Consider the following 576,716-nt stretch of genomic DNA (forward strand, 5'->3'; position numbering starts at 1 on the left):
CCAAGCAGAAACTTATAAATGTCAACATTTTCAGCGCTACAGAAGAGAGAAGTAGCAAGTTCCATAAGCCACTCTAACCACTACATTTATGGTGGAACATATGCACTCCCCAAAACCCTACTCTACTGCCCTAGAGCTGCCACCTGCAGCCATAAGGGCTATTGGGGTTGTAGACAGGTGGGTATAATGGTTTTGGGGGGCTCACCATTTCCTATAAGGGAGTTCTGATTAGATGTTTATGTGGCACCCTTTTTGTGAAGTTCATAGCAGAGCCCACTGCTCTGTTGCCATGTCTGAGTGGCCAGTCCTTTACAAGATTGGCCCCTCCAACGTCCAAATGGTCTTGTTCTGGGTGTTTTGGACTTGGATGAAATTTTGGTTGAAAATGTGGTATAAAGATAGATATCCTGGCGGTCTGAGCATCTGGACGTTCAGATAGATGATTTTTGAAAAAAATAAAAATTCTAGGTATATGGCGAATTTACCTTTCGAAAATGGGCATTTTCCCAATGCTGACTTTGGGCATCTAGCACCATATATCCAGCTCAGACTTAGACAAATGTTTTGATTATGCTTCTCCACAGCAACAGAGTAACATGATCATATTTATCGAACTTGAAAAGAAAATGAGCAGCACACACAGAACACACCAGATACACAGCAATGGATCACAGACTTATAAAAAAAAAAATATATGAAAGCCAATACTGAACTGGAAGCTTCAAGAAGTCAGACTGCATGTACAGCAACACTGGAGATCGAGAAACAGAAATGCATTTCTGTTTGTACTAAGTAAAATACAGACATCAGAGATGGCGTTTCCCAAATCTGACGTTCCAAATAAAATATATTTTTCTACCTTTTTCTGGATATTTGCCAGACTAATATTTTTCCCCCCTAACTCTTTCCAGGGTCTGCTGTCCAGTTTCCATTCCATCTGTTCCTCTTCCACATTTGTCTCTTCATAGAAACAAATGGCCCATCCAGTCTGCCCATCCGCAGTAACCATTATCTCTTCCTCCCTCCCACGTGCCTATCTCAGGCTTTCTTGAATTCAGACACAGTCTTTGACTCTACCATTCATCTTTTCATTCTTATTTATTTCTTAATAAGAACATAAAAATAGCCTTTCTGGGTCAGACCAATGGTCCATCTAGCCCAGTATCCCATCTTCTTTTCTACCTCTGTTTATACAAAATTTAGTCACCTCCTCACATTCTAATTCTCTGCTTATTTTTCCTTGTTTATCAACTTTCCATGTCCTTTCTCCCTAGCCCATCCATTTCCTATCTCGCTCCTTCCTCACTCTTATTCTCTTCTGCCCTAGCTATCCTTATTACCTCATTTCAGCTCTCTGTACTTACTGTAATCCTAGTCTCATCTGCTTCCATCAGTCTCTCATCTTCTCACTTTCCCTCATTTTCTGTTGGTCATGCCCTCCAGTCATCTCTGTCCCTTTTGAACTACCTCCCCAGCATTATGCCTGTCTCCCTCTCATTTCCTTGCTACGCCCTCACTTTGACTTTCCTCATGGTTCCATATGCTCTGCATCTCCTCTCTTTCTCTTCCCTATCCTAGTCTATTATCTCCCTTCCCTTCTATCTCCATTGGCTAACAACCACCTTGCTAGCCCAGCCCACACCTTCCTGTCCCTTTACTCCAGCAATCCAGCATTTCTCCTGTCTCCCTCCCTCTAGTCCAAAATCAATCAGCCTCTCCTCACTTCCAGTGGTCCAACATCTCCCCCCTTTCTTCAATTCCCCTCTCCCTCTTTACATAGTCTGGTATCCCCTGATTTCCCCCATCCCTTCCTCCGCTGTCCATCATCTTCCTTTCCAGTTCCCCTCTACTGTGGCATAAGAACATAAGAATTGCCACCGCTGGATCAGACCAGTGGTCCATCGTGCCCAGCAGTCCGCTGATAGGGTGGCCCTCTGATCAAAGATCAGTGCCCTGAGACTAGCCCTATCTGAGCACGTTCCAGTTCAGCAGGATCTTGTCTAACTTTGTCTTGAATCCCTGGAGGGTGTTTTCCCCTATGACAGACTCCGGAAAAGCGTTCCAGTGGTGTAGTGGTTAGAGCTATGGCCTCAGCAGCCTGAGGTTGAGTGTTCAAACCTTGTGCTGCTCCTTGTGACCCTGAGCAAGTCACTTAATCCTTCTCTCCCCCTCCCCCCCCCCCCATTGCCCCAGGTACATTAGATAGATTGTGAGACCACCGGGACAGATGGGGAAAGTGCTTGAAGTACCTGTATGTAAATTGCTTTGAATGTGGTTGTAGAAACTACCAAAAGGCGGTATACAAGGCTGCCCCTTTCCTACTGTATGTACAATTGCTGTAGCTGGCCCTTGAGCTCATCTGTGACCGTAGCTAAGACACAAGACAGTGATGACCCTTGCTAGAGGTCGGCTGTGTCACCATTGTTCCACAACAGCAAGTCTACATCAGAGCGGGTAGGAATGCAGGCATAGAGTGAAAAGCCTGGCACTGTCTTGTCTCAAGCTGATTTTGCTGTAGGTAAGATCTAGGCCTGGCTGTAGCTCTTCTACTGCACGCACAGCAAAAATGGATGCTTTTGATTGCTGCAGGTTGAAGTACAAATAACCAAGTTCTACTATGAGCAGTACCTGTCATGCTATGTTCTCCCATCCCCACCCCCTGCTGATGTCCTGCATACTGTGTGCTGAGAACGAATGCTCTTCAACATGCATTCTAACAAACTCGTAGGCCTCTGAATTGGGAGGATGCAGCTAGACCAAAAGGCTTTGGAATCAAGGATGCCTGTAGATTTCTGAGTTGGTTCTCTTTTCAGGTGTGTCTTTGATCCAAAGAGCTATGTGCATGGAGGGAGATAGAAGGCTGGGCTGTCTGGAAGACGGAGAATGCCTAGGGCAGGGGTGTCCAATCTTTTGGCTTCCCTGGGCTGCATTGGCCAGAAAAAGATGTTTCTGGGGCCGCACAAACGCTGCAGGAAGACAGAGGAGGGAGCCGGCAAGATGATAAACACCCGGGGGCAGCAGAGGAAAACACTGCATCACCCTTGACCGGGGTCGCACAAAATACTTCACGGGGCCGCAGTTTGGATACCCCTGGCCTAGGGGTTGACAAGTAGAAATGGCTAAAAGGAATAAGTCAAGCAGAGTTGGGGAGTTTAGAACTGAAGGTGGGGTGGAGGTAAATAGTCATCAGGTGCCAGAGTATGGGGTTTTAGATTTTTCAACAGAGGCCTCGGTGAATGGGTTATTAGTTTTTTTGCTTCAAATAAAGGGCGGATCTATGGATAGGAATGTAAGAAATTTTCAGTATTGAACATTACATGATGCATCCCTAAAACTGAGATACCGCTAGTCAGTTTTGTGTTCCTTCACTTCCAACACAACTGAAACTGATATAAGTGGGAACTACTTTGCATTTCTAGTTATAATTTATAACCTACATTTCAGACTAGTCCTTGTGTGACTCAGACTTCAAAGTCACCAAATGTTCTCCATTTCCTTGAGACAGGTTCATCTATATTCAGCAGAAGATGGAGTTTAATGGTTGTCCCTAGTGAGAGCTAGGAAAGAGCTGGCTGCATTTGCATTGCTTAAACAATAGCTGGCTCTGTGCTCTCTAGAGGGAACAGTGTATAACCAGATCCTCATGCAAGTGTGGGAAGGATCCTGCTGATATGACTAAATGTGGACAAATGCAATGGGGAGATGATGTGGGGGTGTTAAAACCATCAAAGGAAAACAGGCTGCAGTGTTTTATGGGGTAGATATTCAGATGGTGACATCAAATGAAGACTCTGCAGTGAAAAAGCAAAAGCCTAATATTCAAGAATTTAAACCATAGTCCATTTTCTGAGGATGTGCATGTGGTCCTTCCCTAAGTGCTGGGGTAGTGGGAACTGTCAAGTGTAGGACAGAACTGAAGCTTCAGGTCATACTTATGTAGTAGCAGAGCTCATGGTTGGGTCTCCAAGATATCGCTCTGCTTTTGCTGTCTTCCTTTTTGGTTCTCAGACGTCCTGGGCAGATAAGCACAGCCCCCTTCCCACAATTCAGAGACTTGTTCTACCCAAAAATGTCAGATAAAAGTGTTGTATTTGTGCTTCATTTTTTAATCTGCTCTCCAAAGACAACATGCTAACATTCATTCACAGGAATTACAACGTCGCCTCTGAGATACGTCAAAAAAAACTATACAAAAGCAAAACAATAAGACAAGGTCACCCCAATGGAGGAGTTAAGAAGCAAGCAAAATTAAATACAGAAGGCCCAGTCTGCGTGTAATAGAGCACCCCTTAAGGAATGACACAAAATACGGAGGTCACAGTCTGCATGTCAGAGGGTTCCCCGCAAGAAATTAAATGTGATACAGATCTGAGATTTCTCCCTAAGAACCTGAGACATCTGGGTTGCAGCATGTTCGATTCAGCGGAAGCAACCATTTCACAGCTCTCAATGTCTAAAACATCACCAAAGGTAGCTCGGCAGCACAGCATGGATTAAATGTCAGCACATACTTCAACATGTATGGTTGCTTTTTCACAGATAAACCCGTAGGTACACACCAAATGTTCCCACAATCATTGGGGGGATTTAAGGGGATGAGCTCCCTTAATCCCTTCTGTAGAGCACCCAAACCTTGCCCCCTTTCCATACACATGTAAATCCTGGCTTCTAAAATGTGGTGTCAAGGCCTTCAGGTTCAGGTTCTAGAAAGAGGGACTTTCAAGCTATTTACACCCTAATTCTTTTAATTTGTGCATTCAATTGTACACAGAGTGCACAGAGCTGCATGTACTCGTAATTTAATTTACTAATCTGTTGTTGGTGTTAATTATCGGTTACAAGAGTAATTGCTACTAGTTGGTATTCTACAAATTGCACATGCAAAATCCAGCTGAAACTTAAGTTGTGCAATTCAGCCCTCCCCCCTCCTCTCTCCGAACAAGAGTGCCACTCCCCTCTCCCAGGCCTACTCTTTCATTGGTAGAGTACTGGCTAGTTAGTGGGGCAGGAGCAATCCCCAGTTGCTTCTGCCCATGCCAGCTCCTTGGTTAAAATGGCTGCTGGGACCTCCAGTAGCAGTTGTGACCTGTTCTGTTCCATAAGAATTGCCATAATGAATCAGACCGATGGTCCATCTAGCCCAGTCTCTTGCTTCCAACAGTGGCCAATCCAGCTCACAAGTACCTGACAGAAACCCAAATAGTAGCAAAATTCCATGCTACCAACCCAAGGCAAGCATTGGCTTTCCTTATATCTGTATCAATAGCAGACTATGGACATTTACCCAGGCACAGTAACTACTGTTACCACATCCTCTAACAATGAGCTCCAGAGCTTCTCTATTCACTGAGTAAAACAATTATTCCCTCCTATTTATTTTAAAAGTACTGTATCTCCACGTAATTTGATTGAGTATCCCCTACTCTCTGCACTTTTTGAAAGAGTACAAGATAAGTTAACTTATACCCAATTGTATACCACTCAGGATTTTGTAGGCCTCAATCTGTCTATTTTCCGATCTGAAGAGCCCTAACATCTTCAGCCTTCCTTATGTTGTTGCTAGATGTGTAGCTTTGGAACATATATGGGAGCATGATTGGATATTCTTTGGAATAAGGGATTGCAGGCCAACTCTCTCTGCTTCTGTCACTCAGTCTTTATCTAACTATTTGGACACCATATAAAATGTATAAATTGTCGAGGGGTGGGACTAATGATTGTTAGTCTTGTCATCTGGAGGTGAGTACTTTTACAGCCCGAAGGTCCATCAAGACCAGTAGCCTGCTTCCTAAAGTGGCTAACCCAGGTCCCAAGTACCTAGCTAGATCCCAAGAAGTAAAACAGTGTAAATCAATGTTCAGCAGTTTGGGATAAGAATTCCAAATATTTGTAAATTTAGGGTGTCACTTACTTATAAGTTTATAGTTTTGCAGTCTGTGGCTTTGCCCCAAATCTTACATAAATCTGAAGCAAAATTGTTTGATATATTAATGGGGTTACTAATACAACATATTTTAGCTGGTGGAATGTTGTTTGTTTAGTACGTAAGTAATGTATGAGGAAGTAACTGCTGTAAAAAAGTGTAACTGAATTAATTTTAAAAGGGTTTGGGAACTGACGGATTTGTATTGCTGATTTCCCATGCTGGAGTGCTAAGAGAGAGAAACCAATGACCAATGTAAACCATGAAGGCTTTCTGAAGGCAGAACCTGCTCAGTTTAAAGGCAACTGAATCCTCAGGTCTGTCTCAAAATATCTCTGCCAGCCTCGTGCCTTTTATTAGGATTTAGATCAAAATTGCACAAGCAGTGGTCAATCAACATGTCATCTGATACCACAATAAGGATTAAATATAAGATAAGTCCCTGAGGTTTTTTTCTCCACTATGGAGTTTGATGAGTAAGCTGGGGATCTGGCTTTCAGGATGTCATATAGGGTAGAAGGATATTGTTTGTTGATGCTGTTGATTATAATTCTAAAACTCAATAAAAAAAATTGAACAGAAAACAAGAGGAGTTCCATCCCCTTTATCATCTTGGTTGCTCTTCTTTTAACCTTTTCTAATTCCAGTATATATATTTTTTTTAGATTTGGCAACCACAACTGAATGCAATACTCAAGATAAGGCACACTGTGGAGCAATACAGAGGCATTATAATATTTTAGTAATTATTTACCATCCTAATTGGTAAACGAAAAGCATTCCAGCATTCCAGTCCCTCTGGTGCCTCCAAGAGATATTCCACCAGAAATCTTTTCCATTTAAAATTCCCAGCATGCAAAAATATAAAGTCTACCAGGCAAATCATCTTATCCGTCCAATATCAATTAGGAAAATGCTGGAACCAACTACCGCATACACTACGATCTTGTGACCACTATCTCAGGTTCAGAAAACTTTTTAAAGCATTTCTGTAGCAAGACAGGGAGACAACCCAGAAGTAACTGAATGGCAATTGTAAAAGCCCATTTCTAAACTGTCTAATGCAATTCCTGGGACATAATGATGAACCAAAGATGACCTACTTAAACTTGTAACTACTTATTTGTAGCTATGACCTAACTGTATAATCGACCTGTACCAGCAACCGTATTGAATGTCCGCATCAATCTGTCCATGGCAACTTCCTGGCTAACTCACCCAACTTCTTACTATTTTAAAGTCCTATTTCCCTTATGTTATTTTCCTTTATATGTTCCTTAACTTTTGAAAATAAATTGTAACTTCTCCCTTCTTTCCTCCCTATTCGTGTATTGTCTTTTTTGTAGTTTGTTATTTATTTATTATTGTATTACTTGTTATTTTTTAAATTTGTATTGTACATCGCTTAGGAAATTAAATAGGCGATTCATCAAGAATTAATAAAACTTGAAACTTAAACTTGAAACTTGTAATGTGATTTGACCTTGAACTGAATAGGTAACACAACATCCATTCCCTTGCCTAACAATTCCTGCCATCCTGGTGTTTTGTTGTGTTTTGTTTTGTTTTTTGGGGGGGGGTGTGCAAGATTTCAGCAAATTGTCCACAATGACACCTAGGTCTTTTTCTTGGGTGCTGACTCCTTGCAGTTGTTTCTTCAGAGCAAACTCTCCCTTGATGGAAAAAAAATATGATTTATACAAAATGCTGCCAACATGTCTGTGAGTATATTGGGATTAACTAACATGGCTACCACGCAATTCTTTAGGGTCCTTTTTACAAAGCCATGGGAGCGATGCTGCTGCGGCCCATCCAATTTGCATTCCTAGGGCATCGGTGCACGTACTGGTTTTGTAAATGGGGCTCTTATGAAGGGGGGTGGGAGAATTAGTGTAAGAAAGCAAGAGTATTTAGTGTTTCTATATATTTAAATAATGAGTGTTTTATCTACCTGGCTAAAGCCCACACCTTAGTTCCCCTTGAAGTCTGAAGAGGTTGTTTTCTGGATCTCTTATTGATTAAATCTTGCTGATTTAAGTGGTTACTCTATTGTTTTGTTTAATTTTTTTGTAGGGGGGAGGGGGAGTTGAGGTGTTATCGTCCTGTCATCCAGCCCCTCTGGGGCATGACATTAAATCACGCTCATGCAAGACGATAACCCACATTATACAGGTCATTAATCCCCCCTTGCCCCAGGTACATTAGATAGATTGTGAGCCCACTGGGAAAGACAGGGAAAAAGGCTTGAGTAACTCAATAAATTCATATAAACCGTTTTGAACTCCCCTGGGAGAACAGTAAAGAAAATTGAATAAATAAATCAGACCCAGACCCAGGAGGGCCAGGGCAACTCTCAAAGTCCCCCCAATATTTTCACAAGAGACTGGTGGTGTATATTCAGAATTCTGCCCTCTAGAAACGAGTACAATTCTCTTATTATGGAGCAGGATTGATGCCATCAGAGTCTGGCACAGGAGATTGAATGTGCCATCTCTGGGAGAGGGGAGGAAGGTGAGAGAGGCAGTCACGCTGAGAAGTCTATTTTGATCCCAGTTGTGGCTATAGTGCGATCTCCCCCTCCCGAGCTTGGGATTTGCAGGTGGAGCTTGCATTGAGCCTGGGATGAGCTTAGCATCCCATTCTCTGCATCTCAGGACAGCCAGACCCTGGAGCACCACTGGTAAGCACTGATTTTCTAGTTCATACTGGGTAAGTGGGGTGGCAGATGTGGCTCAGCTCTGTCAGTCTCTCGGTCTGGGGATGGGGAGAGGGCCCTTTCTTCTGGCTGTGTCTCTAGAGCTGCCTCAGTTACAGTCACTTAGGGCTGCCTTGGACTCGGCTGTCTCTTTGGCATCCACCATTTCCAGTAAACCAGATCCGCATAGGGAATGGATGCTGTTCACATTTCGGTGCTTCTCCATCATGAGTGATGTGATTCTCTCCTTTTCTGCTTGATTGCATTCTCCCAGGCAGCTTCTAGGAATGTGCGGGGTGGGTGTATGTGTGTGTAATTATTATCTTTGCTTCTCCTTCTCTCAGCAGGAAATGTCAGCTCATTCCCACTGAAATACTCCCATTAGCTTCCGTGGTGGGGGTGGGGGGGGGGGACCCACAAGATTTTGTGGTACAGGACTTAAACTGGATATTCATAACCTTTCATATACATATTAAAGAGAAACTACAAAATAGCCTCCAGTTAATTTTCACCATTAAATCTACAGATCCCTGTGTGTTAACCCCTTGTATTCCAGTGTGATTTTAAGGTATGATATACATTAAAACCATGGATAAATTTAACCTAATACTTGTATATCATACATTAAATCTAGGGTCCTCATAAGCTAGTGTTTCTATAGATCTCATATGCACTACTTTAGGAAAAACTCAAATTACTGGGTTTCAGCTGGTACTGAAAGGGCACTCTTTTGAGGAGGCTTCACTGCTAGGGTCCTGGCAGCCCCTGTGTTACAAAGGAACTTCTACATTTTGAGGTTAAGGGTGTTCAGTCATTTTGCTCTTTTGGGGCTAATGAAAGAAAAAAAGTGAAAAGAAGGTCATTGTGGTCTGACTGCCACAGGGGAAACTCAGAAGTCTGGGTTGAGTAGCAGGATTTGAACATTGATCCTTTTCCTCCATCTAGACAATGTCTTCTTCTGATGAAGATGCTCTAAGTGAAAGATCGTATCGGAGTGAGAGATCTTGCAGGAGTGAGAGGTCATGTTGGAGCGAGAGGTCCTATCAAAGTGAGAAGTCCTGCAGAAGGGAGCGCTCTGGGAGCCTGTCTCCTTGTCCTCGAGGAGACACCCTACCATGGAATCTACCTCTTCATGAGCAGAAGAAACGGAAAAGCCAGGATTCAGTGCTGGATCCTGCAGAGAGAGCTGTCGTCAGAGTAGCTGGTAAGGGTAGAGCATTGCAATGAATGTTATATGTCTCCTTTTACCTTTTCTGGGACACTCTCGGATCTCTTTCAAATATGAGATCCTGGGCTCTTTTCACTGTGTCTTGATGCTCCCATATTTTGCCTTCTCTCCTCAAAATATTTCTACTGCTTAAAAGCAAGAAACCTGTTAATATTAGGCATGATGTAAATATTAAAGATAACCTGAAGACAATTCATACCACTTTTACATCAAGGAATAGGTCAGAAGTCCTAGCAGAAACAGCAGGGGCATGGGATTTAACAAGCTTCTAATACTTTACTGCAGCTACATAATGTAATTTATCAGTTAGATAAATTGCTTATTAGCTAACCTTACAGGTGGGTGGGTGGGAAAAGGGCTTTAAGTGGAACTGGGACATTGCTTCTAAGACCACCTACAGAACCAAGCAAAGGATTCTTGCACTTTATTTAGGGGATGATGATCATTTCACGTTAATATGTGCTCAGAATTCTAGATTAAGAGTACATCTCCCTAGAGTTGCAATATATGATATTTTTAGATATGATAGAGAAATAAAAAAAAAAGATTCACATAGCCAACATGCAGAGGAAGGCAAAAGAAGCACCTTTGAGTTTGAGCTTGGCCCTGCACACCCTGCATCCTCCATTAATTTTGTTTCATTTGAAGAGAAAACAAATCCATTCTGTAAGACTTGATTTGTATATATTGGTTATTTATAGTGTATATTGGGGTTCATTTTCAAAAAACATAGATGTCCAAAGGACAGCATAAATCGGCACTTGGACATCTTACTAGTCAAACCATCCAAGTGGGCATTTTCAAAACTGATTTCTAGACATCTTTCTGGTAATTATGTCTCTAGTGCATCTAAATTTTAAGGGGAGGGGTGTGCTTTGGATGGGATTAGGGCAGACTTAGCACTTGGATATTTTACAGTGATAAACATTTTACAAAACATCCAGGGCACAATTTGCACCTTTTGGGCTAGACCTATTTTTACAATGAATATGAGCCAAAAAAGCACCCAGATGACCACTGACTCCAAATATTATCATGCACCTGTACCTATCTGTCTCTAAGACAGCTGCAGTCCTAGTAGAACTGTGAGCAGGTCTCTGAGTAGCCTGATGGGCAGTGCAGTGGACTGCAGAGAAGGGGACTCAGGCCATATGCCACCCTACCTTCAGTTTTTCATCTCTTCCCCTCATCCTAGCTACCATTTCTCATTACTCTTTTCTTCCTCAGCTTTTCAGTAACTTCCTCCTCCCCTGTGACCAGCATTCCTATCCTTCTGTTCAAAATCTCCCCCTCACACTCCTTCACATAGCATTTTCCTTCTGCTTTCTCTCTATCCCCCTCATGCCCATCAGTCCTATGATTCTCTCTCTTTCTAGCCCTTCCCTGTGTCTAAGATCTTCCCCCCTCTCTCGTTTCCCTGTGTCCTACATTTCTCTCTCTCTCTTCTCCTTTTTCCAGCATTTTCCCCATTTTCTCTGCTCATGTGTCCAGAATCTGCCCTCTTCTGTCTCTCCTTTTGTGTCCAACATTTGGCCTCTTGAGTCCAGCATCTCTATTCCTCAATTTTCACCTTCTGTGTTTAGCATCTTCACTCTTTCCTTGTGTCCAGCATATTCTGCCATTTTCCTATGCCCTTGTATCTGTTTCCCCTCCACCCAGTCCCATAGCCAGACCTGCAATGGGAAGGGGGGTGGGGTCCTGAGCCCAAAGTGGGCTCTAGCTCTATAATCATGTCCTGCCCTCCATGCCTCCCCTCCCGTAACCTCCAAATAAGAACATAAGAATAGCCTTACTGGGTCAGACCAATGGTCCATCAAGCCCAGTAGCCCATTCTCACAGTGGCCAATCCAAGTCCCTAGTACTTGACCAAAACCCAAGGAGTAGCAACATTCCATGCTACTGATACAGGGCAAGCAGTGGCTTCCCCCCTGTCTTTCTCAATAACAGACTATGGACTTTTCCTCCAGGAACTTGTCCAAACCTTTCTTAAAACCAGCTACGCTATCTGCTCTTACCACAACCTCTGGCAACACATTCCAGAGCTTAACTATTCTCTGAGTGAAAAAATATTTCCTCCTATTGGTTTTAAAAGTATTTCCCTGTAACTTCATCCCCTAGTCTTTGTCATTTTTGACGGAGTGAAAAATCGATCCACTTGTACCATTCTACTCCACTCAGGATTTTGTAGACTTCAGCTGGCAGAGATCTCCAAGCTCTGACATTAGAACAGTGGCTTGGCAGTTGGTGGAATTTTTCATGTGCTACCACAGTGCCATGTCCCCCCTCCTCATGCATGTGTAAAAACAAAGCATGTTTGGGGAGGCTGGCACAGGAGACCGTGGAACATCCCACCAATTTCCAGAGGATTTGGAGATCCCTGCAACCAATAGCAGCAGATGGTGACACAATTTTTGGGCATACAGCTTTATAGAATTAGGAGAGTGAAGGGTAATTTTATAACTGTGTCCATATGAAATATTAGCTGAAATCCTGCAGAAATTGCAAGTCAAGCAAACCAGCATACCTTGCCCCCTAAGATCTCTTTTTTTCTTACCTTGCTTCCTGCTCACCGTACATTTTACCCCTTATATTGTACCTGTTCCATGCTTACATATATTAATTGTATCTGTATCTGCTGATTATACCCATTCGCTGATTGTCCAGCCCTTCTTTATTGTAAACTGCCTCGAACTACTACGGCTTTGGCGGTATATCTAATATAATAAAATGGTAGGACGCGCATGCGCACTAAAAAAATCGTGTTCCCTGAGCTGTCGCGTTATTTTTAGTGCGCATGCGCGGGTTGTACGTCACCAATGTTCCTCCTCCACCATGCAACGCAAGCCATGTCCGCCGCCGGCCTCGAGCTACTGGGGGCCGGCGGCATGAGCCGCCCGGCCGGTGCTGAGGCCCCGCCTCCCGCTTTCGCCCTACACGGCGCCGCCAGACCTGGACCTACAAAATGCTGAGGCCCGTCTTCCGACCTACACGGCGCCGCCAGATCCGGCACCACAAAACGGCCCTCACATCCGCGAACATGCTTGCCATGGAAACAGAGGGGATCAGGAGCTAAACATCGATTTAAAAAAAACAAACAAACGACAGTGCACAACAACAGAGACACACAGACACTCACAGAAGGACAGGGGGCTAAAGAGATAGATTTAAAAAAATAACAAAACACTAAGGAGAAAGAGAGACACAGGTAAGGAATGCTGCTGGGCAGGGGGAGCAGGGAAGAGGGTCAGGGGGAGAAAAAAGGAGTGCTGCTGGACAGACAGAGCAGGGAAGAGGAACAGGGGAGCAGGGAAGAGGAACGGGGGAGCAGGTAAGAAGTGCTGCTGGACAGGGGGAGCAGGGAATAATGACTGCGGAGCAGGGAAGAAGCTGGACAGGGGGAGCAGGGAAGAGGGACAGGGGGAGCAGGTAAGGAGTGCTGCTGGACAGGGGTAGGTAAAAGGAAGGGAGAAGGCCTACTGCTGGACAGGTGGAACAGGCAAGGGGTGATGGTTGACAGCCGAGGAAAGAGAGAGACAGAAAGCAGTCAAGAGGAGAGAGAGAAAAAGAAATAAAGACACACACATCTATTCTAGCACCCGTTAATGTAACGGGCTTAAATACTAGTAAGAAATAAAATTATTATTATTATTAAGCACGGTTGCATGTAGGTTATAAAGTGCACATGACATCGTGCCCCAGAATACACTCACACTAAATCTGCTCTCAAGTATGCCCAGTTTTGCCAACATGCATCCTTCCACACATAGGGTCATTTTACTATGAGGGGAATTCTGCATAAAACACGGATGATGCACTCTAAGTAGATTTTCTATAAAGGCAGTGCTGCATGGAACCGTCTTTCTAGAATACTAGAGTAAGCCATACTTGAGGCGCTTCAGTTAGACATGGAAATGGAAGTATTCTATAACTCTGCACACTGAACTTTGGGAGACCTAAATAGAATTAACTTGACCAAATTACCCCCATGGAGGATAACTTGTGTAGTCTCCTAGATCAGAAAACCAAATGTTTAAACCTGTGCATTGGTGTCTGCTGTTGGTGTAGCATGCTATGCTATCTGCTGAGATCATGCTTTTTTCCTGATGCTGTCACAGGATCTTGTTACAGTCTTTCCATTTATTAGGACTCATTGAGAAGGTTCTTCAGTGGTTATTTGTTAATGGCATTCAGTTATTTTTCCCTGTCTCAGAGGATCTGGTCCCGGTTCAGGCTATACTTACTGAGTGTTTGTATGATTTTGGATGACTCAGATTAAATTGGCTTTAAACTTGTCTAACGCTGATCTTTTTATGAGTTATCTGTGTACTTGCTCTACTGGTGGAGCTTATTTTGGAGCCAGGTAAAGAATTTGGGACTTTGGTTAGATTAAGGGCAGTTAATGTGTGCCCCGGTGAAAGCAGTGTTGTCATTTGGGCTCTAAAAATCAGGGGTCTCAAAGTCCCTCCTTGAGGGCCGCAATCCAGTCAAGTTTTCCCCAACGAATATGCATGAGATCTATGTGCATGCACTGCTTTCAATGCATATTCATTGGGGAAATCCTGAAAACCCGACTGGATTGTGGCCCTCAAGGAGGGACTTTGAGATCCCTGCAAGTCTAAATGATAGGATGTTTCAAATGAAACTCGTTCAGGAGTTCTCCAAGCTTTGGCCCTTTCTCCTAGATTGTTTAATATCTACATGCATTCTTTATGCCAGATTATGCTGGACTGGGGGTTTCTTATTCAATTATTTTTCCTGTTAAGAACTCATGGGATGAATATCTACATTTTTAAAAATCTTGTCTCTCTACAGTTTAAAGACACATGTCTGCTAATAGCCCCCACCCCGCTCTTTTACAAAGCCACACTAGTGTTTTTTGCGCCGGCTGTGCTGGTAACAGCTCGGACGCTCATAGGAATTATATGAACATCAGAACTGTTACCGCGGTGGCCAGCGCTAAAAATGCTAGCGCAGCTTTGTAAAGAAGGGGGAGAATTAGGTTAAATATTGCAAAAACCCAAAGTTTGTTTTTGTCTGCTTAAAAAGATATCGATTATCCTCTGAATTTGATGACGTGATCCCAATTGTGAATGAAATAAAATATTTGGGGATCATAATGGATTCCCATGTAAAGAGTTTAGTGAAGAAAATCTTGTTTACATTGAAAGTTTAAAGGAGGCCGAGGGTTGTCACACTATTACATGCGTTATTGATGCATTTATTGGATTATTGTAATGTCCTTTTCTTAGTTCTACCTGGATATTTGTTGAAATCACTTCAACTGTCCCAGAATGCGGTTGTAAGAGAGAGATATCAGAAAGGGAGGTTGGAACATATTTCCCCTCTTTTACAGGGGCTATATTGGCTTCCAGTGAAGTGGAGATCACAGTTCAAGGTCTTGACTCTTATTTTCAGCCATTAGTTGCCTCACTGAAAGTCATGCATGTGACATCATTGAATTGTATCTGCAGATGCGGCCCCAACCTCTAGCAAAGCCAGAACCTTCCAAAACCCAGACAAACTGCCAGATTTTCAAAATCTATCCAGACACAGAGACAGTCCTCTAAAAAGAGGACATGTTCGGTAAATGTGAACATATGGTAAACCTAGCCTGCGTTATGACTAGAGACATGCTCTGCCCTGCCCCATTTCGCCCTACCAACGAGTTGCAGCTAGAACACCCCTGGAACCTGACAAGAGAGAGGAAGCCCCAGAAAGCACAAGGAAATACTGTCTTGGAAATTTTCCACGGTATGCCTGGATTGCTATTGTAAAATGTCTACTGTGAAGGGTAGTCCAAGCCAACCCCAGCACATGTCCCCTTCACATCTCTGTAAGATACTAATCCCACATTTAAGCATGAATAATACCTTGTTCCAAAACTGATACATCACTAAAATCATCCCCATCACCTATAGGTTTAATGCCTGAATATCATCACTTGGACATACAGGTTATGGGAGAAATTGCATGACATTTATTCTGTACATAACCCATGGTATATGAGGTGATCTCATAACGTAACTCACTTATACATAACCTGGTCTGGGTGGAGTGTATGTGGAACCACAGAGTACCCGGGTGATTTATAAAATACAGAAATCCATTTATAGCTGCTTCAAAGGTTCAGGAGGCTACAGAAGAGTGACAGCAAGGGGGGTGATGGACGGTTCTAGAGAGGGGGAACAGGAGGGTGAGACGGAGGGACTCAGTAGTGTGATGGGTTACAGGAAATTGATGGGGAGGAGAAAGAGGGTTTAGCAGAGTGGCATGGAGAGAGTTGTAGGATGGAGAACTGGGGATATAGTAGGGTGACTTTGGGGGTTCAGGAGAGTGAAAGGGAGGGTTGATGGAGATGGGTGCATGAGGATTTGGAGAAGGTATGCGGGAAGGTGATGGAGAGAATACACAGGAAGGAGGGGAGGAGATGGAAAAGATGGATTCAGGGCCGTGCAGAGCTAAAGCAGAGAATGAAGGGAAAGGAGCTCTGCCTGTTGCCATGGTTACACAGTTGCCATGGCAACAATTACTGCACATCTTCCTTCCCTCGCCAGCGCTTGGTTGCCATCCACACATGCCCCTCCTACCCCATGTGCTTTGTGTAAGCAGGAGTAGCCTCATGGTTAGAGCAGCAGGTTCAGACCTGAGAAGCCCAGGTAGTGAATAACATAGGGACAAGTGTGTCCCAGTCCCTGCTGCCTCCCCATGAGTTTTGTTGCTGTCCCTGCTCCAGTCCTGTAACCTCTGCCTTAACCGCACAAGATTTTAAAGTGTTTGAGGCTTGGGCAGATGAGGACGGAGCATGTAGGAATGGGGAGGGAAAGGAAAATAACTCGCGGGGACGGGACGGGAAAATTAGTTCCCACGGGGACAGGGAAAAATGTGTCCCTGTGTCATTCTCTAGCAGGGTTCAATTTTAGGTAAATTGCTTAACCCTCTACTGCCTCAGCTACAAATTTAGATGCTAAGCCCTTCAAGGATAGGAAAATACCTACTACAGCTTAACAACTCATCTACGGTTACAGATGGAAAAAAATAAGAATCTGCTCTTACTCCCTTTTGGGTGCTCAGTTCTGCTCCATGTACTTATGTTTGCCCTTGTTCCACACAGAATGTTTCCCATTCCTGGGAATTCTTTGCTGGGTGTCTTCCTGATGCTGCAGTTTCTCTATTCTCTGTCTCCCAGTTTCATTAAGGCATCTCTTGGGTTCTCTTCTTGTTTGTATCCCAGACACTGCAGTTCTTCCATTCGCCTCTGGCCATTAGGCAGGAATTTTAAGCTGGAACTGCACCTTGTGTGACCAACCCCCTTATATCCTCACCATACCCACTGCACTGTGGCCACCACAGGGAAAGCAAAGAACATAAGAGTTGCCATACTGGGACAGACCGAAGGTCCATCAAACCTAGTATCCTGTTTCCAACAGTGGCCAACCCGGGTCACATGACACTGGCAAAATCCCAAAGAGTAAGAGATTTTATGCTGCTTATCCTAGGAATAAGCAGTGAACTTTTCTTTTAGGAAATTAGCCAAGACTTTTGTTTTAAAACCCTGTTAAACTAACTGCTTTCACAACATTCTCTGGCAATGAATTCCAGAGTTTAATTACACTTTGAGTGAAAAAATATTTTCTCTGGTTTGTATTAAATCTATTATGTAGTAACTTAATCACATACCCCCTAATCCTACTATTTTTGGAAAGAGTAAACAAGCGTTTCACATCTACCCTTTTCACTCCACTCAGTATTTTATAGACCTCTATCATATCACCTTTGAGCCGTCTCTTCTCCAGGCTGAAGAACCCTAGCTGCTTTAGCCTTTCTGCATAGAGAAGTCGTCCTATCCCTTTTATAATTTTTGTCGCCCTTCTCTGTACCTTTTCTAATTCCGCTATATCTTTATAGAGGTGCAGCTATAAGATGGAGCGATACAAAAGCATTATAACATTTTCATCTTTGTTTTCCATTCCTTTCCTGATAATTCCTAATATTCTATTTGCTTTCTTAGCTGCGACTGCACAGTGAGCTGAGGGTTTCATCATATCCTCAATGATGATACCTAGATATTTTTCCTGGGCAGTGACTTCTAACCTTGCATCATTCCCACATGCATCACTTTGCACTTGCCATTTTGATGCTAAGGGAATGAGTTTTGCACCCTGTGTGGCTGCACTGATGCATAGCCCTTGGTATGGCCTTGTTGCCTGAAGCTTTTGTTTTGGAGGCTCCTATTCACTGCAGTTTCCCTTTTGACCACAGAGGATGCTCTTTCACTCTCCTCCAAGCAGTTCCTAGACACCTTAGTTCCTCATATGGCCACTAGGGGAACAATGTCTCCAAATACAGTAGGTTAATTTTATATATACTATGATAGTAATGAACCTCACTCAAGCCAGGGTGGGTATAGTATGATCTAAGCCTCTCTAATTTATAGCTAATGGTTACATCCTACAAATTATAACTTCCTTATGGAGTTTGCACAATGTAACACTAATAGGCAACTCATCAGCTGTGTTTGGGAAATTATTTTTAATTAAGCTTGTAGCACCCAATACAATTTTTTTTGTCCCAGGAGCTGCATTTCCTCTTATGGCCTCTGGAGAGGGAAGCGGAGACTTTAGGGTTACCAAATGGTTCCATGACGTTGTGGGAATCTGCCGGCAGTTTCTTTTGTGCCCACGGGGGTCTCCTAGTGCTGCATTTCTCTGACTCTGGGAATCTCCCTGTGCTGTAGTTCCTCCTGTGACCGTCAGGGTTTCCAAGTGTTGCAGTTCTCTCTCTCTCTCCAGGAATTTCCCTGTGCTGCAGTTCCTGCTGTGATCATGAGGGTCTCCAAGTGCTGTGTAGAGAATGACATGGGGATAGTTTACTGTGATAAACTGTGTTCACCTCAGTAAATTCAAAGTAATGGGGACATTTGCAACTGGTTTACCACAGGAATGGGGACAAGACCTTTCACTGCCCCGTGGAAGCGGTGAAAAGTCTTGTTCCTGTGGTAAAAAAATTGTGCTGGTGTCAGACTCGGCATCTTCTCCCCAGCTCCTCTTGGGCCTATATTACCTTCAGGAGCCAGCCATGCCATGATGAAGACAGAAGGAACCCAAGACCAATATGATTTGAAGAATAAAATTACCAGACAACAAAAGGTAGAAAAATAATTTATTTTATATTTTGTGATTAGAATATTTCAGATTTGAAATATGTATCCTGCTAGAGCTGGTATTAGATATAACTGGGAACCGCAAAGCCCAGGCAGTGCTTCTTTAGCTTCCAGCTGGCTTAGGGCTCTCTCTCTGACCAGGGGGCTGTTGCCCTAGTTGCTCTCCCATAACACTATTCCAGCCATGTGTGACTGAAGATTTCTGTTACCTTGATTTTTCTATGAAGCAGCATTCTGTAGTAATTAGGTTTGTTCAGTTTTCACAATAGTGGAGGGGATATTTGTGAAAGGGAGAGGAGACAGGGGTTTTGTTAATCCTTGCTCTGCATTATTTGTGTTTATAAAATGACAATTGTACAGAATAGTCTCTTTTTATATTTTAATAAAATAAGTTCAGTATAAAATCATAACTATTCGAGGCTTGTGCGGGTGGAATCTGACAGTTTGCAGGGCTGGGACAGAGACCAAGCTCACGGGGATGGGGCAGGGACAGGGACTGAGCTCATGGGGTCGGGGCAGGGACGGGCTCACGGGGACGGGGTGGGAACGGTGATAAATGTTTTCCCCATGTCATTCTCTAGTGCTGTGGTTCTTTCCTCCAGGAATCTCCCCGGGCTGAAGTTGCTCTGGTGCTCACGAAGGGTGTGTGTGTGTGTGTCTCCAAGTGCTGCATTTCTCTGTCTCTGGGAATCTACCTGTGCTGCAGTTCCTCCTGTGTCTACGGGGGTCTCTGCTGCAGTTCTCCGTCTCCTGGAATCTCCCTAGGTTGCAGTTCCTCTTGTGACCATAGGGGGTTTCCAAGTGCTTCAATTCTCTGTTTATGGGAAACTCCCTAGGCTGCAGTTCCTCCTGTGTCTACAGGGGTCTCAGCTGCAGTTCTCCATCTCCTGGAATCTCCCTATATTGCAGTTCCTCATGTGATCATGGGGGATCTCCAAGTGCTGCAGGGCTCTTGTTTCTGGGAATCTCCCTAGGCTGCAGTTCCTCTTGTGCCCACGGGGCTTTCCAAGTCTGAATTTCTCTGTCTCTGTAGTTCCTCCTATGATCATGAGGGTCTCCAAGTGTTGTGGTTCTTTCCTCTGGGAATCTCCCTGTGCTGCAGTTCCTCCTGTGTCTACGGGGGTCTCTGCTGCAGTTCTCCGTCTCCTGGAATCTCCCTAGGTTGCAGTTCCTCTTGTGACCATAGGGGGTTTCCAAGTGCTGCAGTTCTCTGTTTTTGGGAATTTCCCTAGGCTGCAGTTCCTCCTGTGTCTACAGAGGTCTCTGCTGCAGTTCTCCTTCTCCTGGAATTTCCCTATGTTGCAGTTCCTCCTGTGACCATAGGGGGTCTCCAAGTGCTTCAATTCTCTGTTTCTGGGAATCTCCCTAGGCTGCAGTTCCTCCTGTGTCTACAGGGGTCTCTGCTGCAGTTCTCCATCTCCTGGAATCTCCCTATATTGCAGTTCCTCATGTGATCATGGGGGATCTCCAAGTGCTGCAGGGCTCTTGTTTCTGGGAATCTCCCTAGGCTGCAGTTCCTCTTGTGCCCACGGGGGTTTCCAAGTGCTGAATTTCTCTGTCTCTGTAGTTCCTCCTATGATCATGAGGGTCTCCAAGTGTTGTGGTTCTTTCCTCTGGGAATCTTTCTGTGCTGAAGTTACTCCTGTGTCTACGGGGGTCTCTGCAGCAGTTCTCAATATCCTGGAATCTCCCTAGGTTGCAGTTCCTCCTGTGACCATTGGGGGTCTCCAAGTGCTGCAGTGCTCTGTTTCCAGGAATCTCCCTGTGCTGCAGTTCCTCCTGTGTCTACGGGGGTCTCTGCTGCAGTTTTCCATCTCCTGGAATCTCCCTAGGTTGCAGTTCCTCCTGTGACCATTGGGGGTCTCCAAGTGCTGCAGTTCTCCATCTCCTGGAATCTCCCTAAGTTGCAGTTCCTACTGTAACCATAGGGGGTCTCCAAGTGCTGCAGTTCTCTGTTTCTGTAGTTCCTCCTATGATCATGAGGGTCTCCAAGTGTTGTGGTTCTTTCCTTTGGGAATCTCCTTGTGCTGCAGTTCCTCCTGTGTTTACGAGGGTATCTGCTGCAGTTCTCCGTCTCCTGGAATCTTCCTAGGTTGCAGTTCCTCCTGTGACCATAGGGGGTCTCCAACTGCTGCAGTTCTCTGTTTCCGGGAATTTCCCTGTGCTGCAGTTCCTCCTGTGACTACGGGGGTCTCTGGTGCAGATCTCCGTCTCCTGGAATCTCCCTAGGTTGCAGTTCATGGAGGGTCTCCAAGTGTTGCAGTTCCTCCTGTGACCATGGGGGGTCTCCAAGTGCTGCAGTGCTCTGTTTACGGGAATATCCCTAGGCTGCAGTTCCTCTTGTGCCCACGGGGGTTTCCAAGTGCTGAATTTCTCTGTCTCTGTAGTTCCTCCTATGATCATGAGGGTCCCCAAGTGTTGTGGTTCTTTTCTTTGGGAATCTCCCTGTGCTGCAGTTCCTCCTGTGTCAACAGGGGTCTCTGCTGCAGTTCTCTGTCTCCTGGAATCTTCCTAGGTTACAGTTCCTCCTGTGACCATATGGGGTCTCCAAGTGCTACAGTTCTCTGTTTCTGGGAATTTCCCTGTACTGCAGTTCCTCCTGTGTCTACGGGGGTCTCTGCTGTAGTTCTCCGTCTCCTGGAATCTCCCTATGTTGCAGTTCCTCCTGTGACCATGGGGGGTTTCCAAGTGCTGCAGTTCTCTGGGAATCTCCATAGGCTGCAGTTCCTCTTGTGTCCACGGGGGTTTCCAAGTGCTGAATTTCTCTGTAGTTCCTCCTATGATCATGAGGGTCTCCAAGTGTTGTGGTTCTTTCCTCTGGGAATCTCCCTATGCTGCAGTTCCTCCTATGTCTACGGGGGTCTCTGCTGCAGTTCTCTGTCTCCTGGAATCTCCCTAGGTTGCAGTTCCTCTTGTGACCATAGGGGGTCTCCAAGTGCTGCAGTGCTCTGTTTCCAGGAAACTCCCTAGGCTGCAGTTCCTTTTGTGCCCACGGGGGTTTCCAAGTGCTGAATTTCTCTGTCTCTGCTGTTCCTCCTATGATCATAAGGGTCTCCAAGTGTTGTGGTTCTTTCCTCTGGAAATCTCCCTGTGCTGCAGTTCCTCCTGTGTCTACAGGGGTCTCGGTTGCAGTTCTCCGTCTCCTGGAATCTCCCTAGGTTGTAGTTCCTCTTGTGACCATAGGGGGTCTGCAAGTGCTGCAGTTCTCTGTTTTTGGGAATCTCCCTAGGTTGCAGTTCCTCCTGTGTCTACAGAGGTCTCTGCTGCAGTTCTCCTTCTCCTGGAATTTCCCTATGTTGCAGTTCCTCCTGTGACCATAGGGGGTCTCCAAGTGCTTCAGTTCTCTGTTTCCGGGAATCTCCCTAGGCTGCAGTTCTTCCTGTGTCTACAGGGGTCTCTGCTGCAGTTCTCCATCTCCTGGAATCTCCCTATATTGCAGTTACTCATATGATCATGGGGGGGTCTCCAAGTGCTGCAGGACTCTTGTTTCTGGGAATCTCCCTAGGCTGCAGTTCCTCTTGTGCCCACGGGGGTTTCCAAGTGCTGAATTTCTCTGTCTCTCTAGTTCCTCCTATGATCATGAGGGTCTCCAAGTGTTGTGGTTCTTTCCTCTGGGAATCTCCCTGTGCTGCAGTTCCTCCTGTGTCTACGGGGGTCTCTGCTGCAGTTCTCCGTCTCCTGGAATCTCCCTATGTTGCAGTTCCTCCTGTGACCATGGGGGGTTTCCAAGTGCTGCAGTTCTCTGGGAATCTCCATAGGCTGCAGTTCCTCTTGTGTCCACGGGGGTTTCCAAGTGCTGAATTTCTCTGTAGTTCCTCCTATGATCATGAGGGTCTCCAAGTGTTGTGGTTCTTTCCTCTGGGAATCTCCCTATGCTGCAGTTCCTCCTATGTCTACGGGGGTCTCTGCTGCAGTTCTCTGTCTCCTGGAATCTCCCTAGGTTGCAGTTCCTCTTGTGACCATAGGGGGTCTCCAAGTGCTGCAGTGCTCTGTTTCCAGGAAACTCCCTAGGCTGCAGTTCCTTTTGTGCCCACGGGGGTTTCCAAGTGCTGAATTTCTCTGTCTCTGCTGTTCCTCCTATGATCATAAGGGTCTCCAAGTGTTGTGGTTCTTTCCTCTGGAAATCTCCCTGTGCTGCAGTTCCTCCTGTGTCTACAGGGGTCTCGGTTGCAGTTCTCCGTCTCCTGGAATCTCCCTAGGTTGTAGTTCCTCTTGTGACCATAGGGGGTCTGCAAGTGCTGCAGTTCTCTGTTTTTGGGAATCTCCCTAGGTTGCAGTTCCTCCTGTGTCTACAGAGGTCTCTGCTGCAGTTCTCCTTCTCCTGGAATTTCCCTATGTTGCAGTTCCTCCTGTGACCATAGGGGGTCTCCAAGTGCTTCAGTTCTCTGTTTCCGGGAATCTCCCTAGGCTGCAGTTCTTCCTGTGTCTACAGGGGTCTCTGCTGCAGTTCTCCATCTCCTGGAATCTCCCTATATTGCAGTTACTCATATGATCATGGGGGGGTCTCCAAGTGCTGCAGGACTCTTGTTTCTGGGAATCTCCCTAGGCTGCAGTTCCTCTTGTGCCCACGGGGGTTTCCAAGTGCTGAATTTCTCTGTCTCTCTAGTTCCTCCTATGATCATGAGGGTCTCCAAGTGTTGTGGTTCTTTCCTCTGGGAATCTCCCTGTGCTGCAGTTCCTCCTGTGTCTACGGGGGTCTCTGCTGCAGTTCTCCGTCTCCTGGAATCTCCCTAGGTTGCAGTTCCTCTTGTGACCATAGGGGGTCTCCAAGTGCTGCAGTTCTCAGTTTCCGGGAATCTCACTAGGCTGCAGTTCCTCCTGTGTCTACGGGGGTCTGTGCTGCATTTCTCCATCTCCTGGAATCTCCCTAGGTTGCAGTTCCTACTGTAACCATGGGGGGTCTCCAAGTGCTGCAGTTCTCTGTCTCTGTAGTTCCTCCTATGATTAAGAGGGTCTCCTGGAATCTCCCTAGGTTGCAGTTCCTCTTGTGAACATAGGGGGGTCTCCAAGTGCTGCAGTTCTCTGTTTCCGGGAATATCCCTAGGCTGCAGTTCCTCCTGTGTCTACGGGGGTCTCTGCTGCAGTTCTCCATCTCCTGGAATCTCCCTATGTTGCAGATCCTCCTGTGACCATGGGGGGTCTCCAAGTGCTGCAGTTCTCTGTTTCCGGGAATATCCCTAGGCTGCAGTTCCTCTTGTGCCCACGGGGGTTTCCACTTGCTGAATTTCTCTGTCTCTGTAGTTCCTCCTATGATCATGAGAGTCTCCAATTGTTGTGGTTCTTTCCTTTGGGAATCTCCCTGTGCTGCAGTTCCTTCTGTGTCTACGGGGGTCTCTGCTGCAGTTCTCCGTCTCCTGGAATCTTCCTAGGTTGCAGTTCCTCCTGTGACCATAGGGGTCTCCAAGTGCTGCAGTTCTCTGTTTCCGGGAATTTCCCTGTGCTGCAGTTCCTCCTGTGTCTACGGGGGTCTCTGCTGCAGTTCTCCATCTCCTGGAATCTCCTTTGGTTGCAGTTCATGGGGGTCTCCAAGTGCTGCAGTTCTCTGTTTCTGGGAATCTCCCTAGGCTGCAGTTCCTCCTGTGTCTAAGGGGGTCTCTGCTGCAGTTCTCAATCTCCTGGAATCTCCCTATGTTGCAGTTCCTCCTGTGACCATGGGGGGTTTCCAAGTGCTGCAGTTCTCTGTTTCCGGGAATATACCTAGACTGCAGTTCCTCCTCTGTCTACAGGGGTCTCTACTGCAGTTCTCCATCTCCTGGAATCTACCTATATTGCAGTTCCTCATGTGATCATGGGGGGTCTCCAAGTGCTGCAGGGCTCTTGTTTCTGGGAATCTCCCTAGGCTGCAGTTCCTCTTGTGCCCATGGGGGTTTCCAAGTGCTGAATTTCTCTGTCTCTGTAGTTCCTCCTATGATCATGAGGGTCTCCAAGTGTTGTGGTTCTTTCCTCTGGGAATCTCCCTGTGCTGCAGTTTCTCCTGTGTCTACGGGGGTCTCTGCTGCAGTTCTCCGTCTCCTGGAATCTCACTAGGTTGCAGTTCCTCTTGTGACCATAGGGGGTCTCCATATGCTGCAGTTCTCTGTTTCCGGGAATCTCCCTAGGCTGCAGTTCCTCCTGTGTCTACAGGGGTCTCTGCTGCAGTTCTCCATCTCCTGGAATCTCCCTAGGTTGCAGTTCCTACTGTAACCATGGGGGGTCTCCAAGTGCTGCAGTTCTCTGTCTCTGTAGTTCCTCCTATGATCATGAGGGTCTCCAAGTGTTGTGGTTCTTTCCTCTGGGAATCTCCCTGTGCTGCAGTTTCTCCTGTGTCTACGGGGGTCTCTGCTGCAGTTCTCCGTCTCCTGGAATCTCCCTAGGTTGCAGTTCCTCTTGTGACCATAGGGGGTCTCCAAGTGCTGCAGTTCTCTCTTTCCGGGAATATCCCTAGGCTGCAGTTCCTCCTGTGTCTACGGGGGTCTCTGCTGCAGTTCTCCATCTCCTGGAATCTCCCTATGTTGCAGATCCTCCTGTGACCATGGGGGGGTCTCCAAGTGCTGCAGTTCTCTGTTTCCGAGAATATCCCTAGGCTGCAGTTCCTCCTGTGTCTACAGGGGTCTCTGCTTCAGTTCTCCATCTCCTGGAATCTCCCTATATTGCAGTTCCTCATGTGATCATGGGGGGGTCTCCAAGTGCTGCAGGGCTCTTGTTTCTGGGAATCTCCCTAGGCTGCAATTCCTCTTGTGCCTATGGAGGTTTCCAAGTGCTGAATTTATCTGTCTGTGTAGTTCCTTCTATGATCATGAGGGTCTCCAAGTGTTGTGGTTCTTTCCTCTGGGAATCTCCCTGTGCTGCAGTTCCTCCTGTGTCTATGGGGGTCTCTGCTGCAGTTCTCCGTCTCCTGGAATCTTCCTAGGTTACAGTTCCTCCTGTGACCATAGGGGGTCTCCAAGTGCTGCAGTTCTCTGTTTCCGGGAAATTCCCTGTGCTGCAGTTCCTCCTGTGTCTACGGGGGTCTCTGCTGCAGTTCTCCGTCTCCTGGAATTTCCCTAGGTTGTAGTTTCTCCTGTGACCATGGGGGGGGGGGTCTCCAAGTGCTGCAGTGCTCTGTTTCCGGGAATCTCCCTGTGCTGCAGTTCTTCCTGTGTCTACGGGAGTCTCTGATGCAGTTCTCCATCTCCTGGAATCTTCCTAGGTTGTAGTTCCTCTTGTGACCATAGGGGGTCTCCAAATGCTGCAGTTCTCTGTCTCTGTAGTTCCTTCTATGATCTTGAGGGTCTCCAAGTGTTGTGGTTCTTTCCTCTGGGAATCTCCCTGTGCTGCAGTTCCTCCTGTGTCTACGGGGTCTCTGCTGCAGTTCTCCTTCTCCTAGAATCTCCCTATGTTGCAGTTCCTCCTGTGACCATGGGGGGTTTCCAAGGGCTGCAGTTCTCTGGGAATCTCCCTAGGCTGCAGTTCCTCTTGTGCCCACGGGGGTTACCAGGTGCTGAATTTCTCTGTCTCTGCAGTTCCTCCTATGATCATGAGGGTCTCCAAGTGTTGTGGTTCTTTCCTCTGGGAATCTCCCTATGTTGCAGTTTCTCCTATGACCATGGTGGGGGTGGTCTCCAAGTGATGTAGTTCCTCCTGAGACCGCGAGGGGCGTCCAAAGTGTCCTGTTCTCATTCTCCAGGAATCTTCATGTGCTGCTGTTCCGCCGGGCGCCGCCCGGGGCTTCCGGGCGCTGTAGTTTCTCCGCTCTCCTCTGGCTCTGCAGAGGCGCTCTAGCCGCGTCTTAGTGGCGGGGCGTGTTTCTGGGAGGGCTCGGTCGCTCGTGCGCCGGTGGCAGGGAAGAGAGTGAGGCGGAAGCGGGAGCGAGGGCGCGAGAGACGGGCTCCGGGTGCGCCATGGCCGGCTACGTCCCGGGGCAGCTGCCGGCCAACCGCAGTCAAGAGAAGGAGTTCGCGCAGGCCTACGAGGACGTGCTCGAGCGCTACAAAGGTAGGACGGGCCCCGCGGGCGGGCCTGCCAGAGCCACCTTCCTAGGCGGGGGTTGGTGACTGTTGGCTGGGAGAGTGGCCGACCCAGGTCTAAGGAGGGAAACAGATTCTCTGCTGCTTCTCCTAGGAATTCCCCAAAGCGTCTGCACTTCTCTTTTAGGAAATGAGCCAAACCTTTTTAAAACCCTGCTGAGCTAACTGATTTCACAGAGTTCTATATGAAAAAAATGTTTAAAATCTTCTACTAAGTAGCTTCATCTTAGAATTTTTGGAAAGAGTGAACATCTACCCTTTCCACTCCACTCATTATTTTATAGACCTGTATCATATCACCCCTGAGCTTTCTCTTCTCCAAGCTGAAGAGCACTAGCTGCTTTAGCCTTTCTTCCAAGGGAACTCGTCCCATCCCTTTTATAATTTTTGTCACCCTTCTGTGTATCTTTTCTAATTACACAATATCTTTTTTGAGATATGGTGACCAGAGCTGCACACAGTATTCAAGGTGCGTCCATCCCATAGAGCGATTCCTTTCCTGATAATTCCTAGCATTCTGTTTGCTTTCTTAGCTGCCACCGTACATTGAGCTGAGGGTTTCATCGTATCCTCAACAATGACACCTAGATCCTTTTTCTGGGCAGTGACTCCTAACATAGATCCCAGCATCACATCGCTATAGTTTAGAGAATGACATGGTGACAAAATTCCCATCCCTGCTTATAACTGTGGGAAACCATCCCCATGTCATTCTTTAAGGAGAGAGGGAAGAATCACAGTATGAATGGGCCCAACCACTGACCCTCAGAAGGACTGAGGTTAGGATAGACACTAAAGAAGGACATGGGATGATTTCCTGCAATTATCTGTGGGGACGGGAATGGTGATGAATTCTGCTACTGTGTCTTTTTTTTGGAGTTCAGGTTCCTCTTTCCCACATGCATCACTTTGTACTTGCTCATATTAAATGTCATCTGACATTTTGATGCCCAGTCTCACAAGGTCCTCTATTTTTGGTTTTCGCAATCTTCTTCATCAACAAATTTAATTCTCACTAGTTATTCTCATCTCTACATTGTTGCCTCCTCCGCCGGGGATGTGGTTGTCCCATTGCTACTCCCCTCCTATCCCCAGTACATGGGGATGTGGTTGTCCCATCACAGTCTCACCCCATCTGTAGTGCTTGGGGATGTGGTTGTCCAATTACTCCCCCATTTGCAGTGCCTGGGGATGTGGTAGTCCTATGTTGCCCTCCCCTACCCCCGGGTTGTCCCATTGCTCCCTCCCCTCCTCCTTTTCTGGTACCTGGAGATGTGGGTTATACCACAGAAGTTGGCAGCAGGTACCTTTGTTTCTGCTACTTAGAGTGTGTGCAGAGGCTCCTGTTTCCTCTCTGGATCTTGATTTTCCTGTTGGATGTTTCATAGAGGCAGGGCAGTGTGTTCTAACAAATAGTAAGATTGAAGTTTTGATGGGGACAGCATAGTTCAGGGGCTTGGAACATGAGTGCGGTGACACTTTTGCTGACAGCCCCAAATGCTCTGGGAGGAGTTACTACCACTTATCATTTCTTTAGCACTACCAGACACTCACAGCACCGTACATTAAACACGCAAGAGACAGGAGTTCTGTTACTGTTAGATTGACGTTGGGACTTAATTGAATCTAATGGAAGCTGACAGTAGAGGCAATTTGTGAATGCTTCCAGTGCTCTTTTTCTCTATAAATAATTAAGTTTTTCTGTGCCGTGTAAACTTTCTGTTAACTGTTTACAGACAGCCTTTATTCAGTTTTGCAAGACTGGAACCAGGCACTGAAGGCTCACTGTACCTTTTGCTTTGTACCTTGCTTTGAATGTTGTTTTTTTAATCAAGTCTGTAATAAAATAAAATGTCAGTCATATCCCGACCCTGTCACCACTTTCTTCGCTTCTTCCTGCAGAACTCTCCTTTGCCTCTGCAAACAGAGGCAGAAATACATTAGAGCGGAGGCTTTAGAACACTCTCAATCAGGACTTGGCTGCTTATAATTTGAATTTATAGTTTATTAAAATACTTGCTATACTGCCTTTCTAATATAAGTCAAAGTGGTTTACAGACTAAAGTCAAAGAAATAGAAAAAAATGCCAATCATTTAATAAAAAGCATCTTTGCTCCAAAAGGAAAAAAGCCTTTGCTCTCTGCCTACATCTAAAACAGTGGTTCCCAACCCTGTCCTGGGGACCCCCAGCCAGTTGGGTTTTCAAGATATCCCTAATGAATATGCGTGAGAGAGATTTGTATACCTGTCACTTCCATTATATGCAAATCTCTCTCATGCATATTCATTAGAGATATCTTGAACACCCGACAGGATTGGGAACCATTGCTTTAAAGCACATGATTGAAATTCATGGGAGAGAAGGTGACTTAAGGTTCTCATTTCACTTTGTAGCTCTCTTTGCTCAGGGTCAGGCACTTTACGTTACTGTAAATGAATGTGTGTGTTCCCTTTTCTTTTCCAAAAATAAGATCACTGGTTGAAGGTGAAAGACTCGGAGTAATTTGTGGAAATATCTTTTCAAAGAAAGGCTGGTAGATGTTTGGAGTGGTCAGACGAGTTGTGCTCATCATTTCCTCTAACCAGTGGTCTCAAACTCAAAGCCTTTGCAGGGCCACATTTTGGATTTGAAGGTACTTGGAGGGCCTCAGAAAAAATAGTTAATGTCTTATTAAAGAAATGACCATTTTGCATGAGGTAAAACTCTTTATAGTTTATAAATCTTTCCTTTTGGTTAAGTCTTAATAATAATATTGTAATTTATAGCTAAAGAGCCATATTATCAAAAAACTGTTTTATTTTACTTTTGTGATTATGATAAACATACTGAGGGCCTCAAAATAGTACCTTTTGGGCCACAAGTTTGAGACAACTGAGTGGGAGTCTCCACTTATAGCTCTGCCAGTGGAGGGCACTGTTTCATTATTACATTTTCAATAGTGAGTAGAGAGACGAGCAATGCTGGACTTTAGGAAACTTGCTTGTCCCTAGTGATGGAAGATATAATAAAAAAGCAGCAATTCCTACTGGCAGCAATATTCACACTTGGGGAATAGTGGTTGTACGTATCCCAGGTATAAAGGATCTCTGAGGGAGATGATGGGATTGTAGAGGTAAGTAAGTGGTAGATGTGATAGGTCAGTGTTTACTACATCTTCGTGGGCAAACAAGCATGTGGTCTAGGCCCACATTTAACGCTGACTGTGATGCTACGACAGCCTGCATGGACCACTGTCACAAATCCCTATTTCAAAGCACATTTGGGATTGTGTCCCATGGCTTGAGATGTATAATGTGAGCCAATGCAAAGTGATGCATGTGAGAAAGTGTAACCTGAATTATAGCTACGTGATGTTGGGTTCTGTGTTAGGAAAAGGATCTAGGTGTTGTCATTGAAGATACAATGAAACCCTTAGTTCGGTGTGCGATGGCAAATGTTAGAAATGATCAGGAATGGAAGAGAAGAAAATGTTATAATGCCTTTGTATTGCTCTATGGTATGGCTGCACCTCAAATACTGTGTGCAGTTCTGGTTGCCATATCTCAAAAGAGAGAAGGGCAACGAAAATGATTAAAGGGATGGGACAACTTCCCTATGAGGAACGGCTAAAGATGACTCGAGGGTGATAGATTCGGTACAAACGTAAGGAAGTTCTTCTTCACCCAGAGAGTGGTAGAAAACTGGAACGCTCTTCCGGAGGCTGTTATAGGGGAAAACACCCTCCAGGGATTCAAGACAAAGTTAGACAAGTTCCTGCTGACCCGGAACATACTCAGGTAGAGCTAGTCTCAGTTAGGGCGCCGGTCTTTGACCAGAGGGCAGCCACGTGAGCGGACTGCTGGGCACGATGGACCACTGGTGTGACCCAGCAGCGGTAATTCTTATGTTCTTATATGACAGAAGTCTATAAAATACTTTGTGGAGCAGGTAGATGTGAGTTAATTGTTTACTCTCTCCAAAAATACTGGGACTAGGGGGAATGTCATGAAGCTACTAAGTAGTAGATTTAAAACAAACCAGATATAATATTTCTTGACTACAACGTGTAATTAAACTCTGGAATTTGTTGCCAGAGAATGTGGTAAAAGCAGTTAGTTTAGTAGGGTTTAAAAAAGGTATGGATAATTTCCTAAAAGAAAAGTCCATAAGCTATTATTAAGTTGGACTTGGGGAAATGTACTGCTTATTCCTAGGATAGGATAAAAAAAAACCCTATTTTACTCTTTGGGATCTTGCCAGGTATTTGTGACCTGGGTTGGCCACTGTTGGAAACAGGATACTGGGCTTGATGGACCTGTGGTCTGTCCTAGAATGGCAGCTCTTATATTCTTAAGTAGGTGGACGTATGGTAATTGTAAAGTTCCCCGGGATCCAGTTTGAAAAGTTGTGTATGAATGCAAGCTGCTCTTGTAAGAATGATGATAAGTTGGCATTGTGTAATAGAGAGAGATGCTGGGTCTTTGAGTAGAAGATTTCCCGAGTGTAAGGCAAATCCTTTTCAAGAGACACCTGAGGCACAAGGGATATGTTGGAGTACCTGCTTAGCTATCCTTTGCAGGGTTGCAGAAGTGAGGGTCAGTTTTTGGGCACTCGCCCTCATTTTATCTGTCACTCTTTGTCTGCAGCAGTGCAGTGAGTCACTTGACTGGGAATCCATCTTGCGTTTGTTTTGGCTGAGAATTTATTGGCTGATTGAGATCCACCCAACCTGGCTTCTGCTGCTTCTACAGGAAGATGAGGAGAGGCTGGGTTGGGAGTCTAAGCCTCTCTTGTTTCTACTTGTCTTGTTCTGGACTGCCCAGGGCTGGCATCGCACTCAGGTTTCAGGCGTCTCGCTGCTTTGGCCTGTGGCTATTTCTCTGAGCAGATATTCTACTTCTGGCAGAGTCTTGGGAGCTATTTCACCTTTTCTCATCTCGGATTTATCTCCCTCTCTCTCATTTGATCTCCCCTGCTACTGTTCGCCCTTCAGAGATGAGATCAGGGTAATTGTCTTCTAAGCTATAGGGATACAGAGTTATGCGTGTATTCTCCCCTGTAGAATATAGGGATCTCTGTGTGTAGGTGGCGGTGGGAATACTGAGGATATTACTTTGATGCTGCTTTGTTGGGGAGGAAGTGATAGGAGAGGACAGGTATTAACTGGGGGATGTTGGACAGGGCAAAGATGTGTATGGCTTGGGGGTGCCATAGGGCAGTGGTTTTCATTCCGGTCCTTAGGACACAGCTAACCAGACAGGTTTTCAGGATAGTGCTTCTGTTGTATGCAGATCTATCTCATGCATATTTATTGCGGATATCCTGAAAACCTGACTGGGTGATATGAACGCAGGGGTTTAGGGTAGAGTTCTCTGGGGAGGCGAGTGTGAAACCCTTAAACAGAAGGTGGAAGCTTCAGAACTAATGCACTGTGAACTGAAATTACTTGGAGTTGGTAGAACTTTGTATTGTAACACCATTACAAAGCTCATATAAAGCACTCGGAATTGAGTCCCCCAGTCATTAGTAGTGGGATAGAAGCTTTCGATAAACAATAATAATTCACATTAGCCTCTTTGATTTTTTTTTTAAAACTTCTTCCCAGCCAGCATAAACTGAGCCCTTCCTTATAGGCAGTCCCTGTATTATGAGCGTCTGACTTACATCAGACTCGTACTTACAAATGGGGGGTCCTGCTTCTCCCTTCGGTGTTCCAATGTGCCCCCCCCTCCCTCCCTCTCTCCATTCTGTGTCCCAAGTTTGTGCCTCCTTCCCATGGGTGTTTACTGTACCTTCTTCTGGCTGGCTCCCTCCTCCTCCTCCTTCCAACCGCATTCATTTGTTTTCAGAAAGCCATGGGCAGTGGCTCCTACATGAGGCCTGTGGCTGACCTGGAAGCCTTCCCTCTGACATCGGACACAGAATGGAGGGAGGGCGAATGAACTTGTGATATAGGATGGAAGAATGGAGGGAGTGAGGGAAAGATACTGAGGTGGGGAGGGAAGGGAGAATTATTGGGCATGGGTGATTCAGTGAGAGGGAAAGAGAGATGGTGCATATGGGGAAATGAAGAAAGAGGAGAATTATTGGGTATAGGGAGGAAGAGAAAATTATTGGACGTGGTGGTGGGAGAAGAATAAGGTGGAAGAGAGATGAGAGGGAGAAATGTTGGATGTGGTGGGACGGATGGAAAAGGATGCAAGAAGGGCTTCAAGGAGGTGGAGATGGTGGAAAAAGAAAGTTTTCCACTATCTGCTTAGAGGGAAGGCTTCCAGCGCGTAGGAAACTCTGTGACGAGAAACAAGATCTGAGTTGCATACCAATTTAATTTAAGAACGGTTTTCCAAATGGGGACCTGGGGACTGCCTGCATTTCTAAAGTTGTTCAGATAGTGCTGAGGAACTGGAGAGACCTCAGGGGCCCATTTACAGTCTTCATTGCTCTCTCTGTGAGTGCTGACTAGTTGTTATGGACATGACTGTACCTGTGTGTGATCATTGCTTTTGAACACACCCATCCGTCAGCAGAGTAGAGCTACCAGTCCTCACCCCACCTCTGGCTTTGGGAGACTCTCTGTTTGGTTTTCATTTGTTTTCTGGCTTAGAAATGTGAGCTACGGCCACGTTTCACTATGGCATGCCACCCTCTGGGTGTGAGAGACGGGATGGGGATGGCCAAGCATGTGTGGCAGCAGGGCAGATCTGCTGTTGGACCTTGTGTGGTCTCATTATCCTCTTATGTTTTGTCTCAATTCCCATCAAATCCCTAATCAGTACAGTCTTAAATGAAATAATATAAATGAACAATCGGCACATACAAACTTGAAGTGTTTTCAGCTTCTTCCTAAAGTCCATATAAGTTGAAATTAGACGAACGTTCAAAGGTAAAGAATTCCCGATATTAATTTCACCATAACCAAAAGACCTTTTTCATGGGCAGATTTAAATTTCACTCCCTTCATTGATGAAAAAGACAAAATATATTGTTCACTATTTTTGCCGCATAAAAGTTGAAACATAAAGTAAACCCCCTCAGCTGCATCACCGTTCAGAGTGAAAAACCAAACAGCAAAGCTTAAATGAAATATCGATCTCAACAGGAAGCCACTGAAGACTGAGGAACAGATCTTGCTTTGGTGTTTTGAATGGCGCAAATTTTCCTCTTAAGCTTCACTGTAAGAGCAGAATACAAAGAATTACAGTAATCCATCTGCGACGGAATGCCAGATTGGATTAATGTTCTGAAATGTTGTTAAAATAAATAAGAATGAGTTAAACAATTGATAGAAAGATCTTTTGACATGCTCAGTCCTTTAGAAATTGTATCTGTGTCCGGAGAGACTGCAGCCTGCTTTGGACCTCTCTCTGCTTCATCAATTAATCTTGAAAAAAGAATTTTTGCTCAAAACAACCCACTCGATCCCCTACTTCTTCTAAATAGTGGCTTCTGTTGTGAGTTTTATTAGCGTAAACTGCTTTGATGACATCACAGAATCTCTAATACAGGAAGACAAAGCTCTTCAGTGTTTTCACAAAGAGACAAACTCTGGTTCCTCTAAAACTGCTTCCGCTTTAATGGAACTGCAGTCCGTTTTAATGGACTGATTGAAATGTTTTAAAAAGTGCATCTATGCAGGGCCAAAAGTCCACTAAATATTATTACATGTTATATTTTCAAGTGCAATTCCACAAATTTAGCCATGACCATCAAATAACTAATGTTGACTCTATAGCCACTGACAATCTAACCCTTAAAACAGTGGGAATACAGTACTCCCGAAGTTTGCAGGGGTTCTGTTCCAGGAACACCTGCAAATTTCGAAAAACCATGAATGCGGTTTTGAGTCTGTAAAAAGGCAGGAGAAGGCAGCTAGAGTGCCGGCAGGTGCAGTAAATCATACCCGGTATGCTCTGGGGGAGGGGGGAGAGGAGGAGGAATTGGCTGTGCAGAAGGCTGATTGGCTGACTGAGGGAAGAGAAGGAGGAATCGGCTGTGCAGGAGGCTGATTGGATGACCGGGGAGGGGGGGGAGGGGAGAGAGGAGGAGGAATAGTCTGTGCAGAAGGCTGATTGGCTGACCTGGGGGGGGGGAGAGAGGAGGAGGAATAGTCTGTACAGAAGGCTGATTGGCTGACCTGGGGGGGGGGGAGAGAGGAGGAGGAATAGGCTGTGTAGAAGGCTGATTGGCTGACCGGGAGAAGGAGGAGGAATCGTCTGTGCAGAAGGCTGACCGGGGGAGAGGAGGAGGAATCGTCTGTGCAGAAGGCTGATTGGCTGACCTGGGGGGGGGGAGAGAGGAGGAGGAATTGGCTGTGCAGAAGGCTGATAGGCTGACTCATTCCCTGTATTTTCTGACCAGAAGAGGCAGTCAGAAAATACCGCAAATAACTGAGTCCGCAAATCACGAATTTGCAGAAGAACTGCATATAACTTGATAAACTCCTGTCGTCCATTCAATTAAGGGTTAGTTACTCTCCTGACAAAAGCAAAAATCGCTGGAAACTGTCTCTTCAGAGGTTCCTTTATTTCAAGTTCAGCATCGGTGGCGTGTTAGGCTTCCTTCACAAACTCTTTGGATTCAGGTCTGTGGTTAGCATTATGGGTATTCCAGTCTTGAAACTCTGGTTGCGTGGCGATGCTTTCCCGATGCTTGTTGGTAAAAAACCAGAGCTTGTCTCCAAATTTTCAATCAACACTTCTCTGTGTGCTTAATTTTCCTAAAAAAAAAGAAAATAATTGAGTAAATTATATCCTTAAACCAAATTATATAAATATATATACCTGACTCAATAGTTTAAAAAATTAGAAAGAAACTGTTTCTTTTATATAAAGAAGATTTTTTTAAAATATAAAGTGATATATGGTCAGAAATCACTTGCCATTCAATGACTATCGCTAAAGCACCATCTCAATCACTGCACACTGCCACAGTTCAAGCTTTCATTCATACTGTATGTACCATATATACTTGAATATAAACCGACCTAAATATAAACCAAGGCAACCTTCCCCCCCCCCCAAAAGGAGGGAAAAAAGTTGACTTGAATATGCAGCAGTTCGCCTATTGAAGAACCCAACCATTCGTGACTGTTGCTCCAGCTCTTTCTGCTGTGCACTGGTTATCCATCCAGAAACGTTGGCACCTTTAAAGCTCTCACACTAACTTTCAAATTCTTTAACAGAATGGTCGCATGCTACATGGCAAAAAAACTAGCAATCTATATCCCCCAACCGACCCGGTGAGTCTGACCTCGGTACCGGGAAAGATGGTAGAGGCGCTGATAAAGGACCGCATCATAGATCACCTTGACGGACACAATCTGATGAGGACCAGCCAGCACGGCTTCAGCAAAAGGAAGATGTTGCTTGACGAACTTGCTGCACTTTTTTGAGGGAGTTAACAGGCAGATAGACAAGGGTGACCCGGTCGACATTGTATATCTGGACTTTCAGAAGGCGTTTGACAAGGTCCCGCATGAATGACTACTTTGAAAAATTGCGAGCCATGGAATCGAGGGTGAAATACTCACATGGATTAAAAACTGGTTGGTGGATAGGAAACAGAGAGTGGGGGAAAATGGACGATACTCGGACTGGAAAAACATCACGAGTGGAGTGTCGCAGAGTTTGGTGCTTGGACCTGTGCTCTTCAACATATTTATAAATGACATGGAAATTGGTACGACGAGTGAGGTCATAAAATTTGTGGACGATACAAAGTTATTCAGAGTAGTGAAGACGCAGAAGAATTGTGAAGACCTGCAACGTGACATAAACACGCTCAAGAAATGGGCTGCGACATGGCAAATGAGCTTTAATGTGGATAAGTGTAAGGTGATGCATGTCGGCAACAAAAATCTTATACACGAATACAGGATGTCTGGTGCGGTACTCGGAGAGACCCCCCAGGAAAGAGACTTGGGAGTACTGGTTGAGACTTGGGAGTACTTGTTGATGAAGCCGTCCGCGCAATGTGTGGTGGCGGCGCAAAGGGCGAACAGAATGCTAGGAATGATTAAGAAGGGGATCACAAACAGATCGGAGAAGGTTATCATGCTGCTGTACTGGGCCATGATACGCCCTCACCTGGAATACTGCGTCCAGCACTGGTCGCCGTACATGAAGAAGGACACAGTACTATTCGAAAGGGTCCAGAGAAGGGTGACTAAAATGGTTAAGGGGCTGGAAGAGTTGCCATACAGTGAGAGATTACAGAAACTGGGTCTCTTCTCCCTCGAACAGAGGAGATTGAGAGGTGACATGATCGAAACATTCAAGGTACTGAAGGGGATAGACTTAGTAGATAAGGACAGGTTGTTCACCCTTTCCAAGGTAGGGAGAACGAGAGGGCACTCTCTAAAATTGAAAGGGGATAGATTCCGTATGAACGTAAGAAAATTCTGTTTCACCCAGAGAATGGTAGAAAACTGGAACACTCTTCCGGAGGCTGCTATAGGGGAAATCACCCTCTAGGGATTCAAGACAAAGTTAGACAAGTTCCTGCTGAACCAGAACGTACTCAGGTAAGGCTAGACTCAGTTAGGGCACTGGTCTTTGACCTAAGGGCCGCCGCGTGAGCGGACTGCTGGGCACGATGGACCACTGGTCTGACCCAGCAGCGGCAATTCTTATGTTCTCCGATCACAAGCCTCTTTACCTGACACTCTCAAAGACCCCCTAAGCCAGGGGTGTCCAATGTCGGTCCTCGAGGGCCGCAATCCAGTCGGGTTTTCAGGATTTCCCCAATGAATATGCATGAGATCTATTAGCATACAATGAAAGCAGTGCATGCAAATAGACCTCATGTATATTCATTGGGGAAATCCTGAAAATCCGACTGGACTGCGGCCCTCGAGGACCGACATTGGACACCCCTGCCCTAAGCTCTAATTCTACTCCAGCAAAATCATACAAGCTCACTATATGTGCTCTGCCACTTGACTTGCACGCACCCGATTCCAAACTACACAAGATCTCGTCTTCCCACTAAATGTACCTTCTCCAAGACTGCCTTAAAATTCTCCTTTGCACTAAATGTGTTTGCCCTATGCAACGAATGTATTGTATCTCTAGCTGCTATACTCATATTGCCTTATCAGTTGTTCTGTAAATTTGTAACTTTTTGCTACCCTTTCACTCTGTTTGTAAAATTGTAACCTCTTCTGGGAGGACGGGCTAGAAAATCGACCAAATTTCAGTTCAAGTGCAGTGCCCTGCCCTGTCCTACTAGGCTCCTCACTTCCTGCCAGTCTGTGACCCAGCCCCCCTCCCTCCCTAAGAATGTTTACCTCCCTCCCACCTCTCCGGCGTACAGTTGAAATCCCTGGTGGTCCAGCGGTGAACTGGAACAAGAGCGATCTTCCTTCGCTCCAGCCCCAAGGAGAACCGCTAGCTGAATGGCTGCCGCAAGTTCACGCTTTTGTGGCTCTCCTGCAGGCAGGAGCGAAGGGAGGGAGGTAAAAGTACTTCGGCTGGGACAGATGGGAGGGTTCCCTTCTGTCCCAGGCCACCACTAGACCTGTAGAGGCCTGTAACTGGTCTGGAAGGGAGGGGCAGATGGGCACTGACCCGAATATAAACTGAAACCCTCATTTTGGGCCATTTATATAATATATATGTGTAATGAGAAAAAAAACAATTTATTTCATGTTCTCCCAAAATCTGGGCAGGCAGTGAAGTCAGGTGCCAGGTAAATTATCTCGGCATAGCATTTGACATCAACCAAAATGTATTTCCTCAACCCTCATCCTCATCTTTAGTCTTCATATGCTGAGGAAAGTGAGATCGTACTTTCATCATTCTCACTTCGTCGTCCTTGTTCAATGATCCACCATCCTCTCTAGACTGGATTATTGCAACTCCATCTATTTAAACCTAACTAAAAAAAAAAACTCCATAGACTTCAGCTAATCCAGAACACCACGGCCAAGCTTATTTTCGCTAAAGGCAAGTTCGACCACGTCTCCCCATTCCTGTCCAAACTTCACTGGCTCCCAGTTCACTCCAGAGTCCTCTTTAAATGTGCCTGTTTAGCCCTCAAGATCCTACATGGCATCCTCCCTCCCGTTATCCCACTCTTCTGGAACTCCTCTAACCCTAATTCCACTAGATCCTCCCAAAAACTGAAACTATCATTCCCCTCTGCAAAAGGTATATCCCGCGTAGGAAAACTAGGAACATCCCTCCCCTTTAGAACCACAGAACTCTGGAATAACCTCACATACCCGCTCAGAGTTTCAAGTTCCCTCCAATCCTTCCGCAAACACCTGAAAACTTGGCTCTTTTCAAAAATCTAACACCTCCCGCTCTTTGGTTCCCTGTCCCTCTTTATCTTCCTAGCTCCTTTCCTATAACCCTTCATTGTAGCTCCTTTTCAACCTAACCCTGTAAACCGTGCTGAGCTCTACGCTTGTGGAGATGGCGCGGTATACAAACCTAAGGTTTAGTTTAGTTTATTTATTATGGCTTGTCTAATTGTGATCTCAGCCCTTTTCTTTGTTCAGATTGTAAGCCGCCCAGATGGCTCGTCTAAAAGACAGGATAAAAAGTTTGAAATAAACTTGAAACTTGATTTAAGAACAAGTAGATGTCACTAAATTAAAAAAACAAAACTGGCTTAATCTGAAAAGGAATCAAAGATATCTTATGAACTGTCTAAATGTATTTTCATGATGAACAAGTGGCTACATAAACATCATTTCTAATGGATTAGAAATGCCACTATTGGGTAAAATTATTAAATACTCATCTATATTTTTGAGGTTTTTTTAAAGTCTGTATTGGAAGTATATAATTTAGTGCCTTTTTGCTTAATTTTCCCGTCCTAAAGCTCCCAAATTTCAGTGTGAAGGCATCCTAATTTTTCCAAGGAACTTTGAAACATTTTCTCTCCCACTGGTTTTAGGGCTCATTTTACAAAGCCATGGTAGCGATTCCCCCACGGCAAATGCGGCAAATCCCATTCATTTCCTACAGGCTTCGATGCATTTGTGATGGGAGAATCGCAACTGCAGGTTGTAAAAGGGGCCCTTAGTTTGTTACTGCCAGGATTACTTTTCAGGACCGATCCATTGGTGTTTAGCTCCATCAGTTGCTGTAAATCCCAACTTGTTTAATATGGAAACCGTGTGACAGCCAAATGGAATGAAAATCATTTTGGCCATCTGTAATTATGAACATCCTTGGAGAAAGAATCTACCAGCTGTTTCTGCCCCCCCCCAAAAGCCATCTGTTGCTGTTGGGAGTCCCTTCTTGAGATCCACGGCCACCCCCACACTGATGATGATGTGTTAGCAAACACTAGACAAATAACATACGGTACCACACACAGGACCATTTTCTTAGTTATTGCTCCATTACTTTGGAATGCTTTACTCTCATATTTTCACCTAGAATCATCTCTTTACAAATTTCAGACTGAATTAAAAACATTTATATTCCTTGATACATTTGGGAGGGGCCTAAGGTGGCCCTGATTAGTTTAGGGCCTTAGGCTTCTCCCAGTGCATTCCATTTTGAAGAGGTTGTCCTATCAGCAGGAGGGTGGTATAGGGATGTCACGGTGTATGTGGGGTGACGGAAGGGGACTCTCTTTCGAGGGGGGCTGGGGTTATCGGTAGGTGGGAGGGAGGGAAAGAGAGAGATTGGAAATGGGGATCTCCTTGCTGGTTCAGCTGATCGCAGCAGGGAAATTCCCAATCAGCTGAGCTGGCAGCACTCCCCGAAGGTTTCGGAGAGTCCTGCCGGCTCAACTTATTGTGGATTCCCCTGCCGCGATCAGCTGACGGCAGGCCCTGGTGCAGTTCTCTAACAGGCATTATTGCATAATTAACATGCAATCGGTGGCCGCCGACGTTGGTACTGGTTAGACGCAGGGGTGTCAAAGTCCCTCCTCGAGGGCCGCAATCCATTCAGGTTTTCCCTAATGAATATGCATGGGATCTATTTGCATGCACTGCTTTCATTGTATGCTAATAGATCTCATACATATTCATTGAGGAAATCCTGAAAACTTGACTGGATTAGAGAATCCAGGGGCTAAAGTATACATACGTTGACATGTGTCCACAAACGTTTAAACGTCACATGCCTGAACATTAATATTGGTCGGCCAGGTAAGAAACATAAACATTTATTTTTGGCAAAGCCATCACAGAGCCTGGTATCCCTTATGGAGGGGAAACATCCAAGCATTAGGGAATTATTAAAGTGACCTCCCCTAATCCCTCCAACCTAGATGGTAGGTGTAAATCCTGGAGAGGCGTGTGCTCCCTTTCTGCCATGGACTAGGTCTATACATTGTGGAATTTTAGCTGTGTATATATATCCTGGCTCTGTAAAACGAGAGATTTCTATGAACTCAGCGCCATAATGGCTGTGTTGTCTCATGCAACCCTCAAGAATTCTTCTGCCAAGATTTGACTTTCCTTACACCGCATCCTCCCCACTTTTTTTGTAAACATTACTCCTCCTCATTTTAACTCTTTGCTCTAGGCAGGGTCCAAAGTAGCAAAGCTGAAAACAAGGACGTTCAGTTAAAAGCACAAGAGGACAGTAAAACCAACGTAGCTCTGTCGTCCTTTTAAAGAACCAAGGGGCTGAAACCGATTGACCGGCCCTCTTGAGCGGTGGTAATTAGGTTCAGTGTGAAGCTCAGAGGAAAAAGGAGCGGGAAAGGCCGGTCTTTATCGATGTCTTTCAAACATTAAACGTAAGTGGGCTTAAAGATTTTAAATGTGATTGGCTATGTGGTGGTCACAATAGCTACTATATGTTCTGAATAGCCTATCAAAGTTATCTAAGCATTTTCCCTATCTGTCCCGGTGGGCTCACAATCTATCTAATGTACCTGGGGCAAGTGACTTGCCCAGGGTCACAAGGAGCCTGGGCACAAAAGGGCATCCGCTCAAACTCAGGGGCGGGAAATTTCATGGCGACACCAGGAAATATTTCTTCACCGAGAGGGTGGTTGATCCTTGGAACGAGCTCCCGGTGCAGGTGATCGAGGCAAACAGCGTGCAAGAATTTAAGAGCAAATGGGATGCCCATGTGAGATCCCTTAGAGGGTTAAGCCAAGGGAACCTGTCACCAGGAGTGGGATCCCTAGGATAGTAGACTTGGGGGTGGATCAGTAGAGTGGGCAGACCTGATGGGCTATGGCCCTTATCTGCCATCATCTTCTATGTTTCTATAAACTCAGGGTGCTGAGGCTGTTGCTCTAACCACTAGGCCACTCCTTCCTACATGGTGATGTCCCTAATAGCTTCCCCAGATTTATTAGGTAGATCTGCAGATCAACGTAACTCTAATAATCTCTATAATAATAACCCCAATTCCAAAAAAATAGTAAAGAATCATCAGCACTGGTAACCAACTATAGACCAATAGCATCCATTCCATTCATCGTAAAAATCATGGAAGAATTGTACATTCCCAACTGATGGAATAGCTCGATTAGTTCTCTCTCTTGCATGAAACTCAATCTGGCTTTAGACCTTTGTTCAGTACTGAGACAGTAATTGCAGCTATCTTAGATAATTTGCGTCTCTTGTTCAGTAAGGGCCTTAATGCCCTGATCATGCAATTTGATATGAGCTCTGCCTTTGACCTAGTTGACCATGGGAAAATGCTACAATGCCTAGATGCAATTGGCATTAGGGAAGAAGTGTTGGACTGGTTTCGAGGCTTCTTATGTCCCGTATCTATCAAGTATGTTTCAATTACGATCTCTCCGATACCTGGAGCAATCCATCTGGTGTTCCGCAAGGATCACCACTTTCCCCATTGCTTTTCAATGTCTACATGTCCTCACTAGGTGCGCAGTTGACCCAGCTGGGGATAAAATTATTCAGTTATGCAGATGACTTTACGATCATCATTCCATTTATTAACTCTCTCTTGGAAATTACTCCCAAGGCATTAGAAGCACTAAATTTGATGGAGCAATGGATGACTGAATTCAAACTGAAACTTAATTCAGAAAAAAAAATTTTTTTTGTAGCTTCGCCACACCCGCTTGACACCAAAACACCGCTATGCATCAGTAACCTTAGTTATCCTATTCAGTCTACTATGAAGGCATTGGGTATAACACTAGAGCCAGTGCTTAACCATGAAGGACCAGGTAGACTCCTTAATCAGAAAGGGTTTTTCACTCTCTGGAAACTTCGATCAATTAGAGCATATTTTGATATGTCAGCATTTAGAATCCTGGTACAATCCCTCATACTGAGTCAACTTGATTTCTGTAACATCACCTATTTAGCAATTTCCCAAAAGAATAAGCGACGATTACAATGAATGCAAAATGTAGCGGTCAGACTGATGTTCGGGCTGAAGTAGTTTGATCATGTGACACCTTACTACCGATAGCTGCATTGGCTGCCGATGGAGGCCCGCATAAAGTTTAAGTTCGCCTGTTTCTGCTTTAAAGTACTATATGGACTAGCCCCTAAATACATAACTGACCTTTTCTCCTTCTCAGCCAACAAACATAAGAGAAGCTCACATTTGAACTTCGTTTCCCCTCCAGTTAGAGGATGTAAACTCAAAAGACACCATCAACACCTTTTCTCTCATCAGGCAGCATTATGGTGTAAAGATCTAGAACAATTGCTTACGCCTCCTACTTATGGGGAATTCAGGAAACGCCTAAAAACATATCTGTTCCTGAAATATCTAGGCAGCTGACCCGTACAACTCTTTCTCCTCAATAACTGATCCCTTGAGCTGTTAATCACTAGCTTCCACCCTGCGGTATATAAACTGTTGTTGTTATTATTATTATTATTAAAAGATATCAAATACAAGACATCTCATAGTAAATCTTTCAGCTACCAAATAGCAAAAGTGTGGAAGTCACTTCCCGTCAAAATTCGCACAACCAAAGTATCCAAGCGGTTTCGCAAAATCCTAAAAACAAATCCCTACCAGTTATCTAGAGAGACTAGGAATAATAATACAAGTCCCCCCGAACAAAGATAATGTTAATGGTCAGCTGCTGTCTTTGATATATTACCTCAGATTCTATGTATAATTTGATAACTTATTTAGCTTGTATACTATTTTTATTCAAATTTTCTTTACTGTTCTCCCAAGGGAGCTCAGAACAGTTTACATAAATTTATTCAGATATGCAAACATTTTTCTCTATCTAATATACCCAGGGCAATGGAGGGATTACGGTAAATGACTTGCCCAGGGTCACAGGGAGCAATGTGGATTTGAACCCTCAACCTCAGGGTGCCGAGGCTGGAGCTTTAACCACTGCACCACTCTAGAAATCAAAATGTAGCGAAAGTGAGCCAAGTCTAGGACAATCAAGCCATTGTGACATCACTGATGAGGTTGGCTCTTATTGGTGGAATGAGGCTTTATGACATCAGGGAAAGGGATTGAGACTTGAAGCGGTTTATATCCAGGTACTTCAAGCATTTCCCTCTCTGTCCCGGTGTCTAATGTACCTGGGGCAATGGGGGGATTAAGTGTGTGTGGGTTTGAACCCTCAACCTCAGGGTACTGAGGCTGTAGCTTTAACTAGAAAATAACATGGGGACAAATTATTCCCCGTCCCTATCCTATCCCTGCAATTTTTAAGAACATAAGCAATGCCTCTGCTGGGTCCGACCTGAGGTCCATCGTGCCCAGCAGCCCATTCACGCGGTGGCCCAACAGGTCCAGGACCTGTGCAGTAATCCTCTATCTATACCCTTCTGTTCCCTTTTCCAGCAGGAAATCCAATCCTTTCTTAAACCCCAGTACTGTACTCTGCCCTATTACGTCTTCTGGAAGCGCATCCTTGTTCCTGCCCCAGTCCTGTGCGCTCAGTCTTAACCGCACAAGCCTCAAACACTTAGGGCTCCTTTTACGAAGCCACGTTAGTGGTTTAACGTACATAATAGCGTGCGCTAATTTGCCGGCCGCGCTTGTCGCTACCGCCTCCTCTTCAGCATGCGCTAAAAAGGTGCGTGTGATAAAGATTCACCTACCTACCTTCAGATAACCTTCCCCCAAATTACCCACCTTAACACCTTCCAATTAAACAAATACCATAAATAGATTGTAACCTACCCTCTCTAACTGCATTCCATATGTATTTTTCATACAGTTCTTCACTGTCAGTTTAATTTCCATCCTATAAGTTCACATAGAATTTTTCTTTTTTCAACCATCTTTATTTTCTCTTCTTTATTAATTTCCAGGTACTTTAGTTAGATTGTGAGCCTTCGGGACAGTAAGGGAATTTTTTAAGTACCTTCTTACTTCTCATTTATAATCTTAATGTATATTTTCTTCAAACCGCTTAGAACCTAACGGATGTAGCGGTATATAAGAAATAAATTACATTACATTACATTACATTATGATTTTAAAGTGCTTGAAGCTTGTGCAGATGAGGATAGAGCTTGCAATAACAGGAAAATAATTTGCCGGGATGGAGAAAATTTGTCCCCGTGTCATTCTCTAGCACATCACAGTCAGGACAAGGTAAAGTGATGCAATCCTATTGGTAGGCAGTGTAGGGTTTCAGACTGAGTTACCTCTTAGGAAAAAGAGTTTGACAATTGATGGAAATCCTCTTGAAGAGAATGTTTGCTTCAGCATTGTGACTGCCCTTTTCTCTACTCTCTTTCTAAACTTTAAGAAGTATCATTTCCAGATCTATAGTAACTCATTCAGGCACATCACACTCCCTGCCCAAACCGCTTTTGCTATCAGTAGCCTACGGGGCTAAATTTAAAACTCTGTCCTTTCGAAGAGCATCAAAAGAAATTGCACGCCTTCTCAGGATACACCTGGCCCAAACACAGCCATCCACTCGCTCCGCATCTGTGCTAGCTTGGAACCCAGATCAGTTCCACATTCCCCTTTCAACTTCATGCATGATTGGCTCTCAGTTTAGCCCTCCCAGCTGTTCACAAGCACAACCTTGATCTGAACCTCTCAATGCACTTGTCCCTTGGCTGCCTGTTAAGATGTTTTTCTTGTATTGTACAAGTAACTTTAGCATCGTGTCTGCTTGTATCTAAGAGATGAATGTTCTTCCAGGCTGTATCCTGCTGATGGTTATTATTGTTCTACTGTGCTGTTTTAACGTGGATATTTGGGTTATTAGGATTCAGTTTTGCCATGTTGAAATTTACTTCATTGATTGTATTTTTGCTTATATTTTGTCATTTTACTATTGATATTGTTAACATTTTTGTAAGCAATATTGTTGAAAGGCTATTGGGTAAGATTTGCCTTCTTGAAGATGATATCAGAATCTGCAATAGAGCAGACACCATGAATAGTGTGAATAACATGAAGAAAGATCTAATGAAGCTTGAAGAATGGTCTGAAATTTGGCAGCCAAAATGTAATGCTAAGAAATGCAAGGTCATGCATTTGGGCTGCAAGAATTTGAGGGAACGATACAGTTTAGGGGGTGAAGAACTATGTGCACGACAGAAGAACGGGACTTGGGTGTGATTGTATGTGATGATCTTAAGGTGGCCAAACCGGTTGAAAATGTGACGGTGAATGCTAGGAAGAGATAGGAAAAAGGAGGTATTGATGCTGGTGAGACCTCATTTAGAATATGGTGTGCATGGTCTTCGTATGAGGACAGACTTAAAGATCTCAATATAGGGGAAAGGCAGGAGAGGGGAGATATGATGCAGACATTTAAATACCTATGTGGCATAAATGCATTTTTACAGAAAGGGTGGTAGATGTGTAGAATAGTCTCCTGGTAGAGACATAGACTTGTGTCTGAATTCAAGAAAGCCTGGGACAGGCACGTGGGATCTCTTGGAGAGAGCAGGAGATAGTGGATGCTGCAGTTGGGCCATTTGACCTTTATTCACTGTCAGGAATTTCTGTCCCAATAGGACAGGAATTTACCAATAGGAATTTACCAATAGATAGATGAAGACTAAGGCCCAGATTCTAGAAATGGCTCCCTACCAGCACCTAACCTAAGTTGAAAATGCCATTTAAAACAGAAAAAAAACTTTTAGAGCAAACATGTAGGCACTGGAATTATGCCTATGGAGGCGCTTTGACGCCTGATGCCACTGTAGGCGTGGCTGATGCTGGAAGTGGCATTAGGCCACCATAGATGCAGTTGACGTAAAAGGTAGGCGCCATCACATGATTGACACGCAAAGTGTCTGCTGGCCTGTACAGATTGCTCTCTTTTCAGGCAGCCAACACCAAGGCCTCTCCTCCTCGACTTGGTTTTCTGAACCTTTTCCCCCCTCCGTCCTCCATGTCTGCTCTGAGGATGCCAACACTTGAATCCCCTTCTCATGACTGTTTTGAATAATCTCGACAGTCACTGAGTTACATTGTCCTGCTTGCTGAGCTTCATGTTTTATCCTTGGTTGTAGGTCGTCCCAACTCTTTCTGCTCTGTGGCTATTTATCTTGGTGCCCTCTTGGATGCTCGATGCAATAGTATCCTTGCTTTTTCGTGTTAAAACCATCACTCTGTGCACTCCTTTAGCACTATAATTGTGGATTCTCTGAAACACAGATATGTTTTGTTACTGGTCTGTGCTGGTTAGGTTCTGCTCCTTACCATTCTCTGTGTTTATTCCATGCTTTTTTGGTTGCTCTCACCTCTTCCATTAGGGTTTACGTATTGCAGTATATACAGGCACCATCTATGGTAAGTATTTCGTACTGGGGCAGCGGACGTTTAGGTGACTTTCCCAGGATCACAGAGCTACAGTAGGAATTGAGCCTTGTTCCCTAACCATTAATTCCTGCTACTTGGATGTGAAAAAGATTTCCCCCATAGATGGGCATCGTTACCTGTAGTAGTTACCATGTGGCGATGTGTTTTGACTCATTGCAACAGTGGATTTCGTAGCGCTCATAGTACAGAGTTACCGATGACAGCTATGTTAGATGAATTGTATCGTGGCTTGGCGAGCATCAGGCCTAATTTTTTTTGATGTATCATATGCGTTTGATATGGTTGATTATCAGGTAATGTTATGTAGGTTGCAAGAATTGGAGGGTTGAAATCGTACCTCTCTGCTAGGAAATTTCAAGTTGTGGGGATTTGTAGAGTGTGTCTGAGAGCCTCAGGGGTCAACTCTTACAGGAACACGTGTAAATGACTGAAATCCTTTGCGGTGTCAGACTTTGTTTATGCTGATGCAATTCAGCTGGTATCGCCTTGTGCCTGAAGGTTCTCATTCGACTGCAGAAATTATTTGATTTGATAAATTCTGGATGTTTGAAAACCATTAGACACTGATTATTGAGAAAACAAAGTTGATGTGTGTTTCCTCAGGCTCATCTGAGTTCTTTCCAACGGAAGTGAAATTATCACAGAGTTTGGGAGTTAATTTGGAGTCTTGAGTTATCATTTCACAAGCTGGTCTGTTCGGTTATTAAGAGCTCGTGCTTTAAACTGCAGCGCTTTCACATACAGATTTTTGCAAGGTTCTTCAGAGCTCAGTTTTGAGTGGAATTGATTACTCTCGTATGATTTATGCAGGTCTGTATGTTTCATTCATACGATCTTTACAGGTAATACAGAATTCTGCTGTACGTTTGATCTTTGGACTTGACAAATATGAACATATTACTCCTTTTTACAGAAGATGCAATGGACAGTGCATAAATATTTGTATCAACAATCTTGTCATTATTTGAAGGACTATATTCAGTGGCAGTTCAGCTTGAAGGGAACAAGGAGCGGTGTGAATCGTTTTTCAAAAGGCTTCCAATATGACGGATTTAAACACGCTGTGAAGTCCTTCACCATTCTCACTGATCAAGCAATCTACCGTATTTTCACGCATATAACGCGTGCGTTATACGTGGTTTTTACAAACCGCGCATAACCTTGCGCGTTATACGCATGAGCGCGTTGTACAAAATTTTTTTTACATAGTTTCCCCCCCCCGACGCCCGATTCATCACCCGGAAGGAACGCTCGCACTCCCACCCCGAAGGACTGCTCGCACCCCCACCCGAAGGACCGCTCGCACCCCCACAGCCTCATCCCCTCTCCCATGGAGAATCTGTCTACCTTGTTTCCAGATGCCAGCCCAGCTGCTTCCTCTGCCGGCGGTCCTGCCCCTTCTCAGAGCCCTGTGCTGCGCTGCTTCCTCTTCAGGCAGTCCATCCCTTTCTCTGATGTCAGAGAAAGGGCGGGACCGCCGCAAGAGGAAGCAGCGCAGCAGAGCTCAGAGAAGGGGCGGGACCGCCGGCAGAGGAAACAGCTGGGCTCGCTGGCATCCGGAAACAAGGTAGACAGCTTCTCCATGGGGGGGGGGGGGGGGCTGTGTGGGTGCAAGTGGTCCTTCGGGGTGGGAGTGCGAGCGCTCCTTCGGGGTGGGGGTGCGAGCGGTCCTTCAGGGTGGGGGTGCGGGTGCGTGCAAGCGGTCCTTCGGGGTGGGGGTGCAAGCAGTCCTGCGGGGGGGTGAATCGGACGTCGGGGGGGCATCAGGCTTTCAGGGTAGGGACAGGACTTCAAAGGAGAGTCGGGGCGGGCGAAAAGAGATTCGGGGTCTCCAAAGGAGAGTCGGGGCGGGCGAAAGGAGAGTCAGGCAGCATGCGCGGTATACGGGTGTGCGCGGTATATAAAAATTTCTGTACATAAATTTGTGTTTTCCGCGCACTATACCCGTGTGCGCTTTTTACACGGGTGCGCATTATCTACGTGAAAATACTGTAATTCAGCTTCCCTCTACGGGTTCCTTGAGACAGGCTAACGGAACATGGTCCGCATCGGGACCCTTATACAACCTCAGGAGCTAAGTCATCATTTGTTTTTTTGCTTATCTTGAATCAGCCTAATAAGTACAAAAATTGATAAATAAGAACTTCACAAAAATTTTTTTGGAACACACCACTAACCTTTGTTTCATACACAATGATCGGACGGTGGGTCTGGCTAGAGAGATTTCGGTCTCTGGCAAGATTACACATTTCTGAGTGTATGTGAAACACTATTCATGAACAGTTTACTTTTTGGTTGAATAGTTTATTGTAATTTCCTCTTTTTAGAGATCATTTTGCTTTTGATATAGTCTTCTTTTGATCTCTTCACATTCAAAACACTAAATCGATTGTCCTTTTCCCTATATATATCTCTTTGACGGTGTTGATATATATTGGCCATTTCTAAAACTCTGGGACACCACTGAACCACACTGAGAGCCATTATCTCCAAATGGAGAAGATTGGAGAAGGATGATTCTTCCCAGGCGTGGCTCACCTGCCAAAATTACTCCAAAGACTCAGCAACAATTATCTGGAAGTCGCAAAAACTTCCTAGAAAAATATCCAAAGAACTGCAGGCCTCTTTAGCTTCAGCTAAGGTCAGTATTCATGACTCCATAATAAGAAAGACTGAGCAAAGATGGAATTCATGAGAGAATAGCAAGGTGGAAACCACTGCTATCCAAGAGTAACATCAACGATCATCTCACATGTGCAAAAACACACCTGGACGATCCCAAAGCATTTTGAGACAATGTTCTATAGATGGACAAGCCAAAAGTGGAACTCTTTGGACAACCCAGATCCCATTACTTCTGGCGTAAAGCACCTACAGCATTCCACAGTAAGGACATCACAGCAAAAGTCAAACATGGTGATGATGTGGTGAAGCTTTTGCTGTTATCACCTGGAAAACCAGGAATTCTTAAGGAAGATGTCTGGTAATCTCTCTGTGAGCTGAAGCATCATTGGGTTTTTCATGAAGACAATGATCCAAAACGCAAAGCAACTCTACATTTGCATGGCTGATGAGAAATAAAATGAAAGGTTTGATCTGGCCTAGTAAAAGTCCTGACTTGATGCCAATAGAAATGCTGCGGCAGCACCTAAAAAGAGCAATTCATACGTGAAAACCTATGAATGTATCTGAATTGAAGCTGTTTAGCAAAGGAGTGATGTGAAAGACTGAGATCAAATTTATAGGTTTAGAGCTCCAGGATCTTCAGTTTCAGCCAAAACCAAACCTGTCCCCTTGTCATTGGTGGGTAATGGACTCGGGAGCATCTCCATTGTTGAGACAGCCGTGGGAGGTCCCAGCAGTCATTTGGAGATTGGTTCCATTATCAAAATGGCTGCCAGGACCTCCTGCGGCAGTCTTGGCAGCCATTTCTCTTGAGCCAGGAATGAGCGGGGTTCATTCCTACTCTCAAAGAGGCCACTAGACCAGTGTTTCTGAACTCGGGTCTGGAGTCCCCCCTTGCCAGTCAGGTTTTCAGGATATCCACAATGAATATGCATAAACTTGATTTGCATATACTGCCTCCATTAAATGCAAATTTCTTTCATGCATATTCATTGTGGATATCCTGAAAACCTGGGGTACTCCAGGACTGATTTGAGAAACACTGCACTAGGTAGACCTGAGGAGGCCCTATGGGTGTTTGGGTGGGATGGGGGAGTGTGGAATGATCACGGGGGAAGGGAAAGGCATTTTTGGCCCAAAGCTGAACCTCCATTTTGGGCTAATTTTTGTGCAGAATCTGAAACCGAGATTAGGTCAGCCTCTAATTTGACTGCAATTATTGCTGCTAAAAGTGTGACATTTAAGAAGCAGTTAATTTTTCACGAGTGGTTTGAGTATGGGATGTTCCTTAAATAAATGAAGTAATAATTAAAACAACTGTGTTATGTGTTTACTCAGTTCCCTTTATCTATCAGAAAGCATTCAGGGTTATGTCTATGCAATAATCTCTAGCTGTTTGCTTTTTCTGCAGCAGAGATTCCCTCTGGCTCCTGGTCTTGTGCGATATCCCTGTCTCATCTCTAGGGCTTTTAGTGCAGACCCTGTTGTCTTTCTGTGTTGCCAGTGATCTGCATAGAGGCAGCATTGCATCTTTTTATTTTCAGTTGCTTACTGCTCTTCTGGGGTATTCCTCTGACATCAAGCATTGCCGTGAGCATGTGCATATTTCAACATAATGTTTGTGTATGGCTATGAGCCTGACGTTCACAAGCGTATGCATTTCTGGAGGTGGGAGAAGCACTGGGAAAGGAGGGGGAGTGTTTGCACCATTCCATAGTTAATCGGTACCAACTAGATGATGGGTGGAATCGGCTGTATAGAGAAATGCCAGGCTCTGCTTCCTTAGCTTTGTGTTATGGCCAAAGTTCACCTTTTGTGTCTTTGACCTTGCACAAAGCCTCCCTGTCCTAATTCAAATGAATCTCTTTTAGATGTTTCTGGTTTCTGCAAGGACCCATCGGCCTCAAAGACCTAATGGTCTTGCTGTGTTTCCTGGAGGCAGAGAGCTGCAGGTTGACTCTGAGGATAGCTTTTCCTTGCTCTGAGAGGGAGCCAGTATCCTGGGTGGCCGTTTTGATGATATTTTCAGGCTGGGCTGGAAGGTGCAGAGAGAGAGGTTGGAGGCTGAATGCAAAGAAGAGAAGATTAAAGCAGAAATGACAAAAAGTAAAAAAAAAAATATATTTTTTTGCTTTAGAATAAACTAGTATTGTAGCTGTATTGATAAACGTTTATTAGTAGAAAATTAAAATAAGGTAATCTTTATTGGACTGATTGTAAAACATTTTATACTGACTTTTGGAGATCAGAAACCCCTTCCTCAGAATACTGTACTGACCTGATGAAGAAGGCTTTGATCTCTGAAAGCTAATTGAAAAATGGAGTAGTCCAATAAAAATTTTATTTTCTTCTTTCTATTTATTAATTTGTAAATTGATGATTGTTATTTGTCAGGTTTTTCAAATTTGCATCTGCCACGAGGATCTTTATATTTTGCACAGTCACTGTTTCTGTGATGTTTCACTGTATGCAGAGTCTGGCTTCTTGGCGGATCAGTTTAACTTTTGTCTACATATTTCTATTTTTAATTTGTGATTACTTATTCCATACTGGGCGAGGATGTTCTGTGTTCTGTGTGTATGGAAAAGACATGGTTTCTCTTAGCATTGACTGTGCAGCATCAATCTGTATTAATCTGGCTTATTTAGCTTTACAATGGGTGTATTGATGTTCTAGTGTTCACTGTAGTGTTTAAGATGCTGCCTTTTTCTAGAGGAGGGGGTGTTAAAAATGATCGTTCCCAGGTGTCAAATGTACTAGGTACACTGCTGCTTCCGCCTTGTCTGCTGCCGTGATCCCTGGCCATGTAGCACACAGGAGTGGCCCAATGTGCTCCTGGGCCACTGCTCCTCCTCTTTCTGTGTTGGAGTGGTGTGTATGGGGAGGGGGGGGTCACTGATAAAAGGTGGATGAGGGATCTTTGTGCGTGCATCATGGCAGGGGAGGGGAGGGGGCTGGAGCAAGGTGGACGTGGTGATCTATGTTGTGGATGGATTGGGGCATGGAAAAGTAAGGTGGGGGTTTGCCTTGGGGATAATCAGAACAGGGGTCTTGCCGGGAGTTAGGGGGAGGATGGGAGATAAATATGATATTCACTTTGGAGAACAGGTAGAGAAAGCTAGGGAAGCTGGAACTTGAGGAGGTGCAGAAGCCAGCCCTTATAATGGGAGGATTGTTTACACAATAATTTTAAATGACATGTACAGAAATTTCAGGGTTTTTTGCACAGAATTCTCCCATCAGAGGGTATGGGCAAGGGTGGCCTGCCCTCTCTTGCATTTTTACTGTATTAAATTTGTTTCGTTCTTGTGGGTCCTGTCCTAGATGCAGAAGCTTTGACATTTCCTGGAAATGCACAGGGTGTTCTGGAGTGATAAGGTCTGAACTCAGTGGTTGTCTGCTCTAGAGAGGATGTTGTTGTGATCTGGGTCGCAGAACGTCGTGGATGGTTACTGACGTCAGATCTGCACAGATCGATCTGTGTTTTTAGCTGCTTCTAAGCATGTGTAAAAAAACTGCTGTGAAATGTGGAAGATCAGCCATTGTAAACATTCTTGGTTTTATGGGTCAGTCCTAAGTTGCACTTCAGGATTTGGAGCTATTGGAACCGAGTCTTTTTTGCCTCTTAATCCCGTGGCCTGATGTGCTTTTGTCATCCCTCTCCCTTCGGGTTTGTCCATGGGAGGACGAGGCACTGAGAGCAGCCCTGAGTGTTGGTGGGCTTTGGCGATAAATAGGATTTTATTGGAACTGGTAACTTGTGAATGTAATGCTAGTTTCTGAGTCTAATTCCTGACCAGTCTTGTAACCCATTCTGAGCTCTTCTGGGAGGACAGGTTCTAAAACCAAATAAACCAATCAGGTTTCAGGCTTATTTAAAAATTTAATATACCGCCTTATTAAAATTCAAAGCGGTTTTACATAATATAAAAAGAACTTAGGTTAAAAACAAATTACAAATAATGCTACAAACGCACTAACAAACATTAACTTACCAATACAGGATGGAGAAGGGCAGAAATACAATTTGTATAAAGAGAAAGAGGAGCACTGGGGAGAGCTGCTGTAACCACCCCACAGTTAAAGCAAAGAAGGATCTTTCAGAGAGCGGCAGTGTAAATAGAGGAACCCAAGAGTTGCTCCTCTGACTGCTTTGTGGTTGCTTCCAGCTTTCTCCAACGTGCCCTTCCAGACACCAGTCTGAGCATTGGCTCAGAATGGCTGAATTAACACTTTGCATTAACATGATTTGATGATATCGCTTGTCCCCTGTGGTGATTAAAGGAGCCATGAGATACCGTAGACCCCTGTATGGCCCTTTACTATGTTGAATGTATATAGGATTTCAAGTTCCTTCAGCCAGCATATGTAACCTTCACTGTCATAAGAACAGCCATACTGGGTCAGATCAATGGTCCGTCCAGCCCAGTAGCCAATCCAAGTCACTAGTACCTGGCAAAAAGCCAAATAGTAGCAGCATTCCATGCCACTGATCACTTTTTTCAGGCACTCCTGCTTTCTAAGGTTAAAATGGCTTAAGATGCCTCTGTGGGTCTTCATCAAGATGATGCTTCAACCTTCTTTTCCCAGCTAGTGAGGCTGAGAAAATCTGCTTAGCCCAGGTTACTGGAGAGCATGGGGTAGGATGAGGGACTTCTTGAGCATGGGGGCGGTGTATGGTTGGGGTGTCTCTTCTAGTGCTGGGATGAGTGGATTAGCCTCTCGCTTCTTTTTATCCTGCCGGTGGGAGCAGCCATTTTCTGAAGCACTATGTGCATTGACTCTGAGAAATACAATAAGATACAGACTGCATAAAGTTTGTCTAAAGCAAACATGTTCTTATTTCCATAGTGTCCCTCCAGACTGGCTCAGATGGGTATGTGCACCCCAACAAGCAGATGGAGACTGAGAAAAAACTAACCTGAGAATCCTGGCCATTTACCAGCTGTGCAGTCCCTGAGCCAGTCGGTTGTTCTTGGTCTCCAGCAGGTGGTAGACATATCTGTGCAGTCTTGGGAATTTTGGGGAATTGTCTATACCAACCACAACGTCCCTTTTTGTTCCAAATTTGCGCTGGACTGGGGTTGAGGCCCGAGGGGGTCTCTCTATCCCTGGGGGTGTCAAACCTGGGTATCCAGGTCCCTCCCCCCTTCCCCCACATCCCTTGGGGATCGTTCTTGGTGCCTCGACTATGCTTCTCTCTTACTAGTCAGATGGCCAGTCTAGAGAGCCTCTGATGGCGTTTGGACATTTTACTGGTGCTCTGTCACTTTGAATGATTGCCTTTGTAATGGTAAATGAGAATGATGGAGAGGGAAAGCTGAGACTGAATTCAAAGCAAGTATGACTATTCTGAGTTGAGTCACTTACACACCGTCTTCCAAAGGGACAGTCTTATTTAGTATCTATTGTCCCTTTTCTCTGAAGTGTAGAAGTGAGGCTCAACAGACTGGCACACCTGGGCTATGGGAATGGGGCAGCAGTCTCTGCTCTTGCCCCGATTGGCTGGCTTGAGCGACACTCATGAGGTGAGCAGGGAAGATGCCTCTGCTCTTGCCCTGATTGGCTGGCCTGAGTGACACTCATGAGGTGAGCAGGGAACCGATTGGCTGGCCTGGGTGACAGTCATGAGGCTAGCAGGGAAGTTGCCTCTACTTTCATCCTGATTGGCTGGCTTGATTGATGCTCACTTTTTCCTTGCTTATGAGGTGAGCAAGGTGCAGTGAGGGGATAACCTGATGAATCATGTGCTGAGTAGGGATGGAATGGGCTTCTTCTGGTACCTGGACTGGGGTGGGTCCTCCTTAGCTTTCTGTGCGCCTAAATGCACAGAGCTGGCATAGGAGGAGAATCCGTGCAGGTACCATCTGACACCTGCTGCTCAGAAGAGTCTCATTCCTGGGGTTCAATAACAGGGCTGCGAGTTCACATTCTCTCTAGTAACACTAGAGCAGAGGGGTTCGGGGTGAGTTCTGTCTGCTTTTCAGGATTTCTCCACTGAATATGCATGAGATCTATTTGCAGATAAACCTCATATTCCTTGTGGACTGCAGCGGATGTCATTCTGATGATCAGGTCTTATGGGTGGTTTACCCTTCCTGCCTGAGCTGCTCAGAGATTTGGAGGGCTGCTGGTCACACAGCTTGTCAGAGCATGCAAGGGTGTTGCTGAGATTCTTGCTGGAGTTGATTGACTCATGCTGTTGTTGTTTCTTTAGACTTGGAAGGTGGGATGATTTTATAAAGTATAGTTTTCACACGGGGTACATATATCCTTTTATGCGATCTGTTCCTGGTGCATTTGGAAGGAGCTAGGGTGGAACTGCCATAGGGAGGAAACTAAGCATATACAGTAAGTCTGCTATTCGCTGATACGTGGCAGACATTTTCCCTACGGCTGGGGTGGAGCAAGAATGGGGATGATGTGGTATTGTGTAGTGACAATGTTCAGCTGCTCGTTGGATAACTTAAGTATTTGCTTTTAGGCTTGCTAACAAGTGAATGTTCTGGGATCGGTAACGTGGAAAGTTGCTACTCTGGCTTTCTTGTGACCTGGATTGGAAACAGGAAACTGGTCTAGATGGACCATTGGTCTGACCCAGCACGGCTATTCTTATGTTCTTGAGGCAAACTGTTTAATAGGCTCTCAGAGTGGTCCCTATTTATTTATTTATTCATTTTTTATTTCTATAAGTTTTTATTATAAAAAAAGGGAAATCTACAATCAAAGTACATAATTTCATCATACATAAATCCTTTTTTAAGCCCACAAATCTGGGGGGCAGGATACTAATACAACAAGAAAAAGTAAAGAAAAGATAAAGGAAAGATTCTCAGTTCACCTAGAACAAGAAAAGTAAAAGAAAAATTCTCAACTCGATCTTCGCGAACCTTATATCAATCCTTACTTATAGGGATACATTCCTCCTCAAAAATCTTAGGGATGAAACAATACAGAAAAGAAAAAAAATAAATATTATTTTTGCTCACATGCAACTAAAAATTGTTGCAGTTGAGTGGGATCCCTATTTATTTTTTAAATAAAGGCTTACATGTACTTATGTCGTCTTTAGAAAAATACCCAAAGTAAAAATTATTCTTACTTCCTCAGTTGCTCGTTTCACTTAAGGACTGTCATTTTTAGAACAGCCTAGCTTGAAGAATGAACCTAGAGAATGACAAGGGGACAAATTTTTCCCCGTCCCTACAGGAACTCAATTTTCTCGCCCTGTCCCTGTCCTGTAAGCTCTGTCTTAACCACATAAGCCTCGGACGCTTATGATTTTAAAGTGTTTTAGGCTTGCGCAGATGAGGATGGAGCTTGCAGAAATGGGGCAGGGATGGGATGGGAAAATGAGTTCCTTGCAGGGACGGGGAAAAATTTGTCCCCATGTCATTCTCTAAATGAACCAACAAATCCTGTTCTCCATAGCAATCCTTACATTTTTTCAGTGTTTGTACATTTAAAAACATCAATTTGAGCTACTCGCTGACGTTTTTGGAATTGGTTTGGAGGTGTCGGCAGCTGTCGTGCTGTTCTGTAGAGAGGCATTGCTAGGCACTGGACAGACAGGAACCCAACTGAGGTGCTTCTGTGTGATTATACTGCACCATCTACTGGTTGCGAGTGGTACTACAGGGCTGCAGAGCACAGACACACACATACTGTTTCTTTATTCGGATTTATGCGAAGAATATGGTGAACGGAGGCAGTAGACCTTTACAGCAGTAAAAATGTTCAAATAGCAACTTCCAGTGCCATACTTTGTCAATAGAATATACAGTATAGTAAACATTTTAATAGACAGCATGTTCTCAGTCCTGCTTCAGTATGTGCAGTCGGAGTTAGTCTTTGTGCATGTCAGACTATCTAGTTGCTTTTTCCATTAAAGACTTGGTTATTTGCATTCTTTGAGAAGTTGCTTCTGTTTTAAAATTGGGGTACTGTATGAAAAGTTAATATTGTTTAATGTGAAAAAAGCCCCAAATCTGTCCTGTTTGGAACTAGCTAATGGTGAGTTACAGCAGGTATTTCCCTGTTTCTGGAGGAATTATATCTGTTTGTATCAGGGGTATGGAAACTCAGCTTCCTCAAGTCAGCCCCAGCCTGTTCTAAGCATGCCCATGTCAGATGGCTGTGATGGAAGAGTGGCGATCACAGAAACATGGTTCACGGAGAGCCACGACTGGGCAAGACAGGGTAGGAAGAAAAGGAGAGGAAATGGTCACACACTTGCAGGATCTGTAGGGTAAGGTGTGATATCCCATATGAAGAACGTCTAGGTAAGTTGCAGCTTTACTCTCTCAAGGAACGCAGAGAGAGGGGTGACATGATAGAGACGTTCAAATACGTTACTGGTCGTATTGAGGTGGAAGAAGACATCTTTTTCCTTACAGCCCTACGGCGACGAGAGCATCCGCTAAAAATCAGGGGCGGGAGATTTCATAGTGACACTAGGAAGTACTTCTTACCGAAAGGGTGGTTGACCGTTGAAACGATCTTCCACTTCAAGTAGTTGAAGTCAGTAACGTGACTGACTTTAAAAACAAATGGGATCAACATGTGGGGTCACTTCACAGAAGAACTTAGGGGGGGGGGTTATTTGAGTGGGCAGACTTGTTGGGCCAAAGGCCCTTTTCTACCGTCTTATTCTATGTTTCTATATACAGGCCTTCTTCACAGACAGAAGAAGTGGATAGAGATTTAATCACGGATATTCAAAATATAGCTGTAAAAAGGGAATAGGGGATTTTAACATGCCAAATGTTGATTGGGGTCTTCTAAAAGTAGGGAGATCCTGGATTCTCTACAAGGAGAACTGTTCCAGCAGTTGGTAAAGGAACCCACGCGGAATGGGGTCATACTGGACTTAGTGCTTACAAACGGGGATACAGTGGGTGATCAGGGTGTTTTAAAATATGAATCAAAACCAAAACAAGAATAGCACTGTGGAATCAATGTCCTTGATATAAAAGTTATTTCTTTAGCACTCTCCAGACCAGTAGAGGTTAACTTTACGAATGGGTATATATCTAATCATGACCAGCAGGTGGAGACTGAAAACAAAACTTTGGGACAGTATATCCTAGCCCCTCCTCTCTATTTCCCTCAGTCTTCTTTCAGTCTCCAGCAGGTGTTGAGTGATCTGTACCCATCTCCCTTGGTAGGGCTGTTGGAATTTGTTTAGGGGGTTTTTTGTCCCTGTTTTTAGCCGAACGGAGCTTGGGCGGACTCTGTTTGGGGGTTCGTCCGACCTCGGGGGTGTCAAACCCGGCGGGTCACGAGCGGGGTCCCTCCCCCCACTTCCTCCACCTCCCCACATTTTTTTAGAGGAGCCTCAGCAGTAAGCCTTGCCCCCTAAATCAAGCAAGGCATATTGCTTTGAGAGCCTGTGGAGTCTGTTCTGTAAAAAAAAATAAAAAAATCCTGAGGTAGTGCTGGTCTGGAGGGTTGTATCCCTTTAAGAAAACTGTATTTTACTGTATTTTTTCAACTAACCGGCACTTTTTTGCAGCTAGGTCGCGTATGGAGCAATGAGCACTTCTAAAGGGAAAAAGTGCTCATTGTGCTCCAGACGCGAGGCACTCGCGGCCGGCCTGTGCAAGCGGTGTTCAGGCCGGTGCGGTGGAGGAGCTCCGTCGGCAGCGGCTGCAGGCGCCCAGAGCTCCCCGCCGATGGTGCCTCGCGAGTCGGCAGGGAACGGTGGGGAAGCCCGGTCTTCTCCGTCCGCCCACGGAGGGATTCCCCGAACCGCCGACGGTCGGGTTTTAGAGGATTCCCTCTCAGCTGATTTTTTGACAGCTGATGCCGGCTTGCCTGCTTTAGCGGCTGAGACTATTCAGGTTTCTCAGCCGCTTCAGGCTATGGAGGGAGCTTTTTTGGCGGGAAAACCGCCATCTTCTCTGTCTGGCCCCTCCATTTTGTCTTCCACCTCAGGTGACCTTCCCCCTGTTTTGACTATGCAGGGGCAAGGTTCTGCTGGGTCCCCTGCTGTGGCAGGGAGTCCCTTGGGACCCTCGGGGGGTTTTTCTCCTGAATTTTTCTTTTCTTTATGCAGAGCCTATTTTCAGGCGGCTGGGGGTCCCGGTTGCGCCCAGGGGGTTTCGGGGGGTGGGGTTTCCTCCGCGCTCCCTGCGGCTTTGCCTCTCTCGTCTGACGTGACGTCCCCTCCGCCGCCTCCCTTGTCCAAGCGTCCGCGGGTGTCGTGGGACGAGACTTTGTGGTCGGAGGAACGTGTCGGTCTGGAGGAGGACTTGGACCCTTCGGAGGAATTCCAGGACTCTCTGGAGGGGACGGAAGCTGGCGGCGGGTTGTCGGATTTCCCGTTCTCCAGTGACGAGGCGTCCGTGGTGCGCCTTTTTCAGAAAGATGAGCTGCCTGACCTTATTCAGCAGGTTTCTGCGGTTTTGCGTTTTGAGGACGCGCCGCCGGAGACTCCGCGTGTGGGGGACCCCCTGTTACGGGGGATCCGTTCCGTTTCCCGCTCTTTTCCTATGCATCAGGATATTATTCTGGAGCAGTGGAAAACGCCGGAGACGCCGTTTCGGCTGGCGCGCAGCATGGCTCGCCTGTATCCCATTCCTGAAGGGGATCGGGCTACGTTAGCTTCGCCAGTCGTGGATGCGGTGGTCTCGGCAATTTCCAAGCGGCATACCGTGCCTGTTGAGGGCGGTTCTGCCTTGCGGGACTCTGAGGAGCGCAAATTGGAGAACATTCTTAAGCAAAATTTTCAGGTTTCTGCTTTTGGGGTCCAGGCGGCTATTTGTGGGGGACTGGTCGCTCGCGCCGTGTTTCGGTGGGCTGAGCGTGTCTTGGATCGAGAGTCTGACGACTGGTCTCTGGTGGATCAGGAGGTAGCGAAGATTGAGATGGCGGCCTCATTCCTCTCAGATGCTCTATATGACTTGGTGCGGATCTCGGCTAAGTCTATGGCTTTTGGCGTGGCCGCAAGGCGTGTGTTGTGGCTGCACGCTTGGGCGGCGGATGCTGCGTCCAAAGCTAAGCTTACTAAATTTCCCTTTCGGGGGTCGTTTTTGTTTGGAGAGGACTTGGATAAGTTGATTCAGACTCTGTCGGACTCGAAGGTTCCCCGTCTGCCGGAGGACCGTGCCCGCCCGGCGTCTCGGGGGGGTGCGGCCCGGGGGCGTTTGCGGGAATTTCGCAAGTATCGCCCTGGGCGTGGGGCTGCTTCTTTCCAGTCTCCGGGATTTTCCCGGGGTCGGTTCTTCCAGCGCATGCAGCCCTTTCGGGGGGCCCGTCGGGGGGCAGGGAATCCCTCCGCCGGTTCCCCCGCTTCCCGTCCTGCACAATGACGCCTTGCCGGCGCCCCCTTTGGTTCCAGTGGGGCCCGGCTGCGCGATTTTTTCCCCAAATGGGCAGAGGTCACGTCCGATCAGTGGGTCCTGGAGGTGGTGCGGGACGGTTATGCCCTGGAGTTCGCCCGCTCTCTGCCGGATTTTTTCCTCGCTTCTCCATGTCAGACTCCGGGGAAGACGCAGGCTTTTCGCCAGACCCTTCAGCGCTTGCTAGATCTCAGGGCAGTTGTTCCGGTGCCCCCTCCGGAGTGGGGCACGGGCAGGTACTCCATTTACTTTGTGGTGCCCAAGAAGGAGGGGACTTTTTGGCCCATCCTCGATTTGAAAGGGGTCAACAGGGCTCTCAAGATTCCCTCTTTCCGTATGGAAACTCTGCGGTCGGTCATTCTGGCGGTTCAGCCAGGGGAGTTTCTCACTTCTCTCGATCTGACGGAGGCCTACTTGCATGTTCCCATTCGGGCATCTCATCAGCGTTTCCTGCGCTTTGCGATCTTGGGTCGGCACTATCAGTTCTGTGCGCTTCCCTTTGGGCTGGCCACGGCTCCTCGGACGTTCACCAAGGTGATGGTGGTCGTCGCGGCAGCCTTGCGGTCGGAGGGCATCCTGGTACACCCCTACCTGGACGACTGGTTAATTCGGGCAAAGTCGTTGCAGGAAAGCTCCCGGGTTACTGCTCGGGTGGTGGAGTTTCTCCGGTCGCTGGGCTGGGTGGTCAACCTTTCCAAGAGTCGGTTGGTCCCGGCTCAGCGTCTGGAGTACCTAGGGGTGCTGTTCGACACCTCCTTGGGGAAGGTCTTCCTCCCAGAGGGCCGGGTGAGCAAATTGCAATCTCAGATTCGCCTGCTTTTGGCGTCCCGGTGTCCTCGGGCGCGAGATTTCCTCCAGGTCTTGGGGTCGATGGCGGCGTCCCTGGACGTGGTGAGGTGGGCGCGGGCCCACATGCGTCCTCTCCAGTATGCTCTGCTCCGGAGGTGGTCTCCCCAGAGGCACGGGATGGATGTTCCGGTTCCCCTGCGAGGCTTGGCGCGCTGCAGTCTGCGTTGGTGGCTCCAGACCCCTCACCTAGTTCAGGGGGTGGGTCTGGATCTCCCGCAGTGGACGGTGCTCCTGACGGATGCGAGTCTCCTGGGTTGGGGGGCTCAGTGTTTGGGTCACTCAGCTCAGGGCACCTGGTCCGCAGAGGAGGCCGCCTGGTCGATCAACGTGTTGGAGACCAGAGCGGTCCGTCTGGCACTGTTGGCTTTCCACTCCCTGTTGCTGGGCAAGTCGGTCAGAGTGCTGTCGGACAATGCCACGGCGGTGGCTTATGTCAATCGTCAGGGGGGCACCAAGAGCACTCAGGTGGCGCAGGAGGCGGCTCTGCTCATGGTTTGGGCGGAGTCCCATCTGCTGGACCTCTCGGCCTCTCATATAGCCGGAGTAGAAAATGTTCAGGCAGACTTCCTCAGTCGTCACTTCCTAGATCCAGGAGAGTGGTGTCTCGGCGCCGAGGCGTTTCAGTTGATAGTGCAGGCTTGGGGGCAGCCTCTGATGGACCTGATGGCCACGGGTGGCAATGCCAAAGTGCCCCGCTTCTTCAGTCGTCGCAGGGACGGTCTGGCCGAGGGTTTGGATGCTCTGGTCCAGCAGTGGCCAACGGAGGGGCTGTTGTATGTGTTCCCTCCTTGGCCGCTGGTGGGCAGAGTACTTCTTCGCATTGTTCACCATCCGGGTTTGGTGGTGCTGGTGGCGCCGGATTGGCCTCGCCGTCCGTGGTATGCGGATCTGGTGAGGCACCTGGTGACGGATCCTCTTCCTCTGCCTCTCTCGGACGACCTTCTGATGCAGGGTCCCATTCCCATGTTCGACCCGTCTCCCTTCTGTCTTACGGCGTGGCTCTTGAAAGGGGTCGCCTTAGCAAGAAGGGATATTCAGACAAGGTGATCTCTACACTGTTGGGGTCCCGGAGGCTTTCTACCTCTCGGGCTTATGTGCGGGTTTGGCGTCTATTTGAGGAATGGTGTCGGGCGCGGGGAGTGACCTCTTTTCGCGCTTCTCTGCCTATCATTCTAGAGTTCTTGCAGGATGGCCTGGATAGAGGCCTGGCTTGGTCTTCTCTCCGGGTTCACCTTGCGGCCCTGTCGGCCTTTCGAGGGTTGGTGTCAGGTCAGCGTTTATCGGCTCTTCCTGATGTGATTCGGTTTTTGCGGGCGGCCAAGTTGCTTAGGCCTCCCCTACGGCCCTCGGTTCCCTCTTGGGATCTTAATCTGGTTCTCTCTGTTTTGGTGCGTCCGCCTTTTGAGCCCTTGGACGACTGTTCTTTGAAGGACCTTACTTTGAAGGCGGTCTTTTTGGTGGCCATTACGTCTGCTAGGCGTGTTTCTGAGCTACAGGCTTTCTCTTGTAGGGCTCCCTTCTTGGAGTTTTCTAGGGAGCGGGTCGTCTTGCGGCCTGTTCCTTCCTTTCTGCCGAAGGTTGTTTCTCCTTTTCATGTCAATCAATCGGTGGTTCTCCCGGTCTTAGGTGGTCGGGAGGGCTCTTCTGAGCAACGGCAGCTGCGCAAGTTGGATGTCGGTCGGGTCCTTCACTTTTATGTGCAGCGGACCCAGGAATTCCGGAAGTCCGATCATCTCTTTGTCCTCCTGGCGGGTCCTCGTCGGGGAGCTGGCGCTTCTAAGGCGTCGATTGCGCGCTGGATCAAGGAGACGATTGCTTCCGCTTATCTTCTGAAACAGCAGCCGGTTCCGGAGTTTCTCAAGGCTCATTCCACTCGGGGTCAGGCGGCTTCTTGGGCTGAGTCGTCGCTCGTGCCTCCAGTGGATATTTGTAAGGCTGCGGTTTGGTCCTCCTTGCATTCCTTTGTTCGTCATTATCGGGTCGATGTGCAGGCGCGTCGGGACGCGGTGTTCGGTGAGCGTGTACTGGTATCGGCCCTTCGGGGGTCCCGCCCGTGAGAGGGACTGCTTTGGTACGTCCCATTCGTAAAGTTAACCTCTACTGGTCTGGAGAGTGCTAAAGAAGGAGAAATTAGGTTCTTACCTGCTAATTTACTTTCTTTTAGCTTCTCCAGACCAGTAGAGGTCCCCACCCTGTCTGTTGTTGTTGTTGTTGGGGCTGTTGCGCGGGCAGTTTTTGGTTTTTGCTGCGGGTTCTAGTGTTTTTCTAGGGCCGGGGAGAATTGAAGAACAGCGGCTGTGGCTCGGCTGGCTTAGCTGGCGAGCTGTGGGGACATTCTTCCTTCGGGAATTTCTCCTCTGCATTTTCCAACAGCATTTTTGGGTATGTTATTTGTTACTCCTTTCGGAGTATTGTGTTTTCTCTCTGTTTTTTGTCCAGTTCTTGGTTCTGCTTGGCTATTCGGCAGACTGAGGGAAATAGAGAGGAGGGGCTAGGATATACTGTCCCAAAGTTTTGTTTTCAGTCTCCACCTGCTGGTCATGATTAGATATATACCCATTCGTAAAGTTAACCTCTACTGGTCTGGAGAAGCTAAAAGAAAGTAAATTAGCAGGTAAGAACCTAATTTCTCCTTATTAGAACAAAACTGTTAAAAGCTTATCCATGAAACCAATACAACAGTGAAGCACAGATTTAATATGACGCGGAGCCGACACGGTCTAGGTTTTGGCAATTACTGCCTTGCTCGGGGGTCCTGTGAAAATTTGTGTATGTATGTAAATATTCATGATATGCAATTGTTTTAAGAAGACTAGTGAAAGTGAAAATTGAATGAACTGAAAGTGAAGAAGTGTTAATATAAGTATAAATATTGTATATGAAGAGTGAGACAGTAATTTACCCTTATGGAAACATAGTGAAGGTGTAGAGCAGGGGTGTCCAGCCTGCGGCCCCGTGAAGTATTTTGTGCGGCCTGGCCTCTGCTGCCCCCGGGGTGTTTACCATCTTGTCGGCTCCCTCCTCTGTCTTGCTGCAGCGTTTGTGCGGCCCCAGAAACATTTTTTCGGCCAGTGCGGCCCAGGGAAGCCAAAAGGTTGGACACCCCTGGTGTAGAGGAAACAGCAGAGTGCAAAGCAATGATTTAATAACCCATTTTTGGCAAATGGTGGGCCAGTTTGGGTTCCGCCTTGTGGTTGGATTGGTGCTTGCTAAATGCCCCCTTGCCAGGCTCTACAGCTTCAGAACAAAAGCTGGCTGCCTACGTCTGGAGGCAGCGATTGCTCCTGGATTCTTTGCTCCTCCACAATAAACTGCAAATGGGAGAGAAAGATAAATGCACTGCTCTGGTTTTGTTGAGGTTCATTTATGGGTGTCGTATTGATATATGCTCGGACTTTTGCTTCTCAGGATGGGGAGAGGGTTTTGGGGGGTATTTTGTTACCGAAGTATATGGTTCTTAGATGTAATTTTCCAATATGCTTTTTGTGAGAAGTTTGATGTACTATATGCTTTCTTTTTTGTATTTTGGTTCTGTTGTGCCTCAAAACAAAAATAAAGAATTAACCCCCCCCCCATAATAAACGTCTTCATAAATAAGATATATGTGAAAACTAAAGAATAATATGATAAAGTAACTTAATCCCACTTGATAATGTTAAAAATGTCTTAAACAAAATGTGTGTAAAAGCCATTAGAATAATGCCAAGAACATAAGAGCTCGAAGAGGAACTGAGAGACATATACACTTCTCCCTCCGTATTGGCGGGGGTTAGGTGTATAAGTTTTTGGCCGTCTCTGAATCACCCCCACCTCCCACCTGCGTTTTCGGACCTTACCTGGTGGTCTAGCGGTGATACGGGGCAGGAGCGATCTTCCTATGCTCCTGCCCTGTGCAAAGCCATCATCAATATGGCTGCCATGAGTTCCGGTTGTAATCTAGTGGTCGGGACAGGAGGGATCCCTCCCGCCTCTTGTCCTAGCCCGATTCTAATTATTTTTATCTCCTCCCCGCCTCCCACACATACCATAAAGTATCCCAGGTTGTCCTGCCCTGAACAGCTGAGTGGCAGGAGGCTGCTTCATGTGTGAGTTGCTCTGACAGCTGTCAGTCAGATGGGAGAGACGGGGATTACGATGAACTTTGGCATGAATCATTTGCATGCAAACTTTTTAGTGCATCAATATCTCTTTTTGAATTGGCCCCAAATCAGATTGGAGCAGACCCACACGGTCTTTCCGATCCTCTTTGGAGATACTGTATATGCTCTTGCCATTTTGTTTCAGGTAGCCTAGTGGTTAAAACGCTAAGCCGAAGCCAGGGTTTAAATCCTGTTGCTGCTCTGCTGTTCATACTTGTGATCTGGAGAAGTCACTTAACTCTACAATGCTCAGGCTGTAAGTCCTCCAGGGAGAGGGACATAACCTATGGGAACTGAATGAACTACTGCTGAAAAAGGCATGAGCCAAATGCAAACAAAAGTCTTGGTTTATATCCAGATATATACGGTACTCATACAATTAATATTTTGGTGGTGAGACTAGCATAAGAGACTAGTTATTTACGTTTTGTGTTGCCCACTGTAAGTATGATCAGTTCTGCTTTTATTTTACCAGATCATTTTCACATTTTGTAAAAAAAAATAAAATATATAAACTAAACTCAATAGGTATATGGTTAAAGCTATAGTCTCGGCACCCTGAGGTTGTGGGTTCAAACCCACATTGCTCCTTTGTGACTCTGGGCAAGTCACCTAATCCCCCCTTAGATCAGTGGTCTTAAACTTGTAGCCCAGGGGCCACATGCGGCCCGCCAGATACTATTTTAAAGCCCTCGGTATGTTACCATTCTTCTGGAACCTCAAGCAAACGCGTTCCTGCATCTTTCTGCAAGTTACACTGCTTTCAGTTGCGTATAGCTGAAATGATCAGAAGCAATTAAGGAAAGATTTATAAACTATAATGAGTTTTACCTCATGTAAAGTTGTCATTTCGTTAATAAGACATTAACTATTTTTTTCTGCGGCCCTCCAAGTACCTACAAATCCAAAATGTGGCCCTACAACGGGTTTAAGTTTGAGACCGCTGCGTTAGATAGATTGACAGAGAAAAATGCTTTAGAATCTGAATAAATTCATGTGAACCGTTCTAAGTTCCCCTGGGAGAATGGCATAGAAAATTGAATGCCTCTGGTAACCTGAGCTGAGATTGTGATGTCATAATATCTCATCAGTGATGTCACTACATTTTGACTTCTAGAGTGATGTAGTGGTTAAACACCCTGAAGTTGGGGATTCAAACCCACACTGCTCCTTGTGACCCTGAGCAAGTCACTTAATCCCTCCATTGCCCCAAGTACCAAAGGGACAGACAGGGAGAAATGCTTAAGTACTTGAAGAAATTCATGTAAATCGCTCTGAGCTCCCCTGGGAGAATGGGATAGAAAATTGAATGAATGAATAGATACAACTGTGTATGCTTAAAATGTATTCCAGGATATCTGAACTCCAGAAGGCATTGACATGCCATTATCTCCCTTTCTCATATCTCTCTGTCCACATTAAATCAAATTTATTAAAAATTTGATATACCACCTTATCATTTATTTCAAGGTGGTTATACATTTTAAAATAGGGTAAAACCAGATAATACAATTTAACATAACTTTAACAAAATCAAGTCATATCCAACTACATGTAAATTTGAATTTGTGTACAAGCTCCCCGCAACCCAACAATTAGTTCTATCAGTCTTTCTTTTCCTTCAGGTTTCCAACAAATACCCAACATAACATATTGTGACCTTCAGGGCTATGGAGAATGGCAAAGAAATTATTTTCCTGCCCTCCAGGGAGGTTCCACTTTTGACTTAAAAGTCACATGATTTCTGCCCCAGGTTGTTATGGCTTTATCCCTCTTCTTGTCTGGAGCATTGTCTCGGAGGCTCTGTGGGTTGTCGTGTGGCTGAAGGCACTGTTTCACTTCGTCGTAGAACCAGGGTGGACTGGAAACTGCTCTTGTTCTGCTATGTGTTCCAGTCACTGTGCTGAAAGCTGTGATAAAGGAAGAGAGTGTGAGGAACTAGCTGCAGCCTGTTATTGCTTATCTCGGGAACTAGGAGCAACTGAAAATAACTGGCCAGGCTCCGTTTCCAAAAATGGAAAGAAAACTGAAAGGAAAAGGCCAATCCAGGTCACAAGTACCAGGCAGAAGCCCAAAGAGCAGCCGGATTCCTGGGATAAGCAGTGAATTTCCCCATGTCTATCTTAATAGCAGATTTCAGACTTTTCCTCCAGGAACTTGTCCAAATCTCTTTTTAAACCCAGATACACTAACTGCTGTTACCACATCCTCTGGCAACAACTTCCAGAGTTTAACTATTTGTTGAGTGAAAAAAATACTTTCTCCTATTTTTTTTTAAGGTATTGCCTTTAGTATCCTTTAGTCTTTGTACTTCTTGAAAAGGGTAAACAATCAATTCGTGTTTATCATTCTGTTCTACTCAGGATTTTGTAGCTGTGATGTTGGACCTCATAGCTCCTACCCAGCTTAAGATACAACACACTTAGCATATGGTGGGCTCAGGGGAGCATCAGGCTTCGTCCTTAGCCCTTGATGGCTCTGCCAGTGCTACAGATTGAAGACCCCAGATTTTTTAGACTAGGACAGAATGCTTGCAAAAGGCCCTGCCAGGCCTTGCATGGTCCAGCTCTGCAAGCAGCAGGCAAGGAACCTGGAGAAGGAGTTCTTGACAGGGGCACAAAGATGATGAATAGATTGTATCCTCTCCATCAAGAAGATTTGGACTGGTTCCTCTGTTTTCCCAAGATTTTGCCTTGGTGACAGTGGTGACCAAGAAACCATCAATCTGATGGAAAGAGGTCTGACGCTGAAGGAATCACAGGACTGTAAAATAATCCTGCTTAAGCAGTCATTTAGTTCTTCAGCGTAAAGGATCCAGGCTGCGGTTTGTGGTGGCTACATGGTTCATGCCTTACTTTGTTGGATCCAACCCAGTTGCTGGAATCCCCTGAGATGGCCTTCCTGGCTGATGTCTTCTATAACTTGGTTTGGTTCAGATGAACTCTATTAATGACCTTGAGGGAGGGAATAGTGATCCCCTCTGGAAGTCACATTTCAACACTGATACCTTGCGTTCTGTGATCTCATTGTTAAGCCACGGATCTATCCAAAGTGACTTCCACAGCCACAGTGTTTGGCCTTGTGACATTTCCTAGGACCTTCTCTAAGGTTGTGGTCGTGGTAGCAGCATGTCTTAGGGATAGGATAAGAATTTACCTGAACTTGGACAGTCAGTAGATTTAGACTTGTGGGCAGAGTGGTTATCCTGCTGGAGAACCTTGGGTTGTATCATAAACTATGCCATGAGCTTGGTCTTTTCAGTATCTTGGTGTTGAACTGTACTCCTATGTGGGTATGGCCTTTATAACCCAAGAGACAATAGTTTAGCTACAGGCCCAATGGTTGATGTTTACATTTGGTGGGACCTGAGAGCCTGGGATTATTTTCTCTTCCTGAGATTCATGAAGATTACATTGGAGGTAGTTCCTTGGGCATGGGTGTGTTATGTGGTCTGTTTAGTGTATTCCTGCAGTACTAGTTTTAATGACCCTAGTAAAGGATTTTTTTTTTTTTTTTTTTTGAGGGGGGGAAAGCTTCTTATGTAGTATTTCACTTGACACTTTAGCACTGGCATACTTGCATGTTCTAGGCATCATTTGACAATCTGGATTAGTCTAGCAGGTAAAAACAAATTTCACCATTGGCCTATACTAAGAAGAGGCAAGAAAAGCCTGTGACTTTGATTCTCTCTCCACTGTCTTTCTGTTGCTTTCTCTCTGCCCTTCTTTTGTTCTTTCCCTCCCATTCTGCCTTATTTGCACAGTAGCGCTGAGATGGGTTAGCAGCAACCTCAGGAGAAAGGAATTTGCTCCTGTGGCAGTACTGAACTTTGGAGATTCAAGAGACTGGCCTTACTTTAGAAATGCCAGTGTTTGACTTGCCGGTCTTGACGCCTCTGTTTATTATACTGGGACATGTTCTTGGTGTCGGTGGGATTTGGTTTTTCAGGCTACAGGCTCGAGATAGGAAAGGTAAGACTACGATTTCCTGCAGCCTTCAAGGTCTGTCTCCCTGATATCCCTGCCATGCCACCCTGGCAAAGGAGTATAAGGAGAGTGTGGCATAGTGGTTAGGGCTATGGCCTCAGCACCCTGAGGTTATGGGTCAAAGCTCACACTGCTCCTTCTGACCCTGGGCAAGTCACTTAAATCCTTTGTTGCTCCAAGTACGTTAGATAGATTGTGAGCCCATGGGACAGACAGGGAAAATGCTTGATGTGGGTTGTAAAACTCTACAAAAAGGCGATATACAAGTCCCAATCCTCCTTTTCATGCTTCAGGGTTGCTTTAACTAGCAGCCATTGAGGCCTTATGTGAAGTTTCCTAGAGTAAATGCCTCAGCCTTTCTCCTGGGAGGTATTACCCTTTCAGCTGCTCTGAGCCCTGAACGAGGAAAAATGGTACTTTGGCTTGTTGATAAATTTCAGACAGAAGGGAAAAAGAACTACATTTTCTAGGTAAATATTCTGCTGCTCCTCCCCGCCCCACATAAACACCTCCTATGAGCTGGATCAGATGTGCTCTGGAATGGTGAATGTAGAAATGAGAAGAGCGAGGCTGGCTGAGTGGCAGTGAGGGTCTGACGAGGAGTCTGAAGGATAACCTGACCTTGTGCTGATATTATTAGAAGCAGTAAGAGGGATTCAACATGCTCTGCTGTGATAGAGGATTATAGCAGCAGGTGCATTTGGATTTTAATAAGGAGCCAGTGGAAATATGCAAGAGAAGCCCTGGAAACAGGATGAAAAGAAAAAGGAGCTACCTGGCTGCTTTAGCTCACGGGAGTCGAGAGCGAGGGCCCGTGTAACTGCCGGATTTTGCCTGCGTACTCTGCCCAGCAGCTGTTATTGAGTGGAGCTGCCTGTCCCGCTTGGAACAGCTGCTGCTTCTTCAGGGCAGGGTGGGGGTGGTCCCCTGAGGGGAGCTTTGTGTTTTGGAAGAACAGGAGGGTGGTTCTTACATGCTGCAAACTGCTTCAAAAGCTGAAAAGGTTTTGGTTTGGAAAAGCTGAGTGAAGTTGCCTCAGAAATCTGCTGAAGCTCTTGTGTGTGACTGTGTCAGAAGGAAGCCACAACTGAGTTCCAGTGAAAGGCTGTAAACTGCTGCTTTTCCTTTCACCGGAAACTAAGCTGATGCCACCACATTATCGTACCAAAGAGATAGGGCAGGTAGTGCAGACAAGTCATGTGTCGTCCCAAAGAGGAACTTCCTGCTAGGATGTGGGCAGAACACATGTATACTGGCAGGCAAGAGACGGTGTGGTAGTGATCACGAGTATCGCTCACCTGTGGCTTGCTGGTGCTATGGAGCCTGTAACACTGCCATTAAGAGAGAGACAGGAAGCCGGGGACCTGTGCTGCACTTGCCGAGAAGACTGCCATCTCTGGGCCCACCTGGCATGTCACATGTGCTGCATGGGTTTGTATTCAGCTGCCTTCCTAGCTAATGAATCAGAGCTGACTTTAGTGCCTGTCTCTTCTTCAGTGTTTCTCTCTCCAACTACCCCTCCCTGTAACCGTAGCTTTGTACAGAGATTTTCTTGCTGGCTCTATGTCAGGGGTCTCAAAGTCCCTCCTTGAGGGCCGCAATCCAGTTGGGTTTTCAGGATTTCCCCAATGAATATGCATGAGATCTATGTGCATGCACTGCTTTCAATGCATATTCATTGGAGAAATCCTGTAAACCCGACTGGATTGCAGCCCTCAAGGAGGTACTTTGAGATCCCTGCTCTATGACATCCTCTTTGGTCACACACAGTAGAACGAGCCAGTGAAGTTCCTGGCTCAGTTAGTGGGATTCTGTGTGTTGGGGAGTCATCGTGAGACTTGGTGCTTCTGGATTTCTCTCAATATAAAGTTGCTGTTTAACTTTAGCAATAATCCTTTCGTTGAAGCCCTGCATTTAACTCATTGGGATGAGGCATAAGGCCTTTCTGTTGGAGAGCGCTGAGCAGGTATGGATAGATAGAGAGAATGAGCCCATTTCATTTGTACATATGGTTGAAGGGGGAGAGAGACTGTATGAAACATCAGCCACGAACTTCCTGCTCTTTAGGAATAGTTCTTGATCATTGGGTGCATCACCAGCTGTCATTCACACCTGCATGGAGACCTCCCCTACACAGTAGACCCTCCCTCTCACTGTGAACCTTCCATAAGGTCTAAATCCAGCAATCCTTAACATTGAACCCTGTGCAATGTGTTTCAGTACTGGTTGTTAATGTACAGTAACTAAGTGTATTCACATCTTCTTACAAGTTACCTTTGAGACTCACCCCTCCTCCCAGAATACCTCTTTTCTATGCCGGGAGCGTATGCTTTTATTTTCATGTGGCTAAATACCTACTTAGTTAGCCAGACATATGGGTTGTGTTTCCCAACTAGCAGATGGAGGCAAAGAAACACTGACATTTAGTGACATCGTTGTTAAGAACATAAGAATTGCTGCTGCTGGGTCAGACCAGTGGTCCATCATGCCCAGCAGTCAGCTCATGCGGCGGCCCCCAGGTCAAAGACTAAATGAGTCCAGCCTCACCTGCGTACGTTCCAGTTTAGCAGGAACTTGTCCAACTTTGTCTTGAATCCCTGGAAGGTGTTTTCCCCTATAACAGACTCCGGAGGAGCGTTCCAGTTTTCTACCACTCTCTGGGTGAAGAACTTCCTTACGTTTGTACGGAATCTGTCCCCTTTAAACTTTAGAGAGTGCTCTCTCTTTCTCCCTACCTTGGAGACGGTGAACAATCTGTCTTTATCTGCTAAGTCTATTCCCTTCAGTATTTTGAATGTTTCGATCATGTCCCCTCTCATGTCTCCTCTTTTCAAGGGAGAAGAGGCCCAGTTTCTCCAATCTCTCACTGTATGACAGATTGGCTATTAGTTGAAGCAGTTCATCTATAGTCCCTTTCAGTTCCTTGATGGTGTAAGACTTGGTATAGTGCTGTATCTAGCGAAGGTGGTGACTCCACTTGACATTGTAAGGCAGCAATGTGGTTGACCCAATACTTGGTGAAGGCTGTCCTTGAGGGAGCAGTACCTTCCAACTGGGATGATGGAGCTTCTAGTAGGAACAGAGAAGGTTAGGAATGGTCAGGAAAGAAATGGAAAACAAAGATGAGAATGTATCGCTCTGTGGTGCAGCTGCACCTTGAATACCATGTGCAATTCTGAGATACGAATATAGCGGAATTAGCAAAGGTACAGAGAAGGGCGACTTCCCTATGAGGAAAAGCTAAAGTGGCCGGAGATAGGATAGTCTATAAAATACCGAGTGTAGTGAAAAGGGGAGATGTGAATCACTTGTTTACTCTTTCCAAAAATACTAGGACGATGCATCTACTAAGTAGTAGATTTAAAACAAACCAGAGAAAATATTTCTTCATTCAACATGTAATTAAACTCTGGAATTTAGTTCTGGAGAATGTGGTGAAAAAGCAGTTAGCAGGGTTAAAAAAAGGTTTGGATAACTTCCTAAAAGAAAAGTCCATAAGCCATTATTAAGATGGACTTGGGGAAGCAGCATAAAATCTGTTTTACTCTTTGGGATCTTGCCAGGGACTTGGACCTGGGTTGGCCACTGTTGGGTTTGATAGACGTTTGGTTTGTCCCAGTATGGCAACTCTTATGTTCATATGTCTGGCCTGGTCTAGCAGGAGTATAAGGAAGGTGAAAATTGTTTTTCTTGCTAATTTCCTTTCTTTTAGTCCTCCTAGACTAGTCCAGGCCCCTCGCTGGAAGACTTCTAGGTTGGGACCTTTTGACCTTAGGAGATTTCTGACTCTCTTAGAGGATGATGTGGAATCTGTAATTTTCAAGATCAGTGCCAGGGTAATGTTTCTGTTTCAATTCTTACCTGTTAGGCATTTTCTGTTGTGTGCTTAAGACAGATGCAGTATAATGAGCTTTGACAAGAGTATACCGGCTAGGTACAGCCTTACACCAATCCTTACAGTAGCAATGATGTCATTGTCTGTGCTCTCTGCCTCCATCTGCTGGTTGATGGAGCATAAACCACATGTCTGGACTGATCTAGCAGGAAATTAACATGCTAAGAACAAATTTTACTTTAACTAGATATGGCTGTCTTAGGGTGGTCAAGTTAAAAGGCATTTAAATATTTGGAAATTTACCCCACAAAACTTTCTGGTGAGTAGTGACAGAAGTGGAATTTATTTTGCACACTGTTGATTGATTGTAAACATTAGCAACATTAACTTAATGTAATATAGATTTTCAGTCTCTTGTAGTACTTTCTTGCTGGTGGCCCCTGGAGTCCTCTGGATCAGTTCTCGTTGTCTTTTTTTGTTTTTTTTTCTTCTGCTACTTTGCCTCTCTACCCAGACTCAGGACAGAAAGGGGAAAGTAGATGGGGGGGAAGAGCTACATATTTGAAAGACGAGGCATTTTTTTAATAGACGAAATGCTCCCAACCTTGAGGATAACCCCCAAAGAAGTTTTAAAGTGAGCTGTGGGGTGGATGTCATGTCATTGACACACACTGGTCAGCAGTGTCGTGACCATGCATGGGAAGATATTTGATGGCTCATTCGAAACCAAAATGGCCCCAGCTTAATAATTAATGAAGACCGCTGCTATATATTAACTTAATTTCTCTGCATACTGATATTGGAAGTCCAGGCTTTGTGGACTGCTTGGTGGTAGTGAGAATTAGGAATTCAAAGGCAAGACAATCTCTCAATTTGTCATTGTGCTTTTTCTAACAGATGAGCGGGACAGAGTCCAAAAGAAGACTTTTACCAAATGGATTAATAAGCATCTCATCAAGGTGAGCATTCATTTTTAGTGTCAGACTCGTTGAGAATACTTTTGGACAGCACTGGTCACTTGTGTAGCGGGAGAGACGGTGGGAGTAACCAATTTTGGCAGAAATGTACATCGTTAAGATAGTCATTTTGGGGGGCTGACTGTGCTGTCGCCTTGCATTTGTTCTTCTGTATTATTTGCCTTTGTGCTTCAGGGACTAATTACATGTGTATCATAGGTTTTCCACCTCACTTAACAATATGCTTCCCAAATCCAGAGTCCCTGCTCTCCTGCTTCCCATCCCCGGTTTTCTCTTCTTACTTGGGGCCACTCTGTCCCTCTAGTTCACTCCCCAAATCCTATTTGCTCACTCTCTCAATAGCTGAGTTTCTGCTCTCGCCCAGGTATTTTTCTCCCCATCCCTGAAACTCACTCCACCAAATCCTTCTTTCTCCCTTCCTGCTTCCTATCGAAATGTCATTTCTCCTGCTTCCCATTAGAGGCCTGTAACTTTCCTTTCTTTTCCCCCCTACCTTTATTGCTTTCTTCTCTTTTTCTCAGGAAAGGCCTCCTACATCTGTGAAGTTCATGTCACTGGTGTCTCTTTCCTTTTTTTTTTATACATGAGCATGCTCCAAATTTGCGGGCTGGTCTGACTCCGCTGCTGATCTTGTTCATTGTAACATTAGCATCGGAGCCAGGCCTGCTCGCTACTACTACTATTAATTATTTCTATATTTCACGAGTTTGAACATGCTCATATATGGCAAAAAGAGGAAATGAAACATAGAAACTTGATAGCAGATAAAGGCCAAATGGCTCATCCCCAGTAACCATCATCTCTTCCTCTCTGTAGAGATCCCATGTGCCTATCCCATGCCATAGAATCATGATGGCAGATAAAGGCCAAATGGCCCATCCGCAGTAACCATTATCTCTTCCTGTCTCTAAGAGGAGTGGCATGGTCCTCCAATGCTTTAAAGGAAACCTTGCTTCCATATCTTTCTATTTCCTGGATTAGATCTATGGAGTAAGGTGATGGTGGTGGGTTTGCTCTTTTGTTTCCCCCCTCCCCTGCATTTTATCCTCCATCTCCTTCCTTCTAGTGTAGAGCTCTGTGTTGAAAATTGTTTTTCTGTCCTCAGGTGCGAAAACACATCAATGACTTGTATGAAGATTTACGGGATGGACATAACCTGATTTCCCTGCTGGAGGTTCTGTCTGGTATCAGATTGGTGAGTTTACAGATGGTTAGTGGGTTTTGAGGGCAAATGCAAACATCATCAGGAGTTGTCTTGTCCTCCTCCTTTTCTCATCTTTGCTCTACAGCTCTTCCACTCTGTTTTCTTGCCTGTCCTTGTATATAGATCCTGCTCCTATTTCCTCCTGAGGCTTTTCTTGCAAGGCCCTGTTCCTTTTTTTCCTCTCCCCTTGGTTTTCTCTTGATGCTTTTACTTCTTGTACACAGTCCCTGTTTCCTTCCCATTAGCCTTCCTTGACCTTCATTCCTGTGCTTTTGTTTTGCCCTTTTCCTTGTCCATATCTTCCCCATCACATAATTTCTTAGTCTCACTGCTTCATTGATATGACTCATAGAAACAGCTGATCAGTTAAACAAACTCCTACTTTAAAGAGTATAATTCAAAACGCTTTGAACAGCAGAATGTGAAAAAGGCACAAAGTTGTGAAGACTTTTGTAATATCTTGCTCAAGGTCACAAGGGAGTGTTGGAGGGAGAAGCAAATTCTGAATCCTGGTTTCTAAGTTGAAATCTCAATCAAAGCAGCTCTTTATTGTACAAGATGGACTGTGTTTCGGCAGACTAAACAATAGATATAAACAAATCATACAAAAATATATCGCTAATGAGCTTAGATAAAATACATGATAAATAATGTGTAATTATAAATGAGTTAATGACACATGAAGAACATAATTGAGAGCATATGCAAGTAATATGCAAATATGCTAAGAGATTTAGTTCATTTGGACATGCACTTGCTGATAAAATGTATAATCTTGATTTTTCCTCTGATTGCAATGCTATATGCCATTTTGTGCCCTTATAAATTAATTTATGTAGGCAAAACAAGAAGGATGCTGAAAACCGTCATCATGGAGCACCAGAGGCATCCAATCTTCACCTTTTAGTTACCCATTGGATACAGGCAGATCTTTGTTTTTTTTTGTGCTTTTTCAATTGACCCTCAGATGGAGAGGAGGTAACTTAGCTCTGTGCTGAACTCAGTCCAGGAGTGTGAGTGGTGAGACAAACATCCTCTCTTCACTGAGGCATTCTTGTCTGTTCTTTGTTTGTCTCACAGCCTCGAGAGAAGGGCAGGATGCGCTTTCACCGACTACAAAATGTCCAAATTGGTCTGGACTTCTTGAAGCAGCGGCAGGTAGGGGGGTGAATTGTGCAGATACTTTCTCCTCTCCCCAAGTTTCATTCCAGTTATTTTCTGGTGGGATGTCAGCCTCATCCTGCTTATGAAGACTTTCATTGTTTAGGTCAACTGGGGCACCACCACCCACCGGTGGGCTCTGAGAAGTCTAAGGGGGGCATTTTGTGTCCAAGTCATGTTGGGGGGTGTTGAGGATCATCCGCCCCCCCCTTGAGCAATTGGCAAATCCAGTGGCCACTGATGGCACCACTGCCCAGGCAGAAACTGGAAGTGCATCAGAGGAGAAGCTTTAGGGCAGTCGCATGGGACTTGGTGAGAGCGTTGCCACGTCCTCAGAAAGAGAAAACTATGAAGAGCGGCCGTGAAGGTGAGGGGAAGGGAGGAAGAGGGGGGAAGAGTAACAGACGCTGAAAGGAAGTATGTACAATATAGTTTACCCAAAGGGGGCACTATTGAATCATTCACTGGAAAAGTGGGCTCGGTTTAGGCAAAAGTGATTTTTTTCCAGATGTTATGATATACAGGTCTTTCTATTCCACCTTTACCTAATTAGTTCAACCAACTTGTCCAGGAATTACAAAATTGCTTTGTGCAGGTTTCTGGGTCTTGCTGCATCTTGTTGGATAGAAACTGACATTTCGGCCATCATGCTGTGGCTTTCTTCAGGTCCTCAAACCCAATTGGTTGGATGAGGTAAATGAGGCAGGAAAGTCCGTTGGTCACCAATTTGTTTAAAGATATTCTTCCCTTGAAGACACAGCATGATGGCTGAAACGTCAGTTCTATCTGACAAGATGCAGCGAGACCTGGACATTGAGAAGAATTACAAAATTGAAACATAAGACTTGTATTACAATAATTAAATCCAGCTAAAATCAATCATGAGAACAAAAAAGGGAGGAAACTTGGTGTCATGGGACCTGGGACTGAAGATAATAACTGCCGGGGCTGAGGGTGATTCTCACGGGTGCCAGAAGTGGGCACAACTGCTGATAATGTAGGGCTTGGAAGACAGCTACCAACTTTTTTTTTGTCCTTTGTGTCTGTTTCAGGTGAAGTTGGTCAACATTCGGAATGATGACATTACAGATGGGAATCCAAAGTTAACTTTGGGCCTAATATGGACCATTATCCTTCATTTCCAGGTAAAAACGTAGGTTTACTTTGAGGAATTGCTAAGCTTGCTGGCATGCAATCATTGAAAATGTGACGTGTTGGGCCAGCCTAAGAGCAGACATCTAGATTTGATTCCTAGGTGGCCAGAGCTTGGGCTGCATTCAAAGCCCTAGAACAGGGGTAGGGAACTCTGGTCCTCGAGAGCTGTATTCCAGTTGGGTTTTCAGGATTTCCCCAATGAATATGCATTGAAAGCAGTGCATGCACATAGATCTCACGCATATTCATTGAGGAAATCCTGAAAACCCGACTGGAATATGGCTCTCGAGGACCGGAGTTCCCTACCCCCGCCCTAGAGGAAAAGGGTGTCCCTAACACGAAAGTGATAATTTGAAGTGGAAATGAAGAAAATTGTGAGATGGCTCTTTGCTGTGAAACGCAAGCATCAGGATCGCTAGACCTTTACATGAAAAAGTTAATGAACACCACTGTTGGGCGTGCGGGGAAGCGGCATTTAAAGGATCAGACCTGATGGATTGAGGGGATTATTACCCATTTTTTCTCTGCTTCCTCCCCTTTTTTATCTAGGACGTTCGGTCCTAGTTTTGGGGAGTCTGGCATTTGCCAGGGGTTCTACAGATTGATTTTTGAAATGACTAATTTGATTTTGCATATTCAGAATGAGGTTATGTATAGAACTTAGTATGAGTTTTCCATGGCAAGAATTATTGTCTGTGGGATTATTATTTTACTTATACTATTACTGATGTTGTTCATTGTAGTGGGCATTTATGGTTTTTAGGGTATGGAAGAGTGACGCTGGTATAAAAGGACTAAGTTGCCTTCTGTGGGGGGGAGACCTTACTTCTTCTCATTGGCTGCCCAGATCTTGGGTATGTCGGGGTCATATAGACAGCAGGGGGGGAGGGAGGGGGGGAGGGGGGAGGGGTAGGGGGGGTCATTTGAGGAATGATAGTTCTCTTGTCCTAGGCTCGTGGAATGTCAATGGATTAAATAACCCTGGAAAGCGTAGTATAGTTTTTCGTGAACTGCATCGGCTGAAGTGGGATGGATATATGTTTACTGCAAGAAACTCACTTAAGACCGAGGGACGAGCGGTTATTGCACACTCAACATTATGACCAAGTGTGGACTCATAGGGCTCGAGGCACACAGAGGGTGGGGGGTTTAGCTGTTTTGGTTCGTAAGGGGATAGGGCTGGAGGTGGATGAGGTATTCAAAGATAGGGAGGGACGCTGTTTAGCTATACGGGGTAAGATCCAGGATAAAGTGACTACTATTATTAATATATATGGGCCTAACACTGATCAATCTCATTATTATTCTGGTCTCACAGATGACTTGACTGCTTTCGCAAAGGGAGCAATTTTTTGTGGAGGGGATTTTAATGTGTGCCCAGATCTATCTTTAGATCACTCCAGGGGGGGACGAGTGGTTCTCCGACGTCACAGTAAGGCCTTGATTAGGTTTATGCATCTATTGGGATTGGTGGATTGTTGGAGATTGCTACATGGTACTCAGAGGACTTATTCTCATTTCTCTAATGCTACCCAGACTTACACGAGAATAGATGGTATTTGGGTACATAGAAATCTTTGGGGCGGGATTCAAGAGGCGGAGCTTGGTAACATTCAGATCTCCGATCACGCTCCTGTCTGGGTGGTATGCCAGGGACTTAGGATACAATCAGGTAACAGATTTTGGCGTTTAAATGAATCACTTTTAGGGGACCCTATTATATTGCAAGAAGTGAAGGATTCTATTGTAGACTATCTATATATAAATGACAATGGGGAAGTAAGTGATGGGATACTTTGGGATGCGCTGAAAGCTGTTATTCGGGGTATTTTTGTTAAATGGGGGGCCCGTAAAAAACGGGACAAAGCTAAGCGCTCTTTGGGATTGCGGGAGCAATTGGTGGATTTAGAAAAACAACATCAATTTGATCCTAGGCCTAGGGTATATGAGGCCTTGAGTAAAGTACGATTGGAATTACACCAACTACAACTTGAGGATTTAGCTTTTAGAAAGACACAATTGAAACAGGCTATGTTCGAGAATGGAAATCGGTCTAGTGCTATGCTAGCCCGCTATTTGCGGGCTCGAAGGATGTCTGCTACTATTCAGAGTATTCGTGGACCTGATGGAGTTAAGTATAGGACTGATAAGGATATTCATAACCAGTTTGCTACATTTTTTGCAGAGTTATATCGTGGGGACAACTTGAGTGAGGGTTCTCAGATTGCAGATTTTTTAGACATGGTCCCTTTGCCAAGGCTGTCGGATTTGGAACAAGAGGGGTTGGATCTTCCCATAACGGAGGGGGAGGTGTCTGGGGTCATACGGGGTTTAAAAGGGGGGAAATCTCCGGGGTTAGATGGGTTACCGAATGTGTTTTATAAGACCTTTAGGGAGCAGATTGTTTCCCTGTTGGTGCGGGTTGGTAATGGAGTGCGAGACGGGGGCTCTTTGTCATCTACTATGGGAGAAGCAGGGATCACAGTATTGTTGAAACCGGGACGGGACCCGGAGCAGTGTGGAGCATATCGTCCCATCTCATTATTAAATGTTGATGCTAAAATTTTGGCGAAGGTGTTGGCATTGAGATTGGGACGAGTGTTACCGGGACTTGTCCATGTTGATCAGGCTGGATTTATCCAGAAGCGTCAAGTGGGAGATAATATACGTAGAACTTTACACTTGATCTGGGAGGCACAGACATAGTAAAATGGTCTTATTATCCATAGACGCTGAAAAGGCCTTTGATCAGGTCAATTGGAAATTTTTATGGGCAGTAATGGAACGGATGGGAATAGGGGGAATGTATGAAAAATGGATAAGGAATTTTTATTTGACACCGAGGGCTTGTATTAAAATTAATGGGCTTTATACAGACTTCTTCTCTATTACAAGAGGGACCCGACAGGGTTGTCCACTCTCCCCTTTACTGTTTGCTTTGTATTTAGAACCTTTGGCTTGTTATATTCGGGATTTGGGGGCAGTTCGGGGAATTCATATAGGAGGTCGGGAACATAAATTGGCGCTATTTGCAGATGATATTCTTTTTTATGTGACGGACCCGGAGGCTACTCTTACTGAGTTGTTGGAGGTATTTGGGAAATTTAGAGGTCTGTCTGGCTTTACGATCAACATGGACAAGTCCGAATTCTTGAATATTTCTTTAGAGGAGGGGGAGGCGCAGAGGTTGGCGGACACCTTTCCGGTGAGGCGAGTACTGGGGCATCTTAGGTATCTTGGTATTTTGATTCCATCTGATTTATCATGTCTTTATGATCTCAATTATTCTAGGATAGTGCGTTTAGTGCGGAGAGATTTGCAAGCCTGGAAGGGTTTGTGGTTGTCCTGGTGGGGGCGTATAGCTGTTGTCAAAATGAATATCTTACCCCGTCTGTTATTTTTATTCCAAACGCTTCCCATAGCGGTGCCTAGGGGACTTTTGAAGCTATTGCATAAGGAATTTCGATATTTTATTTGGCAAGGGAAACATCCCAGGTTGAGTCAACAAGTACTTTGGTCTGCTAGGGAAGATGGGGGACGGGCAGTGCCCAATCTGCACTGGTATTACGAGGCTGCACAACTCCGTTTTATTTTGGATTGGAAGATTGCGGTGTTTAAACCTGGGGTTCAAATAGAACAAAGCTATGTTCCACATTGTACACTGAATAATTGGCTGTGGATCTCTTTCTCGTTGTCAGAGCGATTGCAGGGGCAAAGGAACCCGTTCTTTTGTCATTTAGTACAGATGTGGGGTTCTTTATGTCATAGGGAAAAGAGTGGTAGGGAAGTTTCCACGCTTGCTCCTATTAAGGGGGAACCGCGGTTTACTGCAGGTTTGGAAAGGGGGGCGTTTCGGAAATGGGAATCTATGGGGATTCTTACATTTCGAGATGTACTTATTGGGGGATGCTTACCTACTTTTGATGCATTGGTGACTAAGAAGCCTGGGTTAAGAGGCGAATTTTTTGCATACATGCAATTGAGACATTTTATGATCTCGGAAAGTTGGGATACAGGGAATCCCCAGGGGACTGAATCTTTGGAAAACTTATGGCTTTTGTTGAGTAAAGTACCGAGACCGATTTCCATTCTCTATAAGTTCTTGCGTGGTAGGGAGGTGATTTCCTTTCCTTTTAAACAACAGTGGGAACGGGACCTTCGGCTGCATTTCTCTGCGGATGATTGGTCCCGTATTTGTATAGAGGTACAGAAAGCATCTCATTGTATATTGGTCTAAGAAAATGCTTATAAAATCTTAACACGCTGGTATTTCACACCTGCACGGTTACATATTATGTACCCTCAGGTTTCAGACTCTTGCTGGAGATGTGGTAAGGCCCTGGATCTTTTATGCATATTTGGTGGGACTGTGGGGTGATTCAGAAATTTTGGGTTGCTGTTACACGATTTTTGACATTGTGGATCCAGGATCCATTGCAACTTTCACCTCAAGTTTGTCTGTTAGGGTTACATAATGTTTGGGATGTTCCTTGGCAGACAAAACTGGTCAGAATGGGGTTGGCAGCGGCCAAATGTTTAATAGCATTATATTGGAAGAAGCTAGCTGCTCCACCAGAAGAGGAATGGTTAGAGAAATTGCGAAAACTTGCACAGATGGAATGTATAGCTGCTAAGCATTATGGTTATTATGACTTCCAAAGGCGGACTTGGGACAAAATATTTCAGTGCATTTAATTATTTCCTCATGTGGGGTGGGAGGGTGGGATAGAGGGGGAGGAGAGGTGTGGTTAATTGGAAGTCTTTTTGAAGGAACAACGAAAGGACTTCCTCATGGTGTTTAATTTGTTGGGGGTTATTATTGACTATATTGGTTTACTTTATGTTGGGTGGCGGGATTGAGATATACTTATGTTGGGGGTTTTCCTTTTTTTTTTTTTTTTTATATGCTTTGTTGAATGATTGTAATATCACGGATTGGTTTACAAATGGTGACTGTATTGTTTATATTCATTATAAAATTCTAATAAAAATTGATTAAAACAAAAAAAAGAAAAAGTTAATGAACAGGTTTAGGGGTACCGCTGGGGAATGTAGTGCCTGACACCTGAGCTTCAGGCCATTTTAAGGGAGTGTTGGGAAGGCTGTTATTCTTAACCCAGGCCTGGGAGGGGAGAGGGACACCAGCCAGTCCACAATCCAGGACATCCCCATGAATATGCATAAAATGGATTAGAATGTAGGGAAATCGGTTTATTCATTACGCAGGATCAAATCTTGTGTATATTCATTGTGGATATCCTGAAAACCTGACAGACTGGGGAGGGGTTGTCGTGCCCTGCTTGGGTTTTGGGATGAGCAGCGTTCTTTATTTGCTCTTTGTTAGGAAGGGACAGGTGTTTGCTGTTCACTTGCATTGCTATTAATTACTGATGCATTTATAACTGCGATCTTGTTTATACATGATTGGCCAAACAGTAGAATTGGGTTAAATCGTTTTCTTAATCTTTCCTGAACATAAGCATTTCATTGGGCAATGTGCTTTTCTGATTTATACGGAACCCATCTTTGATTACAGGTTCATAGAAAGAAAGAACCTAAAAACACATCAACACCACTTGCCCTCCTGGTCCTCCCTCTTTTTCTTTGGTGTGTGTTTTGCTTTTGTGTGAGATTGTAGAAGTTTGCAAAGTGTGCAGCCCCAGTTTTACCTTTCTGGATTACTAAATCACATTTGCTTTTCTGCTTGAGAGAGCTTTTTGTTATACATGCCTTTTGGAGGGCCTTTCAGAACTGCTGGCCTAAAATTTGAACCAGAGACATAACTACAAAATGTGCTTTACTATTATTAATAATTGTATTGCAGACTTTATATACTGTTGTTCACTGGGTATCAAGGTTATTTACAAAATTCATATAGACATTATTCAAATAAGCAACCAAAGAATAGTGCAAATAAATAGCAAAGGAAGACAAGGGAGCTTTGGGCATGGGCTTAGACCACAGTCCTCCCCGTAAAACATTGTATCTTAAGACCAGCTTTGAATCTGTTAAACAAGGTTTCCAAGCATAGGTCTAGTGGAATCATATTCCTAAAGTAAGGAGCCAGTGCCGAGAGGGAGGAGGTAAAGTGCGAGATGGAGCCCAGGATGCAGGAATCTATGGACAACGATCAGCACTTCAAACTTGAACTCGGTACACTAGAGGCAGCCCATGAAACTTGGAGTTATGTGCTCATATGTAGCTGCTTTGTTTAAAATGAGGCTGAGTTAAGCCATTGTAGTGTGAAACAGATTCGTCAGAGTCCTGTATTATCCTTTCGTAAGTGCTTGAAGGCTTATTTTCAGGAAGCCTTTGATAATGTTTAGGGGAGATATTTTGTGTTTTTTTTTTTTTAGTTATTACTCTTTTAGATTTATAAGAGAATGTTTTGGAATGTTTATTTGTTATTTATATATGTTGGTTGTAACCTGCATCGATTCTGAGATATGCAGGATATAAATATTTTTAAATAAATAGTCTTATAAGGGACAGATAAAGAGACCAGATGAGTCTTAAGGTCCTTCCGAATTACTTCGGATATGGTGCTGCAGACACGCTTGATTTCTGCCTTTCCCTACTGCTTAGATGGATGGGCGAGTGCTTGCTTTCTCTTCTCTCGCCCATTTGCATACATACAGTCTCCTGGAAAATCCCTGAGCCATTATGAGCGAGACCCATAGCAGTGTTGTCAGAGGCCTATTTCGGTTTGAACTGGAAGCAGGCGGAAGATATTGGAGGGAAACTCTTGTGGTGATGTATTGTCAAAGGAACAAGAAAAGAGAAACCAAATGCTGGCCCAAGTTGCATTTCTTGTCTGGGAAGAGGCTACAGCACAATTCTGATTTTTTATGTTAGAAGGCTTTTGATTTTCTATATTTTTTACAGGTCAACATAACATGCATTTCTACATAGGAATTGCCCTATTAGGCCATTATCTTCGTTCTCTTGTTCTCTCACTTTAATAACTAAATTGGACTATTGCAACATCATGTATTTAGGTTGCTCACGTGCAAACCTCAAGAAGCTGTCAAACTATTATGTTAGGTCTGTAATTATGATCACGTTACTCCACTACCACAACTCCATCACTGGCTCCCTTTATCTCACATTCAAAGCTCATAGGAGAGGCCTTCTGGACTACCTATAAACTCTTACTAGCCCTTACACTCTTCTTTGGCTCTTCTGTTCCATTAATGACCACCTCGATTCCACTAGACATCGTGCTTTTTACTTTGCTGCCCCTTTCCTTTGGAACTCTCTTCTTCATATCTGGAGTGAATTATCTTTCAACACTTGTAAAGCTGCTTTAAAAACTTGGCTCTGGGTTCAATTTAAGCTTGTTTAGGCTAAACTGTCGCAGTTTTTCCTATTTTCCTGCCCTCTTCTGTCCCCATTTCCTAGCCCTCTTTGACAGTGTCCTACTCTCCTTTATCTGTCAGGAATGGTTGTGGTCTGTCCTATCATTAGAAACAGAGAAACATTATGGCAGATAAAGGCCAAATGGCCCATCTAGTCTACCCATCCACAGCATCCACTATCTCCTCCTCTCCTTAAGAGATCCCACATGCCTCTCCCATGCTTTCTTGAATTCAGACACAGCCTTTGTCTCCACCACCTCATACATCTACCACCCTTTCTATAAAACAGTATTTCCTTAGATTACTTTTGAGCCTATCGCCTCTTAACTTCATTTATGTCCTCTCATTCTGGAAACTTCATCCTATATCCTCTCATTCCGGATCTTCCTTTCAAATGAAAGAGACTCTCCTCGTGTGTATTTACACCACGTAGGTATTTAAACTTCTCTATCATATCTCCCCTTTCCCGCCTTTCCTCCAAGTATACAGATTGAGATTTTTAAGACTGTCCCCATATGCCTTATGATGAAGACCATGTACCATTTTAGTAGCCTTCCTCTGGACCGACTTCATCTTTCCATCCTTTTTATATCTTTTTGAAGATGTGGTCTCCAGAATTGTACACAATATTCTAAATGAGGTCTCACCAAAGTCTTATTCAGGGGCATCAATACCTCCTTTTTCCTACTGGCCATTCCCCTCCCTATGCACCCTAGCATCCTTCTAGCTTTCGCTGTCACCTTTTCAACCTGTTTGACCACCTTAAGATCATCTTATACAATCACACCCATGTCCTGTTTTTCTGTCATGCATATAAGTTCTTCATCCCCTAAACTGTACTATTCCCTTGGGTTTTTCAGCATTTCTTAGCATTAAATGTAGCTGCCAAATTTCAGACCATTCATCAAGCTTTGCTAGGTCCTTCCTCATGTCATTCACACCACCAATGGTGTCTACTCTATTGCAGACTTTGGTAATATCCGCAAAGAGGCAAATCTTACCTGACAGCCCTTCAGCAATATCGCTCATAAAAATGTTAAAAAGAACAGGCCCAAGAACTGAACCTTGAGGCACACCACTGGTAACCTCCCTTTCCTCAGAGAGATCTCCTTTGACCATTACCCTCTCTACTTCCACTCAACCAGTTCTTGATCCAGTCCATCACTTTGAGGCCCTTACTGAGGGCACTCAGTTTATTTATTAGGCATCTGTGTGGAACACTCAAAGGCTTTGCTAAAATCTTAAGTACACCACATCTAGTGCACTCCCTCTAAAATTTCTTATACCGCCCAATCAACCTTCTAGGCGGTGTACAAATTCATAAAAACATAAAACATACTTTAGCTAAAATACAAGTTTAAGCTGACATTGTGTCACCAAACTGTAACAATAACTTTCGAAGACTTTTAAAAACAAAGACAAACAGGAACAAAAGGTAAAAAGGCAAGAACTACAATAATCAAAGTAAAAGAGAACAATTGAGGGAAAAACAATAGGAGGGGCTGCTATAAATAATGTTGAACTCAATTGCCCTTAAAAGGACAGTTAGGTCTCGAAGGCATCAAGAAAGAGAAATGTCTTTAGCTTTGTCTTAAAATTATTAAGAATTGATTCTTCGCCTAAGTAATTTGGGATACTATTCCAAAGAGAGGGGGCAGTAACAGAGAAGATAGTTGACCTCATTGCATTTATAGACTTCAATGACGGAATAGAGAAAAGGTTATTGGCTGTCGATCTTAGGGTCTTAGAAGGATTGTAAGGGGTCACCCAGTCTAATAAATGGATCAGATTTGTCTGACAAGACCTGTCTCTAGTGAATCCAGGTTGTAATCCACTGGATTCCACAAACATCACAATTCTTTGTTATAAAAGCGTTCCCATTAATTTACTTACCACATAGGTCAGTCAGTTCCCTACGTTTTTCTTACTTCCACTTTTGTGGAGAGGGACCACATCTGTCCTTGTCCAGTCATCTGTCTGGTTCCACTCCCAACTCTAAAGAAGCATCGAAAAGGTCAGCCAGTGGAGCAGCCAGAACTTCCCTAAATTCCTTCAGATGTAGTATTATAGTTCTTTTCAATTGACCCGCTAGTTTGATAATTTTAATTCACCGAGATCTATGTGTTAGCCCTGTGTGGTATAGCAAGTTTCAATAAACCTTAAATTATGTTCTCTCCAGCAATAGTTAGTCGAGGTCGCAGGTAGCCAGGTTAGTTTGTCTCCTCATATGGGCAATTCTTTGCTGAAATGAAGGACAATTCTTAGGTCATTTCATAGAACATAAGAACATAAGAAATGTCCGCACCAGATCAGACCGTGGGTCCATCTAGTCCGGTGGTCCGCACCCGCGGAGGCTCAGCTAGGTGTTCCCCATTGAGGACCTTGGTCACTCGTATCGCTCAATGTGTCTTGCAAGAAGATGTGCGTCCAACTTGCCCTTAAATCCTAGAATGGTAGTTATCCCAGGACAAGCAGGCATGATATTCTCACATGTGGGTGACGTCATCTACGGAGCCCCAGCGCGGACAGCTTTTCAAGCAAACTTGATTGAAGTTTCAAGTTTGCACACTGCACCACGCATGTGCTAGCCTTCTTGCCCACTAGAGGGCGCATCCCCACCTCGTGGTCCTCAGTTCAATTTCATCCGCGGAGCCAGAAGCCCTGTGGAAAAAATTGTGCTCTTGTGCCTTCTGTCGCCGCGGCTGTGTAGGGTATTTCGCGCGGTCGCTGCGTTTTTTTGTCTTGTTAATTCTTTCTTTCCTTTCTTTTCAAAAAAAAAAAAAAAAAAAACTTTCGATTTCGTCGCTACCGGGGGCTCCCGGTAGCCGTGGCCGAGGAACCTCGCTTGTTCCCGGTCTCTCTTGGACCCATGTCCCGGCCCGTAACGGGCTTTAAAAAGTGCGGGCGCTGTGAACGGCTTCTATCGATTACTGATCCGCACAGGTGCTGTTTGAGGTGCTTGGGGCCCCAACACCCGACAGCGTCCTGCGAGAAGTGTGCCACCTTCCAGAAGCGGGCACTCAAACGCCGCAAAGCCCGCATGGCAGAACTTTTCTCTGTCGAGTCCCCTCCCGGGAAGGCCTCGAGTTCGGCCTTGGCTTCGGCCCCGGCCTTGACCTCGGCCTCGACATCGGCCTCGACCTCAGCTTCGGGACCATCGGCTTCGCCTCGGGCCTCGTTGCCATCGAAGCAGCTGGCCTCATCCAAGGCCTCGGGTAAGTCTCCACTTCCCTCCTCAGCTCCAGGATCGTCCAAAAAGCCATCCTCGGGCTCTTCGGCGGGAGGGTCCACCTCTGTTAAACCCAAGATGCCCACGTCCGCCGCCCCGAGGGAATACTCGAGACCGAGGTCGCCCTCTGAGGAGCAGCGGCAGGTCTTGCCACAGGGAATGTCAATCCCGGTGTTCCAAGACTTGCTCCGGGCGTTAATCGCCTCGGAGCTCACCGGGGCCATTGAACATCTGCAGCAGGCTTCGGCCTCGGCTGCTTCGGCCTCGGTGGCCCCGCAGTTGGCGACCTCGGCCTCGGGTACCGGGGCTTCGGCTCCCGAGGCGCCCACGGCCTCGACCTCGGCAGTACCCTCGGACCCGGCTTCGCGGGGTCCGCCGGAGCGTAGCGTGCGCCCAAAAGACAAGGTGCGCCGGGTGCGGAGGATCTCGTCTTCGTCCTCGGAGTCCTCGCGGGGTTCATCGCCCTCGGGCAGGTCTCGGGCGAGGCGCCGTCCGAGGAAGGCCAAGCGGTCTCGGGCCTTGCCTCGGCGGCGCGGTCGCTCGTCGCCGGCCGGGGCCGATGCCTTGCAGGTGAGGGACCTGCGGGTGGATAATCCCATCTTATTCCGGTCTCCGGCCAGGGAGAGCTCCCGGGCCTCCTCGCCGGGGCCGAAGGGTCGGGCTTCGGTGCCTCGGACCCCGGGGGGATCCCCGAGGGGTTCCTTTAGACGCGCCCGGTCTCCGACTCCGTCGAGGTCGCAGGACTGTGCCTCGTTGGGGTCGGGGTCAGGTAGGGAGCCCAGATACTCTCACGAGGCCTCTCCCTTCGGCTCCGCCGGGAAGTCTCGGTCTCCCTCTCCTCCTGCTAAACCTTCCTCTTTTACGAGGTTCGTGCAGGATATGGCGGCGGCTTTGGGTGTAGACTTGTCTGAAGGGTCCACTTACACCAAGGAGTTTTTAGAGGAGCAGGATCTTCCTGCCCCCCCTCGGGAATCCCCGCGCCTTCCGATTAACAAGGTCCTCTGTCAGACCTTCCTGAGGAATCTTGAGGCTCCCTTGACGGTCGCTGTGGTCCCCTCCAAAATGGAGTCGAAGTATCGCACCCTCCCCATCAAGGGGTTCGAGAAGGGCCAACTTTCTCACAATTCGCTCCTAGTGGAATCGGCGGTTAAGAAATCGCAGCCCTCCAGGGTCTCGGCTGCGGTCCCGCCGAGTAGGGAGGGCCGGACCTTAGACAAATTCGGGCGTCGTCTCTATGCGAACTCTCTCATGGCAACGAGGGTCCTGAACTACGCCTTTTCGTACTCGTCATTCCTCCGTACGATGGTGAAGGACCTCCCCTCTTTTCGTGAGGTGATACCAGAGTCGCATAGGGACAGGTTTGCCACCTTTAGCTCTAATCTGGCCCAGTTGCGCCTATATTTGTTCCACGCAGTTTACGATGCGTTTGAACTTGCTTCGAGGGTATCGGCCTGTGCGGTGGCCATGCGCCGACTGGCGTGGCTGCGTACCCTCGAAATGGATTCAAATTTGCAGGAGCGCCTGGCAAACTTGCCTTGCGTTGGGGCGGAATTGTTCGACGACTCTTTGGATGCGGCGACCAAGCGGCTTTCCGAACAGGAGCGCTCCCTGGCCTCTCTGGTACGCCCGAAGCCTAAGGGCCCTACACAGCGGCCCTTCCGGCAGCCCCCGAGGAGGTATCCTCAGAAGTCGACGCCGGCCTTCTCAAGACCGCCACCACGGCGACCGCCCCAGCAGAGTAGGGGTGGCCCCTCTAAGCCCGTCGCGCAGGGGGCGGCCAAAGCCGCGCCGTCCTTTTGACGGGGTGGGCGGTTGGGGGCGGGCCCCCACCGCGATACCGCGCCCTCCCCTTCCTATCGGGGGTCGGCTAACGGCCTTTGCCGAGGCCTGGTCGGCGATTACGTCAGACGCATGGGTGCTCCGGACTATCTCAGAGGGCTATTCGCTCAACTTCTCCAGTCAACCTCCAGACTTGCCACCCGGGGCGTGTCCGCCCAATCGGACCCAGTTGGCCCTTCTCCAGGCAGAAGCCAGGGCCTTGTTGAGCCTCCGGGCGGTCGAGGTGGTACCTCGCGATCAGATGGGCCGGGGGTTTTACTCCCGCTACTTTTTGGTCCCAAAAAAGACCGGGGACTTGCGCCCCATTTTGGACCTCCGGAAGCTCAACAAGTTTCTGGTCCAGGAGAAGTTCCGTATGTTATCGCTTCCGGTTCTCTATCCGCTATTGGAGGAGGGGGATTGGATGTGCTCCCTGGACTTGAAGGAAGCATACACCCATGTTCCGGTGCATCCCGCTTGCCGCAGGTTCTTGCGGTTTCAGGTGGGGGATTTGCACCTGCAGTATCGGGTTCTTCCCTTCGGTCTGGCGTCGTCCCCTCGGGTGTTCATCAAGTGTATGGTGGTGGTTGCGGCGGCCCTGCGCTCGCGGGGTCTTCAGGTTTTTCCCTACCTGGACGATTGGCTGATCAAGGCCCCGTCCAGGGAGGGGGTTATCTTAGCGACTCAACAGACTATCAGTCTTCTGCAAGACTTGGGGTTCGAAGTGAACTTTCCCAAGTCTCAATTGTGCCCGGCGCAGTCTCTACAGTTTATTGGAGCCGTGCTGGACACGGTTCGCCTCCGCGCTTTTCTCCCCCCTCTTCGGCGAGAGGCCCTGCTTCGTTGGTGCAGCCACTGTCAGGGGCAATCGGAGGTGTCTGCCCAGCGCATGATGGTTTTGCTGGGTCACATGGCGTCGACGGTTCACGTCACGCCTTTCGCTCGCTTGCACCTGAGACTTGCGCAGTGGACTCTGGCGTCGCAGTGGCGGCAGGATCGCGATCCGGTGTCTTCCCGGATTTCAGTGACTCCTTGTTTACGTCAATCGCTCCGTTGGTGGACCGACTCTTCCAATCTGTCCGGGGGTTTGCTGTTTCTCGTTCCACCTCACAGCAAGGTCCTGACCACGGACTCCTCCGAGTATGCGTGGGGAGCCCATCTCGACGGCCTGCGGACGCAGGGTCTGTGGTCGGCCGCGGACCGTCGATGTCACATCAACGTGCTGGAGCTTCGCGCCATTTTTCTGGCAGCGCGAGCTTTTGTCCACCTGCTGCACGACCGGGTGGTGCTCGTGCGGACCGACAACCAAGTGGCGATGTACTATGTCAACAAGCAAGGGGGTACGGGCTCTTGGCCTCTGTGTCAGGAGTCTCTTCGCCTTTGGGAATGGGCGATCTCCCAGAACATATTCCTGCGGGCAGTTTACATTCAGGGAGAGCAGAACCGGCTGGCAGACAAACTCAGTCGTCTTCTCCAGCCGCACGAGTGGTCTCTGAACTTCCGAGTCCTACGCGAGGTCTTCGACCGTTGGGGAACTCCTCAGGTGGATCTGTTTGCTTCCCCGGAGACTCACAAACTGCCTCTTTATTGTTCTCGGATGTACTCCCGGGACCGTCTCGAGGCGGATGCCTTCCTTCTCGACTGGGAGGGGAAGTTCCTTTATGCGTTCCCGCCGTTTCCTCTGATTTTGAGAACGCTGGTTCATCTCAAAGCGACCGGAGCCTCAATGATTCTCATTGCGCCTCGTTGGCCCAGGCAGCACTGGTTCTCCCTGCTTCTTCAACTCAGTGCCAGGGAACCTCTGCTTCTGCCGGTGTTTCCCTCTCTGCTGTCTCAGAGTCGGGGTTCGCTGTTACATCCCAATCTTCAGTCTTTACATCTGACTGCTTGGTTTCTCTCCCCCTGACTTCGATTCCGGTGTCTAGGGCCGTGAGGGAGATATTGGAGGCCTCGCGTAAGGTCTCGACTCGGCTTTGTTATGCCCAGAAGTGGACCAGGTTTACGTCCTGGTGTTCTTTGAATCGTCTGGAACCGAGTTCGGTCCCTGTGTCTTCGGTTCTGGATTATCTATTGCATTTATCTGAGTCTGGCCTGAAGACGACTTCTATTCGGGTACATCTCAGTGCCATTGCCGCATTCCATCGGCATCTTGAGGGTCGTTCTCTCTCTCTTCATCCTCTGGTGACTCGTTTCATGAAGGGTTTAGTGAATGTCCATCCTCCTCTGAAACCTCCTCCGGTGGTGTGGGATCTTAATGTGGTCTTGGCTCAGCTGATGAAGCCTCCCTTTGAGCCCATCGACAAGTCGCATCTTAAGTTTCTCACTTGGAAAGTAGTCTTTTTGATTGCGCTCACGTCTGCTCGTCGGATTAGTGAACTACAGTCCTTGGTGGCGGATCCTCCTTTCACGGTGTTTCATCATGATAAGGTGGTTCTTCGCACCCATCCGAAATTTTTACCTAAAGTTGTGTCTGATTTCCACCTCAATCAGTCTATTGTCCTTCCTGTGTTTTTTCCGAAGCCCCATTCTCATCCTGGTGAGGCGGCGCTTCATACGCTTGACTGTAAGAGGGCGTTGGCTTTTTATCTTCAACGCTCCAAGTCTTATCGGAAGGTTCCTCAATTATTTTTGTCCTTTGATCCTAATCGTTTAGGACACCCGGTTTCGAAGCGCACCTTGTCAAACTGGTTAGCTGCTTGTATTTCCTTTTGCTACGCTCAGGCTGGTCTCCCGCTTTCGGGTCGAGTTACGGGTCATAAAGTCCGAGCGATGGCAGCTTCCGTGGCTTTCCTCCGATCCACACCTATGGAGGACATTTGTAAAGCTGCCACTTGGTCTTCGGTTCATACGTTCACCTCCCATTACTGTCTGGACACTTTGTCCAGAAGTGACGGCCGGTTTGGCCAGTCGGTGTTACGTAACCTGTTTTCATAATTTGCCATCCTCCCACCTACCCTTTTTTGGTTGGCTTGGAGGTCACCCACATGTGAGAATATCATGCCTGCTTGTCCTGGGATAAAGCACAGTTACTTACCGTAACAGGTGTTATCCAGGGACAGCAGGCATATATTCTCACAACCCGCCCACCTCCCCGGGGATGGCTTTCTTTGCTATGATATGGAACTGAGGACCACGAGGTGGGGATGCGCCCTCTAGTGGGCAAGAAGGCTAGCACATGCGTGGTGCAGTGTGCAAACTTGAAACTTCAATCAAGTTTGCTTGAAAAGTTGTCCGCGCTGGGGCTCCGTAGATGACGTCACCCACATGTGAGAATATATGCCTGCTGTCCCTGGATAACACCTGTTACGGTAAGTAACTGTGCTTTTCCGCCACAACCTCTTCCGGGAGTGTGTTCCAGGCGTCCACCACTCGCTGTGTGAAACAGTATTTTCTGACATTTGTCCGGGTCCTTTCTCCCTTCAGTTTCAGTCCATGACCTCTTGTCCTAGTCACATTTGACAACGTGAATAATGTTGTATCTTGCTCTATTTTGTCAATTTCTTTTAGTATTTCAAAAGTCTCTATCTGATCCCCGCGCATTCTTCTCTTCACGAGGGTGAACAATCCCAGTTTTCTGAGGCGTTCATTGTAGCTCAAGTTCTCCATATTTTTAACTAGCTTCGTCGCTCTCCTCTGCACCCTCTCCAGTATTGCTATATCCTTCTTTAAGTAGGGAGACCAGTGCTGGACACAGTATTCCAAGTGTGGTCTGAACATTGCTCTATAGAGCGGCATTATGACATCCTCTGATCTACTCATGATTCCCTTCTTTATCATGCCCAACATCCTGTTTGCCTTCTTAGCCACCGCTGCGCATTGAGCCGACGGTTTCAGGGTCCTGTCTATTAGTATCCCCAGGTCCTTTTCTTGCTCACACTTTTCCAATTTTACACCTAACATTTTATATTCGTGCTCCTTGTTTTTTCTGCCCAGGTGCATCACTTTGCATTTCTTTATATTAAACTTCATCTGCCAGTTTTCTGCCCATAGTTTCGGTGTTTGGAATATGATATTATATAGCCTGACTTACCAGAAAGGGCTGATTGGAATTGAGGAGCGTGGCAGGTGGTGATGAAATAGGTGTGAGGACAAGGATTTAAAAGGGTTCACGTGACGGCAGTTTTATAAATGTTGAAAACGTTTTAAGGATATGCTTGCAACATTAAATTGATAACATTATAAGACAGAGAGCTGTCAATTTGTTTTCTTGTACTTCTGCTCCTCTTTTCGGGAGGTGTTCTCCCACCATGCAGTATGGCAGTCAGTGATGGCAAATACCAGACTAAGCCGGAAGTGGCACTTGTACATTCTCCAGTTGACTCAGCTGCTGGAATAGGGCATGAATTGGGCTATTGCCCGTTTTTTCTTCATTCTGGGGGTGAGAAATGCTCTTATTACTCAGAGGGGCATCACTGGGGCGGTATCCTGTAATTGACCACCCAGTCTGCAATACAGTGTAAATGACTGGATGTTGAATACATTGCTTTTTTTTTTTTTTTTTTCCTGTGTGACAAATTTCCAGTGGCACTTCCAAATGAAAGGAGGAGTATGATGCTGGCCTTGATTGGTATTAACAATCTACGATTCAGTGCCTGGCAGTCCAGCTTGCATCATATCACATCCCCCCCCACACACACACACTTATAATGCTGTACTGTCCTCCTATCCTGTACATAAACCCTCTCCCCTCCATTATTATTTGAGTCATGTCCTCACTTCTAGACTCGGGACCATCTCCCGGTATCTGTCCAACCAATCTAAATGATGTCAAAGTAGGATTCCCAGCTTAGGCAACTTGTCTATTATTGTAATGTTTTTTATCCCAATAAACCTGATGGTGATAAAATCTAGCAAATAAGAACATAAGAATTGCCACTGCTGAGTCAGACCAGTGATCCATCGTGCCCAGCAGTCTGCTTACGCGGCGGCCCTTAGGTCAAGGACCAGTGCCCTGGGTCTAGCCTCACCTGCGTACGTTCCAGTTCAGCAGAAACTTGTCTAACTTTGCCTTGAATCCCTGGAGGGTGTTTTCCCCTATAACAGCCTCCGGAAGAGCGTTCCAGTTTTCTACCACTCTCTGGGTGAAGAAGAACTTCCTTACGTTTGTATGGAATCTATCCCATTTTAACTTTAGAGAGTGCCCTCTTGTTCTCTCTACCTTGGAGAGGGTGAACAACCTGTCTTTGTCTACTAAGTCTACTCCCTTCATTATCTTGAATGTTACGATCATGTCCCCTCTCAGTCTCCTCTTTTCAAGGGAGAAGAGGCCCAGTTTCTCTAATCTCTCACTGTACGGCAACTCCTCCAGCCCCTTAACCATTTTAGTCGCTCTTCTCTGGACCCTTTCAAGTAGTACCGTGTCCTCCTTCAGGTACAGTGACCAGTGCTGGACGTAGTATTCCAGGTGAGGGCATACCATAGCCCGGTACAGCAACATGATAACCTTCTCCGATCTGTTTGTGATCCCCTTCTTAATCATTCCTAGCATTCTGTTCGCCCTTTTCGCCGCCACCGCACATTGCACAGACGGCTTCATTGACTTGTTGACTAGTACTCCCAAGTCTCTTTCCTGGGGAGTCTTTCCAAGTACCACCCCGGACATCACAGAACTCTGGAACAACCTTACCTCCCCGCTCAGAAATTCAAACTCCCTCAAACTCTGCCGCAAACACCTGAAAACTTGGCTCTTTTCAAAAATCTAACACCTCCCGATCTCTGGTACCTTGACCCCTCTCTACCCTCTTAGTTCCTTTCCTATTACTCTTCTTTTCTGGAATTCCTTTCTATCCTAATTCTATAAACCGTGCTGAGCTCTACGCTTGCGGAGATGGCGCGGTATACAAACCTAAGGTTTAGTTTAGTTTAGTTTATCTTGTATTCGCGTGTGAGATTTTTGTTACGACATGCATCACCTTACACTTATCCACGTTGAACCTCATTTGCCATGTTGCTGCCCATTTCTCGAGCGTGTTTATGTCACGCTGCAGATGTTCGCAATCTGCCTGCGTCTTCACTACTTTGAATAACTTTGTATCGTCTGCAAATTTAATCACCTCACTCTTCGTACCAATTTCCAGATCGTTTATGAATATGTTGAAGAGCACGGGTCCAAGCACCGAGCCCTGCGGCACCCCACTGGTGACGCTTTTCCAGTCCGAATATTGTCCATTTACCCCCACCCTCTGTTTCCTATCCACCAGCCAGTTTTTAATCCACGTGAGTATTTCACTCTCTATTCTACGTCTCTTTTTACTTCCTGCACTGAGACCTTCTCCATGCCCTCTCATAGTAACACAGTTGCCAGACCTGCAGGACTGCTTAGACCTGTGAGCCTCCTTGTGAGGGGTAAATAGACCTACAGTGAGCTTCGTTCACGCCTCCTTCCCCTCCCATACACGGGCAGCGTGCTTCGTACACGCCTCCTTCTCCTCCCATATTTGGGCAGCGCACTTCGTACACGCCTCCTCCTCCTCCCATACTTGGGCAGTGCGCTTCGTACACACCATCTCCTCCTCCCATACTTGGGTAGCGCGCTTTGTTCACGCCTCCTTCTCCTCCCATACTCGGGCAGCGCGCTTCGTACACGCCTTCTCCTCCTCCCATACTCGGGCAGCGCGCTTCGTACACTCCTCCTCCCATACTCGGGGAGCACGCTTCATACACACCTTCTCCTCCTCCCATACTCAGGCAGCACGTTTCGTTCATGCCTCCTTCCTTTCACACTGGCTTTGCTCCCCTTCTTTTGGGACCTCAGTAGCACTTTTTTCCTCCCCTTCCACTCTCCTCTAAAACTCTGATCAGAAGCTTCCTTTAATGTTCAAAGCTACCTTAAAGCTCATGACTGGATGTTGGCTTCCCTTTCACTTAATGCTTGGCCAAAGCCTTTAATGCTGACTTTATACTACCTCCTATCTTAGGAATATCATTGATCACCTTCCTTCAGTCTTTTTCTCTTCTTATGATTTTAGTTTGTTGTAAACCGCTTGGCCATTTTTATTGGTTGCAGGTATATCAAATACGTTGAAATGTGAAATTTCCTATAGAGGGTGCCAAAAGGCTCTGGGCAGGTTACAAAATGTACATAGCTGGAATCTGACAGAGACGTTTTCCAATAGAAATGATGGTAAACGGGAGACTAGGACAGAGATTGACTGACCACATGAGCCTTTTGCAGGAGCTGAAAAGTGCGAAATAGCCCCCAAGCTCTGGAATTTACTCCCAGAGGGGCTCCGTCTAACTCGAGACCGTGAAAGCCTTGAATACATGCCTTGAGGTTGGCCTTTCGTCTTTAGTAAAGCCTTAGGACCATCTCGGTTGTTTGAATGTTCTAATGTGTTTCACTGGTTTGATTCTGTATCTCTGTTTGAATTTCGGCTTCTTTTTGATGCTGTTTCATGGTCGTTTGATGTTTGCTCATTTTACTATTGTTATGCGGTTAACAAAATGTATGTTAAGCTTTACCTGCCGTAGACCACTTTAGGGGAATCTTTTTGGTTCAATCAGTAACACATGTCGATATTCTCTCTAAGGCTTTATTTTTCAGGCTTGATAAGTGTCTGTAGGGTAAAACTGTGTGCAGTGCTTGTGGAGGAGCTCGTTCTCCGTCCATGCTCGCTCTTGCTCTCCCATTAGCTTAAGAAGATGCTGCTTATTTCCAGAAAAAAGCTTCAGCCAATCCCGACTCACTCTCTCTGCTTTGAGGTCAAGTGATTTCTGTTCTGCAGTGAAATGCTTTGAATTCTCTGCTTGTTGCAGCTTCCAGTTAGCAAGATAGAAGATGGCTGAGTCATGCTTGCTTGTCAGGGAACGGAGAGACAGAAATTGTGAATAATGCACATTTTCCAGGGTGCATCTAATCAGCCGGAAGTCTGCTACTATTTTCCAGCTGCCCTGCTGAAAAGGAGATATGGGCCACTCTTTGGGGTGTGTTAAAGAAGCAAAGGATTCAGCTGAGCATGCAAAATCTCCTCTGTCCCTGAAGCACAGGGGCTGTCTGAAACGGAAACGAAAAGAGAAGAAGAAAAACATGCCGGAGGCAGTCCCAAATGATGGAATGGACAATGCAAAGGATATTGAAGCATTTAAGAAATTCAAAGCAGGACTAATGCAGGATGAAGCATGGGAAGATCATGTCAGCGAGACCACCTGGAGTCCCTTTGCTGAGGCTGAGCTGCAGGCCCCAGCCCTTATCCCAGTGCATGGAGAAACATTACAAGCAGACCTCATTCAAGCCTTCCGTCACCCTCCTCAGGGTGTCGAGCAGCAGACCCGAGCCCTGTTCTCAGTACAGGAAGAAGCATTGGAAATGGACATTGCTCAGAGCTCTTTGCATCCCTGTTGTGGTGCTGAACAGCAGACGCAAGCCCTGAGAGAGAGGGAGGATGACGACCTTGCTCATACTGCCTTGCTTCCTCCTTGTGTTGCTGAGCTGCAGTCCAGGGGTCGGGGCCTCCTTGTGCGAGTGACGGGGAAAGTCCATGGGGAGCTGCAGAAAGCTCAGGTGCTAGAAGAGGGGATGACTGTCACCGTGCACATTCTGGATAACCCAGTCAAACGAGAGTACTGGAGAGCTCTAAGTGGAGTGGCGGACTGCAGAATGGAGAATGTTTCTTCTCTCAGGGCTATGATGCAGCCTGTGCAGAAAGATTTCCAGATTACTCGGGATACAAATCTAGGACTTGGGGATCAGTGGGTGGAAGAACCTGAAGGTAGTTTGAAGGCCATGTGGACAAGTTCCTGGTTTGTTAGTGCTGGAATGGAGGAGCTGTCGATTCTCTCACCACTGGTGGAAGAACAGGATGGCTATGACTTTAAAGAGACACCATCGGATCCCAGCCAGCATGCTCTGCAGTCAGGAGCCTCATCTGCCAGCATAAAGCAGTCCCCTGGCTACAGGAAGCGGTTGGGTCAGAAAAGCTCCTGTGACGAGGGGAAGGCTGCCCTAGGAATGGTCAGTACTGGGTTCATTTCATCTTTTCCTTGGACTAACTTAGCTCTCATGTATTCTCCTCTTCTTTTTCTAGCATAGTTAAATGAGGTTTGAGAATAGTTCGTAGTCATTTAACTCATAGGCTGCCTCTTGTGCCATTATAGTTCAGTGACACTAATTGTTTATATTTGAAGGACCCGAGAGGGTCTTTTTGTGCTTGCTCCAAAACATTTCATTATCCTAATTTCAAAAGCACTCCATTGTTTAAGTTCCCTGATTATAATTGTTAAATAAATGATCTTCCTTTGACAGATGTTCACCTGTCATTCTGTGTTATTTCCAGAAGTTATCAGGACAGAGACAAACTACACTACATTCAGAAAAACCTGAAAACTCACCTCTTTGACAATTAACAGTCTTCTGGGTCCCCTCTCTTATTTTCTCCATACCCCCTAGCCCAGTGTTCTTCAACCACCGGTCCATGGACCAGTGCCGGTCCACAGAAATTTCCTGCCAGTCCACAGGGCCAGCATGTGCATCATGCCCAAAACAGTGTTCTTGAACCGTCGGTCCACGGTGCGATCGATGCGGCGTTATCTTTGAGCCAGCTCCCTCTTCCTAACTGATTCAGTGCACAAAGCCACGGGCAGTGGCTCCTACGGGCATCCTGCACCTGAACCGGAAACCTTCTCTCTGACGTTGCAATGTCAGAGGGAAGGCTTCCAGATGAGGCACGGGAGGTGCAAGGTGCAATTAGTACTATTATGGGGGTGGGGTCTGGGGTGGAGATTAGGTAGAGATGGGCGGGGTCTGGCCCACGACTTAGCCCAGTTTCTTCAACCACCGGTCCACAGAATAATTCTTTTATTTCTGCCGGTCCATAGGTGTAAGAAGGTTGAAAAACACTGCCCTAGCCTATTACTTTCCCCCTTCCTCCTTGATCTGTCGCCTTGAGCCTGCGATACACAAATGGAAGATTAGATTAGATAGATAAAATAGATTCTTGCCCACTCTAGGGGCAAATAAACTTTATTCTTACATTCAGTGAAGTATATCAAAAGTGAACTAGAAATACATCTGATTTCACAATTTTTCAAATAAGGGAACTCGGCCAAGAATTCATTTTCCCTGCCTGAAAAGCAAACATCCATTTTACAGATGGATACATAACATGTTATTGTTTCAAGTATTCCTAGTAGAATTATATAGTTTAAACTGCGAGGATAGATAATTGGGAGCTAAGCCAAACAATGCCTTAAAACAAATGCAACCAATGCAGCCATTGATAGAAAGGATTTAAATGGTCAAACTTTTTAAGCCCAAAAATCAAACGAACCGCCGTATTTTGTATTAAACGCAATCTATAGCAAATCTTTTTATGAGACTCTAAATATATTATATTACAGTAGTCAAGAATCGATAGAATACAAGCCTGAACTAATAGTCTAAACGATGTTAAGTCAAAATATTTTTTGATTGTTCGTAGTTTCCAAAGGATTGCGAAGCAATTTTTAATCAATAAATCAGTTTGGTCTTCTAAAGTTAGATGTCGATCTAATGTTACACCTAGAAATTTAATGGAGGTGGCAAGAGGAAAGGAAAGAGGAAGCAAGTGTCATGTCATAGTGTTTACTCATGACTACAATTACACTGTTTGCACTTTGATCAGTTCAAGAAAAAGAAAATGATCCAGGTGTCATCATTGATGAAAGGGTTAAAACTCCAGAATGAATTTTCATTAGAGGGATTTACATGCACTGGAGGCAGTGCATGCAAATGTCTCTCATGAAAATTCATTGTGGCTATCCTGAAAACCTGACTGGCTGGGGAGCCTCCAGGACAAGGTTTGGGTATTAAGATAGGAAGAAGAGATGGATTTTCCTGGGACAAGCAGCTTTTCTCTGTTGGGATCCTGCCTGGCTAATGTGACCTGGATTGGCTACATTTGGAAATGGGATACTGGGCTTGATGGACGTTCAATCTGTCTTAGTATGGTGAGGCTTATGTAAAACTGCTTCACACTTTTTGAAATGTACATGGAGAGATTTAAAACTAACAATATAATTTTACATATGATGGAGCAGCGATTGCCCAGAGCCATCTCATTGGAGAAATGTAAACCTTCATCCACCTACCCGCAGGGACATTTTGATGTTGCCATTAGAAATATACTTTGTAGGATTCTAATTTTCTAAAAGAATACAATAAAAATAAATTAGGGACCCTATTTTAAAATTACAACTTTTTATGCAGCAAAATCCTTTTGAGGCTAAAAAAGGTGGTTAATATACGCTGAGGTTGAGAAACTTGACTACTTTAGGCTTCTATCCATTGTATCCCTCTCATCAGTGAATTGTTTCAACCAGAAGAAAACTAATGTCTATATTAGAGAATGACACGGTGACAAAATTCATCACCGTTCCCGTCCCCGCAGATAACCACGGGAAATAATCCCATTTCATTTTTTAGTGTCTATTTCAGCCTCAGTCCTTCTACACCACCATTCTTCAAAGCAAAGCTTGAGGGTCAGTGGTTGTGGCCATTCGTACTCTGATTCTTCCCTCTCTCCTTAAAGAATGACATGAAGATTGTTTACCGCGGTTATCCGCGGGGATGGGAACGGTGATGAATTTTGTCACCGTGTCATTCTCTAGTCTAGATCAACCTTTTCTTCACTCCCCCCCCCCTGTCTGATTGTGATTTGCTAAATAATGTCTTCTTTCTTTGTTTCCCATGGCAGATTTCTGATATCTATGTGGGTGGAGAATCGGGGGACATGTCAGCCAAGGAAAAATTGCTCCTGTGGACTCAGAAAGTGACAGCAGGTTACACTGGAATCAAGTGTACAAACTTCAGCTCCTGCTGGAGTGACGGGAAAATGTTCAATGCCATTATTCACAGATACAGGTATCGAACACAAGTATAGGGGGTCTATGCTGTTAATGCCATGATTCATAAATGCAGGTATAGAACAGAAGTCTATGATGTTAGTTTTTCTAAGGGACACTGCATGCTTTTAATATTGCTTTTCCTTTTTTGTCTTTTTCCTCTCCTGCTTCAGGCCTGATTTAGTAGATATGGAAAAGGTAAACATTCAAAGTAACCAGGAAAATCTGGAACAGGCTTTTGAGATTGCAGAGAGACTTGGAGTCACTCGGTTGCTGGATTCAGAAGGTGAGAAGGGTTTTGAGTGGTTCAGACAGGCGTGTGTAGGCTGCAGAGAAAAGATACTGTTATAGTGACGAGCAGTGTAAAAACACCTCAGTAGCGTTGGCTTGAGCACAGGCTGTGGGACCCCTGTATAAATCCCTTTGGCTGTGAGGATCTGTGGGGGTGGAGTCCTCAGTCGGCGTAAATCCGACCGGCAGTTTGAAGATCTTCAGTAATGGACTGTTTCTTACAAGGATTTGAGGCAGAATGTCCTCCCCATACAGACAGGCACCAGCAAAGCACAGAGAGTACAGCCCATTATTCCCTATGAGGAAAATAGGGGGGGGGGAGATAGGGTGTCTGAAAAAGTTAATTTTAAGGATTTCTGGGGGCAAAACTAGTGTCCTCCCTCCTCCAAAATCCCTTTCCATTAATTTTTTGACCTTCAGGGGATCTCCCACATGCCGTTTTTGGCGTGAATTTGCTGGCGGTGGCCATCTTGGATTTTATACAGTCTTTTTTCTAAAGCCTCCATCTGCCTCAAAACCCTTCAATTTGGCTCAAAATCACCTGGGATGGACTCCTCAGGCTGTTCTGCCCCATATCATGCTAGTTTTGCATTGGATAGTTGGCTGAGGAGTGTCTGTTTTCTGCGTACCATGGGGCATACAAGGGAGGATTGGGAGCCTTGGGCTTTGCTTCCTCTGAGTCTTCTAGAACAGGGGAACTACAGAGGCTCTGAGTGGTAGGGAGAAAATCCCTCCCGGAGTCCTCAAACAGTGAAGGCGTGAAATGCAAGTTCATGGAAGCTGCAGAACCCAAGAAAAGCCAACCTGAGGTCATACTGGGATCTTTGGGGCCACCTGTGCAAGGATTTACCCCAGAGTTTGTGAATCTCCTGTGGAAAGCTTATTTGTCGGGTTTGAAGGAGGTCTCCCCATAGCGGAGAATGCTGGCTCCCAGCCTAATTGAGGAGGATTGGAGGTCAGACTCCATGTCTTTATTGTCCCAGGGCTCAGCTGCTTTCCTGGAGGATTCCAGTTCCCTGTGAGGGACCGGGAGTCAAGAGATGTTAGTTGCCCTGAACCAGGGAGATGATACATTGGTGCAGCAGCTTTTCAAGTCAGCTACCATACCACATGTTATTACAGATGTGCTCAGGGCGTTAAAGTTGGAGCTCCAGCAGCTATCCACTTCACAGTGTACAATCATGAGTGGCTCAGATGCTCAGACCATCTTTTTTCCCTGCGCATCAAGATATCACTTTGCTGGTCACTGAGCAGTGGGAAACTCTGGAAGGTGGCAAAAACGATGTCCAAACTTTACCCTATGATTCCGGAGTTTCAGCAGTTGTTTAGTCGTCTGAAGGTGGACTCCACGGTGGCAGAAGAGACTAAACATACCTCCCTCCCTAGCGAGGGGGTAGTGATGATAAAAGATGCACAAGATCGCAAAGTGGATGTTGCTCTTAAGAGGCAATCTGAAGTGCTAGTTGAGGATTAAAGCTAAAGCTGTAGCTTCGATTTTGGCATGTGCCTGCCACACCAGGCTAAGGCTGAGTCCTACTGTGGAGGAGGACTTCTGTCACCAGCTGGTGCTGGAGTTGATGCATAATGTGGCAGATGCTCTTTGCCATCATCAAAGTTCTGAGTAAGGTTTCGGCGTATGCTTTTGTGGCCTACAGGATACTCTGGATCAGGCAATGGGCATGCAATTTAGCTTCCAAATTCACTCTGAACAGACTGCCCTTCAAAGGACAAATTCTATTTGGTAAAGGCTTAGACAGTCATATGGCCAGTGTGGTGGATCGCTGCTCTAAATCTCTGCCAAACAGTAGATCTCGCCAACCTTTTTGGGGAGGCAGAGGCAATTTTCATTCCTCATGACATTCCTCTGCTCAGAGATCTTATGATGGATCCAGACAGAGATTTAACAACTCCAGATGCTAGCAACCCTTGGGGTCTTGCATGGGCACAGCCATGCCTCCGCACATTAGTGAGAAACTGTTACTGAAGTTGTGCCACTCACGAGCAGATTGGAGAAGGTTATCATGCCGCTGTACCGGGCCAATGTACGCCCCCACCTGGAATACTGCGTCCAGCACTGGTCACCGTACATGAAGAAGGACACGGTACTGCTCGAAAGGATCCAGAGAAGAGTGACTAAAATGGTTAAGGGGCTGGAGAAGTTGCCGTACAGTGAGAGATTAGAGAAACTGGGCCTCTTCTCCCTTGAAAACATTCAAGATAATGAAAGGAATAGACTTAGTAGATAGAGACAGGTTGTTCACCCTCTCCAAGGTAGAGAGAACGAGAGGATATTCTCTAAAGCTAAAAGGGGATAGATTCCGTACAAACGTAAGGAAGTTCTTCTTCACCCAGAGAGTGGTAGAAAACTGGAACGCTCTTCCGGAGGCTGTTATAGGGGAAAACACCCTCCAGGGATTCAAGATAAAGTTAGACAATTTCCTGCTGAACCAGAACGTATGCAGGTAAAGCTAGTCTCAGTTAGGGCACTGGTCTTTGACCTAAGGACCGCCGCGTGAACGGACTGCTGGGCACAAATGGACCACTGGTCTGACCCAGCAGCGGCAATTCTTCTGTTCTTATGTACTGAAGGTTGTGTCAGCCTTCCACATCTTCAAATCACATTGGTCTCAGGCTTTGGTTTTGAGTTCCTTCTGTCTTCATTGTGGCATGGCTGGCTCCTGAAGGTAAAATAGGCCCAAGAAGAGCTGGGGAGGAGATGCCGAGCCTGACAGGGGCACAATTTCTTTTACCACAGGAGCAAGACTTTTCACCGTTTCCATGGTGCGGTAAAAGGTCTTGTCCCCATTCCTGCGGTAAACCAGTTGCAAATGTCTCCATTCCTGTGGATTTACTGCGGTGACAACGGTTTACCGCGGTAAACGGTCCCCGTGTAGTTCTCAGTATAACAGATGAATTTTCTCATTAAACATCTTCAGGGTTCTTCAACATTTTACCTGTGACAAACTTAAAACAGCAAAAGTAAGACGCCTGAACATCAGTTAACCATGCACCAATTATCTTCAATTAATATTTCTTTGTTAGTTCCGTTCATTTTACATCATGGATCATATGGTGGACTTGAGAGATTATACAATATTTGGTTCCTATGTAAATTTATGAGATTCTTTGCTTTCTTTGTTGTAATCACTTTCTGTACAAGATTCATCTTGATTTGTTAATTTGAAATTTATAAATAAATAATAATAAAAAAACCCCCCAAAAAACAGCAAAAGTATTTCTGGTTTTGGTGATAAGTGATGACAGTAACTCAGTTATCGTTACCATACAATGTTTTGCTGAAAGAGTTCATAAATTACTTCAACTCTGTTGTGCATTTGTATGCAGTTGAAATGTACAAACAAATGAACATGGTAAAGATTTCCATGAACTAGTAAAGAACATAGAAACCGCTTTGAGCTTAAAATATTGTCAGAGTTTTCCCCAGTGTCTCTTAATAGGGTGTTAGGAATTTAAGGCATATATTCAGAGACCTGGTTATTGTTTTTGTGTATTATTACTGCTTAGATGGGGACGTCTTTTTGTTTATTGTTTTGATGTATGATTGAAATAGTCATTGTGGTTCATATGAAAGCTTTAGATTTGAGACGTCCAGGTTGGGACCTACTCAATTCCAGATGCAGAGTGTTTTGTAAAGTGTGGTTATGTCTGTTCATAGCCTGCCCACATTTCAAACATATGTACAGGGGATGCCAAAGTTCAGAGGCTACCATTTTTATTATTTTCAGTTTAGATGTGAAAATAAACATTGAGGAATTAAGGCAAATTTACTCCTAACTGAACCCAGCAGCAGCAGGGACCTTTTGCTCCATGAACTTTTATTTCCATTGTGAAATGGTGATTACATATGCAGATGATTTGTCCTGTCTGAACCACACTGCCTTCCCCCTTCCCCCCCAAAATGTCAATGGTGTGAATGTCCAAGGGTAAACCTTGAGAGATCTACTTCGTTTAGAAGATCATTGAAAACTCACTTATTTGATAAATTTGTTTAAATTTTTAGTGATTGATTATTCTTCGCTATGTTATTGTTTTTTCTTGCTAAGTGTCGATGTTCTTGATGTAAACTGCTCTGAACTGTAAGGTATAGTGAGATATCAATAAAGCTATTATTATTATACTAGTGTTTAAGCCCGTTACATTAACGGGTTCTAGTAAAGCCTCCTTCCCTCACATGTCCCCTATTTTCAGCCCCAGCTCCAAACCCATTTTTACCCCCCCAGCCCCCTTTTCTCACCAGCAGCATATCCCTCCCCACTCCACTTCCCTGTGCAGTAACAGCAGCATTTCCCCCCCTCCAACCTACTTCTCTGTGCAGTAGCACCTCTTCCGTGCTCCCCCTGTCCCTCTTCCCTGCTCCCCCTGTCCAGCAGCATCTCTTCCCTGCTCCCCTAGTCCAGCAGCACCTCTTCCCTGCTCCCCCTCACTGCCTTCCAGACTTTGTCCCACCCCCACCCTCTAAAGCCAGCTTGCCTGCATGCCATCCCCCTGTGCAGTAGAACTCTCTGTTCCCCCCCCCCGCCAGCAGCAGCAGCACCTCTTCCCTGCTCCCCGGTCCCTCTTTCCTGCTCCCCCTATCCAGAAGCACCTCTTTCCTGCTCCCCTGACCATCTTCCTTTCTCCCTCAGTCCAGCAGCACCTCTTCCCTGCGCCCCTGGTCCAGCAGCACCTCTTCCCTGCTCCCTGGTCCCTCTTTCCTGCTCCTCCTATCCAGCAGAACCTCTTTTCTGCTCCCCTGGTCCCTCTTCCCTGCTCCCCAGGTCCAGCAGCACCTCTTCCCTGCTCCCCTCACTGCCTTCCATACTTTGTCCCTCCCGCACCCTCTGAAGCCAACCTGCCTTCCAGCCATTCCCCTGTGCAGTAGAACCCTCTCCCCCCCGCCACTATCGCCGCCGTGCAGCCGACCCCACTGACCCTCCCACCGTGAGACGACCGTCAAGCCTACTGTCTCAAGCAGTGGCCGCATCACACTAAAGACGCTGCTTTGCGGCCTTCCCATGCTCTGATTTCCTCTGCTGGCGTCTCTGATGATGTCATCAGAGACGCGGCAGAGGAAATCAGAGCATGGGAAGGCCGCAAAGCAGCGTCTTTAGTGTGATGCGGCTGCTACTGGAGCCGGGAGGTTTGTGCATCTCGCGGTGGGAGGGTCAATGGGGTTTTGTGTGTGCCGGGAAAGGGTGCACGGGGGTAGGGGGCGACGACAGTGGCGAACTTACAGTGAAGGAGGGAGTGAGGGAGTAGAAGCGTGCACTCTTGCTGGGGGGCCCTACAGCTCACGGAAAATGGAACACGCAGGTAAGAGTACGCATGCGCGCTTAGGGTTTTATTATATTAGATAATTATTATTAAATAGCAGCTTCCTGATGTCTTTGTGTGTTCCATATACACTAGTAAATGTTGCTATTTCTATGTTTCTAAAATAGCCATTGTGTTTGATTTTCATAAACTGAACAATAAAACCCCCAAGTAGTCCCTTTCGCACAAACTGAATCGCGGTAGCATCTTTGATCTCAGAACTTTATCCAACTACTAGAAGCTACTGTCATCAGTGAAATTGTTGCATCTGTTCCTAAATGTTCATAGCAAATTTGATAAACTTTACCTCTGACTCTCTCAAATGAAGGGATAGTTATCCAAAAGTTGAATGAAAGGCTTAGTATCAAATACAGGCAGTCCCTGGGTTAAGAAGGAGTTCCATTTTTCTAAACCATTCTTAAGTTGAATTTGTATGTAACTTGGATCCTGTACCGTAAACAGTCTATAAAAACATTAGAGAAACAGTCTTCAAAATAAAATACTGTAGTTCAAATAGAAAGAAAAGAGAGGAGGTTTACATTTTCATTCTTCATCCATCCCATTGTTCCCTCTCCACCACCACATCGACATTTCTCCTTCTCATCTCTCTCTTCTCCATGCATCTCTACCTCGTTTTTTTCCCACCACCATGTCCAATATTTCTTTCTCCCTCCGCCCAACAATTCTCCTCTTTCTTCTTTTCCCCATGTGCAACATCTCCCTTTCCCTCTCACTCAGACACCCATGCCCAACAATTCTCCCTTTCTATTCCTCTTTTTCCCTCATCCCCTTCATTTTTCTATCCTATGTCCCAAGTTCATGCTCCCTCCCTCCCTCCATTCTGTGTCCCAGGTTTATGTTCCCTCCCTCCTTTCTTCTTTCCTTCCATCTTTTGTCCGGAGTTTGTGCTCCCTCCCTTCCTTCTGTGTCCCAGTGCTACCCTGCTTCTCCCTTCCTGTGTCAACGCACCTCCCTTCCTGTCCCAATGCAACCCTCGTCCTTCCCTCTGTTCTGCGTCTCAAATTCGTGCCTCCCTCCCTCTCTCCCTCTTTATCTGTTGATGTTTACCACCGCTGGCCAGCTGCATCCTCCCAGCCACACTTCTCTTCGCCAAGCTGCACCCGTGTTTCCCACACGCGGCCTGCGGCTGACCCAGAAGCCTTCTCTCTGATGTCAGTGGTAAGGATTTCAGGTCAGCCGCGTGCAGGAGTTGCTGCTTATGGCTTTGTGAAGAGAAGTGCAGCTGGGAGGAGGCAGCCAACCAGTGGAGGTAAGCACCTGTGAGAGGGAGGGAGGCATGAATTTGGGATGCAGAACGGAGTGAAGGACGACTAGGGGCATGTTGAGACACAGAAGGGAGGAGGAAGAGGGGATGTGTTGGCCCAGGAAGTGAGAGGCAGGATCCCAGTTCGTAAGTTGGACGTTCTTTACCTGGGGACTCCCTGTAATAAACTAAAACAAAATTGCCATACTATCTTCCCTCCCATCTTTCAGACACTCCTTTATCTACTTTTCTGGATTAGACGTTTAATTTCTGGCTGATTCACCATTTAGATTAAATAGTTGTTGCTTTTGGTTGCCTTCCAGTTCCCTTCTGGTCCTTTCCCATCATGCAAACCTCTGACTTGTGTTTTGTTTGCCTTGGTTAGACTGTCCATTTGGTGTATCTTTATAGTTCTATGATAATTCAAGGAAAACAAAAAAAAATATTTGGTATTCATACAGAAGGAGGTAGCACCTAAGCAGGCAGGGTATCAAATGTGAAAGGTCACAGCAAGTGGCCAGGCACAAGGTAGCAGTCATCATTTTGGATTTCTTCAATTGTAGCAAGGCTTTGGTACCCAAAGGTTAAACAGTGGGCAACTTGGATCAGTGACCGAGTACGGTCTGGAGCCAGCTGAACATTCTCTTACTGATTTCGGGTGCGTTTTTCTGTCTTTCCAGATGTGGATGTTCCATCACCTGACGAAAAGTCTGTCATCACTTACGTGTCTTCTATTTATGACGCCTTCCCCAAAGTGCCTGAGGGATCAGATGGGATCAGTGCTATAGTAAGCAATTCCTTCCAAGGTGTTACATTGTGTTCCAGCTTTATTTCTCCGTTTACTGTGCAATGTGCAGCTTATGTCTGTTATAACCCGGTGCAGTTTGGAGTTGAGAGCTTCATCTCTGCACTTTAACCTTATTCCTCTTCGTTGTCTTTGCTCTCCGCTATCCCCTCCTCCCCCTTGACTGTTGCTTTCTCATGCAACTTGCAGCTCAGAGAAAGGGATGCTAGGCTCTTTAAATCCTTCCGTCAGAGCATCGTTACAGAAATGTTGCCATCTGATGACACCAGAGATGGTGCTGCAGCTTTACTTCGGCTAACTATTCTGTGGTTGGACTTAGTCTCGTGAGGCTCGGCTGCCTGGTTACTGTATTTGAGACCGGGTCTCCCATGCAGAAATATGTGGTCATGGAATTGGTTTTTCTCTTCTTTAGGAAGTAGATTCCAGGTGGCTTGAATATCGGAACAGAGTGGATGCCTTCATTGAATGGATCAGACAACACATAATGCTTATGTCGGATAGGTCCTTCCCACAGAACCCTATGGAGCTGAAGGTACCTCTTGGAGAAAGACAGAAGGTTTTTGAATACTTGTAAGATTTTATACTGATGTGGATGTGTCTTATTTCAGGCTGTGTATAATCGATATGTGCATTTTAAAGAAATGGAAATACCTGCAAAAGAAGAAGAAAAAAGACAGATTGTCAACTTATATAAATTATTGGAGGTAAGATTTTTTTAAGCCCTAGTGTTACAGGATGTAGCTTTTTTTAAGAGTTTGAGCAATAGGTTTCAGTGTGCTGAAGTATTTCTCAAGTTGGATGGCTATGTCTACAACATTTAAATAAATCATGAATATTCAGCATTTCTGTCTGGGTAGCAATTGGCATGAAATATCCAGAGTATGTAGGATGCATCATCGCCACTATCTGAATAGCTGTCCGAATAACGTTTGAAGGGTGTTTTTGCTCTTCTGATGGTGTCTGGATAAGGGCCTGGTCTGCCCTCATACTCTCCTGCTCAGATACTTGGCTTTGAATGTGACCGCAGCGAAAGCTTTCCATGTCCAGATTCATCTGCTCCTCCATTACTTGCTCTCAGGGTTTGAATGAAATGCTGTAGTAGCTGTGTTAATGCACAGGTGGGGTATCTTGTCACATCCATAATATCTATGCTAAGCTCATTCAATTCCTAATGTTTATTGTAACCCTATGAACGTCTCATTGTAACACTGTGAATGTTAAACTGTAATCTGTTCTAAGCTCTGTGGGGAGGATGGGATATAAATCCAAACAAAGATTTTGTTTTGTTTTATTTCTATATATTACCTTATCTGGGCTTAACATTTGTGTCTCCTCTTCTGAAGGACAGAGAGGCAGGGGTGGGGCTAGGAAAGCACGAAGTAGTCTTTCTTTATATCACAGAAGGAGAGAGAGGGCGTGAGAAGTAAGGGAAGCAGTCCCTTTTCAGTTGTAGGATAGCAGGAGTTCAGGGGAGGAGAGAGAGGGAATGAGAAGGGAGGAAAGGATAAGAGAGGGAATGAGGAGAGAGAGGGAATGAGAAGGAGAAGGGAGGGAAGGAGAAGAGAGGGAATGAGAAGGGAGGGAAGGAGAAGAGAGGGAAGGAGAAGGAGAGAAGGAATGAGAAGGGAGGGAAGGAGAAGAAAGGGAATGAGAAGGAGAGGGAGGGAAGGAGAAGAGAGGGAATGAGAAAGAGAGAGAGGGAATGAGAAGTGAGGCAGCCGCTTTTCAGTTGTGGGATAGCAGGAGTTCAGGGGAGGAGAGAGAGGAAATGAGAAGGGAGGGAAGGAGAAGAGAGGAAATGAGAAGGAGAGGGAGGGAAGGAGAAGAGAGGGAATGAGAAGGGAGGCAGCCGCTTTTCAGTTGTGGGAGTTCACGGGAGGAGAGAGAGGGAATGAGAAGGGAGGCAGCCCCTTTTCAGTTGTGGGATAGCAGGAGTTCAGGGGACGAGGTGGATTTGAAGGAGAGAGCTCCTCACAACAGGTTTTGACACTGTATGCAGAGTTCGTCACCAGACCTGTGATGAAGAAGACTAGATTAGTGAAGGATTCTTCTGCTGTGCTCTTCCAGGTGTGGATAGAATTTGGGCGAATTCAGCTGCCTCAGGGTTACCATCCAAATGACATGGAGGAGGCATGGGGGAAGCTAATTCTTGAAATGCTTGAATGTGAGAAGGGACTGAGACCAGCAGTGGAAAGGTGAGTGAACGGTAAAGAAGTGAGCAGAACCCTTGTCTCTTTCCATGTTGCTTTAGCTGTCTTAACTCTATCGGGACAGTGTACTTGATAAGTGCCAGCTCCACCCAGGCTGCTTCTGGACTGCATTGGCACTACTTGGATAATGCCAGGATAGTCAGTGGTATTAGCTGGGTGTGGATCTCGTTAGTGTGGTTTATTTGGGTAAGATCAAGCAAAGAATCCAACAGAATTGTAGTGAAATATCGAGTTGAAGAACAAACACAAAAACTGCAGTGATGGTGTACAGAACGCCAAGTCTTTAACACAAAATCATAAAACAGTTTGTATCCAAAAGGACTGATAAGACCGGACCCGACACTGTCCGTGTTTCGAAAAAACACTCCTTCCTCAGGGGTCTAGAGTGTTTCAATGCAAGATAACCTGAAGGATAACAACTGGAATCAGCAGTGAGAGCTCCTACGTGGTGCAGGGCACTGAGGAAGGAGAGTTTCTTCGAAACACGGATCATGCCGGGTCTGATCTTTTGGATACAAACTGTTTTATGATTGTATATTAACCTTTTCCTATCGTGTGTCCCGAATGACGGGACATTCCAAAAATGTTGTCATCGTATGTCCCATACTAATAAAGAGCCAGGAACACAAAATATTTGAATTTACAGACTTATGACTTATTTACATTATGTTTACAATAGCCGTAAATGATAACGGTGAATAATACAAAACTTTGCTAAAATAATTACGATTGGAACCAGTGTAACGTAAAATTTATTACGATAGGAAAAGGTTAAAGACTTGGCATCCTGTACACCATCACTGCAGTTTTTGGTTTTATTTGGGTAAGGACCATTCTTATTCAGTATTGCCCCTTAAGCTTGTACCTGAGGCAGTGGGAGCTTAAGTGACTTGCCCAGGGCCACAAGGTGTGTTGGTAGGGTTTGAATTCTGACCTTCTCGTTTTCAGCCTGCAAGAGGCCTTTGCGTGGGCGCAGATAACTCGTTCTGATTGACTCACAAGTAGTCGGTCACCCTAGAAGGTCAGATACGGATAGTGACTTGTGAGATGCCTAGTTCGGGGTGGCAGCCAGCATGCCTGCAAAATGTGACTATTGGTGAGAACTACCAGCATTTAAAAACCTTGCTGTCTGGCTCTTATTGGCATGTCTGATTTCATCAATGGAAATGGGGAGGGGGAAGAGGAAGGGGAGGCAAGGAAGGGTTAAAGTTTGAGAAACGCAGAAAGCAGAGCTAAAAAGAAAAGCATTGAGGTTATTACAAATTAGTATGATGCTACAGAGGAATATGTTTCAAGCTTATCTGATTTGTGTCCTCATCACAGGTTGGAACTTTTGCTGCAGATTGCCAACAAAATTCAAAATGGAGTTCTGAGCTGTGAAGAGAAATTGACTCTGGCAAGGAACATGCTGCAGGCTGTGAGTCTTAACTCTCTTTCTCGGGGCAAAATGGCTTAAGAGAGCGGAGCCATCAAGGATTTAGCAAAGGAAGGCTGTGGTGCTTGATGAGAGAGTAAAATCCCTCATGAGAGACTGCACAGGGGTAGGAGACAGAATTAAAAAACAGGAAATTAATGCTCATTTTTCTTAGTACTGTAGGGGGTCAATGTTCAAAGCAGTTTAGCAGGCCAAGTACGGCTGTGCGAAGCGATCTGCCGATATCGAGTGGCTCTCGCCACAGGCCACTAAAGCAGGTGGTGCTTGCAGTTAAGCTGCCATATTGAATCGCATAGACGTCGGTCCTAGCTGCATGCAGTATCGCTTAGGCCGCATACGCCTGGATCTTCAGTGCCAGCATCCAGATGTGCGATTTGTACTGGTGCTGCTACGATTTAACTTTGTGGCACCGGCCTGTAGAAGGTTGAACTGAAGAGATTGACTTAAAATTTAGGAAGCTTCTGAAATCCTTGGCTTTTTATGAAACATTTTAAATATAATGTCTAGATGTTGGTTTGATTTTGTACAGTAAATTGTTGTTTATCTATGTATGTGTATGATCTGAAAAAGGTTAATGAATGAGAAAATCAAATTTGCAGATGACACAGAAAATGCTAAAAACACAACTATTTGTAGATGCATTTCTTTGAGCAATTGACCTTATGTAAAGATTGAATCTGTCTGTTTTTGTTCTGATTTTTATGAATGTAACTTTTTGTAAACCGTTTTGGACAAAAATGGTATAGAAATTTTAAAAATAAATAAATAACTATTCAAATTTATTAAAATATGAGTAGACTATGAAGAAGTAAAGAAGGAATATAGAAACATAGAAAATGACAGCAGAGAAGGGCCACGGCCCATCTAGTCTGCCCACACTAATGGCCCACCCCCTAACTACCTCCATGAAGAGATCCCACATGCCAATCCCATCTTTTCTTAAAATCTGGCACGCTGCTGGCCTCAATTACCTGTTGTGGAAGATTATTCCAGTGGTCAATCACCCTTTCGGTGAAGAAATATTTTCTGGTGTCGCCATGAAATTTCCCACCCCTGATTTTCAACGGATGCCCTCTTGTTGCCGTGGGTCCTTTAAGGAAAAAGAGATCCTCTTCCACCTCGATACGACCTGTGACATATTTGAACGTCTCGATCGTGTCTCCCTTCTCTCTGCGTTCCTCGAGTGAGTACAGCTGCAATTTACCCAGTCGTTCCTCATACGGGAGATCCTTGAGTCCTGAGACCATCCTGGTGGCCATTCGCTGAACCGACTCAACTCTCCGCACATCTTTTTGATAATGAGGCCTCCAGAATTGTACACAGTATTCCAGTTGGGGTCTCACCATGGATCTGTACAACGGCATTATGACCTGGGGACATCATCTGGTTGTCATCCCCACCATATTAGTACTGTTCCCAACCCACATTTAAAAGATCTTGAAATTAAATCAAAATTTAAAATGCACCCTAGAACTTGTTAAAATTTTACACAAAACAATAGGTCTAACTTAGTTAAATATGCAGAGAAAGCAAATTAATTATTAACAAGAACTGTGAGAAAACGATCACTTCAAACTATGTAATAAGAACATAAGAATAGCCTGACTGGGTCAGACCAATGGTCCATTAAGCCCAGTATCCCATTCCCACGGTGGCCAATCCATGTCACTAATACCTGGCCAGAACCCAAGAAGTAGCAACATTCCATGCTACTGACACAGGGCAAGCAGTGGCTTCCCCCCTGTCTTTCTCAATAACAGACTATGGATTTTTCCTCCAGGAACTTGTCCAAACCTTTCTTAAAACCAGCTACCCTATCCGTTTTTACCACAACCTTTGGCAACGTGTTCCAGAGCTTAACTATTCTCTTGAGTGAAAAAATATTTCCTCCTATTGGTTTTAAAAGCATTTCCCTATAACTTCATTGAGTGTCGCCTAGTCTTTGTAATTTTTGATGTAGTGAAAAATCAATCCACTTGTACCCGTTCTACTCCACTCAGGATTTTGTAGACTTCAATTCTATCTCCCCTCAGCCGTCTTTTTTCCAAGCTGAAGAGTTCTAACCTTTTAGTCTTTCCTCATACGAGAGGAGTTCCATTCCCTTTATCATCTTGGTCGCTTTTCTTTGAACCTTTTTCTAGTGCTGCTATATATTTTTTGAGATAAGGAGACCAGAATTGAACGCAATACTCCAGATGAGGTCGCACCATGGAGTGATAGGGGCATTATAACATTTGTAGTCTTGTTACCCATCCCTTTTTTAATCATTCCTAGCATCTTGTTTGCATTTTTGGCCGCTGCCACACATTGGGCAGAAGGTTTCATCATATTGTCTACGATGACACCCAGATCCTTTTGTAGTGGGGGGGGGGGGAGAATATATACCTGTTGTCTTTGAAGTATCTTTGCTGTGTCTTTGGTAATGAATTTGGTTCCTATGCTGTGGGCACAGCCTATTAGGGAACTGATCTCGTTGAGGTCTTCCTTTTTTTTTTTTCATAATCTTTATTCATTTTTACATCTTACAACAAGTATATCAATAAATTGACAATCAAAATTTTGAATTTCTTTCATATTTAACAGTAATATATAAGATTTAACCCCTTCCCTCCCACCCTTACCATCATTGAGGTCTTCCTGTTATGTTCAAGTTCTTCTGTTCTGCCTTTACCTATTTAGTTCAAGGACAGATTACAAAATAAGAAGCCAGGCCAACTTGCCTAGGAATTAAAATAAGCAGATCAACCCATCAAGTACTAGGTATTAATCCATAATTAATTCAATGTCTTGAATTTGTTTTGAACCGATGGGGGATGAGGGGGCGGTGAGGCTCCAGCAGCCCACTGGGAGGGGGCAGGGATTGGGGTGGTCTGAAGTGGGGTATGTTAGGGTAGGGATGGGGGAGCTGAGTGTCTATTACTAGGTTAGTATATCAAAAGCCACTGTTGTAAAATCAATCAAATCATATATTGTGGTTGTCTTAATGGAATTCGCATTAAGGACTAACCATGCTTTTTTATATTAAACCACCCTCTTAGGGTATATTTATCATTAACTGTGTATGGACCATCAGACAGCTATCCAGTACAAAACTGCCGAATGCTTTTGCTCTTCGTCGGTCCAACCTTTAATAGTGTTTATGTCATTTTATTTTATTTTTTACTCAATTATTTTTTTTTTAAATTGTCTTATGTGTATATAACCACAAAATATCACTTAGCTTATAGTGATTTTGTCTTGTCTTCACTAGGTTAGCCATCAGACTCAGCTCCCGGTGTTTCTGTTGGACTCAGTTTTCCACTTTCTAATTTTCAGCACCCCGTCTCTGGGTTTCTTTTCCAGTTGTTGCCCTGGTCTTTTAATAGTCACAGATAGAGAATGACACAGGGACAAATTTTTCCCCGTCCCTGCAGGAACTCTTTTTCCTATCCTGTCCCGGCTAGTTCTTTTCCTGTCCCTGTCCCATTCCTGCAAGCTCCATCCTCATCTGCACAAGCCTCAAACACTTTAAAATCATAAGTGTTCAAGGCATTGATTGAGACATTTAAGTACATCACGGGACGGGTAGAGGTGGAAGATGATATCTTTCTTCTCAGGGGACCCTCGACCACAAGAGGACATCCGCTCAAGCTCAGGGGAGGGAAGTTTCGTGGAGACACCAGGAAATACTTCTTCACGGAGAGAGTGATTGAGCATTGGAACGAGCTTCCAGTGCAGGTGGTCGAGGCACGCAGCATCTCAGACTTCAAGAACAAATGGGATACCTATGTGGGATCCCTACGAGGTCATGCCAAGGGATAGGGTCACTAGGACTGAATGAGCGGGTCAGTAGAGTGACAGTATAATTACAATTATTCTTTAGGGGGTCAGTAGACTTAAGAGGGTGGGTAAATAGTGTGGGCAGACTTGATGGGCTATGGCCCTTATCTGCCGTCATCTTTCTATGTTTCTATGTTTCTAAGGCTTGTGTGGTTAGGGCAGAGCTTATAGGAATGGGACAAGGATAGCAACAAAACTCGCAGGAACGGGAAAATTGAGTTCCTGTGGAGATGGGGAAAAATTTGTCCCTGTATCATTCTCTAGTCACAGATTTCACTTATGAGTATTGTTTGATAAAACCCTGTGACATCTGAAATACACTGTTTGGGGAGGGTAAGGGGTTGAGAAGGGGAATATACTGAGGTTTTGGTTTGTACAGTCAGAAAATGAAACTGAGACTTTGTATTGTATTTTGTAAGTTTAGTGTGTTTTTTAATAAAAACAGATTTAACATAATTCAATGTCCTGAAACAAGAAGAATTAAAAAAAAATTCTAAACCTAAAATAATGTCTGCAAGAACGTAATTTAAAAGGAAGCCGATTTTACACAAAATCAGCAAAATATATTATACTCCAGCAATCAGTTCCCTATTTCTCACAGCCTGGATGTTGAGCGAGTTAATCTATCTGAAAGCTTCCTGATTCTTCTGGCTTCTGAAAGTTCCAAAATTTATTCATCATGAAATAAGGATTAGTTTTTAATTATGTAGCATAAAGCTGTAAGTCTTGATGGGTGGAGTCCACAATGATCCTTTTGTACGTGCTTATATAACAACTGAAGAAGGGAATATCTTTCTTGCAGAAACAATTGATAAATCAGGAAATGCACATAAAGCAAAATACTTACAGGAAGTAGCAACAAAAGCTATAATGTGAACAAAAATTCAAATGACTTGTACATAATTTAGTCACAAACAAAGCTGCAACTGTGTGCAAGATGAGAAGAAATTTATAAGAGAATGAAGAGAATACCAAGCTAATAACATATGATTGTAGTGCTGCTTTGCTGCATCTCCTAGCCAAAGGCTTCAGTGTCCCAGAAATAGGACTAATGTCATTGAAATTGTTAAATACTTCATTTTGCAGCAGATGTTAGATGGAACTCTGTAGTGGACGTTTTGAGCAGTAGATCTGATGACATCTGGTTATAAATATTAAGATTATACCAGCAAGATTGAATCTGTAGAAAAACATGATTTAAATCAAATCTTTCTGACTAGTGATTTAAATCGCCTCCATCTTGCTTAAAAAGGATGAAGAATAAAACCGATACTGTGTTATGCTTCTATATAGATCTGTGGTATGTAGTTTTGGTTGACCCATATAAAAAAAAGATAAAAAGAACTACAGTAGAAAAGGATGGAATTGCATCTTTTTTTGTGTAAAATATTTTACTATTTTTTCCAAGCTTTTCAAAAAAAATTTTAACTTTTGGCCTCAAGGAACATATTTTTTTTTCTGAATGTGTTCGTTTTTCCAGGCCTTCACATCTCTATTTGGGAAACAGCATTTTAGACATAGATCAATAGATGTCTATTCCTTGTTGTAGGATGTAAGTGATGCAGAGTCTGGCCAGCTCGTGCAGCATGAATCTCATGTGGCGATGTACCTTTCTGAGTGTGATGGGATCATTCGACAGCTGCAAGTGGATCTTCAAATACTTCAGGATGAAAACTATTACCAAGTGGAGGAGCTGGCCTTTAGGTAAGGGGGTATGTGACACAAATTATGGCAGCATGTCTTTATGACATGTTAGGATGCTGCATGCCTGGGAGAATGATGGTGAGAAGGTAGCTGACGTGTTACCATATAGCTGTTGAGAACCTGTGATACAAGGACTCAAGAGGCTGCAAGGGAGTAGGACCAGGGGTGGGCAACCTCATGCACATTCATTGGGGAAATCCTGAAAGGTTGTGGCCCTCAAGGACTGAGGTTACCTACCCCTGGAGTAGACTGAGGGGCAACAATTTCCCTGATGTTGCTAAAACTGGTGCCATACCTGGCCAAATTGATAGCGAGAGCAAAGCCTTTCCGAGACTAATATGAAATGTTAGAAGTCCTCATGGAAACAGAGGCTACTACATGGCCAGGCTTATCTAGCAGCAGGTTTGTTGGAAATGCAAGCGCTTATTTAGACAAATTTCTTTCTCCTTTTGGAATAATATTTGCAGTTAGATGCTCAGTGAATTTCAGTTTTGGCACCGAATCTGGCCCCAAATTCTTTTTTCTGCTCAGTTAAAGGTTTTTTTTCATTTTGGGCCATTCTTCTGGTTTCATCTGAAAGTGACCCATGTGTTTTGATGAAAGTCGAAAATTTGGCTTTGTCTCTGTTTGTCGCCTCCCACCCAGGCCTATCTTACAATCCCTGGTGGTCTAGAGGTGTAGCTGGGGCAAGGTGCAACCCCCAATTCCTCCTGCCTATTCTAGCTCTACTCTCAAAATGGCTGCCTAGATCACCAAGGATTGTAGTCTTTTTTTTTTTTTTGGGTGGGGGGGTGGCTACTCTTGAATTCCTTTTTTTTCCACTATGACTGCAAGCAGGGCTGTGGAGTTGGTACACCAAACCTTTGACTCCAACTCTGACATCTGCTGATATTAAGCTTTACATTTATTGTTCTGGATCTAAAATACGGGTAAATATAACTTTAGATCCAGGACCAAAGATATGTGTATGTATATATATATATATATATAAGTATAAAATGATAAATTTACCAGATATTATAAAGTGTTTTTTCTTTTGATGCTGGAGTCAGTACATTTTTACCATCACCGATTCCTCCCAAAATTGTTTCCTGATGATCTTAGTTTATTTTGATACAGACTTTTAGATGGAATTTAAGTGTGTAAATTCAGAAAGATAAACTCAGTTTAGCCTCTCTATAGTGTCAGCTGTGACTGAGTGTGGCACAAAGTGAGCCACTGTAAAAGCACTATGGCTTTTAGTTTTTCATTAGCTGCAGTCCATGTGTGTGGAGGGTATTTTGCTTGCAGGTAAAATCTGGCCTTTCATTATTTAAATACAGTAATTATGATCTAGCTTGGACACTGTGAGTTTAGCAGAGGGATGCATCACTGGTTGACATTTACTCAATCGAACTAGAGTTTTTGGTTCTGCTGAAAATGAAAAAAAAGTCATTTTGGTCTGCTATTTGCAGTATATAAAAGTTTTTGAAGAAAGTAAAACTAGCATTCTACATGAGGGACATGCGGGAGACACTGATAAAGGCTGCTATTTAGATCAAACTAGAAGCTGAGTTTTTTCTAATCGCTATTATACCTAACAGAAATGCAGATGCTTTATAACCAAGTTTGGCAGACCACACAGAGGCCCTAGGATGGCAGATGTTTGAGCAGTGGCCATGCTACATTTGCTGGATATTGAGACTTTTTCAAAGCTTTGCGGTTAAACTTCAGAGAGAACAAAATGGGCATTTTGTGTGCTCTTCTGCCGAGTGCAAGTGGGAGCACAAAGGAGGAGAAGGAGAGAGATCTCGCACTCTGCGACTAGCAGTGTGGACAGAATAACTGGGCAGACTGGATTGGCCGGTTGGTCCCTTTCATCTACTGTGTGTTAGGGATAATGTCGTATAACTCTTTAAGATCGGAAGATAAATCTTTACTGGTAGTTCCTTCATTAAAAATTATATATTCTAGGAGAGATATGATCTTTTCTGTTACAGCCCCTCAAATTTGGAACTCACTTCCACTTAATATAAGAGAAGAAAAATTACTGAGCAAGTTTAAAAGTCTCCTAAAGAGTTGGTTATTTAAGGACGCTTTTTAATGGATTTATTCTAAGTTACAATAGACTAGGAAGACGATCTAGTATAATCAAGCAGGTTTTTGTTCCCCAACCTTTTGTGTCTTGAGATCTTCCTTTTTTTCAGAATTGTATTTAAGCCAACTGTTGTTGGTCCCGATTTCCCTAAATGTATTATTATAACCAGTATTAATTGTTATGTTTGTGTGTTTTTATTTTAACCTAATGCTTAATTTATGTAAATCGCATTGGATTTGGAGTATGCGAATAAATCAAAGAATTTAAATAACTTCAAACTTGATATTAAGATATGGATGTAGGAGGACATGTGTATGAAAGTTACAATTGGTGTCCAAGAAGAGACATCCATTGTGGCTTGAATTTGATCCATAAGTATCTTTATTTCTTTGTCTTCATCTCAGGATCATGCAGCTTCAGGATGACCTGGTCGCTTTGAGACTGGATTGTATAGATCTCAGTAAAAAAGGGCAATTTACGACATCCCCACTATTACAGCCTACAATGCAGATAATTGCAGAACCTGGCAACAGAATGCTGCAAACTCCAACCGCATCCTGGTTCCGGAAGCCCATGACCCGAGCGGAGCTGGTTGCAATCTCCTCTTCTGAGGATGAGGGTAGCCTGCGATTTGTATATGAGCTGTTAGCTTGGGTGGAAGAAATGCAGGTGAGTGGAACTGTGCAGTGCAGGGAAGAGAATGATTATTTAGGGGAGTTGGACTTTCTAATGATTTCTTCTACCGAAGTAAGTGCTGAGGGTGTTGATGGTGTTTCAGATGAAGATGGAAAAAGCTGAATGGGGAAGCGATTTGCCAGGTGTGCAGTCTCAGCTTGAGAAACAACATCTGATTCACAACAGTGTGGAAGAGCTGGGGTCAAGTCTGCAGGAGGCCCGGATTTATGAGGTATATGGGAACGGGGGGGAGGGCAGTGGTGGAGCAAGATAGAATAGCAGTCCATGTTATACTTTAAATAAATAAATAAATAATGTTTCAAATGCCCATAAGAACATAAGCATTGCCGTACTGCGACAGACCGAAGGTCCATCAAGCCTAGTATCCTGTTTTCAGCAGTGGCCAACTCAGGTCCCAAGTACTAGGCAGGAACCCAAAGAGTAGCAACTTTCCAGAGCTGAGACTGTGAAGTACCTATATTACTTATAATTTTAATGCACCCTATTGTCTATTTTCTGTAAACCGCTTAGAATCCTAACGGAGTTTAGCGGTATATAAGAAATAAATTACATTACATTACATTACTGTGATAAACTAACACAGCAAGAATCATCTCAATCCCCAATAGCAGCCCGCTCCACTCCATAATACCACGAGAAATGTCCAGATAGCTCCTTATGTAATCCGCCTTGAATAGAAATCACTAATGTAATGTAATATCATAATGCCTCATTCCACTGTTGCCTAAGAGCCAAACTTATCAGTGATGTCACAATGGCTTGACTGTCCTACAATTGGCTCACATAAGAGCATAAGAATTGCCATACTGGGACAGACCGAAGGTCCATCAAGCCCAGTATCCTGTTTCCAACAGTTCCCAAGTACCTGTTAGAAACCCAAAGAGTAGCAACATTCCAGAGCTGAGATTGTGATGTCATAATGCCTCATTCCACCAATGCCTAAGAGCCAAACTCCTCAGTGATGTCACAATGGCTTAACTGTTCTATAATTGGCTCACATAAGAATTGCAGTACTGGGACAGAAGATCCATCAAACCCAGAATCCTATTTCCAACAGTGGACCTGGCAAGATCCCAAAGAGTAAAACAGATTTAGTCAGAGTAGCATCATACCACTGTGGGTGATGACCCAATACTGAGGGTACGATACAAGGATAGTAGATACAGCAGTGCCGTGGAGTTATTGTGGGTAGACTGTGTGATGGCATGGCACCATAGGATGTTAGGTAGGATACCACGGGAAAGCAGCAGGTGGTGTACCAGGAAGGCAGTGAATGTTTCAGGCATCCTGTTGGTGGTGTCTAACTAGCTTTCATAGTTATGTTTTTGAAGTCAAGTTCATACTTTTTTTCATTTCTTTCTTGCTAGGTGAAAATGTCTCCAAATTTCCGCACTAGCTACTCTGAAACTCTCAACAAACTTCAGTCTCAGTACTGCAAACTGGTGGTGAGTAGTTTTCCAAGCAGGGTTACTATGGGGCTGATATTTAAAAGCCACAGATTGATTCAAAAGAAGTGGCTACATTTATCCAGGTGTTCAATAAAATATACCAGACTTGAACGGAGTTTAGTCAGGAAGCATCAAATATTGTGGAATGCTCTGGTCCCTTTTTAATCCAATTGAATTTGGGCACGTAACAGTTTCACCTACACAGATAAATGGCAATGACTTAGCCAGGTAAATCTTTTGCATTTTGACAGGTACATGTCTCGGATTAAGAGTGGCCAGTTTGGGGCAAAATTTGGTCATAGGTTTGGTTTCATTTGTCCGCTATTGGTGAGGCCTCACTTGGAATATTGTGTGGTTTTGAAGGCTGTATCTCGCTAAGGGACAAATGGAAGGCAGGGATCTGCGAAGCTATGACCAGCAAGCCACCAAATAAGGTAGAAGTGGAAGCTTTAATGCATATTAAAAACAAAGCCCAATGTGTCCACATTTTGCCTAAAAGGCTGCATTAGTGGCAGCTAAAGGGGGAAAGCACAAACCATAGCATAAAATAGCAAATTGCTGGCTGGCACTTGCTCATAAGGATTCTAGAGGACTTGAATTGATGTTGCAGGATGGGACAAACCCAAGATGCACGGATCCCTATTTAGAAACCTTAGGACATAGAAGGGCGTAAACCTATTTCAACATATTCATAGGGGATCTGACTCAAGGGCTTCAAGGTAAAATAACACTATTCGCCGATGACGCCAAACTATGTAATATAGTAAGTGAATGCAGTTTACAGAATTATATGGCGCAGGACCTGCTTACATTGGAAAGTTGGTCCTCAACCTGGCAGCTAGGCTTCAATGCTAAGAAATGTAAGGTCATGCACCTCGGAAGCGGAAATCCATGCAGGACGTACTTCTTGAACGGAGAAACTTTAACTAGGACTTCAGCAGAACGAGATTTAGGAGTAATCATCAGTGCAGACATGAAAACTGCCAATCAAGTGGAGAAGGCTTCATCTAAGACAAGGCAGATATTGGGTTGTATCAATAGAAGTTTCGTCAGCTGAAAGCCTGAAGTCATAATGCCGTTGTACAGGGCCATGGTGAGACCTCATCTGGAGTACTGTGTGCAATTCTGGAGGCCACATTACAGTAAAGATGTGTGCAGAATTGAATCGGTTCAGCGGACGGCCACCAGGATGATCTCGGGGCTCAAGGGTCTCTTGTACGAAGAGAGACTGAACAAATTGCAGCTCTACACTCTCGAGGAACGTAGAGAGAGGGGAGACATGATCGAAACATTTAAGTATCTCACGGGACGTATCGAAGTGGAAGATGATATTTTCTTTCTCAAGGGACCCTCGGCCACAAGAGGGCACCCGCTCAAACTCAGGAGCGGAAAATTTCATGGCGACACCAGAAAGTATTTCTTCACAGAGAGAGTGGTTGATCATTGGAACAAGCTTCCAGCACAGGTGATCGAGGCAGACAGCATGCCAGACTTTAAGAATAAATGGGATACCCATGTGGGATCCCTACGAGGGTCAAGATAAGGAAATTGGGTCATTAGGGCATAGACAGGGGGTGGGTAAGCAGAGTGGGCAGACTTGATGGGCTGTATCCCTTTTCTGCCGTCATCTTCTATGTTTCTATGTTTCTAAACTGCCTGGATCAACAGAAGCAGCTCTGTTGTTGACATATACCATATATATCACCATCATATTAATGAAATCAGCTGTCTGAGGGAGTGGTCAGATGCCTTATTAAGCAGCAGAAGTGGCACCCGTGTTCAGATAGACCTAGTGAGAGTATTTCTTATCTCACATGCAGGAAACATCGAGCTTCCGTCTGAGGCACCTGCTGAGTCTTCATGACTTTGTGTCTCCTGCCACAGCAGAGCTAATCTGGTTAAATGAGAAGGAAGAGGAGGAGCTGGCTTACGACTGGAGTGATAACAATCCAAACATGTCTGTCAAAAGAAAATATTTCACCGTGAGTATGTGGTGGCCCCCCAGCGCTACCCCCCTCCCCTCCCCCGCATCAAGTGCCCAATGGGACTTAGATGGCTTTTCTTTCTCACTTTGTTTCCCAGGAACTAACCCTGGAACTAGAGCAGAAGGAGGATACAATTCAGAGCTTGCAAGAAAAGGCCGAGCTGCTGTCTCTGCAAAATCACCCAGCCAAACAGACTGTGGAGGTAAGGGCACCGCTTTGGTGGGATCCATGCTGCTGTTCCGCCTTTTTAATGTTGCCAGATGGCACATTGAGAAATTGGGCATCTGGCGGGTTGTCCCTCTCTCCGAGGCTGTTTCATACTCTCATTTTGGCCCTTCTCTGATCTACAGGCTTACAGTGCTGCCATGCAGTCCCAGTGGCATTGGATCAAGCAGCTGTGTCTATGTGTAGAGCAACATTTGAAGGAGAATTCTGCCTATTTTCAGGTGAAAAATTATGTTCCCTCCTCTTCTGCTTCTGTGTTCTGTTGTCTTGATTCCACGTCCTCTTCCGCGGTTCCTTCTCAAGACACATACCTTGCTCGCTGTTCCCTAGTCCTTGTAGTGATGCCACTCACTCGCTGTTGCAGCCAGGGCTGAGTTTGTCTGAGACAGAATAAGCAACTGATTTGATTTCTTGCTCAGCTCTGTTTCATTTTGCATATTTTCCCACAGTTCTTAAGTGATGTACATGAATCAGAGACATATTTGCGAAATCTCCAGGACTCCATCAAGAGGAAATACGTATGCGACAAGAAGAGCAGTGTGGCACAGCTGGAGGACCTTCTCCAGGATTCCATGGTGAGTCCCAGAACTGGGACTTTTCCCTAAAAGGATCTGTTGTGTTAGTGAAATTCTGACTTGGTTTGGTATGGGGATTTGTGTATTCTTGGATCAGCTCATTGGATAACTCTATGTTGTCTTTTCCTTGTGCTTTGCTTCATTTTTAGAAATCTTCAGATAGATTAGGGATGTAAATAATGCATGAGAGGGAAGAGTAAGGAATAGCATTCCAGAAAGGATGATTGATATATGGCATGTGATTTTCTGGGTTTGTTTTTTTTTTTTACCTACTGCAATACTCTTGGAAACATTTTACTGATTGGTCATCTTCATTTCCTCTTAGGATGAGAAGGAGCAGCTTATCCAGTGCAAAAGTTCACTTGCAAGTCTTGTTGGCAGGTCAAAGACTCTTATCCAGCTGAAACCAAGAACTGCGGACTGTGTCCTGAACAGCACTCTGCCTATCAAAGCTCTATGTGATTATCGTCAGATAGAGGTATCGTTTTAGTCAAAGCTTATTCCGCAGTGTTTAAAGAAATGGAGCGGTGAGGAGAGCGTCTGAATGAGAAGCCTGGATCTGAAGTGTTCAGAATGATGCTCCTGTTACTGAGATTTTCTAGATTATAAGGTTAATTTCCCCTTTCTGATAGATCACCGTCTGTAAGAACGATGAATGTGTACTGGAGGATAATTCCCAAAGGACAAAGTGGAAGGTGATCAGTCCATCAGGAAATGAGGCCATGATACCATCTGTCTGCTTTATTATCCCGCCACCTGACAAGGAAGCAATAGACATGGCCAACAGGTATCTGCTTGGACCCTGCAGGTGTGGTCCTTGGGGTTCCACCTGAACCCAGTGTAGTGATACTGTAAAACCTCACAGATGTACTGAGTTAGTCCATTAGAACCCAACCGTGTCCTGGGGGACCACCAGGCCAGTCCTAATGAATATGCATGAGAGAAATCTGCCAGGCATGCAAATCTGCTCCATGCATATTCATTAGGACTGGGGTGAACCACTGCATTAGAAGGTATGACTTGGTTTGTTCCACAGCGCCACCCTGTAGTCTTTCAATTACTCTCTTCACACCTGTTCTTAGGGTCGAGCAATTGTACCAGAAGGTGATGTCTCTGTGGCACCAGCTCCATGTCAACACTAAGAGCCTCATTTCTTGGAACTATTTGCAGAAGGATATCCAAATGGTGCAAGAGTGGACCATGGAAAAGGTACAAAATATCTGCCTTAAAAACCAGAAGAAACATTAACCCCCCATCCTGAGCAGAAGCTTGGAACTTGTCTAGCTTCTGTGATATACAAATTGGTGTCACATGGTGGAGGAGCAGCGTGGCTTCTGTATAGTTCTCTAATCTGTTGGAGGTCTCTGAAGGTGTCAGCAAACAGGTGGCTAAACAATTGATTTTTCAAAACATTTTTGAGAAGCAGAGTCTCTTAAAGAAAACTGGTTTGGAATCAGAGGAGCATTCTTTTCATGCCAGTTTTAGAGGTGGACAAAGTAAACAGTTGCTTTATGCTGGGTCCAGGACTTCTCCATATGTTGTTTAGGAAAAAGAGAGAAAACTCCTTAACAGATGCATGTTATGCCCATTGGGGACTGATGAGGTCTACTTGTCCTTCTCTTTTGAATAAATAAATAAATAAGCTTGGCTTAAACAGGAACTTAAAGAAGCTGTGCCAGGATGTTCTGCACATGTGAAATAAAAACATTTGGTCTGATGTACAAAAGGAATTATTTAGCTGACACTATGAAAATTTGCTGTACTGAATTTATACAAAAATCAAAGTGGATCACAAAAAATAACATACCAAAATGAGACTGTTTAATAGAAGCATAGAAACACGATGGCAGATAAGGGCCAAATGCCCCATCTAGTCTGCCCTTCTTCTCTCTAAGAGATCCCACAGTCTCTGTTTCCACCACCTCTTCCGGGAGACTGTTCCACGCTTCTACCACCCTTTCCATAAAAAAGTATTTCCTCAGATTACTCCAGAGCCAATCACCTCTTAACTTCATCCTATGCCCTCTCATTGCAGAGTTTCCTTTAAAATTAAAGAGACTCGACTCATGCGCATTTACACCATGTAGGTATTTAAACGTCTCTATCATATCTCCCCTCTCCTGCCTTTCCTCCAAAGTATACAGATTGAGATCTTTAAGTCTGTCCCCATACGCCTTATGAAGAAGACCATATACCATTTTAGTAACCTTCCTCTGGACCGACTCCATCCCTTTTATATCTTTTTGAAGGTGCGGCCTCCAGAATTCTACACAATATTCTAAATGAGGTCTCAGAGTCTTATACAGGGGCATCAATACCTCCTTTTTCCTACTGGCCATACCTCTCCCTATGTCACCTAGCATCCTTCTAGCTTTCACCGTCACCTTTTCAACCTGTTTGGCCATCTTAAGGTCATAAAAATGATGAGAGAGAGAAATAATGTCTTTTCAAACGAAATTATTCACTCATCAGTTTCTTCTTCAATCTTCTTGTAATTATTCAAATTGATTTGCTATTTATCTTCTTCAAACCATTCATGCTAACAACTAAAACTATTTTCACATTACAATTGAAATTGATGTTGAACTTAAACAGGTGATAAAGAAACCTCAAGTGCTCGCAGCAGTTTGTTTTTTAGAACTGGTCTAATTGCCTAATGCATGCTATCACCGGTTTCAGCAATCTCCCTGTAAACTAACAGTACTTCTAGTTAACTTTCTTTTATATAGATGTTGAAAGTATGTAGCTTATATAAGCGTTAGTCATTCCTTATTCCAAATGAAGTGACTACAAATCTAATATCACGAATGGGATGACAATCACAGGCTCTATGGAGCGTCTCCGTTTCATTAAAAACTGAGCTTCATCAGGAGATGTACAAATGGATAGTATATTGATCCACCCTACAAAAAGAAAAGAACATTTCTTATTACAAAAAGAGCCTTAAGATCATCACATACAATCACACCCAAGTCCCGCTCTTCTGTCGTGCACATAAGTTCTTCACCCCCTAAACTGTACCACTCCCTCAGGTTTTTGCAGCCCAAATGCATGACCTTGCATTTCTTAGCATTAAATTTTAGCTGTCAAATTTCAGACCATTCTTCAAGCTGCCAGAACTAGGGAAAACAAAAACTAGGATTTAAATTCTTTTTTTTAAAATATTTTATAAAGTTAGTTCTTTAGCATCCCTCCAGACCGGCATAGACGATGGGTTTACACTCCTCTACCAGCAGGTGGAGACTGAGAACACACTGAATTCTATCAAGAGTACAAGTGGACTGTGCAGTCGCTCTTAGACTCAGTCTGTTCTCAGCCTCCAGCAGGTGGAGGTGGTAAGCCTGTGCAGTCCTTAGCTGTTGGAGGGGTGAGGAGATGACCTTTTTCTGGCCCTGTTCTTGTCCGGACAGAGGTTGGGTTCATTTGTCCTTGGGCAGCCAAGCCCCTCCCCCGTCCCCCTCCATGTTAGTGGTGCCTCAGCTGTACACCTTGCCTGAGGGCACTGACTACAGCTTAGAGAGCCAGTGGGGGCTGTTCCTTTAATTAAAAAAACAGAAAAGAAAAGCAGGCCGAGCCATTCACAGTGTTGGTGCCGGTCTGAAGGGAAGATTTTCATTCATATTCATAAAGTTAGTTTCTAATTGTAGTGACTTGGGTAGTGCATTACAAAAGGTGGGCGCAGTGTAGACAAAGGCCAATCATGGGTAATCAGTTGAGAAGATAAATGTGGGAATTGTCACCTGCTTCTGATCTTGCAGGTGCATGAATGAGTAAGAAATCAGTCAATTTCAGAGAGAGAATGGCAGGCCCCTAAAGAAAGTCCTGTGACAAAGAGCAAGAGCTTTGAATGCGGCGAAACTGAGAGCCAGCGGCGTACCTAGAGTATGTGACTCCCCCCGGCCCATCTTTTTTTGATACCCCTTCCCCAGCCCTTGGTACGCTAATAAACAGGACACCCCAGTGGGTATAATATGCAATGGTTTTAAAACAGGAGTGGGCTTTTTATGTTTTTGTTATTTTTTAAAATGCAAGCGTTTGGGAATAATGCACTCGGATCATAGGGAAAAAATAATTGCCTATATTAGATACAACTCCTACTAAGACACCAACAGCACTTTCCAGAAGGCAATCAGAATCGTACAAAATAGTAAAGAAAAACGAACTAGCATACTCCAGATGTTATTTTCGCCAATTAACTTTCACTACAATTCTTTAACATATTATTTAATGCATGCAACTACTAGACCAAAATAAAGCCCCTGCTCCCTTAGGTGTCCTTAAAGGGGGACGACGACGAAGGAAATAGGAACACGTCTGAACCAGGCTATTAGAAAGTATAGATGTGTCCCGTCATTTGCACGCTGGACAAAAACGCGCCTCTGTTATGGTACCGAAAGTTCTATGTGCCTCAAAGCACCTTATGGCACCTTACAGCGCCAAACGGAGATTGTCCTCTACCGGGACCCATACTACCCCCTAGCGGTGACAGCGTGAGATCTCAAGCCAAAGCGCGACTGACACTTAAATGACTGCCGGACGCTCACCATCTTGGCCGCCTCTGCCCAGTTCTTGCCTTTCTTCCTGCACTGTCTGTCCCTCATGTTGGAGCCTGCGGGCGGTAAAGTGACGCGGCAGCGGAGAGCGAGGCGGACCTCATGCCCTCCCTCTCCTTACTTCCCGCTTTCTTCGCTCAGTGACAGCGCCAGGAGCAGTGTGAGAGATCTCCTCTGCCACATTCTGCTACTCTTATAAGCCCCCTTGGATGCATCCCGCCTTAATCGGAAGCGGAAGTTGCAAGTCAAAGCAGCAGTTGGCTTGTAGGAGGTGACGTCTTGAGTGGATGTGTGTGCGCAGAAAAGTGTAGTAAGTGGATTAAGACTTCTCTGGAAGTCGCGGGAGATTCAAATAAAATTATATTTTTAGTTTGCTTTCATATTAACGTGGACCCAGCCGGCTGTGCACCCCTCTAGGGCATGCCCTGCCCTTGGTACGCCACTGCTGAGAGCCACTAAATATCCTTACAGACTGCCCTGGCACCATCTGGGTAGTGCTGGGCAGAGCTGCAAGTTATCTGGACAGTGATAGTTGTCCAGATATATCTGCATGAAAGTTAGGATAAGAAAAAGCTGTGGCAGTTCAGTCCGCTTTATTTGGATATTCTTGGCCGCATGCTGTCTGGATAGTGATGCTGGATATCTGTGTTTTATTTAACCACTTTGCTGGCTGTGTCTGCTAAAGGGAGCTCGGCAGGCCACCAAGCTGCACCACCAGTTTCCAAAATCGCAGAAAAGACCCACATACGATGGGGTGTTAAAAGATTTACAGTGGCTCTTCTGATAAACTTTCAGAGACTTGTGTACAAAACCTTGCAGGATTTCTTTCATGACTGTTGTCTGTCAGTAAGTTGTGGCTGGAGTGTAGAGATGGTGTGAAAGACTTACCGTTTTCTGCCCTAGCTCAGGTCTTTGGCCCTTGGGGAGCACCTTCAGATCATGAAGAATCTCCAGTCTCACTATGACGACTTCCTGGAGGACAGCTGTGACTCCCAGTTCTTTTCAGTAGCAGATCGCTTACGCCTGGAGGAGGAAGTGGATTCCTGCAAAGAACACTACCGACAGCTGCTGGATTCCATAAAGAATGGTAAATTGCTGAAGCGTACTAGAGTGTGTAGAGGAAAAGCCACGGCAGGATTAACTCTCTTGATCCCTAGGCAGATTCGTATGTTGCCTACCCCCATCCTCCTCTCAAATATAAAAACATCTTAAAGCTGCCACAGATGGGGGGCCTCACATGCAGAGGGTAAGCAGCAGAAAAAGAGCTGTTTATCAGCTGCTCCTCTTGTCAGGGGCTGGGAGAGAATAGACAGACCTCTGTGAGATTCCCTCAACCCCCCTGCCTCCTTTGGGCCAGCAGTTAAGAACATAAGATTTGCTGCTGCTGGGTCAGACCAGTGTTCCTTTGTGCCCAGCAATCCGCTCACGCGGTGGCCCTTTGGTCAAAGACCAGTGCCCTATTTGAGTCTAGCCTTACTTGCATATGTTCTGTTCCAATAGGAACTTATCCAACCTTGTCTTGAATCCCTGAAGAGTGCTTTCCCCTATAACAGCCTCTGGAAGAGCGTTCCAGATTTCTACCACTCTCTGGGAGAAGAGTTGTCAAAGCAAAAATCAGCCTTGGAGGCATTGAAGGAAACACCTGAAAGGGCTCCTCCTAAACGTTTGGGCCTTAGGCCTTAAACCTGGCCCTGGGTAAAGCCTCTCCTAGCAAATGGTTGGGGGGATATTTATTTAAAATTCTTTTATATTTTCTGCTTGTTTCTATAGAAACTATTGAAGCTGTGCACAGTAAAACATGGTCTCAGTCACAATAGGAGCTAAAACCTAATGTATAACAAAACCCCAATTACTCCCACCCCCAAAAGGCCCTGTGGTGGGTGAAGGAGTTCACTGCCCACCCTCTAAGTTCATTGCTCATCCTCCCAATAGGCCCTGTGGTTGGGAAAGGATTTCACTACTTCCTTTTCCCATACAGAGTCTGTAGTTGAGAATGGGTTAATTGCCCCCTCCCCCTTCCCCCCACTGGTCCTGTGGTTGGGGGATGGGGTTCATTCATCCCCCCCATCCTGTGGTTGGAGTTCATTCTCCTCACCTGGTCCTGTGGTTGGAGGATGGGGTTCATTTCCCCCCCACCTAGTCCTATGGTTGGGATGGTGTTCGATGCCCTCTTCCATCCATAGTCCAATGGTTGGAGATAGGATTCATTGCTCTTTCCCCTTCTCCCCACTGGTCTTGTGGTTGGGGAAGGGGTTCATCCCTCCCCCCCGATCCTGTGGTTGGGGTTCATTCCCCCCCCACCTAGTCCTGTGGTTGGGATGGTGTTCAATGCCCTCTCCCATCCATAGTCCAATGGTTGGAGATAGGATTCATTGCTCTTTCCCCTTCTCCCCACTGGTCTTGTGGTTGGGGTAGGGGTTCATCCCTCCCCCCCGATCCTGTGGTTGGAGGATGGGATTCATTCCCCCCCCTCCACCTAGTCCTATGGTTGGGATGGTGTTCAATGCCCTCTCCCATCCATAGTCCTATGGTTGGAGATAGGATTCATTGCCCTTTCCCCTTCTCCCCACTGGTCTTGTGGTTGGGGAAGGGGTTCATCCCTTCCCCCTATCCTGTGGTTGGAGGACGGGGTTAATTCCCCCCCCCACCTAGTCCTATGGTTGGGATGGTGTTCAATGCCCTCTCCCATCCATAGTCCTATGGTTGGAGATAGGATTCACTGGGTTCACTGTCCCCTTAAAATTTCCAGGTATAATTTTCTTTTGTGTGTGTTATAGAAGACAAAGATGAGTCACTGGCCAGGACCTATATATCCGAGCTTCGGAATGTCCGTCTACAGCTGGAGGAGTGTGAAGCGAAGCTAGCAAGGAGAATACAATTCCTGGACAGCACAGGGAGCGATGTGATAGAAAGGAATACTGTGTGTCTAACAGAACAGGAGGTGAGCGTGTGGAAAGATGTATGCTGGAGCACTGCCTTGCGTCTCCATGAGGTTTTTCCCTGTCGCTGCTCTGCCTTAACTGCACAAGCTTCAAATACTTATGATTTTCAAGTGTTTGGGGCATGTGTAGATGAGGATGGGGCAGGGACAGGAAAAGAACTTGTGGGGATGGGACGGGAAAATGAGTTCCCATGGGGACAGGGACAAATTTGTCCTCGTGCCATTCTCTACTCTGACTCACTCAGGGGGGAACTTGCTGTTCTTAGGCTTCCCAGTATATATGATGAACTGAGAACTTTGTCTCCTCTCTATTCTCTGTCCTCGTCTCACGTTCTTTTCTGTCATGTAACATACTATTATGCTATACTTTGATTGTCTATTGCTTATTTTGATTTATTTTTGCTGGATTCCTTCAGAAAGGTGGTAAATAAATTCAAATGAGTAAAAAAATGTGTTGCACTGGTCGCTGTCCTGCTTCCTGTTTTCCGTCTCTTGTTTTCTCTCCTTGCCTGTCTGTGTATTTCAATGCTGCTGTTTTTCTGCTTCTGTTCAGAAGATGCAAGAAGAGCTGAAGAAGGTGAAGTTAGATCTGACCCAGATTTCTGATAGATGCAACCATTTCTTGCTCAAGTTTGCCCCTGGTCCTAGTGTGTCAAATCTGCGATCTGAACTCCAGCTTCTGGTGCAGAAAATGGATAACATGTATGGACTCTCCTCTCTTTACCTGGACAAGTGAGTGGCTTAGACTGGGAGATCCCTTTTTGGGGTGGGGTGCCTTGATGCTCTTTCTGGTACGGTGCAGAGGTTAGTGTCTTGGTGCTGTATGTATGTATACAATAGGCCCCTAGTGGCTCAGATAACAAGAAAACATTCGATATAGATTGAATTACACTTAATCAAGCAGATATAACAATACAGTGAGATCTTAAAAAGGCAAAGCAATTTGAAATCTCCAGAACAGTCATTATGAAAGGACTTCCCCTTCTTCCTAACAGTTTTGTGGTAGTGCCTTTCTTACTTAAGTGCAAGTAAATCCTTTACATTCTGAGAGAACAGTACAGCATCACACATAATTGAGAATAGGCTGAGACCTCAACATTTATGCATAAAGAATGCTACTATTTTATGAAAAGTTTCAAGTTCCCCAGACAGCGGTCAAATATTCTTACAACCAATATCGGACCAATGGGGACCTGCCAACCCCCTCTCAAAGACATAAAGTCAGGACTCTGCCAGTTTCTCCCACTGCTGCTCTTTATCATTTGCTGGAGATGTGGTTAGTGCAGTGAGCTGAGATCCAGGGAAGCGGATTCGATTCTCACTGCAGCTTCTTGCGACTCTGAGCAAGTCACTTAACTCTCCTTTCCCCAGGTACAAAATAAGCACAGAGAGGCAGTATTTGAAATGCCATCCCCTTTCATCTTTCCTTGCTGCAGTGTTAAATCTGAAAAGACAGGCCATGGTGATTTGCAAACAAAAACAACAGACAGAAAGCTGATAGTCTGAGCATTCAAAGCAAACTCCTCAGGTCCATCGTCCAAAAGCCTACAGAATATGCAGTCTCAGGTAGCATCCCAGCTTAGCCTGCACGAGTACAAACACATGACTGAGCATTTAATAGAGATCCAACTCCCAAAATGCACTCTTCCCTTCTAGCCGCAGGAGGGCTTGGTATTTCTAGCCTTATAAGCAAGCAGCAAGACCTTAAAGTGATCTTGCATTAGCAGAGGGCTTATATGATCATTTTTCTGAACTTTGCACATCAAACAAATAGCGGCATTGTGACATGCCTGAAGATGCTTCAGGTTTGATTTAGTAACTCCTGCATAAATAATAGCCCAGTAATCAATTCTTAAGCACAATGCTGGCATTGTCATCTAGAAGCAGGGACATTAGATCATCTTTTATTCTATTGTCCATTCATATTAACATTTTGGAAATCAATTTGGCCCCAAATAAATAGGATGTTAGAAAATCCAGTAGCCTTGACATATGATACAATTCTATTTGGTACTACAATGAGAGCCCATAGTCAAATCTCATCAAATAACAACAAACTTTTATTTATAATGACTGGAATAGCAATACAGCAAATTACACATAATTGGAAAAATTGGGACAGATTGAACTATAATTTCTGGTGGAACTCAGTTTGCCATATATATAAGATGGAACATGCATTTGCAACACAAAAAGGATATATGAATAAGTTCAAGAAGATTTGGGGACCATTAACAGAATATTGCAATATTTGAATTTCATTTTCCCATGATAAGAAAATAGTATAAAGAAGGAGGGGGGGAGGGGTTAAGGGGAGGGAATTATTCTCTTTATCATACATTATAAATAAAATATTATAATAGATGATATTCTTACATGAAAATAACGTAATAAAGGGAGGGGGAAAAGGTTCATATTTAAATAATAATTGATAAAATCATTACAATATATATATTGTATAACTTTATAAGAAAAATAATTACAATTATATGATATATAAAACCATAAGAAAAATAAGACAAGAAATGTTATATATAAAATATATTATAAAAATATCAAGTGTATTGTTAAGATAATTGTAAGAAAATTTATGACACTTGTTGTTAAATGGAAAAAAAAATTCAATAAAAAACTTAAACTAAAAAAAAAAATTCTTAAGCACAATAAGATTAGCTCACCTGGAGCTCACAGAAACCTAGTATGTTTTCTGAGCCTGCATTAACAGCTTGAAGACAATCATGATAGTCATGTTTGTGCTGGAGAAGGCACAGGGTCTAAGTGTGTTATGTAGGAGGATTCTCTTAGGAATGTCTCATAGGATTTTCCTCTTGTGCAGTTGTTGCAGTGACATAAAAAGAGAGGTTTTAAGCAATAAATGCCTTTTCTCTCCTTATCTGACAGATTAAAGACGGTGGATGTCCTTGTGCGTGGCATACAAGAAGCGGAAGCCCTGGTTAAAGGGTATGAGGTGAAGCTGTGTCAGGAAGATGTTGTACCTTTCAATCTCACAGCTATTTATTCTCAGAGTGCGCTCTTACAAGTGGGTGAACTTCCTTGGTCTTCTCTGGTTTCTAGGGTTAGGCTCAGTGCTCTCCTTATGCCGAGTCCTTCATGACACTCTGCCCCCAGCTCTCCCCTATACTATGTCCCAAAACTATCCTTTTCTTTCTTCTCTTGTATCCCCCGCTCTGTGCCTGGTTCCTGTCATCATTATTCTACTCCTGTCATCTACCTATTTAGTGTTAGCTGGAGAAATGTGTGTTTCCTTAGCGTCCCTCCAGACCGGCACAGACAGATGGGTTTATGCTCCTCTGTCAGCAGGTGGAGACTGAGAACACACTGAATTCTAACAGTACAAGTGGGCTGTGTTGCCCCTCATCGACTCAGTCTGTTCTCAGTCTTAGGCAGGTGGAGTGGTGAGCAATCCTGTTCTGTTTTTATGATCCTTCCATGCTCAGTGCCTGGTTCCTGTCATCATTATTCTACTCCTGTCATCTACCTATTTAGTGTTAGCTGGAGAAATGTGTGTTTCCTTAGCGTCCCTCCAGACCGGCACAGACAGATGGGTTTATGCTCCTCTGTCAGCAGGTGGAGACTGAGAACACACTGAATTCTAACAGTACAAGTGGGCTGTGTTGCCCCTCATCGACTCAGTCTGTTCTCAGTCTCAGGCAGGTGGAGTGGTGAGCAATCCTGTTCTGTTTTTATGATCCTTCCATGCTCAGTGCCTGGTTCCTGTCCTCATTATTCTACTCCTGTCATCCACCTATTTAGTGTTAGCTGGAGAAATGTGTGTTTCCTTAGCGTCCCTCCAGACCGGCACAGACAGATGGGTTTATGCTCCTCTGCCAGCAGGTGGAGACTGAGAACACACTGAATTCTAACAGTACAAGTGGGCTGTGTTGCCCCTCATCGACTCAGTCTGTTCTCAGTCTTAGGCAGGTGGAGTGGTGAGCAATCCTGTTCTGTTTTTATGATCCTTCCATGCTCAGTGCCTGGTTCCTGTCCTCATTATTCTACTCCTGTCATCCACCTATTTAGTGTTAGCTGGAGAAATGTGTGTTTCCTTAGCGTCCCTCCAGACCGGCACAGACAGATGGGTTTATGCTCCTCTGCCAGCAGGTGGAGACTGAGAACACACTGAATTCTAAGAGTACAAGTGGGCTGTGTTGCCCCTCATCGAATCAGTCTGTTCTCAGTCTTAGGCAGGTGGAGTGGGGAGCCTGTGCTATCCTGTTCTGTTTTTATGATCCTTCCATGCTCAGTGCCTAGTTCCTGTCCTCATTATTCTACTCCTGTCACTTACCTATTTAATGTCAACAGGAGAAATGTGTGTTTAGCTGCTTCTGGGAATTGGGCATTTCAAATCCTGCAGTATTAGGGTTACCCGACGTCTGAGAAAACCCGGACATGTCCTCTTATTTATTTAATTCAATTTGTTTTCTATCCCATTGTCCCCAAAGAGCTCAGAACAGGTTACAGGTTAAACATACATAATTTGAGTACAAAATTACGATACAAGTTTTATCCTAACTTAGCACATACTAGTGCTCTAATATGAATATACTGTACATAATATATGGTTTACTGGTTACAGTTTGCCATAGTTATCCTAATTTGACACACATGGACAGTTTATAGGTTAGATTTGTCATAGATATAGTGCAAGATATTTTGACTGCTGAGCATCCGGATGGATTTTCAAAACCTGGCAGTTTGTCCAGGTTTTGTAGGCCCCAAGCTCAGGGCTGCTGGAGGACTCCAAGCATACGTGGATGCGATGACATCACAAATATGCACGTCATTGCATCATATCCACGCAAGCTTGGAGACCCTCCAGATGTGGCCCGGTCTCGGGGGGGGGGGGGGGGAGAAGAGATAAGGCTTGTGTGGGGGCAGAGATGAGGGTGGAAAAGGGCACAGGGCCATGTGTCCTCTTTTTCTATCTGGTAACCCTGTGTAGTATGAACCATACTGGTGCCAGCAGGTCTGGTGGCAAGAGATATGTGAGGCATCCACTCAGAATTGGGGAGGACCAATGAAAGGAGGGGGGGGGGGGTGCTGGGATGGAGGATTAGCAGATCAGGAGTGAAGGGGCAGGTAGGGAGAGGGTCAATAACCTTGAGTAGGTTTCCTGTTTTAAAAGTGCCTTTTTTCTCTCCATCTCACAGCAGTGGCTGTGTCAGGTGAAGGAGAAGAATGCCTTATTTTTAACCTTGGATGAGGATGTTTCCAGAGCAACAGGTGCTGGAGAACCTAGTCAGGAGCACAATGCCAATTTGCAGCGTTGCAAGGAGAAGGCATCTCAGTTGCAAGAACGCTGGCAGCGCATTCAAAGTCAGGCTGAGACACGGTGAGAGAGTTATACGAAATTCAGTTCTGTTGTATATGAGGAAATGAACGACCCAGTGAAGGAGCAAAGATGGAAGAAGTAACCCTTCATCATAAATAGGAGATTAAAAGTAAAAAAAAAAAATCAACCAATCAATAAGAACCCAGTACATTAATCAACAGAGACATCAGATAGAATTTGTAATTAAGTTCCATAAGTTAACTTAAAAAAATTGCACCTAACATGTAAATCAGAGAGCATACACCTGAGTGGACAGAAGAGATGGAGACTGTCCGAAGCTGTATTTTATGATGACTGAATTGACTGACTTGCCTTTCAGCCACGGTGACCTGGAGGATATTCATGGCCTGCTGAAACACTACCGTGAGTGTCATACAGAGCTGATCACATGGATTGAACAAACCAGCTTAGAGCAGGAAATGATGAAACCTGGGCAGGCGGAGGACAGCAGGGAGCTGTCTGCACAGCTCAGTCAGCAAACAGTAAGACAACGTAGGATGTGATTGCTAAGTGAGGGGCCAGGTTTCAGTTGTGGGGAATAGTGAGTGTGCATGCTGAGTATTTACAGGTCGCCTATTTATGACAGCCATGTAAAATGCATAGCTTTAGTCTGCAGGGGAGGGAATGAACATGATTGTGAAGGTGGGGATGGGGGCAGGAATTCATGTGTCTTTGAGTTGGTGAGAGGTGGCATTTGTCTGTCCGAGTGCACACATTTGAGAGCCGGTGTCTTAGACTTTCTGGGGCTGAAGGTGGACCCTTCCCTCAAGATTGTTCCTAGGTCTTTCCCATCTTAGCCACTTTCATCTTGGATTTGCTTTATCTGTCACTCCTCGGTCCTAGGATGTCTTCCACATCACCGAGGCATACCTCGACTCACACTGGCTCCCAATTCAAGCAAGAATACTATTTAAATTCTACTGTCTACTATTTAAATTCATAAATGGTGACAGCCCAGCCTACTTGAACAACCGCCTAACCCAAACCACCACAACCAGACACAGGAGAACCCAGACACCATTCACATATCCTCCAATCAGAGACATCAAACGGAAAAAAACTGTACGATGGCCTTCTAGCCACACAGGCAGCAAAACTAAACCACCAACTCTCCAATCTACTAATTGCGACCCCAGACTACAAAGGAAATTATAATAGTTTCAAAAAGATTTGGGGGCCATTGATTACATATTCTAATGATTAGACACCTTGGACACCTTTTTATTACATAGGACTATATTTAATGTGGGGATGGGGAGACATGTTATGTGATTTAATGGGTTTATTCCTGATGAATGGGATGGGTGGGGGAGGGGTCTTTTTTTATATGCATTTGACAATAATTGTTAGAATGTCAAGTGATTTGTACGAATTATCTGATTGAATTTTGTACACTTGTTGCAAGAGTTAAAACTGAATAAAGAATTAAAAAAAAAACAAACCAAAAAACTTTCAGAAAAGAAATAAAACCCCTGCTATTCAAGAAATCCATGAAGACTAACTAACACCGTATGAAACATTTCAATCCTCTGAAGCAACCCACTCTACTCTGGACATGTCCAGAAATCCTCTTTTGTAATCTGCCTTGAACCGCAAGGTAATGGCGGAATAAAAATCACTAATGTAATGTATTTCATTCTTTTTGGGCCCCTTCACCATCTTCTAGTGTTTACTGCCACCACCCACCCCAAATGATGTCTTCGGATGGTGGCTGGAGTAACAACCAGAAACAAGTAGAGAAAAAAGTCAGTGGGGGCTTCTGAGCTGACTTGTACCCACCGGCTCTGTGGCATGATTCTCATTCTTAAGTATAAGAGAGCACGTGGTGGAGGGGGGGTCAGGTGTACCACTCATGCTTTCACTTACTGCCGTGGCCTCGGGGCAGGGGTTGAATCTAAATACATCCCTGTCAGTTATGCTTCAAGTTGGACCTCAAATGATTGCTCTACTTGTTCCTGTGTGTTGGAACAGAGTAGGAAAAGGGGCCAGTGCTTATGCATAGGGAGAAAGCGGAGGGTTGCTCTGAACATGCCAGAGAGTTGCTTGTATTGTGATAGAACAGACCATGTTGCTGCTGACTTCAGGAAATCCATCATGTTTCTTCCTTAAGGCGTTGGTGGCCGAAATTGAGAAGAATCAAGCTAAGTTGGATGAGTGTCAGAAGTTTTCCCAGAATTATTCGTCCTCCGTGAAGGTAAGGGAACCAAATCAGTGCAAATAGCAGACTGGTAAGGAGAATGGTGAAAAGGGAGAGATTTTCAAACCCTGCAGAACTTACTCTCTTTGTAGATGTCAAGGGAGCCCACCTCAGAATTCCCCTCAGTGCTCAAAGAACATATGGTAAAAATTAAAGACCACCTCCCTTGCTCTCTTTGTCACATAAAAGACGGTGAATATTTTTGGCTGAGGAGGGGCAAATTCTTTGGAAATTACCCACTGAATGACTTAATAGATGCCACAAGATCTAGCTAACACCACTGCGTCACACGTGACTTCTTGGACTTGGTCCGAGACTTCCTTTAGGGAGGGTATTCAAATAACTAGTTCCAGAAAGTATGAAAAGAGAAGGATGTTATTGAGGCATATTCCTCCTCATTGTCTCGCTATTGTATACCTTCTAGATTGTAAGGCTCAAGGATCGAGACCTACCTACACTGTCTGAAATATGGCTTATCTGGAGCCTGGGTTTGGTAGGGTGTGCAGTGAAAGCACAAAATAAACTGACAACATAGAAATAGTTCTGGAGGCCATGCGTTCTGGAAAATGTTCAGTATTAAATACTAAAAAGACATTTTGGAAACACGGAGAGAGGATGATAAATCAATGAATTGCCATAACACCTGGGCACAAATAGGTCATTCCTGCAGAGAAAAAAAAAAAAGACAGATGAGGAAGTAATAGTAACTGAAAACAAGCACCATTACATTTCTAGGGAGAGGAATTCTCTGCAAGCTGTTGGAAAAATTGTTCCCTTAAGTTTACCAGTATACTTTCTACTGTTCAACGGCTCCCCCTTCTGCTTCTATTCCTTTCTCTCCTCTCTTCTACCTTCCAAAGTATTTAGATCAATGCTGTCTTGTTAAAATGTTTATTTTATTTTTATTTTTCCTCTAACTCTACTTTTCACTTCTCTATTACCCTCCAGGTACTTTAGTTAGATTGTGAGCCTTCGGGACAGTAAGGGAATTTTTCAAGTACCTTTCTTATTTCTAATCTTAATGTATATTTTCTGTAAACTGCTTAGAACCTAACGGATGTAGCGGTATATAAGAAATAAATTACATTACATTACATTACATTACATACTTTTTGTGTTTTAGTCTTTATTCACTTGTATTTGTTTACATATGTTGTAACCTACCTAGTAGGGTTGTCCAGAAAAACCTAAAGCTGGGAAAACTGTGCAAATTGAAGTTTTTCTCAGGAATTTGATTGTGTTAAAAAAAAAATTTAAAATATATTTTCTTATCAAAATCCATCCTGGGGTCCCTCAGAGCCATTGATTACATAAAGCTCTGTATTTCTTAAAATTTGCTATTCTTTAGCAACTCTCCAGACCAGTATAGGTATCTTACAAGTGGGTATATATCTCATCATGACCAACAGGTGGAGACTGAAACAAAACTGTGGAATAGGTGCCTTTCACTATTCCTATCATAGAAACATAGAAATAGACGGCAGATAAGGGCCACAGCCCATCTAGTCTGCCCACCCCAATGACCCTCCCCTACCTTTCTCTGTGAATAGATCCCACGTGTCTATCCCATTTGGCCTTAAAATCAGGCACGCTGCTGGCCTCAATAACCTGAAGTGGAAGACTATTCCAGCGATCAACCACCCTTTCAGTGAAAAAGAATTTCCTGGTGTCCCCGTGCAGTTTTCCGCCCCTGATTTTCCACGCATGCCCCCTTGTTGCCGCGGGACCCTTGAAAAAGAAGATATCTACTTCCACCTCGATGCGGCCCGTGAGATACTTGAATGTCTCGATCATGTCACCCCTCTCTCTGCGTTCCTCGAGTGAGTACAGCTGCAACTTATCCAGCCGTTCCTCGTATGGGAGATCCTTGAGTCCCGAGACCATCCGGGTGGCCATTCTCTGGACCGACTCCAGTCTCGGCACATCCTTACGGTAATGCGGCCTCCAGAATTGCACACAGTATTCCAGGTGGGGCCTCACCATGGATCTATACAATGACATAATGACTTCAGGCTTACGGCTGACGAAACTCCTGCGTATGCAACCTATGATTTGCCTTGCCTTGGATGAAGCTTGCTCCACTTGATTGGCAGTCTTCATGTTCTCACTGACGATCACCCCTAAGTCTCGTTCTGCTTCAGTTCTTGTTAGGATCTCGCCATTAAGAGTGTAAGTCTTGCATCGCCATTAAGAGTGTAAGTCTTGCATGGATTTTGGCTGCCCAGGTGCATGACTTTGCATTTTTTGGCATTGAAGCTGAGTTGCCAGGACCTAGACCAGTGGTCCAGTAGGAGTAGGTCGTGCATCATGTTGTCGGACATTGAATTTATGTCTGTTGTGCTTTTGCCCACTACATTGCTTAGTTTGGCGTCATCGGCGAATAATGTTATTTTACCTCGCAGCCCTTCTGCCAAGTCTCTTATAAAGATGTTGAATAGGATCGGGCCCAGGACCGAGCCCTGCGACACTCCACTGATTACCTCTGTCATTTCGGAGGGGGTGCCGTTCACCACTACCCTCTGAAGCCTACCTCCAAGCCAGTTCCCAACCCATTTCGTCAATGTGTCGCCCAATCCTATAGAACTCATCTTGTTCAGCAACCTGCGGTGTGGTACGCTATCGAATGCTTTACTGAAGTCCAGGTATACGATGTCCAGGGACTCCCCAACATCCAGCTTCCTCGTCACCCAGTCAAAGAAGCTGATCAGGTTGGATTGGCAGGATCTCCCCTTAGTAAATCCATGTTGACTGGGATCCCATAGATTCTCCTCGTTCAGGATCGTATCCAATTGGCGTTTGATTAGAGTTTCCATTAGTTTGCACACTATTGATGTGAGACTCACCGGTCTGTAGTTTGCTGTCTCCATCTTGGAGCCTTTCTTGTGGAGTGGAATGACGTTAGCCGTCTTCCAGTCCAACGGGATGTTACCCGTACTAAGGGAGAGATTGAAGAGCGCGGATAGCGGTTCCGCCAAGACATCACACAACTCCCTGAGCATCCTGAGGTGTAGATTGTCAGGCCCCATTGCCTTGTTAACCTTAAGCTTTGACAGCTCGCAGTAGACACCGCTGGGTGTAAACTCAAAATTACTAAACGGGTCATCTGCGTCAACCCTTGTTTGTAGCTGAGGGCCGAGTCTTGGCGCCTCGCGGGTGAAGACTGAGCAGAAGTATTAATTTAACAGTTGGGCTTTTTTCGAGTCCGCTTCTACATAGTCTCCGTCTGGTTTCCTAAGATGTACTATCCTGCCTGAGTTCTTATTTCTGTCACTAATATCCCTGAAGAAGGATTTATCTCCTTTCTGGATGTTCTTCGCTAGAGACTCCTCCATGTGGAATTTGGCCTCCCTAACTGCTGTTTTGACTGCTTTTGACTTGGCCAGATAGACTTCCCTAGAGTCCTGTTTCCCTGATTGTTTGTAAGAGATGAATGCTTTTTTCTTCTCCTTGATGAGGTCCGAAATCTCCGCAGAGAACCACTGTGGCTTATTGTTCCTTCGCCGTTTACTTACTGATTTAACATAGCGGTTTGTTGCTTCTTGTATGGTGGCTTTCAAAGTCGACCACATTTCTTCCACGTTATCGGTTTCTGCTTGGCTTTGTAGCACCTGGTGAACAAAGTCTCCCATTTCTTTGAAGTTTGTGTCCTTGAATTTGAGGACCTTGGTCAGTATGGTAGGTTTAGTGAAACCTTTCCTGAGATTGAACCATACTATGTTGTGGTCATTGGAGGCCAATGTGTCGCCCACCGAGACCTCTGTGACACTTTCTCCATTGGAAAGTATCAGGTCCAGTTGCCTGAGTCTTGCTCCCTTCATAGAGTTTAATAGCCTCCTGCTGCTGCCGGAAGCAGAGGAAAGCGTGTCCCAATCCACATCAGGCATGTTGAAGTCACCTAACAATACTGTGTCCCCACGCAAGGTGATATTCTCTATATCTCCGATTAATTCCATATCTAGGTCATCCTGTTGTCTTGGGGGTCTGTATATTACGCCAAGATACAGGCATTTGTCTGGCCAAATTTACCCAAAGGGATTCCCCAGTGTAGTGGACATCTGTGATTCTGGTGACCTTAATGTCATCTTTAGTATATAATGCTACACCTCCTCCCATTTTGCCCTTCCTGTCCCGGCAAAGCAAGTTGTAACCCGGTATGACCATGTCCCACCCGTGGGAGTCCATGAGCCAGGTCTCAGATATCACCACCACATCCAGGTCGGCATTCCTCATTTCTGTTTCTAATTCCAGGATCTTGTTTCCCAGACTGTGAGCGTTTACGTACATAGCCCTCCATGTTGTATGTTTGTTACGTCTCAGTGGGGATGTTCCCGCTTGAGCTACTTGGACACCTTTAGCATTATTCGCATGTTTTGTACTTTCCCTAGACCCAGAGTTACAACGTGCACCTATCCCGGACTCCCCAGACTCAGAACTACAGTGTGTTCCTATCCCAGACTCGGAAATGTGTGTACCCTGTGGGGATATTCCCGCTTGGGCTACTTGAACTCCTTTAGTACAATTTGCAATGTGTGTTCTCTCGCTGGACCCAGAATTACAATGTGTACTCCCCCTAGACCCAGAATTACAATGTGTACTCCCCTTAGACCCAGAATTACAATGTGTACTCCCCTTAGACCCAGAATTACAATGTGACCCAGAATTATAATGTGAGCCAACCCCAGACTCGAAAGTGTATATACTCTCCCCTGACCCAGATCGGTGTTTACTTACCTTAGTCTCAAAAAAGTATTGGCAGCTTAGCTCGCCAGGTAGGTTGTTTGTGCCCGTACCTTCCCCCAACTTACCTAGTTGTCAGTCTTCTTTCAGTCTCAGCAGGTGTGAGGAGCTGTACCCATCTCCCTTGGTAGGGCTGTTGGAATTTGTTTAGGGATCCTGGTCCCCGTTTTTGTGCCGGATTGAGCTTGAGTGGGCCCTGTTTGTGGGTCCGTCCAACCTTGAGGGTGTCAAATCTGGCGGGTCTCGTGCTGGGTTCTTCCCCCTCCCAACGTTTTTTTTAGAGATGCCTCAACAGTAAGCTTTGAGAGCCAGTGGAGACTGTTCTGTAAAAAAAAAAAAAATTCCTCAGGTAGTGCTGGTCTGAAGGGTTGCTTTTCCTTTAAATTTGCTATATTTTACTGTATTTTTCAACTAACCGGTACTTTTTCTTCTAGCTAGGTCACTTAGGGAGCAATTGAGCACTTCTCAGGGGAAGAGTTTCTCAATTTGGTCCAGACACGAGGCACTCGCGGCCGGCCTGAAAACAGCTGTTTGGGCCAGTGCGGTGGTGAAGCCTTGTCGGCAGTGGCTGCAGGCGTCCAGGGCTCCCCACTGCTAGTGCCTCGCGAGTCAGCAGGGCGAAGTGTGGAAGCCCGGTCTTCCCCTACCACCCACAGAGGGATTTCCTCTCAGCTGTTTCTTTAACAGCTGATGCCGGCTTGCCTGCTTTAGCGGTTGGAGCCGCTACAGGCTCTGGTGGGATTTTTTTTGGTGGGAACTTCACCATTTTTACAGGCAGGCCCCTCCATTTTATCTGCATCCTCAGGTGACCTTCCCCCTGTATTGGAAACACAGGGGGAGGTTACTGCTTGGTCCCCTGCTGTGGCAAGGTGTCCCATGGGACCTCTGGGGTTTTTTCCCCCCTGTTTTAATTTTTGCTTTCTGTAAAGCCTATTTTCAGGTGGATAGATGTCTCGCATGTGCCCATGGGGTTTCGGGGGGGGGTCCTCCATTCCCCCTGTGACTTTGCCTCCCTCTATGCCTTTGGCATCCCCTCTTCCTCTTCCCTCATCCAAGCGCCCGAGGGTGGCTTGGGATGAGGATTTGTGGTTGAAGGAACATTTCGGCCTGGCTGAGGACCTGGACCATTTTGAGGAATTCCAGGATCCTCTCAAAGGGATGGCGGCGGGGTGTTGGGTTTCCCGCTTTCTGGTGAAGAGGCATCCGTGGTGTGCCTTTTTCATAGGGATAAGCTGCCAGACCTGATTCAGCAGGTCTCCTCGGTGCTGCGTTTTGAAGAGCCGCCATCGGAGACCCCGCATGTGGGGGACCCTCTTTATAGGGGGATCTGTGTTCGGTTAGCGTGCGCCATGGCTCGTTTGTATCCCATCCCAGAGGGGGATAGGGATACCTTGAAGTCGCCAGTGGTGGTCGTGGTTGTCTCAGCACATGCTAAGCGGCATACCGTGCCTGTTGAGGGCGGTTCTGCCTTATGGGATAAGTTAGAGCGAATTTTGATGTCTCGACCTTGGGGGTCCAGGCAGCTATTTGTGGGGGGCTGGTGGCTTGCGCTGTTTTTCGTGTCCTGGATTGTGAGTCTTATGACTGGTCCTTGGTGGATCAGGAGGTAGCAAATATTGAGATGGCTGCCTCGTTCTTCTCGGATGCCCTTTATGACTTGGTGCGGACGTCTGCCAAGTCTATGGCTTTTGGAGTGGCTGCACATCGTACCTTAAAGCTGTAAGTATTGGAATTACATTGGTCAACTGTTGTTCAAATAAATTTTCAGAAGAAAGAAGTTATTTTCTGCTCAAGCACATGGGAAAAACTTCAATTTGCACAGTTTTTCTAAGGTCAGGATTTTCTGGACAACCTTACTGCCTAGGTGGTTTTTTTTTTTCTTGATATAGTGGGCAATGCAGCCATATTTGGATAGATATTCAGCCACAGCCAGTGTTATTCCTGGATATTTAGTGCCAGGCTGTGTCCAGACAGTGACATTGAATATCTGGATTTATCTCTTATGTGGTTCAGCACTTAACTGCTAATGATGCCGCCTCATGATAGGACTGACTGTTTGGGGTCTGATATGGCTGCTAAATGCTGAAGATTGTCACTTGGAGTGGAGGGGAGGAGTGGCCTAGTGGTTAGAGCAGCTGCCTCCTCACCCTGAGGTTCTGAGCCCAATTTCCTCCGCAGCTCCTCATGATGTCATTGCCCCAGGTACAAAATAAGTACCTGTCTAAAATGTGGAAACTCCTTTGTATGCACACAGAAAAAGCAGTATACAAGTCCCACCACAGAAGTGCCAACTCTGCCTCTAGGTTGCCCACAAACTAGCCGGCTTTCAGTTTTAGTGGCCTGTGGTGATATTCAGTGGCAGTATCCAGTTAAGCAGTTAGCTTCTCGCACATGATATAACCAGCCATTTCTTTATTTTTTATTTAAAAAATTATATCTAGATAGGCTTTTGGCTAAATGTCTTTGCTTTAAGATTAATATTCTGTGATGACTGGATTATTGAGCCCCTTTCTTCTTGCAGGATTATGAATTACAGCTAATGACGTACAGAGCTTTTGTGGATTCACAAGAGAAATCCCCCATTAAACGCCGACGAATGCTATCCTCCTCTGATGCCATCACACAAGAGGTGAGTATGAGAAGAGAGAGCTCTACTCCTACCGACCTCACCCACCTCCCTCACTTGCTCTTAACGATGGGATCATGACATATAGGGGGTCTAATAATGGAGTTTTTTCCTCTTAAATATGGGTTTACATAAAAGGAGGTTATTACCTTATGGTGTTTACATGTTAGACATGCAGAAAACAGTACTTGAATGTGTATATTGCATATACTGTATGTCTAAATCTAGATTTTAGAAAGCTGGGATATGGCAAGGGGGCTGTGTTTTGTATGGGAATAGGGGAGGATGAAGGGTACAGAATGCCACAATTCATCTATATTGTAATTTATGTAAACTGTCATCTCTGCTCTGTCTGGATTATTATGGATGTACTTTGTAACCCGTTCTGGGCTCCTTTGAGAGGACGGGCTAAAAATTGAATAAATAAATAAATTTACACCTGCTCCCAGGGACTTCTAGGTTTCAGAAATGTGTTTGTTTTGTGGAGGGGAGGTTGGGGTGGTCACATCAAGGTTCAAGGTTTATTAATATTTGATGTATCGCTGAATCTGTTTACAAAGCGATGTACACAAGTAAAAAAGAGATAAAATTATAGAGATACAAATTAAAATTCACTAACATCCAATTTAAGACAAGACAAACTTGAAATGGGGAGGGAAGAAGGGCAAAGATTACATCTGTTATATCTAGAAAAACATATATGGAAAAAAACATAAGGAAACGGGGGTAGATAAAAAATAAAAAAATAAAAATTTTTAATATTGAATATTAAAAGCATCTTTAAAAAGGTGAGTTTTTAAAGATTTTTTAAAAGAAAGAAGATCTTTTCCATTTGTAATATGTTGTGGTAAAGAGTTTCACCATTGTGGGCCCATAACAGAAAACATGTCAGCTCTTCTTGTTCCTATTGTTTTAAGGGAAGGTATAGCTAGTAAGTTTTGAAAGGATGATCTGAGTGAGCGTACGGGATTCCTCAGGTTGATCCCATTGATGTTTTAGACATTTAGGATTATAAACTGGTTCTCCTACCACATGTAACCTGCTAATACACATCCATTCCTTGATACCAGCCAATCTTGAGCTATCCTGACCTGGCGATTTTTTGTCCTTCTAAAACCCACCTCTATATATAAGTGACTGTCTCTCGGAAAAGGTGACTAAAGTAGTGGATCCAAAACGTTGAGCTTAGCTGTCTTTTTTTTTCTCCTCATGCCATAATAGTCCATAAAAGTCTGAAAAAGTTACATGTTTGGCAGTTGGCTTGGTTTTGATGTGTATGTAATGTAATGTAATTTACTCACATCTAGGCTCCACGACCTCGGTATCAAAGACACAGCCCTCCAATGGATCACCTCCTTCCTTCACCAAAGGACCCAAACTGTCCTACTAGGGACACATAAATCCAACCCTAAGCCTATCAAATATGGCGTTCCTCAAGGCGCCCTTCTATCCCCCCTCCTATTCAACCTCTACATCAAACCCGTCATCGATATAGCCCAAAAATATAAAATCAAAATCCACTCTTATGCAGATGACATCCAGCTGCTCCTCCCCTTAGGCGAAAACCGGCCATCCCAAATTGCTAATCTCGAACTCTGCCTCACTGACATGAAAACTTGGATGTCAAACAACAAGCTTCAACTTAACGCCTCCAAAACCGAACTCCTATGGATCAGAAACAAAAACACCAAATACCTACGACCTACACTAACATGGGATTCCACTCTACTAACGGCAGCAGATCAAGTTCGCAGCCTGGGAGTAACCCTAGACGGACACCTATCCCTATCTAACCACATATCCCAAGTGGTCTCCACCTCCTTCTACTACCTTCGCCAACTGAAAAAGATCAAACCCTACATCTCCACACCAGACCTCGCCCAACTCCTATACGCATATGTCCTCTCCAGACTGGATTATTGTAACTCCCTATTTAATGGACTAACCAAAAATAATATCAAACGCCTCCAACGGGTCCAAAATGCAGCCATCCGCCTCCTACACAACCTCAACTACCGCGATTCCATCTCCCCGGCACTCCATGCTGAACACTGGCTCCCGATTAGCCAACGCTGCACTTTCAAAGCCCTGGCAATTGCTCACAAGAGAATCTACTCCACCACCCCCTCCTACATAAAATCCAAGCTTCCCATCTACAACCCCACTCGCACCCTCCGCTCAAAGTCAGAGATACGCCTATGCACCCCCCCCCCCCCCGGAAGATCCCTGCTCACAGAAACTGCCCACAAACGATCCTACAGCCACTTCATTCCACACCTCTGGAACCAACTCCCCCCCCAACTTAGACAACAGAACTCATTATTAACATTCCGTAAATCGGTAAAGACCCTCCTCTTCAACTAAAGATCTCCTCTGTCTTCTCCCCCCCTTAGGCCCCACCCTCCACTCTCCTATCACCTTCCCGAACTTCCAGTATGACCCTCTCTTCTCTATCCACTAACAAATTGCACCTAAACGCTTATAACTTTCCTTAAACTAAACTACTGTATTTCCCCCTTCTCTCTTTCTGCATACTCTCCCTGTATTTAATTCTCTCCAAAAACTATAAATCCAATCCCTAAACCTGTTGTACTACTTATATGTCTAGTTACTCCCCACTGTGTATGTTCATTTGTAAATCTAAATAAATAAAATAAATAAAATAAAATTATATACCGCTACATCCGTTAGGTTCTAAGCGGTTTACAGAAAATATACATTAAGATTAGAAATAAGAAAGGTACTTGAAAAATTCCCTTACTGTCCCGAAGGCTCACAATCTAACTAAAGTACCTGGAGGGTAATAGAGAAGTGAAAAGTAGAGTTAGAGGAAAAATAAAAATAAAATAAACATTTTAACAAGACAGCATTGATCTAAATACTTTGGAAGGTAGAAGAGAGGAGAGAAAGGAATAGATGCAGAAGGGGGAACCGTTGAACAGTAGAATTCTGGAGAAATTTAAATGATAGAAATAGAAATATGTGTAGGGAGATTTTCTACCTTCAGGTTTAGAGATGACAGATTGGGTTCTAGAGCCAGAAATAATAATAATAACAACTTTATTTTTATATACCGCAATACCACAAACAGTTCAGAGCGGTTTACAGAGGAAGAGACAGCGATATTACAAAAAACTTTTGAAATTACATTAGCATGTTAAGATTAATCAAATTTATCTGGAAGTGTTTAAAAAAATATATCAAGGTAGAAATGGAGTTTGAGAAATTTATCAAAGAGATAAGTTTTGATTGACTTCTCTTTGATAATGTTCCTAGCCAGTCCATTTTTTAAGGACGTGTGCTGCTTCCATTGTATTGGTGGATATCAGGAAAGCCCAACCGGCTTGGTTTGCCCTGAGGATTGGGCTGAGAACTACTTCAATATGTGAATATAGGTTTTTTCATCCATAAGGCAAAAGAAGATAAAATAAGTGAACCTCAAACATGCGACACTGTAGCTCTTTTGCCCTTCTCGCGAAGACCCAGTTCATTTCATTCTTACCCAGCAGAGGGTAGGATTTGTTTGTTTGTTTGCCCCCCCCCCCTCTTTGCTGAATGTTCTCAGTGGTATTTTTGACCTTTTTAAACCTTGTAATTTGCTTTAGTTTATGAACCTGCGGACTCGCTACACTGCACTGGTGACTCTGACTACCCAACATGTGAAGTATATCAGCGATGCTCTCTGGCGGCTGGAGGAAGAGGAGGTACCATTTTTCATAGTTACAAAATCCTAAAGCAAAGTTGAAGGTGGTCCAGCTTTCAAAAGGCCCTGAAATGTTAACACATTTATACAAATCTTTTAGGTTTCTTAGTCTTTTGGCAGAGTACGTTTACAATTAACAGAGAAGAATTCTGTCATTTACCTCTCAAATAAGTTGGTGTAGATTGTACGAGTAAAAAGTCACATTACACGAATCTTTTGAGCTTCGTATGAGACATGGTTGTATTTTTAGTGAATTTGCCTGCAAAGGGGTCCATCCAGTCTTGCTGGGGTGTGATTTTTCCACTGGGTAGCTTAGCATAGAAACTCCCCTAACACCAGCTCCTCCCTTGCCTTTTATCTGAACCTTCAACCTATTTCCTACCACTGCTCTCTGCCAGCCCTAAGTATGTCTAGAATCTGTTAATCCATTTCAGATCTTGTAATTTGTTTGGTGATAACAGTGCTCCTGGATGGATGCATTGTTGTACAGGGTACTTGAGGCAGTGGGAAATAGCAAGTCAGTAAGGCCAAAGGGGTGTTAGTGACAGAAATGGAGTTCTCAGCCCAGTGATGGAATGGCTAGGCCACTTTCTCTCACCTTATTAACACTAAATCTGACATCCACGTCCTCTTCAATAGGTTATTGCCAAGTTTCTAATAAATCACCCAGCTACCACCGCTTGTGAAGCCATTTTCCAAAAGGTTTAGCTTATTGAATTTTAGATTTTAATCATGATCAACCTTGGTGGGTTATTCCCGTGTGGACCTGAGACTCTTGTGCATCCATGCCACTATTACATATAGGCTACCCCTAGGCTATGCCCAAGCTAAAATCTTTTACTGATACAAATGTGCAAGTGATTGATCTGGCCTTGTAATTAAAACAGTAGGTTGCAAACCACCTAAACCACAATTTGAATCCTGCTTCCACTGACATTCATTGTGACCCTCAGGTATCCGTTTAAATAATTTAGAATATGTCCCATTAGAGTAGGAGGAAAGGGATTGGGGCTTGTTGTGTACCTTTACAACCACACTCAAAGCAGTTTACATCCAGGTACTTCTGTCCTGGTGAGCTCACAATCTATCTAATGTACCTAACATCCCTGACTTGAAAAATTGTTGTACACTGCCTTGAGCTAAAAACGAAATGATGGTCTAAAAATACAGAAATGTATTCTAAAACTATATGTTGTAGCCTTGAGAGTGCCCAAACCCCTCAACGTGACATCCCACCTGTGCTTGTACTAGGTCCAACTCGACCAGAACCTGCCATTGAATTTCAACGGGTTCTAGTTAGTATCTTGTCCTAGCTAATAAGTAGAAACTGTGATACTGAATGAGCAACAGGAAAAGAAGGGCTGGCTTACGAAGTGAAGAGAGGCATTCCCCTCTGCTCCTCTGGATCTGCTTTCCAGGCCATTGTTTCTAATCATGTAGAGCCTGCTAACCTAGAACCCATTTCCAAGAAGCATTAAAGATTCAAATGATAGACCGAGCATTTTGAAATTTGAGGGGTCACTGACTGCAACTGTAGGCAAATTCCTTTACAAGGTCCCTGGTGTTTGTAGTGTGCCACAGGACCCCACTGTCTATGTAAAGCCACAATCAATCCGATTTTGGCACTGAGATGTTCTGATTCCAATGTGCAAGCATTTTGTGGGTTTTAGTAATTCCCTCATTTCATTCCAGAAAGTTGTGGAGGAGGAGAAGCAGGAGCATGTAGAGAAGGTGAAGAAGCTGCTGGGTTGGGCTTTGGGTTTAGCAGGGGACCTTCCACCCCTGACTAAAGAGCGGCAGGATCTCAAGGACTGCATCTCGGAGCAGCAGGTAAGATGGAGCTGTTCCCTCTCACAAAGGAACCTTAAATTATTCCAGTGAAGGTGGTTCAGCAGAGATAAAACAAGTTCATCTGTGATCTGGACTTCATGAGGCAAAGTCTGTCCCGCTTCTGCCGTTTTATGCGTTGTTTTTATCTTGTGTGCTAATAATGCAAAGTGCCTGGAGTGAAACAGAGCAGATAGTTTATACAGCCTTTGTTAGGGTTTAGAAAAAACACTGGGAACAGGGCCAGCTTAAGGGGCGTAGCAGTCAGATGCTTGCTCAGGGCGCTGAAGCTTTACCTCACTGGCCTGTCCCTCCGTAGCAGTGGGAGAATTCTCCTTTGCTCTCGCCGCTGTTGTTGATTTTGCTCATGGATTTTGGAGCTAAACTACTAAATATGTAAAACGTCCCTCCGTCTTTCCCTCATTGCCAACACAATCCAAGTGAATTGAGGAATAGAACCTGAAGTTTAACAGGAGTGTTTTCTCTAATCAACACATGTAAAGATGATTTGTCCTCTTCTGTCAATAGGATCTTCCAATTCCCGTTCTCTCTCCCAGTGCAACATACATTTATGTTTCGTAAGATCATCCCCCCCTCAAATATCTATACAAAATAAATTATACTGTGCCACCCACAGGCCCTGAAACTTTTCAGTCTCATCTAAGTTCTCTTGACACCCATTCCTGGGACTTTACGTAAAGTTGTACTTGCAGCAGGGGAAAAAGTCTCTTTAACTCATCAAAAGCAATCAATTTACCATCTTCTAAAAGGCACTTTTGATCTGGAATAGCCACTATAGGAAACCGGGTACTTTGCCAGTATGAGCAGGAACACACCTAAAGAGAAGAACGGATATTTGTCATATTTTTTTAGCAGGATTTATAGAGCAGGGAGTGGCTTCTACCCAGATTTTCAGTAGCACTTGCCCAGCTAGTGCTTCTGAAAATCCAATCAGACCACTTTGGCACTCTCCAGCAGTGGTCCTGGAGTAGAGTCTGGGTGGAACTGAGAGTTATCTGCTTAGCTGAAATATTCAGCCTGCCAACTAGGTAACTAGGTGAGTGGAGTTTGAGTGGAACCACCACAGCAAAAAGGCTGCCCTAATTTTATCGCCAGTGTCTGGGTGTGGCCCAAGACAGCCAATGTTTAAAGTTAACCACCACAGACCTGGTCATTTTAGTACATGACAGACGTAACCGTTTTTGCCTGGACTAGCGGTAGTTGGTCTAATGTTGAAAGGAAAATGCCACTGAAAAACTGCCAAGACAAAGAAGAACCAGTCTGCAATACTTCCGCCAGCCCATCCTTGTCCTGCTCACACTGCTTTTCGTCCTGGAAGAATCAAAGGAATTTTTCTGCAAAATTCCCTTGAAAATCACCCAGACAGAGTTAAAATAGAAAGATAGCTCCTAGGAGATACAGTGCTGTTGTCTTTTGCTTGCAGTTATTTTTCTTTGTGTTATTTGTTGCCTAAAGAGTCTGGTCTTTATTCTGCCAATGCCCCACCACTTCCTTGCTTGCTGACCTGTTCCAGTTATTCTTTGCATGGTTTTTTTCTTGATCTTGCAGGCCCTCGGTGAAGAACTTGGTGTCATGAAGGAGCAAGTGTCAGATGCCATCAGGACTGCCCAGATATTTCTGGCCAAACATGGTCACAAGTAAGTAACCAAAGTGTGGTATACCAGGATTATTTTTCCCTGGTGCTGCTGGACATGAGCACAGGAAGAGCTTCTTGGGCTCTGTGAACGTTTTTGATTGCCTGTGTTTGGATGAGAAAAGTTCAGCTTCCTGATTGTTCTCCCTTTCCTGAATCAACCTGGGTTTTTTTTATTTTTAATTTGAAATTATCTGCACTTAGCCTTGTTGTTGTTATAGAAAGGTTCTTTATCATATTTATAAATAAATATTGAGTTAAACTAGTAGCTCTCTGTGGTAATCTAGGGGACCGCATCCAAATGCCAGATTTTGGCTTGGAATCCACCGTGCTACTGCTATTCCCACCATCTCCTTAGCGGACAGGCCGCGATCCATTCTCCTCTCCTTTGGCCCAGCCCCCAGATTTCTCCTCCATAAGATGTCAGTAATTTATTTGCAAACCTAGGGAAAGGCAGACAGAGATGCCAAACATAGTTGTTTTCTGTCTGTCATCTAGACTCTCAGCAGAGGAACGGGAGCAAATAAGACAGGAAGTGGACCTCCTGGAAGACACTTATCGCCAGCTGTGCAGTGGGTCTGAAAAACAGCTGCAGCAGCTCCAAAACCAACTGGCCAAGGAGACAGAGCAAAAGGTACCTCTGAGACCAGCAGGATTTTGATAGTGACAGGGATGGAAGTGTGGAAAATGTGTCTGTACTCTTTGTTCACATCTCAGGATCTTCTTGGTATCGGCAGTCCTCACACACTGGTGAAGGTTGATGGCAGTTTGTCAGGTACTTGTGAACAACTGGAAGTATCTTGTCCTGTTGACAGGATAAAACAGTAAATATTTCTCTACAGATGACCTATTTTGAGTCCTCTCTTCTCAGAGTTGCAGTTTTTTGCCATCTGGGAACCAGACTCAGTAATTGCTGGATATCCATCAGTTCCTTTGTTTCTTAAAATGAAGACCAGAACATCCTTCAGCTTGTAAAGGGTAGCTTTTAAGGTTTGGGCCATTCTTGCTATCAGAAGGTGGGGAAGCCTCTGCTTGCCCTGGATCGGAAGCATGGAATGTTGCTACTCTTTGGGTTTTGGCCAGGTACTAGTGACCTGGATTGGCTACCATGAGAATGGGCTACTGGGCTTGATGGACCATTGGTCTGACCCTGTAAGGCTATTCTTATGTTCTGACTGACAAAGCTGCACCACTGGCACTCCAGATGTTTCTATCTGTTTCATATTCATTTCAGTCTTGAGGTAAAAGGATCAATAGATGATGGTAGAAAAAAAAGACCATCTAGTCAGTCCAACCTGCCAATCTATATATTGTCAAAGAGTTGTGCCCACTGTATAAGCATGAGGGGTGCAGGACAGCCCTCCTTATTCAAATCATTTTTTTCCTCTTCCTCTTTTGTTCTATACCATCCAGAATAAATTCCAGATTTGATCCGGTACCCAGGCTCTGTCTCCATCTCCATTTCATGTATTATCCCAAGCTTAGTAATGGAACAGCTGCCTGAACCAGAGATTGCTGCCTGTAGGTCTTGGTGGCCACTGCCAACCTCCCAGTAGCTGGCCTGACCATCCTAACCAGTGTCAGTAGGTCCTGTTTCCTGCAACTACCCAATTACCAGTTCTGTTCAGTCTACAATGCTCTTTGCACGTCTTTCATAATGAAGCATCAGTGATTTCTGGTACTGGTGGACCCTAATTATACTAATGAGAACATGAAGCCTCTGCTTATCTGCTAAGGATCAGTGGCTTAGAACCAAGGTTCCTAAATAAGCTGTTGATTTGTTAAGTAGCTAAGTTGGGTGCTTGTTACTGAAAATTTGCACCAGACGCTCAGCTTACTTCCCACCCCCCCTGGACTTTAAACACATCGATGTTTGTTAGGTGCCTAAAGCTGTGTCTGCTTTTCTTTGTGTGCACACGTGCATCTGGTTTTTCTTCTTCTCCATAAAAGCATTTGGTGCTTGAGTTGGCATTGAGCACGATGTGTCCTGTCACATCATATACAGATTAACTGGCATCCTTGCTTACAAATGTAACTAACCCTCCTGAGTTTAAATTTCAACAAAAGCAGAGCAAACAGCAGGAGGATGGGCCTCTGTGTGTGGCTTGTAGTTTTGCAAAGCTTCCACTGTGTGTGTGTTTGTAACTGCTGAAGGTGCCATCTACACCTCTGGTAAGTAAGAAGCATTTTGTTCTTCACTCTCTTCCTTCTGCTGGATCCAGGTGAGGGTGACTTTTTCATTTCTTTCTCTCTGAAGTTCCAGAACTTGCATGAGTCTTGAATCTCATGTGGACAGGAGCTGGAGCAGTGACCTGCTCTTTCTTTCAATCCATTGCATGGCTAATAGACTGTTCTAGAGCAACCCCTTTTTGAAGATGTCCCTAATGTGATTCCATTCTTCTCAGAGTGCAGAAAATTTAACTTAAGCTACTGGACATGCAAACCGGCCTCCCCCCCCTTTTTATTTTTTAAATTGAGTGGACATCACTTTGCACGCTGCTTTTCAGTTATGGTTTTTCTCATGCTATGCTTCCTATTCTGTGGTGATTATTTGTTGTCGACTGCTTGGCAATGCGATCTGAACCACAAATATCAAATGTATGACTTGCATGTGTCAACACCTTTCTCTTGGTTTCTTTTGTTCTCAGATAGGAAGCCTTCATTCTGTCCTGGTACTCCATTGAAAGCTGCATTTCTTCCACACTGGAATTTGATTCTCTTTCCTGATTTTTGCATGCCTTGATATAACAATGACCTCCTTTTTTCTGTCACTTTCTTATGTTCTCTGTTTCTGATTGGCATTCTTTTCTTTTCTTTTTTTAGGGCACTGAGATCATTGCAGGAATCCTGGATCTAGGCACCATGGAAATCTTTCCCATTTTTAGAGCCATGCAAAATGGCCTCATGGACCAGGACACTGGCCTTGTGCTTCTGGAAGCTCAGCTTGCAACATCTGGTCTAATTCTTCCAGAGACAAAAGAAATGCTCTGCCTGGAGGAAGCCCTGGCACGGAATTTTATTGACCACAGGACATTCCAGCTGCTTCAGAGCCTGCAACATGCCCTTCAACTAATAGACCAAACAAACTTTGAAAACAAGCAGCTACTGCCAGTTGTTGCAGCAATAGAGGAAAAAAAGATCAACGAAGATTTGGGGTTGAAGATTTTAGAAGCTAATTTTGCAATGGGAGGGTTTAGTGGTTTGGAGGAGGCCTTTGAAGAGGGTTTGATTACAGTCCACCTGCGTTCTAAGCTAGAGTATCATCGACAGTCCTTGAAGCTGATTGATCCAAACACAGCAGAAAGAATCAACCTGTCAGACCTGATGCAAAAGTGCATCACACACCAGGAGACCGGTTTAAGATTGCTGCCAGTCAAGCAACGCACTGGTGATCTTGTGTGCCTGAGGTCAGGAAGGAAAGTCAGCATTTTCCGAGCATTCCGGGAAGGACTAATAGACAGACAAGTTACAGTGAGGCTGCTAGAATCCCAGTTGGTTGCTGGTGGCATAGTGGACCACAGAACAGGACACAGACTAACACTGGATAAGGCAGTGAAGCAGAACTTAATTGACCAGGATTTAGCATGTGCCATCTTCAAGCGACAACTTCGGGCAGGTGGAATTGTAGATCCTGTCACAGGACAAAGACTTGCCCTCGATGAAGCAGTAACAAAAGATTTAATATCATCAAGAATTGCAGTGGTGATCCTTGAATCCCTTCAGTCATTTGTAGGCCTTCTGTGGCCTGAGTCTGGTGAGATTCTCACTTTGACTGATGCTTTACAGGAAGATATTCTCTCTACTGAACTAGCTTATGAAATTGTTAGGAACAGGCACAGTTTCAAGGGACTTTATATTCCAGAGACCTTGGAGGTCTGGTCGTATAAGAAAGCAGTACAGCAGGGCATCCTGACTACAGATGTTGCTAAAAAGTTAGAGTCGACCTTCATACCAGATGTGGTACTCTGTACGAAGCGAGTAGATTCTCCATCCAGAAGTATACTAGCTTTGGCCTCTACTGCTAGTCAACCTCCACAGGAAAAGCACAAAACCCAAGAAGTACAAAGTGAAGACGATGCTGAAATATTATTTCATCTAATGACCCAGAGCTATATCAACATCCACAATGGACACAGGCTGTTGCTTGTGGACAGAAAATTGCTTCACGTCTCTCAGTCTTTTTTTGAAACATATGGATGTGAATCAAATGAAAGTAATGCTGGTGATGATAACAATCAAATAGGACAGAAAATTCTGAAGGAAACAAATAACAAAGAAAGTTCTATGGTTCTGAGAGCCGTAGTGGATGAGCGTTTGGATCCATATCAGTTTTTTTATACACCTTTAACAAAGGATAACGAGGAAGCTGTATCAGAGGCTAGTTTGTTAGATCTGAGAACACCACCATTAAGAAAGGAGAAAGCGGAAAAAATTCAGGAAACAAAAAACACAGGAATAGAAATTTACAAGACTGAACCCTTTCAGGACCAAAATGATACTGAACCCGTGCTTCAGCAAAGAGTTGTAAGTCTTAACGAGAATGAAGAAGAAATCAGTTCATTCAAAGATGAATCAAATAGCTTTCCTAGTGGCGTTAATGTAGAGGTGAAAGTATTGGAGGCACAGTTGGCGCTGGCAGATGGTGAATGCTCTGTTGAATATTCAACGAACGAAGATTGGAGCTTAAGGGCAAGCCATGGTGAAGCTGAAAGAAAAGAGATGGAAGAAGAGCAAATTGTATCTGAGAGTATGATGAAAGACGTTGTGAAACCCAAAGATAACATGATAGCCAAACAGAAGAAAAATAGGAATAGTCCAGAATCTGTAGTACAGTCAGATGATTTCAAAAGGGTAAGCAGCAGGAATAATGATAGGCTAGAAGAGAGATCAATGCAATTATCAGAAACTCTACTAGGAAAGAACAGAGAACCGGAGGAAATCAAGAATGGGAGAACTGGACCTTTAGAACTTCATGAACTTAAACTCGAGATGCTGGAAGAAGAAAACACTTTAAAGATGCTTTTAGCTCAGCTTCAGGATGGTGGCATCATTTCGGATCGCACTGATAGGAAGATGCTTCTTAATGAAGCAGTGTCCTGTGGTGTTGTGCCAAGCCATACGGCAGTAAAACTTTTGGGAAAATTGTCCATGTTCAGTGGCTTCTTTGATCCTCATACCTGTGAGTCTTTAAGCATTGAAGAAGCTATTGATGAAGGCCTGATGGATGAGAAGCTTATGCAGAAAGTGCTTTCACCTGAAAAAGCTATTTGTGGTGTTATCAACCTGTATAATAACATGATCTACTCTGTCAAAGAGGCGGCAGACGTTGGCCTTCTGGACAACGAAACTGTCATGAGAATTTTAGAGGGGCAAGTTGTCACAGGAGGAATAATAGACCTGAAACGTAGCAAGAGAATTTCAGTCACTTTAGCTTCAAACCTTGGTTTAGTGGACAAATGTGGTCAAGAAAACCTTAAAAAGCTAGAGAGAGCTTGTAAGGGGAAAGACACTGAAATTGAAACAAGGCAGAAGCTTATTAGCTTACAGATGGAGATAAGTGGAATTATAAATCCGAAAACTAAAGAACCTTTGACTGTTGTTCAGGCAATACAAAAAGGATTTCTCAGTAAAGAAGAGGCCATTCTTCTCTTAAGTGAGCAGATAGCAAATGGAGGGATTATCCATCACTTATCAGGAATGAGGCTTTCGGTGACTGATGCCCTGCAATATGGATTAATTAATCAGGACTTATCTCAGGAACTCTTGGAGGTTGAAAGGGTGTGTAGACAGCAGCATCTTCATCTGGACCTAGAAGAACTGGTATCCGCACCCCTAGTAGTATCATCAGGATTAAAGGTTCAAGGACTCCAGACACTGAGTGGAAGCATTATAGATTCTGCTTCTGGCAAAGAAATAGCTTTATCTCAAGCTGTCAGGGAAGATTTGCAGTCAGAGACAACTGCAAACCTGACATCAGAAATGAAACAGAGAATTGTAGATCCAGAGAACTGTATAATTGTCTCTTATTCAGAGTTTCTAAAGAAGTGCAAAATTGATATTGAATCTGGTCAGAGATATTTAGCAATTACTCCCCTCAAAGAACTGAAAGAGAAACCTTCTGGTAATGTCCTTACTGTGGCCCAAGCAATCGAGTTTGGGAAAGTAGACCCCATACCAGCTTTAAGGTTGCTTCAGGCCCAGGCAGACGCTGGTGGAATTATAGATGCTGCTAATGGTGAAAGACTGTCGTTGATGTTGGCTTTGAAAAAGGGGCTGGTGGATGAAGAAACGGTCAGAATTATTGCAGCAAACCAGATATGGACGGGAGGAATTTATGACCCATCCAGTGGTATCCGAATCTCTCTCCCTGACGCTATTAAAAAAGATTTAATTAGCCAAAATGTTGCTGCTTTCCTTGAAGCAGATGTAAGAGACTCTTCCTACTGCACTAATGTAGAACGAGATCTTACTAAGGATGTCTTGCAGAATGGGGCTTCGATTACTAAAGAGCTGATCACTTTTTTAGCTGCTGATCACAGTGGTGAATACAAAATCACTGATAATGTTACCTGTGGTTCAAAAGAAGAGAGAGAGAAAAAGCACAAAGAGATGGAGAAAGCTGTAGGCACTGAGGTTTTCAAGGACATGCCTGCAGAAAAAGTCTCGGAGGCAAAAGAACTGCCCCAGCAAACAGTGAAGCCGCCTTCAGAAAACGCCTCGGAGACAAAAGAACTGCCCCAGCAAACAGTGAAGCCGCCTTCAGAAAAAGCTTCGGAGGCAAAAGAATTGCCCCAGCAAACAGTGAAGCCGCCTTCAGAAAAAACCTCGAAGGCAAAAGAACTGCCCCAGCAAACACAGAAGCTGCCTTCAGAAAAAGCGTCAGAGACAAAAGAATTGCCCCAGCAAACAGTGAAGCCGCCTTCAGAAAAAGCCTCAGAGGCAAAAGAACTGCCCCAGCAAACACAGAAGCTGCCTTCAGAAAAAGCCTCAGAGACAAAAGAATTGCCCCAACAATCACAGAAGCCGCCTGCAGAAAAAGCTTGGGAGGCCAAAGAATTACCCCAGCAAATAGTGAAGCCGCTTTCAGAAAAAGCCTTGGAGGCCAAAGAATTGCCCCAGCAAACAGTGAAGCCGCCTTCTGAAAAAGCCTCGAAGGCAAAAGAACTGCCCCAGCAATCACAGAAGCTGCCTTCAGAAAAAGCCTCAGAGACAAAAGAATTGCCCCAGCAAACAGTGAAGCCGCCTTCAGAAAAAGCCTCAGAAGCAAAAGAATTGCCCCAGCAAACAGTGAAGCCGCCTTCAGAAAAAGCCTCAGAAGCAAAAGAACTGCCCCAGCAATCACAGAAGCTGCCTTCAGAAAAAGCCTCAGAGACAAAAGAATTGCCCCAGCAAACAGTGAAGCCGCCTTCAGAAAAAGCCTCAGAAGCAAAAAAATTGCCCCAGCAAACAGTGAAAACGCCTGCAGAAAAAGCCTCGGAGGCAAAAGAACTGCCCCAGCAAACAGTGAAAACGCCTGCAGAAAAAGCCTCGGAGGCAAAAGAACTGCCCCAGCAAACAGTGAAGCCGCCTGCAGAAAAAGCTTCGGAGGCAAAAGAATTGCCCCAGCAAACAGTGAAGCCGCCTTCAGAAAAAGCCTCGGAGGCAAAAGAACTGCCTCAGCAAACACAGAAGCTGCCTTCAGAAAAAGCCTCAGAGACAAAAGAATTACCCCAGCAAACAGTGAAGCCGCCTTCAGAAAAAGCCTTGAAGGCAAAAGAACTGCCTCAGCAAACACAGAAGCTGCCTTCAGAAAAAGCCTCAGAGACAAAAGAATTGCCCCAGCAAACAGTGAAGCCGCCTTCAGAAAAAGCCTTGGAGGCAAAAGAATTGCCCCAGCAAACAGTGAAGCCGCCTTCAGAAAAAGCCTCGGAGGCAAAAGAATTGCCCCAGCAAACAGTGAAGCCGCCTTCAGAAAAAGCCTCGGAGGCAAAAGAACTGCCCCAGCAAACACAGAAGCTGCCTTCAGAAAAAGCCTCAGAGACAAAAGAATTGCCCCAGCAAACAGTGAAGCCGTCTTCAGAAAAAGCCTCAGAGGCAAAAGAACTGCCCCAGCAAACACAGAAGCTGCCTTCAGAAAAAGCCTCAGAGACAAAAGAATTGCCCCAGCAAACAGTGAAGCTGCCTTCAGAAAAAGCCTCGGAAGCAAAAGAACTGCCCCAGCAAACACAGAAGCTGCCTTCAGAAAAAGCCTCAGAGACAAAAGAATTGCCCCAGCAAACAGTGAAGCTGTCTTCAGAAAAAGTCTCAGAGGCAAAAGAACTGCCCCAGCAAACACAGAAGCTGCCTTCAGAAAAAGCCTCAGAGACAAAAGAATTGCCCCAGCAAACAGTGAAGCTGCCTTCAGAAAAAGCCTCGGAAGCAAAAGAACTGCCCCAACAATCACAGAAGCCGCCTGCAGAAAAAGCTTGGGAGGCCAAAGAATTACCCCAGCAAACAGTGAAGCCGCTTTCAGAAAAAGCCTTGGAGGCCAAAGAATTGCCCCAGCAAACAGTGAAGCCGCCTTCAGAAAAAGCCTTGAAGGCAAAAGAACTGCCTCAGCAAACACAGAAGCTGCCTTCAGAAAAAGCCTCAGAGACAAAAGAATTGCCCCAGCAAACAGTGAAGCCGCCTTCAGAAAAAGCCTCAGAAGCAAAAGAATTGACCCAGCAAACAGTGAAAACGCCTGCAGAAAAAGCCTCGAAGGCAAAAGAACTGCCCCAGCAAACAGTGAAGCCGCCTGCAGAAAAAGCTTTGGAGGCCAAAGAATTGCCCCAGCAAACAGTGAAGCCGCCTGCAGAAAAAACATTGGAGGCCAAAGAATTGTCCCAGGAAACAGTGAAGCCGCCTTCAGAAAAAGCCTCGGAGGCCAAAGAATTGCCCCAGCAAACAGTGAAGCCGCCTGTAGAAAAACCTTTGGAGGCCAAAGAATTGCCCCAGCAAACAGTGAAGCCGCCTGTAGAAAAACCTTTGGAGACCAAAGAATTGCCCCAGCAAACAATGAAAGAATTGCACCAGCAAACAGTGAAGCCGCCTTCAGAAAAAGCTTTGGCGGCCAAAGAATTGTCCCAGGAAACAGTGAAGCCGCCTGCAGAAAAAACATTGGAGGCCAAAGAATTGCCCCAGCAAACAGTGAAAGAATTGCACCAGCAAACAGTGAAGCCGCCTTCAGAAAAAGCCTCGAAGGCAAAAGAACTGCCCCAGCAAACAGTGAAGCTGCCTGCGGAAAAAGCTTTGGTGGCCAAAGAATTGCTCCAGCAAACAATGAAAGAATTGCCCCAGGAAACAGTGAATCAGCCTGCAGAAAAAGCCTTGGAGGCCAAAGAATTGCCCCAGCAAACAGTGAAGCCGCCTTCAGAAAAAGCCTTGGAGGCAAAAGAATTGCCCCAGCAAACAGTGAAGCCGCCTGCAGAAAAAGCCTCGAAGGCAAAAGAACTGCCCCAGAAAACAGTGAAGCTGCCTTCAGAAAAAGCCTCGGAGGCCAAAGAATTGCCCCAGCAAACAGTGAAGCCGCCTTCAGAAAAAACCTCGAAGGCAAAAGAATTGCCCCAGCAAACAGTGAAGCTGCCTTCAGAAAAAGCCTCGAAGGCAAAAGAACTGCCCCAGCAAACAGTGAAAGAATTGCACCAGCAAACAGTGAAGCCGCCTTCAGAAAAAGCCTCGAAGGCAAAAGAACTGTCCCAGCAAACAGTGAAGCTGCCTTCAGAAAAAGCCTTGGAGGCCAAAGAATTGTCCCAGCAAACAGTGAAGCTGCCTTCAGAAAAAGCTTTGGTGGCCAAAGAATTGTTCCAGCAAACAGTGAAGCTGCCTGCAGAAAAAGCTTTGGAGGCCAAAGAATTGCCCCAACAAACAGTGAAGCCGCCTTCAGAAAAAGCCTTGGAGGCAAAAGAATTGCCCCAGCAAACAGTGAAGCCGCCTGCAGAAAAAGCCTCGAAGGCAAAAGAACTGCCCCAGAAAACAGTGAAGCTGCCTTCAGAAAAAGCCTTGGAGGCCAAAGAATTGCCCCAGCAAACAGTGAAGCTGCCTGCAGAAAAAGCTTTGGAGGCCAAAGAATTGCCCCAGCAAACAGTGAAACCGCCTTCAGAAAAAGCTTTGGAAGCCAAAGAATTGCCCCAGGAAACAGTGAATCAGCCTGCAGAAAAAGCCTTGGAGGCCAAAGAATTGCCCCAGCAAACAGTGAAGCCGCCTTCAGAAAAAGTTTTGGAGGCCAAAGAATTGCCCCAGCAAACAGTGAAGCCGCCTGCAGAAAAAACATTGGAGGCCAAAGAATTGCCACAGCAAACAGTGAAGTCGCCTGCAGAAAAAGCCTTGGAGGCCAAAGAATTGCCCCAGCAAACAGTGAAGCCGCCTGCAGAAAAAGCTTTGGAGGCAAAAGAACTGCCCCAGCCTGTTGAAAAGCTGCCATGTGCAAAGAGAGCCTCAGAGGCAAAAGAGGTGCCCCAGCGACCAGATGAGCTGCCTGCCAGAGATGAGCAACAACTACAAGAGACGGGGAATGGTTGGACAGTAGACAAGGTTTTTCTTAGCCTTGATTCTAAAGAAAGCTTTGTGAAGATCAGGGAAGAGTTAATACCTAATGAGAATGATAGAAACTTTTTTGGTGGTTTTCTGAGAGATAGTTATGAACAGGTTCCTGAAAAAGAGGAAAGTGACTTGTCCGTCCCAAGCGTTGAGCAAGAAATTTCCATAACTCCTGCAACAGAGGAAGAGAGATGTCCGAGTACCTTGAAGAAGGAGGTAATAGTGGGATCTCTCTCTCTCTTTAAAATAGTTTAATTAACAAGCTTTGCATTTAGAAATACTAACCTGCACGAGAATAATATGGCTTAGACTAGATCCAACTAGACACTTCAAGGAAGAGGGGAGGATGACAAAAGTACTTGATAGACGGGATATGAGGCCTATTGCCCAGTCATCAGCTGAGGCCATTTTCATTTGTGGAGCAGTCAGGGTTACAAACAATACCAGAGAAAGACAAGGAAATAATAATTAGGTTAAGCACTGGCAGGGTCATTGTTCAGTTGAATTTCACAGGCAACATAAGTGAGTTACAAGCAGCGCACTGCATATTGAATCTAGCCAACCATTTCCACAGAAGGGATGAGAGGAGATGGGTAGAAAAGAATATTTCTTGGTCAGCAGAGTCAAGTCAATTGCATAGACAGACAGTCCTGGAGAGTCAATATCAAGCTGTACAATACAGCGCTAAAAAAAGCAAGAAAGAACTTCTATGGTGGCAAAATCTCCAGATCCAACAATCAAGAGTAGTACACTATTCAACATCTGGCGCTCCCTAACCTCCAAAAGAGATCCCACCGTGCTCCCCTCCTCTCCCTCAGCTGATGTTCTAGCAAAATTCTTCAACGAGATGCTCCTTCCCTCCTTCAGTCTCCTACAACTCCCTGGTGCCCACCGATTCCATTCCCACCCTAACGGTCTCCAACCCTTTCCCAACTGACAGATCCTGGACTACCTTTGAGTGCGTATCTGAATCCCTGGTCCTCAATCTCTGCCTCAAACTGAAATCCTGTAACTGTTCCTTGGACTCATTCCCCGCCTACCTATACGAGAATATTCCCGCACAGGCCATCTCTTCTATCAGCAATCTCATAAACTCCGCCCTTCAGTCGGGCCTTTTCTCCCCAGAAATGGGTCATATTGCCTTGACCCCACTACTGAAAAAATCCGACCTTGACCCTTCCATACCATCCAGCTATCACCCAATTGCAAATATCCCTCTCCTAACCAAGAGACTAGAGTCCATCATTTCTACCCAACTCTCATCATACTTAGAGAGATTCTCTATTCTTCTACCCTATCAATATGGCTTTCTTCCTAACTTCAGCACCGAATCCCTACTGTCCTCCCTGATCTCAAAAGTTCAACAACTTCACTCTCGAAACAAGTTCGCCGTCCTCCTACAATTTGATCTTTCTGCTGCTTTCGACGTTGTCCACCATGATATTCTTGTTTACCAACTCTCTGAGATAAGCATCAACTCCACAGTTCTAGACTGGTTCTCTAAATTCCTCCGCTCTCGTTCTTACTTTGTCAACATGAATGGCATCTCATCCTCCCCCTGGAAACCGAATTGTGGAGTCCCGCAAGGCTCTCCCCTATCCTTTTTAACATCTATATGTCCTCCCTAAAACTCCTCCACCTATCCCCCCTTGAAACAATTTACACGTATGCCGACGGCATTCTCGTCCTCCTCGAGACCGATTCGAACCTCATCAACCACCAACATATCCTCTTGTATAATGAACCTACAATCCTGGGCCCACACTGTGCAAATTAAACTGAATGAGTCCAAAACAAGACTTCTTTGGCTCGGCCCAAAACTAGACCAACTACCCACCTCCATCCCACTACCCTCTGGCGCCTCTCTGCAGCTTGAGTTCTCGAGCAATGTCTTGGGCGTCATCATTGATTCCACATTGTCCTTCAATGACCTCCTCCAATCCTTGATAAAAAAATGCTTTTTCAGCCTTCACATGCTGAGGAAAGTCAGATCCTGCTTCCATCAAAAACATTTTACCCTCCTAGTCCAATCCATCATCCTTTCCAGAATGGACTATTACAACTCTATCTACTTAAGTCTAACTAAGAAAAACCTCCACAGACTTCAGCGGATTCAGAATGCCGCGGCCAAGCTCATCTTCGCTAAAAGTAAATTTGATCGTGTCTCCCCGCTCCTGTCCAAGCTTCACTGGCTTCCGATAATCACCAGGGTCCACTATAAATGCGCCTGTTTAGCTTTCAAAATCCTACACGGTATCCTCCCTCCCTTTATCCCTCTTTCTTGGAATTCCTCAAACCCTAATACCACCAGACTCTCCCACAAATTAAAACTATCCTTCCCCTCGCTAAAAGGCATTTCCCATACAGGAAAGCTAGGGACCTCCCTCCCCTTCAAAATCACTGAGCTCTGGAACAACCTTACCTCCCCTCTTCGGAACTTGAGCTCTCTCCAAGTTTTCCGCAAACATCTGAAAACCTGGCTTTTCTCAAAAATGTAAGCCTCTTTCCAACTTTGGTATCAAAAATCTCTTATATCTGGCATCCCAAGTCCTCTAAATATTCTTCACACTTTTACCTCTACCCTTTGTTGTAGTTCCTTCCTATTTAATCTACTGTAAAAAGCGCCGAGCTCTATGAACGTGGAGATGATGTGGTATACAAACCTAAGGATTAGATTAGATTAGATATTACGATATCTATGTTCTGCTGTGCCACATTAAATAAAAAGGAAGTCAATGTTCCATACCTAGGATAAATTCAGATATCACCTCCTTCGAACCCATGGGCCTCATTGCACAACCTTCTCCCTTCCTTATCACTTTTTCAAAATCCTACCACCCTCATTTTTATCTTGCTAATTAACAGCTTAGCAAAGCCTGCCGATAGCCATGAAATGTGTTTGCTTTTATATTTATTTATCCGGATTTGTTAACTGCAGGGTTAAAATGCAAGGTACTGAAAGTCAGCTTTTTCCCTGCTAGAAGGAATGATAATGGAGTTATGTTTAGGCACTCACTTTTGCTTCATTAGAACCATGTAATTCGATTTCAATATTCTTTAGCACTCTCCAGACCAGTAGAGGTTAATCTTTACGAATAGGTATATATCCAATCATGACCAGCAGGTGGAGACTGAAAACAAAACTGTGGGACAGTATATAATATACTCTATTTACATCAGTCTTCTTTCAGTCTCCAGCAGGTGTTGAGTGATTTGTACCCATCTCCCTTGGTAGGGCTGTTGGAATTTGTTTAGGGGGTTTCTAGTCCCTGTTTTTGGCCGGACAGAGCTTGGGCGGGCCCTGTTTGGGGGTCCGTCCGACCTCGGGGGTGTCAAACCCGGCGGGTCTCGAGCGGGGTCCCTCCCCCCACTTCCTCCACCTCCCCACATTTTTCTAGAGGAGCCTCAGCAGTAAGCCTTGCCCCCTAAATCAAGCAAGGCATATTGCTTCGAGAGCCTGTGGAGTCTGTTCTGTAAAAAAAAAAAAAATCCTGAGGTAGTGCTGGCCTGGAGGGTTGTTTCCCTTTAAGAAAACTGTATTTTACTGTATTTTTTCATCTAACCGGCACTTTTTTATAGCTAGGTCGCGTATGGAGCAATTGTGCCCTTCTCCGGGGGAGTGGGACACAATTAGGTCCAGCCGCGAGGCACTCGCGGCCGGACTGAAATAGGTAGTTTGGCCCGGTGAGGTGGTGGAGCTCCGTCGGCAGCGGCTGCAGGCGCCCAGAGCTCCCCGCCGATGGTGCCTCGCGAGTCGGCTGGGAGCAGTGGGGAAGCCCGGTCTTCCTCAACCGCCCACGGAGGGATTCCCCGAAGGATTCCCTCTCAGCTGATTTTTTTTGACAGCTGATGCCGACTTGCCTGTTTTAGCTGCTGGGACTGTTCAGCCTTCTCAGCCGCAACAGGCCACGGAGGGAGCATTTTTGGCGGGAACTTCGCCATTTTCTCTGTCTGGCCCCTCCATTTTGTCTGCAACCTCAGGTGACCTTCCCCCTGTATTGCAAACACAGGGGCAGGTTTCAGCAGGAACCCCTGCTGGGGCAGGGAGTCCCTGGGGACCCCCAGGGGGTTTTTGTCCCCAATTTAATTTCTTTCTTTGTGCAGGCAATTGGGGGTCCCACGTACACCTGGGGGGTTTCGGGGGTGGTTTCCCTCCGCGCCCCCTATGGCTTTGCCTCCCTCTTTTCGTTTGGCGTCCCCTCTTCCTCCTCCCTCATCCAAGCGCCCGCGGGGGGGCTTGGATTGCGAATTGTTGGTCGGAGGAGCGTGTTGGCATGGTTGAGGACCTGGCTGCTTTGGCGGGCTTCCAGGATCCTCTAGAGGGGACGCCCGCTGGCAGCGGGGCAGCGGGTTTCCCGTCTTCCAGAGCAGATGCGTCCGTGGTGCGCTTTTTATTCAGAGGAATAAGCTTTTAGACCTGATGTAGCAGGTCTCCTTGGTGCTGCATTTTTGAAGTTGCACCACCGGAGACCCCGCGTATGGGGGCCCCTCTGCTTCAGGGGGTCTGTCCTGTTTCCCGCTCTTTTCCTGTGCGTCAGGATTTTCGGGATTTTGTGTTGGCGCAGTGGCCTACGGGCGCCGTTTCGTTTGGTGTGCGCCTTGGCTCATGGGTATCATAGAGCTACCTTAATTTCGCCAATGGGGGACGCGGTGGTCTCGGCACTTCCTAAGCGGCATACCGTGCCTGTTATGGACGGTTCTGCTCTTAGGGTCTCTGAGGAGCGTACGTTAGAGACACTTCTTAAGTATAATTTTGATGTCTCTGCCTTGGGGGTCCAGGCGGCTATTTGTGTGGGGCTGGTGGCTCGCACCGTGTTTCGGTGGTCTGAGCATGTCCTGGATCGTGAGTCTGATGACTGGTCCTTAGTGGATCAGGAGGTGGTGAAGTTTGAGATGACTGCCTCGTTCCTCTCGGTTGTTCTTTGTGACTTGGTGCTGCTAAGTCTGGGACTTTTGGTGGCCGCACGCTGTACCTTGTGGCTTCGCGCTTGGTCGGCGGTTGCCGCGTCCAAAACTGAACTTCCCAAAATTTCCCTTTCGGGGGTTGTTTTTTGTTTAGAGAGGACTTAGTTCTGGTGGTTCAGACTCTGACGGACTCTGAGGTGCCCTGTCTGCCTGAGGACCGTGCTCGCCTGGCATCTCGGGTTGGCATTGCCCGGAGGCGTCTGCGGGAATTTCGCAAGTTTCGCCTGGAGCATGGGACTGCTTCTTTCCAGGCTTCCGATTTTTCCCCGGGGTCGTTTGGCTTAGCACATGCAGTCTTTTCAGGGGGCCCGTCGGGGGGCTGGGAGTTCCCCCCCGGTTCCCCTGCTGCCCGTCCTGCACGATGTCTCTTTGCCGGCCCCCCCTTTGGTTCCCGTGGGTGCCCGGCTTCGCAACTTGTTTCCCAAGTGGGCCAAGATCACGTCCGATCAGTGGGTCCTGGTGGTGGTGCGGGACGGTTATGTACTTGAATTTTGCCTGCTCTCTGCCGGATCATATCTAGCCTCTCCATGTCAGGTGGCATGGGAGACGCTAGCCTTTCACCAGTCCTTCAGCGCTTGCTAGATCTCAAAGCAGTTGTCCAGTGTCCCCTCAGGACTGCGGTATCGGCTGGTACGCCATTTCTTTTATGGGACCCTAAAGGGAGGGGACCTTTCGGCCCATCCTTGGTTTAAACTGAGGTCAACAGGACTCTCAGAATTCTCTTTTATTCGCATGGACACACTGCAGTCTGTCCTTCTGGTGGTTCAGCCGGGGGAGTTCCTGACTTCTCTCGCTCTGGCGGAGGCCTACTTGCCTGTTTCCATTCGGGCCTCTCCTCAGCTCTTTCTTTGCTTTGCGATATTGGGTCTGCACTATCAGTTCTGTGTGCTTCCTTTGGACCTGGCCACGACTCCCCGGACGTTCGCCAAGTTGATGGTGGTCGTCACGGCGGCATTGCAGTCAGAGGGCATTCTGGTGCACCCTTTCTGGGATGACTGGTTGTTTCGGGCGAAGTCGTTGCAGGAGAGCGCCCGAGTTACGGCTCGGGTGGTTGAGTTTCTCCGGTCACTGGGCTGGGTGGTCAACCTTTCCAAGAGTCGGTTGGTCCCCGCTCAGCATCTGGAGTACTTTGGGGTTCTGTTCGACACCTTCTTGGGGAAGGTCTTCCTTCCAGAAGCCCGGGTAAGAAAATTGCAATCTCAGATTCGCCTTCTTTTGGCGTCCTGATGTCCTCGGGTGCAGGATTTCCTCCAAGTCTTGGGGTCGATGGCAGCGTTCCTGGATGCTGTGAGGTGGGCGCGGGCCCACATGTGTCTCTTCAGTATGCTCTGCTCCGTAGATGGTCACCCCAGAGGCTCAGTTTGGAGGTCCCTGTCCCTCTGCGAGGCTTGGCGCGCTGCAGTCTTCTTTGGTGGCTCCAGACCTCTCATCTGGTCCAGAGGATGAGTCTGGGTCTATCGCAGTGGACGGTGCTTCTCACGGATGCCAGTCTCCTCGGTTGGGGGGGCTCAGTGTCTAGGTCACTCAGCTCAGGGCACCTGGTCCATGGAGGAGGCGTCCTGGTCGATCAACGTGTTGGAGACCAGAGCCGTCCCTCTGGCGCTGTTAGCCTTCCACTCCCTCTTGATGGGCAAGTCGGTCAGAGTCCTGTCTGACAATGCCACAGCGGTGGCTTATGTCAATCGTTGAGGCACCAAGAGTGCTCAGGTGGCGGAGGAGGCGGCTCGGCTCATGCTTTGGGGCGGAGTCACGCCTTCTGGACCTCTCGGCCTCTCACATGGCTGGGGTGGAGAATGTTCAGGCAAACTTCCTCAGTCACATCTTAGATCCCAGAGAGTGGTGTCTCAGCCCCGTGGCTTTTCAGTTGATAATGCGGGCTTGGGGGTCAGTCCCTGATGGACCTGATGGCCACGAGTGGCAATGCCGAGGTGTTCCGCTTCTTCAGTCGTCTCAGGGATGGACTGGCAGTGGGTCTGGATGCTCTGGTTCAACCATGGCCAACAGAGGGGCTGTTGTGCATGTTCCCTCCGTGGCCATTAGTGGGCAGAGTTCTTCTCCGCATTGTTCGCCATCCGGGTCTGGTGGTTCTGGTGGCTCCAGATTGGCCTCGGCATCCGTGATACGCAGATCTGGTGACACTCTGGTGGCAGATCCTCTTCCTCTGCCTCCCTTGGACGACCTTCTGACGCAGGGTCCCATTCCCATGTTCGACCCGTCTCCCTTCTGTCTTACGGCTTGGCTTTTGAAAGGGGTCGCCTTGGTAAGAAGGGGTATTCAGATAGGGTGATTTCTACACTCTTGGGGTCCAGGAGGCTTTCTACCTCTCAGGCTTCTGTGTGGATTTGGCACTTCTTTGAGGGGTGGTGCCAGGTGCGGGGAGTGGTCTCTCTTCGCGTTTCTGTGCCTAACATCCTAGGGTTCTTGCAAGATGGCCTGGATAGAGGCCTGGCTTCGGCTTCTCTCCGGGTTCAGCTTGTGGCCTTGTCAGCCTTTCGGGGGTTTGTGACGGGTCAGCGTTTGACAGTCATTCCTGATGTGATTCGCTTTTTGCGGGCGGCCAAGGTGCTCGGGCCTCCCGTGCGGTCCTCTTTTCCCTCTTGGAATCTCAGTCTGGTTCTCTCTATTCTGATGCACCCGCCCTTCGAACCGTTGAGTGGCTGCTCTTTGAAGGACCTTACTCAGAAGAAGGTCTTTTTGGTGGACATTTCTTCCGCTAGGCGTATTTCTGAGCTACAGGTTTTCTCTTGTAGGGCTCCCTTGGAGTTTTCTAGGGAGCAGGTTGTCTTGAGGCCTGTTCCTTCCTTTTCTGCCGAAAGTAGTTTTTCCTTTTCATGTCAATCAATCTGTGGTCCTCCTGGTCTTGGGTAGTTGGGAGGGCTCTTCTGAGCAAAGACAGCTGAGCAAGTTGGATATTGGTCGGGTCCTTCGCTCTTATGTGCAACGGACCCAGGAGATCAGGAAATAAAATCATCTCTTTGTCCTTCTGACTGGTCCTCTTAGGGGGGCTGGCGCTTCTAGGGCTACTATTGCATGCTAGATCAAGGAGACTATTGCTTCCGCTTCTCTTCTGGGGCAGCAGCCCGTTCCGGAGTTTCTCAAAGCTCATTCTACTCGGGGTCAGGCGGCTTCTTGGGCTGAGTCGTCGCTCGTGCCTCCAGTGGACATTTGTAAGGCTGCGGTTTGGTCTTCCTTGTATTCCTTTGTCAGACTCTTTCGGGTAGATGTTCTGGCGCGTCAGGATGCGGTGTTCGGTGTGTGTGTTCTGGTGTCAGCCCTTCGGGGGTCCCGCCCGTGTGAGGGACTGCTTTGGTACGTCCCATTCGTAAAGATTAACCTCTATTGGTCTGGAGAGTGCTAAAGAAGGAGAAATTAGGTTCTTACCTGCTAATTTACTTTCTTTTAGCTTCTCCAGACCAGTAGAGGTTCCCACCCTGTCTGTTGTTGTTGTTGTTGGGGCTGTTTCGCGGGCAGTTTTTGTTTTTTGCTGCGGGTTCTAGTATTTTTCTAGGGCCGGGGAGAATTAAAGAACAGCGGCTGTGGCTCGGCTGGCTTAGCTGGCGAGCTGTGGGGACATTTTCCTTCTGGTATTTCTCCTCTGCATTTTCCAACAGCATTTGGGTATGTTATTTGTTACTCCTGTTCGGAGTATTGTTTTCTTTCTGTTTTCCAGTTCTTAGTTCTGCTTGGCTATTCGGCAGACTGATGTAAATAGAGAAGGGAGTATATTATATACTGTCCCACAGTTTTGTTTTCAGTCTCCACCTGCTGGTCATGATTGGATATATACCCATTCATAAAGATTAACCTCTACTGGTCTGGAGAAGCTAAAAGAAAGTAAATTAGCAGGTAAGAACCTAATTTCTCCTTTTCTCCACTGTAGGTTCTGGATATGGCCGTAAATGGAATACCTGTCCCTTGCAATCTGCAGCTGGCCTCCTGTGTTCTGACCAGCCAACCTTCAGAAGTTTCTAGTGAATTATTGCAGTCTTTGGAAAAAGATGGCAACTCTGTGACCAGTCTCTCAAGCTCCGTGGTCCAAACCCTGTCCCATACCACAACGGTGAAAATCAGAACTTAGCTTGTAAGCTGCTGTTAACTTTCCAGTGTTTTCAAACAGCTGGTTAATTTTACCGTTTGCTTTTTTCAAGGCTAAAGGTCTGGAGACCCGGTTGGAAAGCCAGCTAACATGGGTATGTGACACTGTTCACCATCTGGATAACTTAAACTTCACTAACAGCCATTTGCAACACTACAAGGTACAGCTCCTAAGAAGGCTTCTTTTCAGTTTGTGTTCATATTGATATCTTTTAATCCCTACAGATTTGATTCATTTTATCCTTTGAGCACCTTTATAAATCCATCTGATATTAATCTATTTGTGGAATGCAGAGAAGTTGAGTTCATGCTGTTGATAAAATCCAAACAAGAAAGTGCACAAAATATCGTGTCTGTGAACAAAACTTAACTTGAGTTAGCCACCATTTTCTTCGCATAAAGTTCCTCAGAATGCCACACAATTTTAACGTATGGTAGCTGTCCTCATAGGAACCTTTGTATTATGCGATTTTTCATTCAATATATTATTTTATGGTTTTCTTTTTAAGTTATAAAGTGCTTGTGCTTAATACTATAATAGTAGCAAATGTAGCTTTTACTTAACTTTTTCTTAATAAACTGGGTCTGGCTCAATCCCCACCGACGCGTTTCATTATTTCATCAGGGTCGGGGAAGGAGAACCCTGTGAAGAGCAAAACATTGTATTAGCTTAAAATTTAAGAACCCAGCACTATTAAAAATTTAAAAACGCCACAAAGCTTACCAGAGCAGTATACTATCTTAGCTAAATGCTAAATCCATGATTTGTGAGCCGGAAGTGAAAACACGCCGGCAGAATGGGAGCTAATAATCAAAACTCCTGGGTCATGTGACTCAAAACTGGCCAATACACATCGCCCCCACAGCTCTTTAACTTGTATACCACAGAAGTCAAATGGCAAAGTCATATGCTCGCTGTAAGCCAATCACTAGTTAGATTTAAGCCATGGGGATACATGGTGTTAAGCTTAAACATCCATCGCAATTCCTTAATGTTTAAATTGTGTTCATAATGTGTCCGTCATTGGTCCTTAATGAAACACAAAATCACTGATTTAAAATGGCGTATTATTGACACGGTTCATGTTGGGTGGGAGGGAGGAAATTATGAACACAAGTAATGCAATACCAAGTAATGCAATAAAAACCTTCAGCACATACAGTGACAAATGTAAATCCACTAACACCCATTAACAAACCATGCCCATAATTTCCTAAAATTGTCCAAGAAGCACAGGAACCACCCACCCCAAATATCCTGCAGCTAACATATATTCAAAGAAATCATTGCACCTCTAACTTGCAGCAAAAAAAAAAAATCCCCCAAGTTCTTTAGCTTCCTTACCAGATCAATGCAGACCCGATGGATTTGTGCCCGTCAACCACCAGATGGAGACAGAGAACAAACATGTAAGCCCTGCCCTATAAGGGCTGTGCAACTTCAGATCTTGAAAAATACAGCTCCTGGGCTAGTTGAAGAACTGGGACCTGGCTGAACAAGGGCTGCTTTTTCATTAAAATTAAAATTGTGACTGGCATTAAGGGAAATAATCAGAAATCTGAGTTTTCTCTCCCCCCACCCCCACCCCCTACACTCTCTTCTTTTAGGGAGATTTTATTTCCTTCTGTGCAAATGAAAAAAAAATACATTTGAGAGAGAGTAAGAGTACAGATTTGTATATTCTGGCTGGGTGACTTTCTTGGGGTCTTTGGGGGAGAGGGGTGCTCCGATAACTCAGCTGCACCTGAAGCTGCCGTGAGTTCCCTCTGTAGTCTTGTGAGCATGGGGCAGGAGCATAGGAAGATCACTTCTGCCCTGCTTCACTGCTAGACCACTAGTTAAGGTGTAAAGAGGTCCGGGAGGCAGGGGTGAGTCACAGTTTAGAAACTCACGAATAATCAAAGTCGCAAGTCCTAAACCTGCAAATTTGGAGGGAGAAGTACTGTAGTTATTGTTTGTATTCTGATGACATATTTCAATTGTTTTATAGTTCTGTTAAATGTTTATATTTCTGATACTGTTAATGTTGGTCATCTTACTTGGATTTAATTTTCTGATGTTTATACTGTGAACAAAATCTCATCATAAAGGTGGTTAATACATCCATAAGAACATAAGAATTGCCGCTGCTGGGTCAGACCAGTGGTCCATCATGCCCAGTAGCCAGCTCCTGCGGTGGCCCTTAGGTCAAAGACCAGTTCCCTAACTGAGACTAGCCTTACCTGTGTGCATTCCGGTTCAGCAGGAAGTTGTCTAACTTTGTCTTGAATCCCTGGAGGGTGTTTTCGCCTACGACAGACTCCGGAAGAGCGTTCCAGTGTTCCACCACTCTCTGGGTGAAGAAGAACTTCCTTACGTTTGTACGGAATCTATTCCAATAAACAAATAGTTCTCCCCCCCATTCTTCCCAGAGTAGTTGGAATTTTCGTGCAAGTCGGGTAGTCACTGTGCTTTCCTAACGTGTTTAGATATCAACAGAATTTTTTTGGCATTCTTTAGAAATAGCAAATGAGTTGCATAAATCTGACTGCTGTTGGGCTCTTCATTGGTACCTGGAATGGAAGGGTAGCCTAAGAACCAGAGGAGCTAGGTTTGATTCCCACTGCAGCTTCCTGTGATCCAGGGAAAGTCCCAGGTACAAAACCTTCGATGTGAGCCAGCTAGGGACAGAAAAGTACCTGTATGTTGATATGTAAACCACTTTGGGCTAGATTCACTAAGCAAACCGATCGTGTACCGATCAGTTTGCGACCCGATTTCCCTCTGACCCAATTCTGGTTCCGATCTGTGCATGCAAAGTTGGCAGGGATGTAATTCACCAAACAAATTTGGGACACCGACTGGGCTGGCCGGTTAAGAGAAGAAGCGACTGCTGGGGACCAGTCGCATATGTCTCTGCTGACTCTCCTGCTCCATTGCCGCCCTGCACTCTGCCCCGATCTTCCAGCCATGCTCTCTTCCCCGAGCTCTGCCTCAGCCAAATCATCATCGCACTAACCCTTTCTACATGCATGTACATTTAATATATGGAGGGTCAGCGTTTAGTGGTTTGGGATGAGATTTAAAAAAAGGTTTTCTTTCTACTCTCCAAAGCACTTGCCCACCCCATATTGAGTCATCTACCCTGTTGCCCCGATCTTCCAGCCCTGCTTTCTGGCCCAATGTCCTCTCTGCTCCGAGTTCTGGATCTCTGCCGCTTTCCCTGCAGTGCAAGCCCGTGGGTTTAAAGCGGGGCTGCATGCCACAGTGCAACCCCACTTTAAACCCACGGGCTTGCACTGTAGGGAAGACGGCAGAGATCCAAAGCTTAGGGCAGAGAGCAGGGCATGACAGGCTGACAGGAGGCTTCATTGTTGACAGGAAAGCTTTTGGACAGAAAACAAATCAAAGAGCACCGAGCTGCAGAAGGGCAACAAGCCAGTGTCGCAAAAGGGAAGAGGCTGCTGCCGCCGGGGATAGCCCTTCCTGGTAGAGCAGGAGAGTTGGGGCCCGAAAAAAAGCCCCCAGACACAAAATGCATGCGCAGACCATCTGCAGGGAAAGCAGATGGTCTGTGCATGCATCAGGATCACACACTAGCGATCCGTATCGGCGGATGGGGACGTTCCTCTGATCGCCCCCATTAGAATATTACTGGTTGAAGAATCCATCGGACCGGCCCGGATCGGTCACGATTGGGCAGGTTAGTGAATCTAGCCCTTTGATTGTAGCACAGAGAAGCAGTACACTGAATCTCTTTCCCTTTCCTGAAGGTAACCGTTACACGTTGGCTGAAGGAAAGGCCTGCTTTGGCATATCTTTTGAAAGGTCAATAGTTTCTCAAGTTCTCAGGGTTCATTTAGCCAGAAGACTGGTGGTTCCTTGGGCCAAATCACAATCCATCCCCCAGAAGAAATTTGTCGAGCCCCTTCCTAATCTTTCTTGCGTTCCTTTGCAAGGTTTACAGACTTGATACGAAAACAAGGGACCATCTATGTTCAGATGTAGAGTCTTTGCTGCAGCAGTTTCTTCCTCCTCCTGATGTAAGGATTGCTTTGCTAGATTCAATTCATTTTGGACTGGTCTGGTTAGGATGAAATGGAAGGAAAAATTTGGTCTTTCCTGCTAATTTTCTTTCCTTGAGTCCAAACAGACCAGTTCAGACACCTTTCCTGTAGCTGGTATGTCTAGTACTGTCTTTACCCAGGATTTCCTGCAGAGAGGATCTGGGAGAAGTAGGTGATAACTGCTTGATTAGAAGGACAAAAGGTTGTGACTCTGAGGTGTAGGTGTTTTAGTCCATTTAAGGTAATCAAAGTTCATCACAATAGAAATCTTCAGGATGGCCCTTTTGTTCCAAATTCATCTTCTGCCAAACAGCTGTGCCTGCAGATTTTGATGTTGGAATGCAATCTGTGTTTTTGGACTGATGAAAAAAAATCTCTGTCCTGTGTTCTCAGATAAGTAAAAATGTTCGGTTAGTGGTTAACATGGAACTTGAAGTAAAAAAATTTCTCTCTATTTTTATACACGGAAATTGATCCAGTTTTTGAAGGTTTGGGAGATTTCTGCACAAGTAGAGGGCAGGTGATTGAAATTATATGATGAGGTTTGGATTGATAAGCAATTAATTTTAACAAATGTCCAATATATTTTAAACACACATATACATGGCTTTGTAATCTAATTCATTTTGGTTCATTCTCTAATAAATATTTATTTATTGGGATTCATTAACCAACTTTATGTACAGCAAGTAGAAGGCAACAAAAAACTTACAATTTTGTTAACAGTAGTAAAAAGACCACATATGTGGCCTTCTGAAGAAGCCAGAGAAGATTCAGCAGAGGGACCAGGGTTAGTTGGGGCTTAAAGATTTGGCAATGGAAAATTTGGATGCACCAATTGTTGTTTTGGGAAGGTTATGGCACTTCTGGCTCATCTTTGGAGTTTGGTCCTCACCCAAGTCAATTTGTAGTCTTGTTGCCTTGGTCTTTCATTCTGGACTGAGAATCCACCACATTCACTAGAGGTTTGTGGGGGGGGGGGACGGGGATAGGTGGGCTAGGGAAAACACAGGGGTAATGCGTCTTCCTCATATTTATTCATCTAATATACGGAACTTGATAAGGGCTTCTTTATGTTGGGGGGGGGCACATTGTGATTTTCAAGGCCCATAAGAACACAGGTATCTGGACTATTCTGATCTATACTATACATATGGTCTCTATGGTGAGGAGAGGAGGGGAAAGGCAAATGGGGATATCTTGTAACTTTATAAAATGAGGATTTATGCTTGTTATTAATCTATGTTAGAGTTGGATGCATTGATAATCACAATTGTTTAGTTTGCTTTATCATCAATAAAAAATGTTTTACCTAAAGAAAACGTCTCCTCTTGGGTTGGAGAACAAGAGATCACGTCCAGTAAAGTTGCTTTTGTGTTCTGGTGCATTTCCAGTAGATGGTATGAAACTGTTCTTTATTATCTCTCTACCTTTGCTTAGACCAGGGGTAGGCAATTCGGATCCTTGAGAGCCAGAGCCAGGTCAGGTTTTCAGGATATCCACAATAAATATGCATGAGATAGATTTGCATCTCAAGGAGGCAGTTCATGCAAATCCATCTCATATAGATTCATTCTGGATATCCTGAACCCTGACCTGGTTCCGGCTCTCGAGGACCGGAATTGCCTACCCCTGGCTTAGACTAATTTAACATGTTTAACTTGCCTCGGCAGGTTATGTTGGGTCAGACAGATGCTCTGTGGCGTAACCCTTCCTTTTTATTTTTTCCTTCAGGAGCTTGTACTTCTGACCGACAAGCAGCTGCATCTCAATGCTCTAGCCTCTGATATTTATTTCTTCGTTTCTGAAAATGGCCAGGATTTGACCCCACAACTGAGTCAACAGCTGTTGGGGCTTCTGAGCAAGCTGGAGAGGTCTTTTGGAGAACTGGCGGAGAGACTGGCCCCACAGGTGAAGGTCAACCAACAGCAGTGCGTGTTTCTACTGAAATGTGCTGATCTAGTGGATCCTTTTAAGTTATCTGCACCTGAGAAGTTTGTTTTCCTTTTTATTAAAGAAGGCAGAATAGTGGGAAGTGTCTGAAACCGTGCCAGGTTTTGCTTCTGGGTGTAGGAAGTTAGTGGGCTTATGAAAGGTCTTGTGGGAAAGGCATCAGGGCCACACTCCTCATCTAGTATCAAAATCTACTTCCAGAAGATTATCTGTTGTGATTTGTCAAAGGAAATTAATGTCCTACATCACATGCAGTCCTTCTAGAACACTAGATCTAAAGAACATTGGACCAGGATGCACACCACAGGGTCCCTTCCTTCCCCCTCCAAAAGATCTGCATGCCTGTTGGAGGCCCTGTCTACTAAAGAACAGTGGACCAGGCGAGCCCCACCGAAGGGCCCCACCTATGGATCAAGTGGATAATCAGGTAAATGCAAATTACTGACTCCTACTCCTGACCAATCTTCAACAGCTCCTATAAGCTTTACAGACTAAAGCTCCTACCACTCTTCATATTCTTCCTAGGCCTCTTAAGCTTAGCAGACATTAAATCCACTCAAACTACCCACAAATCCTTTCCCATATGACACCTGACAGATCACAGCTTCTGTTCACAAATACTCCCCCCCACAAGCAACTCTGCATCCTGTGAACTATATCCGGGTACAGAGAAAAAGAAACCCAGACCTACTCGTATTAGAATCTGCTCTAACCTAAGGTATGTTCAAACTACTTACCACCAAGAGAAAGAAAGTAATACCATGCCAGAGCCTTGTGCGTACATCAATGCAAGATCAGTAGCCAACAAACTACTCCTATTAATTGACTTGATTATTACCAACGACTTATGCCTTGCCTTCTTCTCTGAAACCTGGCTTAAAGACTCCACTTGTCCGGAATTGTCCCACCAGGATATAGTATCATACCATACACAAAGACTAGGAAAGCGAGGGAGTGGACTAGCTCTGATTTATAAGAGTTTCCTCAAAATTACCCTAATGGACGCCTCATCCCTATGGCATCTTGAATACATGACATGCAAACTAGAAGATAAATCTGATGTATGCTTTAGCAGCATTTGCATTCTCTTGGTCTATCATCCTCTCGGACTTAGGTCTAGTGACACAGCAAACCTGCAAGAAATGATATTGAATCTCAGTTGCCAATACACAAGACTAATTAATTGTCTTAGGTGACATAAACAAACCACTAGAATCTCATGATAACATTAATGTCTCCAAATGTAAAAAATTCCTTGAAGACAGCCAGCTAAATCTAAAGCCATCAGGCCCTACACATGAAAAAGGACACATTCCCCTCCACCTCATCTCAGATACTAATTGGTCTCCAGTTCCTTGGTCTGACCACTCCCTGTTGTCTTGCCACCTCTCCCTATATATGGGTTGTACTTCCACTAAGACTCCTTCAAAAATAACCTGGATTGGAGGTAAGATCAGTTCTGATCAATGTTGAAAACAAATTTTTGAAATGCTACCTACTGCCTCAAATAACCCCACTATGATGTTTGCCAAGTGGAATAATACAAGTGATCACACACTGGATTCAGTAACCTCTTTACGCTGCCTCAACACAAAACCTAAAACTTCCAAAACTTCCCCCTGGTACACTGAACAACTAAAAACAGAACAAATAAACAGTAACTCTCCTGAACATGAAACGGCCTGGAGAACAGCAATCAACAGATACAACAAATTCAATATTGGTGAAGCAAAGAAAGCCCAACAACTGTAATATTAAAAATCTCCTTCGCACCGTGACTGTTCCCCAGAACTAGGACTCTTTGAATGCAGCTCACAACCAAACTGACTTCTTCTGAAACAAGATAAAAGCTGTACAAAAAAGGTTGAGAGAACCATCATTACTCATCACCCCCGAGAGTAGCTGACACCTGCACTGCTGATCAGATCTGGAGCACCTTTTTGCCCCTCACTGCATCTGACACAACCAAACTCTTAAAAACCCTATTCACTTGCAGTAACATCATAGGCTGATGTCCCACCCGCCTGTTAGCAGCTGCCCCAAACCACATCATTGCTTGGATCACTTTCCTTCTGAACAACCGATTGCATCTTGGACGTTTAGCACCCCAGAAGAGTCAGATCGCCCTCACTCCCATTCCCAAGTTCCAGAACACAGACCTTTCAATTCCTTCAACCCATTGCTGGCATCCCAATACTCACTAAATTTCTAGAAGTATATGTGTGCAATCAGCTATCTACCTATTTTGATAAACACTCCTGCCTTCCGACACAGTTCGGCTTCTGACCACAGCACAGTACTGAATTACTTCTGCTAACCTTGATCACCAAGATTAGATAAGCCTTAATCATGGGACATCAAGCTGTCTAGTTCCTATTTGACATCTCTGCTGCGTCATCACTTACTCGTAACCAAACTCAGCAAAGTAGGTATCAAGGGCAATGTATACAGTTGGTTCAAAAGCTTCTTGCAAAACAGGAAAGGTGAGGTTTTCTCTAGAATTCCCCAGGGTTTCCCACTCTCCCCAATACTCTACAACCTATTCACGAGTTCCCTGGGCAACATTCATTTCAACAGCGACGAATGTCTGCTATCAAATGCTGATAACAGTCTACTTCTTATCCCAATCAAATGCAACTCCGATAATACCCCTCAGAATATCTAAAGGTCTAGATGAGATACACACAAGGGCTGTGCTCAGCAAATTTGAGCTACATGCTGAAAAAACTAAAGTATTATGGTTCTTCAGACAACCCCCACATCTGTCATCCTAACCTTCAAAATCCTTGGAGTCATACTGGATACCACCCTCTTTTTTGAGCCTCAGAGCTTGAGACAATTAAGGCTAATCAAACCGTTCGGCCATGACCATTACTTCGCCATACTGGGACAAATGCTACTGGACTACTGCAACTCCCTTTATGCAGGGATAAACACCGCCCTCATCCACAAACTACAGCTGTAAGACTAATATGCAAACTGAGAAATTTGCATATAATGGAGGCATTGTATGCAAATCAAGTTGATGCATATTCATTGTGGATATCTTGACAACCTGACTGGTAAGGGGGGACTCCAGGACCGAGTTGAGAAACATTGGAATATATGATAGAAACCTTTAGGTGTGTTGTTAGAGAAAGGCGACAAGGGCTCATAATAAAAAGTTGGAGGAAAAGAGGAAATATAATTTCACTCCAGAACCTGGAAATGATCTCAGCTAAGGTGGCCTCAACCAGGTCATAGTGGAATGGCTATAAAAGTAGTGGTAGAGGCAAAAGGGAGCGGTGATGTTTAGCTCAGGGAACAGAAAAAGAAAAGTGTGGCCTTGAAGTTTGGGAGACGTAGCAGAGGCTCTATCGGTTATGTTCATGTATTATTTCTTAATAACACGATTTACCAGTAACCTGCTGTGTGTCCCCATGTCTAACCTGTTTCTGTTTGCTTTGCTGTTTTCAGATTGTGTTCACCCATCCTAACCTGGAAGATTTCGCTTTGCAGTGGAAGAGCTCTTTTGAGTATCACTTTGAAAATGTGCTAGGTTGGGGTTTGGGCTTTGTTTCAGAAGAAGCACTTTGTAAGCTGAGATGCCAGTGTACTGATTTGTGTATTGCGAGGACATTTTCAATGACATCCTGCTCAACTGCTAGGAGAGATGCAAATACTGAGAATGGGGACAGCCACCGAGAGCTGGGTTTGGTCCGAAACAATTGTTCTTCCTGAAGTTTCTTGTAAATATGATAAAATTCTAAAGTTAATTGAAAAAAACAAATCCTTTTTATTATTCATGGGCTGAATATAGCTGAGATGCAGGAGTTAAAATGCCCAAAGTGTGTTCAAAACCTGTGTTTGCATCCTGAAGGGGTAAAGGAAATGAGACGCAGTTGCAGCCAGCCAGGCCTCCATTTGCTCCAGTCTCTGCTAGTCCCGGAGGTGAATAAAAGCCTCTGGAGGTCAAAAGCAGCAGCAGCAGCAGCAAGAAATTTCTATTTAAAAAAGCCAAAACACCACCAGCTAGTTTGGTATCCCTTTATTAACAGCAGCTCAAACTCCATCCACTTCTAGGCTATTTGAGGTAACAGCACAAAGCTTGCAAAAGAAAATGAAGCCCTCGGAACGTACAGGACCAATCTCTGAAAAGCAGCATGTCAGGCACTACAACACATCTGCAGATAGGCTGCTATATAACTGGGGCAATTCGAAACGTGACCCCAAATGCCTCTCAGTGAGCGCTGGGTGTCCAGATACCAACATAAGCCAGTATTGGCACACCTGTAGTGAAACCAGCCAGGCAGTATTCTGCAAGTTACGCATTTAAGCCTGCCTATGGCTATGCTCCTTGGCATTTATGTGTTATGTCACAGAATGCTCTCACAGGATAGTGCTTAAGTGCCCTTCTGATACATGCACAGGTAAATGTGCACTTATGCACACAAGAGCATGCACCTAAAGAATTGCCCCTCGTATGCTAACAGGAATCTGTCATCTGTCACACACACAACACCAACAGAATAAGTGACTACAATTAGAAAGGAAATTGCTTGTAAACACGAGACTCCAGACATTAATCTAATCTAAACCTTAAATTTATATACCGTGTTATCTCCTGAAATCAGTTTACATAAGAGTTCAGGATACAAGGAATCAGTTAACAAAAATTAAACATAAGAATTAATAAAAAGGAGAAGAAACTATAAACACTCCTTAACACTGTTACCCAAAAACTGTTGAAATAACATCGTTTTCATCAATTTACGAAAGATTTGATGAGATAAGAGTTCTAATATAGCAAGGGATATTCCAAATCATTGTAAACATATATGAAGAAGACCTGGTGATATTGCCAACAAACTTTATTCCTTTCAATGAAGGAAAAGAAAGTTTATACTTCTGAGAATTTAAGAACATAAGAATTGCCATACTGGGAGAGACCGAAGGTCCATCAAGCCCAGTATCCCGTTTCCAACAGTGGCCAACCAGGTCCCAAGGAGCCATAGTGAGAATTGAACCCAGTCTTCCAGATTCTTAGCCCATTGCACTAACCTTTCGCTTACTCTTCTGAGCACTTGATCCTGCTACTCTGCCTCAACTCAGTGCCATTCAAATGCTCTCCCTGCCCTCCACTCTTCCATTTGCCATAGTGTCTCATAGCTGTTTCCTCCATCTGCTGGAGCACTCTGACCACTGCCTTTCATCCACATGGCACAGAGGCTGAAGAAAGACCTTTCTTGTAGGCCCCATGACCATAACCATAAATGTCTGCATGTCCTTTCAGGCCCGGAAGCGCTGAAAGCTGAGGGCGGCTGCTGGGGCCTCTATATCACTTCCCTCATCCGGAGCAGCTGGAAGGAAGAAGTCCCTGAGACATGAGGAGGGGAGGGGAAAGGGGGGAGCTCGAGCTCCCCAGCTACTCACTGGAAGCCGCGGGCTGCTCATTGACATCGGGCAAAGGCCGCTTCAGTCACGGGCCCAGGGGAGCTGTGCTGCCGCCTCAAGACCAGAGAGAGGAGAGCAGCGGGAGTTTGGTTGTTAGTGAAGTTTAAAAGAGCAGCGGCATTTGGTTCGGCTGGTTTCTTGTTCTAATCAATATCCAACAGTGTCCCTTGGTCAGATTTGGGACTATTCCTTGGTTTTCTCCTTGTGAGTGTGGAGTTCAGCCTAGTTGATTTCTGCTTGGCTATTTGTAAAGACTGATTGTAAGAGGGATTGCACAGCCCACTTGTACTGTGTCAGTCTCCACCTGCTGGCAGAAGAGCGTAAACCATCAGTTTCTGTGCCAGTCTGGAGGGAGTAAAAGAAAATTAGCAGGTAAAGACCTAATTTCTCCTTTGTTTGTACCCTGAAAAATCTCCTATAGGCTGGAAAAATAAGCCTCTAAATTTATAGTTTATAAACAACTAAGAATAGAGGCCTAAATATGAGCTGTACATTTCCCAAAGCTAATATTAAAAAAGACTTTCACAAAAGCAGAGACAGGAATACATATATAATCTAGGGGAAAGGGTCAAATACATAATCTGACTAGAGACCGTGGTGATCAGGACCCGAAAACTGGCATATTCCTTTCTGTATTTTTCCTCCTTTATTGCAAATTGTCTGGCTGAGAGAGAGATTTTTTTGTAAATTTAAGATGAGAACTTTGCAAATTGCATTCTGGAATTGAGGGGGTGAACCCTGATCTGCATGACTCTACTCTCCGGGCTGTTCCCATTCAGTTTGAAAATAACTTTGCTGCTTTGCATGTTAGCAGTGTAACTGTTCCCATTGCAACGTGCTGATTTCTCTTTGCTTCTGTTTGTTCCTAATCAGACTTTGCAAGAGCAGCAGGCTGCTTGTAGACAGAAACTGGAGGACTTGAGTGATTGGCTGAGCCATGCTGAGAGATCTGTGGGAGAACATGAAGCAGTGGGTAGTAAAGGTGAACTCGCCACTCTGCAGCAGAGTCAGAACAGCATTAAGGTGAGTCCTGGATTTAAATGATGCTTTCCGGTCCTGCTCTGATGGAAAAGCTCCATGAATTCTTTAATACCTTACAGGGCCTTCAGCAGGAACTTCAGTCTCAGGCTGCTTCCTCTGCTGACACCATTAAAGCGCTGGAGGAGTTTCTGGAAGAGAATTGTGCCAAGATGAATCCAAGTGAGATGGCAGTCCTGCAGGAGAGACTGCAGCTGGTGAAAGAACAGTACCAGACTTTGCAGCAAAGAACTGAGACTGCCCAGAAAGAACTGGAAAGCGCAGTGAGCGCTGCCGTGCAGCAAGAAACCGAGAAGGTGAAAATACTGCTGATGGGGGACAATTGTAGCCTCTGCCTTGAATATTTGATAAATTAAAATATTCCCACTTTATTTCTTCTGCCCCTCCACACCCACGCTCCATTCATTCCAGTCCCATCCCCCATCTACATTGTGTCATCTAATCCCCGAGCCTTCTCAGAAAGTGTTGCCACATTTGGCTATATACTAACCACCCTGGTTTGCTGTTAGCCGTGCACATCTCATGAATTGTTTCCAAACTATCGGATACTTTTTCCATTCCAGCACTTTAATGTCTCCCAGCAACAGCAGTCCATCCTTTCATTCCACCTCAGTTCCTTCAAGACCTGTGTCCGTAGTTCTCTTATCTTGGGGCATTTCACTAATGACTGTAGTAGACTTCCTTTCGACATAGTAACATAGTAGATGACGGCAGATAAAGACCCGAATGGTCCATCTAGTCTGCCCAACCTGATTTAATCTAAAAATTTGTTGTTTGTTTTTTCTTCTTCTTAGCTATTTCTGGGCAAGATTCCAAAGCTCTGCCCGGTACTGTTCTTAACTTCCAACTACTAAAGTCTGTTCCCCAGACTCCTATGAGCTATGAAAGTATCCAAAATTGTGCCTTTTGGGATGTTGCATTAGTCAAGTATAGGTGTTTATAACAAAAGACTTGTTCCATTTCTTCAAAGCTAATGGTTTGCACCATATCGTGCACCTGTTCTCCCCCACCCCCCAACACTGCCTATATATTTGACCTCTTTGGTTTTTCTCCACAATTTTTCACCTTTCCAGTTTAAATTCCTTTCCTGTCCTTTTTCTCTTAGATCCATATGACAGTGTCTGACGTGTGGTGGAAAATGTGAATTTGGGATCTTCATTTCATGTTCCATTTCCGGAACAGATAAGAATCATCTCTCTTCTCCCTCAGCACTCAGGAGCTGCCTTCCCAACTCCCAGTACAGTCTTTGAAATTATAATAGAGACCTCTCCATTCCCACCAAACCTTGTTTGTCCCTCTTCTCCCTGTGGTGGTGGCATACGGAGCAAATTCATGAAGAAAGTGGGACATAAAATCCATCCAAAAGAACTTAAACCACATGAAAGCTGCTCTGTATTAACTTTTGATATCATGTTAACTGCTTCCCTATAAACTCGCTTTTCATTAGGTCTGCCCAATAGTCACACTCCATAAATTTATGATTAAATTGAAAATTACTGGGTCATAGGCCATAGAAGTCTGCCTGGTTCTGTCCTTAGGTTCCAACTATTTCTTTATTCAGTTTTCTATACCATTCTCCAACCTCAGGATGCTGAGGCTGTAGAATCATAATGTAGTAAAAGTGAGCCAAGTATAGGACAATGAAGCCATTGTGACATCACTGATGAGGTTGGCTCTTATTGGTGGAAGGAGGCATTATGATGCCACAATACCAGCTCTGGTTCTCAGAGGCTGAAACTTTTCACACTATTCATTCAATTTTCTATACCGTTCTCCAAGGGGAGCTCGGAACGATTTACATGAATTTATTCAGGTACTCAAGCATTTTTTCCTGTCTGTCCTGGTGGGCTCACAATCTGTCTAATGTACCTGGGGCAATGGGGGGATTAAGTGACTTGCCCAGGAGTGTGGGCTTGAACCACTGCGCCACACTCTCCTCCACTGGAATTACTGTCGAAGCTCGGTATTTAAGGTTCCAACTACTGGAGTTGCCATTGACGCTGTCTCCAGCCTATCCGAGCCATCTGATCATTTGCGGAATACAGACTGTGTTCTAAATTACTGGAGTTCCCGTCAAAGCCCTTCCCAGCCCATTCTAAACCAAATTGCCATATGCGGGGCACAGACTGTGCAAGTCTGCCTAGTACTGGCCCTAGTTCTTCAGTTTCTAATTAGAGATCCTCTATGTTCATGGCACACTTTTTTGCATTCCATCACCATTTTCATCTCCCAACACTCTCAAGAGGGCAGTCCAGACATCAACCACTCACTCTGTGATAAAAGAATTTCCTAACATTATTCATAGTAACATAGTAGATTACAGCAGATAAAGACCCGAATGGTCCATCCAGTCTGCCCAACCTGATTCAATTTAAATTTTTTTTAAATTTTTTTCTTCTTAGCTATTTCTGGGCAAGAATCCAAAGCTTTACCCGGTACTGTGCTTGGGTTCCAACTGCCGAAATCTCTGTTAAGACTTACTCCAGCCCATCTACACCCTCCCAGCCATTGAAGCCCTCCCCAGCCCATCCTCCACCAAACGGCCATATACAGACACAGACCGTGCAAGTCTGCCCAGTACTGGCCTAGTTCAATATTTAATCTTATTTTCTGATTGAGATCCTTTGTGTTCATCCCATGCTTCTTTGAACTCAGTCACAGTTTTACTCTCCACCACCTCTCTCGGGAGCGCATTCCAGGCATCCACCACCCTCTCCGTAAAATAGAATTTCCTAACATTGCCTTTGAATCTACCACCCCTCAACCTCAAATTATGTCCTTTGGTTTTACTATTTTCCTTTCTCTGAAAAAGATTTTGTTCTACGTTAATGCCCTTCAAGTATTTGAACGTCTGAATCATATCTCCCCAGTCTCTCCTTTCCTCTAGGGTATACATATTCAAGGCTTCCAGTCTCTCCTCATACGTCTTCTGGTGCAAGCCTCCTATCATTTTCGTCGCCCTCCTCTGGACCGCCTCAAGTCTTCTTACGTCTTTCGCCAGATATGGTCTCCAAAACTGAACACAATACTCCAAGTGGGGCCTCACCAATGACCTGTACAGGGGCATCAACACCTTCTTCCTTCTACTGACTACGCCTCTCTTTATACAGCCCAGCATCCTTCTGGCAGCAGCCACTGCCTTGTCACACTGTTTTTTCACCTTTAGATCTTCGGACACTATCACCTCAAGGTTCCTCTCCCCGTCCGTGCATATCAGCTTCTCTCCTCCCAGCATATATGGTTCCTTCCTATTATTAATCCCCAAATGCATTACTCTGCATTTCTTTGCATTGAATTTTAGTTGCCAGGCATTAGACCAGGGGTGTCAAAGTCCCTCCTCGAGGGCTGCAGTCCAGTCAGGTTTTCAGGATTTCCCCAATGGATATGCATGAGACCTATTAGCATACAATGAAAGCAGTGCATGCAAATAGATGTCATGCATATTCATTGGGGAAATCCTGAAAACCCGACTGGATTGTGGCCCTCGAGGAGGGACTTTGACACCCCTGCATTAGACCATTCCTCTAACTTTTGCAGATCCTTTTTCATATTTTCCACTCCCTCTTCGGTGTCTACTCTGTTACAAATCTTGGTATCATCTGCAAAAAGGCACACTTTTCCTTCTAACCCTTCAGCAATGTCACTCACAAACTTATTGAACAGGATTGACCCCAGCACTGATCCCTGAGGGACTCCACTACTCACCTTTCCTTCCTTCGAGCGACTTCCATTAACCACCACCCTCTGGCGTCTGTCCGACAGCCAGTTTCTGACCCAGTTCACCACTTTGGGTCCTAACTTCAGCCCTTCAAGTTTGTTCAACAGCCTCCTATGAGGAACTGTATCAAAGGCTTTGCTGAAATCCAAGTAAATTACATCTAGCATATGTCCTCGATCCAGCTCTCTGGTCACCCAATCAAAAAATTAAATCAGGTTCGTTTGGCACGATTTACCTTTTGTAAAGCCATGTTGCCTCGGATCCTGTAACCTAAGTCTTCCTCCCTGCCCTCTAGTTTTACCATTTTCCCTTCTCTGGAAAAGATTTGGTTCTAGATCTATACCATTCAAATATCTAAAAATCTGTATCATATCACCCCTATCCCTCCTCTTCTCTAGAGTGTACACATTCAGGTCACCCAGTGTCTTCTCATACATCTTTTGGTGCAAACCCCCTTCCATTTTTGTTGCCTTCCTCCAGACCACTTCAAGTCTTCTTATATCCTTAGCCAGAAACTAAACACAATACTCCAAGTGGAGGTTCACCAACACTTTGGTGGAAGTTTAATGGAGACTTCAGCCTTTGATTTGAGGAAGGGTAATTGCAAATTCTGGCCTTCTGTAGTGTGCATTTGGTTCCTGCTGTTTTCTCCACCAGCAGGGCTTCATTTTGACTTGTCCCTGAGACGAGAGAGCTGATGAATGCTGAGGCTGTATGTGTTAGCTATGAAGCTGAATCTCCATGTTCACTTGTTAACATTAATATTCAGGTGAAAGCTGCCGAGCAGCTGGATCTAAACAAGAGGAAGATCGAGCTTCTCTTGGACTGGGTGACATCACTAGATCCGGTGACCCATATACAAGAAGTGGACCTGAGCCAGCCGTTACCCAGTGATGCTGCAGCGCTGCAACTGAGTGAGCAGTATGAAAGGCTGAAGGTAAGAACAGAATTCAAAAAGGTGTGAGAGAAATGGCATGAAGAGGGGGAAAAAGTATATATAACTTTCACACTTTAAAGAAAAATTAAAAGGAAAAAAAAGGCCTCGATGGGGGGTAGACTACACCAGGTGCCATTTACAACCCTAAACACAAAGAAGGAGCCTTCGTGGAATCACAGGTTAAACTCTGGCTGCTTTGCTGTGTGAAATGTTCCAAAGGGGGGAATTCATCAATGGCCACTAAATGCTAAAGACACCATTATATTCCTATGGGCATCTTTAGCGTGTAGCATATGCTAATGTGGTGGCAACGGTTGATGAATTCCTCCCTAAATAGTGTATAGCTCTATAGTATCCTGCCCGGCAAGGTTTACATTGCTTTCCTCAGCAGGAAATCTCAATTTGATTTCCACCTCTGCCAGCTGATCATGGCAGCAGGAGTTTGGTGTATAGGATTTGGGGGGAAACGGGTTTGGTGCAGAAGTAACTGTGGATAATAGATTTTTAGATGCTGAATTTATTGTGGGGGCTAAGGACTTTTTTTTTTAAACTGGAAGCCTGCATATATTGCTTTTATTGCAAGTTGCCTTAGGCAGTTGACAAATAAATGCATTTTATTTTCTCTCTTACATTTTGGTGCAAGCTTAGCAGTCTTGCTTTTGCAGTCAAACCCCATTGTCCAGCATTTGCAAAGTACTGCAGAGACTATATTTTGTCTAAAATCAGTGCAATAGGAGAGGAAGCCTGAGGGGTTACCAGAACCAGAGCAGTGAGTCAAGTCCTTGATACTTACTGTATTACAGTATAACTCTCAGAGCAAGCAAAAGTATGGATGAGGAGCAGGCGATGGGTGTGAGCTTCTTTTCTCTTTCTCATGCAGGCCCGTCGTGAGGAGCTTCTCTCCCAGCAACAAGACTGCATTCTTGCCACCCAGGCAGCACAGGCTTTCCTGGACAGAGAGGGTCTCGGCCTTGTCCCTGATGAAAGGCAGCAGTTGCAGAACAAGGTGCTGGAGCTGAAGAAGCATTATGCAGCATCCCTGCTGCAATCGGAAGCACAGCTGACGTGGGTGCAGTCTTTAAGGGATGAGCTACAGAAATTCCTGCACGATTATGGGGACTTTGAAGTCTGGCTGCAGCAGTCTGAGAAGAAGCTGGGAGACCTGCTTCAGGAGGATGGTCGGCCAGAAGCTCTGCAGCCTTTACTCTGCCGACAAGCAAGCTTCTCAGAGGATGTGATATCTCACAAAGGGGACCTACGCTATATTACAAAATCAGCCCAGAAAGTTGTGGACATGGAAGAGAGGGCTAAAGAGGAAGAACAACCAGCTTTTCAGTCTTCAGCAGCTGTGCGTCTAGTGAAAGACAAACTGGAAGAGGCAGCCAGAAGATACACAGCTCTCCACTCTGAGGTGAATTTATTCTTCCTTCATTATTGATGTTGACATTATGTATATGTAGAAACCAGAGAAAATGTGTTCAACCATTAGAGAGAAAAGGACTGGAACAGACTGAAAGCTGGATATGGCTTGGTATGCATTAGAGAATGACACAGGGACAATTATGATTTTAAAATGTTTGAGGCTTGTGCAGATGAGGAGGGAGCTTGCAGGAATGGGGTGGGGACAGGGAAAAATTTGTCCCTGTGTCATTCTCTAGTATGCGTTAAATTTGGTGGAAACAAAGATCAGGTTGGAAAACCAGCTGAAGTAAGGGGGATATCGGGGCTTATGTGTACTGAAGGCTTGTTTTCCTTAGAAGAAAAAGAATTGAAGGGCCTTTATTGAAGCGGGCTGGCACTTTGAAATGTGTGTTTGTGAGTATTGTGAATTTTATGCTGTATGTAGCCATCATATATATTTTATAATTATGTATCTTTCAAGGCTATTTGCATGAACGCTATTCTTCAATGCATTATAATATCCAAGTGCTTCACAGCTCTTTTGATCCCAAGAGCAGCAAACGAGGGTGTATGGTCTCGCCACCTGCACAGGCAAGAAGTTTCTAGGTGGAAACTAGGCAGGCCAGTTTTGGAGGGAAAACACTCAGTGGATCTTGTGATGCGGTTAGTTTAGGGCAATGGTTTTCAGGATTTGAGAGATTTGCCTGCACTGCTCCACCGCTTCAGGACCAGGTTTAGGGAAATGCAGCTACAGGCATTTAAGGCACTCTTTATCCCGCCCTGCATTACCAGCTGTATTGCGGTGAAAGTCTGTCTTCATCTTGCTCATCCTTTTGTGTAATGTGAGCAGGTTTTGTGACACATTCCTTGTTTGATGTTTTCTTTTCTAGTGCTCCAAGCTAGGATCCTATCTGCAAACTCTTCTGCATCGATATGAGCAGTTCCAGGACGGGGCGTGTGCTCTCCAGACAAGGCTTCAGGAGACTGGGGAAGCCCTAGAGAAGCTCCTGTCTGAAGCTGTTGGCTCCGAAGCTACAGTCCTTCAGAAGCAGCTGATGTGTGCCAAGGTGTGTGGCAGGACCAGAAAAATGAACTACTTAATAACTTCATCTGTTGTTGAGGGTCATTCCATTTGGCCATGCGGATACACTTAGAATAAAGCAGAATTACAATGAAAGAGCACTGAGCCAGTTAAGAGGTTGCTGACCCCCCCACCACAAGATTGGGCCAAATGAAGGCGCTAGAAGAGTCTTTTAATTGCCTTAAAACTTAGGTGCTAGGTCGTACATCAGATAACAGAATCCAGAAGTGCAGGAACCAGATTCTGACAGCAATCCTAGGCCCAAGCTGGCCTTGAGCCCTGTCCAGATGAGCAGCAGCTGGAGCCGTGATACTTCCTGGCTTGACATGTGGTCTGGAGAGGGGAAAAGAGGACTGGAGGGTTTCTGATTTGAAGGCATTTGTCTTCAGGTTCTATATCGAATGGATCCTGTTTAAAGATGTTTTTGAGTTGAAATGTTTGGCATGGTTTCTTAGGTCGCTGCCGACAGTCCTGGAAGAGTAAGTGGAATTGATAGAGCAGGAGCTGGGAGGAGTAACAGCAACCGTACTCGTCGCTCAGCTGCTTTCTCTATTGTCCCTATGCGTTGACATAGCTGCGTACTGAACTTTTCTCCCAGGCCCTTGAATGGGCTTAGCTGCTAGTAGTGTTGGGCTCTTTTTTCCTTTGCTATTTTTCTTGTAATTCCTTTTCATCTTCAAATTTTAACTGACACAAAGAGTTTTATTAGTGCGCATTTTACAGCTTGCCTGGATACGATGACTTCTTTAGCACTCTCCAGACCAGTAGAGGTTAACTTTACGATTGGGTATATATCTAATCATGACCAGCAGGTGGAGACTGAAAACAAAACTTTGGGACAGTATATCCTAGCCCCTCCTCTCTATTTCCCTCAGTCTTCTTTCAGTCTCCAGCAGGTGTTGAGTGATCTGTACCCATCTCCCTTGGTAGGGCTGTTGGAATTTGTTTAGAGGTTTATTGTCCCTGTTTTTAGCCGGACGGAGCTTGGACGGACTCTGTTTGGGGGTTCGTCCGACCTCGGGGGTGTCAAACCCGGCGGGTCACGAGCGGGGTCCCTCCCCCCACTTCCTCCACCTCCCCATATTTTTTTAGAGGAGCCTCAGCAGTAAGCCTTGCCCCCTAAATCAAGCAAGGCATATTGCTTCGAGAGCCTGTGGAGTCTGTTCTGTAAAAAAAAAAAAAAAAAAAAAAAAAATCCTGAGGTAGTGCTGGTCTGGAGGGTTGTATCCCTTTAAGAAAACTGTATTTTACTGTATTTTTTCAACTAACCGGCACTTTTTTACAGCTAGGTCGCGTATGGAGCAATGAGCACTTCTAAAGGGAAAAAGTGCTCATTGTGCTCCAGACGCGAGGCACTCGCGGCCGGCCTGTGCAAGCGGTGTTCAGGCCGGTGCGGTGGAGGAGCTCCGTCGGCAGCGGCTGCAGGCGCCCAGAGCTCCCCGCCGATGGTGCCTCGCGAGTCGGCAGGGAACGGTGGAGAAGCCCGGTCTTCTCCGTCCGCCCACGGAGGGATTCCCCGAGCCGCCGACGGTCGGGTTTTAGAGGATTCCCTCTCAGCTGATATTTTGACAGCTGATGCCGGCTTGCCTGTTTTAGCGGCTGAGACTATTCAGGTCTCTCAGCCGCTTCAGGCTGTGGAGGGAGCTGTTTTGGCGGGAAAGACGCCATCTTCTCTGTCTGGCCCCTCCATTTTGTCTTCCACCTCAGGTGACCTTCCCCCTGTTTTGTCTAAGCAGGGGCAGGTTTCTGCTGGGTCCCCTGCTGTGGCAGGGAGTCCCTTGGGACCCTCGGGGGGTTTTTCCCCTGATTTTTTCTTTTCATTATGCAAAGCCTATTTTCAGGCGGCTGGGGGTCCCGGTTGCGCCCAGGGGGTCTCGGGGGGTGGGGTTTCCTCCGCGCTCCCTGCGGCTTTGCCTCTCTCGTCTGACGTGACGTCCCCTCCGCCGCCTCTCTTGTCCAAGCGTCCGCGGGTGTCGTGGGACGAGGATTTGTGGTCGGAGGAACGTGTCGGTATGGAGGAGGACCTGGACCCTTCTGAGGAATTCCAGGACCCTCTGGAGGGGACGGAAGCTGGCGGCGGGTTGTCGGGTTTCCCGTTCTCCAGTGACGAGGCGTCCGTGGTGCGCCTTTTTCAGAGAGATGAGCTGCCTGACCTTATTCAACAGGTTTCTTCGGCTTTGCGTTTTGAGGACGCGCCGCCGGAGACTCCGCGTGTGGGGGACCCTCTGTTACGAGGGATCCGTTCCGTTTCCCGCTCTTTTCCTATGCATCAGGATATTCGGGATATTATTCTTGAGCAGTGGAAAACGCCGGAGACGCCGTTTCGGCTGGCGCGCAGCATGGCTCGCCTGTATCCCATTCCTGAAGGGGATCGGGCTACGTTAGCTTCGCCAGTCGTGGATGCGGTGGTCTCGGCTATTTCCAAGCGGCATACCGTGCCTGTTGAGGGCGGTTCTGCCTTGCGGGACTCTGAGGAGCGCAAATTGGAGACCATCCTTAAGCAAAATTTTCAAGTCTCTGCTTTTGGGGTCCAGGCGGCTATTTGTGGGGGACTGGTCGCTCGCGCCGTGTTTCGGTGGGCGGAGCGGGTCTTGGATCGAGAGTCTGACGACTGGTCTCTGGTGGATCAGGAGGTAGCAAAGATTGAGATGGCTGCCTCATTCCTCTCGGATGCTCTGTATGACTTGGTGCGGATCTCGGCTAAGTCCATGGCTTTTGGCGTGGCCGCAAGGCGTGTGTTGTGGCTGCGCGCTTGGGCGGCGGATGCTGCGTCCAAAGCTAAGCTTACTAAATTTCCCTTTCGGGGGTCGTTTTTATTTGGAGAGGACTTGGATAAGTTAATTCAGACTCTGTCGGACTCGAAAGTTCCCCGTTTGCCGGAGGACCGTGCCCGCCCGGCGTCTCGGGGGGGTGCGGCCCGGGGGCGTTTGCGGGAATTTCGCAAGTATCGCCCTGGGCGTGGGGCTGCTTCTTTCCAGTCTCCGGGGTTTTCCCGGGGTCGGTTCTTCCAGCGCATGCAGCCCTTTCGGGGGGCCCGTCGGGGGGCAGGGAACCCCTCCGCCGGTTCCCCCGCTTCCCGTCCTGCACAATGACGCCTTGCCGGCGCCCCCCTTGGTTCCGGTGGGGGCCCGGCTGCGCGACTTTTTTCCCAAATGGGCCGAGATCACGTCCGATCAGTGGGTCCTGGAGGTGGTGCGGGACGGTTATGCCCTGGAGTTCGCCCGCTCTCTGCCGGATTTTTTCCTCGCTTCTCCGTGTCAGACTCCGGGGAAGAAGCAGGCTTTTCGCCAGACCCTTCAGCGCTTGCTAGATCTCAGGGCAGTAGTTCCGGTGCCCCCCCCGGAGTGGGGCACGGGCAGGTACTCCATTTACTTTGTGGTGCCCAAGAAGGAGGGGACTTTTCGGCCCATCCTCGATTTGAAAGGGGTCAACAGGGCTCTCAAGGTTCCCTCTTTCCGTATGGAAACGCTGCGGTCGGTCATTCTGGCGGTTCAGCCGGGGGAGTTTCTCACTTCTCTCGATCTGACGGAGGCCTACTTGCATGTTCCTATTCGGACCTCTCATCAGCGTTTCCTGCGCTTTGCGATCTTGGGTCGGCACTATCAGTTCTGTGCGCTTCCCTTTGGGCTGGCCACGGCTCCCCGGACGTTCACCAAGGTGATGGTGGTCGTCGCGGCAGCCTTGCGGTCGGAGGGCATTCTGGTACACCCCTACCTGGACGACTGGTTAATTCGGGCCAAGTCGTTGCAGGAAAGCTACCGGGTTACGGCTCGGGTGGTGGAGTTTCTCCGGTCGCTGGGCTGGGTGGTCAACCTTTCCAAGAGTCGGTTGGTTCCGGCTCAGCGTCTGGAGTACCTCGGGGTGCTGTTCGACACCTCCTTGGGGAAGGTCTTCCTCCCAGAGGCCCGGGTGAGCAAATTGCAGTCTCAGATTCGCCTGCTTTTGGCGTCCCGGTGTCCTCGGGCGCGAGATTTCCTCCAGGTCCTGGGGTCGATGGCGGCGTCCCTGGACGTGGTGAGGTGGGCGCGGGCCCACATGCGTCCTCTTCAGTATGCTCTGCTCCGGAGGTGGTCTCCCCAGAGGCACGGGATGGATGTTCCGGTTCCCCTGCGAGGCTTGGCGCGCTGCAGTCTGCGTTGGTGGCTCCGGACCCCTCACCTAGTTCAGGGGGTGGGTCTGGATCTTCCGCAGTGGACGGTGCTCCTTACGGATGCGAGTCTCCTGGGTTGGGGGGCCCAGTGTCTGGGTCACTCTGCTCAGGGAACCTGGTCCACGGAGGAGGCCTCCTGGTCGATCAACGTGTTGGAGACCAGGGCGGTCCGGCTGGCGCTGTTGGCTTTCCACTCCCTTTTGTTGGGCAAGTCGGTCAGAGTCCTGTCGGACAATGCCACGGCGGTGGCTTATGTCAATCGTCAGGGGGGCACCAAGAGCACTCTGGTGGCGCAGGAGGCGGCTCGGCTCATGGTTTGGGCGGAGTCGCATCTTCTGGACCTCTCGGCCTCTCACATTGCCGGGGTAGAAAACGTTCAGGCGGACTTCCTCAGTCGTCACTTCTTGGATCCGGGAGAGTGGTGTCTCGGCGCCGAGGCGTTTCAGTTGCTAGTGCGTGCTTGGGGGCAGCCCCTGATGGATCTGATGGCTACAAGTGGCAACGCCAAAGTACCCCGCTTCTTCAGTCGTCGCAGGGACGGTCTGGCCGAGGGTCTGGATGCTCTGGTCCAACCGTGGCCAACGGAGGGGCTGTTGTATGTGTTCCCTCCTTGGCCATTAGTAGGCAGAGTACTGCTTCGCATTGTTCGCCATCCGGGGCTGGTGGTCTTGGTGGCTCCGGATTGGCCTCGTCGTCCGTGGTATGCGGATCTGGTGAGGCATCTGGTGGCGGATCCTCTTCCTCTGCCTCTCGAGTGCGATCTTCTGACGCAGGGTCCCATTCCCATGTTCGACCCGTCTCCCTTTTGTCTTACGGCTTGGCTCTTGAAAGGGGCCGCCTGAGTAAGAAGGGATATTCCGACAAGGTGATCTCTACACTTTTGGGGTCCCGGAGGCTTTCTACCTCTCGGGCTTATGTACGGGTTTGGTGTCTTTTTGAGGAATGGTGCCGAGCGCGGGGAGTGGTCTCCTTTCGCGCTTCTCTGCCTAACATTCTAGAGTTTTTGCAGGATGGCCTGGATAGGGGCCTGGCCTGGTCTTCTCTTCGGGTTCATCTGGCGGCCCTGTCGGCTTTTCGGGGGCTGGTGACAGGTCAGCGTTTGTCAGCCATTCCTGATGTGATTCGCTTTCTTAGGGCGGCCAAGTTGCTCAGGCCTCCCATAAGGCCCTCGATTCCCTCTTGGGATCTCAATCTGGTTCTCTCTGTTCTAGTGCGCCCTCCTTTCGAGCCGTTGGATGGCTGTTCGTTGAAGGACCTTACGCTGAAGTCGGTCTTTTTGGTGGCCATTACTTCCGCTAGACGGGTGTCGGAGCTACAGGCTTTCTCTTGTAGGGCTCCCTTCCTGGAGTTTTCAAAGGAGCGGGTTGTTTTGCGGCCTGTTCCTTCCTTTCTGCCGAAGGTAGTTTCTCCTTTTCATGTCAATCAATCGGTGGTCCTCCCGGTCTTGGGTAGTCGGGAGGGTTCTTCTGAGCAACGACAGCTGCGCAAGTTGGATGTCGGTCGGGTCCTCCATGCTTATGTGCAGCGGACCCGGGATTTTCGGAGCTCCGATCATCTCTTTGTGCTTCTGGCGGGTCCTCGTCGGGGGGCTGGCGCTTCTAAGGCTACTATTGCGCGCTGGATCAAGGAGACGATCGCTTCCGCTTATCTTCTGAGTCAGAAGCCGGTTCCGGAGTTTCTCAAGGCTCATTCCACTAGGGGTCAGGCGGCTTCTTGGGCTGAGTCGTCGCTCGTGCCTCCGGTGGATATTTGTAAGGCTGCGGTTTGGTCCTCCTTGCATTCATTTGTTCGGCATTATCGGGTAGATGTTCAGGCGCGTCGGGACGCGGTGTTCGGTGAGCGTGTTCTGGTATCGGCCCTTCGGGGGTCCCGCCCGTGAGAGGGACTGCTTTGGTACGTCCCAATCGTAAAGTTAACCTCTACTGGTCTGGAGAGTGCTAAAGAAGGAGAAATTAGGTTCTTACCTGCTAATTTACTTTCTTTTAGCTTCTCCAGACCAGTAGAGGTCCCCACCCTGTCTGTTGTTGTTGTTGTTGGGGCTGTTGCGCGGGCAGTTTTTGGTTTTTGCTGCGGGTTCTAGTATTTTTCTAGGGCCGGGGAGAATTGAAGAACAGCGGCTGTGGCTCGGCTGGCTTAGCTGGCGAGCTGTGGGGACCTTCTTCCTTCGGGAATTTCTCCTCTGCATTTTCCAACAGCATTTTTTGGGTATGTTATTTGTTACTCCTTTCGGAGTATTGTTTTTTCTCTCTGTTGTTTCCAGTTCTTGGTTCTGCTTGGCTATTCGGCAGACTGAGGGAAATAGAGAGGAGGGGCTAGGATATACTGTCCCAAAGTTTTGTTTTCAGTCTCCACCTGCTGGTCATGATTAGATATATACCCAATCGTAAAGTTAACCTCTACTGGTCTGGAGAAGCTAAAAGAAAGTAAATTAGCAGGTAAGAACCTAATTTCTCCTTCTTTACGTCGTATGTCTTGCAGTTCCTCCTGACTCTGTAACTTTCCTAACACTAATCTTTCTTTATCTGTGGAATAGAATCTGCAAGGAGACTTAACTGATGATCAGATAAAGGTAGAAAAAGTGCAAAAGATGGCCCAAGTCCTGCTGGAGACCGAGGGAGACCCAGTCCTAGATGGCAAAGTTATACAGGAAGCCACAGGTAACTCAGCCCAGGCAAATTTCCCCCACACTTTCACTGGCATTTAGCAGAGGAGCTTTCCCTTGACTGTCTGTTTTCTGATTGGGCAGTATATCAAAGATTAGATCAACTTAAATGAATTGGAAAAAGGAGATGCAGGCAACTGGGTCAGTTCAGAAATAATGGAACCAAAGTTCCAATTCAACAAGTATTTTTTTATATTCTTTATAACTTACAACAAGTGCATCATTTTAACTTGGATTCAACACTTGATATTCTGCAATAATCAAATTAATAAAGTTTATCCCCCTCCCTCCCACCCTTATCTTTACACATACAAAACACGTATACCATATATTGAATTCTTTCCTACCAATCCAACTATTAACGAAAGACCAAAAAACTACCCCCTCCTCCACTCTTACATTAGTGCTATTATTTTTAATCTATATCTCTTTATTAAAGAGTACAACATAAAAACTGCAGAGGTATCTCAGATGACATATCAAAGCCAACAGTCTTTTGCTTATAATACAGCCGTTCTTCCCATTCTCCCCTTCAGCACCCCATTTTTCATCCCCCCGTCCCCCCTTACATTATAGGATGCAAATATATATAGCCCAGTATAATATGTATGGAAACCTTGTCCCTCACCCTCGCTTCCCTAAACACCGTTGTGTACATCAATTCAACAAGTATTTGATATTGTAAATAAACTAATGAAGCTGTGTATAGCAAACATATATTATCAATGGTGTTTTTACATCCCTCCAAGAAAGTTTTATGTTGAATTGTACTTGGGTGAATCTCTTCATAAAAGCAGTTAGTAATCATACTGAGTGGTGAATTTGGAAGCATGGAATAAAAATGTCTTCATAGGCAGGGCCTAAGCAGCCTTAGAAACCCTGAAATGAAACTGTGCTTTATTTTTAATCTTTAACTACAAAAATACTTATCCCATTTTAAATCTGTTGTAAGAATCTGAAAGAGAGGATTGACCATCTGTATCCTGAGACTGTGTAATTGGAAGTCTCATGTGGTCCATGTTGCATCGTGCAGGCATCATCGGAAGGGTTACAGCAAAAGGTCGCTTGCCATAGAAGTGGTAAAAAATCTTTCTGAAGCCCATCTAGTCCAACCATATTAAAGACCAGACCATAATACCTTGTTATCCTTTCTTGCATCTCCTCATCTCAAAACAGCATGCCCAAACAATAGAGACTTTGAAAGCCAAAGGGAAGCCTCAGTGAAGTCTTTGGTCAGCAGCAGCCATATTCCCATCAAGGAGAAGGATTACACTACAGAATGTAGCATTGTGAGGGAGCTGTTGATATTTAAAGTAATGTTCGGGATTTCTTATCTCATGAGTCTGTGACTGCCAGTATGTGAAGAGCAGAAGCCAGGTCTGAGATTGCATGGGGGGGTGGAGGGGGGAGCTCTAGGCTTTCTGTCAATGGCCATAGAAATTTGAGGTTGATATTTTGTGTTCTAGTCACAGCAAAGCTTGGTCTAAAAGTTTTTGTCCTCTCCTAGACTCCATCCTGAGCCAGTTTCAGAATCTCTCGAGCCAACTCTCTGAACATTTGCATCTACTTGAGAAGTCAGTTACTGAGTCTCAGAGTGTCCAGGAGACCCTTGAAGATTTTCTACAGTGGATTGTGGGGACGGAAAAGAACCTGGAAGAACACAAACTGGACTGTGTCTCATCCACTTGTATTCAAGCATCATTTGCAGGGAACAGGGTAAGAAAAACCTTAATGAAATGAAGGATGACTTTTTTTTCCCTTCCTGCTTATCTTTGCTCTGTGACACTTGAGTGTTGCTATTAAACGTTATCCATTACCATGGATGACTCCCAGAAGTACCCACATCAAAAGTACCAACCCTGAAAGTTGTCCCTAGGTGGCATTGTTCAGAAGATAGTGTTCCTCCACACTTGTATGTCTCCCTCTGGAGGTGCTTTGAGATACTGCAATTTTTATTGGTGGTGACAATTTTTCTTTCATTCTTTTTAATATTAGAAACTGAAACAAGATATTGTCAGCCGGAAAAGTAGCTTGGATGCTACTCGGGAGATGGTGAATAAATTCCTGGAGACAGCAGATGGTGCTGCAGCTGATGTCCCCCAGATGAAGCTGGCTGAATTAACAGTGCGCTTTTGTAAAGTGTGTGAGAGGCAGCAGGAGCAAGAAGCAGCCCTGAAAGAGCTTCTTCCGAAAGCAGAGCAGTATGAGCGATTGCTGGAGTCACTTCAGGAGTTTATGAACAGTAAAATGCCTTTGTTGGCATCTGGAAGCCAACCTGACCAAGATATTGTTCAGGTCTCTCAGCAGATCAAGGTAAGTGCAGTAGAACAAGGTCTTAGGGCAGGAAAAAATAACTGGAATGTAAAACCATAGCTTGCACTTTATGATCCTACATCTCTGCCTTTGTACATGTGACTGAACACTTATAGCTTTCTAGAGCAGAGAAGAGCAGGCAACACTGTTACTCTTCCCTTCTCCCAGGAAATGGGAGTAATAATCAGCACACCGGGGAAAGGAGCACTCGGCTGCTGGTACTGAAGGGATCAGAGGAGGGAGGAAGGTCCATGGTGCCAAGCCAGTTTCAGCTCTAGAGGTTCAATTTAGCACCTCACCTTGTTGGGGTTCCTGCTGTGAGCTCAGGGATGGAGCGTGTCGGGGCATTGGCAGAATTTGCCCCTCTCAGTGGGATGGGAGTAAATTTGTATTCTATGCCAAAGATCATTGGTTGGGGCAACCTACTCCATTTCCATTGTAAGGAAGCAACGCTTGGCAGCATGGAGTCAGGCCAACCTGAACCACCATCTGTCTGCCCCAAAGAGTCCTTAGGTCTTACAGTGTGTAGGGGGGGGGAGGGGGTTAGATCTCCAGTGTAGAGAATGACACAGGGACCCATTGCTAACCTACCTTTCATTTCCAAACTTACGGAAAAAATCATTTCTGAATTTCTTGAAAAACCAAATGCTTTACACCCGAACCAAACAGGATTTCGCTCCAACTACTCAACAGAACTATCCCTACTAGGTCTCACTACCTCTTTCTTTTGTTATCACGATCATGGAAAATCAGTTCTACTCATCTCCCTTGATTTATCGGCAGCCTTTGACACAATCGACCATGACTTATTCCTCAGTCGTCTTAAAGACAGCGGAATAACTGATTCAGCTCTCCTCTGGTTCTCTTCTTACTTTGCTGATAGGAACTTCCAAGTTCACTCTAAAGGAACCTTCTCTGCCCCAGTCTTCCAAGCCTATAGCGTACCACAAGGTTCAATCCTCTCCCCTCTATTATTCAACATTTTCCTTGCCCCTCTTCTGACATTAGCACAATCTATTAGATTCATTCCATTTGCTTATGCTGGTGACGTTCAACTCCTTCACCAACTCAACCCGGCCAATACCAATGATATCCAAGAAATCAATCTCAAACTCGACAAAATCAGCTCTTGGCTCCGAATTAACAGACTATCATTAAACGTAGCTAAATCACGAGGGATTCTCTTCCCCTACAAAAATAAAGACACTTTAACTGGACAAACATCTATTGATACAATTTCTTTCCAAATAGAACCCAAATTAAAATTACTAGAAGTTATTCGTAATAAAGATCTTACTTATCATGATCAAATAAGCTCCGTGACTAAAAATTGCTTCTACAAACTTTGTCTAATTCTCTCCATAACTTCTGTTCTTGAACCCTCTTCAATCCAAATTCTAATTCACTCTCGGTTCATAGACAGTGCAGCACAAGACGTCAGCGCGCTGACAATCCAGCGCTGACAATTCGGTGCAAGAAGCGCGCGAGGGAAAAAAATAATTTTTAAAGAGCTCCGACGGGGAGGTTTGGGGTGGCAACCCCCCACTTTATTGGTTAGTGTTCGTGCTGCTGTTGGAGGGGGGTTCGGGGGTTGGAAACCTCCATTATAGCGAAAACGGAACTTTTTCTGATTTTTTTTGGGAAAAGTTTCGTTTTCTCTATAATGTGGGGGGGGGTTTCACCCCCCACCCCCCCTGCAACGGCAGCGGGAACACTAACCAATAAAGTGGGGGGTTGCCACCCCAAAACCCCAATCGGAGCTCTTTAAAAATTATTTTTTCTCCCGCGCACTTCTGTCTTCCGCCGAATTGTCGGCGCTGGTTTGTCGGTGCGTCTGGCGCGCAATTATCCCGTCACCTTCACTCTAATCATTTCACACATAGACTACTGCAACTCTCTTTACCATGGTATAACTCAAAAAGAAATACGTAGATTACAACTAATCCAAAACACCGCAATCAAACTCATTTTCAAGGCCAAAAAATATGATCATTTTTATTTAATGATTGGATTTCTGTTGAAGAATTGTTGGGTGGGGGGAAAGGGTTATAATTTCTACTTTAATGGATTATATGTATAAGAATGTCAAGTGCTGTATATTTTATTAGTAATGTAATGTTTTTTGTTTTTTTTTTTATTATTTATTTATCAAATTTTTACATCATTATCATTTATACAGATAACAACTTAGGAAGGAAATCACAATAAAAATAAAAACCTAACTAATATTTAAACATTCCACTAGCTCCTCAAGTCCACATAATTGGGAGAAAATATCCAATATTTAAACAGAAACAATTCTTGATATAATCCCTGATCAAAGATCAACATTAATGGTGCATCAATACTTTAAACTCCAAATATTAAATCAGTGATGTCTAACTAACTTCATTAAGTTGTAAAAATTGTTCTAACTGATTCGAATCCCAATATACATATTCAGTATCCTTAAATTTTATTAAGCACTTACAAGGAAATTTTAGATCTACCCTATTGATAACATGTGCAAGAGAAATAGATAAATCTTTAATAATGAAGGCTTATTTTCGGAATAAGCAAGAAAAATTCTGCGGAGATAATGTAATGATTTTTCCAGATGTGGCCCAAGCCACGCAATTGAGGAGAAAAGCTTTAATGTAATGTTTTAATATTAATCACTTGTTTGTCAGTTTTAAAATGAATAAAGAATTTAAAAAAAAAAAAGTTTATTATTATTTGCTGAAATTTGGCTCTTTGATCTCATCGATGTTCCAAATAAAATTGTATCATACGATAGGGCAACATGATTCTCTAATAAAGAATTAATTTGGGACCAAATTAACTTCCAAAAGGCATTAATACAAGGACAAAAAAAAATTAAATGACCTAAAGTCCCTGCATCCAGATTACAGTGCCAACATCCATTAGATTTAGAGCTATCTAACTTTTGTAAATGAACTGGGGTCCAAAAAGCCCTATGTAACAGAAAGAACCAAGTTTGTCTCATAGATGCCGACACTGTACATCTTATTCTCCAAGACCAAATTCATGGCCATTGAGATGCAGAAATTTGATGCTTGATCTCAATGCTCCAAATGTCCCTAAGACCAGTTTTTTGTTTTTTATTCAAATAACCATATATCAATTTATACCACTGAGCGGATTGATGTCCCAAGAAATCCGCCTGAAAGCATAGGAATTCCAAACTATACTGATTATTAAGATCTTTCCACTCAGGGAACCCCTTCTGAATAGCTTGCTTCAGTTGCAACCATTTAAAACTTTGTGACTTATTTAAACCATATTTATGTTGCAACTGTAAAAAACTAAGCAGTGTACCATTTGAAATAACATCATTCAAAGTTCGTATACCTGCAATGATCCAATGCTTCCAGATGATTTGAAATCCGCCAATTTTAATCTTGAAGTTTAGCCAAATGGATTGATTTAATGATTTAGAAATTGAAATAGGTGATAAATTATTAATTTATCGTAAGGTTTTCCAGGTATCAATCAAAATTCTATTATCTTTATATTTCCTAGGCATTTTTATACTAAGAAGATGAACAAGATGTAAAGGAAACAGGAGTTGCCATTCTAAATACAACCAATCTGGGACATTTTCCATGAGCTCTGGGAGGACCCAATACATACCCTGACATAACATATAGGCTTGATGATACCTATAAAAATTTGGAAAATTTACCCCCCTTCCACAATTGTCTTTTGTAAAGATACTAAAGCAATTCTAGGCCTTTTACCCAACCAAACATTTAACTTTTTATAAAAGGACCCCTGAAAAAAAACTGGTATCATACTCATTTGATAACAAATCAATATCATCATTTTAATAGCTTGAACTCTCCCCCACCAAGATAAATGTAAAGGATTCCATTGCTCACACATTTCTGTTATTTTCCTTAATAAAAGTTTTTCATTCTCCTTCACTGTGTCCTCAATAGTACTTTTAATAATGATGCCTAAGTATTTTAGTCCATCTTCTTTCCAAACAAATGTGAATGAATCAAATAATCCTTTGGTACAATGGACATTAAGCGGAAGGACTTCAGACTTACTCCAATTAATCTTATATCCTGAAAACTTTCCAAATTTCTCTATCAATTCAAGTAAGCATGGAATGGTAGTCGCTGGGTTTCTCAAATAAAGCAGTATATCATCCGCATAAGCAGAGAGTTTATATTCCCAATTCAAATATGAAATACCCTGTATCCCCTTGGCCTGGTTAATGGCTATCAACAAGGGTTCCAAAACGACATCAAAAAGCAAAGGAGACAAAGGACAACCCTGTCTAACCTCCCTTCGCAAGTTAAAATGATCTGATAGATTATTATTAATATATAATCTTGCACCAGGAGAGCTATACAGCATCTGAATCATTTGAATAAAACCAGAGCCCATACCAAGCCATGCTAGTGCCTGATACATAAAAGTCCATTCTACTCTATCAAAGGCTTTTTCTGCATCCAAAGAAACTAAGAATGCCGGATCATTTATGTTTTTTGTTAAATTTAAAGTATGAAAAGCCAGTCTAGTATTATTAGAAGAATGTCTTCTTGCAACAAATCCTGTTTGGTGAGTGTCGATAATAAAAGGGAGAGCTTTAGCCAATCTTAAAGCCAATACTTTAGCTAAAAGTTTTCCATCCACATTTATTAACGAAATAGGCCTGTATTTTGAAACCAAAATGGGATCTTTGTTTGGCTTTGGTAAAACAATAATTAATGAATCTGCCATAGTACCTGTAATGCAACCTTTAGTCAGTTGATATTGATACAAATTTAACAAATAAGGTAACAGGGTAATTTGAAATGATTTATAGAACTCTACAGTAAAACCATCACCACCTGGAGCGGATCCAACTCTAAGAGATCTCAATGCTGTTTCTAACTCTTTTAGAGATATAGGTTCTTCTAAACTTCCTTTTATATGTTCAGGAATCTTTGGTCCATTAATTAAGTTCAAAAATTCTAATCCATCCTTTTCTCTATCTCCATAAGACACAGAAGAATACAGGTCATTGTAAAAAGTAAGAAATTGTTTTAAAATCTGCTCAGTTTTATTGTGTGATTTTCCTTGCTTATCTTTTATTATAATAATTTTTGTTTTCCTTTTCTTTGCTTTAAGATAATTTGCCAGTAATCTTCCCGCCTTATTTGAGTTACCATAATATTGAGTTTGTTGAGAAAACAAATCGTTCCTTACAAATTTAGAGGATAACTCATTATATTTGGCTTTTGCTTTTAATAAAACTTGTAAGGTATTCCATTCCCACCTGTTAACTAACTTATTTTCCAGTAGTTTAATTTCTTTCTCCAAATCACAAAATTGTTTCTTAAGTTGTTTTCTAATATAAGCTGAATATGAAATAATATTACCTCTCATGGTTGCTTTAAACGCATCCCATAGCACTTCCATATTAATATCATCCGAGGTATTAATTTGAAAAAATTCAATCATTTTTGATTTAAAATCTTCAATGAAATTTGAATCTGCAATCAAAGTATTATCAAATCTCCAAACAGGTTTAGAACAATCTTTTTCCTCAGAATTTAACTCAATCCATACACCACCATGATCAGATAAAAGGATAGGATCTATGATGGCTTTGTTACATTCTGAGCTATTTTATTAGAAACAAAAATATAATCAATTCTTGAAAAGGAATTATGAACCTGTGAACAAAAAGAAAATTCCCGATCATTAAAATGAAGAATCCACCATATATCTATTAAATCATAAGATTTTACCAAATTATTTAACCCTAATGATTTCATAATTTTGCTTGAATTTTTATCCATAATTGGATCCATTACAGCATTGAAATCTCCAGCCACCACCAAATTAGAGGCAGCCAGTGGGAGTAATACTTCTTGTAAATTCTTAAAAAAACTCCATTTGTCTCATATTTGGAGCATAAACATTAAACAAGTCCAGATAGTATTTCCCATGCTCATTTTAACATGTACCCACCTACCTAAGGGGTCCGAAGCCATCATTTGAAAATCAGCTGTACATTTCCTATTAACTAAAATGGCAACCCCAGCTTTTTTCCCAATTGCTGGAGCAAAAAATTTTTTAGAAACCCAACCCCCTTCCAATTTTTTAGATTCTATTATTGACAGATGCGTCTCTTGAATAAAATATACATCAGCATTTTGCTTTTTAAGGAAAGTTAACATTTTCTTCTTTCTAATTTGGTGATTAAGGCCATTGACGTTTAAGGAAAAAAACTTAATCTCCATCTAAAATCCCATGTATAAAACCAACAATAATATATACACTTATGCAAATTGAAATGACCAGACACTAGCACCCACAAAAATTCCAAAAAACAAATAAAGTTGATATAATTCCCCTAATCATACAAGACCTTCTTACCCCTAGTTAAAGAAAACCCACAACCCACCCATACCTTCCCTTAAAATGGATAAACTTGAAACACGCATATGATATGTAACCACAACACCCCCCCAGGCAATATATAATCAAATCCCTCTTCTTATAAAAATAATATTATGATAATAATTGATTAATATCATAAACATCAATAAAACAATACATATACCCCATATATTAAAATGACCATACATCATAAACTAAAAGAAAGAATTCATATAAATGCATATCAAATATACAGAATTAATCAAATTATTAATTCATAAAATTAATCTCCTATACTCTGAAATTCGTGTAGAATATTTCCATTTGATCAACTTACAATTAAGTTCATCTATTAAAAACACAATATTTTGAACAATTCATATTTTGAAATTCCATACAACTTACATAAGAGCCCTTATAGAATTAACATATACCATTCCCAACCATAATATATCAATTAAAATCCCCCATTGTTAATTCATCCTATATAATAAAAGGCTAACTCGCGCATGCGCACTCCTATTTGTGTGCTTCCATGATCTGTAGTTCCGTGGCCGCATGAGTGCGCATGCGTGAGTCCCCAGCCTTCTTCCCAGCCTACCTTGGCTGTCAGCAGCGGCGGCTCATCTCCTGTGGGGACTGATGTGTCCTGTGTCTGTCCGTGGCCGCGGCTTGAGGCGTATGCGCCACTTAGGTGCATCGGGCGACAGGAGCGGCACTGGCGGCGGATGGCGGGAGGAGGGCTCATGGTCCTGCCGCCGCTGCCGCTCCTGTTCACAGCACGTCGCCGACTCCCCCCTTCTCGCAACACCCGCTACCGCTCCTGTTCACAGCGGCCTGCTGAGGTTCGTGGCCGGCTGTAACGAACCTCGCAGGCCGCTCTCCACATGGTAGCACGTTCCCTCTGACGCGATCGCGTCCAGAAAGTTTTCCGCTAATCCAATGATTTTCACATTCTTCCTCCGTCCACGATTTTCATAATTCTCCAGCTGCTTTTGGAGGTCTGTGATGATTTTATTATCAGCCTTGAACTGAGCAGCCGTTAATTCCAACTGCTCTACTTTATGCTCTAAAACAGCCACACGCTGATTGGCAACCTCCATCTGCCTGTTTGTGTTTATAACTTCCTCTTTGACTTCTTGAATACAATCTGCATTCTTTTGTAGCATTTGTTGTATATTTTTAAGTTCAGCCATCACTTCTTTTTTATCCAGTTCCTCATCATCTGGAAGTGGGGCTTTTGACGGCGTCACATGATCGTGCATGACACGCTTCGCTGTGCCGGACACCACAAAAGCCGCATCAATTTTTGACTGCCGCGTACTGGCCATTTTCCTATCGTAGATTATCCTCACTCGAAACCAAAAATAGGGCGAAAAGGTATTTATAATCTTAAAACTGCTGCCTGGGAAAGCAGAGCAACGCGATCACAATTCCATATTGTGCGTGCTCCAAGCCACGCCCCCCAACTTTTTAATTTTTAACATTGTAAACCGCCCAGATACTTGTGATGGTCGGTATATCAAGCCGTGAATAAACTAGAAACTTGATTTTTCCCCATCTCTGTGGGAACTCAGTTTCCCATCTTGTCCCGTCGAGTTCTTTTCCTGACCCTGCCCATTCCTGCAAGCTCCGTCCTCATCTGCAGAAGCCTCAAACACTTTCAAATCATAAGTATTTGAGGCTTGTATGGGTAAGGAAGAGTTTACAGGAATGGGGCATGGACAAGGATAGCGCCAAAACTTGCGGGGACGGGACAAGGAAAAATTTGTCCCCTGTCATTCTATACTCCAGAGCAGAGAGTCTTTCCCTTTTCCATCCTCAATGTAGAAGACTAGATGATAATGGTTGATTTTTCTCTACAGACTCTGAATGCAGAGATGGCAGAGCAGGAGAAGGCTATGACTGTCTTAGAGAAGCTGGTCACGGAGTTCAGATGTTGCCCTCTTCAGATTGGCTCCTTGCAACACCTGGAGAAAGTCCAAAGTCTAAAGAATGACTTCTTGCGTTTCCAGGAAGCAGCAAGGAAGAGGTAAAGTAAAAAGATAAGACCAAAGCCTCACTGCTGAGAGTAAGAAAGGCTCCGAAATAACAGAATCCCTCTTCCTGCCTTGTAAACAAGGCCTCTCAAACAGCACAAGGATTGCAATATAAAACTCTTACCATTTACTTAGTCCCTTTTGCAAAGAAGTTTGATTCTAATAATTCAGAGCACTCCATACAACTCCTTTGAAAAGCAACCTAGCTGCCAATCCTAGTACGTAGTTTGTATGGCAGTTGGTAGAAGAAAAGGAGAGACCCGAAGAATGGCTGAGGCCCAGAGAAATAATTCCAGTTTCAGGATCACAGAGCAACAAGTGGAAGAGCATTGAAGAAATTCACTTCTCTACCTCTTTGTCAGAAGGAGTGCCAGAAGTGCTCAAATGTTTCCATGCACCATTTGTGATTCCTCAGACCATCTGTTCAGTTATGAAAGTATAGCCCAGCAGCCCATTGGCTGACGGGGTGGACTGTAAAGTTGTATAGCTCCCACATGTTTTTAGGAGACATTAAGTTGGGGAGACAATATGCAGTTTTCAAAAGGTGCACATTGTACTCTGGTGCTTAATCTGAGCTCATACTTTCCCTTTCAAGTCTGCATAAAAATATCTGTCTGGTTTGTCACAATCACGGGCCTGGTGGAGAGAAGAAAATGTTAGAAACTTCCACTCCAGAACGAAGGAAAACACGGGAAACAATTTTTCACATATTTAGATTGAGTAACATTTTCCAATTTTTCTTAGCCCAGAATAAGCAGCCAAGCTCCCTTTGCATTTTGTGTCCATTTCACCTGGTACGCTGCACTTAAGGAACCCAGCGGTCATTGCATGGAGCTGGATTTCACTTTCTTTAGTAAAGTCAATTCGCTATCACTTATGTAAATCTGAAAAATGTATTTATATGAAGTGCATCCCTTTATCTGTTGCTTTCATGTGATAGGAAGCATTTATAAATGTTGAAAGTCAGATGTATTGACTGATTTAAACATTTTGTGTTTACAGAGAAGCCGAGATCTCGTCTTGCCAGGAAGGCTTGACTGACTTTCGGAAGTTGGTTGGATTGATGAGGAAGTGGTTGAAGGAGAAGGAAGGTTCTGTGCCCTCCATGGACGCCTGCTTGAGAATCCAGGAATTGACTACAAGAATGCAGTGCCTCAAGGTGGGAAGAGCCTCTTGGACATAATGGCAAGGAGTCTGCACTAGATACATCCTGGAAATTTCTGGGGTTATGCAAGTGCATCGTTTTCCAGATTAATGAGCCCAAGTCATTATCATGCAGTGTATGCATAATTGGAGGAGTAGCAGCAGAACCCAAGAGGAGAAGGTGATCTGATGCTATGTGGACGGCTAGCAGGCAGATGTGATTTGGCATTGGATGACTGCCAGTCAGTCTGCTACATGGTATATGGAGGAGGAAGCAGCCAAATGCACCCAAGAGCCAGCATTTGGGACTTGCCTGCTCCCGTTGCTGTCCACAATAGGCCTTAGAGGGGAGAGGTTTTAAAAAAAAAAAAATTATATCTCAACTCTTGTGAAAACCCATGGAGAAACCAGCTAGGACAATACAATATAATACATTTCTTATAGCAAAATGATGGCAGATAAAGGCCAATGGCCCATCCAGTCTGCCCTTCCTCTCTCTAAGAGATCCCACGTGCCTATCTCAGGCTTTCTTGAATTTAGACACAGTCTCTGTCTCCACCACCTCTACTGGGAGACTCTTCCACGCATCTACCACCCTTTCTGTAAAAAAGTATTTCCTTAGATTACTCCTGAGCCTATCACCTCTTAACTTCATCCTATGCCCTCTCATTCCAGAGCTTCCTTTCAAATGAAAGAGACTCAATTCAGGTTCATTTACACCACATAGGTATTTAAACATCTGTATTGTATCTCCCTTTTCCCGCCTTTCCTCCAAAGTATACATATTATATAAGTCTGTCCCCATACGCCTTATGAAGTCGACCATATACCATTTTAGTAGCCTTTCTCTGGACCGACTCCATTCTTTTTATATCTTTTTGAAGGTGTGGCCTCCAAAATTGTACACAATATTCTAAATGAGGTCTCACCAATGTCTTATACAATACCTCCTTTTTCCTATTGGCCATTTCCCTTCATAAGAACATAAGAAATGCCTCTGCTGGGTCAGACCCGAGGTCCATCGTGCCCAGCAGTCCGCTCACGCGGCGGCCCAACAGGTCCAGGACCTGTGCAGTAATCTTCTATCTATACCCCTCTATCCCCATTTCCAATAGGAATTTGTCCAATCCTTTCTTGAACCCCAGTACCGTACTCTGCCTTATAACGTCCTCTGGAAGCGCATTCCAGGTGTCCACCACACGTTGGGTAAAGAAGAACTTCCTAGCATTTGTTTTGAATCTGTCCCCTTTCAACTTTTCCGAATGCCCTCTTGTTCTCTTATTTTTCGAAAGTTCGAAGAATCTGTCCCTCTCTACTCTCTCTATGCCCTTCATGATCTTGTAAGTCTCTATCATATCCCCTCTAAGTCTCCTCTTCTCCAGGGAAAAGAGACCCAGCTTCTCCAATCTCTCAGAATATGACAGGTTTTCCATACCTATTATCAGACGTGTTGCTCTCCTTTGAACCCTCTCGACTAATGCCATATCTTTCTTAAGATACGGCGACCAATATTGGACGCAGTACTCCAAATGCGGGCGCACCATCGCCCGATACAACGGCAGGATAACTTCTTTCGTTCTGGCTGTAATACCCTTTTTGATTATACCAAGCATTCTATTCGCTCTCTTAGCGGCCGCTGCACACTGTACCGACGGCTTCATTGTCATGTCCACCATTACCCCCAAGTCCCTTTCCTGGGTACTCTTATTCAATAACATCCCTCCCATTGTATAGTTGTACCTCGAGTTTCTGCTCCCCACATGTAATACTTTACATTTTTCAATGTTGAACTTCATCTGCCATTTCGCCGCCCATTCTTCTAATTTGTTCAAGTCCCTTTGCAACTTTTCGCAGTCCTCTGTAGTCCGAGCTCCATTAAATAGTTTGGTGTCGTCCGCAAATTTTATTATCTCGCACTTCGTTCCTGTTTCTAGATCATTTATGAAGATATTAAATAGCAGCGGCCCGAGCACCGAGCCCTGCGGGACACCACTCGTGACCCTCCTCCAGTCGGAGTAGTGACCCTTCACTCCTACCCTTTGTTTTCTACCCTCCAACCAGTTTCTGATCCATCTATGTACGTCTCCTTCCACCCCATGGTTCTTCAGTTTCCGGAGTAGACGTTCATGGGGCACCTTGTCAAAGGCTTTTTGGAAATCTAGATATATGATGTCTATGGGGTCTCCTTTGTCCATCCGTTTGTTGATCCCTTCGAAGAAGTGCAATAAGTTCGTTAGGCACGATCTTCCCTTGCAGAAACCATGCTGGCTGGTTATCAGAAGTTCATTTTTTTCAAAATGTTGATCGATGTTTTCTTTTATCAGTGCTTCTGCCATTTTCCCTGGAACCGAAGTCAGGCTCACCGGCCTGTAGTTTCCCGGGTCACCTCTTGATCCCTTTTTAAAGATGGGCGTAACGTTGGCTATCTTCCAATCTTCCGGGATCTCGCCTGTTTTCAGGGATAAGTTGCAAATTTGCTGCAGTAGTTCCGCTATCTCCTCCTTTAATTCCTTCAGAACCCTTGGATGTATGCCATCCGGACCCGGGGATTTGTCAGTTTTTAGTTTTTCTATCTGCCTACGAACGTCCTCAAGGCTCACTTCTATGGATATTAATTTTTCTGCCTGACTTCCGTTGAAGAATTGCTCAGGTTCCGGTATGTTGGACGTGTTTTCGTTTGTAAATACAGACGAGAAGAACATGTTAAGCCTTTCTGCCACTACCTTCTCCTCCTTCACCACTCCCTTCCTGTCTCCGTCGTCCAGCGGTCCCACTTCCTCTCTAGCCGGCTGCTTCCCTTTAACATATCTGAAGAATGGTTTGAAATTTCTTGCTTCCCTGGCTAGCCTCTCTTCATACTCTCTTTTGGCTTTCCGAACCTCACGGTGACATTCTTTTTGATGCTTCTTGTGCTCTTTCCAGCTCCCCTCAGTTTTGTCCTTTTTCCATTTCTTGAATGATTTTTTCTTATTGCCTATCGCTTCCTTCACTGTTTTGGTTATCCACGCCGGGTCTTTTGTTCGATTCTTTTTACACCCCTTCCTGAATCTGGGGATATACAGATTTTGCGCCTCGCTCACCCTAGCATCCTTCTAGCTTTCGCTGTCACCTTTTCAACCTGTTTGGCCATCTTAAGATCATCACATACAATCACATCCAAGTCCTGCTCTTCTGTCATGCACATAAGTTCTTCACCCCCTAATCTGTACAGTTCCTTTGGGCTTTTGCAGTCCAAATGCATGGCCTTGCATTTTTTAGCATTAAATTTATTTCAGACCATTCTACAAGCTACTACTACTATTTATTATTTCTAAAGCGCTAAAAGGCATACACAGCGCTTCACTAGGTCTTTCTCAATGTTATTCACACCATCCGGGATGTCTACTCTATTGCAGATTTTGGTATCATCCGCAAAGAGGCAAATCTTACCTGACAACCCTTCAGCAATATTGCTTATAAAAATATTAAAAAGAACAGGCCCAAGAACAGAACCTTGAGGCACACCACTGGTAACATCCCTTTCCTCAGAGCGATCTCCATTGACGACTACCCTCCACCTGTTCCTGACTCAGTTCATCACTTTGGGGCCCATCCCGAGGGCACTCAGTTTATTTATTAGATGTCTGTGTCAAAGACTTTGCTAAAATTTAGATACACCACATCTAGCACACTCCCTCTATCCAATACTCTGGTCACCCAATCAATGAAATTGATCAGATTTGTCTGACAAGACTTACCTCTAGTGAATCCATGTTGTCTTTGGGCCCGTAATCCACCGGATTCCAGAAACTTCACCATTCTTTAGCACTCTCCAGACCAGTAGAGGTTAATCTTTACGAATGGGTATATATCCAATCATGACCAGCAGGTGAAGACTGAAAACAAAACTGTGGGACAGTATACAATATACTCCTTTCTCTATTTACATCAGTCTTCTTTCAGTCTCCAGCAGGTGTTGAGTGATCTGTACCCATCTCCCTTGGTAGGGCTGTTGGAATTTGTTTAGGGGGTTTCTAGTCCCTGTTTTTGGCCGGACAGAGCTTGGGCGGGCCCTGTTTGGGGGTCCGTCCGACCTCGGGGGTGTCAAACCCGGCGGGTGTCGAGCGGGGTCCCTCCCCCCACTTCCTCCACCTCCCCACATTTTTTTAGAGGAGCCTCAGCAGTAAGCCTTGCCCCCTAAATCAAGCAAGGCATATTGCTTCGAGAGCCTGTGGAGTCTGTTCTGTAAAAAAAAAAAAAATCCTGAGGTAGTGCTGGTCTGGAGGGTTGTTTCCCTTTAAGAAAACTGTATTTTACTGTATTTTTTCATCTAACCGGCACTTTTTTATAGCTAGGTCGTGTATGGAGCAATTGTGCCCTTCTCCGGGGGAGTGGGACACAATTAGGTCCAGCCACGAGGCACTCGCGGCTGGACTGAAATCGGTAGTTTGGCCCGGTGAGGTGGTGGAGCTCCGTCGGCAGCGGCTGCAGGCGCCCAGAGCTCCCCACCGATGGTGCCTCGCGAGTCGGCTGGGAGCAGTGGGGAAGCCCGGTCTTCCCCAACCGCCCACGGAGGGATTCCCCGAAGGATTCCCTCTCAGCTGATTTTTTTTGACAGCTGATGCCGACTTGCCTGTTTTAGCGGCTGGGACTGTTCAGCCTTCTCAGCCGCAACAGGCCACGGAGGGAGCATTTTTAGCGGGAACTTCGCCATTTTCTCTGTCTGGCCCCTCCATTTTGTCTGCAACCTCAGGTGACCTTCCCCCTGTATTGCAAACACAGGGGCAGGTTTCAGCAGGAACCCCTGCTGGGGCAGGGAGTCCCTGGGGACCCCCAGGGGTTTTTTGTCCCCAATTTAATTTCTTTCTTTGTGCAGGCAATTGGGGGTCCCACGTGCACCTGGGGGGTTTCGGGGGTGGTTTCCCTCCGCGCTCCCTCTTTTCATTTGGCGTCCCCTCTTCCTCCTCCCTCATCCAAGCGCCCGCGGGGGGGCTTCGATTGCGAATTGTTGGTCGGAGGAGCGTGTTGGCATGGTTGAGGACCTGGCTGCTTTGGCGGGCTTCCAGGATCCTCTAGAGGGGACGCCGGCTGGCAGCGGGGCGGCGGGTTTCCCGTCTTCCAGAGCAGATGCGTCCGTGGTGCGCTTTTTATTCAGAGAGATGAGCTTTTAGACCTGATGTAGCAGGTCTCCTTGGTGCTGCATTTTTGAAGTTGCGCCACCGGAGACCCCGCGTATGGGGGCCCCTCTGCTTCAGGGGGTCTGTCCTGTTTCCCGCTCTTTTCCTGTGCGTTTGGATTTTCTGGATTTTGTGTTGGCGCAGTGGCCTACGGGCGCCGTTTCGTTTGGTGTGCGCCTTGGCTCATGGGTATCCCATCCCGGAGGGGGATAGGGCTACCTTAATTTCGCCAATGGGGGACGCGGTGGTCTCGGCACTTCCTAAGCGGCATACCGTGCATGTTATGGGCGGTTCTGCTCTTAGGGTCTCTGAGGAGCATACGTTAGAGACACTTCTTAAGTATAATTTTGATGTCTCTGCCTTGGGGGTCCAGGCGGCTATTTGTGTGGGGCTGGTGGCTCGCACCGTGTTTCGGTGGTCTGAGCATGTCCTGGATCGTGAGTCTGATGACTGGTCCTTAGTGGATCAGGAGGTGGTGAAGTTTGAGATGACTGCCTCGTTCCTCTCGGTTGTTCTTTGTGACTTGGTGCTGCTAAGTCTGGGACTTTTGGTGGCCGCACGCTGTACCTTGTGGCTTCGCGCTTGGTCGGCGGTTGCCGCGTCCAAAACTGAACTTCCCAAAATCTCAGTTTGGAGGTCCCTGTCCCTCTGCGAGGCTTGGCGCGCTGCAGTCTTCTTTAGTGGCTCCAGACCTCTCATCTGGTCCAGAGGATGAGTCTGGATCTATCGCAGTGGACGGTGCTTCTCACGGATGCCAGTCTCCTCGGTTGGGGGGGCTCAGTGTCTAGGTCACTCAGCTCAGGGTACCTGGTCCATGGAGGAGGCGTCCTGGTCGATCAACATGTTGGAGACCAGAGCCGTCCCTCTGGCGCTGTTAGCCTTCCGCTCCCTCTTGATGGGCAAGTCGGTCAGAGTTTGGTCTGACAATGCCACAGCGGTGGCTTATGTCAATCGTTGAGGCACCAAGAGCGCTCAGGTGGCGGAGGAGGCGGCTCGGCTCATGCTTTGGGGCGGAGTCATGCCTTCTGGACCTCTCGGCCTCTCACATGGCCGGGGTGGAGAATGTTCAGGCGAACTTCCTCAGTCACATCTTAGATCACAGAGAGTGTCTTCAACGGCTTCATAGGCAGCTGACCCGATTCCTCTGGCAAGGCAAGAAGTCTCAGATATCGATCTCTTATCTGTTCGGCTCGGGAAGGATCAGTGGTGTGGGACTCCCGGATATCGGCCTCTATAATCTGGCTTGCTTGCTGCGATTTTTGGGAGACTGGTGCTTACGGAGTGATGACTATCTTTTTCGGGACTTTGAAAATGCTCTTTTCTCTCCTTGGCACTTGTTTTCGTTGTCTCAGTTGCCTGTTCGCCTCTTGCCCCCCGCGTTCCGATCTAGTTTCATCCTTCGGTCGTGGCGTTTTTCTTGGAAGGCATTGGTCGGGTTGCTGGGAGGGGACCATCAAGTTTCGGATCAGTTGTCTATACGGGGGAATCCGCAGTTTCTGCCTGGCTGTGATAACTCGGTCTTTGTGCGATGGACTGGAGATGGTTTTCTTCTTCTTGAGCATTTATTGGATGAGGAGGGGGCGATAAGACCTTGGGGAGATTTTCCTATGCTTCATTCCTTGGGTGTGGGAGGTCTGTTTGCGTATCGGCAAATTCATCATTATGTGAGGTCCTTGGCGCGCCCGGGCTTACGGTTTCGATTGGGTAACCAATTTCGTCTATTTTTTGCCCAATTTTATGCTTGTGGCTTGACGGTGTCTGCGTTGCATGGGGCTTTGCGGCGGCTTACTCCTCAGAAGTCTTATACGGCTTTAGAGTGCCGCTGGGGTAGAGATCTGGGCATACCTGGTGAGTCCTTGAACTTTCCTTCCCTTATTGGTCGTATCTCTTCTATTTCTATTAGTGCAGAACTGAGGGAATGCCAATTTTGAGTGGTTTATCGAGCGTATTTTTCCCAAGAACAGGTCCACAAGGTTGGGGGCATTTCTTCTCCAATCTGCCCTAAGTGTACACTGGGGTGCAACTCCTTTTTTCATGCATTTTGGGGATGCCCTCGAGTGAAAGTCTTTTGGAGAGCCGTACTCAGCTTCTTGGAGCGGCTTGTTGGTCACGCTATTCCGATGTCTCCGGTAGGCTTGCTTTTGGATAGATATGAATCTTTGCGAGTGCCTGCTCGGAGACATCGGTTGCTGATCCGGAAAGGTGCTGTTATAGGAAAGAAGGTCATTCTTAGCGTTTGGACGCAAGACATAGCGCCTGCTTACTGGGCTTGGAGGAATCGTTTTCATAATTTGATGCTCTTGGAGCAGCGCCATGCTCAATTATCTGTCAGGCGGTCGAAGATTTTCCTGCAGACCTGGGACCCCTACATTTCCTCGCTTTCCCTTAGGGCCAGAAGTCTGGTCTTAAACTCATTCCGTTGCTGATACCTTATGCTCTCAGCTGTTTTCCCCGGGTTGGTGGGTGGATGTTTGGGTGAGTGTGAATGGTGGGTATGAGTGGTTGGAAGTATGTGGAGTTCGGTGGGTAGGGGGGGATTACATTTTGTGGGTGGGAGGATGGGATTTGGTTATTTTGTTTGATATGTGCTGAGCGGCATAAGCAAACAGCTTGCTCAGCATACTCCTTTCTTGCTGGGGTTTTTGGGTATGGATTGGGTCTCATGGTGTGGGTTTGGGATGGGGTGGGGGTTTGAGCTTTGGAGTGGGTGGGGATTGGGGGGATTCTTTGGTTGGGGTGAAAATGTGTTTGATGGTACGTTTGGTGTTCGCGACCTTGTTGTATTGTCGTGCAGTATTGTGTATTTACTGATGGTGTGCCAATAAAACATGATTTATACTAGATCACAGAGAGTGGTGTCTCAGCCCTGTGGCTCTTCAGTTGATAATGCAGGCTTGGGGTCAGTCCCTGATGGACCTGACGGCCACGAGTGGCAATGCCAAGGTGTTCCGCTTCTTCAGTCGTCGCAGGGATGGACTGGCCGAGGGTCTGGATGCTCTGGTTCAACCATGGCCAACAGAGGGGCTGTTGTGCATGTTCCCTCCGTGGCCATTAGTGGGCAGAGTTCTTCTCCGCATTGTTCGCCATCCGGGTCTGGTGGTTCTGGTGGCTCCAGATTGGCCTCGGCATCCGTGATACGCAGATCTGGTGACACTCTGGTGGCGGATCCTCTTCCTCTGCCTCCCTTGGACGACCTTCTGACGCAGGGTCCCATTCCCATGTTCGACCCGTCTCCCTTCTGTCTTACGGCTTGGCTTTTGAAAGGGGTCGCCTTGGTAAGAAGGGGTATTCAGATAGGGTGATTTCTACACTCTTGGGGTCCTGGAGGCTTTCTACCTCTCAGGCTTCTGTGTGGATTTGGCACTTCTTTGAGGGGTGGTGCCAGTTGCGGGGAGTGGTCTCTCTTCGCGTTTCTGTGCCTAACATCCTAGAGTTCTTGCAAGATGTCCTGGATAGAGGCCTGGCTTCGGCTTCTCTCCGGGTTCAGCTTGTGGCCTTGTCAGCCTTTCGGGGGTTTGTGACGGGGGTTTGACAGTCATTCCTGATGTGATTCGCTCTTTGTGGGCGGCCAAGGTGCTCAGGCCTCCCGTGCGGTCCTCTTTTCCCTCTTGGAATCTCAGTCTGGTTCTCTCTATTCTGATGCACCCGCCCTTCGAACCGTTGGGCGGCTGCTCTTTGAAGGACCTTACTCTGAAGACGGTCTTTTTGGTGGACATTTCTTCCGCTAGGCGTGTTTCTGAGCTACAGGTTTTCTCTTGTAGGGCTCCCTTGGAGTTTTCTAGGGAGCAGGTTGTCTTGAGGCTTGTTCCTTCCTTTTCTGCCGAAAGTAGTTTTTCCTTTTCATGTCAATCAATCTGTGGTCCTCCCAGTCTTGGGTAGTTGGGAGGGCTCTTCTGAGCAAAGACAGCTGAGCAAGTTGGATGTTGGTCGGGTCCTTCGCTCTTATGTGCAACGGACCCAGGAGATCAGGAAATAAAATCATCTCTTTGTCCTTCTGACTGGTCCTCTTAGGGGGGCTGGCGCTTCTAGGGCTACTATTGCATGCTAGATCAAGGAGACTATTGCTTCCGCTTCTCTTCTGGGGCAGCAGCCCGTTCCGGAGTTTCTCAAAGCTCATTCTACTCGGTGGTCAGGCGGCTTCTTGTGCTGAGTCGTCGCTCGTGCCTCCAGTGGACATTTGTAAGGCTGTGGTTTGGTCTTCCTTGTATTCCTTTGTCAGACTCTTTCGGGTAGATGTTCTGGCGCGTCAGGACGTTCGGTGTGTGTGTTCTGGTGTCAGCCCTTCGGGGGTCCCCCCGTGTGAGGGACTGCTTTGGTACATCCCATTCGTAAAGATTAACCTCTACTGGTCTGGAGAGTGCTAAAGAAGGAGAAATTAGGTTCTTACCTGCTAATTTACTTTCTTTTAGCTTCTCCAGACCAGTAGAGGTCCACACCCTGTCTGTTGTTGTTGTTGTTGGGGCTGTTTCGCGGGCAGTTTTTGTTTTTTGCTGCGGGTTCTAGTATTTTTCTAGGACCGGGGAGAATTAAAGAACAGCGGCTGTGGCTCGGCTGGCTTAGCTGGCGAGCTGTGGGGACATTTTCCTTCTGGTATTTCTCCTCTGCATTTTCCAACAGCATTTGGGTATGTTATTTGTTATTCCTGTTCGGAGTATTGTTTTCTTTCTGTTTTCCAGTTCTTAGTTCTGCTTGGCTATTCGGCAGACTGATGTAAATAGAGAAGGGAGTATATTATATACTGTCCCACAGTTTTGTTTTCAGTCTCCACCTGCTGGTCATGATTGGATATATACCCATTCGTAAAGATTAACCTCTACTGGTCTGGAGAAGCTAAAAGAAAGTAAATTAGCAGGTAAGAACCTAATTTCTCCTTCTCTATGTTTCCGTTAATTTGCTTACCACAGAAGTCAGAATTCCTTCCACTTTTGTGTAGAGGGACCACATCCGCCCTTCTCCAGTCCTCTGGTTCATTGCCGATTACAACAGTCAGTTACTGGGAAAGTTTGATATAGATAACTCAAAAGATAAGACTGAATTAGATTTCCAAAGCTTTAGAAAATAAAAGTTTTAAATTTCTTCTGAAAAGACATATAGTGCGATTCAAATGTAATGCCCTAAGGGAGCAGAGTCCAAATTCTAGCAGCCTGATATGAAAATGAGGAGAACAAATCTTTTATATTTTAATATTATTTATAGTTGGAAAGTGAAAACTGAGTTCTGTGTAATGTTCTCCTTGAAAGGCAGAAAGTCAGTAATGAAAATATATATGTGTATGATAGGGTTAATCCATATGCAATTTTGAATATCATAGTACATAATTTAAAGATTATTCAGCCCCCAAAGGCAACCAACATAACATGTTACCCAGTCAAATCTGCAAGCACAGCAAAGCCGTATTTTGTAAGGTTTGCAGTCTTTTTTTTTTTCCCCCCATCAGCCCACCAGCATACATTAAAGGACAGAAGCTTGAATAGAAATAAGTAGAGATGATCGATGGGGAAGGAGAAGGCCAATACTTTGTAAATGACTCCAGCTGTCATGCTGTTTGCTTTGTCACAGGCTCTCCTGGAAGAATGGGAAGGTAAAGGTGCCCAGGTGGAGCTGATCACACACACAGGGACGGAGCTGGAGAATCTGATTATGGAAGTTACTGCAGTGGATGCCCAGTCCATGACAGGTGAAGTATACCCCACTGCTCCTGGCATGATAGAAACCTGTGTTCAGCTAAGTCTCCAATTAGCCATTCTGGTCGGTTGCCCTATCTTTCAAAAAACAAACAAATAAACCCCCCCAATATCGTACAGTTAGAAAAGGTTCAAAGAAGGATAACAAAAATGATAAATGGGAATAGTAATAGACGAGGAGGCAGTAGCAAACAAATCGGAGAAAATTATTTTTTACTGTTCATTTTTCAAACGTTTTTTTTTTTTTTTTTTATAAATAAAGACATACAGAAAGCTATCTTGAAAATTCCCCCACCCCTCCCCTAGTACCCAAATCCAGGTAGAACTAGGGGATATAAAATGCTGCAAGGAGGAAGTCGGAAAGTGTCCGTGCATGGTGGATGCCTGGAATTGTCACCTGGTGGAAAGAGAGCTCAAATGACATCAATACGGAATGGAAAAGGAGCCTAATGGTAGCGCAAGGAAGCCTGGGTCAGATCCCACTGCCGTACCTTGTGAGAAGTCACTTGGCCTTCCAATTCACCTTGAGCTACTGAGAAAGGCCTGAGCTAAATCCAAATGCTTTTTAGGCATGGGGGTGTAAATTGCTTGGGGCTGTGGTAACAAAATGATGCAGATAACATCCTGTTAGGTTTTCCCAATCCTGAAAAAAGCTGTAACCTGCTGGATGCCTGGTCCCCCCATTCCACCTATGCCCTCCTACCGGTCCTTGGGTATTATTTTTGATTCTGACTTTTCTTTTCAGGATCAAATATTCTACCTCTAATGCAGCTTGGCTTTTAACTCTTCATAAAATTCATTCACTTCATAGCCCTTTCTCTATTTCTGTTAATTGTATTTTATAGCAAATGTGTCTAAATAGCAAACCTACAGCTGTTGTGTTACTGAGGGTTTGATGGACCTTTTTTAGTCTGATGCAGCTTGGCACTCTGATAGGAGAGAGAGCGTCTTGGGTTAACAGTCTCCTCTGGAGACCCTGATTGGAGGTAGGGAGAGCGAAAGAATTGGTCTGTCCCTATCCTGGCACATGAGAGAGAGTCTGGGAATATTGGAATTTCATAGGAGACAGAAGCAGTGTGTGCTGTGGGCCTGTTTCTGATCTGCTGTTCTCTCTTGTTTGTTTCTCATTGTAGGAAGCTCTGCAAGCAGCGTAAATGGATACCATGCATGCAAAGGTGAGAGCACTGTGTGCCTAGTCGCATGCACAGCTTTTAGGATGTTGCTGCATTAAAATCTGCTAGTATTTGCATACTGTTTGCCCTAAAAGCAACGAGCATTTATGTAGTAAGTGTGAAAAAGGTGAATGTTGCAAACTGTCCAACAGCGTGTTGGGAAAGAAGCCTGCACAGCTTGCTCAAGTCTTTGAGAAGTATTGCTACTAAGGCCAAATGAGACTGGAAGCAAATCAACTAGCTGAAGCCCTGATGCATGGACTTGCTTCCTGGAGATTTGATCGTCTCTATGGACAACCAGGGGGTGAAATTATATAACTGAGCGCCATGTGCACACAGATGCCAGTAAGGAATACTGGCGTAAACCTAAAGATGCAAACATAGTGTTAGGCACACTCAGGACAGACGTAAGTAAGTTCTATGATCTGCGTTCAGCTGTAAATTGGAGACATCATTGCCCTTCCCATGCTGAGGCCACAGGTATGTCCTCAACCTTATTTCTGGAATGGCTCTATTTGTCAATTATCTTGGCACGATGATAGAATTGCTGCACAGTGTGATGTCATGCGATGACACCATGGACTGCTTAGCTCTCCTGGATTTTATTCATTCAGTTCTCTCAAAAGATCCCAGAACAGGTTACAATCCCCATCCATAGTCTGTGTTGACTCTTCTTTCTACAGATTCATGATATGCTAAATCCATTCAGATCTTAAGGTCATATCAAAAAGCTTCAGAAGAGCTCAGAAGGCCTTTCACGTTTTATTAAGTCTTGATATTCCTAAGTGGTTTGTATAATACAATTATCAAAATTGAAAACAGAAATTAAAGATGCGGACAAAGCTTTTGATCGGGTGCCTTGGGCGATCTTGTTTAGGGTACTCACCAGGTTTGGGTTGGTCCCCGGTTGTTAAATTGGATTAAGGTACTCTGCGGGACTGTTGGGTTGTGTAAAAGTTAACAGTAGTTATTCAGCCCCCTTTCCACTCTTTCAAGGGACGCAGCAGGGCTGTCCCCTTTCCCCCATTCTGTTTGCATTGGCTATTGAGCCGTTAGAGGATTCGTGAGGCTAATTCTGGGGGTAGGGGACCAGGCCTACAAACTTAGCTTGTTTGCGGATGATCTACTCTTTACTTTGACGGAGGCCTCCCTGCCAAGAGTGGTTGCCAACTTGGAGCACTTTGGGAGGTTATCTGGATTCCATATTAATATGACCAAATCTGAAATGTTGAACGTGACAGTGCTTTCTGAGAGTGTGGAGCGTCTGAGGGCCTCCTATCCTTTTCGTTGGGTTCGTTCCACTCTGCACTATCTGGGTGCTTATTTTGGACTCCCAGGGACGTCTTTGTTTGATCTCAATTATCTGCCATCTTCAGGAGGGTTCAAAGAGATCTGTCTCGCTGGAGGGGTATGCTTTTTTCTTGGTTGGGGAAAATTGCAGTAGTCAAAATAATGGTTTTACCCCACTTCCTGTTTCTTTTTCAAGCTTTGCCCAATTTTTTGTTCGGGCTCAGCGCTCCCTTTGGAAATTTATTGGGGGGGATTCCTTCCCTAGGGTTAATAGACACACTTTATATCTTAGTGTAACTGAAGGGGGGGTTAGCAGTGTCCAATTTGCTTAACATAATAACATAGTATATGATGGCAGATAAAGACCCAAATGGTCCATCCAGTCTGCCCAACCTGATTCAATTTAAATTTTTAAATTTTTTCTTCTAAGCTATTTCTGGGCAAGAATCCAAAGCTTTACCCTGTACTGTGCTTGGGTTCCAACTACTGAAATCTCTGTTAAGACTTACTCCATCCCATCTACACCCTCCCAGCCATTGAAGCCCTCCCCAGCCCATCCTCCACCAAACGGCCATATACAGACACAGACCGTGCAAGTCTGCCCAGTACTGGCCTTAGTTCAATATTTAATATTATTTTCTGATTCTAAATCCTCTGTGTTCATCCCACGCTTCTTTGAACTCAGTCACAGTTTTACTCTCCACCACCTCTCTCGGGAGCGCATTCCAGGCATCCACTACCCTCTCCGTAAAGTAGAATTTCCTAACATTGCCTTTGAATCTACCACCCCTCAACCTCAAATTATGTCCTCTGGTTTTACCATTTTCCTTTCTCTGAAAAAGATTTTGTTCTATGTTAATACCCTTCAAGTATTTGAACGTCTGAATCATATCTCCCCTGTCTCTCCTTTCCTCTAGGGTATATATATTCAGGGCTTCCAGTCTCTCCTCATATGTCTTCTGGCGCAAGCCTCCTATCATTTTCGTCGCCCTCCTCTGGACCGCCTCAAGTCTTCTTACGTCCTTCGCCAGATACGGTCTCCAAAACTGAACACAATACTCCAAGTGGGGCCTTACCAATGACCTGTACAGGGGCATCAACACCTTCTTCCTTCTACTAACTACGCCTCTCTTTATACAGCCCAGCATCCTTCTGGCAGCAGCCACTGCCTTGTCACACTGTTTTTTCACCTTTAGATCTTCGGACACTATCACCCCAAGGTCCCTCTCCCCGTCCGTGCATATCAGCTTCTCTCTTCCCAGCATATACGGTTCCTTCCTATTATTAATCCCCAAATGCATTACTCTGCATTTCTTTGCATTAAATTTTAGTTGCCAGGCATTAGACCATTCCTCTAACTTTTGCAGATCCTTTTTCATACTATCAGGGGGCCCAATTGCAAGCTTTGCTGGAGTGACAGACACAGAATTGTAAGCCCTGGGTCATTATAGAACAGAAGGGCCTGGGACCGGATGCGTCGTTGCATCGTCCATGGGCATTGTCTTTTGGCAGTAGTACAAGTGGGCTGTGCAGTCCGTTCTCATTCTGCAGCAGGTGGAGCTGGTAAGCCTGTGCAGACTTTCCTCTGGTTAGTTAGGGCCTGTTGGATCTGATTAGAGGCCTTTTAATTGTCCCTTTTTTGCACTCTGGACAGGACTTGGGGGATCCTTTCGGGGTGCCACACTCGAGTGGTTGAATCCCTCCCCCCATTTCCCCCACCTCCCCAAATTTTTTTCCTTAGAGGTTCCTCAGCTGTACGCCTTGCTACAGTTCAGGCAAAGACTACAGCTTTGAGACCCTGTGGGGTTTTTTGTCCATTAAAGGTTTTACTTCGTTAAAAAAAAAAAAAAAAAGTCCCGAGGCAGCCGGTCTGGAAGGAAGCTGTAAATTAGCTTTAATTGCTTTCTTTTTCTAACCGGCGGTTTTTTTCTTTGGTCTTTTGCATGTTCAAAATGAGCACTTTTAAAAAGCAGAAAAAGTGTGCTTTGTGTGCGCGCTGAGCTGTGGATGCGGCCGGCTACTGGGCTTGATGGACCATTGGTCTGACCCAGTAAGGTTATTCTTATGTTCTTATGAAGTGCTCGGGCCACTTTGAGGGAGAATCCTCGTTGGCTTTGGGTGCCAGCGTGCAGGGTTCCACTTCACGCATGCACCGCTCATTGGCTGTGGGTGATTGGGAAGCCCAGGCTTCCTCTACCACTCACACAGGGATTTCTCCAGCCGCCAAAGGTCAGGGAAACAAGTTTTCTCTTACTGCTTAAAGTGATGGGAATTCCCTTATCACTACTGTGATAGCTGCCTGCAGTTCTGATTTATTGGCTGGGTCTGTTCAGGCCTCTTTGCCGTTACAGGCCTCGGGAGACTGTTTTTTGGTGGGCCTTTCTTTGGTTTTTGCGGGAAATTCCCCCATTTTGCCTGTGGCCTCAGGTTACCTTCCTCCTGTTTTGGAAAGACAGAAGCAGGTCCCAAGTATTTCTTCTTAGAAACATAGAAAATGACGGCAGAAAAGGGCCGACGGCCCAAGTCTGCCCACTCAAGAGCCCTCCCTCCTTCGGGAATTCATCTTTTAAGCATTCCTCTGGAGCGACCCCACCTGTCTGTCCCATCATCCCTTGAAGTTGAGCGTGGTTCTGGCCTCGATTACCTGACGTGGAAGACCATTCCATCGATCAATTACCCTTTCGGTGAAGAAGTACTTCCTGGTGTCCCCATGAAATCTTCCCCCCCTGAGTTTTAGCGGATGCCCTCTTGTCGCCGTGGGACAAAAGATTTCTTCCTCCACATCAATACGGCCCGTGATGTATGTGAATGTTTCTATCATGTCCCCCCTTTCCCTGCGCTCTTCGAGAGAATATAAGCGCAGCCTGCTCAAACGTTCTTCATATGGGAGATTTTTTAGTCCCGAGACCATCCTAGTGGCCATTCGCTGAATCGACTTCATTCTCTTCACATCCTTTTGATGCCTCCAAAACTGAACACAGTACTCCAGTCTTACGACTGATAAAGCTCCTTCTGATGCAGCCCAGCATTTGTCTAGCATTTGCTGTTGCTTTCTCCACCTGATTCACAGCTTTCATATCTTCCCAGATGATTATTCCCAAGTCCCGTTCTGCTACAGTTCTGGTTAGGTATTCACCATTCAGGATGTATGTCCTGCATGGATTTCTGCTACCAAGGTGCATAACCTTGGTAGCATTTTGGCATTAAAATTCAGTTGCCAAGTACTGGACCATTGTTCTAGTAAAAGTAGGTCCTGCTCCATAGCGCCGGGCATGATTACGTTATCAGGTTCTGCTGCGCTGCCTACAATGTTGCATAGTTTAGCGTCATCGGCGAAAAATGTAATTTTACCTCGATGTCCCTGAGGCAGATCCCTTACAAAGATATTGAATAGTATTGGGCCCAAGACCGAGCCCTGTGGCACTCCACTGGACACTTCCAATGTTTTTGAGGGAATACCGTTTACCATTACCCTTTGGAGTCTACCGCTAAGCCAGTCTTCTACCCATGCAGTCAGTGTTTCTCCTAGGCCCATCGCGATCATCTTGTTCAGTAACCTACGGTGTAGGACACTATCAAAAGCCTTACTGAAGTCTAAATACTCCTGCAGGGAGTACTTTTTTGCTTCCCAGGGGTTTTGCCCCTGATTTTGTTTTAGCCATGTACAAGGCTTGCCCACAGGTGGCTGGAGGTCCTGCTTCTTCCTCGGGGATCCCCGGTTCTTCTTGGTTGTCTGTGCCTTCCATGCCTGCCCCTGTTCGGTCTTCTGTGGTGTCTGCCCCGTCCAGTCTCCCCCACCTTTGTCCAAGCGGCTGCGGGTTTCTTGGGATGAGAATTTTTTCCTGACTAACCTGGTTTCACCTGATGAGGACTTGGATCTTTGGGTAGACCCCGAGATTCTCTCGGGGGAACAGATCAGCATTTTGAAGGTTTTTGTTAACAATGTTTTCTTTAGCACTCTCCAGACCAATAGAGGTTAATCTTTACAAATGGGTATATATCCAATCATGACCAGCAGGTGGCGATTGAAAACAAAACTGCGGGACAGTATATAATATACTCCCTTCTCTATCTACATCAGCCTTCTTTCAGTCTCCAGCAGGTGTTGAGTGAGCTGTACCCATCTCCCTTGGTAGGGCTGTTGAAATTTGCTTGGGGTTTTATTTCTAGTCCCTGTTTTTGGCCGGATAGAGCTTGGGTGAGTCCTGTTTGGAGGTCCTTCCGACCTCAGGGGTGTCAAACCCGGCAGGTCTCGAGCGGGGTCCCTCCCCCCAATTCCTCCGCCTCCCCACATTTTTTTAGAGGAGTCTCAGTGATCCGGACAACTACTTTATCTTCTTCATATGAGAGTGGAGTTGGTGTGTTTATAGTTCACAGTTCTTTAGTTCTTAGTTCCTGCTTGGACTGTTTGTCAGACTGATTGTAGATGGGACTGCACAGCCCTCTTGTATTACTACCTAAAGTCAATATGTTCTCAGTCTCCACCTGCTGGCATAGGAGCATAAGAACATAATTTCTCCTTTACGAATCTCCTTTAAAGTCTTGTGGAAGGTGGCTGAGGTGTTTGTGAACAGTCCTTGACTTAAGATTACTCTGCTGCTCTTACTGTCCTTAGATTTGACCGAGATACAGTGTGATGTGTCTGATGTAAGGCAGAGGTATGAGGACCTTGGCAAGGTATTGCAAGACCGTAAAGAGCAGATGTCCATTTTGCTGGAGAGGATGCAAGAAGTTCAACAGGAGACAGCTGTGTTGCTGAAATGGCTGGAATCAAAGGAAGAAGCACTCTCTGTACTAGACGTGACCCCCATCAGAGCAGAAGCTGTGAGAACTCAAGCAGAGAAGAACAAGGTAATGTGTCTGGGTCCCAAGGAGGGACTCTAAAGAGACCCATCATGCACTAGAACATTGTTTGTGGCACCATCGTGTAGACTGTGGCAGTAACCAGACCCTTGTGGGTGACTGGCACTTTTGTGATTTGGGAATAAGCTTTCTTTTCTTTTGCATCTAAACTTATTTTTTATTTTTAATGTATTGGAGGGTGGGGGGTTAAGAATTATTTCATCTTTATTAACAGATCAGAACATTAATAAAGCATGGTTGGAGAACAGTTGATGACCAGAGATGGCAATTCAGTTGTTTCTTTACTCCTGAGACATCTCCAATAAATGTGTTAAAAAAAGCAACCCCCCAAACCTTGTACAGCATTCTGTATCAGCTGGAAAATTACATACTAGTTCTAGAAATGATAAAGATTGGTTTTGCTTGATGCAGGTAGGCCTAGTTAAAGAAAAGCAATTAAAGTTGTATCAGAGTTCCTTCCACTTTTTAGAACTTGAAGCTTTTCTTTTTTATACAGGCTTTCTTGGGTGAACTTAAAGAAACCTCTGAGACGGTTCATAAAATAAAGGACGCATTAGTGAACTTAATTCAAAATCACCCCAATTCCCCAGAGGTTGAGAAATGGAAGGAGATGCTGCAGGATCTTGGTAAGTCACCTTGGAGCTTCGGGGAACAGGTAACACCGAAAAGTTCAGAGCTCTAAAGAATAAATTAAGAATCATCATGTTTTCTGGCTATTTAAATACAAACATTGATCATTTTGTTTGTAAAGTGCTTTGATGGATCTTTTGACCTTTTGAGTTTAAAGAACAGAAATGGGCTGAATTATTCCCAGTTCTGGGTGGGGGTTCTTTTCATGTCTGAGACACTTATAGCCAGGGCTGGGAATTGGGACAGGGTGCCTTCATGCATTCACAGCTTTCTGGGGGGGGGGGGGTTCCCTCTAATGTTGCATTCCCAACTCATATAATCGCTTTACTGCAGCAGAAGTCCTTGGCTTCGGTTTGAGAAATCTGGGCAGGTGGTACTTGGTAGCTGCTTCCAGTGGGATCTGTTTTCAAATGGGTCCTGCCTGTTCACACGGGAAGTATATCTGAGGTTTCAAAATTAAAAACCTGTGTGTATTTTTCCTTTACTAAAATAGACCTGCCCCTTTTTGTCATAGATAACAGCATGGGGGCATGTTTCAGCAGCACTTTCTAAATCTAAAAGTTGGAAAATTTACTGCTGGCTCTTTGCTAAAGACGGGCCTGTATTAGATCTCCAGAGGATCAGCGTGAGAGGATGTGTATTAGGTCCCAGGGAATGGAACAAGCTTCCCCTATACATTCATGGACAGCAAAGCCTGCAGAATTTTAAATGATTAGTTGAAGTATGGAGCCTGATGTTTAATTTGCAAGGTTGTGCGATGCTGGTCGCCTAATTCATTTTGTTTGTATTTTCAATATGGGTTGTGATGTTTGTTGTGATGACCCGCCTTGGGAAAGTGTACGGGTACAGAATGAAGAGTACGAATTAGCCAAACAGAGGGGAATACCAGCATAAAGTGTTTTCAAAGCCAGCGTCAGGACAAAATGTAATTGGTAGGCAGTGCTGTTCTTTCAACAGGGGAGTTGCATGGTCAGAGAGCAACATTGGATTTCTTAAAAGCTAGTGACGAGAGAATAGAAAATAACCCTACCTTTATAATAATAATAATATAATAACAGTTTATATACCGCAGTACCGTGAAGTTCTATGCGGTTTACAGTAATTAAAAAGTTACAGATTGAGTAATTAAAAAGTTACAGATTGAGTAATTAAAAAAGTTACAGATTGAGTAGTGCTAGTGGAGGTCAGATTTAGCCGTCAGTTATTGTGGGGAAAGATTGTTCAGTGTAGCTGCCTAAGTACTTTAGGAACAAATATGTTTTTAGGTTTCTCCTAAATTCCCCCTAAGTATTCGCAAGCATGAATAATTGTTTCAGATCTTTACCCCATAACGCCGCTTGGTAAGAGAAGAGATGTTGATGATTTTTTTAAAATTTACATCCTTTAACCAGTGGGGAAACCAAATTCAAGTTTGAGCTTCTCTTAAGACGATTGATTGGGCTAGGCCAGAAAGTACCTTAAAGCAGAAACATCCAAATTTGAATTTCACCCGAGCCTCCATCGGCAACCAATGCAGGAGTTACATGGTCGAACTTCTTCAGACCCCAAATCATCCTGATCGCCTTCCCTTCACACACGGAATAGACATGGATTCCACCCTGCTAACGGTGTCGTGCAGAATGTTGCTTTTGTTTCCCTCTTTAACATTCAGTGCAACCCCCCTCTCCAATTTAATCTGATCTTATCATTGCGATATAATGTGTATCATGGTAACACAGTGTCCCATTGATTGTCCTCCTCCTTGTTTAGCAACTGAGAACTGCCACTTGGAAATTGGTTTTATAAACCTGGTTTTTTAGGCCTGGGGGTGCAGTTGCAGACTATGCACATGTATAAATTACGCCAGTGCACACGTTTAGCGCAAGAGCATTTGGCAGTACTGTATTAACTTATTTTAACTTCATAAAGTAGAAGCATTTTTTATACTTTCCATGTGGATGCCCTGTTATAAAATTAGCCCCTGCCTATGCAAATGTCTCACCCAAACATCAGGCACTTTTTAAATGGACAAAGTTTGTCATCTTAAATGAGCTGATTTTATCTCTAAAGTGCCAAAAATTTAGGGCTGCACATTTGCCACCTGATGGTAAAAAAAAAAAGAAGCTCCCTTTGAATATTGGATTCCATATGTATAGGTTTACGGAATCAAGTGAAGAATAATATAGAGAACTAGGAAAAGCCATCTGCCCATTTAGATTTAAACAAAAACATGGAGAAAAGAAACCTCAGAAAGAGACAGCCCTTATTATCCCAGGACAAGCAGGCAGCATATTCTTGACTGATGGGTGACGGCTCCGACGGAGCCCCGGTACGAACAATTTTAGAGTGATTGCACTCTAAGAACTTGGAAAGTTCTAGTAGGCCGCACCGCGCACGCGCGAGTGCCTTCCCGCCCGACAAAGGCGCGCGGTCCCCAGTTTCTTAGTTTCCGCGGAGCTAAGAAGACGCGTTTCTTTCAACGGCTGTTGAAGACTTTTTTGGTATCGCCTTCCCGCTCGCGTAAACCCTTAAGGAAATATTGTTTCCTTCATTTTCTTTTCTTTTCTTTAAAAAAAAAAAAACTTAGGGTTTTTTTTTTTTTCCAATTCTTTCAGTTTCGCCCCGGCGGGGCCTGTTGCCACCATCGAGGCCTCGGCCTTCGATTTGGCAGAAGCAGTTTTTACCTTCATGCCCCCTCAACCCGGGTTTAAGAAGTGCCAGCGGTGTGCACGACCAATTTCACTCACTGACCCGCACAACTGGTGTCTACAGTGTCTTGGTCCTAACCATCAAGCGTCTACCTGCACCCGCTGTGCGACTTTAAAAAAGAGAACTCTGAAAAACCGGCAGATCCAACAGCGGTTATTGTTTGGTGCCGAGATGTCTGATTCTGCGGCACCGGCACCGACATCGGCCCCGTCTCAGTCGGCACTCACCTCGTCGACACCGCGCGATACCGCGTCGGCGTCGCATCCCTCAGGTAAGCCGGCTAAGAAGCCTTCCCCGTTGGAGCGTCCTCCGGTCTCAGTAGCAGCGAGCCCAGTCCTGCCGACCTCGAGGCGCCCATGGAAGCGCTCCGCCCCAATAGAGGTGAGCCCCTCGACCTCGGGTTCCTCATCCTCGGGGCGTAGAGCAGCACCGCAGGTACCGCAAAAGAAAAAGGCGGTACCGGTGCCTTCGCTGGACGAGCGGATTGCCGCTGTCCTGCAGGTGCAGCTTAAGGAACAGTTGCAACAACTCCTTCCTGCACTTTTGACACCGAGCCTTCCGGTCCCGGTCCGGTCTGAGCCACCGGTACCGACAGTGGAGCAGCCCCTTCTATCGGCACCGGTACATTCTGCTTCCTCGCACCGGAACCGAGAGCTCAACACCAGTCTGTTCAGACTTCGGCACCGATGCAGCCCTTAACGTCTCCCGGTACTGTGTCTATGAGGTCAGGTAAGTCGGCACGCAAATCCCGACACCTGGAACCCTCCACATCGGAATCTCGAGACCGCAGTTTTCAGGTTAGGGATCCTGATCTGTGGGGTGACTCGGAGGACCCTCTTCTCTCTGAAGGGGAATGTTCATCTGGTGATGAGGATCCTTCTGCTTTAGACCCATCCTCTAAACCAGATGTAACCTCTTTCTCATCTTTTTTGAAAGAGATGTGTGACTCTCTCTCTATTCCCTTGGAGGCTGAGTCAAAGAAATCCAAAGCTTTTCTTGATGCACTGGATTTTGACCAACCTCCAAGGGAATATCTCAAATTACCTCTCCATGACATCTTGAGAGAGACTTTTTACAAGAATTTAGAGACACCTTTGACCATCCCAGGAGCCCCCCGCAAGTTAGACTCCTTATATAAAGTCATCCCGATTCCTAGGTTTGACAAACCACAGCTCCCACATGAGTCTCTATTAGTGGAATCCACTCTAAAGAAATCCACGGGAGCTAGTGTATACGCCTCAGTCCCTCCTGGCAGAGAAGGTAAAGCCATGGACAAATTTGGCAAGAGGTTGTACCAGAATGCGATGTTGGCCAACAGGTCAGGGAATTACGCTTTCCACTTCTCATTCTATCTCAAGCATCTCATACAAAATCTGACTGCTTTTGAGAAGTACCTCCCTGACCGTAAAAGATCTGCCTTTCGCCAAACTTCTTCATCGCTCTTACAACTTCGTAAGTTCATGGTCAGGTCGATCTATGACACCTTTGAGCTAACCTCTCGGGCCACGGCTATGTCGGTGGCCATGCGCCGACTGGCATGGCTCAGAGTTTCAGAACTTGATGTCAATCATCAGGATCGACTGGCTAATGCACCTTGCCTGGGGGATGAGCTGTTTGGAGAATCCATGGACTCCACTACCCAAAAGCTCTCAGCTCATGAAACTAGGTGGGATACTCTCCTCAAAACAAAAAAGAAGACCCCACCTACCAGGCCTTTTCGTCAGCAATCGGCCTACCAATGTCGATTTGTGGCTCGTCCTTTGCCACCGGCACCTCAACAACCCAGGCGTCAGAGGCAACAACAGAGACAAAACACTAGACCAGCACAGCAGCAACAACAAGTGAAGCCTCCTCCTCCACAAAAATCTTCACAACCCTTTTGACTTGGTTCTCCAGGACATAGCCAGTATCCCTCCATCTGCCCATCTTCCACTGCCTATAGGAGGACGCCTTATTCATTTCATAAGCCGTTGGGAAACCATCACCTCGGATCAGTGGGTCCTCAACATCATCCGCCACGGCTACTCTCTCAACTTTCAGACTCTTCCTGCCCAAGGTCTACCAAAAGAGTCTGCTTTGAACACTCCTCAGTCTTCCCTCCTTCTTCAAGAGGTTCAATCCCTCCTCCTTCTGAACGCCATAGAGGAAGTTCCTCTAGATCAAAAGGGGCAAGGATTCTACTCCCGTTATTTTCTAGTCCCCAAAAAAACAGGAGATCTCAGACCCATCCTAGATCTTCGCGATCTCAACAAGTGCTTGGTCAAAGAGAAATTCAGAATGCTTTCTCTGGCCACTCTTTACCCTCTTCTCAATCAAGGCGACTGGCTATGTTCCCTCGATCTCAAAGAAGCATACACTCACATACCGGTCAATCTGGCCTCCAGGCAGTACCTACGCTTCATGATCAATCGTTGTCATTACCAATACAAGGTGCTACCCTTCGGTCTTGCCTCCTCTCCAAGAGTGTTTACCAAATGTCTGATTGTGGTGGCTGCCTTTCTACGTTCCCACCACCTTCAGGTGTTTCCTTACCTGGACGATTGGTTGATAAAGGCCAATTCATCTCAGACAGTACTTCAGGCCACCACCCAGACCATCCTGTTTCTTCAATTTCTGGGGTTCGAGATCAATCTACCCAAATCTCATCTCATCCCCACTCAGAGACTTCAATTCATTGGAGCGGTCTTGGACACAGTCCTCATGAGAGCGTTCCTGCCATCCAACCGTCTTCAAACGCTTCAATCTCTATGTCAGCAGGTGCTTCCACAACGTTCCATCTCTGCCAAGCAAATGATGATACTCTTGGGTCACATGGCCTCCACAGTTCATGTCACACCCTTCGCACGTCTTCACCTGCGCACTCCTCAATGGACCCTAGCTACCCAGTGGTCCCAAGCGATGGATCCTTGCTCACGTCACATATCTGTGACATCATCTCTTCGTCAGTCTCTACAATGGTGGTTGATATCCTCAAATCTCTCCAGAGGTCTTCTCTTCCATCTACCTCCTCATCAACTTATCATCACCACCGACCCCTCCCCTGGGGAGCTCACTTGAACGAGTTCCAAACTCAAGGACTTTGGACAGCTCAGGAAATGAAGCATCACATCAATTTCCTGGAACTCAGAGCGATGTTTTATGCCCTCAAGGCTTTCCAACATCTTCTCTTTCCTCAAGTTCTCCTGCTGTGCACAGACAATCAAGTTGCAATGTACTACATCAACAAGCAGGGTGGGACAGGCTCTCGCCTCTTGTGCCAGGAAGCCCAGAAGATCTGGGCTTGGGCCATAGATCACCATCTATTCCTGAAAGCTACCTACATTCAGGGAGAACAGAATTTCTTAGCGGACAAGCTCAGCAGAATTCTCCAGCCTCACGAGTGGGCACTCGATCCTTTCACTCTACAGTCCATCTTCGCTCAATGGGGCACTCCTCAGATAGACCTCTTTGCAGCTCCTCACAATCACCAGCTGCCCCTATTCTGCTCCAGACTCTACTCTCCTCACCGTCTGGCAGCGGATGCATTTCTCCTCGATTGGTCCAATCTGTTCCTGTACGCTTTCCCTCCTCTGCCTCTCATGTTAAGAACCTTGTTCAAGCTCAAGAGGGAACGAGCCACCATGATTCTGATTGCTCCAAGGTGGCCCAGGCAACATTGGTTCTCCCTTCTACTTCAACTCAGTTCCAGGGAACCCTTTCTTCTTCCACTGTTTCCTTCTCTGCTTACACAGCATCAGGAGACCCTTCTACATCCCAACCTCCAGTCTCTGCACCTGACATTTTGGTATCTCTCGGGCTGACTTCTCATGATACTCTTTTGTCTCAGCCCGTTCGTTCCATTCTGGATGCCTCCAGGAAACCGGCCACTCTGCAATGTTACCATCAGAAGTGGACACGATTTTCTTCCTGGTGTCTTCTTCATCATCTTGATCCCACTTCCCTGACAGTGGAGACATTGTTGGATTATCTGCTTTCTTTGTCTGACTCTGGCCTTAAGTCTACTTCCATCAGAGTCCACCTCAGTGCTATTGCTGCTTTTCATGAGCCGGTTCATGGAAAACTTCTCTCAGCTCATCCCTTGGTGTCCAGGTTCATGCGGGGTCTTTTCAATGTGAAACCACTTCTTAAAGCCCCTCCTGTAATCTGGGATCTCAATGTGGTTCTTTCCGCCTTAATGAAGCCTCCATTTGAACCTTTGGCTACCACTCCTTTCAAGTTTCTCACTTGGAAAGTACTTTTCCTTATTGCTCTTACCTCTGCCAGGAGGGTCAGTGAGCTACATGCACTAGTTGCAGATCCACCTTTTACGGTCTTTCATCATGACAAGGTGGTTCTGCGTACACATCCAAAGTTTCTCCCTAAGGTTGTCTCTGAATTCCATCTCAACCAATCCATTGTTCTGCCTGTCTTCTTTCCGAAACCTCACTCTCATTCTGGTGAACAGGCTCTGCATACTTTGGACTGTAAGCGGGCTCTAGCTTACTATTTAGAGCGTACTAAACCCCACAGATCAACTCCCCAACTCTTTCTGTCCTTTGATCCAAATAAATTGGAACGTCCTGTTTCTAAACGTACGTTGTCTAATTGGCTTGCAGCGTGCATTTCATTCTGTTTTGCTCAGACCGGACTGACACTGGAAGGTTCTGTCACGGCCCATAGAGTTCGAGCTATGGCAGCATCTGTAGCTTTCCTCCGTTCCACTCCTATTGAGGAAATCTGCAAGGCTGCTACTTGGTCCTCAGTTCATACTTTTACATCTCACTATTGTCTGGATGCTTTCTCCAGACGGGATGGACACTTCGGCCAATCTGTTTTGCAAAATTTGTTTTCCTAATGGCCAACCTTCCCTCCATCCCTCTTTTTGTTAGCTTGGAGGTCACCCATCAGTCAAGAATATGCTGCCTGCTTGTTCTGGGATAAAGCACAGTTACTTACCGTAACAGGTGTTATCCAGGGACAGCAGGCAGATATTCTTGCGTCCCACCCACCTCCCCGGGTTGGCTTCTTAGCTGGCTTATCCTAACTGGGGACCGTGCGCCTCTGTCGGGCGGGAAGGCACTCGCGCGTGCGCGGTGCGGCCTACTAGAACTTTCCAAGTTCTTAGAGTGCAATCACTCTAAAATTGTCCGTACCGGGACTCCGTCGGTGCCGTCACCCATCAGTCAAGAATATCTGCCTGCTGTCCCTGGATAACACCTGTTACGGTAAGTAACTGTGCTTTCTCAGTTCAAAAGAGTCCTGCAAAGAGGCTTTAAACAGTCATCAGTCTCTAAAAAAACCTTACAAATTCACAATGAAAAAGAAAAAATGAGCAGCAATGTACTTATCTTCGTAGTTGTAGACGAGGATCAACAAAAAATTAAATTGGAGAGTCCCTATGTCGAGAATCATGACACTTAGTTTCAGCAGTTATAGCAACCAAGCGGCTCTGTTTCGCTATCATGCTATTTTAAGAGCAAGGCGCATCACACTTAACTATCTCCAATATGAAAACACCCAAAAAAATCCCAGCATGAACTCACCAAAAAGTGAAATAATCCCAAGAAGACCGCTGCAAAAAATGGCATGATGTCATCAAGTTTAATTAATTTTAATATACCGACCATTGGCGTGCACCTGGCCTGTTTAAAATGCTAAAAATGAAAGGTTAAAATACATTTTTGTAGGGGAGGAAATGTGAACATTAAATAGACAAATTACAAATACGAACATGCACTTGAGGGTAAAGGAGGAGGGGAAGTTAATAATTACATCATTAAAAACAAATTAATTAAAGGGAAGGGGGAGGATAAAACACCAGGAATGGGGATCACTGCTTAAAAGCGGTTCATGTTTATTTTGCAGGTTGTTGGAAAGGAACTATTTAGACGCTATGGTATGCTATGGAGGGAATCCCCAGTATAAAATACAAAAATAAAACAAAATATATCCACAGAAAAAGCAGCTGAAAATATTCCAAATAGCAATCTACTGTCATTTAAACATCCAACATCCACCTTCTCTCATAGTGATCAGAAATATTAATCTATTCCTTACTTCTCCTTTTTCTATTAGATCAGAGGTGGGACAGAGCCAACCAAGCGACAGCAGAGCGCCAGCAGAGGCTGGAAGAATCCGCGAATCAGCTGGAAATCTTTCAGACAGCCGAGGCCCAGCTGCGTCCCTGGCTAATGGAGAAAGAATTAATGATGAGCGTTCTTGGGCCCCTTTCCATTGACCCAAATATGCTGAATGCACAGAAACAACAGGTTCAGGTGAGATGTTGGGAAGCTTGTAGCCGTATCTTCCTTATGCTGGGATGTTCACACTGGTCTTAGGACAGGAAAAGAAATGTGGCTTTGGAGAAAGGAGTAAGATGGTAAATTGCTTTCCTGTAGACCTTGGTCACAGTGGCTGTTTTCAGCTGTTGGCAGTCCAAGGGTTGTCATGGTGGTACTTTGTAGATTCTGTTCACTGCACCCAACACACCAGCTAGTGAAGCCTGCAAATGAAGCGGTTGCTGATGAGGGGAACATCTAGAAGAAACATATTCTATTATGGTTTTTTATGTTCAGAGGAATTATTTTGTGCAAACATGTTGACACTCTTTCTGTTGCAGTTTATGTTAAAGGAATTTGAAACACGTAAACAGCAGCATGAACAGCTAATCCAGGCAGCTCAGGGTATTCTCGCTAGTCCAGGAAACATTCCTCTGTCCAGCGGCCATGTGGAGGAAAAGCTCAGAGGAGTCCGTGAGAAATGGGAAGAGCTAACCACAAAGCTGGACTCTCGCTCTATCCACATTGATCAAGCAATCATCAAGAGCCTGAAGTACCAACAGGTTCTCCAAGACTTGTCAGAAAAGATCAAGGCTACAGGACAGAAGCTGGGTGGCCAATCTGCCATCAGTACACAGCCAGAAGCAGTGAAGCAGCAGCTCCAGGAGACCAGTGAGATTCGGTCAGACCTGGAAGAGCTTGAACAGGCAGTTACTGAAGCCCAGGTTCTGTGTGATGACTTGGCCAACCTTATTGGCGAGCAGTATCTAAAGGATGAGCTCAAGAAACGTCTGGAAACCGTGGCCCTTCCTCTGAAAGGGCTGAAAGACTTAGCAGGTTTGTTTGGGATCTGGTTTTTCCCTTTTTAAAAAAAACTTTTCAGTGTTTTAAAAATGTGCTTAGGGAGTGGTTCAGCCAAGCAGTTTTTATACAAATGCTTTGATCTCTTCCAGACCTGGAGAAAGGGTGGGGTTTAGGCCTGGCACATTTGTCTAGCCATGGGTGAGGTAATGATCAAAAAAGCCCTAGAAAAATGCATTCATAAACATGACTTTACTTCCTCCTCCTTCATGGACAAGCCGGATGAGTCAGCCACACACCAGTGGTATCATCCAGTGGCACCATGAGTGGATTAGCTCTCCCCAACATCACAGTGTCCGTCCCTTTCCCTTCTCTCCTCCTGTTCTTCCCTTTTATTTAGTCTGATTTTCTCCAGGCTAAAGTTCTCTATTGTTTTTTCCTCTCATGGATGTAACCCCCTACCAGCTCACACAGTGGCCTTACAACCCTACCATGAAGCCAGGGGTAAACCTTGCCTCCTTGACCCTCTTTTTTCCCTTCCGATTTGTGCACTGAGGTCCAGCCTTTGCATTCCTTGCTCATGAGATTCAATACTATTCCTCCCTCCAATCTGACATGGGGGAAGCCGCTTCTTGTCCTGGGATGTTGTTACTATTTGGGTTTCAGCCAGGTACTTGTGACCTGGATTGGCCATTGTTGGAAGCAGGAAATTGGGCTAGATGGACAATTAGTCGGACAAAGTATAGATATTCGTATGTACCTGAATGTACACCACTTTGATAGCTTTGAGGCTTGCAGATGGTCTGTAAGAAATTAAATGAAATTGAAAGTTCCATTCTTGAGTTCGGCTCTGGAGGAAGGAGGGTTAATGCTGTAGTATTAGAGGGCCAACAACAAAGTATTCCTTTTAGCCCTTTGGTTAATTTCAGGAGTTAATCAGATAAGTCATCAGTCTTCAAATTTTAGTCTCACTGACCAGTTACCATTTTTAGCCAGAAATCTGTGTCTTTCCAAAATGTAAGTACAGAAAATCAGAAAGGCTGAGGAGTGTGCTGGGGCTTATGTGGTGCTGTTACTCTGCGCTATTGGGTGAAATAACCGCTGGTTATCTTTAGCGTATTAAAGTCGGCAGTGCCAACTTAACCAAATATATCTTTAAAGTTTGCACTTAAGTTATTCATGGCCCCTTTTACAAAGCTGCGGTAAATGCACCGAAGCCCATTCAATTCCTGTGGGCTTTGGTGCATTTACTGCGTCAGCATCACTACCATGGCTTTGTGAAAGGGGCCCTCAATTAATTCCAACCAGATTTGGCACTGCTGTGTCTTGACCTCTGTTATACCAGTTTTCTTAAGATGCTCCAAGGCTAAGGGGGATAAAGAAAACCATATCTCTAATTGATAAAATGCAGCAGAGCATTATCACAGGGTGTTTGAGAGATCAGGAATCAAATACTTGTGATCAATAATTTGAGCTCCACTGCTGTCATTTTCAGGTGACCATATGCATCGACTTCAGACTGCCCTCGCCAGTTCGCAGCAGTTCCAGCAGATGTTTGATGAGTTGAGGACATGGCTGAACAATAAGCGCAGCCAGCAGGCCCAGAGCTGCCCAGTCTCTGCCAAGCTGGAAAGACTGCAGTCCCAGATTCAGAAACAAGAAGAATTCCAAAAGAACTTAAACCAGCATAGCGGCTCCTATGAAATGATTGTGGCTGAGGGGGAATCTCTGCTTCTCTGTGTGCAGCCTGGAGAGGAAAGGAGCACCTTACAGAACCAGCTACTTACTCTGAGGGCTCATTGGGAAGAACTTGTCAAACAAGCAACAGATAGACATTCCAGACTGAAGGACTGCTTGCAAAAGGCTCAAAAGTATAAGCAGCATGTTGAAGATCTTCTCCCCTGGGTTGAAAACTGTAAAGTGAGAGTGGCAGAGTTAAAAGTCAGCTTTGATCCAGTGCAGCTGGAAGCTGCTTTTCTGAAGGCAAAGGCTCTGCAAAATGATGTTGAGAAACGTGGCTTTCTTGTGGAGAAGATGAACAGTGCTGCAGATACCTTGGCAGAGGTGTCTGAAACTGATGATTGTGAAATTAGAGAGGAGAAAGCTAGACTCAACCAGGATGTGGATGCCATTGTGAAAGAGTTGCATATTAAGGTGGGGTCCATTGAAGAATTGTCCCAAAAGCTGAAGGAGTTCAGGGAAAGTCTTCAGAACATTGAGAAGAAGCTGGAAGGAACCCAGCACCAGCTGGAGATCTTTGAAGCTCTGGGCTCTCAAGCCTGTAGCAACAAGAATTTGGAGAAAATGCGAGCTCAGCAGGAAGTGCTCAGTGAGCTTGAACCACAGATAGTTTATATAAAGGACTTGATTCATGGCTTGGTTGAAGATGCTCCAGATGGTTCGGACTCTTCCCAGCTATTGAATCAGGCAGAGGCTGCCCAGCGGGAATATGGATTGTTAAAGCAAAGAGTTAATGAAGTCTGTTCAGTCATGGAGACCAAGCTTCATGGCATTAGTCACTTCCATAATCATGTTCGGGAGATATTTTCTCAGCTTGTTGACCTTGATGATGAGCTTGATAGCATGTCTGCCATTGGTAGAGACCCTGATAGCCTTCATTCTCAAATTGAAGACATTCAGCATTTCATGGTCAAACTTCAAAAGTTAACATCAGATTCTAAATCTTCAGAAGCAGAATGTAGGCATTTTCTGGAAAAAGAAGGCAGCCTGGACCTCCTTGGACTGAAACGAGAATTGGAGACATTGAATAAACAATGCAGCAAACTGACCGAGAGGGGTAGGAATCGGCAAGAAATGCTGGAGATCAACCTGGCACGAGTCAAAGATTTTTATAGTAAACTGAAAGAACTGAAGCAGCTGTTAACTTCTCTGGGGGAGGCAAAGCAACTGAGAGGACTTGTAGGAACTGAAGTGGATGCCGTCAATCAACAGCTCATTGATTTTAAGGTAAGATCTTTCTCAGTCCTTAACTGTTAAATTTTCCAAGCATTGTTTTCTGAACTACTTTCTTAGGTGTAGAGTGGTGGGGGCATGAGGGTGACAGCTTTCCTCCTCCCAATTTTCCAGGTGCTTGAACTGTTTCGACTGCCCTCATCTCCACTGCTAACATGGTCTCCCAGGTCCTCCCTACCAAACCCCCCCAAAAACAAAACAAAACACAGAAACAGAGATGCTGCACCTATGATTTTCTGTATCATACTACAAAAAAAATATAACATTTAACTAGAAAAATACCTGAGAGCCATCAGACTTCATAAGAATATAAGAGTTACCGTACTGCGACAGACCGAAGGTCCATCGAGCCCACTATCCTGTTTCCAACAGTGGCCAACCCAGGTCATAAGTCCCTGGCAAGATCCCAAGGAGTAAAACAGATTTTATGCTACTTATCCTAGGAATGAGCACTGGATTTTCCCAAGTCCATCTTAATAATGGCTTATGAACTTTTTTTCACCACATTCTCTGGCAATGAATTCCAGAGTAATTACACTGAATGAAGAAATATTTTCTCTGGTATGTTTTAAATCTACTACTTAGTAGCTTCATTGCGTTTGCCCTAGTTCTAGTATTTTTAGGGAGAGTAAGCCAGCGATTCACATCTATCCTTTCCACTCATAAGAACATAAGAATAGCCTTACTGGGTCAGACCAATGGTCAGTCAAGCCCAGTAGCCCGTTCTCACGGTGGCCAATCCAGATCACAAGTACCTGGCCAAAACCCAAGGAGTAGCAATCTTCCATGCTACTGATCCAGGGAAAGCAGTGACTTCCTTCATGTCTTTCTCAATAACAGACTATGGATTTTTCCTCCAGAAAATTGTCCAAACCTTTCTTAAAACCAGCTACGCTTTTCGCTCTTACCACAACCTCTGGCAATGTGTTCCAGAGCTTAACTATTCTCTGAGTGAAAAAATATTTCCTCCTATTGGTTTTAAAAGTATTTCCCTGTAACTTCATTGAGTGTCCCCCAGTCTTTGTAATTTTTGATGGAGTGAAAAATCGATCAACTTGTACCCGTTCTACTTCACTCAGGATTTTGTAGACTTCAATCATATCTCCCCTTAGCCATCTCTTTTCCAAGCTGAAGAGCCCTAACTGTTTTAGTCTTTCCTCATATGAGAGAAGTTCCATCCCCTTTACCATCTTGGTCGCTCTTCTTTGAACCTTTTCTAACGCCACTATATCTTTCTTGAGATAAGGAGACCAGAATTGAACGTAATACTCCAAATGAGGTCACACCATGGAACGATAGAGGGGCATTATGACATTCTTAGTCTTGTTTAACCATCCCTTTTTAAATAATTCCTAGCGTCCTGTTTGCTTTTTTGGCCACCACTGCACATTGGGCGGAAGGTTTGATCGTATTGTCTACAGTGATACCCAGATCCTTTTCTTGGGCGCTAACCCCCAAGGTGGACCTTAGCATCCGGTAACTGTGATTCGGGTTATTCTTCCTAATGTGCATCACATTTCATTGGTCCACATTAAATTTCATCTGCCATTTGGATGCCCAGTCGTCCAATTTCCTAAGGTCCGCCTACAATTTTTCACAATCTGCATGCGTTTTAACAACTTTGAACAGTTTAGTGTCATCTGCAGATTTAATCACCTAAGAACATAAGAAATAAGAATTGCCACTGCTGAGTCAGACCAGTGGTCCATCATGCCCAGTGGTCCATCATGCCCAGCAGTCCACTCATGCGGCGGCCCTCTGGTCTAAGACAGCACCCTAACTGAGAATAGCCCTACCAGCGCACGTTCTTGTTCAGCAGAAACTTGTCTAACTTTGTCTTGAATCCTTGGAGGGTGTTTTCCCCTATAACAGCCTCTTGAGGAGCGTTCCAGCTTTCTACCACTCTCTGGGTGAAGAAGAACTTCCTTACGTTTGTACGGAATCTATCCCCTTTCAACTTTAGAGAGTGCCCTCTTGTTCTCCCTACCTTGGAGAGGGTGAACAACCTGTCCTTATCTACTAAGACTATTCCCTTCAGTACCTTGAATGTTTCGATCATGTCCCCTCTCAATCTTCTCTGTTCGAGGGAGAAGAGGCCCAGTTTCTCTAATCTTTCACTATACGGCAGCTCCTCCAGCCCCTTAACCATCTTAGTCGCTCTTCTCTGGACCTTTCGAGTAGAACCATGTCCTTCTTCATGTACGGTGACCAGTGCTGGACGTAGTACTCCAGGTAAGGGCGTACCATGGCCCGGTACAGCGGCAAGATAACCTTCTCTGATCTGTTCGTGATCCCCTTCTTTATCATTCCTAGCATTCTGTTTGCCCTTTTTGCTGCCGCCGCACATTGTGTGGACGGCTTCATCGACTTGTCGATCAGAAGTCCCTTTCCTGGGAGGTCTCTCCAAGTACCACCCCGGACATCCTGTATTCGTGCATGAGATTTTTGTTACCAACATGCATCACTTTACACTTATCCACGTTGAACTTCATCTGCCATGTCGATGCCCATTCCTCGAGCTTGATTATGTCACGTTGCAGATCTTCGCAATCCCCCTGCGTCTTTACTACTCTGAATAACTTCGTATCAACCGCAAATTTAATCACCTCGCTCGTCGTACCTATGTCCAGATCATTTATAAAGATGCTAAAGAGCACGAGTCCAAGCACTGAGCCCTGCGGCACCCCACTGGTGACGCTCTTCCAGTCCGAGTATTGTCCATTTACCCCCACTCTCTGTTTCCTATGCTCCAGCCAGTTTTTAATCCACGTGAGTATTTCACCCTCAATTCCATGGCTTGCAATTTTCCGAAGTAGTCGTTCATGCGGAACCTTGTCGAACGCCTTCTGAAAATCCAAATATACAATGTCGACCGGATTGCCCTTGTCTATCTGTCTGTTTACTCCCTCAAAGAAGTGCAGCAAGTTCATCAAACTCGATCTGCCTTTGCTAAAACCGTGCTGACTGGTCCTCATCAGCCCGTGTCCGTCAAGGTGATCAATGATGCTGTCCTTTATCAGTGACTCTACCATCTTTCCCGGTACCGAGGTTAGACTCACCGGTCTGTAGTTCCCCGGATTTCCCCTCGAACTTTTCTTGAAGATCGGTGTAACATTCGCCACCTTCCAGTCTTCCGGAATCTTTTCCGATTTGATCGACAGATTGGCTATTCGTTGAAGCAGTTCAGCTATGGTCCCTTTCAGTTCCTTGATGACCCTCGGATGAATGCCATCCGGTCCTGGGGATTTATCGCTCTTAAGCCTATCAATCTGCCTACATACCTCCTCTAGACTGACCATCAATCCTGTCAGCTTTCCATCTTTGTTTCCAGCATATAGCCTGATGGGTTCCGGTATGCTGTGTTTATCTTCTTCGGTAAATACAGATGCAAAAAATGTGTTCAGTTTGTCAGCGATTGCTTTGTCCTCCTTTAGTGCTCCCTTTATTCCATGGTCATCCAACGGTCCCACCACTTCCTTTGCAGGTCATTTCACCTTAATATATCGAAAGAACGGCTTGAAGTTCTTCGCCTCCTTGGCTATTTTTTCCTCGTAGTCTCTTTTGGCCCCTTTTACCGCCTTATGGCACCTGCGTTGATGTTGTTTGTGCTTGTTCCAGTTTTCATCCATTTTTGACCTTTTCCATTCCTTAAATGAAGTTTTCTTGTCTCTGATCGCGTCCTTCATCTCTACAGTGAGCCACGCTGGTTCTTTGTTCTTTTTCCTCTTGGATCCCTTGTTGATATACGGTATATATAGATTTTGCACCTCGATGACTGTGTCTTTAAAAAGAGACCAAGCTTGCTCTAGCGTTTTTACAGTGCTTATCCTCTTCTTAATCTTCTTCCCTACCATGAGTCTCATCCCTTCGTAATTCCCTTTTCGGAAGTTCAGTGCCGTGGCTGTCGTTTTGGACCGATGTTTCTCCCCTGCGTCCCCTGCGTCGGATCATATTGTGATCGCTGTTTCCCAGCGTCCCTTCTACTTCTACATCTTGTGCTGGTCCTCGCAGGCCATTTAGAATTAAGTCCAGAATTGCATTTCCTCTAGTATTTTCCTTGACAAGTTGTTCCAGGAAGCAATTGCCTACAGCAGCCAAGAACTTGGTGTCTCTAATGCAGCCGGAGGTGCCTAGGTTCCAGTCTATTCCCGGATAGTTGAAGTCACCCATGATAACTGTGTTGCTTCCCTTGCAGTTGCGTTTAATCTCGTCTGTCATTTATCCATCAATTTCTTTGGACTGCCCTGGGGGTCGGTAGTAGATGCCGATCTTTGTTTCCAGGCCATTTGTTCCTGGAATTTTGACCCATAGAGACTCTAACTTATCCGTCAGTTGTGGCGTGTTCTCTCTAGCAGATTCAATTTCCTCTTTGACGTATATGGCAATGCCCCCACCTTTTTGAGCCACTCTGTCTCTGCGGTATAGTTTGTATCCCGGTAGCACAGTGTCCCAGACGTTTTCCTCAGTCCACCATGTTTCCGTGATGCCTATGATGTCAACGTTATCTTTTTGTGCTATGGCTTCTAATTCACCCATCTTATTTGTAAGGCTCCTTGCGTTTGTGTACATACACTTGAGTTTTCCTTTCTTGCATTTCCTTCTCTCTTGTGTCCTTTTCGATCTCTCTTGCCTGTAATCCGTTGATTCTTTCCCTCTATCTTCTTGCACGGTATCCTCTCGGTATACCGGTTCCTGAACCGTCGGCTTTCCCCTTCTTCCTAGTTTAAAAACTTGTCCACTTCTCTCTTGATGTTGCTTGCAAATAGCCTCGTTCCGTCTCTGCTGAGGTGGAGTCCATCCTTCCTGTAGAGCTTGCTCTTCCCCCAGAACGTTGTCCAGTTGCGCATGAAACGAAATCCTTCTTCCTCACACCAGTGCCGCATCCACGCGTTGACTGCTTGCAGCTCCATCTGCCTCTTCTCATCTGCCCTGGGTACCAGCAGGATCTCCGAGAATGCTATCCTCTGCGTTCTGGTCTTCAGCTTCCTTCCTAGCATCCGGAACTGGTCCTTCAGTACTTCCCTGTTGTAGTTCCTATTGCTCACGTTGTTCATCCCCACATGGATCACCACCGCTGTATCTTCTTCTTCCACACTGTTGAGGATCCTATCGATGCGGCTCACTATGTCTTCTATCTTGGCTCCCGGTAGGCAGGTCACCAGCCGATAAAGTCTTCCTCCCGCTATATGGCTGTCAACTTGTCTGATGATGGAGTCGCCCACGACGATTGCTGTCCTCTCTATCTTCTCCTGATTCTCCAGCCTCAGGTCCGTGTCCCTTGTGTATGTTGTTCCAATTTCAAGATCGTTTATAAATAAGTTAAATAGCACCGGTCCCAGTACAGATCCCTACGGCACTCCACTGTTTATTCTCCTCCATTGAGAAAAATTACCATTTAACCCTACCCTATGTTTTCTATCCGATAACCAATTCCTAATCCACATTTGAACTTTGCCACCTATCCCATGACACTTCAATTTTCTCTGGAGCGTATCATGAGGAACTTTATCAAAAACTTTCTGAAAATCTAGATACACAATATCAACTGGCTCACCTTTATCCACATGTGTATTCACACCTTCAAAGAAGTCAAGCAAATTGGTGAGGCAAGATCTCCCTCAGTTGAAACCATGCTGACTCTATCTCGATAAATCATGTTTGTCTACGTGTTCCACAATTTTATTTTTTATAATAGTTTCTACCATTTTGCCTGGCACCGAAATGAGGCTTACCGGTCTGTAATTTCCCGGATCTCCCCTGGAGTCCTTTTTAAAAATTGGTGTAATATTGGCCACCCTCCAATCTTTAGGTACTACAGACGATTTTAGTGACAGGTTACAGATCACTAACAGCAGGTCGGCAATTTCATGTTTTAGTTCTTTTAGTACCATGGGATGTATACCATCTGGTCCTGGTAATTTATTACTTTTTAACTTGTTGATTTGGCTCAGTTCATCTTCCAGATTCACCGAGATTTCTTTCAGTTCCTCCGCATCATCACCCTTGAAAACCATTTCTGGTTCAGGTAGATCTCTTACATCTTCTTTCGTAAAGACCGAAGCAAAGAATTAATTAAGTCTTTCCACTATGGCCTTATCCTCCCTGAGCACCCCTTTTACTCCTTGATCATCCAACAATTCCACAAATTCCCTCGCAGGTTTTCTGCTTCTGATGTACATTAAAAAATTGCTATGAGTTTTTGCCTCTTTTGCAAGTTTCTCTTCATATTTTTTCTTAGCTGTCTTTATCAATGCTTTGCATCTAACTTGCCAGTGCTTGTGTTTGTTCTTATTTTCTTCATTCGGATCCTTTTTCCATTCTTTAAAGGATGTTTTTTTGGCTCTAATAGCCTCTTTCACTTCACCTTTTAACTACGCCGGCTCTCGTGGAATATATCTGGTCTGGGCTTCCACGACGGTATTTTTAAATAATATCCACGCCTGGTTTACAGTCCTAACCTTTGCAACTGATCCTTTTAGCTTCTTTTTAACCATTTTCCTCATTTTATCATAGTCACCCTTTCGAAAATTAAACACCCCTACAGTAGATTTCTTTTGCGATGTTGCTCCTGGTATCAGCTGAAATTTGATCACATTATGATCACTGTTTCCCAGTGGACCCAACACAGTTAACTCCTGTACTATGTCTTGCATTCCACTAAGGATCAAATCTAAAATAGCACCCCCTCTCGGTTCCCAGACCGGTTGCTCCAAGAAACAGTCATTTATGATATCTAGGAATTTTACCTCCCTAGCACTCCCTGATGTAACATTTAACCAGTCAATGTTGGAGTAATTGAAATCACCCATTATTATAGTGTTGCCCATTTCTCCAGCTTTCCTAATCTCTGAAAACATTTCTTCATCTGTCCGCTCATTTTGTCCTATTTATAGCAAATATATAAATATAAAAAAGGGAGACAAAAATTTTGAAAAAATATAATTAAGAGACTGAAAGAAGGTATGAACTGCTATGTGGAGAGTGATGAGGACAAAGCAAATGTGATAAATACTTCTGTTCGGTGTTCACAAAAGAAAAACATGGAGAAGGACCGCGATTGGTTAGGAAAGTTATACCTAAGAATAGAGTGGATATCACACTGTTCATGGAAGAAAGTGTTTATGAACAACTTGAAAAACTGAAGGTGGATAAAGCTATGGGACTGGATGGGATCCATTCCAGGATATTGAGGGAGCTCCGAGAGGTTCTGGCAGGCCCTCTTAAAGATTTGTTCAAATCTTTAGAGACGGGAGAGGTTCTGCGGGACTGGAGAAAAGCAGATGTGGTCCCTGGTCACAAAAGTGGTTACAGAGATGAAGCGGAAACTACAGGCTGGTAAGCCTCACTTCAGTTATTGGAAACATTGCTGAAGGAAAGGATAGTGAAATTCTTAGAATCTAATGGATTTACTAAAGGTAAATCGTGCCAAACGATTTTGGCTGGGTGACCAGGAAATTGGATTAAGGACGTGCGCTCGATGTAATTTACTTAGATTTCAGCAAAGCCTTTGATACGGTTCCTCATAGGAAGCTCTTAAATTTCATGGGCTGAAGTTAGGGCCCAAAGTGGTGAACTGGATTAGAAGCTGGTTGACGGACAGACGCCAGAGGGGGGTGATTAATGGAATTCGCTCGGAGGAGGGAAAGGTGAATAGTGGAGTGCCTCAGGGATCGGTGCTGGGACCGATTATTTTCTTGTGAGTGACATTGCCGAAGGGTTAGAAGATAAGATTAATCTATTTGTGGATGATACCGAGATTTGTAACAGAGTGGACACCCCGGAGGGAGTGGAAAACATGAAAAAGGATCTGCAAAAGTTAGAAGAATGGTCTAACGTCTGGCAACTAAAAATCCAATGTGAAGAAGTACAGAGTGATGCATTTGGGGGGGTAGAAATCCGTGGGAACCATATGTGCTGGGAGGTGAGAGGCTGATAAGCACTGACCTTGGGGTGATTGTGTCTTGAGGATCTAAAGGCATCTAAACAGTGTGATAAGGCGGTGGCTTTAGCAAGAAGGATGCTAGACTGTATAGAAAGAGGAATTACAAGTAGAAGAAGGGAGGTGTTGGTGCCCTTATATAGGTCATTGGTGAGGCCACACTTGGAGTATTGTGTTCAGTTTTGGAGGCCATATCTGACGAAGGATCTAAAAAGACTTGTGGTCCAGAGGAAGGCGACGAAAATGGTAAGGGGTTTGAACAAAAAAGTATGAGAAGACTGGAAAACCTAAATATGTATAGAGTACTTTGAAGGAGAGGAGGGACAGGTGAGATATGATACAGACATTTAAATAGTTGCAAGGTATTAATATAGAACCAAATCTTTTCCAGAGAAGAGAAAATGGTAAAACTAGAGGGCATAATTTGAGTTTTGCAGGGAGGAAGACACAGGAGCAAATGTAAGAAAATTATTTTTCATTGAGAGGGTGGTAGATGCCTGGAATGACCTCCCAAGGGAAGTGGTGGAGAGGAAAACTGTAATGGAATTAAAAAAAGCGTGGGATAAACATAGAGGATCTCTAATTAGAAAACAAAGGAAGTAAATTAAAGAACTAAAGCTGGTACTGGACAGACTTGCATGGTCTGTGTCCCATATGTGGTGATTTGGTGTAGGATGGGCTGGGGAGGCCATGAATGGGACCTCCATTAATTTGGAACATGAGGATGTTACTGGCCAGACTTTATGGTAGATATCCTACAAACAGGATGGTTGGATAGGCTGGAGTGAGCTTGGACGGCTACTTCAGCATTTGGAACCTAGGACAATACCAGGTGGACTTTACAGTCTTTGACCCAGAAATATCAAAGAAAAGACAAGTTAATTTAATTATATATTTTTAATGGGTATAACTAATGGGCAGATTGGACCATTTAGGTCTTTATCTGCCATCATTTACTATGTTACCGTGTACAAGCCAGTTATTCTTTTAACCCCTTACTATGTGCACAACTCCTCCCTACCCAGCCACCCAATTATCCAAACCCTTTCCAACTTCCTCACAGGAAAAAAAAAATTACTTATTCCTTATACCTACTCCCCAGCCCATAAAAATTCCCTGGTAGCTGAGGGGGCCTTGGATTCATGTTTCAAATTTATTTAAATTTTGATATACCGCTCATCAAACGTCTGAGCGGTTTACAAAAAAATAAGTAACTAGATTAAAAATTCAAATTCTGTACAAGGATATCCACAGGGACAATCAACAAGATACATAATGAATAAGGGAAAGAATATAAAGCTAAACACAGAAGGGGGGGGGGTAAAAAATTTTTAATAAAATAATCCAAGCTTTGACAGATTTAGGTTTCAAGTTTCAAGTTTATTAATTCGTTTGATTAATCGCTTAATCATGGTTCTAAGCAATGAACAATTTAAAATACATACAAAGAGGGACAATACAGTACAATACAATACAAACTTAAAACAATACAATAAGGTTAAAAATTAACTCATCATATTCATAACATGAGGTATAAAAAGGGGTATTGAAATACAATTTAATATAGGAAAGCAGAACAAAAAAGGAAAGGTACATGAGGGTACAAAAAATAAAAGCATATTAATAGGATAAACTCAATCAACGACCTGGGTATTAAGAAATTAAATATCAAAGGCATCTTTAAAAAGGAATGTTTTTAAATTACTTTTGAATCTTCCCAGGTCCTGCTCCTTTCGTAAATAGATTGGAAGAGCGTTCCAGGTCTGTGGTGCGGTTACTGAGAAAATAAATTGGCGTCTAGTGTTTATAATTTTAAGTGAGGGGATAGTTAATAAATTTTGTTCGTTTGATCTTAAAGATCTGACAGGATTATATGGAATTAAGTATTTATATATGAATGCTGGTGTTTTATAGAGAAGAGATTTAAAGGTAAGCAAAGGTTAAAACAATGTTGCTCTTATCATTGTGGAAAAAAAATCCTGTAAAATTGCAAAGGAGTCCTCTATTTCTTACATATCGTACGCATCTTTGAACAGGAAGATTTTAAGATTAGATTTAAACATATCCAAAGAAGATTCATGACAAAGATGAGAAGGGAAGGCATTCCATAAAGAAGGAGCTGTAACTGAAAAGAGAGATTTACGAGTAGTGTCATAAATAATATGATGAACCGAAGGAACAGTAAGAAGGTTTTGATAGCTAGAACGCAATGCTCTTGAGAAATTCTATGGAAGTAGTAGTCTTTCTATGAATGCTGGAGAATGTTCTTGTCTAGTCTTGAAGGTAAGAAGTAAAATTGTATATGTCAGTCGGTGGGTGTTCAGAAACCAGCAAGCGTCAGTAAGAAGGGGGGTGACATGATCAAATTTTTGTTGCCTTTGATAGGAGTTTTAACAGCGGTGTTTTGTATTATTTCTAATCTTTGAAGCTCGTTTTGGCAAACTCCCTAATACAGAGAGTTGCAGTAATCAAAACGGTATAATGGCCTCCTGGCCACACAAGCAGCGAGATTAGACCGCCAACTCTCTACTTTGCTGATAACGACCCCTGACTACAGAACATTTAGAAAATAAATAAAAACCATACTATTTAAAAAATCCCTGATACCCAACAATTGAAACCAACCTAACACCTCCCCACTCTCTAAAACAACCTAATGCCACAAGAACCACCTCATCTCTATGAACCAAGTTGACTACTCCCTAGCTATTCAATAATTCCTCTGGAAATGGCCAGATAGATCCTTTTTGTAATCCACCTTGAACTGCAAGGTAACGGCGGAATAGAAATCACTAATGTAATGTAATGTAATATTGAGAGATGAAGGTTCTAAAAGAGCTGAAATTAAACATATCATTTGAAATTTACAGAAACATTTTTGAAGAACGGTACTTATTTGATGGTGAAAAGTTAATATGCTATCCCAAGTTACACTTAGTAATTTGATAGTAGAAACCATTTGAACTGGAGTAGACCAAATGCAAATAGGGGCTATTAAATCTTTCTGTAATGCCTGGTAGACTGGTATAATCCTTACGAATGGGTTAAATACCTCACTGCTACCAGCAGGTGGAGACTGCGAACAAACTTGTATATCAGGATAGCTTCTCCTCTTGCAATCCAGCAATCGGCTCCCCTCTGTTCCATATTGGGATCTGAATCTGGTTCTTTCTGTTCTAGTACGTCCACGTTTTGAATCGTTGGGCGACTGCTCTTTGAAGGACCTTACTCTTAAAGCGGTCTTCTTGGTGGCCATTACTTCAGCTAGACGTGTTTCTGACCTGCAGGCTTTCTCTTGTAGGGCTCCCTTCGTGGAGTTTTCTAGGGAGCGGGTTGTCTTGAAGCCTGTTCCTTCTTTTCTGCCAAAGGTAGTTTCTCCTTTTCATGTCAATCAGGCTGTGGTTCTCCCGGTGTTGGGAAGCCGGGAGGGCTCTTCCGAGCAGAGACAGTTGTGCAAGTTGGATGTCAGTCGGGCCCTTCGCTCTTATGTGCAGAGGACCCAGGAGATCAGGAAATTAGATCATCTGTTTGTCCTTCTCACGGGTCCTCATAAGGGGAATGGCGCTTGTAAGGCTACTATTGCACGCTGGATTAAGGAGACTATTGCTTCCACTTATCTTCTGAAGAAAAAGTCTGTTCTAGAGTTTCTCAAGGCTCATTCCACTCGGAGTCAGGCAGTTTCTTAGGCTGATTCTTCTCTTGTGCCTCCAGTAGATATTTGCAAGGCTGCAGTTCGATCTTCTATGCATTCTTTTGTCAGACACTACCGTGTGGATGTTCAAGCGCATTGGGATGCGGTATTCGGTGAACATGTTCTGGTGTCGGGCCTTCGGGGGTCCCACCCTTGATGGATACTGCTTTGGTACGTCCCATTCGTAAGAACTATATCAGTCTACCAGGTGCTACAGAAGGTGAAATTAGGTTCTTACCTGCTAATTTCCTTTCTGTTAGCCTGTAGACTGGTATAGTCCCCCACTCTGTCTGTCTTTGTGCGGTGATTGCGGGTTTTTGTTTTGCTAGCGTGCAGATTTTGTTTTTTCTGCGGGTTCTAGAATTTTTCTAAGGCCGGGGAGAATTAAGAACAGCGGCTATGGCTCAGCTGGCTTAGCTGGTGAGCGGTGGGGATATTTTCTATACCAGGGTTTAGTTCTATACATGTTCCAACAGTTGTTTACCAGTGTTTGTTGTTTTCACACTCCTGTTCGGAGTGTGTTTTACTGTTTTCAGTTGAAGTCTTTCCTAAGTTCTGCTTGGCTATTCAGCAGACTGGATTGCAAGGGAGGAAGTTATCCTGATATACAAGTTTGTTCTCAGTCTCCACCTGCTGGTAGCAGTGAGGTATATAATCCATTCGTAAGGACTATACCAGTCTACAGGCTAACAGAAAGAAAATTAGCAGGTAAGAACCTAATTTCTCCTTATCATTGCTTGGAATGTGAGAGCTTTTGTTTTGGTTATATTTAAAAAGAACTTGTTTTCATTTAATCAGTGAGTGATTTGTTCTAATTTTTGATTAATTTCTTGAATTTCAAGAGTATTTTGAGAGTTTAGGGGGTATAGGAGTTGTATATCATCTGCATATGCAAAGACTCTGAAACCTATTTATTGTGTTAATATAACTGTGTAAGGAAAAGATTAAATAAAATTGGGGCTAGAATAGAACCTTGAGGTACTCCAAACTTGATATAGATTTATCTAATGCTACTTGATCACATTGATCAGAGAAGTAAGCAATAAACCAGAACCAGTCCAGAACCGTTCCAGAAATCCCTATAGTTTTCAGCCTATAAAGTAAGAGGGCATGGTCAGTTGTATCAAAGGCTGCTTTTATATCAAGAGAGATTAATCTAACAGATTTCCTGTGATCCAAATAGTATAGAATATAAGTAGTAAGACCTACTAATGAAAGTTCTGTAGAATGATTAGGTCTAAAACCTGTTTGATTTGGATGAAATACATTAGTTTTTTCAAAGAAATCTGATAATTGCATAAATACAACTTTTTCCTTAAGATTTGCTAGAAATGGAAGATTGGCTATTGGCCAGTAACTTAAACATTCATTTGAAGGGGAATTTGGGTTCTTCAGTTTAGGACAAATAGAAGCGAATTTCCAAATTTTCAGCGTTATTCCTGTGGTTAAACTGTTGGTAATCAGGCTCTGAATGTATGGTCCAAATATGGTAAGATGTCGTTTAAGAATTATCGAAGGAATCCCATCTTGTGAAGCATTGGTCATTTTCATTGTCTGAGTAGTACGTTGAATGTCTGGTATTGTAGGGGTAGGCTACTAAAAGGCAGGGGTGTACGTTTGTTGGGAGAATTGAACATATGAAGGTTAGGTGTTTGAATAAATGTATTCCGTGTTGTTGAATTTTATCTTCAAAATAAGAGGCCAATTCTTGTGCTGATGGTGTAGAAACATTATCTAATTGTGGGTTTTCCCAATTCACCCCCACTGTCTGGTTTAGTTCATCCTTGGAAAGCCTCATTGCTAGTGGTCCAGGCTCCCCTTCACCTGGTCCCATACCAGTAATGTTTACTTGGTTTAGGGAGCAGTTTCAATTTCAGCGTTTTGCATACCCATGGCACTATCCTTCGATTCAGTGTTTTACTGCTCATTGTCCATGCTAAAAAATCTTACTGCATTAAAACTGTAGTGTCTGTTTCTGGGATGGTGCCTGATCCTGGAAGAGGGGGTTATATATGTGGAGTTATCGGAATGGACTCTGGTTCTGGTCAGGGCTGTGTACATGTGTTTGCGCATCATTACAGGAGTGGTGGCCCTGTATGTGTGTGTCCATGTCATTGCAGGAGCAATGGCTTGATGTATGTGCATTGTTGCAGGATCGGTGACTCTGGGTGCGCGCGCCCCTCTTTGCTGGAGCAGTGGCTTGATGTATGTGTAGTTCTTAGAAGACTATAATGGGACTGTCCTGGCATTCATTGTGTTCTTATCACCAAGCTTGCTTCCCAGCCGTTTGGTATTTTTACCCCTGACATGATATACAAGGAATGTGTTCGACTTCTTACAGTTTTCCAGCCCTGGGCAGCTGGGATTCATATTGGGAAAGTTCAACATTTTCCCCTCATTGAACGCTTTCCAAACTTAACTGAGAATGTATCAACAGCTGGTGTTCTCAGCATTAGTAATATGTTTCTAGCTGTTGAGTCCATCTTCGTTGTGCCATATCCTCCTCCAACCAAACCCAAAGTATTTAAAACTGCTAGAAAATATTTATTTAATTTTAGCATTTATATACCACTTATAGCCTAAGTGGTGTGCATTCAGATACTCAAGCATTTTTCCCTATCTGTCCTGGCAGGCTCATACTCTTATCTAAATGAAAAAGGTGGAGTGGTTACTTCTGGAGGTCAGAATGTTTGAGGCATTGCTGCAGCCAGTCTGTCCTCTGGAAATGCAGCTTTCAAATAGATGATCAGTAGTAAGGGAATATCTTTGGCTTTGGGACAGAGCTCAGGGCAGCTCATTCATAAATAGTCCAGGTTTAGACACTGAGGCATTTTAAAAGCTACATTATGACACACATAAAGGGGGGGTAAGAAAAATTAATTTATACATAGTATGTTATAATATATTATACAAAATGTAACGTATGAATAAAAGGTAATAAAAGGGTGGGGGGAGGGAAATGGGACAAAATTTGTTTAGATTATATTGTATTAGATATAAAAAAGTTATTGAATATTTATCAATTGTATTCTAATATGTTATATACTTTTTATAAAAATTTGAAAATTAAAATATTATATTAAAGTAATGAAAGGGAGGGGGGAGGGTGAGGGGGAAAATCAAATTTAGATATATAATGTATTAGATATAAAAGTGATAATATGCATTTATCAATTGTATTTTATTATTATGTACACTTTATGTAAAATTAGAAAATAAAAAATAATGGAAAAAAAAAAAAAAAAAAGCTACATACTGTATGTTCAGGGCCACTGCATTGAAAGCACACATAATGCTGATACTGGTTGTATGTGTAATGGCAAAATGTCGCTATCTGTGTAGGGATTGTAGAAGGATATGAGGAACTGGCCAACATTAGGTCTATTGCTTCCCTCCTAGTTGGCTGGGGAGGCTGAGGGGAGGAGTCAGGTCCTCATTAACTTTTGCTTCTCTCCTAGTTGGCTGGGGAGGCTGAGAGGGAGGAGTCAGGTCCTCATTAACTTCTGCTTCCCTCCTAGTTGGTGGGGGAGGCTGATTGGAGGAGTCAGGTCCTTATTAACTTCTTCTCTCCTAGTTGGCTGGGGAGGCTGAGGGGAGGAGTCAAGTCCTCATTAACTTCTGCTTCTCTCCTAGTTGGCTGGGGAGGCTGAGAGGGAGGAGTCAGGACCTCATTAACTTCTGCTTCCCTCCTAGTTGGCTGGGGAGGCTGAAGGGAGGTGTCAGGTCCTCATTAACTTCTGCTTCCTTCCTAGTTGGCTGGAGAGGAGTCAGGTCCTCATTAACTTCTGCTTCTCTCCTAGTTGGCTGGGGAGGCTGAGAGGGAGGAGTCAGGTCCTCGTTAACTTCTGCTTCCCTCCTAGTTGGCTGGGGAGGCTGAGGGGAAGAGTCAAGTCCTCATTATCTCCTTCTCTCCTAGTTGGCTGAGGAGGCTGAGGGGAGGAGTCAGGTCTTCATTAACTTCTGCTTCTCTCCTAGTTGGCTGGGGAGGCTGAGTGGAGGAGTCAAGTCCTCATTAACTTCTGCTTCTCTCCTAGTTGGCTGGGGGGCTGAGAGGGAGGAGTCAGGACCTCATTAACTTCTGCTTCCCTCCTAGTTGGCTGGGGAGGCTGAGGGGAGGAGTCAGGTCCTCATTAACTTCTGCTTCTCTCCTAGTTGGCTGGGGAGGCTGAGAGGGAGGAGTCAGGTCCTCATTAATTTCTGCTTCCCTCCTAGTTGGCTGGGGAGGAGTCAGGTCATCATTAACTTCTGCTTCTCTCCTAGTTGGCTGGGGAGGCTGAGGGGAGGAGTCAGGTCCTCATTAACTTCTGCTTCTCTCCTAGTTGGCTGAGGGGAGGAGTCAGGTCCTCATTAACTTCTGCTTTTCTCCTAGTTGGCTGGGGAGGAGTCAGGTCCTCATTAACTTCTGCTTCTCTCCTAGTTGGCTGGGGAGGCTGAGGGGAGGAGTCAGGTCCTCATTAACTTCTGCTTCTCTCCTAGTTGGCTGGGGAGGCTGAGGGGAGGAGTCAGGTCCTCATTAACTTCTGCTTCTCTTCTAGTTGGCTGGGGAGGCTGAGAGGGAGGAGTCAGGACCTCATTAACTTCTGCTTCCCTCCTAGTTGGCGGGGGAGGCTGAAGGGAGGTGTCAGGTCCTCATTAACTTCTGCTTCCTTCCTAGTTGGCTGGAGAGGAGTCAGGTCCTCATTAACTTCTGCTTCTCTCCTAGTTGGCTGGGGAGGCTGAGAGGGAGGAGTCAGGTCCTCGTTAACTTCTGCTTCCCTCCTAGTTGGCTGGGGAGGCTGAGGGGAAGAGTCAAGTCCTCATTATCTCCTTCTCTCCTAGTTGGCTGAGGAGGCTGAGGGGAGGAGTCAGGTCTTCATTAACTTCTGCTTCTCTCCTAGTTGGCTGGGGAGGCTGAGTGGAGGAGTCAAGTCCTCATTAACTTCTGCTTCTCTCCTAGTTGGCTGGGGGGCTGAGAGGGAGGAGTCAGGACCTCATTAACTTCTGCTTCCCTCCTAGTTGGCTGGGGAGGCTGAGGGGAGGAGTCAGGTCCTCATTAACTTCTGCTTCTCTCCTAGTTGGCTGGGGAGGCTGAGAGGGAGGAGTCAGGTCCTCATTAATTTCTGCTTCCCTCCTAGTTGGCTGGGGAGGAGTCAGGTCATCATTAACTTCTGCTTCTCTCCTAGTTGGCTGGGGAGGCTGAGGGGAGGAGTCAGGTCCTCATTAACTTCTGCTTCTCTCCTAGTTGGCTGAGGGGAGGAGTCAGGTCCTCATTAACTTCTGCTTTTCTCCTAGTTGGCTGGGGAGGAGTCAGGTCCTCATTAACTTCTGCTTCTCTCCTAGTTGGCTGGGGAGGCTGAGGGGAGGAGTCAGGTCCTCATTAACTTCTGCTTCTCTCCTAGTTGGCTGGGGAGGCTGAGGGGAGGAGTCAGGTCCTCATTAACTTCTGCTTCTCTTCTAGTTGGCTGGGGAGGCTGAGAGGGAGGAGTCAGGACCTCATTAACTTCTGCTTCCCTCCTAGTTGGCGGGGGAAGCTGAGGGGAGGAGTCAGGTCCTCATTAACTTTTGCTTCTCTCCTAGTTGGCTGGGGAGGCTGAGAGGGAGGAGTCAGGTCCTCATTAACTTCTGCTTCCCTCCTAGTTGGCTGGGGAGGCCGAGGGGAGGAGTCAGGTCCTCATTAACTTCTGCTTCCCTCCTAGTTGGCTGGGGAGGATTCAGGTCCTCATTAACTTCTGCTTCTCTCCCAGTTAGCTGGGGAGGCTGAGAGGGAGGAGTCAGGCCCTCATTAACTTCTGCTTCCCTCCTAGTTGGCTGGGGAGGCTGAGGGGTAGGAGTCAGGTCCTCATTAAGTGTTACCTTTTGGCTGCATCTAGAGCCCAATGAGACAGATCCCTACAAGGAGCCTCGGAACAATCAGCATAATTAGCAATTGTGTTAGGGGGAGGGTGAAGTCTATAAAACAGCAAAAAAATAATAAAGAGCCCCTGTTTAGGTGCAGATATGTGCTTTTGTAAAATGTCTTGGGCACACTGCTATATGCAGAAGTTTTACACTACAAGAGAGTTCTGCTGCTGCTTTCCCTTTGTTGCATATGCTGCGCTCTGCATCCTATCTACTAGCCGGGAAATCATCTGGCATTTTTTGGCTATGATGAACATGGTTCTAGTAGCAGCTGGGAGTTCGTATTCTGCAGTGGCTACCATGGTCTGGATGCTTGAGATACATTAAATGCCCATTTAGTCCCACGCACAGTGAAGGACACAAAGGTTCTCTGTTGCAAAGCTGAATCTGCCTGTGTGAAGTTTTGTATCTTCGGCTAATCTGGTCTTTGTTTCAGCTCTGTGGCTGCTGCTGTTCTACATCTTCATTTCCCATTAATTAAAAGCTGAATTACAGTAGGCTTTAGAGCTTAATTTCAAATACCTGGCACAGAAAAGGAGACTGAAGTGATCAAGCACGGGAAGATTATCCCAAACCTTAGATCACCTCAGGTACTAAAGAGGTTAGAGTAGAGAAGACTGCAAAGACAAACGTAGTCTTAGCTGGATTTGACTGTATAAGAGAAGGGGTTAACTCCGTGACACCCAACTCTTTGGAGGAACCATGATATTAGAACCATTGCCAAAGCATTACACTTCCTGCTTTATAAAGATTTAGTAATAATACTATTCTCTATGGCCTAGGCTGCATAACCTGCTTTGAGCCAGAGCTGCAGTTCTTAAGCCGGGGAAGGATTCTAGTCTTTGCAGTGACCGGTGATGACCCTCAACCACGGGTCACACAATAGGGCTCCATCTAGATCAGTAGGTCTACAAAATACTGAGTGGGGCGGAACAGGTAGATATGGATCGCTTCTGTAAACTTTTCCAAAATACTAGGACTAGGAAGCGTGCAATGAAACAACTAAGTAGTCAATTTAAAACACACTGGAGAAAATATTTCTTCACTCAATGTGTAAACTTTGGAATTTGTTGTCAGAGAATGTGGAGAGAAAGCAGTCGGCTTAGCAGGGTTTAAAAAAGGGTTGGATCATTTCGTAAAAGGAAACGTCCATAAGCCATTATTAAGATGGACTTGGGGAAATCCACTGCATATTCCTAGGGTAAGCAGCATGAAATCTGTTTTACTCCTTGTGACCTGGGTTGCTGTTATTGGAAACAGGATACTGGACTTGATGGACCTTTGGTCTGTCCAAACATTATGGCATATTCTTATATTCTCATCTACCCAAGATCTTTGAGTGCCGCTTCTGCAGCATCCCCAACCCTTTGGCTCGAGGAGCAGATGAAATGGCCCGAGGGATTAAGCCTGGGTCTCTCTATGAGTTAGTACACCAGGTTAGTTCCATTCATAAAGTGTATTAAGTTGGTCACCTTGGAGGAGAGGACATTTTCAATGTGAGCTACCATTAAGTCACGTTATTTTACTTTTAACCCCAGTTATTAGTAAGTAACTTGGTCTCATTGCATAAAATGGGACCTCTGCTAAAATAGTTTACAGTTTTGTCATGGTGGTTTACAAACAATCTGTAAAAGCAGGAAAGATAATCATATGAGAATTACAAAGAATGTATGACCCTATTCTCGTGGACTGTATATAAGGGGTAAGAATCATTTTGCCTCAATTGGATCCAAAAGAGACCTTTTCTGAACTCCTGATACTCCCATAAGTAAAAGAATTGGGAGTGAATTCCCGAGTGAAGGACCCACCATGCTAAAAAGATGAATCATTCTAAAAGAGGGAATCACAATGTTAGTGCTAAAATAAGGCATCTTAAGGTAGCCCTATGTTGAAGTCTTTTGCTATAATAGAGGACTCCAAACGATGAATTATATTGCTCTCGTGCTGACATAGACGAAAGAGGATTCTGAGGAGAACCGGCCTTTATTTTATTCAGTAGATCTTTACTGCATTTACCAGTGAGAATCAACGTGATTTGCAAACAAAAATGTTATGTGCAATCTTATATCCCGCCGGATCCTCTTTTAGAGTTTTAGGTTGGTTACAAGCAGCATATTGCTACATAGAACTCTGTATAGCCTTAAGTTATCATATTGTGCATAGAGTCTGAGGTAATGTATCAAAGATAGCAGCTGACCAATAGAAAGAGCAATAAGAAGTCATATGAAAAGAGACCGATCAATGGGAAGAAGGAAGAGGTGCAGAGTTCAGGGATCAGAACCAAACTTAACACTCCCAAACTACTGATTGAAGTAGGCTTGTAAACCTGCTTTAAATGTGAGAAAGAATACAAGCAGAAGCTGATTTTCATTTGCAAGCAACCTTCCGGTTCTGAAGACAAACTACCTGGCAGTACAAAGCAAGATCAGTATCAAGTGGAAATCAACCACCGCTAACCTTGGACCCAGTAGGACTCATTCTAAGCTAGTGCTTGTAGGTGAGTCATGCTGAGATGCACCAGAGAGGAGAGAGGACTCAGCCTGGTGAGGTGATAAAAAACATTCCTTAGTGTTCTGTAGTCATTAACTGGTGCCAGATGTCGATTAAAAGAGAGTATGCAAAGCTTTCCTCTTAAACAACTCTTCCGTATTGTCAGCAGCTGGGAAGAAACCAAAACCTTTATGGTCGCCATCTCAGAAGCTGTGTCAAGTGTTGCTACTGGCACTACTCCAGAAGTGCTGGAAGACATGGATAAACAGCTAAAATTCAAGCATGGCTGATCTCTCGTTTTCACAGAAGCAGTTTGAAACTCTTCAAGACCTGTGGCTGCCCTGGGACTCCAAGTAGATTTTGTTCTGAATTTCAAATTCAGTGAGAAGTGGTGTGATTGGTTTGGAAATTTTACTATACTTTTACTGAATACATTAGAAATGATACACCAAGAATAACGTGGTTAAAGCTGAAGGAACAAAACAGAAATACAAGTACTGTATTCTGTTGGTTCTTAGAAGAAGGAAATTGTGTTATATAAGAATAGTCTTGAAAGCAAAAATGATTTTTGGGGCAGCAGGTGTTTAGCCATGACTCTTAAGTGGATCACAAGTTACATTCATGAGCTCACTTGGGGATCTTGAGTTCAAGAAAGAGGAACTATTAACCTGTGCAAACAACAGTTTCCTACTCATTTATCTAGATCTATCATCCACAAAAGCCCCAGAAAAAAATTCTGAACGGAATAAACAAAATCAGCCTATGGTTCTGCACAACCCAACAAACAGTTCCAAACTACTCAAAGTACAAATGTCCAACTTATTGAAGTGAAATGGTGTGGTGGCCGTGTTAGTCCACTTTCCAAGGTAATATAAGAACTGCCATCACCGGATCAGACCTATGGTCCATCGTGTCCGGTTACCTGCACACGCGGAGGCCCAGTCAGGTGCACACCTGATGTAGTTTTAGTCACCCGTATCCCTCTATGCCTCTCGTAAGGAGATGTGCATCTAATTTGCTTTTGAATCCTAGAACGGTGGATTCAGTAATAACCTCCTCTGGGAGAGCATTCCAGGTGTCCACCACTTGCTGCGTGAAGCAGAACTTCCTGACATTTGTCCTGGTCTTGTCCCCCCTCAGCTTCAGTCCATGTCCTCTTGTCCATGTCATACTTGACAAGGTAAATATGGAAATAGTCGTATCTTTGTTTATTGGACTAACTCAATGCATTTTATGATAAGCTTTCAAAGGTAACCTTTCTAAAGATCAGAAAATCTGATATAATCTTTATATTACCAACTTACTGAAGAAAACCTTCTACAGTATGAAGCGACTACGATTGATTAGACCACTTTTTTTGAACGCCACTTTGACAACTGCAACTCATGATATGCTGGGATAAATACAATACAAATACTGTATACCAGTTACAACTCAGGCTGATTTTCAGGCTCAAAAAATTTGACATTATCAAATACTTTCATGATGTCACTGGTTGTCAATAACCTCCCAAATTTCATTTAAAACTTCCTGCATTCTATACCATGAACTTTACTTCTCTTTGCCTAGAATAGCCAATAGCTCACTAATGATACTCCCTTCTCCTAGGGCAGTGGTAGACAAACTCATTAGTCAAAAGAGCTAAAGATCAGCAGTACAACAATTAAGATTTCTTTTGAGAGCCAAATTTATTTTCAAGAACCATGTTTTTAGGAGTCGGTTTAAACTAGCTACTAACATTAAATAAAACCAGATATCATAATAATAATAATCTTATTTATTGACAAAAAAATCTTTTGCTACCTTTTGTCATTTCTGCTTTAATCATCTTGTCTTCACTCACTTCTTTCTAGCCAGCATCTGTCTTCTCTCTGTCTTCCATGCAGCATTAGCCCCTTCCATGTCTGCCCCTGCCATCCACTGTCTGCGCTCTCCCTGTTCCATATGGCATCTTCCTTATTTCTATGCTCCTTCCCCATAAACTGTCTATCTTGTGTCCCTTCTCTCCTTTGTACATGATTCATTTCAGCTCTGCCACCTCTCCATTTTTCTCCGTCACCACCCCCTCCCCTATGCTCTGACATCTCTCTTTTCTCCTTCCTTCCCACCCCACGGTCTGGCATCTGTCTCTTTCCCTTCCCTTATTCCCTGGAATCTCTCTCCTTTCATCTCTCCCTCCCCATCCATGCTCTGACATCTCCTCCTTCCTTTTCCCTCCTTCCCTCCATGTCTTGGCATATCTTCCTCTCTCTCTTCCCCCATGCCCTGGCATCTCTTCCTCCCTCCCTTTCTTCCCTCCATGCCCTGGCATCTCTTCCTCCCTCTCTTCCCTCCATGACCTGACATCCCTCCCTCCCTGTCTTCCCTTCATTCCCTGGCATCTCTTCCTCCCTCTCTTCCCTCCATGCCCTGGCATCTCTTCCTCCCTCCCTCTCTTCCCTCCATGCCCTGGCATCTCTTCCCTCCATGCTCTGGCATCTCTTCCTCTCTCCCTCTCTTCCCTTCATGCTCTGGCATCTCTTCCTCCCTCCCTTCATCTCTTCGCTCCATGTCTTGGCATCTCTTCCTCCCTCTCTTCCCTCCATGCCCTAGCATCTCTTCCTCCCCCTCCCTCTCTTCCCTCCATGCCCTGGCATCTCTTCCTCCCTCCCTCCATGCCCTGGCATCTCTTCCTCTCTCCCTCTCTTCCCTCCATGTCCTGGCATCTCCTTTCATTCCTTCCTTTCCCTCCAGTTGGATGCAGCAATTCTCTCCCCCTCTGCTCCCTTTCCTCCTTGTATCACCCCATCCCTGGTTGGCAGTGCAGCCCCTAAGCGAGTGCTCCAAAGCCTGGCATCATGAACTTCTTCAGGCAGCAGCAGCATTCACAATTTGCTGCTGTTGCTGGTTTCGGGCCTTCTAATCTGTTGGATCCTGCCGTCATGGAAACAGGAAGTAGGCAGGACTCAGCAGAGAGGAAGGCCTGAAGCTGCAGCAGCATTCACAATTTGCTGCTGTTGCTGGTTTCGGGCCTTCTTATTGTGTTGGATCCTGCCGTCATGGAAACAGGAAGTAGGCAGGACTCAGCAGAGAGGAAGGCCCGAAGCCGGCAACAGCAGCTAATTGAAAACGCTGTTGCTGCCCAAAGAAGTTAAAGATGCCAGGCTGTGGAGCACCCAGGGAAGACCGCTTCTCTCCCTGTAGCCGGGGCCCCTTTGAAAAGGAACATTTAGCTCACCCTACCATGCAAACCCCACCGACCCACCCCAAGACGACCGACAAACCTCCCTCCAGCATTCATCGGCAGCCGCAGCACTCTAAACAGGCTGCTTTGCAGTTCACAGCCTTCTGCAAGTGATTCCCTCTGCCGTGTCACTGATGATGTCATCAGTGACACAGCAGAGGGAATCACCAGCAGAAGGCTGCGAACCGTGAAGCTAAAGAAATTTGATCACGTGACACCTTACTACCGGCAGCTGCACTGGCTACCGATGGAAGCACGCGTAAAGTTTAAGTTCGCCTGCTTCTGCTTTAAAATATTATACGGACTTGCCCCTAAATACATAACTGACCTTTTCTCCTTCTCAGCCAACAGACACAAGAGAAGCTCACATTCAAACTTCGTGTCTCTCCACAGTTAGAGGATATAAACTGAAAAAACACCATGATCACCTTCTCTCACATCAGGCAGCATTATGGGGTAAAGATCTAGAACAATTGCTTTCGCCCACTACTTATGAGGAATTCAGGAAGCGCCTAAAAACACATCTGTTCCTGAAGTATCTAGACAGCTGACCCGTACATCTCTTTCTCCTCAATAACGGTTCCCTTGACCTATCAACCACTTGCTTTCACCTCTTTTAAATTCAATCAATTTTTACCTTCTTTTATTCTTTTATAAACCGCATAGAACTTCACGGTACTGCGGTATATAAACTGTTATTATTATTACCTTTTCTCTTCTTCCCCATAATAATGGGTAATAATAATTTTATTTTTTATATACCGCCATACCCGGCAGTATATGCAGTCGAAAGGAAAATCGCTCAAGGCTCACAGCGTGCAGTCCGCCATCTTGCTCCACTCCCAGGAAAAAGTTTTCTATAAAATCTGCCAATTGCAATAGGTCTCTCTCTACATCTTAACTCAGGCTATGATTGTTCCCCACTTAGATTACTGCACTGAGTCAATGTGATTTCATTAAAAACCTTCAAGTACTTCAGAACACTGTGGAAAGGCTGATATTTGTACAAATATGAAAGGGTTTGACTAAATAACATAGTAACATAGTAGATGACGGCAGATAAAGACCCGAATGGTCCATCCAGTCTGCCCAACCTGATTCAATTTAAATTTATTTTTTTTTTTTCTTAGCTATTTCTGGGCGAGAATCCAAAACTTTACCCGGTACTATGCTTGGGTTCCAACTGCCGAAATCTCTGTTAAGACTTACGGTACTCCAGCCCATCTACACCCTCCCAGCCATTTGAAGCCCTCCCCTGCCCATCCTCCACCAAATGGCCATACACAGACACAGACCGTACAAGTCTGCCCAGTAACTGGCCTAGTTCAATATTTAATTTTATTTTCTGATTCTAAATCTTCTGTGTTCATCCCACGCTTCTTTGAACTCAGTCACAGTTTTACTCTCCACCACCTCTCTCGGGAGCGCATTCCAGGCATCCACCATCCTCTCCGTAAAGTAGAATTTCCTAACATTACCCCTGAATCTACCACCCCTCAACCTCAAATTATGTCCTCTGGTTTTACCATTTTCCTTTCTCTGGAAAAGATTTTGTTCTACGTTAATACCCTTTAAGTATTTGAACGTCTGAATCATATCTCCCCTGTCTCTCCTTTCCTCTAGGGTATACATATTCAGGGCTTCCAGTCTCTCCTCATACGTCTTCTGGCGCAAGCCTCCTATCATTTTCGTCGCCCTCCTCTGGACCGCCTCAAGTCTTCTTACGTCTTTCGCCAGATAAATTGTCTTCAAACTGGCCTGCCTTTTTACAGATGCTCTAGGGCAGGATTTCCCCTTGCCAGTCAGGTTTTCAGGATATCCACAATGAATATGCATGAAGTAAATTTGCATATAATGGAGGCAGTGTATGCAAAGCAAGTTTATGCATATTCATTGTGGATATCCTGAGAACCTGACTGGCAAGGGCGGACTCCAGGACCGAGCTGAGCAAGAAACACTGTTCTGTGAGGGACTGCATCTGAGTATCTGATAAATTTAAGTAGAGCTCTCTGGTCTAAAGATATGCCACTGCTTCATTTTACATTTGTGGCCAGTTTATCTGCATGCGCACTTCAGTCTTTGTGGCTCTGTGCCGCCGTGCTCCCGCATGCGCTGTACACCGCCAAGCATCAGCAGTTGGCCACTGGGGTTGATATGCTACGGGCTGTAGGGGGGCGTGCATGCAGAGAGGAGGGGAGAGAGAGTTTCTGCTCTTCCGGTCTGGCTGCTGCGTTACTTGCACCGACATGGAAGATGAGACGAAAAAAGGTAAAAAGCGGCGGTTTCTCCATCGGGGCACACAGACAGTGTGTGGGAACATGACCGCGGCTCTTCAGCGTTGTGAAGGAGCAGGAGGTAAAAGGAAGGAGAGCTGCGATCGGACATCTTGCCTGAGAGAGACAGGGGGAGGTAAAAGTAAGGGAGAGGGGCTATTGCTGGACAGGGGGAGCAGGGAAGGGGTGCTGCTGGACATCTAAGTCTACACATCTATTCTAGCAACCGTTAATGTAACGAGCTTAAAAACTAGTGTTATAATAAGTTCTTGTTTTATATATCTGGAGTAATCTACCACATGCAATTGGGATACAGGTGCCTATCTTTTATTTTGTCAGTATTATAAACATGCCTGTGTGGCAAATATTTAGGATCCAGAGTTTGCTGGCTTTATTTTGTAATCTGTCCTGAAGAACCCTTTTTAGGATTTGGCAGTCTATAAATCAGATTAGATTAGAAAGAGGGGCAATTTAACTTGCAACGGAGGTTCTTCATGACATGGTCCCTGCTCAACAGAGCTTATATTCTATTCAAGAAAGACAAGCAGGATAAATCAAGCATTAAGGAATGATTAAAACAGATATGGGTAATGACTGGGTGAATAGGAGATAAAGATAAGACCTGTGTAATCCATCCATTCTGCCCAACAGTCACACTCATTCTCAAGCCAACAAACCAGTCATTATTCCATTTACTTGCTAAGTTTCAGTATAAGATGTCCGCCCTCAATGTGGTATATAATACCTATAATTGCCCTTGATCCATTTTGCCACTTATGGGACGAAGACCATAGAAGTCTATCCGGTATTAGTTACACTGCCTCACCCTGCCCCGTGGCTGGAGTTGTTCTTTATTATCCAAATTTTGTAGTTCCTCCCCGTCTCCTCTCGTTCCAGTTAGTCATTGTCTATTTGTTTGGGGGGTTTTTTGTCCTAGGTTTAGTTCTTTTCCCCTTTTTGACATTGTTTTTGTGGTATTTATAAGTTTTGTAAAAACTGATTTGAATACTGATAAGGGGGTATATCAGATTTTAATAAACTTGATAAACTTAAATTCCAGCCTCTTCCCTCCAATCCATCAGCCTCAAAAAGGTGGTTTTTTGGCCTAGATTTGAGATAGAACTTGATATATCAACTCTGGAAGTCTGGTGTCAGCAGTTCAGGAGAAGGGTGCAGAGAAGACTTTTACCCAGTGAATGGACTTCCTGTGGAGGAGTGTAGGGAGAGGTACTGAGGAGCTGGTGGGGTGTGACGTAAGCACAAAGCAGGATCTTTAGTTGCAGGAGACCATATGTAAAGTCAAAGATCCGGAATAGAGAATGACACGGGGAGCGATCCCCGCAGGTAGCTGCGGCGTGGCTGCGGGTTATGGAGACTCCAAAGCCAAATCGCCGCAGACACGGGGATAAAAGTTTTCACCGCCCGCAAAAACGGTGAAAAGATTTGTCCCCGCAGGCCAATGTACCCCCTTATAGGAACCGCTATTTACCTGTGTTTCACCGTGTTCGTGACCGGGTGTTTGATGTCTCCGCCATGTTGTCTGTCTCCTCCAACTCTCGATCCAACTTGCACGTTGCCGCATTGACTCCGCCCCCCAATATACTGGCTCCTCATTTGTCAGATCAACCCTTCCTGCCAATAGAACCCGCCCCCCCCCCCCGACGATCACCGGCAGGAAGGTGCTCAGCCCTTCATGCCGACAGAACCAGCCCTCCCCAACGATCGCGGCAGGAGGGTACCCATCCCCTTCTGCCTACCCCAACAGCCCCCCCCGACGATCGCAGCAGGAGGATATCCAACCCCTCCTGCCAGCTCCCCAACAGCCCCCCTATGATCACTGGTAGGAGGGTGCCCAACCCCTCCTGCCGGCCTCCCCAACGGCCCCCTATATCGCCAATAGGAGGGTGCCCAACCCCTCCTGCCGGACCCTCCCCCAACAAACCCCGCCATCCCGAAACACCACCCTTAGTCTTACTTTCCAAGTTGGACCAGACAGCTCCTCGCTCGTCTGGCCAGCAGGCCTGCCTCCGTCCAAATGAGGCGTGCCCGCCCCTCCCCTCCCCTGCCTAACCCACAGGATCCTAGGGCCTGATTGGCCCAAGCACCTAAGGCCCCTCCTATAGCGGGAGTGGCTTTAGGTGCCTAGACCAATCAGGCCCTAGGATCCTGTGGGTTGGGCAGGGTAGGGGCGGGCCCGCCTCATTTGGACGGAGGCAAGCCTGCTGGCCATACGTGTGAGGAGCCGTCCGGTCCAACTTGGAAAGTAAGACTAAGGGGGTTCCGGGGTGGGAGGGTTCGTTGGGGGGGGGTCCAGCAGGAGGGGTTGGGTACCCTCCTGCCGGCGATCTTAGGGGAGGCCATTGGGAGGACCGGCAGGAGGGGTTGGGTACCCTTCTGCTGCGATTGTCGGGAGGGCCGTTGGGGGGGGCCGTTGGGTGCCCTCCTGCCGTGATCACTGGGGGGAGGGGAGACTTGCAGCCGTAGCCGCGGTCACTATGCTAATCACGGCAGGGAGATCTTTGCCGCGATTAGGTACAGCGGCCGCGTCTACTTACCATGTAGGCTAACATTGTAAGCATTAAAAGTACATGTCGTGTTTGTTTTTGTATAGTTATTAACTAATATTTAACTAAGTTTTAAAGAATGTTTCCTTTATACGTAAATAAAGAAAAGTATTTAAAATCGTACCCGTTTGAGGCTTTTATGTATGCAGCGGTGGCGGTGACGGGGCGGTGAATGGGGTTGCAGTGGCGGTGACGGGGCGGTGAATGGGGTGGCAGTGGCGGTGACAGGGCGGTGAAGGGAATGGCGGTGACAGGGCAGTGCAGAGGATGGTGAGACGGGGACGGGGCGGTGACGGGGACCAATTTTTTCACCGTGTCATTCTCTAATCCGGAACATTCTGTTGAGTTAATAAGAATATTAGCCTGGCCCAGCATGGCTTAGCTTAAGCCCATTGAGTTCAGTGTCCCTTAGTGGCCAGTCTAGAGTAAATCACAAAGAGCAGAGCTGATCCTTATTGTGCACACCTAGGGATAAGTGGAGGCTTCCCCAAATCTACCTGGCTAATAATAATTATGGACAAGAAGAATAAAAACAGCCCCTTCTGGGCAATGTCACCATGTTGGCACTAGATTAGGTTTGCTTTCCTGGGCTTTGCCCCTACTCGGCCTGTTTCATATGCTTTACTTTCCTCTGAATTTAATAACAACAAATGGCTTTATTGGCTCAACATTGCCTTAATAACAAGTGTAACTGTTATGCAGACTGGTTGGACCATTCAGGTCTTTATCTGGCTGCCATTTACTAAGTTAATATCTGAGGCCTCTCGATAATGTGCAAATAGTGGATCCATTCTTTATTGCACACTGGGAGATGGGGAGAGTGAGAAAGGTTCAAGCTAGTTGGGGGGTGGAGAGGGTTTGACAGAGGGATAGAGAACCAGATCTGTTTGGGAGATGGGGAGAATGAGAATGAGAAAATGGAAAGGGGGTTCAAGTTAATTGGAGAGAGGGAGTTTGATAGAGCTATGGGTATCTGGTTGTGGGGTGGAGGGATAGAGAACTAAATGTTTGGGAGATGGGGTAATGAGAAAAGGGAAGGGAGTTCAAGTTAGTTGGGGGAGAGGAGGGGTTTTGATAGAGCTATGGGTATCTGGTTGTGGGGTGGAGGGATAGAGATAAATGTTTGGGAGATGGGGGAATGAGATAAAGGAAGGGAGTTCAAGTTAGTTGGGGGAGAGGAGGGGTTTTGATAGAGCTATGGGTATCTGATTGTGGGATGGAGGGATAGAGAACTGGATGTTTTGGAGATGGGGAGAGTGAGAAAGGGAAAGGGGTTTCACAGAAGGATAGAGAGCTGGATCTGTTTGGGAGAGGGGGATAGTGAAAAAAAGAAAGGTGGTTCAAGTTAGTTGGGGATAGGAGAGGGTTTGACAGAGGGATAGAGAATCGGATCTGTTTGGGAGATGAGGAAAGTAAGAAAGTGAAGGGGGGTTCTAGCTATTTTTTGGGGGGGAGGGTGGCATAGAGTACTGGATCTGTTTGGAACATGGGGAGAATGAGAAAATGGAAAGGGGGTTCAAGTTAGTTGGGGAGAGGAGGGGCTTTGATAGAGCTGTGGCTATCTGGTTGTGGGGTGGAGGGATAGAGAGTTGGAGGGCGAGTGAGAAAGGGAAGGGGAGGTTCAAGCTATTTGAGGGGAGAGGAGGGGGTGGCATAGAGAACTGGTTCTGTTTGGGAGAGGGGGGGTTGGAGTGAGAAAGGAAAGGGGGGTCAAGTTAGTTGGGGAGAGGAGGCGCTTTGATAGAGCTGTGGCTGTCTGGTTGTGGGGTGGAGGGATAGAGAGTTGGAGGGCGAGTGAGAAAGGGAAGGGGAGGTTCAAGCTATTTGAGGGGAGAGGAGGGGGGTGGGATAGAGAACTGGATCTGTTTGGGAGATGGGGTGGAGTGAGAAAGGGAAGGGGGTTCAAGCTATTTGAGGGGAGAGGAGGGGGTTGACAGAATGGGGGGTGGCATAGACAACTGGATCTGTTTTGGAGATGGGGTGGAGTGAGAAAGGGAAGGGGGTTCAAGCTATTTGAGGGGAGAGGAGGGGGTTGACAGAATGGGGGGTGGCATAGACAACTGGATCTGTTTTGGAGATGGGGTGGAGTGAGAAAGGGAAGAGGGTTCAAGCTATTTGAGGGGAGAGGAGGGGGGGTGGCATTGAGAACTGGATCTGTTTGGGAGATGGGGGTGGAGTGAGAAAGGGAAGAGGGTTCAAGCTATTTGAGGGGAGAGGAGGGGGTGGCATTGAGAATTGGATCTGTTTGGGAGATGGGGGTGGAGTGAGAAACGGAAGGGGATTCAAGCTATTTGAGGGGAGAGGAGGGTGTTGACAGCATGGGGGGTGGCATAGGCAACTGGACCTGTTTGGGAGAGTGAGAAAGGGAAGGGGGTTCAAGTTAGTTGGGGAGAGGAGGGGCTTTGATAGAGCTGTGGCTATCTGGTTGTGGGGTGGAGGGATAGAGAGTTGGAGGGCGAGTGAAGAAGGGGAGGCTCAAGCTAGTTAGGGAGGGACTAGAATTTCCTCAAGAGCGGTTGAAAAGAGCTAAAGCCAGCCTTGAAACGCCTTGCGGCGGCGGCGGCGGCGGCGGCGGGGGGGGGGGGGGGGCGTTGCTTTGTTCCCGCCGGTCGGGGATTCCCTCGCGCCGCCTCTTTGTCCTGCCTGGGACTGGGCGCGAGCGGCCCCGGCTCGCGCGTGCCTTGACAGGAGGGGGTGCTCGCGCTCTCGGAACAAAGAGCGGGCTGAGGTGCAGGATGAGCGGCGTCTTCTGCAATGGAGAGGAGCGGAGGAAGCCCTTTGCCGAGAGCAAACAATGCCTTTCTGTGTTCGGCACAGGAAGTTGCAGCGCTCTGCCCTGAGCAAGCAACTTCCTGCGCTGGAAGCGAGCGGCGTATCCGCTGACAAGTTCATTTCAAGTGAAAACAGCCGAGTTGCAGGAGCATGGACTGGGCTGCCCAGAGGGAGCCATGCAGGAAGAGCGAGGGCCCAACTGGCCTGTGGATTGCAGATTCCCTGCAGCCTGAAAGCATGCCTTTTTTCTCCCAGAGACCAGAAGCCTTTTGTGGACCTGGGGCTTCTTTCTAGCCTTGAGCAGGGACATCATGGGTAAGCCACTCAGCAGGCCTGATTGTTTACGGCAGAATCCCTCTTGTGTGGGGAAAGGTGATGATGAGGATGGCTACATAGAGGACTGTTATGTTCCTCAGAGGTCAATATATGACACTATGAGAATAAATGAACAAATTGATCAGGGCTCAAAACTGTCCAAAAGTCCCATCGAAAGGACCGAAGGGAACACGTTATCCAGCAACGGAACCTTTGAGTCCAAAGTTCCGGAAAGCAAAAAGCTGGATGAACGTGTCATATTTGATGCACTGAAACTCAGTAGTGATGCCCCCAAGTCTGCACCAGCCCCTCCCAAAAGGAAACCAAACTTGGAACGAAAGGAGAATATTAATAGAAGATCCTGGAAATTGTTCATGCCTCCAAATTTCCCAGAATTTGCAGAAAGGATTGGAGTCTCTCTAAATGAGATTTCAGAAGCTGGCGTTTCGAATTCATTGTTACAAGAAAAAGGGGAATTAGGTCATCTGCTAGCAGATGAGAGCAGTGCTCACTCATTTCATGGGGAGGCACCAGCAGAACCTTGGACTTTCAAACAGGACTCAAAATCTTTTCACATTCTAGAAATCCAGGAGGGAGCTAAGATGATCCATGAAGATATGGGGGATGAGTGTGATCCTTTGTTAGAATATGAAAACATACCACATGTTAATAATCCAAGTTTTACACAGCACCAGATACCCTCAAATGCAACATGGCCAGGAGCACTGAGGGATGTAATTAAGGGAAACCACCGTGAAACAACTGAAGGATCTTTGGAAGACAGCACAGTTGAGACCGTAGACTTATCACCATGTTTAAGTGAGGTGCTGCTGGATGCAAGCAGAGAGATTCTCATCCCTAACCTGAGAGAAAAAACAGAGTCTGAGTTAAAGTTTGAGGAGGATGAGAGAAGGATAATGATGGAGGCTGAGCAGGTGTGGGAGGCAGAGATGATGTCAGTTAGGACAGATGAGCAGAGGGATAGTTGCTTGTCTGGCATCTCTGAAAGAAAGGAACTGACTGGCACAGAAGTGGCAGATAAAGCAGAGCATCCTTCTCCTTTTCTAGATATGTCTTACCATCTTGGGAAGCTTCAGACATCAAACAGCGAAGACCACCTGGAAAACACTGGATTCCACAGGACAAGCACAGGTTTTGGTGCACAGGAAATACAGCTTCCTTATGGTAATAACACGGACCTCATGCCCAATTCAGAGCAGCTTCATGGCTTTAAAGATAAAGAGCGGGATTCAGACACAGATTCTGATCACATGTTTCTGGAGTTAGAAAAACAGTGTTTAACAGAAGATAGACAAGAAGCTGAACCAGAGGTGCAAGCTTTTCAGTTGGATTCAAAAGAGGTTCAGCTCCAGAAAGAGACTCGGAAATCCTTGTCAGTCGGCGACTTACTAAACTTCAGTACAGACTGTGAAAAGGGGGCAGCTCCTGCAGGAGTAACTGGATCTGATACTGCAGATCTCAGCTGTCTTCAGCAGGGGAGTCCCATGAAATCTATATTGAGAGACCTAGAACATTTTGAAGAAGAATTGTCTTCCAGCTGTAATGTCCTGATGGACATCGTAGTGCAGCAACAACTTTGTTTAACAGTTCAACCCGATTGCGCAGAAGAAAAAGAGAAAGAAGTGCAGGTGACAGAACGATCTGATTCCAGTGAGTCTGATTCTGGTGAGTCCAAAGTAAGCATCAGTGATGTTTTGCTGTCACTTGAAGACTGCAGTACAACACAGCATTCGTGTGTCCTCACAAATCCCAAAGGACAAGATGTTCTGCAAAAGATAGAAAGTCCTTCTAAACACAGACACTTCTCTAAGATGACAACTGATCTATTGTCTCAAATTGATGAATTGTCAAAAGCAGAATTTTCCGAGTTAGTTGAGTTTGGTTCTGCAGATTTGAATTTCCAAAAAGACCAAGTAATGAAAAACCAAAGGGATGATCCTGGAGCTCTCTTGCACTGCAGTCACTTCCCTGACCTGCTTCTTGTGAGCAGTATGGAAATAATGCAGAGTGGGGGGAATTGGAAAGTAAAAGAGAGAGGATCTCCATGTCCTTCTTTTCCTGCAGATGAAGAGAACCAGAGTGATAGTCTAAAGAATGTAAACATTGCTAGTACTGTCTGTGACCCAGAATCTAATAGTGCCACAGAAGGAAATGGATGTGTCTTTATTGTAGCAGACGATTTCTTAGAAGCAGGTGATTTGGATATTCTGTTTGAAATAACAAACTGGAAAATTGGAGGATCAGTTTGTGAAAATGAAAAGACCGATCGTCTGCTTCTGGAGAAGGAAGCACCTTTCTATAAGACAGGAGAGTCTCCCCCTAAGTCAGAGGGTCGCTTTGTACTGCTCAGCACCAAAAGTGATGCAGATGTGCTTCCTGCCCTTGAGGATACTGCTGCAGAAAGCCTGCCTTCCATAATCACAAAACTTCCTTGCACGCTACATGCTCCGTCTATGAACTGTCTGGTAGAAGAGTCTTCCGATGGCGTGATCAGTAGACAAGAGCCAGCAAGATCAAGCATGAGTGGAAGTGTAGTTACTGCTTTAACTTTAAGCCAAGAAGTTCTGTCTACCTCTGAAAGTTCTCCTGAAGAATCACATTACATAGAAAGGGCAACTGATGCAAAAGAGCCCTACCACTCTCTGTTTGTCACAGCACATCCCATCACCAAGGTCCCTGTTACAGAAGATCCTCTGACCACAGAAAAGTCATTTAGTAAAACAAAAGAGGATCTAGAAGCCGTGGACAACACACAGGAGGCAGCCAGCGTGACTTTAACATCTTATGTAGTACCCAGTGCAGACCCACCACCTGCTACTGACTTGTCACCATTTGCAATGCCTCCTGCCATTCCTAATGTAGGCTGGGTACCTGACACGTGTTGGCTTTCCACCCTACCACCTTTGTTAGTGTTTGACAGAGACTGTCCTGCCCCCAAAACATCCAGTGCTGAGGAGCCTTTTGCCAGTGTACATGGATTATTAGTTCCAGATCTTGAGGTATTTCTTACACTTTTTGCTTTGTGGGTCTAACAACCAGGAGACATTGCTCTGCTACTTTGTCACTTTACATCGGACTTTATAAAAGTATCTAAACATCTGTGTATTTCCAATTTCTGAATGGCCTTTGTTTTCATTCACTTTACATGAGAGACATGAAAATGTGGTATTAAAGTTCTTGAACATGATGGAATCTAGCTGCTGGTTAGGACGTGGTCTGTTCACCCGGCAGTTAATTCTAGATACCGTTGAGTGTGTGTGATCATAGCCCTTTGAGTAGAAAGATTGGCTCGTTAAAAGCAAAACTGAGCAAAATTCAGTCAGCTTGAAAAAATGTAACAAAAGGTGGTAATACAGTGTAAACTATGCTTCTTCCATTAACATCAGAAGTTCATTTTTAGCTTTGCCTATTTTCTAAAGAACTTCGTTTTGCATGTCGTCTTTGTTCTTTAGTGTAAGAGTACTAAATCTGGATTTTAATCCAGGTTCTGGGAAGGAGGGCAGGAGAGACTGCTGTAGACTGTTTTATCCTTTGGATGGATACTGAATCAGTGACGTGAAGAGTCCTGTGGCGAAGAAATGATGGTCTTCCTTGGGTCTCTGAGGGAAGGGCCAAGTACACGCATGTTAGTCAGTTATAATTCCAAAGATAGTTTCACAGACCCTCTTTCTCAGAGACAAGGATCAGTTGCTTATAATACTTTGTGTAAGTTTAAATCCCCTAATATGTTCTGCTTAGAACTGTTGTCGGTTCAGCCTGGTATCTCAGGTAGCAACTGTTGTCCACTATCCTGCTTGAAGGTACCTGGGTTCATCCCTGGATCATCAGGTTGGAGATGTGGTAGGGGCAGCAAAAAGGTTTCCTTTTCCATATAGCCCAGGGAGAGAGGCTTTGCTTAAGGGCGACACCTAGTGAGCACATTACAGATCACTAAAAGAGGCTTCTTGCATGGCCCCCAGTTGTCACTGTGAGGACCAGACTAAGTTTGTTTGGGGTACCGGGGGGGGGGGGGGAATGTTCAGGTATTTGCACATTATAAGTCAACTAAAGGAAACTACCAGGTCCAAACTCTCAACCTCTCTCTCCCCCCCCCCCTACAAGTGTTGCCACCTTTTTCATTCTTCTCCACAAGTATAGTTTGTAGTGTGCTGGGTGAAATTGTCGATAAAGTATTGTAATGCTCATTGAACCTAGTAATTTGATTAATCAGTAACGGTCAATACAGTCTGCCATGTGGTAGCAACAATGTTGGGGCATGATTTTGGGGGAAGGTTGGCCCTGTGAGTTAATTACACCCTCTTTCATTACAGAACACATTCTGTGCTATTCTTGAGAGGGCTGTAAATAGTACCTGGCTCTTGGATACCAGAATGAGTTGCATGGCTTAGGAAAGCCAAGATCAAGGTGAAAATCCTTAGTCAAGCAATATCAAATGCACGAGTGAGAAAGGAATTCTCAACTGAGAGGCCGTAGTAGGAAGATTGAATGAGGCAAAATAAGGCATGACATTAGAAAATATAGTGTGTACATGGAGTAGCTTCCTTGGCAAGGGAGTGAGGGAGAAGGATGAGAGCAAAAAAGCTGGGTTAATCACAAAGGATCCTTAGAAGGAAATGCAGGGAAAAGCCAGAGATTAACTTGTCTATGGCAACGTGCCAGGCAGTAGATTGAACAAAGAAGGCTAGGTGAGCCTTTGAATCTTTCTCTCTATCTTTTTTTAAAATACATATTTCTGGCAGAGGAAACACCTGAATTCTACAGAAGAGGACTTTGTCTGGAATTATTTATAAAACTGCAGATTTCATGGATGGTAATGGGGAGAAAAATCCATCCATGAGTTTCATGGGATGGTTTGTAAAGCATCCTGCCATCTTTTACTATGGTTATATCAGTCTTGTCTGTGTATTCTCCAGTGTGTCTTGCTGGCCTAATACTTTGGATTAGAATGTAAGAAATTCAGGGCTAAGATTTGAACACTTTCTGATGTCCAGTATCCCCATCACATGCTGAAGGTCAGGTCTCTGGCCCTTGAATTGGCTGTTTGCATGATAATTTTTGTATCTTCTGTCTTTTTTGTGTTCAATACATCAGTCAGAGATAGACCTTTTTAGACTTTGGGTTTTGCTTTTTTTAAACTGTAAATTCTGGCATATGTTTACTCAACGTTTTTAGTAAAAGTGAGAGAGTTACCATAGGATAGTAATGTTGTGGGTTTCGGCTCCTAGAGTAGCGTTAATGTTTACAAATGTTTTCATGGGATTGTTAGCTCAGAGCCTGCCCAGCCTAACAGGAAATCGAGGAGAGGCTGGAACAGGGACCGCTGTTGACCTGCTCTCCCTAGTTACAGCTCTCTAGATGGGAAATATGAAGGTGTGTGCGTTGACAGAAATATTTTGTCTGGAGCTCCACAGAGCTCTTTCTCTTGTTCAAGTGTTTCCTCTTTAGAGCACATTCTTGCTGAGTGGATTCTCTTGCTTTTCCATCCTGCTTCCTTTACTTTACCATTTGGCCAGCTAGAATGAGTATGGGCTTGTTTTTAGCTAATTGAGACCTAGAGATTTGTGCTGTAGTTCTCTGACTCTCTGTCCTGGAGATAGGATCTAGCTAGGTACTTGGGACCTGGGTTGGCCACTGTTGGAAACAGGATGCTGGGCTTAATGGACCTTCAGTCTGTCCCAGTACGGCAATTCTTATGTTCTTACGTGACAGAGTTTGGAAAGAGTTCAGACTTAAACAGGTTACGGATTACTAGTAAAAGACTATCGGTCGTTTAAAACTATCAACCAGAAGACTGAAAACAAAACAACCTGTGTGCTGAAACCTTCTGCCCGATGTGTGGCAGTGGCCAAAACTGAACAAGATGCTAGGAATTATTGGGAAAAAGATGGTAAATAAGACTAAGAATATTATAATGTCTCTGTATCACTCCATGGTGCGACCTCACCTTGAGTTTTGCATTCAGTTCTGGTTGCCTTATCTCAATAAAGATATAGAGGAATTAGAAAAGGTTCAAAGAAGAGCAACCAAGATGATAAAGGGGCTAGAGCTCCTCTCATATGATGAAAGACTAAAGAGGTTAGGGCTCTTCAGTTTGGAAAAGAAACAGCTGAGAGGAGATACGATTGAAGTCTACAAAATTCTGAGTAGTGTATCGATTTTTACTCCATCAAAAATTACAAAGACGAGGGGACACTCTGTCCTGGATACAAACTCCTAATATAGAACTTGGTATCATAATTTGTAGACTGGGAAAATGTCAATTACTTGCATTTGGCCATATGAAATTTCATCTTCTATTCAAATGCCAGATCCCCCCCAGTTTTTAAGGTCCTCCTCTAGTTCTTCACAATAATAATAATATAACAGTTTATATACCGCAGGACTGTGAAGTTCTATGCGGTTTACAATAATTAGAAGATGCTACAAGTTGAGTGGATTTAACAAAGTTAGAAACTAGGGATCAGTTATTGTGGGATGAGGTTAGTTGCCTAAGCACTTTAGGAACAGATATGTTTTTAGGCATTTCTTAAATTCCCCATATGTAGTAGATGTAAGCAATTGTTCTAGATCTTTACCCCATAATGCTGCCTGCCTCTATTGATCTAATAATTTTGTGTCCATAATAAATTTGATCATATTATGTGTTTCCTTTTCCATATCATTTATAAATATGTTTAAAAAAAACAGACCAGGTGAAGGTAATATCACTTGATCTCTTGGCCACTTTTGATCTTATTGCATATGACCTATTTTAACTGGGCAGGCCACATATTGACATGATTGCGTCCCTTCTCTGTGACTGTTCATTTATGGTCTCCGCATACCATTTTGTTCCCGCTGCTCTTCATTATAGTTCTAAGCCCATTAGCTACATTGGTTCAGTCTTTAGGTATCAGCACGTACTTTCTGTGCTGATGACATCTTTTTACTGTATTATTCAGATCAATTTATTCCCAATTTCACTCTGCTTCAGGCCTGTCTAGACCAGATTTCTTCCTGGCCTCAAAACAATTGACTTTTACTAAATATTTCTAAAATGGTTGTCATGGCTGACCAGCTGACTCGCAGTCATCTCTTGCCCCTTAATTAGGTTCTATCATTCAACTGTAGACCAGCAACTACAGTTAGATCTTCATATTTCCATCAGTAGTCAAGGCCCTTTTCAGTGTTGAACTGTTCAACAATTTTTGGATAAACATATCACCAGACAGTCCTTTTTGCCTGTGCCACATTCCACCTGGATTATTTAGGTCCCTTTTTATCAAGTCGTGTAAGGATGTTTTTTTTTTAAATCACAGATAGCTGTGGTAAAAGCTCCAATGCTCATAGAATTCCTATGAGTGTCGAAACCCCTTAAGCAGTTTGATAAAAGGAAGCCTTAATGTAGGTTTTCATAGTTCTCTCTTAAGTCTGCAACCATCCCAAAAATGTAGCAATTAGAGTTCTGCTTCAGGCTCTATCAGTACAACTGAAGGAGTGGCGTAGTGGTTAGAGCACCAGCTTCAGCACCTTAGATTGTGGGTTCAAATCCTATGCTGCTCCATGTGCCCCAGGTACATTAGATAGATTGTGATCCCTCCGGAACAGATAGGGAAAATGCTTGAGTACCTGATTAAAAACTGCTTAGGTGGTATATAAATACCTTACATAAATAAATAAACTGTCTTTCCAGGTTGATTTTCCTGCTTAAGCATCATATGCTTAAACTAAACTAAACCTTCAGTTTGTATACCGCATCATCTCAACAATCGTAGAGCTCGGCACGGTTTATAGGAATTGGTATAGAGAAGGAATTCCAATGAGGGTTACAGGACTTAGTATAGAGAATGTTTAGAGGGACTTAGTATAACAAAGAGGAGGAAGTATTACATTTTTGAGAATAGCCAAGTTTTCAGTTGTTTTTGGAAAAGTTGGAGGGCGCCCAGATTCCGAAGTGAGGTAAAAAAGTTATTCCAGAGCTCTGTAATTCTGAAGGAGAGGGATGTCCCTAGTTTTCCTGCATTGGATATGCCTTTTAATAATAATAATAATAATAATAACAGTTTATATACCGCAGGACTGTGAAGTTCTATGCGGTTTACAATGATTAGAAAGATGCTACAGATTGAGTGGAACTTACATAGTTGGAGATTAGTGGCTAATAGTTTAAGATATCAGTTGTGATGGGAGAGATTGTGCCGATCAGCTACCTAGGTACTTCAAGAACAAGTATGTTTTTAGGTGTTTCCTAAATTCACCATAGTTATTTGCGTGCGTAATTAGTTTTTCCAGGTCTTTGCCCCATAATGCTGCTTGATAAGAGAGAAGATGTTGATGGTGTCTTTTAAATTTACATCCTCTAACCGGCGGGGAGATGAACTTCAGGTGTGCGCTTCTCTTATGTCTGTTGGTTGAGAAGGTGAAGAGGTCAGTTATAGAGATGTCCATTCCTCAAGTGGATTCCACCTGCCAATCCGCACTTTCATTCCTGGCCTCAAAATTGTAGATGGTTATCAGATGATCTTAAGGTGGCCAAACAGGTAGAAAAGTCATTGAGAAAAGGCAGAAGGATGCTTGGCTGCCTAGGGAGAGGAATGGCTAGCAGGAAAAAGATGATAATGTCTCTATATAAGTCGGTCTCTGCTTTAGGTCCTAAAACCATGTCTTTGACCTCGTTTTTCTCAACTTGAGCATAGGGTGAGCACATAGCTCTATTTTATTTGTTTCGTCAGCTTTCTTTTTCATTAGCACCCTGTTCTTGCCTCATTTTGTCCTTTACAATCTACTATGGTGCTCTTTACATTAACCGAGAAGTTAAATTGTAACTTTCTTTAATGTGATCCACAAAAGGTGGTATAGCTAATGCCTTTGTTCATTGAGAGAAAGCTCTACTGCATTTTCCATCTTTTAACCAGTTAGCAAGCCACAATAAAACATAGACTCCTATCCCACAATTCTTTAATTTCCTTAGGAATCTCTCATGAAGGACTTTCTGAACCTCAAGATATACCTGTTCTCTGAGTTTCCACAGCTGCTATTGTGGTTGTTGCAGGTTTCAGGGTCTCGCTACGTCTTGTCAGGTAGAACCAACATTTCAGCCATCATGCTGTGGCTTTCTCCAGGGTATGCTGTCAGGTCTGCAGTTTGTCTTTATATAGTAGGTCCTCAAACCCGATTGGTTGGGGCTTGAGGTGAATGATGGCGGGAAAGTCTGTTGGTCACAAATTTGAATTTTGGTGGGAAAATCAGTTCACAAGATGCAGCTAGATCCAGAAACCTGCAGCAAGCATGATGCCAACTGTGGAAGCCCTGAGAGAACATACAGCTTCACAGTGAGAACATCTTTAAACTCTCCAGAGACTTTTCCATTCTATGGGAAAAAGATGCGTGGAACGGCTTCCTAGAGAGGTGGTAGAGACAAGACTGTGTCTGAATTAAAGAAAGCATGGGATAGGCATGTGGGATCTCTTAGAAAGAGGAAGAGATCATGGTTACTGACGATGGGCAGATTGGATGGGCCATTTGGCCTTTATCTGCCATCATATTTCTATGTTTCTACCTTAATGGCAAATTAATAAAGCAAGGCTTCTGTTAAATCTATTCTCTCTAACCCATTAATCCATGCCTATCTATACATCAGGCTCACTGGTTATGGTTTCCTGGTCCCTGGAGCTGTTTTTATATATTGGCCACCCTCCAATCCCTGGGTAGCACAGCTGATTTTAATGATAGGTTACAGATTTTTACTAACAAGGCTGTAATTTCATTTCTGAGTTCTTGTAGAATTTAAGTACATAGAAACATGACGGCAGATAAAGGCCAAATGGCCCCTCCAGTCTGCCCACCCGCAGAATCCACTGTCTCCTCCGCTCCCTAAGAGATCCCATGTGTCTGTCCCACGCTTTCTTCAATTCAGACACAGTCTTTGTCTCCACCACCTCTACCCGAAGACTATTTTACACATCTACCACCCTTTCTGTAAAAAAAAAAAAAAGTATTTCCTTAGATTACGTCTGAGCCTATCACTCTTAACTTCATCCTATGCTAGTCTTTATTTTGTTGGTTTGCTATATTATTATTCTTTGAATATTACATATTCTCTGAATTACTACCATCAAAGACTTATCAATGTGGGTATCTCCTAAACATACTTTTAAAAGTCCCAAGCAGAGAATTCATTTACCCTCTTTTCACAAAACAGTAGCACGGTTTTTAACGCTGGCCGTGGCAGTAACAACTCCAACGCTCATAGGAATTCTATGAGTGTCAGAGCTGTTACTGCTGCGGCCAGTTCTAAAAACTGCGCTATGGTTTTATAAAAGGTAGGTGTTAGTTTTTCTGCTATTGGGTTATCCTTCCTGAGGGTCATTTTTATGCCTTGGTCATCTAGTGGTCTAATTGACCATGTGAAGTCTTACAGACTTCCTGCTTCTAATGGAAAGCCTATTTTGCAGGATTTTCGTGGTTAAGCGGAAATAATATATTTAATGGTGAAAAACAGCACTTCTGGATTTACTCGTATCTTAAATAGCTAAACCCAGAGAGACTGAATGGTTTTAGTGGCTTAGGAGTTTCTTAGCCACTCTAGCTGAGTTTCTAGTTGTGGATCTTTCTGATTTCACATGCAACTTCCTTTAAATTAGCCCCCTGGGGGGGGGGGGGAGAGGGGTGCTGAAAAGTTCTCATCCCATTCTAAAAGGGAAAGGAGTGGAGCCGTGAAACTTACAAGTTATTCCACATATTCATCTCTAAGTTCAACACACTTGGCATATCATGTCTGAAGTTTTTATAACCCTTCCAAAAACCACTGTGATGTCTGGTCACTGAAATACTGCAACGCTGCTGCAATCAACTCCAAATCACTCAAAAATTGTTGCCCTTTCAAACTCTCTTTAAGGATTGGAAAACTAAAATAGGCATATGGAGCAAGATCTGGTGAGTAGGGTTGATGGTCTATGCATTGAAACCCCAAATGTGTCAAGACATCCATCATTTTTCCAGCCTCATGACCAGGTGCATTGTCTTGCAGAAAGAGAACTCCTGTCTGCAGCTTCCCTCTCCTTTTTTCTTTCAGTGCCTCCTTTAATTGGCACAACAAGTTCCAGTAGTATTCTGCATTAACTGTTTGGCCCCTTGGAAGATAGTCAGTCATTACAACACCGTCCTGATCCCAAAACACAGTGACCATGATTTTTCCTGATGACTTTTGGATCTTGAATTTCCTTGGCCGTGGAGAACCTGAATGCCGCCATTGCATGGACTGTTGCTTCATCTCAGGATCATGGTGGTGTAACCATGTTTCATCAACAGTAACTAGTCGTTCCAAAATGTTGGCACTAGCTCCGTGAAAATGTTGCAGAATCAACTGGAAGTGTCCACTTGACGTGATTAGACACTTGACATTCCCTAGATCAGTGATTCCCAACCCTGTCCTGGAGGAACACCAGGCCAATCGGGTTTTCAGGCTAGCCCTAATGAATATGCATGAGAGAGATTTGCATATGATGGAAGTGATAGGCATGCAAATTTGCTTCATGCATATTCATTAGGGCTAGCCTGAAAACCCAATTGGCCTGGTGTTCCTCCAGGACAGGGTTGGGAACCACTGCCCTAGATATCAGTAGTATCTCAGCAGTTGTTTTGGCCTATCTGCCAAAATCAGGTAATAGACATGGTCAACAATTTCAGGAGTTGACACCATTTGAGGTATCTCAAAATCTCCATGCTGTGGATTATGAGGGGCATTTGTCACTCAGTGTTTGCATCATACATTCATGGATTCATGAGTTTTCTTCTGCAGCAATAGGAACTTCATGATAGCTCGGAGTTCCACATTTGAAAATTCCACACTTTTCGTTGACATGGTTCAGTCAACCATCTGAAACAATGTGAAAACATAGCATTCCGATTCTGCAAATTAGCACTTAAAATAACACTCTTTTTTGCTATAATGGCAAAATAATGGTCAGAATGTAGGAAGTTGGTTGGGCTGAGATCTTTTCAGCACCCCCTCATATTTTCTAACTTCTTTTAATCTGTCTTTTCTGTTTATGTTCACCTTTGCTTGTACCCTCTGCTGTCAATTTCAGATGTTTTGTTGTGTATTGTTTTGAGCTGTATTTCTTCCTCAGAGCGGGTCCAACTATGGCAGATTGCTTCCTCGATTGTAGTTTATCCCCCAGGTTCCAGAGCCAGTGCGGATTTCAGGAGTGGCAGGGATTGACTTATGTTGCTTTGAGGGAGAGTGTGGCGAAGATGTGGATGGTTGAAGAGTGGATTTAGAAAAAGAGAGGCTTCTTGGGGAAGGGGAAGTCTGAGGCGGGAGGGGCTTTTTTTATTCACTTGATGGATCAGCTTTGGGTATATTTTTGAGCCGTGCAGAAGGACTTGTCAGTTTGAGCTTCAAATTAATATTTTTAACTTTATAAATGTTGGTAGAAATTGACCGAGTTCTTAACTAAGATACTTATTACATTGGTATAAATTGTTATTCCAAGCATAGGAAAGGGATCTAGTGGATGGCTTTGTTTATCCTAGTTTTAGTGTGTTCATGAACGGACTTACCTGACACTGACTAAGCAATGGATCTTGCAAAGGCTAATGTTTTATTTTTGGCATTTTGAAGGTGTTTCAGAAGGAACAAGTGGAGCCACTTCAGCTGAAGCTGCAACATGTGAGTGGGCTTGGACAGGGACTGATCCAAAGTGCAGAGAAAAATTGTGATGTTCATGGACTCGAACACGAGACAGAGGAGCTTAATACCTGGTGGAACACACTTAATAAAAAGGTAAGAGCTGCAAAAGGAGATGATGCAGTATGAGCTAGGACAAGCTGTCAAGTCTCTGCTTCTATAGTGAGAGAGTTGGTTTGTTCAGGAAGACGTGATATCAGGGGAGGGCACTAGATAGAAAAACGGGTCTTTTAATCTAAAGGCAAGGACTGGACTGATGCCACGATAAGTGGTGGTTAGCTTTGGATCTGTTTTTTGGACCAGGATGGATGCTGATGTGGGGACTTTGCCCATACAGTTCCATCTCTAAAATGGGCTGCCAGTAGAGTTTTCAGGATATCCAAAATGAGTCTAATTTAATCTGAATTTCTGTACCACACTTATCCAATAAAGGTGATATACAAGTGAGGAGGCCCATACTTAATATGAAGAATTGCATTTGCATAAAATTGCTTAATATGTCTTACGAGAGTACATAGGGGAGAGGTTCTGTGGCATTGATATGCTTGAATACAGTGTACAAGGTTAGGGAAATGTGATGTCAGTGAACTTGGTTTGCAGGGGATTAGGAGCTGCTGTCATTCCTCCTTGGTATGTACATTTCTCACATGCATATTCATTGTGGATATCCTGAAATCCTGACTAGCTGAGTGTTTCCAGTTAAGCACTAATTACAAGGTACAAAAGACAGGCAGAAAAATGTTGGCGATCTAGGTCCCCTCTGATTCTAAGAAAAAGGCTGAAAATCTAACCTTTGTCATGGAATGGCTGATCCCTTTCTCTTCTCGTCCCTGAGATATCCTTCTCCTCTCCTCCCTCACATTGATAATCAGATTCTTACTCACAAAATTGCAAAAGAACATCATATGTTAGACAGATGCAAATAATTACATTAATTCTTGTGCAAAATAATTTGAATGTATGTAAACATGCCATAGAATTACATCAGAACCATGTGAGTAGGTTATCTGAGTACTACTCTGAATACACCCCTTTCAGCTTGGATTCAGGTTCTTGAGAGTAAAAAGCATAGAGGCAGGAGAAAAGGAAAGCTAGCGTTTTTCATGGAAAGGACAGAATTCCAAATTCTTGCCCTTCAGTGCTGCTACCTCACATTTCCTCATTTATCTTGAAGGTTGCAGAACGAGTAGCACAGCTGCAGGAAGCTCTGCTGCATTGTGGCAAATTCCAGGACGCCTTGGAGCCCTTGCTCAGCTGGCTGACAGACACCGAGGAGCTCATCGCCAGCCAGAAGCCTCCATCTGCTGAGTACAAAGTGGTGAAGGCGCAAATCCAGGAGCAAAAGGTAAGCTTGAGCAACGCAAAGAGAAACTAATGTGTCTGTTAAGAATACAAGCTTAGATGGTGGTGGTTCTTCTCCTCGCTGACAGCACCAGGATACCCATTCCTAGCCAGGGCCAGACACATTTTCACACTAGTGCAGTGCTTTGTATGCCAAGCTCCCAAAGACTAAGTCATCTTAACTGTATATTCAGGTTTGACTAGAGGACAGAAAAAAAGAAATCTCAGGTCAGGATTCAGCCAGTGATTTCTGCCCTGACGCTCCTTTCCTTCCTCCGCAGTGCGAAAAAGTAAAAATCAAAACAAAAGTAGTAAAAAAAAGTTTTCTTTAGCTCTTACAGGTACAGAGGGCCAGCACATGCGCAGACTATCTACAGATGGTCTTTACATGCATCGGGATCGCTAGAGAGCGATCCGTGCGGTCATTTAGAGGCGTGATTCCGATTGCCCTCATTTGCATGAGGTCGATTCGTGACTCAGCCTCCCGGCCACGGATCGGATTCGATCCATGGCCTTAGTGAATCTAGCCCTTAGACTACAGAACCCACAAGGAGTGGTACAGTATAGGGGACAAAATACTTACTTGCATGAAAGAGGAAGTAGACTTGGGTGTGATCATACACAATGATCTTAAGATGGCCAGACAAGTAGAAAAGTTTGTGGCAAAGGCCAGAAAGATGCTTGACTGCATAGGAAGAGGAATGACCCGTAAGAAAAAGGAGGTATTGATGCCCCTGTAGAAGACCCTGGTGAGACCTCATTTAGAATATTGTGACCAGTTCTGGAGATCGCACCTTCAAAATGATATAAAAAGGATGGAGTTGGTCCAGAGGAAGGCTACTAAAATGGTGCGTGGTCTTCATCATAAGGCGTATGGGGACAGACTTAAAGATCTCAATCTGTATATTTTGGAAGAAAGATGGGAGAGGGAAGATATGATAGATGTTTAATTACCTATGTGGCGTAAATGCGCATGGGTCGAGTCTTTTTCAATTGAAAGGAAGCTCTGGAATGAGAGGGTATAGGATGAAGGTGATTAGAGACAGAATCAGGAGTAACCTGAGTTAATACTTCTTCACAAAAAGAGTGATGAATTTGTGGAACAGTGGAGGTGGTGGAGATGAAGACTATATCTGAATTCAAGAAACCTAGTGCATAGGATCTATTTATTGATTTTTTTTAAATTCTTTATTCATTTTAAAACTGACAAACAAGTGATTAATATTAAAACATTACATTACTAATATAATATACAGCACTTGACATTCTTATACATATAATCCATTAAAGTAGAAACTATAACCCTTTCCCCCCCACCCAACAACTCCCCAACAGAAATCCAATCATCAAACAAAAACACCAATCATCCAATTTCCCCCCCTCCCCTCAACAAAACACATGCATCCATCAGATGGGGGGAGCAATTGTTGTGCAGAAGGGTAGTTATAACGGCTTTGTAGAGATCTGGGGGTCATTGGAGAATTATTGTGGTGAGTAGGCATTGATTTCCTTTCTATTTATTGATTTTAAAAATTTGTATACCGTTTAAACCTAAACGTTTACATATCGTTACATTCATAATTCAATAAAACAAATGAAATCAAACAAACATGAACATATAATCTTAAGGGAGAGAGGTTGCATAGATGGGCAGGCTTTATCTGCCTTCATTCATCCATGTTTCTGTGCTGGGTTTTATTTTAAAAGGTTATGTTTTCTACTTGAAATGAAAACAGTTGTGCTTCAAATGCTTCTTCACACTTCTCTGTGCGCATTTGTGACCAAAGCAGAGATCAGCTTTTAAGAGTCAGACTTCCTTTGTTGAAAGGAAAAGAGAGAATCCTGTTTCAAGCGTGCTTTGCAATAAGATACTAATTGGTCTTGATCTTAATGCTGACAACTGTTGGTTTCCAAACATATTAGAAATTTGGTGGCAGATTCCATTTAGCTAACTTTTTCTTCTTCTTTTCAATATTTCTGTGAAAGCTGCTTCAGCGTCTCCTGGATGACCGCAAGCCCACAGTAGAAATGATTCAGACAGAAGGCAAGCGAATAGCAGAGTCGGCTGAACCTACTGACAAAGAGAAAATCCTTGGACAGCTGGAAAACCTTGGAAAGAGATGGAAAGGATTACTGAACAAAGCAGCAGCGAGGTAACAGTCACTCCTCAGGACACAGGGAAAGTGCAGTCATGGCAGAATTGTGAGGTGCCGGGAAATGACGTGTTTCTTTCTCCTCTTTTGGAGTTACAGTGCACTAAGTAGAAAAGCTTTCCCTCAACAGTTAGTCACTTCTGAGCTTTGATGGAAGAATGTTATGCAAAAGATGTGGTAAGAACGGATAGCGTAGCTGGTTTTAAGAAAGGTTTGGACAAGTTCCTGGAGGAAAAGTCCATAGTCTGCTTGCCCTGTATCGGTAGCATGGAATATTGCTACACCTTGGGTTTTGGCCAGGTACTGGTGACCTGGATTGGCCACCGTCAGAACGGACTACAGGGCTTGATGGGCCATTGGTCCAGTAAGGCTATTCTTATGTTCTTAAATTATAACATTTATTTTGAGTATCAATTTCATCCTTCAGGCTCCAAGTTAACAGTCAACAGATAAGAACAGGAAAGCATTTTGTTGCATTTTCCTTCTTTTTCTTCCTTTATTTATTATTTAATCTTTTTGCAGGATAAATGTCCCATGCACATACTAGCAAGACACCTCTGAGAAATCCCAAAGAAATGGCTCTGTTGAATATGGCGCTATAGCCTTGTCTAAGGAGGTGTATCTTAACTTGGCAACTGGGACCATTAGGCACTTGACATTCTTTGATGTTCAAACCTGTCCATGCATAATCATGATAACTAAAGTCTGGTACTTAATTAGAAACTGTTCTCTCTGTCTCCACCTGTTGATAGATGGACACAAGTCTCCAACTTTCTGGAATGGTCCATTAAGGATGCTAAGGAAAGTTTGTTTAAGCACAATTTAGCTACTGATACCATTGCTGAAGAGAAACGGCTCTTCTACATCTGCATCTATGATCCTCATTATGTTTAAACCACACATGCTGGCACTTTGATGCAAATCTGATGGTCTCAAGAACTGAAACTACCAGATTTACATTAGACCACTAACACTACATGGCATAAAAGCCGCAGGTCAGGAAGAGCTTGCTGGCTTTCTCAGGTGGGAAGAGAGAAAACTGGGCGAAGGTATTACCCCTCCCCATCTGACTTTGTTTTGGGCTGTATCTGCTACTCCCCACAAACCATATCACTCCGTGCCGTTCTTTATGACTGTACCTGCCATCCCTCTATATCTTTGTTTTGAGTTGTATCTGTCACTCTCGGCATTCCACTCTCTCTCTAAATTTATTTAATATTCAACAAAGGTCAGAGTGGTTTACTAACAGTAATTTAAAAGAAAAGAACTCCGAGTTAAAATAGGAAAGACTGATACTATCAGAGACCACTCCATCCCATATCGGTGCATTTTTTAAATTCCGTCCATCATTGCTTTTGTCTTCTCCATGCATCTGCCATGCTCTCAAAAAACATTTCCTCCAGCTTCATTTCATGCCCTCTAGTTTGACATCTTCATCTCTTTGAAAAGATGTTTTACTTAATATCTTTCAAGTATTTAAACATGTGTATCATACCTCCTTTGCCTGCAGGGTTTATGTATTCAGATTTTCTTGTTTCGTCTCAGACATCTTCCGATGCAATCCCACGCCATTTTGGTCACCTCTGAAGTGCTTCAAGTTTGTTTTTTTTTCCAATCCTTCGTGACATATGGCCTCCGAATCTGAATGCAATACTCCAAGTGATTTGTACAGGATCATTAACACTACCTTATGACCCTGGCTGTTGCAACTGCCTTGTTACTTTTTGGTCACTTTGAGATCTCAGTCTCTCTCCTCCTATAGCTTGCAGTTCTTCTCTTTACACACTGAACTACCAAGCAGTATTTCACTTCTAATGTTGTCCACTTTTTCTGTGTTGCAGATCTTTGTGTTGTCTTCAAAAAGGCACGTGCAAAGATGTTGAACAGAGCTGGTCTGAGGATCAACCCTCGAGACACTTCATTGCCCCCCATCTTTCTCCGTCATCTGTCCATCAACCAGTTTTATATCCAGTTGGCCACTTTGGGACTCATCCTCTGGTTGACCATTTATTCATAATAATAATAATAATGTTATTCTTTTATACCTCCATAACCAAATGTTCTAGGCGGTTTACAGTAAAAAGAGCTGGACAATCAGCGAAATATAATAATACAATAAAAATGCAGATGTTAAAATACAGTTTCAATGTAAAACTCTCATTAGGTAAGTGGTCTTAATTAATTTCCAAAAAGAGCAATAAGATAACATAGCTTGTTGAATACATTTACCTAGCCAGGATTGCTGTCTACCAGCTTGAAACGCTAGGGTCCTATCTAAGAAGGTCTTATAACCTTGAACCGCAAGGTAGTGGCGGAATAGAAATCTCTAATGTAATGTAATGTAATTTACACCTATTAATTTTTGGATAAGCAAATAAGTAAAAATTTCTAGTTTCCCTTGATGGTCTGTATAACACAAAATGAGAAAAGAGGTAAGCTGGAGACAATCTCGATATCAACTTAGTATAAATCATGTTTTATTGGTGCACAATCAGTAAATACACAATACAGCACAACAGTACAACAAGGTCGAGATCACCAAACGTACAACCAAACAATTCCCCCCCCCCCAAAGAATCCCCCCAACCCCCCCCACTCCCAATCACAGACTCCCACCGCAACCCCAACCCCAACCCCCACCCTGAAGCCCTACCCATAACCCAAAACCAGCAAGAAAGAAAAGAGAATGCTGAGCAAGCTGTGTTCTTATGCCGCTCAGCACGTAGTAAACAAGACAACCGAACCCCTACCACCCACCCACAGAATTGAGTCTCATCCTACTCAACTAACTCCACACACACCCATCCATTCATACCCTCCAGTCACACTCACCCAAACAACCCACCAACCATCCCGGGGAAACAGCTGAGAGCACATGGTATCATCAGCGAAACGAGTTTAAGACCAGACTTCTGGCCCTAGGGGACGATATCAGCTTAAAGTAGATACAGGAAAATTTGAATAATACTCTTGCCTCCAAAGGCAGCCAATGAAGTAAACAATAATATGGACTAATATGGTCATTCTTTTTTTAAACCAAAAATCAGTCAGTTAGCCATATTCTGAATTATCCTTAATTTCCTTAGTATTTTTTGGGCACTCCTAAATAGATGATGTTACAATAGTGTAAAGTACATAAAATTAATGCCTGCACCAATAGTCTGAACGATAAAGGGTCAAAATATTTTTTTATAGTTCTTAGTTTCCACAGTGCAAAAAAGCATTTTTTTTTACCACTGAGTTAGTATGTTCTGCTAATGTTAAATACTGGTCTAATATGATTCCTGTGGGAAACTGCATCAAAGGCTTTGCTAAAATCCATGTTGCTTTGCATCTTCAACCCACTGGATTGTAAAATGTTTACTATCTCCATTACTTTTCCTCCATCGAGGTAAGGCTTACTGGCCTGTAGCTTCCCACAAAAGCGTGACCCGTACTTCAGGGGCAGTTGTCAGGGGTCATATGTTAATTAGTCATGTCAAGAAAGAAATCTCAAGCTATATGTTTGTTATGGGGAGTGGGGGGAGAGTGGGTTTCTGGCTTTGGCTAGCATTGTATGGTATTTTGTAGCCATCTTGTTTATTTCTTTTCCCATAGAATGGGAGAGCAGTGCATCAGGCCCTAAAGGAGCTGTTCTCAGTCTTTTTGGGGGGTAATATGAGAAGCTTCTTGATGACTAGCTTCTAAGGGCCTGATATTGACAAGATTTATGCTTCTAAATTGGCCTCTGAGTGCTCACATTTGTATTCAAAATTTCACCAAAATAGCTCCTAAGTGTAAGACCATTAAAAATGGGCAAATGAAACTAGAGCTTTGTACTAGTGTTCAGTACTAGGTCCATAGAAATTAGGCTCATAAATAGCAGGCCTAAACTTATACGTATAACTTTTAAGCTCCAATTCAAAAAAGTACCACTTTGGAAGAGCTGATGAAAGAAAAAGCCTCAAGTCTCTTGGTTGAGTTGCTTATGCTGTACCACCTCCACCCACATCATCAGCAAAAATCTTTCGTCGGTAGTGACTTAATGCCATGTTAGTTGTGTTATTAGGACTTTAGATTCTTAGCAACTTTAACTGTGGGTCCTTGATTTTGCCTTGCCAACGTTTCACGGCTATAGAGCCACTTCCTCAGGGCTTATGGACTCCCAACATTCGTCATACAGCTCTCTAGTGTATCTTTTAACAATTTTGAGTGAATTCAACTCACTGTTCAGTTGTCCTGCGATCTCTACAGTGTCCTACGGCAACTGTGGCGTCTCAGCTATTTATGTGCGATTCTAACCAATCCTTCCCTGCCACGTCAATGCAAAGGGAAGTCATGGACTCGTTTCATTGGATGTCCAACTCAGGGCAATTCTGAATTTTGATCTGTTTGGGCTTTAAGAAGAAATGATTAGTAAAAATACCACCACTCTATACAGGATTTCAAACCCTCTGGAATTACTGTTCCCAGTTCATAAATCCATTGCTGTTCTCTCTGCTGCAGGCACAAACGTCTGTTGCCTCCAGAAATATTTTCTTTAATGTGATCTAATACACAATGCTTCAGCTGAAAAAAATCATGTTTGTGTTCCAGACAGTGTTGTACCATTGTGCGTACTTTTTCTATTAAGGGCGCTTCTGTGTTCCTTAAGGCGGAATCTCAGTTGCCTAGAAGTTTATTCGATATATAATTTCAAGCAGGAGCATATAATACAATACACCAGAAATTCTGATTCACATGTTGTATGTCTGAGAGGATATCTCTTTTGATTGGCTGAGTTAACAAATTCTGAGAGTGACAACATAATTGCACAATTTTTACTTTTAAGCTCCTAAATTGAGATGAATTTTCAGTTAAAAATAGGTCACACACTGAGAAGCCTAAAACTAGGTGCTCATCTGTTTGTTTGGTTTTTTTGAATATTAGGCCCTACGATTTTAGGCTGGCTTCTAGTTTCAAAGGAAATTTGTCAAGGCTGGGTTTAAAGAAGAAAGAGACTTTTCTTTTCTCATTTTGAGAGTGTGTAATAGTGTATTATATTTTTAGAGTGATGGTTGACTAAATTGAAATACCTGTTTAGGCCTGGTTTTATTGTTTTGGTTATTGCATGATTGTTACCCAACCTCCTTGCCCCGTCTAGTCCCATCTGCTGCATGAATCAATAAGGCTCAGCCTCTCCTTATCTCTGATGGCATTTTAACCATTTTCTTATATGGCAGTCGGATTGGCTAATTACTTTGTACTTTGCTGTGAGAACTCTGCTGGTGGAGTGAATCACAAATGCTCGTTATAGATAAACTAGTCTTTAAGCTGGTTACATTAACGAGTGCTAGAATAGATGTGTCTGCCTGTCTTTCTTTCTCTCTGTTTCCTCGGCTGTCCACCACCACCCCTTGCCTGCTCCCCCTGTCCAGCAGTAGGCCTTCTCCCCTCCTTTTACCTCCCACCCTGTCCAGAGCACCTCTTCCCTACTCCCTCTGTCCACCAGTAGGCTTTCTCCTTCCTTCCAGGTTCACCTCTTCCCTGCTCCCCCTGTCCAGTAGTAGGCCTTCTCCCTTCCTTCAGGGTTCACCTCTTCCCTGCTCCCCCTTTCCCCACTGCCACAGACTCAATGACTTCCAGGTCCATCGGGTCCCGATTAACCACCGGATCCTTTGCACTGGTGCAAACGCCAATGCACACCACACAGGCGGAAGAGCGCTCAGGGCCAAACCGCCACCGCCGCTGAAATCGCCCCACGTGCCTGAAATAGAATTCGGCTGTCAGGGAACACACCGTCCTAAGTGTGCATGCAAACTTAGGGTTTTATTATAGAGGATATAGAAGCGTAACCAGAGGTTGACAGGATAGTCAGTGGTCAGAGGTTATTTCGTCCTGAGGTATATAGAAAATCATTGTTTAGAATTGTTGGTAGTCAATGGAAGTCCACACTTCATTTAGTTTCAAGCAGTTTGCTTAACACTGTTTTATTTACACACGGATATGGCACTTCTTTATGAATGGGGTCTACAATTGTAAAACATTGATATTCACAACATATGTTATGCTGGTAGTTTGATTTATTGTGGTGGCTATACCTAGGTCTGCTAACCTGCTAAAAACTCTGGATTAAGCGGGATGTTTATTTAAAATTATTTGTAGCCTGCCCATCTACAAGTCTAGGCGGGGACCAATGTAAACATACAAAATCAGCAAATAACAAACAATAGAATACAATAGAAGTGCACAGGAAAAGAAATCATAAAATACATCTTCAAAAAGACGGTTCAAAGCTGGTACCAACCACAGCCTAACTCATTGGCCTACATAGCTGGTGGCAAAAGCATGTGCAAATAATACAGTTTTTACCTCTTTTCTAAATTGACAAAGCATGGTCAGTTGACGCATAGAAACTGACAGGGCATGCCACCGAACCCACAAGTTTTATAGCAACATAGGAAATGATGGCAGACAAAACCCATCCCAGGGCCTACGAGGGTGTGTTTTGTTTTTTAGAAAGGCAGTCCTGAGAGGCTTGTTAAAATGGTGCATGTCAGATGAGATGCAACAATCTCAATAAAACATTTGTACCTGAGAGGAGAGGAGATGCTCGAGATCGGATCTTATATCGTGCACTTGTATTTCAGAAAGGGTAGACTCGGCAGTAGCACAAGGAAGTATTTGCATGGAAGAGCCTCCCATTAGGAGGTAACAACATTCAAGAAAAAGTCAGGTGTCTGGTATTTGAATTGGTGGGATGTAAAAAAACCAACAACTTGTACAAAGCAGATTTAATTTTTCTCTTTCTGGCCTAGGCAAAAACAGCTGGAAGACATTCTGGTTCTGGCGAAAGAATTCCATGAAACAACAGAACCCATTTCCGAGTGGCTAACGAGCACAGAGAAGAAACTGGCAAATTCAGAGCCTATTGGTACCCAGACTGTCAAAATTCAGCAGCAGATCGTACACCACAAGGTAGGACCAGCGTGGGTCAGGGTGACGGCCTCCACTTTCAGGTTCAAACGGGTGGCTCGTAACAGCTGCCATTTCTTTCCTTTCACATTTTCATTTTGAGATTGTTTTGCTTTATTTCATTTACGTTTCTTCATTTCATTTCAGTTTTTCCATTCATTTGCCATTTGTTTCACCCTGGACTTTCAGGCCCTCCAAGAGGACATCTTGAGCCATGCAGCTGGGGTGGAGCAGATGGTCAGGATTGGGCAGAAACTCACTTCCTTGGTTGACCGCAGCATGCTGACAGAGAAGCTAGACTCTGTGCAGGCATGGTACAGCGAGATGCAAGATCGGTGCTGCCGAAAGGCAGTCCTGCTTGAGCTGGCCTTGTCCAATGCCCGCCTGTTTGGGGAGGAGGAGATGGAGCTGCTGAACTGGCTGGCTGAGTTAGAGGACAAGCTCCGATTTGTGTCTGTCAAGGATTACAATCGGGAGGTCTTGCAGAGAGAGCTTGCTGACCAACTGGTATTGACATTTTCCATTGTTTTAAGTTTTTTCTTTTCATTCTTCACTTTTCTTGTCTCAGTTTTAATGAACATAGTTAGAATCAGAAAAGGCTGTAAGCTAGATGTTGGACACAAGTTAAAAGCATCCCTGGGCAATAACAATTCCTCACCTCTTCTGGGAGTTGTCCTACCATTAGGAAAAAGATGAGGATGGTGAGGTTGTAATAGGTTGCAGGACTCATCAGTAGTTCATTCAAGTTAACGTTTGCTACAGGTAAGTGACCGGGATGTTTGTCTTCTGGTCTGTTCTTTTAAAGTGCTGCTGGGTTGTCGTCAGAATGCTGGTGACGGGGTAAAGGCCGACCAGCTGCCCGTCTCCATGGGAGCAAGACAGAGGTTTAGGTCGTAAGCTCTTTCTTCTTCTTTGTGAGTCTGTGCAGCTCTGCGTGCCTCTGGTAGCGCTATAGAAATAATGAATAGCAGTAGTAGTATGGTGCTTGTACGAAGAAAGCATCTTGAGCGCTGGCACTGTGGATGCCATTCTCTAGTTCTGGAGTTAGTAGAAACTGCTGTAGTTCTTCCAAACCAGCCCGTTTACAGATTTCAGCTTTTGCAGAGCTTAGCGACTGCACAAATGAGCTTTTCATCTGGAGCTGGAAACTAGTGAGCAGATTCCAAGCTTTGAATTCTTAAGGACTATTCAGATTGAATTCTCTGACAAATAAACATGGAAAATCTACTCATTTATACTTTTGTCAGGGTGACCATTGGGCATTTTTATCCAGTGAGTCTGGGGCAGACTGCACAAATAAACATATGTATTTTAAAAAAAAGTTCCTGCAGATGCCAGCAGGCATCCCATCCACCCCCCCAACAGTTTGATGGAATTTATGAAAACTTCATCCAGGGAGTGTTTCTCTCATATATTGGTAGCTCATGATGTGAGTTGCTCTGCATAGTAGTGAAAGTTTATCACAAGTGGATTGCTTTGTCACATGATCTCTTCTGTTATACATAGTAGTGAAAGTGTCAAGCCATCACACTCTTATTCAGAGTTTTGAAACAAAGTTGTACACCAGGAACTTTAAACAGCTCCACTGTTGGTTTGTTCGTGTTTGCAGTTGTGGAGATTTTTCTCCCTGTTTTGCTTGCCAGGCTGCAGTGGAGGCCAAGCCCTATCGGCAGAGGACGGAAAAGAGATTGCAGCCACTGTGGTAAAGATTGGTAGAACTGCTGGTGGGAACCCATCCCCCACTGCCAGAAAAATTGAGCAAGGCCACAGTGGCGGCAATTAGGAAACGATGTTCCCACGTGCAAGCTCCACTGATCTTGCCACAGCTGTGGCCTTGATCAATTTTTCTGCCAGCAGAGACCCTGCAGGAAAAGTAAGCAAAAGGTATAGGTTAAGAGGAAGAAGGGAGGTAAAGAGAGAGAATATAGGGTGTGAGGCTATAGGAAAAAGAGAAGGGGCTGAAGGAGAGAGGGAATATGGGGGTGGGGAGGAGTTCAAGAAAGTGGGGTGTTGGGGTACATGGGGGAAGAATCACGCCCTCTCCGCCCCACCTATTCGACAATAACCTTCTCACCTTTCAACCTCCACCTTGATTGCTTTCCAATAAAGGAGAGTCCTCCAGAATCCTTAACAACTTACTGTTGAGGACTTGCTGGCACTAGGAGGCAACGTGGGCACCAGTGAAGAACAGAATTTGCTGGTGGGGTCCCTCCCATTGTTCCCCACAGGAAATCCTTCATAGAGGAGCTCTGCAGCCCCTGCTACCCATGAATAAATTTTCAAATGGAAGAAAGAGGAAACACCCCATTTTCTCATTTTTCAACTTGCTGTATACTTGCATGATTTCACTGGAGCTCCTTTCCCAAGATTGTCCAATTACTCCTTTCAGGGATACCTAAAAACACAGAGTCTCAAGGGATATGTAATCAAGAGCATGATTTTGTTTGACATGATTAGTTTGGGTTATTTTTTATCTGTTGCTAAAAAAAACCCTACTAATCATTGTTTTAAAAGAAACAGTAACACAGTAGGTATTCATGGCTTCTTCATTAGCATCTCAAAGATCCCAAGTTCTTTTGACGTTTCAACGGAGATTTAAGACTATCAACCTGAGCCCTAAGTTTCCACACATTACTTATTCCTCAGATATTTACTCAAGACTTTAAATACTCCTAAAATTTTGGAAACCAGTCATTGGGATGGCTGTACTCCTCTTCTTTTTAAAAGCTATGTTGAACCTTGTGCTTTCTTAATGTCTCTCTCTTGACTGTTAAGGCGGGCACTCGGGCTTGAATCTGTCTGATCTTCTTCTCCTCTATTCAAGCTAGAAGCCCTAAGTATTAGGTTGCTCTGACATAATAGAGAGAAGGGACAAGCAGTGCCATGAAAATTTCTGTCCTGTCCATGGAAGACTATCCAGGATGAGATAGGAACCTGATTCAAGAGGAAAAATGGTGGCAGCAGACAAGTGCTAAAAGTTTGTTTTGTCTCTGCTGATTTGGATAGATTCAAGACCCAGTTCCCAAGAATTGTGCTGTTCTTGTACCTGTATCCTCTTTGTTCAGCTTTTAGCAGTCATTTAATATGAAGGCCTGTGATGTCTTTTCAGGCCTTGAATGAGGAGATTGTGGATAGAAAGAAGAATGTGGAGCAAGCCATTAGAAATGGACAAGCACTTCTAAAACAAACTACAGGTCAGTAGAGATTGAAATCAGCTGTAAGTTCTGAACTGCTCAAGGTGATTCCTTTGCAACTTTGGAATAGATGGGGGGGGGTTGAATTTCTATTAATAATATATATGAATGATAAGATATTATATTCATGTGGTATATTTTTTGTTGTATATGGAAGTGGAAGGGGTGGGGGTTATATCTTTTTGTTGTATGATATGGTAGATTTTCAAGTGATATTGTATTCTAATTGTTTGATATTTACTGTACACTTGTGAATTATAAAATGAATAAAGAATAAAAAAAAAAAGAAGATTAAATAATTAAACTGGTTTATTAAAAGAATATATTTGACAATTACAAAGGAAAATTATTATTTATTTTTTTCCAATTCTTTAAACATAAGAAACGCTTTCACCAAATCAGACCTTTGGTCCATCTAGTCCGGTGTCCCGCACACGCGGAGGCCAAGCCAGGTGTTCCCTGATGAAGACCTTGTTTACCCGTATCCCTCAATGTGATTTGCAAGAAGGTGTGCATCCAACTTGCCCTTGAAACCCAGAATGGTGGTTTCCGTCACAACCTCCTCCGGGAGAGCATTCCAAGCGTCCACCACTTGCTGTGTGAAACAGAACTTCCTGGTATTTGTCCTGGGCCTGTTGCCTCTCAATTTCAGTCCATGACCTCTTGTCCGATTCACATTTGACAATGTGAATAACGATGTTTCTTGCTCTATTTTGTAGAATCTGTTTAATATTTTAAAAGTCTCTATCATATCTCCTCGCAGTCTTCTCTTCTCAAGGGTGAACAAGCCCAGTTTTCTGAGGCATTCTTTGTACCTCAAATTTTTCATACCTTTTACTAGCTTCGTGGCTCGCCTCTGCACCCTCTCCAGCAGGGTCACATCCTTCTTTAGGTAGGGAGACCAGTGTTGGACACAGTACTCCAGGTGTGGTCTGACCATTGCTCTGTAAAGTGGCATTATGACGTCCACCGATCTACTCGTGATTCCCTTCTTTATCATGCCCAACATCCTGTTTGCCTTCTTTGCTGCCACTGCGCATTGCGCTGACGGCTTCAGGGTCCTGTCAATCAGTACCCCCAAGTCCCTTTCTTGTTCGCTCTTGCCCAATGTCACACCTAACATTTTATATTCATGTTCCTTGTTTTTCCTGCCCAGGTGCATCACTTTGCATTTTTCTATATTAAACTTCATCTGCCACTTTTCCGCACATTTCTCTAGCTGGTTCAAATATCTTTGGAGTTCTTCACTGTCCATTAGTGACCCAACTGTCCGACTTAGTTTCGTGTCATCTGCAAACTTGATTATATTACTTGTTGTTTCCTCTTCCAGGTCATTTATGAAGATATTGAATAAAATGAGCCCAAGAACCGAGCCCTGGGGCACACCGCTTGTCACCTTTTTCCAGTCCGAGAACTTCCCATTTATGCCTACCCTCTTGCAATCTGTTCTCCAGCCATCTGCCTATCCATCTTAGTATTTCCCCCTCTATTCCATGGCTTTCTAGTTTCCTCATAAGCCTTGCATGTGGGACCTTATCGAATGATTTCTGAAAGTCCAAGTATATTATGTCCACCGGGTCTCCGCTATCAATTTGTTTGTTCACCTTTTCAAAAAATTGAAGCAAGTTCGTCAGACATGACTTCCCCTTCCTGAAGCCGTGTTGACTGGCTCTCATCAGATTGTGATTATCCAGATGTTGCACTACCATCTTCCCAGGAACCGACGTAAGACTCACAGGTCTATAGTTGCCTGGTTCTCCTCTCGATCCTTTTTTGAAGATTGGGATGACATTTGCTATCTTCCAGTCGTCTGGTATTTGGCCGGTTCTAATTGACAAATTAGCTAGGGATTATAATAGCTCTCCTATTTCTACCTTAAGTTCCTTTAGCACTCTTGGGTGAATTCCATCTGGTTCAGGGGACTTGTCACTTTTTAGTTTGTCGATCTGATAGTATATCATATCCAAGTCTACATTCACTGTGGTGAGGCTATCCTCATCTTCTCCCTTGAATACTTTCCTTGCTTCGGGCAGTGATGCAGTGTCCTCCTTGGTAAAGACAGATGCGAAGAATGAATTTAGCCTATCAGCAATCTGTTTGTCGTCCTTAATGCACCCTTTTCTTCCTTGGTCATCGAGAGCACACTTCCTCCTTAGCTGGGTTTTTCCCTTTTATGTATCTAAAAAAGGGTTTGAAGTTTTTGGCTTCTTGCGCTATCTTTTCCTCATATACCTTTTTGGCGTCTCTTACCGCCTTGTGACACTTCTTCTGGTCGACCTTGTGACTGTTCTAGACCTCCGTTTGTTCGCGTTTCCATTTTTTGAATGAGTTCCTCTTTTCCCTTACCGCATCCTTCACCCCTTTAGTTAACCAAGCTGGTTCTCCTTTGTTCTTATTTTTCCTTCCTTTGGATATCCGCGGAATGTAGAGATTCTGCACTTCGGTGACGGTATTTTTTAGTAAGGACCATGCATGATCGACCGTTTTGATTTCGGCTGTCCTTTTCTTGAGCCATTTTTTAACCATGATTCTCATGCTGTCATAATTGCCTTTTCTGAAGTTAAAGGTTGTGGTTTTATTCATTTTTAATATACTTACAATAAGTGTAACAGAATTTATAGCATTTTAAACAGATACAACACTTAATATTCCGTTAAAACTCTATCAGAATTTATCATCCATCCCCCCTACTTAATTACATTCTTTAAATTCAAGAAAAACCTATCATAAACCTTATTCCTATATATTTTATTTAATGTTCAAATCAAAAAACCCTTCCCTCCCTTCCCCCATCTTGGCTGTGCATTTTTAAGGGGAAAAGAAATATTCAATCATTACAATATTTTGTTAATGGTTCCCAAATCTGAAATTTCCTAAAAATCCCCTTCTGTACAGCTATTGTCGTTTCCATTTTATAAATGTGACATAACGAGTTCCACCAAAAACTAAAAAAAAAAGACTTTTTCTAAAGTCTCTGGGCCTACAGGTTTATTTTTAAAGAGAAACTTCCAACAGCACATCTCATAGAGAAATGTGGCTCCAGAGTACCCAGGGGGAAGTACGCAGAGAATGCACAATGTGTCGATGGGTGGTATATCAAATATGAAATAAATAAAAAAAATTGTATCTCTTTACTTACATATGGTGAAACTATATGGTGATAGTATATCAAACTATATGGGTAGTATATCAAATATATCAATATCACCCTATAAAGATACTATGCTATAGGGTGATATTTGATATACTACCCATCGACACAGCTAAAAAACTATATGGTGAAAATTGTATCTGTTCACTTACATATGATGAAGTTTTTGTTAGAAATGCATGTATATGAAATATTTCTTCGCGGAAAGGGTGGTAGAAAAGTGGAACGGTCTCCTAGTGGAGGTGGTGGAGACTGAGACTGTATCTGAATTCCAGAAAGCATGAGACAAGCACAGAAGATTTCTGAAGGAGATTAGTAGTTGGTGAGGATGGACAGACTGGGTAGTCCGTAATGTCCTTAACTCTGCCTTTTTCCATGTTTCTATGTACAAAGGATCTCTGAGGGGAGAGGAAGGGATCGTAGAGATTAGTAGGTGGTGTGGATGGACAGACTGGGTAGTCCGTAATGTCCTTAACTCTGCCTTTTCCCATGTTTTCTAAGTAGAAAGGATCTCTGAGGGGAGAGGAAGGGATCGTAGAGATTAGTAGTTGGTGTGGATGGACAGACTGGGTAGTCCTTAATGTCCTGAACTCTGCCTTTTTCCATGTTTTCTATGTACAAAGGATGTCTGAGGGGAGAGGTAGGGATCGTAGAGATTAGTAGTTGGTGTGAATGGACAGACTGAGTAGTCCGTAATGTCCTTAACTATGCCTTTTTCCATGTTTCTATGTAGAAAGGATCTCTTAGGGGAGAGAAAGGGATCATGGAGATTAGTAGTTGGTGTGGATGGACAGACTGGGTAGTCCGTAATGTCCTTACTCTGCCTTTTTCCATGTTTCTATGTACAAAGGATCTCTGAGGGGAGAAGAAGGGATCGTAGAGATTAGTAGTTGGTGTGGATGGACAGACTGAGTAGTCCGTAATGTCCTTAACTATGCCTTTTTCCATGTTTCTATGTAGAAAGGATCTCTTAGGGGAGAAGAAGGGATCGTAGAGATTAGTAGTTGGTGTGGATGGACAGACTGGGTAGGCCATAATGTCCTTAACTCTGCCTTTTTCCATGTTTCTATGTACAAAGGATCTCTGAGGGGAGAGGAAGGGATCTTAGAGATTAGTAGTTGGTGTGAATGGACAAACTGGGTAGTCTGTAATGTCCTTAACTCTGCCTTTTTCCATGTTTCTATGTACAAAGGATCTCTGAGGGGAGAAGAAGGGATCGTAGAGATTAGTAGTTGGTGTGGATGGACAGACTGGGTAGTCCGTAATGTCCTTAACTCTGCCTTTTTCCATGTTTCTATGTACAAAGGATCTCTGAGGGGAGAAGAAGGGATCGTAGAGATTAGTAGTTGGTGTGGATGGACAGACTGGGTAGGCCATAATGTCCTTAACTCTGCCTTTTTCCATGTTTCTATGTACAAAGGATCTCTGAGGGGAGAGGAAGGGATCTTAGAGATTAGTAGTTGGTGTGAATGGACAAACTGGGTAGTCTGTAATGTCCTTAACTCTGCCTTTTTCCATGTTTCTATGTACAAAGGATCTCTGAGGGGAGAGGAAGGGATCGTAGAGATTAGTAGGTGGTGTGGATGGACAGACTGGGTAGTCCTTAATGTCCTGAACTCTGCCTTTTTCCATGTTTTCTATGTACAAAGGATCTCTGAGGGGAGAGGAAAGGATCGTAGAGATTAGTAGTTGGTGTGGATGGACAGACTGGATAGTCCGTAATGTCCTTAACTCTGCCTTTTCCCATGTTTTCTTTGTAGAAAGGATCTCTGAGGGGAGAGGAAGGGATCGTAGAGATTAGTACTTGGTGTGGATGGACAGACTGGGTAGTCCATAATGTCCTGAACTCTGCCTTTTTCCATGTTTCTATGTACAAAGGATCTCTGAGGGGAGAGGAAGGGATCGTAGAGATCAGTAGTTGGTGTGGATGGACAGACTGGGTAGTCCATAATGTCCTGAACTCTGCCTTTTTCCATGTTTTCTATGTAGAAAGGATCTCTTAGGGGAGAGGAAGGGATCATAGAGATTAGTAGTTGGTGTGGATGGACAGACTGGGTAGTCCGTAATGTCCTTAACTCTGCCTTTTTCCATGTTTCTATGTACAAAGGATCTCTGAGGGGAGAGGAAGGGATCGTAGAGATTAGTAGTTGGTGTGGATAGACAGACCGGATAGGCCGTATGATCTTTATCTGTGTCATTTTCTTTTTCTGTATTTCAACAAAGCATAAATGAGAGAAAGCTGTTGTAAGATCTCTGGTTGACAAGGTTGAACATTGCACTTTCTGTTCTTACTTTATTATGCCCTTGCAATTAGTTTGAAATTTGTCTTATTGATTCTTAAAAGTTATCAATAATTTCTTCTGATTGTGTGACACAGTATTGTAGAATGCAGAGGTTCCCAAATTCTAGTTGTGTGCACCTCTCATCTAACACGGTCTACCCCCCTCCCTTGTCATTGGAAGGCTTTTATGTTTCACTTATGTATGTGTCAACATTTGCTCATTTCTGATCTGATGAAAGTGCTAATAAAAAATATATTGTTAGTCCAGAAAAAAAAAGGTATCATTTTCTTTTCTATTTATTACCTTTTCCAAGATGAAGAGACTTCTCTCTTTTGTCTTTTCTCATATTCCCTTTATTGACAGCATTGGTGATCAGAGATGCTTGTGTAGAAAATAATTCAATTTTTCTCTAGTTTCATTGGTTTGTTGTGTATGTTGAACCCTGGTTAAAGAATAGACCTCAGCTCACATGCGAGGGAATAATCCGGAATTGTGTACTGACTGATGCAATCAACCTTATTCAGCATTGTTTCTTTGAAAAATGAAATGTCCTGTAATTTGGTAAGATCATAAAGAAGAAATGGCAGCACCATTTTCTCAGGGTCATCCTTAATTGAACATGTGCTCATGGGAGTGTAGAAGGGTAGGACACTTTTGGTAACACAGTGCATCTTATCGCCTTAGGTGAGGAGGTGTTGTTAATCCAGGAAAAATTGGATGGTATCAAGACTCGATATTCAGAAATTACCTCTATCAGTTTGAAGGCTCTAAGGATGTTGGAACAAGCTCAGCAGTTGGCCACTAAGTTCCAGTCAGCACACGAGGAGCTGCTCACGTGGCTAGATAAAGTTGAAGAAGAACTGACGTCCAGTGGACGACAGTCTCCCACTGGAGAAGAAATGGCCAAGTTCCAGCAGAGGCAGAAGGTGAGTATCGAGCCAAGTGAAGAAGAGGGTGTTAGGGATTAGCAGATATAAATGGTGTGGAAAAGCATATTGACCAAGTTGCGTGTAATATGATGAGACCGATTCACTGGTATACCAGTTACGCAAGAGAGAAATTAGTTGTCCAGGATTGTGCAATACTGCAGAGACATGCTTCATTAGATCGTGCCTCTTCAAAAGCAAAATTGCCCTATTTTTAAATGATGCCTAGTGCAGGACAGAACTTGGTCCCTGTTCATTTATTTATTTGATTTTTGTTAGCCGTACAGCTGCTGTCAATTGCTATATAGATACCACAAAAGCACATTTTCATCATAACATCATATAACCTTTTATTAATCACTGGTCTTCGTAGCCAAATATAATACAGTACTCCCCCGAAATCCCCGCGAATTTAAAAAAAAGTGAACTGTCAAAAGGCTGGAGAGGCAGGAGAGGGCAGCTGGAGTACCGGCGGGTGAAGAAAATCACTCGCGGTCTACTCCGTCCGCCTCTTCCTGTAGTAAAGTCACACACAGCTCCTGATTGATGTAGCCCAACTTTACTACAGGAAGAGGCGGTCGGAGCAGACCACGAATGACCACGATTTATGAAACACACATTCGCAGGGGAACACTGTACTCCATTTTTCAAATAGGGTTCACTCCATTTTAAGATCCAATAACACTCCCTGGTTTCATTCCATTCCAGGTTTATTCACATCTTCTTTAGCATGTTGTCTAAGCAGCTTATATGTTGTAGTATGAGAAAAGAGAGGAGAAACAGGGGGAAATGGGGGTTTGAGCTACAATATCTGATAGGAAACAAGGAGGGGGGAATGTGTAAATCAGGCTCGCAGTTGTCCCTACAGCAAAACTGGAATTAGCTAATAGGCATCAGAAAAAAGAAAGGTCTTAATATCTGATTTAAATTGCTGGAGGAAGGTGATGGGGCAGCTTGTTTAGAGGTATCATAAGAGCACACGAAAGGAAGATTTTGCTGCAAGGATCTAAATGATCTGGGGGGAAAGTAGGAAGTCAGGTATTGAGAAAGAAATAGGGATGGATTTACTGGAAGTTGCATTGCATATTTTCTGCAGGAGCTGAAGAAGGAGGTCATGGAGTATAGACTTGTTCTAGACACTGTGAACGAGGTCAGCAGCGCCCTCCTTGCTCTAGTACCTTGGCGAGCCCGTGAAGGACTGGATAAGCTCGTATTAGATGCTAACGAACGGTACAGATTGGCCAGGGACACCATTGAGCATCGAGTGCACCAGATAGATGCTGCTATCCAAAGGTCCCAACAGGTAAGAAAGTTAGGTAACTATGGAAGGAGGGAGGTTTGGGTAATTTTATTAATTGATTTTATTTTTGGTGAACTGTGCAGTTACTCAAATTAGACACAACGTATGCAAATGTTTCTTCTATTTCTTAAAATTAATATACTGCAATGACCTGTCCTGGCAGCATGCGTGCATTTGATACGACAGCCCCCACTCTCTCAGTTGTGGACAAGCCCACATAGACTACTATTGCCTACCCACTCACGTACCTCATCCACCATCAGACGTACAAACACACAGTCAAACATGCAGTCAGTATGGCACTGAGGAACGTCTGGGGTCTTTGAGGTCTGGGGGGCTCATAAGCTTTACCTCTGAGGTTTTGTAGGCTGTGGATATTGTGAGGTTTGGTCACCACTGCGTTTCTTGGGAATAGGGTTTGGAGGGGGGATTTTTCGAAAAGATAATATGCTGATGTGATGTTGTTTCTTGTGCTTTCTGTGTATAAGCTTAAAATAAATATTACCAAAAAAACCCCATATAGTCAAACACATACTATTAATCATTTCTATAGCGCTGAACACATTTTATGCATTTATCTGACCCTGCTGTTTTTGTACATGTGGCAGTGGAGGGTTAAATGACTTTCCCAGGGTCACAAGGAGCTGCAGTGGAAGTTGGATCCAGTTCCCTAGGATCAAAGTCCGCTGCGTTGACTATTAGGCTCCTCCTCCTCCTCTACTCGCATCACAGATACTCCCTTATTCACACTTGCACGTGCTGAGCCAGCCTAATGTCCACTCATGCATCTTATCCACATCCATTGCCAAAATGTATGTGTACTTGAATCTCCCACTCTTTGTCATGCTTCTGTTCCTCTTAGAATCTATTGTCGGAGTTCAAAATGATTTTACAATTGTTTTTTAAGGAGAAATTTGACCTTAGGATGTCATGTATGATAATTACTTAGCGATGGAAAATCATATCCTGAATGTTGTTAGAGTGCGTTCCTGCAGATGAAAATACTCTCTAGGGTGAAGCCAATGTTATCAGTGTAGACTTCCAGGTAGTAATTCAAAGCCTTGTCATTACTAAACTGGATTTCTGTAATGCATTATTTTAGGGTGTAACAAAATCAAAGATGCATGCTTTACAAGTTTTATTATTTCGAAACAGGGACGAAGTGCGAAATAATAAAATTTGCAGACGACACTAAACTATTTAGTGGAGCTCGGACTAAAGAGGACTGCGAAGAATTGCAAAGGGAATTGAACAAACTAGGGGAATGGGCGACGAGATGGCAGATGAAGTTCAACGTTGAGAAATTTAAAGTATTACTGTGGGAAACAGAAACCCAAGGTACAACTATACGATGGGAGGGATATTATTAAATGAGGGTACCCAAGAAAGGGACTTGGGGGTAATGGTGGCACAGTGCGCAGCAGCCGCTAAGAAAGCAAACAGAATGCTAGGCATAATCAAGAAGGGTATTACAACCAGAACGAAAGAAGTTATCCTGCCATTGTATCGGGCGATGGTGCGTCCGCTTCTGGAGTACTGCGTCCAATATTGGTCACCGTACCTTAAAAAGGATATGGCGATACTCGAGAGGGTTCAGAGGAGAGCGACACGTTTGATAAATAATTTACTTGGACTTCCAAAAAGCGTTTGACAAGGTTCCGCACGCAAGGCTTATGAGTAAACTATTAAGTCATGGAATAGGAGGAGAAGTGCACGGATGGATTGGAAATTGGTTAGAGAACAGAATGCAGAGGGTAACCATAAATGGGAAATTCTCGGAATGAGAAAAGGTGACCAGCGGCATGCCCCAGGGCTCGGTTCTTGGTCCCATTTTGTTCAATATTTTTATAAATGACCTGGAAGAGGAAACAACTTGTAATATAATCAAGTTTGCGGATGATACAAAACTATGTCGGGCGGTTGGCTCTCAAAGGGACTGTGAGGATCTTCAGAAAGATCTAAATCAGCTGGAAACATGGGCGATAAAGTGGCAGATGAGTTTTAACATAGACAAATGCAAGGTGATGCATCTGGGAAAGAAAAACAAAGAACATGAATACAAGATGTCGGGGGTGACATTAGCCAAATGCGAACAAGAAAGGGATTTGGGGGTGCTGATAGACAGAACCCTAAAACCATCGGCGGCGAAGAAAGCAAATAGGATGTTAGGCATGATTAAGAGGGATCACGAGTAGGTCGGAAGATGTTATAATGCCACTTTACAGAACAATGGTCAGACCACACTTAGAATACTGTGTCCAACACTGGTCTCCATACCTTAAGAAGGATAAAATTCTGTTGGAGAGGGTACAGAGGCGAGCCACGAAACTAGTCAAAGGCATGGAGAATTTAAACTACATGGAACGCCTCGGAAAACTGGGAATGTTCACCCTCGAAAAGAGAAGACTGCGTGGGGATCTAATAGAGACTTAAAATATTAAAGGGATTTGATCAAATTGACCAGGAAGCAGCATTACTGACATTTTCAGATGTGACGCGGACAAGAGGTCATAGCCTAAAACTGAATGGCAGCAGGTTCAGGACAAATGTCAGGAAGTTCTGTTTCACACAAAGAGTGGTGGGCGCTTGGAATGCTCTCCCGGAGGAGGTGGTGGCAGAAAATACTGTGCTGGGTTTCAAACGCATGTTAGATGCACACCTTCTTGCAGATCATATTGAGGGATACGGGAAAACCGGGTCTCCAAAAAGGAGCACCTAAATGGGCCTCCGCGTGTGCGGATCGCCGGACTAGATGGACCTTGGTCTGATCCGGTGAAGGCGTTTCTTATGTTCTTATAAAGGGGATGGAAAACCTTTCATACGCTGAGAGATTGGAGAAACTGGGTCTATTTTCCCTGGAGAAGAGAAGACTTAGAGGGGATATGATAGAGACTTACAAGATCATGAAGGGCATAGAGAGAGTAGAGAGGGACAGATTCTTCAAACTTTCAGAAAATAAAAAAACAAGAGGGCATTCAGAAAAGTTGAAAGGGGACAGATTCAAAACGAATGCTAAGAAGTTCTTCTTTACCCAACGTGTGGTGGACACATGGAATGCGCTTCCAGAGAGCGTAATAGGGCAGAGTACGGTACTGGGGTTCAAGAAAGAATTGGACAATTTCCTGCTGGAAAAGGGGATAGAGGGGTATAGATAGAGGATTACTGCACAGGTCCTGGACCTGTTGGGCCGCCGCGTGAGCGGACTGCGGTATCTCCAGTGCTGAAGCAATTACATTGGTTGCCCATGGAGTACAAAATTTTGACCGTAATACGGGGAAGCAGCAAAGTATTTGGTTGAGGCACTGAGAAGATAGAAGCCAAAATGCAAACTATGCTTACAAGCGCCAATGAGACAAACTCATGATGTGCACTATGAAAAGAGCTGGATGGCAGTGAATCTTGGTCTATGGAATGCAGTGAAGAGTTTATTGAGGTGGTTCTTTCATAAGGGCTCAAAGTTAATCTGGAGCACTGATATTTTATATGATTTTCAATTGTGCGGAGATGTTGGAATTTGTACATTTTGAAGAATGTCTTTTTACATTATGTATGTGAACTTGTAATCCGCATAAGTTGATGGGTGGACTATAAATGTTTTAAATAAATAAATTAAATAATTTCCTTTCCTTGAAACCTACCAAACCACTCCACAGTCCCACCCTGTCTTGTCTGTAATGAAATGATCGAGTAGTTGTTAGTAGGTTCGGCTGCGGCGTTTCTTTGTTTGGAAGGTGACAGGAGTACAGTATTCTATATCGGGCAGGGCTTTCAAGTACTGTATTGTGGTCTCTGGCTCCATCTGTTGGTAAAGAGGCCTAATTGATGCATCAGGACCGGACTGGTAGGATTCCTTGAAAGTAGATTAGCAGATAGGACCAAATTTATCCTTATTTTAATAAATAATACATTCTGTATCTTCTACCAGAACAGGAAACGGCATGCCATGTAACAAAGTAATAAGCAAAAAACAAAAGGAATTGACCCCAAAATATCCACAAAAAAGAAAATCCAGAGAAAACAAAAAAAACTCTGTGGAGTGACGATGTTCCCAAATGGACTTTATTTGAAAGTATCAAAGTTCCAAAGGTACACTAAAATCATCCTTTGGAACTTTGATACTTTCAAATAAAGTTCACATGTAACAAAGTAATACCATAAATTAAATTCCGTTTTAAATAACCCACAGAACACGTGGTAAGCAATATTCTCCTCCAACCAAGTAACAAAATATGGATTGGTGGAGAAAAAGACCTCAGTCATTTTTTCCTGTCTAAACACTTTACTCTTTTCATGTCCGATCCGACATATAATCATTGGTCAAAAAACTTCATGCTCCAATTAAAATTCAGACCCACTATATCAATGTACATACCATATCATATAATTTCTTATATCCTGCAAATTTCATCATGGATTCATTGTGGTTTACAATTAGCTTAAAAGAACAAACAATGAGAAAATTCCCATCAGTTTCTGGAACCAAGTGGGTAGAGTTACACGGTAAGAGGTTTGTCTTTAAGGTTTTCCTAAAGTTATAATAAGGGAGCTGATGTACATTTGAAGGTTTGCTATTCCAGACCTTGTGGCCCTGGAATTCGAAGGTGGACTAAAAAAGTTTCTTTCGTTGGACTTGTTGGGGAGAGAGGCGTTTTGTTGCTCTTGAGTGTTGAAAAAAGGATGAAACCTTAATATATAAGAACATGAGATTTCTCCATAAATTGCCTTATAGACCACATCCACAACTTACTTCAGGATTGCCACTTACGAGTGAGATTCATGCAGCTGGTAACCCAGTTGAGCCTAAGTGGAAGCCTGGTCCCCGAATCGGACTTGCACACCTGAGGGGATACCTGGAGGAGTCCAGGTCCTTTCCCTACACTCTGCTTGGACAGTCCCTGGGTTGATAAGTTGGCCCAGAAGACAGAAGAGGGGAAAAAGATTTCTCAGGGCATGTTTATAAAATCATTTTAAAGAAGGATCTGACCAGCTGCCAAGACTATCTGTGCCAGGAATGGTACGCCAGAATCTTAAGTTGCCAGCTGGGAGCAGCTTGGGGTGGGGTGAGATTTACCTGCAGCAGGTAAATCTCAGAATGAGATGATTCAGCTCAGGACGTTTTATCACATCTGTGCTGAAACAGCCCCTCTGAATCGTCCCATGGGGCACTATGGGAGAAAGATCCATCACAATTACTATCCTGCCTCCACATAATGTTCCCTTTTTGAGGTTGTAATGAAGTAATGGTGCAGAAGAGGTTTGGATAGCGAATCTGTGAACTGACAGCCATTCCATGAAAACCTCAAACTTTCCAAGTGGTGAGGTTCCTTTTCTGCTCCATGTCTGAGGCACGGAATGCTGTGTTATAGCAGGGGTTTCTGTGGATTTGGCAGAGACATGCAGGAAGAGGAGGAGCTGTAGTTTGGGGATGGGAGTGGGGGGCATCTTCCCCCCCTACTGGAGACGATTGAGGCCCTGCAGCTTTCCTTACCCAGCACTCCACCCTCCAATTCTGCGACAATTCATCGCGGCTGATTCAGCGTCTTAGACCTGATAAATCAGTCCTTCCTAGCCGGTGGTGGGGAGCCGTGGTCAGAGAGAGGTTGCTTGGGCTGAGAGCAAAGGCGGAGCATTTGGCAGTAAAGCAGGCAGCTGCTGTGGCTGTGAGCTGGATGGGGGATTTTTCTTGTGTACCTGCATCCTAATTCCTTTACTCCATGTCTTTTCCCTTTTCACTAGTATGAGCAAACAACTGAAGCAGAATTAGCCTGGGTTGCCGAGACAAAACGGAAACTGCTGGCCCTGGGTCCCATTCGACTAGAGCAGGACAAGACTACAGCCCAGCTGCAGGTGCAAAAGGTACGTAGAAGAGAAGGCATTTATGGAAGCAGTCTGAGGGAAAGGGTTTATTTCACCAGTAATACAGAACAGGGAAATGACTGAGCACCTTCCAGCATTTTCAGGGTTTTTTGAATCCTTTGGGCTCAGTTTGTTCCCACTCCTAGTCTCTCAGTTTCCTTTCCAGCTATCAGGCCCAGGCTCAGTCCCACAGTTTCCTCTTTCTTCTCTTCCCCCAAGGGTTTCACATCTCTCGTTCCTTCTTCCACACATAGCCTAAGTTCTTCCTCTCCCTAGGTTTTTTCTAAGTCTCCTCCTGAACCTTATTGCTTTCCCAGTCCTGACTAGAGAATGACACGGGGAAAAAATCTGTCCCCGTCACTGCACCGTCCCCGGCCCACCATCCTTTGCACCGCCCCGTCACTTCCGTTCCCTTCACCGCCCCGTCACCGCCACTGCCAACCCATTCACCGCCCCGTCACCGTCCCCGTCTAGCACCCATCTTCTTCCCTCCGCTCCCCCATAGTCTGGCATCTGTCTTCTTCCCTTCCAGCGTATTCTCCCCACTCTGCCTTCCACATTTCCTTTCAGGGTCTGTTCCTCTCTACCCTCTTTCAATGTCTGTTCTATTCCTTTCCACCACCACCCTTCCCTCCCTCCTTTACCATCTGTTCCTTTCTACCACCCTTCTTTCATATCTTCTATCAGTCCCCCCACCATCACTAGCAGTCTCTCTTCTCCCTTACCATGAGCAAATAGAACTTCTGAAAATTGTATTGCTGAGGCATTATTTCTAGTACGCTTTTTTTTCCAGATGGATAATGACATCAATTTTATAATTCTTACTGTCTGCTCTGATTTCATTCACAATTTGGTTTGTGTTTTGTACCTGAGGATTCCATGAGGCATTTAACCTTTTCCTGTCTCTTCTGTGATTTCAAGTTGATTCCTTCAATAATGGAGTCTCAAGGCAGTAGCAGTTTTCTATTTTGGGCTCTTTTGACATTGTTTAAGGGATTTCTTGTACATTTGGTGCTGGTCTTCTTTGATGAGGTCACTTCAGAATCTATTTCCAAGGAAGAGAAACTTTTTCCCTTTCACCCCCTCCTTCCTTGTGTGAGCCGGAACACGCGGTCCCCGCAAGCAAGTAATTTTATATTATTTTCATTCTATTCATTCATAGAAATTAAAGTCTAGATAATGCCAGTCACATAACAAAACATGATTTTACAAAAATAATTCCCTGCACAGTCAAGCCTGCAAGGATTACTAGATGTCTTTCAGCAGCTCCCCTCCCTCCCTCCCCCTTACCTTTGTGGCCAAGTCAAAATGATCTACCAACAATAAAATTTTAAAAACACAAAGCACGCTGTATGCAGAGAAAATGTTAATTATCATTTATATTCCGCGGGTTTTCAAAGAGGTCAAGGCAGATGATTTTATGCAATGTCACCTCAGTAACAACTATACAAAAATAGACAAATATTCCCCCTCCCTTTTTACTAAACTGCGATAGCGGTTTTTAGCGCAGGGAGCTGCGCTGAATGCCCCACGCTGCTCTCGATGCTCATAGGCTCCCTGCGCTAAAAACCGCTATTGCGTTTTAGTAAAAGGGGGCCATAGTGCAAAATATAGACAGCAGATATAAATTCTCAAAACGGACACATTTTGATCACTAAGTTGAAAATAAAATCATTTTTCCTACCTTTTTGTCTGGTGATTTCATGAGTCTCTGGTCCTTCTTCTGATCCTTCTTCTTTCTTCTCCTGCCCCCCCCCCTCTTTCTTTCTCTTTCCCCCTGGCTCCCCTCTTTATTTCTACCTTTCTTTCTCTCTCCCCCTGGCCCTCCTCTTTCTTTCTGCCTTTCTTTCTCTCTCCCTCTGGCCCCCCTCTTTATTTCTGCCTTTCTTTCTTTCTTCCCCTGGCCTCCCTCTTTATTTCTCTCTCTCCCCCTGGCCCTCCTCTTTCTTTCTCTCCCTCTTGACCCCCTCTTTATTTCTGCCTTTCTTTTTCTCTCCCCTTGGTCCCCCTCTTTCTTTCTGCCTTTCTTTCTCTCTCCCCCTGACCCCTCTTTATTTCTGCCTTTCTTTCTCTCTCCCCCTGGCCCCCCTCTTTATTTTTTTCCTTTCTTTCTCTCTCCCCCTAGCCCCCACAAAGCCATCGTGCCAATTTCTCCACTTCCACGATTCTTTCCCTACCCTCACCCCCAAGCCAGCAGCCGATTTCTCCCTGCTCCTTCCCCGATGTCCTGAACTTCATCGGGCAGCAGCAGCATTCACAATTCACTGCTGTTGCCCGCTTCAGGCCTTCCTCTCTGTCGGGTCTTGTCTTCATGAAAACAGGAAGTAGGCAGAACCCGGCAGAGAACAAGGCCTGAAGCCGGCAACAGCAGCGAATTGTAAACGCTGCTGCTGCCCGAAGAAGGTAATGGAGCACCGAGGCAGACCGCTTCTCCCCCTCCCAGCCGAATCCCCGCTGACCCTCCTATCTCCCCCGTGAACCTTTCCGACCCTCCAAGCGAGAGCAGCAAACCTCCTTCGCGGCTTTCTCCTCCCTCTGCTGCGTCACTGATGACATCATCAGTGATGCGGCAGAGGGAGGAGAAAGCCTACACTACTGGAGGGAGGCTTGCTGCTTTCGCTGGGAGGGTCAGAAAGGTTCACTTGGGGGGGGAGAGATAGGAGGGTCAGCGGGGGTTCGGCTGGGAGAGGGGAGAAGCGGTCTGCCTCGGTGCTCCAAGGCCTGGCGCCATTACCTTTTTCGCCCCTCCCCCCCCCCCCCCCCCCCCCTTGGTACGCTACTGCTCTCCTTAGTTTGCCAGTTTTCTTTTTCGGCGACCGGAACGCTTTCAAAGAGCCGCGCACGCGCGGCTGCTCAAAGTTCAATCTTCTGCTCTGCTGCAACTTCCTGTTTCCGGTTGGGTCAGAGCAGAAGATTGAATACTGAGCAGCCGCGCGTGCGCGGCTCTTTTGAAAGCGTTCCGGTCGCCGAAAAAGAAAGCTGGCAAACTAAGGTGAGGTGGAGAGAGGAAGATGGTTAAACGATCGAGCCGGTGGGCGGGTGGGGGCTGCGGGGACCGCACGATCCTTTATGCCTCACTGCGGTGACAAGACCATTCACCGCTCCACGGGGCGGTGATGGCCTTGTCCCCGTCCCCGCAGAGGCTGCTAATTTTCATTCCCCGTTTTTGGCGGGTTACCCGCGGGTAAACCGCCACCGTGTCATTCTCTAGTCCTGACCACCATCCATCGCAATATTCTACCCTCTCCCTCCCAGACTCAGTCTTCCTCCTCATCTCTTTAATAGATGATGCACCTTGCTTTCTTCCTTCTCCCGAAGGGGTTTATTTCCCCTTTCAGCCACCAGACTTGAACCCACCAGATTCTCTCTCCATTCTGGCCTGGAGTGGTGCATTCTCCTGGTCCAGAAGAAGTCACAACTGCACCCATACTCCGCTCACAGCTAAGCTTTTCCTTCCACTCCATTATGGACCATCTTCACCCTTTGCCTCACATTTCAATACTCAGTTGCAGCAGTAATTTTTGATTTGGGCCTACATAAGCCCAGTGCTGCGGCTTCCTTCTTAGGGTCTTATGTAGATCATAGCTGCATTTCTCTTTCTTAGTCTGTCTTAAATGTAAAAGTTCTGCGTCAGAGGAGGGTTCAGTGCTATATAATTGCACAGCATTCTCCCAGGATTATTTCTCTAATGTCTAGGATGATTTGATGATTTGAATTCTCTGATAGCCCTGGCAGACTAAATAGGCCACACGGTCAAGTTCTGTTCTCTTAAAATATGTCACTGTTCTCCTGGCATTTAAGATGGAGGCACAGAGACATTATTTCTTTTGATTTACTGACTTCCTTTTTGCAGAAATTTATGCAAAGTAGCTTAGAGCAAGTATAACGGGACGTAAGCATTTGGCAACATGAACATCATAGTAGACCATCAGCACAGCAAGGCAAGCTTGGAAATATTTAAATTAAATCCTAGGATTCCCTGTCAGCAGAGTGTAGTAAAATACAGGATAAAATATTTATACAGTAGACCGTTCATATGGCCTAAATCTTGTGTAGATAGGGCCATATGGTCTTTAGATGCCCTCATTGTTCTGGGTATAATGGCGCACGTTTGTACAGCACAGTGAAACACGTGGAGGCTGAATCTTGGGATGTAGAGAGGCATTTCAGAAGAAAGCAACTAGAAGACATACAGGAGTGAAATGATACCGATGGTATTAATGCAGAAAGGAAAATGAAGGCCTCTAGTCTGCCTGCTATCCTTTCTTCTCCCTTACTTGTCTCAAGCTTTCTTGAATTCAGAGACACTTTTTTCTTTCCACCAGGAGCCATTCCACACATTCTCCACCCCTTCTGTGAAAAAGTCATTTCTGAGGTTAATTCTGAATCTATCCCTCCTGTATTTATGCCACGTAGGTATTTAAACATCTCCCACCTTTCCTCCAAAGTATACATATTTGAGATCTTTAAGTCGGTCCCCATACACTTTATAACAGAGTCCACGCACCATTTTAGTAGCCTTCCTCTGGACTAACTCCATCCTTTTTATATCTTTTGAAGGTGCAGCCTCCAGAACTGTACACAATATTCTAAATGAGGTCTCACCAGTGTCTTATAGAGGGGCATCAATATCTCCTTTTTCCTATTGGCTATACCTCTCTCTATGTAACTTAGCATCCTTCTAGCTTTCACCGTTGCCTTTTCAACCTATTTGGCCACCTTAGGTTCATCACATACTATCACCCCAAAGTCCCGCTCTTCTGTCATGCACATTAGTTCTTCACCCCTTAAACTGTACCGTTTCCTCAGGTTTTTGCAGCCCAAATGCATAACCTTGCATTTCTTAGCATTAAATTTTCGCTGCCAAATTTCAGACCATTCTTCAAGCTTCACTAGGTCTTTCTTCATGTTGTTCACACCAACAAGAGTGTCTACTCTATTGCAGATTTTGATATCATCTGCAAAGAGGCAAATCTTACCTGAGAGCCCTTCAGGAATATCACTTATAAAAATGTAAAAAAATAAAAAACAGGCCCAAAAACAGAATCTTGAGGCACATTACTGGTAACATCCCTTTCCTCAGAGTCATCTCCATTGATCACTATCATCTGTCGCCTTCCACTCGACCAGTTCTTGACCCAGCCCATCACTTTTGGATCCGTCCTGAGGGCACACAGTTTATTTATTAGACATCAAAGGTTTATCTAAATACACCACGTTTAGCACACTCCCTCTAACCAATTCTCTGGTCACCCAGTCAAAGAAATTGATCAGATTTGTCTGACAAGACCTACCTCTAGTGAATCCATGTTGCCTCCTGTCCTGTAATTCACCATTCTCTGTTTTAAAAGCCTACCACAGAAGTCAGACTTTCTGGCCTGTAATTTCCTACTTCTTCCTTACTTCCACTTTTGTGGAGTGGGACCACATCCGCCCTTCTCCAGTCCTCCAGTACCACTCCCGACTCTAGAGAAGCATTGAAAAGGTCAGCCAGTGAAGCTGCCAGAACTTCCCTAACTTCCTTCCGTCCCCTCAGATGTATGCCATCTGGCCCCATTGCTTTGACATCTTAGTTTAGCTAGCTTCTCACAAACACAGTCCTCTGACAATCGTTCAGGTTCTACCACACCTCCATTCCGATTTGCATTTGTCTTCTGTGGTCCTGCCCTCAGTGCTTCAGCTGTTAATCAATTCATCCTTATCAGTTTCTATATATGCCTCCCCTTCACCTTTTGAGTCTTACAGTGTCATGTAGGAACATGATATAAAGCTGCAAAGAGGTAACTCAGGAGCAGTTTCAGGAAATAATGTTTCATGGAAAACTTGGTGATTGCCCGAAAGAGAGGTGGAGACAAAAATGCTGATGGAAGCCTAAAGACATGGGATATGCATAGAAGATCTTTAAATGATAAATGGATGGAAATGAATCATTGAGTGCTTCAGCTCAAATGAGCACCTTTGCTTTTGATAGGTTACTGTTTAAAAGAGACATTTCCAGCATTAACCAGCCTTGTTAATCTTCCTACAGGCTTTTTCCATAGATATTATTCGACACAAAGATTGCATAGATGAGCTCCATGAGATTCAGGAAGAGATCCTTGGAACATGTGGACAAGAGCAAAAAGCCATCCTCCAGGTAAAGCTTGAGAGCAGAGATTCCCACCCTCATTGCTGGGAAGGTGCTACTAATTCACTTCCGATCTTATAAATTGTTTGTGTCAAAATGCGAGAGAATTGGCTGTATTTGTTTCCTGAATCAAACATTGCATCTTCCTGCACCATTGTATTTTAAAGAACATTCTTTAGCACTCTCCAGACCAGTAGAGGTTAATCTTTACAAATGGGTATATATCCAATCATGACCAGCAGGCGGAGACTGAAAACAAAACTATGGGACAGTATATAATATACTCCCTTCTCTATTTACCTCAGTCTTCTTTCAGTCTCCAGCAGGTGTTGAGTGATCTGTACCCATCTCCCTTGATAGGGCTGTTGGAATTTGTTTAGGGGTTTCTAGTCCCTGTTTTTGGCCGGACAGAGCTTGGGCGGGCCCTGTTTGGGGGTCCGTCCGACCTCGGGGGTGTCAAACCCGGCGGGTCTCGAGCGGGGTCCCTCCCCCCACTTCTTCACCTCCCCACATTTTTTTTAGAGGAGCCTCAGAAGTAAGCCTTGCCCCCTAAATCAAGCAAGGCATATTGCTTCGAGAGCCTGTGGAGTCTGTTCTGAAAAAAAAAAAAAATCCTGAGGTAGTGCCGGTCTGCAGGGTTGCTTCCCTGTCAGTTTACTGTATTTTACTGTATTTTTTCATCTAACCGGCACTTTGTTTCTAGCTAGGTCGCGTATGGAGCCATTGTGCCCTTCTCCGGGGGAGTGGGACACAATTTGGTCCAGCCACGAGTCACTCGCGGCCGGCCTGAACTCGGCGGTTTGGGCCGGTGAGGTGGTGGAGCTCTGTCGGCAGCGGCTGCAGGCGCCCAGAGCTCCCCGCCAATGGTGCCTCGCAAGTCGGCTGGGAGCAGTGGGGAAGCCCGGTCTTCCCCAACCGCCCACGGAGGGATTCCCCGAAGGATTCCCTCTCAGTTGATTTTTTGACAGCTGATGCCGACTTGCCTGTTTTAGCGGCTGGGACTGTTCAGGCTTCTCAGCCGCTACAGGCTATGGAGGGAGCATTTTTGGCGGGAAAGTCACAATTTTCACAGTCTGGCCCCTCCATTTTGTCTACAACCTCAGGTGACCTTCCCCCTGTATTGGAAAAACAGGGGCAGGTTTCTGCTGGGTCCCCTGCTGTGGCAGGGAGTCCCTTGGGACCCCCGGGGGGATTTTTCACCCGATTTCTTTTTTTTCTTTCTGCAGAGCCTATTTTCAGGCGGCTGGGGGTCCCAGATGCGCCCAGGGGGTTTCGGGGAGTGGGGTTTCATCCTCTCGAAGGGACAGCCGCTGGCGGCGGGTTGTCGGGTTTCCCGTCCTCCGGCGAAGAGGCGTCCGTGGTGCGCCTTTTTCAGAGGGATGAACTACCGGACCTGATTCAACAGGTTTCTTCGGTGTTGCGTTTTGAGGATGCGCCGCCGGAGACTCCGCGTATGGGGGACCCTCTGCTTAGGGGGATCCGTACCGTTTCCAACTCTTTTCCTATGCATCAGGATATTTGGGATATTGTGCTGGAACAGTGGAAAACGCCAGAGGCGCCGTTTCATTTGGCATGCGTCATGGCTCATTTGTATCCCATCCCAGAGGGGGATCGGGCTACTTTAACGTCACCAGTCGTAGACGCGGTGGTCTCGGCGATTTCTAAGCGGCATACTGTGCCTTTTGAGGACGGTTCTGCCTTGAGGGACTCTGAGGAGCGCAAGTTGGAGAACATTCTTTAGCAAACTTTTCAGGTCTCTGCCTTTGGGATCCAGGCGGCTATTTGTGGGGGGCTGGTGGCTCGCGCCGTGTTTCGGTGGGCTGAGCGTGTCCTGGATCGGGAGTCTGAGGATTGGTCTTTGGTGGATCAAGAGGTGGCGAAAATTGAGATGGCTGCCTCGTTCCTCTCGGATGCTCTTTATGACTTGGTGCGGATGTCGGCTAAGTCTATGGCCTTTGACGTGGCCACGCGGTGTTTTTTGTGGCTTCGCGCTTGGTCGGCGGATGCTGCGTCCAAAGCTAAGCTTACTAAATTTCCCTTCCAGGGGTCTTTTTTGTTTGGAGAGGACTTAGATAAGTTGCTTCAGACTCTGACGGACTCAAAGGTGCCCCGTCTGCCTGAGGACCGTGCTTACCCGGCGTCTCGGGGTGGGCCTGCCCAGGGGCGTTTGTGAGAGTTCGCTAGTATCGCCCGTGGCGTGGTGCTGCTTCTTTCCCAGCTCCGGGGTTTTCCCGGGGTCGGTTTTTCCAGCGCATGCAGCCCTGTCGGGGGGCAGGGAATCCCTCCGCCGGTTCCCCCGCTTCCTGTCCTGCACAATGACTCCTTGCCGGCTACGCGATTTTTTTTCCCAAATGGGCCAAGATCAGGTCCTATCAGTGGGTCCTGGAGGTGGTGCGGGACGGTTATGCCCTGGAGTTTGCCCGCTCTCTGCCGTATCTTTTCCTAGCCTCTCCATGTCAGGCACCTTGGATGACGCAGGCTTTTCGCCAGACCCTTCAGCGCTTGCTAGATCTCAAGGCAGTTTTTCCAGTGCCCCCTCTGGAGTGGGGCACCAGCAGGTACTCAATTTACTTTGTGGTGACCAAGAAGGAGGGGACTTTTCGGCCCATCCTGGATTTGCAGGGGGTCAACAGGGCTCTCCAGATTCCCTCTTTTCGCATGGAAGCTCTGCGGTCGGTCATTCTGGCGGTTCAGCCGGGGGAGTTTCTCACTTCTCTTGATCTGACGGAGGCCTACTTGCATGTTCCCATTCGGGCCTCTCATCAGCACTTCCTTCGCTTTTGCGATTTTGGGTCGGCACTATCAGTTCTGTGCGCTTTCCTTTTGGTATGGCCACGGCTTCCCGTGGTATGGCCACGGTTCACCAAGGTGATGGTGGTCATCACGGCGGCCTTGCAGTCGGAGGACATTCTGGTGCACTCCTACCTGGACGACTGGTTGATTCGGACAAAGTCGTTGCAGGAGAGCTCCCGGGTTATGGCTCGGGTGATGGAGTTTCTCCGATCGCTGGGCTGGGTGGTCAACCTTTCCAAGAGTTGGTCCCGGCTCAGCGTCTGGAGTACCTTGGGGTTCTGTTCGACACCTCCTTGGGGAAGGTCTTCCTTCCAGAGGCCCGGGTAAGCAAATTGCAATCTCAGTTTCGCCTTCTTTTATCGTCCCGATGTTCTCGGGCGCGGGATTTTCCTCCAAGTCTTGGGGTCGATGGCGGCGTCCCTGGACGTAGTGAGGTGGGCACGGGCCCACATGCGTCCTCTTCGATATGCTCTGCTCCGGAGGTCACCCCAGAGGCACGGTTTGGATGTTCCTGTCCCCCTGCGAGGCTTGGCACGCTGCAGTCTTCATTGGTGGCTCCAGACCCCTCACCTGGTTCAGGGGGTGGGTCTGGATCTCCCGCAGTGGACGGTGCTCCTTACGGATGCAGGTCTCCTCGGTTAGGGGGCTCAGTGTCTGGGCCACTCAGCTCAGGGCACCTGGTCCACGGAGGAGGCCTCCTGGTCGATCAACGTGTTGGAGACCAAAGCGGTCCGTCTGGCGCTGTAAGCTTTCTGCTCCCTATTGTTGGGCAAGTCGGTCAGAGTCCTGTCGGACAATGCCACGGCGGTGGCTTATGTCAATCGTCAGGGGGGCACCAAGCGCACTCAGGTGGCGCAGGAGGCGGCTCGGCTCCTGTTTTGGGCGGAGTCCTATCTTCTGGACCTCTCGGCCTCTCACATAGCCGGGGTAGAAAATGTTCAGGCGGACTTCCTCAGTCATCACTTCTTGGATCCAGGAGAGTGGTGTCTCAGCTCCGTGGCTTTTCAGTTGATAGTGCAGGCTTGGGGGCAGCCCCTGATGGACTTGATGGCCACGAGTGGCAACGCCTAAGTGTCCCGCTTCTTCAGTCGTCGCAGGGACAGTCTGGCCGAGGGTCTGGATGCTCTGGTCCAATCATGGCCAATGGAGGGGCTGTTGTGCGTGTTCCCTCCTTGGCCATTAGTTGGCAGAGTACTTCTTTGCATTGTTCACCATCCGGGTCTGGTGGTTCTGGTGGCTCCGGATTGGCCTCGACGTCCATGGTACGCGGATCTGGTGAGGCATCTGGTGGCGGATCCTCTTCCTCTGCCTCTCTTGGACGATCTTCTGACACAGGGTCCCATTCAGGGTCGACCCGTCTCCCTTCTGTCTTACAGCTTGGCTCTTGAAAGGGGTCGCCTTAGTAAGAATGGGTATTCAGATAAGGTGATCTCTATGCTCTTGGGGTCCCGGAGGCTTCTACCTCTCGGGCTTATGTGCGGATTTGGCATCTCTTTGAGGGGTGATGCCGGGCGCGCGGAGTGGTCTCTTTTCGCGCTTTCCTGCCTACCATTCTAGAGTTCTTGCAGGATGGCCTGGATAGAGGCCTGGCTTGGTCTTCTCTCCGGATTCAGCTTGCAGCCCTGTCGGCTTTTCGAGGATTAGTGACAGGTCAGCGCTTGTCAGCCATTCTTGATGTGATTCGCTTTTTGCGGGCTGCCAAGTTGCTCAGGCCTCCTGTACGGCCCTCTATTCCCTCTTGGGATCTCAATCTGGTTCTCTCTGTTTTGGAGCGCCCGCCTTTCGAGCCGTTGGGCGGCTGCTCTTTGAAGGTCCTTACTCTGAAGGCGGTCTTTTTGGTGGCCATTACTTCCGCTCGGCGTATTTCTGAGCTACAGGCTTTCTCTTGTAAGGCTCCCTTCTTGGAGTTTTCTAGGGAGCGGGTTGTCTTGAGACCTGTTCCTTCCTTTCTGCCGAAAGTAGTTTCTCCTTTTCATGTCAATCAATCTGTGGTCCTCCCGGTCTTGGGTAGTCGGGAGGGCTCTTCTGAGCAACAGCAGCTGCGCGAGTTGGATGTCGGTCGGGTCCTTCGCTCTTATGTGCAGCGGACCCAGTAAGTCTGGAAATCCGATCATCTCTTTCTCCTTCTGGCGGGTCCTCGTCGGGGGGCTGGTGCTTCTAAGGCTACTATTGCGCGCTGGATCAAGGAGACGATTGCTTCCGCTTATCTTCTGAGACAGAAGCCCGTTCCGGAGTTTCTCAAGGCTCATTCCACTCGGGGTCAGGCAGCTTCTTGGGCTGAGTCGTCGCTCGTGCCTCCAGTGGATATTTGTACGGCTGCGGTTTGGTCTTCCTTGCATTCCTTTGTTAGACATTATCGGGTAGATGTTCAGGCGCGTCGGGACGCAGTGTTCGGTGAGCGTGTTCTGGTATCAGCCCTGCGGGGGTCTGCGTGAGAGGGACTGCTTTGGTACGTCCCATTTGTAAAGATTAACCTCTACTGGTCTGGAGAGTGCTAAAGAAGGAGAAATTAGGTTCTTACCTGCTAATTTACTTTCTTTTAGCTTCTCCAGACCAGTAGAGGTCCCTACCCTGTCTGTTGTTGTTGTTGGGGCTGTTTTGCGGGCAGTTTTTGTTTTTTGTTTTTGTTTCGGGTTTTAGTATTTTTCTAGGGCCGGGGAGAATTAAAGAACAGCGGCTGTGGCTTAGCTGGAGAGCTGTGGGGACATTTTCCTTCTGGTATTTCTCCTCTGTATTTTCCAACAGCATTTGGGTATGTTAGTTGTTACTACTGTTCGGAGTATTGTTTTCTTTCTGTTTTCCAGTTCTTGGTTCTGCTTGGCTATTCGGCAGACTGAGGTAAATAGAGAAGGGTGTATATTATATACTGTCCCACAGTTTTGTTTTCAGTCTCCACCTGCTGGTCATGATTGGATATATACCCATTTGTAAAGATTAACCTCTACTGGTCTGGAGAAGCTAAAAGAAAGTAAATTAGCAGGTAAGAACCTAATTTCTCCTTAAGATCCGAGCTTAAAAACCGAAAACGCACTGAGCTAGGACACAGGTGCAGCTATGGAATCATTTACATGGTCTGTTACGACAGTTCCTTTCAGGTCTTCCTAAAATCGACACATCTTTGTAATCATATTTTTATTGTAAAGCGAGTTGAGCCCTAGATCTTTAGATTAGATTAGAAGACTCGGCTCTTTGCAAAGGCATTTATATTGCCTGTTTAGCAAGGTAGAAGAACCAGCTCAGGACTTGGATGTTGGCTTATACAGCTTGATTGTGAGTTTTTAAATAACTTTTTTAAATAACAATCTCTAGATCTCATAGCAGACTCCCCAGTACTCTCTTTCCCCTCTAGAGCCCCCCCCCCCCCTGTTTGCCGAGCGTCAGTTTAGGTCAGAGAGGGTGTTCACTGTCATTTTCCTATCCAGATTTCATTTCTCCTTCTGTTTTCACTCAGGATAAAGTTGCTTCACTTGCACAACAGTATCATGCAGTGAGTCAGCTGAATTCAGAGCGTTACACACAATTAGAGCGTGCACAGGTTCTTGTGAATCAGTTCTGGGAGACGCATGAGGAGCTGAGGCCATGGATTGAGGAAACACAAGTGGCCGTTGCCCAGCTTCCTCCCCCTGGTGTAGATGATGAGCTGTTGAAACAGCAGCAGGAAGAGTTAAGGGTAAGAAGACGGAGCAGAAACTGAACTAAAATGCATTTGCAGGGCTATTGGCTTCATCAAAAGTACCTAAAATCTCCAATTACTTGCATTTCCAGCAACTGAGAGAGTCCATTGCCGAACACAAACCTCATATAGACAAGTTAATGAAGATTGGACCCCAGCTGCAGGACCTGAACCCTGAGGAAGGAGAAATAGTGCAAGAAAAATATGGGATCGCAATGTCTAAATACAGCCAAATTAAAGCAGAGGTGCACCAGCGGGCAGTGGTATTGGATGAAGCTATTACGCAGGCTGCTCAGGTGGGTCTCAGATTGCTCTGCATTCTTCACCCATAAGCTCTCTGCCCCTTTTCATTTGTTATGTTAATCCGTTCAGGGTCGGATGGACAGTTTAGTTTGACACGGACATTCAAAAGAGTTGCTAGTACAGTTCGGTTGTCAAGTCCCAGGAGTTGCATTAGACAGTTTAGGAATGGGCTTTTACAATTGCCATTCGTTACTTCGGGGAAGGCTCCCTGTCTTGGTAGAGAACTGCTTTTAAAAGTTTTCTGAACCTCAGATACTGGTCGCAAGATCTTGGTGTAAGTGGTAGATGGTTCCAGCATTTTGCTAATTGATGTTGGATAGATAAGGTGATTGGCCTGATAGACTTTATATTGTTGCATGCTGGGAATTTTAAGTAGTCCAGGGTGGTAGAGAGAGAGAGAGACCTGCAGATGGTGCCTCTCTGAGGTGGGGTCCTCATTTTGAACCTTAGCAGTTTTGTTGACATTCACCCAGTCACACCTGTCATGTTACAAAGAGAAGCCAGAAGTGTTCTCACTTGGCCATGAAGCAAAATCCACGTTGAGATTAGGGATTATTTTTCTGGAGTTTTATTTTTGCATGTTGGGTCATGTTCACACTAACGACGTTTTTCCTCCCTCTTTCCACCTCATCTCCCTCACTTTGGATTGTGATGTTGTTTGGTGTCTGTACCACTTCTTACCTCCATCATCACATTTCACTGTTGTGCTGACCTCACTCTCCATTACAGAACATAGAGGTAAGCGTCGCGTGACCGTGTCGGCTTTTCATTTCCTTCCAGGCGCTTGTACATCTCATAACTTTCATTGCCCTTATGTTGTATGTGTTTTTTTTCTTTATCATGTACTGTAGATTCATAGGCATTTATAAAAATAAAAAAAAAGGCCACCCCATATGCAGGTAACGAGCTGCTGTTTATGTACCTACTTTAGACATTTGTGCAGGCCAGAGAGTTTGTAGACCATAAGCACATTAATTCCCTGGTGTAACTTTCAAGTCAAGAGTACGCACAGCTCATAAAATCACGTCTCTCAGAGTTACTGAGTGGAACCAGATCCATTAAATGAATTTGAAAACTCTGAGAAAGCAAAGCTGCCTTTCTCTTTTTCTACAACTATTTCTCATTTTTTTACTTTATGGGTTACCAGTCACCATTGCTGTTATTTTCTGGGATTTCTAAAGTTGAGTGCATGGCTTTCAGTACTTCTAGTTCTGTGAAACAGATAACTGTTATATTCCTCCTTCATCCGTATCACCTTCATTCTTCCTTGACTGCTGTGCTAATTTCTCCAGATGTCTTTGCTTAAGCATTGAGGCCCCTGATCCTAGAAGGCCTCCAGCTTACCTGTATGCATGCTTGCTCCCTCTCTTCACTACTCTTCTCACTTTCAGGTGACTTCTTGTCCAGGTTCTGAATAGTGAACTTTATTTTTTCAGTTTCACGACAAGATTGAGCCAATGCTAGAGACCCTGGAAACCCTTGCGTCTCGCTTGCACATGCCTCTGCTGATCCCAGCTGAAGTTGATAAAATAAAAGAGAGTATTGGTGAAAACAAGAATGCCCTGCTGGAGCTTGAGAAACTGCTTCCATCCTTTGAGGCCTTGAAACGTCGTGGAGTAGAGTTGATTGGCAGATCAGAGGGAGCTGACAAGGATCCTGCTGCTAAAGGTGCAATTTCTTACCTTGTAGACATACAAAGCCACAGAAGTGGCATAGCTAATGTTGGCACTGCTGTTCCTTATCACTTTTCTCTCACTGTAGCTCTGCCCTCCACCCATTTAAGATTCTGCTGCTCTCTTTTTCCTGAAGCAGCATTCCTTGAGTGCTTAGAAAACAGTCATTGTCTGCAGATTGCTGTGTTACTAGATTATTTGTTCTTTTATTTTTTCCCTCAGCAATCCAAGATAAGTTGGATCAGATGGTATATTTCTGGGAAGACATCAGAGCTCAAGTGAATGAGCGTGAAATGAAACTGCTTGATGTGCTGGAGCTGGCAGAGAAGTTCTGGTGTGACTTGGCTGCCCTGCTGACCACCATTAGAGACACGCAAGACATTGTCCATGACCTAGAGAGCCCAGGCATCGACCCTTCCATTATCAAGCAGCAGATAGAGGCAGCAGAGGTAATGAGCCCTGCATCTCATCACCAAAAGCTGTGTGTTTTTGCTTGTCTACATAACCATAGACAGTGGTAGGGGACGGGCCACAGGTATCATAGACCCACCAACACAGCATTAGCAATTAGGGAGCTTGGAAGCAGGGCTGTTTGGCCCTTCCAACCAAAAAAGACACTCTACTGCTGCCATGTACATAACAAATATGTTTAATATTACAATTTGAAATGACACAAAAAGGGGTTGAATTAAAAGTGCCAGCCATCAAGACTTCAGCTGCATTCATAAATTCTCTGAATCGGTCTGAAATGAAAACATTGGCAGTAAAAACCTTGTTTTCCTTTTTTTAAAGTGACGTGCTCCTACTAGAATAAAATCAGCTGAGCAGCATCCAGGAAATAGAAAGATCAGTAGATCAACAGTGTTAACGCTTTTGAACGTTTCTTTGTTGTAAATGTGGGCAATGTGAGGGCCACTGGGCTGAACCCCACGCAGGTGGTGTGTTGCTGCATCGAAAGCTTGAACACTGGCAGGTCGAAATGTAGAGGAAGCGTGAAAATGTAAAAAGTAAAATGTGTTATCCCAGGACAAGCAGGCAGGTATTCTCACTAGTGGGTGATGTCATCCGACAGAGCCCCGATACGGACATCTTGCAAGCATGTCTTGCTTGAAGAAACTCAGAAGTTTCGAGATGCCCGCAACGCGCATGCGCCAGTGCCTTCCCGCCCGATGTACCGGGCGTGTCTCCTCAGTTCTTTTCTTTCCGCGGAGCTGAGAAGTTTCACTTCATTCTGCGCTGACTGAATTTCAGTAAATTTGCCTTCTTTGTACTGCGTTTTTTGTTTATTTGATTTATTTCAATTTTACTTTATATTTTCTTAAAAAAAAAAAGTTAAAATTATTTCTTCCGGCGGTTCGGCCGGGCCGGCCTCGTGGCTTAGGCCTAGCGCCTTCGACCTTGCGGCGACGATTTTCCGGCCTATTTCCCGGCCAATCACCGGTTTTAAAAAGTGCAGCAAGTGCCAGCGTGCGATTTCGTTGACGGACCCGCATCGACGCTGTCTTCAGTGTCTTGGTCCAGAACACGTTCCGAAATCGTGCCGGCCTTGTTCCACGCTTACTGCGCGCTCGTTTAAACGGCGCTGCTTGCTCTGAGAGTCGATGTTTAAGATGGAGACTGCCAAGGAGCCGTCTGCTTCAACTTCTGCTGATGTTTCGCCGGTCCGTTCGAAACCTGCATCGACGACTCCTGCATCTGTCATTGTGAAGCCGGCATCGTTCACACCGACTTCAGCCTCGAGTTCGACACCGGTGCCTGTCCCCGTCTCCTCGGCTCAGGTACCGCCTTCCACTGTCCCTCCGGTGGTCATCAAAGTGCCTAAAGCTAGCAAGCAGAAGCACTTGGCCACAAAGGAGCGCGAAGACCGTGCTGGAGGACCCCCTTTCGGTGCGGATCCCTCCATATCGGCTTCGCTGCGATCCCTGCTGGAAGCTCAGTTTGTCGAGCTTATGCAGTCTATGGGACCCCGGCTTATCGCCTCCATTCAGGGTGACCTCCCGGTCCCGGTCCCGGGGGGCGGACCGCCCCCTCCCCCTCCTCCTCGTCGTTCGATCTCACTGCTCGACGAGGAGGATCGACGGAGGGCGGCGGGAGCCTCGAGGCGGGCTTCCTTTAGTGATATGCCGCCTTTGGAGCCCATCAAGCCTCCTCGACATCAGAGTACTATGTCAGCCCCTGATAATCGGAGTCCTGGGCATACCGCATCGCAGGAAGAGTTCTTCCGCACTCCATACCAGACCTGGGTGGCACTGCGTGAGTCCGCATCCTTGCCACCTCTGTGATCCACTGCATCTAGTCCCATCCATTCCTTGGAGGCTTCGGGGGATCGTGCGATGCATAGAAGATCTCGTTCCCCATCCCGTCACCAGGAGGGGCATCGATCTCGACACTCATCTCGACACTCCTCACGTCATTCGGAGGTGTCCCCGCAAAAGAAGATACAGCGTATGGGATACTCCTCGTCGGATTTATCCCCGCCTGAGGTACCGGAGTATGAGGACCCATCTACCTCCTATTCTCCTTGCCGCTCCCAGCTCTCTCTGGACCCGGAGGCTTCCACTTCTTCTAGTCCGTCTCGCCGGCCGGCGCTGGCGGACCAACTGTCCTTTTCCTCCTTCCTCCGACAAATGGCGGATGACTTGGATGTAACTTTGGACACTGGTTCTCGATATTCTAAGGAGTATCTGGACACCATGCATTTGCCTCACCCTCCGGCGGAGACGCTCCGGCTTCCTCTGCATAAACTGCTTGACCAGACTTTCATGCGTTGTTTTGAGACACCATATTCCATCCCTGCAGTTCCCAGTAAGTTGGATGCTCGATACCGCATCGTCCACCACAAAGGGTTTGAGGGGGCACAACTATCTCATCAGTCCCTTCTGGTCGAGTCCTCCCTCAAACGATCTCATCCCTCCCAGGTTTACGCCTCAGTACCACCAGGCCGAGAAGGGAGGACGATGGATAAATTTGGTAGACGTATCTACCAGAACTCTATGATGGCGACTCGAGTGCTCAATTACAATTTCTTCTTCTCTTCATATTTGGACTTCTTCTTGCCGGTGCTCCGCAAGTTCATCCCTTTTATCGATGCTCAGGCTCGATATGAGTTTGAAGAGGTGGTGGCGACCCTTTCCCAGTTACGCCTACAGCTGATACAATCCTCCTACGATGCCTTCGAGCTCTCGGCACGTGCTGCGGCCTGTTCGGTAGCCATGCGTCGCCTGGCATGGCTTCGTACGATTGATATGGATCCGAACCTCCAAGACAGACTTGCAAATGTGCCTTGTGCGGGGGCGGATCTGTTCGATGAGTCTATTGAGACTGTTACTAAGAAGCTTTCGGATCATGAGAAGTCCTTCCAGTCTATCCTACGGCCTAAGCCCAAGCCTCAACAGTCTCGTCCCTCTAGACCGCCTCTGATTTACCAGCGGCGTTATCAGCCGAGGCAGACTCCTCCTGCGAGGCAACCTGCGAAGAGACAGCCTCCCCAGAAGCCTCAGCAGAAGCCTCAGATGCCGGCTGCACCCAAGGCTACTCAGCCTTTTTGACTCTCTTCCAGGGAGCATAACCGACCTCGTTCTGTCTCCCCCCGTTTTTCCCATTGGGGGTCGTCTCCATCATTTTTTCATCGATGGGAGACAATCACCACGGACCTTTGGGTCCTTACCATCGTAAGAGAGGGATACTCTCTTCATTTCCAACGGGTCCCCCCGGACCACCCGCCAAGAGAGTATCCTTCCAACTTGACGCAGACCGCTCTTCTCCTCCAGGAGGCTCAGGCTCTGCTTCAGCTTCGGGCCGTCGAGCCGGTTCCATTAGATCAGCAAAACCGGGGGTTTTACTCCCGGTACTTCCTGGTCCCGAAGAAGACGGGCGATCTGCGTCCCATTTTGGACCTTCGAGTCCTCAACAAGTTTTTGGTCAAGGAGCGGTTCCGTATGCTGACCCTTGCTTCTCTCTATCCCCTCCTCGAGCAGAACGATTGGTTATGCTCTCTGGACCTCAAGGAGGCCTACACTCACATCCCTATTCATCCGGCCTCCCGCAAGTTCCTCAGATTTCGGGTGGGACATCTGCATCTGCAGTATCGAGTGCTTCCATTCGGCCTTTCCTCGTCTCCCAGAGTCTTCACGAAGTGTCTGGTGGTGGTGGCCGCTGCACTCCGGAACATGGGTCTCCAGGTGTTTCCATACCTCGACGACTGGCTCATCAAGGCACCGTCAGCTCCAGAGGTCATTTCGGCGACCTTGACTACAATTTGTTTCCTGCAGAGTTTGGGCTTCGAGATCAACTTTCCCAAGTCACATCTTCAGCCCACCCAGTCTCTCCCCTTTATCGGGGCTGTCCTGGATACCATTCAACTTCGAGCATTCCTTCCTCCTCAACGCATGGATGCTCTCCTTCTACTCTGCCAGTCGGTGTCTTCTCGCCAATCCATCTCAGCGAGACACATGATGGTCCTCTTGGGCCACATGACATCTACAGTTCATGTGACGCCTTTTGCCAGACTACATCTCAGAATTCCTCAATGGACCCTGGCATCTCAGTGGACTCAGATGTCCGACCCGTTGTCCCGTCACATTGTAGTCACTCCTGCTGTACGGCAGTCTCTTCTCTGGTGGATGACCTCTTCGAATCTATCCAGAGGTTTGCTGTTTCACTCTCCTCCCCACCAGAAAGTTCTCATGACCGATTCATCGAACTATGCATGGGGGGCTCATCTGGATGGTCTTCGCACTCAGGGGTTCTGGACCAGTGCGGGACGACTCCATCAAATCAATCTTCTGGAGCTCAGAGCCATCTTCAATGCTCTCCAAGCTTTTCAGCATCTGCTTCACGACATGGTGGTCCTTATTCGCACAGACAATCAGGTCGCCATGTATTATGTCAACAAACAAGGGGGCACGGGCTCGGCCCCTCTTTGCCAGGAAGCTCTTCGAGTCTGGGATTGGGCGGTTCGCCACAACACCTTCCTCAAAGATGTCTACATTCAGGGGAAAGACAACATCTTGGCAGACAAATTGAGTCGTCTTCTCCAGCCTCACGAATGGACGCTCCACTCCGACCCCCTTCATCAGATCTTTGCTCAGTGGGGAAAGCCTCAGATAGACCTCTTTGCAGCTCCCCACAACTTCAAACTGCCTCAGTTTTGCTCCAGGATCTACACTCCTCATCGCCTCGAGGCAGACGCCTTTCTACTGGATTGGGGGAATCGCTTCCTATATGCGTTTCCTCCATTTCCTCTCATTCAAAAGACTCTGGTCAAGTTGAGATCAGACCATGCCACCATGATTCTGATTGCTCCTCGGTGGCCCAGACAACCTTGGTACTCCCTTCTACTTCAACTGAACAGCAGGGAGCCAGTGCTTCTTCCAGTGTTTCCTTCACTACTTACTCAACATCAAGGTTCACTACTTCATCCCAACCTGCAGTCCCTCCACCTGACAGCTTGGTTCCTTTCAACATAACTCCTCACCAGTTCTCTCAAGGAGTGAGGGAGGTCTTGGAGGCTTCCAGGAAGCCTGCTACTCGACAATGCTATTCCCAAAAATGGACTAGATTTTCTTCCTGGTGTCTTTCCAATGCCACGGAACCTCAGCGAGCTTCCCTATCTTCTGTATTGGACTATCTTCTACACCTATCTCAGTCTGGTCTCAAGTCTACCTCTATACGAGTCCACCTGAGTGCTATTGCGGCTTTCCATCAGCCTCTACAGGGGAAACCTTTGTCTGCTCATCCTGTGGTTTCCAGATTTATGAAAGGTCTTTTTCATGTCAACCCTCCTATCAAACCTCCTCCTGTGGTTTGGGATCTCAATGTTGTCCTGTCTCATCTCATGAAGCCTCCGTTTGAACCTCTCAACAAGGCTCCACTTAAGTATCTCACATGGAAGGTGGTTTTTCTGGTGGCCCTCACGTCTGCTCGCCGGGTCAGTGAGCTTCAGGCCCTAGTGGCGGATCCACCGTTCACTGTATTCCATCATGACAAGGTGGTTCTTCGTACTCATCCAAAATTCTTGCCTAAAGTGGTCTCTGAATTTCACATCAACCAATCCATCGTGCTTCCAGTGTTCTTTCCAAAGCCTCATTCTCACCCTGGAGAATCTGCTTTACACACTCTGGACTGTAAACGTGCTTTAGCTTTCTACTTGGATCGCACAAAGCCACACAGAACTGCTCCTCAACTTTTCGTCTCCTTTGATCCAAACAAGTTGGGACGACCTGTATCGAAGCGCACCATCTCCAACTGGATGGCGGCTTGTATCTCTTCCTGCTATGCCCAGGCTGGATTATCCCTTCCCTGTAAGGTCACAGCCCATAAGGTCAGAGCAATGGCAGCCTCTGTTGCCTTCCTCAGATCGACACCGATTGAGGAGATTTGTAAGGCTGCCACTTGGTCCTCGGTTCATACATTCACCTCTCATTATTGTCTGGATACTTTCTCCAGACGGGATGGACAGTTTGGCCAAACAGTGTTACAAAATTTGTTCTCTTAAGTTGCCAACTCTCCCACCATCCCATTGGGGTTAGCTTGGAGGTCACCCACTAGTGAGAATACCTGCCTGCTTGTCCTGGGATAAAGCAATGTTACTTACCGTAACAGTTGTTATCCAGGGACAGCAGGCAGCTATTCTCACGTCCCACCCACCTCCCCTGGGTTGGCTTCTCAGGCTAGCTACCTGAACTGAGGAGACACGCCCGGTACATCGGGCGGGAAGGCACTGGCGCATGCGCGGTGTGGGCATCTCGAAACTTCTGAGTTTCTTCAAGCAAGACATGCTTGCAAGATGTCCGTATCGGGGCTCTGTCGGATGACATCACCCACTAGTGAGAATAGCTGCCTGCTGTCCCTGGATAACAACTGTTACGGTAAGTAACATTGCTTTAGGAGAGGAAGCAATCGGATACAACACACGTCTAGTTTGGTATTTTGAAGAATCCAGCTAGCACAACAACTTATTGGCAAGTAAAATATGAAGACACTGAGACAGCCTATCTTGTGTGCTGTTGAACCAGCTTAATGTCCAAATTTGCTTTGCTGAAGAATTAAAACCTGTTAGATGTGTGCAACGGAGTTAACTTTCTTCAAAATGACACAAAAATGCAAAGAATAACACCTGTAGCTGATGTGTCATTGATCCTGTATATGTTTCCTTGTAACCCGTTTTGGGCTCCTGGGGAGGAAAGGACATCAGAGATAGAGAATGACACGGGGAAAAAATCTGTCCCCATCCCCGGCCCACCATCCTCTGCACCGCCCCGTCACCGTCACTGCCATCCCTTTCACCGCCCCATCACCGCCACTGCCATCCCATTCACCACCCCGTCACCATTCCCGCTGCATCCATATAAGCCTTAGTACTGTAATATTTAGCTTATTCCTTTCTTATAAATCAAAGTTCCTGCTGCTGAACTAGAGAAAGAGATGTTCAGCTGGCAGGCTTTGTTTATAAATTTTTATCAACACAACTAATATACTACTTTATCCTAAAGCAAAAAATAAATAAATAAATATAATTTTTTTTCCTAACTTTGTTGTCTGGTTTCTGCTTTCCACATCTTCTCATTCAATTCCTTCCATCCACTGTGTGTCTTCTCTCTGCGTCTTCCATTTGCTGTTACTGTGCCTCTCCCTTCACCCTCCCCCCCCAATTGGTTTAGCACCCATCTTCTTCCCTCTGCTCCCCCATAGTCTGGCTTCTGTCTTCTTCCCACTCTGTCTTCCACATTTCCCTTCAGGGTCTGTTCCTCTCCACCCTCCTTCAATGTCTGTCCTATTCCTTTCCATCATCACCCTTCCCTCCCTCCCACCATCTGTTCCTTTCTACCACCCTTCAGCTCCTCTCGCGTGGCCTATCTATCTACCTTCCTCCCTCTTATTTTCATGGCACGTTACAATGTAATTTGTGCAAGCCACTGGAGCCTGCGAGCTCGGTCCCTGTCCCATCCCCACAAACCATCTCGCTTCTGTGCTCCTATTTTCCCCATTTCTAATATCTCCCCTATGTATCTGCCATTGCCCCCCCCCGTGTCCATATACCATCCCCATGGCATGTCCCCTTTATGTCTCTGTCCCTATGCCCCATGCACATAATTTCCCCTCTTTCTGTTACCTTCTTTAGCACTCTCCAGACCAGTAGAGGTTAATCTTTACGAATGGGTATATATCCAATCATGACCAGCAGATGGAGACTGAAAACAAAACTGTGGGACAGTATATAATATACTCCCTTCTCTATTTACATCAGTCTTCTTTCAGTCTCCAGCAGGTGTTGATGTGATCTGTACCCATCTCCCTTGGTAGGGCTGTTGGAATTTGTTTAGGGGGTTTATAGTCCCTGTTTTTGGCCGGACGGAGCTTGGGCGGGCCCTGTTTGGGGGTCTGTCCGACCTCGGGGGTGTCAAACCCGGCGGGTCTCGAGCGGGGTCCCTCCCCCCACTTCCTCCACCTCCCCACATTTTTTTAGAGGAGCCTCAGTAGTAAGCCTTGCCCCCTAAATCAAGCAAGGCATATTGCTTCGAGAGCCTGTGGAGTCTGTTCTGTAAAAAAAAAAAAAAAATCCTGAGGTAGTGCCGGTCTGCAGGGTTGCTTCCCTGTCAGTTTACTGTATTTTACTGTATTTTTTCATCTAACCGGCACTTTGTTTCTAGCTAGGTCGCATATGGAGCCATTGTGCCCTTCTCCGGGGGAGTGGGACACAATTTGGTCCAGCCACGAGGCACTCGCGGCCGGCCTGAACTCGGCGGTTTGGGCCGGTGAGGTGGTGGAGCTCCGTCGGCAGCGGCTGCAGGCGCCCAGAGCTCCCCGCCGATGGTGCCTCGCGAGTCGGCTGGGAGCAGTGGGGGAAGCCTGGTCTTCCCCAACCGCCCACGGAGGGATTCCCCGAAGGATTCCCTCTCAGCTGATTTTTTGACAGCTGATGCCGACTTGCCTGTTTTAGCGGCTGGGACTGTTCAGGCTTCTCAGCCGCTACAGGCCATGGAGGGAGCATTTTTGGCGGGAACTTCGCCATTTTCTTTGTCTAGCCCCTCCATTTTGTCTGCAACCTCAGGTGACCTTCCCCCTGTATTGCAAACACAGGGGCAGGTTTCAGCAAGGACCCCTGCTGGGGCAGGGAGTCCCTGGGGACCCCCAGGGGGTTTTTTGCCCCCAATTTAATTTCTTTCTTTGTGCAGATAATTGGGGGTCCCACGTGCACCTGGGGGGTTTCGGGGGTGGTTTCCCTCCGCGCCCCCTATGGCTTTGCCTCCCTCTTTTCGTTTGGCGTCCCCTCTTCCTCCTCCCTCATCTAAGCGCCCGCGGGGGGGCTTGGATTACAAATTGGTGGTCGGAGGAGCGTGTTGGCATGATTGAGGACCTGGCCGCTTTGGTGGGCTTCCAGGATCCTCTAGAGGGGACGCCCGCTGGCAGTGGGGCGGTGGGTTTCCCGTCTTCCAGAGCAGATGCGTCCGTGGTGCGCTTTTTATTCAGAGGGATGAGTTTTTAGACCTGATGTAGCAGGTCTCCTTGGTGCTGCATTTTTGAAGTTGCACCACCGGAGACCCCCGCGTATGGGGCCCCTCTGCTTCAGGGGGTCTGTCCTGTTTCCCGCTCTTTTCCTGTGCGTCTGGATTTTCGGGATTTTGTGCTGGCGCAGTGGCCTACGGGCGCCGTTTCATTTGGTGTGCGCCTTGGCTCATGGGTATCCCATCCCGGAGGGGGATAGGGCTACCTTAATTTCGCCAATGGGGGACGCGGTGGTCTCGGCACTTCCTAAGCGGCATACCGTGCCTGTTATGGACAGTTCTGCTCTTAGGGTCTCTGAGGAGCGTATGTTAGAGACACTGCTAAGTATAATTTTGATGTCTCTGCCTTGGGGGTCCAGGCGGCTATTTGTGTGGGGCTGGTGGCTCGCACCGTGTTTCGGTGGTCTGAGTGTGTCCTGGATCATGAGTCTGATGACTGGTCCTTAGTGGATCAGGAGGTGGTGAAGATTGAGATGACTGCCTCGTTCCTCTCGGTTGTTCTTTGTGACTTGGTGCAGCTAAGTCTGGGACTTTTGGTGGCCGCACGCTGTACCTTGTGGCTTCGTGCTTGGTCGGCAGTTGCCGCGTCCAGAACTGAACTTCCCAAAATTTCCCTTTCGAGGGTTGTTTTTGTTTGGAGAGGACTTAGATCCGGTGGTTCAGACTCTGATGGACTCTGAGGTGCCCCGTCTGCCTGAGGACCGTGCCCGCCCGGCGTCTCGGGTTGGCATTGCCCAGGGGCGTCTGCGGGAATTTCGCAAGTTTCGCCTGGGGCATGGGACTGCTTCTTTCCAGGCTTCCGGTTTTTCCCCAGGGTCGGTTGGCTTAGCGCATGCAGTCCTTTCAGGGGGCCCATCGGGGGGCTGGGAGTTCCCCCCCGGTTCCCCTGCTGCCCGTCCTGCGCGATGGCTCTTTGCCAGTGCCCGGCTTCGCAACTTGTTTCCCAAGTGGGCCGAGATCACGTACGATCAGTGGGTCCTGGTGGTGGTGCGGGACGGTTATGTACTTGAATTTTGCCCGCTCTCTGCCGGATCATATCTAGCCTCTCCATATCAGGTGGCATGGGAGACACTAGCCTTTCGCCAGACCCTTCAGCGCTTGCTAGATCTCAAAGCAGTTGTCCAGTGTCCCCTCAGGAGTGCGGTATCGGCTGGTACGCCATTTCCTTTGTGGGGCCCTAAAGGGAGGGAGACCTTTCGGCCCATCCTTGGTTTAACCTGAGGTCAACAGGACTCTCAGAATTCCCTTTTATTCATATGGACACACTGCAGTCTGTCCTTCTGGCGGTTCAGCCGGGAGTGTTCCTGACTTCTCTCGCTCTGGCGGAGGCCTACTTGCCTGTTTCCATTCGGGCCTCTCCTCAGCTCTTTCTTTGCTTTGCGATGTTGGGTCTGCACTATCAGTTCTGTGTGCTTCCCTTGGGCCTGGCCACGACTCCCCGGACGTTCACCAAGTTGATGGTGGTCGTCACGGCGGCATTGCAGTCGGAGGGCATTCTGGTGCACCCCTACTGGGATGACTGGTTGTTTCGGGCGAAGTCGTTGCAGGAGAGTGCCCGAGTTACGGCTCGGGTGGTTGAGTTTCTCCGGTCACTGGGCTGGGTGGTCAACCTTTCCAAGAGTCGGTTGGTCCCCGCTCAGCATCTGGAGTACCTTGGGGTTCTATTCGACACCTCCTTGGGGAAGGTCTTCCTTCCAGAGGCCCGGGTAAGCAAATTGCAATCTCAGATTTGCCTTCTTTTGGCGTCCCGGTGTCCTCGGGCGCAGGCTTTCCTCCCAAGTCTTGGGGTCGATGGCAGCGTTCCTGGATGTTGTGAAGTGGGCGCGGGCCCACATGTGTCTCTTAAGTATGCTCTGCTCCGTAGGTGATCACCCCAGAGGCACAGTTTGGAGGTCCCTGTCCCTCTGCGAGGCTTGGCGCTCTGCAGTCTTCTTTGGTGGCTCCAGACCTCTCATCTGGTCCAGAGGATGAGTCTGGGTCTATCGCAGTGGACGGTGCTTCTCACGGATGCCAGTCTCCTCGGTTGGGGGGGCTCAGTGTCTAGGTCACTCAGCTCAGGGCACCTGGTCCATGGAGGAGGCGTCCTGGTCGATCAACGTGTTGGAGACCAGAGCCGTCCCTCTGGCGCTGTTAGCCTTCCACTCCCTCTTGATGGGCAAGTCGGTCAGAGTCCTGTCTGACAATGCCACAGCGGTGGCTTATGTCAATCGTTGAGGCACCAAGAGCGCTCAGGTGGCGGAGGAGGCGGCTCGGCTCATGCTTTGGGGCGGAGTCACGCCTTCTGGACCTCTCGGCCTCTCACATGGCTGGGGTGGAGAATGTTCAGGCAAACTTCCTCAGTCACATCTTAGATCCCAGAGAGTGGTGTCTCAGCCCCGTGGCTTTTCAGTTGATAATGCGGGCTTGGGGGTCAGTCCCTGATGGACCTGATGGCCACGAGTGGCAATGCCGAGGTGTTCCGCTTCTTCAGTCGTCTCAGGGATGGACTGGCAGTGGGTCTGGATGCTCTGGTTCAACCATGGCCAACAGAGGGGCTGTTGTGCATGTTCCCTCCGTGGCCATTAGTGGGCAGAGTTCTTCTCCGCATTGTTCGCCATCCGGGTCTGGTGGTTCTGGTGGCTCCAGATTGGCCTTGACATCCGTGATACGCAGATTTGGTGACACTCTGGTGGCGGATCCTCTTCCTCTGCCTCCCTTGGACGACCTTCTGACGCAGGGTCCCATTCCCATGTTCGACCCGTCTCCCTTCTGTCTTACGGCTTGGCTTTTGAAAGGGGTCGCCTTGGTAAGAAGGGGTATTCAGATAGGGTGATTTCTACACTTTTGTGGTCCTGAAGGCTTTCTACCTCTCAGGCTTCTGTGTGGATTTGGCACTTCTTTGAGGGGTGGTGCCAGGAGCGGGGAGTGATCTCTCTTCGCGTTTCTGTGCCTAACATCCTAGAGTTCTTGCAAGATGGCCTGGATAGAGGCCTGGCTTCGGCTTCTCTCCGGGTTCAGCTTGTGGCCTTGTCAGCCTTTCGGGGGTTTGTGACAGGTCAGCGTTTGACAACCATTCCTGATGTGATTCGCTTTTTGCGGGCGGCCAAGGTGCTCAGGCCTCCCGTGCGGTCCTCTGTTCCCTCTTGGAATCTCAGTCTGGTTCTCTCTATTCTGATGCACCCGCCCTTTGAACCGTTGGGCGGCTGCTCTTTGAAGGACCTTACTCTGAAGACGGTCTTTTTGGTGGACATTTCTTCCGCTAGGCGTGTTTCTGAGCTACAGGTTTTCTCTTGTAGGGCTCCCTTCTTGGAGTTTTCTAGGGAGCAGGTTGTCTTGAGGCCTGTTCCTTCCTTTTCTGCCGAAAGTAGTTTTTCCTTTTCATGTCAATCAATCTGTGGTCCTCCTGGTCTTGGGTAGTTGGGAGGGCTCTTCTGAGCAAAGACAGCTGCGCAAGTTGGATGTTGGTCGGGTCCTTCGCTCTTATGTGCAGTGGACCCAGGAGATCAGGAAATAAAATCATCTCTTTGTCCTTCTGACTGGTCCTCTTAGGGGGGCTGGCGCTTCTAAGGCTACTATTGCATGCTAGATCAAGAAGACTATTGCTTCCGCTTCTCTTCTGGGGTAGCAGCCCATTCCGGAGTTTCTCAAAGCTCATTCTACTCGGGGTCAGGCGGCTTCTTGGGCTGAGTCGTCGCTCGTGCCTCCAGTGGACATTTGTAAGGCTGCGGTTTTGGTCTTCCTTGTATTCCTTTGTCAGACCCTTTCGGGTAGATGTTCTGGCGCGTCAGGACGCGGTGTTCGGAGTGTGTGTTCTGGTGTCAGCCCTTTGGGGGTCCCGCCCGTGTGATGGACTGCTTTGGTACGTCCCATTCGTAAAGATTAACCTCTACTGGTCTGGAGAGTGCTAAAGAAGGAGAAATTAGGTTCTTACCTGCTAATTTACTTTCTTTTAGCTTCTCCAGACCAGTAGAGTTCCTTACCCTGTCTGTTGTTGTTGTTGTTGGGGCTGTTTTGCGGGCAGTTTTTGGTTTTTTGCTGCGGGTTCTAGTATTTTTCTAGGGCCGGGGAGAATTAAAGAACAGCGGCTGTGGCTCGGCTGGCTTAGCTGGCGAGCTGTGGGGACATTTTCCTTCTGGTATTTCTCCTCTGCATTTTCCAACAGCATTTGGGTATGTTATTTGTTACTCCTGTTCGGAGTATTGTTTTCTTTCTGTTTTCCAGTTCTTAGTTCTGCTTGGCTATTCGGCAGACTGATGTAAATAGAGAAGGGAGTATATTATATACTGTCCCACAGTTTTGTTTTCAGTCTCCACCTGCTGGTCATGATTGGATATATACCCATTCGTAAAGATTAACCTCTACTGGTCTGGAGAAGCTAAAGAAAGTAAATTAGCAGGTAAGAACCTAATTTCTCCTTCCTGTGTCCAGATTTCCCCTATCTTCCTCTTCCATACCAGTGTGTCTCTTCTTTTCAACCCCATCTAGCTTTTTTCCCTCTTTCTTCCCCTCCTCCCCCCCCTCTCCCCCCCCTTCTAGCATCTGGCTCACCTGCCTGTCCTTCCCTTTCTTTCCTGCTGTGGGTTTTTCTTTCCGTCTTCATCCCCTTGGCCCAGAATCCTTTTCCCTTTCACTCCCTCCTTCCAGTTTAAGCCGGGAACATGGGCGATCGCACGGTCCCCGTAGCCCCCACCCGCCTGCCCAATCGATCCTAGTGTTTAGCCAGTTCTCTCCCTTCTCCTCACCTTAGTTGCAGGCTTTCTTTTTTGGCGACCTGCATGCTTTCCCAAAGAGCCGCGCACGCGCGGCTGCTCAGTGTTCCATCTTCTGCTCTGCTGCAACTTCCTGTTTCCGGTTGCGTCAGAGCAAAAGATCGAAACTGAGCAGCAGCGGGTGCGCAGATCTTTGATAGCGTGCGGGTCGCTGAAAAAGAAAACCTACAAACTAAGGTGAGGAGAAGGGAGAGAGCTGGCTAATCACTAGGATCGATTGGGCAGGTGGGTGTAGGCTGCGGGGACCACGCGATCCTTCATGCCTCACTGCGGGGACAAGACCATTCACCGTTCCACGGGGCGGTGAATGGCCTTGTCTCTGCAGCGACTGCTAGTTTTCGTTCCCCGTTTTGGTGGGTTACCTGCGGCTAAACGCGGTGGCCGTGGGTAAACCGCCACCGTGTCATTCTCTAATCAGGAACCCATCATCACGCTTCAAAGACAATGTTCCAGAGCCCTTTACTCTCATAAACAGTACTCAAACCCCATTTTATAATCTTAAAACTTGCAACCAGTGCTTATGCTTTGTCACTCTCTTTGCTTTGTTTGCATCATTTTGAATACATATTTTGAGATGAAGTTCGGAGGTTTTAATTGGTTCCCAGTTTTTGATATTCACTGGAGTTAATCAAAAGGGGAAAGCTGGATGATGCTGTCAATCAATGCTGCCATATTTTCATGATTCATCTTATATCCTCGGGTAGGAAGCAAAGGATAAATGGCTTGTTAAACCCAGTTTTTATCAGATTGTGTTACATAAGAACATTAGTCTGACCCAGTATTATTATTCTTAAGGCCCATTTAGCCCAGTATCCTGCGGCCAAGCCAGGTCACAAGTACTTGACAGAATCCCAAGTAGCTGCAAGATTCCATGCGACTGACCCCAAGGATAAGCTGTGGCTTTCCCCAGGTCTCCAGGAAATTAGCCCAACCCTTTTTAAACCCATTTATGCTAACTGCTTTTACCACATCCTCTAGCAGCAAGCTCCAGAGTAGAGAGTTGCGCAGGGACAGAAATCCCACCTGTCCCCACCAGAATTCCACCCATCCCCGCCTGTTCCCACCAGAATCTCCTCCATCCCCGTGAGGAATCCCCTCATAAATATTACCTGTCCCCATAAAAAGCAGCAATTATTTATGACAGTTTTGATTTTAGTTTTAATTGAGTTTTACAGAAAATTCAAAACAAAGTCAGACATCTGCCTGAACAGGCATAAAACCAATACCCCTTCTCCCTCCCTCTCCCCAGGCGGGTGGGGTTGGCATATCAACAAAATGCTATCCCAAAGAAGTAGATTGAAGGCAGAAAGAAGATGACCGATGCAGCAATTCTTTTCCCTCTCCGCTCTTTTTTTTTTTTTTTTTTACGTTACATATTTAATGTTTGTGCCTGCTGGGCTGAAGCAAGTTTCCAAGTTTATTTAAAATTTTATTAAATCCTATCTTGAATTCTAAGCGATTTACAATAATAAAAATGAAATACAATATTTAAAATAATAGACGTATACAAACAGAATACAAAGACATGACATACAGTTTAATGCAGTGTAGTCTGGCTCCGGAGCTGCACAGTTATGCTGCCCAATCTCTCCCGCGCTCCTCTGCACAACCGCAGTGAGTGGTGGCAGGCTTGAGCCAACGAGATTCTTGAGGGGAGGTCTCACGCCAAGGCTCACTACTGGGAGAGCTCTGCACATCCACCAGTCGGGGAGGACTTCTACAAAGAAGTGCTCATGATTGGCCATCAAGCTCCAACTCTGTCTCCCTGAATGGTGGATGTACAGAGCTCTCCCATGTGAGTGGCAATCAGCATCAGGTGCGCTGAGGGATCGAAGCAGCTTAGAGGGAACATTGGAACAAAGGTAGGCTGGCATTTCCATGGGAATCCCGGAGAACTAGTGTCCATCCCCGCACGGTTCCCGTAATCCCCATTATCGTGCAGACCTCTCTCTACTCCAGAGCTTAACTATGCATTGAGTGAAAAATGATTTTCTCCTGTTCTAAAAATATTACTGTGTAGCTTCATTATATAGTCCCTGGTGTTTTTGCTTTTTGAAAGACTAAACAATCAATTTGTGTTTACCTGTTGCACTCCACTAAGGATTTTGTAGAGCTCTATAATATTAGCATCGCCTTTACTAGAAAAGATCACTGATCCATCGAGCCCAGATCCAGGTTACAAGTACCTGACAAGTTCCCAAAAGAGTGAAACAAATTTTATGCTGCTTATCCCAATAATAAACAATGAATTTTCCCAAGTCCATCTTATAATGGCTTATAGACTTGTCCAAACTTTTTTTAAACCCTGCTAAACTAACTGCTTTTACATTACATTACGGATTTCTATTCCGCCTATACCTTGCAGTTCAAGGCGGATTACAAAAGATTTGACTGGACATTTCCAGTGATGATCACATTACAGAGGATTTTACTGGACATTTTCCAGTGAGGATACAATTTTTTTTTTTTTTTTTTCTAGGGGATCTTACGGGTTGGATAGTAAACTGACAGTGCCTAGCTGTGTGTATTAGCAAATGGAATACAGTTAGAGTAGGCAAGATTACAATCTTTTTTAGGGGTCTGTTTACTTGAAGGGTGATTAGGTGTGATATTTGGGGGAGGATTATCTGGTGGTAGATGAATTCAGTGGAGGTAGGTGAATTATCTGGAGGTAGGTGAACTTAGCTGGAGGTAGGTGAAGTGGGTTTAAGGTTTTTGGATGAATTTTTTAAAAAGCAGGGTTTTGATTTCTTTACGGAATGTTTTGAAGTCGTCCGATGTTGTCAGCAGGTTGGAGATGGAATGGTTGAGTTTTGCTGCTTGTGTTGCCAGAAGGTTGTCAAACATTTTCTTGCGTTGTGTGCCTTTGAGTGGAGGGAAGGCAAAAGGATTCGGGGTTCTTCTGTGTCTTGTGGTGGAGATCTGGTTTAAGCGGTTGTTTAGGTAGGATGGGGAAGAGCCTTGTACTGCTTTGAATAATAGGCAGTGGAATTTGAATTGAATTCGTGCTTGTATGGGTAGCCTGTGGGAGTCTAAGAAGGCGGTTGTTATGTGATCATATTTTCTAAGTGAGTAGATCAGTCTGAGGGCAGTGTTTTGTATGGTCTGGAGTTGCTTTATCATAATGGCTGGACAAGGAAGATATAGGGAGTTGCAATAGTCCAGCAGACCTAAGACTAGGGATTGTACGACTAGTCTGAATTGTGTTTGGTTGAAGAATTTTCTGATTTTGCGTAGGTTTCTCTTGGTTAGGAAAGCTTTCTGGGTCGTCTTGTTGATTTGGAACTGCATTGTGCAACATCTGTCTATGGTAACTCCTAGTAGTTTTAGTTCGGGTTGTATTGGGTATTTGGTATTTTTGATTATCAGTTCTGTGATGGTAGGAGATTTGGCTTTTTCGAGCAGGAGGAATTTTTTTTTTTCTGAGTTTAGTTTTAGTTTGTGATCCATCATCCATTTTTCTACTGTAGGGTTGTTTCCAGCTTTGCGGTGGTGGTGGGCTCTGATGGGTCAAAGGGGAGGAGTATGGTGATGTCGTCTGCGTAGCTAAAGGATGTGACATTTAGGTTATCTAAGGTGGCTCCTAGGGAGGAGATAAAGAGGTTGAAGAGTGTAGGTGAGAGAGGTGATCCTTGTGGAACTCCGCAGGGATTTGCCCATGGCTCTGATTTGATATCATTGTAATTTACCCTATAGGTTCTTGATTTGAGGAACCCTTGAAACCAATTCTAAACTTTGCCTGAGATCCCTATGGCGTCGAGTATCTGTAGTAATATGGTGTGGTCAACTAGGTCAAATGCTGCAGAGAGGTCAAGTTGTATTAGTATCATCTTTTTTCCTTTACTGACGTGTTGCCGGGCTGTATCTAGAAGAGAGACTAGTAGTGTTTCTGTACTATGGTTAGTTCGAAATCCTGATTGTGAGGGGTGGAGTAGGTTATGTTTTTCCAGGTAGTTTGTGAGGTATTGTGTGACTAGGCCTTCTATTATTTTGACGTATATTGGAATTGAAGCGATAGGTCTGTAGTTGGAGGGGCTATCTATTGGGCCTTTGTGATCTTTCATGATTGGGGTGATTAAGATCTCTCCTAGGTCCTATGGGAATTGGCCTTCTGTTAGTGTGGTTTGAATCCATAACATAAAGTTGGTTTTGAATGTGGTGGAGGCGTTTGATAACAGGTAGGTGGGGCAATTATTTAGTTCGCTAGAGGCATGGCTGTATTTATTGTAGAGTCGGTTCATATCCGACCAAAGTAGGATTGGGAAGTTGGACCAGCTTCTGTCTGCTACGATGGCTTCACCTGTTGTTGGGTTTGTTGTTATCTTTTCGAGATGGGTGGGTGTATTGATGAATGCGGTTCTGATATTAGTGATTTTGTTTTTGAAGTGGTCTGCTAGGTGGATGGCTGTCGGTGGGTGGATACCTTGAGTGGCAAGATAAGGTTTAGTATCAGTGAGGTTCTTTACTAGGTTGAATAGCTTTTTTGTGCCTGGGATTTTTGTGCCTATCATTTTGGAGTAGTAGGCTTTCCGTTTTTCCTTGAGTTTGGTTTTATATTGGTTAATTTGATTTCTCCATGCTGTTTTAGTGTGTTCTAAGCTCTTATTTTTTTTCCAGTCTCTCTCTAGTTGTCTGCAGAGCTTTTTTGATTGGAGGAGTTCAGAGTCTAACCATTTATCAGAAGGTCTACATATTTTAAATTTTAGTTTTTCTGGGGCTAGTTCATTCAGGATGGTTTCGCTTATGGTTCGCCATTGGGATATGAATTCGTTGGGGGCTGTGTTGGTGATGGAGTGGTCTGCTTTATCCCTGAATGTGGGGGGGTTCGATTTTTTGGCGTGTTTTGAAGGAGGTTTTTTTTGGCGGTTGTTTGTTAATGCTTTGAGGCCAGTTGATGTTAAAGGTGTATTCATAGTGGTCTGACCAGAGTGAGGGGTGCCAGGCCCCATTTGAGATATGGATTTCGGGTTTGTGGGGGTGTTGGGTCATGTAAGCAGCGACATCTAGTTGGTGGCCTTTTTCGTGTGTGGGTTGGGGGTTAAGGATCTGGTAGCTCAGTGCTTTGAGGTATGAGAGTAAATTTATTACTTGTTTAGAGGTGTGATCTTCAAGATGGAGGTTTATATCTCCTAGGATTAGATTATGAGGTGAGGTTAGGGAGTTCTGGTAAATAAATTCTTCGATATCTTGTTTGTTATCATTCCATTTTCCTGGTGTTGAGTAACACCAGTTAGTGTTAGTGTTCCAGTGAGAGAATCATTGGATAGTTGACAGGCTAGGAGATCTAGGTGAGGGGTGGTGTGTTTGTCTAGGGTCTTTATATTGATGTTGTTTTTGAGTATGATGGCTAGACCTCCACCATGTTATTTTTTCCTGCAGATCAGTTCTATTTTGTAACCCGTAGGGCATAGTTCTGTGATGGTGGGATCGGATTCCGAGGTTAGCCAGGTTTCGGATAGGAATAAGCAGCTTAGTTGCTTTCTAACTATCCAGTCCTTAATGAGGTCTGCTTTTGTGCTTATTGATCTGATGTTCATGTATGCGCAGGATAATGAGATGTTGAGAGTTTGGGGAGTGGGTGAGCAGTTTGGGTGGAGGAGATTTGTGGATGATGGTTACGGTTTTCTGACTTTGGTTTTGGGGGTGGTCTTTTTCCCCAGCTGGTTGGTATGCTGATGTGGTTGAGTGAGGAGCAATCTATCAGGTTTCTGGGTGAGTAAAGTTTTCTGGTAGGTAGTGGGAACCTATGGGATTCTGTTAAGGTTGGGATAGAGGATGTGTGATAACCTTCTGTTTTTCTGTTGGTTAGGAGTAGGAAGAGTAGTAGATGTAGGAGTACGTTTGTAGAAAAGTTGGGAGGCATGGTGATTTTTGTGTAGGGTGCAGGAGGTTCTGCTGTTTGGTAACTGGTGTGATGTGCAAAGGTTTTGGGAGGTGTGGGGAGGTTAGTGGAGGAGGAGGCGTTTTTATTTTATTTTTTTCCCTTTTGTTCTGTAGCGTCTGTGACCTTCAGTAGTGAGTTAATAATAATAATAACTTTATTCTTATATACCGCCAACAATCTTGTTCAGAGATGGGTGAGTTTTTCTTCCCACTGTTGTGAGAAGTGGAGCTCTTCTTTGAATTGTGAGGGTCCCTACTGGTTCGGGGGAATGCTATCAAAGTTATGTAGGAATAAGAAGAACTAACAAAGGAGTATAAGAGTGTCAGCTATAGCAGTTTGTCTGTGCTTGTCAGGTTATTTAGGGGATAGACAGTACTAGTAACTTATCAGGTTATTGACTTATCAGGCTATACAGGTTATTTTGGAGATAGACAGTACTAGTAACTTATCAGACTATAAGGAGGACGTATAGATTGTTTTGGAGATAAACAGTACTAACAACTTATCAGTCTGTATAGGTTCTTATGGAGATAAACAGTACTAACAAATTATCATGTTATACAGGTTATTTTGAGGATTTAACGTTTTGTCGCTTCAACAAGTGTCGCTTCACAAAGGCGCGCACTAAGGCGCACGCGCCTTTGCCGTGCGCCTTTGCCGGCGCGCCGAACGGAAGAGCGCCGTTGGCGCTGCTCGCTTTTTAAGAGTAGGCCCCCGCTGGGCTCGGGGGGGGGGGGCGGAAACAGCTCAACGCCCCTGCAGGATCAGGTTCCTGCCTCGATTCCTGCCTGCCCGCTGGATCGGTGAGGAGGTCAAGATCTTTTAAATATGCAGCTTCCACGCTGCTCGCTTTTTAAGAGTAGGCCCCCGCTGGACTCAGGGGGGGGGCGGAAACGGCTTAACGCCCCTGCAGGATCGGACTCCTGCCTCGATTCCTGCCTGCCCGCTGGATCGGTGAGGAGGTCAAGATCTTTTAAATATGCAGCTTCCACGCTGCTCGCTTTTTAAGAGTAGGCCCCCGCTGGACCCGGGGGGGGGGGGGGGCGGAAACGGCTCAACGCCCCTGTAGGATCGGGCTCCTGCCTCGATTCCTGCCTGCCCGCTGGATCGGTGAGGAGGTCAAGATCTTTTACCATATCTCCTCTGTCATCTCGTCTCCAAGCTGAAAAGCCCAGTCTCTCTAGCTTTTTCAAAAAATTTGGTAGTCACATGATCCGTTTTCTTCATATTTCTGTGGGTCTATTGCAAATGTGCTCTTGATATACTTAATTATTAGCAGCTTAACATCTGCAAACTTAGTTCTGCTGAAACTGTAATTGATTATTTTTGTAAACTGCTGTGATGCTTATGGTAGAAGGCAGTCTATAATATTTAATACATCCTTAATCATTATTTTAGCATCATACAATAATTAAAAGAATAGAAATGGGGAAAGTGAGGGGTTAAAAAGGGGGATCTGTAAGAAATTAAAGCATTTCAAATTATTTTTGTGTCTGCTGTACTAACTTGTAAAATCAGGATATAGAAGAAAATCTGAGGAGAGGATTTTGGTACTTCTTGAAAAGGCACTTGGACAGTTCCACAACATGTATCAGGTCAAATATATTTACTTTGGGATACTTATTTAAAATGTGCGAACTTGCTCAGGAGAAAAGAACACCTTAACCATAGTAGGTTTTGTTTTTACATATTAGACACACAGTAGAGGGTGTTTCATCTTTTCTTGTCTCTGTATCCTCAGACTATAAAGGAGGAGGCTGATGGACTCCATGAGGAACTCGAATATATCCGCATTCTTGGAACAGATTTGATTTTTGCTTGTGGAGAAATGGAGAAACCCGAGGTGAAGAAAAGTCTTGATGAAGTAAGTAGAACTACCTCTCAACACTGCACGTTTTGTTTTGTTTATTGTCAATGTACCATATGTCCCATTAATAGAAGATTCCTATGCTGTCCCCTACAGATGAATAATGCCTGGGAGAACCTGAGCAAAACCTGGACAGAGAGGCTGGAGAAGCTTGAGGAAGCCATGCTCTCTTCAGTACAGTATCAAGATACACTGCAGGTAAATTGGATCATGCCAGATGTTCAGGATTCGAACGCTGGCAGGTCATAGGGGCTGTTTGGTTGTGACTTTCTTGTCTTCATTTCAGGCAATGTTTGACTGGCTAGATAATGCTGTCATTAAACTCTGCGACATGCCGGCTGTTGGCACGGACCTCAATACCGTGAAAGAGCAACTTAACGAGATGAAGGTACCAAGACCTGGGAACATTCCAGGCAAATGTACTATGTGTCAAATTCAAATTTAAAATGGGAATACGAATGAAGGATAGAGATAGGCACAGTGTGCAAGGAGATGCTTATGGTATCTTTGGCAAGGTGCAGCTAAGGTGAGGATAAGGCCAGCCTATTTGATGCGTTCATTCTGCTGACTTTTGCTAGGAATTTAAAATGGAAGTTTACCAGCAGCAGATTGAGATGGAGAAACTGTACCACCAAGGTGAACTAATGCTGAAAAAAGCAATCGACGAAACTGATCGAGAACTAATTCAGGAACCACTGACAGAGCTGAAACATCTCTGGGAGAACCTGGGTGAGAAGATTCTGTACAGACAGGTAAACTGCAGCACAGTCTTTCCCCTGGTCTTCCCCCAGCCTTTCTCAACTGCCTGACCTTGTCTTTTTAACCACTTGTCCCACAGCACAGGTTGGAAGCTGCATTGCTGGCGCTTGGCCAGTTCCAGCATGCTTTGGCCGAGGTGTTGACCTGGCTGACCCACACAGAAGAACTCCTAGATGCCCAAAAACCAATTAGTGGGGATCCAAAGATCCTAGAAGTAGAACTCGCAAAACACCATGTAAGTCCTCCATAGAATAGATGAAAATGTTTACACTGCTTTAAGGGAAGTTTTATGCACTTGCTTGGTAGAGGCAGTAGCAGTAATTGCACTTGCTAACTAAGGAATGTTTTGCCTCCTTTATTCCAGTTCAGTGCTGGGATTCTGGCACTAGGAAACTTCCGAACAGCCAGGGCTTTTTACCCTTAGTTTGGTCATTGCAGCTTAGTCCCGAGGCTGGAAACATGTGCCAAAGCTTCTCATCCTTTTTAAGTGAACCTGATTCCTCCTTGCTTTTACACAGACATGAAGTGTGAAAATACCTTTCATATCTTCAGTAAAATTCCTTTATTGAACTTGCTTCCTTTTCCCTAGTGCTACTGGACTGGATGTTGAGTTGTCCAATAACTTCAAGCTGGTACCTTTCTATCCCTTTAAAATAATTGCCACAGAGTATTTTAGAGGCTTGTGTTAGAGAAGCAAGGTGGCAGTATAAAGGAAGAAAATCTTGATCAAATCAGGCTTAAAGTGGCTCTAGGTGGTATTTACCAGGATGGTCCCCTCTGTGTAGGTGCTGAAGAATGACGTTCTGGCCCACCAGACAACCGTGGAGACTGTGAACAGAGCTGGCAATGAGCTGTTGGAGTCCAGTGCTGCAGATGATGCCAACAGTCTGAGGACCAGGCTGCAGCATTTGAACCAGAGCTGGGAATCTGTGTGCCGGAAGACTGACGATCGAGAGCAGCAGCTGGAATTGGCACTGCAGCAGGTGGAGAGATGGGGAGAGGAGGGGATTCAGAACTAACAGGGATAGGCATTCCGTTTTTATGTTTCTAGTATGTGCTGTGTTTCTTCTGAAGGTGGAGAATGCTTCTGGTGACTGAAATGTATTGGTTAATTGTTGTGCTTGAATGCCATTTTATAATTCAGAAGTGTTAGGTTGGGATCTATAGGCATAAAATGGGATTCTCACAGTTTCTGATCTGACAGGCCCAAGGATTCCACGGTGAAATTGAGGACTTCCTTCAGTGGCTGAGCAAGGTGGAAAATCAGCTGTCTCTACCTAAAGCCACTGGTGGGCTGCCAGAAACTGCACGGGAACAGCTCCTTACTCATATGGTAAAGGCTTCTTACTGCTCCTCAGTTATCTAGTCAGTCAATGGTTTTGATTAGTTTCATGAGATTAAGGACAAGTTTCAGAGGATTGACATCTTGTAGACTATATTTTGCAGTGTCATGGACTCATGCTGTCTGCTTATTAAAATAAAAGCATGGTGGCTCTTCCTTATCTCTCCAGACCATTCCCAGTAAGTTGGGAATGGTCTGAAGAGACTCGAGGAACGAAAATGAGCAGGTAAGAACTAATTTCTTCTTCCTGCAGGCCTTTGAATGAGATGAACATGGGTGGGATTTCTTGTCTTATTGAAAGATTAACACAGGTCTTAATTTGTAGGGTAACAGCCCGGCCTGCCTCTTTTCAGACTCCAGAAGAGCTCCTCTCTTCTGGGCAGTGTGCGGTGGGGAGATGCTTCTCCTGCTACTTCTTTCCCAGCTCCATATTTCCACTTTTTGGGTTGAGAAATTAAGTCTTGGATTAATATCTTTCACCACAGTTGCAATCAAAATTTGAATGGGTGCCCAACCCTTATCTTATGTAGGTAGAAAACTCGGTGAAGCTGCTGTTCCATTTCGGCAAAATGGGAAAAATGAGAACAGTAGTAAACAACCCAAATAATTCACACTTTACTTGGTTTTCTGTGTAGGAATTGTATGCAGCGTTTAAGGCGAATGAGGAACGCTATAAACAGCTTAATGACAAGGGACAGCTGATGTTGCTTAGCCGCACTGAGTCAGAATCCAACTCAAATGCAGAGAAGAACGTGGCGTTGCTGGAGCAGAAATGGCATGTCGTCAGTGCCAAGATGGAGGAAAGAAAGGTAAATCTGTGGGGAAAAATAGAGCTTTTAATGGTATCGCCTTTTGTTGAGCATTTCAAGTTTTATTAAATTTTGTTATGTATGCAATATCAAATGCTTCAATGTGTATAACATTTTTTTTTTTTTTAAATGGGGGGGCGAAACAAAATACTTTTATACAATTATATACAAATTCTATACATTCTAATGCATGACTGGTACGGAAGGTGAAGGGGATGAACTACAATCTTTAAAGAAAGAAAAGAAACATTTAGGGGGTAACACAAAAAAAAAGATAAATTTATAATCTACGCGTAAGTGTGATTAAGAGCTAAGAAATTTGATGATTTGTAAATTATATTGTCTATTTTTCAAATGCGTCCTTGAACAAGAAACTTTTTAAGGAACGCTTGAATTTTTCTAAAGAGGATTCTTTACGAATATATATAGAAACATAGAAAGATGACGGCAGATAAGGGCTACAGCCCATCAAGTCTGCCCATACCATTGACCCCCTTTTAAGTCTACTGGCCCCCTTAAATCTACTGACCTGCTCTATTAAGTCTATATCCTAGCGACCCTATTCATTGGTATGACTCTCGCAGTGATCCCACATAGGTATCCCATTTATTCTTGAAGTCTGGGATACTGCAGGCCTCGATCACCTGTACTGGAAGCTTGTTCCAATGCTCTATTACTCGTTCCGTGAAGAAGTACTTCCTGACGTCTCCACAAAACTTCCCTCCCCTGAGTTTGAGCGGATGTCCTCTTGTGTTCGAGGGTCCTTTGAGAAGAAAGATATCATCTTCCACCTCGACCCGTCCCGTGATGTACTTAAATGTCTCAATCATGTCTCCCCTCTCCCTACGCTCCTCGAGAGTATAGAGCTGCAATTTGTTCAGTCTCTCTTCGTACGAGAGACCTTTTAGCCCCGAGACCATCCTGGTGGCCATCCGCTGAACCGACTCAATTCTGAGCACATCTTTACGGTAATGTGGCCTCCAAAATTGCACACAGTATTCCAGATGAGGTCTCACCATGGCTCTGTACAATGGCATCATGACCTCAGGCTTCCTGTTGACGAAACTTCTCTTGATACAACCCATCATCTGCCGTGCCTTAGATGAAGCCTTCTCCACTTGAGTAGCAGTCTGCACTGATGATCACTCCCAGGTCTCGTTCTGCTGTAGTCTTGGTCAAAGTTTCTCCATTCAAGGTGTAAGTTCTGCATGGATTTCCATTTCCGAGATGCATGACCTTACATTTCTTGGCGTTGAAGCCCAGCTGCCAGACAGAGGACCAGCTTTCTAAAGTACGGAGGTCCTGTTCCATAGTATTCTGCAGATTGTAGCCGTTTATGATATTGCATAGTTTGGCATCATCAGCGAATAAGGTTACCTTACCTTGAAGCCCTTGAGTCAAATCCCTAATGAATATGTTGAAGAGGAGTGGACCCAGGACTGAGCCCTGTGGCACTCCGCTGGTCACTTCCGACGTTTTGGAGAGGGTGCCGTTAACCATCACCCTCTGAAGTCTGCCACTTAACCAATCTTTAACCCATGCAGTTAGTGTTACTCCTAACCCCATTGATTCCATCCTGTTCAGCAGTCTGCGGTGTGGGACACTGTCAAAAGCCTTGCTGAAGTCAAGGTATACGACGTCTAAGGACTCTCCCGAGTCCAGCCTTCTTGTTACCCAGTCAAAGAAGCTGATAAGATTGGACTGGCAGGACCTACTCTTGGTGAATCCATGTTGACTGGGGTCCCGGAGATTCCCCTCATTCAAGACCGTATCTAATTTATGCTTAATTAGTGTTTCCATGAGTTTACATGCTATTGAAGTGAAACTCACCGGTCTATAGTTCGCAGCCTCAGCCTTGCAACCCTTTTTATGCAGAGGAATGACGTTGGCTGTTTTCCAGTCCAACGGAACTTTCCCCGTGCTTAGTGAGAGATTGAAGAGTACGGCCAACGGTTCCGCCAGAACATCTCTCAATTCTCTAAGCACTCTTGGGTGCAAATTGTCCGGTCCCATGGCCTTGTTCTCCTTGAGCCTTGTCAGCTCACTGTAGACGTCTTCAGGTGTGAACTCAAAATTCTGAAACGGGTCTTCCGCAATTTGTTTTGCCTTCAGCTGTGGTCCGTGTCCCGGTGCCTCACAGGTGAAGACTGAACAGAAATATTCATTTAGTATTTCGGCTTTTTCAGAATCCGTCACTGTGTAGTTTCCGTCCGGTCTTCTAAGGCGTACTGTGCCGTCTGTGTTCCTTTTCCTATCACTAATATACCTGAAGAAAGATTTGTCCCCTTTTTTAATGTTTTTTGCCAAAGTTTCTTCCACTCGAAGTTTGGCCTCCCTAACTGCTGTTTTGACCGCTGCAGACCTGGTCTTATATTCTACTTTGGTTTCACTTCTCTGCGTACGTTTGTAGGAAAGAAATGCTGTTTTCTTCTCCTTAATGAGGTGCGAGATCTCCTCAGTGAACCATTGGGGTTTATTGTTTCTTTGCCGTTTGTCTACCGATTTTATGTAGCGATTAGTAGCTTCGTGTATGGATGATTTCAGGTACGACCACATAGCTTCCACATTACCGGTCTCTGCTTGGTCCTGCAGCGTCTGATGGACGAAATCTCCCATGCGTGTGAAGTCGGTGCCCCGGAAGTTAAGTACCTTTGTTTTTGTGATTGATTTAGGGAATCCTTTCCTAAGGTTGAACCATACCATGTTATGGTCGCTGGAGGCTAGCGTATCTCCTACCAAGACCTCTGAGACGCTTTCCCCGTTGGTGAGTACCAGGTCAAGGATCGCCTGGGCCCTAGTGGGCTCCGTTACCATCTGTTTTAGTTGTGCACCATTTATGGAGGCCAAAAGCCTCTTGCTGCTACTGGTGGTTGCTGAAAATGTGTTCCAGTCTGCATCAGGCATGTTGAAGTCCCCAAGCAGTACAGTGTCGCCCCGTAGAGTGATATTCTCTATGTCCTCAATTAATTCCGTGTCCATGTCTTCCATTTGTCTTGGGGGTCTGTATACCACACCAAGATACAGGCATTTATTGCCACCTCTTGCTAGGTTAACCCAGAGGGACTCCCCGGTGTATTTGACATCTGTGATCCTGGTGGTTTTGGTAAATTGTTCCAAAGCTCTTCCCTCTGAAGCATTAGATGAACTAGAAGACGGTTGAGTTGGTTAAGCAGGGGACCTGAAAATTCTGTTACATCCACTCATGGAGCCTGTACAGTAGGTGTTCAGTCTGTACCTGCGAACCGGATCTTGCAGAAAGCTAAAAATTCTTCAGTGTCCCTCCAGACCGGCACAGAAACGAATGGGTTTACGCTCCTCTGCCAGCAGGTGGAGACTAAGGCACTAACTTTTGGCAACAGTTCAAGCGGGCTCTGAAGTCCCTCTTACAGTCAGTCTTTTCTCAGTCTCCAACAGGTGGAGTGGTAAGATTGCGCGGTCTATTGTTTGGACCTGTTGGATCTGATTTAGTAACTCTTTCTTGACCCTGTGGTCGATACGGTGATCTTGGCTATTGCGCACAGACATACCGTGCTGGTGGAAGGCGGCTCGGTCCTGAGAGATCCTCAGGACTGTAAAATAGAGGTTCTACTTAAATGATGTTTTGATATGGCTGCCCTGGTGTTATGGTATCCTGGGCTTGTTTCCAGTGGTCTGAGAGAGTTTGTGATCGTGAGTCAGCTGACTTGTCCTTAGTAGATCAGGAAGTTGCCAAGATTGAGCTGGGAGCTTCTTATCTCTCTGATGCCTTGTATGATCTGTTGCGTGCCTTGACCAATTCCATGGCTTTCGGTGTAGCAACCTGCCGTATTCTGTGGCTTTGGGGTTGGTCGGTGGATGCGGCATGGCATCTAAGGCTAAGCTCAGTAAGTTTCCCTTTCGGGACTCCTTTCTCTTCAGGGAGGAGTTAGTTAAGCTGGTTCAGGCCTTTCTAAGATGCTTCGATTACCTGAGGGCCAACCTCGCCAGGCTTCATGAGGTGGTTCTGCCCGGGGATGTTTTAGTGACTTTCGTAGGTACCGCCCTGGCCGGGGTGTGACTTATTTTCCTTCCAGAGGATGTTTTTTCCAACGCATGCAGTCCTTTCGGGGAGCCCACCATGGGGGTCATGACTCCTCTGGCCTAATGACTCGTTGCAGGTCGGAGCCCAGTTGCGGGAGTTTTACCGGGGATGAACTGACATAACAATAAATCAGTGGGTCCTAGAGGTGATTCGGGACAGTTATTCTCTGGAGTTTCCATGACCTTTGCCAGATCGTTTCCTCTCCTCTCCTTATCAGACAACTTGTAAGAGGAGGGCTTTTCGACAGACACTGCTCAGGTTGCTGGACTTCAAAGCGGTAGACTGTACCTCCTGAGGAGATTTGCCCTGGCAGGTACTCCATCTCTGTCAAACTCCAAGGCGAATGTCACTATAAGGGTAGTTCTTTCTCTAATTGCTTCTAAGGAACTCTCCAATTTGTCAGATCTAATTTGGTTTCTTCTTTCTCCATTTCTCCTCTTGGGATGGAAACAGTTTGTTTCTTCATACCCACTGAAATTCTCTGGACTTCTTTTATAGGTGGCAAACTTTCTTCAGGTATTAACAGAGTCTCTTAAGTATTTCCGCACCATTTCCACAGGAGAGATTATCTGAGATTTAGGAAAATTTAGCTGCTGAGCTCCCTTCCTCTTCCCCATCATCTCAAAACATCCAGCACGGCCACAGCACACACCACCAAAGAAAGAAGGAAGCAGCGCGAGAAGAGGGTTGAGAATGGCGCTAACGCAGAGCTCAGCATTATGCATCCATCTCAGTCGCCATCTTGGAACTTTTCAGCCCATTTTGGATCTCAAGGGTGTCAGAGTGCTCCAGGTTCTATCTTTTCATTTGGAAACCCTGAAGTCCATAATTCTTGCTGTCCAACCTGGGAAATTTCTGACTTCTCTCGATCTGACAGAGGTCTATCTGCATGTTCCCATTCAGGCCTCCCATCAGCAATTCCTTTGCTTTGCGATTTTGGGAGAGCATTATCAGTTTTGTGCGCTTCCCTTTGGTCTAGCTACGGCGCCTCATACCTTCACCAAGATTATGGTAGTGGTGGTAGTGGCCTTGTGAAAGAACGGCATTCTGGTGTACCCCTATCTGGACGATTGGTGGATTCAAGCAAAGTCGTGCAGGGGAGTTCCCGGGTTATGGCTCGGGTTGTGGAGTTTCTGCAGTCCCTGGACTTGTTGGTCAACCTGTCCAAAAGCCGGTTAACCCCATCTCAGCACTTAGAGTATCTCGGCGTTCTTTTCAACACCAGCTTGAGGAGAAGTCTTCCTTCCGAAGGCTAGGGTGTGCAAATTGCAGATGCAGATTCACTTTCTGATGGATTGCCAATGTCAGCTGGCATATGACTTTCTGCAGGGCTTGGGATCCATGGTGGCCTCCTTGGAAGTGGTCCGGTGGGCTCGGGCTCACATGCCCCCTCTTCAGTATGCGCTTCTTTGGCAGTGGTCTCCACAGGTTCACGATCTGGATTCTCCCGTTCCTCTTTGGGGGTTAGTTCGTGGCAGCCTGTGCTGGTGGTTACAGTCTTCCAGTCTGGTTCAGGGAGTGAGTCTCGATCAGCCCCTGTGGACAGTGCTTCTCATGGATGCCAATCTCCTCTGTTGGGGGGCTCAATGTCTCGGTTGCTCAGCTCAAGGCTGCTGCTCACAGGTGGAGGCATCCTGGTCAATGTTCTGGAGACCATAGCCATTCGGCTAGCATTGGTGGAATTGCAGTTGTTGCTGGAGGGCAAGTATGTTCGAGTTCTCTCAGACAGTGCACAGCGGTGGCCTATGTCAATCGTCAGGGGGGTGCCAACTGTTATCTGGTGGTGCTGGAGACCTCGCTGCTTGTGGGATTAGCTTATCTTCGGGACATCATGTCCTCCCACATTTCCAGCGTGGACAATGTCCAGGCGGATTTTCTCAGTTGTCATGCACTGGATCCTGACAAGTGTGTCTCGGGCTGCAAGCATTCGAGTTGATTGTTGAGGCCTGCGGTCAGCTGATCATGGATCTCATGGCCACGAGTGTCAACGCCAAAGTGCCGAGGTTCTTCAGTTGGCACAGGGATCGTCAGGCTAAGGGGCTAGATTCTCTGGTGCAGGCTTGGCCGATGGCTGGCCTGCTGTATGTCTTTCCTCCGTGGCCTCTGGTGGGCAGAGTTGTTCTTCGGATTGTCCAGCCCATAGGCCATGTGATTCTTGTGGCTCTGGACTGGCCCAGGCGCTCATGATATGAAGATCTTTTTTTTTCTTTTTAGCATTTTTATAAACAATATTGTTACAGGGCTGTTGAGTAAGATTTGTCTCTGTGCGGATGATACCAAAAGCTGCAATAGAGTAGACACCCAGGATGACGAAGCTTGCAGAATGGTCTGAAATTTGGCATCTAAAATTTAATGCTAAGAAATGCAAGGTCATGCAGTTTAGGGGGTGAAGAACTTAAGTGCACTACAGAAGAGCGGGTGTGATTGTATGTGATGATCTTAAGGATGCTAGGGTGCATAGGGAGAGGTTATGGCCAGTAGGAAAAAGGAGGTATCTGGTGAGACCTCATTTAGAACATTGTGTACAATTCTGGAGGCCACACCTTCAAAAAGATATAAAAAGGATGGAGTCGGTCCAGAGGAAGGCTACTAAAATGATGTGTGGTCTTCATCATAAGGCGTATGGGGACAGACTTAAAGATCTCCATCTGTATACTTTGGAGGAAAGGCAGGAGAGGGGAGATATGATAGATATGTTTAAATACCTACGTGGCTTAAATGCAAATGAGTCAAGTCTCTTTCATTTGAAAGGAAGCTCTGGAATGAGAGGGCATAGGATGAAGTTAAGAGGTAATAAGCTTTGGAGTAATCTAAGAAAATACTTTTTTACAGAAAGGGTGGTAGATGCGTGGAACAGTCTCCTGGTAGAGGTGGTGGAGACAGAAACTGTCTGATTTCAAGAAAGCCTGGAATAGTCACATTGGATGTCTTAGAGAGAGGAAGAGATAATGGTTACTGCGGATGGAAGATTGTATGGGCCATTTAGTCTTTATCCCAGGACAAGCAGGCAGCATATTCTTGACTGATGGGTAACGGCACCGACGGAGCCCCGGTACGGACAATTTTAGAGTGATTGCACTCTAAGAACTTGGAAAGTTCTAGTAGGCCGCACCGCGCACGCGCGAGTGCCTTCCCGCCCGACAGAGGCGCGCGGTCCCCAGTTCCTTAGTTTCCGCGGAGCTAAGAAGACGCAACTTTCAACGGCTGTTGAAAACTTTTTCTCATTCACCTTCCCGCTCGCATAAACCTTTTCGGAAATTGTATTCCCCTTTTTTTCTTTTTCTTATTTTATTATTAAAAAAAAAAAAAAGAATTTTCTTTTTTTCTTCTTTTTTCGGGTTTGCCCCGGCGGGGCCTGCTGCCACCATCGAGGCCTCGGCCTTCGATTTGGCAGAAGCCGTTTTTACGTTCATGCCCCCCCAACCCGGTTTTAAGAAGTGCCAGCGGTGCGCGAGGCCCATTTCTCTCACCGACCCGCACAACTGGTGCTTACAGTGCCTGGGTCCTGACCATCGGGCGTCCACCTGCACCCGCTGTGCCACTCTAAAAAAGAGAACATTAAAAAACTGACAGATCCAGCAGCGGTTATTGTTTGGTACCGATATGTCGGATTCGGCGGCACCGGCCCCGACATCGGCCCCGACACAGTCGGCACCTACCTCGTCGACACCGCGCCGGCGTCGCATCCTCCAGGTAAGCCGGCTAAGAAGCCTTCCCCGTTGGAGCGTCCTCCGGTCTTAGTAGCAGCGAGCCCAGTCCTGCCGACCTCGAGGCGCCCACGGAAGCGCTCCGCACCGATTGTGGTGAGCCCCTCGACCTCGGGTTCCTCTTCGGAGTGTAGAGCGGCACCGAAGGTACCGCAGAAGAAAAAAGCGGTACCGGTGCCTTCGCTGGACGAGTGAATTGCCGCCGTCCTGCAGGTGCAGCTCAAGGAGCAATTACAGCAGCTCCTGCCTGCTCTTTTGCAACTGAGCCTTCCAGTCCCGGTCCGGTCTGAGCCACCGGTACCGGCAGTGGAACAACCTCTTATCTGCATCCACTTTGTCGTTACCGGTACATTCGGCTTCGTCGGTATCCATGCCGATCTTAGCGCCGGAACCGAGGTCCTTACACTAGGCTGTACAAACTTTGGCACCGGCACAACCCATAACATCTCCCGGTACCGTTTCCCAGAGGTCGGGTAAGTCGACACATAAAACTCGACACCTGGAACCCTCCACACCGGAGTCCCGAGACCGAAGCTTTCAAGTAAGGGATCCTGATCTGTGGGGTGACTCTGAAGAGCCTCTTCTCTCTGAGGGGGAGTGTTCATCGGCAGACAAGGATCCTTCTGTTTTAGATCCGTCCTCTAAGCCTGATGCAACCTCTTTCACCTCTTTCCTCAAAGAGATATGTGACTCTCTCTCTATTCCCTTGGAGGCTGAATCCAAAAAATCCAAGGCATTTCTCGATGCACTGGATTTTGACCAGCCTCCAAGGGAATTTCTAAAATTGCCTCTCCATGATATATTAAGAGAGACTTTTTATAAAAATCTGGAGACGCCTTTGACCATCCCAGGAGCTCCTCGCAAATTGGACTCTTTGTATAAGGTCATACCCATTCCGGGCTTTGACAAACCACAACTCCCTCATGAGTCTCTATTGGTGGAATCCACTTTAAAAAAATCCACGGGAGCTAGTGTGTACGCCTCGGTCCCTCCTGGCAGAGAAGGTAAGGCCATGGATAAGTTTGGCAAGAGGTTATATCAGAATGCGATGCTTGCTAATAGATCAGGGAATTATGCTTTCCATTTTTCATTCTATCTTAAGCATCTCATTCAGACTTTGTCAACTTTTGAAAAGTACCTCCCTGACCGCAAAAGATCTGCCTTTCGCCAAACTTCTTCGTCACTCTTACAACTTCGTAAGTTCATGGTCAGGTCGATCTATGACACCTTTGAGCTGACCTCTAGAGCCACGGCTATGTCAGTAGCCATGCGTCGACTGGCATGGCTCAGAGTGTCAGAACTTGATGTCAATCATCAAGATCGACTGGCTAATGCACCTTGCCTGGGGGATGAGCTGTTTGGAGAATCCATGGACTCCACTACCCAAAAACTCTCAGCTCATGAGACTAGGTGGGATACTCTCCTCAAAACAAAAAAGAAGACCCCACCTACCAGACCTTTTCGACAGCAATCAGCCTACCAACGCCGATTTGTAGCTCATCCCTTGCCACCGGCCACTCAACAGCCCCTGCGTCCAAGGCAACAACAGAGGCAAAACCCTAGACCAGCACAACAGCAACAACAGGTGAAGCCTCCTCCTCCACAAAAGTCCTCACAACCCTTTTGACTTGGTTCTCCAAGACATAGCCAGTATTCTACCATCTGCCCATCTTCCGCAACCTATCGGAGGACGCCTTGCTCATTACATAAGCCGTTGGGAAAATATCACCTCGGATCAGTGGGTCCTCAACATCATCTGCCACGGCTACTCTCTCAACTTTCAGATTCTGCCTACCATAAGTCTGCCAAAAGAGTCTGCTTTGAACACTCCTCAGTCTTCCCTCCTTCTTCAAGAGGTTCAATCCCTCATTCTGAACGCCATAGAGGAGGTTCCTCTAGATCAGCAGGGACAGGGATTCTACTCTTGTTATTTTCTAGTCCCCAAAAAAACAGGAGATAATAATAATAATAATAATAACTTTATTTTTATATACCGCCAGCTATCTTGCGACTTCTAGGCGGTTTACAGTAAAAGAGCTTGTGAATACAATAAAAGAAAATGTAAATACAATAAAGAGAGGCTTTACGTACAATAAATTAAGGAGTTTAGCAGTGTACATCTCAATACAATAAAGAGAAACTTTACGTACAATGAATTAAAGAGTATAGCAGTATACTTCTCGTACAATGACTTAAAGAGTAAAGCAGGCTACATCTGATAATATTAATAATGTTAACAACAGTTTGTGTGTTGCAAGGCCCGGGAGTGCCAAGCTGTTTGCTCAGAAGTAGAAATATTCCGTGACTTGAATAGAGTGTTCGTAGTTAGTGATTAGGGGTTGGGGTTAACAGTTTGCAAGTTTAGTTATGTGATGATGTTACGAGGGGGTTGATGTTCCGGTTCATTGCCTAGGTGTTTCAAGAATAGGTAAGTTTTTAGGTGTTTCTCAGACCCATTCTAGATCTTCGCGATCTCAACAAATGCTTGGTCAAAGAGAAATTCAGAATGCTTTCTCTGGCCACTCTTTAACCTCTTCTCAATCAGGGCGACTGGCTATGCTCCCTCGATCTCAAAGAAGCATATACTCACATACCGGTCAATCTGGCCTCCAGACAGTACCTTCGTTTCATGATTCATCATTGTCATTACCAATACAAGGTGCTGCCCTTCGGTCTTGCCTCCTCTCCAAGAGTGTTCACCAAATATCTGATTGTGGTGGCTGCCTTTCTACGCTCTCACCACCTTCAGGTCTTTCCTTACCTGGACGACTGGTTAATCAAGGCCAATTCATCTCAGACTGTTTCCTGGCCACCAACCAAACCATCCTATTTCTTCAACTTCTGGGGTTCGAGATCAATCTACCCAAATCTCATCTCATCCCCACTCAGAGACTTTAATTCATTGGAGCGATGCTGGACACAATCCTCATGAGAGCGTTCCTGCCCTCCAACCGTCTTAAAACTCTTCAGTCTCTATGTCAGCAGGTACTTCCACAACGTTCCATCTCTGCCAAGCAAATGATGATACTCTTGGGTCACATGGCCTCCACAGTTCATGTCACACCCTTCGCACGTCTTCACCTGCGCACTCCTCAATGGACCCTAGCTACCCAGTGGTTACAAGCAACGGATCCCTGCTCTCGACACATATCTGTGACATCAATTTCTTGGAACTCAGAGCGATGTTTTATGCCCTCAAGGCCTTCCAACATCTTCTCTTTCCTCAAGTCCTTCTGCTCTGCACAGACAATCAAGTTGCAATGTACTACATCAACAAGCAGGGTGGGACAGGCTCTCGCCTCTTGTGTCAGGAAGCCCAGAAGATTTGGACTTGGGCCACAGATCACCAACTATTCTTAAAAGCGATCTACATTCAGGGAGAACAGAATTCTCTCGATCCTTTAACTCTACAGTCCATCTTCGCTCAGCGGGATCTGTGCCAGCCTGCAGGGACTAAAAGAAAGAAAATTAGCAGGTAAAGACCTAATTTCTCCTTCTTTAGCATCCCTCTGGGCCGGCACAGAAACGGATGGGACATACTAAAACAGTACTCATCATGGGTGGAACCCCAAAGGTCCGCCTCAAGAACACACTCACCATACACCGTGTCCCAACGCGCCTGAACATCCACACGGTTGTGTCGAACAAAGGAATGGAGAGAAGATCAAACTGCAGCTTTACAGATATCCACCAGAGGTACAAGAGAAGATTCAGCCCATGAAGCTGTTTGACCCCAAGTGGAATGAGCCTCGAGAAATTCCGGAACAGACTTCTTTTGGAGAAGGTAAACTGAAGTGATAGCCTCCTTGATCCAGCGTGCAATGGTAGCCTTGGAAGCACCGTCCCCTTACGAGGACCTGCTAAGAAAACAAAAAGACGATCCGACTTATGGAATTCATGGGTTCGCTGAACATAAGAGCAAAGGACCCACGAACATCCAACTTGCACAACTGCCTCTGCTCCAACGAGCCCTCCCGATTATCTAAAACTGGGAGGACCACGAACTGGTTGAAATGAAATGGCCTGCAGTTCTGAAACGCATTTCGCAAAAATAATGGCCACCAGGAAAACTGCCTTATGAGAAAGATCCTTCAACGTGCAGGCGTTGAGAGGATGAAATGGAGGACAAACAAGCACGGACAGAACCAGATTGAGATGCCAGGCAGGAACCGACAGTCGCACTGATGGCTAGAACAATTTTGCAATTCTCAAGAAATTAACCACATCCAAAGCAGAGGCCAAATGCATACCATACAAAAGACTTTGAAAGGAAGACAAAGCAGCAATCAGCACTCAAAGGGAGGACCAGGTAAGGTCTCACTCCAGGCCATCCTGCGGAACATCACTCTCAAAAAGACGCCAAACGCACACACAAGCCCAAGAGGTGGAAATTCTCAGAGACCCTAAGAGAGTGGAGATCACCTTATCCGAATATACCTTCTTCCTTAGGCGAGCCCTTTCAAGAGCCATAAGACAAAAATGACCCGGATGAACACTGGAATAGGACCCTGAGACAGAAGATCGGGTGAGGGGCAGCGGGAGAGAATCTGCCACTAGCAGACGAACCAGATAGAAACATAGAAGCCTGATGGCAGATAAAGCACAGTTACTTACCATAACAGGTGTTATCCAGGGACAGCAGGCAGATATTCTTGACTGATGGGTGACGGCACCGACGGAGCCCCGGTACGGACAATTTTAGAGCGATTGCACTCTAAGAACTTGGAAAGTTCTAGTAGGCTGCACCGCGCACGCGCGAGTGCCTTCCCGCCCGACAGAGGCGTGCGGTCCCCAGTTAGGATAAGCCAGCTAAGAAGCCAACCCGGGGAGGTGGGTGGGACGCAAGAATATCTGCCTGCTGTCCCTGGATAACACCTGTTACGGTAAGTAACTGTGCTTTATCCCAGGACAAGCAGGCAGCATATTCTTGACTGATGGGTGACCTCTAAGCTAACAAAAAGAGGGATGGAGGGAAGGTTGGCCATTAGGAAAACAAATTTTGCAAAACAGATTGGCCGAAGTGTCCATTCCGTCTGGAGAATGCATCCAGACAATAGTGAGATGTAAAAGTATAAACTGAGGTCCAAGTAGCAGCTTTGCAGATTTCCTCAATAGGAGTGGAACGGAGGAAAGCTACAGATGCCGCCATAGCTCTAACTCTATGGGCCGTGACAGAACCTTCCAGTGTCAGTCCGGACTGAGCATAACAAAATGTAATGCACGCTGCAAGCCAATTAGACAACGTACGTTTAGAAACAGGACGTTCCAATTTGTTCGGATCAAAGGACAGAAAAAGTTGGGGAGATGATCTGTGGGGCTTAGTACGCTCTAAATAGTAAGCTAGAGCCCGCTTACAATCCAAAGTGTGCAGAGCCTGTTCTCCAGAATGAGAATGAGGTTTCGGAAAGAAGACAGGCAGAACAATAGATTGGTTGAGATGGAATTCAGAGACAACCTTAGGGAGAAACTTTGGATGTGTACGCAGAACCACCTTGTCATGATGAAAGACTGTAAAAGGTGGATCCGCAACCAGTGCATGTAGCTCACTGACCCTCCTGGCAGAGGTTAGAGCAATGAGGAAGACCACTTTCCAAGTGAGAAACTTGAAAGGAGTCGTTTCCAAAGGTTCAAACAGAGGCTTCATTAAGGCGGAGAGAACCACATTGAGATCCCAGACTACAGGAGGAGCTTTAAGAGGTGGTTTCACATTGAAAAGCCCCCGCATGAATCTGGAAACCAAGGGATGAGCTGAAAGGAGTTTCCCATGAACTGGCTCATGAAAAGCAGCAATAGCACTGAGGTGGACTCTGATGGAAGTAGACTTGAGACCAGAGTCAGACAAAGAAAGAAGGTAATCCAACAAAGTCTCCACTGCAAGGGACGTAGGATTATGATGATGAAGAAGACACCAGGAAGAAAATCTTGTCCACTTCTGATGGTAACATTGCAGAGTTGCAGATTTCCTGGAGGCATCCAGAATAGAACGAACGGGCTGAGACAACAGAGTATCATTCGAAGTCAGCCCGAGAGATACCAAGCTGTCAGGTGCAGAGACTGGAGGTTGGGATGCAGAAGGGTCTCCTGATGCTGTGTAAGCAGAGAAGGAAACAATGGAAGAAGAATAGGCTCCCTGGAACTGAGTTGAAGTAGAAGGGAGAACCAATGTTGCCTGGGCCATTGTGGAGCGATGAGAATCATGGTGGCCTGTTCCCTCTTGCGCTTGAACAAGGTTCGCAACATGAGAGGTAGCGGAGGGAAAGCATACAGGAACAGATTGGACCAGTCCAGGAGAAATGCATCCACTGCCAGACGGTGAGGAGAGTAGAGTCTGGAGCAGAAGAGGGGCAGCTGGTGATTGTGAGGAGCTGCAAATAGGTCTATCTGAGGAGTGCCCCACTAATCAGTATCCAACAATGTTTCCAGGTCCGATTTGGGACTATTCCTTGGTTTTCTCCTTGTGAGCGCGGAGTTGTTTGTTCTTGTTCAGCCTAGTTGATTTCTGCTTGGCTATTCGTAAAGTCTGATTGTAAGAGGGACTGCACAGCCCACTTGTACTGTGTCAGTCTCCACCTGCTGGCAGAGGAGCGTAAAACCATCTGTTTCTGTGCTGGTCTGGAGGGACTAAAAGAAAGAAAATTGTTTTTTGCTTCTACTTAGCAGAGGAACACAGAGCCCCCTACAGTTGAGTCTAAAAGATGATGAACAGCATTGGAACAAAGCAGAGCCTGCCTGCAAGACCAAAACCCCACAAGCATCATCAGACTGAGCCTCCATGTCTACTCTATAGAACCTCGAGAAGGTATGAAGGGAAGACCAAGCAGCCACTCAACAAATCTTGGCCGGATGAACTGTTCGAGACACTGCCCACGAAGCTGCAACACCCCTAGTTAAGTGAGCTTTGAGAAAAACCGACAACTGCTTACCACAGTCAAAATAAGTCAATGAAATGACTATCCAGATCCAATGAGCACCTGAGGCCTTGGACACTTGCCTACTCTGCCGGGATTGCTAGTCAGGACAAGCAGATAGTCAGAAAGACAGAAGTCATTGGTCCTTTCCAAGTAGTGGAGTAAGATACTTTGCATGTTCAGTCTTCATAAGATCTTATCCTTCTGCTCTGATCCCATGGGATGAAAAGCAGGCAGATAAACTTCCTGATTGACATAGAAATCACTGAAAACACTTTCGGAAGAAAGGAAGGAACTGTATGGAGAGAAATCCCTGTCTCCATGATCTGGAGAAAGTGCTCTCTACAAGAGAGAGCCTGCTGTTCAGAAATACACCTTGCAAAAACAATTGCCATGTGTCTTGACCGTAAGGTCTAGAAGGGATGCATCCTTAAGTGACTCAAAAGGAGCTTCAGCAAGCTCCTTCATCACATTTAGATTCCATGCAAGAAAAGACTGTCACAGGGATGGTCATAAGTGAAGTGAACTCCTTGAGAAATCTAGTCACATCTGGATGAGCCTGTTTGTTCCAATTCCCTGGCTCCACCAGAAAAAGAAGAAGAAGAAACCGAAAGCCACCTGACCATCTAATGCACAGGTTGTAAAGGGTGACTACAGGTTCAGCAACATCAACTCAGAATACAAACCTTGTTTACAGGTAGGTAACCTCGCTTGAGTTAGCTTCCCTCAGAGGGGGCAATTTTTAAAGCAATTTATCCACTGTTATGAAATTTTGAACTGAAGCTGTCCTTTCTAACGGACAACCTCATGTCTTTCTCTGTGTGGTGTCATTGTACATTTCCTTGTTGCATGTCTTTATCTGGGGAAAGTGATCTGCACATGCTCAGTTGTCTTTTCTGTTTGTTTTTTCCCTTGGTTAAAATTTCAGTTGAAGCTTGAAGAGGCCTTGAATTTGGCAATAGAGTTCCAGAATTCGATGCAGGAGTTCATTAACTGGTTGACCCAGGCAGAGCAGAGCTTGAATGTTGTGCCACCCCCCAGCCTTATTCTGGATACGGTGCTTTTCCAGATAGATGAACACAAGGTAATGCAGGATGTATTAAGTGTAGACACATTCTGAATCCTTCCTGTGAGGACGAGAGGCTATCTGACAATTTCACAGAGATCTGTGGTGGGGTTCTCCACAGTCCACAGTGGCATTTGGGCTCTTCAGAAACATTTCACAGTTTTGAGGTTGTCGGTATTTAAGTGGCAGGAAAGGCTCTGGCCAGCCGCTGATATTCTGTCACACTGCCTGGTCAATATTAGTTCCTACTGCCCCAACTCAGAAGTTAGACGGGTCCTGAGAACCATTTTTTATATTTTTATTTCTTCTTTGAATGCTACATTGATTAGTTTTACACCTTGTACATCATATCTGCAGTTTTTTCCTTTGTTTTGGTCTTTCGACTTTTAGCTGCAGCTTTTTTGTTTTTGCTCACATTTGTAACTGGGCAGATACAGGTCCTGAATATTGACCATCTACAGCCTTCATACGTTTGATGTCAGTGCCCAGTTTGTAAATTAATCTTGAGCTGGAGTGCTTTAGTATCAAGTTTCAAGTTTTATTCAAATTTGATTGAACGCTTATCAATAATTCTAAGCGATTTACAAGTTAAAAAAATAGAGGATACAATATTATTGATAAATAAAATCACATGTACAAAACAGAACAAAAAAAATAACCAATAACAAAAGGAGAGAGGGAAGAATATCTTAATAGGATAGAAAACATGGAAGGTAATAACATCAGGATGGGGAAAAAGAAAGCTCTTCAGTGACGATTTAAAGCTTTCTAATGAGGATTCCTCTCATAAGTAGATAGATAGTAAGTTCCATATTTGAGGGGCTGAAACCGAAAAGATGTCAGTGCGTCTAGTGTTAATAACTTTCATAGAGGAGGTTCTATAGATGCATGTGTTGCCTTGTATAAAACAAATGCAACCTTTGTGCCTTCCCTGCTCTGGGCTCTGTTTCAAAACACCTTCCATTGAACATAATCCTTCATTACATGAGACATTCCCAACTAAGAAGAAGCTTGATGCTAGAAAAAACCAGATTTAGTGGTAGAGGAGAAACCCCCCAAAAGCAGAAGGGCCAATCAGATACCAACATTTCAGAATAAGTTAAGATGCCAAACAGAATACATATGACCCCTCCCTAGACACAGTGAAGGAGGTGGTTGCAGTACCAACATAGAAGAAGGTTCCAGAAAAATCTGGATGTTTTGGACACCACTAGTTTTATTGAAAAGAACTTTGATAGCTTGATATGTTACCTGTATGTATGAAATCATACAAGCTGCGGAAGGAAGCTCTTTGATAGCAATATAAGTGTTAGAATATAGTAAAAAGCTGTGGTCTCAGTAACACAAACGCTCTTCAGTACCAGGGACATTGATATCTGGCAAGGTATAAGAAAACACACATTAAAACAATGGCCAGACAAAAGACCACAAACAATACATCACTTGGTACTCATATGGCAGGTTTACTAGTTGTCTCTCCCAAGATTCAGATTCATTGTAAAATATTACACCAGGCCCTGAAACATCAGTTCACCTGCTTTTGAGAAAATGGAAGAGACATGTAGGTTGCAGATCCCTGGGCTAGGTTACACATGCAGACCACAGAAAGACTTTAACCAAATATAGAATAGTTCACCATAGATTACAACTACCCAAGCAAAATAAAAGCTTCCACACAGTATAAAACTGGAACTAGAAACGAATACATTTCCTCTTGGGCTAAACTGAGCTGCCATTGTCATTTTTATGGGGGATGGGGTATTACATTCCATAAGCAGCCCTTCTTCTTTACACCCCTCCTTTTCCTGCCTACTACTCAAGGATGTCTTCTCCCTCATCCCCTTACTCCAGCTAGAGGAGAAAAATTGGTGGGACTAAGGCCCAGTTTCAGCACTGATGCCTATTAGTGTGGTCTGGAGAAGACAAGTGCCCCTGTAAAAAGCACAGGAGGCAGTGCAACAGAATTCTTCACCTAATTCCTCTCTCTCATTTTGAGCAAATATCAGTACAATGCTTATTTTGTCTTTAGGTTTTTGTAAATGAAGTGAATTCTCACCGCGACCAGATCATTGAACTAGATAAAATGGGTAACCAGTTAAAATTCCTCAGTCAAAAGCAAGATGTGGTCTTAATAAAGAACCTGCTGGTCAGTATGCAGTCCCGCTGGGAGAAGGTGGTCCAGCGCTCTGTGGATCGAGGAAGAGCCCTGGATGATGCCAAGAAACGAGCCAAACAGGTGAGCAGTATGAGAGAGAAGGCTTGATTCAAAAATGCCGCAGCACAGACATGCCACAACTGCTGTGTCTCTTTCAGTTTCACGAAGCCTGGAAGAAGCTGATTGACTGGCTGGAAGATGCAGAGAATCATCTGGATTCCGAGTTGGACATTTCAAATGATCCTGATAAAATCAAGCGGCAGCTCAGCAAGCACAAGGTAGACACTTAGCCTTTCTTCCTTAAACTAATTGGTCAACCTTTAAAGTAATCCTATCTAAAGTACTGTACAAGAAGTGCTTGGAAAGAATTCCAGTCTGCCTGATTTAATCTCCAGCTGCTGGGAGGAGACCATTGCATATTTAAAACAAAAAAATTCTGCAGATCATGCCTTGTTTATGCAGAGCAAATACATCCTAAACTAAGTTGAATTCATAATATGACTGAGTATTCTGATAGACTTGTTTAGAATCTACCTGGTAATAGAGGCTGCATTGCTTGAATCTACCTAAATGGCTTTTCGGCTGCCTAGAAGTATACACCAGATTTTAGCTGAGGGAAAAAGAGGCATAAGCTTACTTGAGGAGAAATTTGAGAGGACCCTGTGCACATGTCTGCTTTTGTTTCTGTTGTTCAGAAGGTCATGATTTCCTACCTTTGCAACCTTCTAATTGTTCTCGCCATTGGAATGGGAATCTATTAAGGTTTGGGTTCAGCCTTTCCTGGAAAGAGAAAGTCACATAACCTAAAAGTTATATAAATGCTTCTCATCACAAAGTTCTTTAGGTTTGACTCTTCCTCCTTCCTTGTAAACTACAGGAATTTCAGAAAACTTTGGGAAGCAGGCAGCCTGTATATGATACTACAGTCCGCACTGGCCGCTCTCTGAAAGAAAAGGCTTTGCTGGCAGATGACTCTCAAAAACTGGATAACCTGCTTGGAGAAGTGAGGGACAAGTGGGACACTGTGTGTGGCAAATCTGTTGAAAGGTGAAACAAACTGTGTCATTCCTTTTGTCTGTATGAACCAAAAGTGGGCATGTGTTCCTCTTAAGACTGACTTGTCATTTTCTTGTTAGAAAGTTCTAGTAAACAGAAATTGTGGCTTTTTCTAGGCAGCACAAGTTAGAGGAGGCGCTTCTCTTCTCTGGCCAGTTTATGGATGCGCTGCAGGCCTTGGTTGACTGGCTGTACAAGGTGGAGCCACAGCTGGCTGAAGAACAACCTGTTCATGGTGACCTGGACTTAGTCATGAACCTGATGGACATTCATAAGGTAGGAGCAGATCAGGAGGAATGTGGACGTCTTTATGACTTTAGAGAGTGTCACCTTCTAGTATTTTTCCTGGGGCAGGCCTGGGAGTTCCCGTCACGTGCTTAAAGAGAACCAGGATAAAGTGTTAGCATTGGTAGACCAGATTTTGTACCAGTCGGCCCTTTCTAGTTTCAATCCCTTTGGAAGGTCTATAGACCAAACAGAGCATTGCGTTCTGACGGTGCCAAGAGACTATTGACAACTGCTGAAGAAAGTGTGAGAGATGTTGCCACAAAATCTAAGTTGTTTTCAGTAGCTGGAATGTCACTTTGGAACAAACTGTCAGGACATCTGAGATTAAACACTGCGTGTTTTAGTTTCAAAAAACTGTTGAAAACCAAGCTATTTGTGGACGCCTATTTTTGTTGTTGTTTTTTTAAGAAAATGTATTTTATGATATTGTAATTTAGTTTTAATTTTAGAAATGTAATTGTGCTTGTACTCTGCAATTATGTTTCTTTAGTAACTCTCCAGACCAGCATAGGTTAATCTTACAAGTGGGTAGATATCTCATCATGACAAGCAGGCGGAGACTGAGACAAAACTTTGAAACAGTACATATCATGTGACCCCTCCCTAAGTACCTCAGTCTCCAGCAGGTGTGGTGAGCTGTACCCATCTTCCTTGGTAGGGCTGTTGGAATTTTTTAAGGAATTTTTGTCCCTTCTTGTTGGAAAATTCTTTTTTCGCCTTCCCGCTCGCGTATATTCTCGTGAATTTCTTCACGTTCTTTTTCTTTTCTTATTTCTTGTTACTTTAAAAAAAAAAAAAATTCCAACTTTTTTTCGACTTTTTTCGGTCGGCCTGTTGGCATCATCGAAGCCTTGGACTTCGATTTTGCTACTGCCGTTTTTCCCTTCATGCCCCCTTCACCGGGCTTTAAGAAGTGTCAGCGGTGTGCACGCCCTATATCTTTATCCGACCCGCACAAGTGGTGTCTCCAGTGCTTGGGTCCGGACCATAGGGCTGCGACGTGCACCCGTTGTGCTTCTCTTCAAAAAAGAACTTTGAAAAATCACCAAATTCAACAACAGCTTCTTTTCAGTACCACTATGGAAGTTCCACCGGCATCGACCCAGGCATCGGCGACGCCCTCCAAATCGACCCCGGCACTTTCGACACTGCAAGATGTTTCTTCGGTGTCGCACCCCACAGGTAAGCCGGCTAAGAAGCCATCTCCTACTGTCCTCGGCCCGCCAGTCGAACACACAGTGAGCCAAGTCCTGCAGACTGCGCGTTGGCCCCATAAGCGCTCCGCTCCTATAGAAGTTACTGCCTCTTCATCGGCATCGACTTTGCCCGAGCGTCGAGCTGCACCGCAGGTACCGAGAAAGAAAAAAGCGATACCGGTGCCATCGGGACCATCCCTGGATGAGCGTATAGCGTCCATTCTCCAGGTCCAGCTTAAGGAGCAGTTACAACAACTTCTCCCGGCTCTTCTGACTCCGAACCTTCCAGTGTCGGTACCCGCTGAGCCTCCATTGCCGATCGTCGACCAGCCTATTTTGTCGGCATCGACGTTATCGGCATCGCTACAATCTGCCTCTTCGGTGTCCATGCCTATTTTATCAGCAGAACCAAAGTCTCTGCGTCGGGCGGTTCACTCAGTCTCTGAACCGGTACCGCTTTCTGACCCCAACACCCGTACCGCTTTACATTCACCAGGTACGGTGTCGATGCGTTCTGGTAAATCGGTACGCAAGACCCGACATACAGCATCCTCTACTCCTCTCTCCCAAGGACGTCTACCATCAGTACATGATTCTGATTTATGGGATGATTCCGAGGACCCCCTCAGTACTGATGATGACTTTTCATCGGATGAGGCTGATTCATCTGTGCAGGAGCCTAGTGGTAAGCCAGAGCAAACTTCATTCACAAAATTTCTTAAGGAGATGTCAAACACCCTTTCAATTCCATTAGAGTCTGATTCTAAAAAGTCTAAAGCATTCCTTGATGCTTTGGACTTTGACCAACCTCCAAAAGAATTTTTGAAATTACCTCTCCATGATATCTTAAGGGAAACTTTTTATAAAAATCTTGAGACTCCTCTAACTATTCCAGGAGCTCCAAGAAAGCTGGAGTCACTTTATAAGGTTATTCCCATTCCAGGGTTTGACAAGCCTCAGCTACCACATGAGTCCTTACTTGTGGAGTCGACCCTGAAGAAAACTGCGGGCTCTAGTGTGTATGCTTCTGTCCCTCCTGGCAGAGAAGGTAAGGCCATGGATAAATTCGGTAAACGTCTTTATCAGAATGCTATGTTGGCCAATCGCTCAGGTAACTACGCATTCCATTTTTCTTTTTACCTGAAACATCTTATCCAGCAGATGGCTACTTTTCAAAAATATCTCCCAGAACGCAAGCTCCCTGCTTTCCAACAATGTACTGCCAGTCTGTTCCAGCTCCGGAAGTTCATGGTCCGTTCCATCTACGACACGTTTGAACTCACATCCCGAGCTACAGCAATGTCTGTTGCTATGAGACGTTTGGCATGGCTTCGCGTCTCAGAGCTTGATGTCAACCACCAGGACCGCCTTGCCAACGCTCCCTGCCTGGGTGACAAGCTGTTTGGGGAATCTCTGGATACCACCCCCCAGAAGCTTTCTGCTCACGAGACTAGGTGGGATACTTTATTGAAAACCAAAAGAAACCTCCACCTGCTCGTCCTTTTTGACAACAGACGTCTTACCAGCGTCGTTTCTCAGCTCGGCCGATTCAGCCTCATCCTCCCCAGCCTCGGAGACAGCGGCAGCAACAGCACCAGCAGGCTCGCCAACAACAGCAACCTCCAATAAAACCTGTTGCTCAGCCTAAACCCACTCAGCCCTTTTGACTCCATTCTCCAGGTTATAGCCAGTCTTCCCCCCACGTCTCCTCTGCCACAACTTATCGGGGGACATCTCCAGTTTTTTCTGAGCCGTTGGGAGGTAATCACAATGGATCAGTGGGTGCTCTCCATCATCACCCATGGCTACTCCCTCAACTTTCAGGCTCTTCCTCCATTAGGTCCTCCAAAAGAGTCTGCTTCCAACAGGTCTCAGTCCCTCCTTCTCGGTCAAGAAGTTCAATCCCTCCTTCTATTCAATGCCATCGAAGAAGTTCCTCCAGATCAGCGAGGTCAGGAATTTTACTCCCGGTACTTTCTAGTTCCCAAAAAGACCGGAGACCTCAGACCCATATTGGGTCTTAGAGATCTCAACAAATGTTTGATCAAGGAGAAGTTCAAAATGCTCTCTCTTGCCACACTCTACCCTCTTCTCACTCAGGGCGACTGGCTATGCTCTCCAGATCTCAAAGAGGCCTACACACATATCCCTGTCCATCTGACGTCCAGACAGTATCTGCGCTTTCTAATCAATCATGCTCATTACCAGTACAAGGTGTTACCCTTTGGTCTGGCCTCCTCTCCCAGGGTATTCACCAAGTGTCTCATTGTGGTAGCCGCCTATCTCCGCTCTCACAATTTTCAAGTCTTCCCCTACCTGGACGACTGGCTGATCAAGGCTCCTTCCCCTCAGGCAGTACTTCTTGCCACCAACCAGACAATAAGATTTCTTCAACTTCTGGGCTTCGAGATCAATTTTCCCAAGTCTCATTCCCACCCAGCGACTTCAATTCATTGGCGCAATACTGGACACTGTTCTCATGAGAGCGTTTCTTCCATCCACCTTCAGACCATCCTTCATCTCTGTTTGCAGGTGTTTCAACAGATTTCCATCTCTGCAAAACAAATGATGGTGCTCTTAGGGCATATGGCATCGACGGTGCATGTCACCCCCTTCGCACGTCTTCACCTGCGCACTCCTCAATGGACTCTAGCTACCCAGTGGTCCCAAGCGACAGATCCTTGCTTACAACACATATCTGTGACATCGTCTCTTCGACAGTCTCTACACTGGTGGTTGAAATCTTCAAATCTCTCCAGAGATCTTCTGTTCCATCTACCTCCTCATCATTTGGTTATCACCACAGATGCGTCCCCCTATGCCTGGGGAGCTCACTTGACCGAATTCCAAACTCAGGGTCTTTGGACTGCCCAGGAAAAGAAACACCACATCAATTTCCTGGAACTCTGAGCGATGTTTTACGCCCTCAAGGCTTTCCAACATCTCCTCTTTCCTCAAGTCCTACTACTTTGCACAGACAATCAAGTTGCAATGTACTACATCAACAAACAGGGTGAGACGGGCTCTCGCCTGTTGTGTCAGGAGGCCCAAAAGATTTGGTCTTGGGCGACAGCTCGCCACTTATTCCTGAAAGCTGTCTACATTCAAGGGGAACAGAATTCCTTAGCAGACAATCTCAGCAGAATTCTCCAACCCCACGAATGGACTCTCGATCCCATGACTCTCCAGTCCCCTGGACAGGGGTCTGGCTTGGTCTTCTCTCCGGGTTAAACTTGCGACCCTGTCAGCCTTTCATGGGTTATTACGGGATCAGCGTCTGACTGTCATTCCTGATGTCGTTCACTTGTTGCGGGCGGTCAAGTTGCTTAGTCTTCCCGTGCAACCGTCTGTTCCCTCTTGGGATTTGAATCTGGTTCTGTACGAGCTGGTGCATTCCCCATTTGAGCCTTTGGGTGTCTGCTCGTTGAAGGACTTTACTCTTAAGGCAGTCTTCTTGGTGGCTATTACTTCTGCTAGACGTGTTTTGGAACTGCAGGCTCTCTTGTAGGTCTTCCTTCCGCAAGTTTTCTAGGGAGAGGGTCGTGTTGAGTCCTGTTCCTTCCTTTCTGCCAAAGGTAGTCTCTCCTTTTCGTGTCAATCAGTCTGGTCCTCCCGGTCCTGGGTAGTCGGACAGGTTCTTCTGAGCAGAAACAGTTGCACAAATTGGATGTTGGTCGGGTCCTTTGTGTCCACTTGCAGAGGACTCAGGAGATCAGGAAATTAGATCATCTTTTTGTCCTTCTAGCGGGTCCTCGTAGGGGGGATGGCGCTTCCAAGGCTACCATTGCACGCTGGATCAAGTAGATTATTACTGCCGCTTATCTTTTTAAAAAGAAAATAGACTTTTCCAGAATTTTCTCAAGGCTTATTCCACTCGGGGCCAGGCAGCTTCTTGGGCTGAGTCTTTGCTGGTGCCTTCAGTGGATATTTGTAAGGTGGTGGTCTGGTCTTCTTTACATTCCTTTGTCAGACACTACCGTGTGGACGTTCAGGCACATCGGGACGCAGTGGTCGGTGAGCATGTTCTGGTGTTGGCCCTTCAGGGGTTCCTCCCATGATGGAGACTGCTTTGGTACGTCCTGCTTGTAAGATTAACCTATGCTGGTCTGGAGAGGCTAAAAGAAAGCAAATTAGTAGGTAAGAACCTAATTTCTCCATGTTTATTTTTAAAGAAACCGCTTTGTTTAAAGGCGGTATATAAATTTTTTAAATAAATAGGCCTGGCAAGAAAGGTCCATGTTCTGTTCAGCTGTATTATTGCAATTTGGCCAGGATAATTAGTATTTATCACACCAGGATTTTACAGCAGTCTTTGGCTGTGTCCAGTCCAGAGTTGTTTGAATTCACCAAAATTGCGCTTTATGGCGCTTTGTTGTTTATTTCAGTCTATTGGATTTCCTCAGATTATTTTGAAATAACCTTTACTTTGTCCAGCAGTTTTACTGATGGGACTCTTGCGATTGTAATAATCCTGTCACTTGTTTTTTCTCCTGTATTATTCCTGTGTTTTAAATACTGTGCCCTTCACCTGTCCTTGTGGCTGTCTTTGGCTACCGGTATGTTCTTGATCCCTCCTAGTTTTTACATAATAGTATTGACTGTTTAATTCAACTCAGCTGTTTCTCTTTCCACTGCTAGAAAGTAATTCCTCTATTTTCTTGTTGTCAGGTCTTCCAGAAGGAGTTGGGAAAGCGTACTAGCAGTGTACAGGCACTGAAACGCTCTGCCCGTGAGCTTATTGAGAACAGCCGGGATGATACCACATGGGTGAAAGTCCAGCTGCAGGAGCTGAGCACTCGCTGGGACACAGTGTGCAAGCTCTCGGTATCAAAACAAACGCGCTTAGAGCAGGCCTTGAAGAAGGTGAGGAAGCTTAATTACTGTCTGTGTAAACCAAGGTAGAGGGCTGAATGCTGCCCAGCAAGAAGAGTTGTAGGTTGGGAGCCTGGAAGCTGCATTCAAAGTGGATTTAGAATTCCACCCAGACCTGAGGAAGAATAAAGACCAGTGATATTGGCCTAAGTTAAAGCAAGCAGTACTGGGGCAGGTTCTGGGGGTGCTTGAAGTTTATATGTCATTGAGTTTCGGGAGGGCTAAAATGATGCTGTCTGGAGTATCTATAGCCTGGAATAGTACATGCAGATGTGGTGCCAAGGCAAAACGTCAAGGATTTAGCACAATTTAGTTAGAAAATACAATTAAATTGTGTTTGGGTATTTGGATGTAGCTTTACATTTTCATTTGGTATTGACTGGTATGACCTCAGTGGACTTTGTCTGACTGCTTCTTGATTCAAATGGCTTACAGGTCACAATTCCAGTGTTAATTAGCCCCCTGCTCTTGAAAGGCTCCATGCTCTAGATTCAGTGTTTTATTTGACATGATGTTGGACAGAAGGGTTAGCAGTTTTTCAGGTCCCAGTCATTGCTCCCTCTAAGGATTGGCCGGGTGCAGGCAAAAGTTTTCTCATTTGAGCAATAAGTTCTAAAAACCACCAATTTTCCAGATTTGCAAGTATTTTTGTGAGCGACACTCCTGGAATGTGTGAGTGCTTGCTCATGTGCACAGCTTAGAGTGAACATAGGTCCTGTCTTCATCTAGATGATGGTGTGTTTTGCTTTCATTTCAGGCGGAAGAATTCCGAAGCGCAGTCCACGCACTGTTGGAGTGGCTCTCTGAAGCAGAGCAGACTCTACGATTTCGAGGTGCCTTGCCTGAGGATGCCACTGCATTGCAGTCACTCATTGATACGCATAAGGTAATGGATGGCTAGCAGAGAATGATGTAATTCTTTCAGAAGGAAGAAGCCCAAGCTTCAAAGGTTTGTCATGCTGGAGATCATTCTCAGATAAGGGCTCATTCTTTAACTAAAAGCAGACTGCCTTGAATGCCACGTTCTTTTCTTTGCCTTTATTGTCCACCTGTCCAGAACAAAGACAAATTCAAAGGTGTTTTGGAGCTTGGAGTGACAGTGTCTGCTTTCATTTGGCAGGATTTCATGAAGAATGTTGAGGACAAGAGAGCAGATGTGAATACAGCAATTGAGATGGGAGAAAGCATTCTGGCTGTGTCTCACCCAGACTCTGTGACATCCATCAAACACTGGATTACTATTATCCGAGCCCGGTTTGAGGAGGTGAGTTGGTGTCATCGTATCCCATTTTATATTAAATGCATGGATACAAAAATCAGGAATTTTTAAAATAACTGTCCTTATCTAGAGTACTTGATTATGATTAGGGGGCATGGCTCGGCGCGCACACAAGATGGAGGTGTGATCGCGACGCTCCTCTAACCCGGGCAACGGATCGAAACTTTGAAAGGTTACCTTGGCTTTTTTTCTTCCCCGAAGTGTCAGATACAAGTGCGGTAGCATGGCTAGTACACGGCAATCTAAAAGTGAAGTGGCTTTTGCGACAGGAGGGACGGCAAAGCGTCAAAAACAGGATCAGACGACGCCGTCGAAGGTTCCTCTTCCGGGAGATGTAACGGAAGTACTAGACAAAAATGAAATAATGGAATAATTGCGGTGTATAAAACAGATGCTTCAAGATAATGCAAACAAGAAGTGAAAGAAGAAGTGTTGAATCTAAACCGGCAGATGGAAATAGCTAACAAGCGAATGATGACCTTAGAAAACAAGATGGAGCGGATGGAACTCTCTGAGAGGAGATGTAAAAATGACAGTCTAACTGTTAAGGAATTAAAGAAACAACTTGAAGATTACAAAAATAGAGGTAGAAGAAAGAATGTAAAAATTATTGGATTAGCTGAAGGTTTGGAAGGGGGAAATGCTATCCAGTTTCTAGAAAATCTTCTGCCTAAATTATTGCAGTTATATTCAAAACATCCCCTAGAGATAGAACGAGCACACAGGATTCCATTAAAACAGTCAACAAGTCAAATGAGACCAAGGCCTTTGATCTTCAAGTTACTAAGATTCCAGCAGGCATTAGATATTTTAAACTTGGCTAAAGCTGATAAAAATTTAAATTGTAAGGGATCCAAGTTGTTGTTTGTTTCGCTAAAAACATGGCAAATACAAGGAAACAGTTCCTCATGTTAAGACCTCAAATGAAAGAAAGGGGGTTCAAATATGGCTTGTATTACCCTGCAAAAATGAGAATAACAAATGGAGACAAGTCCGTATATTTTGAAGATCCGGAAGTTAAAGGACTTTTTGCTAAATTCTGAGCCAATGTCTATATAAAAGGATTTAATTTTAACAACATGGACTTTGTATTATTTATGAGGTTTTTTGAATAAAGTAATTTACAGAAGAAGATGATTTTTAAAAAAGGGAAAAGAATAATATCCCATATTTGGTTGGAAAAGGAACTATATGAATATGATAATATTTAATAATATGATATGACAAGAAGGGAAAAAACCCAATGAGAGAGACTTAAATAGCAGACTCTTTTGGAATGTTCTTTATTGAAGAGATATCCATTTTCTGAAAATATCACTGTTATGAGGGAATGAATATCTTAAATGCATCAGACGTAAGGCTTAATGATAAAGAAACAAGAGAAGAGGTGTAGAAGAGATGCAGATTATATTGGATTTCAAGATGAGAACACAAAGTCCAATATCAGCAAATAATAACAAATTGCTTTTAATATTGACAGGAGTTGCCATGTAGCAAATCACACAAAATTGGAAGGATTATACCAAGCTAAATTATACATTCTGGTGGAACTCGGTGTGTCACATTTACAAAATGGAGAAAATATTGGCATTACAACAAGGAAATATAAAAAATTTTAAGAAAATATGGGATCCATTGACTAAATATTCTAAAGATCAGATATCTTAACACATTGATAATAATAATATAGGGTTAGGGTGGGAAACATAGAAATTAATATGAGAAAAAATGAAAAAACAAATAACAGGGGAAAGGGAATCAATATATATAATATGATATTGTACATACAACTATAATTATTATAAAATATGTATTATGCTATTCATTTATTGTAAGAATGAAAATTTAATAAATAAAAATTATAAAAAATAAAAAAAAGGATTTCAAGATGATGGGAAAGAAGTGTTGGAGTTTACATCCCATGTACAAAATGTGCCCGTTATTCAAGGATACATTAGGATATTGAACTTATCTTGAAGTTGTCAATGTAATAGTCTAATGGAAATAAGGAGACAAGGTTTCTGCATTTTGGACTGGTCATGGTAAAACATAAAAAGATATACAGGATGGATAAGATAACATGACTTAATTAAGAAGTTGAGTTTAGTTGAATGAATTTTGTGGAGAAGATTAATAAAATTCTCATCTATAGGATATTAGAGGGGGGAAAAAAAAGAAGTTCATCTTCTATATTTTGGAGATATGAATTCTTTAATGGAGAAGGTGATTCTTCTCTTTGATTTCAAAGGTTATATATAAGACTAACCAAGGGTACTCAAGGAACTAAGGAACGTAATAGCAGAGCCACTTCGCCAAATATGTAACCTATCCTTAAAAACTGGAGAGATCCCGGAGGATTGGAAAATTGCAAATGTCACACCCATCTTCAAGAAGGGTTCAAGGGGGGACCCGGGGAACTACAGGCCGGTGAGCTTGACCTCGGTCCCGGGAAAAATGATGGAAGCATTGATTAAGGACAGTATCTGTGAACACATAGAAAACAATGGACAGCTAAAGTCGAGCCAGCACGGCTTCTGCAAGGGTAGGTCATGCCTCACAAACTTATTGTACTTCTTTGAGGGGGTAAACAGACAGGTGGATAAAGGGGAATCCATTGACATCATTTACCTTGACTTTCAAAAAGCCTTTGACAAGGTACCGCACGAAAGACTGCTTAAAAAGCTGTGGAGACACGGGGTGCAAGGGGAGGTCCACCGATGGATCAAAAACTGGCTGGCAGACAGAAAACAGAGGGTTGGAGTGAAGGGCCATTACTCAGACTGGCATGGGGTCACGAGCGGAGTTCCGCAGGGGTCGGTGCTGGGACCGCTCCTGTTTAATATATTTATTAATGACCTGGAGGCGGGAACAGATTGCGAAGTTATTAAATTTGCGGATGACACCAAACTCTACCGCAGGGTTGAAACCATGGAAGACTGCGAAGATCTGCAAAGGGACCTAACGACGCTAGAAGAATGGGCCAAAAAATGGCAAATGAACTTTAACGTAGGGAAATGCAAGGTCATGCATGTAGGGAAAAAGAACCCGATGTTCAGCTACAAAATGGGAGGATCACTGCTAGGGGTAAGTAACCTTGAAAGAGACCTGGGAGTGATGGTGGACACGTCTTTGAAGGCGTCGGCACAGTGCGCCACAGCCTCAAGAAAAGCAAACAAGATGTTGGGTATCATTAAGAAGGGTATCACGACCAGGACAAAGGAGGTCATCCTGCCACTGTATCGTGCGATGGTGCGACCGCATCTGGAGAACTGTGTCCAGTATTGGTCGCCGTACCTCAAAAAGGACATGGCGGTACTTGAGGGAGTCCAGAGAAGAGCAACTAAACTGATAAGAGGTATGGAAAACCTCTCATATACTGACAGACTGAAAAAGCTGGGGCTGTTCTCCCTGGAAAAGCGGAGACTTAGAGGAGACATGATAGAAACCTTCAAGATCCTGAAGGGTATAGAAAAAGTAGACAGGGACAGATTTTTCAGATTATGGGGAACCACAAGTACAAGGGGGCACTCGGAAAAATTAAAAGGAGACAGGTTTAAAACAAATGCCAGAAAGTTCTTTTTCACCCAGAGGGTGGTGGACACATGGAACGCGCTTCCGGAGGCTGTGATAGGCCGGAGCACGTTACAAGGCTTCAAAGAAGGTTTGGATAGGTTCCTAGAGGATAAAGGAATTGAGGGGTACAGATAAGAGTAGCGGTAGGTTATAGGGATAGTCTGGGACCATTGCTCAGGAAATGGGCCTGATGGGCCACCGCGGGAGCGGACCGCTGGGCGAGATGGACCTCTGGTCTGCCTCAGCGGAGGCAACTTCTTATGTTCTATATTGAGAAGGATTTTAATATATGAAAAAAAAGTGAATTGCTTAAATGTTAATGTTATTAATTGAAAGTTATATAAAACATGAAATAGTTTTTAACTGGAAATTCAAGCATTGATTAAGAATATTATCTTGATAACAAGAGTTATAATGTTTTATTTCTTTCTTTTTTTTTTTTATAAATCTTTATTCATTTTCAAAAATTACAATAAGTGTACAACATTCATTCAGAAATACCTTAATTCATCACTTGACATTCTTATTTGTTTTACTCCAAATAAATAATTATATAAGAAACCCATCCCTCCCTCCCTCCCAGATACCAATTTATATTACTCCAAATAAATAATTATAAGAAGCCCACCCCTCCCGCCCATATACCAATAAATAACAATTATCAATTATTATCCTTCAGATTCCCACCCCCTTATCTTATTCAATACTTTGGTGTTTAAGATGTCTGATCACTAGAATAAATCGCCAATGGCCCCCAAATCTTTTGAACTTATTATAATTACCTTGTTGCAGAGCAAATACCCTTTCCATCTTATAAATATGGCACACTGAATTCCACCAAAAAGTATAATTTAATTTAGTATAATCTTTCCAATTTCCTGTAATCTGCTGAATGGCAACCCCTGTTAAAATTAATAAAAGTTTTATTTCTTTCATTGTAAAAGGTAGTAAAAGGATTTATGGGAATGGTCAGATATAATCTTATAAAATTGATTTAATTGGAAAAGAAATAAAATGGGCTTTATGAAATACTTTTTTGATATAAATAAGTAGGATTTCATTATATATATATATATATATATATATATATATATATATAGGTAATTATTGAGGGAATATTTGATTTGTAATACATTAAAGTATAAGTTTATTACTTTTAAGTATAGTCAAGGGAAAGGGATGATGGAAGTTGCCTGGGGGGAGGGGTATTGTGATTACTAATCCTATGTATTATATTGGTATTATTATAGATAAGGCATCTCTCCAGTCCAAGACATTTCATTTCCACAAATGCTGTTTTTAAGTAGCTGCTTCAATAAGAGTGCTGACTTTACTCATGTACAATATATCCAAGAATCTTTTAGAGAAAGTGTGGGACAGGCCCGTGAGATCTCTAAGGGAGAGAAGGAGATGGTGGATGCTGAAGACTTTATGGGACATTTTGCCTTTATCTGCCATCATGTTTCTATAACCATAAAGCTCTATGACCTCACAATGCAAATGTTTAGAGCTTTAGCCTATAGGGAGAGGAAGAGATAGTGGATGCTGCGGATGAGCCATTTGGCCTTTATCTGCCTTCATTTATTTAAAAAATTTCTGTACCGTTTAAACCTAAACGGTTTATATAATTTTACATACATAATGCTATAAAACAAATAAGATCAGACAGACATGAACAAATAATCCTCAGAAAATCAACTATAAAAATGAAAGCCAGAAAGGCTTATACAAAGAATCATAGGAAAATTCTTTAACAAGCAGCAATCATAAAGAATCATTGTCTAGAAAAGGCATTTACAAATAACGGTTTCTATGTTTCTAAACCATATTTTCTTTGAAGGAGAAATAAATGAAACAAGACATTAAGAGGTAACAGACTTCACTGGCTACAAAAGAAGATATTTTTTTTAACTCAAGCTAGTAAACATTTTGAACATGTTTTTCAGAGGAAATGGTTATAGTTACAACTAAACAAAGAAAAATGGGGAGACCCTATGATCCACCGATGAAAACAAAAAACTGTGGCTACAGATGTTCTGGAGATAATTTATTATACACTGACATATAAAAACATGAAAATTCAGTGAAAAAAGTACAATGATAAAAAATACAGTGGTATTTTGGGTCCGATTGGATTTTTAAGAACATAAGAAGTTGCCTCCACTGGGTCAGACCAGAGGTCCATCCTGCCCAGCGGTCCGCTCCCGCGGCGGCCCATCAGGTCCGCGACCTGTGAAGTGGTTACTGACCAATTCAATAACCTACCTCAAGTTCTATCTGTACCCCTCTATCCCCTTATCCTCCAGGAACCTATCCAAACCCTTCTTGAACCCCTGTACAGAGTTCTGGCTTATCACCTCCTCTGGAAGCTTGTTCCATGTGTCCACCACCCTCTGGGTAAAAAAGAACTTCCTAGCATTTGTTCTAAACCTGTCCCCTTTCAATTTCTCCGAGTGACCCCTAGTGCTTGTGGCTCCCCACAGTTTGAAGAATCTGTTCTTATTCACTTTCTCTATGCCCTTTAGGATTTTGAAAGTTTCTATCATGTCCCCTCTAAGTCTCCTCTTCTCCAGGGAGAACAGCCCCAGCTTTTTTAACCTGTCAGCGTATGAGAAATTTTCCATACCTTTTATCAGTTTAGTCGCCCTCCTCTGCACTCCCTCGAGTACCGCCATATCCTTTTTGAGGTACGGCGACCAGTATTGAACACAGTACTCCAGGTGCGGGCGCACCATTGCGCGATACAGCGGCATGATGACTTCCTTTGTCCTGGTTGTGATACCTTTTTTGATGATGCCCAGCATTCTATTTGCTTTCTTTGAGGCTGTCGCACACTGTGCCGATGGTTTCAGTGATGTGTCAACCATAACTCCCAGATCCCTTTCAAGGTTACTCACCCCTAGCCGTGTTCCCCCCATTTTGTAGCTGAACATCGGGTTCTTTTTCCCTACATGCATGACTTTGCATTTCTCTACGTTAAAACTCATTTGCCACTTATTTGCCCAGTCTACCAGTCTCGTTAGGTCCCTTTGCAGGTTTTCACAGTCTTCTGTGTTCCTAACCCTGCTGCAGAGTTTGGTGTCATCAGCAAATTTGATAACCTCACATTTTGTCCCGGTCTCCAGATCGTCAATAAATATATTAAACAATAGAGGTCCCAGCACCGACCCCTGTGGAACTCCGCTCGTGACCCATTGCCATGACCCATTTTACCACTGTATTTTTTATCATTGTACTTTTTTCATTGAATTTTCATGTTTTTATGTCAGTGTATAATAAATTATCTCCAGAACATCTGTAGCCACAGTTTTTTGTTTTTATAGTTACAACTAAATCCAAATGAACAGAAAATATACTTGTAGATGGTGAGCATAGCTACTTATTAAGAAAAAGTGCAGGGTAGGTTTCCTGCCCTGTAATGACAGAAGAAAGTAAGTGCATTTATGTGAAAAATAAAAAACCCGGTTATGTGCCTCTCTGTAATCTGGGAAGCCTGTCCATCATAATGGAGTTCTGCAGGATCCCCAGTATTTCAGAGGCACAAGGCAGGAACCAAGCAAAACACGTTTTTCCATTTCCCCCACAAATCAACCAGGATGGACTTATTCTATCTAGCTCTTAGGTCAGCAGCATTTTGGGGTCAGAAAGGAAAATTTATTTGTTGAGCTGTTTACAGATGCCTAGTGGGACTTTGTCTTCCTGTGGAGAGAGCTAGTTGGAAATGGTAAGAAAGTGGGTCTCGATGCAGCTCTGGTTCTCTTTTAGCTTATTGAATTAATTGTGTAATTTCTGGTATCCTTATAGCTTTGTCTTATTTTTAAATAACACATTGTACAGTTGTTTTTTTTTCCTGATTTGCCATTCTTATTGGGGCTTCTTTTAGGTTCTAACATGGGCAAAACAACACCAACAGAGGCTAGAGTCTGCACTCACAGAGCTGTTGGCAAATTCCGAGTTACTGGAAGAGCTGTTGACATGGATTCAGTGGGCTGAAACAACCCTGATGCAGCAGGACCAAGAGCCAATCCCACAGAACATCGATCAGGTCAAAGTGATGATCTCCGAACACCAGGTAATGTCCTACGGTCAACTTGGAGGTCATTAAACTCATTCTAGTGTGTGTTTAGACTTTAATTGCTTTCTTTGTTCACGGACTAGTCTTTCATGGAGGAGATGACTCGAAAGCAGCCCGATGTGGATAAAATCACCAAGACCCACAAGCGGAGGACAACTGATCCAAACCATGCGCCGTTCATTGAGAAGTCACGCAGCAGCAGTAAGTGTCACAGCTCCATAACTACTGCTCTCCTCAGCCGAGTTTGGCCCTCATGCCCAAAAGCTTGCCTTGCAAGTAAAACTGGTTGTAACCAGTTTAACATGCAAGGCAGCTCAACCTTCGAGGGCTTTTATCAATCACGGTAGCAGCCACCGAGAACCTTATGCAAAGGCATTTCAAGGCGCTCTTTATTTTTAAAATGAGCACTCCTTGTAATGCAAAGAACGGAATGCCCACCTCGTACCGGGTCAAATTTTCCAGCAGGTCTGGAGCTGCCGCTAGCTGTTTGTGCATCAGTTTTGTGAGTGTATGCCTCACGCCTAGAGTCAGAACACAGCTTTTAGGCGTGGGACACCTACTCAGGTAACAGACGCACACCAGGTATGTCCATAATGGGTGTTTAAAACAAGAACAAAAAACATTTTTAATAAACTGCTTGCGAGCTCCGCTTAACTCTACTCAATTTGCATGCTATGTGTGCTGAGCATAGCCTGGCAAAACAAAATCGCTCCCAGCCTGGTATTTTTTACCAGGTTGCCAGAGCTTTGTGCATCGTACAAAGAAAGTAAGTTTGGGTCATGTTATTGGTGCTTGAGCAACTGGGCAGTTAAGAAATCATTTTAAGGGTTACCTTATTTTGCCCTGTTGCCTATGATTTTCTGAGCATTGATTGAACTGCATATCTGACCTGTTGCTCAATTGCCCTGATGTCTTTCTCTTCCTTAAGGAAAGTCTATAAACCAGGCATCACCTTTGCCACCACTTTCTCATCTCTCTCAAGCTGAAACGAAGAACCCCCGCATTAACCAACTCTCTGCCCGCTGGCAGCAAGTCTGGCTTCTGGCCTTGGAGAGACAGAGAAAGCTGAATGATGCTCTTGACAGGCTTGAAGAGGTAATGTCTGCCTTACACACCTGGCTCCCTTATTCTTGAATTTTCATCAGCATTGCTATTATAGTCCACTCTTGAAAAGAGCCCTGATTTAGGAAACTGAAATGTTACAATTTGAATAATAGTATTTTTATTTTAAGATGTTCTACAAATGAAAAAATACTGCTCACAGGTCTTAAGGAAATGTCTGCTGTATTTACTGTCTAAAGGTGTCTCTCCAAATGTTAGATCCTAGGGAGGCAGTGCATGCTAACTGCTTCACTTCTTCATGCTTCTCCATCTTATTCCAGCTGAAGGAGTTTGCAAACTTTGACTTTGATATCTGGAGGAAGAAATACATGCGCTGGATGAATCACAAGAAGTCTCGGGTGATGGATTTCTTCCGGCGTATTGACAAAGACCAGGATGGGAAAATCACAAGACAGGAGTTCATCGATGGGATTCTGGCATCCAGTGAGTCCCTGATACCTCAGATTTCAAATTAAACAGAACAAGAATTAGTGTTTCAATTATTACTGTCTCACGTACACACCTGGATTGATCTGATTCAATAGAGTAGCTCTTTTGTGTTTTCCCAGTTTGCAGACACTACAATTGCTGTGTACTAGTTCTTAAAATTTGCAACATGGCTCGAGTGAGAACTCATTGGTTTTCAACCTCTTCCACAGTATGCAAATACAGTGGCCCAAGATTCCCTTGTTATTTTGTTAATCTCAACCCAGCAGCACCTTGAAGGTTCCTTGGCAGCAAAGGAAAAATGTTCCTAAATTCTCCCAGAAACACAGCTGCTTGGTTGCACATAGACCCGACATTCATCCCCCTAGGAAGAAAAGATCCTTGCATGAAAACTGGCTTTACTTCATCTTTTGCCAATTATATTCCTGCAGACCTCCATGTAATTCAATTCAATGATTCTTCTCACAGAGTTCCCGACCACCAGACTCGAGATGAGTGCCGTGGCTGATATCTTTGACCGTGATGCAGATGGCTACATTGATTACTATGAGTTTGTAGCCGTTCTCCATCCCAACAAGGACGCTTACCGACCAACCACAGATGCCGATAAAATAGAAGATGAAGTAAGTAGCGCTCTCTCCTGGGTGATCATGGAAAAACAGCTCTTTTCCAGCCTCTGTAAACAGATTATTTGTGCGAAAGGGGACAGAGAGTGTTCTAGGAGCACAAAACCTTATGCTACAGCATAAACTGTGTCATTTTGCCTCCTGTCTAGGATAATCAGGGAATAGGGAAGGAGTGGGATGATACAAGCAAACCAGTGGAAAGAAATTAATGGAATAATAAGTGTTAAATTCCCAGGCAAGATACAGAATGTTAAACAAAATCTGCCTCGGCTCCTGCAGTACATTGGATTTCAGAAACCTCACTATCCTCTCTTGTAGAAGTGTTTTACTTACCTGATGTTCGCAACCCTCTCCTTCCTTCTGCTTTTATGGAGAGGGACAATATCCGCCCTTCTCCATTCCTCTGGACAATGCCGAACTCTGTGTATCACCCTATCTTTTCCATCACATTCACCCATTGGGATGCTTTGGATAAACTAATATTCCTCTTACCGGGGGAGGACATCTTGTACGGGAACTGTTGGTTCAACATTGCCCTGATGATGGATGGGACTGGATGGACCAGGCAGCTCATTATCTGCTCTCACTTATGAATGAATCCAGAGGTGTTTACATAGGAAACTGAATTCTGCTTTTGCTTCACAGTTGTCATCTTTCTTATTTTAATCCAACAGGTCACAAGACAGGTAGCTCAATGTAAGTGCGCCAAAAGGTTCCAAGTGGAGCAAATCGGAGAAAACAAGTACCGGGTAAGAAAGAAACAATGGGCAGTTAAATTGATTGCTGGTTGAGATCAGTGTTAGGTTCTTCCACCCTCATCCACGCTGTCCCCTCCAGTTTGCTAAAGTGTTCGCCTTGTTCTACCATGCAACACAATGCTTCCAAACTGACCTCCCTTATCTGCACCTGTGTGAGGCACCCTGAAGAAGTTTGCTTAGTTTACTTTGATAGAAGTTTTTATAAATGAAAACAGAATCTTCTCAAAAAGTGAAAAAGAACAGTAGGTTCTAATGGTTACTGTGGATGGGCAGACTGGATGGGCCATTTGGCCTACATCTGCCATCATATTTCTATAACCATAAAGCTCTATGACCTCACAATGCAGGTGTAAAGAGCCTTAGCCAATAGGAAGAGGAGATGCAAATGTTAAGAGCCTTAGCCAATAGGGAGAAGAGGAGATAGCGGATGGGCCATTTGGCCTTTATCTGCCATCATGTTTCTATGCTTCTATGTTTAATCTGAATTGCCAACTGATGTAGCCAAAAGCGTTTTAGGTAGAGTTGCTGTATTAATTTCTTCTGCTTGATGTGCTCAGTTTTGGAGTTTTATTTCACATCAGCAGAAGGAACTTGCATGATCCCCTTAACTCCTCATTCTGCAGAAAATCCAGCCATTCAGATCCAAGTTTATTTTATAGGACTGGTGACTTGAAGAGTCTGAAATACTATATCCATAACAATGTCTTTCATCACAGCGATCGGTTCTGTTGAATGACAAAATCCAGGCAGCCCAGGAATAAATGGGTCACAGTAGGCTCAGGAAGACTGCGACATGTAACAAAAGAAATATCCACCTTCACAAATATTACCTCTACAGAATTCCTTCGCTCCACTAGTGCACTGCGATACTCAAGAAAACAGAAGAGAGGTGGGACTGGAACCAATGAAGATAACTCAAAAGAACAAGTGCACCCTAAGCACAAATAAAAAAGCTAAAAACAGAAAACTATTACTGTTGGGGGATTCCATCATCAGAGGCATTAACCTTGGAACACAAGGCGAGGAGACCAAAATAGTGAAATGTCTTCCAGGATCCTCAGCTACCAGGAGTTCCAGGCAAATACAGACTATAATTAAGGAAGAAACTAAGGATTTTAACACTGATGTTGTTATCCATCTGGGAACAAATGACCTGGCCAACAACTCCACACTTGCAGCACAGAAAGCTTTTCGGGAGCTTGGTGAGGGCGTGAAACCTTTTGTAAAGACTTTAGCTTTTTCTGAAATACTGCCTGCATATGGAAAGGGAGAGCAAAGAGTGAAAAACACAGAGGACTTTAATAGATGGCTCAAAGCCTGGTGTCATCAAGAAGGCTTCAGGTACATAGGAGGATGGGGAAATACATGGAAGGACAAGAAGCTATATTGCACTGATGGGCTACATATTACTACAGCAGGAAAAAGAAACCTTGCAGAGAAATTTAGACAATATTTTTCTAGGCATTTAAACTAGAAGGTGAGGGTGGTGTATGTACGAAGAACAATTATAGAGACCACCCCTGGTAAAAGAAAAGATGTGATAGTAGTAAAGATTGCAACATAAACAATTTTAGCAACTAATTTCTTAGCATTGCAACGAAAAGTGAAACGAAACAAAAATCCATACGAAAAAGATTATCGCTGAAAAATAGCTGGAAAGCGATGACCACAAATGCTCGCAGTCTAAGCAACAAAGTTCATGATCTGCAAGCCCTGATGTTAGAGGCAAATCTAGATATTGTCGCTATCACAGAGACATGGTTCAGTGAATCATATGGATGGGATGCAAACATACCTGGATATAATCTTTTTAGGAAGGACAAAGATGGTCAAAAAGGTGGAGGAGTAGCTCTCTATGTAAAGATCAATATTCAAGCGATCGAAATGCAAGGGACCTGGGGAGAGGAAGAAGCGATATGGATTGCTCTGAAAAGAGAAGATGGAACTTCTATCTACGTGGGTGTAGTCTACAAACCTCCGACTCAATCGCAGCAAATTGATAAGGATCTGATTGTGGATAACCAAAAGTTTGGAAGGAAAGAGGAGGTTCTGCTGTTGGGAGATTTCAACCTGCCGAATGCGGACTGGAATGTTCCGTCTGCGGAATCGGAAAGAAGTAGGGAGATTGTGGATGTCTTTCAAGAGGCTCTGCTCAGACAAATGGTGATGGAACCCACAAGGGAAAAAGCGATATTGGATCTGGTCCTCACAAATGGAGAGAGTTCTAATGTTCGAGTGGGTGCTCTCCTGGGAAGTAGCGATCATCAAACTGTTTGGTTTGATATAATGGCTAAAGTGGAGAGCGGCCGCACGATACTTAAAGTTCTAGATTTCAAACGTACGGACTTTAATGCAATGGGAGAGTACCTGAAGAAAGAGCTGTTAGGATGGGAGGACATAAGAGAAGTGGAAAGACAGTGGTCTAAGCTGAAAAGAGCGATAAAAATGGCTACGGACCTTTATGTGAAGAAAATCAATAAAAACAAGAGAAAAAGGAAGCCGATATGGTTCTCCAACCTAGTGGCTGAGAAAATAAAGGCGAAAGAGTTGGCGTTCGTGAAATTAAAAAAAAACCCAAGAAGAGGAGAGCAGAAAGGACTACAGGGTGAAACTGAAAGAAGCCAAGAGAGAGATACGTCTGGCGAAAGCACAGGCGGAAGAACAAATGGCTAAAAATGTAAAAAAGGGAGACAAAAATTTTTTCAGATATATTAGTGAAGGAGGAAGATGAAAAATGGAATTGCTAGGCTAAAAGATGCTGGGAACCAATATGTGGAGAGTGATGAGGAGAAAGCGAATGTGCTAAACAAATACTTCTGTTATCCCAGGCAGGCAGGCAGGCAGGTATTCTCACTAGTGGGTGATGTCATCCGACAGAGCCCCGATACGGACGTCTCACAAGCATGTCTTGCTTGAAGAAACTCAGAAGTTTCGAGATGCCCGCACCGCGCATGCGCCAGTGCCTTCCCGCCCGATGGTCCGGGCGTGTCTCCTCAGTTCTTTTTCTTCCGCGGAGCTGAGAAGTTCACTTCAATTCTGCGCCCATTGAATCTGTTTTTTTATCTTCTTATTGCCGCGGGTTGGGTTCTTTTGGCTCTCCCGTGCATTTATTTTCTTTCTTTGATTTCTTTAAAAAAAAAAAAAATTTTTCCTTCCGATACCGGGTCGGCCGCGTGGCTGGGGCTCCGCGCCTTCGACCTTGCGGCGGAACTTTTCCGGCCTATGTCCCGGCCGATCACTGGTTTTAAAAAGTGCAGCAAGTGCCAGCGCGCGATTTCGCTCACGGACCCTCATCGACGCTGCTTACAGTGTCTGGGCCCGGACCACTTTCCGAAATCGTGCCGGCCTTGCTCCACTCTGACGGCGCAAGCGTTTAAGCGCCGCTGCCTGCTGTGGGAGTCCATGTTCAAGATGGAAGTTTCGTTGGATCCTTCAGCTTCGACATCGACTGGTGCCTCGACTCCTTCGGCGAAGCCCTCTGTCTCCCCGGCCGCTTCGGGCCTTCTGAAAACAGCCTCGTTCACGCCGGTTTCGGCCTCGACCTCGGCGTCGGTGCCTTCTTCCGTCTCCTCGGAACAGGTATCGACCCCTATAGGTCCACCGGTGGTGCTTAAAGTGCCGAAGGCTGGCAAGCAAAAGCACGCAGCACCGAAAGAGCGCGGAGCCCGTGCGGAAGGGCCCCCTTTTGGTGCGGATCCCTCCATATCGGCTTCGCTGAGGTCCATTCTGGAGGCTCAGTTTGTGGAACTCATGACCACCATGGGTCCCCGGCTGATTGCCTCGATCCAGGGTGACCTGCCAGTTCCGGCTCCGAGGGGCGGCCCGCCCCCCCCTCCTCCACCGCACCGCTCGACCTCGTTGCTTAGTGAGGAGGAGCAGCGGGCGGTGTCCAGTTCGTCGAGGCGGTCTTCGGGTAGTGCCATGCCTCCCTTGGAACCGATTCCCTCGAGAAAGGCCTCCCTTAGTGATATGCCTCCCTTGGAGCCTATTCCCTCGAGGAAAGCTTCCCTTAGCGACTTACCTCCCTTGGAACCTATTACCCCGCCCCATGACACAGTGTGGCGCCCACCTTCGAGGCCTCCCAGTTCTGGGCATAGCAGGAAGCAGGACGAGTTCTTCCGAACCCCCTATCAAGCCTGGGCGGTTTCTGGGGAGGCGCCGACTCTTCCGCCTCTCCGATTGACGGCCTCGAGTCCTATCTGCTCCTTGGAGGCTTCTGGGGACCAGTATTCTCACAGAAGGGCTCGATCCCCTTCCAGGCATTGAGAGGGGCATCGATCCAGACACTCTTCGAGGCATTCCTCTCGACACTCGACCGTCTCGCCCCAGAAGAAATTGCCTCGGATGGGGTATTCTGCTTCAGCTGGGACTCCTCCTCCGGGCCTGGAGTTCGAGGACCCTGAGGTGTTTTACTCGCCCTGTTGCTCACAGGCCTCTATGGAGCCCGAAGCCTCGACTTCTTCTAGTCCTTCTCGAAGGCCGGCGCTGGCGGACCAACTGTCCTTTTCCTCGTTTCTCAGACAGATGATGGATGACATGGACATTACCCTCGATGCTGGGTCTCGATACTCCAAGGAGTACCTTGATACCATGCACTTGCCTCGTCCTCCGGCCAAGTCCTTACGCCTACCTCTGCACAAGCTCCTCGACCAGACCTTCATGAGGTGCTTTGAGTCTCCTTACTCTATCCCTGCGGTCCCTGGAAAATTGGATGCTCGGTACCGCACGGTGCATCATAAGGGCTTCGAGGGACCTCATCTTTCTCATCAGTCCCTCCTGGTCGAATCCTCGCTCAAGCGGTCTCATCCTGGCCAGGTGTATGCTTCAGTGCCTCCGGGCCACGAGGGCAGGACCATGGATAAGTTTGGACGACGCATCTATCAGAATTCTATGATGGCGTCTTGAGTCCTGAATTATAATTTCCACTTTGCCACCTACTTGGAATTTTTTCTATCTGTGCTTCGGAAATTCACGCCCTACATCGAGTCCCAGGCTCAGTTTGAGTTCGAGGAGGTGGTTGCATCACTGTCCCAGCTTCGTCTTCAATTGATGCAGTCTGCCTATGATGCTTTCGAGCTCTCGGCCCGAGCGGCAGCCTGCTCTGTGGCGATGCGCCGTTTGACCTGGTTACGAACCATTGACATGGACCCGAATCTTCAGGACCGGCTGGCAAACGTCCCGTGTGCTGGGGCGGATCTTTTCGACGAATCCATCGAGACAGTCACTAAGAAGCTGTCTGATCATGAAAAGTCCTTCCAGTCCATTCTTAGGCCGAAGCCTAAGCCTCAGCAGTCTCGGCCCTCTCGACCGCCATTGATCTATCAGCGGCGTTATCAGCCGAGGCAAGCTCCTCCTGCGAGGCAACCTGCGAAGCGGCAGCCCCCTCAGAAGGCTCAGCAAAAGTCTCAACCGTCTGCTGTCCCTAAGGCTCCTCAGCCTTTTTGACTGTCTCGTAGAGGGCATAACCAGTCTCGTTCCCCCTCCCCCTGTTTTTCCCATCGGAGGGTGCCTCCATCATTTTTATCATTGCTGGGAGGCTATAACCACTGACCTCTGGGTCCTTACTATCATCAGGGAAGGATACTCTCTTCATTTCCATCGGGTCCCTCCGGACCACCGGCTAAGAGAGTATCCTTCCAACTTGACACAGACCGCCCTTCTTCTTCAGGAAGCCCAGGCATTGCTCCGGCTCTGGGCCGTCGAGCCGGTCCCTGTGGACCAACACAACCAGGGGTTTTACTCCCGGTACTTCCTTGTTCCGAAGAAGACGGGCGACCTGCGCCCCATTTTGGACCTCAGGGTCCTCAACAAATTCCTAGTCAAAGAGAAGTTCCGCATGCTGACCCTTTCTTCTCTCTACCCCCCTCCTCGAGCAGAACGACTGGTTATGCTCTCTGGATCTCAAGGAGGCCTACACTCACATTCCCATTCATCTGGCCTCTCGCAAGTTCCTCAGATTTCGGGTGGGACATCTGCATCTGCAGTATCGAGTGCTTCCCTTCGGCCTGTCATCGTCTCCCAGAGTCTTCACGAAGTGTCTGGTAGTAGTGGCCGCGGCACTCCGGAACCGGGGGAGGAGTGTGTGGCACAGGGGTTGGATCTACAGCCTCTGCACCCTGGGGTTGTGGGTTCAAATCCCGCGCTGCTCCTTGTGACCCTGGGCAAGTTACTCAGTCCTCCATAGCCCCAGGTACATTAGATAGATTGTGAGCCCACCGGGACAGATAGGGAAAATTCTTGAGTACCTGATTGTTAAAACCGCTTAGATAACCTTGATAGGCGGTATATAAAATCCTAATAAACTTGAAACTTGTCTGCAGGTTTTCCCCTACCTCGACGACTGGCTCATCAAGGCGCCCTCGGCCTCGGAGGTCGTCTCGGCGACCCTGTCCACGGTTCTGTTCCTGCAGAGTTTGGGATTCGAGATCAACTTTCCCAAGTCTCATCTACAACCTTCACAGTCGCTCCCCTTCATCGGGGCGGTCCTGGATACCATCCACCTCAGAGCATTCCTTCCTCCTCAGCGCCTAGAAGCTCTTCTTCGTCTCTGCCAGTCTGTGTCTTCTCGCCAATCCATCTCAGCGAGACACATGATGGTCCTCCTGGGCCACATGGCCTCTACAGTTCATGTGACGCCATTTGCCAGACTCCATCTCAGAATTCCTCAATGGACTCAGGTGTCGGAGCCGTTGACTCGACACATCATCGTCACTCCTGCTCTTCGGCAGTCTCTACTTTGGTAGATGACCTCTTCGAATCTATCCAGAGGTTTGCTGTTTCACACTCCTCCCCACCAGAAGGTTCTCACAACCGATTCCTCGACCTATGCCTGGGGAGCACATCTGGATGGTCTTCGCACACAGGGATTCTGGACCAGTGCGGACCGCCTCCATCAAATCAATCTTCTGGAGCTCAGAGCCATCTTCAATGCTCTTCAAGCTTTTCAACATCTGCTTCATGACATGGTGGTCCTCATTCGCACAGACAATCAGGTCGCCATGTATTACGTCAACAAGCAGGGGGGCACGGGCTCGGCCTCCCTCTGCCAGGAAGCTCTCAGAGTCTGGGATTGGGCGGTTCGCCACAACGCCTTCCTCAAAGCTGTCTACATTCAGGGGAAGGACAATGTCTTGGCGGACAACTTAAGTCGTCTCCTCCAGCCTCACGAATGGACACTGCATTCCTCGCCCCTTCATCAGATCTTTGCACAGTGGGGGACGCCTCAGATAGTCCTCTTTGCGGCTCCCCACAACTTCAAACTGCCTCTCTTTTGCTCCAGGATCTACACTCCTCATCGCCTCGAGGCAGATGCCTTTCTGCTGGATTGGGGGAATCGCTTTCTGTATGCGTTTCCTCCATTTCCTCTCATTCAAAAGACTCTGGTCAAGCTGAAGTCGGACCATGCCACCATGATTCTAATAGCTCCTCGGTGGCCCAGACAACCTTGGTTCTCCCTTCTACTTCAACTCAGCAGCAGGGAGCCATTCCTTCTTCCAGTGTTTCCTTCACTGCTTACTCAGCATCAGGGATCTCTACTTCATCCCAACCTGCAGTCTCTCCACCTGACAGCTTGGTTCCTCTCAACGTAACTCCTCACCAGTTTTCCCAGGCGGTGAGGGATGTCTTGGAGGCTTCCAGGAAGCCTGCTACTCGTCAATGCTACTCCCAAAAATGGACTAGATTTTCTTCATGGTGTAGTTCTAACTCTAAGGAGCCTCAGCGAGCCTCCTTATCCTCTGTCTTGGACTATATTCTACACCTGTCTCAGTCTGGTCTCAAGTCTACATCTATACGAGTCCACCTGAGTGCTATTGCGGCTTTCCATCAGCCTCTACAAGGGAAACCTCTCTCTGCTCATCCTGTGGTTTCCAGATTTATGAAAGGACTTTTTCATGTCATTCCTCCCCTCAAACCGCCTCCAGTGGTTTGGGATCTCAATGTTGTCCTTTCTCACCTTATGAAACCTCCTTTTGAGCCTCTGAGCAAGGCTCCACTAAGTTTCTCACTTGGAAAGTGGTTTTTCTGGTGGCCCTCACATCTGCTCGCAGGGTCAGTGAGCTTCAGGCCTTGGTGGCGGACCCACTTTTCACAGTTTTCCATCATGACAAGGTGGTCCTCCGCACTCATCCGAAATTCCTACCTAAGGTGGTCTCTGACTTTCATCTCAACCAATCCATTGTGCTTCCAGTGTTTTTTCCAAAGCCTCATTCTCATCCTGGAGAATCAGCTCTACACACTCTGGACTGTAAACGTGCTTTGGCTTTCTACTTGGATCGCACCAAACCACACAGAACTGCTCCCCAACTTTTCGTCTCCTTTGATCCAAACAAGTTGGGACGACCTGTATCGAAGCGCACCATCTCCAACTGGATGGCGGCTTGTATCTCTTTCTGCTATGTCCAGGCTGGATTGCCCCTTCCCTGTAGGGTCACAGCCCACAAGGTCAGAGCAATGGCCGCCTCTGTTGCCTTCCTCAGATCGACACCGATTGAGGAGATTTGTAAAGCTGCCACTTGGTCCTCGGTTCATACATTCACCTCTCATTATTGTCTGGATACTTTCTCCAGAAGGGATGGACAGTTTGGCCAAACAGTGTTACAAAATTTATTCTCCTAAGTTGCCAACTCTCCCACCATCCCATTGAGGTTAGCTTGGAGGTCACCCACTAGTGAGAATACCTGCCTGCTTGTCCTGGGATAAAGCAATGTTACTTACCGTAACAGTTGTTATCCAGGGACAGCAGGCAGCTATTCTCACGTCCCACCCACCTCCCCTGGGTTGGCTTCTCTGCTAGCTACCTGAACTGACCATCGGGCGGGACCATCGGGCGGGAAGGCACTGGCGCATGCGCGGTGCGGGCATCTCGAAACTTCTGAGTTTCTTCAAGCAAGACATGCTTGTGAGACATCCGTATCGGGGCTCTGTCGGATGACATCACCCACTAGTGAGAATAGCTGCCTGCTGTCCCTGGATAACAACTGTTACGGTAAGTAACATTGCTTTCTGTGTTCACAGAAGAAAATCCTGGAGAAGGACCGAGATTGTCTAGCAAAGTTACACGAGAAAATGGAGTAGATTCTGCGCCGTTCACGGAGGAGGGTGTTTATGAGCAACTTGAAAAACTGAAGGTAGACAAAGCGATGGGACCAGACGGGATCCATCCCAGGATACTAAGGGAGCGCAGAGAGGTTCTGGCGAGTCCTATTAAAGACTTGTTCAACAAATCTCTGGAGACGGGAGTGATTCCTGGGGATTGGAGGAGAGCGGATGTGGTCCCTATTCATAAAAGTGGTCACAGGGATGAAGCAGAAAACTACAGGCCGGTGAGCCTCACTTCAGTTGTTGGTGTTCAAGCTTGTTTTCCCTATCTGTCCTAGTAGGCTCACAATCTACCTAACATACCTTGAGGCAGTGGAGGATTAAGTAACTTGCCCAGGGTCACAAGGGAGCAGCAGCGTGAAGCTTGGGTAGCTCTTAACCACTAGACCACTCCTCCCATTTGAAGAGATCATCAGTCATTTCTTTGGTTTGTAGTACAGGGCTAGCATTTCCGGTTTTGGGCCCTTCTGTTTGGTTCAGTGAAGGTGTCCAGGACCTTTTCTGATGTGATGGTTGCAATAGCAGTTTCTTTTCTCAATGAGGGAATTATTATGCATTCTTATTTGGGCAACTGGTTAATCAAGGCAAAGTCGTTTCAGGAGAACAAGAGAGCCACATTTGGTCATTGTGTTCTTGAAGGAATTGGGATGAGTGGTCAACTCATCTAAGAGCAAGCTGTTACTCTCAGACACTGGAATATTTGGTGGCTCATTTCGATACTGTTTGGCTGCAAACTTCCAACTTGAGAGGATTGAACCTAGAAATGCTAGGTTGAATGGGGGTGATCCCGGACACTATCCTCGAGGGTTCATTGTACAAGAAGACCAAAAGCTGGTTAGCAGAGAAAGCCATCTAGCCAATTAATCGTTAGGAAGTGAGAGCCTTCAAGGTGGATGTACAGTCAAGTCAAATACAAAGCACTGATAAGGAAGCACTGAAAAGAAGCTTGCCTTAGAGGCGAAAACAAACTTTCTTAAGTACATTCAAAGCAAGAAGCCAGTAAATGAATCAGCTGGACTCCTAGATGATCAAGAGGTAAAAGGCAGTCGAGAGGCATTCATGGAGGACAAGGCCATTGCAGAGAGACTAAATGAATTCTTTGCTCTGGTCTTCCCTGAGGACGATGTGGGGTATCATGCCAGAAATGGTATTTAATGATAAGTTGGAGGAACCAAAACAAATTTCTGTAAACCTGGAATAAGTAATGAGCAATTTGATAAAATAAGGAGTAGCAAATTATCTGTTAGTTTTATGAGTTTTTCCCTGGTTGAGCTGGAGGTTTATAGTATATTTTAGTATAAGGAAACAATTTTGCTTTGATAGAAAAATATTATCTGCTGGGGGTTGCACAGGATACATGTAGGGTTTCAAGCCAGTGGTTATCATTCTCCATTTGCTAGTAGGAATGTCATGTCTGACTCATCTGAAGAGACTAAAGGAAAGAAAATTAGCAGGTAAGGCCTAATTTCTCTAAATCCATCAACTAAAAATCAGAAAACAGATCAGGTATGGCACGTGGGATCTCTCGGAGAGAGAAAGAAAGAATGGTTACTGCGAATGGACTGACTAGATGGTCCATTTGGCCTTTATCTGCCATCAGATTTCTATGTATCTGGCATGCACTATTCAACTTAGACTAGAGTCTGTTTTAAGGGACATAATCCTACACTACCATCTACTTTTTTGGACTGTGCACTGACAAGATATGTTAAGACGATTTAATGTACTATCTATTAAATTGGTTTAGCATGCACTAACAGTCATAGGTGTTGGAACCAGGGGGGGTGGGGCACGGCCTCGACCCAAAAATTGGTGATAAAACCTTTTGTGCAGCTCACAGCTTCCTGCTTGGTTCCAAGGCCCTCCTTACCTCAAAAACTGCAAGGAGGATGCTGGCGCAGCACTGATTCTCCTGCGCTGCCAGGATCCTTTTCTGAACTGTTTTTCTGTTGCGCTCCACTTTGAAGCAACTTCCTGTTTCCTGTTGAGCGGACCGCAATAAATGAACTGTGCAGAGGAGGCCACAGGTAGCACAGGAGAATCTCTCCCACGTCGGCAATCTCATTGCAATTTTCAAGGTGAGGGGGGCTTAGGAACCGATTTGAAGATTATTTGGTGGAACGTGGGGGTAGAGAGGGAAGAAGAAGGGAGAAATGTTGAATGGGAGGGGCAGAAAGGAGAAGAATGAGGAAACACATGGATGGAGGGGAAGGAGATAGTGGACATGGATGGAGGAGAAGGCGAGAGGGAAGGGAGATGGTGCACATGGATGGAGGAGAGGGGAAGAGATAGAAAGTTAGATTTGAGATAGAGCAAATGCATAAGGAGGCCTTGGAAACAGAATTAAGCACACATAGGGAACAAGATGATCAGGGAAAAAAATTGCAGATAACAAAGGTAGGAAAAATGTTTATATTTTCAATTTAGTGATTGAAATATGTCAATTTTGAAAATTGACATTTGTTCAGAAAGAAATGCATTTCTTTCTATTTCTCTTGTGGTGTACTGTATGCAGAGTCTGGCATATTAGGGTTTCATTTGTGTACAATTGTACTTTTTGTTTGTGGGTTTGTATTTGAAAAGGGATTTTTCTATTTTCTGCATGTGTGACTGAGGCCAGGTGTTCTGGTGGGGATGGAAGTCCAGAAACTTTGATTGGTGTCGTGGCCCCAAATAGGAAGATATTTGTCAGCTCTCCTTCAGCTTTTTTGGACTTGAAACAGCCCCAACTCAAAAATGAGTGAAGACCACTGACCTACCGCCTACTGTATTTTTGCAATAATTTGTGTTGAGAGTGAAATGTACGGGAAATGGGATAGTGTGCTAGTTGAACCATTGGTCTAACCCAGTATTGCTATTCTTATGCTCTTTGCAGAGTTTTGTATTACTCCTTTGTCACTGAAGGGGAGTTTTCTGTAGCTGTTACTGAGGTGTCATTGCATCTGCCTTGAGCTCTCTGAAAAAAGCAGAATATAATTGATCATTAAAATGTTCTCTGCATACAGTGTGTTTTGTGAATTATGTGGTTACCATTATGTATTGTTAATAAGATTATATTGTGGAAGAAATGGCATTACAATTATGGGGGAGGGGTCAGAGCAGGGCTTGGGTGTGATCTAGGGTGGAGCTAACAGTTGTGCCTCCTTAACTACTTTCCTTCACTCAGACAGTTGCATTTGTGCTTATAGTGACCTCCAGTGGACAGAACTGATCCTTGGAATAGATTCCAGTCCAGACATGTCTGTGGAATTTAGATCTTGTAGGCATAGAGGAACATCCTCCTCTCCAGATGTTGTGGATGCTAATACCAAATTGTTTCTCCTTTCTCCACTGCCAGGATGACTTCCTTGCCCCCCCCTCCCGAAAATGCCCTTTTATGCTGCTATGCCCTTTGGGAGGATGTTTGCTCCTTTTACCATTCTTCCAATCACTGGCTTAACTCATTTAGTTTACTGGAGCTCTTCCAAAATAAAGCAATGTAATGTGTTTAGGGCAGATAACATCAACAATGCTCTAACCAAGAGGAACACAGCAGAGTTATCAGCAGCATAAAGAAATCTAAGTTGCTGACATAGGCAAACGGAAGAAAGTGTAAACTCATCCACAGAATTACACAGTGTGTTTTTGCCTGTTTACCATATAATTATATATATATATATATATTACTGGAAATCATTGCTTACAGAAGGGTAGTTTGACAGCAACATTTCATCTGATCAGATTTCACAGAGTTGATCTAGTAATGCAGAAGTTAACAGTTGCTTAGTTGTAGAAAATGCAAAGCAGAACTTTTTCTTCAAATCATTGAGCATGCAGTGTAATAGGTGCATGTGCTGATGTTTGTTTCCCAGTTGTCATTAAATATGTCTTATTTTTCTTTCTTCATTCTCTCTCTTTCTCCCCCTGAAATACTTGCCTCTATAGTTCTTCCTCGGCAATCAGGTACAGTGTCCCCCATAGTGCTGGCATGGCAATAATCAACTGTGTTTATCAATAATAAAACCTCTTTTCTTGGGCTTTGAAGGGCATGCTCAGGATGGTGATCTGGGATACTGATATACAGACTTAACTGTTGAGAGTAGAAACCGCCTCAAAAAAGTGTGACACTTTAGTTAATAACCTAATAATAAGGAAGATTTTCATAGAAAATGCGATGCTGCGAGACAGTAGTCGGGTGGTTCTCGGAAGAGCTTCCGGTGCTATTTCTTACATCTTGGAGATCCTCAGCAGGTCAGAATTTGGTGATATTTCAAACAGTATATCTCTCTAATTGGAAAATTATGGGCATGTCAAAACCCTGCAGTCCATGTCATGTTGAGTTGTTTCCGGCTGGAGGGAATCTGTCTGTGAGAGAGAAATGTATACTCTGAACATGGTCTGTATATCAGAATCTGCTCACACCGCCCTTTCAGCAGTAATTAGTTTGGTAGCTATTGTAACTATGAGAGTAAGACAGACTGAACTTGCGCATTAAAAAACGTGACCTGATGGTCTCTTTAAATTAAACTGTTCCATCTTTATCAACAGTAGATGTCGAGTAACTTTTAAACCCTGCAGGAGCTTGTAGGCTGGTAGGTATTTTGTACCCACAGATCAGTAAGCACATCTGTGGGGTCAAATACCACCGAGGGTACTTAATCACCCACCTTTGGACTTTGCCTTTGTTTTTCAGCAGCTCCACAGCCCATTTTGTAAATTGTGTAGGGATTTCAAAATGAAATTCCTGTGTTGCCTGCCAGCTTCGCAGTCCCACCCTGTACTATGTGACTGTGTTACCCTCAGAGAGGGTAGGCAGTTTGCAGAGAGGGAGGGGGGAGGGCACAGAGGGAGGGCAGTTTTCAGCTGAAGACTTTACCCTATAACTGATCTTATGAAAAGTGCCCTGGAACTATGCGTCTGGCCATTACCTTCACTGGAAAAGAGTCTAGTGTGAGTTGTAAATGGAGCACATTTCTCCAGTTCTGTGAAATTATAGGTTTGAAGGGGATGAGAGGGAAAAACTTGACACAAGATAACGATAATTGTATGTATCACTCAAGTGATAAGTTGAAAGGAGCATCTGAAGGGCTTTTATGAAATGTATTCTGTGCGAGAAGTATCCCTCATCTCATGGAGCCTTGTGATAAGAAATTAGTAAAGAACACTAGTGTAGCCAGACAGCCATTTTTGGGTGCACATCTCTTTCTCTCCTTCCCTCCCCCTCAGCCCAAGCAACCTCGCTCCCTCTCTTTCTACTCCCCCAGCCTGTGCAGCCTCTCTCTCTACTCCCCCAGCCTGTGCAGCCTCTCTCTATCCCTCCCTCCCCATTCCCCCAGCCCGTGCAGCCTCTCTCTCCCTCCTTTCCAACTCTCCCAGCCCGTACAGCCTCTCTTTCCCTCCCATCCCACTCTCCCAGCCCATGCAACCTCTCCCTCCCTCCCTTACTCCCCCAGCCTGTGCAGCCTATCTTTCCCTCACTCCCTTACCACTCCCCCAGTCCGTACAGCCTCTCTTTCCCTCCCATCCCACTCCCCCAGCCTGTGCAGCCTCTCCCTCCCTCTCTCCCCACTCCCCAAGCCCGTGCAGCCTATCACTCCCCCAGCCCGTGCAGCCTCTCTCTCTCTCCCTCCCATCCCACTCCCCCAGCCCATGCAGGCTCCCTTCCACTCCCCCAACTTATGCAGCCTCTCTTTCCCTCCCTTCCCATTTCCCCCAGCCCATGCAGCATTTCTGTTCTTCAGGTTGCAAGCAGCAGTTTGTACATGATGCCAGTGGTAGACCAGGAACCCATCCCTCTAACATGCAACGCAAACGTGTCAGAGGGAGGGCTTCTAGGTTAGCTGCCAGCAGTGTGTAGGAACCATTGCCAACAGCCTGTAGCTGCTGGGTGGGCAGGTCTGAGCCCAAACTGGGTGGGCCAGGCACAACCAGGCCCACCCCATGGCTACACTTCTGGAAAGAAGCCATGAATCAGAAAAATTATGGAGATTGAATTTTTGAGTAGCTCTCACTTTGTTAAATTAGTAGCCCTCAATTGATATAACTATATCATTGGGGTTGAAAGTATATGGTACTATTCATATTGCAAGAGAGTTTCATTGAATTCTTCAGTGCTGTAAAGAGGAAAAGTTTAAAACCATGTTAGAAGCCGCTTCTGCCATTTTGCAGGGCTCCAGCAGATTCTAACCAGAAACAAGTGTCATCTCTTAATTCAAGGATGAGCAGAGTTTTGTGTGAAAATGACTTATAAAAATATTGTGGCATCTAGTTGTTCCATTTCGGACCTATCCTGGTGTTGGTTTTTGAGGTTCCTTGAGATTTGATTCCAGCTTTGTTCTGCTCCCTTTCTCTCCTCTCTGCACAGTGATCTCTAGCTTATCTGCAAAGAAGGCTGTATCAGGAGCACGAAAATGAAACCCCTTGAAAAAGGGTGAACTGAACAACTCCAGAAGCTGCCTCTCTGTTAGCTTTAGCAAGACATGAAAAGAGAGGATTTCGTATATGCTAAGAATTAAGTGATTTGATTAGTAATTATATTTGTATGTATTTTTGTGATACTAAGTGTGGAAGAGCATAGAGGAACATCCCTCCCCCCACACAAACTAAATGTTGTGGGTGCTAATACTGAATTAATCCCTCTTTTCCACCTATAACAGTGCCAAGTGGTCCTCATGCAGCCTCCTTTGCCGAAACTTGCCTCCTGCTTTTGCATCTCTGTAGTCCTAAGTTCTGTCTCATTCTTGTCACAGTTTGGCGATTCCCAGCAGTTGCGGCTGGTTCGTATTCTGCGCAGCACCGTCATGGTTCGAGTGGGTGGAGGATGGATGGCTCTTGATGAATTTTTAGTGAAGAATGATCCTTGTAGAGGTGAGGAATGACCTCATTTGTGAATCACAAAAGGGAAAACCGCAGAGACGATGTACAAAGCGTCCTATGAAATATGGTGATTTCCATTTGTGAAAATGCGGAACCTGCTATTAGTTTCATACTGTGTAGCAGCAGCAGGACATGAACCGGCAGTGTCATACTTTTCCCTTGATACCCATGGTTCTCACAACTGTGACTTTATCACAACTGAACCCCTGACGAAGGAGTGTTTCTCCGAAATACGGCCCGTGTCGGGTTCTGCATTTTCACAAATGAGAACCACTATTGAAATCACTATATTTCATTAATTTTAATAAAGTTGCTTGAGGCTTTGTACATCATCTCTGCAGTTTTTCCCTTTTTTTCAGTAGCTGATTTGCTTGTGCGGTCTCATTTGTGAATCTAAAGCACACAAGCACGAAGGAAATACATTTGCAGGTTTTGAAACACTTTGATGATACCACCTTTGGTATCGAATAACATGTTCTAGGCTCTTGAGAAAAAATGACACCTTTTTTTCTCCATTTTTCAGCAAGAGGCAGAACAAACCTAGAACTGCGGGAGAAATTCATCCTACCAGAGGGGGTTTCTCAGGGGATGGCACCATTCAGGTCACGTGGTCGTAGGTCAAAGCCATCCTCAAGAACAGCTTCTCCAACGCGATCTAGCTCGAGTGCAAGCCAAAGTAATCACAGCTGTACATCTTTGCCATCCTCTCCAGCCACCCCAGCCAGTGGAACCAAGGTAAGCCTCATGCCAGCTCTCTGCTTATTTCCTGGATCACAAAACAAAGAATTCCATGAGGTCATCAGTGCTCTTCATTGCGGCAGCCCCAGCACCTGTTAAATCTTTGAGTATAACCAGCTTGTGCTGTAAGGATTACCTATGTTTACCCCTCTTAAAACTTATTACTATTTCGGCTTCCACCACCTACTTGGAGAGGACATTTGCTGGTGTTCCTTCCAAGTCCTTCCTGTCCAATTAATATTTATCAGATTTTACATTGGTTGTAAATTGAAGCGAGAATATTATTTAAATTTGGTTGTATATGTTACAAGACATTGCAAGTCCTTGTATCTAACTACCTTGTCAATCCTTTTAAGTTTGTTAACAGAAAGCGTCTCACTCATGATTCCAGATTATTTTCTTTCCCTTCCGAAAAAGGTTGTTTGAAGAAATGAATTCAATAGAATTGTAGCCTATCAGGCTGGCTGAGAGCAAGTTCTAATTCCTATCTTTTTGAAATAATTGGGATTGTTCAGTATTTTGCCACTGTTAACCGCACTGCAAGTATATAAGCAACTTGTTACGTTATGTTACGTTATCCTTGTTTGTTGTCTCATTCCTAATACGAGCCCCACTTAACTTCCACGGACAAGGATGTCTTCTTGTGTGTTAACACCTTTCAGGTGGTTCTCTATCTCGTCCTCCTCCCTCCCTTTACCCCGGTTCTCATTCCTAATTCGAGCCCCACTTAACTTCCATTGACATGGATGTCTTCTTGTGTGTTAACACCTTTCAGATGGTTCTCTATCTCGTCCTCCTCTCTCCCCTTACCCCGGTTTGGTTTCTCCTGTACAGTGTACATAGTTACGTCCCCAATGTTCATCTTATAGGGCTCTCTGGCTCCACAGTCTGTCTTCTGGAATTTGACTTAGCACATTACCTCAGATGAAATATCACGAGTGACTTCCCTTTTTCTGCTATTTCTTCCTCTTCCTAGGAGGCCGACCATCCTCCAGCTCTGGCCACCATCTTCCGCTTTATAGATTTCAGTATCTCATCCTCCCCCTCCCCAATCATATCCTGCTCGTTTGGATTTAGTGATGCGACATACATTTTTTTAAACTTTGTTTTCTTGAAATTTTTACATTAACATGAACATAATATCAACATGCTGTTCAGACTTCACTGCCAAGCAATTACCACTTGAGCTTTCTTTGCTCATTTTTCTTGCTATATCTGCCTCGGGAAATGTCTTTGCCTTCAGACACTATTTTCATCTGCAAAAAGATTACAGTGCTATGGCTAGTTTTCCATGAGCTCTAGATAAAAAACAAATTAGGACCCAAAGTAAGTGCTCTCTGATTAACAAAAGTACAAGTTGTCCAGGCCTCTGCAGTATAATTTTGCAAGGCTTAATGTACCACCTAGAGGTTAGGCTGCTACCTACTGGTGAATTCAAGGACTGCATGAGAACAAAAGGTCTAGGTCAGTGGTCTCAAACTTAAACCCTTTGCAGAGTCACATTTTGGATTTGTAGGTACTTGGAGGGCCTCAGAAAAAAGAGTTAATGTCTTATTAAAGTAATGACAATTTTGCATGAGATAAAACTCTTTATAGTTTATAAATCTTTCTTTTTGGCATTTATAGCTAAGGAGACGTATGATCAAGAAACTGTTTTATTTTACTTTTGTGATTATGATAAACATACCAAGGGCATCAAAATAGTACCTGGCGGGCCACAAGTTTGAGACCACTGGTCTAGGTGGACAAGACCAGATATGAACATAACAATGAACACACAAAAGTATTCAGTCCTAAGCAAAATAAAAGAAATTATTAAAATCAATTATTTATGACTGTCGATCAGCAAGCTCACTCAAAGAGCCAGGCCTTAAGTATTTTCCTAAATGGCATTGCACAAGAAACAGCAGAGTCAATGCCAATCCATGTCCAGGCACCACGAGCGGCTCTCCATCTGTTCGATACTTAATCTCCTTTACCCTCTCTTCTCTCCCTCCTCTTTCCTCTCTTTACAGTTGCCTTGAGCTTGTATACCAAGAATACCATAACATAAAATTAATTAAATATTTAATTTGATTTCTTTAATTCATTTCATATCCTAAAAACTAACAAAATTTTTTTCATCTACACTTGAAATCTAACATAACATGTAATACAAAGTGCAAAATCATAGGCTGGGGAAAGCTACAGGTACTATCTAAGGCTTTAAAATAGTCCATCACTCAATCTTCAAGGTTCTTAATGATGTGAAGTTTTGAAGCCATTCAGGCCCAATGAAGCTCACTTAACTTGATGATGAGTCAATTAAAGTCCCAATATCTCCTTGAGTAGTAATCTGTAGGCTTGACCTTATATTAATGATCCAAATAGAAATGCTTAATCAGTTCTGAGGTTCTCTCTTCCTAATCCTTAAAGTTTTCCAGTTTTAATTACTTATGTTCAATCAGTCTAAGCCTCCAACTCCAGCTGAGTTTCAGTTGAGTCCATCATCAGGGAGGTTGAAGATATAAGAAGAGTTTTCTTAAATACTAAATATTACAACTAGTGCTTTACTATAGTCCAATACATTCCAATAATCATTAATCCTCAGTTCCTAGTTATGAATACCTAACTTACAACTGTTTAAACTATTTAAAATTATAACTTTGACCTGAAATTACTTCTGATACAGATCTGCGGCTGAGAGTTCCTGCTGGGAAACATCAAGTGAGGGAACTACCACCACAGAGCTCCTTATATAGAAGGAGACTACCCGGTCACATGACTCGCAATGACCTATCCTCTGGGAGCTTAATTGTTTTCCAAAGAATGGAATTAAATTTGAATGAAGTTAAATTAGAATCAATTGAGATAAATTGAATTAAATTAAATGAAAATGTCCCCCTATAGTAAAAGAGAGCTAGAACATTTTGGCAGACCATTCAGTTTCATGGCTCCACTGTGTGCCAGTAATATATTAATTTTTGTTCTTTATAAAGCAAATATTGAAATAAATCTCCTCCATGTTGTAAAGTTACTTTTATCAGAACTGTGTATCTTAATTCATTTAAAGTATGACCAGCTGTTATTCAATGTTGAGTCAAGGGAGCCTCCAATTTACTTGTCCTAATGGTACTCAAATGTTCCACATCTGGAATACTGCGTCCAATACCTCAAGAAGGACATGGCAATACTCGAGAGGGTCCAGAGGAGGGCAACGAGGATGATAAAGGGTATGGAGAACCTTTCATATGCCGAACGGTTGGACAGGCTGGGGCTCTTTACCCTGGAGAAGCGGAGACTGAGAGGGGACATGATAGAAACCTATAAAATCATGAAAGGCATAGAGAAGGTGGAGAGGGACAGATTTTTTAGACTAGCAGGGACAACTAAAACAAGAGGTCATTCAGAAAAACTGAGAGGAGACAGATTCATAACAAATGCAAGGAGGTTCTTCTTCACTCAGAGGGTGGTGGACACCTGGAACGCGCTTCCCGGAGAGGTGATAGGACAGAGTACAATTCTGGGGTTCAAAAAGGGACTGGATGACTTCCTGGAAGCGAAAGGGATAACAGGGTACAGATAGAGATTTACCTTACAGGACATTGAGTGAACAGGGTATGGGTATTTTAAGTTAGGTAGGGAACACTTTCAGGTCATGGACCTGGGGGGCCGCCGCGGGAGCGGACTGCCGGGCACGATGGACCCCTGGTCTGACCCGGCAGAGGCAACGCTTATGTTCTTATGTTGTGTGTGGTCTATATAGTATAGGCCACAGGGACAAACTATGGCAATATAAGTAATTAAAACTGGAAAACTTTAAGGATTAGGAAGAGAGAACCTCTGAACTGATTAAGCTTTTCTAATTGGATCATTAATATAAGGTCAAGCCTACAGATTACTACTCAAGGAGATATTGGGACTTTAATTGACTCATCATCAATTTAAGTGAGCTTCATTGGGCCTGAATGGCTTCAAAACTTCACATCATTAAGAACCTTGAAGATTGAGTGATGGACTATTTTAAAGCCTTAGATAGTACCTGTAGCTTTCCCCAGCCTATGATTTTGCACTTTGTATTACCAAGTTTCCAAGTTTATTATATAGTTTGATTAATCGCCTAATCTACATTCTAGGCGATACATGTTATATTAGATTTTAAATGTAGATGAAATAAATTTTGTTAGTTTTTAGGATATGAATTGAATTAAAGAAATCAATAAATTAAATATTTAATTAATTTTATGTTATGGTATTCTTGGTATAGCATTTTAATGAATTGAATATCAGTAATTGACTATATTTACCATACTTTGTATAGTTAGGTATGAGCGACGCACAAATAGAAGATTAGGTTAGATTAGATGGGGTTAAGTGTGATATGCAGCACTTAACTACCTGAGTGACACCGTATAAAGGCAGGACTGTGTTTTATGCGAGCTGATTTGGCTGCTTAACTAAGGTGGTTAAGTACTGACTCCACCCACAAAATAGCCAGTTTTCAGCTTGGCGGCCAGTACTACAGTAATATTCAGAAGGCATTGGGAGGACAAGATGGCGCTGCGATCGGATGCGCAGAAGGAAGTTCTGCTTGAGTAGCGACTTCGCTTTTAGTGATGGTGAAGCGGAAAGGCGTACTTACTCAGCTGAGGCGGCTGCCTCTACGGCTCTGGGTCAACGAACGCTACAAGGTTTCCTTCTGCCGAAGGAACAGAATCTTCGGGAGCCAGAGCAGGCAGTGGAGGAAAAATCTGCTCGCGATTTCGATACCTCGCTAAGCCCCAAACAACGCAAGACTCCCAATCAGCAGTTGCAGTTGGGGAGTGAAGTCCCTAACTTCCTCTAATGCTGGGACACTGCCTGCTTCTTCACCCGGCCTAATGGGACACCCAGCGGCAGTGGTCTTCTTGGGGGCTGAAGGAGGAAGCCAGTTGGGAATTTCTCCCTTGGAGCGGACACTGGAAGCACGGAAGGCCTTCCGGCAGCTGGTAAGAGAGCTACCCAGAAGCTGAAGAAAAGACCTGAGGAAATCACTTTAGAGGCTGTGTGGGACGCTGTAAGTGTACTGGAGCTGAATTGACTGCTCGACTAGATAATGTTTTACAGATTCCAGAGCAGATTAAAGACCAGGTAAAGCAATCGGTGGATTTAGTCACTAATATAGAGGCTCGAATTCAACAGTTAGAAGGAACATCTGAGAAAATGCAATCTGTTCAATCAGTTGTTATCAAAGATAATTTGAATATTCATCAAAAATTGGAGAGATTAGAAAATTATGAACATAGGTTGAACTTGAGGATGTTGAATTTTCCACAATCACCAATGTTATCACCTGTTGAAATGTTGAAGAAATATCTAAGAGAGACATTACAAATATCGTCTGATCAATTCCTCCAATTACTAAAGCATTCTATGTGAACTCTGGTAGCCCAATGGTTAACTTAGTTAAAGAACAGAAATCGGAAGCCAATTTTGATCTTACTGGCTTCCTGGAGGACTCTAGATCAGTAGGGTCTACGTCCACCTTAATTGCATCCTTTGCTCTGGAATTCGATAGAAATTGGATTCTTCGACTGTATTTTCGCTTTAAGAATGAAAAGTTTCTGGGTCAGTCAGTAATGATTTTTCCTGACCATTGTAGGGCCACGCAACTGAGGAGGGGAAGGCCTTTTTGGCATTTAAACCTCAGATGCTGGAGCTCAAAGGGGTGTTTTTCCTTCAATTTCCATGCAAATGTATAGTTAAAATGAATGATAGAACGTATGGTCCGAAAAAGGAAAATTTCTGTTTTGAAATTAAGTTGTCCTCTAATCCTCCAAGATTTCTGTAATCTTGTCTCCTCTCTAATTATTTCTTTTTTCCTTAAATTGAGGTTAATATAGAGATATACTTATGATTTATTGCCTTAATTAATTGCTATCGGAGATTTTCAAGTGTTATCTATTTTCTTTATCAAGTGTAAACTTGTAATATTTGAAAATTGCATAAATAAATTTAAAAAAAAAATGAAGGCACTGGCCATTTAAGTGACGCTGAATAGCAGCAGAGAGCCCTGCACAAGTGATATGAGCGGTCAGTGTTGTAGTACTAATTCACATTTCCCAGTCTCTTTCTAATAGTCTTACTGCATGGCACAAACCAAGCCCCAGGCAGTGTGGTTTATTCATGAGCCTCTTACACAGAGCAGTATTTTAAAAACCTTGTTGAAATCCTGAACTACCACATCCCGTGCCTAATTATCTGCTCTTTTCTTTGCAAATTATGAGTTTATTATAAGTGGGGGCAGTTAGCAACCACATTCTTTATCGTCCCTCCAGACCGGCACAAAACAGATAGTTTATTCTCCTTTGCCAGCAAGTAGAGACTGAGAAATTGACTTTTGGCTGTAGTTAGTACAAGTGGGCTGTGCGGTCCCATCTACAGTCAGTCTGTTCTCAGTCTCCAGCAGGTGGAGTGGTAAACTTGTGAAGTCTTTCCTTTGGTTAATTAGGGCCTGTTGAATCTGATTAATGCCCTTTCTCTTGTCCCTTTTTGCTGTCCAGACAGAGCTTGGGGGGACCCTCTTGGGGGTTCTACCGACCTTGAGGGTCCTGTCCCCCCATTTCCCCCACCTCCCCAGTTTTATTTCTCTAGAGGAGCCTCAACTGTACACCTGGCCAGTTTAGAGAGCCAGTGGGATCTGCTCTATCATTCTTGCAGTTGTGGGCTGTGAGTTAAAAAAAGGAAAATACCACAGACAAGAGAAAATAAAGGGCCTGAAGCAGCCATTTTTATACGGTGTTTTTGTGCGTAAACAGGCAAAGGTGACCCGGACGACATTATATATCTGGATTTTCAGAAGGCATTTGACAAGGTCCCACATGAACAACTACTTCAAAAAATTGCGAGCCATGGAATCTAGGGTGAAATACTCATGTGGATTAAAAACTGGTTGGCAGATAGGAAACAGAGAGTGGGGGGTAAATGGACAATACTCAGACTGGAAAAACGTCACGAGTGGTGTGCTGCAGGGTTCGGTGCTTGGACCCGTGCTCTTCAACATATTTATAAACGACCTGGAAATTGGTACGACGAGTGAGGTGATTAAATTTGCAAATGATACAAAGTTATTCAGAGTAGTGAGGACGCAGAAGGATTGCGAAGACCTGCAAAGTGACAAACGCTTGAGAAATGGGCTGCGACATGGCAAATGAAGTTTAATGTGGATAAGTGTAAGGTGATGCATGTCGGTAAGAAAAATTTTGTCATGAATACAGGATGTCTGGTGCAGTACATGGAGAGACTCCCCAGGAAAGAGACTTGGGAGTACTGGTCGAAAAGTCAATGTAGCCCTCTGCACAATGCGTGGCGGCGAAAAGGGCGAACAGAATGCTAGGAATGATTAAGAAGGGGATCACAAACAGATCAGAGAATGTTATAATTGCCGCTGTACCAGGCCATGGTACGCCCCCACCTGGAATACTGCGTCCAGCATTGGTCGCCGTACATGATGAAGGACACGGTACTACTCGAGAGGGTCCAGAGAAGAGCGACTAAAATGATTAAGGGACGGGAGGAGTTGCCATACAGTGAGAGATTAGAGAAACTGGGCCTCTTCTCCCTTGAAAAGAGGAGACTGAGAAGGGATATGATCAAAACGTTCAAGATAATGAAGGGAATAGACTTAGTAAAGACAGGCTGTTCACCCTCTCCAATGTAGAGAAAACGAGAGGGCACTCTCTAAAGTTAAAAGGGGATAGATTCCGTACAAATGTAAGGAAGTTCTTCTTCACCCAGAGAGTGGTAGAAAACTGGAACGCTCTTCCGGAGGCTGTTATAGGGGAAAACACCCTCCAGGGATTCAAGACAAAGTTAGACAAGTTTCTGCTGAACTGGAACATACGCAGGTAAGACTTGACCCAGGGCACTGGTCTTTGACCTAAGGGCCGCCGCGTAAGCGGACTGCTGAGCACGATGGATCACTGGTCTGACCCTGCAGCGGCAATTCTTATGTTCTTATGTGTATGATATGAGTACTTTTAAAAAGCAGAAGTGCTTTTTATGTGTGCCGAGCAGTGGATGCTGCTGGCATGTGCACGAAGTGTTCTGGCCACTTTGAGGGGGAACCAGCGTTGGCTTCGGGTACTGGCATGCAGGGTTCCTGTTCGCACATGCATTGCTTATCAACGGGAACGTGAGAGAAGCCCAGGCTTCCCCTACCGCCCACACCGGGGTATCCTCAACCTGTGGCATTCAGGGGGATATAGTTTTGACTGCCAAGGGCAATGGGAATTTCCTTTCTGCTGCAGCAGCTTCTGCTTGCAGTTCTGATTTGGAAGCTGGGTCTAAGTCAGGCCTCATTGCCTTCTCTGCGTTTTGGGACAGTTTTTCATCGGGCCTTCGGTTTTGACAGGAAGCACCACTAATTTGCCCATGGCTTCAGGCAACCTTCCTCCTGTTTTAGATAGACAAGAACAGGTCCTATCTGTTTCTTCTGCTCCTGCAGTGAGTTCTGTGGTGCCCTGATTTTGTTTTAGCCTTGTGCAAGGCTTATTTTCAGGTGGCTGGGGGGTCCTGCTTCTCCGGGGGTCTCTGAGTCTTTTGGGGGATCTTTGCCTTCCATGACCACCCCCTTTTAGTCTCTGGATCTTACAGAGGCCTATCTGCATGTTCCCATTTTGGTCTCACATCAGCACGTCCTTCTCTTTGTGATTTTGGGAAAGCACTATCAGTTTTGTGCGCTTTCTTCTGGATTGGCCACAGCTCCATGGACCTTCACCAAGATTATGGTGGCGGTAGTAGCGGCCTTGCGCAGTGAGGGCATTCTGATTCATCCTTATCTGGATGGCTGGTTGATTCGAGCGAAGTCATTTCAGGAGAACTCTCGGGTCACATCTCTAGTGGTGGAGTTTCTACAGTCGCTGGGCTTGGGTGGTCAACCTGTCCGAGAGCCGGTTGAATCTGTCTCAGCGCGTGGAGTATTACATTATTACATTTCATTAGTGATTTTTATTCCGCCATTACTTTGCGGTTCAAGGCGGATTACAGAAGAGGATTTCTGGACGTGTCCAGAGGTGTTACAGAGTAGAGCAGGTTGCTTCAGAGGAATGAAATGTTTCGTACGGTGTTAGTCTTCATGGATTTCTTGAATAGCAGGGTTTTTATTTCTTTTCTGAAAGTTTTGTAGTCTGGGGTCGCGATTAGTAGATTGGAGAGTTGGTGGTCTAGTTTTGCTGCCTGTGTGGCTAGAAGGCTAGAGTATCTCAGGTTTCTCTTTGACACTAGCTTGGGGAGAGTCTTCTTTCCCGAGGCCCTGGTGTTAAAATTGCAGTCACATATTTGTTCCCTCAAGAATTGTTGCTGCCCTAGGGCGCAGGACTTTCTGCAGGTCCTGGGCTCGATGGCAGCCTCCCTGGATGTGGTCAGGTGGGCTCAGGCTCACATGCGCCCTCTTCAGTATATACTTCTTCGGTGGTGGTCACCACAGATTCATGGTCTGGACTCTTCCATCCTGCTTCGGGAGTTGGTTCGTCACAGCCTGCGATAGTGGCTGCAGTCTTCCAGTATGGTTCAGGGTGTGAGTCTGGATCAGCCTCATTGGACAGTGCTTCTCATGGATGCCAGTCTCCTTGGTTGGGGAGCTCAATGTCTCGGTTGCTTGGCGCAGGGCAAGCTAGCTGGTTGTCGGTGGAGACTTCCGGGTCAATCAATAGAAACATAGAAACTTGATGGCAGATAAAGGCCAAATGGCCCATCTAGTCTGCCCATCCGCAGTAACCATTATCTCTTTCTTTCTCGGAGAGATACCACGTGTCTATCCCAGGCCCTTTTGAATTCAGACACACTCTCTGTCTCCACCACCAATCTTCTGGAGACCAGAACCATTCGGTTGGCATTGATGGATTTCCAGCCATTGCTGGAGAGCAAGTCGGTTCGGGTTCTCTCAGACAATGCCACGGCGGTGGCTTGCATCATTTATCAGGGGGGAACCAAGAGTCATCTGGTAGCACAGGAGGCAACTCTTCTCATGGAATGGGCAGAGGCTCATCTTCTGGACATCTCGGCTTCCCACATAGCAGGAGTTGGCTACGTCCAGGCAGACTTTCTCAGTCGTCATATGCTGGATCCCAGTGAGTAGTATCTCAGGATTGGAAGCCTTCGAGTTGATTGTTCTGTCATTAGGCCGGCCGGTCATGAACCTCATGGCCATGAGTGTCAACACCAAAGTGCCGAGGTTCTTCAGTCTGTGCAGAGATTGCCAGGCCAAGGGGCTGGATGCTCTGGTGCAGCCTTAGCCGACGGTTGGCCTACTGTATGTTTCAAGTTTCAAGTTTATTAAATTTTAATATACCGACCATCAAGCAAATATCTGGACGGTTTACATTGGATTTTAAAAAAATTGACAGTTAAGAGTAGAAGCAATTGAAAACAAAGAGTATTAAGTTATTTAAATATTATAAAGTGAACATTAAAAACAATAACAAGACAGACTTGACAGTGAGGAGAGAGGGAGTGGATGGGTGAAGTTACATTGTAAGTAGAAAAGAAGAAAGAGGGGTTAGGGAAAAAACATGTGGGATGGGGATAAGATATATTGAATGTTTTTGAAAGCGAAAAATTAAATTACAAAGAATAGAAATTAAATGGAAGAGAATGCATCTCGAAATAAGAAAGTTTTTAGGCTTTTCTTAAATTTCTCAAGATTTTGTTCGTCACGTAGTGGTTGTGGAAGGGAGTTCCACAATGTCGGGGCAGTTACTGCAAAGTTTATTTTGCGTGTGTAATAAAATTCTTTTATGGATGGAATCAATAAGAGATTTTGGTTTGAAGATCTCAGAGTTCGAGTGGGGCACTGTGGGATAAGAAGTTTGTGAAGGTATGATGGCAGATGAGAAGATTTTATTTTGAATGACAAAAGGATGATTTTGTAGGTGATTCGGTGAGTCATGGGTAACCAGTGTGCATCTTTCAGAGCTGGTGTTACATGATCATATTTACCTAAGTTGTAGATGAGTTTTATTGCTGTGTTTTGTATAAGTTGAAGGCGACGAATTTCTTTTTGTGGGAGGCCGTTGAGTAGGGAATTACAGTAATCCAGATGAGAGATTATTAGGGAGTGGATAAGAATTTTGATGGATTCGGTTTCTAGAATTGGGGTCAATGAACGAATTATGCGTAGTTTGTAGAAACATGTTTTGACTACCGAACTAATATGATCATGAAATGATAGATCTTTATCAATGATGACACCTAAGAGTTTGATTTTTGTCTCCATTTGAATTGGGATAGATTTGATAGTAATTTTATCTGGTAGAAATTCAGGATTTTTTATTGAGAATAGAAGACCACGGGATTTATCTACGTTAAGAGAGAGTTTATTAGAATGTAGCCAGTCGCTTATGGAATCCAGTTTATTGTTTATATCTTTTATGTCAGAGGTGTTGGAAATATTGATTGGGTGAAGTAGTTGTATGTCGTCTGCATAGGCAAAGATCGTGAAACCTATGGATTGTGCTAGGGTTAAGAGGGGAGATAGAAAGATATTGAATAGTAAAGGGGAAAGAATGGAACCTTGCGGGACCCCATACGTTAGAGATATTGATGGAGAGGTTTCATTTCTGGCGAAGACTTTGAAGCTGCGTTCTTGAAAATAGGATGAAAACCAAGATAGTGCCGTTCCTGTGATACCACACTCTTTAAGTCTATTTAGGAGAAGCGAGTGATCAATAGTATCAAAGGCAGCAGATAGGTCGAGTGAGATAAGAAGAACAGATTTTTGATGGTCATGGTAGTAGTGTATGGTTGAAATAAGGCCTAGCAGGGATAGTTCAGTCGAGTGTGATGAGCGGAAGCCTGTTTGACAGGGATGTAGAACAAAGGTTTTTTCAATGAATTCTGACAGTTGTGTGTGTATGATTTTTTCAGTTAGTTTAGATATTAAAGGAAGATTTGCAATTGGACGGTAATTTGTTGGGAGAGAGGGATCGAGATTGTGATGTTTAATTTTTGGAAAAACGAGAGCCGTTTTCCATGTCAAAGGGACAGAAAAATTAGAAAATGATTTAGATATCATTTCCCAGAGATATGGACCAAAAAATGAGGAGAATTTTTTGAGAAGAAAAGGAGGAATGATTTCGAGGGGAGTGTTAGTAGTATTGAGAGATTTCAATATTAATAGTAAGTTTGCTAATGAGGGCATTGTGAATGTAGAAAAGGTACTGAATGATAGAATGGTAGAGTCATTGGTGATATGGGGGGAGAGAGAGGATGAAAGTGTTCCGAACTGTGTTCTGATATTTTTAATTTTATTGTCGAAGAAGTTTATTAGTTCTGATGCTGTAGGAGTAGTAGTTATGGGTATTTTTTTAGTAGAATATTTTGATATATATGTCTTTCCTCCATGGACTTTGATGGGCAGAGTGCTTTTCACATTGCTCGATGCGCAGGCCACGTTATCCTGGTGGCTCCAGGCGCCCATAGAACGCAGATCTGGTTTGGCTTCTCATGGCAGTTCTTCTTCAGCTGCCGCTCTCACCCGACCTTCTGACTCAGGGTCCCATTCCCATGTTCAATCCAGGTCCCTTTTATCTTATGGCTTGGCTCTAAAATGGGAACGCCTAAGTAAGAAAGGTTATTCGGATAAGGTGATCTCCACCCTCTTGAGTTTTTGGACACTTTCCACCTCTCGGGCATATGTGCACATTTGGCATCTTTTTGAGGACTGGTGGTCCGCGCAGGGTGTACCTTCCCTTTGTGCATCTTTGCCTCACATCTTGGAGTTTTTGCAGGATGACATGGAGCAGGGCCTTGCATGGTCCTCCCATCAGAGACGCGGCAGAGAAAATTAGGCCAGTAGAAGACCGCGAAGCAGCGTGTTTACTGTGCTTGGGACGCTGCTGGAGCTGCGAGGTTTGTCGGCCGTCTAGCGGCGGGAGGGTTGGCTGGGAGGGTCAACAAGGGTTTCTAGTGTGCTGAGTAGGGTCGGCGCAGGGGGGGATGTTTAAAAACATGCTCAGGGGGATGGGAGGCAGGTGGGGAGGCTGGCATGGGGGGGTGTTCAATGGAAACATGCTGCTCAGGGAGATGGGAGGCAGGCTGGCATCGGGGGGGGGGTTTCAATGGAAACATGCTGCTCAGGGGGATGGGAGTCAGGCAGCCAGGCTGGCATCGGGGGTGGGGAGTGGGACAAAGTCTGGAAGATAATGATGGGGACATAGGAAGGGGGCACTAAGGACATAGAAAGGGGCACTGAGGGCACTAAGCAGGACAGAGGCACTGGGGGCACTAAGGACATGGGAAGGAGGCCCTGGGGGCACTAAGGACACAGTACGCAGGCACTGAGGGCACTAAGGACACAGTACAGAGGCACTGGGGCATTATGGACACAGGAAGGAGGTACTGGGGGCACTAAGGACGTAGGAAGGGGCACTAAGGACATGGGAAGGAGGCACTGGGGGCACTAAGGACACAGTACGCAGGCACTGGGGGCACTAAGGACACAGTACAGAGGCACTGGGGCATTATGGACACAGGAGGGAGGTACTGGGAGCACTAAGGACATGGGAAGGAGGCACTGGGGGCACTAAGGACATGGGAAGGAAGCACTGGGGGCACTAAGGACACAGTACGCAGGCACTGGGGGCACTAAGGACACAGTACGCAGGCACTGGGGGCACTAAGGACACAGTACAGAGGCACTGGGGCATTATGGACACAGGAAGGAGGTACTGGGGGCACTAAGGACTTAGGAAGGGGCACTAAGGACATGGGAAGGAGGCACTGGGGGCACTAAGGACACAGTATGCATGCACTGGGGGCACTAAGGACATGGGAAGGAGGCACTGGGGGCACTAAGGACACAGTACGCAGGCACTGGGGGCACTAAGGACACAGTACAGAGGCACTGGGAGCATTATTGACACAGGAGGGAGGTACTGGGGGCACTAAGGATACAGTACGCAGGCACTGGGGGCACTAAGGACACAGTACAGAGGCATTGGGGGCATTATGGACACAGGAAGGAGGTACTGGGGGCACTAAGGATGTAGGAAGGGGTACTAAGGACATGGGAAGGAGACACTAGGGGCACTAAGGACGTAGGAAGGAGGCACTGAGGGCACTAAGGACATAGGGAGAGACACAGACAGAAAAAATGACAGACAGACAGGCAGTGTGCAAAGAGAGAGAGACAAAGAAAAAAAACCCAGATAGACAGACATCTACTCTAGCACCCATTAATGTAACGGGCTTAAAGACTAGTATATTTTATATTAGTGGAAAAATCACAATCCAGTGCTGATCAGTTTTCAGTGGATGTATAATAAAATCTGTAAACATAAAAGCAATACGTCATATACTTTAGTAGTTTAAGAAGCCAAACAAGTTCTTGTACAAAGGGAGGGCTTCAGTGGCTGGGAGGGTGTAGATGGGCTGAAGTGAGGTTTGGATTCTTGCCCAGAAATAGCTAAGAAGAAAAAATAAATAAATTGAATCAGGTTGGGCAGACTGCATGAACCATTCGGGTCGTTATCTGCCGTCATCTACTATGTTATGTTACTAAAATGAGCCACTTAAATATAAAGAAACTTTATAACATGCTACCTTAAAAAAAAAAGAAAGAAATCCTTCCTCTCTTAAGCTGTCCAAGTGTCTGCTTGTAATTCTGATGAAGATCTGCCCTTCAACTATCTCTGCTGTATTCATTCTACATGTATTACTGTAACATCTACACAGTGCTCTAATGAAGAGTTGTCAGTGCTGTATTTGACATAGATGTATCAATTGGATGCTTGCAGTTTGATTCTGATGAAGATCTGCCTTTCACCTGTCCGTGCTGTAATCATCGTTACATATGTCAGATTGCTGACTTTGTGGGGCGCATGCAGACACCTAAGTGCCTTCCTGCCTTGTAGTTGAGTAGGTAAAGCTTTTTATAGCATAAAACAGTAAACCTCTGAAAGAACATTTAACTCGGGCCAGGAAAGAATTTTCTGTTTAAGTAACCACTAGACTGTTCCATAAAAGTCTTTACTGAAATGTCACTAGTAAAGGTTATTTTCCTTCCTTTAGGAGAATGGCTGCAGAAAAGTTTTTCTGGTATCTCAAAAGAATCTCTTTGTCTAGCGAATGGATAGAATTATCTTTCTAGGTCTCCTTTTTTTCCGTTTTTAAGTTTTGTATTCTTTAGGGTGATACTCTGGTTTGTGGTGTGTTTTTGTTTTTCTTTAATATATCATTTTTCTGTTTTCTCCCATCTTGTTTTTGCTCGTTTCAACCTCCTCGTCCTCCTTTTGCTGTTCACTTCCTCTTCTCTAAATTTCCATTTCACAGACTCCACAGCACCCTTCTCGCTCTTATGACAAACCTTGGTTGGTAAACAGCAAGGCTGGCACACCTCTCAGGGACTTGGATTATTCCCACTTGCAGATGGCCAGCGGTGAGGTAGGGTAACAGTACTATCAGGCGAGGGGTCCAGGCCGCAATCTGTTCCTGCTTCCGCTTTTTGATCGCCTCTTTCCTGACCCTAACCTATCGTTCCTTAGTCTAACCCAATCCTTTAAATATTTCAAGGACAGTTAATTTTGTTAGTGGGAGAAAATTGAATTCAGCCACATCCCAGAGTGTTACAACCAACCTAAAGCCGTGTAACCCTGAGAACTCTGCAGAGCCTGAGCAGAAGAAACGTGTCTGCAGCTTCCAGTCAAAGTAGAGCCAGCTTTCCACTGTGTTGACTGCATGAATGTTTATTTGCTTCCCTCTCTCATTTAACACAGTAATTGCAGGTGTCACTGTTGTATGTTGTAGGACTTCCTTCACTTTCCCTTTCATCCATCTTGCTGATCAGCCCTCCCATACTAATACCTGCATGATAGGATGTGTTAGCTCTTTCTAGTATGGAAAGTTAAAGAAAAGCGAGAGATGGCGTGAAGATTGTTATTGCACTGCAGCACAAGTGGCAGATCTGGCTTTTAAGGGGTCTAGTGTGCGTCTTCAGTAGAGAATCTGGTCCTTGTCATCATTTTTCATTTCAGGTAACTCCATCTCAAGGAAACAAGGTGAAACGTCCTCACTCAGGCAGGACTCCTCTGACTGGAGATGTGCTCAACAGTTCCTGTCAAGTCTCCTCAAGTGCCAAATCGAGCCGGGCAGGTAAGCAATATATTTATTTCACCAAGCTCTCTTCCAGTTTCTTTTTCCCATTGCACGTAGGTTTCTGTTCCTTTTCCTGTTCTTCCTCTGGACATCTTCCCTCATACATTTCCCTTTTGATGTTTCTCTCCTCTTAAGTTTATTTTTCAAATGTCCTTCCTTCAGTTCCTTTTCCAATCTGATGTCCTCTTCATCGTGTATTTATATTAATTCCTTCTTTACTCTTTAACCTTCCCAACCTTTAGAAGGCAAATATTCAGGACCCAAAAATGTTTTAACCAGCCAAAATTTACCTGAGGCAGAAGTAGTAAAAATTTATTGATGTTCTTTTCCCCAAAAGGCTAAAGTATTGATCTATTGGGCCTTATTCTGCATCATGTCCTTCCCCTTTCCTCATCCCCATATGCAACTAACAGCACAGATGACGATAATCTTCTACCCCGTGGCCCAGCAGAGGCTCCAAAGGGCCATTCCCCAAAGTCACTCTCGGGCATGTTCCCACTGCTGCAGGTAGGCCAAGAGGAACCCTCCATGCTGCCATGGGAGACCCAACCGCTACTTTCTTTTCAGAGACACTGCGCCTTGATCAGTTCAGTCTTTCACTTCTGATTATCTTTGGCATTTATTTAAAATCATATATAATTCATTTGGAAGTCTGTTCCAAATTTGTGGAGCACAGAAGTGTAATTCATTTCCAGTCTAACAGTGATAATTTCTCAGATGACTAGGACAAAGCCTTGATGGGAGCACATGTGCTTTTAGCACTGCAAATCTCTTTAGGTATAGAATCTAATACCTTCCCTCTCCATTCAGTCTTCTACTCTCAGCTAGTACAAAAAAAGTATATTAAATTTTAAAAATCCCTCTTTTCCCTTACTTTCTTGGGAAGTTTTTGGTTCTTATCTGCTTGGTTCTCTGCTGAATTAGGGACTTTAGACCCACTTCAGGGTTTGCTGCTAAAATATAGATAGCCCAATAATTAAGCATACTTAACAGCCAATTCCCATAACCAATCAGGGTGACTTTTATTCAGTGCTCTTAGTTCCAAGGCTCACTATCTGGAGATTTAGGGCCTGCCCCATCTGTCTTCAGCGTTCTAGTATTAAAGAGGAGCTCTATAAGCTTAAGCAGGAATTTGGGGTAATTAAAGCTGCTTCCATCACGTCACAGGATCATACCAAATTACCACCACTGCCTCAAAGAATAAAACAATCCAGGAATAAATGGATCACAGTAAGGTCAGGTAGACTGCGACATGTAACACAAAAACATCCATCCTCACAATTGTTGCACCTACAGAATTATTTTGCCCTATTAGAAAAAAGAATTGAGATGGAACTGGAATCAATGAAGGTAACTCAAGAAGAAAAGTACTCCCAAAGTGGAAAAAATAAAGCTCAATCAAGAAAATTGTTGGAGCACAAGTCAAGAAGACTAAAATAGTGAGCTTGGATGTCAACTTCAGCAGTTGGAACCTACTGAAGGACAATCCCAGGTGGACTTTAGTCTGTGGCCCAGAAATATCAAAGAAGAGACAAGTTAACTTAGTCATGTATTTCTAATGAGAATAACCAATGGGTAACAATGTTGGGAAAGGGATTTACATTGTGTATTTACTGCTAAAGAATGGGACATCATCTGTGTTGAGGTATCTGCTTGCGCATTAATTCAAGAAAATGCTTATAAAGTGTTGAGTCTTTGGTATTATACTCCAGAACGACTCCACAAGATGTACCCTCAGATTTCAGCTTGCTGTTGGAGTTGTTATAATGCTGAAGGCAATTTTTTTTCATATATGGTGGGAATGTCCTGTATTAACACCCTGTTGGACTATAGTAGTGAATTTTTTGTCCCAACTATTAGAGGTTTCGATCCCCAATACTCCTCAATGTTGCCTACTGGGGTTATCTTCTATTTGCGTGACTAAATGGCAAATATGCCTACTATGGATGAGGTTAGCAGCGATTAGATGTCTTATAGCTGCTTATTGGAAACAACCCCTGGTGCCAGATGAACGCAAATGGAGAATGAAATTTTTTATGATAGGGAGGATGGAAATATACGTAGCTAAACATCGAGGGTATTATCAACAATCGTTACAAACTTGGACTGTTATTACTAAGAAATTGAATTTATTGAAAGTATAATATTATAAAGAGATCTAGATACTAATATATATTTGGAATTAGGGTGGGGGGAGGGATTGAATTGAAACAATAAATTGATGTATGGATGTATTTATTGCTATTATCACTATGAATGCTTATATATTGTAAAAATTGATTATCTACTATTCTTGTTTTAATTATGTTAGATTTTCAATAAAATTAAATAAAAAAAAAAAAAGAGAATAACCAATGGGCAGACTGGATGGACCGTTCAGTTCCTTTATCTGCCATCATTTACTATGTTACTATGTCTGGGCCGATAAAGCCTTAGGGATAATGCAGCGCAAGTGAAGCCTCACCACTTAAAACTAAAAATCAGAAAACTGGCAGCCAAAGCAGTTCGTCTGTGTCCTTAAATCGTTTTTTACCCTTGGTTTGTTTTACACTAAATTATATTTTAATCGGTATATTATTAAGGCATTTTTGTACACCACCCTAGAAGGTTCAAGAGGGCGGTATAATAAATTTGAAATAAACTTGAAACTTGACATCCAAGTTTTGACAGGCCCAACAATAATCTGGCAGCTGAATTTTGAACAGCCTGCAGTGAATGAACCATAGTTTTCCAAAGACCTAAATAGAGTGAATTGCAGTAATTCAACACCAATAAAATCATGGCTTGTAGTAAGTTCTGTGTAACATTAACCTGAGAGAGCAGTTTCTTCAGGTATCTCAGATAGATGATATTAAACACGAATATAAGTCCAGATGATGTCAGCAACACTTCTGTTCCCACTGCCCACACCTTCCTCTGACAAGCAACGTAATCAGGTCAGTCCTTTGCTCCTTCCATAAATTATCCAAAATTGACTTTACAATAGAGCTCTGATAAATCTCAAGTGAGACAGGCCTTGCTCCCAACAGAGTGAGTTTTGTCAGCCCATTTCTTTGGTTTTGCCTAGCACTGCCCTCTCCAGTGGGTCTAGTTCAGCCAAATAAGGTGAACAACTGGGCTGGCTATTCTTTGAAATGCAGCCAGCGTGAGATTGGGGGGGGATGACGACTAAAAGTCAGGCTTTTCAGGCTGATTTTCTCTCTTAACTCCTTATTCACCTGTTTAATACTTATTCCCGTTTTAAAATGAAACTCCCTAATCTCTTTTTTTTTGTCCTGTCTGTCTTGAATACATTGTAAGCTCAGTCTCATGTGTTTGAGTACATTAGAGTGCTACAGAAACTTCTGTACTCTTTGTCCACCCAAGGTACTTGGATAACATGGCAAAGGTTGCATTGCATCATCGTTAAGGGTCAAGAGTCAGAGCCTTTGTCAGTGGAGTGTTGGGGAAGGGTCTCAGTATAGACAGACACCAAGGAGGAATGCTGTGTGGATGTGAACCTGGGTGATCACTCAGCAGAAGTTCCTGCCAGTGGGTGACTTTCTAGGGAAGTAAAGACTGAATGTAGATGTGGAGGGGTCAGTCATTGCTTGAGCAGTTCTTAAAGGAATGAATGAGAGAAGTGGAGAATCCAAATGGTAGATCTCTCCATGTCAAAAGATAAAGCTGGAATCCCACTGCTGCTGCTCCTGACCATTGTGTCAGGAACAAGCTTTGTAAGGAAAATACGCACAGTAGCTGAATGTCACAGAAAATGGTGTGAGCTATATCCAAATCCCAGCCAGAAACAGACTGCGCACCTGCCCCTAGAACTCTACAGAGTATAAAACACGGCAGAGACTCTTCAAAGCCTCACAGCCCTGGTCTTCTTGTCTGTGTCATTTATGAAGCAGAATCTCATTCAGTAATATTAAGATTTATTTACTGTCTTTTTGAAGAAATTCACCCAGGCTGTGTACAGCAAGAATAAATCAAAGACATCATAGCAAAAAAAAAAATTGTTCAAGTAACAGATATACACAGTCTGCTTGCTTACAATAAAATTATTTTAATAGCAAAGGGTGGAATGTATACAGACAGATAAGACAGAGTAATGGGAGTTGGAATATAAAGGGACCAGCTTAATGAGAGTTGCAGTGTAATTTCAGCTTGGGCTCAAGTCTGTCATTGATCGAAGCCTTTCTACACTGGAGGAATGGCACAGGAGCGGAGCTTTCAGCCAAACATCCACTCCATTTGTTCCTTGTGTCCTTCATGTTAGCCTTAGTTTGCCCCTCATTGCTGGCAGCAGACCCCTTGAATAAACAGGCTGGCTTCTAGTGGTGGAATGCCAATATGAACTTTATAATTTCCATCTGAGCACGTTTGGTGTCCAAGAGAGAGCTTGTTTGTGATGCATGAAACCTGGCTGTCAGTGTCCTGTTCTGGTTGCCCCAACACAGAAGAAGAATTTAGTTGCACTTTTCAGCCTCTCACTAGTCCTGATTATACAGAACCTTTCAGCAAAATATGTGTAGCCACGTGCAGGAATCATAGGCATCTATTTGTTTATTTCCACCCTTCAGACTGGAAAAAGCCCATCAAGGCAGTTTACAATCTAACAGTAGAACACATTAGAAATAGACAGAAAAAACCACTGAAAGAAAAGTCTCGAGGCCCTTGGGTCTTTGCAGGGAGGTAAAAAATAAGAGCATTTGAACACAAACTTGTAGGTACCATCCCAGGTTTCAGAGAGGGTAGGGAAGAAGGCTAGTGGAAAAGCCGGTGCCAGCATTCTTAAGTCACCTCAATTTCTCGTGTCATTTCTGTGATTCCATCTTCCTTCCCTTTTGCTTCTGTTGGCTGATGTTATGCTTTTTTCTGTCCGTAGATGGTAAGAAGAATGCAAGTCGCCCAACCAGTCGCACTGGTAGTCATGCCGGGAGCCGCGCCAGTAGCCGAAGGGGAAGTGATGCTTCTGACCTCGACCTGCTAGAAACACAATCTGCGTGTTCAGACACATCTGAGAGCAGCGCCACAGGTTACCAGGGCCGCTCCCCAAGAGCGACATCAAAACCTTCCAAAATCCCAACCATGCCCAAAAAATGCACTACTGCCACCCCAGCCAAGACCCCAGGCTCCAAGAGATAATACTTGCTGCACAGAAGAAACCTTTTTGGATTTTTTTAACCTTACTACATACGTTGGATGTATATTTATTCTTAAAGGGGAACATTATATTGTGAAAAATGTAAAAGAACAGCAGTGTTTAGAAGTTGCCTTATTTGTGGAATTTTGGTTGGTTTTTTTTTTTTTTTTTTACTGCAACTTACAGTTTTCACCTCGGTTAAGAATATAATTTGTCTCCAGACAAATCCATGTATAGAATGGAGTCTGGTAAATGGGAAGAATAAGGACTTGTGAAGATAGAAATGCAATTTTTGTTGCAGGCCTTAGATCTGCTTCTCTCTTTTAGGGTTATAACCTAAAACTGCATCTGTATAAACTTGACTCACTACACAGATGTAAATTGCAATCTCCCCCTTCTTTGTAAATCATGGATACCTCAGTCAGAGGCACAGGAGCTCGTGTGAAATTTGTTTGGTTGGGGTCTTTTTTAATTTTGTGGTTTTACAAGAGGGATGTGGAGTTCATTTCAATGAAACACGTTACAGGTGAGAAACACAGTGACCTGGCAAGCTTCCTGGGTTGAAATATGAAAGGTAAGGGTGAGGTGTGAAGGTGGTGGTGGTGACATCACAGGAAGCTTCTTGCTGTCACTTCCTGAATCTCTTTGATTCTTCAGAATGGCTGCCATGCTTGATTGCACATGTTTTAACTTGAGTATCTAACTAGCAATTGTGAACTACAGAATTTTATGTATCTGCATTTTTTTTTCTATTTATTTAACCGGTCATTCCACTTTGAACGGGACTGAGATGTGAATTGTACAAATTTTTCTCCTAGCTCAAAGCTGGACTTGGGAACTCTTACAGCCTGTCTTCTTTAACCGAGTCTCACCAGCACACTTGCTAGCAGAGTTGACACACACTTTTGTACGCTGCTTTTCTTTTGTGATAAAATCAACTGACAAACTGATAATTTGAGGGGAAGGAACATGTCTAAGATCTTGTATTTATTATTATTGCCTAGGCTGACATTGTTGCTGTGTGAGTCTCTCAGTTATCTGAGGCAGAACCAATGATCTATTTCGGAGAGACATTTTGTATTAAAATTGCCTGCAGTAACCTTGGCCTTTGTACCTGTATTTTTACATTCAGGGCTGAGGGGAAAGAAACAGAATCCAGAACAGATTCTTTGCTTGTTGGTTGTCTTTTCAGGTTTTTTGAAGACAATCCTATCTCTAGCCTAAAAACACTGCCTGCCCCCTTCAGTTTCTTTAAATTTGTGATTTCCCCGAAATGCAAGAGCACTTGTGTATAAATTAGTGCTGGCCCTTCAGTGAGCAGCAAGGGTGAGAGGCACCCGGGCGGTGGAGCCCCTCCCCCCCCACCTCCACACGCTCCTTCCCTGCCCTCTCCTGCCGTATGCACACCACTTCTCTTCCACCAAACCGTTCCTGCTGAGAGCAACAACCCCCAAGCTGCTGTCACTTCCTAGGTGCAGGTCCAGGAAGTGACATCAGAGAAAGAGGTGACGCTGGCACAACAGCAGGTTGAGGGTTGCTGCTCATGCCAGGAATGTTACAGAGGTACGGGGGAAGGGAAGCGGCGGAGAGGAGGACAAATGACTACACCCTCACTAAGATGGCACTCGGAGCGGACCACTCCCCCTCCTTTACTACGCCACTGGCTGGAAGCTCTAATTATGAGGGCTGGAGTACATTTGCCAACCCAACTCATCCTGCTACTCTAGTTTTGTAAGGTCTAGGAGCAGTGGTGTACCAAGGGGGGGGGGGCAGCCCATAAGAGGGTGCTCCGAAGGCCAGCGTCATAGTCCAGGAACAACTCTGCAGCGGCAGCAGCCTTCACAACTCGCTGCCCTGCTGACATCGGCCCTTCCTCTTTGACTGGTCCTGCCTTTGCAGAAGCAGGAAGTAGGCAGGACTAGCAAAGAGGAAGGCCCAATGCCGGCAAGAACAGCGAGTTGTGAAGGTTGTGCTGCTGACGGAGGATGGTGACAAAGAAAGAGGTGGATAGATACCCATCGGGGAGAGGGGAGTAGAGAAATGCTGCACCTGACTGGGGGGGGGGGAAGAGGGAGGGAGAAGGAAGACCAGAGAAGTGAGAAGAAAGAGCAATGCCAGATCATGGGGAAGAAAATGGATGGGGGGAAAGGAAGGAAACGAAATGCCAGACCATGGATGGGGAGGGTGAGATGCCAGGGCATGGGGAGAAGGAAGAGGAGACACAGATGCTAGATCAGGGGGAAAGGAAGGAGAGGAGATGCCAGAGCATGGAAAGGAAGGAGAGAGATGCCAGGGCATGGAGGATGAGAAGGAAAGGAGACAGAGATGCCAGACAGTGGGATGAGGAAGGAAGGAAAGAAAGGAGAAGAGAAATATGCCAGAGCATGGAGGAGAGGGTTGAAGTTGAAATTAATCATGTATAAAGGAACAAAAGGGCACAGTTTATGGAAGGAGCATGGGATGATGCATTATGGAAGGGGGAGAATACTGACACCGGATGGGAGAGAGAGGGCAGACAGTGGGTGGAAGGAGCACAAAAAGAGGGCAGATGCTGTATGGAAGGGAGAGAGAGGACAGACGCTAGATGGAAAGGCAGAAGAGGGGAGATATGATAGAGTTTAAATACCTACGTAATGTAAATGCGCATGAGTCGAGTCTCTTTAATTTGAAAGGAAACTCTGCAATGAGAGGATGAAGTTAAGAGGTGATAGGCTCCGGAGTAATCTAAGGAAATACTTTCTTACAGAAAGGGTGGTAGATGCATGGAACAGTCTCCTAGAAGAGGTGGTGGAGACAGAGAGTGTGTCTGAATTCAAAAGGGCCTGGGATAGGCATGTGGGATCTGTCGGAGAGAAAAAGAGATAATGGTTACTGTGGATGGGCCATTTGTCCTTTATCTGCCATCATGTTTCAATGTTTCTAAGAGAAAATGAGGAAAGCAGAAACCAGAAATGACAAAAGTTAGAAAAAGAGGTGGGTTTTTGTTGTTTTGATTTTTTGCTTTAGAATAAAGTACTATTGTAGCTGTACTGATAAACATTTATTCCTCAGGTCAGAAAAGATACCGTAACAGCAGTATACTGTACTGACCTGACAAAGGAGGTTTTGGCCTCTAAAAGGTAATTGAAAAATGGATTAGTCCAATAAAATAGTATTTTCTTATTTTTCCTTGTTTTGTTTTATTTCTATTTGTTAATTTGCAAAGTGGTGATTGTTGTTTGTAGGTTTTTCAAATTTACATCTGCTCTTTATATTTTGCACAGTCTTAGGGGCCCTGTCACTGTTTCTCTGGTGTTTCATTGTATGCAGAGTCTGACTTCTTGGCAGTTTAGATTAACTTAGTTTGTGAATACTTATTCCATACTGGGCGAGGGCGTATCTGTGTTCTCTGTGTATGAAAAGCATATGGTTTTCTGTTAGCATTGACTGTGCAGGATCAATCTGGCTTGTTGAGTTTTACAATGGGTATATTGATGTTCTAGTGCTCACTGTAGTGTTTAAGATGCTACTTTTTCCTAGTGTACTCTTGTTATGTGATAGAGAGGAAGGGGGATGTTAAAAATGATTGGCCCCAGGTGTCACATATACGAGGTACTATTATTTAATTTTCGTTGGCACATTACAGCACAGCATAAGACTTTATTACATAATGAAGGTTTTTTGCCAGTGAGATGAACGCTCGACCACCTCTTTGAGCCATTTTGGTAAGGTGGGAGGGCCCTTTCTGAAGCTTTTTCCTTCATTTTTTTGTGGATTGAGTTAGGTCTATGCTGTTCCTGTCTTACATTTTTGGACATCTTCACATTCAGTGTTGAAAGTGTTTACTCTAATATATACGAGGTACGCTACTGTCTAGGAGAAGTACCTCTTGTAAGGACCTGAGAGAGTAGGGTGAAGAGCTGCCGAGTCTTCCCTTTACCTTTGGAACTTGCAGGACTTTGTTCGCACAAAGAAATTCAGGTCCATTCAGAGATAGCTGGTTAAGGTGTGAAGAGATTTCTGTCTTCATGTTTCACTCTTCAGACCTCCAGGTGATGTAATGACAGCTCCCCAAAACTAAACACACTCCCATTTACTTTCAAGTAATCCATCAGTTGATAAAATGGGAACAAACCTCGAAGATGATGATGTGTTTGAAACATAACGTTTGCGTCCCAGATAATATAATGTGGCTTCAAAATCCACAATGAAAATGCTGCTTGACAGAGCACCGTTTCCGTTACCCTTCCTCCCGGGCTCAGGGTCTTTGTGGTGATTCCAAAACACTGAAAACAGCAACTTTTGCTGGCTCCAAAAAGACAAATTCATGAAGCCCACCAGGGTTTCTGCCCCTAGTATTTGTACAGACAGTCCCATGTTTTTATGATCCGATCTGGTTCGTTCAGTCTCTGCCAGCAGTAAGGATGTTCTCCAGTCCCTTTCTAGTTTAATGTTTTAATTCTCTCACACTACAGCCCTCTGAGTTAGGAGAAATTTGGTAGCTTGTGTGCACGTTGCTATCTACAGAGGCAGAGCTTTGGTAGATGTGCAAGAGAGCTCTCATGCCTCCAGCATTCTGATAGGCGAATGTAGCACTATAAAATATCAGTCTGGCTTCATGATGAATTACAGATCTTGAGGAGGGGATTTCCACCTTATGCCCTTCTCTTATAGTGGCAGTGGGGAGAGGGGGTCCAGTTCAGCATTCCCTCTTCCCCTGTACCCATCAAACCAGGCAGTGAGGGTCAGGTTTCTCTCTTATAATTGGACTGAATAGTGTGCAGGGCAGCACCAAAGGAGAGCCAGGTTTTTATTCAGGACATTTCTTTGTTAGAATATTTTGCTTTTCCCCAAGGAAATTGCGTACAATGACAGCTGCCTATCATGGGGCAAAGGCATGACATAAAAAAACAGGGAACTCCACTTTCCTGTCTTCAGCTGACTCGAGCTCTTGGAAGTTTTAAGAATGGTAAAGATGAAACAGACCACTTCAACCAAAGAAGACGGTAGGTACATCATGGCAGCAGACTCTGAGGAGGATTCCTCACCCTTAATTGTGCTCCACAAACTGACACCCTGGCACCAGCTCACACAGTCAGTGAAACAGACGCTTGCCATAGAAAAGAGTCACTCCTGGCCTTTTACTTCAGTTCGTAATATACCCTTACGCTAGGTTAAGATAAGGAGCAATTTTTAAAGGGAGTTCCTTGGTTAACTGACATTTACCCAAAGAAAGCCTTCCTTTAAAATAAACTTGTCAGGCATCCAACACAGCTGTGCTGAGTTAAGTACGTTGATTTTCTTGACCAGGTTTTTCCTTTTGCCTAAATGCAGAAGGTGAATTGGGGGTCTCTTCCTGCTACTACTATTTATCATTTCTATAGCGCTAAAAGGCATATGCAGCATTCCTCCCCCCCCCCCCCGTATGGCAGCCTTCAAGGGGTAGCTAGTGTTTACAGAGAGCGCTTTTGCTTTGGGAACTTATTTTGCTTGGCCCAAGTGTAGCTCCTGGAAGTTGAATGGAGTTAGCTGTGGCTGAGAGGGAGCTTTCTTTGGACTTTCCCATGGTGGACGATCAGGTAAGTACCCTTTTGGCACATTGTCAAACCTGAACCTCCTGAAGACAGAGAGGGGAGCAGTTGAGAATGCTTTTGGAGACCCTTCACCTCAAGAAGGCACCTGTAATAACTTTGGAATCTATCAGCTCAGAATCGGCTTCCCTTCACAAGGTTTAGAAGAATTACTCCAGTGTACTACAAATTCTTGAAGACCGTCAGATGAATTTTACTCAAGTGGAAGCGGTTCAGGCTGCTCTGATCCAGGACGACACAGTGGAAAACATGGCCGATGTTTTAGACAGCTGAAATTACCATTGTTGAATTTTCCCTGGAGAGATGTTTCAGAAATATTTGAAAGAACTGTCGGGAGTTTCCAGAAACCACCACTTGATAAAATTTTGGGGTTTTTTATGTGAGGAAGCAGAGAAGAAGACGATGGTGAGAGCAGTATCTTGGATGAGGAAGGGGCTATTGGGTTTCCAACACCAGCAGATCTACAATTTTTCCCTTATAAATATTCTCCCCTTCCAAAAAGAATTAGGAGATGAAATTGCCAAAAGAGCAACTTTAATTTGTTTTGCTCAGGATACAGATTCATTTGTGAGTTTGTACTTTCTGGATCAGAATTTTTTGTTTTTGGCTGGAAAGGATAATATTTTCTGGATATATGTAAAAAAACCAACAACCACCAAAAAGCTCCAGAGAGGAGGCGAGAATTCCTTGCTCTGTGCCAGGAAACCCTCTCTCTGAGGTTTCCTTGTAAATGTATTATTAGACTGGAGAAGTTATATTTTCTTTGAGCCCAACCAGCTTGTATTTTTTTTTCGTGGATAATAGAGGGGGAGGGCTGTGGAGTGTTCTCCACTTTGAATTTGGTCAGAGCAATGAAATTTAGGGCAAATGAGCGTCTTTCCTGATTGAAAATCTTTTCAGGTCTTTGGAATAATTTGCATGATGTTCCAGTTTGTGTGATTAATCTCTGGTCTCTGGTATATCTTAGAGGTTTTATTGTCAAAGGTGTGTCTTTCTCATTTTTTAAAGCAAAAATACAAAGTCTCTGCTCTGTAAAAAGATGGGGAGGGAGGAAACAGGACCAGCATTAACACCAGCACCTGTGTGTGGAGTTAGGGCATGGCTGTTTTATAATCCCTGCTCTTGCTTTTCCCCTCAAGCTTTCCATACCCTCAGTTTGGCCTTTTATCACTTCTGGTTCCTTTCATACATTTACTAACACACATGTTAATGTAGCTTGTGCAAAATCTATTAATGCATGCTGATTATATGTGTGCTAATGATTTATCATTTGTTTACATTTTCTCTGGTTTTAACCAGTCTTACTTGCAAGGAAGCTCTCCTGCTGATACACAAAAGACTTCTCCCCAGCTGCTGCTACTACTACTGCTTATCAGTTATATAGCATTGACATTTATAGATAGCCCCTGCTTGGAAGAGCTTACATTCTAACTTGGATAGACAGACAGAAATGACATATAGGTTGGGGATGCAGAACCCAAGGTGAGAGGAGTCAAAAGCACTCTCAAAGAGGTGGGCTGACATTTATAGGCGGTCCCTGCTCAGAAAAGCTTACAATCTAACTTAGACAGACGTGACATATAGGGTTGGGGATGCAGAACCCAAGGTGAGAGGAGTCGGGAGTCAAAAGCATTCTCAAAGAGGTGGACTTTTAATTGAGTCTTGAACACTACCAGAGACTGAGCTCATTAGTATGCATAGCAGGAAAACACATTGCTTCCCATGCAGATTTTACTGACATGGTCTGAGCTGTCATATTCATACTTTCCTGTCAGTGCCTGAATGCTAATTGTCTCAGACACTGACAGAAAGCTAAGGCTATGACAGCCCACCTTGCTGGTAAAGGCCCCGACAACCATTAAAAAAAAACATAAACATCGCCTCTGCCAAGTCAGACCATGGGTCCATCATGCCCAGCAGTCCACTCCCGTGGCGGCCCCCCAAGGTCCATGACCTGTAAGTGATGTTTTACCTAAAACATTTTATTCCCTAATCATTTAATATCCTGTATAGTAACCCTCTATCTGTACCCTTCAATCCCCTTTTCCTTCAGGAAATCATCCAATCCCATTTTGAAACCCCAAATCGTACTCTGCCCTACCACCTCCTCTGGAAGCGCATTCCAGGTGTCCACCACCCTCTGAGTGAAGAACTTCCTTGCATTTGTTCTGAATCTGTCTCCTTTCAATTTTTTTGAATGCCCTCTTGTTTTTGTTGCCCCGTTAGTCTGAAGAATCTGTCCCTCTCTACCTTCTCTTTACCTTTCATGATCTTATAAGTTTCTATCATGTCCCCTCTAAGTCTCCGCTTTTCCAGGGAAAAGAGCCCCAGCTTCTCTAGCCTTTCAGCATATGAAAGGTTTTCCATGCCTTTTATCATCCTTGTTGCTCTTCTCTGGACCCTCTCGAGTATCGCCATATCCTTCTTAAGATACAGCGACCAGTATTGAACGCAGTACTCCAGATGTGGGCGCACCATCACTCGATACAGTAGTAGGATAACTTCCTTCGCTCTGGTAGTGATACCTTTTTTGATAATGGCCAACATTCTGTTCGCCTTCTTTGAGGCAGCTGCGCATTGTGCCACCGGCTTCATTGTTTTATCCACCAAAACCCCCAAGTCCTTTTCTAGTTTGCCTTCCCCCCATCCCCATCTAGTACCATCCCCCCATCGTGTAGTTATACAAAAAAACACCTATCCTTCCCTCTTACCAATCCCCTGTCCCACTGAGCCCCCTCGATGCCGCTTTCCCCCCTCCCACCAAGCCCTCTCCCCCCAAAAGCTCCTGTACTTTTTTCATGATTGACAGGAGAAATGCCAACTCCCTCCTGCCTCAGCCACTGCTGCCCAGACCCCCCCCCCATGACACTCCTTCCTGTGCCTTCTAATGAAAGAGGAATGCCCACCTCTTCAAAATGGCAGGCCTTTCCAGGTGCATCCTGGGATGCACTGGTAAGGGCCTAAGACCCTGATTGGCTCAGGCACTTGAGCTAATCAGGGCCTTAAACCCCTTTCAGTGCATCCCAGGATAAACTTATAACATGCATACAAGAGATTTCACATCTTTACTACAAATACATGCATCTCACAGATACCCCATTCTCAGTCCCTCTCTCCCTGAAAAGTCAGATGAGTCAAACACTTGAATAAAGAAATATGATTTTAACGGGGGGGGGGGTCTTTTAATTTTGGCAAAGATTTCGTCATGCAAATCTCTGTAGGGGGCTGGCTCTAATACAAGAAATGTGCTCACATGTAGAAACCCAGTGAGCTTGATTGGGTGTGAGACAATGCTCAATGCTCTTGTTGGGAATATAGGAATGGCTAGACATCCCAAATAAGGAGATATATTAGTACTGAGAGAAGGTTTATAGAATAGAGTGTGTGTTTTTTTTCCCAAAACTTCACCCTTCAGTGAATGTCTTACTGGGGTATGTTTTTTTATCATCCGTCCAAAAGCCTTGTTCTTTTTTTATTTATTTATTCAAAAATTTAAGTGAATGTATTTACCCAAAAACTTAAAGAATAAAATGGCACTTAACTTATTGTGGTGGAGTAGCCAATAGGAGTCTGACGGCGGCTCAACCGTTTCACAAACGCATTGCTTCATCAGGTCTGCTACTTGAAAGAATGAAGGACGTAGGATCCTGTCTTATGAGGATGTTGCAAATCACTGAAGAGTGTGAACATTAATTGGAAAGCTGCATATTCAAACGTTTCAACAATTTGTCCCCAATGAAACAATGTGAATAAAATGTTTTAGGTAAAAAGATCACTTACAGGTCATGGACCTGGGGGGGCCACCGCGGGAGCGGGCTGCTGGGCGTGATGGACCCATGGTATGACTCAGCAGAGGCGATGCTTATGTTCTTATGTTAACAGGTTTCCAAACAGCTCCTGCTGAGAGATTATGGCACTGAAGGGACCCTAGCTTTGTCAGTAAGATTGAATGAAGCTTTTTGCCATGGAGGAATTAGCCCTGGGTGGACTGCAATGAGAAGACTGACTATTTCCTATAATGGTTCCTTATGGGAGAAGATGGGATCGGAGTACACACACTGGGATCTACTGATGCTCAAAAACCAGTCAAAGAGACCATAGTCATCAAAATGTATACAAATGTCCATTCTCTGAAAGCAGGATCTAGTCTAGTGCATGGTTGGCTTCAGCTGCATGTAGAGTAAAATATCCTGGTAAATGCAGAGTATCTTCCTATCCCTAGCTCCATCCTATTGTAGCTTTTATGTCCTCGGGGGTAACATGTCATTTGTCTATCTGCTTAATCTCCCTTACATCAAAGAATGTTTTGGAGCTGCAGAGCCTGAAAATATTTTGTAATATCTCTTTAAGGTAAGCCGTAGACATTCTAAGCATAGTGGTTAAAACTTGCGTTAACACCTATAATCTTTTTTGTCAAACTGGAGAGACAGAGGGAGGGAAGAAGAGAGGAGGTGGAAAAAACCCAAGCGAACGGGAATACAGGCAGTGCTCTTTTTCAGTATTACAGGGCAAGAGTTTGAAAAGTGAACACAGGACCCAGCAGGGACTTAGAGCACTCTAAAATCTACCAAGAACCAGCTTTGAATGACACTTATGGATGGTATGCAAGATTCATCGGTTAATCACAGCAGGACTGAGTAGAGGGAGGAAGATATTTGCCTGCCAGCCAGGAAGCCGTAAGACCTTTGAGTTAAGCAGTTTTTTCCTTTTTAAAACAACTTTTCTTTCATCATGCTTGTGCCCAAAGAAAAATGCTAACATGATGTTGTAAGAAGGAAATAATTTTGACAAAAATCATTTATGAAAGTAAACTACTTTTACTTATAAACATTTATTTTTATTCTGTATCACAAGATATTTAGAGGAATTTCAGCACTTGAGTTCTTGAAAGTATGTGGCAGTAGAGGGAGAATTTTCAGAGCCTTTAGCAAGAAAGTTTCCTCTTCAATTACTAGCTGAGTTTTATTTTTGTGGGGTTTTTTTTTTAATAAGTTACAATTTTTCTTCTTCCAAAGAAAAAATAACTCCCAGAAATCTTTATACTAGTTTGTTTGGAAAAAGCACTACTTCAACAGTGTGCATTTCAAAGTCCATTTCTGAATGGGCTGCTTGTGAAGGACTTACTTTTTTTTTTCCTAATCAAGAGATTTCCTTCCTCCCCACCCCCCAAAACATACCAAAGCATGATGGATTGGAAGTGGCCTCTGCTAGCTTTGATCTTAATTCATGTTCTCTGGGATTTGGCCACTGGAAGCTTTTTAAAAAATCACCTTCATTCCAGCTTCATCCAGAGGAAATTGAGTGGACGAGAGAAGCGTGAAATTCAAAAAGAGATACTGTCCATCCTTGGACTATCCGGGAGACCACGACCTCCTAGTGGAGGGAAGCTGCCTTCAGCAGCCCCCCTCTTCATGCTGGACCTTTACCATGCTGTAGCAAGTGAGGAAGAGGAAGATGGCATGCACGGAGTATCCCGCCCGGTGCAGACCAGCCTGAGCACGCAGAGCCCTCCTCTTGGAACAGTTATGAGTGAGGCTGATACAGTGATGAGCTTTGTCAACATGGGTGAGTGGTTCCAGGACCAGCTTTGGAGGCAATGCTTTCTAACCCTATTAGTATAAATGTGTTTGTTGTTGAATTCAAATTGATGGAATGAAGTAAAACCATTCAGAATGCAGCTCTGAATAGTCTGGACCGGAGTGCAATATTTAAGAAACGAGGTTTTGCTCAGCTTAAATGCCCAAAGTAGGGTGTAACAGCCGGCACTAGTATGATAATACATTGAAAAATAGAGCTGTAATCTTGTCAAGCTGGTTAAGGTAATGTGTTCGTAAAAAGCTGACCTGTTTTAAATCATGACACATGCCATTAAAAAGGGATGTGGCAAATTACTCCCACCCAACAATTATAATCCTTTCAAGCACAAGCCGATTACTAGCCTCAGTCCTTATGGCAAACCTGAATCTTGGAGCAGCACCTCTGAACTGATACCAAGTGGCATTTGGTCACATTGTACAGCAAAGGGCCAGAATAGGCAGAGGATAGGGAAAGCCGTAGTCAAAGAAAGATGAGCAGCAACATCGCTTTCTTTCCAATGAATGGTCAAGCCCAGAAAAAGATCTTGTGATGAAGCAATTCTGCAGATTGGGTGTGAGGCTGGGGGGAAAGCAGTGGTTGCAGCAGTGCTGATCTGCACATAGCCGTGTGTTTTTCTCTGGTTTATGGGAGTATTTTAAGCATCATGACAATTGATGTGGCTGATTGTGTTGGAGTTCCCTTTCATTTAGGGTCTGCAATTATCCGAGAATGCAGAAGCACAAATTAGAGTTTTATAGAAAATGTACAATAACACCACAGAGTAGCTAAAACTAGAAATCTGAACTTCTGCAGGCAGGGCTGGAAGGATAAAGGGGGCTGCTGTGAAAACTAAAATGCCCCTCCACACAAGGTTCTAACTAACTGGTTTCTCCCGTATCATTTCTCCCCAAATGATTATGTAAAAACACCTAATTAGGCATCATACTTTTGATGCTTCTCTGAATGTCACTGACAGGATCTGTTTTGCTTTGACTGTAGCTATTCTTTGCCCTGCCATTTTCCCAGCAGGTGCAGCCCTAGGTCACTGCCTAGTTTGCTCTACCAGCCCAATCTCCTTAAAATGAAGCTGAAAACAACACATTTCCCTCAGCTTGTTTCATTTTTCTGAAAGCCATAAGGTTGCATCTAAATAGACTAAGTAAAAAAATAAGGTGAGACCTTTTTACTGGACTAAACTCACTTTTTCACTAGCTTTCAGGAACTAAAATCCCTTTGAACCAAAAGCAAATGAGCCGGTCAGTGCCAAAGATGACATGGTAAATGGGAGGACAAGACATTTTTTGGATAAGTTAGTGATAGGAGGAAGTACAAAAGTGAATTATGAGACTCAAAGGTGAAGGGGTAAAATATGTAGAAGCTGATGAAGAAAAGGCTGATTTGCTTAAATATTTATTTTCTGTGTTTACAGCTGAAGTGCCGGGAACAGGACCACAGAAGACAAATGCAAATAGGGTTGGAGGTGTGGTAGACCCTGAACGATTTTCAGATGATTGTATTTGTGATGAGCTAGCTAAACTAAAGATGGACAAAGCAATGGGGCCAGATGGTGTACATCTGAGGGTACTGAAGGAACTTAGGGAAGTTCTGCCCGCTCCTCTGGCTGATCTTTACAATGTTTCTCTAGAGTCAGGAGTGGTACTCCCAGGATGACGAGAAGAGCAAATGTGGTCCCTCTCCACAAAAGTGGATAGACGGAGTGTGCCAGATGTGGGTATATTTAGATTTTAGCAAAGGGAAGTTCTGGTGTCTAGAGTCGGGAGTGGTACCGGAGGACTGAAGAAGGGTGGATGTGGTCCCTCTCCACAAAAGTGGAAGTAAGAAAGAAGTAGGGAATTACAGGCTGGTAAGTCTGACTTCTGTGGTAAACAAATTAATGGAAATGCTTTTAAAACAGAGAATGGTGTATTTTCTGGAATCCTGTGGATTACATGGCCGGAGGCAACGGATTCACTAGAGCAGTGGTTCCCAACCCTGTCCTGGAGGAACACCAGGCCAATTGGGTTTTCAGGCTAGCCCTAATGAATATGCATGAAGCAAATTTGCATGCCTATCACTTCCATCATATGCAAATCTCTCTCATGCATATTCATTAGGGCTAGCCTGAAAACCCAATTGGCCTGGTGTTCCTCCAGGACAGGGTTGGGAATCACTGCACTAGAGGTAGGTCTTGTCAGACAAATCTGATAAACTTCTTTGACTGGGTGACCAGAGAATTGGATAGAGGGAGTGTGCTAGTTGTGGTTTGTTTAGATTTTAGCAAAGCCTTTGACAGTGTTCCACACAGATGTCTAATAAATAAACTGAGTGCCTTCAGGATGGGTCCCAAAGTGACGGGCTGGGTCAAGAACTGGTTAAGTGGAAGGCGACAGAGGGAAGTGATCAATGGAGATGGCTCTGAGGAAAGCGATGTTACCAGTGGTATGCCTCAAGGTTCTGTTCTTAGGCCTGTTCTTTTTAACATTTTTATAAACGATATTGCTGCAGTTCTGTTGGGTAAGATTTGCCTCTGCGGATGATACCAGAATCTGAGTAGACACCCAGGATGGTGTGAATAACATGAAGCCTGGCAAAGCTTGATCTGAAATTTGGCAGCTAAAATGTAATGCTAAGAAATGCAAGGTCATGCATATGGGCTGCAAAAACCCAAGGGAACAGTACAGTTAAGGGGTAAAGAACTTATGTTCACGACAGAAGAGTGGGACACCCAAGTGATGTATGTGATGATCTTAAGGTGGCCAAACTAGGCAGAAAAGGTGACAGAGAAAGCTAGAAGGATGCTAGGATGCATAGGGAGGGGTATGGACAGCAGGAAAAAAGAGGTATTGATGCCTCTGGTGAGACATTTAGAATATTGTGTACAATTCTGGAGGCCACACCTTCAAAAAGATATAAAAAGGATGGAGTCGATCCACAGGAAGGCTACTAAAATGGTGCGTGGTTTTATCATAAGGATTATGGGGGACAGACTTAAAGATCTCAATCTGTATACTTTGGAGGAAAGGCGGGAGAAGAGAGATATGAAAGACATTTAAATATCTATGAGGCGTGAATGCGCATGAGACGAGTTATATTTGAAAGGAAGATCTGGAATGAGAGGGCATAGGATGACGTTAAGGGGTGATAGGCTTAGGAGTAATCTAAGGAAATACCTTTTTTACAGAAAGGGTGGTAGATGCATGAAACAGAGGAGGTGGAGACATACTGTCTGATTTCAAGAAAGCCTGGGATAGGCACGTGGGATCTCTTAGAGGAAGAGATAATGGTTGCTGTGGATGGGTAGACTGAATGGGCATTTGGCCTTTATCTGCCATCATGTTTCTATGTTACTTAGACATGGGCCAGGTCTCTCTGACAGTTTCACTTGACCTCTCAGCTGCTTTTGATCTTGTTGATCACTCTCTTATTGTCTAGATCAGTGGTTCCCAACCCTGTCCTGGAGGACCACCAGGCCAATCGGGTTTTCAGGCTAGCCGTAATAAATATGCATGGAGCAGATTTGCATGCCTGTCACTTCCATTATATGCAAATCTCTCTCATGCATATTCATTAGGGCTAGCCTGAAAACCCGATTGGCCTGGTGGTCCTCCAGGACAGGGTTGGGAACCACTGATCTAGACAATAAGAGAGTGATCAACAAGATCAAAAGCAGCTGAGAGGTCAAGTGAAACTGCCAGAGAGACCTGCCCATGTCCAAGTAACATAGAAAAATGATGGCAGATAATGGCCAAGTGGCTAGCTTGAAAACCCAATTGGCCTGGTGGTCCTCCAGGACAGGGTTGGGAACCACTGGTCTAGATTGCATGATCTGGGAATAGATGGCATTGTATTGGCCTGATTATATTCATTTTTAGCGGACTGTTCTTTCTGTGTCACCACATCACTAACAGAATCCATCAGTACACCTTTGTTTCTGTTCAATCTTTTTCTAAATTCTGTGGTTATTCATATCCAAGAATCTGGCATATCTTTCCACTTCTACATCAATTACATTTGCTATTTCATCACACTGATCTGGATAATCCCGATATCGCTCCCCTTTTGTGTTGTCTTAATGGCTAGCTGATCATCACTTGGTCTTTTTACAGAAAACAATCCAAAGTATTTCAGTGACTATTGAGCCCCCTCCCCCCTTCCAAAAAGTCTACATCATTAGAGCTGAATTAGAATGCTATGTAGTTCTATAGAAAGAACACAGGGCAGTCATAGGAATCTGTCAACTCTTCCAAAATGTGTTTATCCTTAGGGCTGGAATTAACACCAGAATTAACAAACAATGAACCTTCAAAAATGTATTTTCTGACCCAAAGAAGAAAGTTAGTCAATAACTATATTAAATTAGTCCAATAAAAAAGGTATAATCTTATTTTTAATATCTGCTTATTAGTTATATTATAAATCTATTGAAAAGAGTATCTATAAAATGACATCAATTGTGGGACTTCAATGGGGGGTTGGGAAAGTTGGAGGCAGGGCTACATTCGGAAGCTACTGCTTGGTGTCAGCAAATATATCGAACAATGTCAAGACTGATTTGAGAATAGTATTCGCCACCAGTGGGAAATGCAGTCCACTTCTCTCACCCCTCCCTCAAACGACCCAACTCTCCCGGTCCCCCCCTTTTGATCCCCCCTTCTCACTACCTCCAATGACCTGTACAATCCCCCCCTCTCATGCTCACCTTAACCACCTCATTGCTTGTAATTATGATCAATTGTAAGTTCTTGTTAAATTTTGTTTATCTGTTGTGAAAACTCCCCTCCTCATGCTCACCTGAATATCTACATTACTTGTAAATCTAGTTTATTGTAATTTCTTATTAAACTTTGTTTAATTGATGTGAACCGCCTAGAACTCCCTGGGTATGGCGGTATAAAAGAATAAAGTTATTATTATTTTCAGGTTATCTGTACTCCCAACGTGTATTTGCTATCATTTATGATGTAGGGTGCATTTTGGAAAAAAAAATGTTCTTTAATTACCATTTTCCTGTAATTGGCTTTAAGGTCATTTAATTGGGAGCCACAAAACTGCTTCCTCTTGCCCGTCACACTTTGGAGCAATTTCAGTAGCCCAGTGCTGGATTTGCCATGAGACACTGAGGGGCAGCGATTTTAAGAAAACCTGCTAGTTTAGTGGGAGGGGGGAGGTTTCTGAGCAGACCTTGCATTTCTTATTTATAGCAGAAGACATGAATATTAACAAAATAAAATAAGTCACCCTAACAGCTAACTGGAATTATGCTTTACCTCTTGGATGGTCCAAAGCATTTTGATCCTCAGCTTGATTTAGATGTGCAGCTTTGCAAACTCTGCCACCTGGCTGTGGGATAATGAACCTTTTTTGTAACATGGCAATTCCTACTCTCGGTGTCACCAAATTCACATTTTTTCTAGCAGGTTTTTTTTTTTTGTTTGTCTATTTCGTAGGACTTATTTTACCACCTTTTTTGAAGGAATTCACTCAGTATGAATGCTGCCAAAGGCTCCTCAGTGACACCTTTGTAAATATGTAGAAAACTGAATATCTTAACTTAGCTGCAGTCCGTTCTCATGATGCACTTTTGCTTATTCATGGTCATCCACAGCATATTCCCATGAGGATGAACTGTGTAGGAGCATTTTTACAGTGTATAAAATACAGAGTATAAGCTGCAAGCTGTTCTTTACAAGAAAGGTACACGAAATGATGAATTTATGGTGTTGGGTATCAAAAATGTACAGAAAACAGGGTGTCGCAGGAACCGACCTCCCCCCCTGGTTAAAGGTTCCGTATTCACGTTTTTGGTAGTTATGGAGTTCTCTAGGACCCTAATCTCAGTGAATAGTACAAGCGCACTGTACCTCTTTTCTGATTTAACTATACAAACTTGAGCTTCAGAGGTACACAATTGGTTACATTTATACTTTCTTTTTTAAAGGATCTTCTAGCTTTTAAGTAGTTCCTGCCCTTCATGTTTTTGCAAATGGAAAGCAGTATTGACCATGTTCTTCCCACAGATTAAAAGAAAACCTGAGCCCCTTTATTAAATTTTTTTTAAAAAAGATGTTTTATGAAATGCCCAAATCCAACCATTTCAGTCATTTATAATTCTAGTGGAGCACAAAAGATTTATGGCTGACTAATCGCGCATTACTGTTTCTATACATTACAGAATAGGAGGAAGAAAAAAAAAAACCTCCTTATGCATTTCTCTTCTGTAAATTGAGTACACGTAGTGTCACATGGTACCATCAAGGACCCTATAAACCAAAATACTTATCTGTTTTTGCATTATCACTAACAGTATCGAATGTTGTGAAAATCCAATGACCTGCTATTGCAGCAACTATTGTAATGATTTCAAAAAGATGAGTCATTCTTTAAAAATATGCATGCAAATGAGGTTTGCAGAGGGTTACTAAATTTGCATGGGCTGAGTCACTGGGGTCAGCAATTGTTACGTGTGCAGAATACACCTGCAAATAATTAAAAAAAAAAAAAAAAAGAGACCCCCAAATCAAAGATCAGCAGGAGCGATGCCCACTCCCTCTTGCCACTGCTGTCAAACAATCCCCATGGCAGTGGGAAGGATTCCCACTCCTGCCACTGCCGTCTTCATGAAGGCTGGCAGGAGCGATGCCCACTCCCTCTGGCCAGAAGGCCCGCCTCTTCCCTTTCTTGGTGCATCCTGAGATGTGCTGGAGAGGGGCTTACAGTTCTGATTGGCTCAGGTGCTTAAGGTCCCTCCTATGGCATTCTTCCAGCTGGCCTTTGTGAAGACGGTGGGGGCGGGGGCATAGTGGGAGGGAGTAGGCATTCCTCCCACTGCAGAGGGTGTGTATGTTAGGGGGGGGGCTGATCTTCGATTTAGGGTCTTTTTTAAAAATATATATGGGGGGGGGGGGGGTCTGAGCTGGCAAATCTTACTTTCCTGTCAGTACCTGAGCCAATCAGCATTCAGGCACCAATAGGAAAGTAAGGCTACAACAGCTTAAACTTTGCCCACAAATGTATTAGAATAAGGTTAGGGAATCTCCCAGTGAGGATAGAGAACACCCAGAGTGCTCATTTTAATATTAATGACCTTGTACTACATTTGCATGGTAGAGTTGAAGATAGGAAGCTTGGAAACAAATATGGTGAGTCGTTCTAATAATTGGCTGGTAAAATACTGTCCTACTACCTGGCTGGAGCAGGTTTAGCAACTGTGTTAAAGCAGTTTACGTTTTGAAACTCTTCACCTCTGCGAATGTCACTAGAAAAAGGAATTGGCACATATCCATTATAGGTTGCCCTCTATACCTTTCTCTTTAACTCCTGCAGGTTTCTGAAAAATAGGATCTATAATGATCACCACTGTGTCTAATCTAATCTAGATGTTTTATTAGGTCTAAAGCTGCTCCCAGCAATAGAGAAGTTACAATAATGACAAAGCCTTAAGACCCAGAATGCAGTTCAAACATTCTTTGCAAATCTAACAGCCAAGTGTGGCTTTCAAGTGGACAATAGCAAGATCTCAGCTGCTCCAGTAAAGTCCAGCATAGCAAGCAGGCTGAGTGTAGGCAGCGCCTGAGTCCAGATTAGAGTCCCTAAGAGTTGCAAAATCTTGTTTCATTAACTATTTCAGCATGTAAAGTGAGTACATGAGCAGCAGGTACTGAAGGTGGAGGATTTGTGTCAGAGCAGGAGCAAGAGCTCAGAGTAATAGTGTCTGAAAATCTCAAAACAATGGATCAATGTGTTCAGATGGTGGCCAAGCCAGAAGGATGTTTAGCTGCATCGAATGGAGCAGAATGAAAGGCATTGTCAGGGAAGCCTTATTTGGAATACTGTGTTCTGTTTTGGAAATGACTTTAAGGACATAAAGAAATTGGAAATAAGAGTTAGCCATCAAAAGCCATGTGAGAAGAGACTGCAGGGCCTACCTCTGTAAACGTTGGCACAGGGGTTCTCAATTCAGTCCTGGAGCCAGTCTGGTTTTTAAGATAGCCACAAGAATATGCTAGAGCAAGACTGGTGAATGGAGGCTGTATCGAGAAGAGGAGAGGCTCTGATACAGAGCTTTAATGATTGAACATCTGCCCCTTTTCCAAATGAGGATAAGCACTAAACTATAGGGAGTGTGTAGTACAGTGGTTAGAGCTACAGCCTTAGTCCTCTGAGGTTGTGGATCATTTAACTTTTGGCTGAGGAGATGGTGCGAGGAGGAAGGCTTCCACTTTGTTAGGAACTGGACTACCTTCTTGGGGAAGAACAAGCTCTACAGAAGAGATGGACTGCACCTTAGCACAGCTGGGACAAGGATGCTGGCACGCAACGTCCAGAACGTCATAGACTGGGCTTTAAACTGAGAAGAAGGGGAAAGCCGATAGTCGACCTGACCTCGACACATCGGACATCAGTACCTGACAAAGGTACTGAACTGGGACAGTGCAAAAGAGGACTCGGGTCTGAGGGTGTATGGGTTGAAAAAGGACCTAGAGACGCATTGCAGGGATCGAGGGAACAAATGGACCAGGTAAGCGGCACCAACACAGAACAACAGGAAACAGAGGGGCAAAGTCATTGTGAAAAAGAGCCCAGGACTGAGTGGGAATTAGGAGAGCAGAAGGTGCAGGGGAAACAGGCAGAGGACGTCACACACACACAACAGGAGGAGGATGAAGCCCAGGGGCTGGCAAACCATGAGGGAAACTGCAGGAATACCAAAGCACAAGGGAAACAAAGAGAGAGGACAAAAAACTGGGTCTTAAACTGCCTATACACAAATGCTAGGAGCCTGAGGGCCAAAATGGGAGAACTGGAAATCACAGCCAGCGATAAGGACCTAGACATAATTGGAGTCACAGAAACGTGGTGGACTGAGGACAATCAATGGGATGTGGCCATACCAGGGTACAAACTATACAGGAGAGACAGGACACATAAAAAGGGTGGAGGAATAGCGCTGTACATAAAAGACTCCATACCATCAGCCAGGACGGAAACAACAGTACGGGCGGAAGGCCTGGAATCACTGTGGGTTAAGCTACAGGGAGGAGCAGGAGCAGACATTAAATTGGGTCTGTACTACTGCCCACCTGGACAACCGGAAGAAATCGACCAGGAGATGGAGGCTGAACTGAAGCAGGTATGCAGAAGCGGAAATGTGGTAGTGATGGGGGACTTCAACCATCCTGGGATAGACTGGAGTATTGGGCACTCAAACTGCGCAAGAGAGACAAAATTCATAGAAGTCACGAGGGACTGTTTCATGGAGCAGCTGGTCACGGAACCAACAAGGGGCGATGCCACTCTTGACCTAATCTTCAACGGACTAGGGGGGACAGCAAAGGAGGTGGCGGTATTACCCCCACTAGGCAACAGCGATCACAACATGATCCAGTGCAGGCTTGAAATTGGATCATCAAAGGGGAAAAGAACCACAACGACGGCACTCAACTTCAAAAAAGGAAATTATGATGCCATGAGAAAAATGGTGGGAAAGAAGCTCAAAAGCAACATAGGGAAGACGGAATCCGTAGAAAAGGCCTGGACCTTATTCAAAGAGACTGTACACAAAGCACAAAGCATATGCATACCCAAGTTCAGAAAAGGGTGCAAAAAAAATAGAACAAAAAACCCAGTGTGGATAACAAGTGCAGTGAAGAAGGCGATAAGCGACAAGAAAGCATCATTCAGAAAATGGAAAAAAGACCAAACAGAGGAGAATCAAAAAGGGCACAAAGAACACCAGAAAGAGTGTCACCGAGTGGTTAGAAAAGCAAAAAGAGAATACGAAGAGAGACTGGCAAAGGAAGCAACAAACTTCAAGTCGTTCTTCAGATACGTCAAGGGGAAGCAACCGGCGAGAGAAGAAGTGGGACCATTGGACGATGGAGACAGAAAGGGAGTTGTAAAAGAAGAGAAAGAGATAGCTGACAGGTTAAATGAGTTCTTCACGTCAGTCTTCACGATGGAAAATATAACCACCATTCCGGAACCCGAGGAGATCGTAATAGGAGACCAATACGATAAGCTTGTCGATTTAGAGGTAAGCCAAGAGGATGTACTCAAGCAGATCGACAGACTAAAGAGCGACAAATCGCCGGGTCCGGATGGCATTCACCCAAGGGTACTCAAGGAACTAAAAGATGTAATAGCGGAGCCACTTCGACAGATATGCAACCTATCCTTAAAAACCGGAGAGATCCCGGAGGATTGGAAAATAGCAAATGTCACACCCATCTTCAAGAAGGGCGCAAGGGGGGACCCGGGAAACTACAGGCCGGTGAGCCTGACCTCAGTCCTGGGAAAGATGATGGAGGCACTGATTAAAGACAGCATCTGTGAGCACATCGAAAAAAATGGGCAGCTAAAACCGAGTCAACATGGCTTCTGTAAGGGTAGGTCATGCCTCACAAACTTATTGTACTTCTTTGAGGGAGTGAACAGCCAGGTGGATAAAGGGGAATCTATAGACATCATTTACCTTGACTTCCAAAAAGCCTTCGACAAGGTGCCACACGAGAGGCTGCTTAAAAAGATATGGAACCACGGGGTACAAGGGGAGGTCCACCGATGGATCAAAAACTGGCTGGCAAACAGGAAGCAGAGGGTTGGCGTAAAGGGCCATTACTCAGACTGGAAAGGGGTCACGAGCGGAGTTCCGCAGGGGTCGGTGCTGGGACCGCTCTTGTTCAATATCTACATAAATGACCTAGAGGCGGGAACTAAGTGTGAAGTCATTAAATTTGCAGATGACACTAAACTATACAGCAGGGCTCAAACCAAGGCAGACTGCGAGGATCTCCAAAAGGATCTAACACAGCTGGAAAAGTGGGCCGAAAAGTGGCAGATGAGCTTCAACGTGGGGAAATGCAAGGTCATGCACGTGGGGAAAAAGAACCCGATGTTCACATACAAAATGGGGGGAACACCACTAGGGGTTAGTAACCTGGAGAGAGACCTGGGAGTAATGGTAGACGCAACACTGAAGGCATCGGCGCAATGCGCCACAGCCTCCAGGAAAGCAAACAGAATGCTGGGTATCATTAAGAAGGGTATTACGACCAGGACAAAGGAAGTCATCATGCCGCTGTATCGTGCAATGGTACGGCCGCATCTGGAGTAATGTGTCCAGTACTGGTCGCCGTACCTCAAGAAAGACATGGCGGTACTTGAGGGAGTACAAAGAAGGGCAACCAAACTGATAAAGGGAATGGAAAATCTCCCATATACTGACAGATTGAAGCAGTTGGGACTTTTCTCCCTGGAAAAGCGAAGACTTAGAGGAGACATGATAGAAACCTTCAAGATCCTGAAGGGCATAGAAAAAGTAGACAGGGGCAGATTTTTCAAATTAAGGGGCACCACAAGCACAAGGGGGCATTGGGAGAAATTGAAAGGGGACAGGTTTAGAACAAACGCTAGGAAGTTCTTTTTCACTCAGAGGGTAGTGGACACATGGAACGCGCTTCCAGAGGCTGTTGTAGACAAGAAAACATTAAATGGTTTCAAAGAAGGTTTGGATAGATTCCTAGAAGAAAAAGGGATTGGGGGGTATAGATAGGTATAGACCATTGCTCAGGCAATGGGCCTGATGGGCCGCCGCGGGAGCGGACCGCTGAGCAGGATGGACCTATGGTCTGCCTCAGCGGAGGCAACTTCTTATGTTCTTATGTTCTTATTCAAATCCCTGGCTGCTCCTTGTGACCCTGGGCAAGTCACTTCATCCCCTAATTGGCCCAGGTACACTAGATAGCATATGAGCCCGCCGGGACAGGGAAATATGATAAAGTACCTGAATGTAATACACACAGGCTATAAGGGGTATAGAAAGAAAGAAAGAAAAAATAACCTTTTGCAGAGCTGCTGTGGGGGATGTAACCTGCATTGCCAACAGCTAGCCCCCCCCCAAATAAATAAAATCATGGCAATGACCTAATCTGCACAACAGGTCAAACCGGAACAAGCTTGCTGGGCCAAATTGATGGATCTTATTTTTAAAACTGTTTCACCCACTTAATGTTGCTGGGCCAGCCACAGAAAAGCTGATGCCTAGTGCACCCCAGTCTCCAACACCATCACTGTCCCCAAACAGTAAGGCAGTGCTGTCAGGCCTCACTCAAAGCGACTCTCAACCCTGTGCAGCCATCATCCCTCTCCATCCTGATCTCTCCTTAGTAAATGGACAGCTTGAAAGCACCTAAGGGGTTTCTCTTACTCTTAAATACCATTTCAGCGAGGAAGATACACAATAAATAGTGTCTGAGTTCAAACAGACTACATGAAGTCATGGCTGGAGAAGCATTGAAGACCATTCAGGCTCTCTACATCGATCTGTGTTTAGATTGTACTTTAGAAAACAATCTTCATGGATGCATTGTCTGATTAACAGGCTTAATTGCCTAAAAAAACCACCAGGATGAACTTTTCAAACTAAGAAACAAAATCCTCTAACCAGTTTGGTGACTTCTTGCTGTATGCGTTATTTGCTGTTAAATTTAAAATTAGAGGATGGTGGCTTTCGGAACCAGCCCAGCTGCTTCTAGGTTGATGGGTTTTGTTTTGTTTGTTTTTCATATGAGGAGCTCAAAATACAGGTTTCTCATAGAATATGTAATCCCCCAACATCCTTCCACAGCACAGCTGCTCATCACTGGCTGCCAGGTCCACACCACCAGAACAGTCCATGTTTCCCACATCCGTTCAGTCTGGCCTGCATGACTGAGACGACTTTTGAAGTGTAGTTTGTGGTCAAGCCTAGTAGTTGGAAGGAGATTTATTTTTAAAGATAGTCTTGGAATGGAGATCTTGCTTTGAAAATCATGGTTGCTGTTTGCTTTGCAATCTTTGCAAGTGTATAGCTTTACAATGTCAGGGACACTGATAAGGAAACCCTCAATTTAAAAGGAAGACATTTTTCAGTTGTAGCTCAAGGTGAGTTCTACGTCAGTGTTTTCCTATCCCTTTGGAGGGCTAAGTGACTTCCCCCACAATCACAAGGAGTGGTTGTGGCATTTGAATCCTGGCTTCTTCCTTGGTTCTTAACCTGCCAAGCCTCCACTTTTTTTCCCCTGAATAACTTTATTTAAACAATACCCTGGACTAGATAAGGAAAAACTAGCTAGTATTTACAGTCATAAGAACATAAGAGTTGCCATATTGGGGCAGACTGAAGGTTTATCAAGCCTAGTACTTACAACCTATGCAAATTACAACTGTTCAACTTTGACGCGTCTTCCGCTCTCCCAAGTCTTGCTACGCAGTGTAATGACATACGCAGGGGTGTTGCCCCACATGAGTTTGTACTTTGTTGTTTTGGCGATTTCGGCCCCTAAACATGATTACCAAGAGGAAATTGGCTTTGTCCACTCCTCAGCCTTCCAAAAAGGCAAGAAAGACCATAGATGTAGACACTGAAATGATGATAATAAAACAGTATGAAGGAGGAAAGAAAGTGAATGCAATCGAATGTGGGCAGAGTGGGCAGACTTGATGGGCTGTAGCCCTTTTCTGCCGTCATCTTCTATGTTGCTACTGTGTCAACTATTATAAAGGACAAAAATAGAATTTGTGAAGCTGTGAAATGTTCTGCACCTTTGTGGTCAACAGTGATTACAAAGCAACGTACTGGGCCCATCCATGAAATGGAGAAATTGTTAGGCTCAGATTCAAAAGCGGATACCCTTAAGCCTGTTTGGGACTTTAAAGGAACGCGCAGGAGAAGACTACAGTCAAGAATTTGTGGCAAGTACTGGTTGGTTGAAGAGGTTTAAAAATAGATTCCAGTTGCATAATGTTCAGGTGACTGGAGAAGCAGCGAGTGCGGATGAGGAAGGAGCTAATAAGTTTGTTGATAGTTTAGAAGAAATAATCAAGGTTGAGGGTTACCTCACAGAGCAAATTTTTAATGTGGATGAAACAGGGTAATATTGGAAGCGGATGCCAGAATGCACTTACATCCACAAAGAAGCCAAAAGCATGCCAGGATTTAAAGCACACAAGGATAGACTCACTCTACTGCTTGGAGGGAATATCAAGGGGTTCAAGCTGAAAATCCACGTGCATTTAAGAATGTGAACAAGCACACTTTGCCAGTTTATTATAAATCAAGCCATAATGCCTGGATGAACCAGGCTTTATTTGAAGAGTGGTACAGTAATTGTTTTATTCCTCAAGTGTGTGAGTACTATTTGGAGAGAGGAATCCCCTTCGATAATGCGCCTGGACATCCCCATCACTTAGCTGAAGGCAAACTATCTCAGAACCACTTTTGCCCAAGCCATAGCTGCTATAGATACCGACCCTGAACTATCACTATGTGACTATTGAAAAGAGTATAATATTCTTTAAGTGTATAAAAAAATCTTGCTACTGCATGGGACTCAGTGACGGAAAAGTGTATGAATGGTGTATGAAAGAAGTGTGTTAAGTGCTATGTGAATACTTTTGCTGGATATAACAGTGAACAAGAACTTGATGAGATTCGTGAAGAAATAGTGAAACTGTCAAAAGCCCTTTCGTTGGAATGTGAAATGGAAGATGTTGAGGAGTTGCTAGACTGGGAATCAGGGAAACTTACGAATGAAGAGCTGATAGAATTAGAAGAAGAAAGAGTGGCAGAAAAAAAAATAAGAGAATTAGAGAAATACCAAGAGGATGAAGCACCATAATGAATGTTCACCACAAAGGGATTGTCAGAAGGTTTATATCCTCGCCCATCTTGAAAACATGGACCCAAACATTGAACGATTTGCGAGGATTGAATGGATGGCACGCGACACATTTCATCCTTATTGCGAAATTTATGAAGAGAAAATAAAGCAAAACAATTCAGACAAAGCTCACTATGTTTATGAAAAGAGCAACTCTACCCATCACCCTGTCCACAGCATCGCCTGATGAAGGAGATATCGACAACCCGCAGCCAAGCACTAGTTGTGCCAGGAATTAAATGTACTTTACTGTACTTCTTATTTTCTTATGTTTTTCCACAATTGTACTGCAGTTTGACTTTTAAAGAAAATGTTAACAGATTGCTTTAAGATGATTAAAATATCATTACCTAGTCTAATATTCTTGCCTTAACTTAACATAGGCCAACTTACGTCCTGATCAACTTACGACCTGTCAGTCGGAACCAATTGCGGTCGTAAGTCGACGAGTACCTGTATCTGGTTTCCAACAGTGGCCAACCCAGGTCACAAGTACCTGGAAAGATCCCAAGGAAAAAAACAGATTTTATGCTGCTTATCCTTGAAATAAATAGGGTATTTTCCCAAGTCCATCTTAAAAATGATTGATGGATAGGGTTAACAGATTTATTCAAGAAAAAAAGAGAACACATGGCGAGGCTTACCATATTTAAAGCCTTACAAACCTGGACACATGGCCCTGCCTCTCAAAGTCTCTTCTTCCCCGAGCTCCGGCCGCATCTTGAGAGCCTCAAGCATGTGCGGATGTGTATGACATCATCCACGCATGTTCAGAGGCCCTCCAGATGCGACTGGAGCTCACCGGGGCTTTCCAAAACCTGGACAAACTGCCAGGTTTTGGAAAGTCTGTCTGGGCACCTGAACAGTCCTCTAAAAAGAGGACATGTCTGGGTTTTCCCAGATGTCTGGTAACCCTACATGTGTAAGCCCTACTCTGCCCCCATACAAACATTGTCTTTTCTCCTTCCCCCAATTCAGGACCACCTCTGGAGAGCCTCTGAGTAGGCATGGATGTGACAAATGCATGCACATCATTATGATGTATGACATCATTGTGATGGCATAGGGTTACCAGATTTAAAGAAGAAGACCCATCCTGTTCTGCCCCCAGCCTTGCCTCCAAAAGCTGCTTCTCTTTTTCCCTGACCTCCAGGCTACATCTGGAGGACCTCCAGCCTGATTGGATGCATGTGGAAAACTGCCAGGTTTTGGAAAGTCCATCTGGGAACCCGGACAGTCCTCTCAAAAGAGGCCATGTCTGGGTTTTCCTGGGTATCTGGTAATCCTATGATCTCATCACATCACATATGCGCATGCTTGGAGGCCCTCCAGCCATGACTCCTCTGAGCTCAGGGCCTTCCAAAACCAGGATAAACTGCTGGGTTTTGAAAATTTGTCTAGACATCCAGACAGTCTTCTAAAAAGAGGTTTTCCTAGACGTCTAATAACCCTATTTATGGACTTTTGTTTTAAGAAATTATCCAAACCTTTTTTAAACTCGATAAGCTAACTGCTTTTACCACATTATCTGGAAACTAATTCCCAGAGTTTAGTTACATGTTGAGTGAAGAAATGGTAGCCAATCCTAAACAAGGTGCTTAGCTTTGATCTGATCAATTTTTTTTTTTTTAACTGTGCAAGCAAAGTACTTTACTTCACTATAGAAGATGAATGAGCAAGGAGGAACATAAGAATTGGCACTGCTGGGTCAGACCAGTGGTCCATCGTGCCCAAAAGTCTGCTCAAACGGCGGCCCTCTGGTCAAAGACCAGAGCCCTAACTGAGACTAGCCCTACTTGCGTACGTCCTTGTTCAGCAGGAACTTGTCTAACTGTCTTGAATCCCTGGAGGGTGTTTTCCCCTATGACAGACTCCGGAAGAGTGTTCCAGTTTTCTACCAATCTCTAGGTGAAGAAGAACTTCCATATGTTTGTACGGAATCTATCCCCTTTCAATTTTAGAGAGTGCCCTCTTGTTCTCCCTACCTTGGAGAGGGTGAACAACCTGTCCTTATCAACTAAGTCTATTCCTTTCAGTACCTTGAATGTTTCGATCATATCCCCTCTCAATCTCCTCTGCTCAAGGGAGAAGAGGCCCAGTTTCTCTAATCTTTCGCTATACGGCAACTCCTCCAGCCCCTTAACCATCTTAGTCGCTCTTCTCTGGACCCTTTCGAGTAGTACCGTATCCTTCTTCATGTACGGTGACCAGTGCTAGACACAATACTCCAGGTGAGGGCGCACATGGCCCGGTACAGCGGCATGATAACCTTCTCCGATCTGTTCGTGATTCCCTTCTTTATCATTCCTAGCATTCTGTTCGCCCTTTTCTCTGCCGCCACCACACATTGCGTGGACGGCTTCATTGACTTATCGATCAGAACTCCCAAGTCTCTTTCCTGGGAGGTCTCTCCAAGTACCGCCCCGGACATCCTGTATTCGTGCATGAGATTTTTGTTACCGACATGCATCACTTTACATTTATCCACGTTGAACCTCATCTGCCATGTTGTTGCCCATTCATCGAGCCTGATTATGTCACTTTGCAGATCTTCGCAATCCACCTGCGACTTCACTACTCTGAATAACTTTGTATCGTCCGCAAATTTAATCACCTCACTTGTACCTATGTCCAGATCATTTATAAAGATGTGAAGAGCACAGGTCCAAGCACCGAGCCCTGCGTCACCCCACTGGTGACGTTCTTCCAGTCCGAGTATTGTCCATTTACCCCCACTCTCTGTTTCCTATGCTCCAGCCAGTTTTTAATCCACGTATTTCACCCTTGATTCCGTGGCTCACAATTTTCCAAAGTAGTCGTTCATGCGGAACCTTGTCAAATGCCTTCTGAAAATCCAGATATACAATGTCAACCGGGTCGCCCTTGTCTATCTGCTTGTTCACTCCCTCGAAGAAGTGCAGCAAAAGTTTGTCAAACAAGATCTGCCTTTACTGAAACCGTCCATTAAGGTAGATCTAGGGAGAGCCACTGCTTATCTCTAAGTAACATAGAATCTTGCTACTTTTTAGGACTCTCCCAGGTCCTTGTAACCTGGACTGGCCACCACTGGGAACAAGATACTGGGCTAGATCCTCCCTTGGGCAACTCATATATTATCTGCTTGATAGGAAGGAGGGGGTGAACTATTAAAAGAAAGAGTTCCAAGTCTATCCACCCTCCTTATGTTTAAAAATGTCCCAACACACCCCCCGTCATCCTTCCCTCCCTCTCTTCTGTGTCCCAAGTTTGGGCCGCCCTCACGCAAGTGTTTATCTGTTCTGGCCAGCTGCCTCCTCCTAGCCGCACTTCTCTTCATAAAGCCGCAGCCATGATTCCTACACATGGTCTGCGGCTGATCCAGAAGCTTAGAGGGAAGGCATCTGGGTCAGCCGCAGGCAGCATGCAAGAGCCGCTGCTCGTAGCTTTGTGAAGAGAAATGGGGCTGGCAGGAGGGAGACAGCCAGAAGCCGGGAACTAGGCAGTAATGTAAATAAAATAAAAATTTCTGTGTGAGCCAGTAGTTGAGGACCCCTGACCAAAATAAAGCCACCAAGTGGGAGCTAAGGATTCTCTGTCACCCAGTAAGTCGTGTTGTTTAGGTTTTATTTTCTAAGTTAAAAGGCTTTGATCTTATTTGGTAGGTCTCGGAGGTATAATTTAATTTTTTTAATCAACTAAATCACTTGACTGCCAACCTGAGGTAAATATGAACAAAATAAATGACGTTGATGAGGAGCTGCTGGTACCAGTTGAGCTAGTGTCAGTATTGAGGCTGAATCCAAATTATTATGGCGCAATCACAGAATTAAATGCAAACTCTTCCTAGAAATGGGCTGTTAGAAGCTGTCCTTGTCAAGATTGCTCTTCTTTAGGGTTTGTTTTTTTTTTTTTATTAAATTGGAGCGCGTCATTGCTCTTTTCAATGTTGTTAAGAGCTTATTATCAGAGAGGCCTTTGCAATTTTCCTGTCTGCACAATCTTTCACAGGCAGAGGTAACATTTGCAAAGCTGGGTGTGCTAATGGGTTATAGTATAGGAACAAGGGATATGGATTTTGAGGTTGTGATGAAAGAGACGAGTACAATTCGCTGATAGTGACAGAGAGGTGGTTCATGGAGAACCATGACTGGGCTATAATCCATTCAGGAAGGATGGGGTAGGACGAAAAGGAAGAGGTGTGGCTCTTTATGTTCAAAATAGAATCAAAGCAACAGCCAGGCAGGATTTATGAGGTAAGGAGGAAGCGCTGTGGGTTCGAGGGAATGGAACGTCTATTTATACTGCTTTGGCTTTTCCCCTCCAGACTTATAGCAGCAGTTTACACCCCTGTTACTCTCATTATATCTTGCATTTTCACATGATTCTTTTTCTCTGGGTTAGGAGCCTAATGGTTAACATATTCAGCTGAGAGCCTGGAGAACTGCAGCTTCTGGTGACCCTGGGCAAGTCACTTAATCTCCCATTGCCACAGATACAACAAACACCTTCGATTGTGGGCGCGTGTAGCTGCATCTGTCTAGTAGCGCTATTGAAATGAGTAGTAAATAGAGTTCATATTTGTTACAATTCATCTTGTGCCATTTATCAAATAAAGAATAAACAACACTAGGCTCAGCTCACCCCCTCTTAACAGCTTATGAGACCCTGATTTTTCCAAAAATGAGAACAAACCCTTTACAATTAGTTGTAAATTCTATATTGATAAAGTTGATAAGGCAGCATAGGGCATAAACTACAGTCAGGGAATGGTGAGAGTAAGTCCAAAGCAATAGTCATCCAAACACATTATTAGGTCAGTAACAGAGACTTCTTTTTACGTGAGACTTTTCTTATACGAGGAGTAATTTTCATGCACAAAAAGGAGAAATCCCAGGCCAGACTCAATACTCCCCAAATGCAGAGAGTAGGAGGGAAATAGGAGAGGGGCAAAGGAAGGAACTGGTTCTTATTGATTGGGGCTGATGCCAACACTATCCAATTATTACATAATCAGAGCTGACAGATTCTCTATTAACTAAACTGAGAAACATTTTAAATGCAAACAGGTCAATTCATGCATTAGGTCAGCAAAATAAAATTTGTGAAAGGGCATTTTCAACAGTGTGCTTAAATCTGACTTTGGACATTTATCGCAAGACGTCCAACAGTTGGGGTTGGAAACATCCATTTTCAGAACCGCTAGACATCCAAATTTTTTGGATTGTTAGGAAATCCAACTTTATGGACCATTTTCAAATACAAAAATGTCCATGTTCAAAATGTCCAAATCAAGCCCATTTGGATGTGGGAGGGACCAGCATCTTAATGGACTGGCCATGTAATCATCTCAACAGGGCAGTGAGGCACCCTAGGGGGGCACGGCTGTGAACTTCACATAAAGGGTGCCAGGTACATATTTCACCAGAACCCCCTTTTATTGAACGGGGAGTCCTGCAAAACTCCCCCAAAATCTACAGTATCCACTCTACTCTGCCCCCCATATAGCCCTTATTACTGCAAGTTTTTTTATTTCTCACCCGCCCTTATCCAGGGTGCGTTACATATTAACATACAAAATTAAAGATTTACATTTATCGTACAAAACACTTCATACACGTTGCATCAACGACGGATATCTTTTAAGGCCAAAACTGGCCAAACCCACACATACATCAAAATATAAAATTCCATAAGTCATACAAGATGCCTCAATAACTGACATCAATAAACCAAATAAAACAAACCAGACCATCGAAACCTCTGTGACCAGCACTCAAGAGTCATCACTCTTCCTCCCTCAGCCAAACTCAGACCCTATATTTAATTTTACAGAACCGATGTCACCTCTATGGCAGTACAGTAGGTTTTGGGTATGTTCTGGTGAACTCACACTTTCCACCATCAATGTAGTGGTTAGAGTGACTTATGGGACTTGCTGCTCCTTTCTTTGATTCATTAGCGCCCCCCCCCCCCCCCTCTCAAAGCTACTTAACCTGTGTGTAGGTTTACTAGGTTTTCCTATAGCAGGTGCTGCTGTTCTGGAGACAGGTATGTACTTTTGAAGTCTGACCTTTGTGGGGTGTGAGGGAGTGAGTGAGCTGTGGGAGTGGTTATGGGATCACTTTGGTTACCTTTTTAACACTTATATCTTTTAAAACAGGCACAGTGCTCCTTATGACCCTAGGCAAGTCACTTAGGGCTAGATTCACTAAGTAAACCGATCGGTTTGCGACCCGATTTCCCTCCGACCCGATTCACTAACCTCTGTCCCGATCTACAGATAATAATAATAATAATAGTAACAGCTTATATACCGCAATACCATGAAGTTCTATGCGGTTTACAAAAGATTAAGCAAAGGTACAAATTGACTGACTTCAAGAGGGGAAGAAGAAAGAGAAGTAATAAGATAGGAAATTCATTGTTGAGGAGAAAAGTGATCAAAAGGACAGTTAGTCGCTATTGAGGGGAAAGAGATAAGTGTATCAGTTGTCAAGATGTTTTAGGAACAGGTGTGTTTTTAGACGTTTCCTAAATTCCTCATAAGATGGTCTGCGCATGCGTCGGGATTGCTATAGAGCAATCTGGGCGCTCAGTTGGGGGCGTGATTCCAATCGCCCTCATTTGTATGAGGGCGATTCGTGAATCAGCCACCCAGACACGGCTCAAATCCCTCACGGATCGGATCCGTGCCTTTAGTGAATCTAGCCCTTAATCTAGCCCTTAATCCCCTCATTGCCCCAGGTGCATTAGATAGATTGTGAGCCCACCGGGATAGACAGGGAAAAATGCTTGAGTACCTGAATAAATTCATATAAACCATTCTGAGCTCCCCTGGGAGAACAGTAGAGAAAATTGAATGAATGAATAAATAAATAAAAGTTCTGTCCAGGACATTTGCCAAAACATTTGATTATCCCTGCAGGCAGTCTAAGTCTAAGCCTGCTCAGATCCTGCCCAAACGTTGCCCATAACACTCCTCTCAACACGCCCCTTTGAGCTCTGGGCACACAGCAGCTTCGACTCCTACTGGACATCCAGAATGTTGGTTTTGAAAATTGGCACAAGTATGTCCTGTTCATTAGGACATCCAAGTGCTGACTTAGGTGGCTATTTTGATTATGAGCCTGTGAAAACCATATGGTCTTACATCCATGGGAATGGAGCAGTCAGCTGAGTATAACTGATCCTCTTTTTAAATGCGTTCTATAATATACACTTAATACTCTTACCAGACAGCAAAGCTGTAGTTGTATCAGGCTTGTAAGGCGGCACCCTAAATTCAATGAGCATAGGAAGAGGTTTCAAACAATGGCCTTGCTAGCTCTGCGAGTTATTAGAAAAATGGCCAATAGACCAAATGAAGAAGAGCTGACTATACAACTAGAAACTATTGCAGTTTCTGAAGAAGAATATGAATTAAGCAATTTAAAAATAATCTGTGGAGCCAGGGGAACCTATTTCCCCCCTCGCCACAGGGAGTTCTCTGAATATCCCAAAATACACCTTCCAGAAGATCTTCCCCCATTGAGCTTGAAGATTACAGAGAACTGTGATAGGATCAAAGCTGACTCCAAGACATTATCTGCCAAATGCCTTCATGGTATGACAGGAACAAAGGCTGGGTCAACAGATTCCAAAAGGTCAATTGCTTTAATGCTAGTTTCCACTTAAGGTCTGTATCTTCTTTCCAGTTTTGTCTCTTCTCTTTCCTTTCCACTTCTTCCTCTTAAACCTCTCTCCTCTCTTCATCCTGTGGTGGCAGCAGCAGGGGAATTGGGAGAATAGGAGGAGATGGACCACAATAGAGTCCCAGAAAAGAGGGGAGAGGTGAACAGCAAGAGAAATAGGAGAGTAAGGTAGCAGGGGGGAAGTGGGAAGAAGGGGCGAGTACCTACGTGAGAGGTGGGGAGGGGAGGGAAGGGACAGAATGAGGAAGCAGCACCAAGAGGAAACCAGATGGAGGCACCATCAGCAGCGAATGTGCAGTATGAGTTAAGCCTGAGGCCGACCAGTGTTTCCAGCTGCCAACTCACCCCTTTCTCTCTCTCTCGCTACTCTCCCATCAGCCTTTATGCCTATCTCATAGCCCCATGCCCAATTTTCTTTGTTAAATAGCCGTGGAGGTTTAAATGATTTGTAACCTTTTTCCCTCCAGTGGATGTCCCTATCTTGCTGTCCACACCCCTTCCATAATTTAGCTATTCACTGGAAACTGCTTAGATATTTCTTAATTAGAACTATATCAAAATTATGTTTATTTAAAAAAGTATTACCCACCCTATGTAAACAAAAAATTTTTAAAAAACACTCAAGCATATGACATCAAGCAAATTCACACACACAGGCCTTTTTCCACTACATAAAGCTTTGACAGAGCTGCTGAAATTTCGATCCCGTCAGTCATAAATGTCATTGAGAAAACAAAGACTCCAGCAAAAATGTATTCAAACCTTAAAAAAAAAAATGATGATCCATGTGTTTAAAAATCCTCACTGTCCTCTCTCTCTCTCTGAACTTCAGCCCTCCTAAGTCTCCACTTTTCCCCCCCGAGTCTCTGTGCCATAAAACTAATAGCCAGCCATTGTCGAAAGAATCAGGGTGACTACCATAGCAGGCTTCAATAGAGTTCCTGGAGGGTGGATCTTGCTCTCCCTCAAAATCAGCTATGAAAAACTGGATCTGGACTGGTGCCTGTTGGCTTGGTGAAACCTCAGCAAAACCTGCCTTATGTTCTAGTCAGAGGCGCAACGGGAGCAACCGTGCCCCCAATGCAGCTCAGCCCTTCCCCCTCACACCAGTGCCTGTTTTACAAAAGGTCTGCACCCTGATGTCAAAACCAGGCCATACTTCTGAATACAGTTGTAGAGTTTATTGCATAGCCTAAGGTTCTCCAATTCTTTCTCTTACAGTTGAACATGACAGAGACACGTTCTATCAGAAGCCATACTGGAAGGAATTCAAATTTGACCTGACCCAGATTCCTTTGGGGGAGTCCGTGACAGCAGCCGACTTCCGAATCTATAAGATGCGAAGTTCTGCACATCATTTCAACAAAACCCTTCACATCAGCATTTACGAGATAATCAAGGAGCACACCAACAGGTGCACCGATGCTTTTCCCTATCTAAGAGGCAACGTATAGGGCAGTTTTACTAAAGGGTGTTAGATTCTGCAGTTACTGCCCCTTAACACAGTAAGCGCAGAAAATATTGGGAGGCTTAACAAAGCTTTAAAAAAATGTTCACTAACAGATGCTACCGGTGTGCTCCTAAACATGTTTTAGTAAAACACCCATAGTTAATAAGTCACAGGCCATGGCCTAATGTTCAGTGGCCCGGAATTCAAACTCAACTGGTTAACATGAACCCAGATGGTCAGAGAACATCCAGTTAAGTCAGGCCACAGAATAGAACCTGCTAAGGTTAAGCAAACAATTTATTCTAAGTTTATGGCAGATAATTCTGTGGTGCAACTTAACCGGTTCAAATGAACTGGCCAGCACTGATGCTCCACAGCAGTTTTTAACTGGTCATATTTTGTCCAACCAACCTGGCAAAACAAAATGTAAGTGTTTGTGGTCTAAAATTTTGAAAAATACGATTTATCCTAGTAGTTCCTGAAATTACCTAGACAATTCTTTGAACACTGACCCCAGCCTTGGTATTGTTCATGTTCATTTCTGTTGTTTTCTAAGGGAGTCTGACTTGTTGCGCTTGGACCTTCAGGACATCCTGGCCGGGGACGAAGGCTGGTTAGTCTTTGATGTCACAGTTGCCAGTAACCACTGGTTACTGAATCCCAAGTATAACCTGGGACTGAGGCTTTATGTGGAGACGCCGGACGGTGAGTCATTACTCTAACCACAATTCCTAACATTCCAAACTGGGGCTGGAAAGGAGAATGGGAATAATTTTTAAGAAGTGTTTCGGACACTGAACTGGACAATATTTATTTTAAAAATTTATATACCGCTCATTACCAAGCGGTTTCCAATTAAGCATACATATTGTTAAGACAAATATCATTACGAAGATGAGAACATCTTGCTTTACATCTTCATTGCTTACAGCTAAGAAATATTACATAAATGGAATAACATAAGAACATAAGCAGTGCCTCTGCTGGGTCAGACCAGGGGTCAATCTTGCCCAGCAGTCTGCTCACGCGGTGGCCATCAGGTCCAGGAACTGTATAGTAATCCTCTATCTATACCCTTCTATCCCCTTTTCCTTCAGGAAATCATCCAATCCCCTCTTGAACCCCAATACCGTACTCTGTCCTATCACACCCTCTGGAAGCGCATTCCAGGTGTCCACCACCCTTTGGGTGAAGAACTTTCTAGCATTGGTTCTGAATCTGTCCCCTCTTAATTTTTCTGAATGCCCTCTCGTTCTTGTAGTTTTCGAAAGTTTAAAGAATCTGTCACTCTCCACTTTCTCTATGCCCTTCATGATCTTGTAAGCCTCTATCATGTCCCCTATAAGTCTCTGCTTTTCCAGGGAAAAGAGCCCCAATTTCTCTAATTTTTCAGCATATGAAAGGTTTTCCATACCTTTTATCAATCGCGTCACTCTTTTCTGAACCCTCTCGAGTAACGCCATATCCTTCTTAAGGTACGGTGACCAATATTGGACGCAGCACTCCAGATGCGGGCGCACCATCGCCCAATACAACAGCAGGAAAACTTATTTTGTTCTGGTTGTAATACCTTTCTTGATAATACCTAGCATTCTATTCGCCTTCTTAGAGGCCGCTGCACACTATGCCAACGGCTTCATTGTCTTGTCCACCATTACCCCCAAGTCTTTTTCTAGGGTACTTTCACCCATTACCAGCCTTCCCATCATATAGCTGTAATTCGGGTTTCTGTTTCCTACATGCAAATAACTGTTTTCAGCAACTTCTTGAAATTTATGTGATCAGCCCAGAGTCGCAAGTTCCCTGTTAATGCATTCCACATTTTCACTCCAGCTATTGAGAACATTGTAGCCCTCGTCATAGCATAGCGCACTCCCAATTCCCTAGTCACTGTCAAGCTCATCCCACCCTCGGACCTCAACATTCTTCCTGGTCAATATATTTCCAGAAACGTCTGAAAATACACTGGGGCCATCTGATATAAAACTAAGCCTACAGCCTCAGCACCCTGGGGTTGTGGGTTCAAACCCCGCGCTGCTCCTTGTGACCCTGGGCAAGTCACTTAATCCTCCATAGCCCCAGGTACGTTAGATAGATTGTGAGCCCACCGGGACAGAGAGGGAAAAATGCTTGAGTACCTGATTGTAAAAACCGCTTAGATAACCTTGATAGGCGGTATATAAAATCCTAATAAACTTGAAACTTGATGTACTTTGGATAACACCTTAGATTGCCCTCTCGCCTGTACCGGAAGCAAGTGTAACTGCTTCAAATAGGTGTAATATGGGTTATTCTAGATACTGCGTTTCTCTCTCACCCTATATTGTACTACACAGTAGTCAGTGGAGTGATCATTACTGTGTCAAGCATAATTTTTGCTTTTTCTTTCTTATTCTAGAGACCCCAGTAATCAGCCTCGAGGCTGAATTCAACAGCAATTGTAACTCCTTACATTTTGGCTTAAGCGAGTTGCAATAATCTAATCTTGACAATATTAACCCTTGCACTACTGATCTGAAATCAGTTGCAATAATCTAATCTTGATAATATTAACCCTTGCACTACTGATCTGAAATCATAGTGTGTCAGAGATTTCAGCCTGTGCAAAATACATAGCTGAGCATATCCTCCTTGAATGGTCTTCAAGATTTTTTTTCCCCACTGTCAGGGCAGAATCCAAGCAAATCCCCAGGACCACAATCTCTTTCTTCACTTTCAAAGACTCAGGAAATCTTCCATCCCTGGCCTGACTCACAATCATCACTTCAGTTTTGTTAACTTTCAACTGTAAACCATGAGAAGACACCCACATTCCCATCTCATTCATGCACAGATTTAATTTTGCCTCGACCCCTAGTTTTTGTCCCTCTCTAGGGAAAAAGAATAGGGTGCAGTAACAGTTTTGTGCTAGCTAAGTAAATGTTCAGAACACTGTCATATAGACATGCTTGTGTGCGCCTGTACTTGGCTCATGGGCAGAGTCTCCCACTGATAGGCATAACTGAAAGGAGGACAGGGGAGATGATAACAAACATTTAAATACTTGAAAGGCACTAATATAGAACCAAATCTTTTCCAAAGAAGAAAAAATGGTAAAACTAGAGGGTATAATTTGAGGTTATTGGGAGGAAGACTCAGAAGCAAATGTTAGAAAGTTCCTTTTTGCGGAGAGGGTGGTAGATGCCTGGAATGCCCTCTCGAGGGAAGTGGTGGAGAGGAAAACAGTGATGGAATTCAAAAAAGCGTGGAATAAACAGAGGATCTCTAATTAGAAAATGAAGGATGTAAATTAAAGAACTAAGGCTGGTACTGGACAGACCTACACGGTCTGGTGATTCGGTGTAGGATGGGCTCGGGTGGGCATCAATGGGAACTCCACTACTTTGGAACATGAGGATGTTACTTGCCAGACTTTAGGGTAGATATCCTGCAAACGGGATGGTTGGATAGGCTGGAGTGAGCTTGGACAGCACCTTCACCATTTAGAACCTAGGACAATACCAGACTTTACAGTCTACAGCCCAGAAATAGCAAAGAAGAGACAAGTTAATCTAATCATGTATTTTTTTAATGAGTATAACTTATGGGCAGACTGGATGGACCATTCAGGTCTTTATCTGCCATCTTTTACTATGTTATATATAAGTTCCATCTGGATCTCCAGTCTTCAGAGATGGGCACATTTTACTGAAGTGATCAGGCCTATTGCAGAGCAGCCAGCAATCATATGCAGGTTGTTTGGTGCATATTCAACTAGATAAAAAGGGAGAAACGCCAGAAGCAGTAGTGAGCTGTGAAGCTTGGGAGGCTAGGCCTCATCACCAAATGACAAGAGGAAATGAGTTAACTTGGAAGAGAGTACTGATGGGGACTCAACCCTCACTGGCAGAAAAGAGTAGCCCAGCCCCGCAGAGAATAGAGAAGGCAATGGCCATAGGAAAGAACAGAGCAGGGAGGGATCAAAGTGATAGTTACATAGAAACATGATGCTACATAAAGGCCAAATGGCCCATCGGCAGCATCCACTATCTCCTCCTCTCCCTAAGAGATCCCAGGCTTTCTTGAGCTCAGACAGTCTTTGTGTCCACCACAAAGACTATTCCACACATATATACCACCCTTTCTGTAAAAAACGTATTTCTTTAGACTACCTGGTTGGCAGTATAAAATATAAGGGGGAGGAGTGGAGTGTCAAAAGAAACAATAGCAGTGAAGTAGGTTGTCTGGGCAGCAGCAAACACCACTCACATTAGCTTCTGCAGGCTCCAGAGGAAAAATGATGGCTGTAACCTCTAGCAGTAGTCTTACAATACCACCACCAGGGGTCAGTGTTCCATATAAGGGCAACCTGGAAGTTATGCTGGTGCTAAAGTTAGGACAGCCTTTTGTGTGATTCTACTTGATTGCTTAACTATGTGGACACCAGCAGTGCATAGAACAGACACCTGCATAATTCCTGATACCATCCCCCATTGCCCAGTTCAACAGCCAGCTCAGTGGAGTTTAATTGTTAAAAAGTATATAGGGCGTGCTATTCAAAAGGGTTCTCCCCACCCTCACCTTGGATACCACCATCAGTCTGGGCTCACTCCCTGTTCATGCAACTGTGTAATAGCTCAGGAGAATCCCTGCTATTTCAATGGCACTATAGAGTATTGCCACCCCATCACCTAACAAGGCACACTGATGCCCACTGGTCTAGGCACTCTGGGAAGTCACCTGTCTCCTCTGCCCTTTTCTAATGACCTTGGGCAAATTTGAAAAGGGAGAAGTTCTTCTGCACCTAAACCTTTGAGTCGCAGTGGGAAGTGGTTAAAAAAAAAAAGAATCTGTGCCTAAGATAAAGATGTTCTCTTTAACTTGTCTTTCACAGGACACAGCGTGGAACCTGGCTCAGCTGGGTTGCTGGGGCGGAGGGGACCACGCTCCAAGCAACCCTTCATGGTCACATTCTTCCAGGCAAGTCAGAGCCCCATCCGCATCACACGAGCTGCCAAGCAGCTGAAGAAGCGACAGCAGAAGAAGCCCAGTGACTTACCACATCCCAACAAACTCCCAGAAGGTTTTGGTATGAAGTCCGAGTAAAAACTCGTCACCATTCTTACATAATAAATGCACTCTGAAGCTGGCAAATAGATTGAAAAGTGTGACTCAGTGCCAGGGCAGACTGGGGTTTCAATCACATCCTTGGTTCCCTGAGGTGGTCAGGGCTAGGGCATGCAGCAATAACTGTAACCACATTATGGTAATTTAAAAAGGAAAAGACTGACTGCCCCGGAGAGGTGGGGCTATTGTAAGTGTGGCTTAGGCTGTACAGTTACTGGCCACATTACACAGCAAATGTGAATGCAGCAGAAATGGAGGGAGTTTGAATTATCTGATTGCTGAATCACTCGCGATTAAACTTTTTTGTTTCCCAAATCTATTTTTCCAGATCACGTCCACATTTCAGAAGGCAGACGAGTGTGCAAAAGACATGAGCTCTATGTCAGTTTTCGTGACCTAGGATGGCTGGTAAGGAGAAATTCGGTCCTTATCTGCAAATTTTCTTTCTTTTAGTCCCTCTAGACTGGCACGGTACAGAAATGGATGGGTTGACGCTCCTCTGCCAGCAGGTGGAGATAGACACTAACTTTTCGCTACAGTACAAGTGGGCTATGCAGTCTCTATTACAATCAGTCTTAACGAATAGCTAAGAAGAAAAAACACAAGGCTGAAGACAATAACATCCAAACTACCCACTTACATGGAGAAGGCAAAAGAAAAAACACTGCTGGATACTGATTAGAACAAGAACCTTTCAGAAAAGCTCCCCAGTTTGCCAGCTAAACTAAATTCCACTGTTCTTTGAACTCCCTGAACAACCAAATAACCAATTCCCGTAGAAAACCCCAAACTCTTTGTGAAAATACCGAACTAAATGACAGGGTGGAATCTGTGACACTCTGGAGGGACTAAAAAAAGAAAATGAGCAGGTAAGGACCTAATTTCTCCTTCTTTAGCGTCCCTCCAGAAAGGCACAGAAACAGATGGGATGTCTCAAAGCAGTACCCATCATGAGTAGGACCCCTGAAGGGCCGCCACAAGAACATGCTCACCAAACGCCGCATACCGACGCGCCTGAACGTCCACATGGTAGTGTTGACCAAATTGCAGCTTTACAGATATCCAGAGGTACAAGAGAAGATTCAGCCCAATAAGCTGCTTGACCCCGAGTGGAATGAACTTTGAGAAATTCCAGAATAGGCTACTTTTGGAGAAGTATGCCGAAGCGTTAGCCTCCTTGATCCAGTACGCAATGGTAGCCTTGGTCCCTTACGAGGACCCGCTAAGAGGAAAAAGAGATGAACCAACTTACAGAACTCCTGGGTCCACTGAACATAAGAGCTAAGGACCCTACAGACAGCCAACTTGCGCAACTGTCTGTGCTCCAATGAGCCCTCCCAACTACCCAAGACTGGGAGGACCACGGACTGTCTGACATGGAAAAGCAAGACCACCTTTGGAAGAAAGGAGAGAACTGGCTGCAGCACTAACTGTTCCCTAGAAAACTACTGGAAGGGAGGCCTGCACGAAAAGACCTGCAGTTCTCAAACGTGTCTTGTGGAAGTAATGGCCACCAAGAAAACCGGCTTCAGAGTAAGGTCCTTCAACATACAGGCATTGAGAGACTCAAACAGAGGATGAATGAGCACGGACAGAACAAGATTGAGATCCCACACAGGAACCAACAGCCAGACTGGTGGCCAGTGCAATTTCGCAGCTCTCAAGAACCGAATCACATCCAGAGAGGAGGCCAAATGCTTACCAAGCAAGAGACCACGGAAAGAAGATAAAGCAGCAAGCTGCACCCGAACGGAAGACCAAGCAAGACCATGCTCCAGGCCATCCTGCAGAAACTCCAGGATGTGAGGCAAAGCAGCACTAAGGGGAACCACGCTACACGTGGAACACTCTTCAAAAAGAAAACAAACACAGAGGTGGAAAGTCTCCAAGACCCTAAGAGAGTAGAGTAATAATAATAATAACAACAGTTTATATACCGCAATACCGTTAAGTTCTATGCGGTTTACAAAAGATTAGTGGAGTACAAGTTGAGTTGACGTACAAGTTGAATTAACTTAAGGGATGTGGGGAACAATGGGGAGAAAGGGCAAGGGAGGGGAAAGAGGGAAGTGGGTTAACTGTCTAGGTATTTCAGGAATAGGTGGGTTTTGAGGCGTTTCCTGAATACCTCATAAGTGGTGGGCAATAGGAGTTGTTCTAGGTCTTTACCCCATAGAGCAGCCTGATGTGAGAGAAGATGCTCATGGTGTTTTTTTAGTTTGCATCCTCTAACCGGGGGAGAAACGAAGTGCGAGTGGGAACTTCTCTTGTGTTTGTTGGCTGAGAAGGAGAATAGGTCAGTGATGTATTTAGGGGTTAGACCGTAGAAAACTTTAAAACAGAGGCAGGCGAACTTAAACTTTACACGAGCTTCCTATATTGCTGGTGTGGACAGTGCATGAAAATATCCGCCTGGACATTGTCCACACCAGCAATATAGGAAGCCAAGATGTCCCATTTCATGAGCAGAGAGGTCTCCAGCGCCACAAGATGACTCTTGGTGCCTCTCCCCCCTGACGATTGACATAGGCCACCGCTGTGGCATTGTCTTGAGAGAACTTGAACTGATTTACCCTCCAACAAAGACTGGAATTCCACCAATGCTAGCTGAATGGCTCTGGTCTCTAGAACATTGATTGACCAGCAGCCCTGAGCTGAGCGACCAAGACATTGAGCTCCCCAACTGAGGAGACTGTCATCCGTGAGAAGAATTGTCCACTAGGGCCAATTGAGACGCACTCCTTGAAACAGATTGGAAAACTGGAGCCACCAGCATAGGCTGCGCCAAACTAATCTCCGGAGCAGGACTGGAGAGTCCAGATCTTGAATCTGTGGCGACCACCGCCTAAGAAGCGCATACTGAAGGGGACACATGTAAGCCAGAAGCCCACCGGACCACTTCCAATGAGGCCGCCATGGACCCCAAGACCTGCAGAAAGTCTTGCTCCAGCAGACACTGGCTATCCAGTGAGCGAATCTGCATCTGCAATTTGCACACCCTGGCCTCCGAAAGGAAACCTTTCCCTAAGCTGGTGTCGAAAGAACGCAGAGATACTCCAAGCGCCGAGACGGAGTCAACCGGCTTTTAGACTGCAGAAACTCCACAACCCAGGATGTAACCTGGGAGCTCTCCAGCAACGACTTTGCTCGAATCAACCAGTCATCCAGATAAGGATGCACCAGAATGCCCTCCTTCCACAAGGCTGTCGCCACCACTGCCATAATATTGAAGGTGGAATTGTACGCCTTAAAAAACCTGACGGGAATTATGTAGAATCGGATTCAGATAAAGCCGAACTACTGAATGAATACTTCTGCTCAGTCTTCACCTGCGAGGCGCCGGGGTCCGGCCCACAGCTGCAGGCAAAGCAAAGCTCGGTAGACCCGTTTCAGAACTTTGAGTTTACGTCTACGGCGAATTATCAAAACTCAAGGTGAACAAAGCCATGGGACCAGACAATCTACACCCCAGAGTGCTCAGAGAGCTGTGTGACGTCCTAGCGGAACCGTTATCCATACTCTTCAATCTCTCCCTGAGTACAGGAAGAGTCCCCTTGGACTGGAAAACAGCCAACGTCGTTCCTCTGCACAAAAGGGTTGCAGGGCAGAGACGGCGAATTACAGACCGGTGAGTCTCACATCGATAGTGAGTAAGCTCATGGAAACACTAATCAAACGCGAACTAAACACGATCCTGAACGAGGAGAATCTACGCGATCCACACCAACATGGATTCACCAAGGGTAGGTCCTGCCAATCCCAGCTTCTTTGACTGGGTAACTAGAAAGCTAGACTCAGGAGAGTCCCTCTATGTCGTGTACCTGGACTTCAGTAAAGCTTTTGATAGCGTCCCCCACTGCAGGTTATTGAGCAAGATGAAATCCATGGGACTAGGGGATACACAAACTGCATGGGTCAATGACTGGCTGAGCGGTAGGCTTCAGAGGGTGATGGTTAATGGTACCCTCTCTAAAACGTCGGAGGTGACCAGTGGAGTGGAGTCCGATCCTAATCAACATATTTGTAGGAGACCTGACTCGGGGGCTTCAAGGTAAAGTAACATTATTCGCCGACGATGCCAAATTATGTAACATTGTGAGTAAAAGCGATTTGTTAGACAGCATGAAGCAGGACCTGCTTTTACTGGAACATTGGTCCTCGACCTGGCAGCTAGGCTTCAATGCAAAAAAATGCAAGGTCATGCACCTTGGCAACAATAACCCATGCAGAACTTACACACTGAATGGTGAGACCTTGGCTAGGACTGCAGCAGAATGAGATTTAGGGGTGATCATTAGTAAAGACATGAAAACTGCCAATCAGGTGGAGAAAGCTTCATCCAAGGCCAGACAGATGCTGGGTTGTATCCGTAGAAGTTTTGTTAGCTGGAAGCCTGAGGTCATAATGCCATTGTACAGAGCCATGGTGAGACTTCATCTGGAGTACTGTGTACAATTCTGGAGGCCACATTACCGTAAGGATGTGCTGAGAGTTGAGTCGGTTCAGCGAATGGCCACCGGGATGGTCTTGGGGCTCAAAGACCTCTCATACGAGGAAAGGCTGAACAAATTGCGGCTCTCTCGAAGAACGTAGGGAGAGGGGAGACATGATCGAGACATTTAAGTATATCACTGGCCGTGTCAAGGTGGAAGATGATATTTTCTTTCTTAAAGGACCCTCGGCCACAAGAGGGCATCCGCTGAAAATCAGGGGCGGGAGATTTCATGGCGACACTAGGAAATATTTCTTCACAGAAAGAGTGGTTGACCATTGGAACAAGCTCCCAGAGCAGGTGATCGTGGCTAACAGCGTGTCTGATTTTAAGTATAAGTGGGATGCCCACGTCTGATCTCTACGAGGGTAGTGTAAAGGTGTTGCCGTCAGAGTGCGATCTCTAGGAGGGTAATTAGGGAAGATTAATAGAGTGGGCAGACTCGATGGGCTATGGCCCTTTTCTGCCGTCATTTTCTATGTTTCTACCGTAGCTAGCCCAAAGGGAAGTACACAAAACTGATAATGCTCTCCAAAAATCACAAAGCAAAGGAATTGTTAATGGGAGGCCCGAATAGAACATGCAGATATGCCTCAGTCAGATCAACAGAAGTCAGAAATTCCCCAGGTTGGACAGCCAGAATTATGGACCTCAGGGTTTCCATACAAAAGGACGAATCTCGGAACGCTTTGTTGACACATTTGAGATCCAGAATGTGCCGAAAGGACTCCTCTTTCTTGGGCACCACGAAGTAAATGGAGTACCTGCCGGTGTGAATCTCCTGAGGCACTGGGACTACTGTTTAGAGGTTCAAAAACCTGAGCAGCATTTGTCGAAAAGCCCTCCTCTTCCAAGTTGCCTGACGAGGAGAGGAAACGATCTGCAAAGGTTGGGAAAACTCCAGAGCACAACCATCCCAAATCACTTCTAGTACCCACTGATCTGTTGTGATCTCGGTCCACCCCCTGGTAAAACTCCTGCAACTGGGCTCCGACTGGAACTGGGAAAAGACCCACAATGAGTCATTGGGTCGGACGGACGGTGGGGGAGTCGGGCCCCCTCCCCCCGCGGGCCACACAAAAGGACTGCTTGCGTTGGAAAAAACATCATCTGGAAGGAAAAGCAGTTGTACCCCAGGGTGGTACCTACGAAATTCACTCAAACTTCCCCAAGCAGAACCACCTCACAAAGCTTGGCAAGGTCGGTCCTCTGGTAACCGAGGCACTTAACTAGCTTATCCAACCCCTCCCCAAAGAGAAAGGAGCCCCAAAAGTGAAACTTACTGAGCTTAGCCTTAGATGCCTCATCTGTCGACCAACCCCGAAGCCACTGGGTACAGCAGGTCACTACACCCGAGGCACGCAACAGATCATACATGGCATCAGAGAGATAAGAAGCTCCCAACCCAATCTTAGCAACTTCCTGATCCACTAAGGACCAGTCAGTTGTTTCGTGATCAACTGGAAAAAGCCCGGGCTACCAGACCGCCACAAATCAATACCTAGATAGCTAGGGCAATGACATCAAAACTGTGTTTAGTAGAGCTTCCATCTTACAGTCCTGAGGATCTCTCAGGGTTGAGTCGCCTTTCACCAGCACGGTATGTCTGCGCGCAATAGCCAAGACTACCGCATCCATCACAGGAAACTTAGATTTCTCTATCATAATGAGGAATGGGGTCTGGCCATGGACTGTGTCAACTTTCCACTGATCGTGCACTATATCCTGAAAATCCTGATGCATAGGGTAAGAGTGGGATGCTGACCGGATCCCTCTAAGAAAAGGGTCCACCACACGAAAGGGATCCTTAGCTTCCTCTTCAAAGTGTAAAACTGAAGACACCTGAAGAATGAGCTCCTGCAACTCTTCCCGATGAAATAAATGCACAACTGGTGCCTCTAAAAAATCTTCATCCAAAACATCAGACCCCCACAACAGATCTGGAAAATTCTCCCCAAGATCCAAGTCTTCATCTGGAGGAAACGAATCAGCCAGAAAAGAATCCTCATCCCAAGATACCCACAGTCGCTTGGACAATGGCTGAGGGAGTGGATAGAGGCAATCGTAGCAAGAGGCTGAACAGGGGCAGCCATGGAAGGGAAAAATACCCAAGACAACCCCGAGACTGAAGCAGAACCCCCAGCTGCCTATAAATAAGCCTTGCACATGGCTAATATATTATCAGGGCTCAACAACCCCAGCGACAATCCATAAATCATAGAGGATTAGAAGACACATTGAAAACCTGTTCCTGTCTAAGACAGGAAGAAGGTTGCCTAAGGCAGTAGGCAAAATGGACATGCTACCCAAGAGAAAAACCATTGCTAAACTGTCAGATGAAGTAATATGCAGCACCGAAGCCAAATTCAACCCTGCCGCTAAAGAAAAACCACTAGCAGCCCCAGCCATAGCAACAAGGGACCCCTAGTCTCCCCGGTGGTCCGCAACCCCAAATCTTCCAGACCACCAGAAGATGAGGAAACCCCATGTGTGGAAGGAGAGGCCCAGACGTCACCATTGCCTCCTGCAGACAAGCAGTGCGTGCATGAAAGGGAGCCTGACACCCGAAGCTGGGTCCCCCTCGAGGCAGTCGGAACACTTATTGCACCCGCCAGCTGCATCCGCCGCTCAGTGCTCACATAAAACGCACTTGTGCTGCTTTTTTTAAGTGCTCATACTGAATGTGCCAAAAACCCACGTACAACACTGTACAAAAACGGCAGCCTCAGGACCACTTTATTCTTCTTTTATCTCTTATATCTTCTTTTTTTTTTTAACTTCACACAGTTAACTGTCTCAAGAGAGCAGATCCCAGTGGCATTCTAAACTGTAGTTTGTGCCATACAGGTGGCTAGGCATACAGTTGAGGCTCCTCTAAATTCAGAAAACCTGGGGAGGTGGGGAAAAGGGGGAGGAGGGATTCAACCCTTCCGAGTGTGGCACCACTGAGGTCTTTAGGACCCCTAAGAGGGTCCCCCAAGCTCTGTACAGACAGCAAAAGGGACTAGATTCACTAAATAAGATCCAACAGGTCCAAAACTAACCTCAGCAGACTGCACAATCTTACCACTCCACCTGCTGGAGACTGAGAAAAGACTGAGTGCAATAGGGACTGCACAGCCCACTTGTACTGTAGCCAAAAGTTAGTGTCTCAGTCTCCACCTGCTGGCAGAGGAGCATAAACCCATCCATTTCTGTGCCGGTCTGAAGAGATGCTAAAGAACACTTCTGTTATTAATTTCTGTTATAATCACTCCTATTCCCTTCCTCAAAATTCTGTCAACCCCTCCCCACCCCCCCACCCCAAAAAAAAGGCAAAATGCATAATAAGATGAAGTAAAAGTAGTAATATGTGTCTTTAGGACTGGGTGATCGCTCCTCAGGGATATTCTGCCTACTACTGTGAAGGGGAATGTGCTTTTCCATTGGACTCCTGCATGAATGCAACCAATCACGCCATCCTGCAATCCTTGGTAAGTACAAAAGGATGCAATCCTCGTCCTGCTGGCGCCAGAGAGCATGTTGCTGTTTCTTTCATTTTGGATTATAAATCTCCCTATCCTTAGTGAAAACCACACACCTCAATTAATAGCCAGGTCTTACACTAGGCAAAGAATCAGGATCCAAGCCTATGCTAGGGCTTTGACTCAAGACTGAAGTGGAAAGACGGTTATAGGCGCTGTTGGGTTAGTCTAATAAAACATTAAGCTTTCTAGATTAATAAAAAGAAAAAGAATGCCCTTGTTTACCATTTAGCTATTGCTTTAAAACTGATGCAGTGTTTCTTTCCTTGGTTGGTTTGGAAGCGATGTCTCCAAATGGGATTCTTCTTCCATCCTTCTATGCCAGGGTCTGTGGAGTATGATTTCAGTCTCACCATAGTACCTGAACCCTACCAAAGAGGGTTCCTTTGGGAGTCAGAAATGCTCTCTTCTTACTGCCTCGCACAGCCTTTTCAGTGCTTGAGCAGCAGGGGATGCTTGCTATTCTACTTGGAAGCTTCAGTAAAATTTTTCACACACACACAGCAGCTTGAGCCTTAAGTTTTATGGGAAAACAATCTTGGGTTTTAGCTTGTAGACAGATACACTGTTCTGACCTGAAAATGTAATTGCTGTCAGTTGTATGAGTTAAGAAGGTAAGGCAGGCGTAAGCAATTTATAAGAACCCACCAACTATGAAAAAGTGGAAAAGATAGATGAAGGCTTTACCTCACAGCTTAAGGAATTTGAGTATTAAAATTTATAGATAACAGTTATAGCCCACTTCTCAGCAAGTAACAGTTACATACAATGAACTATATAAAAATACATATTTGTGGCACACACAATAATCAAACAGCAGAGATAATCAATAAGCTATTTAAATAAAGGTTTTTACTCTCTTCCTAAAGCTAAAAATATGTCCATCAGATGTGAAACTATTTTTGGAACTACATGCTAAAACCACAGACAGACCGAGGTGGATGACTTAGAGGCAAATGGCCAAGAGCGACAATTATCTGCTTTTCGTGGTGCTTAAACTATGTCTTTTCAGTGCCACAATCTAATTAAGTGGCAGCAATGAAGAGACCTAGAAAGCAGGTACTGTTGGCTAGAGAATTTGTCCTTGCCCCCGCGAGCTGTGTCTTCATCTGCACAACACTTATGAATTTAATGTGTTTGAGGCTTGTGCAGATGAGGACAGAGAGAAATGTCATCCTCTACTGCTGGTGACTGACCATCGAACACCACCACGTATTCAACCAGTACTTTATGTTAGGTCTGTGACAAAGCAATGCTAGCTTAGTGCTTAATTTTCCAGACTGGGTGTTTGGAGGGAGTCTCGGTGGCTCTAGCTGTGCAGCTCTTCTTACCAAACAGTGACAGAGAATGCTGTATGCCTCCGCAGGTCCATTTGATGAAGCCAGACAGTGTCCCCAAAGCTTGCTGTGCCCCCACCAAACTGAGTGCCACCTCTGTCCTTTACTATGACAACAACAACAACGTCATCCTGAAAAAACACCGCAATATGGTCGTCAAATCCTGTGGCTGCCACTGAGCTCACAAAACGGGACAGGATGTTTGGTAAACGACTTCAAATAAACTCTATATAATATAATCAAAGCAAAGTTTTCCTGTATCAACGGCCAGAGAAGAACTGTCATAATGTTACTAAAGTCCTAAGCAGACTGGCCAGGTAAATGTTATGGAGATCGCAGGGACACAAGCTGTTGCTGCTCTCAGATATGTATTGTTTTTAGGGCTAGTGCAGGTTGGCCACATTGTAATACTGCATTTAACAGCAGAACTTTCAAAACAAGAAGGGCACAGACAAAGACTAACAAAACCGTACTACCGATCTTCTCATTTTATGGTCCTGCTCCTTTTGGGCTTCCACCTGAATGAGAACCAGCCAAGCTTTCATTTGCAGCTGCTTTTTGCCCCTGTTCTAACATACCCACTGCAAAAGTCCCCGGTTCCCTGCAGTGCATGTAACCTAAGTTGAGAGCCAGGACACCTCCCTCCCCTCCAGGGAACACTTCTGCAGAATCACCGCCATCTCAAGTTGGACTTTCGGTGGAATGGAGGTGACCAATCAGATATTTGCTGATGGTAGGTATATCAAATATAGATTAAACTTGGAAACTCACTCTGTCCCAAAAGCATCCACACTGCAGTAAGGAAAGCGACCAAAAGGAACTGGACAGACTCCACACTGCATCACTTGGGTGGGGGTGGTGAAGATACTGGGAAGCTCTACACTCGCCTCTGGCATCAGCTCTTCCCCTCCTTAAAACTGCAGGAATAAGTGAGGAGGAGGGACAGGGTAACTGCTAGGAAAAGGAGGCAGGGAGCAGAACAGTGAGGTGGTTTTGAATCAGCAGCCACTGGGCCAGCTATGGAGGCTAAGAGGAGAGGAACTGTTCAAATTCAAGACGTGTGTCTAGAGGTAAATAGAACTTTTTCACTGCTACAGCAGAAACGTACATTGCCTGGCGGGATAATGTACAATTTATGGGAAACAGAGCAACCATTCTGCTTTATTCAAGACTAAGGAGAAACACAGGGGAAATAGTGGTGTTTTATCTACAAACTAGCCGAAAGGGATTGGGATTTGTAAACCGCCTTTTTGTAGTTATACAACCAAACTCAGGTACCTCAAGCATTTTCCCAGAAAGTGGCTAAAGTTTTAGAAAGGATAAGTGGTTAATAACGGATGTCTTTTTATTTTCTCATGCAAGGCTATTGGGTCTGGTTTTTTGGGGGGTGGAATGCATCGCTGCATAAGGAGTTAGCGAGAAAATGCATAAGGCATTAGTGAAAAAATGTATTCTTTTATATTGGAGACAATCTGATACCCCCACTTTCACCTTATGGAGAAATGAAATGTTTACATTGCTGAAAATGGAATATTTGGATGTTTAGCAAGGGTCACCTTGACTATGGAACAGTATAAAGAAATCTGGTCAGCTATTTGGGAAGGTTTGACACTGAGCACATAGTATCCTATTGAAGTTATGATGCTGGAGCTCTCGGGGGGTGGGGGGATGTGGGTTGTTCAGTTTCAAATGTTATTTGTTACATTACTTAAAGCTTCCGTGAAGAACCAACGTGGATAGCTTTACTAAGTTGTTCTTGTCAAAGTATGTATTTTATTATGGTATATAATCACTGGAAAAATCAATAAATATGATATAAAAACTAAAACCATCAGCCAAGAAAGCAGTGATGGGAGTCAAATATACTGAAAGAGATCAATTGAATGAAACATAGATTAAGTTAGTCCAATAAACAAGTATATTTTACTCATCACCTTAAGAAAAGGGAAAGGACTGGGACTTGTACACCACCTATTTGTAGTTTTACATACAGGTACTTCAAGCATTTTCCCTGTCTGTCCTGGTGGGCTCACAATCTATCTAATGTACCTGGGGCAATGGGGGTTTAAGTGACATGTCCAGAAATACAAAACTGTTGTACTTCTCCTGTTACTGATCAATATGTGTGGTGGTTTCATTTAAAAAAAATTCTTCCTAAAACACCAGATGTGACATTTTCAGCTACAGTGAGTCCACCATAATTATAAAAATAAATAAGGAAAAAAAAAGCCATCCTGACAGTATGTCTATACATTCAGGCACGTTTGGGTGCTTTAAGGGTTTACCATTTTGTATGAGTCTCGCTCACTTTTTAAAGCCAAGGCAAGTTACATTCGGGTACAGTAGGTATTCCTTGGTACTGAGAAGGCTCGTAATTTAATTGTATCCGAGGCAATTGGAGGGTTAAGTGATCTGCTCAAGGTCATGGGAGCATTAGAGGGATTTGAACCCTGGATTTTAGCCAATTATCCACCCCCTGACTGTACACGAGGAACACAGGGATTGCTTAAATTATACTATTTAAAATCATCTTGATGGACTCCTTATGCAAGCAACTAGATTTTTTAAACTGTTATTAATTTTTAAGTAATAGTAATACAAGCAGCATGGCAGCTATGGCTATGATTAACGCTAGTTTGATTACTGATGCAATCCCTTCTCCGTGAAAGATTGCTGCTGTCAGACCAATCTTGAAAAATTCCTCATCTGATCCATTAAATCAGTGTTTATCAACTTCTTCAAGCCAAGTACCCCCTAGTCTAACAAATAGCAACCAAGTACCCCCACCCAAGCTCAGCCCCAGCCCAGACCCCACCCTCATACTAATTGTAATGCAATTTCTTCCATCTATTTTTCATATACACACAATATAATCTTATTACTACATAATGGTAATATTAAAAAAACCCACAAAAGCACACTGTAAGCACAGAAAATGTTAATCATCATTTATTTTATTTTTCCAAAAAGGTCAAGGCAAATGACTTTAAAATATGCAATGTTGCCTCAGTAACAACTATAGAAAAATAGACAAATATAGAGCAAAATATAGGCAGCAGATATAAATTCTCAAAACTGACACATTTTGATCACTAAATTGAAAATAAAATCATTTTTCCTACCTTTGCTGTCTGGTAATTTCATGAGACTCTGGTTGCACTTCCTTCTGACTGTGCATCCAATAAGTCTTTTTTTTCTGCCTCCTGCACTCTTCCTCTCCTCCAGACCTCATTACCTTCCCCAACCAACATCTCTCTCTGTCCCTCCATAAGTCCAACTTTTCTTCCTCTCTCCTCCACCCCTATTAGCAACATGTCTCCCTCTCTCTCACTGTCCATCTGTCTTGAGAGATCCAGGCATCTCTCCCACCCCCTCTACTGCCACATCCAACATTTCTCCCTGTCTCCATCTCCTGGAGCATGTGCAGCATTTTTCACCAGTGCCCACTTCTCCTTCCATTACCCCTCTCTAGCCCAATGTCATATCTGAACTGCAAGGTATTGGAGGAATAGAAATCACTAATGTAATGTAATCACTAGATGTTCATTGCTATACTCTGTAATTCGCTGTCTGTACAGTTTCTCTTCATTGTAAACCGCCTAGAAGTCGCAAGATTGTTGGCGGTATATAAGAATAAAGAATAAAGTTATTATATCTCTCCCTCCATCACTATGTCCAATATTCCTTGCATCCCCTTCAATCTGTCCCTGTGTTCCCTCTCCACCACCATTAGTCAACATTTCTCCCTCATCCTTCTATTCCCCATGTATCTTCTACCTCATTCTATACCCAATTTTCCTTTCCCCATGTGCACCATCTCTTTGCCTCTCACTCACACCCATGTCCAACAATTCTCCCTTTCTATTCCCTCCCTCCTATGTCCCAAGTTAGTGCCCCTTCCGTGTTTCATGTTCATGCCCCCTCCCTTCCTTCTGTGTCCCGAGTTCATGCCCCCCTGCCTTTGTCCCAAAATTGTGCTCCTCCCATGTCTCAACGTGCTCCTCCCCCCTACTTTCTCACTTTGTCCCATATCATGTCCCCTCTCTCCCTTACTTGCTCAAGCCACACTCACTCCTACCTTCAGGGGCTCTCATTGCAGGGATGCACAGTCAGCAATTCACATGCTGCACATGGCTGACAAACATTACCTCTAACGACAACTGATGCATAGGAAAAAAACAGGAAGCTGACTGATTCCCTCAAAGAAGGTCCACAACCCAATCTTCTTCCTCAAAGCGCAAAACGGAAGACACCTGAAGAAAAAGCTCCTGCAGTTGTTCCTGGTGAACTTGAAACTTGAACCCATGGATGCTTGGATGGAGGCGGGGGAGCTGGATGGGGCAGATGTCAAAGGGAGAGACACCCCCAAAGAACCGGAGACCCCAGGGAAGAAGCAGAACTCCCAGCTGCCTGCAAGTAAGCCTTGTACATGACTAACACCCCCCCCCCCGTCAAAAGGACACACACTGCCAGTGAAAAAGAAACACCCGAGACCTGTTACTGTCTTTCTAAAACAGGAGGGAGGTCACCTGAGGCCACAAGTAAAATGGCAGAGCTTTCTGCCAAAACCAACGGAAAGTCTGCTGAAAAAAACCTCCCCCAATGTATGTAGCGGCAAAGAGGACTGAATGGGCCCAGCCGCTAAAGCAGAACTGCAGGCAGCATCAGCTATAGCAGTAAGGGAATTCCCAGCACTATCAGCGGTAAAGAAAACCTGAGCTCCCTGACTGCCACCTGGGGACATCCCTGTGTGGGTGGTAGGGGAAGCCTGGGCCTCCCCACTGCTTACAGCTGATGAACAGTGCACGTACAAAGGGGAACCCTGCACACTGGCCCCTGAATCAAACGAGGATTCGCCCTAGCAGCAGCCAGAGCACTTCGTGCAGATGCCAGCGCATGAATCGCTCAGTGGGAGCACAATGAGCACTTTTCCAATTTCTTTAAAGTGTTCATTGTAAACCGCTAAGGAGGAAAAACTAAGTGCCGGTTAGCAAATTAAGAACAATCAAAGGCTTCCTTTCAGACCGGCACTTCCACAGGCCTTTTTTTTTTTTTTTTAATAAAAACTTGAACTAACAAAGGAGCAGACCTCACAGGCTCTCAAAGCTGTAGTCTTTGCCTGATTGTGGCACCTCTAATTAAAATTTGGGGAGGTAGGGGAAATGGGGGAGAGGTACTCGACCAATTGAGTGAGGCACCCCCGAGGTCAGACAGACCTCTGAAAGTGTCCCCCAAGCTCAGTCTGGACTGTAAAAAAGGACAATAAAAAGGCCAGTATTCAGATCCAACAGGCCCTAACTAACCAGAAGACTGCACAGGCTTACCAGCTCCACCTGCTGGAGCCTAAGAACAGACCGATTGTAAATGGGACTGCACAGCAAGAAGTCAATGTGTCTCAGTCTCCACCTGCTGGCAGAGCATAAATCCATCCGTTTGTGCTGGTCTGAACGGATGATAAAGAACTACATTTATGTTTGTCTCACTGATATTCATTTAGCTTTCAGCAGGGCAATGCCCTTCTTATTTTATTGGATCTTACGGCAGCTTTTAATTTGGTCAGTCATTCTTTACTTTTTTCTAGGTTGGCTTCAGTTGGGATTTCTGGTCAAGTTCTACATTGGTTCACTTCCTTTCCCACAGATCGATTTAGGCAGGTTTTCTTTTCTGGCTCCATTCCCAAACCTTCTATTATCCTCAAGAATTGATTCTCTCTCTTCTTTTATTTAATTTTCTCATTCAGCTATTTAACTTTAAGGCTCACAATTTTGCAGGTGATAACCTACAGATACAACCATGCCAAAGACAACACTGACACACAGCTCTTCAAAACTGCTGAAGGACAAAGGTAAAATATATGGTCTGATGTAGCTGTAGTTTACACTTTGTACTCATCCATGCGCCAAGACATAATTCCTCATATACATCTTATGCTGCATTTCTCTCAGTCACTTTTTAGCTGGGCTCCTGTTACCTTATAATGGAGCTCTTTCTGCCAGGCCGTGCTAAGATTTCATAATCTCCCCAGCAATCCCTTTTGATAAAAACATTCTTGTATTTGTAATTGTGCTTCCCAAGTTGGCTACTCAGAGTGTCAATTACCTCTTCATTCAAAGCTGCAGAGAGCTTATTCACATGAATTGCTTTTTTATGACGGTGTCACATCTTTCTCTTTCCTTCAGAGTGTTTCTAACATCTAGATTGTCAGAGATTCCTTCCATCTGGTGTCCTCTGAAATTCATTCTGGCTTTTCTTGTGATACTCTCGGCCTCTCTATCAAGTTCATAACAGAAAGGGGGAAGGAAAAGGCACCTCCTAGGGGATCTGCTCAATAAACAGCCTGAAGGTGGACTCGTGGGGTGAATGTCATTGACATACAGTGGTCAGCAGTGCTGTGACTTCACTTGGCTCCAAAATGGCCCTGACTTAAACATTAATGAAGGTCACTGCTCTAGAGCAGTCCTTGCTGTTTTTTTTGGCTATAAAAACTGGGCAAAAATGCCTTACAGAAATAAAGTACACTGAAAAATAGGTGGAAACTCTTATAAGTGTCCAAAAAATGAGTAACTCAAACAATATGTGTGGAACACTTTATATCTAATATAATAAAATGGTAGGACGCGCATGCGCACTAAAAAAATCGTGTTCCCTGATCCCGTTGCAGAAACACGAGTGCGCATGCGCGCCTACTACGTCACCACAGCCTGCTCTCCACCTCACGCCACTATAGGCCCCACACTCGCAACTCACACATCCGCTGCAGCCTAGCAACTCCGAGCACAACCTTCCCCCCTCAACCGCCTAGGAGCTGCGGGGGCTTTCAGAACAGAATATGATTACTATGTTTCTTTAGGCAGCCCCGGTTGTTTACTTGGATTCAATGTCAGCATTAGGGTTCGCCGGCCACCAGCCGTGAGAGCTGGGTGAGGAAGGCCGCCGCAGCCTCGCCGCTAGGTAGGGGGACAACAATGGCGCTTATGCTCAAGCCGCCGCCACGACTCCTCTCTCGAACCACACCAGATCGAGAGAGGAGCTGCGTCGGGGGCTTGAGCATAAGCGCCATTGTTGTCCCCCTGTGGCGGCCTTCCTCACCCGGCTCACATTGAATCCAAGCAAACAACCGGGGCTGCCTAAAGAAACCGGTGCTTGGCCCACCAAACAATTCCTGCCGTTGCCGAAATTTGCCCCACCGTTCCTTCCCTTCCTCCATCACGTCAGTTCAGCTCCGTCTATGTTAAAAGCAGCTGCTTTGAAATTGGAGCCCTGCCACCACCGTAACACGTTCCCTCTGCCGCGGTCCCATATGTCAGAGAAGGGGCGGGACCAAGGCAGAAGGGAACGTGCTACGGCAGTGGCAGGCCTCCGATTTCGACGCGGATCCTTTTAACATTGGTGGATTCACTGCACCTGATGGAGGGAGGGAAGGAAAGGTGGTTGGGCGCTGTTGAGCCCCTCTTTGCCCTCAGAGCCTCTCCTAACTGCTCCCTCCTGTCTCAGACCACTGGGGGGAGGTGCCTGTCTTCAGCTGCAGGGATGGAGGGAGGGAAGAAGAAAGAAGGGGCCCTGGCAAGCGAGTTATCAAAAGCCAACCATAGCCTGGGACCCCTACATGATATGAATAATGACCAGACAACAAAAGGTAAGAAAAATAATTTTATTTTCTGTTTTGTGATTACAATATGTCAGATTTGAAATGTGTTTTGAGGGAGGCTGCCGCGGCGGCTTTGGACAGAGGGGTACCATTTTCGTGGGAGCCGGCCTTCGGAGAGGCTTGGGACGTGGGGACGGATGAGGGAGGGGCTGCCATTGTGAAGGGCTTTGGTGGGGGAGCCAGCCAGACCGCGAGTGTGGGGACGTTGTAAGCACAGATTGGTCAAGGAGCCGCCACTTCCAAGACTTTGAAATTGCTCTTCCACCGTCACTCCCTCCCGCCCCGGCTCTGCCTCTGCCCAGGTTTAAAAGCAGGAAAGGCGGTCATCTAGCACCCGTTAATCTAACGGGCTTAAACACTAGTTGTATATAATGTGATTAAAACAGAGGAAAAAGGACCTCAAAAAACCCCAGGATCATAAACAATAAAGTTATAACCAAACGGGGTTAGGTTTTCATCACCGGTCCAAAACCCCTGTGTGAACTATTTAAAATATTTTTTTACTTGTTTTTATAATGCAATATGTGATATATAATGATATTTAAATATTGTGATTTAAAATCTCTCAAATTGCTAAAGAGCAAGTTAAAGCCGGCAGATTTGTTTTCAGGCTTTCTATAATGTGAAATAGACCAAGCACTTATCTTAATAGCCCAACGGAGGCCCAACCGTTTCGCTCAACGGGCTTCTTCAGGGGTAACGATAAGAAATACGGTGCCGGTACACACTTTGCTCAAAATTTCTTAAAAAAAAGAGAGAGAAAGATAAAGAACATTATATCAATGTTTTTACGACAAATAAGGACATATTCATTTTGATAACGTAATGATATTATGACTGCTGATGCTACATGTTAGAATATTCTGTTAATGAACCAAATAGAACCGCAAGCATCAAAACAAACAATACAATGCAAATATTATTTAATAAAATGTATAACTTGCCTGCGGTATAGCTGCGAGTTATTTTGCCAGCAACAATTGTAAAACAAGATGGCGCCCGAATTTAAACAGGACGCCGAGATTTTTTAACCAATCAAATTCTTGAATGACGTCAAGAATGATGACGCTGTATATACTTGACTCTGAGAAAATTTTAAAGGTAAACTAACGTCTGTATTCAAACAAGACGCTAAGACATTGTTAACTTATCTAATTGATAGTACATATGTTTAAAGGTGTATGATTAGAAAAAAATATATTTTGAATCAGTCAATAAGACTGAAAACATGATAATAAAGAAAAATTAAATCTGAAAACCCATATTGCAACTTTCACAATTAAAACTGATTGAATGGATTTGGTCATCTCCGTTTGTTTCCAAGATCAAATCCTGGCATCGATACATTGATGATATTTTTCTTTTGTGGTCTGGTAGAGTTTCTGACTTTTTTTCAATGGTTGAACACATGTAATGATCACATCCAATTCACCTATACCTATTCATATTCTAACATCAATTTTTTAGACGTCAACATCAACCAAGTCAGACAAGGTTTCATCTCCAAGGTACATCATAAAACTACTGATCGAAATTCTCTTCTACATTCTACAAGTTGTCATACCATCGGGCTGTATATCCAGTTTACCATATTCACAATTTTTACGATATAAACGCATCTGCAGCACGAATCAGGACTTTGAAATTCAATCAAAATTGTTAAAGGACAAATTCATCAGACGAGGATACAATAATAAAAATTTAAAGTCAGCATATAAGAGGGCTAAATTTAACAACCGTACTTTATTATTTAGTCCCTCATCAAAACATCATGATTCTCAAGATATTTGCACTTTTGTCTCTAAATACAATAATGCCAGTCCTAGAATTGTGCGTGCTATCAAAAAGCATTGGAATATTATGCAAACATTACATGTATTCAAGAACACTTCTCTCCGCAGTTCATACTCCCGGGGGAAGAATCTTAAAGAGCTGTTGAGCCCGTCAGAATTGAAGACTACCACATCAAAGACATCTATTTTAAAGGGTCATTATAAATGTGGTCATTGCTTAAACTGCGAGATCATGTTGCAATCCGATCATTTTATCAATCCATTTGACAATAAACTTTACACTACACATTTTTTTAGCAATTGTAATAGTACCTATATCGTTTATCTTTTGTTATGTCCCTGCAATAAACTTTATGTTGGGAAGACCATTAGAAGTCTCAAGATCAGATTAACTGAACATCGCTCTAATTTTAAAAGGACAAGAACTGAAGCACCCTTGGTTGCCCATTGTTCAGAATTTTACCATAAATTCCATCAGTTCAAATGTTGGGTGATTGATCATATTCCGAAATCTGCAAGGGGAGATCGCAATAAGCAATTATTACGCCGTGAACAACTGTGGATCTCGAGATTACATACATTAGAACCCCAAGGACTCAATAGCCATATTGAATGGCATGCTTTTTTATGATTTTGTCTTCATATACAACATCAGTCTTCAACCATTTATATTTTTTATTCCTGTTTTTTGTCCTTACATATAATTTTTTCAGTTTTAATTGTGAAAGTTGCAATATGGGTTTTCAGATTTAATTTTTCTTTATTATGTTTTCAGTCTTTTTGACTGATTCAAAATATATTTTTTTGTAATCATACACTTTTAAACATATGTACTGTCAATTAGATAAGTTAACAATGTCTTAGCGTCTTGTTTGAATACAGACGTTAGTTTACCTTTAAAATTTTCTCAGAGTCAAGTATATACAGCGTCATCATTCTTGACGTCATTCAAGAATTTGATTGGTTAAAAAATCTCGGCGTCCTGTTTAAATTCGGGCGCCATCTTGTTTTACAATTGTTGCTGGCAAAATAACTCGCAGCTATACCGCAGGCAAGTTATACATTTTATTAAATAATATTTGCATTGTATTGTTTGTTTTGATGCTTGCGGTTCTATTTGGTTCATTAACAGAATATTCTAACATGTAGCATCAGCAGTCATAATATCATTACGTTATCAAAATGAATATGTCCTTATTTGTCGTAAAAACATTGATATAATGTTCTTTATCTTTCTCTCTCTTTTTTTTAAGAAATTTTGAGCAAAGTGTGTACCGGCACCGTATTTCTTATCGTTACCCCTGAAGAAGCCCGTTGAGCGAAACGGTTGGGCCTCCGTTGGGCTATTAAGATAAGTGCTTGGTCTATTTCACATTATAGAAAGCCTGAAAACAAATCTGCCAGCTTTAACTTGCTCTTTAGCAATTTGAGAGATTTTAAATCACAATATTTAAATATCATTATATATCACATATTGCATTATAAAAACAAGTAAAAAAATATTTTAAATAGTTCACACAGGGGTTTTGGACCGGTGATGAAAACCTAACCCCGTTTGGTTATAACTTTATTGTTTATGATCCTGGGGTTTTTTGAGGTCCTTTTTCCTCTGTTTTAATCACATTATATACAATATAAAGTGTTCCACACATATTGTTTGAATTACAGAAATAAAGACCATTAAACCCATCTCTAGTCTACCCACCTGCACAGCCAATGCACTATCTCCACCCTGTCCTCTCAGCAAAATGTTCGCAATCTTTATTTTCACTATAATAATGAAAACATACCCAGCAATATTAGCCTACCTAAATCATAACAAGAAGAAATATAAAAAAGATGTTACATGAAAACTGAAGTTCAATTGAATAGCTAAATACAAACAGGAAAACTAAATCCAACAGTCCTAGACATAGCAGCAAAAACCTCTTTTCACCGTTCCCAGGTAAAACATCCTCCTGACAAGAGCAAAGGGACTTGGAAATTCCTCCAGAGTAAGATATCCATGAATGACCGAAGTCAGCTTCCCCTCCTGTATCAGAATACATTTACAAGGGAACTTCAAGGCAAGAAACCTTTTATGCAAACATTCAGCAAAATGTTCACATGGGGTTCCAATGAGAAACCATCTGTTCGTGCCATAGTCATGTTGCACCTGCTTTGTACCTTTTAGGAAAGGGAGAATTACAAACTGATAGACAGGCAACGACTGCAAGAAGTTACAAAGGCTGAAAGGCGTTTAGAGAAGGAACAGCTTAGACATACCACTAAGGATAGGAAACCTCAGGATATTACAAAGTCCTACGGTAAACTGATAGGAAGCAAAAAGGACTACATGGAAAAAGGGGAAAAATTGAGCATTGCTGGGCCCTGTAGTGGGGGAGATGGTGGGCTGCTGGCCTGAAGCTGGACCCTCCCTATCCCCACTGATGCGCCTATAACCCTGTCAAGCCTCTTCCGCTTGCCCCTGCTTGACACTGAATAGAGGTACCACCACCTGTTTTTCCCTTCCTCTGAAAGAAGCCTTCAGGATTAGCTAGCGGGTAAAGGGTTTAGAGACTTACTAGCAGTTGGTAGGGATGGCTTTAATAGAGATACTCTGACTCCATCAGTCGTTCTCAAATATTTTTTATATCATTCCTTGCATGCACACATTATATTTACGTAAAGTTCTGATGGGGTATAATCAGGGTAGGAAGCTGGGCTGTTTTAGGTACCCTTAAGTTTTGCGTGCATTACATTATGCTCTATTAATGCATTTTATATGAAGCAAACTGAACTGTGGTTTCTCTCGGTTATTCCCCCCCTGAGGCCTGCATCCAGGCCTCAGAAGCCTTGGCCTAGTTGCTCTCAACCCTGAAGAGTTTTCTTATCTTAACTGTACTGTAACTGTTTTTCATGTTAATATCTCGTACCTTACTTGGTACTTCCTGTATCTTATTGTAAACATCCTGTAACTGTTCTCTTGTTAATATCTTGTACCTTATTGTAAACACCCCAGTACCCTGTACCTCATTGTAAACATACTGTAACTGTTTTTTCGTGTTAATATCTCGTACCTTACTGTAATCACCCCAGTACCTGCTCACTTTGTATTATCCTGTATCCTACTGTCAACACTGTACTCTCTCTAGACATGACTCCACTGTAAACCGCTTCGAACTTAGGGTATAGCGGTATATAAGAAATAAAATTATTATTATTATTATTATTAAAGTGAGGAAACAACATCCCAACCACTAATTTATGCTCTATTAATGCATCTTATATGAAAAACTGAATTAGGGTTTCTCTCAGTTATTTCCCCCCTGAGGCCTAGTCGCTCTCAACCCTGTAGTTTTCTTGTCTTAAGGTGAGGAAACAATGTCCCAACCACTTATTTAAACCCTTTCAGTGAACAGAAGAAACTGCCTTATTGTATGCAAACAGATCTCATGCATATTCATTGTGGAAATCCTGAAAACCTGACTGTGTTATGGTCCTCAAGGACCAAGGCTTCACCCCTGATCTAGAGGCTGTATTCACCTCACCATTCAGGATCTTGTGTACAAGTGTCATGCTTAGCTCAGCTCTGATCCTGCGGTGACTGCTCAAACTGCACAGTAAGTTACAGAGAAAAAGCATGCCCTCTCCCCCCAAGCCCAAGAAGGAAGTTATTCTTCCTAGCTATGAAAATGGACTAAATGAAAGGCTGGTATGCTAAACAGAAAACCAAAAAACCCTTCCCATAGAACCTGTTGACCATATCATGGCCAGCAGTACAGAGGGGGCAACTGCTGTGGTTCAAGTAACCCCCCCCAGAAGAAAGTACTTGTTTTTAACAAGCAAATTGGAGCAAAATCCAATTATATTTCTTTTCAGACATGAGTCTGTAAATGAAAAACTGTTACATAATTTCTGAAAAGTATTTAACGCGTTGTAAATGAATGAACTTGCAGCATCTGTTTACAAAGCATTTATGCCAAAATCATATAAGAGTTATGAAACTTGAGAGGCGTGTGTGAGATGTTTCAAGACGTCACCCGAGCATTGCCAGAGAAAGTAATGACAGAACTCCACTAGATGTCCAATCACATCCCATCCTGAAAACGTACCACCCGCTTTCTGAAGAGAATTTCACAGTTCTTGAAAACCACGCAGTCAGCTGAGAATCCAGGCAATTCCTGAAGCATCGCTCTCAGTTCAGACCCCAGTGAAGTCCACGGGGGGTTTCTTTCTTTTTCACCACATGCAGTGGACGGGAAAGAGCAGCAATGCATCACACATACTCCCCACAATCAGAAATGATCACCTTTTGTTTGGGTTTCCCATCTTTACTGCCTTGAGCCTTTGTAAAAACAAAGAAAGTTGTAAGAACAGACTCGCAAAGCAGGAGGCGATACACGATCAGCTCTGTTTTAAGACGACTGTCCCAAGTTGACCCACCTCTATCTGTCGGGCTATGTCCATGCCTTCCATCACTTCTCCAAATACTACATGCTTTCCGTCCAGCCAATCAGTTTTGTCACATGTGATGAAAAACTGGGAGCCATTGGTATTTGAGCCAGAATTTGCCATTGAAAGAAGTCCTAAAGCAGAGCATAATACAAAGTAAGAATTACAAAGAATGATTTTTTTCACACCAATTCTGAACCTGTCTTATTCAATTTTGGAAAAAAAGCATAAACCGAGATGAACGAGCCTGAACGGAGACTATAGAAACATAGAAACATAAGAACAAAGAGCAGGCAAAGCCTACACCTCACCTGGTCCTGTGTGCTTTAGGATGAAATTCTCATCTGCAAATTTCTTCCCATAGATGGATTTGCCACCAGAGCCATTGTGGTTTGTGAAATCACCACCCTGACACATGAATTGTGGGATTATACGGTGAAAACTGCTACCCTTGAAGCCAAAGCCCTTCTCATGAGTACACAGACAGCGGAAATTCTCTGGAAAATAAGGCAGTAAATAAAAAAAAAAACGAAGTTCTAAGCATCAAATAGCTCTTTAAATACTACAATGAGTGGTTAAATTTATTTTCTAGAATCAGCCAGTTAAGCAAAATGGCCATGAACATCTTGCATTGATCAATTCAATATCAAATCTGCCATTTTCCTACTCTAAAAACCTAATTTCACCATCATTGCTTATGCTCAGATTATTCCAATTGCTTGCTCATTCTCTCAGGAGAAAAAGCAGCAATAACCCTATTAATCTGGCCCCTTTCCTCTGTTCTACCTACTCCAGCCTGTTCATCTTTTCTCATCTCAATTCCTCCCTAACTTCTAAAACTGTTCAGTTTTTTTAAAGAACTTTTTTCATTTAATATTGAACCAACTACTTTACAAAATACCAGACACCCAGTTGTTTCTTCAAGGTACCAGCTTTAAACACAGCCACTTCAAATATATTTTTATCTATTAAATAAACCTCTCTCCTACCAACAACTCTTCCCTTTCCTCCCTCCCACCCACAATGTGGAAAGTTATGAGGGAAAATCAGAATACTCGACAAATACTTCTGTTCAGAATCCACAGAAGAAAAACCTACAGAAGGTCCACAGATTGACTACTACTTATCTCTATAGTGCCGCTAGACGTATGCAGTGCTGTACATTAAAACATTCATGAGACAGTCCCCGCTCAGTAGAGCTTACAATCTAATCAACAGATAAACAGGTCAAGTAGGGGGTTAGGGAGTTTTTCAGGAATGGGGGTTAGAAGTTAACAGCAACCTCAAGTATACATAGAGGGATGGTACAGGTGCCAAACTGTTTACTGAAAATTGCGTTTATGAAGAACTTGCTAAACTGAAGTAGACAAAGCTATGGAAACTCCATGAGATACATCCCAGGCAAATCCTCTAAAAGGATGCACTTAATAGAAATGGGAGACATTCCCGAGGGCTGGAGAAAAGGCTATGTGGTTCCTCTTCACAAAAGTGGGAACAAGGAAGAGAGGTGGAAAACAACAGGACAGCAGGTCTAACCTCAGTGGAGGGAAAAATAATGAAGGATAGAATAGTGAATTTTCTACAATCCAACATCTGACGAAACACAAAGTAAATTGTGCCAAATGAATCCAAAAGAAATGGATCGAAGATAATAATAATAATAAAAATTTTATTCTTATATACCGCCAAAGCCATGAAAGTTCAAGGTAGTTTACAACAAGAAGTGCTGGACAATCAGCGAAGAGTTTACACTACATTGTTATCAAATATAAGCCATGATGATTCGAGGCAGTTCACAACGAAAGGAACTGAACAAACAGTGAAGTGGTCACAATCCAAAGACATCGCTTACAAGCTTACAGAAAGGAAGAAGAGGAAAGTTTATGAAAATTCTTAGGTTACAATTCGATTAAACAGATTTGTTTTTACAGATTTTCTAAAATTGAGGTAGGATGAGGAATGCATGATAATTTTATCCAGCCAATCGTTCCATTTGCCTGCCTGGAACATGAGCGTTCTGTCTAGGAATCTTTTGTAGTGGCAGGCCTTAATTGTCGGATAGGTGAACAGATGAATTCTACGTGTGAGCCTAATAGAACTATCCAGATTAAATTGGGAAACCAGGTACGTGGGGGCCAGACCGAATACTGATTTGTAACAAAGACAGAAAAATTTAAACAGAACTCTTGCTTCCAGGGGCAGCCAATGAGGTTTTTGATATTAAGGACTATGTGTTCCCATTTCTTCAGCCCAAAAATCAATCGAACTGCTGAATTCTGAATAACTCTGAGTCTTAGAATGGTTTTTTTTTAAGGATCCCAAGTAAATGATGTTGCAAAAGTCGAGCATGCTCAAGATGGAAGATTGAACCAATAGGCGGAATGATGCTGCATCAAAGTATTTTCTGATGGTTCTGAGTTTCCATAGTATCGAGAAGCATTTTCTAACCAGTAAATCTGTGTGAGCGTTTAGTGAGGTGGCGGTCCAGAGTCACTCCCAGAATTTTTATGGAATGGTCAATAGTGAAGACCTGACCATTCAAGAAGATTGATGTGTCTTTAATTTTGTCGTTTGGGCTTGTCAGGAAAAATTTGGTTTTGTCTGAGTTGAGTTTCAATTTGAATTCTGTCATCCATAATTCGATTTGCTTTATAATGGATGATAGTTGATTCATTGTCTCAGAAGTCAGGGTAGTGGGGTGCCGCAAGGCTCGGTCTTGGGCCCGATACTTTTCAACATCTTTATAAGAGACTTAGCGGAAGGGCTGCGAGGTAAAATGACATTATTCGCCGATGACGCCAAACTGGGCAATGTAGTGGGCAAAAGCACAACGGACATAGATTCAATACCTGACAACATGATGCACGACCTACTACTACTGGAGCGCTGGTCTAGGTCCTGGCAACTCAGCTTCAATGCCAAAAAATGCAAAGTCATGCACCTGGGCAGCCAAAATCCATGCAAGACTTACACCCTTAATGGTGAGATCCTAACAAGAACTGAAGCAGAACGAGACTTAGGGGTGATCGTCAGTGAGAACATGAAAACTGCCAATCAAGTGGAGCAAGCTTCATCCAAGGCAAGGCAAATCATAGGTTGCATACGCAGGAGTTTTGTCAGCCGTAAGCCTGAAGTCATTATGCCATTATATAGATTCATGGTGAGGCCCCACCTGGAGTACTGTGTACAGTTCTGGAGGCCGCATTACTGCAAGGTTGTTCGGAGACTTGTGTCGGTCCAGAGAATGGCCACCAGGATGGTCTCGGGACTCAAGGATCTCCCGTACGAGGAACGGCTGGATAAATTAAAGCTATACTCACTCGAGGAACGCAGAGAGAGGGGTGACATGATCGAGACATTTAAGTATCTCACGGACCGCATCGAGGTGGAAGAAGATATCTTCTTTTTCAAGGGTCCAGCGGCAACAAGGGGGCATCCGTGGAAAATCAGGGGTGGGAAACTGCACGGGGACACCAGGAAATTCTTTTTTACTGAAAGGGTGGTTGATCGCTGGAATAGTCTTCCACTTCAGGTTATTGAGGCCAGCAGCATGCCTGATTTTAAGGCCAAAATGGGACAGACACGTGGGATCTATTCACAGAGAAAGGTAGGGGAGGGTCTTTGGGGTGGGCAGACTAGATGGGCCGTGGCCCTTATCTGCCGTCTATTTCTATGTTTTTAAGGGGAATAACTATCGTGATATCGTCTGCATAGATATAGAATTTAACTTTTAAGTTTTGCAGTAAGTTCCCCAGTGAGGCAAGGTAAATGTTGAACAATGTAGGGGATAGAGGAGAGCCCTGTGGGACTCCGCAAGAGTTTACCCAGCTGCAGGAATGTTTGTTGTCAATATAGACTTGATATGATCTTTTACTCAAAAAACCCTGGAACCATTTCGGCACATTGCCTGAAAGACCAATTTACTCCAGACAGTTAATAAGAATAGCATGATCGACCAAATCGAAGGCACTACTTAAGTCTAATTGCAGAACTAGTGCACTTGTGCCTTGACTGAATAAGGTATGAAGGAAATCTAGAAGTGATGCAATGACCGTTTCTGTGCTAAACCCAGATCAAAAACCTGACTGATTGTCTTGTAGTATGCTAAATTTGTCCAAATACGTTACTAATTCTTGGTTGACCAGGCCTTCCATCAGCTTGACAAATAAGGGGGTACTCGCAATAGATCTGTAATTTGCTGTTAGCTTGATAAGATTCCTTAGGATTTTTTACGATCGGTGTGATCTGAATCTGGCCTAGATCCTCAGGGAATGTACCGGTTAGTAAAAGGGAGGAAAGCCAATTATATAGGTTGGCTTTGAAGGTGACTGGGGCGACTTTCATAATGTTTGGTGAGCAGAAGTCTAATCTGCAGTAGGAATCCGCGTATTTCATATAGAGTTTACAGAACTGTTGCCAGGATGGAGTGGTAAAATTGTTCCAGGACATATCTACCTTAGGTTCATCTTTGTATTGGGCAACTGGGTAGTTCGAAATGTTGGATTTGGAGCCCGTTAGTTTGGATCTCAAATTATTGATTTTGTTGTTGAAGAATTCAGCCAGAGCGTCTGCAGATGGTGGGGAATCTAGGGTCGAACAGGAAAAGGCCTGTAGGTCGTAGAGATTGTTAACTAGTTCAAAGAGATTTCTACTATAAGTGTTCGGAGAGCCAATTTTTTGGGCGTAAAAGTTAGTGCGTTTCTTTATTAGTATTTTGTATTCTTTTAATTTTAGTCTCCAGTTCGATCTCCCTTCACTGTCCCCTGATTTCAACCATTGTCTTTCTAGTTTGCATAACTCCCGTTTCACATTCACTAACTCGGCATCATACCAGCCATCCAGATTATTTTTTCTCTTTTTCTTTAATTTAGTGGGGGCCATTTTGTTTAGTATCTGGTTACTCATATTAGTCCAAGAGTCCGCTGAGAAAGAGTCTGAGACTGAACTAGAAGTTATGTCGTAGTGTGACCAGAATTCCACGGGGTTGACCATACCTCTGCTAGCTACCATTTTATTATTTCGTTTTGCCTCCTTGGATTTCGTTGGGAAGCGTTTTACTTGCCAGCTGAGTTGGAAATTTGATGTGGTCTATTTAAATTTCAGCATAACCTTTGAAACCATTCCCCATAAGAGGCTTGTGAATAAACTTAGCAGCCTGAGGATGGGATGCAAAGTGGTAATAAACTGGATCAGAAATTGGAACAGCCAACAGAGGACAGTAAATGGAATTTACTCAGAAGCAGTGCTGGGTAGGAACCTTGTTTAAATATCCTTTCTTACCTAGGCGTTCCCTTTCAAGAGCTAGGCCGTAAGACAAAAAGGACCCAGATCGAACATAGGAATGGGCCAAGTCTGAAGATCGTGCGAGAGGGGCAGAGGAACAGGATCTGCCACAAGAAGATGAACCAGAACCGTGTATCATAAGCACTTGGGCCAGTCCAAAGCCACCAGGATCACGCAGCCTGTGTGCCAGGCAATGTGAAGAACTCTGTCAACTATAGGACACAGAGGAGAGGCTGTCCTTCGGCTAAGTCTGCACCAGAGCATCCAAACCCTCGGCCTGACAATCCCCGCACTGACTGAAAAACCTCAGCACTTTGGGGTTGACACTCATGGCAATTAGGTCCATGACCGGCCAACCCCATGACTGAACCATCAACTTGAAGGCTTCCACGACTCAGGAAGTCCACCTGGACATTGTCCACTCCCACTATGTGTGAAGTCGAGATGTCCAGAAGATGAGCCTCTGCCCATTCCATGAGAAGAGTTGCCTCCAGCGCTACTAGATGACTCTTGGTTCTCCCGTGGCGAAAGGCATAAGCTTAGGAGGAAAGTAAGATTTGGCTGTTTCAGTAGGCTTTCGGAAAATAGTTTGCGATTGTCACTAAGGGGGCTAATATTTATCTACAATATTTTCTAACAAATATTATAATTTATCTTAAAGTGCATTTAGCTTTTATATACCGCCAACAAAGCCTGAAATATATCAAAACAATACACATTCAGGTACAATAGTTATTTTTCCTATCACCGGAGGAGGGTTTACAATTTAAGTCTGTACTCAAGGCACTGGAGAGTTAAGTGGCTTGCCCAAGGTGAAAAGGGGCTGCAGTGGGATTTGAATTGGGCTCCCTTGGTTTTTAGCCTGCTGCTCTTCCATGCTCCTGCCTCCCCCTTTTCTTTTTGGAGGGGTGGGGTGGCGGTTGGTGTCATGTGTTTGCCCACTGTATTATTTGCAATGGTATTTCAGGTACTTTTATCTGTGACTCTATTAGATTGTAAATCGCTCCAATATCAATATGAAAGACAATATATAAAATAAATGAGCTAAACAGTTGGAAAAAGTAAAGAAAAACAAAAGATTTAATTCTGCAAACAGCCAAAGAGTACAACCAACCATTCACACAGATCTCACTACCCTCACAGGTTGCGCTATTTATGCTGGTGCCCAGTGAGGTTCAGTACAGGGTGTCTTCACTAGGGTTATACAGAGCTGGGACAGGTGTTCTCAGATCTGCTTCATCTGTAAGAGTTTTTAGAAAGTCAGGGGCTAAGTCTCCATGAGCTGTGGCTGAAGGGCTAATCAGACACAAAATTACAGCTTTCTAACTAACGACAGTGCAGAATGTTAATACCGGGAAATAAGCTGTCCGAACCTCACTCTGCAATATAATTTTGCAAGGCTCAATCCACCACCGACAGGCTAGCTTATGGGAAGGAGGCTGACCTGATAAGCCTGAGGCCTGCAGGATAAAAAGTTTCAATGCACATTAAACCCCATTTTACTACAATATTGTTAAGAGCTACTGACTCTTTTACTTCACACCTACCTGCTGTCATTGGTACAATGTCAGAACGCAAAAGGAACCGGATCCTGCCTGCTGGCTTGTTTCCAATTTTTATGTCCATGTAAACCTGAGGATTTGCTCTCGACTTTTTAGCTGGGGGCTCAACCTGAAAGACAAAAACTAAAGACTTACTAAATCTGAATGTGTGGCCTCTCCGCCTAGCACAGTCTGTTCTCAGTGCAGATACTCATTTGCTACACTGGACCATGCTACACCTGTAACAATCGGTTCCCATTTCATCTGCTACCTACATCTGTTATGAGTTTTGTAGGTTCTGAGGCACTTTCTTCAGCATTCTCCAGCGTCTTTCCTGAAAACTTTTTCAACCAGTCATCATCAGACCAAACTGCAAAACAAAAAAGAAAAAAGGCCTGGGATATGAGAGAACGAGAACACTGAAGTCCTGGGGTAGGGAAGTGAGACACTGGTTACATGTCTAAAAACATAAAAGAATGTCTGTCTAGACTGCAAGGCAAAAAGTTCACATTTGCTAATTTCCCTCTAGAACGATGGTCTCAAACATGTAGCCTGCCAGGTATGTTTATCATAATCACAAAAGTAAAATATAAGTTTCTTGATCATATGTCTCTTTAGCTATAAATGACAATATTATTATTAAGACTTAGCCAAAAGGAAAGATTTATAAACTATAAAGAGTTTTACCTCATGCAAAATTGTCATTTCTTTAATAAGACATGAACTATTTTTTCTGAGGCCCTCCAAGTAACTACAAATCCAAAATGTGGCCCTGCAAAGGGTTTGGGTTTAAGACCACTGGTGTAGAATGTATTACACTTATTTTATTTCATTTTTGATCACACAAAACAGCTCTAAATTTAGATTAGCTGACACCCACTGCTAAGTCATCTCTCCCCAGTCTGACATCTGACTCTCCCACCAAACCCCACATGAAACTCAGTAGTTACTCCCCTCCCCCATCACATTGTCAGCAGTCATTCTTATTCTGAGGTCAGTGTATAAAGACTACCTACTACCCTCCGACACCAACAGAGGGGGCCTCTTTCTGCATGGCTACAAAACAGCCCACAAAATCAGGCCCCCCTTCCTCACAGCACAGCACAGAACATGCAAACTTCTCACTCCGGCTAAAACACTCACCTAACACTCCCTCAGGAGCCAATGACTATTATTTCTAGAGCGCTACCAGATGTACGCAGCGCTGTACAGTCACAAAGGTAACAGGCAACTAGCAGCCCCCTACAGCTAGGGGGATTCTTTACAGATGTACAATGCAGATTATGCACAGGTAATATCAGCACCCCTTCACCTCCCCCCATGACAATCAGGCAACACCGGGCCACATCCTTCTCCTCATATGCTGCCTGGACTCAGAACACTGATTTGAAGTGCACTGCTCCATGCTGTCTCTCGCAGTTCAGATCAGCACTCCAGCTGGCAGCAGAAGAGGATATGGCCCAATATGTAGTCACAGCTGCATGGGTGCAGCAGGGCAAACTAAAAAAGGAACTATGTGCTAGAGGGTTTTGGGGGGGGACAGGGGGAGAAAGAGGACAGAAAGAAAGGAGCATGAGCCTAAGGACAGAGAGAACAAGGGAGCTGGGAGTTGAACACATTGGAGAGACAACAGAGAAAGCTGATGCTTGACCCTGTTGTTGGGGGAGAAAGATGGAGAGAGAAGATTAATCACAGGTAAGGGAGGGTGTAACCTGGACAGCGAGATCCTGAGAAAGGTTGAGCCCAAGGCAAAAAAAGGTTAAAGGGAGGCACGAAGCCTAGTGATGGCCCCTGTCGTATTTGCTGTTTTAGACTTAGTGGCCACGGCTCGACGTCATCACATCGAAGTCTGTGCATGCGTGAAGGCCCTCCAGACGGACCCTAATCCACCAGTGAGGGGATGCCAGCAGGGAAGGCGCAAGGAGAGGCGCTGGCTGCGAGAGGCATATCCTGTAGGCAGTCACCCGGCGCCTCTCCTCCTCCCCAGCGTCTCACGGCACAGTTTGCGATACACTGCTCTAGACAAATAGACGCCCGTCTAGAAGTTTTCAACCTCCAAGAAGTCTCTCTTATGTTTCTCTCTCAATGTCACCTGCTTGTTTTTATTTCTTTTTTTAAACATACCAGCTCTGGAAGACCCCTCTTTAATCCTCATTGGTTTAGCCAAGTTGACACGAATTGTTCTACCAAACAACTCGGATTCATTCTGCAGAGAATTGTACAGAAAAGTAAATATTCCTCTCAAAAAGCAGAAATGATTCAATTGGGTGAAAAAAGCAGCTTAGAAGTAGGTGTGTCTTTCTGAGATGAAAGACTGCTTCTAAGAAATAAATCCATATTAATATGTTTCTTTATATAGTGGGAGAGAGAAAGGGGAAAGACCAGCACATTTTTTAAAAGCTACTAACAGTTAAAATAAAAACATAGCTTATGCAAATGCAGACAACAAACCAGGAATATTCACAAATATTTTGCACAGAGTGATAGACACCAAAGACTTCTAGATATAAAACTCTTTTACAGAAGAGTTTGGACAGAAAGACAAAGTTAGCAGCTACAATGAAAGAAGATATTTGCTACTGTTAAAACATAGAGGGGATGGTGAACACACATTCAGGTCTGGGTATCCAGGCTCTTCAAGAATTTGAAAGAAAACTGAACCATGTAATGCAAAATCTTGGTTCATACCATGTTATCAATAGCCGCTGCAGCATCCTATTAAGAGAAAGAAAAAGCGAGTTACTAATCATTCATCCAGTTGACTTCTACAGCACAGCCTACTCATCTAAGTGTAGAATAGAGAGAGAAGGAAAAAAAGAACAAGGCTAATCATTTTCACCTCTGCCATCTCAAATTCAATGAAGGCAAATCCTCTATGCTTTTCTAGAACAGAGAAAAACAAGCAGTTACAAATGAGACACATTAACAGCAGTAAACCAGCTTCATTTTCTGTAACACCTTTTTGAGAAGCAGATTAAATACTCATTGGTGTGTTTGCCTTTAACCCATTTTGGCCACCAAACCTATAAGCTGAGAACCATTTGCACCCATGGTTAGTGTTCCATTATTTAAATTTCAGCTCATAAAATAAAAATGGTTTGCTTGAAAATGATACATGGTAAATGGGTTTTTATCTAAAGTGGATTATTTTTCCAATATTTCTATATTTAATATGTAAGATAAGGGTGGGGTGGGGGGAGGGTTTCTATTATATGAAAAATAAAAATTACTAAAAGGATTTCAGGATGGGAGAGGGAGGGTTATATTTACAACTATAAGTTATAATGATAAGATGTACAAGTGGTTAAATCTATGTTATTGTGTTGCAATTTTTGTACACTTGATGAAAGTTTTAAAATGAATAAAGAATTATAAAAATAAAAAAAATAAATAAAGTGGATTATTTTAACTTTATTTTATTGGGACTATAGAGCACTTTGCAGACTTGGCAATGACTACAACAAAGTCCTTGTAGAAATTCACCTGTTCCTCCCAAATTCTAATTTGGTAACTTTTTAAAAAACCCAAACACAAAGAGTCCTTAGGGACAGAATTCATAACATCTTGCTCTGTCTCCTTGCTTTCTCCTCTGCTGTGCACCGCAAGGCTCCACGCTTTCCCTGATAAAGTTGTGAGAAGCTCAGAAGACGTCCTAGACCCAAAAGATGGCCATTAGGTTCATTAAGGAGTTCTGATCATGTACCATTCATGTTGGTAGAACTACACTGGTTATCTATAGAAAAGAGACTAATTTAGAATCCTTTGTTTAGTTACAAAGTTTTTACATCATTTAGGGACAAGATACTACTTATATGACCTATCAAATTATTTGCCCATCATAATAGGCCTCATTGACAATGTGCCCTGATTATGCCTAGTAAAATTAGATCCTGATGGGCTGGAGTGGAACTTTGATAGCAACTCTAGTAGTTTGGGAATAAGGCCAATATTGGGCAGAGTTATAAAGTCTGTGCCATTTTAAGAAGAGATGAAGTATGCATATATCACATATTAACTTATCTTGTTGGGCAAACTTGATGGACTGTGCAATTCTATCTGTAATCATGTACTATGTTGCTATATAAATATATGTTGCACCAGTTTAAGGAATTTAAATTCTGTATATATTTGTTTATAAACTGAGATTTTTGCCCCCCCCCCCAAAAAAAAAAGCTTCCCTCTCCTGGTACTTCACTTTTGCTCCTATCTCTCTGAGGGTGGGAACCAGGAGGTCTTGAGCATGCAAACTCAAGGCCACGTACCAGCTCAGCTTGTTTTAACTAAATTGTCAATGGAAGTGATGGCTGCAGCAGCCAGGAAGGAACATAAGAAATAATGGTCAGCGCAGGGGTGGGTGGGAAGCAAGAGTCAACTGCCAGTCACAGTGGGAATGGGAAGCAAGAGGAAGTAACAGTCACTAGTGGAAAGGGATTGGGGGAAGAGGGCAGAAATGCTGCATATCAAGGGTATAACACTGGATGTGGAGCAGAAAAGTCAGGTTGGCTTGCAATGGAGAAAGAAAGGTGGAAGGGAAATGCAGGACACTACAAAGGAATAAAGATTATACTTTAATATAAACCCCCCATCCCCACTCCCACCCATGGCTTATACAAGTTAACAGTTCCCACCTTCTTTTCAGGGGAAAAATTTAACTCGGCTTATACAGCTTCATCAGAATAGTAACCTACTCAGATTTCACAGGAGTATTAACTCTTGGGCCAATAGTCAGTATTGGTAATTCAATTTGATAATTTTTTTAAGAGACTGAGAACAGACTGATTCTAAGGGGGAATGCACAACCTGCTGACAGAGGAGCTGAGCGTCTGTGCCGGTCTGGAGGGATGCTAAAGAAACAAAACAATGTGCATGTTCTTTTTTAATGATACACTGTTCAATATTATTTTATTAGTTTGAAAATTTTATAACACTTGTAATTAAATATGAATAAAAAAAAGGAAAGCAATACTGAAGGTATTTGTTCTTACTGGTCTACTACCACAGTACTAAAGCAAATATAACCAGTGGTGTAGTCGAGGGGGGGGGTCTGCCTTGGGTGCCATCTTGGTGGGGGTGCTGGCACCCGTCCTACTCTTTCACTCCCCCCCCCAACTGTAGTCCTTCACTGGTGTGAACAGTAACTGCAACCTGCTGTTCGCGCCAGCGTCGGCTCTCCTCTGATGTCACTTCTGGGTCCCATGCCTAGGTTTCAAGGTTTTATTAAAATTTGATTTAATCGCTTATCTAATTTCTAAGCGAGTTTACTATATATATATATATATATATATATAAAGAGCATGAACATAATAAAAATGCCATTAGCAATACCATTAATACTTACAAAAAGAAAGCATAATAGGCATATTAAAAAGGGATAAATGAGACAGACAGATAGGAGACAAAAAGAAATAGGCTTAGAAATACAATTTGGATAGGACAAATAAGGAAAAAAAACAAAAGAAAAGGGCTCGTTGCTGCTTAATTCCTTAAGAGTTAAAAAGGATACTGTAAAATTTAAATCAAATGTTAAAAGCTTCTTTAAATAAATGACTCTTGAGTAGGCTTTTGAAACGTTCGAGATTAGCTGTTTCTCTAACAAGAGCTGGTAGGTTATTCCAAAGTTGAGGGGCTACGACTGAGAAAAAGTCTTGCCTTTTGGTTCCTATTATATGAAGGGAGGGGACCGTCAGCAATTTACGATTAGATGATCTAAGACTGCAGGGTGGGTCATATGGGATAAGATATTTATCAATAAATCAGGGCTGTTCTGAGAGAGATTTTGTACTGTTTAATTGGCAGCCAATGGGCATTTCGAAGTAGATTGTGTTATTAATTTTATTGCCGATATTTCTCTAGCATAAAGAATTTCAGGTGGCTATCTCATATATACAAATTTCATAGAAATAGAACCTTCTTTCTTATTTCTACTAGCAACCTTTATAAGAAACTTCTTAGGCCCTCAGCGTCACCACTCAGAATTCAAACTTATCACTGTTCTGAGCTTTATGTGACAAATCGTCACTGGGTCTAATTTTTCATTTTACATTACATTAGTGATTTCTATTCCGCTTGTGCCTTGCAGTTCTAAGCGGATTACAAATGAGAAGATATCTGGACATTACCGAGAGAATTATATAACAATGATTCATGTACATTACATGATACAGTTGAGAATTACAAATTAGAAGATATCTGAATTTATCCGATGGAATTACATAGTAAAGATTCAAGTACTTATAGGATACAGTGGAGAATAACAATATATTCGGGTAACAGAAGAAGATTACCTAACATTGAAGGAAGAAGTTTATTGGATACATGTGGTAGATGCTTATTTAGGAATCTGGATATTTTTTGGTAGGTATGGTTCGAGGGATTGACTAATGTGTTATTCACGGGGGAGAAAGCATGTACGAGTGGGAGGAGATTAGTAAGTAAGGACGTGTTTTTTGAATAGAACTGTTTTGATTTCTTTTCGAAACACTTTGATGTCTGTTGTTTTGATCATCAGTTTGGTGATGGAGGGGTCAATTTTCGCTGCCTGTGTCGCTAGAAGGCTGTCGTAAAGTTTCTTACGTCGGGTACCATTATGAGGAGGGAAGGTGAATAGGTTCTGAGTTCTCCTTGATCTGGGTGAGCGGTAGCGGTATAGGCGGTTGTTTAGGTAGCTGGGGGCAGTACCATGGGTTACTTTAAATAGTAGACAATAGAATTTGAATTGAGATCTTGCTTTTATCAGAAGCCAGTGAGAGTCTACATAGGCGGGAGTGATGTGGTCAAATTTGCTAAGAGAGTAGATGAGTCTGATGGCTGTGTTTTGAACGGTCTGTAGTTGTTTTATCATGTTGTTTGGGCATAGTAGGTAGAGGCTGTTGCAGTAATCTAAGGTACTAAGTGTGAGGGATTGTACAATGATCTTGTAGTGTTCTTTGGTAAAGAATTTTCTTAGGTTTCGCATGATGAAGAATGCTTTTTGTATGATTTTGTGGATTTGTGTCTGCATTGTGCAGCATCTGTCTAATTGTATTCCCAGAATTTTGAGAGTGCTCTGTATTGGATATTTGGTTGCGTTTACTTCCAGTTCTGTTAGGGATGGTTTTTGTTCCTTCTCTAGTAGTAGGAATTTGGTTTTCTCTGCATTCAGTTTCAGCTTATGGTTCTTCATCCATTTTTCTACAGTTTCCAGTGTTGTTTTCAGGCGTCCATTGGAGATGGGGTCTTGGATGTCGAAGGGGAGGAGGATGGTTATGTCATTTTTTATTTTAACTTTCATCAAGAGCTTCAAATAGCTTATACTTGTATTTTCTTTATCTTTAAATACTTTACATATAATTTACTTAGCTTTTGTGCAGTTGTCTCTACTTAGAGATATCTATGTCAAGCAGGGTGTCATAGCCGACATGTTTCGCGGGAACCGCTTTATTAAGATGGTCGACAGTAAAGGGGGGTGGAGCCTTGATAAAGCGGTTCCCGCGAAACATGTTGGCTGTGACACCCTGCTTGACATAGATATCTCTAAGTAGAGACAACTGCACAAAAGCTAAGTAAATTATATGTAAAGTATTTAAAGATAAAGAAAATACAAGTATAAGCTACTTGAAGCTCTTGACGAAAGTTAAAATGAAAAATTAGACGCAGTGACGATTTGTCACATAAACTCAGAACAGTGATAAGTTTGAGTTCTGAGTGGTGACGCTGAGGGCCTAAGAAGTTTCTTATAAAGGTTGCTACGGTAGTAGAAATAAGAAAGAAGGTTCTATTTCTATGAAATTTGTATTAATTTTATTGCGGAATTTTGAATTATTTGTAAACGTTTTAATTCTTCCTGTAAATAAGCTATTCCAGTAATCTAATTTCACAATGTTAATGGATTTTGGTTCTGAGAATCAGTGGCAGCTTGAAATGGTTATGGAAGGTTAGTTTGTGGGCAGCAAGTTGTATGGGGGAGGGGGAGGGAAAGGACCGTCAGAGAAGAAGGGGGGCAGGGGCGCCTCTCATCTCCGGCACGCCACTGCGTAACCCCACCTGCTGCCTTCGTGTGTGTGTGTGGGGGGGGGAGGTGCAGTGAAAAAGGCAGCTGCAGCAAAGCCGGAGCCCAGGGAGGGGGAGGGGGGTCCTGAAAGGAAGAAGCCTTCGCACCGGTCTCGTAGTCCAGCGGGATCTGGATGTCCGTGATGTCGCCGAAGGGAATGAAGGCCGCGTGCAGCACCTTCTCGTCCACCTCCTCGGCCAGTCCGCCTGCAAAGCCAAGAGCGCGGGTTAGTACCGGCCGCACGACGCCCCTTCCCACCCTTCGCCTCGCCTCACCTCACCTACGTACAGCACCCGCTTGGTGCTCGCCGCCATCTTGCTGCGTCGCCGCCTCTTCCGCTCGCGTGCCCAGCGCAGGCGCCAATCGCCCTCTGCCAATTCAGCGCGCGCTCAACGTTGCGGCGTGAGAAGCGCGAGCTGAGATCTCGTTCCCCAACTGCTCGCGCCGTAGTGTGTTTTTCGCTGGCCCAACAACCATCTCCAAAGCAATTGTTGCAAATATCTAACAGATCCATCTTGCCAATAGAAGCAATAAGGTAAACTTGAAGATGGCAAATGAAATCCAAGAAATGGGACCAACATGAAACTAACACAATCATATGAATGAATGGAAGACGCATGAAACAGCTGAGCGGGTGAAGAGCCTGACAGGGGAGGGATGCAGGGAATAGGGAGATGGAAATTGGGAAGGAAGGGAGGACAGATACTGCACATCCTGGGGGAGGGGTTAGAAAAGGAGGAAAAGAGAAATGCTGCACAGGTGGAGTAGTAGGAAAGGAGAGAAAGAAATGCTGCCAGTGGGGGAGGGAAAAGGAACGAAGAATTGTTGGTCATAGGTGTGTGGTGTGTGAGGGAAAGAGAGATGATGTATATGGGGAAAGGAAGAAAGGGACATGATAGTGGTGGAGAGGAGGGAGGGAGGAGAGATGACCCAAATAAGGGTCCACGAGAATGGGAAGAAGAGGGAGGGAAGGAGAGAGATGCCAGACCATGGGAAAGAAGAGATTCCAGGCTATGGGAAGGAGAGGAGAAAGATGCCAGACCATGCGAGAGGGATGAGATGGTACTTAGGGATGGAGGGGAAGAGGAGACAGAGGGAGATGGTGAACAGTAGTGGCTGTGGTAAGGAAGAGATAAGAAGACATGCTTCTTACGGATAGATGATGGGAGAAAGGGAGAAGAAAGAGGAAGGAGATGGTACACATGGATAGATGGGAAGGGAAGGCATGGAAAAGTAGATTTTGAGAAGAAAGCAGAAAAACGGAAGAAGGTTGAATGTTAAAAGTTAATGCTAAAGATGGATGTATGATAATAGGAAACTGACTATAATGGTGATAAATACCAGTGAGGAGAAAGCGGCTGACACTTTGAAAAAAATGCTCAGAAAAGTGAAACTCTGAAGAGGGGGTGAGAACCTCCTCTTAAGGGAAGAGTTTGCCGTCCAGTCATTGCATTAGTACGTGAGAAATCACTTTCTGACCACTGGTAAAATGTTGAATTGTTCTTACAAGCTCAACATGAAGTATTCAAAATCTCTTAGCAAAAGATATCTCTCAATGGAAGAATGATGCAATGCACACTTATCTCAAAAATCTTAAGGCTCTCAGGGGTCCCAACGCGGCCCCGTTTCGAGTTCTGCTTCAGGAGACCCAAAATCGCATTTTAAACCCTCTGTGCAGTCATAATACTTTTCCAAGAGAAAATCATTCACTGAGTTCGAAAATTCCAAACCACACACAGACACACATGACTGCACAGAGGGTTTAAAACGCGATTTTGGGTCTCCTGAAGCAGAACTCGAAACGGGGCCGCGTTGGGACCTCTGAGAGCCTTAAGATTTTTGAGATAAGTGTGCATTGCATCATTCTTCCATTGAGAGATATCTTTTGCTAAGAGATTTTGAATACTTCATGTTGAGCTTGTAAGAACAATTCAACATTTTACCAGTGGTCAGAAAGTGATTTCTCACGTACTAATGCAATGACTGGACGGCAAATTCTTCCCTTAAGAGGAGGTTCTCACCCCCTCTTCAGAGTTTCACTTTTCTGAGCATTTTTTTCAAAGTGTCAGCCGCTTTCTCCTCACTGGTATTTATCACCATTATAGTCAGTTTCCTATTATCATTATAGCCATTTTACTGACTAGCATTGATACATTAGTCCCTGTATCTCCTTAACAAAGATGGATGTATGGCAGAAAGTGAAGGAGAGAAAACAGCAAATGGATAAGGTGGCCTTGGATACACAGTTAAGAGCACAGACAGAAGGAAGTGCAGCCAGAGACTGGGAAAGATAGTTTGAAAACCCAAATCACCAGACAACAAAGTTAGGGGAAATTATTTTATTTTCAATTTAGTGATTGAATTGTGCCAATTTTGGGACTTTACATCTGCTGTCTATATTTTGCACCGAAATGCATTTGTTTCTATTTTTCTGGGGTTGTACTGCATGCAGAGTCTTGAATCTTAGGGTTTCGTTTAAATATATATTGGTACTTTTAGTTTGTAGTACCGTATTTGCATAGGGGTTATCTATGTTCTGGTAGGAATGAATGTTGAGAAGCATATGTACAGTGTGTTTTGTGTATTGTTAATAAGATTATATTGTGTGTATATATGAAAAATGAATGGAAAAATGGTATTACAATTAGTACTATTATGGGGTGGAGTCTGGGGTGGAACTTGTGCCCCCCCCCAAATAAAAAAGCATTCCACTGCCTATGAGCCCAGGGGCAGTGAGGACATACTTAGTCATTGCACATAGAACAGGCTTTCAGTAGCTTCCCCTCTGGGAGGAGTTCAAGCAGAAAAGGCTCACATGCAATCTGAGGCCTCAAAAGATGTGCAATGAGCTTTTTTGTTGTTTGTTTTTTTAGGTACTTTAGGACTTTGAAACTGAAAGATAGAGCTTTAAAGTTGGCCCTGTAAGGTGTACTTTTTGCAGGAAGAATGCAATGTGACCACACCACCTGCAGCCCTCAACAGTCCTGCTGTAGCATTCTGAGTTAGTTGGAGCTAGTGCAAACTAATTTTGGTTTGCCAACATACAGGGCATTACAGTGTTATTATCATGGCATAAATAGGGAGGGAGTCATCATGCATTTGATACAGTAAAACCTTGGATTACAAGTAACTTGGTATGCAAGTGCTTTGCAAGACAAGCAAAACATTTTATTAAATTTTAACTTGATATACAAGCAAGGTCTTGCAATACAAGTACTTACAGTATACACACATCACAACAATGGTTCTTCTCTCTCTCTCTGACACTGCAGGAGTGTAGTGACTGTTCTAAACAAGCAAGGTCTTACAGTACGAGTACATACAGTATTTTGTATTAAAGATTTTAGGTTGTAGGATTTCCATCATTTCTTATGGGGAAATTCGCTTTGATATACGAGTTTTGGATTACAAGCATGTTTTTTGAATGAATTATGCTTGCAAAGCAAGGTTTTACTGTACTGCCTTTCTGCCATACGTACAACTAAAGCGGTTTACATTCATTATATAGAGATTACGGTGCTCAGACTCATCTTTCAATACATAGAGTTTTTACAGTTGTCATAGGTTTTTAAAGGTTGTTTGAATTTGTGGGATTAAAGTGGTAAGTCTAGCAGTAGCCTTAGATTCTCAGCCAGAGAAATTCATACATCTCATATGGTATTTTGCAATCAGGTAGCTGTCCATTTGTGTTAGAAACCCACCAAACTGTTCTACTTGGGTTCAGACAAAGGGTTTACTATTTCTGAGTTGGCATTAGATAGGAAGTCAATTTACTCAAAGCTGGGGGTAAATCTGAAAAGCTTGCAAGAAAAAAAAATATTAATGGACCGAGTCCAACAAATGCAAAGCAATTTGCTACCAGACCATCCCTAAGGATAGAACCAGCTGCAGGAATGCAGGCAGTAGTTGGTTTCACAGTTAAGGTACCAACTACTATGTCTGCCTGGCTGTTTTTTTTAATATATTACCTGTCATAGAATCAAAGTGGTTTACATATTATTTACAGGCACTGTCCCCAGTGGGCTCACAATCTAAATTTTGTGTTCAGGGACACAAGGAGTCACAGTGCGAATTGAACCTGATCCTGTTTCTTGGTTCAAATAGGAACAAAGCAATGGGCTCATGTTACCCCCATTTGCTTAAGCAGCAACACTGGCTGCTGTTCTCAATAAGGATACCCTAAAAGACTTTAACTTCAGTGCATAAGATATGTGACATGGGCTTGCCATTATTCTTGTCTCAAGAATTACCTACTTGTTCCTTAAGGCCAGTGGCCTCAAACTCAAACCCTTTGCAGGGCCACATTTTGGAAATGACCATTTTGCATGAGGTAAAACTCTTTATAGTTTATAAATCTTTCCTTTTGGCTAAGTCTTAATAATAATGTTGTAATTTATAGCTAAAGAGAAATATGATCAAGAAACTGGCGGAATAGAAATCTTTAATGTAATGTAATAAATATACCGAGGACCTCAAAATAGTATCTGGCAGGCCGCGAGTTTGAGACCACTGCACTAGACCATCACAACTTTTTGTTGTACCCTCTTTTCTCCACATCTGTTATGACCCCATTTGTCAGTCCATAGCATGGTAGGGCTAACCTGATGGAATAATCTGACATTCCACTTATGAATAGAGTCATCTTATTAAAAATTTAAGAGTGAACTTAAAACCTGTGGTCTGTTTGGATAGTGGAAATTGCAACATGTTGAGGTCAGAGAAAAGATTTATTTCTTCAAGAAAACTGGTTTTCCCTTGTTTTTTGGGTATTTGTAGACTGCCCAGATAGCATTTACCTATGGCATGGATTTGGAAACTTAGAAACTCGACAATAGCAGCTTGTTTTCTTTGTAAAGTATCAAGAGCAGCCAAGACTGGGGCCCTCGGTCTGGTTTCTCGCAGAACTGTGGGCTATTGCTACAGACCAAGGGAAAAGTGATAGGTACTGGTATGGTTTGGAGCTCATATGCCCTGATTTGCTACTGCTCGTTCGGGCTTCCCCTCTGCCACCGGAGTCCTTGCTTCTGATGTAACTTCCGGTTTTGCAAAACCGGAAATTACATCGAAGCAAGGACTCCGGTGGCAGAGGGGAAGCCAGAACGGATCTCTGGTGCAGATCGGGGCAGCACTGCTCTCTCCTTCCCACAAGCAAGGCTTTCTTCTCTCCTCCCTGGCCAGGCAAAAGCGGCCATAGCAAATTCAATTCACTATCCTGCTGCTACTCTGGGCATCTTCTCTCCATTCGGCCGACCAAGCGGAAACAGGAAGTTTTCACTGAGGGCAGGCCGCAGTGGAGAGAAGACGCTAGAAATAGTGGCAGGAGTGGATCGCTACTGCTACCGGCAGACCTCTTCCGGACTCTCTTTGGGAAAGGTGCAGGGGTGTGGTGGTGGTGGTGGTGGGGGCTTAGGAGTACCATAAAAAAAAAGGTAGATGGAGGGAGAGGTGAGATGGGGAGTTGGTGGACTGGAGGAGAGATGGGGAGAAGATAGATGGGAGAAATGAACTTGGTGGAGGGGGGAGATGGACTTGGGGGAGATCATGGAGAGGGGAGATGGGGGGAAGGATAGAAGAAATAAGGATCTAAAAACAGGAGAGGGAGATAGATAGTGGACAATGGGATTTAGGGAGGGAAGAAACAAAAAGGGAGAGAAGTTGGACACAAGGGATGGTGTGGAGTGGGGGATAGAGATACTGGATAGGAGGGTAGCTGGGAAGAGAAAGGGAGAGATGGTGGACCCTGGGGTGGTGGGAAAGGAGAGAGAGATGAAGGATGAAAGGGTAATTCAGAAAAGGTGGATCTGTGGATGGAGACGAAAAAAAGGAAAGATACCAGACCTCCGGAAAGGGAGGACAGAGACAGAAGATAGATGGTTAGCATGGAGAAAGAAGAAAGAATGAGACCCCGGCAAGCAAGTTATCAGAAGACAGGACAAGATGGCTGCGAGTAGCTGGCGTTGAGCATTCATGAAGGCTCAGCGCTGTTAGTTTTTTACCTGGACCGTATAATGGTCAAACGGAAGTCTAAGCTCCGGGTTTTCCCGGAGGAATCTTTGATGGCAGCTGCGGGCCCGATGGACGCTTTCCTCCAGCGTGGGGCTGGAACGAGTCGACCGGAGTTTTCTTCGGCAGGGAGAGACGCGCTGGCTGAGGCGTCAGATCTCTCCCTTGAAGCAACATCACTGTCTCCGGAGGAGCGGAGTCCTCCGAGTCGCCCGGGGGCGTTAGACCAGCAGATGGAGGTCGGAGCGCCCCAGGGTGTTTCCTCACCAGCGCTACCGAGAGCAGGGAACGTTTCGGAGAGCGGTGAAGGGAAGCCAAGTGAATCATCTGTGCACTTGGAGAAATTGAACCTGCAAATTCCCCAGGATTCTTTGAAACTGAATGTATCTTCAGCAGAGGTAACAGGTAACTTCCTTGCAACAGAGGGTCATGGGTCTGAACTAACTCCCATGCAGAAGCCCAAAGTTTTCACTATGGAAACATTATGGGAAGCAATATCTACTTTGCAACTCTCTTTAGGATCCCAAATGCAGCAACTTACTACAAGATATACAACTGTTGTTTCTGAAAATATGGAATTGAAAAATAGACTATCTAGTGTGGAAACAAAAGTGGATGGACATGAGACTAGAATAAAATCTTTGGAGTCCCAGGCCTCGGTGTGGGTCAAGGATAGTGGAAATCTTAATTTTAAAGTTGAAATGTTGGAAAACATGACCAGAAGATGTAATCTTCGGATTATAAATTTTCCAAAACTTTCAACTATTTCTCCACAAGATATGTTTAAGAAATACCTGAAAGAGATTTTGAAAGTGCCCGAAACTTCTTACCCACCTCTCACTAAAATATATTATTTGCCAACTAGGACTTTGGGTCAGGAACCAGGCCAGCAGAATTTGTCTGCTGATAGTTTGGACCTAACAAATTTCCTTGAGAGGTTGGATAATGAGCCACCGGCAACTGCGACGCTGCTGGTACAATTTGCTATAGACTCTGACAGAGAATGGATGCTTAAGATGTTTTTTAAGTTTAAGGATATACCATTTATGACAAAAACTGTGAGAATGTGTCCTGATGTGTCAAGGTTGACCCAAAAGAGAAGAAAATAGTTTCTTATTTTGAGACCGAGGGTCATACAGCTGGGTGCTACGTTTGTACTCAGATATCCCTGTAAATGTGTGATGGTCTATCAGGGGAATAGTCATGTTTATTTTGAACCTCAGCAGTTGATAAAATTTATTTCTGCAAAAGAGCAAATTTAATATTCCTGAGAGAATTGTAGTTACAACCCGCTTAGTTTAATTAGGTTCCTTGCCTTTACTCAATACCATCTGTATTTTCTTAATAATGTTTGATTGAAACTCAGCTAAATTAGCTTTCTCTCCCTTTATTGAGGTCTAATTTTTCCAATCCAGTATAATTAGAATTTTAAGGAAAACTTTTCCTATTGTACTGTACTATTGAATTGTTTATTTTCCTTTTTGCTATTTTACCTTTTTGATTATAATGTTAACAATGGTTGAGACTGGTATTGGAATATTTCTTTGAATTGACTGTTTATTATGTCAAATTATAAAATTAAATAATAAATTAAAAAAAAAAAAAAAGTTATCAGAAGACAACGGAGCCTGGGACTGATAAGATCTGAATAATGATCAGACAACAAAAGGTAGAAAAAATAATTTTATTTTCTATTTTATGATATTAGACCACGAATGTGAGCTAGGATTTAAGAGAGAGAGAGGAAAAGTGTTTTTTGTTTATTTTGTTTACACCACAGTACCAGGAGAGGGCAAAGTGAGTGAAGAAGCTATAAAAGGGGTGAAGAGGCTATAAAATAAACCCACAAGGATATTTGAAAAAAACATCCACTTGGGCAGGAAAATCGAATCGAATTGAAAAATCAATTCAATAGGCTGAATCTAATCTAATTTTTTTTTCTGAATCGGGCAGCACTAGAGTGTAGTGACATTGGTGGAAGATAAGCTGTGCAGAACTCTGAATACATTGAAGGGGAGAGAGATGGTCTAGTGCAATGGTCTCAAACTCGTGGCCCGCCAGGTACTATTTTGAGGCCCTTGGTATGTTTATCATAATCACAAAAGTAAAATAAAACAGTTTCTTGATCATATGTCTCTTTAGCTTTAAATGACAATACAGTGGTACCTCGGTTTACGAGTGCACCGGTTTGCGAGTGTTTTGCAAGACGAGCAAAACATCTGCAAAATCGGTGCCTCGGAAACCGAGCATGGCTCGATTTACGAGCACCCTCCCCGCAATCCGGCACCCCCCCTCTGCGATCCGGCACCCCCCTCTGCCTCGAACCGGCACCCCCCGCCACGATCCGACCCCCCCAACACGATTGGGAACCCCCCCTCCCGACACAATCCGACCCCCCCCCCCGACACAATTGGGCACCCCTCCCGCCGCTTCTTACCCTCATCTGGGCACTCATGAAAATCGGCCTTCTTCTCTGCTGTGCCTTGAGCATCTGAGCATGCTCAAGGCCTGCGAGTTCACATTCTGAACGTGAACTCGCAGGCCCAGCAGAGGAGGAAGCCGATTTTCAAGAGTGCCCAGATGAGGGTAAGAAGCGGCGGGGGGTGCCCAATTGTGTCGGGGGGGGATGTCGGATCGTGTCAGGGGGGTGCCTAATCGTGGCGGGGGGGTCGGATCGTGGCGGGGGGGTGCCCAATTGTGATGGGAGGGTCGGATCGTGGCGGGGGGGGTGCCGGTTCAAGGCAGGGGGGGTGCCGGATCGCAGAGGGGGGGTGCCTGATCGCGGGGGGGGGGGGGCCTTCGAGGGGAGCAATGGCGGTTCTCGGGGGGGGGGGGGGAAACGCATCAAAGCAAGTTTCCATTATTTCCTATGGGGAAACTCGCTTTGATAAACGAGCATTTTGTATTACGAGCATGCTCCTGGAACGGATTATGCTCGTAATCCAAGGTACCACTGTATTATTATTAAGACTTAGCCAAAAGGAAAGATTTATAAACTATAAAGGAGTTTTACCTCATGCAAAATTATCATTTCTTTAATAAGACATTAACTATTTTTTCTGCAGCCCTCCAAGTACCTACAAATCCAAAATGTGGCCCTGCAAAGAGTTTGAGCTTGAGACCACTGGTCTAGTGTGTAGCACAGTGGTTCCCAAACCTGTCCTGGGGGACCCCCCAGCCAGTCAGGTTTTCAAGATATCCCTAATGAATATGCATGAGAGAGATTTGCATATAATGGAAGTGACAGGTATGCAAATCTCTCTCATGCATATTCATTAGGGATATCTTGAAAACCTGACTGGCTGGGGGTCCCCCAGGACAGGTTTGGGAACCAATGGTGTAGCAGATACAGTCATCTAAGCACGAGGCCAATTGTCCAAGGTGAAATGTATTCTTATCTGTTAATTTCCTTTTCTTAAATCCTACTAAATCAGTCCACATCAATGTCCTCCAACCAACAGATGACGATAAAGAACAGAAAAGTTCCAGTGACACCACCATAATAGTAGGTGCAGCCCCCCCCCCCCCCAAAATAAAAATCCCACGTTATCTTCATACCCCAAAAAGGACATAAAATAGGACTCCTGAATCCCGAACAGTCCACAAAATACCTCCCTTAGGCCACATTGACTGCCTTGAGATCCAGAATGGGTCAAAAGGATCTCCTTTTCTTGGGCTCAAAATAGATGGAGTTAAGGAGTTATAGCCCCAGCCTCGCTATGCAAAGGGTACCTTCTCCATGGCATCCAACTGGATCAAGCCAGCCAAGGTAACCCACATTGCCTGTCCCTTGAGAGGGGGAGCAGCAGGGAGGAGACCTTAAAGGCTTCAGAAATAAGGGAGGTGAAATCTAAGACACAACAGTTGCAAATCACTTCCAAGATCCACTGGTCCAAGGTGATAAGGGTCCATGTCTGGATAAAAAGGCAAGACAATCTCCCATTTGCTCTGGGTCAGAAGGGATCCCTTGACCTTCAATTGGAAGGATTTAAAGGCTGTAGAGGAGGAACTTGAGGTATCCCCACCTGGCACCATGAAGGACTGACCCCTAAGGCCAGAACCTCCAGAAAACTTCTTAGAATGGTATCAACCCCAATCTTGCAGCTGGGTTCTGCTCGCAGAAGCTGTTGGCCTCTAGGCTTATCTTCAGGTAATTGCTGTGGCTTCACATCACTGAGGTCTTTTACCAACTTCTCTAGATCTTCTCAAAACATCAATTAACAGCAAAAAAGCAGCCGACTATTGCAGTCCTTGGATTTTGAATCTGCTACCCAATTTTGCAGCCAAAGCCAGTGGTAAACTCCCATAGTCAAAGCAACCAATTAGGAGCACATGAATACCAAATCATAAATCAACTGGGCTGTCTCTGGAGAAGGATGGAACTTCTGAACTCACTGTAGCTTAGCCTGGGCTACAGAGTTTCTATAAATCAAAGCCTGTACCTTGAGGGCTGTGGAGCTAAACAGCTGCTTGATGAGGGTATTCATCTTATGGTCTTAGGGGTAATTGAGGGCTGTACCCCCCTTTACACTCCTAAGACCAAAGAACCAACAGTAGGGAAAGGGAAAAAAAAACAATCAACCTCTTCTCTAGACATGAGTCTGGGCCTGCAGAGAACAGCACCCAGGTTCTCCCATTTCTTGAAGACCATTTCTGAGATGCCCATTGGAGAGGAAAGGTCTTGGTCAGCTTATAATATCCATCTAAGATAGGATGTCTTCCCCTGGTCTTTTCTGGGAAGGGGGGTGGGGTGTCACAGACAACTGAAGCACCTCAGACATTTGATCACTAAAGACAGAAAACTCTTTCCTCCTAAATAGCTGTCCCATGGTAGACTGCCTGTCTTCCTCTGGAGGCAGTTCCCTGGACTCCAAGGAGTCCGAATGAGCAGGAGAAGCAAAGCAGACCACCAAGTCATCCTCTTAGCTCAGGTTTCTGTATGGGGATAGTGCTGGAAGGTTGTTGGAACCCCCAGTGGCTGCCCTGACTCAAGTACAAGGGGAAGGGCAGAGGAAGAGCAACAGGCAAGGAGGTAGATGGACAAAGGAGGGAAAGGGGACAAACAGTCTGTTTCTGGCATCATCACTGCCAAACTGGGCCCTCTCCTAGTGATCCTAGTAATTGCTGCGAGCAGGAGTCCAAAATAGCCAGAACCCCCAAAGGTCCCCTACCAACACGCCCATCCATTGCTCCCCTCCAGAAGGTACTCCTATGGGAACAACCTCCCCAGGAGCTGCACAGCCAGCATCCAAGTTGGCCGGAACTCTTGCCAAAAAACAAGTGTCCACAGTATTTTGGCAAAAGCCAGTGGTGCGTTCTGTTCCAGCTAAGCTACCCATAGACACCTCTGGGGAAGTTCTGAGGCACTTTCCATTGCCTTCTGAGGGTCCAGCCCCAGAAATGGGGTAAGCAGAGCTGGCAGCCACAGACATCCGATTCCCTAACCAACTGCTGTTGCCACATCAAAACACTAAGAAATCCCTTAATGGGCTGTCCAAAGAACAGCAGACCAACCTGCAGTAGCGTACCAAGGGCGGGGTGGTAGAGGCAGTCAACCCTGGATGTAGAGAGTTGGAGCAGTTGCAGGGCTGTGGTCCACCAGCCCCTGCCCCCCTCTGATGTCAACTTCCTGTTCTAGGGTAGGGATCAGCAAAGCTGATGGCCACACACAGGCAGGCTGCAAACCTTTGACCACTCTATGCATCCTACCATTGCCTGAAGGAGGGGGTGCTCCAGGCGGAGGAAAGCATGCTTTGCCCTGGGTTCCCTCCCCACTAGGTATGCCACTACCATCCTGTGCCCTTTGATCCGGAGAGGAGAGCAGCTTCCAGAGAGTTTTCCCTTTTTTTACTAAATTTTATGCATCTAAACAAGCTGCAGTAGCCATCTCCTCCAATTTATTTAAAGTGCACAAACATAAATGGACTGTGACCCAACCCCTGGGGAAAACCTGCACCTGAGGACTCATCAAGCCAGGCTGCTCCAAAACAACAACAACAAAAAACCCCATGTGCACCATCTGCTGGAAATACAAAAAAATACCAGCTCCAGGCTGCACCTACTATTGTGCTGGTGATGTCATTGGAACTTCCCTGTCCTTTCTCTGCTTCCATCTGCTGGTCAGAGGATAGAACCTGGTGTGGACTGGTCTAGCTGGATGATAAGGAAATACTATTTACTTGGTTTGCTTTCTGGTGCCAAAATGTACGAGTCAACTCCATGGGTAATGTTCTTCTGGAAAGAATTACTAAGTGTGAAGCAAGCCTATAAGAAGTATATCAAAATGAGAAGTATATCAAAATGAGAAGAAGAAATGCAAATATATATCAGATTGTGGAGGGTATGGCAAGATAATTATACAAAGCAGTGTGGTAGACTTCGATCCAGTACAAAAGCCCTCAACCCCCAACAGCTGACAGTCCCTATAGCGGTGTTAGGCAAGCACCCATTAACTAGCAGATGCGCTTTCTGCTTCACTGCCTCTCTGTCTGGGTTTGGGGTTTACCTTTATTATGTAAAAGCAGAGTTCTTCCACAACAGAAATCTGTGTTTGTACAGATTGAGTACTTTTTGTACTCTGCCTAGGTGTAGACAGATTATAAATTTATAAAAGAAAGATGCTTAGATATATCTAGTTTACCAGTATGAAAACAAAATGAATGCTGTGCCCCCACCAATTTGGGAAGTCAATGTTCTGCATCTATCTATATATGCCCCAATAAAATGCCAGTGTGATGGGAACAGATAGCCGGACCACTTTAGCCTTCTTCACTCCTAGCAGCATGAGAAGAACGAGACACAACCTCTTAGGCAATAGGCCGAGGCCAGAAAAATCCAGGAACAACAGCAGATTTCCTGCTACCTCTGCTTTCTTGGCAGTTGAAAAAAAATCCACTTTACAATTTTAAGGTTAGCATCCAAAAAAGGGGATTTAAAAAAAAAAGCAAGCTATATATTCATTGTTCCCAAAGGTTCTTCATGATAAAACACATGGGGCACCTTCCAATAAAAAATTAGTTTCCCCCTTCTTGTTGCATCCCTGGTCTGAATAGCAGAACATGGACTCTACACTGCTGCACAAGGTTATTCTCACCCAATCATTTTCTGAAAAAATAAAAACAAACTAGTCAAAATACTCCAACAGTCCTACTGAAACCAGTATCTTTATTTGGAAACAGTTTCCAGACTTTGCAAACTGGGTGTTAAATTAAAACTAATTCCTGATAAAAACAAATCAAGTTTGCAATCAGAAAACCTTGTTGTCCGAAAAGACAAATACCTCTGTCCTGTCCAAAGAGGGAGACTCAGTCTTCATTTGCAGCCTAGGGACATCAAGCTTCATAGTGCATTAACATTTTAAATCATATTTGCTCCAAGAAAACAAAGGCCATAGCATCTCTGGATGTTGCACAGTTCTAACAGAGATGGCTGACGTGAGCTGCATGATACAGAAATCTGTAGACAGTCCTAGACTTTCATCTTCACGCCCTGGAGTTGAAGTTTGTGAGCAATGTATTTGGCTTCTTGGTATCCTGTGAAAAATAAACTTGAAATAAAAAAAAGAAAGATTCTAAGGATCTCGTTGCAGAAATACTTTAGAAACTGTGCCTCAAACAACTACCCTTATAATGTACAAAAAGTGTAGAACACTGAGAACCGCTTTCCAGGACCAGCCTGGGAAACTTTGACCTATGAACTATGACCTAACATGCTCAGTCAGCTGCCATAACTGTGAGCTCTGCTCTCTTTACACCCCAGACATGAAAATATATCAACAGAAAACAGGTCAAATATAGCAAAGCTGTAGCAACAAGCCCATTTGAAAATAGGAGACAGCATCTGGATTTACTTCACAGCAGGAGTAAATAAGCAGCCTAAATGTTAACATGGCTAGAATGCAGAACATACTCACAAGTCTTTTGAATTAAGAGGTAGCAGTGACCACGCCCACCTTCTGGGCAGCTTCCTTTTTAGCCTGATGAGCCTGTAATACAGCCACAGCTTCCTCCACCTGCAGAACAGTGACTTCAGGTCAGATCCAGTCAACCACAGGGAACCCTCCCCACATCTCCAGCCAATCATAGGGAAACCTCCCTGCATCACCAGTCGGATTGAGCCAACCACAGGGAACCCTCCTCATATTACCAGTCAGATCCAGTCAAGCTCAGGGAATCCCCATGCTCTAGGCAAGCAGTGGGATAACTGAACAGTCACTTACTTTTGAGCGGAGAGATTCTGGTGACTCCAGCATGTGCAATAACTCAGAGTTATCAATCTCTAGCAGCATTCCTGTGATCTTCCCAGCTAAGCTGGGGTGCATAGCTTGGATCAGTGGAAATAATCGTTCCCCTAAATAAAGAAAGAAAAGAGTAAGGAGAAACAGCAAGAACACAATTCTTGTCAAATGCTATAAGAACATCCCCCAAAATTTATTTTGATTAATTTCAGAGATAATTACACAAGTATACAGTACACTTGTTCAAGAAACAGAGAACAAATTATTAAGAAAAAACAGGAAAAAATATTTTTTAAGAAAACAAATATAGTTCTTCCTTAGATCCCCAACTAATGAGGGGGAGTAAACCAAATAAGGAAATAAGTCAAAAGTAAAAAAAAAATAAAAGAAGATCACAACGTGAATCTTTTTACCCCAATATTGAGCAAAAGCAATCTATGAGAAACTGAACTACTAAGTGGACATCTTTTTTAAATCGAGAAAAGCCTTCAACTGTTCTGACAGCCAAAAGTTTTAAAGGTTGCTTCCTGGCAAACAGCATATGATTCCTTATCGATGAGTTGGACTGTAGAAGGCAATCAATCATTTTCCTCAGCTCCGCCTCCTTGTCTCCCTGGGCAGTGCCCCCTCTCTTTAGTCTACAAGCAAGATGAGATGGTGTCTTTTCCTCTGCTCTGCAATAGATGTGTTATTTTTGGGTACTAACTTTTTTTTCGAGGCTTCCCTGTGTTGCTAAGAGGTTCCCAGTAGTCCTGGGACAGCTCTGCCTGGGACAAGGGTCAGATGTTGGGATCTGAAGTTAGAAGACCACACTTTTAAAAGAGCACCTGCCTGGCCAGCCTGCTCCATCACCTGTAGCTCGAGAATAGGTTCCCTTGGAGATGGTTATGTAGACTCTCCTCAGTTCTGGAAAGCCAGCGACAGTGGCAGCCTATGCTAAAGCGTGGAAGATTTTTCAGCACTGGTGCAAGGCTAAGCAGTTGGATCCTTTCTGGGCTTCCAGTCCTGAGGTTCTCTCGTTCCTGCAGAAAAGACTGGAGTTGGATCTCTTAAAGTTCAAGTAACTAGTCTGTCATGCTTCTAGGCCAAGCATCTCTAGCCTTTCATCCAGATGTTTCCAGGTTCCTGAAGGGAGCACTGAGGCTCCACTCTCTGGTGAGGCAGCTGTTTCCAACAAGGAATCTTAATATCGTATTATGGGCCCTCTCTAAGGCTCTGTATGAACCTATATCAGAAACGGTGTCAGGGATTATTGTGCAGTTAGTCTTTTCTCATATTCACAGAGGCAGGAGTTTCATTGCGCACCATGCCTTCCTTTCTTCCAAAGGTGGTTTTGGCATTCCATGTTAAGCAGGAAGTGAGGTTACCTCAATTTCAGCCCATGGGTGAAAAGAAACAGGACAAGGTTTTGAGTAGAGAATGACATGGTGACAAAATTCATCACCGTTCCCGTCCCCGCGGATAACCGCGGGAAACCATCTTCATGTCATTCTTTAAGGAGAGAGGAAAGAATCAGAGTATAATTGGCCACAACCATTGACCCGCAAGCTTTGCTTTGAAGAATGCTGGTGTAGAAGGACCGAGGTTGAAATAGACACTAGAAAATGACATGGGATTATTTCCCGCGGTTATCCGCGGGGATGGGAACGGTGATGAATTTTGTCACCGTGTCATTCTCTAGTTTTGAGGTTGCTGGAAGTGTGGAGGGTGCTACTTCGCTATCTTGAGGTGGCAAATGATTTTAGGCTCTTAGACCATCTGTTTGTCTTATCCAGCTCTAAATGTTTGGAAAGACCAGTCTCTATTTCCTGATGGACTCACAAGGCGATCTCCTCGGAATACACTGTCTGTGGTAAACAACTGCCAGCCAGTCGCCTTGACAGCAGTGTGGTTTCTTCTTGGACAGAGCCCAGGGCAGTGCCGTCTGATAAAATTTGCAGGGCAGGCACATGAGTCCACTCTTCATACCTTTACAAAGTTTTACAAAGTGGACGTGTCAGCATAAGCAGTCATGGCCTTTAGACCCTCAGTGCTTGTTGCAGGCTCATCTGTTCCACCCTAGACTCAAGGGACTGATCTGATACATCCCCCCATCCGTAAGGAATTGTATGCTGTTTGCACAAGGAAGGATTAGATTTTTAACTTGATAATCCTCTTTGCTGAAGAACAGCATACAATTCCTTATGTCTCGCCCTGTCAGAGATGGATACAGCTTGCGCTGAATAATAGTCTGGGTTGAATTTCCAGTGGCTTGGCTTATGGCAGCCAAAACAGAAGAAAAGAGGATTATTGTAAGGCAGTGGGTTGGAGTTCCACTGCTCGCTGCTTTCACAGAGTTATACAAGTGTTAGTGCTGGTTGCACATAGGTAGGTAGTGAACTGGTTCCAACTTTAGTTTTGCAATTACTGGGGGGGGGGGTTTCTATTGCAGAGCAGAGCAATGTTATCGAGGAGTTCCCCAAGCCCCTCCTTATCGTTTCCTCTTTTAGGATTGTCGCTTGCTTTGGTACAGACTACTCAGGGAGACAAGGAGGCGGAGCTGAGAAAAATGATTTGGAAACCAGTGATAATAAAAGGTTTGCTACCAAATGAGTATGATACCTATTTATTTTCAGGGGTCCTTTTATAAAAAGCTTAATAGCATTTTAACGAAATTTCTTTGGCTTGGTAAAACGCATAGAATAGCTTTGGTATCTTTGCAAAAATCAATTAAGGAGGGAGGGGTAAATTTTCCAAATTTTTATAGGTACCATCAAGCCTATATTTTATGTCAGGGTATGTATTGGATCCTCCCAGAACTGATAGATAATGCACCGGATTGGTTATATTTGGAATGGCGCCTTATGTTTCCCCTAAATTTAGTTCATCTTCCAAGTATCAACATGCCTAGAAGATACAGAGAAAATAAGATATTAATGGATACTTGGAAAACGTTGAGGTTTATTAGTAAATTAACACCTGTCCCAATAAACAAGTCAACTAATCAGTCTTTATGGATAAACTCCAAGATTAAAATTGGCGGAGCTCAAATCCTTTGGAAGGAATGGATTATTGCAGGCATTAGATCTCTGAATGATGTTATTTCGGAAGGTAAACTGCTGGAATTTTCACAATTGCAACATAGATTTGGTCTTAGTAAAAAACAAAGTTTTAAATGGTTGCAATTGAAGCAGGCCATTCAGGTTGGGTTCCCTGAATGGAAAACATTGAATAATCAATATAGTTTAGAGTTCTTATGCTTCCAAGCAGACTTCCTAGGGCATCAAGCCGCATTGTGGTATAAATTAATATCTGGATATTTGAATAAAAAACCAAAAAATGGTCTAAGAGACATTTGGAGCATTGAGATTAAGCATCAAATTACTGCATCTCAATGGCCACTAATTTGGTCTTGGAGAATGAGATGTACAGTGTCAGCATCTATGAGACAAACTTGGTTCTTTTTATTACATAGAGCTTTTTGGACCCCTACACGTTTGCAAAAATTAGATAGTTCTAAGTCCAATAAATGCTGGCACTGTAATCTGGAACCTGGGACGTTGGATCATTTACTATATCATTGTCCCTACATTAAAAGTTTTTGGAATGCAATTTGGCCACAAATTAATAAATTGATGGAAAATCATGTAGCAATATCATATGATACAGTGTTATTTGGAATGATGATGAGAAAAAAAAGTCAAATTTCACCAGAAAATAACAAGCTTTTACTAGTCATGACAGGGGTTGCCATTCAGCATATAACCAATAACTGGAAGAATCATAGTAACCTTAATTATACATTTTGGTGGAATACAATTTGTCATATATTCAAAATGGAAAGAGTAATAGCAATACAAAGAGGGACATATCCTAAATTTATAAAAATATGGGGGCCATTGACAAAGTATTGTACTGAATGAATAATAGGATTTATCTTCTTCTTTACTTGTCTTCTTTATGGCACACATGGAGGGGGGGTAGTGAAAATAATTTTACATAACATGTTATAATATGGTATACAATATGTATAAGGTGATTGGAAAGTACTTGAAGGGTGGGGGGTGGGAGAGGGGATAAAAAAATTTGTTCAGAGTATTATGTAATAGATATAAAAGTGATATTGTGTATTCATTAGTTGTAACTCAATATTTTGTACAGTTCATGTAAAATATGAAAATGAATAAAGAATTATAAAAAAAAAAAGATAATAAAAGGGACTTCATAAATGATTGCACAACTCTAAAACTGTTGTGATTTTGGGAGCTTTGAGGTTTCTTTTTTTGTTTATATGTATTTATTTTATCTAGATACCCTCAGGCTGTGCCGTCCAGCAATTCTAATAGCAAACATTTTTTTTCTGAGTATATTTTGTCATTTGTTTGCTTCCTAACTGATTTGTGTTTCTGCCAACTAATTTATACCCATAAATTAGCATCCTTGAATATGGCAGTCCTGAATACCTATATAGGTCGGACAAGGAAACTAATGAACAGATTGCATTTTCAAAACTATATGCCCTACACCAGTGCACACCACATTGGATCATGAAATCTATACCTGAGGTTGAAACCAGGTCAGTACCCACTGGCCAGAACGTCCCACTGAGCCCATACTATAATCAGGCCTCCACAGGTTTAATGAAAAATGGGGGGATGATGACAGTGCCACAATCAATGCTGTAGGAAAGATGGGAGCAGCAACAGCACTGGTGCAAGGTAAGGCTCAGGGGGGTCACATGCTTGTCTGCAGTGCAAAAATGGGGTTGTAAACACAGAAAGTTTGGTAATCCCTGCCTCACGTTCAATATGAAAATGATCTGCACCAAAAACAGGTGCATGGATATAAGTTTCACAGTGAGAGCACACACAAACTTTCTCTATGAAAACTGGTGCAATGACGATGGGCAAAAAGTACTTCGAATGTTGAAATGTTGCTCCTTAAGAATAATAAATCAAGGTTAATACACAGCAGCAGTTGAAAATATCTTCCTGTTTGCAAGGGAGCAGCTCCAGCATGCACTCACCCAACATCTGTTTCTGTTCCTGCGGCGGGGCAGCAGCCAGCATGGAGGCTGTCAGGGGCTCCTGTCCCTGCACGTGGACAGCAGGCTGAGGGGCCTAGAGGAAAAAAATCGGCATATGACCTTTTTTACAGCCAAGCAAATTATACTAAAGTACACCTCAAATCAGCTTGTTGATGCCTCCTGGTGATTCTCAAAAGCAGGAGAATACTTGGGAGCCTAAGGGATAAAACTTTCTCTAAAATCAATCAAATTTTGTCAGATCAATTGGTAAAGTGATCCAATGCCACATGGCAGGAAATCTACAGGCATGGAACAGCAGAAAACTGCCAAAATAGAGAGAGTGCATGAATAAAGCAAAATGAAGAGAGTGAAGTTCACACAAGACTGTACTACGTTAGTCTGAATATCATGAAAGCAGGAGAAAGAACACAAAAATAATCCCATGTCAAGACAGAAGTACACCTAGAAAGTAAGGCAGAAGGGATATCCTACAGAGTATACATAAAATTCACTTTCTATCCTGTTCCTTGGGCCCTATGTCAGCAGCATAGTCAGCTCAGATCAATGATTGCTTCCACATTTACCTGCAAAGACTGCACTGCTGGGTGGGGACTCCGAGCACTAGGGCTGTACTTGTAGGGAGGAACTGCCCGGGGAGGTGGAACAACAACTGCTGTACGAGGAACAAGGTTCTGAGTAGCACTGGAGATCCCTGGTGACAAAAGAAGAAGACATTAGATAAATAAGACTTGCCATACTGGGACAGACCAAAGGTCCATCAAGCCCAGTATCCTGTTTCCAACTGTGGTCAACCCAGGTCCCAAGTACCTAGCTAGATCCCAAGGAGTAAAACAGATTTTATGCTTCTTATGCTAGGAATATGCAGTGGATTGCCTCAAGCCATCTCAATAATGGCCCATGGACTTCTCTTTTAGGAAATTATCCAAATCTTTTTAAACCCCACTAAGATAACCGATTTCACCACATTCTCCGGCAACGAATTCCAGAGTTTAATTGCATAATGCACATGGAAGAAATTCCTACAGCTGATCTCTCTCTGCAGCAAGGAGAATATAGGCAAGCAGGTACAAGGACACTGGGGGATCCTCTTTCTCCATCTCACTACCATGATAACTGCACAGAAGCATGAGTTACACTGACAGTTAGCTTGCTAAGTGATAAAGTAAAGCCAATAATCCAGCTGCTCCTTTAAGTCCTGTCTGTCTACAGCCAGTTTCTTACCGCCTCTTTGTGTAGTGCTCAGAAGGCTCCGGGAGCCCTGGGTGCTGGCAGATGGTGCCAGATGACGCAGTGTTGGTCTTGGCCCACTCTGGCGCATTAAGTTTGACATGCCCTGGAACCCAGCTACAAAAAAAGAAGGGAAAAACCACCCAAAAGTCTCATTAGCATGTGTGTGCGGTGATGAGCAAAGAAAGAAAATCAGAGTGAGTGAGTAGTGGAAAAAGATGAAAGACAAACAGAGGCACAAGGATTAACAATTTGACAAAACTACCCTTCTCAGAGTCCAGGACTACTTTCACTCACCCTGAGGTCTTCCCCCCTGTTGCCAACGTGGATTCGGCCTTATTTGAGCCATCTGGTTGGGTGCATAGTAAGCAGGTCTGCTTTGAGTCTGCATAAAAGATGAGTAAAATAGAAACTGATCTTTAATATTTATTCTTGAATATCTGCTTTCTTAAAAAACAAAACACAGAGCAGGTGGCAAACTGTAAATGTTGGCAAACGCCATCCATCATAAACTGCCACAGCAAATAAAAGGCCAAAACAGTGTTGATCTTTTAGTTCATCATTTCATCTACTTTTATCATCTAAGTGGCATGAATATATTCTGCAGCTCCAATACACTGTAAAACCCCACAACATCCTCTCCACAGTAGAGAATGACCGCGGGAAATAAACCCATGTCATTTTCTAGTGTCTATTTCATCCTCTGTCCTTCTACACCAGCATTATTCAAAGCAAAGCTTGTGGGTCAATGGTTGTGGCCATTCATACTCTGATTCTTCCCTCTTTCCTTAAAGAATGACATGAAGATGGTTTCCCGCGGTTATCCACGGGGACGGGAACGGTGATGAATTTTGTCACCGTGTCATTCTCTACTCCACAGAAAGCAATGTTACTTACCGTAACAGTTGTTATCCAGGGACAGCAGGCAGCTATTCTCACTAGTGGGTGATGTCATCAGACAGAGCCCGATACGGACGTCTCACAAGCACGTGTTGCTTGTAGAAACTTAAAAGTTTCGAGATGCCCGCACCGTGCATGCGCCGGTGCCTTCCCGCCCGGAGAGCCGGGCGTGTCTCCTCAGTTCAGGTAGCTAGCCTGAGAAGCCAACCCAGGGGAGGTGGGTGGGACGTGAGAATAGCTGCCTGCTGTCCCTGGATAACAACTGTTACGGTAAGTAACATTGCTTTATCCCAGGACAAGCAGGCAGGTATTCTCACTAGTGGGTGACCTCCAAGCTAACCTCAGTGGGATGGAGGGGGAGTTGGCGACTTAAGAGAATAAATTTTTCAACACTGTTTGGCCAAACTGTCCATCCCGTCTGGAGAAAGTATCCAGACAATAACGTGAGGTGAAAGTGTGAACCGAGGACCAGGTGGCAGCCTTACAAATCTCCTCAATTGGTGTTGATCTGAGGAATGCTACTGAGGCTGCCATTGCTCTGACCTTATGGGCTGTGACCTTACAAGGAAGTGATAATCCAGCCTGGGCATAGCAGAAAGAGATACAAGCCGCCATCCAATTAGAGATGGTGCGCTTTGATACGGGTCTTCCCAACTTATTAGGATCGAAGGAGACAAAAAGTTGGGGGGTGGTTCTGTGTGGCTTGGTACGATCCAGGTAGAAAGCCAAAGCACGTTTACAGTCTAGAGTGTGAAGGGCCGATTCTCCGTGGTGAGAATGGGGCTTAGGAAAGAATACTGGAAGTACAATGGATTGGTTGAGATGAAATTCGGAGACCACTTTAGGCAGGAATTTCGGGTGAGTGCGGAGGACCACCTTGTCGTGATGGAATACTGTGAATGGTGGATCCGCCATCAATGCCTGGAGTTCGCTGACTCTGCGAGCAGACGTAAGGGCTACAAGAAAAAGCACTTTCCAGGTGAGATACTTAAGAGGAGCCCTGTTGAGTGGTTCAAACGGGGGCTTCATGAGATGGGAAAGGACTACATTGAGATCCCAAACTACTGGGGGTGGTTTGAGAGGAGGGTTGACATGAAAGAGTCCTTTCATAAATCTGGCGACCACCGGATGGGTCGAGAGGGGTTTCCCTTGTAGAGGCTGGTGGAAAGCCGCAATAGCGCTCAGGTGGACTCGTATGGATGTAGACTTGAGCCCAGATTGAGATAGGTGTAGGAGATAGTCCAGCACGGAGGATAAGGAAGCTTGCTGAGGTTCCTTTGATTTAGAAACACACCATGAGGAGAATCTAGTCCATTTCTGGGAGTAGCATTGTCGAGTGGCGGGCTTCCTGGAAGCCTCCAAGACCTCCCTCACTTCTTGTGAGAATTGGTGAAGGGTTACGTTGAGAGGAACCAAGCTGTCAGGTGGAGAGACTGCAGGTTGGGATGAAGCAGTGATCCTTGATGTTGAGTAAGTAGTGAAGGAAACACTGGAAGTGGTACTGGTTCCCTGCTGCTGAGTTGAAGTAGAAGGGAGAACCAAGGTTGTCTGGGCCACCGAGGAGCTATTAGAATCATGGTGGCCTGTTCGAGTTTCAGCTTGACCAGAGTCTTCTGGATCAGCGGGAATGGTGGGAACGCATATAGAAATCGTTTCCCCCAGTCCAGTAGAAAAGCATCTGCCTCGAGGCGATGAGGAGTGTAGATCCTGGAGCAAAACTGAGGCAGTTTGGAGTTGTGGGGAGCCGCAAAGAGGTCTATCTGAGGCGTCCCCCACTGTGTGAAGATTTGGTGAAGGGGGCTGGAATGGAGAGTCCATTCGTGCGGTTGTAGCAGACGACTTAGTTTGTCTGCTAAGACGTTGTTCTCCCCCTGAATGTAGACAGCTCTGAGGAAGGCGTTGTGGCGCACCGCCCAGTCCCAGATTCGTAGAGCTTCCTGACAAAGGAGGGCCGAGCCCGTGCCTCCTTGCTTGTTGATATAATACATGGCGGCCTGATTGTCTGTGCGAATGAGGATCACCATGTTGTGAAGTAGGTGTTGGAAAGCTTGGAGAGCATTGAAGATGGCTCTGAGCTCCAGTAGATTGATTTGATGTAGTCTGTCCACACTGGTCCAGAATCCTTGGGTGCGGAGACCATCCAGGTGGGCCCCCCATGCATAGTTCGACGAATCGGTTGTGAGAACTTTCTGATGGGGGGGAGAGTGCAACTGCAAACCTCTGGATAGATTCGAAGAGGTCATCCACCAAAGTAGAGACTGCCGAAGAGCAGGTGTGACTACGATGTGTTTGGTTAGTGGATCGGACGTCTGATTCCACTGTGATGCCAGGGTCCACTGGGGGATTCTGAGATGGAGTCTGGCAAAGGGTGTCACATGTACTGTGGAGGCCATGTGGCCCAGGAGCACCATCAGTTGTCTCGCCGGTAGGGTTTGGCGAGTAGACACCGACTGGCAGAGATGAAGAAGAGCCTCCATGCGTTGAAGAGGCAGGAATGCTCGGAGTCGAATGGTGTCCAGGACTGCCCCGATGAAGGGGAGGGACTGGGTGGGTTGTAGATGAGACTTGGAAAAGTTGATCTCGAAGCCCAAATTCTGAAGGAGGTAGGTTGTAGCCGAGACCGCCGAAGTGACCTCTGGGGCTGACGGGGCCTTGATGAGCCAGTCGTCGAGGTATGGGAACACCTGTAGACCCCTGTCCCGGAGTGCCGCGGCCACTACCACCAGGCACTTTGTGAAGACTCTGGGGGACGAAGAGAGGCCGAATGGCAGCACTCGATACTGTAGATGCAGATTTCCCACCCGAAATCTGAGGAACTTTTGGGAGGCCGGGTGAATGGGGATGTGAGTGTAGGCCTCCTTGAGATCCAGGGAGCATAACCAGTCGTTCTGCTCGAGGAGGGGGTATAGAGAAGCCAGAGTCAGCATACGAAACTTCTCTTTGACCAGAAACTTGTTGAGGGCCCGAAGGTCTAGAATGGGTCGCAGGTCGCCCGTTTTCTTCGGGACGAGGAAGTACCGAGAGTAAAACCCTCGGTTCAATTGGTCTGACGGGACCGGCTCGACGGCCCGAAGCTGAAGTAAGGTTTGGACTTCCTGAAGAAGAAGGGCGGTCTGTGTCGAGCTTGAAGGATACTCTCTTGGAGGATGGTCCGGGGGGACCCGATGGAAGTGAAGAGAGTATCCGTCTCTTATGATGGTAAGGACCCATAGGTCCGTGGTTATGGCCTCCCATCGATGGTAGAAAAGATGGAGGCGGCCCCCTATGGGAGAGGCTGAGGGGTGCAGAACGGTGTCGGTTATGCTCCCAGGAAGGGAGTCAAAAGGGCTGGGTAGCCTTAGGTGCAGCCGGTGGCTGGGGTTTTTGCTGAGACTTCTGGGGAGGTTGTCTCTTCGCAGGTTGTCTCGCAGCAGGCGTTTGTCGGGGCATGTAACGCCGCTGGTAAATCAGGGGTGGCCTGGAAGGTCGAGACTGTTGAGGTTTGGGTTTGGGCCGCAGGATGGATTGAAAAGATTTTTCGTGATCCGACAGCTTCTTGGTAACAGTTTCGATGGACTCATCGAACAGATCAGCTCCCGCACATGGTACGTTGGCGAGTCTGTCTTGGAGGTTGGGATCCATATCGATTGTACGGAGCCATGCCAGGCGACGCATGGCTACCGCGCTTGCGGCAGCACGTGCCGAGAGTTCGAATGCATCGAAGGAGGATTGCATCAGCTGGAGGCGTAACTGGGAGAGGGAGGCTACCACTTCCTCGAACTCGAATCGAGCTTGGGTGTCTATGAAAGGAGTGAACTTGCGGAGTACCGGCAAGAAGAACTCCAGATAGGAAGAGAAAAAGAAATTGTAGTTCAGCACCCGTGACGCCATCATGGAGTTTTGATAGAATTTTCTACCAAATTTGTCCATTGTTCTCCCCTCTCGGCCCGGCGGTACAGAGGCGTAGACCTGAGAGGGATGAGAGCGTTTAAGAGAGGACTCGACCAGTAGGGATTGGTGAGAGAGTTGAGGGCCCTCGAACCCTTTATGGTGCACGATGCGGTATCGAGCATCGAGTTTGCTGGGAATCGCCGGTATGGAGTACGGTGTTTCGAAACACTGCTTGAAGGTCTGATCCAGCAATTTATGCAGAGGGAGCCGAAGCGACTCCGTTGGAGGGTTAGGTAAATGCATGGTGTCCAGATATTCTTTGGAGTATCGGGAGCCCGTGTCAAGAGTCACATCCAGATCATCCGCCATTTGTCGGAGGAATGATGAGAAAGACAATTGATCCGCCAGCGTCGGTTTGTGAGACGGGCTGGAGGAGGAAGAGGCCTCCGGGTCCATGGACATCGGGGAATGGCAAGGAGAATCGGGTACGGGTGTTTCCTCGTACTCCTGTCCCTCCGGAGGGGATACCTCTGATGAGGAGTATCCCATACGTTGCAGTTTTTTCTGCGGTGACACCTCCGAATGGCGTGAAGAGTGCCAAGATGAGTGTCTGGATCGATGTCCGTCTCGGTGGCGGGACGGAGATCGGGATCGTCTGTGCATCGCATGGTCTCCCGAGGCCCCCAAGTGATGGATAGGGCTGGAAGCGGTGGATCGCAACTGGGGTTGCGATGCGGGTTCTTGCGATGCTACCCAAGTCTGGTAAGGAGTGCGGAAGAACTCTTCCTGACTATGCCCAGGGCTTTGATTATCGATCGGAGGTCTGGTCCCATGTTGGCGCGGAGGCGTAATGGGCTCTAATGGCGGCATATCAGTAAGCGAGGCTTGCCGCATGGGCATCGCCGCCCTCCCCCGTTCATCCTCGTCGGTTGTCGAGGTCGAACGGCGTGGGGGAGGGGGAGGGGCGGACCGCCCCTGTGGACCGGTACCGGGAGGTCACCCTGTATGGCAGCGATGAGCCCGGGTCCGATGGTCTGCATGAGCTCAACGAATTGAGCTTCCAGCATGGACCGTAGCGAAGCCGATAAGGAGGGATCCGCACCGAAAGGGGGTCCTCCTGCACGGTCATCGCGTTCCTTCGAGGTCGAGTGCTTCTGCTTGGTAGCTTTCGGCACTTTGATGACCACTGGTGGTACTGTGGAAGGAAGAGGTACCTGAACCGAGGAGTCCGGGGCAGGCACCGACGTCGAGCTCGTGGATGGTGTCGGGATGAACGATGCCGGTTTCACCACACTCGATGTAGGAGGGGTCGATACCGGTTTCGCACGAACCGGGGAGGTATCAGATGAAGTGGAAGCTGAAGGATCCTTAGCTGCGTCCATCTTGAACATCGACTCCCACAATAGGCAACGCCGTTTGAATGAGCGTGCCGTAAGGGTAGAGCAAGGCCTGCACGATTTCGGAATGTGGTCAGGACCAAGACACTGCAAACAGCGTCGGTGCGGGTCCGTGAGTGAAATCGCGCGTTGGCACTTGCTGCACTTTTTAAACCCGGTGATTGGCCGGGACATAGGCCGGAAAATCTCCCCCGCGAGGTCGAAGCTAGTAGGCCTGAGCCACGTGGCCGGCCCGTTCGACCCGCCGGAGGAAATAATCTTTTTTTTTTTTTTTTTAAACTGAAAAAGAAATGTACTATTAAGAATTAAAAGAAAGCGAAAAACGCGGACAAGGAAGGCAAATTTAACTGAATTCAGCTAGCGCATGATGAAGTTGAACTTCTCAGCTCCGCGGAAAGAAAAGAACTGAGGAGACACGCCCGGCTCTCCGGGCGGGAAGGCACCGGCGCATGCGCGGTGCGGGCATCTCGAAACTTTTAAGTTTCTACAAGCAACACGTGCTTGTGAGACGTCCGTATCGGGCTCTGTCTGATGACATCACCCACTAGTGAGAATACCTGCCTGCTTGTCCTGGGATAATAATATGTAATAAAGTAGAATACAATATGCCCTCAATATAATACAGATATGGGAGAAGGATCCCAAATAATAAATCAATAATCCAGCACTACAGTCACTAATACCCATATTCACGCCAGTTCTGATCTCATCCCGCAGAAGATTAACAAGACCAGCTTAGATAACCACATTTTTTCTGTTCAGTTCCAGATAAACTGAGTTCCACAATGGCTGGGAATGCAGGTACATCTAACAAAGCTTGTTCTGATTTTAATGATCTTTGCGCCTCATACTGAGAGAGTAACATTACAGTAACGTGTATAGCAGCTGAGCTTCATGAAGCATGTGAAAACTATTGAAAAGGCTTCCACAGAGAGCCAATGACGACCAGGAAGGATCATACTTTCTCTACAGCTGCTTCAGTCTCAGAGCAGGAAGGCCACAGTTTATGGCATTACAATAATTTGTTAGTCCCTCCAAGTACTAGTGCATAAACTACAACAAGAAAACAAATTTGCTTACCTGTAATAGGTGTTCTCCGTAGACAGAAGGGGAATGCAGCCATACTTGCTGGCGATGTCCTCCAACTGAACCTGCGTGCCAGCGCTCTCCCATAGCTACAGTAGTTTTGTTTTTTTAAACTACGGAGCATGAGCTCCACCCTCCGGCTATTCAGTTATGTCACTAGCTTAGGTAACCAATGTTCTTGAGGGATGGAGGGTGGGCAAGTGTGGCTGCATTCCCTTGCTGTCTACGGAGAACACCTGTTAAAGGAAAGCAACTTTGTTTTCTCCAGAGAAAAGCAGGAAAAATGCAGGCACACTTGCTGGTAAGTCCCTAGCTTGAATTAGAAAAGGGAGGATGAAATAATATATAGTGCAAATAAATTGTAGAGGACTGATTGTCCAAATTGAACATCTTGCGATGAACTCTGGTCTAAACAATAATATTTAGTGAATGTATGAACGGAGGACAAGTCGCTGCTTTGTAGATATCCTGAATTGGAATTGATCTCAAGTTTGCAATTAATGAAGCTGTTGCTCATACTTGATGTATCCAATTTGTCCAGAAGGAGATAGGGAAGCTCTATTATAACAAAAAGAGATGCACTGAGCAATCCACGAGGAGATAATATGTTTAGGAATTGCGTTTCCTTGAGTGGCTGAATTGAAGGAAACAAAAAGTTGATTAGTGGTGCGGATAGCCGCAGTCCTGTCCAGGGAGAAAAGTAATGCCCTTCTGCAATCTAATGTATGTAGAGTTTGCTCCGCTGAAGAATCATGTGGAGGAGGAAACAATGATGGTAATGTTATGGCCTGATTAATGTGAAAACTTTGGATGAGTATGAAAAAGTACTTTATTAGGAAAAAAATTGAAGATATGGGACTAGTGCTTGCAATTCACTAACTCTTCTTGCCAAAGTAAGGGCTAGTAAAAAGGCTGTCTTCCATGTCAAGAACTGAAGTGTAGCAGATCCCAAAGGTTCAAAAGGATCAACTGGTCCAAAACAATGCTAAGGTCCCAGGCTAAAGGTGGAGTACGAAGATGGAAAGTCAAATATCCATGAACCCTGTGTAGGGCGTTTTCTATTAACAAATTCAAAGTGGTCAAGAAACTAACTAGGTAACAGACCATGTAAAAAGACTTAAAACATATACAACCAAACTTAAACAATATTCTCGCCTTAATTGGCAACCAGTGCAAGTTTTGGTAAGATTTTGTCATATGGTCGAATTTTTTCAGACTGAATATCAAACGAACAGCGGTATTTTGAATAACTTGCAACTTCTTGATGTTTGTTTTTTTGTTTTTTTTAACAGACTGACAAAGGATGTTACAGTAATCTAAAGTAACATAGTAAATGATGGCACTCCCACACATATAGCAGGACATACCACTGATATGATCCTCATCTCAAAAACCCTCTCAACAAATTTTATCAATCAACAAACTTGCCCTCTCCCTTACACAGACCATTTCCTAATCTCCTTCAATCATCACGTCCCAGGTAAAACCTTATACCAACCTATGCATACCTACAATTCCCGGGACTGCAGTAAACTTATTTATCCCAGGACAAGCAGGCAGCATACTCTCAACATGTGGGTGACGTCACCAACGGAGCACCGCAGCAGACAGCCTCGCAAGCAGACTTGCTTGAAGATCTTTTAAGAGTTTACGAGTGCTGCACCGCGCATGCGTGAGTGCCTTCCCGCCCGAGTTAGGGCGCGCATCTCCTGCGAGGTACCTCAGTTCAATGTTTTCTGTGGAGCCGAGAAGTCCTGTTTGCTTCAGCTCTGCATTTCTTCGTTGCCTTCTCGCACTGCGGCTTTGTTATTTTTCTGAAGTCACTGTGCCAGCGCGTCTTGTAAGTTTTACTTCTAAAAAAAAAAAATTTCCTTCGTCTTTTTCGGGCCGGCGGCCTCTGGGCTTAGGCCCTGCTGCCGAACCTCATTCATTCGCCAGTTTCTATTTTTCTATGTCCAGGCCTCTTACCAGTTTTAAAAAGTATAGCCAGTGCAGTTGGGTCATTTCAATCACCAACCCTCATCGTTGGGGTATTGCCTGTCTGGGACCGGAACATTGTCCCGACACTTGTCCACACTGTGCTACCCTTCAACCTCGAGCCCTTCGCAGACGCCGTGCTAAAATTCTTCAACTGTTTGGCACTATGGAGCAGTCTGTGGATAAGGCCTCGGCCTCGACTTCCAAGACCTCAACTCCCGTAGTGGCCTCGACTAAGGCCTCGACCTCGGCCTCGTCTGTGGTCCCTCCTAAGGTTTCATTTATGGGTAAGTCTCCTGTTTCTCCTTCAGGTACCCTTCCTAAGAAGCCTCCAGAGTCTCAGGCATTCCAGGCAGTGAGTGGAGTCCTGCCAGCCTCTGAGACCTCCAGCTAAGCGTGGTTCCAAACATAGGGAATACTCATCCTCGAGGTTGCCCTCCTTGGAGCACACTGCTGCACCTTCTAGACCTGATCCCTTGGTCTCGGTGCCTATGTTCGAGGACATGTTAAAAGCCATTTTGACCACTCGGATTACCTCAGTCCTGGCTCAACTTGTCCCTGCCTCAACCCTGCTTCCTATGAGACAGCCTGAGCCTCCTGTCGAAGCACCTCGAGGCAAGCCTCGAAAATCTCATCGTTTATCCTCCAGTGACTCTTCGCCTCATCCTTCCAGATCAGTCGCCTGCACATCAATTGAGGCACCAATCGAAGCATACCTCGACCTTGAGGCACCTTGCTGCCAAGCAGAGTCCGCAGTCTTCTCTCACACACAAGGACTCATCTCCTCATAGTACTGAGTCTTCTATGCCTCGTTTATCGAAGGCCGTCGAGGCTCCTTCGAGACCTAAACACAAGTCTCGGTCTCGCAAGTCTTCTACACCTGCTGCTTCATCTCGAAGCCCATCCAGGCCAAGGATCCCTCCATCGAGACCATCTGCGAGGGAACCTTCTCCACCTGCCTCGAGCCAATCCGTCCCTCAGATTCTGGGGACTTCTCCATCAAGGTTTCTGAAGCGCAAACACTCTCTGACTCCTCCTATGACAGGCAGTGGAGCTTCTTCAGTGACCATGGCGCTAGATTCTGAAATGCCTTCTCAATATTCCAGAGAATCTTCACCATCTTATTCGGCTGTTCCCAAGTCTCGGTCTCCTTCTCCTGAGGAACGCTCCACCTCAAAGTCCTCCTCGTTTGCGAGGTTTGTCTTTGATATGGGTCAGGCTCTTCACCTGGATCTACACTCTGAATCTAAGTACACTCCTGAGTACCTGGCTGACATGGAGTTGCCTCATCCACCCAAGGAAACTTTGAGGCTTCCCATGACTCCTGTGTTAAAACAAATGTTTCTCAGATATATGGAAACCCCTTACTCTATTCCGGCCATACCTTCTAAGATGGAATCTAGGTATTGCATGGTTCCTTGCAAGGGGTTTGAAAAACCGCAGTTATCTCACCAATCCTTAGTGGTGGAATCTTCATTAAAGAAAGCTCAACCCTCTAAGGTCTACGCTGCGGTGCCTCCAGGCAGGGAAGGCCGCACCATGGACAAGTTCAGCTGCAGGCTCTATCAGAATTCCATGAAGGCTAATCGAATTCAACTACAATTACATCTTCACCTCTTATTTTAATCACTACCTTAAAGTAATGCCTAAGTTTTTTCCTGCTCTTGAGGAGCAATGTCTTCCAGAGTTCAAACAGATTCTTCACATTCTATCACAAATTTGCCTCTTCATGCTACAAGCCACGTACGATGCCTTTGAGTTATCATCCAGGGTTACTGCTTTTGCTGTGGCTATGCGTCGCCTCGCTTGGCTCCGCATTGTGGATATGGACTCCAATTTGCAAGACCGTTTAGCAAACTTGCCTTGCCAAGGAAATGAACTTTTTGATGATTCCATCGAGGCTGCTACTAAGCGTCTCTCTGAACATGAGCGCTCCTTTGCCTCCTTGATCCAGCCAAAGGCTAAGACTCCACCTGCTCGGCCTTACAAGCCTCCACCGCGTTGTTATCCTCAAAAAACGCCTCCAGCTTTCTCCATGCCTCCGCCTAGAAAGCCGCCACAGTAGCAGAGACAGCCGCCACAGTAGCAGAGACAGCAAAAACCTCAGACTCCTGCTGCGGCTAAACCGGTTCAGTCTTTTTGATATTCTCAGTCTGAGCATACCAACCTCCATCCATCAGACTTCTCTTCTGCCCATAGGAGGTCGGCTTCACCATTTTTATCACCAGTAGGAGCTGATCACCTTAGATCTCTGGGTTCTCAACATCCTTCAGGAGGGATACTTTTACTTTCTTCAAGTACCTCCAGATCTCCCTCCAACAGTTTCCTTCCAGTTCGTTGCAACTTCCCCTTCTCCTTCAGGAAGCTCAGGCTCTTCTTCGACTTCGAGCTGTCGAGGAGGTTCCTTTGAACCAACGAGACACGGGGTTCTATTCCCGTTATTTTCTAATCCCAAAGAAGACGGGGGATTTGCGACCTATTCTGGATCTCCGAGCCCTCAATAAATTTCTAGTCAAAGAGAAGGTTCAGATGCTCTCTTTACCAACTCTGTACCCCCTGATGGATCAAGGGGATTGGTTATGCTCTCTGGATCTCAAAGAGGTTTACACTCATATCCCAATTCATCCAGCCTCTCACAAATTTTTAAGATTTCGGGTGGGGAATCTTCATCTTCAATACCGAGTTCTTCCTTTCAGACTCGCATCATCCCCCAGAGTTTTCACGAAATGTCTGGTGGTGGTAGCTGCAGCCCTGCGTACCCAGGGTCTTCAAGTATTTCCATATCTCGATGACTGGCTCATCAAAGCTCCCTCTCAACAAGGGGTTATTGCAGTGACTCGACAGACTATTACGTTCCTCCAATGTCTGGGGTTCGAAGTCAATTTTCCAAAATCCCAGTTGGACCCCTCTCAAACTCTTCAGTTTATCGGGCCCAAACTGGATACTCTCTGGTTCAGAGCGTTCCTGCCTCAACCACGCCAAGATGCTCTCATTCGCCTTTGTCATCAAGTGTCTGCCCTCACATCAATCTCAGCACGACACATGATGATTCTACTCAGTCACATGGCCTCTACAGTTCATGTGACTCCTTTTGCCAGACTTCACCTTCAAATACCTCAGTGGACTCTGGCATCTCAGTGGCAGCAAGCTTCAGATCCACTCTCTCAACACATCACAGTAATTCCTTTGTTGAGACAGTCTCTCCACTGTGGATGCTCTCTTCCAATCTTTCCAGAGGTATGCTTTTCCACACTCTCCCTCATCAGAAGGTTCTCACAACAGACTCTTCAACCTACGCTTGGGGAGTCCACCTCGACGGTCACCTTACTCAAGGCCATTGGTCCAGCACATACCGTCTCTGTCATATCAATCTGTTGGAACTCAGAGCGATTTTCAATGCTCTCAAAGCTTTTCAGCATCTTCTTCATGATCAGGTAGTCCTTGTCCGGATGGACAACCAAGTCGCCGTGTACTATGTCAACAAGCAGGGAAGCATGGGATCCCTCTCCCTTTGCCAAGAAGCTCTGAAACTGTGGAATTGGACAGTTCAGCAAAACATCTTTCTCAGAGCTGTATACATTCAAGGTCAACACAATTGTCTGGCAGATAAATTGAGTCGTCTTCTACAACCTCACGAGAATGGACACTCAATTCCTCACCTCTTCGTCATGTGTTTGCTCAAAGGGGGACTCCAGGATATATTCCCCTCATCGCCTCGAGGTAGATATGTTCCTTCTGGAATGGATAGATCGTTTCTCTATGCCTTCCCTCTGATCCTCAAGACTCTTGTCAAACTCAAGACAGAACATGCCACCATGATTCTGATAGCTCCTCAGTGGTCCAGACAACCGTGGTACTCCCTTCTACTTCAACTCAGCACCAGGGAGCCTCTGCTTCTACCAGTTTTTCCCTCTCTGCTTACACAGAGTCAGGGGTCTTTGCTTCATCCCAACTGGCAGTCTCTACACTTAACAGCTTGGTATCTTTCAACCTAACTGCTTCTCTACAGTTTTCTCAGTCTGTACAGGACATTTTGAAGGCTTCTAGAAAGCCGTCCACTCAGCAGTGTTATGACCAGAAATGGACTAGATTTTCTGCTTGGTGTACTACTCGACACATGGAGCCAATGTCTACCTCCTTGTCTTCAGTTTTGGATTATTTACTTCAATTACCGCACTTGGTCTCAAGTCCACATCTATCCAAGTCCATCTCAGTGCGATTGCTGCTTTCCATCAGCCTCTTGATGGGAAACCCCTGTCTGCACAAGCCTCTATTTGAACCAACTGATAAGGCTCATCTAAAGTATCTCACTTGGAAAGTGGTGTTCCTCATTACCCTCACGTCTGCAAGAGTCAGTGAGTTACAAGCTTTAGTTGCGGATCCACCCTTCACAGTTTTCCATCAAGACAAGGTGGTCCTCCATACTCATCCTAAATTCTTACCTAAAGTTATTTCAGAATTTCATATTAATCAATCTATTGTTCTTCCAGTATTTTTTCCAAAGCCTCATTCTCATCCCAGAGAAATAGCGCTTCATACTCTGGACTGTAAACGTGCTTTGGCTTTCTACTTGCAACGCACTCAACCTCACAGAACGGCTCCTCAACTTTTCATCTCCTTTGATCCAAATAAGTTGGGATGTCCTGTCTCGAAGCAAACCATCTACAACTGGATGGCTGCTTGCATCTCTTTCTGTCACGCTCAGGCTGGTCTGCAGGGTTGAGTCACGGGCCACAGAGTTAGAGAAATGGTGGCATCTGTAGCTTTCCTCAGATCAGCTCCTATTGAGGAAATCTGCAAGGCTGCCACTTGGTCCTTGGTTCATACATTCACCTCTCATAATTGTCTGGATACTTTCTCCAGGAGGGACGGCCATTTTGGCCAGTCCATTTTACAACATTTGTTTTCCTAACCTGCCAACTCTCCCTCCATCCCATTATGCTTAGCTTGGAGGTCACCCACATGTTGAGAATATGCTGCCTGCTTGTCCAGGGATAAAGCAGTTACTTACCGTAACAGTTGTCATCCAGGGACAGCAGGCAGATATTCTCACAACCCACCCACCTCCCCTGGTTGGCTTCTTAGCTAGCTATCTGAACTGAGGTACCTCACAGGAGATGTGCGCCCTAACTCGGGCAGGAAGGCACTCACACATGCGCGGTGCAGCACTCGTAAGCTCTTAAAAGATCTTCAAGCAAGTCTTCTTACGAGGCTGTCCACTGCGGGGCTCCGTTGGTGACGTCACCCACATGTTGAGAATATCTGCCTGCTGTCCCTGGATAACAACTGTTACGGTAAGTAACTGTGCTTTCTTCAGCAACTAAGGACACACTCAAACTTAACATAGAAGGCTTTTCCAAACTTGAATTAGAAGATCAATCCACACTCTGGATCTCATCCACACAAACTCTAATGGACACCTTAGCACCTACCAAACAACAAACCTCTGCCTCAGTATCAAAGAAGAAGCCTTGGTAATCTCAAGAATTAGCTCTCCTTCGTCGTCAGCTTTGATCTTCAGAACATCAATGGAGACAACATCATTCCCCCTCAACACTTAGAGATTACAAGGAAAGTGCCTTTCTCTATAAACTCGTTATTCAGAAAGTAAAGAAAGAATATTATTCCAAGGCATGTAACTCTTCTGCTGTTTATGCTATAGTCAGCTTCCTCTCCTCACAGACCAACAAAAGGATCATCTCGCTAAACAGGCCATCAGCTCAGGATCTAGCAACCTTTTTTGACAACAAAATCAAAACTGTCCGAAATAACCTGCAATATTCTTTAAACCCTCTGCCCCCTGATTCATCCAACTCCAAAATTCATCTCTCTTTCAGCTCCCTAACAAAATTTAATACTCCATCTACAGAAGACATCTATCGAACAATACAGACTATAAATACATCAAATAACTCTTTAGAATCAATATCTCTCACTCTTAAAAAACACTTCCCCATCTTCGGTCCATTCATTCAAGAAATGATAAGCAAAAGTCTTCATTCTGGAATCATCCCAAAGCCTTGGAAATTGGCCACTGTATTCCCCCAAGCTCAAATTAGCAAATTCTTCACAAGATCAGTGCTCAAGCTATTAACCTATAGCAAACCTTCCCTTTGTATCCAAGATCACAGAAAAATTGGTATTAATCAACTCTCTTCTTTTCTAGAAAAAACTAATGCTTTCCACCCCAATCAAGCTGGTTTTCGTCCTCACCTTTCAACAGAACTCAGCTATGCATTACTTCAGAGATCATTGTAAACATATCCTATTAATATCACTGGACTCATAGTAGCTTTTGACACAATTGATCATACTCTACTTCTCAGAAGATTGCAAGCCACTGGAATTTCTGGAACGGTACTTAACTAGTTTTCTTCATATTTCCAGGACCATACATACCAAGCAAGCTTTAATAACTCAATATCATCAACTGTCCCCCAATATCAATAACTTAATATCATCAACCGTTGCTCTTCAACTTCTTCTTAGCTCCATTATTAACACTTGCCCAATGCATAGGATTCAATGTATTTGCCTATGCTGATGACATCCAACTGCTCCACCCCTTAACCCTCAAGTTGCAGAAGAGATTCAAGAAATAAACTGCAAATTGACAAAAATTAGCATTTAACTTCATGAAAACATGCTTGTATTGAACATCTCTAAAACCAAAGGCATTCTATTCCCAACCTCAGATGTGGAAGACCTAACTTTGACAATTAGTATAGACAACACACTGATTCAAATGGATACAAAAGTCAAACTTTTGGGAATAATCCTGGATAAAAATGTTATCTTCTATGAGCAAATCAGTTCAGTCATTCAGAAGTGCTTCTTTAAACTAAAACTCATGTTCAATCACATCGCTCCTTGACCCACCTTCCATTAACATCCTTATTCACTCATTAGTCATCTCACATATCGACTACTTTAACTCTCTGTACCAAGGAATAATGCAGAAAGAAATTCACCGACTCCAAATTCTGCAAAATACATCAATCAAACTTATCTACAAAGCAAAGAAATTCGATCATGTTGCTCCCCCCTCCTCCGTGATGCTCATTGGCTATCCATAACGTATTGCATCACCTTCAAAATACTTCTCCTTACTTACAAAACCAAACACACACACATTCCTGCATTCATTGATAAACATTTGATTCCCTACTCTTCCACTAGATCACTATGATCCAACAACCAGAATTTGCTAGTAATTCCCTCTGCCCGTGAACTATTTTATGATACCTCAAAAAGCTAGTTTTCAGCTACCGCTCCCATACTTTGGAACGCACTACCACTAGACATCAAGCTAGCACCTTCTCTGGAAAAATTCTGATCCAAAATCAAAACCTCTTTCTTCAAGGATACCTACATTGCCTGAGATTACTCTTCTTCTCCAAACATGGATGGACGCATTAGCAGAGAACATCAAACAGTTCCTAAGAAGTGACCCCCTACCCTTTTGTGCTTTCCCTCCCCACCTCACTTTCATTTCATTTTTTTTTTTTAATATATAATATTTCTTTATTGAGCAAACCAGTACACACAGAACATAATAGAGTAAAGGGACATCCATCAATCCAGAAAAAACCGCCCTACCGGGCATACAGAGAGCAAAGGTCATAAACACAACCAAGATCAGATGTCTCAGGAACAAGAGGTGCTCAATACACTTTTCCATGTAAAACCCTCGGAAAACCCCCCCAGGACATATCGTACCACCCCAATACTATAACATACATTAGAATACACCGTAGAAAACCGGATCCAAACCACCCCCCAACCCCTCCACCCACCCCTACTCCCGACCTGTGAAATATATATACGAAATACACAAAATAGACAAAAAATAGACAAAATGGGGAGGAAAACTAGGTCAAAAAGGGAAGAAGAAGAGGAAAAAATAAAGAGAAAGAGAAATGAACCCCATAAGAGAATCTAAGTAAGAATGAGTCTGAAGAGGGAGAGTACAGAAGAGGACAGAAGACCCCAGTAGATGCTAACAGTTCAATAGTAGACTCCTCTCGCGATGGGGAAGGGACAGCCAATACTCCTCCCATACATCCTGAAATCGAGACCACCTTTGTTCATCCCGAGTGCCAGCAGCCTGTCTTTCCAAGAGAGCTAAGTCATAAAGAGACCCCAGCCATCGAGAGAAAGAGGGAGCATGCGGCTCTCGCCAAAAAGTCAAAATGGCTTTCTTAGCCAGCAAAAGGGCCTTAGAAATCAACTGCCGCTGCCCAACAGTGCAACCATGAAGCTCCGCCTTCTGGTAAAAAAGAGCTACACAGGGGTTACAGCTCGGAAGCCCATGAACCTAGGAGGACAAGAAGACCCAAATACGCTGCCAAAAGGCTTGCACAGAGGGGCACTCCCAAAACATATGCCCCAGGGAAGCAGGATTTACGGGACATTTGGGGCACCCCGCATGAGCTGCAATACCGGCCCGGTGTGCTCTGTGAGGGGAGATAAAAGCCCTGTGAAGGAATTTATATTCTTGTTCCCTATGTAACATGTTACATGATATGGTGCGCAAATGGACAAAGCAGCGAGAGATCAATGCAGACGGAACTATGCAGCCTAAGTCAGCACTCCATGCCCCTGCCAACCAATCAGCCCGTTCGGTCTGTAGCGGGGAGCCCAGAGCATCAACATGATAGCGAAGACGTGGAGCCGTGTCCTCCCCCAACGCCAAACACCTAAGATCCCGTGCCACAGATCCGCTCAACCGATCCCCAGAGAAGCTGCGGACATAATGTCGGAGCTGGAAGAAGCCAAAAGCGTCCACCCTATCCAGCCCATACAGCGACCCCAATTCGGCAGAAGAAAGGAGATCACCCCCATCGGAGAGAGCATCCCCTATTCTACGAACTCCATGTGCATGCCAAATCCTAAACACCTTGCTGTCACTGCCCGGTTTAAAATGCAAATTACCCACCAGTGGTAGAAGAAGAGTTATGTTAGAGTTAATGCCCAAATGCTTACAAAGTAATTTCCAAATGTGTCTCTTCATTTCATTTTTATCTCGATGTAATTATATTCCCCAGTATCCCTTCCCACTACTTATGTCAGTTCTTGCCTGTTTTTAACTCCCGTTTTATTTGATTATACATGATATTGTTTTTAACTTTTCTCTCTCTCTTTATTATAGTTACTCATATATAACTTATTGTAAACTGTTTAGATCAGTGTTCTTCAAACTTCTGAACCTATGGACCAGCGGAAATAAAATAATTATTTTGTGGACCGGCATCAGTTCACGGACCAGCAGTTGAAGAACACTGGGCTAAGTCGTGGGCCACACCCCGCCCCCATAATAGTACTAATTGTAACACCATTTTTTCCATTCATTTTTCATATATATATATATATATATATATATATATATATATATATACATACATACACACACATACATATATAATCGTATTAACAACACATATGGCTCCTTTTACTAAGCTGTAATAGCATTTTTAGCGCATGCTAAACCCGAGCTACGCGGTTAGAACTAACGCCAGCTCAATGCTGACGTTAAGGTCTAGCGCGCGCTAAAACCGCTATCACAGCTTAGTAAAAGGAGCCTAAAATGGTTAACCACAAAATTACACTACACAAAGCACACTGAATGCTTCTCAATATTCATTCCTACTAGAACACAGATAACCCCATGCAAATATGGGACCAAAACTAAAAGTACTAATATATGCAAACAAACCCTAAGATGCAAGACTCTGCATGCAGTACAGTCCCAAAGAAAAAGAAACAAATGCATTTCTTCCTGAACAGATAGCAGATGTAAATCAATCACTAAATTAAAAAATAAAATCATTCCCCCTACCGTTATTGTCTCCCTTGCCTTCTGGCCTTCCCCCCGGTGTTATCTTTGGGCCAGCTTCCTCTTCCTCAGTGCTTCAGTGCACAAAGCCATGAGCAGCAGCTCCTCACGCGTCCCGCGCCTCAGGACACACGTTGGAGCTTCTGCCCACGGCTTTGTACACTGGAGCACTGAGGAAGAGGGAGCCGGCCTGAAGACAATGCTGCATCGATCGCAACATGGACCGGCGGCTGAAGAGCACTGTTTGGGGCCCGATGCATGTGCCGGCCCTGTGGACCGGCAGGAAATTTCTGCAGACCAGCGATTAAAGAACACTGGTTTATATAATGCTTGATAGACTGTATATCAAATGACAAATAAACTTGGAAACTTAGAATAAGCCTAAAGGAGGAAAGGTCAAAATAAGGCCTAATTGTTTGAAGCTTCCATAACAGAAAATAACATTTTCTAAGAGAGTGTTAATGTGAATATCAAATGATATGATAAATTTTGATCAAAGTGAATTCCCAAAATTTTAATAACTGGTAGAATGGAATATGTTATCCCATTCAAATTTATGGAATCCTCCTTGATCTTATTTGAAGAAGCCCAGAAAAATTTGTTTTGTCCTCAAGAGCTAAACAGTCTGATTGCTGTGATTTTAACCTGCTTGAACTTAGAATTGCTTGGAACTGAGCACTCAAGCAGCCATTTGAGTCCAATGACGTCACCTCTGGGCTGAGGTTTTCAACAAATCATCTTCCATGACTCCAAGATCTTTTTCTTGGGCAGAATTCAACATTTTGCACTTGTACTTGGGATTATTTTCCACTTTGCATTTAGATGTCTAGTTTCACAAGATCCTTCTGAGAGTCCTCATAATTTTAAGCCATTTTAATGAATTTAAATAATTTTATCATTCACAAATTTGATCATCTCACTCACCATTCCTATCAGAACATTGAAGCACCCCTCCAGCGACCCTTTACCATGTGGGTAACTGATTATTTAGCCCTACTCTTTTAGTCAAGTTTGTAATCCTCAACACTGCATTTTCTCATATCCCATGACTATCTGCTAAGCTGCATCTCATGGAAAACTTTTGTCAATACCTTCTGAAAATTCAAATACACTAATTCAACCTGCTCACCATTTTCCACTTGTTTGTCTATAGCTTAAATCAAAATCAAACTGATAAGGCAAGATCTTGGACTCATTTCTATTACGTTGCGTCTATCTATATGGGCAGTATTTTTATTTTTGTTTCCTGAATCACCCTGGCACAGCACTCCAATTCTCAGGTATCATGGCTGATTACTAGTAACCTATTAATATTTTCACCTTCAAACTCTTTCCGGACTCTGGGATGAATACCATCCAAGTCCTGTCAGGTGCTTTAGTTGTCCTGAAATAATCACCAATGAAGAAGGTTTCCAATGTCAGAATGACACCAATATCCTCCCGAGTAAAGCCTGAGGCAGAGCAATCATTTAGTTTTTTCTGTTAGCATCCCTTTTAGATATAGCACTAATCCCTTCCTTCCTCCATCACATATCTCTAAATCACCCTCATCAGAGATAGTACAAAACAGCAGAGGTAGTACTGATCTTCCCCTCCATAAAATGCAATATAGCAGCCCATGAAACATGCGCGGACACAGCTCCCCAGCCCAGAGTCATGTACCGGCTCTCACCTGAGGCACTGCTGGCATGAAGTATCCCCCAGCAGCTGGCTGGAACTGGTTGATGATGGTGCTTGCAGGCAGGGCTCGCATGCCTGCAATGCGTTGCATGTACTGACTGGTGAGATGTGCCTTCCTCTCCTCTTTCCTTTGCGCAAGTGCCACATAGAGGGGCTTAGAACCCACAATGCGTCCATTCATCTCTGTGACAGCTTTGGTGGCCTCTTCCGGTGAGGAGAAACACACAAAGCCAAAGCCTTTACTTCGCCCATCCTCTAGCATCACCTGCAACAGGACAGTCAAAGCGTAATGTTGCAGCACAAGAGAACCTGATCAGCATTATCTGGACATAGTATTCCAACCGTGGGGGCAGCACTGTCCAGGCAAGGGTCACACCTCTGGGATGCAAGAGTAAGGCATTGTTTTTGTGGCTAGATGTTTAATGCCTGGCTTTTTGTTACCTTGGCACTGGTAATAGATCCAAACGGAGAGAACTCGTTCCTCAATTTCTCGTCATCAATGGTGTCATCTAGGTTCTTAATATACAGATTCACACCCTGAAAGAAGAGATACCATCTGAGGAAAAGGCAGGAAGAAGAAAGGGAAGAGATGACAGGACAGTGCAAGAAAACAGAAGGGCAGGGAAGAAAGGAGAGATGGTGAACTTAAAGTGAGAATCCATGTCAAGTCATGATCCACTCTACAAACTAACAGATGTTTTGTGGCCTCCTGGCTTAAAATTCCTGTTATTAACTTCTAGAACACTAGTAGCTCTAGCTTCTAGGGATATGCAGGTTGACAGGGAAATACCTAATGTACGTGAGCTGAAGTGAGTGCAGTGGCTACCTAGGGTCGATCATTTTTTAACACCCCTCCCCCCATATAAAAATATATATTTTTAGAATTAACCATTAATGGGCAGAAAAGAAACAGGCAGTGAAATATTTCTATTATTGAACCATCATGCCAGTAAAAACAAACAGTGTCTAGGTGCTATGTGTAATGTTAGATAGGAGGCTTTCCACGGAGCCAGCAGCAATTTCCCCTCTGTATCGCTCATACATTAACACAGAAGAGTGATTGCCTAGGCGCTTGTATTTCTTCAGATGTCTATTTGGGCTTTTGGCGTAATTCAAACATAAGCAAAGCCTCTGCTGGGTCAGACCTAAGGTCCATCGTGCCCAGCAGTCAGCTCACGCGGCGGCCCAACAGGTCCAGGACCTGTGTAGTAATCCTCTAACTATACCCCTCTATCCCTTTTTCCAGCAGGAAATTGTCCAATCCTTTCTTGAACCCCAGTACCGTGCTCTGTCCTATTACGCCCTCTGGAAGCTAGGTGTGCTTTTTTTTTCTGGGCAGACTTCTGCCTGCTATTTGAAGCTGTTGTATCTGGCCAGCCAAATTAGACAGCACTGAAAATAGATGAGCCACCTAACTTTCTTTGACCTAACCCTGCCCCAAATGTGAAGAGGTACTTAGGGAGTTAACTTTAACTACTGATCTGAAGAAAGATAGTCAAAGTTTTATAAAACTGACCCCCACTGCTGCTTGCCTGCAAAAGAGAGCTGAGAAGGGGGGTTTCTAAATTTTCTCAGGGCTGCAGCAAAGGTGTAGGGCAGGGGTAGGGAACTCCGGTCCTCGAGAGCCGTTTTCCAGTCGGGTTTTCAGGATTTCCCCAATGAATATGCATGAGATCTATTTGCATGCACTGCTTTCAATGCATATTCATTGGGGAAATCCTGAAAACCCGACTGGAATACGGCTCTTGAGGACTGGAATCCCTACCCCTGGTGTAGGGGAACCTAGGAAAAGCTTCAGCTTTGCACTCACTCCCAATTAACTGTCCCATTCTCTAGCCCATCTTATCCCCAGGGGTTTCATAATTAAATTCTACAGTTACGATTACCCCCAAACCTTTACCAGAAAACTTCTGAAGAAAATGGACATAATGTTTTGTTCACCTAGCAGTTAAGCTAGCCTTGCTTCATCTTCCATAAGCTTTACTCAATTGCCTCAATCTTAAGAAAAAAATATCAGGTTTCATGAACATTCCATTACTTTTTCTTTTCTTATTTGAGTCCTGCTTGCCTGCAGACTTCAGGCCACCGCCGCGCAGTCAGTAGAAAATGCTGCTTTCAGTGGCACTGGACGCTTTCCCTCTCTGCGTCAGCTTCCTGACCCCGCAGAGGCAGGATGTTGCAGAGGGAAAGCTTCCAGGTCGCTGATTGCTGTGTCTTCAACTGACTGGTGCTGCCGGTGACCTAATCTGTAGGCTGGCGCTGATGGCTGAAGCATTGGGAACTTAAGAGATCAGAGGAGCAACCCCCCTCCCCCCTTGGTACACCACTGGTGAACTGTTCCCCAACAGGCTGAGATGGGACTCTCTGCAAGTTGTAGTGATGCTCTTTTCATAGGCAGATACATTTCCTAATGAACCCATCTGAGTTAATTGTTGATAAGCTCCAATTAAAGGCAAGCAATTTCACTTTCTCACCTGGTACCTGCTGATTCTCTCCTGTTTTAGCTGCTCAAACTTCCTTTTCAGTTCTGCCTGGCGCTCCACCTTTTTCTGAGCACGACCCACAAACACCATTTTTCCATTGACGTCCTTCCCATTCATCTCCTCCACAGCCTGTGCAGGAAATATACCACCATCAGACTAGAGAAATATCTTAAACTGGCCCAATGTAACCCACACCACAAACACCCACCCCTGCTGACCTTGGTGTAACCCACACCATTAACACCCAAATCCTTCCAACACATGGGCTCTGCCAACCATGGTACAGCCAATTCTGCCAAATTCAGAGTTACTCACAGCATTTAATCAAGCAGAAAATCTGCTCTAGTATTACAGTTCTTGAAGAAGGTAAAGAGGACTGAATGATGGGATAAGTACCTCATGAGTTTGAGGTGGAGGTTGAAGACAGGATGGAAAGTTTTGAATTGGGTAGAGGGGGCTGGGTGAAACCTTTGGACATTGTCCAGTATATTTGTTGAGAGATTCAGGTTTGATCTTTTTGACATATCTTATTAATTGGTCACTGAAATTAGAGTTAGTCCCAGTGTGTCTTCCCTCCCGTGCCGGTCTGATGTTGTCATCACACTGGAAAGTCTGCCGGCCTTGGCAGTGATTCGGCAGTATTGTCTGTGGTTCCCCTTCCTGCGTTCCATCTGCCGTGGTAAGCCCGGGCGGAAACAGGAAGTTGCGCATCATTGGAGACAGACCGCGGAGGGGGAACCACGTACAACATTGCTGAATTGCCAAGGCTGGCAGATTTTTCGGCTTGGCGACATCAGACCGGCTTGGGAGGGAACACATGCTGGGCTGTGAGGCGAGAGGGACTGGCGCTGGAGGGAAAGACATGCTGGGTTGTGAAGAGAGAGAGACTGATCTGGGGTGGTGTGGAGGAAGAGTGAAAAAGATACTTGAAGGGAGAATCGTTGGAAAGAGAAAGGGAGAAATGGTGGACCTGGGGGGAGGGAGGCAGACAAGGGGAGAGATGGGATGGGGCAGTTGGGAAGAGAAAGGGAGAAAAGTTGGATCTGGAGATGGGAGGGAGGGAGAAATATTAGGCCTGGGGATGGAAAGGAGAGAGAGAAAGAGATGCAGCATCTCTTTTTTTCCTTCCATCTCATTGTTCAGCATCATGGGGGAAGGGAAGAACAACAACAGAAAAGAGATGGAGCAAAATGTTGGACCAAGAGGAGAGAGGAGGAGAGATAGTAGGAAATAGGAGGCTGGGAAAGAAGTGAGATGGGAAATGGGAGAGCTACAGAATAAGAGAAGAAGGAAAATTGATAGGTAGCTGAAAATTAAAAAAGGAGAAGGATGAGAAATAGGGCGAGATTTGAGTGGACAGAGGCAGAAAAGAAAAAAGGAGAAAAGTTGAAAGGGAAAAAAAATCAATATTTGGAGACAGGGACTGGAGCAAGAGAGAAAAGGAGAAAAAAAATGGACAGCAGACATTGGAAAGAGAATTAGAAGATAGACAAAATCAGAAAGAGAAACTGGGACCAAAAGCAAAATGACCAGACAACAAAAGGTAGAAAAGAATAAATTAGGTTCTTACCTGCTAATTTCCTTTCTGTTAGCTTGTAGACTGGTATAGTCCTTACGAATGGATAATATGCCTCACTGCTACCAGCAGGTGGAGACTGAGATCAAAACGTGTATCAGTAGAGCATCCCCTCTTGCTACTCCAGTTTGCCGAATAGCCAAGCAGAAGCAAGGAAATTTCTTAACTGAAAACCAGTAAATGACACTCCAAACAGGAGTGTAAGAAAACAACAAACATCTTTAAACAACTGTCGGAAAATGTATATAACTGGATCCTGGAAAGAAAACATCCCCACAGCTCACCAACTAAGCTAGCAGAGCCATCGCTGCTGTTCTTAATTTTCCCCGGCCCTAGAAAAATACTAGAACCCGCAGAAAAAACAAAAATCTGCACGCAAGCAAAAACCCGCAAACACCGCACAAAGACAGATAGGGTGGGGAACTATACCAGTCTACAAGCTAATAGAAAGGAAATTAGCAGGTAAGAACTTAATTTATCCTTCTGTATCGCTTGATAGACCGGTATAGTTCCTTACGGATGGGACATACCAAAGCAGTACCCATCAAGGGTGGAACCCCCGAAGGGCCGACACCAGAACACATGCACCGAATACCGCGTCCCAACGCACTTGAACATCTACACGGTAGTGTCTGACAAAGGAATGCAAAGAAGACCAGACTACAGCCTTGCAAATATCCACTGGAGGCACCAGAGAAGATTCAGCCAAGAAGCTGCCTGACCCCTAGTGGAATGAGCCTTGTGAAATTCCGGAACAGGCTTCTTCAGAAGATAAGAGGAAGCAATAGTCTTCTTAATCCAGTGCGCAATAATAGCCTTAGAAACGCCATCCCCCTTACGAGGACCCACTAGAATGACAAAAAGATGATCTTATTTCCTGATCTCCTGGGTCCTCAGCACATAAGAGCGAACCCTCCCGACTACCCAACACCGGGAGGACTACAGATTGATTGACATGAAAAGGAGAAACCACTTTTGACAGAAAGGAAGAACAGGCCTCAAGACAACCCGCTCCCTAGAAAACTCCATGAAGGGAGCCCTACAAGAGAAAGCCTGCAGCTCAAAAACACATCTAGCTGAAGTAAGGCCACCAAGAAGACCGTTTTGAGAGTAAGGTCCTTCAAAGAGCCGTTGCCCAATGGTTCAAAAGGAGGGTGCACTAGAACTGACAGAACCAGACTGAGATACCAAGATGGAACAGAGGGACTTATGGGAGGTCTGATCAACTTGGCTGCCCGCAGGAAGAGAATCACATCAGGAATGGCAGTCAAATGCTGACCTTTCACAAACCCCCTAAAGGCTGAGAGGGCCGCAAACTGAACCCAGAGAGAAGACCAAGCCAGTCCCTTATCCAGGCTATCCTGCAAAAACTCTAAAGATGTTAGGCAGGGAAGCACGAAAAGAAACCACTCCACATACATCACACCACTCCTCAAATAGATGCCAAACTCACACATAAGCCCGAAAGGTGGAAAGCCACTGGGACCCCCAAGAGAGTTGAGATCACCTTATCTGAATACCCCTTCTTACCTAGGCGACCCCTTTCAAGAGCCAAGCCTTAAGACAAAAGGGACCCAGATCGAACACTGGAATGGGACCCTGAGTTAGAAAGTCGTCCAAGAGAGGCAGAGGAAGAGGATCCACCACCAGATGCCTCACCAGATCCGCGTACCACAGCAGTTGAGGCCAATCCAGAGCCACCAGAACCATGAGACCCAGATGGCGAATTATGCGGAGAAGAACTCTGCCCACTAATGGCCACGGAGGGAACACATACAACAGCCCCTCTGTTGGCCATGGTTGAACCAAGGCCCTCGGCCTGACCATCTCTGCGACGACTGAAGAAGTGGGATGTTTTGATGTTGAGACTTGTGGTCATCAGGTCCATGAAGGGCTGACCCCAAGACTGTACTATCAACTGAAAAGCCACTGGGCTTAGACACCACTCTCTGGGATCTAGCACACGACGACTGAGGAAGACCGCTTGAACATACTCCACTCCGGCTAAGTGAGATGCTGATATTTCTTAAAGATGCGACTCAGCCCAGACCATGAGCTCCTTATTGGTGAGGCCCAACTTTAGTACAGGAAGAGGCGGTCGGAGCATACAGTGAGTGATTTCCTTCACTCGCTGGCACTCCAGCTGTCCTCTCCTGATCTGCGGTTCGCGGTCAGAAAATACGGCGAATGACCGGGACCGCAAACCGCCGACCCCAAATTCACGGGGGAGCACTGTATCCCTATCCCCTTCCAGAATGGGATACAGACGGGCCATAGAGCGCGCAAAGCGAGAAGGGGCTTCCGGCACCTGCCACTGTGTGAGCATGATGTCCCGAATATCCTGATGCATAGGAAAAGAGCTGGAAGCAGAGCAAATCCCCTTAAGCAAGGGGTCCACCGTTTGCGGGGGCTCCAACACAGGGTCTTCAAAGTGCAAAACCGAGAAGACCTGAAGGATTAATTCATGGAGCTTGTCCCGCTGAAAACTGCGCACTACAGACGCATCTTCACCAGCTCGGAGATGCTCGAACCCCTCACCAGCGGAATCTGGCCCCCCAAGAGGATCCTGGAATTCTCCCCAAGGGTCCAGGTCCTCATCAATCACCTCGTGCTCCTCTGGGAAAAAATCCTCATCCCAAGAGACCCTCGGGCATTTGGATGAGAAAGGAGTAGAGGGGAGGAAAACTGCCCTGTGTGGGGCCGCACCGGGGAAGACGTCAACGATAGTCCACAAACAAAGGAGTCCACAAAGTTCCAACAGTGCTAAGAGGGGAGCTGAAAAGCCGCTGAAAAGCCTTACCACCTGCTCCGGAGACTGAGGAAAAATGGAGTAGCAAGAGGGGATACTCTAGGTACGTTAGATAGATTGTGAGCCCACCGGGACAGATAGGGAAAATGCTTGAGTACCTGATTGTAAAAACCGCTTAGATAACCTTGATAAGCGGTATATCAAATCCTAATAAACTTGAAACTTGAAACTCTACTGATATACAAGTTTTGATCTCAGTCTCCACCTGCTGATAGCAGTGAGGCATATTACCCATCCGTAAGGAACTATACCGGTCTATCAAATGATACAGAAAATCATTTTATTTTCTATTTTGTGATTACACTATGTCAGATTTGAAATGTGTATCCTGTCAGAGCTGCTGTTAGACAGCAAGAGTAAACTAGGACTTAAGAGAAGAAATTTATTTTGTATGTAACATATAGACAGCGTGGGGTTGGAGAGGTTGTATCCCTATACTTCTACTAAGACTAACCCCCTCCTTTGCTGGCACATAGAGTAGATTTTGTCGCTGGTGGTGGTGATTGATCCAACGCTCATAGAAGTCCTGTGAGCATTGGAGCAGTTGCTGCCGTTGGGGCCCATGCTGTGTGTTAGTAAAGGAAGGGGTAAGTATCTTAATAAAAAATTTGGCCCTTGACTTAGCCAGTATTTTAGATTTCAGCCCCTTATGTGATTTGAGTTTGACACTCCTGCTTTAGTGTCACACTAGCGTTTTTAGCACCGGTCACCGCGGTAACAGCTCTGATGCTCATAGGAACTGTATGAGCGTCCGAGCTGTTACAGTGGCAGCCGGCGCTAAAAACGCTAGCACAACTTTGTAAAAGGAGGGGTAAATTTGAGAGTTATTTATTTAAAGTTCTTTAAGCTATGTATGGGTAATTGTAACAACGGTGAAACTAAAGTAGATAGAATAGAATTGCTAATCAATGCCATGGATGTGCTTGTTTTTGAGTGAAAATTAACTCAAAACATGTCTTGAAAGTCGACAAGCAAACACGCATTTCATCATCCACCATCTGCAGTCGTTCTCTTATTTTTGTTGTTTTTATTTAATTTCTATCAGAGCTGAAAATCCAAGTTCACAAAGATAAGATGATCCAAATGGTAACAAAGTCTCAATTGCTTTGTTGCTCAAGTTAGGATAACTACTGCAAAAAATAAAATAAATAAAATCACTTGCCATTAGTTTTCAAGGACCAATCACGTCAAAGAATGATGCTTGTCTGGACAGTTGTATCCTTATGCACACAGACGCTCATAACATTGACAGACTCTTGAGTATGTGATATACATGTCATGTATTCTAGCGTATACTTATGAAAGGATCTCTCGGAGAGAGAAAGAGATAATGGTTACTGCGGATGGGAAGACTAGATGGGCCAATCTATGCTTCTAAAGTTAAATTCTGGAATCTCTCGGGGCACACCCAGAATCTCTTCAGGGCATACCAATGTGCTGTGGCACACAGTTTGAGAGACACTGTACTAGAGTCAATAGCGGGTGGGGTGAGAAATCTAGGAGTGTGGCTGGACTCAAGTTTTGGTTTGACAATTCAAGGGCACCATACTGTCAAAACTGCTTATAGTAAAGTGTATTGGGTAAGGGTTTGAAACCGTATTTGTCTTTTCAGGCCACCACCAATGTGATTATATAATTTGTCCTACCTGTGTTTGACTATTGCAATTTTGATAGGGTTATCAAAAAATTTAATCATACAAATTCCAATAGTTCAAAATGGAGCAGCAAAATTTTTACTGGGTAACCCAAAACAAGCGTGTCCTTCTCCAACACTGAAAGAGCTGCATTAGTTCCCAATTGCAAGTAGGGGGAAATTTAAGATTCCCTTACTGACTTGTAAAGTTCTAAAGTCTTCTAAATCGCAATATTTATTGGCTAGGCAAAAAAAAAATATGTGCCAAAAGGGTCATTACATTCCAGACAAGACCCTGTTGGAAATGCCTTCTCCTAATAAGTTAGATATGAGCACATTAGGACAAGATGGTTTTCAGTGATGGAACCCACATGGGTTAAGAGCAGAATCAGATGTACCGTCAGTTGAAAAGAAAGAAGGCGGCACTGCTTTTTAGAAAATCTTTTTATTGAGATCAGTACATTGCTGGCAGTCTTCATTAAGAGAAATTGAGGGTGGGTGAAAGTTATGGGATTTTAATATGTATATATGAAATAATTATTTGTATGTGATGTTGTCTTAAAGCTGTGAATGTATTTTGTAAAACACTTTGAACTGACTTATTAAAGTTTATTGAATACTTGATATCCCGCAAACGGAAAAGGTCACTTTAAGAGAAAGGAATGCCACTCAATCAAATAAAGGACTGTCATACAAGGAGCATAGAGGTGTGGAAGGGGGACAGGGGAAAGGGCAATTAAAGACCATTGGAAGAAAGGTGCTTTCCGAAGGGCTTTAAATTTTGGAAACACTAACTCTAACCAAAGATATGGGAGAAGGCTATTCCAAAGCAGGAGGGATAGAAAAAAACAAGCGTAGACTCATAACGGGAAGAGGGAAGTAGCATAGTACCCGACGGCAGATAAAGACCTGAATGGTCATCCAGTCTGCCCATAAGTTATATCTAATCTACTTGGAATCCAAAGAGCGCAAGGAGCGAGTAGGCATATAGGGGATAGTAACAGAAGGGAAATATGATGATGTTCCCAAATGTAATGCCTTAAATGTCAAACACAAAATTTGGAACGGTTAACCAGTGTAATCTAATCAAAAGAGGAGTGACAAGATCGTGGGGTATAGAACTTGTTAATAAAGATGTCCACAGAAATACATATACATAGATTTATATTTGACAAGTGCTGGAGATCAGCAGCCATCATTAAGCATCAAGAAGACATTTCCAGGGCAGATATCTTAGATCAAACTCAATAATTTTGAGTCTTTTCAACTGAAAATTCCCTTCAGCTAGCCAGAGAAGGTTGGCCCTGCTTGATTAAGGGTTGCTATTTGACACTTACCGTTAACTGGATAACTTAACCAGCTAAAGATGAAAATCAGTCTACTGTATATACCTAGGGGAGGTAGTAGGTGCCCTAACTTAACTGTTTTAATTGGCACGGTAAAACCTATGAAAAAGTAGGTATAGTTAGGGGCGGAAATGACCTCAGGCGCCATTAGATATGATTCTCAAAAGAACTTAGGCATCTGCAGTGCAGGCAAAGAAAACCCTGGCCTACTTTGCAGACGCATACTTTTTCTGATAGGCCCCATTAGCTGTGATTCTTTAAACGGTGCCTAAGCATGATTGACATGCGGCTCATCCATTTACAGAATCTGGCCCTGGTCCCTTCACTGAACAGACTGGAGAGGCCACATGGTCTTATCTGCTGCATTTTAGCTGGTTACATTTCCAGATGATTAGATTTAACTAGCTAATTGCTGAAGTTGACGATTAAACCCTTTGAAAATTGTTTATCAGGAGACTTATTAGGGGGTCTGGCTTGGATGAGGGGGTGGCTACTGGTTTAGGGAAGAACAAGGCTTCTTCATGGGGAACAAACCAGTTTCCTACCTTGTTTGCATCTTCATGCTTCTCAAAACTGACAAAGCCAAAACCCTTGGATTTACCAGTGGAGTCTGTCATTACTTTAATACTCAGAGTCTTCCCTGCAACAAAGAGACATTCAACAGATGTCATGTCAAAGCTTATTTGTGAAAGCATTGCGCATATGGATGCTACAAGTAATCTGGACAATTAATAAATAGAAATAAATTATCTATTGGCTAACGTCAGGCCTTTTTTTCAGGGGGTACTTTTCCACTGCCTGCTGAACTCACCCATCAAAATTGGTTTGTGCACGTCTGTTTCAACATGTGCGGCAAATGAGGCTAGTCACAGAAGTGCATGTTTAAGATTTTACCATATTTGCTGAACATCTCCTTCAGTCTCTCATCATCCATGTCATCTCCAAAGTTCTTGATGTAAACGTTTGTGAATTCCTTTGCTCTTGCTCCCAGTTCCTCCTCCCGCTCTTTTCGAGACTTAAAGCGCCCAACAAAGCTAAGAGGACAGAAAAGGACACATCAGAATTTGGCATATGGATGGAAATGATCAGGCTGGTGGTAAGAAAGAAAATAGAAGGCAGCAAAAGTTGGGCAACAAAAAATAAAAAGGGCGCTAAGATGAAAGCGTGTGGGCAGTGAGCAGGTACCTACACTTTGCGATCATTCAGTAGCATGCCATTCATCTTCTCAATTGCTCTGTCTGCTGCATCCTGAGTTTCAAAGTGCACAAAGGCGTAGCCTTTAGATCCATTCTCGTCACACACTACCTGGAAGTAAGAAAAGATGCAGAGTGAGAGATGCGGCTAGGGGTCTCTTTCGCCCCACAAGCATAGAGTGTGTGTGCTAAAGCTCACCTTGCAAGACAGTATGTTCCCAAATGCAGAGAAGGTATCATAAAGTGCTTTATTGTCTATGGACTTGTCCAGATTCTTGATGAAGACATTGCCAACCCCTGATTTCCTCAAAGAAGGGTCACGCTGAGACCACATGATACGAATGGGCTTGCCTTTTATCACATCGAAGTTCATGGTGTCCAGAGCACGTTCCGCTACAGAGAGGAGGAGCGGGTGAATGCCTTTAATTCACTGCTTTGTACTTATCACAGACACTGAATTTCACAACAGCTGCTGTTTGCCACTGTCAAATAAAATGATTTGGAAGCACTCAATCCAAATCCCAACAGCTTTGCCTAAAGGCTCCTGGTCAGACTTACAGTCTAGGATACGAGCTCTTCATATCTCTGCTTGTTTCTACTATTCTTTTAGGGACTCAGTCTTAGTCTTTTCTTGTATGGGCAGAGGGGGCGGCACTTTGCAGGAAATATTGATTTTTATTTTTCAGTACGTGTAAGGCACCTGGCAATCAGGGGAGTATACGAATAATCAGAAAGAGAGCCTAAGGTCTGGGATAGGCCAGATGCGATGGACAAGGAGTCCCAACAGTTTTGACAGCAGCAAGGGGAGGATATTTCTTGGAAGCTGCCTCTTCGCTTCCCCAGGGAACAGATCTGGCAGAATTAGGCCTGAAAGAGGTTGCTTCCGAGTAAGTCACAGAGGTGCTGACCCCATACAGCTCTCATCCCACTGACCTGCTCCTCACCTATTTAAAAGCTCGATATTTATTTCATTTCTTTTCTATCCCGTTGTCCCCAAAGAGCTCAAAACGGGTTACAAGTTAAACGTACATAATTTTAATACAAGATTACGAGACAAGTTTTATTCTAACTTGGCACATACTAGGGCTCTAATATGAATATATTTAATATACAGTTTACCGATTACAATTTGCCATAGTTACACTGCAGGAGTTTACAATACAAGTTTTCCTTACGTGGCACAAATCGGTTCTGGTACCAATATTCATTTCTTTGTATTCCATGGGTCAAGGGCAGGGGTTTAGGTGCTGCTCATCTTTATCAGACCAGAGCCGCTATCAGTTTAAAACTATGCAATAATGGGGCACATTTTGCTGTATCTCCCCACACCAGCAAAATCAGTAAGCAGAGAAAGGCCTGCATACATTTTCAATGCGCTGATGGGAAACATTCGACCGCAGGCTATAGTTTGGGAAATCCTGGTATAGACAATATTTTCAGTTTGGATTGCAAATCCGAGCATCTTGGATGTCTGAGGGGAGTTATTGACTAGAAAGACCCAACAGTGAAGAAGCTTCAAAGCAAGGAGTGGCATAAAGCATCGATAACTGAATTAAAGGAAGAAAAGATCACCACGAGTAAAGGTAAAGAATGAATTTACAGGTCAATACTGAACTTTTGAATACTACCTAAAAATTAATGGGAAGCGGATTCTGTAACTGGCGCCTTAAAAGCAGCCACCGATCGCATTCCAACCACAAGATGGCGCTGGGTATAAAATCACGCTTCCAGCAAAGGTGTTAGGTGCTCGTGCCTCATGTTCAAGTCATCAAGTTTCCATGGCAGAATATAGAAGTAGATTGCCGGGCCTTTCTTCTGCACGGTATAAATTCGATGATGTCGCATCAAATGCAATCCTCCACCTCCAACACTGCCCAGATGGGTGATACATCGTTAGTCTGACATCTCTGCTGAAACCTGCCTGGAAATTAGGTGGAAGTAAAACAGAAAAGACAGACAGGACGTAAGCAGATGCCAGCAGAGGCAAGTTAAGGAAAGCATGGATCGCTGACTGGCAGGACTGGTTGAAAAGGTGAAGGAGTAGGTTCTGTGACATGCAACACTCTAAACTCATGGAAGACAGTGTTCAAGGCCGTGGGAGAATAAAAAACAGTTTGCTAAACACCAATTTCCATTCCCTTAGAAAGAAAGAAAATACTAGACAGAGTAAAGATCAATAAGAGACTAAACCCAAGTCTTGAAGAAATTAAGATACATTGTCAGACCTTAAAGAGAGAAGACTAGCAAAGTAGGCAGCTCTCAGGAAGAGTTCCTAGAGCCACAACAATGTCTAGATTAGAGAATGACACAGGGACAAATTTCCTCATCTGCACAAGACTCAAACCCTTGAAAATCATAAGTGTTCAAGGCTTGTGCAGTTAAGGCAGAGCTTACAGGAATGGGAAGGACAGGACAAAACTCATGGGGATGGGGACAAATTTGTCCCTGTGTCATTCTCTAAAGTAGATGAAGGGGTGGAAACTAAAACGAGAAAGGGAGAAAGAGCTCCAGATTCCCAAGGAGACAGAGTTAGAGGATTTCCACAGCAGACTGCTAGAAGGGTGAGTCCATTTAAGCTCTTGGGGATAACAAATAAAAACTACCAATTTTGATTCTATTGGCTTCTAATAAGCAAGTTAAAACTTTACTTTATTCCTAACCAGCCAGTGCCATGAGAAGTGACATCAGTCCATGGACTCTCAATATAGCATATAAAATCAGCACATATGTGATGCCACAACAACCGTACACTGCACATGCTAATCTCACACATGTACACCGAATCATCACTTGTAACCACCGACTATCTGCAATGTCATGACTATCATACTGATTTCTACCATGCACACAGTCATGTGCATGCAAGAACTGTTTTCTAATACAAATACACCACATCTCTATGTCATATGGCTTAAATCATGCCAAACGAATCTGATTGAATTCTTTGACTGGGTAACCAGAGAATTAGATTGAGGAAGTGTGCTAGAGATCATTTAGATTTCAGCAAAGCCTTTCACACGGTTCCTCGTAGAAGGCTTTTGAACAAACCTGACCCGCTGAAATCAGAACCCAAAATGGTGAACTGGGTTAAAAACTGGTTGACGGACAGACATCCTAGGGCGGTGGTCAATGGAATTTGCTTGGAGGAAGGAAAGGTGAGTGGTGAAGTCCCTCAAGGATTGATGCTGGGGCCGATTCTGTTCAATAAGTTTGTGAGCAATATTGCCAAAGGTTTGCCTTTGCCAATGATTTATTGTTTATTGAAAGCTTCTATACTTGTGCTTTTGTAAAGGTGTTACAATACAGAGTTAGTGTTTTCTCAAAACAATCCTCAAACCATAATCAATCCTCTTTCTCATTTCCACCTAAAATATATCAATCTACCTGCTTATACACACCTATATAAAATATATCATATGTTTATTCATATTATACCTTCTTTTACACACATAAATATATACATCTATACATCCATATTTAGTATCATGTCCTCCTATTTCAATTTGCGCTTAGTGTTCATCTTGGAAGTACTAACTTCCTGATAAATCTGGTTGTCTGTGCTATGATTATCTTATCTCCTGTCCCTACTGTGTTTATCTTATAGATGTTCCTAGTGGGGACTAGCCAACTACTTTCTGGTGTTCTTTTCTAGTTTTAGTCCCTTAGGAAGGGACTTCCACCACCTTGGAGCCATCACTGAGAACATTCTTTTCCCGACGCTTTTGTATTTGATTTTTCTGGAGGGTATTTCCAGCAGGAGGTTTTGGCTTGAGTGTAGTGCATATGCTGGTGTGTAGTGATGTAGACTGTCCGCTAGATATTGTGGTTTTGAGAGATGAACGATTTTGTGTGTCAGCAACAAGGTCTTAAATTTCACCCTGCTTTCGATTGGGCGCCACTGTAGTTCTTTCAGTAGTGGGGTGGCACTCATCAGCCTTGATTTTCCCGGAAGAAATCTTGCTGTTGCGTTTTGTACCATTTGAATCTGCTTAATCATTTACTTTGGAATGTCCAGCAGGATTGCATTATAGTAGTCTAAGATTGAGAGTACCAGGATTATTATTATGTTGGACATTACTTGGAGGGATAAGTCCTCTGACCCAGTAGTTTGCCATATGCATTTTTTTTACAATGAGCTGGATCTATAGTGTCATGTCTAAGAACATAAGAACATAAGAAATGCCTCCGCTGGGTCAGACCCGAGGTCCATCGCGCCCAGCAGTCCGCTCACGCGGCGGCCCAACAGGTCCAGGACCTGTGCAGTAAATTTCTATCTATACCCCTCTATACCCCTCTATCTAGGTTTGGGTTTAGCTATACTCCTAGGTTTCTTACCCCCTCCATGGAAGATTTTAAGGTGTTGCCATTCAAAGTTAGTTGTATTTTAGGCTATTTCTTCCCCATTTGTTAATTAGCAGTAATTCTGTTTTCTCCTTGTTGGCTACTAGTCCGTTTGTTTGGTAACAGATTGGACACCCTGGAGGGAGTGGAAACATGAAAAAGGATCTGCAAAAGTTGGAAGAATGGTCTGATGTGTAGCAACTAAAATTTAATGCAAAGAAGTGCAGAGTGATGCATTTGGGGAGTAGAAATTCGAGAGGCTGATTTGCACAGATGGGGAGAGGGACCTTGGGGTGACAGAGTCTGAGGATCTGAAGGTGACAAAGAAGTATGACGAAGCAGTGGCTGTAGCCAAAAGGATGCTAAATTGAATAGAGAGAGGCATATTCAGCAGAAGAAAGCAGGTGTTGATGCCCCTGTACAGATTGTTGGTGAGACCCCACTTGGAGTACTGGAGTTTTGGAGGTTGTATCTGGCCAAGGATATAAGAAGACTTGAAGTGGTCCATAGAAAACAACAAAAATGATAGGGGATTTGTGCCAAAAGGAGTACAAGACAAGAAAAACTCAACATGCTGCTACTATTTGGGTTTTTGCCAGGTACTTGTGACCTGGATTGGCCTCCGTAAAAATGGGATACTGGGCTAGATGGACCATTCTTCTGATCCAGTAAGGCTATTCTTATGTCCTTAACATGTATACTCTGAAGGAGAGGAGGTACAGGGGTGATATGATACAGACATTTAAATATTTGAAAGGTATTAATAGAGGACCAAATCTTTTCCAGAGAAGGGAAATTTGTAAACGGTGACGGAATTCAAAAAAGCGAGGGATGAACACAGAGGATCTCTAATTATAATATGACTGGGCAAGTTTTCACTGTCTGAATCCCACAAAGGAGATGGTTGGATAGGCTGGAGTGAGCTTCAACAGCAACTCAAGTAGTTGGACCCTAAGGGCAGTGCCGGGTGGACGTCTAAGGTATATGGCCCAGAAATAACAAAGACATTTTAATTTAATCATGAAATTGTAAAATGCGTAATTACAGGGCAGATTGGATGGACTATCTACTGTCATTTATTGTGTTACTATGTATAATATAGGCTCATAGCATGTCTTCTGGAAATGAACACATTTACACCCAATGTACTACTAATTATTTTTATAGTGCTACTAGACATACGTACAGACCCTGCTCAAAAGAGCTTACAATCTAGTCAAGACAAACAAATTGGACAAGAAGGGACAAGACAAATATGGGTGCATGTGTACTCTACAGAGAATAGCTATTACTCATGACCATGAACTTCTAATATGTGCCACCAAAGGAGCTCCTAGAGACCTGGTGTGCAGAGGCACACATTCCCACCAGAGGCCTCTTTGGTATTTTAAGACTTGCACCCTGTTATTATTACACTACTTCTCTACCCATGCATATCCCTGATTTTGCCCTTAGTGCGGTTTTAGAAGAGCCTTTTGTATGGGGTAAAGAGTTAATCCCATAAATGCACAAGAAAATCGATGCCGGACACACCCATGTACCATGCAACACAGCTACAGCGTCCACTCAAATATAAAAATAACATGGACATTGTGATGTAGCAGCGACCAGCAAACAGTGCAGCTAGCAAGGCAGTACCTTCCTGTTATCTGGAAAGAGCCTGAAAATACGGAGTTTAGCAAAAATTTGCTTATATGACATCAGGACACAAATACAGAGGCGAGTACTCACACAGATCCCGCAGAACGCAGACAAGCTGGAAATCTCTCATCCTACACACAACTGCAGCTTCTACTAAGTTTCACGTTGCACATGATTTCCAAGCCCACCTTGCTGCCGCTGAAACTGCCCCAACAACTACAGAATGAGAATATCAAGCACTCATCATTCAATAATTCCTCAGAACTGGAGAAAAACTCATTCAAGTCCATTTTTATTGTACAAGGATTGTGAGCCAGAGTGTTATTAAATAACAGCCATCAAACTGTAAAATAGGGATGCTGCTGCATTTAGATACCCATAACAAACAGTCAATCCAAAGCAATCCAGCTCTGGAATCCACAGGGCAGACACTCAGCCTGGATAATGTAATCCCCGGAGCAAAGCTCAGCCCAGGATGACATGCCCCTGAGATCCTCAAAACTCAGAGCAACCTGGCCTCCAAGGACCCCCAAGATCTGTCCCTGGACCCTCAGGATAGAACTTTCAACCTCCCCCTGTCCCAGGTCCCCAAGGCAAGTCCTGGATGATATACTCCTTTGGTTCCCAGGATAACCCAATCCCCTGGATGCTCAGGTCAGAAAGAAGGTAATTTTAAAGCATTTCCCATGTTTTACTAATAATAATTTATTCTTGTATACCGCCATACCCGTAAAGTTCTAGGCGGTTCACATCCATTAATTAAGGTCTGTGATAACACACGGATTTACAAAATTTTAACAAAGTTACAGGCAATGAAGTGGGAGGGCAACTCTTTGAAGAGATTAGGTAGCGGTAACGGTAATACAGAAGGAAGGGTTGTAAGGTATGATATAGCGAGAGAGAGATAAAATCGGGGGAGGGGGGAGAGGGAAAGCTGAAGGGGCGGGGTAGAGAGGGAAAGGGGAGAAAATAGGGGACAAGGGGGATTAAAAGGCCTGTTCACGGAAAAGGTGCGTTTTGAGATTACACAGGATTGTGCTTGCTTTTATGCTATGTGCAGCATTCCAAGGGATGTACCTGGGTGAAGCTGCAATACACATATGACACACACATTTATACACTCTTAGGAAAAAAAAAGATGTATATTTGTGGAAGAATATGTGTGTGCTAGCAAGGATCTGTTTCATATCGACACATAAGTGTGCTGTTGTGAAATTACCCCTTAGCCCAAAATGATCCACCCCATCCATCAGCATTAAAAAAGGTTCAGAGACAGGCATTAAAAATAAGAAGGATAAAGGCTGAAATGGGCTAGAGACGAAACAGAAGGATATGATAGAAATTCATAAGACCAGAAGGGGGATGGAACCTTTCAAGCAACACTATAACAAGCAGGCACTCCATGACACTAACAACCAAAAATAAATCGTAATCGTACAAAGTATATTTTTCACACATGCCACAATTAAGCAGAGGAATCTGCTGCTGGAGAACATGGCAAGCTTCAAAAGAGGTTTGGACAAGTTCCGAGAAAGCCCAGGTAGGCTTGGGAAAGCCTTGATTTACCTTTGTTCTGTAAATGAACTACAGTACAGTATAAGAACATCTGTGTACTTAGATCAAGGTCCAAGAGTGACCAGCTTATACAACTCAGCATGGATCCCTTTACAAATACTCAGGGACCCCAAGGGTAGACAGTCAGCCCAACACTAACACTTAGTGCTGAGCTAGGGTGACCCACCTCCAGGGTAGGCACTTAACCCAGTATGACCCTGAGCCTCCCCCCACCCCACCTCAAAAATCCAAAATAGACCCTTTGTGCAGGACAACCCAGACCATGGGCAGACACAGTCCAGTGCCACCACCATACACTCAGAAAGGGAAGGTATCTCCAGGGCAGGCATTTTGCTTACCCTGAACGGCGTTGGCATGACACCAAAATACACATGTAACATAAAATGCTATTACATGCGTTCCACGGCACAATTAGGCACAGTCAGTAGCGCCATCCACTGACCTGGTACAAATGGTTACACCTAAATATAGGCCTACCAATGTGCATTCTGTGATGGCTTAAGGGTGCCAAGAAGCTGATATACAGTAGAACTGATGCTCAGCACATCACAACCTGCCCTGGGACCACAGTGAATACACTCAGCCCTGCACAACCCCTTCCCCCCAGTCTCAAGAGATACACATTCAGTTCAGCCCCAAAGGAACCCCTCTCCTTTTCTCTGAGAGATGCCCAAGCCCAGACCAACCTGACCCCCTCCCCTCTTTAAGAAAAACACTCAGCCCAGTCTGACACCCCTTCCTTCGTCCTGATCTCTAAGATAGTCAGCCATCTAACTCGCTCCTCCAGCAGGACCGCTGCCCTGATCTTTAAAATAGATGCTTAGCTCACATTCCCTCCCTGATCTCTCCCACTCCTTCCCTCATCTATGACACTTGACCCAGCCCTCCCCTCCCCCAACTATGACACTCGACCCAGCCCTCCCCACTTCTCCACCTCCCATTGACACTTGACCCAGCACTCCCCACCCCTCTTCTATGACACTTGACCCAGCCCTCCCCTCCCCCATCTATGACACTCGACCAAGCCAACCCCCTTCTCCACACTCCACCTCCCATTGACACTTGACCCAGCCCAGCCCACCCCACCCCTCATCTATGACACTTGGTCCAGCCCTCCCCTCCCCCATGACACTTGGTCCAGCCCTCCCCTCCCCATATGACACTTGGTCCATCCCTCCCCTTCCCCATATGACACTTGGCCCAGCCCACTCCTCCCATCTATGACACTCAGCCTATCCCTCCTCCCTTCTCCAAACACCACCTCCCATTGACACTTGACCCAGCCCTCCCCACCCCTCATCTATGATACTTGGTTCAGCCCTCCCCTCCCCCATATGACACTTTGTCCAGCCCTCCCCTCCCCCATATGACACTTTGTCCAGCCCTCCCCACCCCTCACCTATGACACTTGGCCTAGCTCACTCCTCCTATCTATGACACTCAGCCTATCCCTCCCCCCTCCTCCACACTCCACCTCCTATTGACACTTGACCCAGCCCTCCCCTCCCCCATATGACACTTGGTCCAGCCCTCCCCTTCCCCATCTGACACTTGGTCCAGCCCTCCCCTGTCCCATCTGACACTTAGTCCAGCCCTCCCCTCCCCATGACACTTGGCCCAGCCCACTCCTCCTATCTATGACACTTAGCTCAGCCCTCCCCCCTTGTCCACACTCCACCACCCATTGACACTTGACCCAGCACTCCCCACCCCTCATCTATGACACTTGGCCCAGTTCACTCCTCCTATCTATGACACTCAGCCCAGCCCTCCAACTTTTCCACACTCCACCTCCCATTGACACTTGACCCAGCCCTCCCCACCCCTCATCTATGACACTTGGTCCAGCCCTCCCCTCCCCCATATGACACTTGGTCCAGCCCTCCCCTGTCCCATCTGACACTTGGTCCAGCCCTCCCCTGTCCCATCTGACACTTAGTCCAGCCCTCCCCTCCCCATGACACTTGGCCCAGCCCACTCCTCCTATCTATGACACTTAGCTCAGCCCTCCCCCCTTGTCCACACTCCACCACCCATTGACACTTGACCCAGCCCTCCCCACCCCTCATCTATGATACTTGACCCAGCCCTCCCCTCCCCCATATGACACTTGGTCCAGCCCTCCCCTCCCCAATATGACACTTGGCCAAGCCCACTCCTCCTATCTATGACACTCAGCCTATCCCTCCCCCCTTCTCCACACTCCACCTCCCATTGACACTTGACCCAGCCCTCCCCACCCCTCATCTATGACACTTGGTCCAGCCCTCCCCTTCCCCATCTGACACTTGGTCCAGCCCTCCCCTTCCTCATCTGACACTTGGTCCAGCCCACTCTTCCTATCTATGACACTCAGCCTATCCCTCCCCCCTTCACCACACTCCACCTCCCATTGACACTTGACCCAGCCTCCCCTCCCCCTCCCGAGCGCGCGCACTCACCATCGGCCGGCTGCTGGAAGTTGACGTAGGCGTAGCCCAGCGACCTGCGCGTGATCATGTCCCTGCAGACGCGGATGGAGAGCACAGGCCCCGCCGGGCTGAACTTCTCGTAGAGCATGGCCTCGGTGACGTCGGGGTGCAGGTCCCCCACGTAGAGGGAGGCCATGGGGTAAGTGCTGGCGGCGTTGTTCATGAGGACGGAGGCTGCCGCTCCTTCGCGTCCCGGCCCCCTTCCTTTGGGGGGGGTTATGGGGGAGGGGTTTATAGAAAGAGGCGGACCTGTCACCTCACGCGCCGCGGCCTGGAGCCGAGAGGCCGCTTTGCGCTCGCCCCGCCTCTTTAAAGGCCGCCCGGCATGCACCGCGCCGCCACAGCGAGCGGCTCGGGAGAAAGAGGAGCTCTCGAGAGGGGTCAGCGAGTCGCGGTCTGGGACAGAGCGGCGATGGGTCCGCTCCGGAGAAACAGCGCCCCGTCTGGGTGTTTTTAGAGAGAATGGAGCAAAGTTAATGTGGGAGAGAGATCATTAATTGTCAATTTAATGTACACATAACATCTTATTAATTCATAATGGTAACCATAACATTTTTTAAAAAACCACAAAGCACACTATACGCAGAGAAAATGTTAATTATCGTTTATATTTGGGGTTTTTTCAAAGATGTCAAGGCAGATGACTTTCAAATATGCAATGTCACCTCAGTAACTATAGAAAAATAGACAAATATAGTACAGATATAAATTCTCAAAACTGATACGTTTTGATCACTAAATTGAAAATAAAATCATTTTTCCTACCTTTGCGGTCTGGTGATTTCATGAGTCTCTGTTTGCGTTTTCTTCTGTCTGTGTATCCTTTCTTTCTGCACTCAAGCCCAACAATTGTCCCTTTCTATTCCCTCCCTCCTTCCTGTGTCCTTAGTGCCCCCAGTGCCTTTTTCTTATGTCTTTAGTACTCCCAGTGCCTCCTTCCTATGTCCTTAGTGCCCCTTCCTGTGTCCTTAGTGCCCCCGGTGCCTCCTTCCCATGTCATTAGTGCCCCCAGTGCCTCCTTCCTATGTCCTTAGTGCCCCTTCCTGTGTCCTTAGTGTCCCCGGTGCTTCCTTGCCATGTCATTAGTGCCCCCAGTGCCTCCTTCCTATGTCCTTAGTGCCCCTTCCAGTATCTTTAGTGCCCCCAGTGACTCCTTCCCATGTCATTAGTGCCCCCAGTGCCTCCTTCCTATGTCTTTTGTGCCCCTTCCTGTGTCCTTAGTGCCCCCGGTGCCTCCTTCCCATGTCTTTAGTTCCCTCAGTGCCTCCTTCCCATGTCCTTAGTGCCCCCAGTGCCTTTTTCTTATGTCTTTAGTACTCCCAGTGCCTCCTTCCTATGTCCTTAGTGCCCCTTCCTGTGTCCTTAGTGCCCCCGGTGCCTCCTTCCCATGTCATTAGTGCCCCCAGTGCCTCCTTCCTATGTCCTTAGTGCCCCTTCCTGTGTCCTTAGTGTCCCCGGTGCCTCCTTGCCATGTCATTAGTGCCCCCAGTGCCTCCTTCCTATGTCCTTAGTGCCCCTTCCAGTATCTTTAGTGCCCCCAGTGACTCCTTCCCATGTCATTAGTGCCCCCAGTGCCTCCTTCCTATGTCTTTTGTGCCCCTTCCTGTGTCCTTAGTGCCCCCGGTGCCTCCTTCCCATGTCATTAGTGCCCCCAGTGCCTTCTTCATATGTCCTTAGTGCCCCTTCCTGTGTCCTTAGTGCCCCCGGTGCCTCCTTCCCATGTCATTAGTGCCCCCAGTGCCTCCTTCCTATGTCCTTAGTGCCCCTTCCTGTGTCCTTAGTGCCTCCGGTGCCTCTTTCCCATGTCATTAGTGCCCCCAGTGCCTCCTTCCTATGTCCTTAGTGCCCCTTCCTGTGTCCTTACTGCCTCCAGTGCCTCCTTCCTATGTCTTTAGTGCCCCTTCCTGTGTCCTTAGTGCCTCCTTCCTTTGTCCTTAGTGCCCCCAGTGCCTCCTTCCTGTGTCCTTAGTGCCCCCGGTGCCTCCTTCCCATGTCTTTAGTTCCCTCAGTGCCTCCTTCCCATGTCATTAGTGCCCCCAGTGCCTCCTTCCTATGTCCTTAGTGCCCCTTCCTGTGTCCTTAGTGCCCCCGGTGCCTCCTTCCCATGTCATTAGTGCCCCCAGTGCCTCCTTCTATGTCCTTAGTGCCCCTTCCTGTGTCCTTAGTGCCCCGGTGCCTCCTTCCCATGTCATTAGTGCCCCCAGTGCCTCCTTCCTATGTCCTTAGTGCCCCTTCCTGTGTCCTTACTGCCTCCAGTGCCTCCTTCCTATGTCTTTTGTGCCCCTTCCTGTGTCCTTAGTGCCCCCGGTGCCTCCTTCCCATGTCATTAGAGCCCCCAGTGCCTTCTTCATATGTCCTTAGTGCCCCTTCCTGTGTCCTTAGTGCCCCCGGTGCCTCCTTCCCATGTCATTAGTGCCCCCAGTGCCTCCTTCCTATGTCCTTAGTGCCCCTTCCTGTGTCCTTAGTGCCTCCGGTGCCTCTTTCCCATGTCATTAGTGCCCTAAGTGCCTCCTTCCTATGTCCTTAGTGCCCCTTCCTGTGTCCTTACTGCCTCCAGTGCCTCCTTCCTATGTCTTTAGTGCCCCTTCCTGTGTCCTTAGTGCCTCCTTCCTTTGTCCTTAGTGCCCCCAGTGCCTCCTTCCTGTGTCCTTAGTGCCCCCGGTGCCTCCTTCCCATGTCTTTAGTTCCCTCAGTGCCTCCTTCCCATGTCATTAGTGCCCCCAGTGCCTCCTTCCTATGTCCTTAGTGCCCCTTCCTGTGTCCTTAGTGCCCCCGGTGCCTCCTTCCCATGTCATTAGTGCCCCCAGTGCCTCCTTCTATGTCCTTAGTGCCCCTTCCTGTGTCCTTAGTGCCCCCAGTGCCTCCTTCCTATGTCCTTAGTGCCCCTTCCTGTGTCCTTACTGCCTCCAGTGCCTCCTTCCTATGTCTTTAGTGCCCCTTCCTGTGTCCTTAGTGCCTCCTTCCTTTGTCCTTAGTGCCCCCAGTGCCTCCTTCCTGTGTCCTTAGTGCCCCCGGTGCCTCCTTCCCATGTCTTTAGTTCCCTCAGTGCCTCCTTCCCATGTCATTAGTGCCCCCAGTGCCTCCTTCCTATGTCCTTAGTGCCCCTTCCTGTGTCCTTAGTGCCCCCGGTGCCTCCTTCCCATGTCATTAGTGCCCCCAGTGCCTCCTTCTATGTCCTTAGTGCCCCTTCCTGTGTCCTTAGTGCCCCGGTGCCTCCTTCCCATGTCATTAGTGCCCCCAGTGCCTCCTTCCTATGTCCTTAGTGCCCCTTCCTGTGTCCTTACTGCCTCCAGTGCCTCCTTCCTATGTCTTTAGTGCCCCTTCCTGTGTCCTTAGTGCCTCCTTCCTTTGTCCTTAGTGCCCCCAGTGCCTCCTTCCTGTGTCCTTAGTGCCCCCGGTGCCTCCTTCCCATGTCTTTAGTGCCCCCAGTGCCTCCTTTCTATGTCCTTAGTGCCCCTTCCTGTGTCCTTAGTGCCCCCGGTACCTCCTACCCATGTCATTAGTGCCCCCAGTGCCTCCTTCTATGTCCTTAGTGCCCCTTCCTGTGTCCTTAGTGCCCCGGTGCCTCCTTCCCATGTCATTAGTGCCCCCAGTGCCTCCTTCCTATGTCCTTAGTGCCCCTTCCTGTGTCCTTAGTGCCCCCGGTGCCTCCTTCCCATGTCTTTAGTCCCCCAGTGCCTCCTTCCTATGTCCTTAGTGCCCCTTCCTGTGTCCTTACTGCCTCCAGTGTCTCCTTCCTATGTCCTTAGTGCCCCTTCTTGTATCCTTAGTGCCTCCTTCCTATGTCCTTAGTGTGTCCAGTGCCTCCTTCCTGTGTCCTTAGTGCCCCCAGTGCCTTATTCTTATGTCTTTAGTGCCTCCAGTGCCTCCTTCCTATGTCCTTAGTGCTCCCAGTACCTCCTTCCTATGTCTTTAGTGCCCCCAGTGCCTAGTTCCTATGTTAGTGCCCCCAGTGCCTCTTTGCTATGTCCTTAGTGCCCCTTCCTATGTCCTTAGTGTCCCTAGTGCCTCCTTCCCATGTCCCCCTCACTGCCTTCCAGACTTTGTCCCACCCTCATCCCCGAAGCCAGCCTGCCTACCTCCTTTCCTCCCTGCCGCGCAAAAAAAAAATTCCTCCCTCCTTCTTCCCCCCCCCCAGTCCTCCGCCGCTACTGATTGCCAGCTTCTCTCCTTATCTCCCTGCTGCTGCTGCTAATTGTCACCCAGAAGCCTTCTTCCCCACGTCAGTTCTGACGTCTGAGAAGACATTCTGGGCCAGCCAGTTGTTGCCTGGCTGGCCAAGAACATCCTCTCCAACGTCAGAATTGACGTCGGAAAGAAGGCTTCTAGGCAGCAATTAGCAGCATCAGCAGCAGGGAGGTAAGAAGAGCAGTGGCGGCGGCAGACCGAGGGGGGCTTGAATCGGGCGCTGGAGGGAGGGTTTTTTTTGTGCGGTAGAGTAGGACAGGAAGCGATCACCTGTCCCGTTGTCCCCGTGCAAAGCTTCAGGACGCTGTCCCTGAAAATGGGACATTTCAACATCCCAAAGCTGTGTGTGGTGACAAGGGGACAGGGAATCTAAAAACGGGACGGTCCTGTTCAAAACGGGACGTATGGTCACCTTAGATATCATCTATATTAATAAAGGTAAATAAAATAGACAATTTGTCAGTGTTTTTGGAATGAAATAAGGATTTTTGATTTTGTTAAATAAGTTTCATTTTGATATGTTAAGG

The 576,716-nt window shown here is 44.9% G+C and overlaps 4 protein-coding genes across 27 annotated transcripts; 2 read left to right on the forward strand and 2 right to left on the reverse strand.

Annotated features, from left to right (window-relative positions):
* The first annotated feature begins 9,566 nt into the window (after positions 1 to 9,566).
* Positions 9,567 to 432,647, forward strand: MACF1 (microtubule actin crosslinking factor 1). Of its 18 annotated transcripts, none has more exons than XM_033953642.1 (99): positions 9,567 to 9,822; positions 75,326 to 75,387; positions 76,511 to 76,600; positions 77,690 to 77,767; positions 78,823 to 78,915; positions 103,000 to 103,166; positions 103,321 to 103,433; positions 110,696 to 110,802; positions 111,233 to 111,352; positions 111,429 to 111,524; positions 112,888 to 113,015; positions 114,354 to 114,447; positions 119,834 to 119,988; positions 122,470 to 122,734; positions 122,844 to 122,972; positions 124,129 to 124,206; positions 126,030 to 126,191; positions 126,292 to 126,396; positions 126,545 to 126,640; positions 126,869 to 126,994; positions 127,320 to 127,472; positions 127,627 to 127,781; positions 128,077 to 128,203; positions 132,451 to 132,634; positions 134,325 to 134,488; positions 135,042 to 135,220; positions 137,390 to 137,528; positions 139,660 to 139,841; positions 140,161 to 140,323; positions 141,952 to 142,035; positions 149,297 to 149,404; positions 153,007 to 153,105; positions 154,797 to 154,934; positions 156,501 to 156,589; positions 157,084 to 157,219; positions 159,409 to 167,337; positions 175,967 to 176,146; positions 176,235 to 176,342; positions 181,963 to 182,139; positions 188,488 to 188,637; positions 188,715 to 188,948; positions 193,140 to 193,307; positions 194,188 to 194,718; positions 195,599 to 195,775; positions 202,473 to 202,596; positions 204,109 to 204,317; positions 204,597 to 204,914; positions 213,161 to 213,327; positions 214,337 to 214,493; positions 225,193 to 225,310; positions 226,451 to 226,492; positions 232,395 to 232,630; positions 233,139 to 233,268; positions 242,015 to 242,214; positions 242,559 to 243,054; positions 244,514 to 245,985; positions 289,761 to 289,922; positions 291,001 to 291,171; positions 293,154 to 293,320; positions 300,097 to 300,256; positions 300,443 to 300,760; positions 303,363 to 303,447; positions 309,565 to 309,806; positions 310,903 to 311,109; positions 316,843 to 316,962; positions 322,991 to 323,098; positions 329,334 to 329,552; positions 329,648 to 329,851; positions 330,588 to 330,596; positions 331,295 to 331,526; positions 331,754 to 331,980; positions 353,411 to 353,533; positions 353,633 to 353,734; positions 353,823 to 353,924; positions 354,115 to 354,288; positions 354,375 to 354,530; positions 355,081 to 355,278; positions 355,500 to 355,628; positions 356,273 to 356,446; positions 372,050 to 372,205; positions 374,217 to 374,423; positions 374,501 to 374,620; positions 375,220 to 375,389; positions 375,515 to 375,674; positions 381,551 to 381,745; positions 382,512 to 382,640; positions 382,875 to 383,018; positions 390,490 to 390,678; positions 390,765 to 390,882; positions 391,610 to 391,776; positions 392,064 to 392,226; positions 392,698 to 392,852; positions 393,530 to 393,604; positions 406,637 to 406,654; positions 409,441 to 409,558; positions 410,091 to 410,302; positions 425,594 to 425,704; positions 426,295 to 426,412; positions 431,286 to 432,647. In XM_033953642.1, the coding sequence occupies exons 1-99, from the start codon at positions 9,567 to 9,569 to the stop codon at positions 431,543 to 431,545; spliced, it is 24,717 nt and encodes an 8,238-aa protein (XP_033809533.1). In that variant the 3' UTR covers positions 431,546 to 432,647. The 18 variants fall into 18 exon arrangements, 16 of the variants coding, with proteins under 16 accessions (XP_033809533.1, XP_033809539.1, XP_033809540.1 ...); XM_033953644.1 differs by lacking the exon at positions 9,567 to 9,822 and adding an exon at positions 26,758 to 26,959; XM_033953643.1 differs by lacking the exon at positions 9,567 to 9,822 and adding an exon at positions 71,812 to 72,024.
* Positions 432,648 to 439,688: 7,041 nt separating this feature from the next.
* On the forward strand, positions 439,689 to 482,620 carry LOC117364459 (bone morphogenetic protein 8A-like). The gene is made up of 7 exons (XM_033953655.1): positions 439,689 to 442,678; positions 466,281 to 466,473; positions 467,066 to 467,214; positions 471,383 to 471,577; positions 471,944 to 472,023; positions 479,470 to 479,580; positions 480,998 to 482,620. The coding sequence occupies exons 1-7, from the start codon at positions 442,297 to 442,299 to the stop codon at positions 481,145 to 481,147; spliced, it is 1,260 nt and encodes a 419-aa protein (XP_033809546.1). The 5' UTR covers positions 439,689 to 442,296; the 3' UTR covers positions 481,148 to 482,620.
* Positions 482,621 to 493,283: 10,663 nt separating this feature from the next.
* PPIE (peptidylprolyl isomerase E) lies at positions 493,284 to 510,134 on the reverse strand. 3 transcript variants are annotated; one of them, XM_033953657.1, is made up of 10 exons: positions 509,977 to 510,134; positions 509,804 to 509,902; positions 504,507 to 504,550; positions 504,356 to 504,382; positions 503,792 to 503,873; positions 501,943 to 502,037; positions 501,674 to 501,797; positions 495,155 to 495,340; positions 494,835 to 494,977; positions 493,284 to 494,736 (listed from the first exon to the last, which is right to left on the reverse strand). In XM_033953657.1, the coding sequence occupies exons 1-10, from the start codon at positions 510,008 to 510,010 to the stop codon at positions 494,668 to 494,670; spliced, it is 903 nt and encodes a 300-aa protein (XP_033809548.1). In that variant the 5' UTR covers positions 510,011 to 510,134; the 3' UTR covers positions 493,284 to 494,667. The 3 variants fall into 3 exon arrangements, with proteins under 3 accessions (XP_033809548.1, XP_033809550.1, XP_033809551.1); XM_033953659.1 differs by having other exon boundaries at positions 509,972 to 509,989; XM_033953660.1 differs by lacking the exons at positions 503,792 to 503,873; positions 509,804 to 509,902; positions 509,977 to 510,134 and having other exon boundaries at positions 504,507 to 504,545.
* Positions 510,135 to 522,832: 12,698 nt separating this feature from the next.
* On the reverse strand, positions 522,833 to 572,318 carry PABPC4 (poly(A) binding protein cytoplasmic 4). 5 transcript variants are annotated; one of them, XM_033953654.1, is made up of 16 exons: positions 571,972 to 572,094; positions 563,602 to 563,894; positions 562,173 to 562,366; positions 561,970 to 562,085; positions 561,675 to 561,814; positions 561,326 to 561,420; positions 553,408 to 553,545; positions 551,375 to 551,470; positions 550,926 to 551,198; positions 530,486 to 530,573; positions 530,183 to 530,305; positions 529,525 to 529,652; positions 528,941 to 529,034; positions 523,918 to 524,048; positions 523,612 to 523,710; positions 522,833 to 523,245 (listed from the first exon to the last, which is right to left on the reverse strand). In XM_033953654.1, the coding sequence occupies exons 3-15, from the start codon at positions 562,344 to 562,346 to the stop codon at positions 523,624 to 523,626; spliced, it is 1,683 nt and encodes a 560-aa protein (XP_033809545.1). In that variant the 5' UTR covers positions 562,347 to 562,366; positions 563,602 to 563,894; positions 571,972 to 572,094; the 3' UTR covers positions 522,833 to 523,245; positions 523,612 to 523,623. The 5 variants fall into 5 exon arrangements, 4 of the variants coding, with proteins under 4 accessions (XP_033809545.1, XP_033809543.1, XP_033809542.1 ...); XM_033953652.1 differs by lacking the exon at positions 563,602 to 563,894 and having other exon boundaries at positions 522,833 to 523,231; positions 571,972 to 572,315; XM_033953651.1 differs by lacking the exon at positions 563,602 to 563,894 and having other exon boundaries at positions 571,972 to 572,314.
* Between the last annotated feature and the right edge of the window lie 4,398 nt (positions 572,319 to 576,716).

This window comes from Geotrypetes seraphini, chromosome 8, assembly GCF_902459505.1.
Source record: "Geotrypetes seraphini chromosome 8, aGeoSer1.1, whole genome shotgun sequence".
NCBI lineage: Eukaryota > Metazoa > Chordata > Amphibia > Gymnophiona > Dermophiidae > Geotrypetes > Geotrypetes seraphini.

What these genes read in the sequence shown, in the direction of transcription:
- MACF1 (XM_033953632.1), top strand. Translation starts at nt 99,237, where the DNA reads ATGGGCCACTCTTTGGGGTGTGTTAAAGAAGCAAAGGATTCAGCTGAG. An exon ending in AGAACCCTATGGAGCTGAAG is followed by an intron (nt 111,353 to 111,428) that starts GTACCTCTTGGA and finishes GTCTTATTTCAG; the next exon opens with GCTGTGTATAATCGATATGT. An exon ending in TGTGTCTAACAGAACAGGAG is followed by an intron (nt 134,489 to 135,041) that starts GTGAGCGTGTGG and finishes GCTTCTGTTCAG; the next exon opens with AAGATGCAAGAAGAGCTGAA.
- LOC117364459 (XM_033953655.1), top strand. Translation starts at nt 442,297, where the DNA reads ATGATGGATTGGAAGTGGCCTCTGCTAGCTTTGATCTTAATTCATGTT. An exon ending in GATGAGCTTTGTCAACATGG is followed by an intron (nt 442,679 to 466,280) that starts GTGAGTGGTTCC and finishes TTTCTCTTACAG; the next exon opens with TTGAACATGACAGAGACACG. An exon ending in TTATGTGGAGACGCCGGACG is followed by an intron (nt 467,215 to 471,382) that starts GTGAGTCATTAC and finishes TGTCTTTCACAG; the next exon opens with GACACAGCGTGGAACCTGGC.
- PPIE (XM_033953657.1), bottom strand. Translation starts at nt 510,010, where the DNA reads ATGGCGGCGAGCACCAAGCGGGTGCTGTACGTAG. An exon ending in TTGAATTTGAGATGGCAGAG is followed by an intron (nt 504,383 to 504,506) that starts GTGAAAATGATT and finishes TTCTCTTAATAG; the next exon opens with GATGCTGCAGCGGCTATTGA. An exon ending in CTACAAAACTCATAACAGAT is followed by an intron (nt 501,798 to 501,942) that starts GTAGGTAGCAGA and finishes TTTGTCTTTCAG; the next exon opens with GTTGAGCCCCCAGCTAAAAA.
- PABPC4 (XM_033953652.1), bottom strand. Translation starts at nt 572,164, where the DNA reads ATGAACAACGCCGCCAGCACTTACCCCATGGCCTCCCTCTACGTGGGG. An exon ending in GGAACATACTGTCTTGCAAG is followed by an intron (nt 562,086 to 562,172) that starts GTGAGCTTTAGC and finishes TCTTACTTCCAG; the next exon opens with GTAGTGTGTGACGAGAATGG. An exon ending in GATCTATTACCAGTGCCAAG is followed by an intron (nt 551,199 to 551,374) that starts GTAACAAAAAGC and finishes GTCCTGTTGCAG; the next exon opens with GTGATGCTAGAGGATGGGCG.